At 43.8% G+C, this 568036-nt stretch overlaps 11 protein-coding genes, 3 long non-coding RNA genes and 3 other non-coding genes across 35 annotated transcripts; 7 read left to right on the top strand and 10 right to left on the bottom strand.

Moving 5' to 3' along the window:
* Window positions 1–13613: 13613 nt before the first annotated feature.
* Window positions 13614–25650, bottom strand: SKOR1 (SKI family transcriptional corepressor 1). The gene is made up of 9 exons (XM_039369647.1): window positions 25520–25650; window positions 21911–23955; window positions 20003–20102; window positions 19385–19486; window positions 17489–17560; window positions 16095–16169; window positions 15560–15634; window positions 15376–15441; window positions 13614–14342 (listed from the first exon to the last, which is right to left on the bottom strand). Exons 2-9 carry the CDS (start codon window positions 23930–23932, stop codon window positions 14245–14247), a joined length of 2610 nt encoding a protein of 869 aa, XP_039225581.1. The 5' UTR covers window positions 23933–23955; window positions 25520–25650; the 3' UTR covers window positions 13614–14244.
* A 13600-nt stretch (window positions 25651–39250) lies between these two features.
* On the bottom strand, window positions 39251–167364 carry MAP2K5 (mitogen-activated protein kinase kinase 5). 9 transcript variants are annotated; one of them, XM_039369649.1, is made up of 22 exons: window positions 167145–167364; window positions 163913–163961; window positions 159615–159682; window positions 153661–153730; window positions 149691–149731; window positions 148790–148857; window positions 142518–142566; window positions 137482–137552; window positions 125258–125297; window positions 120386–120454; window positions 120211–120292; window positions 119461–119522; window positions 116085–116133; window positions 112569–112642; window positions 111516–111566; window positions 105947–106018; window positions 92313–92342; window positions 77376–77402; window positions 77026–77058; window positions 63328–63389; window positions 60614–60659; window positions 39251–41038 (listed from the first exon to the last, which is right to left on the bottom strand). In XM_039369649.1, the coding sequence occupies exons 1-22, from the start codon at window positions 167283–167285 to the stop codon at window positions 40931–40933; spliced, it is 1362 nt and encodes a 453-aa protein (XP_039225583.1). In that variant the 5' UTR covers window positions 167286–167364; the 3' UTR covers window positions 39251–40930. The 9 variants fall into 9 exon arrangements, with proteins under 9 accessions (XP_039225583.1, XP_039225584.1, XP_039225585.1 ...); XM_039369650.1 differs by having other exon boundaries at window positions 137482–137546; window positions 167145–167285; XM_039369651.1 differs by lacking the exon at window positions 92313–92342.
* Window positions 167365–174697: 7333 nt separating this feature from the next.
* Window positions 174698–177671, bottom strand: CUNH15orf61 (chromosome unknown C15orf61 homolog). Its single transcript, XM_039369648.1, has 2 exons — window positions 177264–177671; window positions 174698–176102 (listed from the first exon to the last, which is right to left on the bottom strand). Exons 1-2 carry the CDS (start codon window positions 177616–177618, stop codon window positions 175975–175977), a joined length of 483 nt encoding a protein of 160 aa, XP_039225582.1. The 5' UTR covers window positions 177619–177671; the 3' UTR covers window positions 174698–175974.
* A 4633-nt stretch (window positions 177672–182304) lies between these two features.
* Window positions 182305–267482, bottom strand: IQCH (IQ motif containing H). Of its 9 annotated transcripts, none has more exons than XM_039369666.1 (22): window positions 267179–267482; window positions 265859–266055; window positions 263899–264015; window positions 263288–263385; window positions 256746–256865; window positions 249031–249151; window positions 247526–247654; window positions 246349–246581; window positions 244124–244675; window positions 242270–242336; window positions 236228–236311; window positions 232421–232596; window positions 223548–223820; window positions 217622–217813; window positions 205167–205287; window positions 204478–204764; window positions 190481–190648; window positions 186616–186738; window positions 186105–186166; window positions 185367–185475; window positions 183389–183492; window positions 182305–182556 (listed from the first exon to the last, which is right to left on the bottom strand). In XM_039369666.1, coding segments are annotated over exons 4-22 (2925 nt in total). In that variant the 5' UTR covers window positions 263291–263385; window positions 263899–264015; window positions 265859–266055; window positions 267179–267482; the 3' UTR covers window positions 182305–182555. The 9 variants fall into 9 exon arrangements, with proteins under 9 accessions (XP_039225600.1, XP_039225593.1, XP_039225594.1 ...); XM_039369659.1 differs by lacking the exon at window positions 265859–266055 and adding an exon at window positions 261446–261554; XM_039369660.1 differs by lacking the exon at window positions 265859–266055 and adding an exon at window positions 261446–261554 and having other exon boundaries at window positions 232421–232560.
* A 57-nt stretch (window positions 267483–267539) lies between these two features.
* Window positions 267540–284746, top strand: AAGAB (alpha and gamma adaptin binding protein). Of its 2 annotated transcripts, XM_039369669.1 has the most exons (10): window positions 267540–267652; window positions 271807–271997; window positions 274236–274332; window positions 275761–275850; window positions 279002–279085; window positions 281297–281379; window positions 281792–281882; window positions 282120–282224; window positions 282948–282997; window positions 283294–284746. In XM_039369669.1, exons 1-10 carry the CDS (start codon window positions 267586–267588, stop codon window positions 283369–283371), a joined length of 936 nt encoding a protein of 311 aa, XP_039225603.1. In that variant the 5' UTR covers window positions 267540–267585; the 3' UTR covers window positions 283372–284746. The 2 variants fall into 2 exon arrangements, with proteins under 2 accessions (XP_039225603.1, XP_039225604.1); XM_039369670.1 differs by lacking the exon at window positions 279002–279085.
* A 493-nt stretch (window positions 284747–285239) lies between these two features.
* SMAD3 (SMAD family member 3) lies at window positions 285240–337115 on the bottom strand. Its single transcript, XM_039369668.1, has 9 exons — window positions 336690–337115; window positions 305480–305673; window positions 305231–305365; window positions 303939–304013; window positions 302932–302982; window positions 299795–300007; window positions 298284–298421; window positions 293929–294073; window positions 285240–291386 (listed from the first exon to the last, which is right to left on the bottom strand). Exons 1-9 carry the CDS (start codon window positions 336893–336895, stop codon window positions 291263–291265), a joined length of 1281 nt encoding a protein of 426 aa, XP_039225602.1. The 5' UTR covers window positions 336896–337115; the 3' UTR covers window positions 285240–291262.
* A 15511-nt stretch (window positions 337116–352626) lies between these two features.
* Window positions 352627–401199, bottom strand: LOC120320148. The gene is made up of 3 exons (XR_005559914.1): window positions 400637–401199; window positions 357053–357177; window positions 352627–352839 (listed from the first exon to the last, which is right to left on the bottom strand). It is a non-coding gene; the product is annotated as an uncharacterized LOC120320148 (long non-coding RNA).
* A 2569-nt stretch (window positions 401200–403768) lies between these two features.
* Window positions 403769–453214, bottom strand: SMAD6 (SMAD family member 6). Its single transcript, XM_039369658.1, has 4 exons — window positions 451678–453214; window positions 441779–441835; window positions 437935–438012; window positions 403769–404787 (listed from the first exon to the last, which is right to left on the bottom strand). Exons 1-4 carry the CDS (start codon window positions 452405–452407, stop codon window positions 404243–404245), a joined length of 1410 nt encoding a protein of 469 aa, XP_039225592.1. The 5' UTR covers window positions 452408–453214; the 3' UTR covers window positions 403769–404242.
* Window positions 453215–476304: 23090 nt separating this feature from the next.
* ZWILCH (zwilch kinetochore protein) lies at window positions 476305–513629 on the bottom strand. Of its 2 annotated transcripts, none has more exons than XM_039369623.1 (18): window positions 513423–513629; window positions 510066–510117; window positions 509145–509240; window positions 508930–509045; window positions 507985–508181; window positions 506513–506592; window positions 506185–506355; window positions 505522–505593; window positions 505043–505136; window positions 504692–504744; window positions 504084–504180; window positions 503860–503939; window positions 501768–501924; window positions 501261–501289; window positions 500569–500705; window positions 499073–499168; window positions 497471–497589; window positions 476305–476627 (listed from the first exon to the last, which is right to left on the bottom strand). In XM_039369623.1, exons 1-18 carry the CDS (start codon window positions 513476–513478, stop codon window positions 476476–476478), a joined length of 1854 nt encoding a protein of 617 aa, XP_039225557.1. In that variant the 5' UTR covers window positions 513479–513629; the 3' UTR covers window positions 476305–476475. The 2 variants fall into 2 exon arrangements, with proteins under 2 accessions (XP_039225557.1, XP_039225558.1); XM_039369624.1 differs by lacking the exon at window positions 476305–476627 and adding an exon at window positions 494574–496869.
* Window positions 513630–513803: 174 nt separating this feature from the next.
* On the top strand, window positions 513804–519102 carry RPL4 (ribosomal protein L4). The gene is made up of 10 exons (XM_039369625.1): window positions 513804–513929; window positions 515043–515214; window positions 515844–515950; window positions 516304–516442; window positions 517097–517221; window positions 517550–517679; window positions 517933–518089; window positions 518489–518572; window positions 518736–518856; window positions 518946–519102. The coding sequence occupies exons 1-10, from the start codon at window positions 513927–513929 to the stop codon at window positions 519027–519029; spliced, it is 1122 nt and encodes a 373-aa protein (XP_039225559.1). The 5' UTR covers window positions 513804–513926; the 3' UTR covers window positions 519030–519102.
* LOC120320158 lies at window positions 514871–514971 on the top strand. Its single transcript, XR_005559917.1, has one exon. It is a non-coding gene; the product is annotated as a small nucleolar RNA SNORD16 (small nucleolar RNA).
* LOC120320157 lies at window positions 516143–516242 on the top strand. Its single transcript, XR_005559916.1, has one exon. It is a non-coding gene; the product is annotated as a small nucleolar RNA SNORD16 (small nucleolar RNA).
* On the top strand, window positions 517735–517806 carry LOC120320156. Its single transcript, XR_005559915.1, has one exon. It is a non-coding gene; the product is annotated as a small nucleolar RNA SNORD18 (small nucleolar RNA).
* Window positions 519103–520329: 1227 nt separating the features above from the next.
* SNAPC5 (small nuclear RNA activating complex polypeptide 5) lies at window positions 520330–526854 on the top strand. Its single transcript, XM_039369622.1, has 3 exons — window positions 520330–520479; window positions 524693–524782; window positions 526226–526854. Exons 1-3 carry the CDS (start codon window positions 520390–520392, stop codon window positions 526316–526318), a joined length of 273 nt encoding a protein of 90 aa, XP_039225556.1. The 5' UTR covers window positions 520330–520389; the 3' UTR covers window positions 526319–526854.
* On the bottom strand, window positions 525072–526206 carry LOC120320139. Its single transcript, XR_005559912.1, has 2 exons — window positions 526117–526206; window positions 525072–525230 (listed from the first exon to the last, which is right to left on the bottom strand). It is a non-coding gene; the product is annotated as an uncharacterized LOC120320139 (long non-coding RNA).
* Window positions 526855–527597: 743 nt separating the features above from the next.
* On the bottom strand, window positions 527598–562185 carry MAP2K1 (mitogen-activated protein kinase kinase 1). Its single transcript, XM_039369621.1, has 11 exons — window positions 561787–562185; window positions 549118–549328; window positions 547919–548065; window positions 544234–544311; window positions 542758–542809; window positions 536149–536273; window positions 535106–535313; window positions 534221–534285; window positions 533185–533246; window positions 530715–530760; window positions 527598–528794 (listed from the first exon to the last, which is right to left on the bottom strand). Exons 1-11 carry the CDS (start codon window positions 561864–561866, stop codon window positions 528681–528683), a joined length of 1188 nt encoding a protein of 395 aa, XP_039225555.1. The 5' UTR covers window positions 561867–562185; the 3' UTR covers window positions 527598–528680.
* A 3601-nt stretch (window positions 562186–565786) lies between these two features.
* Window positions 565787–567007, top strand: LOC120320128. The gene is made up of 3 exons (XR_005559909.1): window positions 565787–565968; window positions 566302–566499; window positions 566836–567007. It is a non-coding gene; the product is annotated as an uncharacterized LOC120320128 (long non-coding RNA).
* Window positions 567008–568036: the final 1029 nt, after the last annotated feature.

The following is a 568036-nucleotide window of genomic DNA, read 5'->3' as shown; positions in this document are numbered from 1 at the left end:
AGAGGTCCCTCCATTACAAGCCTGCTTTCTAGGCGTTGGAACAGTCTGAAAGAGAGAAATGGCTGGATATTTAGAGTGCTCTACCTAAAATTTCCTTTTTGTTTTTCCCAGGAGACATTTTGAGTACAATTACTAATGGCAGTACAAGAATATATTTTGACCTGTGGCACAGAGGTGAAGAGGGGCTAACCAACAATATCTCCCTCATTAATGAGAGGAAATGGCCACCATCCTGGGTTTCTGGTCAGAAGTAGCCTGGATTGGTTCAAGGGCTGCCTAGAAGCTTGTGCATCAAGCACAATCAATAAATATAACCAGTTCAGCAATAAGTAAATCTTAGATTCATGAAATGTGAGGGTTGAAAGGGATTTTGGAGATCACCTGGTCTAATCCCCTGCCCATTGCAGAAACCTGTTACTTCAACAAACTTGAGGGATGGCCATCCAGTTTCTGCTGAAATATTTTGAGCAAAGGAGAGTCCACCACCTCCTGAGGCAGTTGGTTCTATTGAAGAATTTATATTAACCTTTATTGTGGGAAAACCACATTAGCCTGTAGTAGCCAAAAAACAAAGGAGTCTAGTACCCATATTTCTTATGGGACAAAATAAACTGGATTTATTTTAAGAGATGTAGGTGTATGAATCAGAAAATCCGAACTTGTTGATTAATGCAGGACTCTGCACACTTAGTTGTATATCCTGTCAACTAAATTCATAGCAAACTTCACTGTATGATTTATCACTTCTGAGTTTAGAGCTGAAGACAGTGGTTACTTTAGAAAGCTAAATTGTTACAATGGAACATCACTGTAGGGTGCCCACTCTTTTCTACCATCTCTAAGTATAAATTTTGCTTTGTAATTGCTTTAAATATTTGCTCAATGAGATCAGAAACAACAAAAAAATAAATGAAACAAGTTTAGGCATTTAGGCAATATACTGCCAAAAACTATTAGACCTTCCAACTTGGAATATACCCAGTATCTTTTTTTAAAATTTTATTTAAATTTTCAATACATATAATACTTACCATACATTATATATAAAACTAAAAAAAGAGAAAAATACCTTTAAAATAAGACCTTAGGTGTCGCTCGTCTATCTCCCCCCGACTGGGTCCGCCCTCTCAGCCTTCCTTCCTTACTTCCAGTATCTTATAACAGTGAAGATGGAAAATAAATTTCTTAAGATCAGAGATCTTAGTTACTACTTTGTAATGTGTGTAAGAACTCTTAACTATCCTCAAATTTATCTGTTCTCTCAGAGTCTAAGTACTGAGTTGTTTGCTCTAACAGACTGCTAAACTAAAAAGCATTTTGTCCCTAGATAGGAGGATAATCTTGGAACCAATATGAACCTGAAATTTGTAGGGAACTAATAATTCTTATGCTGAGAAGCACTAGGCGACCAATTCACTGTGGGAGGGGGGGATAAATGGAGACCAACTTGTTGAGAAACAGTGACCTTTCACGCACAGCTGAAATGTAAGATTTGGAGCCTGATTTAAGATTTCCAGCGTGTTCAGGACAAACAGTCCCTCAAACAAATATAAGTAAATAATTGTCAATTAATTATACACTGTCAGTTAATTACAGCATGCTTATCAGTACTCTGCTGTTACAGAACATGATGTTATAATCTTATCCTATAAAACAAATTACTAAGAATTGATAACCAAGAAAAATATTTTTCCCCTGGCAAAGTTTTAGTCATTGGCTCTAAGAAACCATAATACATGAAATGGTGTGGCTGTATGTTAAAAAGAGGGATACATCATTTATCTGAATTCCATGTGAAAATTAGGAGGAGTCTTGTGGTACATTAAAGATTAACAGATGTATTACATCATAATTGTTTTGTGAACTAAGTTATATGAAAGATTTTATAAGCAGTAGGATCAAAGGGAAAATATATGCACTATTTCAGAGGTCATTCATGAAGCAGGATTAATAGCAATAGCACTTACATTTATAGACCGCTTTACTGTGCTTTACAGCGCTCTCTAGGAGGTTTACAGAGTCAGCCTATTGCCCCGAACAATCTGGGTCCTCATTTTACCAACCTGGGAAGGATGGAAGGCTGAGTTAGCCTTGAGCCGGTCAGGATCAAACTGCTGGCTATGGGCAGAGTTAGCCTGCAACACTGCATTCTAACCACTGTGCCACCGTGGCTCTTTATATGATCTAATGACATCATATAAACATTGTGCTCTAAATCCATAGTGTGATCAAAAGCCATTCTGATTCAGTGTCTTATAATGGTATCTTTAAAGCACTGTAGAAGTTCTTTAGTTATTGCTTTTCTTGATGTAGCATTTACATTTGTTTATTATTTTGCATAGAAACCAACTTGAAATTAAATTTATCATCTCATCCACTGATTGGAAAAAGAAGAGTTTTTTTCAGTGAGTCAGTTTACAAATTATTGATTTTATTAACAGGATTTATTTATCTCCTCAATTAGCTAGGTCCCTAGGCAATGAACAACATCCAAAATTAATAAGGCAGTATAACATCAGTATATAATAATACGGCATAATATAATTTTAGAAAGCTATGTCAGTGTAACCAAGCTGTTCAATTCCCAAAGCCTGGGAGCCTTTAGAGCCATTGTGACCTGAGATGACAAGTACTTCTAAAGCAGAGGAGCTAAGAGAGTTTGTCTTATGGGTAAAACAGCTTTAAGAATGCCCATTTTGTGACTATCCCTGTGTTATTTACTATTTACAAGTATATATATATATATATATACACATGAACAGGCAGAAAACCTGTAACTGGATCTTCATCTCTGCAGGGAAGGTGCACAATAGAGGTATCCGGCAGAAGGTCAAAAAACTAAACAATGCATATAAAAAGCAGCTTTAATTGCAAGATTGTAGCCTCCATCCTGAATTTTTATTACCCCTCCTCTCATGGATGTTCCTGTTGCAGGTGCAATTCTCATAGCTGGTGGCTTTAGAATGGAAGAGAGGAAAGCCTCCTTCAGGGCTTTGTTGTTGAAAAGCTCTAGAGGCAGAGAAGATTCAGGCCATTCTTGCTCAGCTCTTGTGTATCTTCCATCTTTGCATTCTGAAAGCTCACTTGCTGAAATACCCAGGATTATTTGATCTCTTGAGCAGGCCTTTGTTTCTTGGACATTTGCACAGCTAGTCAGTGGCCCTCTTTCTGCAGGCTGTTTTCTATGGGCTCTGTCATTCCATTGGCAGTTTGGATTACCTTCTCGCTGCGCAACTATGGGCCACTCTGGCTTTTTTCATTTCAACATTTCAGCAGTTTGCGTTTCCATTTCCATTTATTATGCTCAGCAAAGGCATCCATGAGTCAAACTCAAATGATGGATAAAGCCATGCTGGGTTTTTGGCAATGATCAAATAAAAGTTTGCCTTCTTTGGGGATTGTTTTCTTCTTTCAGTTTCTCAGATTATGCACAACCCTCATCTTTTCCAGGATCCTCTTATCCAACTTTGTCTATCTGCTTAGCCAGGTGGTGCAATCTCCTAAAATATTATAATAGCCATGTTCCAATAAAAGCTAAGCCCAAGAACTGCATGTCCTAAACTGAGCTTCAGATATTATTGCTGCTCTAGTAACTATGTGTGCCAGGTTGTGCGTGCACTTTGTGAAGTGAGTTAGCTGGAATAGTCAGCTACTCTAGCCTTTGGAAGTGCCATAACCACCTCTGGTCTCTTATATTTCAAATGCATTAGGTATCCAGGAATATCCCAGCATTTTACCCAACCTATGTTTCAAAGTAGCATCCCTTGATTTTCCAAACATCTTTTCGTACACCTTTGGGAATACGATTGATCTGGTACCAGGACAACCTTTGAGTCTTACTTTGCTGTGTGTGATCAAAGGAAGATAGGAAGCCAGGCCTAAGAAGGTTATCAAGTGTGAGAAAGAACATCAGCCTTGGTGTGCAGGACCAAGCAAGGAAAGGAGCCACTCTGAAGGAAGAGCTGTTGAGGGGTAAGAGGAAAGAGGGCAGAATATGAAATCCGAGTTGAGAGGACAACAGGGAAGGCTGAGGTCAACCGGCCCAATAGTTGGATGAGAGTCACTAATCTGGCAATAAAGCCAAACTGTAGAACATTTTATTGCCAGGTTTTTAGAATTTAAAATATTTTGTTGCTTTAGAACGTTTGTAACACTTTCTAGAAGCCAGGAAAGGATGAGAATTGCCACTCCCATTCTTTTGGGACACTCATACAATATAAAGTACATACTGTAATATTATGAATACAAAAGATAACAATCTACTACTTTTTTTTTATATTTAGGATATGTTTAAGGATGGGCAAAAAGAACAAGTTCTGAACAAAAATAAAAGTAAAAAGTCCTTTGGCCGGTAAAGAAAGTAACATGCTGTAATAACAAAGCTAAGGTGCATAATTATGTTTTATTACTTTCTATCTCCAGAGCACTGCAAAAACCTTGGCCAAAAAGCTCCTGCTGTGCTGCTAGAGAGCAAAGGCAGAATTCTGCTTCTGAGCACAAGCTTAGAGCAATCCCCAAGACTTGGATACAAAGAATGATTTCTGCTGATCATTTATGTTTTGCCAAGAAACAGTGAGTGCCGTGCAGAAAAAAAGAAGTAAAGGAATCAAGCCCAGCCCTTCCTTAGGAAGACGAGCACAGTTGCCTCAGGCAATGGACTCTGGGCAAGGACTCCAAAGCCTCTAAGCCAGCTGTCTTCCTTCAAGTGCACTGGGAAAAGCTGTTTCTATTGTCAAAGAAAGAGATTCAACTACAAATCCAGTTGCCTTTTGCCACAAAACATGAGGCCTCATTTTGTATTTCACCTTGAAAAACAAAACGTCTTCTGATCTTTGATGAGAAAAATCGAAGGGAGATTGTAAAAAATGGGGAAAAAAACATGCCAAATGATCAGATAGGAGGAGCAAAGATGAGGCAAAGTAGTCTGGAAGGCAGTTTGGATGTGAGCCACAGCCAGAACAGAACCCATTTTGAAGAGGAATTGCTAAGGCTGAAGGTCAGTGGGGCAAGTTGAAATCTCTTCTGTCCTGGAATCAGTCTGGAATCAGTCTGCCTCTCTTGGCTGGAGCACATCCAGAGGGTTCAATACCTCTGCCCCATTAATGACAACCTGCATGCCAAAAGCAGTGGACTACTTCACATTCCACTTCTGTTTCTGCCCGTGATGCAGCAGAAAATCAAAGTGCTGGGAAGGAGCTACCAAGAACCTTGGCTTAAAAGGCCCATGGCCACATATGGAAGCGTAGGGGACACTTTTGCTAAGATCATAGTTGCCAAATGGACACCATTTGAAATTGTTCCAGCCCACGTCCACCTCTCACAAGGTGTAAAGGACCAGAGATTTTGAGAAATTTTGTTGCTTGTTTAAATCTGGGGACAGTGGCGAATTATCACTATTGTACTTTTTCAGAGCATGTACAAAGTTCCCTCTTCCCCATCCACACGCACACACATCCATGGCTGTGAAGGAAACTATACTGAGTACAGCTTTTGTCTTCTAACAAATGCACCGTAGCCTCTCTCCCAGAAATTCACTCTGCTGGAATTAAATTTCAAATTACAATAACTAATTAATCAAGAGGCCCTTTATTTTTATTTTTCATTAAGGGTGAAATATTGAGGTCTTCTAAAAGAGTCCAACATATCCTTTCCTTGATTAAAAATGTTAGCCTCCACCTCCCAGGCCAGAAATTTTAAAGCAGCTGCTAATTTGGCCTCCTAAGGGAAACTTGGCAAGAATTGCTGGTCTGGAATTTTTAAGAGGGAGATTTAATTATTATGTGCTTTTTTTTTCCTCTCCCACCCTCTGGATGAGAAATATTGCCAAGCCCCAACTGTGACACTGAATGGCCTCATAAATTCACAGTGAAATGTACAGCCTTGGACTCTGGAGATGGCTGAGCTACATAGTTGAACTGCTACATCAACAGGTCAGCCTCCCCCCCTAAAGAGGACTCCTCCCTCCACCATCCGCCTTTCAGTGTGTTTGGCATTCTCCACTTGATTTGGTGTTTAGCCTAGGCTGCAAATTTCTTACACCGTGACTCTCATAAAACAAGAACTGCAGTCAGCTGCAAGGAGAAATCAAACGAACTAGGACAATTGAGAGTCCAGCCTGAAAAACAGCCAGTTGGTTCAAACACTCAGGCTTGGTAGAAAGAAGGGTCTTCCTTAGCTTCAGAGATGAAACATGAGAGTGTGTTACAAATCTCAGGAACTTCTGCCCACCTCCAGTTGCAGGGATATAAGAGCCTCCGATAAGGACCTTTAGCACATGGACATGCCCACCTGGGACTCAAGCTAAAAGTCCTGTCTTCAATGATACCATGTTTTTGTTTTATTATTTTCTAGAATCACAGAGGTGGAAGGGATCTTGGAGATCTCCTAGTCCAAACCCTTGCCCAAGGCAGGAATCTTTATACCATTCCAGACAACTGATTGTTCAATTTTTTTTTCTTGAACATCTCCAGGGATGGAGTGTCCATAACTTCAGGAGAAAAGCTGCTGTTCCATTGATTTTTTTTTTTCACTGTCATAAAGTTTCTCCGTAGTTCCATGTTGATGAACTTCCCACCCATTGCTTCTTGCCCTGCCTTCAGGTGTTTTGGAGTATAAATCAATGCTCTTTTCCCTAGGACGGCCCTGCAGGTACTGGAAGACTGCTATCATCTCTCCCTGAGCCTTCTCTTCATTAGTGGTTCATCATACGATTTAGCCTCCAGACCACATATCTTCTTTATTTATAGGATTTATGTCTCATATTGCTATCTAAAGCATGCTCAAAGCAATAAATAAAACATAAAATAAATGATAATATACTGTCATTTAAACACAGTCACAAAAGGAATTGAAAATGAACAAATAGGGATGATGAGGATTAAAGATTTGAAAGTTGCAGAGCAGTTCTTTGATCACATATCTTCCAAATTTTCCCTTCAGTTCATCTCCCAGTGTTCAATTAAAAACTTGCCCATCTTGTTACCAACCCAGGCTAAAAGAACTCACTAGCTGGGAGATGGCATGATGTTCTATAGACATACGCACCCCACACATGCACAAATGGCTAGACGTGAGCATCACATGAAGCCTGGAATGCAATCTCAAGAGAACGTCTCCTCTCCTTTCTTGTATCATCCTAACCTTGAAAAAAGGGGAAATGTCTTTTGTGTGAGACTTAGTTTTAATTTTGCCAGCTTTGATGAGGAATGGTGTGGCACTGTTTAGCTTCTTCCATTAAACACAATTTTGAGTAAACTTTCATGAATACATTTTACATCTATGATTATATAGTATTAATTGAATTGATCAATGGTCAACAGCATATCTCATGAGCAACCTTAGATTATTTTTAAGAAAGACATTCACATAGAGGCAAGAATGTGCTTGTAATTAATTATCACAATGTTGTGGCCATTTTCACAGTTTTACCCCATAGAATATGCAGACACACATTCTAGCTAGTTTTCTCCAATAGGTCAGTTGAAGCCTAGGAGCTGCATTCTTCCATAAGATAGTGTGCTTGGCTGATTTTAACTTAGATTTATTTATTTTTCTGTAACTTCATGTGTTACACATACCCAATATATTTGTTTTATTGAATTGGGTGAAAAAAAAACCCCAAATGAATTCAGTAATCTCTCCAAGAGAGATGGGTGGTTAAGAAATATGAAGTATAAATAAATTTAAAAAGTTAAAAATATAGTGTGAATAATGCCACAGAAAGATACAGTATATTATGCCTGGCCTTAAGGGCTCTAATCAACAAACATGGAGAACTGTGGCTGATCTACGTGCAGAGTGTTTGCAGAGGGGAAGGCAAAAGTTAAGAAGATGGGCGCAACCATGTCCCTCCCCAGGGCTTCAGCCACACAGTGGTAGCCAGCCGGCTTCTTTGCGTGGTCCCTTTGCCCTTGCATTTGATTCCAACACCAAACAGTGGCATACAAAACAGTAGAAATGGATCCCCTCCCTGCCTCCCCTTGAACTTAGTTCAGTTTCAGAAGCAGGCCAGTATCTGTACTTCTGGATCTCCTTTATTTAAAGTCATAATTGGAAATATCTGTCATTTTGTGTTATTATGTCTCCCGCCTTTTTTTATCTCCATCCAGCTATTTAAAGTGTGTTCAACAGCACTGCATTCCCTTCCGTCAGCCCTTGTCTCTTTCTCTCTAATTATTTCATCTTGTACTGGGTAAATCAGTTTCATAATTTCTAGTATATTAAGCACTTAATATGTTGTGTCATTTGAAACTACATCTTACAGTCAGCAAAGTACATTTTAATGAGCGTTAAGTGGTATAAAAATACTGATCCCAAATAACAGTTGGGGGCTTTTTTGTTTTTATTTTTTATTTTTTTATTTTTGGGGGGTTTGGTATGTTTAAATCTCGAACGTTACAAGCTTTGGCATCCTGCACAGAAAATCCTTCGTGCAGGTGGTTATGCTGAAATTATATTTAGATTAATGGTTCATTAAGGAGTTTTATCATACTGGCTGCCAACTCCTCTGCTGGCCCCTTTAATGCTGCCTGGTCTGCCCAGGTCAGCCTTTGGCCCTGCATGGGAAATTCTGCAGACTGGCGGGTGCAGATCAGGCTGCAACTAAACACATCAAAACAGAGCTTAGAGCACACGGAGGAGGAGCCCTCGATCAAGACAGAGCATCCTTACATCTGACTCAGGATGGCCTCCACTATTTGGCAGTGTCTTTCCAGGCAGTTAGCCAGACTTTTCCAAGGCTATCAGATCAGGACTTCAGACATTTGGATATTTGCTCTATGCTGCCTTCAAATGGTTCTGGGGATTTTTCATGGAGCCAGCCAAGGCTATAGACCCTCTTACTCTTGCATTAAGGGAGAGAGGATTGGAAGGTGAGAGTGATTTTAAAACTGGAGGAAGAAACAATAGAACAGACTAGAGCTGGAAGGGACCTTGGAGGTCTTCTAGTCCAGCCCCCTGCTCAAGCAGGAGAACCTATCCTATACCATCTCAGACAAGTGACTGTTTAGCCTCTTCTTAAAAATATCGAGTGATGGAGCACCCACAATTTCTGGGGGTAAGCTGTTCCACTGGTTAATTGTCCTGTCAGGAAGCTTCTCCTTAATTCCAGGTTGCTTCTCTCTTTGATCAGTTTCCAACCATTGTTTCTGGTCCTTCCGTCTGGTGCTCTGGTGAATAATGTGACCCCCTCTTCTAGCTTTTATCCTGGCCACTTTGGGAACTAGGAGGGTGATTGTGTCTTGTAGGCCTGTAGCTCAAATGCTTGCAGGCTCAGCCACCAACAATCTGCAGTCTTCTGAGATTTAATTCAAGAGAAGCATGCCTTGCTTGATCAATTACCATTCAGTTCTGTTGATTTTAATTTCTGAACAAATAAGAATTTGGTGGAATATGAAACTTGCTCAAACTCTCCCAAGCAAGTTTAGTGCCTGCAATACTACACTGTAGTCACTAGATGGCAGATGTGTGATGCGCAATAAAATTAATGCACCATATGATATGCAGTTTGGTTTTTCCTTTAAACGACACCATATTTTTTCCTGTTAATGTTTCATTTTACATAATTAGAACTTTGGAAGCTAATTAAAATAGATATCAGAAACCTCAATCAGCAACAATTGTATACGTATCAAAAGCCAATAGTTTGGCTCTTAATGCTTGGGAGATATGACATTTAGAATAGAATAGAGCTGGAAGGGACCTTGGAGGTCTTCTAGTCCAGCCCCTTGCTCAAGCAGGAAGACCTATACCATCTCAGACAAGTGACTGCTAGACTAGCCTCTTCTTAAAAATCTCCAGTGATAGAGCACCCATGATTTCTGGGGACAAGTTATTCCACTGGTTAATTGTCCTCACTGTCAGGAAGTTTCTCCTTAATTCCAGGTTGCTTCTCTCCTTGATCAATTTCCAACCATTGTTTCTTGTCCTTCCCTCTGGTGCTCTGGTGAATAATGTAACCCCCTCTTCTTGGTGGCAGACCCTCAAATACTAGAATACTGCTATCATGTCTTCCCTATTTCTTCTTCTCTTTAGACCCAAACCCAAGTCCTGCAGCCGTTCTTCATATGTTTTAGTCTCCAGGCCTTTGATCATCTTAATTGCTCTTCTCTGAACCTTTTCCAAAGTCTCAACATCTTTTTTGCGATATAGTGACCAAAATTGGCTGCAGTATTCCAGGTGTGGTCTTACTAGGGTTTTATAAAGCGGTATTAATACTTTGCATGATCTTGATTCTATGCCTCTGTTTATACAACCTAGGATTGTATTAGCTTTTTTGGCTGCTGCTGCACACTGCTGGCTCATGGTCAAGTGATCGTCCACTAGGACTCCAAGGTCCCTCTCACAGTGGCTGTTTTTGAGCCAGATCTCCCCCAATCTGTACTTGTACCTTTGATTATTGAATAAGAATGAATGGAACGGCCTCTCCAGTAAAACTTCCAAATGTGTTACTTCCAGGAGAGGCAAACTCTTACAAAAGGGTCACAAAAAGGGTCACAAAAGTCAGATGGCACCCCAACTATGCAATCAAAACCCTGCCCTTTTTTTAAAATTTAGACCCAGAAGCCATGGCACCTACCCAATTCGATTTAGGTTTCCTGTTCTTTTTTTAATGGGAAGTTAGCATTGCATTATTATTTCCCCAATGCTGTGACCTCAGCTATACCCCATAAGCATCCTAGAGGGAATCATGCCAGAGGCACCTCAGTGTCTGGCTGGGAAAGTTGCCTGCTTGCCCAGAAAGACACACAAGAAAGGCCCAGAAAAATAAAGTTAGGACAGTAAAGAGCATTCTGTTGCCTATCTACCTGCTTTGTGTTGGGCCTCATCAAACAGTTTAAGACTGGCAAACCCCAGGTAATTATTTCATCACTGTCAGAGTCATACACAATAATTTGGAATGCTGGACCTTCTACATCTTTATTCACTTACATTAATTCTACTGCATAATTCTGAAGGTCTGGGGTCTAGCCATCCTAGTGCCCATTTATAAAAAGTATAACTGTGAACTGTCTGCCAACTAGCAGCACACCAGCCTTCTAAGTTTAACAAGTAAGTTCTCTGCTAAAGATCTCTACAGCCAATTGGCTGATTAGATTAACTTGGAGCATGCGCTGGCAGATGAGCAAGCAGGTGTTAGAGCAGGACCTTCTACCCTTGACCATGTCTAACGCTGCAATATTGGGGCTGAGAAATACTCATTTAAAGGAGATTCTGCATTATTCATCACATTCATTGATTTTAGGCCTACATTTAATTTCATTTCCAGAACGTTGTGGGGATAAACTCATAGATTCTCCTACCGAGAGACACTTATTACGTTAATATATAACTTTTTTATGAGCATTCCTGAATAAAGGCTGACTGTAGTGCACAAGGCCATTATATTAAAGAGATTCCAAACCAAAACACAAGACGGGGTATTTGGGGCCCCCTCTTGTCTAATTGGCCCTTTAACCTCCGCTAACTCCACTTTGAGAAAAGGGATGGGAGCCAATGCCATTCTCTGGGTATGCACCTATCTGGAGTCTGAAGGGATCCTAACCCAGTATCCGGTAATTATTTCCAGTTACCAAATTGACCCAGATTCTTTGCTGATTAATTCTGACTTTGGCAATTCTAACCTAAAGATATCCCCAACCTGGCCTTTAGAGGCCTCTCTTGGCTAGGTTTTTCTCCTGGGTGTGTGTGTGTGTGTGTGTGTCAGAAAAGGACCCAAAGATACATCAAAGATATGGGGAGTCTTCAGGTTAAACAACAGTTGGGACTGGAATTTCTGTCACTTGGTGATGCAGTCATAAATCACGATGTCACATGACTGCTTTGCTTAGTGAAGGCAATTCTGGCAGTCCTGGTTGCCATCCTAACCTGAGGATCAGGCAGATTGTTGAGGAGGAGGAGGAAGAGCCAGTGGGAATCCAGGTAGAGGCTGTAGGGGGTGGAGGTTACCGCAGGCAAGTGCTCCCGAATAGGGACAGTGCATGGAGGCTGCGGGTGGGTGCTGTGGGACTGTGCTGTGGAGCACAGGAAGGCAAAGGAGCAGCGAGAGCCACCTTCGCCACTGGCTTTGCTTGTAGAAAGTCAGCGGGGAACATTAAAAATCACACCACTGTGACTTACTGCAGTGTGCTGCAATCACAATTACCTGAGCGCAAGGGGGCTGGTTACAAATCCCTTTGTTTAGCACCATTGTAACTTTGAACAGTCACTGAACAAGTAGCCGTAACTTGAGGACTACCTACCGGACGATAGCATCCCATGGTATGTGAGTTTAGGAGTGCATGCCTCAGGGGGTGCAATGATTTACACCACCTGAGGCATTGGTTCAAGGTCACCATTCAGTCCAGGTCCACTCAGAGGACCTCTGAGCTGGGGAAGGTTGTTTTCAAAGCATCAGTTCCTGAATACTGATAGGAAGATAATTCCCAAGTTGCGAGTAAGAAAGCTCTTTCTGCACGCTTTCTGATCTAAAAACCGCACAACTCAAAATAATCAAAGGGTCACCTGATCAACACGGAAGTCTGAGTCCTGTTTGACTGCACAGACATGTTCTTTGCACACTCTTCCTTTCTCTCTCTCAGAATCACACGGCCACTTCTTTCCCAAAGGGGTGAACAATTTGACTTTAAAATACAAATCTGCCTTTGGTTCCAAAATCAGGGGTCCACTTGATGAGGTCTGCTCTCCTCCCACACACCCCCCCCATGGCTGGCTTTCTTGCCCTTTCCCTTGTTGCCCCCCCCCCGAGAAAGGGGCAGGACCAGAATACAGTCCTCAAAGACTTTGGGGCATCTCGCCCTCCCACCTCTCCCTCTGTCTAGGGGAGAGTGGCTTTTCTGTGTGACATTGTTTTAAAGAAAGGACAGAGGGAACAGTTATGCTCACCGGCCGGCCCGGCCGGCTGTTTCTCCAGGTGCCACAGCTGCAGCTGCCATTCCTCTGGTGCTCTCCATCACCCCGTCATCACCTTACCCAACATCCATCCCTTGGGGGGGGGACTCCCATAGGCAACACCATCGGTGTAGCCCACCCCAAACCCCTTCCCCAACCCTCGAAAATGCACAGGTCCAGAAAGAGAAGCGCCCGTTGGAGTCCTGGACCTCGAAGGAGACCTCGGGAACGGCGCGAGTGGGCTGAACTGCCTAAAGGGCGGAGGCAGAGGCCCAGAAGGTCTCGGGGCAACACCACCACCCCGCCTTTGGGGAGCCCTCAAGCCGCAGCCTGTAAGCCGGACCCTCTGAACCGGCCCGGCAGCCTCCAGAGGAGAGCGGGGCCAGGGTAGCTCTAACTCCGGGACGCTCCCTGAGCCAGGCAAAGCCGCGCGCCCCAGGCAGGACCCCTCCCTTTGACCCGGCCTCCGGGGCGCCGCTCCTTCGGATCCAGCGTGGGGATCAGCGGCGGAGCGAAGCGGGCGAGGTCTCGAGCGGAGGTCCCGACCTGGAGAGGCGCGAGTGCCTGGCGGGCCCCCCAGGCTTGAGCTGCGGCTCCGTTCTCCGCCGCCGGGCCAGTTTCGTCCCCCGAGGGAGGGCTGGATTCGGCCTGCGGCGAAAGGCCGGTCCGGAACCACCGGGGGGGGGGTCCCGGGCGCGCCGAGGCGACTGGCTCACAGCCGGGGCTTCTTTCAAAGTCGCTTTTTATTCAAAGGAAACGAAACCGGGGAGGGTCCATGAACCACCCGACAGCAGGCTGGGATTTTCTCGGGGTGAGACCCCCCGCTCCGAGGGCTGGGCTGAGCCCGTGGGGTCCCTTCGGGAGCGGCCCGAGGCCGGCTGGGGCCCGCGGCCGCCCCGCCTTTAAAGTGCTGTGCTGCATCAACCGTTTGGGGGGGGGGACCGGGCGCCGCCAACGGAGCCCGGAAGGAATCGATTAAAACAACGCGGCCGAGGTTGGAGCGCGCGAGAGGAAGGAGGGGAACCGCAGCTACGCCGGTAGCCCCTGCACGTCGCCCCTCGGAGAGGAGCCCGGAGCGAGCCCCCCCCCGACCCCCAGCTCCGAGCCGGGGCGGGGCGACGAGGGCGCAGCGGGCGGGGGAAGCGGAAGGGGGGAGAGAGACCCGCCCGGCCCGGCCCTTCGGCAGTCTTGTTCGCCTTCAAGGTCCCGATCCGGTCCGGCGCCACTTCTATTTACACGACCGGGAAGCGGTCACTCCGAAGGCGCTCTTCCGGGGTCTCTGCTGGATTCGGAGAGGCCCCGAGCCCCGCTGGCGCCCCGCCCCGTCCAGGGGATCTCCGGGGGGGGCGGAGGTCCTCACTGGGGCAACAAGGGGGGCTTGAAGGAGCAGTTGCCCGCGCAGTGGCGGGGAGTCAGCATCTTGCAGGAAAAGTGGTGCAGCGCGTCGTGGGCCTCTGCGAGGGAAGCGAGAGAAGCGGCTCCGTCACTCTCGGCCCAGCAAAGGACCCTCCCTCGCCCCTGCCCGCTTCCCCCTCCCTTCCCCGGCAGGGTCGCTCCCCGGGCCGGGCCAGGCCTCCCTCCAACCGAGGCCGAGGGCTGGCAGTACCGCGCAAACGATTTCTCTCCCCCGGGAAGGCCGGGGCCCGCCCTGCTGAGACCTGCTCGGGGCGGCCCACCCAGGGACTGACGAGCTCTGGCCCAGACCGGCCAGATGCGGGGGGGGGGTTCCCGAGGCTATGGCCAAAAAAGCCAAGACGGTCGTTTTGGCCGTATCCTGCGGACACCCCGCAACTCCTGAGCGTAATTTTCCCCATCGTGGGATGAGTCTCCTGCGCAGGGCTGGGCCAAACCTTCTCCTAGAAGGCAATTCCAAACCAAGGGGGCAGCGGGAGGTGTCCAAAAGGCGGCAAGGCCGGTTCCCTTTTGCCCGGCTGGATTCGAAGGGGAGAAACGCAGCCAGAGGCCAGGTTAAGGAACCAGAAGCGCTGGCTTCACCTCCCGGGCCGAGGGGCAAATCCGGCGTGGGCCCCAAAGCGAATGGGATCCAGTCGGACTTCCACCCCTCCCCGCATCGGATTTGACAGCTTTTCTGCGGGGGGGGGCAGAGATTTGGTAACCGGCCTCCTCCTGGGGCGCTGAAAGGGCTCCCGAAATCTTACAGCTGTTTCTGCGCAAGAGGCGTAAGCGGGTCCGTAAAGGAGAAGAGCCGTCGGGTCCCCGCTGCTCCTGCAGTCGAGGCTCCGTTACCCAGCTAGATCCCCGGGGCTGGTGCTTAAGCGGGCGCGTTAAGGGGCCAGCAGGCGCGACGGGCTAGAGGCGGCCAGCCTGAGTCCCGCTCAGGGCCGCTTGGTTCTGCCAGAGGGCGCGGATGTCTCAGTTCTCCGTTCGGCCGCTTCGCAGGGCCGGGAACGATTCCTGCCAGCTTCCTCGTGTCCGAACTTCGACGGCGCTGCCCTTGTGCGCTCTGGCGTAGAGGCTGCCACCCACCTTTGAGCTTCTGCTGAATGGCGTAGCGGGCCTTCCGTTCCTGGTCGAGCTCGTTGCACAGGGTATCTGCGGAGGACAGGAGGAGCTCGGGCGGGGCCGGCAAGGGAGCGGCCTCTCGGGGCGCCCCCCGCCCCAGGCCCCCTCCCCCCGCCGGGCTGACTCGAAGGCCGCAGCCCTCGCTCACCGCGCACGATCTGCAGCTGCTGCACCATCTCCTCCCGGTAGGCCAGCTCCCGCTTCATCTGGTCCTGGAAGTTGTCTGCGGGCAGCGAGGGGGGGGGCTGTTGGAAGGAGGCCGCGGGCAGCCCCGCCGCCGCAGACTGGGCCGGGGGAGGCCCCCCGCGGAGCTCCGCCCGCTGCGAGTCCCGTTCCTCGGCACAGTCTAACCAAACTAACCAGGTTCGCTTAGCCCGGGGCTAAACCAAGGCTAGACTGCCCCGGCCATCAGTCATCCAGGTGGACGGGAGACCCTCCGCCTCCATGGGGGGGGGGGTCGAGCTTCCTCTTGCTCCCCGCTCTTCGTTGGCCTCGTCCAGGTAACAGGCGGAGGCCAAGGAAGCGCAGGCTTTCCCGCCTCCGGGACTTCCTTCCCTGCGCCCCCGCGCAACCTGGCAGCCGGGATCGGCGCCACCCAGCGCAGGGGTGAGGAGCCAGTCGGGAAAAGCCTAAAGCGGGGGGCGTCTTCTGGACGGACCGCGAGAGGGGGAGGCGGAAGGTACCTTTGAGGCTTTGGAATTCCCGTTCCAATTTCTTCCTGAGATCCATCTGCTCCAGGAGGAGTCTCTGCAGCTCATCTGTTGGCGGAGGGGGGCAAGGAGGAGTAATGTCAGTTGGGGGGGGGGCAGGATTAAGGAGGTCTGCTAAGGGATCCCTGAAATAGAGGTTTCTTTCCATGGGGGAGGCAGTAAATGCCTCATCTCCAATTAAAGAGGAAATATAATTTTCACTTGCCTACAGTGATGCATATTGACATCTAATTATTTGCACATACACAGGCGCAACACACCCACCCACAGGCAAGTCAGCTGACCTCAGCTGACCTCGAAAAGCCGAGCAAGGATAGAAGGATTCAGGCAAGGATGGGAGACCACCTGTAAATGCTAGAGCTGTAGACTAGATTGTAGTTAAAGAGGGGATATCCCCCCCCCAAAAAAAAGCAGTGTCAGCTCCCCTCCAAATGGTTGAAACTACCAGGCGCCGAACTGTGTTGGAGAGGGACTTTTGCTTATGATGGCCTCCGCACAGTATAGCTAGATCTTCCTAGGCTTTGTGGGGGATTCCTTTTAAACCTGAACTTGTATTCCAGGAAGAAGTAACTGAACAGGTCTGGCCTTCAGCTGCACCTGGAAGGACAATCCTAACCAGGGCTCCAAAGGCTGCCTCCTCCAGACATTCATTATTATAACATGGATAGCCCCTCCCCCATGTAGGCTCCAAAGAGAGTATTTCCATAATGCCTGAATTGCCAACTTCCCAACCGCTCTGGAGCTGGAACAGGGAGAACCATCCCAAAGTGCCTTCTGAGAACCCCTGCAAATCCTCCTTGCAGTCCAGTCCGGGCGGAAAACCCTTTGTGTCCTGCCCTGAGACTTGAAAAACACACACACAGCCCTTTCCCTACCTCCTTTTCTCAGAGCTGGCCTCCACCCTTAGATTGCCAAGCCCCAGAGCAGTGGAAATGCCAAGATAAAAGTAAACTCTCTTGACTTCAGCCTGGCTTCTGATGACTTCAGGGACGTATCCCAGCTATGGAAGTCTTCTTGTGGGGCGTTTCGTTGAGATCTTAAATTTCACAGATCTCCTGGTGGTCTTCCATCCAAAGCCTGAGCCTGCTTAGCTTTTTGAGGCCAGAAGCCAAGAGCCAACAGAAGCCCACAGAAAGCGACCAAACTGAGACGCGGAGTAGAGACCTGGATTAAGTCTGCCATTAGGCGGACAAATAAATGTCCTGCCGATTCCTCGCTCAATGCGTGTGCGGGGCATAGAAAAGCGGAACTGCGCCGAATCCTTTGGAAGCGTTTCCCTCTCCGCCCTCTGATTCGGAAGGTGCAGCCCAGGCTCCGCGTTCCCTTCATAACTGGCGCACCCGCATCCCGAATCCCGATGCCCCTACCTCTTGCCAGAGCGCCCAGGTCCTTCTCCGCCAGCTGAGTCCCAGTGACGTCGAGGAGGGTCACTTCCTCACCTAGAAGAGAGAAATCCCGAAATTCGGTGCCTCCCGGGATCCCTTTTCCGCTCCCCCCCACCCCGCTTTAGCCGGGACAGGAGCTCTCCGAGGGAGGAGGCCGCAGGGCGAGGAGGTCCCAGGGCGCTTTCGACCAGCCGGCTTCCTCGTGTCCGACGAGGGCCACGGGCCCTTTGCCTTCCAGGGTTCAGAATGGGGAATCCTTGTAGGAAGGCGGTAGTTTCACGTGAAAGCTAGCAGGGGTCCATTCACGTGTGGATAGGCTGCCATTAGCCTAGGCCTCTCCCCCCTCCAACAGCCTCAGGACTCCTGGAGAACCGAATTCTGCCTTTCATTTATTTTGCTTACTCTTCCTCGACTTTGCTTGTTTAAGCTAATAGGTTACTAAATTCGACTCTTTCGTTTTGCTGGATCTTATTAAAGGAATTTTATTCTTTCTCTTGTGCGTGCGTGCGTGTGTGTGTGTGTGTGTTAGTTTGTAGGGCTTTAAATAACTTTGCCATTTGGCTCGAGGAAGCAGGATAAACGAGGAAACTATTCTGGATTCTAGAACGATCCTCAGGAGCCGCAGATTCAGTGACACCTGTCAGAACAAATCACCCCTTATCCTATTTCAGCTCCCTGCCCGCCCCGCCCTCCCGCCAGTCTTTCGATATCTGTTGCGGGACCTCGGTTTTCCCTTCTGCCGCGAACCGACGGGAGGAGGCGCCGGCGGAGGGCAACCCGGCAAGAGCGCTCCAAGGAGACCCCTTCGGACAACTGCGCGTAGGGATGGCTCAGCGCGCATCTGGGACGTCTGTACCGTCCAGGACGCAAAGCTCCCGGGGAAGAGCGGGACTTGCTCGACCAGGGAAGGCTCTGAAGGGCCTGGCGGCAGCAAAGGCTACCAACCGAGACCACCGCCCCCCGCCGCCCCTGGCCAGAGCAGACAAACCGGCTTCCGTCGAGGAAGGCTGCTGCTACTGCTGCTGCGGAGAAAACCCGGTTTGAACCGTCGGAAGGTGGGCGGTAAATGGCGCCAAGGCCGCTGCCGCCCTCAACATGTCCCGGGTGCGGGCAGGATAAAGCAGCGAGGGGGGAGCCAGGCGGGCCGTCCCCGAGAGCCCCTTTCGGTCACCTGATTTGACTCAGCAGAGCCTCCCCTCCCCGCCTCCCCCGCCCCCGCCGAATCGAAATGGAGGGTGGAGGACGGCGCCGAAGGGCTGAGCCTCTACAGGACGAATCCCTGCAGTTCTCTCCCTCCCTCGGCCCGTCCCTCGGCCCCCGAAGCGCCAAACGCGGGGCCCTTGTTGCCGTTAAAGCCCCGGGGATCCGCGTGCGAGCAGCGCTTCGAGCCAGGGAATTTAAACGGTCAATAGGACGATTCCGATATTATGGTAGATGATACTACATCTCCCATCATTCCCCGACAGCGTGGTCAATGGAACTGGCAGTCCTTTAATACCCTCGGGAGCTCCCGCCCCCGTGCCCTTCCGCCCTCTTTTCCACGCCCGCAGTTTCGCGCCCTGGCCGGAACGCGGGTGTCGGGCTGCAGGGAAGGGTCCGCGGCCGCTTGGGGTGGGGGGGGGCTGCTTCGCCGGCTGAATTCAAAGGGCGCGGCTCGTCTGCGCTTAGCTGAACCGCTTTTTCCACTGTCAATTAGCGCCGTTTGCTGGCTGCAACCCGCGGCGCCTTTGCCACAATACCTGGCAAAGGTTGTTAGCCTGGCCCGCTAGTCCCGCCTTGGCTGCTCCCTTCGGCGTTTCTGCCCGCCCCCTCGGCGTCCATCTGGCATTCTGTAAAGGCAGCCCCCGCCCAGGGCCGCCCAGGGCCCGAACCCCTTACCTCTCTCGGCGTGGGTCGGGCTGGGCTGCGAGGCGCTTCTTTGCCTTGGCGAGCTTTTCCTGCCCTCCGGCTCCTCTGCGGCCGAGGGACCGTCTTCGGGGTCTTCGAACCAAGGAAGCGGTTTTCAGGACAGGGAGCTCGCCCGGAGCCCGCCTCGGCCACAGCATCTCGGCCGAGTCCTTAGCAAGGAGCTCGCCGCCGTTCCAGGAACCGTTATCTTCCCTGGCCCGCCTCGCCCGCCTCCCCGGGCCCGCCTCCCCGGGAGCCGCGCCAGGCCAGTCGCAAGCCTGGCCCGAACAGGTGCGAGCGGCTGGGGAATTCGGGGCGAGGTCCGGGCCCCGCAAGACTAGCAACGGGGGGGGGCGCTCCCTTCCCTCAGAATAACGGCAAAGGAAAGAAGGGCCAGAATCAAGAAAATCTCAAGGGCCGTGGCGGGGGCCCTGGGCCCGAAAGACCCTCGCTCGCGGAGGAGGCCGACTCTAGCGGGAAGCCCGTCGAGGCGAAAGGACCCTTGGAAGAGGTCTGGCGTCCGGACTTAGGGCCGGGGGCTTCCCTTAGCCACCCCGTTTTTGCTCTCCAGCCCCGCACCGAGGCATCGTTCTTGCGGCTTATTCGTACCGTTTTTCTCTGGGGCGCAGGGATAGGAAGTGAGGGGTGGGCCCAGGGAGACGCCGGCTTTGAGCGCTTGCGGACAGTGGTCTCTCCCTGAAGGGTAGGCCTGCAAAGGAAAAGGCAGAAAGAGTTTGGCTCGATGCGCGATTGACTGACCATCAGAATTTAGCTTTGCTTCTCGGGACTCCGGCGCAGGAAATCCCACCGCGGCCGAGAATCCAGGAACACAATAAAACGAATTCATACTCCACCGCTCAAAGAGAGGCCAAATTGGAGACCACTCGCTCTTCCGCTGTGCCTCGGAGCCATTTTCCGTAATTCAGTGGAAAGAAAAACCCATCGACCTCCAATTTATTGTCCTTCTAAGGAAGGGGGGATTAGCCCAGGAAATGCCCGTCCCAATTATACTGTTGGTGCTCCAGAAAAAAAGAATCTTTCCCCAGCTCAAAAGAAGTCTCCACCGAAGAGGGCTCCTTTAGCATTAAAAGTCCAGCCCCCCCCCCGGGCCGTGCCCACCACCACCGACCGCAGCAATCGTATTTCGATCCGCTCCAAGGTAAGATCCGGGTTTAGACTATCTTCCTCTCAGTTCTACAGATCTGACTCCAAACTTCCCGTGTTCAAAGGCGAACAGCGGGAAATTCCACGGACATAGAAATTTTCGAAGCTGATCGGCTTCTGGACAGAGGCTGGGATAAGCTACGCTTTGGGTCCCAACCATCCGAAGATGGCCACAAGGGAGCTAAGAGAAAGAGCCCCCGTTCAGCTAGGGGGGGACTTTCATACAGCCACATCCCCATCCTGGATGAAGGCCCCAAAGTGAGAGAGTCCAGGAGCTTTTTAACGATTTGTTTGAGCTGCAAAAACAAAACAAAACCCCAATGGATCGGGCGCTGCTCTCGCCCGCCCTCCCCTCCTGAGCTTACTAAGGTGTCTCTGCTTATTCTCCTCCTTCGGCTACTCCTCGCCTCTCGTAGGCTTTGGAACCGGTCCCCAGCAGACCCCTGCCCCCTCCCTCAGATTTGCCAGACAAATTCACCTCCATTGCTTTGCCTCGTTTTTTCAGTGCAAGGCGATTAAAAGCAGCTGCGTTTTAAACAGCGGCTGTGGGGGGAGCCGGTTGGCTGCGAGGTCTCCCCCTGGCGAGCTCACGACGGCCCTCTTTCCCTGCCCCCCACCCCAGATTCCCGAGGCCAGATTGGGCTGGAGCTGTTCGTGATGCTGAAACGCCGCTCTGCCATGGAAAGGTAGAAGAGAGTCACCAATTCGGCAGGGCCTGGGGAAAGTCGCCCCCGGCGGGGCGGTTTCTCATTCGGCTGCTGGAGAATTTGCCTCAAACCCCAGCTAGGAAACCAGTCTGGTGTGTTGGTTAAGGCACCAGGCTACAAACCAGGAGTCTGGGTGACCTTGGGCCAGTCGCTCTCTCTCAGCCCCCACGAAGGAGATAATGGCAAATAATTATCTAAAAAAATAGCTAACAAAACTGCCAGAAGTCAACACTGATACACACAGACAAACACACACACACAATCTATTCTGGATCTGCAGATGTAGTGGGCTTGAAGAGAGGGCTGCCCCGTGTGATTTCGGCCTGGTGGCTCAGCCCAGCCAAAGGAGGCGCCTCTTTCTCCCCAAAGGGAGGAGAAGGCAAACTAAGCGCCCTCGGGCGGGACAGTGAAACGTGCCTGGCCGCCGGCCCCTTCGCACTGCCTCCGCCCGAGTATTACCGCCCTCCTTTTACCGCTTTGGGGCTGTCTCCCCCCCTCCAAGCGCCCTTCGCAGGGCCTCCACGGCCCCTTTCAAAGCGCCCCGTTTCAGCGGATGCCGATCCGCCTGTAGCCCGGTAGCCCGACCCGCTCCCTCGCCTGACTCGGGCCCGCCTGTCCCGCCTTCCCCACCCGCGGCCCCACCTACCTCGTAGCCAGCCCGGCTGCTGCTTCTCTCCGAGGGACTCTCCTCCGGTTCCGCCGCCTTCTCCGCCGTTGCCAGGCCTCCGCCCGGGGCTGCTGCAAGAGACGCGTCCGCCTCGGGCAAGAGCAGCGGCGGCGGCGGCGGCGGCGCGTCTCCCCCGGGCGCCTCGTCCTCCTCCTCCTCCTCCTCCTCGTCGTCGTCGTCGTCCTCCGCAAAGCGGTTCGTCTCCACGTCCACTTCCGGCTCGCCTGCCGTCTCGTTCCCGGGCGAGAGGGAGCGGTAGCTGGAGCTGCCCTCGCTGAGGAAGTCCGGGGAGAGGTAGCCCGGGCAGCCCCGCGGGCCGGCGTAGACCTCCCTGGTCCCGTAGAGCTTGGCGATGCTCTCGGCGTCCTTCACCACCGGGCGGAAGGCCGAGAGGTAGCTGCCCTTCCTGGGGAGCGGCAGGGGCGCCAGCAGGGCCTCGTCGCCGGAGCGCTCCTCCTCCCCGAGGGCCGCCGTGGCTCTGGAGAGGGCGCTGGGGCAGCGCTCGCCCTCGCCGCCGCCGCCGCCGCCCTCCTGCGGGGTGGCGCTGCTCCGCTCGCTGCCGGACGGCTCCGAGCCCTCCAGGTCCACGTGGCCGCGCAGTCCCAGCGGTTCGGCGGCGGCGGCGGCGGCGGCGGCGGCGGCCGCCACCACCACGGCGGTGGCGGCCGCTTTGGCTTGGCTCTGAGCGGGGTAGGGCGGCACCGGGAGGCTCCCGGAGGCCGGCCAGAACATGGGGAAGGAGGGGTAGACGCCGCCCTCCTTGGCGGCAGCGCTGGGGGGCTGGGGCGGGTGCGGCGGCGGGTGCGGCGGCGGGTGCGGCGGCGGGTGCGGGTGCGGCGGCCCCCAGAACAGGCCCTGCGTCAGGGCGGCCGCCTTGCTGGGGTCGCCGCCGGCGCCGCCCAGGGGGTCCTCCTGCTTCTTGGGGCACAAGCCGAAGGCGGCGGCGGGGAAGCCGTAGGGAGGCGGGAAGAGCGGCGGGGGCAGCTTCTGCAGCATCCCGAAGCCTTTGCTGGGCACCGGGATGACCGGGTAGCTTCGTACGGCGGCCGCGGCCGGGCCGTGAGCCCCCGCGGGCAAGCCCAGCCCTCCGCGCTCCGTCCCGGCGGGCTCGTCGGCCCCGCCGCTGCAGCGCAGGCTCTTGTGCGCCGGGGCCAGGTCAGCCGGGGCGGGCGGCGGCGGGTGCAGCGCGCTCTTGGCCGCCGAGGAGCCGCCCCCGCCGCCCTGCAGGGAGAAGGTCCGCTTGCGGGTGCCGCCGTTGAACATGGCCTTGACGTCCTCCCAGGCGTGGCTGAGGTCGTCGGCGGCGCCCTTGTCGCTGAGCTTGAGGTGGCGGCGCCAGGAGTTGAAGTTGGCGGCGTCGGGCTGCGTATACTTGGCGTCGGGCGTGCGGTGCGAGTGGAAGATGAACTTGTTGGGCGAGAAGTACATGCTGCAGTAGCTGCACTTGATGCACTTGGCGCGCGAGCTGTTGTAGCGCGCGGGGATAAAGCTGCCGCGGGAGCCCCACGCGCACTCGTGCACCACGTCGAAGGCGAAGTTCTCGGGCAGCTTGGGCGGCTTGTGCTCGCCCAGGAAGGACTTGCAGAGCCGCTCGGCCTCGCGCTTGGTGATCATGCCGCAGCGGCGCGAGGAGATGGGCATGGCGCCGGCCCGGCGCAGGATCTCCAGCTGCACCGGCGTGCACTGCACGCAGGTGATGCCCAGCGCCACCCGACGGGTGTGGATCTCATTGTAGCTGTAGTTCTTGAGCAGCGTGTTGGAGATCTGCGCCAGGCAGAGGCGCTCCTGCCCGTCGATGACCAGCGAGACGATGGGGACGCCGTAGAGCGAGGTCTCCCCGACCTGGTTGGGCTTCAGAGGGCTGGGGCCGGCGTAGGGCTGCAGCTCCTGCTTGGAGTGAGGGGAGGACGAGGAAGAGGACGAAGCTGAGGACGACGAGGAGGAGGAGGAGCCAGATTCGCGCCCCGCTCCCAGCTGACTGGCGGCGGCCAGAGGCTCCATCTCTGCCGCGGGCGGCCGGACCCCTGCAAAGGAGGAGGAAGCGGGAGAGGCGCTGAGCGAGGCTCCGGCCAGCTGGACGGCCGGGCCCGGGGACGGCCGGACTGAAGCTGAGCCGACGCCGACGCCACCCTGGGCCGGGACGGGGGCCGGCCTGCCGCCCACGTTCGGCGGGAGGGTCTCTGCCGCAGCCCAGGCCGCCCCCTCCCCGGGGGTCTCCCTCGGAAGCTCTCCGGGCGGAGAAGAGCAGGCGGAGGCGGGGGAACGCCGGCGCCCGCCTGAACGGAGGCCCGCGGCCAGGTCCCTTTCGGAGGGCGCTTGAGAGCCCAACAACTCGGGGAAGCGGAGGGCTGAGCCCGCTCCCGAAAGGAGCAATCCTCGCACCGGTTGTCCTTCCCGCTTTCTTGCCCCCCCTTTAAAAGACGCATTAAAAATCCAGAGGCTATAAGCCACGAATTGCAATTACACATGACCGGGATTATCCTGGTCACTGTTGGTGTGGCGGGGGGAGGAGGGGGAGGGAGAAAGCGGAGGCTTCCGGCGGGAGGCCCGGGGAGGATTTACGCGTGCGAGAGGAGCTGTCCGTCCTCTCGTCAGCCAGAGGTGCTCTCGCGCCCTTCTCGGCGGACCCGCCGGGGCCGAAGGAGCTGCTCCCCGGCCGGAGCAGGAATCCTGCCCCAATCCCGGGTCCCTCCTGCCCGGGGGTCGCCCCGCGGCCGAGCCCAGCCGGCCCAGGCGAGAAACCGCCCCGGCAGCTCTCCAGCCACCGGGCGACGGAGGAGCCTGCCCTTGCCTGGCATTTCCGCCCTCTTTTTCCTTCTGAACTTTCTCACCTCTAAATGGGATGAAGGGCTCGGTCGAGAAGCGGGTGAGCCGCCGCGGCTAATCCGGCCCCGCCGCTCCTCTAATACCTGCCCGGGAGACGCGAAAGCTCCTCCGGCGGAAAAGAAAACCCAGAGGCCAGGATTAAAGGCGGCTCTCGGGTCATTAGAGCAAATCGGCCGAGCCTTCCCGCCTCTCTCAAGCGGGGACGCAAACTTCGCTTCCTTCCCTTCGGCAGAAGCCGAGAAGCGCCGTCCATCCCCGCCGTCCTCCTCCCGACCTCTCGCCCCGACCTCGCCGCCGAGGCGCCCGGGCCGAATAAAACGCGGGCAGCTTCTCACCAGAACCTCCACCCTGAAGGAGGGACGCGCGCGCCATGCGGGGCGGGGGCCCGGAGGCTCCTAGCCGGTCTCTACCCGGGGGAAATTCTGTGCAGTGAATTCATCCCCTCCGACGCCCCTTCGAGAAAGGGACGCCTCGCAGCCGCTGCCCGCCGCTCCGGGACCCCCTGCCCACAGCAGGGAGCGCGCGTCCAGCCCGCGGCTGGAGCAACGAAATCGCACTGAACTGATCGCGGTCCAGCTACGCGAGGCGTCCTTAGAAAGGGGCAAGGCGGCGGAAAAGCCTCCCTTAGCCCGGGGAGCCGCCGCCGCCAAGCGCAGCCTGTCTTCGCCGCGATTCCCTGATCTCCCGAAAGCTCCCAGCGCAGAGCGGGGGTCGCGGCGGGGCGAGGACCCCCCAGCTGCGCCTGCCCGGGCCCTGGCTTACCGGCGGGGGTGGCGGGGGCGTCTCACTCAGCCAGATCCACAGGCGGCCCCTGCAGAGGCGCGACGACGAAGGTTCCGGCCGCGGCGGCGGCGGCGACTTTCATGGAGCTTCTTCCTGGCGGTCTCCCGCCCGTCGCCTCCGTCCGCGGCTTTGGCGAGGCGGGCGGGCGGTTGACCGCATGGCTCGGCTTTAAAAAAAGGAAAAAAGAAGGAGGGGGCAGAAAGGCAGGGAGGCGGGGGGAGGAGGAGGAGGCGGCGGCGGCGGAGGCGGGCGAGTCCCAGTCTTCGTTGGAGCCGCTGCTCCCTCTCCTCCGCCGGCAGCGCAACTCTGCGCCAGGCGGGCGGGCAACACCCACTTAGCACCGTTGCGCGAAACGCCGCCGGGACGCCTGTCAATCATCCGGTGGGCAGTCAATCCAAAGGCAGATGGGTTTCCTTAAGAAAAGACAGATTGCTGGCGGGAGGAGGGGCAGCACGGGGTGGGGGAGGAGAAGGAGGAGGAGGAGGAGGAAGCTCGCAGCAAGGAGCTGTCGGCAGCGAGAAGGTAAGAGTTCCCGCTGGCCGCCCACCTTTCCTTTTCCTTAGCCGGGCCCCCTGAAGGACCCCCGGCCCAGCCAGTCCCAGAGAGCCCCCTGCCCGGGATCGAACGCGCGAGACTTCCTCTGCCTCCCCCCCCCCGGCACACAGGTCGGGGCCTTTCTTAAAGGGCAGGAGGCTCCGGGAAGGGAGGCTCGGGGAAGTCGGTCGGCAGAGGGGCGCCTGAGTTCCACCCCTCCAAAATCCACTTCCACAACCCCGGCACGAAAATGTTTTCCTCGGTAGTGTTGCAAAGGAAAATATGGGGAAGGGGAATGAAAGGGGGAGCCCAACAAGAGAGGGGGAGGGGAAAAATCAAGTCTGGCTCCCCGGTGGCTCCGGCGCTCTCCCCAGAAGGTGGTCTCTGCCCCGCGCGCCCCGCATTTCCTTCTGCAAGTCGCAGGCGCGGCAGAGCAACGGCGCTTCTTCTTTCCCGTTTCCTCCTCTCCTTCCTATCAACGACGGCAGCCCCATCGCCGCCGCCCCACGCCCTGAACAGCTCCGGGGGTCTGGAGCGAGGGATGGAGGGGGCGGCCCGATCCGGAGTTCAGTGGAGGACTAGGTGCTGGCGAGACACGCTTCTCCCCCCCCCACCCCCGAGGGTCGCCCAGGCCGAAGTGACGGTTGAAGGCGCAACATTTGGGTGCCGCTCTAGAAACGGTCTACTTACTCTCTGCCCCATAATAAGCAAGGGGAGGGGGAGAAGCCCTAACCTTCCCTCGAAGGGCGGAATCCGTTTCCCCTTCCCGGCCTGGCTCAGCCGTGGAGCCGGCGGGGAAATCCAGGCGGCGTCGGGCACAACGTTTGGACCAGCAAGTCGAAAGAGCCGGCCTGTCCCTCCGTCGGGGGGGGGAGCCTTCTCTTGAATCGGGACATTTCTCACCGGGGGAGGGGGAAGGAAACAATGAAGAACCATCAAATTATCCGAAAACGCCGCCTGCGGACCTGCCGAAGAACCCGCCAAACTAGGGAGACGCCGGCCGGATACCTGGCCCTGAGAGCGAAGCGGGGCTTTCTTAAAAGACACTCGCCGCCTCTGACTGCAATCCAAGGCCGGCATAGGCCGCCTTTGGGAAGACGGTCGCCCCGAAGGTTCCCCCGTTGCTTCCTTTGGCCACGATGCCCCCCAGCGAAAGCGCCCAAGCCCTCCCTTCGACCCAGGGGCCCCCAGAGGGGCCGGCGGAGGCCGAGCGCTCGGACCCCTTCGCCCCCCGGGCCCAGCTCGGGCTTGCAAGAAAACCTGCTGGGGAAGGAGGTGCCCGTGAAGCGCCGCTACACACCTGGCCCCGAAACTCAAGCTGGAAAGGAGGCATTGAAAGCACAATTAAGTAGAGACGTTGGCATTATCGCTGCTGTTGTTGTTATTCTATTTGGGATATTATTCTTATCCAACTGCATGCCTCCTCCTCCTGTCTCCGGGTGTCCCGCCCCCGCCCTCTTCTTCGCGTTGAACTCGTTGCAGGGATATTCATCCCCCCCTCAACTACAATAAATACATTGAAACGTTATAATGAAAAACTCTCCCCCGCCTCGTCCCTTCCCGGCGCTCCATTCCTCAGGCTGTTTCTAAAAGCATCTTGGCATTAAGTGCTCTTAATGGACGCGTTAATTAAACTGTAATTAATCATACTGTCCGGCCCCAAATTTGAGCAATTACACTAATCAAACAGAAGTTAATAACGGCCCAGGCTGGCGCCCTCGGGCGAGCACTTTTGCGGCGCGGGCGCTCCGGCTCGGCAGCCAACAGCGTTCGCCTTTCGCCCCGGCATCTGGGCTCCATATTCCGGCGCTTTGTTCTGAAAGGGAAAGTGGCTGCTTGGGAGTTGATTAGCAGGACGCGCAATTTGTCCTTGAGAAGCAGATATGGGGATAAGGCGTGCTTGTGGGCAGGGGGGGGATTTATAAAGCATTATTATTGTTTATGTTATTAGTATCATTTTATTTTTGGTGAAGATGGCAGCGTTCGTTAAATGCTAGGAGGAGGACGGCAGTTCGAGGGGCAACGGCGTCTGTGTATGTGTGTGTGTGTGTGTGTGATGTGTGGGGGTCTTGACAATTAAAGGAGTTTTCATTGCTTTTGTGAAAGTTGAACCGATTCTCCCAGGCGATCTTGGGCAGAGAACAGCCGCTAGCCCGGGGACCCTCGAGTGGGTGCTGCTTATGAATGCGAGGAATTTTCCCCGCCCGCCCCTTTGCCCAAATCTCCCTCGCCCCTCCAGCACCTCCGGCGCGTAAAAGGTGAGCTGGAATAATCCTGCGAGGAAGCTCGGTGTAACCTGGCCTGGCCTCCCGAACCGCGCTCTCCTTTCCAGGAGCGGATCGCTCGCCATAATTACAATGCGATTTGGTAATTATTCCTCGACTTTTAATTATTTAAAGCAGACACATTGAATCCTACCTTGTGACCAATAGATGTTGCAAGTCCGGACGGTCAGAGGACGGCCCCTCCCCATCCGTGGCCTTTAATTAGACTTCGTCCTGGTAACCGGAGCCACGGCCGGGCCTCTCCTTCCTTCGGCAGGCGCGGCGGCTCCCGCAACTCCCCACAAGCCTGGCCCGCTTCCTTCCCCGCTCCCCCCGCAAACAAATCTGTGGTTAAATATTTAATAGCCGTTATTACAGCATTAAACGTTGTGGTGGGAGGCAAGCCAGGCGAGCACCTTTAAAGGTGAATCCTTTGCACAGGATCCGAACGCAGAAGCGGGTAGCGGACGAGTGTTTTATATTTGGCTTTAATATACCTGCAATCTAAGAGAGAGTTTTCTTTTTGGTGTGAATTGGATGGAATGCATTTTTTATTTGAAAAAAAGGTGCTATTTCGTTGGTTGTTTTATTCTACGTTATTTACCGGCTTGGGTGGTCTGTGGGTTGTTGTAATCTGAATTGCTGTACTAAAGAACAACAAACAACGTGTGAAGCAGAGATTAAATGTAATTGTAAATACTTACAAAGCGCCGTATTTAATCCGACTTCTCCACCCGTCAGAGCCTCCCCGTCCTCCCCCTCTCCCCGCCTTTCGCCCCAGGCCTCTTAACCTCTGCAGAGCTGCGGATATTAGACCCGTCTGTTAGCCCAGAGTGTCAATTGCAAAAGCAACCGCAGGAGGAGGAGGAGGAGGAGGAGGAGGAGGGGAAGACGAAGGGGGAGGAAAAGTTTGTGACATGGAAGGAAGTTGACCACCAGCCGCCAGGCAACCCGAGTATTTTCGAGAAAGAGCTTAAAAGTGATTCCAGCACTTTCCAGGGAAGCCTGTTCCTCAGAGTGGATAGGCAGAAACGAAGTTTGGAGTCAGACCAGCCCAGGAAGCAGGTGAAGGCGCAGCATTTTTAAACTCAGGCCCTGGCTCTGATCCCGTGCATAGAGCAACTAAAACCTTGTACTTTAAGTAGGATCAAAGACTGATTGTTGAAGATGCTCGAAGCTTCCTCTTGATCGCTTCAGGCGCGCCCTTAAAGGAGGACAAACCTTTGGAGTCTGGTAGAGGGGGGGACGGGGGGGCTAGCCCTTTTAACAGACTTAAGAAAAATGGGAGGGTGAGAAGTGCTCCTTGTTCCCTTACTTAAAGGTGCTTTATTTAGGTGTTTAGATATGTATCCTACCACAACACAAAAGTCCGAGAAGACAACACAATGTTTTCTACAAAGAAACTGCACCTCAGGCAGAACTAAGGGGCTCAATGTGGGCTCTGGTGAACCGGCAAGAGGAGCGAGTTTCATCCGGGAAGCTGAAGGCAAGCCTGACCCCCCCCCCCCAAGGCCCTGCTGCCTTGCCCACTCTGGCCCCCAGAGTTAGGAGAGCCCCGAGATTTGACCCAGTCCGGGAGGGTCAGCGCCAGCGATTCTCGAAAGGCAGCCCGACCCGTGAAGAACGGCTGTCGCTGTCCCGGGTGCTGGAGCGCCCCAGGGCTGACGGCCGGCCTCGCTGTGTTCCCGACTGCTGAGGCGCTTGAGTGGATTCCTGAGACAAAGGTCAAAAGGCCCTTTTCTTTGCCCTAAGTTCACCTGAAAGGTCATTAAAAATAAGATGCAATACTGGACACTCCCTCTAAGGTCGCCTGGCACTTCCCCTCCCTGGGCCCTCCCAATTTCTCCGAGCTGGAAAGATAGCCAGTGCAGGTCTGTGCACGCGCGCGCGCACGCGCGCGCGCGCGCGCACACACACACACACACACACACACACACACGTTTTCAATACACTAATCTGATGTTCCACACACACTTTATGTAGGAATGCAAAAGAAATTTTGGGGGACAGTACAGTATGTGGGTTCTACAGATCCTTCACAGCCTGGCCAAATGTTCCAAAGCGGATGAAGTGGGGGATTTTGTGGTTTTGTTTCTTTCTCTTCCAAGTACTAAACTGTAGGCTGAGACAATCCTATTTACACTGCTGCTTCGAGATTTTGAGGAAGAAGCATGGGCGCTAACTAAAATGCATATGCATGTGGAGAGGATGAAGAAGGAACAAAGAAGCACATTTTGAGGGAAGAATAATTAACAATCCTTGCAGCTCCTCTACCCCCATTTCTCAGCGTCCCACTTTTGTCTGGAAAAAGCCAGCCTTCATCCAAAAGAGAAGCCGAGGATGGGGCCCCACCTGTTGACTAACAGCACAGGACCGGGGCCCCACGCAGATCAAACTGATGGTGGTGGTCCTTTCTCTGCCTCCCCCAGAGCAAACAAGAAGGTGCCTCCCCTCCCCTATCCTTTCATTACATCACTAAAGCTCCTTGCGATCCCATATCTTTTAACAGTTGAATTAACTGCAGTTTTTTGTCAGTTAATTAGGTTTAATTTACATAATTAGTACAGTATAAAGAGTATTGGGGCTAATCAGGAGGTACATCTCGCTTACTGTGTAAACACGGATTCGGAATTAAAAATCAGATGTAATTAAGGCGTGTGCGCACACGTGCGTGTGTGTTGGGTTTAATTGTAACAATTTCTAATTAAAACTCAATGCTCACCCAGTGCAAGAGGGTTGGGGTGGTTGTACGTGGTGAGAGTGGTGAGAGAGGGTTGAGGGGATGGCTGAATATTTCCATTCTATTCTTTATTTTGGTGCAGCTGTGTTTGGTGCTTGGAAGACTGACACATTAAGCCTAAAAGATTTTGAATGGCCGGAAGGGCAGATACAGGCTCCAAAATTCTTCATCTGGAAAGCATGTGGCAGGAGATGGAACATATCAACACTTGCCAGTTATATTCAAGGAATGTATCTTGTTTTATCTCTGTCCCAAGAAACTCACTGTCACAAGGTCCTCTAACAGGTAACTGCATATATTAAATGATTTATTTATTCCAAAAATTGACAGCTTTGGGGGTCTTATAAATAATTTTTATTTTAAAAATAAAGAAAAAACAACACAAATTAAAAAAAAGCCTTGGCAGATTTTTCAAAATCAGTTAGAGACATCATGAGGTCAGTGGCATCGTTTGTTTCTGCTGTTCTTCTCATCCACCAAGACAGTCCAATACTCTTAAGGCTTCTGGTCAGTCGACTTTGTCCTGGTCCTTCTGAAGGACTTTCTTCTGCCCCAGACACAATGAGCGAGTGGCCCCTTCTTTTCTCACACAAATGTTCTGTGGGGGGAGGTTTGAGTGAAGGTGCACCATCTCACCAGGTGCTTCTTTGTTCCTCCAGCTCCAGTGAACCTTCTGCTTACTGGGGCTGAGGCAGGGAAACTGGGCTGGTTTGGGATTTACTTTCCAGTTTGTTTCTTCTGGTACCTTTTAGAACCGCCCCCTCCCAGCACCCAGCTGGAAATGTTTATGGGGAGGCTGCTGCAGAAGCTTGGAGGCTTGAATCCCACAGAACAAAGGGCCATCCAAATTACTTAGCTGGGGATGGGGAGGGAACATTACCCATGAAGGAAAGGGAGCTTCTCTGGGATGCAGGAGAATGGGCAGGAGCCTTTCCCCAGAGTCGTTTTTTCCCCTCAGTTTTGGAAACTTGGAGATGGGTTGATTTGGTACTCCCAGAATTTCCCAGCCAGTTTGCTTCAGAGATTTGAAGTCCACACATCTTTAAGTTTCCAAGGTTGAGAAACATTGCCCCGAGGCTGAGGCTGCGTTTGGAGAAAACGTAGTTTGTTTAGTGGGAAGGACCCAGTATAAGTCATAGAATAACAGGATTGGAAAGGGCATTGGAGATTTTCTAGTCCAACTGCCTGATAGAACAGGAGACCCTATACCATTCAAGACCAAAAAAAAAAAAAAAAAGCTGTCCAGTCTATATTTGAAATTTTCTAGTAATGGAGCACCCACAATTTCTGGAGATAAGCTGTTCCAATTATTAATTCTTCTCAATGTCAGAAAATTTCTCCTTGCTTCCAGACTGAGTTTTTCTTTAATAATCTTCCATCTATTCCTTCTTGTCCTGCTCTCTAGTGCTTTAGAGAAGAGGTCCACCACCTATTCTATGTAAGAGCCCCTCTAGTATTGGAAGACTGCTATCATGTCACCCAAATCCTTCTATTTGTTAGCGTTAGACATACCTAGTTCCCGCAACTGTTATCATACGGTTTAGCCTCCAAACCCCTGATCATCTTTGTTGTACCATCTCCCTTATCTTATTATTATTTAAGATTTAATCTTCAATTCGATTCACAGTCTGAGAGTGGTAAAAATGTAACAGTTAAAGTAGTGGTTGTTGTTGTTGTTGTTGTTGTTGTTGTTATTATTATTATTATTATTATTATTATTATTATTATTATTATTATTATTATTATTATATTCTCTGAGTTACAGGGTATCACCCCCGCAATGCTTTCTGTCCTTTAGCTAAGATTAACAACAATAAACCAACATTTGAAGGCATTCTATACCGAATCCAGGCAGTTCCAAGACCAAATATGACAAAGATTTTATTGGGATGGATAAGAGGCTCCGTCTCTCTGGCGGTGTGAATCAAATACTCTTCACCCTGCAAGACGAGTCCAAGGAAACTAGTCCTTCGGGTGGTCTCGGAGGGGGCTGCCAAGAGGAAGCCGCTGGAATGGCGACCTCAGGCGGGAAGAGCCGCATGGAGGGGCGCAGGGGCGAGTTGCGGCTTCCGCTTGCTTCCCTCGAGGAGGCGCACTCGGCTCCGTCGGGGCCGGAGAGGCACCGGCTGGCTGACCGGGTCTTTCCCGGCTCGAAGGCCCTGCTCGCCCCCCGCCCCCCGCCCCCCGCCCCCCGCCCAGGCTCTTTCTCTCCCCGCTCCGGAGGGGCTGGCCGGCAGAGATTGGCCCATAAATCAGCGCCGTCGGAGACCCTGGAAGTTTAATAAGCGCCTCCGATTGGAAACGAATGTCCCCCATTTAACTGCAGGATCAGCACCGTATCAAAGCATGACCCCAATAAATTTCGCTTTAGCGGCCGATCAATCCCGACCTCTCGCTATCGATCCGGGCCCCGCTCCCTCCCTCCCTCCTTCCCGCCCTCCCTCCTCCTCCTCTCCCTCCGGCGGCCTCTCTAGCTTCCTCGCGGGAGAAGCTCCGGGAAGGGCGGCCGCATCGCTAAGGGAGGCGGGCTCTTGCTGGACGGGGCGAGCGGAGCTCATCGGCCGGGGGCGACGGCTGGGCAGAGCGGGCCGGGCAGGGCCGGGCTACTGGACCCCTCCTGCGCACCGCCGGAGGTCTCCGGGGCCACAGACCGGGCTCTGCAAGTGGCCGAGGCCTTTCAGCACCGCGGACAGCGAGCCGCCAGGTGCTTCCCAGGTGGCAGTTCCAAACCAGCGACGCCGGCCCCGCTTCGCCCGGCCCTCCGGGAGGTCCAGCAAGGTCCCCCCTCCCGCCAGCGGTTTCTTGAGGCTTCTCCAGAAGCAGCCCAGGAGAGGCCCCGTCCCACCTCTAGCCAAGTGCCTCCTCCTTCCTGTGCAGCTTTGGGCCTCCCCCTCCCCCCACGAAGGGAGCAGGAAAATGAGGTTGCCAAATGAAAAGTGCCCGATCGATGGACAAGGCTCTATTGATTAGGCTCAAGGAGAGCCTTCTTCAATGAAAATAAGCTAAAGGGGAGCAAGTAAAGCCATCCCGCTTTTCCACAGGCATCACACACACACACACTCCAGGCACAGATGGAACTGCCCGAACAACGAGCCCCTTGGGAAGAAGGCTGAGCCACCCTTCTCTTCCCCTGGAGCCATGGGGATCCCTTGCCGTGTCTGTTTCAAAATCTCTCTCCCCCACCCCACAGGCCCCTTTCAAAGCCCAGACATCCATTTTCCATTAAGAATCTCTTGGGCTGACCAGCCACTTATAAACCTTGAACCCCTGTCCAGGATTCCAGCGGCTGCCCTGAAAATTGAGAGGGGGAGGGGCTCAGGCGGTTCTCCAATAGGCAGGAAGGCCCAACCCATAAATCCTGTCCTAAGTCACTCTTGTAGTTTATGAGTCTACCTTTTCCTGAAGGTAAACTCCCTAGTCAGTACAAATTGTTGGCAATGCTACCACTAGAATATATAGCACACAAACAGACACACAGAGAAAAATCCACATCTCTAATCATGAAAGTCCTTCCTCCATTTCTGTTTCATTTGTCATCCTGGATGGATTGAAACTCTATATTTTTCACTCCAAATTCACTTCTTGAATTTGTTTTCAGTATCTTGTATCAAGTAACACAGGAATGTTAGAAGACTGTATTTATCTAGTATGTTAACCCTCAAAGAGAACCTTTTATTATTTTATTTTATTATTTATTATTTTATTCTGTTATTATTTATTTTATTTTATTATTTATTTTATTTTATTATTTATTTTATTTTATTTTTTATTTTAATTATTTATTTTTAATTATTTTATTTTGTTTTTATTATTTTAATTTAATTTAATTTTTTATTTTATTATTATATTTATCTAATTGGCTTCTAGATTGTGGATTCTGTAACTAAAATCACCATGGAAGTTTTTAGAAGAAGAGAACTTTGGCTCAATGAGTGATGGTCTGATAACTCTCTTTCATCCAAATATGGGCTAGTTCTTGTGGTTGGTCCCTCCCCACCCCTCCCCCAAGAGTTAAAATAATTGGAATTAGGAAGCTGAGTGAAGAATATTTCTGTCCTTTAGCACTTACCTCTCTTGTAGGACATTCTCACCCCAATTTGATATGTCCTCAGAACATATTGTACTGGCTCAGCCATTGTTGGGAAACATTTGCCTATTTATTTGTTACCCTCCTCCTGGAAAACCAGCTTCTAGGCAAGAGTAAAAGTTTTGTGGACATGGACTCCAAGGTGAACTATGGAGGTGGGCAAAAATTCAGACTGGGAAGGCCCTAAGGAGAATGTTTATTTTAAGCTGTTATATGCCTAATAGATTTAAAATCCATCTTTATTTTGTACAGGTCAAGGAGGTGTCCATAAAAATAATAATTACATTTTAATTTTTATCACTTTATGCTACACTTGGTATACTGTGTCCAGTTCTGGTTGCCATGATACCAAAAAGATGCTGAGACCATAGAAACTGCAGAGAACAGCCAGGAGGATGATAAAGGGTCTGGAGGCAAATGATGAAGGGTTGCAGGAACTGCATAATCAAGCATAATAAAGAGAAGGACTAGGGGTGACATGACAGCAGCCATCCAGTACTTGTGGGGCAGCCACAGAGAACAGGGGGCTGGCTTATTCTTCAAAGCACCAAAGGGCAGGACAAAAACCCGATGAGTGGAAGTTTGCTAAAGAGAGATTCAACCTTGAACTAAAGAGAAACTTCCCATCAGTGAGATCAACTAATCAATGGAACTGCTTGTCCCCTGGAGTTGTGGGTGCTCCATCACTGGAGGTTTTCAAGAAAAGATTGGACAACCATTTGTCTGGGATGGAATAAGGACTCCTGCCTTGGGCCCCTGGGGGTTGGACTAGAAGACCTCCAATGTCCCTTCCAGCCCTATGATTCTAGTCTTTTTATGAAGAATTGCAAGTGGATCATCAGGGAAGGTAGCACTTAGTTCAGCCTTTGTACATCAGGCTGTCTTCTGCTCCCCGGAAGAGTTGCTTAAGCCTTAAGGGACAAATCTTGGGACACTGCAAGTTTTTAGGTTTTGCTAGTTCATGAGCAAGAGGGCTTTCTGCTGCTCAGGCGGTGGGTGGGTGGGTGGGTGGGTGAGAGAACCAATATAAACATGCAGGATTGTGATCTGGGAACCAGACTGACCCAAAGATTTCCAATTAAATATTTCAGGACATCTAGTGATGAAGCACAGTCAGAGCACAGTGGATGTTGTCGTGTGTGAACTCATCCAAAAGAGAATTTGTGCCTCAGCCGGAAGAGTTTAAGATTTGCTGTTTTGGTGGTTGTTTTCAAGTCACAGTTTGATCCTTTCTGTGAATTGTTCTCTGTGTCAATAAATTCGCACACCAAGAGAGCTTTTTCAAACTGCTGTTGAGAAAACAAAGAATGACGCTTTGCCCTTGGCAAACTGGCAGTGGGGGGGGCTGTGAAAAAAAGGAGGCAAGAAACGTTTTTCCCCTCAGCACCCTGCGCTTGAAAATAACTTGTCCAAATTAAAGCATTTGGGGACTCCAGGAAATATAAAGTTACTTTTTAAACAGGCAGAATATCTTTCTCTGGAGCAGAGTTTTAACAAATGCAAAACTTCAAGAAAAGCCCCAGTGACTCCTTAGAAAACAAAAATAATTTTGAGCAACTGCACATCTGAAATGAACAGACACAAGCTTGTAGATGCCATATAAAATGGTTGACATTCAATTTTTACAACATAAATTGCAGAAATAAGTTTTTTTTTAAAAAATAAAAATACTACTAAGCAAGACATGGATATTCTAGACATTTCTCATCCTAAATATAGAACCAGGCCCTGCAATCCAACAGTTTTAACTTTAACAATTTATTTACATTTAAATTTATGTTAAATTTAGATTTAATAATTTCCTGACAGTGAGAACAATTAATCCATGCTTGCCTCCAGAAGTTGCAGGAGCTCCATCACTGGAGGCTTTTAAGAAGAGACAGGGCAGCCTTTTCTCCTGAATGGTCTAGGGTCTCCTGCTTGAGCAGGGGGGTGGACTAGAAGACCTCCAAGGTCCCTTCCAACATGTTTATTCTGTGATTCTAGGGACTGAACTGACGTTTTCCTCTCCTTCCCATCAGATCTCTGAATATCGAGAGCTGAGGGAAAGAGGGTGTTATGGGCAGCAGTCTAAGATGCTAAAGATGTCTCAAGTGAGAACTCTGCATTAATTTATTTGATGATCCGTTTATTTTCTTGGCTGTCCAAGGTACTCTCCAGAGTCTTCTCCAACACCACAGTTCAAAAGCATCAATGTTCTTCTTATCCTGCTTCTTCAAAGTCCACTTCCATAAAATGCCACAGTGAATATCATTGCCTGCACCATTTGCTTTTTTGTAGAAATAGATATATCCCAGCATCTGAATCTCCCTTCCAAGGCCTCCTGGCGTCTCTACTCAGCTCTGGAGGACTTGTTCCTTTACTATTGATGATCCTGAAAGGCAGAAGCTTTTCACCACTTCAGTATCTTAATTCTCAATTCTAAAGCTGACAGCTCATTGTCTTTATATTTAATTGTGGTCCCATTTTTTTCACTATTCTTCTTGACTTACTAGGGTTTGCTGGATCCTTATGCATTATGGAGAGAAAGAGGGAAAATATTGCATTTAATTACCAAACCAAGCAGGTATGCAAGATGAAATTTATATGATAATCAACAAATGTAACAACAGACTGTTCACATTTTATATATTACCTTGTACATCCCAATTGAGGTCATTTTTGTAACAGGTTAATTCAAGCTTGATGCAATGGGTAAATGGCTAATTATAAAGCATTATCAGATAATCAGATCCAAAACATCTTTATTAATGGGGCTGTCACTGAATGTTGACATTTTCAGAACACATTGTTCACTTAAAAACATGCTTAAAGAATCAGTGTGGATTATCAATAGTTGAGGTACGGATGATAAATGAAAAGAGGTTCAAAAACATGCAACTGTCTTCTTTGCTCCCAAAAAACTTAATGTTAGTAAATGGGGAACTTAATGAGATTTTAAAATTAAATTAATCAGAAATATTAGACCAGAGTGCTCTATGTTAGAAAAGAAGTAAAAGAAAGAAAGCTGGTTGAAGGGAAGGAAATTTGTCTCACTTTTAGAAAAAGCACCTGCAGCCACCAGTCACATCGAGTCATTCATTGTATTGTTATCTGCCAGAGAGGCTGTGACATTGCAGCAATTAAGACAAACTTTTGTCTGTAAGTTCACACCTGCAATCTCTATCCTTCACCTGGAGATTGATGATCCTTTCAAGGAAGGAAGCAGAGCCTTTTCCAGGCTGCCTTTGAAGGAATGGTTTGGAGTTGTAATTGTTCAGAAGTTGTTTCTTGCCACAAAAGGCCTCCAACCCTTTTGGACCCTCTCCAGATCTCAAGTGATGGAGCACCACAAGCAGAGCCTTCTCAGTAAGCAATGTTGCTTGCTCTCAGCCACCCCAAGACAGGGGCCTTCTGGAGGGCTTCCCCAAGAATCAATAGCAGAGGAACTGGAATGTGTTAAAAAGAATAATGGCACATGTAAAAGACTCAAGAACATACCACATTCTGCAAAGGAGGAACCTGCACATCACTGGTAAGCCTGCACTCTTTATTTCAAATGCTATTTTGAAGAGAAGAGCATATTTAGATAAGATTGGGGTTGTTGGGAAGACAGCTTACTATGAACATGTTTTATTTTTTTCTTTGTATCTATTTATATATTTGCAATAGTTCTTTCAATTTTTGATATGGTCAAATAACTAAATAAAGTTTCTATTCTAAAGCAAATTTAAAACAATAATGAAATATTAGTGATTTAACAAAAACATGAGGGACATGATTACTCAGCAGTTAAAGATGCTGAGCTTGTCAGGCTGACAGCCCAGGTTCGACACCCGAGCACCGTGCAACGGGTTGAGCTCCCGTTCCTTGCCTCAGCTCCTGCCCACTTAGCAGTTCGAAAGCATGCAAATGTGAGTAGATAAATAGGTACCATTTCGGTGGGAAGGTAACAGCATTCTGTGTGCCTTTGGCATATACTCATGCTGGCCACATGACCACAGAAACCTTTTTGGACAACAACCGGCTCTCAGCTAAGAAACAGCTGAGTGCTGCGCTCTGCAGTTGGACACGACTAGACAGTGAAAAAGACCCAAATTCTTACATTTTCAGCATAGTCTTTTAATGTCGTAATTATTTAGAAAAGGGGCAAACATTGAGTAGGGCAGTCTACGACGCAACCATCTGCAACAGATCCATGTTTAGGGTGCAGAGAAACCTTGCTTTCCATCGAAGGCTGGATTTCTTTCAGACTGCTTGCCAGAGCCGCTGGTCGTTGGTGGGCTGGATTACAGCACTATTTCCTTCTTCTTGTTTTTGGTCTGTTCTTTCTGGTAGAGACCTGAACTTTTTGCAGAGCAGCTACTGAAGGTTAGGACATCAAAGGATTGCGGAACTCCCAGCCTCATTTCTTAGAATTGGCCTCCATTTGACACATGACTCCATCTGGCGACGTTAATGGATAGACTTCATCACCGGGATCATTGAGATTCATCTAAGAGACTAAACCCTGAATTAGGTAAGAAGATGCAATCGCCACCTCCCCTTAACCTTGTGAACCAACAGAGGAACTGTATTATCCATGTCTGGTAATAAAACATTACAGCTTGCTAAGTCAGGAAGCCACTTTTATGGATTCCCAGACGAGTCGCCAACTGCCCAGCCTAAATTTAGCCTGGTGTTCTAAACAAGTAGCTATTGCAGCTTTAACTGGTGTTGGTGGCACAAGTGCACACATTTACCATATTTTCCGGCGTATAGGACGACTCGGCGTATAAGACGACCCCCGATTTCGGTGCCGATTTGCATGCCTAGAAAGTCGTCTTATACGCCAGAAACTACCATAATTTCCGGCATATAAGACGACTCGGCGTATAAGATGGCCCCTGACTTCGGAGATGATTTGCATGCTTTAGAAAGTCATCTTATACACCGGAAAATACGGTAATTGAATAAATGAATGATAAGTCACATCAGCCTCAGGCAACATTTGTGTGAGTGGGTGGGGGGGGAGAGAAAGAGGGAGGGAGGGAGGGAGGGAGAGAGAGAGCGATATCAGTTACTTAAGTATATTTTAGGCTTGCTGAATAGGAACAAAGGAATTTTCCCATCGAAGGGTCCAACTTTGCTATCAACCATGGCCAGCAGCATCTCTTCTGCAGTTCAGGCAAGAATTCCCCTAAGAATGAACTTTAGACTTATTCAATCCCAAGGAATTGTTCTACTGCTCAACGTAATAACAACATCATCAACAAATAAAAACCCAATCCAACTTTCCCCCCTTATCTTCTGCTAAAATCTCCCGATGTCCTTGGTGTCCACCTCATCCTACACAAAGAATGGGTATAGAGGAGAGTGTAAGCACACAATTGTCTCTTCCAAAAATAAATTTAGCACATACTCTTTGGCAGATATTGCTTACACCTTTTTATTCTTTCATCTTGATCCATTTTGTTTCACTGGTCCATCATCTAAGAATTCAATTTCAAATCCCAATCCAAAGCAGGCACATGACTGGGTCCACAGGATGGCCACCTCCATTCTGCTCATGTCCTTATATTTACGGTAGCTAGCAAAGGTCCCAAAGTGTATAAAATACTTGGAGGCCAATATATATACATTCGGTTTAATAAAATATATGCTCCTATTGTCTTAAGGATGCAGGAGGCAGTGAGAGAGGAGTGGCAAAGGACATCCACTGAATTGCTTGAAGAAAGGGGATCACGGCAGGCTCAGCTGTGAAATGTGTTTGCTGGGAAGCTCTTCAGAGAGCACATGTCTTCCGCTCACTGGGATCCCTGTTGCTGCAAACGCCTCTCCTCCAGGGTCCGGCACACCCACATGGAGACAACTTCAGCGTTCCCATCATTGTACTGCACAATAAAGAGGTGGCCCTAAAAGAACAAAAAGCGGCTTCAGTCAAGAGGGTCAAATAGCTGAGAAGTGAAGGAAATGCAAGATTCTTGTCACCCTACTAAAGATTTTTGCAAGAAATCCCGACTGTGAACCAGTCTACTAAAAAAAAAGGAGGGAGTTTTATCACTGAAATATGTACCTTATGTATAACTATCAATCTCTCTGGGTTTTTTAAAAGTTTAAAAATAAACTGTGTGTTTTTCTTTTGAAGGCTCAATTTGAGCACACAAATACATCCTGGGAATTGAGAAGGGCTTTTCAAGCAGCTGAAGAGAAGACAAATAGGTTTCCCACGTTCTAGAAACATTCTCCTGTATTAATTTTGATACATTTCATATTTCATCCCCAGGTCACAAAGTCATGAGAAAATATGGGCTCTGCAATTACACAGAGACAAAAGATGGAAGCCACGGAGAAGCCCCTTTCCTTTCTTGAGTCCAGGATCATCTAAGAAGGCAAAAGGAGACAACCCCCAGTGCAGTGTTTTTCAACCACGGCAACTAGGTGTGTGAGTTTCAACTCCCAGAATTCCCCAGCCATGCTGGTGGAGGAATTCTAGGAGCTGAACTCCACACATCTTCAAGTGATTGAGCATAAGAAACACCGTTCTAGGGTTCTGAATTACTGCGAAGGTTGAAAAGCAAAGAGCAGAAGCAGAGATCTGAAAGCCTCGTCTGACGCTACCAGCTTCTGTGCTTTGTGTTGGGCCACATGAGACCGGCATGTAATGCCTGATGTCCTACTCTCAGAAGGCTGTGCAACAGGACTGTTCTCTAAGGTGCCTCTCTACTCTTAGATTTGGGATGAGAGGGGAGCTGTGAAATAATTTTGAAAATGTGCAACTAGCGCCTTCTTTTAGAGGTCTAAGTGACTTGATTTACTTTTCTCCAGAACACATAACTTCCTTCAAAATGAACAACTTAATACACAGGAAATCTGAGGCCAGTTGGGCTGAAGGGCCGGTGTGAAAAAGGGCAGTCAGGCACAGAGGGGGGGATGCACAGATGGTCTGGGGACAGGGAGAGAGGAAAAGGCTAGTAAGAAGAAGCTTTGAGGTGTAATCACATTAGGAAGATGGAGATTTATTTAATCTCCTCTTTGGACCTGAGGGGAACAACGTGCCTCCTCCACTAAAGCTTAGGAAGGCCTTTCAGATTATTCTAAATTCCCCCATTTCTGTCCCAGGGTAAGTGTGTCCTCAGATGCACCATAGCCACCCCTGCTTGACTTCAAATCTTTCCTTCTTCTGATGAATAGTGTTCCCTGCCTTGTTTTTTCCCCCTGCCTCTAAATAAATTTTTCTCAACCTTTAAGATGTGTGGACGTCAAATCCCAGAGTTCCCCAGACAGCATGGCTGGCTAGGGAATTCTGGGAGTTGACATCCACACATCTTAAAGTTCCCAAGGTTGAGTAACACTGATCTAGATAGTTTTGTGCAAGAAGAAACCAAAGAACCCAACAAATATTTTACCTTCAGGAGAAGGTAAAATGCTGGCTGGAGAATTCTGGGAGTTGAAGTCCACACATCTTAAACTTGCCAGGGTTGAAAAATTCTGATCTAGATTCTTACAAAAGAAGGAATTGAGGAAAGGAAAGAATGTGTATACTTTTAGCTTTCAGCATGTTTTTTTTAATTGCCTAATATGGTATTTGTCAGGACCCAAACCAAACCCCTCTGCCCCCCCTCTCCATGTCCTTCTGCTCAAATCCCATGTTTATTTCTTCAGGACCCAGATTCCTTACACTGATCACTCTTCACCAAATGCCACAAGGTTAAATTTGCTTAACTGTTTGTAAACTCATGGAGATCCCTGGAGGAACAGAAAAGATGCCCTCCTTCACAGTCAAGGCTGAAATTACCTGTCTTGCCTTTTAAATAAGCAGTCACAAACCCAACAAGAGTCAAGGAACAAATCAAGAGGCTGAAGACAAGGGAGCAGATTCCCAGAGCTATAGTAAGATCAGCCATTAGGCAGAATCCGCGGATTTCCAGCACAAATCTCCTTTTTCCGAGAAAAATGGGCCAAGTCGTTTGTTGCCACCACTGGCAACTGAACAGTAAGCCAAAATTCCAGTCCTTGGAAGAGAGTTGAGGGCAAACATGGGAGTGTTTGCCTTCTTGGGTCTCCTATGGCTGGCAAGAGCTTTGGAAAAACATGTTAAAAAAAATAAACATTCTCCACTACAGAACCCAGAAGAATAGGGCTAGGTGGGACCTCAGAGTCTTCCAGTTCAACCCTCTGCCCAAGGCAGGAGACCAAACTCCATTCCAATCAAATGGCTGTCCAGTCTTTTCTTGAAAACCTCCAACGAAAGTGCAGCCACAACTCTGGTGGAGGCAAGCTGCTCCATTCGTTAATTGTTCTCACCGTTTGGAAATTCCTCCTTACTCTATTTCCAAGCTGGATCTCCCTCTGAGGAGCTTTCACCCATTGCCCTTCAGGTGCTTTGGACAAAAGCCTCTGTGACAGCCCCTCTATCTAGGGTGGGTCTGACCCTATGGGGGGCTGCTTTGAGGGACATTGCTGGACCTTGATATAGAACGTTTCCTTGGAATGAAGACTCCTGAAAAATTAATGAGCCATGTTATTCTGGAGAACTTTGGTGTGAAGTCAACGTTTTGGTTGCATTATGTGATTTTGGTGGAGCAATTTCAACTTCAATGTTTTATTGTCATCTTTTGTAACGATTGTGACAGGCCAAGAGTCATGAGATGTGGTGGGATAGCAACCTAACAAACAACATGTATGAAAAGCCCAGCAGCCACTGCCGAAGAATGGCTGGGAGAAAAAGATCCCCTGCAGGTGGGTTCCACTTGCCAAGCTGCCCAGCCTCAGGGCAAGGTCTCTTTGCCCCCCCCCCTCAAAAAAAGAAAGGGCAGCTTGAGCAAAAGAAAAGGGAGCAGCAGCAGAGACAGTTGCCCTTGATCACCTTTGTCTCAATGTTTCCCCCCTTGGGGGGGGATTCTGCTGGGGCAGGAAGAAGCAGAGAGGAGGCTGGAGGGCAGGGGTCTGGGCACAAGAACAAGCCAACGGCAAGGAAATAGAGCTGGCAGTTCGTGCAGGTATAATGAAGTTCCAGGCAGTTAGAAAGAGACAGACCCCATTTGTTAACCCGACATTCTCATTTCTAAAGAACGAAGAAACAAATAGAACACAACAAGCATGGAAGGAAGTAATGGAAAACAAGAGAGGGAAAAAAAGAGAATGGGGGTCCTTGTGCGCTTCACCAGCTTCAGGGGGAGGGGGAGGGAGGCCCTTTATTCCTGAATAATATTGCTCCAGATCTAAAAAGTCCACAATTCTTAAATATCCCAGTAGAGATTCCCTTCATTTTATCAAGTAATGGTGCAGAAATGTAAATGCGCAGAAGTCTAAAACACATTTTCTATAGCAGTGAACGCTCCTCCAGACAAGAGACTTTGTGGGTGAGGGATCTGGCCCCTCCGCTATTGCAACCTGAGCTGGAGCTGATGTTGCAGAGGTATCCCACAAGCTTCACTTTAAAGAAGGGAGGGGCCAACAGTTAATCCAATGCTTCCCAATTGTGGCACCTTCCAGATGTTCACCTCTCAGAATTCCTAGATCCAGCAGAGCTGTTGTTAAGAGTCAATGGCTAAGGAGGCCATCAAGGTTGGAAAGGCCAAGCTAACTGGTCAGAGGAATATCTTGGCTCCTCCTCCACTTGGCACCCGGGGGCCTTATTCTTTGGGCTCGCCTCCAACTTCAGCACCTGCCCCTGGTCAAGGCTGCTGTTCAGTCCTTCTCCTGGTCTTAGCCCTAAAATGGCTTTCAGTCCCGTGGCCCTTCCTTGTCTCTTTAATCCAGAGCTTTTTCTGGCAGTATTGGACAACATCCCTGCCTTCATGGAGAGGACGCTTCAAGGGCTGCAAGGCGGGACGTGAAGATGGAAGATACTGTCACATCAAGGCGACATTCTTACAAGGCCAGAACTTAAGGTGAGCAGCTGAAAGCCACTGTGAGACTCTCTGTGAAGGGGATGGACCTGCATAAGGCCCCAGGAGGCAAATACAGGTAGTCCTCAACTTATGACCAGAATTGACTCCCAACAATTCTGAAACTAAGCGAAAGAGTTGCTAAATGAGTTTTGCCCCATTTTACAACCTTTCTTGCCACAGCTGTTAATAGTGAATTAGTGCAGTTGTTAAGTTAGTAACAGGGTTGTTAAGTGAATCTGGCTCCCCCCCCCCATTGACTTTGCCTGTCAGAAGGTGGCAAAAGGGGATTATGTGTCCCTGGGACGCGGCGACCGTCCTAAAATAGGAACCAAGCATCTGAGTTTTGACCGTGGAGATGCGGCAACAGTCATCATTGTGAAAAATGGTTGTAAGTCACTTTTTTCAGTGTTGTTGTAACTTCTAATGGTCACTACGTGGACTATTGTAAGTCGAGGGCTGCCTGTATTAGGTATGAGACAATGAATGTTAAAAATGGAGATACATATTTACTTCTCTATAATTTTTAAGAAATACACCCCTTAACTTTCCTCACTTTTTACTAGTTCCTTGCTTAATTAACCTACTATATACCATTTTCTCCATTAAGAAATCTCTGTTGATCCAACATGATCTTAATCCTACACGGTGGCCCAAATTTATCAGGAAGCAATAAAAACAATCACTCTCCACTCGCCCGTGAAAGGCAAAGCTGTGTCAATTTCCCCAGCATTTTGCTGGGAGTTTCTCTTGGGCTCCAGGGCCGTAGAAAGGAACAGCTCAAGCATCTCCTTTAAGCTCTGGGGAAAGTCCACACTTTCGGGGCAAAAGATTCAGCCCCAGCCAGGTCAGGTCAGAGGCCTGGAGATGCTAGTGGGTGAGTGTCAGCCAGCCTAATTTTCTTTGCCAACTCTGAAAATGAGATAAACAATGACAAAATAGGCATTTTAAATGAACTTGTCACATCTCATTTTCTTGAGAAAGGCTGCCTTTTTAGAGCCACCAATTTTGTGTAAAGCGATTAACTCTTTCCAAGACCTTTAGAGAGGAGCCAGCGGTGGCCTAGGATTCAGCAATTACATCTGGCGCCTTCCCAATCCTCTTCCTTCTTGGATTTATCCTTAATCCAGATGTTAAAACTCCCTGTCAACTGTCCCATTGATAAATGCAGCAAAAGAAATGCCTGGTACAATATTTTAACAAGAGTATAACTTTACCGATAACAGTAGCAAAGCCTGTTCTAAAGTTTTCAGCGAAAACCAGCACAGGTAAAATCCCCCTTTCCCCCTGGTCCTCGCCATTGATCATTGTCCACCAATCAATTGCATTCATTTTGTTTTGGGAACGATCTGAGCCATGACACTCCCCTCCCCCCCAAGCAACGTGTAGTTTCTCGCTCTGCTTCTGAAGGAAGTGAATGAAAAACCCTTGCAGGATTTGGGTATGACTACTCAGGAGAAAATAATTACTAGGGGAGACAGGATAGCAGTATTCCATTATTTGAGGGGCTACCACAAAGAGGGAGGGTCAACCTATTCTCCAAAGCACCTGAGGGCAGGACAAGAAGCAAGGATGGAAACTCATCAAGGAGTGAAGCAACCTGGAACTAAGGAGGAATTTCTTAACAGTGAGGACAATCAACCAGTGGAACAGCTTGCCTTCAGAAGTTGTGGGTGCTCTATCACTGGAAGTTTTTAAGAAGAGATTGGACAGCCATTTGTCCAGAATGGTTGAGCAGGGGTTGGACTAGAAGACCTCCAAGGTCCCTTTCAGCTCTGTTGATTTCCTGAACTTTCTAACCCGCTGAGTCCTTAAACAATCAGAAGCGCTTCTGCTTTCCAGAAGAAGCAGAAAGATTGGCAGTCTTTAATGTCATATCAGTTTGTTGGTCAAACATTACTATTGGAAAACTTTCTTTGGTTACAGCTGGTGGAAGGAGAATGACTTTATCTAAGTGTTGCAACTGCTCATTTAATTCAAATTTATTATTTACATCAGAATTTCATATCTGCAGGTTTGGGATATTTTGTAAGAAATATGATATTTATTTTTGCGCCATCATTTTTTCAATGCTTTCTTTATAAGTGTGCCTGGGTCTGGTACACAATTAGACATTCTTGCAGAGAGATATTGGGAGTGAGCAGAACAAGAACCAAATGATCAGGATGAAAAGTGAGCTGAGGCCCACTTAAACTTTGGTCAAGATTTTTCACAAGGCCCTTCGGCTGGTTATGCAGCTTTTTGTTTCAAATGTAGACAAGCAAAATGACTTATTGCATAGCCCAGTGTGTTCAGGCATACTTTTTGTGTATGTTAACATCTTGTGTATGTTAAATGCATTAAGTAATGGAATAAAGAATCTAAAATTCAGCTTCCTCTTTAAAGATTTGGAATGTCAGGGAAGGAAAAATATTCTCAAAGCTCCTTCAAACTTCTAAATCACTACAAGCATTTTTTTGAGGTTGGTCAGAAACTTTTTAGAGTCTAGCACAGCATTCTTGATCTCACTAACTTCAATCCATCAAAGGCTCAATCTTGAGTCCCTACGTGCTTGGGGGTACCTGCTGTTGACATGGATTTTGCAATAAGGCTTTGCTCTGCTTCACAATGGTAAGCAAAAGTGAAAAGCTGAGTTTATCTCTGCACCAAAACCACAGAAGTAACTGCCTTTCCTTCAGGTACAAATCTGAGGAAATATCTGGATCAGAATAAATAAGATGGAAATTCCCAACTGTTGCAGCTGAAAGCTCAGTTGCTGAAAAGACTGTGGTGCCCTCCGATGGCACTTCAAGTACAGTTTATTAGGGTGTGATATTAAAATAATATTTTTATTGTGTGATATAATGCAATGGGACCATGGGCCTCTGCAAGAAAGATCTTATACTCAGAAGCGTAATGAACCCAGAGCCTGTCAAACATTATCCTGTACATTACCTATTGTTAATGGCACATTAGGGCTGGGGGCATCGCACGCTTGCTGCCCAGGACTTGAATCAGGACAGCACAAAGAGAAGGGGGGAAACCCACAGTGCCTCAGCCAAGAGAGAAATTAGTGTTTCTTCAGGCCACACGGTTCGATTTGTAAAACAAGAGCCTTGCAGCTGAGCACGACTCTTGAATCCTTCTGTACAAAACAGAAAACAGCAGTTCTGTGTGTATTCTTTGATGGGGAGTTCTTTATTGAATAGAATGTGATACTCACTGGCTGGATTCACACAAAAACTGGCTTGTTTTACCAAGATCTGTTGACTAAACCACTAAGTCACACTTAATCATAAGCAAAAAATTAGGGCTGGATTCACACATGAAAACAAACCAACCACATTTACTTGGGTATTTTGGCTGTAAATTATGATAATCCACAATAAGCTGTATCAATAATTATAATTAGTCACAATAATAATATTATTTGCAATAAATGTTTGTAATGTTTGTTAAATAGCAATAATAAGATAACAAACCACATTACAGCTTATTGCAAAAACAAACTGTTGGGCTCCTTGATGCCAGCCTTAGATAGGGTAAAAGCTTTGGGGGTTCAGCCCTGACATGGCATCCGGTCCTCTTCTCCTCAAAACCCAAAAGGGTTTGCCCAATTGTTGGTTTGCTTCTTTATTTTACAGTTAGCAGAGATTGCTATTGTCTGAATTTCATGTTCTGAAAGAGAATTTGGGCTCCACATCTGATGCATGAAAAGGTGATATGGACTTGTGCTTTCCAAATACTACTCAAAGGGACAGCACAGCATTCCCACATTCTTGCTAAGTCATTTTTTCTTTCTCTTCATTCCAGATTGTTTATTTATTTTATAATAAATAAAATATTTATTTCTAACATTACCATATTGTGTGTGTTGTATTATATATGTGTGTGTACGTGTGTATGTGTGTGTGTGTGTGTGTAAATATAAAGTAAATTTAGCTTTTACTTGGGTGTGTATAGAGTTGCCTTGCCAGTTACTAAATTGTGGGCTGACTGAGAGCAGAGCTGAGTCACAACAACTGGTGCACCAATCAGTTGTGCAATAGCCAGCCGCGAGGCACAGTGGGGACAATGGGGCTGGTCTTTCTCCGCTCAGCCTGGCAGGGCCGGAGTGCCCCAATCCCCTCTCCCACTGAGAGCTGAAGACCCATCAGCTATCCTCACCTGTTTGGCTTTTCTGTCCAGCTGGTCATATCAATGAAGTCTTGAGCTGCTGGATTATTTTGCCCCCAAAGACCTGCTTGTTACTAGCCAGCGACTGTTTCTCCTGTTCCTCTAATTGGGCTATAAGGAAGTAGAAAAGGGTCTGCTTCATCCAGATGTCACATTTAGAATGTGCTGAAATTTAATTCTTAAATGGATCCAGTATTGTTCTCTGGCCTATTGGAAATACTTTATTGTAATAGTAATAGTAGTAAAGTTGGAAGGGACCTTGGAGGTCATCTAGTCCAACCCCCTGCTCAGGCAGGAAACCCTACACCATTTCGGACAAATGGCTGTCCAGTCTCTTCTTAAAAACGTCCAGTGTTGGAGCATTTACTGCTTCTGGAGGCAGGCTGTTCCACAAGAAACAAGAAGCTATTATTGCATAAAGAATGAGAAGCAGAAACAAGGAACTGGAGCCAATGAATGGAGTTTTATTTGGCCATCCAAGTTGGAACACAAACTTGCAGATCTGTCCAATCCTCTGTATGAGCCCCGTGCTTTTAGCAGTAAAAACACAACACCATCAAGGAGCCAAATTAAAACTGACTTTTTTCCATTGCTATTTTCCAATGGAGAATGTGGCCTCTCGTGTGGTTCTGTGCCCTGTTCCACGCTGTAATTAAAAGGCTCATTAGCGCATGTGAGAGACAATAGGCTTGAATCATACAGTAAGCTCAGGAGTTGCCATTTTAAAATCTCTCCTCCAAAATTGTCAGAAACATTAATCATCCCTGCACTTCAAATGTTCTGATATTCACCTGGCTACACTATTAAAATAAAACTTGCTGCCCCAGGGAAATCCTACTTATTCTTAATTGTTTTGAGACTTTGATGGGCTTTTAATCTAAGATTAATTTATGCAATTTTAAATAACTCTTCTTATGATTAATAAGCTTGAAAATTAAAAGGAGTCTAAAGCAATTATAATGAGCATTTGGTCATAACCTCATTAGGAGAAGGAGAGAGGGATATAACACAGGAATCTTACAAGATTACAATTTAAGGTTACTTCCAGATAAGTCAAATACAGTTTTACAATTTGCCAAGGCAGATTAGATGGAGTCGGGTTAAGGAGAAATGGGGTCTACCTGGATCATCACAACAACGCTGTTACAGGGCCAGGACAAGACTAAGTATTTTACTCATCATCTGGGTTGCTGGCAATGGATGTAGAGATCAATACTGTTTAGAGTTGCAAAAGTGTTTGCGTGAATCAGTTCATAAACCACCACCACACTCCAATCTCTTGAAAGTCAAGTGATTCATTGGCGGAGGGAGAAGGTAATAAAATGTGCAATGCTGCAGATTGGGTAATCTGTAATATTTTGGAAGATCTACTCTAGTCCTTTCATAAACTGAAGAATCTACATTGTGGGTCAAGGCATAAAAGTACAAATCTCTTGAGCTGGAAGGAGGAAAGATTTAAGTCTTGGATACTATTATGCTTAATGCAAACCAAATTAAAGCATCTCTATATAATCCCTGTTTCAAATACATTCAATCAAAGGCAGTCCACCTGTACATTCTAGCACTCAATTAGAATCTTCTGTAATTTAGGGACAGCACAGTGGCTCGCTGGTTAAGACGTTGAGCCTGTCAGCTGGAAACCGAGCGCCACGCAACGGAGTGAGCTCCCATTACTTGCCCCGGTTCCTCCCAACCTAGCAGTTCAAAAGCACGCAAGTGCAAGTAGATAAATAAGTACCACTTAGATGGGAAGATAACAGCGCTCCATGACATCAAGCTGGCCACCCGACTGTGGAAATGTCTTTGGACAGCGCTGCTCAATGACCCTGAAACGGAGATGACCCCTGTAGTTGGCGATGACTGGCAGAATAAAATCTGCAGGACTCCTTTACCTTTTCTATAATTTAAATCTATCATTCTATGTCCTACATTCTGGAGCAAGAGCAATCATTCCTGAGCTCCTATGGAATATCGTTTCAGATACTTCAAGAGGACTCTCATATGTTTCCCTAGCCCTCTTTTCTCAAGGCTATCACACAGCTCCTTCAGTCTCTGTCCACAAATATTCTAATTCGCTGGTCATTTTTGCTGTCTTTTTTACAAACCTGTTCAATTTCTCTGAATCCTTCTTAACAAGCGTTGCCAGAAGTTGGCACCAAACTCAAGATAGGATCTGATTAAAGCAGAATACATTGGAAAAATAACATGGAAATGATACTTTGGTGGATACAATCTGAAATTGTATTTGTCCTTTTTCATAACCATTTATAATCCGCCTGCTCCAATGTGATTTTCAGTCAACTGCTATTCCAAATTCTTTTGCACACATGATATTATCCCTGACATAAAGAGATTGGGTTTTTATTTCCTTAAATAAAGAGTTTTGTATGTGTCTCAATTAAACTTCATTCTGTAATTTCCAGCCCATTTCAACCCTCACATTCAATTCAAATTCAAATCAAATTCAACTCAAGAATTCAAAGTTTTGAATTTTCTTTCTACTTGGGTATCAGTTATTGTGCTCCATATTATCTCTGCAAATCCGATAAACATTTCTTCTACCTCTTCATTTAAGTAATTAGTAAAAGCTAGCTAGAAAGGCAGAGTTCCATAACAAAACAACCTAGATAATCTGAGACTCAACTTTGCTTGAGGCAGAAGTCACAGCATTCTTTTGCAATGCAATGGGAATACAGGAAATCTTGTGAAATCTTTTCCCCATTACTGGGGAGAAGGATCTATTGGGGGAGAAAATATATATAGGTAGTCCTCGACTTATGACTACAATTCAGCCCAGAATTGCTAAGCAAGACATTTGTTGAGTTTTGCCCCATTTTACAACCTTTCTTGCCATAATTAGGTGAACCATGGCAATTACGTTAGTTACACGGTTGTTAAGTGAATCTGGTATCTGGTTTACCTATTAACTTTGTTTGTCAGAAGGTCGTAAAAGGTGATCACATGATTGCAACCGGCATAAATGAGAGTCAGTTGCCAACAGTCTTAATTTTGATCACGTGACTATGGGGGTGCTGCAAAGATTGTAAGTGTGAAAAATGGGTTAGGGATCCTCATCTTCTACTGCATGCACCCATTTCCCACAAACTCTCCTTCCTCCCTCCCTCCCTCCCTCCCTCCCAACCAACCAACCAACCAACCAACCAACCAACCAACCAACCAACCAAGATCTTCACTACTCAGCTCCTGGTCTTTTCCAGCAGATCACGGGCACCACCTCCCTTTCCTTTCTTTACTCCCAGGGAGCTAAATACATCCCCAGAACTGGGGCAGCTGAGGAGTTGGCATTCCACAGCCGAACTTCAGTTCCAAGAAAGCCGATGGGTTTCTACAAAAGAACTCTTTTCTATTGACTAGTAGCATGCAAGGTCTTCATGAGCCCCAAGTGTGACTCTGGGCTTGTAGTGGACATTAAAACTAGGAATTGAAAGCCAGTCTGTAAAGAAGGAATAATATAAAATGATGTTTAATTTAAAAATTAGAAAGTAGAGCAGGCTGCAAAGGCAGAGGTTGATTGAAACAAAATTTAAATTCCTGTCAAGCCCATTTAAACACAGGGGCCCTTCATAGCCAATTAGCTGCTCCGTATGAATGCAGAAGAAACTTAGGCCTGGTCACTGTGAGAAGAGAGCAGACCCACTGTGAGGATCTGGGAGGGGGAAAATTAACTAAAATCAGGAGCGTATGAAATATTTATCTCCCTGGTTGATGGAGATGGGGCTGGCAAAGTGTAAACAAGACAGAAATCAATTCCTTTATCACCCTCAATGCTGCCCCTCCCCAAATGGTCTGAGGCCCATGTTAGCTTGGATTTTCTTTGCTATGGCAGATTTGGTCTTAATTGTGGTTGTTTATCTCCCTGTGTCCCTGGGGCCCTCATCTCCCCATTACAAATACTTAACACTCTTTCCACATCTCAAGCTACTTCAAATCCTCAACAGGTTTGGCAGTGTGTGTGTGTGTGTGTGTGTGTGTGTGTGTGTGTGTGTGTGTTTTAAAATGCCTGAAGCTGTGCGGGTGGGAGAGAGCACGGAAGGCCTTTGTTAGTAGAACATTCTTTGTTCCCAACCAGCTGGGTCCAGCTGCCCCCAGGGATGGAGACAAGCAAGGTGCTAAAAGGCTCCTTCACCACCGGGAATTCAGAGTTTGATAAAGCAGAGCTTGGAGGGGGAAGGGGGACATCCCAACCACAGGGCAGCCTGACCAAAGAAAGTTCCTGTAATAAGGAAAGACTGTCACTCATCAGGCAGTCCAATGAAGGAGCCTTCCGCCTAGGTGTTCTTCACAGAGATCCTGCATTTTCTCAACTCTATACACAGTGATGGTGAGGAGGACAACAATTCCTACAAATCCAGCCTAGCTACCACAACTGCTGCCCAGGATGGAAAATACTTCACGGCCATGCACTGGATCCTGGAATGAGGGTTTTCCCAGCACCAGGAGGCTTGCAGTTGTGAATAGCCAATTAAGGTGATCAAAATTCCCATTCCCTAATGGGACCCTGAGACCCTTCACACATCATGTCAAGAGAAAATTTCAGTTCTTGCATCTCCCCCTCCCACGCTGAACTCCTGCCAATTCAACCTATTTTAAAGTCTATTTTTACTTGCTGAGACCAATTGTGAAGGGATTGGCACACAAACACAACTCACTTCAGTGGGGCTGGTGTAGGAAGGGTCCCTGGTGGATGGTGTCCTAGATTAACAAGCAAGCATCATCTTGTCAGCCTGCTGTAACTCTCAAATCTGTTCACACAACCATGCAAGGAGTCTAGTGTCCCACAGGGCCTGATGGTGCATTTGCACGGTTTTTGGAGAGAGGCAGGACAATTGTGGGGCGGGCACAAGGGGGCTTCAGGATAAAGGGACTTCCTGGTGGTAGTTACATTCAGTGTCAACATTTTGAAATGGCTTCTCCTGGGAGTTTTAACTCATTCCTGTCCTCTTAATTCTGACTGTGTCAAGGGAGTATTTTCCTGCTTTTATTTGCTTTTAGTTTTAATCCTGGATTTTTAAAATATTTGATCTCTTTATTAAGTAACTTGAAAATCTTCTTTTAAGGAGAATCAGGGAAAAGGTAATTCTTTTAAAGAATCAAGTAAAAAAAGCTAATTTTATCACTTGCTGCGAATCGGTTCAGCTTCCTGACAGTGTAATCAGTCAACAATAATGAACCCTGAACTAGTTCCATACCTGTGGCTGCTATTTAGTTGCATGCATTAGACCTTGTGGACAATGGAAAACATGCACAACCACACCTATATTTCTTTTTTTCCTGAATATTAATTCTAGATGACATATATTTTGAGGCACAAGCAAAACTAGGCCTGGTTGCATCAGTTGTAGATCTTCCAGCTTTAGAAGTTGCATGGAGATTGTGGAGACTGTGGGTGTGGGACAGGCTGCCATGACCTGGGGGGAGGCTAGCAGGAAAACAAAAGTAAGTGCTACAGCTCTTTGAGAAGCTGCTTCAAGGTCACCAAGCATACCAGCTGCACACCGTCCTACCCTTGAACTGATCCTCATGAAAACATCCTGCCTGAGCCCCACTGGTGGGGGCAGGCAATGGGAGGGAACTGAGGGAGGGAAAAGTTGAACTTAGGGATTTTGGCTTCTCACCCAAGAAGCTTCTTCAGTTCAGTTCAGTTCTTCCTGGAAAAACAAGAAAGTCCAGTTGCCTCTTGAAAAAGCACCTTTGGGACAACCATGACCTGCGTGACTGAGAATCTCCAGAGACAAGCCTAGTTTGGGTTAGATGGACCGCAAGACAATGCACTTTACATAAAACAATCCAAATCTCCATGACAATTTTTGATATTGGTGCAAGCATGCTATTGCATAAAGATGCAATTTAATGCAAAGAATAATTCTGTACCTGCATCCTGACATCATCCCCCGGAATGCCTCAGTGAGGCACCTAATTAATGAATGTTTATGAGTAACCTCCACCCTTCCTCCAGTTGGCCCTTTACAATGAGGTTCCAAACACACCGCCATGTGTGAATCAAAAGGAGAGCCTGTTCTGTCCTGATGGGTCCTGCAGAGGCTCTTTATCTCAACTGGCCCCAACTGCTGGGGATGCAAAGGTGTCTTCCAGGTCAAAAAGATTAAAGATAATCAGAAACAAGCGCAAAACAAATGTGTCAAAGAGTACAAAGTAGAGATTGTGTATATCTGCACGATCCAATCTGGGTCGATCACCAGGACCAGAGGTTTAGTCTTCCAATCTTTTGGACTCGTGGTGGAGCCCATCCTCAGGGAACGTCTCTCTACTACATTCTGGTAGACTGACCCAGATTGGATCCTGCATCCTGGGACACGTATATTTGCCTTCATTCACTGTGTGTATCTGTGCAGGAGGAAAAGCAGGAAAAGTCCATTTTGAGTAACTTCTGAAATGGCACTTCTGGTTAACCCAGGCAGGCTCTGAGTGCAGACAAATAGAGGTCAGATCCACACACCCCTGCCTGGCTTTCCAGAATAGCTTGGCTCTGCCTTTTGGCCTGGGCCTGCTATCTTGGGGCGGCTCATGGGGTAGAGGAGATTCTCACTTCCAGGCTGCCCATCATCTTGGTTCTTAATTTTTAACCTTTTTATTTTAATTTTATATTTTTAAGCAGTTTTTAACTCTTTTATTATATTGTAAGCTACCCAGAGTGGCTGTTTTAGTGAGATGGGCGGCACAGAAATTCAACAGACAGACAGACAGACGAGATAGATAGAGAAATGATTGCTAGAAGATTGTTAGCTAGATGATAGTCGATTGATAGGCTGAAGACATTTGATATAGATAGACAGATGATAGAAGATCGATTTAGATAGACACTCTTTATCCCTTTTCCTGAAGAGTCAGCTGGAGGCAAAGGGGGGATGAGAAGAAACCCCAGCATCCACAAAAGGTGATCCAGGGCCACTGTTTCTTTTGGGGGGCTTCAGTGAACAAAGTCGAGGTGCCTCCAGTTTCCTTGGGGTGGAGATACAGCTTTCTGCAAGGTGCCTTCTATTCTGCAGTGGAGGGCAGTCGGGAAGAGGGGTGGCTTTCAGGACACCCCCCCCCCGGACCTTTTCTGCTTTCAGCGAAGAGGACATGCTTTCTAAGGAGGACTCAGCGAGGGGCTGCCAGAGCCTCTTCAGAAACACGGTCATGCCAAAGGCCCAGTAGTCGGGCCGCCTTTCTAAACAATTCTCAAAAGCAGGCTAGCACTTCTGGGAGACAATTTCCATGTGCGGATGCTTGCTGGAACTCTCCCTGCTACTGAACAGCGAGAACAGATAATAACCATTAGTAAATCAAACTCCTTGGCAATATCCAGCTGTGCCTTGTGCATTTACATACAGATAGAATGGGTATATGTTTTTAATATGTATGCGCTAACACTTTCCCCACAGCTGAAGTGTGTCTTACAAAAGGAGGCGGCGGATGGGAATGGCATCGCCACGAGATAATAAAGTGACCTAGATAAAGTATTAGCCAGCGATTGATCTCAAACGGGGAAGGCTGTCTCTCTCTGACCTGGTTACTTACTATGCATAGATTCCATTAAATAGAGCTTAGGAACTGAAAGCTTTGGGAAAATGGTGCCACTGAGGCCAAAATCAACGGTGACCAAAGCCAAGCGCATCACCGCATGACGGAGTCCCACGTGTGTCCCTCTCGTATACGGCTGCGTCCCTCTGACCAACAGATAAACAGACACCTTTTTCCTGCCTTTTAAAATCAACCACCCTTTGTAAGCAGGCGGGGATAGGCCCTCTCTTTGACCGAGCAGTCGTTTATGAAGGATGCAAGCACGGCAGCCGGGTGAAATGGGGCCATAAGGTGTTGCAAAGGATGGATGTAAGGGAGGAAGGAGGAAGCGACGCACTCCGATTCAAAGCTTGCTTCAGCTACTGTTGTGACAACATCATCAACACACGGAAGCAACATTGGTAGGGGCACATCAGAGGGACTCTCCAGTGAAAGGGGGACAGAGCACCACTTGGAGTAGACTTTGAGGGGCCTTGCATTCATGTTGTCGAAAGTTCTCTCTGAGCGTAAACACTTTCACAAAGGATGGAAGCAAATTCTTTTCTCCTGTGGAAGGCCTTCTCAGTGGACTTTGATACAAGTGCATGTCTTGTTACAAGGCCCAGTTCTGGTGGACAGCATTTCACAGAGATGTTGCAAAAGAAGATGATAAGTAACTGTAAAAACTGGATTTTGGAGCCATGTTTCATGATTCAGCTAACAGAGAGGCGAAACGCTGCAAAACAGGGGAAGGTGAATGACCCAGGAAAAAGGACAGACAGAAAGTTTCTCCTGGCCAAAACCAAGGTTCATATTGCAAGTTACCTGGTTTGCTTGGCATTCGTAGTTTCGCAGCCTCCTATGACCAATTAACGTCGAGGACCAGGGCACCACTGTATTCACTTTGCTGCCATTGTTTATTAGATTAAATGATCTGTAGTATTCTAAAGTAACCATGCAGCCTGAAGAGTCTGTAGCATTTTTCTCATTCTATAGCTTTGGAATGAGCTAGAGAGCTGGTCTTGTCCAGGAATTTTCTCAGGTTGAAACTGTTTGTTTAATGGGGGTTCAAAGTTACGACGGCCTCAGAAAAAGTGACTTTGCACCCATCTTCACACGACTATTGCACAGCCCCGTGGTCACCAGACTGCAATTCAGGCATTTGGCCACCAGCTTACATTTATGATGGTTGCAGTGTCTTGTAGTCATGTGGTCATAATTTGGGATCTTCCCAGTGGCTTCTGACAAGCAAAGTGAATTGGGGAAGCTGGATTCACTTAATGACCACAGAAAAATTGTTGTAAAATCAGGTCTGGTCACATGACCAAATCCCTTAGTGCCTGAAATTCTGGTCCCAACTGTGATTGTAAGTCAAGAGCTACCTATAGTAGCTTAATTTTCGGTCTTTGCTCCAACTGATCTAGGCCCAACCCTTTCTCTCTTGCTGTCTCATTGGCAAAACTCAATGTATCTGTCCAAAACATAGACAATGCCTCATGTTGTCTTGCTAAAAGTTTTTCAGAAATCTACCCCTAGGATGGCATTTGAAACAGTACAGAGAAATTAGTGCAGTTCAACTGTATGGTTAAGATGAAAATATTACTTGAACACATCAGCAGACTGTAGGCTTCCTAACCTGAGGAAAACAAGAAAGTCTAGAAAAATAACTGCAGCTGTGTAAGTGGCTGTCTTTTCAGCTCCTTCCCCCTTTCCTGATTAAACAGAAAATCTGTCTGAAATCTTTCAAGACTTCGGGAAACTGCAGGAGAGAATGCCATCATCGCTAAAAAAATATCCTTCCAATATAACTGATAAAATCACTTTTGTAAAGTGTCATGGTCTCATTCTGTCTGAAATGGTAGGTTCTCCTGCTCGAGCAGGGGGCTGGACTAGAAGACCTCCAAGGTCCCTTCCAGCTCTATTCTATTCTAATGTTGGCATCCACCCATCTGCAATTCTGCAGTATAAGCAAAAATCAGAACCAAATCAGGATGAATCTGGAAAATCAATCTAGGGAACCACTCTCAGTCCAGGAATCCACCCTAGAAGGAAGGGAACTGTAGGTGTGGCCAACTCACAGGTCCATAAGCAAAGAAGACCTCAACCAGGCTTCTCTCCACGAGCAGAAGATCTTGTCAGTAATGAAAGGCCAACTTTGCTGGCTAAGCAGCTATTTTAGAAGCCCACTTTCAAAGGAGAAAAAGCAGCCTTCTTAAAAGAAGCCCAATTCTCTTTCTGAAGCTGTCATGCTTTTTTTAATTATTAAAGGGGGAAAGATGCTGCCTTATGAGTTGAACCCAGCACTTCAGGGCAGGTAGTTGGAAAGATATATAACTCAGCGTCTCTGTTCCTATCGGCACTCACCCCTTGGCCTCCGTCTTTATGGCTTTACACCCTGTAGTGGCGTTATAGCTTCTGAACACACACACACACACACACACACAGATATATACGGAGGGTTGTGAAGTGTGATCTGCAGATGTTTTATTTATAAGTGCCGGGCCTATTGCATCACAGAAAGCATGCATTTACAAAGAGCTACGGATTTTATGAAACCCTGTTCTGTTGGTTTAATAGTCAAGCCACCCAGGCATAGAATAATAACATTGTGTAAGGTAAATGCATCTCCATCTCTAGAACCTGTTCCAAGTTCTCTCAGATGTGACTAAGTGCGGGAACCTTCCAACCATCCCAAGTTAATAAAAAAAGGGGCAAATTAAGGCAGCTTCAACCAACAGTACTCAGAAATAGAATGGGTGGTGTGGAGAAAAATACCACGTTCTACATCGTTTAGGTATATCAAGAGTTGTTTAAATGCTCTTTCAACATCAACAGAAATTACTGGCTTTCAAAAATAGATTCAAGGTAAAATGTCTCACCATCATGAAGAAAGAACTGAGAAAGCAGCATTTGGGATGCTGGGATCAGTTCAGTGACATGTTCAACAACAGCTTCCATTCCCAAATACTACTGTGCCTAGCACTAGATTCCAAAGCAGTTTCACACATACACTGAGCAGTGTCTGCAGCATATGAACGTGGGTCCGGTTGTTTGAAGAAGACAAGCCTGAAGTACTATTTAGGGTGCAACAGGAGTTGCATGATTTTATGGATTGTGACCATCATTCTTTAACTTTGGTGGGAACTTGGCATCTGCCTTCCTCTGTTTTCCCCTGATATATACAAAGTACCCAACACCTCTCATCTCCCCAAAATGATGTACAACTAAGCAGGTATTGAGGTTTTTAGGATCTTGGTGCCTTTATTCTTTCGAAAATGTTTTTTCATGAGTCGCTCAGAGTCATTGGAAGTTGGGTGGTATAGAAATTCAATAACCATAAAAAATGAATAGGGAAATAAATACATCTCATTTTAAAGAAAGAAGGAAAAAGAAACATGTTCATCTCTCATGCTGTTACCAACAGAGAGAAACAAAGGAAACTTGAGGAAATGAGGGTCTTTCTTTAGAAACCTTAGCAAGGTGAAGTCTGGCTCTCCCATTTCATAATAAGAATACTATATAGAGTATTGGATATCACAAATGCTGATGTTGATTACACACATACACACACCTGGATTATTATTTTTTTAAAAAAAAAATTCCCCAAATTTAGGAAGGACTGAATAATCTCTTCGACAGAAAGCCTCTTTTGACCTAAAGGCCAGAAAGTTCCAAGAAGGTTTTGCTAATGCATGGCTGATCCTACCCCTAAATTTTACCAAAGTCAATTAACAATGCTAATGAAATGAGATAATGCATGTCTCAATAATATTTGCTCGATGCCAGTGCTGGAAGCAAAGTTTAGATTTGATATTAGTTAACTTATGGGGAAAAACAATAAACAAGTTTGTATGTGTCATAAATCAATAAACTTTTTGGGGTGTATGTCTCCAAGGATGTAGAGCTAGATCAACTCACCATTAATTCTTCGGGGGCTGGTCGTTCTTTTGGTTGCTTCCTCATACTGAAAACACGGAGAAAAAAAAGAAGTTAGGAAATGTCCCAAGAACAGTGAAGATTCTTAAATATCTCATGATGCTTGAGCAACAGTCATAAACTAAACTGTACCAACCAAGGGGGAATGTTGAAAGATTGCTTTAAAAAGTGCCCCAAATGATGTCTTTTAAAGAAAAAATATTTTATGCTTCAATGAGCTAAGAAGGAACGAGCCATTTGCTGTAACACATTTTAGATGCTCGTTTAGAACATGTCAGGGACTCAAGAAAAACTGCGGAAGCAGGCTTAGGACAAACCCTGATCATCCAGGATGACTCAACAGAAGCCCATAAAAACATTCCCTCCAAACAGTAGCCAAAAAGGAATTCTGTTCACTTCTGCCACTGAGTTTACTGTTTATTCTTTGGTCCAGCTTGTTAGAGTCCTACAAAATTTCAAGTTTTCCAGCTGCAATATTGCTGTTCCTGTTGGGTTTCCTTTTTTTGTGAAATACCCTTCAGTCTCCCTGGAAATCCCATCATTTTCTAAAACAGGCCCTTATTAGTTTGATGCAATGGTTACTTCTGCAATCCTACAACTGCCCTATTTCCTGCCATGCAGTGGATGGGAGAAAGAAGCTGGAAGGAATCTGGATTTTTTTAGTTCGTACTACTCAATTCCCACATTACAGTGCCATTTTTGAAAGGCAAATAAGGGCCAGGGTATCAGATGGGAATTATGTGGGGTCCCAAAGGTGCTTTTTCAAAAGGCAACTGGAATTGCTTTGTTTTTCCTTGAAGATGTTTCGCTTCTCATTCAAGAAGCTTCTTCAGTTTTTCAATCAGAAGATCAAGGAAAAACAAAGACAGTCCAATCGCCTTTTGAAAAAGCACTTTTGGGACAAACATGGATGACTGAGAATCTCCACAGAATTATGTGAAGCTCCCAGAGTCCTCCTGCACAACTGGCCAAGCCCCACTCTGCTGCCGTCCCCAGTCATTTCCCAATCCTGACTGCAGCAACAGCTCCCTCGTTGCTTCCCTCGCCTGCAAAACCAACCGAGGGCTGCACTCTTTGCAAGATGTTCTAAGCCACCTTGGCAACATGCTTAATCTGACATTCCAAAGTAGCTGGGTCTTATGGGAGAAGGAGGCTATTGTGTGCTATCATTTATGCCTCCACCTGACATCTGTGGAGGTATCTGTAGAGGTTAGCCCTCCTCCTGCCTCAATTAAAAAAATATAAAAACAATATGCTTTCTGATTAATCTCTGGGTAGAAGTGGAAAGGTACAGCAAGATAGATCATCCACCGTTCCAGCTTTACTACAGAAATCTAATCTACCCCAAAGTGGATCAGTCTTATAATAAACATAAGCTTTGTATTTATTATTTCAATTAACAATAGTCACACTGTTAATTCCTTCTCTCTCTCTTAAAAAAAATACCTCCCTTTGGAATATTCCAGGAGAGGCCTCTGTCATCAGCATTTATTCCAAGGCTTCTCCCACTTGGTTACCTCATTCGAAGTAAATTCTATTGACATCAGTCAAAAACTTTACTTGCAAAGGAAAGGAAAATTAGAACAAAGGAAAGTGTTTGGGGGCGGGCAATTTTGACTGCCAGCATCAGTATTTTTCAACAGGGATATTCCTATTAGTATTTATTGCAAGCGGCTGGCCCCATTCTGTGTGGTGCTGTGAGTGATTTTTTTTAAATTGGTAGCTTTGAACATTTCTCTCTCCTATCCCTTCCACAAAAGAGAATAGACTTTCAGTTCTTTTAAAGTGGTGCAACTTTATTGATATGCCCACTGTCTTTCTCCATATAATGCGAGGTTGCTACTATTACATTTTAGTAAGTGCATGCCTTGGTGTGTGGATTGTTTTGTTTTCCATTCCTCTACAAAATTAAGCTATTTTGTTTGAGAAGAAAAAGAGTAATTCTAGCTCTCATCCATATGTTTAGACTGTATAAGTTACTTGTTCTTTTAGCCTTCAAATACTTGTTTATCATCTTTCCATATAAAAGAGGCATTGAACATATCTTTGCTATGGTAAGTTAACCTTTTGGTGCTCAGAAGATTCCGACTTTAAACTACATCTGCTTCCTTTTAATGGCGCTGCTTAATCTAAGGAGCATTCCTGGCTGACCAAGGCAGTCTGTCTAGAAGAATGAAAACATGCCCTACAGTGTGGTTTAAAAGATGCAGCCCCATCAGAACACCTCCCAAAGACAGACCCACATAAAATTTCTTCCAAATGAAAAGCCCCCAAATTTATCAAGGCTGCAGTTTAGACCCTTCAAAAGTGGAGTGTATTTTTCTAAGTAAGAAGAGAAATGCTTGAATAATAGAAAGGTAAATACGATTATCATCTTCATTCAAGGGATTTCGAACACATGCCTGTGTGCCTGTGGAAACGCATGGCACCGGTTCTCCGAGAATGCAGTTGTTTATGGAAAAAATGGGTGGGGGCAAAAAAGTCCCCCTCCGAAGTACTTTTATGACCCTTTGTGTAAATAACGTTTACATAATTTAAACAGTTTGCTCAGCTTTGCTGGCCCAGCTGGCCCAGCCCCGCCAGGTCCCTGGAGCCCTGGAAGGATTCAGAGGAAGCCATAAGGTCCTGTGATATGGGGAGTTAATGGCATGTGTCATTTACATCGAGGGCACGGCACATTTGCAAACGAAGCTTACCATTGAGTGATGAAGTGTACAAATGGCTCCGAGAACTCCCCAACCGGAAGGACAGGAGATTCCTACAAGCCCGTTTTGGCCACGGGTAGGGGGAGAAGGCAGGGGAGGGAGGGAGGAAAAAGAAGGAGAAAGCGTGAGTCCAAATTGTCAATTGCGCCATCACTCTCTGATGGCAAACAAATGGAGGACGTTTTAAAAAACAAAATCAAATAAAAGGAAACCCTGCATTTAAAAGTAATGAGCGTTACGCAGTGGGGGAAACACACGTAGAAATCCGAGCAAGAGGAAGTCGAAAACGGACAATGATAGCCACAGGGCAGGCAAGAAGGTAGCGAAAGTGTAAATGAGAAATTAATGATTATTTAAGTAACACCCAAATGGTCTTGTAATTAACAAAGAGCTGGGAAATTATTCTTGTGTTGACCTTCGCTTCCTCCATCATAGTTGCTATTTATTTACACTTAGCAACCCCAAATCTTGTTAGATTTAAGCAGAAGAAGCCAGGAGTGTATAAAGAATTAAAAAAAAGAGAGAGCTGAGCTAATTAACCAACCAGCCGACAAAAAGAGAACCCATAGATATATTCCGCAAATTGGGGGTGTGTGTGTCTCCGTATTATTTCAAGGGGAAGAGCACGGTCTCTGTGAGAGGGGGATGCACACGTGGGGAGGCTTGGCGGTGCCCCCCTCCAGGCCCGGAATGAAAGAGAGGCTTGCCAGTGTTTATAGTCTAACAGCTCCGGATGTAATGAAATGGCACCGTGGAGGACTTTAACAGGCATCTCATTAGTCCTACAGTTGGAACAAGAGAGCCACGTCTAACAGGAATCAGCTGCAAATGACTTTGCCTCTCATCTATTCTCATTTGCTATTAAAAATATCTTTCGGCAGCTTTTGCCACAGTTTCCCCACCACCTTACCCAGCTCTGTCCCCGAGTGCTCTGCAAAGTATGATGCATGCACCTATTTAAATTAACAAAGGAATGACTTATTTTAATCTCGCCGTGCTTTGCCTCTTTTGGCCGCTTGCGAGAGCCATCTATCATCACATACAACCTTCTAATGCTGCAGGCAAGAAACTCAGAGCGTGTAACATTTGGCGGGAGCCAAACAATTTCTCTCGCACACAACTGTGTCAAATGCATGTGAGGGGTTCATTAGGGAGGGCTGCGAGGGAAATGGCTTGGATGCGACAGGGAGAAGGGGGGGAGGAGAGTTTAAAAAGGGGAGAGGAGAGGAGGAGGAGGAGGAGGAGGAGGAGGAGGAGGAGGAGGCTCAGAGCTCTGCCACTAACACACATGTGTGCATGTCATTCTCAATAGTGGCGGCAAGAAGCAACCACCGAGCTGCTGAAGTGATTAGTAAATATATATATAATTGCGACGGCCCAATTATCAGAAAAATGAGAGTGGTAATTACAAGATAGAAAATTAACTAGAACTCTTATTAAGGCTTTGTCTCCAATTCAAACAAACAGAAATTGCAGCAAAACACAATTAAATCAAAAGTTACTGAAGAGTACAAGGCGACAAGATTCAGAGGGTTCTTTGACATGCCTTCTGTGGGTTGCACGAGGCTGGGCAAAGAGAGAAAAGCTCAAAAAACCTCGCCTTGACTGAAGGCTCTACAAGGAAGCGGTGAGAGAGACTCGCCCTTGGAGGCTGTTTGCTTGGGGCTTCCATTACATCAGGGATGGGGGACCATGGGCCCTTTTGTGACTTGTGGACTTCAACTTCCAGAATTTCTCAGCCAGTTGAAGTAAACAAGTCAAAAAAGAGCCATAATTCCCTACCTCCGTATTACATAAAGGGAACCTTTCAGGGCTGCCTGCGGCGTTTGCCTTCCACCCAGGGTCTCCAACCTCGGCAAGTTTAAGATTTGTGGACTTCAACTCCTAGAATTCCTTGTGGGTGTTTGCCTCCCATCATAGCTGGCTAACGAATTCTGGGACTGAAGTCCACAAGTCTTAAAGTTGCCAAGGTTGGAGACCATTGCCTTCCACAATATTCTTTATAACAGACCTAATATGGTAGGCCTGCTAATATGGCGTATTTGAGGGCTTTTCAGGTGTGAGCCCTCTGTGCAATTTGGAAGTGAAGATCCGGCGACAACGACTGTCCCACATTTAGGAAACCTCTTTGCCCAGCAGGACAGGCAAGCCCCCCCCCCGCAGAGTCCTTGGTGCTCTCTCAATTGGTTGTTTGCTTACAGAAATTTCAAGACCCAACTTGGTAAAGTCATTGGCCCCTTCCTTCTCTGGACAATGATGTTACAGGTAGCCCCTGACTTATGACCATTCATTCAGCGAATGTTCAAAAAAGTGCCGAAAAAAGTGACTAATGAAAAGTTCTCATTCAGCATTCCTGCGGCCATGTGATTTGGGGGCTTGGCAACCAGCATGTATTTACGATGGCTGCAACATCCCAGGGTGATGTCATCTCCATTTGCAACCTTCCCAGCTGGCTTCTGACAAGCAAATGCAGGGTGTCAGATTCACTTAAAAACTGTGGTGAAAAAGGGTGGCAAAATTGGTCTTGGCTGACATGATAGAACTGAAAGGGACCTTGGAGGTCTTCTAGTCCAGCCCCCTGTTCAAACAGGAGAACCTATGCCATTTCAGACAAGTGAATGTCCGGTCTCCTCTTAAAAATCTCCAGTGATGGAGCGCCCATGATTTCTGGAGGCAAGCTGTTCCACTGGTTGACTGTCCTCACTGTCAGGAACTTTCTCCTTAGTTCCAGGTTGCTTCTCTCTTTGATCAATTTCCAACCGTTGTTTCTCGTCCTTCCCTCTGTTGTTCTGGTGAACAACCTGGTCCCCTCTGCCTTGTGGCAGCCCCTCAGATACTGGAATACTGCTATCATGTCTCCCCTATTTCTTCTTTTCTTTAGACTACCCAAACCCAAGTCCTGCAGCCGTTCTTCGTATGTTTTAGTCTCCAGGCCGCATTATTTAATGAAGGGAGTTCCATTCCCAATTATGGTCGTTGAGGACTATTTCTACCAAGTTGGATGATGAGATATCTGCAAGCAAACAACCAAGCTCAGAGAGCACCAAGGACCCCACAATTCAACCCTGAGCTCCAGAAATTTTCTTCTGTTAGGATCTCCTTCCCCATAAGAGGCCGGTGGACTCTTTTTTCCAACCAAGCCTCTGAACTAAACACTTGCATCGCCTCAGCTATGCAGAAGGTTGAGACAGCTTGAGAAGCTGGTCTTAGTCCATTTTTCCTACGTACATGCAGGTCTTGTTTTCCTGGACAGGTGCTACCATAGCAGCCACTATGCAAATACCACGTCCCTGGCCCCATGGTGGTAGATGTTTTGTGAGAGACTCCTCACGAGCAATCAAGAATCCAAACTAAGCCCCGGAGCTCCTTCTGCTCTGGTTGAAGAATCCTGGGCAGGGCAGAAACCCTCCTGAGAGAGACAAGTCGTCTGGCTGAAGGCCAAGCAGCAGCTTTTGGCTCCAGCAAGATCTGATCCAGAAATTTCCAACAACTTTTGATGGATGTACAAATTAGGAGTGAGGATTCAAATCAGCCCCATGGCCGGTTCTCCTAACACTATTCTCCATCCGAGGTCCACACAGGCCTCCTGAGAAGCTGACAACAGAGGCGGCCTTGGTTCTCACACAGCGCAACCCTCTGACTCTTCTGAACGCTGGCAGGACAAACGCAGAGACGCACCATCCGGGAGTGTTGTTTTGAGTGATTGCCTCTACCTTGTGAATAATGAACAGTTCAAGAAGGTCAACCCATTACAACAGAAGCTGTTTAATTATTAATTATGCACAATCTCTGAGCGAAAGGACAAGTTCAGAATGTTTAATATGTGGGAAACGCCAACCAGACCCCGGTGTGGCGTTTTGCTATTAGCACTCGTCAGTAAGGCACTCAAGCAGAACAAGCAAAGCACGGAGCAGAAAATCTGAGGGGGAGGGGAAGAGAGAGAGAGGAGGTTGAACTTTAAACTCCCTCCCTAATATTTAATTTGTGGATGTGACAGCCCTCCAGCTATGGGCTGAGCCACGTGATCGAAGTGGACGGAAGTGGCTGATTTTGGGGCCGGCAGGCTTCCACGCATGCAGGAAGCTTGGCCGAGGCCATTCCTCAGCCACCTCTGATCCTTTTCCTTAATGCTTTTGATCACACAGACATGCAGACGATTAAACAAGGCCTCCAGATTTTAATTATTTACTTGATTATGTATGATTTACTTGATCTATTCATTTGTAGAATTATTGTGTTTGGCTCTGCTCAAAATGAACATTCTAGGCAAGTTGCAATTTAAATCAGCAGAGGCCTGCATACACACTCACATGCCGGGTACCAAACGATAAAACAAGTAAATTAAAACATGAATAATAAAATAATTAACTATTAAAAGCCTGAGAAAAGAGATGTGTCTTTACCGAGTTTCTAAAGGAAGAGAGAGAGAGCGGTGATGCAAATTAACAGAGTGGGGGCCCTTCCAATTTGGGAACAAGGAAGCTGATTAGTCCCCGAGGTCCAAGACCCGAAGTTTTTATTTCCAATTCATACCCTCAACTCTCCATTTCAGGGAGGAGGTGTCTGCGTAGATTCAGGAATACAAAAGATTTTTAAAAAGTTTTAAAATAGCCAAGTGTTATTGCGTGTGCATATGTACAGGTAGTCCTTGACTGACAACCACAAATGGAGCCAGGATTTCCATGGTTAGGCAGGGCAATTGTTAAATGAGCTGCCAATTTTATGACCTTTTTTGCCCCGGTTCTTAAGCGAATCACACGGTCGCTATGGGAACCCGTCTTCCCCATTGACTCTGCTTGTCAGGAGCCAGCTGGGAAGATTGCAGATAGCAACCACACAACCCCGGGATGCTGCAACCGTCATAAACGCATGCTGGTTGCGAAGCGTCTGAATGTTGATTATGTCACTGTGGGGATGCTGTGATGGTTGTAAATGTGAGGAGTGGTCGTACCTTTGATCAGTCACCGAATGAACGGTTGCAGCCAGGGACGACCCGCATACCTGTGCGAGAAAACCGCGCAGCCACTGTGTCTTTGTGCTGAGGAGTTCCCCCTCTTCCCTTAACCAGGAAAAGGGAGGGCGAGGAGGAACAGGTGGGCAGAGGCCGAGGTGAGCTGTGCTTCCTGAGGGCTCTGCAGCCTCCCAAGAGGGCAGGTTGCCCAGGAGTGATTGGATTCCCTGCTTCAAAGCTGCCCATTGTCCTGCTCGATCTGAAGGACACCCTTTCAGGTTTTCAAAGGTGGCACCGCAGCAGGAAAGCTTTGGGGGGGGGGAGAGGTCCCAGTGATCAAAGAGCTGTTGCCTAGAATCCTTTCATCCCTTCCCTTGTATCTTTGATCAGCAAGTTCTCCGTAATTTCCACAGTCTATAACTGCTCCAGAAGAGGCAGGGTTAAAGTCATGCTAGGAATCTATATTCTGTATTACCTATTCAATACATGTTTCACACACAATGTTTTCTTCCTGCAAGGTTTATTTCGAGAAAATATTGAGAAATAAGTAAAGATGTTAATTAAACGCTAACAATAAACAATCATGGCATCTGGAAGATCTGGGATCAACCCAGCATCTTGGAGATCTACCCCAGAATAAGAACAGGGAATAGGACGGCGGCAGTTGGAAAGGGACAGAGAGCTAACAGCATTGAGGTTCCCCATCCCACCCACTCCTCAAAGTTAAAGTAATTGTTAAAAAGCTTCAAATTCTATTTCCAGTTTCTAGTAGTAAATAAATATTAAGGTTTGTAAGAGGTTAAGGCTCTATGGAAGACGAGCAGGCTGAGTCACATAGTTTTCTTGTGTGTGAGGGCGGGCAGATCCACACAATGCTGCTCAGAATCAGCTTCATATATGCATCTAGCCACAAGAAGGATCTCACTGGAAAGAAGGGAGACTGCACTACTGCTGTGCTTTTTGGCTTCTGGATCACCCTTCTCACAGTTTTAGCTCTATGGAGCCCTTTCAGTATCAATTCATCCGCTAGATCTGTTAGAAAGGCACTGAGGTCCTACTCTGGGGTAGGCTGGGAAAATCTGAAGTGGGGTCTTGCTTTCTAGTTGGTGGGTGTTTGTGTGTCTGTGTGCTGGTTAAGTTATATCTATGTCATTACTGATTCAACTAGTGGTGTGATTATGAGCCCTTGCCTAGGACATAGTTCCTTATTGCAACCTGAGCAGCAATGTCTCTTTCAAAAGGTTTGCTCACCCTTCCTCGACTTCCTGCCAACTTTTAAGAGATGCATCCTGGCATTGATGGCTGCCAACTGCTTTCGACCCTACCAAGGAGCTGCCATTGCATCACCCTTGCTACAGAAAGCTTGGCAACCTGGACCCTTCTCTCCATTCATCTTTTTAAATAAGGAAGGCCGGACCTTGAAGCCCCTCCCAGAACCTGGCTCCACCACAAGGCTTCTGTTCAAATGGCCAGCCTGTTTATTGCTCTTTCATAAAACTCTGCTGCATATAATCAAGTACGTCCATTGACACTTGCAAGATTGAGTTTTTAGGAACCTTTAAATGAGTTTGGCCTCTTGGGAAGGTTTGGTTCTCAGGTTGGTCTAAAGGTAATTATTTAGCTATTCCTACCTGTGGTTTCACCTTATTTCCATCTAGCCTTTGAGTCTTGCATTTAGGTAAGGTCACAGTTTCGGGCCCCATTAAAGAGAACAGCAGAAAACATTTGGAATAGGGTACAAGTAATGATAGATTCATTCTGACACTAGACTCTCTTCAGTGCAAATGCATTTAATATCAGAGAAAAGAAAATGTATGGTGGGGTGCACATTCCACACCCTTCTCTATTTCTGGAAGTTTTTGAAAGCGTTTCTGCCAAAGAGAAGATTGATCTTAGAAATAAGCCAGGGCTGAGAGTGCTCCAGTGTACTAGACTTGAAGCAGTTGACAATCTCTCAAAGGGCCAGCCACTTTAGAGGTTGGTAGTTAAGGGGCTACATTTCAGATCTGTCCATTTATAACCACTTGGTGAAACCCTCTTAACTGAACATCATGGCAATATGAAGGAAACGTCTTTTGTCCCCATGAGGAATTTGACCCTGAAACGGCGGAGAATAGAACAGGGAAGGTGGAGCCCGGAGTTTTAGGTGGGTCACCCAAGGGCTGCTCTCTCCTCAACAGGAGAGAAGCAAATGTAGTAGATCTGGGGGCAGATGAGCAAAACAGAGAGAGGACTAAGAGGAGTAGCCTTAGAAGAGGGAAAGTCGCCTAGAGAGATAATAGTCCTAAGCTCTTGCAGGTGCCAAAAGACTACAGGTAGTCCTTATTTAGAGTCTGCCTTGTAAAAGTGTCCATTTGCAGTTATGACAGTGACAGAAAGAACTTGGTGACCAGCTGTCTATAGTCATGGTTTTCTCAAAAGTGCTTTTACAAAAGGCAACTGGACTTCCTTGGTTTTTTCCTTGAAAACATTTCACTTCTCACTCAAGAAGCTTCTTCAGTTCATGAACAACCTGCTTGGATGATCAGTGAAAGCAAAGGAAAGCTGAAGTCAGATCATAAGAACAGTTGCCGTTTTGCTTAATTCACGTAACGACAGAATGGTAGTCCCCATTGTGGTTGTTAAACAAGGACTACCAGTACTATTTTTGTTGGGATCTTGAATAAAGCCGGCTTCCTCATAAAACAAGAACCTTCATCCTTCTGAGAGGTGCTGTGCTCTTCTGTGAAGCATTTGGTTTTTCTTCCAATTACTTTAGCACTTTGTTGAGCGTTTCTTCCAAATGCTAATGCCAGCCACAATTCCTTCAACTGGTAATTTAGAGGCCTGCTGCATCTAACAATGGCTGCAGATAACAATGATTGTTCAAAATTAACAGCCCTAGATAGACCTGTCTTCCAGGAATTCACCCAATTTCTTTTTAAAAGCCATCCAAATTATTGGTAGTCAATATATCTCAAGGCAATGAATCCTGCAGGTTAATCACGCTGTGTGAAGAACTGTTTCCTTCTGACTGGTCTGTACTGCCTATATTGTACATATACCTCTTGGTTGGGGAGATGTAGGAAACAGTGTTTTAGCTTGTAAGGTTGTCTTTAAATTAGATATTCTAGTTTGCAAAGAATAGCACAGATATGCTTGGAAGAAAATACAATTCTGAAAGAATGCAATCCAGGTGGGAAACATTATTTTGCTCCATGACACGTGGGTGGTGGGCGAATGGATGGGAGTCAGACAACAGAGGGGGGGAAAGTTATTGAGCCATCCTGAGACCCAAGAATAAACGATAATGGAGCTATCTGGTGATTATCTCTTAGAGAAACATTTGTGTTAAATGTGTGATTTAAGCATAAGTCAATTCATATAGCCGCATGGCAAAAGAATATACTGGAAATCCAAATGCATAGTACGCACGATTTAGCTGTTCATGGTGAAAGGCTCAGAATGTTAGTGAAAGATGTAAGGATAATTAGAGTTCTGAATGGGGTACAAACCACTTTTAGTGCCAAGAACGAATCTTGGGGGAAAAGTGGAAAAGGAAAGAATTGCCTCCAGAAGCAGTAAATGCTCCAACACTGGAAGTTTTTAAGAAGAGACTGGACAGCCATTTGTCCGAAATAGCGTAGGGTTTCCTGCCCGAGCAGGGGGTTGGACTAGATGACCTCCAAGGTCCCTTCCAACTTTACTACTATTACTATTACTAAATAAGAATGGAAGTCGCACGACTGCAGGAAGGGAAAGTATGAGTGCGATATGAAACATATCAGAAAAAAACAAGACTAATCTCCGAACTGAATAAATGGGAAATGGATGCGGCGAAGAAGATTACAAGTAGTCCTCAACTTACAATCACAATTGAGTCCAACATTTCTGTTATTAAGTGAGACATTTGTTAAATGACTTTTAAGACCTTTCTTGCCACAGTTGTTAAGTGAATCACTGCAGTTGATAAGTTAGTAATATGGCTGTTAAGTCAATCTGGCTTCCCCATTGATTTTGCTGGGCTGGGCTGGGCTGAAGTGTTCTTTATCTCAGTGTTTCTCAACCTTGACCCCTTGAAAATGGATGGACGCCAACTCCCAGAATTCCCCAGTCATCAAAGCTATCTGAGGAATTCTGGGAATTGAAGTCCACCCATCTTCAAGAGGTCATGGTTGAGAAATACTGCTTTATCTGACTGTTGCCTTGCCAATGGGCCTCCTTCTTAGGGACATGTACTGGCCCTATGAGAAGGAGAAAAAGGTCCTCGCATGAATCTACATACAGGTAGTCCCCACTTACAACAGTTTCTTTAGTGACCGTTCAAAGTTAACAACAGCATTGAAAAAAAGTGACTTATGACCATTTTTCACTTATGACCACTGCAGCATCTCCATGGTCACATGATCAAAATTCAGATGCCTGGCAACTGACTCATATTTATGACAATTGCAGTGTCCCGGGGTCACAGGATCCCCTTTTGTGACTTCTGACAAACAAAGTAAATGGGGAAGCTACATTCATTTAACAACTATTGCTAATGTAACAACTGCAGTGATTCACTTAACAACTGTGGCAGGAAGGGTCATAAAATGGGACAAAATTCACTTAACATCTGTCTTGGTTAGCAACAGAAATTTTGGGCTCCATTGTGGTTGTAAGTCGAGGATGACCTGTATTTCCAGCTTCCCCCACTCCCTTGGTGGCCTTTTTTCCACACTAGAGGTATTCTAAGCTATTCTTGCGAGGCGGCTGAGGCGGCTGCTCCCGCTGGTCTCCTTCTTTGGCACTTCCTCCAGCTCTGCGGTACCCTTTTCCAAATATTGTGACCGGAATGGCAATTCCCAAAAGGCCCGTTCTCGCTGCAAAGCATCTGGGCCTGCTTTCTTCTGGAGGCCTCCCCACTGAGGTCTCAGACATCGGAGAGGTCTTCGAACACTCCCCGTTCACTTTCTGAGAAAGAGACTGAGTTCTGGACCACACCCCGGGACCTCACACACGTGTGGGGAATGGCGCGTCACCCGCTCACAGGTGTGTGTGTGGGGGACCCTGCTAGACAAGGGCCGCTGCAGGTCGTGGCAATGTGGCTCCCCCTTTGCCCTTTTGAGTTTCAGGATCTTTCCAGTCCTCATTTGCTCTCACAAAGTTGGCGCACAAGGGAGCATTTGGCCCAAGATCATCAGTCTTAGAACACTAAACACTTTTAATAGCTAAGACTTGCGTTATCATGAATGTGCCGAAAACAACAGCAGCTGCAACATATCGGAAAGCAAACAGACTTTTTCTCATGAGGTCCTTATTTAGAAAGAGACACAGACACGAGCCCATTAAGTGGGGACAATTATTCTCCCCCAACAGGGCTGCATCTTAAAAAGAGCTGAGGGAGGAAAGCAGGAAGAGAAGGAGGCAGGCACTGAGGGAAGCGAAATCGGCAGGGCACCCACCGGGGCCTGAGGAGAAATGGCATTCATCGCCTGCTGAAGGCAGGGAGCCCAGAAGCCAGCGGGGCTTTCATTGCCCCATTCTGCAGCGCATGGCACGCAGGAGCAGGTGGTGCTCCTCAGAGCTCCTCGCTTGCTCGCAGCTCACGCGCCCAAGAAGAGAAGCTCATAGTCCTCATGACTGGAGGCAGGGAGCTTCGAGGGTGAGCGGGGCATATGTTAGGAAAAACACCGGAGGCTGGGAGAGCAAATGGAACAGAAGAGCGGCCACGAGAAGTCTCTGGACTTGTTTACGCAGGCAAATTTTGGGAAATAACAGCGCCTGCCTTGGGGGTTGGTGGTCTGGAGGTGGGAGATTTTAGATGGGGCTAAGCGTGGGGTTCCTCCTGCAGGAGATGAAGCATGAAGCTATCCCTTGTGATCATCTTTGGAATTATACCAATGCGGTATGGTCTAAGTTCTCTCTCTCATGCATGCACACACGAGCATACATACACACTCCCTCCCACTTGATTTCTGCAGCATCAACGGTGCACGTTCTCCATTCCAGGCCTACAACCACAGAAAGCATTGACATCTGATCTTGGGATGCTGAACTCTGTCTGGAAGGGCAGCTGCCCTTTCAGAAGTCAACAATAGTTGAAGAGTAATTTGCACTTATAAACTTGCTGAATCTGTTTTAAAGACTGAAGTCGTGAAGTTGCCCTGTCAGAAAAGAGCATTTGTTCTGTCTATGCAGATTCTCAGTCATCCAAGTCATGGTTGTCCCAAAGGTGCTTTTTCAAAAAGCAACTGGACTTTGTTTTTCCTTGAAGACATTTCCTTTCTCATCCAAGACGCTTCTTCAGTTTCTGAACTAGAGAAGCTTCTTGGATGAGAAGTGAAACGTCTTCAAGGAAAAATGAAGTCCAGTTGTCTTTTGAAAAACCACCTTTGGGACAGTATTTGTTCCGGTTGGTTGTATTGGAAATATATCATTTCTCTGCTGCACTTTCTCCACCATTCTGCTCTCTGTCTCAGCCCAGACTGTATTACATAATACAGGTCTTGGTTTATTTCATGGGAGGCCCTGTGAGCAGGATAAGCTCTGACTTAACAGGAAAAAATCTGGAATTCAAATGCAGCGGCTCATCGCAAATAGGCCATCTACCCTCCAGTCTCCTATATGGCGACTCTTCTGTGTAGAGCACTGGATTTCAGCAGCTTTGGGAGAATCTCTAGTTTGGACCCCTATTATAAAAGCAAATCAGCAGCCAACCATCTTTTTTAATGTACTAACATATTTATGACCTCCATTTCAACTGAAAATTATATTATTCTTTGGACTCACCCAATCCATTCTTTCCTGCTTAAAAAAGCTATATATGATGAGCAAGAGTCAAGGAGACAATAACTGACTGAATCCTTAAAGGCGTCTTATCTATGTCTTCAAATCATAACAAGTGAACATTTCACATTTTGCAAGAACTCAAAGATCTATTGGATTCATATCAGATACGAATGTTAACAGCAAAGCTTATCAACTGAAATTCCTTCATGGCATTCAGGAGTCTCTAAAATTGTGCAAGTGGTTTTTGTACTGAAGATGTTATCTAGTTTGGTAATGAAATGTCTGCAAGAAAACCACCAAGCTCAGAGAGCACCAAAACCCCACAGTACAATATACTGGTATGAGATTGTCATGGACATTTTGAAATTCTAAGATAGATTTGGCCAAATAATTTTCTTAAGCATACAAGGATCACTATTCATCAACTGTACAAGCTCATTCAGGATGGATGTTGAATCCATCATGTTTCAAGAATTTGGATAGTCATCTGAGATCTGGTCTGTGTCTCAAAATACAACCCAACTCCTCTGCGCAGGGTCCTCAGTTTCATTCAGGAGTAACTGCTTCAAGATATGCCCCTCCCCTCCTTTGTTCCCCAGATCCTGTCACCTTGCACTCACAACAAAGAAAAGCCTCTCACTTGAGTAATGATTTTTTCTCTGGATCCCTCATCTTGCCTCCAGTGGCTTCAACAACCTCCTCCTGCAGCTCGCTGCAATTCCCGGAGTTTCTTCCAGATTCCATTCACTGGTTTTCCCAGGTCCCTGGGCTGCATCCTCCTTCCCATTCACCCCCCCACACTCCTGCTTTTTCCTTCTCCAGCAAAGACTTGGTGAGAGCCGAAAGGAGCTCCAGCCTGTCCTGCCTGATTCCTTCACTTTCCCCACCACAGAGAGCTTGGTAGTAGCACGGGAAGGGTCCACTGAGGGAGGGAGCTCTCATGCCTGACCTTGAGGGTTCGCCGAGTTCAAGGAAAGGAGGCCCTTCTGCCATTCCCTGTATCTCGAAAGAGGCACATCCAGCCCTTTGCTACCCCGCCTCCGCTCTGAAATGCAGGGGCCGTCCTTGGTCATCCAGGGGTCTATGGCACGGCCAACTTGCCACACAACTCACCACGGGGGACAATTCAATGCTGTATTAATTCTTTCGCTCAGGTACTTTTATTCTTGGTGAACACGTTTTTGTTGAAATTATTGTAACTCTTCTATTTCTGGATTGACTATATTATCATTATTGGCCACAGTTCTGTCGAAATTAATTTAACTTTTATATTTGTTGAATTGCCTCGTGGTGAGTTGTCCCGTGGCTAGTTGGCCAGGGCGAGCTGGCTGCGGCAAGTTGACCACGGGGAGTTGGCCAGGGCGAGCTGTCCCATTTCGGTCACCCAGGGCAACTGATGGGCATTTGCCCTTGTGCTGAAGGAGACACCAGCATCTTGAAGCTCCTGTAGGAAACCTCCAGACTGGGATTAAATGATTGCAATGGATCCAGATTTTGCAAAAGAGACGTGTCAACAACCATTTTCTCCCCCAGCCAAACTCCAACAAGACACCTCCTTTCAATGTGTTCTTGTTTACAATTCAACTCTGACCCCCACTAATGGGGCTCCCTTTTTGCACACCTCAAGCAAGCCTCCTTCAGAAGCCAAATCGCAGCTTGCCTCTCTTTGCATTGCCTCCTCTCGCAAGGCGGAGAGGCGGTCAATTAACCCAGGGGTTCCGCGGTCTCCCTTTTCCAGGAGAGGGAAGAAAAAGAGAGAGATTTTCCTGAAAACAGCCTCATTTCCCCAAGAATTCAATAGGAAGACTCAGAAAATGGCACAAAGCAGAACAAGGCCGAGCGGAGCTCGACGGCTCAGAGCCGCACAAGGCAACTTGTCTCACTGTTGAGGATGTCGGGCCATTGTGCTTCATTAGGAAACAAAATATAAGCTTTCCAGTCCATTAGGGATGACTTTAGGAGTGAAAGCACATAAGACAGCGACTCACCTCATCAACAATGCACTGGAGTAACTGGAGAGGCTGTGATGGAAAGGGGTGGGGGACAGGGGAGAAAAGTATTAGGCTATATGCAATATCTTTACATGGAGTGGAAAGGAAAAATCATTAATGCAATAAAATACAGCAAGATTAATCAACAGCAGCAAACTTATAAAAACATCGTGGCTCAGGATGTCCTATTATTTCTAATGGTACCTAATCTAATACAGGCAGTTAAAGGTTTGCTTTTTCCGCAAAATGCAATTTGCTAAGTTTAAAACAAGGCATTCAAGCATGCGAAGGAAGCAGCCATCAGGAAAAAGAAAAGTGAATTTTTTTCCCAAACTCATAAAGCTTACCATTAAAGATCCCTGGTTTTTCTGAATCTGAAAAGGGGGGAAAAAAGGGGAGGCAATATGTAATTAGCATGTCATAATCAAAATGACTCACTTGGACACATTATGATCACTGAGAGAAAATTATTGTATCGCTGGTGGCAATTTGTGGGCATGTGTTAACACAATTTACATAATGAAAATACACAAATGTTAATAGCTCGCTTCTCATTTATAGGCGAAAGTCAGCAGAATGTTAATTTCACACAACACTTTTTAGTACCCTCCAGGTTGTATTAGAATAGGGAGAAAAAGCATAATCCATTTCAAAAGGCTGTTTACGATTTAGATATAAATAATGTTTTATATTGCTAGATTGTGAGCACTGCGCTTAATGTTGCAATCATTGCTAATGTTATGAAGCTCACTCTTTTTAAATTAAAAACCGATTTATTTAAAATTGAAATTAAATCATAGTCAGAAATTAGAATTTTGGATTACTGCCAGGGTCTGCTCATAATCCTTTTTTTTTTTTTTAAGAAAACTTTAATTATGTAGCTGAACTATCTGCCTGTACTTGGTGAATACTAGTTGATGCTTCATTTTTGATAGTTTACTACATGCCCTCAAACCCCATAGCTACTTTCCATATACCTACATTAGGTTTGAGAAGTGCCTGTCTTTGGGGCATTCCCATATTCCCAATGACCTTGATGGGCGCCTGCAAGACTCAAGCTGAGAGTTGAACAGAAATGGTATAAGGTCTCCTGCTTGAGCAGGGGGTTGGACTAGAAGACCTCCAAAGTCCCTTCCAACTCTATTATCCTATGTTCCATGAACGAACCAAATCAGTTCAGCAATCTGGGCTTGGTAACCTGCTCAGAAAGTCAGTTTCGTGCGTAGGAGACCCACGGATGGACCAAGAGACCTGAAGGTGTCCTTTCCTGGATGACGTCCCTGTTAGCTGCCAGTAATCCATCCAACCTTTTGTACAGATCAACACATCCCCTCAGTTTTATAGTATGCTATTTGACATCCTTTTATTTATTTACTAAAATTTATAATCTATCCCATACCAAGGGGAGTTTTACTTAAAAAAATGTTTCTCTAAAAAGTCCAAACTAAATAATAAAAATGCTGTGAAGTCACAAAGCACACTTAAAAACATTTCTGGGATACATGGAAATGCACAAACTTATTTTTCTTGCAATGGTTGACCCTTCCCATTCAATATTCCCAGCTCAGCAATGTCAGAAATGATGAATGGCTGGTATGCTGACCATCGGCTTTGTAGGTTCTTTCTTCCCAATTTGCTGGAGGCTTTCTCTCTTAAGTAAAAGTTCGCCCAGGTAACGATGCACCACGAAACCCAGACCAAATCCGTATCTGTACATAACACCCCCACCCCATAAGAGAGCGGGAAGACAGATTCAGAAAAAGAGATTTCTGTTGCACTTGTAGGTGTAGGCTTCAACCTACCACCATTCATTTAAGCAACTGAAGTTAAGACTGCGCTGAAAAAAGTGACTTGTTATGGGTTCCCATAGTCATGTGATCCTGATTTAGGCACGTGACAACTGGTATGCATTTACTTTTCCTACTAATTTTATTAAGAAATATATTAAGCAGGTTAAACTAATACGAGAACTTAGTACAGAAATACATAAAAAAGAAAAAAATGTAAGAAAAAAAAATCCCCCAAGGAAGTAGTAAGAAAAAGAATCTTCCTCCTTCATCCCCAGCAAGAATATTCAATGTTAAGAACTTATCACTGTCTCTTAAAATATAACCAAATACTTCTTCATTCCATGTCACCCCATTTCCTATAAACTCATTTCTAAATCTTCAGCTCTCCTTATTAATCAGCAGAAGTCCAGTAAAAATTAAGAGATACCTAGCAACATAAATATATAATCTCCATTTCCATTTAATCTAAATCCTGCTCATCCCTCTTTAATAATCAAAACCTAATCCCAATTAATAATTAAGCGTTGTAAAAAATTAAACACTATTAAACATTACCAGAATTAGTAACCCTTACTTACCTATCAAAAATAACAACATAAATATTGTGAGCTAAGCTATTATACCCAGTTAAACATTAAAAAAAAGCTATCCAATCAAGGTAACCATTAAGCATCACCAGAGATAGCAAATTGTTATTTATCCATAATCAAATAAACCAACTTTATACTTTTCTTATTCTTCCTCCTGGCTATCCTTAAGTCCTATAGATAAAATTCTAATTCCTGTTTCCTTCTACTATCTTTATCTCCTTTCTCAAAATTCTTGTCATCCCCTATCCATTTGTAACTTCTATGTATGTATGTATGTATGTATGTATGTATGTATGTATGTATGTATGTATTTATTTATTTATGAGACTTATATACCGCTTTAAGTGCAAGCACTCTCTAAGCGGTGTACACCAGTAAGCAATGTATATATATATATATTTACATTGCACCCAACAATCTGGGTCCTCATTTTACCTACCCCGGAAGGATGGAAGGCTGAGTCAACCTTGAGCCGGTGAGATTTGAATCGCTGACCTGCTGAACACAGTCAGCTAAAGTGGCCTGCAGTACTTCACTCTAACTGCTGCGCCACTACGTTCAATACGTTCAATTTCAAAGGGCAATCCATATTACTCCTTCAATACATTATTTATATATTTTGTCTGCCATGTATTTCCCTCCCAGGGTCACCTGATCACCCTCTGGGACTTTCCTGGCTGGATTCTGACCAGCGCAGTCAAGGGGGAAAGCCGGACTCTCTTAATGGAGCCCCCCAAAAGTCATAAAATCAGGCACAGTCATGCGAGGACTCACAACTGCATTACATAGTGAAGGAGGTTCCAGTCCCAATTGTGGTCCTACGTCAAGGACTACCTGTATGGTGATTCCCAGCAAAGAAACCAGTCTAGGTAACCTTCAGAGCAGCTGGGAATGCTGGGAGCTGCAGTCTTAACATCTCCAGGCCAAGTTAGGGAAGCCTAGACAAGTAGCCTTCAACTTAGGATCACAACTGAGCCCAATTGGCTGGAGAAAGCAGGACATTTTGGACAGTTTCAACACTAAGAAGGAGGGATCCCATCTGGGATGCTCAAATAATTGAAGAAGATGAGCTAAAACCCAGCAAAAGCATTTCATCAGGATATCTGAAGCAGTCAATATAAAATATATGGCCAAAATGTGTGTGCCAGGAGGCTGGATGAAGAGAGAGGGTCAGCAGGCATTAATGCAGGAGGCCCCAGGGCAGGGGTGTTAAATTGCTGGCCCGCAGGCTGGTTTCATCATACTGAAGACACACCCACCCCATTGCCAGCAATGCAAAGAGTCGCGATACATCGCAACACACCACATCATGTGGCGAGTTTGACACCCGTGCCCCATGGTATCTGGTGAGAGGGAGCATTCGGAGAGTAAATTGGCTTTCAACCAAAACACACAAACAATTCTATTCCTTGTCTGTTACATCTTTGCATCCCTGTAAAGTGAGACATCTATAGAAAGCAAGCTGTGGCCAAGCCAGGTTTCAGTAATAATTTACTGTACCTATTTCAACATTTTGCTTTATAGCATGGGTCCCCAAACTTGGCAACTTTAAAGACTTGTGTACTTCACAATGCTAGCTGAGGAATTCTGGGAGTTGAAGTCTGTAAGTCTAAAAGTTGCCCAAGTTCGGAGACCCCTGTGTTACAGCATCTGGAACTGGTTATTTTGGAATCCCCCAGTGCTGTCTTAATGCTGCAGAAAATGATGGGCTGGTTTCTCAATATCTTAGCAAGGAAGACTCAGAGTTGGTTGTCCATACAAGGAATGTCAATTGCTCCAAGCAGAGGCTGGGAGGGCCGACTCTTCATCTGCTAACTCTATTAAGGCATCTGATTGAAAGGACCATGTTTTCCACCCAAGCCTTTGCTGGCAAGGTGTTCAAACTCTGTTAGGTACATTGTTCAGTGCAACACAATGTTGCTTACCTTCTCCAACCTACAAACCTGCAACATTTCACCAAACAAAACAGCCAACACAATCAATGAAGCATCTGGTTTTAGGATATACTGAGAATATTGTGTGGTAAGATTTTTCAATATAAGGTTCTAGAGTGGGGGGCTTTTCCTCTTTCTGCCACCATAAGCAACTAGCCTTGGGTTAGAATTAGGGAGGGATATTCTCTAGCTCTGGCAGGCTCAATGGGGCCGTTCTTCATAGCCTGTTTCCGGGACGCTTCCTCTGCCGCTCTGCCTGCTCAGGTCTTCGGCTCAGCTTGTCTTCTCTGGGTCCCACTTGGTGGGATTAAGGCTGAGTCAAGCAGAAAGTAATTCCTGCAGCAATCACTAGTACAACGTATATGAAATACTCAGAAAACTTTTAAACTTCTCTATGAATTCTCCTCTTCCTTATCACAATCTACTACAGTGCACAATCTGCTAGTGCTTGAATTACAACCACAGTGGAGTCTGCCATTATGGTTATAGGTTGTGATGATTATAAAATGGGTCACCACACGACTGGAGCCAATTTTACAGCCGTTTTGGAGGTGGTTGTTAAACCCATTGTTTACTATGGGGCAGTTCTTGGAAGAAACCAAATGTAAACACCTGTTTCCAGCAAACATGTTGTCACGAGAGCAGGAACACCACAAATGGCTGTCAACCCAGGCCAGCTGTGGAGCACCCAAAATGCAGCCATGTGATCAGGGGGAGATGTTAGAATTTCAGAACTGGGTCGTAAGTAGCTTGCGGGTGTCCATCATAACTTCAGTCACTAAGCAACTGGTCGTAAGTCAAGGACTATCTGTACTTTTATTTTTAACTCTGGGAGAAGACTGCACCAATTCAGTGTACGAATAACATACAGAGCAAGGCTTGAAACAGTGTATTCTATAGATTCCCTGGAATGCTCAATAAAACACATTCATATTTATATCCAGAAGGAAGTGTCTGTGGAGATTCTCAGTCATCCAGGTCATGGTTGTCTTAAAGGTGCTTTTTCAAAAGGCAACTGGACTTTCTTTTTCCTGAAGAGGTTTCACTTCTCATCCATCCAAGAAGCTTCTTGGATGAGAAGTGAAACGTCTTCAAGGAAAAACAAAGTCCAGTTGCCTTTTGAAAAAGCAGCGTTGGGATATCCAGAAGATTGAGAGGGAAAACTGGTTAAAAATGCAAGAGGTTTCTGATGTTTCATGTAATAATTAGTAATAATTCATTAATGCTTTACTTTTGCAAAATATCTGCTTGACCTGGACCCAATTCTAGTTCTTTATTTCTTCCTCTGTTATTCTCCCTTGAATAACCAAAAACAAAAAGCCATTTTCTTCAGTCAAGAGACTCTAAAACAGGAGTCTTCAAACCTGGCCCTTTTACGACTTGTGGACTTCAACTCCCAGAATTCCTCAGCCAGGCATGCTGGCTGAGGAATTCTGGGAGTTGAAGTCCACAAGTAATAAAAGGGTCAAGTTTAAAGACCCCTGCTCTAAAAGAATCCTTTCTTCTGCAGCTAAGGAAACAACCCAACCATTTTAATGTCCTGCTTTCCTTAATATTTGGCACTAGCTCCTCTCCTGGAAGTTTCCTTAAATACAGTTGTAGCAACTACTCCCTACTAATAAATCTGCTGGCATGCCAGATTAGCAGATCATAACACAAAAAATGAAAATGAAGTAAAATAGCATAAAATGCAAAGCTACACTGAAAACATACTTGCAACACGTCCTAAGCTCTAAATACTAAAAATAAATCTGCCTTTCTTTGATTGTATTAACATGATAATTCACTTCTAAAAATAATCCATTTTTGGATCAAAGCAACACTTGCTCTTTTTTCATGCCAACATATAAATCTCATACTTGTGATATACTTCTGCGATGATGCAGTGGAAAATGATGCTGTCTTAACACTTGGAATCTTTATTATCTGTTTCTTTCCTCTTCAGACACCCAATTATGAAAATACATGTAAAATTCTGGGAAGCTTTCTGCTGAAACACTTTGGAAATAGAAAGATAACCATGAAAATCCCTTGTTCTGAACATGGCATTCAGAATTGTTCTACAAAGCAACCAATTTTTCCACGGTACTGGGAGCCCATGCTATCCAAACAAAGAAACTGATATTATGCATTTTCTACTATGATATTACTGAAAAGGCATAATATATAATTCTATCTGTGCCCATTCCACTGACTCACAGAAAATATATGTAAGCAAGTCTTATGTACTGTAATGCAAGAGTGTCATGATTTATTCTTAAATATGAAAATAATGTTCTATACTGAATTTTAAACTATATTTTGGTAAAGAACAGAAGATGTCAGTTCATGAAAATCTACATATTTGTAGGTGTACTGCACATATTCAGTGAGAAAACTCCTATAAAATTAACTTTAGGGTTGTTTTTTTTAAATTGAAACAGTAAATAATAGATTAATTCCATTATTTTCTGTGAAGACTAGTAAGATATAGCTTTTCTTTTCTTACAATTCACTACAGAAAACAGCATTATTTTGACATCAACGTGTGAACAATATTTAATGTCTTTTAAATGGTTCCAAACAGTTATACATTAAATGACAACAGTTTTGCTTTTATTTTGAAACTGGCTGTTTGCTGTTCTTCAATTATTCTACAAAATAAATGTTTAAATGATACTTCTATCATTTGAAAAAGGAAAATATCAGCGAAGCAGCTTTTCTAGTTAAACAAAATTATATGTCCGTTAGCTCCTCCTTTGACAAGTAGCTCTTACATCAAAATGAAAACAGGCCAAAGGGGGTCAATATTATGGATTACACACAAGAAAAAGAGCCTTGGAGCTTGCTAGTATCCAGGAGCAGGAGCAACAGCTTCAATTAAAACCAGCCAATTACTCAACCCTTTAAGATGCTGCAAATAAATGGATTGCTTTTAAATGGAAGTCATTGGATGAAGGGTTCTTTGACCCACAATTCAGTTGCACTAACAGGAATCATAATGAGGGAGGAATTGCTGAAACAAAATATTTCTTCCCCCCACAAAAGGAAAAAAAAAAGACTTTTGAATCAAGAGGTGTTTACAAAATGTTTGATATTGCAAAAGGAAAAAGGTCTACGGAGAATCTCAGTCATCTGGGTCATGGCTGTCCTAAAGGTGCTTTTTCAAAAGACAACCAGACTTTCTTTGTTTTTGCTTGAACACATTTCGCTTCTCATCCAAGAAGCTTCTTCAGTTCTGACTGAATGGTGGAGAATGGAGTGAATTATAAATACCTGCAGTCATCTGGTCATTAGTGCTCTTTCTGAGAGTCACTGAGGCCACTTGGAAATTTATCTGTGCCCCCAGGGTCACCTGAATAGTGCAAATGGGTGTGGAACCTTCTTGGAACTGCGGAAAGGACAACTCAGTCCTTTCCTTCCATTCTCATTCAAATCCTTCCATTCTCCACCATTCAGTCAAAACTGAAGAAGCTTCTTGGATGACAAGTGAAATGTCTTCAAGCAAAAACAAAGAAAGCCCAGTTGCCTTTTGAAAAAGTACCTTTGGGAAAAGGAAAAGGGACAAAAATGTAACATTTTGAGGACCACTGTAGATTACTTCTTCACCCACTGGATTCCTGTCTGCTTCCTCCCTTTCATATTGCTGGGCAGACTCTCAGCCCAATCTGGAGGGTTTAGCATATCTGGAAGGGCTTCCACACACAAGGTCTTCCTACACCTCTGCCATCTGCTGAAAATGCCACAGATTGGAGAAATTAGGCCGCATGTGAGCATGTAGTGCGGTGCTCCTGGGAGGTCAGGAATCGTATTGAAGACGCCACATCTCCAACTCCCTGGACCCATTAAAATGGGAATTTAGGGTTTCATATCCTCCCTGAAGAGCAGAGTGCAGCTTGCGTTTTCAGGTGCCAAAAAGCTTCTGGTCAGTTTTGTCAACAGTGCCCTTCCCTGGGTTACTTTGGATCCAACCCATCCAGACAGAATTAAGAGAAAACACCACCCACTAGCTGGGTCTGCCCTTGGAGACAGGCTGGGACCTTAGATTCATGCAGGAAGCAGTGGTGAAACATCTAGCTGGTTGGCTTTAAGAAAGCCATTTTGCATTGTTTACATTTTGAAAATCTTACATCGGCTGTCTTCTCATTACCGGTGCCGAGGATAGAGGGTAATCTTTAAAGGCCTGTTCAGGAGGACATCTTTCCTTCGAGAAAGCAGATCCATTCCTTCATGGAAGAAGGTGCTTTATTCAGGAGCCGAGAGACAGATGAAATACCTCATTGTGAAATGCTGACTCTGGATGGGTTGGGCTTCTCGATATCAAGTTAAAATCTTTCTTAAAATAAACTTTAAACAATTTAACATTTAACTACCCTTTAAATGCTGGTTATTTTTAACCTTCATAATATGCATATATTTGGGGTCATCTCCTTCCTGGTGTCTGTCCAGTTTTCTGCATCACACTCTCCATTTTACATAGTTGTAGTTTCTGCGGTTGGCTTTGCAAGCTAGTCATACTGTATTTAGTTTTTATTTGTACTGATCATTTGAGATAAAACGATCTACCTCAGTGAATGAATACAAATATTATGGGACAGATAATAACTTCATTATTGCAGACCTTCAGAGGGGCACAAAATATGCACATTTCACCTCTCTCTATGACTGATTTATAAATCTGTTGGGGTCACTGTGTAGAAAGTCCATTTATACACTTTTTAACTGAAGAGAAAGTCCTGGAGACTCAATTGACATCATATAGACCAGAATGACAAAGAAGCTCCTTAGAACAGGAAATCATTTCATTGTACATTTTTTATGATGAATTTCCAGGATAAAATAAGAGTTTTGCAATCATCTTTTCTACTTTGGATTGTGGATTTGTAAACAGTTAATATTAGTAAAATGGAGAAATTATAATGTAGGAAGAACAGCTGAGTAATGTCCCCATTTGGAGGGCCATGAGATCAGAGCGTAACTCAGAAGACCAAGAGGGAGAGAGCTGTTCCGCCCTTGGGATTACCCACCTTTGTGAAGGTGCAATCTGGGCTCGTTTCCCTCCCCAGCAAGAGCTGCCTGCTGAAGGCTGTATTTGTGCAAAAGATTCTCTTCTCTTCCACCTTTGAACATCATGTCCCCCACGGTGGGCTCTGGGTCAGAAGTCTTCCCACCAACTCCTCTCAATTCACAACAGTTTGGACTGCAAACTCTCTCTATAAAAGCAACCTGAACAAGGCACACGCTGCCGCCTTGTGTTCTCAAACCCTCTCGATTACTCACACTTTTGTTTCCGTCACACTGGACCCTGCCTCTGTCTGCAGCAAAGCAATATGTCATCATTTTGCTGAGCTAACCGGCCTCACAGTCTTGTCCCTCTGAGTTAGGCGCAAGGCAGCAACACTTCATCAAACCGTTGGCCACAGCCAGGCAGAAAAAGGCTGGCAGAAGAAATGGGAAACGGCCCCATCTGTAAACCCTGCAACTTTATTGGCCGTGATTAAAAAGGAGAACAGAAGTTGCCCTTTGGAAGGCAAAGTGATACAAGGCTCCTTGCGTTGGTCTCACCTTCGTGGATTTGTAATCGGGCATTTCAAGGCTGGCTTGATGATTGTGTGAAAAGGCATCTCTGCATTTGCCACTTCTTCTTTTTTTGGGGCGGAGGGGGAGAGCGTCTTCTCTCCCTCCCATCTTCTGCTTATCATGCTCCTTATTTGAAACAGATTTTTAACAGATAATCTTGCTCATTATAACAATATCTCGCTTGCATTTTATTCAAATAATTCTTAAAAACAGCTTTAAAAGCCGTTTGGAATAAACACCAAGCTTCCCATCAATCAAAAGCAAAAAAATTTCCGCTGGCGGTTGTATAAACATCAGATCAACTCACTGATGTCTTCAAGGATTTCAAACTGAACCATAAAAAACTCCATTAACTTCTGACAAAGAATGCAAATTAATCGCAACATGGGGTGAGATGAAATTAAAGGCTCTATTCTAATCAATGACAAGGCAGGATGAAATATTTACTTCTCTCTCTCTCTCTCTCCCCCCCCCCCTTCTCTATGCTTCCTGTATTCAAGTTGGACACCACAAACCAAAGCTGCATGGTAGGTGCGATTTTCTCAAACTTGGGACAAAATCTACTTGCAAACTGCAGAGATCCACCTGCCACCCATACCCTCATACCAATCTCAGGTGCACACAATTTGTTATTCACACGCTCTTGTGCCAGTGGAAGAAAGCCTGGCAGAGACAGATGCACAAGGAACCCGAAATGACAGCTCTGCCCTCCGGAAGTGCGATCACTACAGGAAAATCTAGTACAGCCTCCAGGTGAAATGTCTGGTGCTCCATATGGAGCAGAGAAAATTAACAACAAGATGGAAATCTCACAAGCAGCAGGGAGCTGGAAGTTTTTTTTATGGAAAAAAATGAAATTTAAAGATGAAGGAGAAGTAATAAATTAATGGGGTGTGAAAACATTCAAAGCTTTACAATACCAGGGGCACTATTTACTCAGATTTTTTTTTTAAGAAGGAGGAGGCCAAGCATCCTTCCTTCCAAACTTCAAATCATTTGATGTAATTTATTAACAAAGATCTGCAAGTGTATCCGAAAACAGGGGGAAGAATCTTTAGCCAGAGTCAGAAGAAATCACTTAAGCGTATTTCTCACAATCTCTGGCAGCCAAGAAGTGGCGTCTCCTCTGAATGCGGCCAGAGCGGTTTGCCCTGCCCCGAAAAGGGAGCAGTCTGAGCACCAGCAGGGGCAATTCTTAACCGTCTCTCGAAATTTCCTGACGATAAGTCGTGGCACTGCCCTGTGCCACCTTTTGATCTAATCGAGACGGCTGGTGTATCTGGAAAGGAAAGAGGCAACCTTCCTGCAGGTTTCTCCTGGACCTGATGCTGGTGAGGGTCCTTGCAAGAATCCTGCATGACTCCCTATAGCTCTGCAGAGTTCTCTCTCCATATTGGACCAGGAAAATGTCACACATAAATAAATGCACAACCAGAGATTTGGGGGACAATGTAGAAAAGTGAAACTAATTTCAAAAGGATGATTCCACGGATGGTTCACTTAACATGTAGAACATGTTTATATTTCTGTCAGGATAGAAGGATTCTTCTAAATCTGTTCTTGGGGAACAAATATTTCGAGTCCAGAATTTAGAGTGGCTAAAACTGCCATCTGTTCAGAACTTTTTTCACCTTTGTCAACAAATGTGTGACACGGATCACAATTATAGGTAAGAAAAGCACCAAACATATCAGCAATTTGCTGCATTTAGCAAACTGTGGCATTTGCTTGTGAAAAAAACAACACCTGGCGGTAGCAGTGTTTCATCTAATTATCACAATATTTAAATGTTCTCAATGCAAACTGACAATTGCAAATAAACTGCAAACGAAAAAAAGGACAATAAAATTCACCCTACATCAGAAACAGCATCCTAATATAAACGTTTTGACATCTTGTTTTCATGCCTAGGAACAAGGAACGCATGATACATAAATAAAGTATGCAGAGAATTTTTAAGGGAGGCTTCTCTGCCCGGGGCCCCGTTCTCCACCGACACCCGAGGCTCTTTCTCCCTCTCTCTGAGCCAGTCCTCCCACCGTGAAAAGCAAACAGCCTGGTAGCTGATCGGTCTGTCACCAAAACAAAGAACAGATGGAAGCAGCCCTTCCTACCCCAAAGAGATTCACTTCCAGCCTCTTACGCCAAGCAGGCACCGAGGGAGGAATCTGAGCACTGAGGCTGGCTCACAGCCGTCAGTCACTCCGGTTCTTTCTAAGAGCTCCTTTGCATTTCTGCATTAAACCAAAGGGGTTTTTACGGCTCCCCATCCCTAGGATGCAGCCCACCTTGCTGAGAAGCCTGAGATGGCTGCAGTGCAATCCCGAGCCCAGCTGTGACTTTCACTCCCAGACTGGGAAGACTGTTGCACAGCTAGTCCTTGACTTATAACTGTCTGCTTAGTGACTGTTCGAAATTATAACAAATTCTGAAAAAGTACTTATGACCTGGATTTGGAACACTGAAGGCCCCCCCACGGTCATGTGACTGCGTTTTGGGAGCATTTACGATCATTTACAGAGTCCTGTGGTCACATGACTGTGGTTTATTATTTTTTTTGTTGGAAATTGGCATTGACTTCCAGTTTCTGGGCAAAAAATGCCCACTGCAGACAATGGGGTTGCTTAATGACCACGGTGTTCACTTTATAACTGCCGTGTTCACTTAACGACCACTGCAAAAAAGTCATAAAACTGATGCTGTCACATGATGACTCAATTAACATCCAACATGACCTACGACTGTCCAACTGCAGGCAGGCTGAGGTTAACTAATTCCCATTGTTATAAGAAGCATCAGGAAGTCCTTTTCCAGGGCTATCCAGAACAGCAGGAAGCGTCCTGCATTTTCTTTTGCACATTTTTGATTTTGCCATGTTGAAAGACATTGCTCACCTGTTGAACAGGCACCCGTTACTGTTCAGCATCCTTTGAAAGATCCCACGTGCACCTTGGCTTTTCCCAGCTTTGCTGGTCACTATAGTAAGTATTCCTGCAGCAATATATTCTTCCTCTGCCCCCACCATGTACTTCTGGACCCAGTGTGCGGCATTTTTGAGTGACAGCTACACAAGGCCTCTACATCAGACAACCTCCGGTTTAAACAGAGCCACCCAATAGCAGCAAATTGAGAGCCAGCATGGATTGGTCTACTAAATCTTCAAGTCCTGAGAAGTATCAGAGAATTAGTTCTATTTAAAAAAAAACAAAAACAAAAAAACCCAAGTATTTTTAAGCACAAGGAAGAGATCAAATCACTTCCTATTATTCAATAGCCACAGTGGTGAGGCATCTGCATAAATTAGTATGGCTCATTTGCATAATAATAACAATAGATGCTTAAAGAGCACAGACCAACACCAGTTTTAAATCAGATATGCCTCCCGGCCCTGTGGCCTGCATCAGTGGGGAGGTTAGGAAAAGTGACTGCCCTTCACCAGGGAATCGGCAATTCCTCTTCCTCTCCAAAGTCCTGCAACTGCCTAAAATTGTAAATGCATTTATGTCCCCAATGAACACAATGGATGTTTTCACTGGGGTTGGGGATGGTCAAGGAATAAACATACCCCTTTCAGTAATTAAATTTTAATCTGTATATCACAGGATTTCTCACACTCTTAAGAACTAGAATTGTCCACTGAGGTTTTGTGCAGTCAAAGCCAGATGCAAAAATGTGCAGCCCACCACTCGGGAGGGGTCTAGGCCAACTCCCCATGGCCAATGTGCCGCCAAGCGACAACTCGCCAAGGGACAAGAGCTGCACTGATAGCAAAGAAATGGCGGAATAGAAGCTTAAAGAAGGGATGCAAAAGGAGGGAAAAATGAAATGTGCAAGACAAAAATTACAATACAGGCAGTCCTGGACTTACCACTGAGCCCAAAATCTCCATTGCTATGCAAGGCAGTTAAGAAGTTTTTGCCTCGTTTTATGACCTTTCTTGCCACAGTGGTTAAGTGAATCACTGCAGTTGATAAATTAGTAATCCGGTTATTATGCGAATCAGTAAGGATTCCGCTAAATCATGAAATCCAGCCTGGGGCTGCACCCTCCCCTTGTGTGGAGGAAATGCTCTGAATATTCAAGGAAATATGTGGAATGTTTCCATACTGAGTTCATGCGAATTGTTATTGGTTTTTCATTTAAATGAGATGGTGGTCAAGGAAAAAGTGATTTGGAACAATAAGGAAATTGCCCATAGGGAGGGGAAAGTAGCATTTAGGGTTAATGGAGCTGCAAGATCTGAGCTTGGCCTATTCCAGTCTTCCTCAACCTTGGTAAGTTTACGAGGTGCCGACTTCGACTCCCAGAGTTCTCCAGCCAGCGCTGCACATCGAAAAGTTGCCAAGGTTGAGGAAGACTGGCCTAGGCCATTAATGGCCTCAGATGGCAGCTTCCATCTGTCTCTCCTTGACTTATGACCGTAATGGAGCCTGCTCGTTACAGTTATATATTGTGACAGTCGTAAAGCGGGCTATCCATGTGACTTCAGTTTACGACCTCCTTTGCAGCGGTCGTTAAGTGAATCACTGCGGATGTTAAGTGAACCCATTGCTCGCTATTGGGCACTTTTGCCAAAAGCCAGAAGTAAATGCCAGCGCTCAGCAAAAACTCCGCAAATGGCAGTCACGGAACTGCGGCATGCTCCAAGCAGCCATAAAGGTGGGCCGGCTGCAGAGTGCCCAAAATGCAGTCACAGGACTGGGGGGCTGGGGGGGGCGATGGTCAGCCGAACTATGGAACCAGATCGTAAGTATCTTTTGGGGGGAGAGGTGTCATAACTTCATTCGCTAAGTGAATCGTCGTAAATCAAGGGACCAGAATTTCTGTTGCTAAGCAAAACAGTTGTTAAGTGAGCAATGCCCATTTTTTTGCCATGGTCGCTAAGCAAATCACAGTTGTTAAGCAAATCCAACTTCCTTCACTGAAGGTGGCAAATGGTGATCACATGACCCAGGGACACCGCAGACACTGTAAATACATACTCGTTGCCCAACATGCAAATTTTGATCAAGCCACTGTGGGGATGCTCCAACAATTATAAGTGTGAGGAATGGCCACTAAATGAATGGCTGTAAGTTGAGGACCACCTGTATACACAGTGTTTAGAGACACTGCTCTAAACGCACCAGATTTTGACACACATCACTTTCAGCCACCATGTTGACAGGAAGGCAGAAAAGCAAATTTGCTCGGCTTCAAACTCACTATATGCTCCAGGAAACAGTCTAAGAGATAAAAAATAAATCTTGGACCTTAAAAAGAGAACAAGATCCATGGCGGTTTTGGCAACTCTGAAGTGATTGCTTTTTGATTTAATGGGGCAGATTTATATGAACCAGGTGGAAAGACTGACACAATTGCTTGTTGCACCTTCATCCACGGAATCAGTGAGGCAGCAATGAGCGTCTTACCTGAGGATAAGGGAACCTCCCGAGAGCAAGCTGGGGAAAAAAAAAATGGTCTGGTTAGAGAGATCTGCATCAGGGGCTGAGCAAAAGGAAGGGGAGGGAGAGGGATTCATAACTTAGAATTGTTTTGAGGGCAAAAAGTGTGTATGTGTGCGTGAGAGAGAGAATCAGAATAAAAAACCTTAACAGATAAGTAAAATGGCAATATTTTGAAAGGCTATCCATAAATGAGCAGCAGATCTGTTAATGCGTCTATTTGTCTGCCTGTCTGCCCAGCCAAATTCTGCGCTCGTAAACAAAATATGGGCCTTTTTCAATTCCGTGGCCTCTCTTTGCATTTCAGTTGCTAAGAGATTCCAGCCATTTGGAGGAGAGCCGACAGTCACAATGAGCATGGAGAAACTGCCAAGGCATTTGGACAGCCTCCACCATGGAAGCCCAGTTCTGCCTTTTGCCCTTGAAAGCAGGATCCCACAGACTGGAGCACTGGGCTTCCTCCCATATCCGTTGGCTTTCAATTCAGCCCCACAGCTATGGACTCAAGTCCTCGCTTCAAGCTTCGGCATGTGCTTTTTGTTACCACAGGTGGATCTTGAGACAGAGGGGCTCAAAGGTTAACCAGCCCAAGAGGGGCACCTCCTCGCTTCCCCGGGTGGTGCAGACCCCAAGAAAATGGCGCACAGGCAGGCCTCGATTGACAACCACAATTGGGACTGGCATTTCCATTCCATTTTGCGTCCAATTTTAAGAACTTTTTTGCTCTTGTTATTAAGTGAGTCTACGCTGTTGCTTAGTGAATTAAGCAAATTTAGCTTCCTCCACTAACCTTGCCTGTCAGAAGCCAGCTCGACAGGTGGCACGTGGCGATCACAGGACCCCAGGAGGCTGCAACTGACGTGGACACAGGCCAGCTGCCGGGCATCACGGGACCATGCAGAGGCTGTGACAAAGTGTGAGGCCTTTTCATAAGTCACTTTCTTCAGTGATGTTTTGACATGGATCGCTAAATAAACGGTTGTAAGCCGAGGACTACCTGTATATATTCCTCGACTTAACAGCTCGTTTAGTGACCGTTCGAAGTTACAACGGCACTGAAAAAAGTGACTTTTTCACACATATGACCATTTCAACATCTCCATAGTCACATGATCAAAATTCGGATGCTTGGCAACTGGTTCATATTTATGATGGCTGCCATGACCTGGGATCAGGGGATCTCATTTTGCGACCTTCTGACAAGCAAAATCAATGGGGAAGCAAGATTCACTTAAGAACCACGTTACTAACTTAACAATTACAGTGATTCTCTTAACAGCTGAGGCAAGAAAGGTTGTAAATGGGGCAAAACTCATTTAATAAATGTTTTGCCTAGCAACATAAAATTTGGGCTCAATTGTGGTCGTAAGTCAAGGACCACCCTAGTGCAAAGTATGTTATGGACATAGCAGATGCCTGGACCGAGTGCTCTTCTGAAAAAAAAAAAAAAACTGCAACAGGATAGCAACATTTAGGATGACAATGGCATAATACTGAAACGAGTGCAGATGAAAATTTATGCAAATCACACAAATATTATGCAAATATATTCTGAGCGCAGAATTGGTTTTCTTGATACAGAAATTATTGCTGTGGAGAGCACACACCTTCTAAGTACGATGTATTTTAGAAGTCCAAGCCAGGCCCCCGCAGGGAACAGCGAGGACCTTTGTTTGACTGGGCTGTGCCCAGTGCTCCCCCGCCCCAGTCCAAGATTGTCAAGGTAATCTGTAATCTCCCCGAAATAGCCTGCAGATATGTCACTGTACTAAATGTGTTTCAGATTTAATGAAGCTTTAATGTCCTTTTTAATTTTGCCTGTTTCTGTATCACCAGGGGTCGAGCAAGGCAATCAACACTCAAGAGGATGGTTTGGTTTAAAACTAGGAAAAACTCATTTGCTTATGAGTTGCACTGTATTTTCTTAATTAAATTTACTGAGTAAAATGGTTTTAAGTTCAGCCAACCAATGACCTCTGTATGTAGATTTAGATTTATAAATAGGCTAACAGCTAAAGCATGGAAACCAAAAGATTGGGGAGGGGAAGCTCTTACAAAAAAACAAATTAGGGCTTTGCATTGTTTTGGCATAACACGAGCAGTGTGGATCTGCACTGATTTATAATCCTCAAAGGGAAATTGAAAACAGGAAAGCACGGAAGATAAGGCACTCAGAAAAGTCTTGATAGCACTTCATAGGTTTGAGAAGAGTCTTTTTTTCCACCTTACCTCTGGAATCCTTCTGTCTCAGCCACTTAGCATAACTGCTCCCCAATCCAGGAAAATCTTATTTTAAATCCCAATCATTTTAATTTATTGCCCTCTGCTCCAGAACTCCAGAACATTTGCCTACCACAGGCTGAGGTGATAGCAAGAGGTTGCTCTCTGACAATTTGCAAGACAATGCAGAACATAGGCAGCGGCTGGACCATAACCTCATTTGACCAAATGACAAGCATTTCCTCAGCATCACCTCTCAAAGTCTTTGGGGAAATACCAAGTAAATGATGTTGGTAAATTCTAGAAGGTGTGACCTCTGCCAGCAAGACATGACCAAGGACACCAGACGAAACCCCAGGCAATACGAAGAAGTTGGAAATCCTAGCCCCAAGTGAAAACGAGGCAAGATCTGAGACAAAGGAGCCACTGAAGGCATTTCTGTGTCTCTGGGAAGTACCAAGGTATGTAACTCTTATGTTCTAAGTTCTCAACGTGATCTCCACAGGCATCAATGTGCCTGACACCTGTCTCTTGACAACCATCTCTGATTCTTCTACATTAAAAGATGCATATAGATTTCAGGTTAAATTGGAAACCTTTCTTAGAAAATCTTTCTTATGTCCATAAGGACATAATATCTCCTGCTTAAGTAAGGGGTTGGACAAGGGGACTCCAAGGTCCTTTTCAACACTATTATTTTATGGTCTCAGTCAAGGCTAAGTGACCAGGCTCAAATTATCCTACGTCAGAAATCTTGTGCAAAGAATCTAGTTGCCCAGAGATGGTTTAATGCTAGGAAAGATGCAAGTAAAGAGGACAACCAGCAGCAAGATGGATGGATTCGGTGGTGACGAATGCATCATTGGAAGACCTGAAAGACAGTGCTGGGGACAGATCTATTTGTGAACATCTATGTAATAGCTAAGAATTAATGCCAACTGATGTCCCAGTGCGAGTGCAGTGGGGCTCGGGGAGGTGTGCAAGTGGCTGGAGAAGTACACTGGGGCTGACTACTGCTAGATATGGGAGAGTGCACAAAGACGGAAGTAGCCCCAGAGCCAGAGCCCTGCACATGGTGAGCCAGCAGAGGGAAAGCCTTAATGTAAATGTTGCATGTAGTTGGACAGGGGAGGGTGTGTGTTTGAAGCCAGGAGCAGTATGGAAAAAGACCGGTCCAGGAGGACCAACGGTCTAATGCAGGTTTCCCTGCCTGGTGCTTCCATAATCTGAAGCCATCCGAAAGGACTTTAGATGAAACGGGTTAGACAAATACTGTATGTTCCAAAGCAAAGTTGCTAGATCTTTTAAGAAAACTTGATATGGAGCTTTATAGGGAGCACTGCTTGTCCACTTCTGGTCTCTCAGGCAGGCCTCTTTAGTTCATGGTTTGGGCTGGACTAGATGGCCCAACAGTAGAATCCCAGTTTTTATTTCCCTAAAGTTGTCAGTCTGAGATCAAGTACAATTATTCACAAAATTAAGGACTATTAGGATTTGAGCCTGTGATGCACTTTGCAATGCTGTTTTTAAGGACAATGGTGCCATGAAGCCTCCCCCACCCTCTACACTCGTAGATTGCTCTGTGTGAGACTTGCAAGTTTGGTTTTTTAATTTACAGTTATTCTGAAAAGCAGAGGATGGCTTTATTTAGTCACATTCCATGTTTCTCAGCATAACTGCAAATTGAAAATAAGCACTTACAATACTGCTTGTGATCGAGCTAAAGAAGTACTTTATAGTCTGAAATGTTCTAAAATTTGTTCTTAATTACTTTGTGCACATTTTACACAATTAAATTTCCATCTCAAGATTTTGCATTTAGATTGTGCACTGCCGTTAAACTCTCAATTTAGAGGAAAAAAGCGGCACGTTTGGAGCAGCCAGACACTGGAAAGAGGTTTTTTTTCTCTCTTTAAAACCCAAACATAACAACTGGATTACCTGAAACCACGGCATAGAAATTTCATTCCCAAGATCAATTGGTAGATTTCCAAATACAATGTTAAAATCACCTTAGCAGTCCTCTGACAAAATGTTCTCCCCCTGATAAATATTAAATACTGCAAAGAGAAGCCATGTCATTTCCCCTTTTTATCTCTACCAATTCCACCATCCCCTTATGGCACAATTCTAAAAAGAATCCGTGAGGATATAACTGCAATTTACCCACGTTTAAGCGCTTTGGAGTTAAATTGGGAAGAGAGCAGCAGCACAAGCGACCTTGAAATAGGGTTTCAATTAAAGGGGAGGGATTTACTAAACCCCCTCCAAATGGGGAGGGGAAAGGGTTACAAATTAATTTAATCTTCTGCCCCAACTGCGCAGCTGCATCCCGAAGGGCCTGGCTTAAAGACAAAGCCTACCGGGCAGCCAGGGAGTGGAGACTCCATGTTGAAGGACTTGTGGAATGTACAGAGCTTCCGAAGGGCTGGCCGGGGGTCTGGAGGGTGGAGACAGGTGAACTGGCACCAAGACAGGAAGGGGAAACAGGGTCACTTACCTCCATTTAAAGAGTCCTAATCTTTAGTCATTGATTCTCAGTTCTGTAATGGTATCACCTGGGGGGGGGGGGGAAGAGATTCTGCATGGGGATGATCAGATAAGAAAGGACACAGCCTTCATCAACCCACTCAAAATTACAGGCGGTTCTAAGGCCACTAGAACATGCTCTGCTTAAATATGCGGCTATTCAACAGTTTGAAACAGGCTGTAGTTTTTTTGTAACCTCTCAAAAGAATTGAAAATGCCGTTAACAATGGTCCAATCTAGGATAAAAATCCCCTTTACAGCCCAAACATAAAAAAATATTGTCTACCTAATAATCCTGGAATAAGAATGAAATGTTAATCTCTTTCCCAATGACATCCAAATATGTCTAACAGGCTTCAGAGTTGGGAAGAAGCCCTATAATAATTAAAACCCAGACCTTACCCAGAAGATTTCAATGTCCCAAACAGAAATTTCCATCTCCACTGGCTTGTCCCTGGCTCAAAGGGGTCAAAATTCTTAAAACATACAATTCTCAAAACGTATGTGTAAAAAAGACCTCCAAGGTCCCTTCCAACTCTGCTGTTCTACAGTATACTTCCATTTTTCACTTGATGGATACTCAGCTTTAATAGAGTCCTTACTCTCAAATCATGTGTTCAACATTTTGGTGTACTAGTGATTATACTGGCACCTGTCCACTCACTCATGTCTATTAAATTCCTCAAATACCATTTTTTAAATTAAGACCATTCTTTAATTATTTAAATTATTAATTAAAATTATGGCATTTTTAATTTTAAAAAGGAAGTACAGTGAAAAGGAGGTATAATAATGGGTTTGATTTTTGTTATTGATTGGAGGTTTTTTTTGTTAAAACATTGGCATAATTGAAAAGTGTGGAAGTTTGAAGGTTTCTCAAATTGATGTCAAAAAGAATGGCTGTTCCTGGGTTCAAGAAAACGATGAAAAGTCGAACAAATGGAAAATTCTTGTTGGAAAGAGAAATCCAAACCTTATGTAAGGCAGTCCTTGACTTATGACTGTAATTGAGCCCATAATTATAGTTGAAAGTAACTGTGGTTGTTAAGTGGTTCACCACATGATCAGACCTGTTTTTGTGATTTTTTTTGTAGCAATCATTAGCAAATACCACGTGTTAGTGAATATGGTGGTGGTGAAGTGAATGTTGCGATCATTAAGCAAATTCATTTTGCTGTATCAGCAGTTTTGCCGGAAACTGGAAGTTAATGCTGGAAACTGGGGGGGGGGGAAACCAACACTGAAAATCATGGTCACATGACTGTGGGACACTGTAAACACCTGTAAAAAGGTGAGCCGGTTGCCAAGTGCTCAAAATAGGATCACATGACCTTGGATGGTTGTTTGTGTGGCCATCAAACTTCAAAATCGAGTTGTAAGTAGTTTTGGGGAGGGGGTCAGTTGTAATTCTGAATGGTTGCTAAGCAAAGGATCTTATGTCAAGGACTACTTGCCTGTACAAGATCTGGAGATCTGGAATAGAAAGAAAGCTTCTGGGAAAGGCGTTGGAATAGCCCAAGAACAGTTCAGCCATTTCTTTATTTGCTTACACAAATCAAACAAAATCTTCTTTTTACGACCCTGTAGCCCCTTGTTTCAGGGTGGAGTCAGGGCGACTGAATGGACTTGAGCGTTTACTGGTCAGATGCCCTTCCTGACACCTAATGAACATACCCTATGGGAGATTCTAGGAAGGGCTCTCCTTACTGTCTTCCGCTGTCTTCAAGCTGGGTTGCCTCTTCATGAGGTAATAAAAATCCAGAGTTCACAAGGCACAATCCAAGTCAGGACACTGTGTCAGTCCAAAGCGAGGCAAGAATCACAAAGATCAGAAAACACACAGCTAGGAAATGAACACGATGTTCCCAGCATCGCCTCCATCTGTCTGATGTGCTAAGTAGCTAGCTTCCGCTGCAGCCCATCAAGAAGGGCGAGGTTTTCTCCTCCTGAGTAATCTGGCTGACCTTCTCTGCTCCTGCCTTTTCTCTGCCCTACATGCTCTAGAATCAGGTGCAGAAGGCAGCTCCTCTTCCTCATCACTGCCACTTCACTGTAGCCCATCACACCAGCTCCCCCTCTGTGGGCACCATCTCTCATAGTAGGAGTCAGCCATGTGATGTAGCTAAAAAAAGGCAAATGCAATTTTAGGTTGTATTGTATTTCAAAATCACAGGAATGGCAGGCAGTCTCGACTTACAACAACAACTGGGACTGGAAATCCACCACTAAGTGAGGCAGTTGTTAAGTGAGTTGTTTTAGAATATTTCTCCTTGCACTTGGGACCTCACTCTAGGCAAGAGATTTGGACACTCCATGTCCTTCAGCCTCATTTGAGGGTTGCCAGAGCCCATCACAATCTTACTGCTGATCTTGCCAATCAATCACCAATTTTTGGTGGCATGATTTCTTGCTGTCCTTTCCTAATAGGTATGCCATGTCTCTGAATTAACCTTTTTTGAGTAAAACAGCATAACCAACACTTTTCCCCTCAAAAACTGGACATTCGACTTACAAGACTGGATGCTAACCCCCCCTCCCCCAAATTAGGGACCTGATGTGGAATTAATACAGGAGGTGTCAGTTCCCCCCCCCCCCCAGCCAGACATCACCAGAGAGCTTTTCTTATTTATTTTAGCTTTGAGGGAGGGTGTCTGAAAAGAAGGGGCCCTGGACAGCACACCCCTCTCCCCTGGGGAGACCAGAGAATGGGCTGATCTTCCATATCCATCTTGTTATCCCCTTTGTGCAAATCAAAATGCAGCAACACATTTGCTTGAGCATTGGGAGCTTAAGAGTTTATGGATTTGCAGCATCTCTGTGTATCTTCCTTCCTTTGCTTTGTTGAAGTAATTACTTTATTTGTCTCCCTGGAAGCCAACCTTTGTATTATTCCCTGGCAATGAAGACAAGAGAAAGATTGATAGTCTGAGGTCTCAACCTGGACCAACTTTACCTAAACTTTTCACTTTATTGCAGTTTAGTTCACAACATTCCCTTAATATGGGTGGGGTTACTTCCCAGCACACAAAGTAGATAAATCATGCTGGAATATTACTCCTGCTAAGTTCTGCTATGGCTGGAGCATATGTGCTTCCGAGCCACTGAAGCAGAGCCCCATAAAATACACTAATTACCAGAAGTTCTGGTCACTGGGTGATTGATAACACTCTGTGAGGCAACCTCTTCCTGCCCAGCTTTTCTGATGGTTCTCGCCCGCCACAGAGGCAATTACTTATTCACCCAGGCCTTGGGCACTGGACTCTCTGCTTTCTGTTCTGCCACCATGAACCACCATAAAAGCTGGACATCATCATCCATTGTCACGTAGATGACCTTCATTTGACAAAGTCAACCCAGAATAGCCAGTCTCCTCTTGTCTCTCACATGCTCACCAGCTCCATCATTTACTAATCTAAAAAACAGCCACTGCCCCCAATATAGACCATAGCACTTGAAATGGAATATCCCAATTCTACGTATTTACTCCTTAGATGTGTCTTTTTGAACTTTGCTTTAAAGGGGTTTTTTTGGTCAAATTGTATCTAACATAGTTTTCTATCCAGAGGTCTTCCTCTATGTTATACCATTTCCCTAACACTTTCCATCTGCATGAGGACCATAAGCAAAGGCTCCCACAGAAACCATATTTTTATGGCTTTTCTCTTCCACCTAAGATTCACCAAAGGCTGTGCATTTCCCCTAAGAGTCAACAGAGATAAGACCAGAGATTTAAGTAACCGGCTTTTAAAAGTAAGCTCATTCTATTTTATTCAAGAAGGTCTTGTGTGGCCTAACTCCCCCTGGTCACATGATCAGAATTCAGGTTGCAGTGTCCTAAGGGTTACGTAATCATTTTTACGACCTTCTGATAAAGTCAACAGGGAATCCAGATTCACTTAACAACTATGCTATTAGCATAACTGCAGTGATTCACTTAACAACAGTGGCAAGAAAGGTCATAAAATGGGTCAAAATTAATTTAACAAATGTCTTGCTTTGCAACAGAAATTTTGGGCTCCATTGAGGTCATTAGGTCAAGGGCTACCTGTGCTGTGCTTTTGGTCTCTTGTTATTTTGCCGGGAGGGGAGGGAACTTCCTGACACATCTCACTCCGAATTTTCTTAAGTTTCCTGCCTCATCATCCTTGAAGGGAGAGACGTCCAGTTAACCTTTCTGCCCTTGAGTGGAACACAAATGTTCCAGTAATCCATCACAGCTCCAACCAAGGTATTCCTCCGTTTTAAATGCTGGTTTCTCATCAAGATTTCTCCAGTTATGACTGCTGAACTCTTTATAGATCAAGATGGCTCCGTTAACTAGTTTCCATAAAGATGTGAGTTGGGGGGAAGCCACTTTTTGTGCTTTTATTTATCAAGATAGTTTAATTCATACCCTCTTCCTGTTTGTCTCATCATTTTTAATTGCTGTTCTTCATCACAATTGTTTCATGCTACTGTTCTGCCATATTTTAATCGTTTTTTAAAAAAATGTTAGCTATACTGTTACACAGTCTTGGAATTCTGATCTGAAGAAGAGTTTTATTAATGTTATAAATAAAAAAGAATATTGGGGCATATGTATAAAGTTGTTATCTATCCCGAATTAGGTGAAATATAATTCCCAAATAAGACTAAATGACATTATCCAGTTTGGAATAAAAATATAGTCTGTCAACAACAACCAAAAATACATGCTATTTAGATGCCACCTTTATATGGCTGTGTTAATTTTATGGAAAAATATGGACTGGTCAATGATGTAAGGCAGAGTTCCCTAACCTTCCCGGGTTTGAGGACTGGTGGGAGGGTGAAGAGTGGGGATGGTTCCCTGCGAGCAATGGGCAAGCACATGTGGGGGCAGCTCCATTTGCACAGCCCAATTCCAAATGGCTCAAGGCCTGGGAGTGGGCTGCAGCCCAGGGGTTGGGGACCCGGTTTTAGGACATTGATCCAATTGAAAAAGTGAAAGAAAGGAACTCTTTCCCTCCCCTTTTTTTTTGTTAGCTGTCACCAGCAAGTCACAATGAATTTAACTGTCTCTTGCAGGGGCATCCATGATGAATAGAAGTAAGCGGTCAAAGTCAAAAGCATGGCCACAACACCCCATTAAAGGCCCACCCTTTTTTTAAATGTCTGTCTTGATGCACATTCCAGTGGGTTTTGATGACTCGGTCCTGGCTGCCATCTTGATTTTTATCTCACCCCTCCCCCGATGCCTCTGATCTCTTATATTTGCTACAGGTAATCCCTGACTTATGTCAAGATCGGAATTTCTGTTGCTAAGCAATGCAGTTGTTAAGCGAGTCATCACAAGACCAAATCTGATTTTACTTAGATATTTATGTATTTGTTATTTATTTGTTAAATTTATTTGGCGACCATCTCGTCATGGGGCTACTCTGGGCAGCTTACAATAGTAAAATTGACAAAGTCATAAATATATTAACATGATAATAGTAAAACAATGAAACCATAACAGTGAAAGCACAACATGAATTAAAAGATGGGTGGGACAGAAGAAAGCATAGGTAGGAGGTTAATTCAGCTAATTAGTCCAGTAGCCACCTCCAGTATTTTACAACCATTTCTACAAGGGCTGTTAAGTGAATCACGTGATTAAGCAAATCATGTGGTCATAAACTGAATCACACAGTCATTAAGCAAATCTGGCTTCCCCAATTGACACTATCTGTATCAAATAGAAAGATATCCCAATTCTGTTTCAACCAGTCATTTCTTCGTATATATACAGTTAATCTGAAACTAATGAAGTTGCCGCTCCCTTTAAGATGATATGGCTGATGCCTTCAAGCAATGGATGTAAGATAACCTAAAGCAGAGGTTTTCAAACCTGGCCCTTTTATGTGACTTCAACTCCCAGAATTCCTCAGCCAACATGCTTGGCTGAGGACTTCTAGAAGTTGAAGTCCACAAGCCATAAAAGGGCCAGGTTTGAAGACCCCTGACCTAAAGTTTCAGGATTATTCTTGGGCAACCACACTCCCTCCCTCTTAGGTTTCTGGGGGCCTCGTGTATGTGCAGATCAGGTGGAACTGAGTTGAGAAGTGGGGACAAAGTCCTGGAACAGAGATGGAAAAACATCTCTAAAGCAGAGTTTCTCCATCTCGGCAACTTGAACGTGGGTGGACTTCAACTCTCAGAATTCCCCAGCCAGCTTTGAGAATGAAAGTCCAGACATCTCCTAGTTGGCAAAGTTGAGAAAGGCTGCTCTCAGGGCTCCTGAAGTCATAGAAAGGAATGCCTCCTGAGCTACAATGCATTTCACTTGAAAAGTATTTTAAAGGCTGCAACACTTTTTTTTAGTCTGTCTCTTATAATAGAGTGATTTAAAGCCACCAAATCACTGATGGTTCCTTGGATAGTTGGTTATAAAAGGATGATTTTTATTAGTCTGGGAAAAGTTGAAAATGTGGTAGAGAAAACAGTTAAAGCAATTTAAAACAAATCATACCGTAACTACTGAAATGTGCCTAAATCCATCTAATGCATTCAATTAACAACTACTTGAAATCTTTAGACTAAGAATGAGGAAATAATGCTACTTTAAATGGGATTAGTTAATACTGACCGCCTGGCTTTCAGAAACAGATGCAGAGTTAGAGTTGAGCAGTGCACGATTAAGGTTTACAGGAGTGGAATGAAAAGAGTAACTAGTCATGTCACCTGGACTTGTAATGCATCAATTCTAGGTCAATTGTCAATTATCATTTACACACAAAACACCTCACTGTTTGTTCAGGAGGGATCATCAGCTACATGTTGGAAGTTGAATTTCTCCAACTCTTAATTAAGCTGCCTTATTATTTCTGATCCACAACTCAACAAAAGTATCAGACCAGGATCTTTACCTGGGAACTCAGAAATCAGTTTCTCAAAAAGAATGAATGAGAAGAATAAATAAGTTCCAAAGCATGTACGAATATCACGACACAAGAGAACAAGACTGTGCCTGTTTTAAGCCACATTCTTTTTCCTAATAAAACATACATTGGAAAGAACCTCTTCAGCTTTGACTACCTAGGGAACCAAAAATGGAACTGTTCAGAAGAGGGATCTGGAAATTCCAGCATCAACCTCAGGTCCTCCCCGAATGCTCCCCAACCCATCCAAGCATCGGCAGGCTGCGCTAAGATGACCTTCCATGACTTGGGAGAGAGGCAGGCACCTCGCCTTCTGCAACATGTTTTCCCTCACTTTGCTCATTTAACACATGTCACTCAAACCACTCCAATAAAACAACGATCATGCTGAAGGGAAGTCTCGGGGGAGGAGATGACACACCAATTAACAAAGCACAGACAGACAAATTGTTCCATGCCTCTGACAAGGAAAAAGGAGACTTGGGCAAGGAGAGAGAATAAGTCAGACCTCCCTTGTCAACCGTAACAAGCTCCCTCCCATTTTTCCATCACAGATTATGTTTATGGAGATTCTCAGTCAACCAGGTCATGGTTGTCCCAAAGGTGCTTTTTCAAAAGGCAACTGGGCTGTCTTGATTTGGTAATGGCCAGGCAGAGGTCCAACACGGCACATGGGCTGAGGCTGGTTCTCTCGCCTCATGTGCTGTGAGAGCTTCAGGTGTGGGAATGCAGATGAGCAGTGACGTCGTATCATAACAAACCACAGTCCCGTCTAACCCTTGCTGACAAAGTCCTGTGAATTGTTGATGGGTGGTGCTGCCCATCAACAATTACTACCAGGTTGGTAGTAAATCTTCACAAGACAAACACTCTTAACGTGGACTTTCGCACAAAGCTGGATCCAGCGATTAGTCCTGATCAAGCGACGCTCAAACCCCAATCGAGGAACCTCCTCTGTCACCAGAAGCCCCCGCCATGTACACTACACCCTAAGGACACACAGCACAACACTCAGCCTTAGGACAAATTCTCTCCACTCCTATTCATTGATGAATTAGGTTTAAGTACCAGGTTATCGTTAAAAAAACATGCTTAGCATGGCCAGGAATAAAAATGCAGGCAAAATTTAAAATCCCCTTAACCCCCCCCCAAAAAAAACCCCGCATCACCCAAACCAAAATATCCATTAAGGAAGAGAAAAAAAGTCTGGTGAAAAGTCTGTCTGGACTGACGGAGATTCCCCCAGCAAGAACCAACCACAGCTGATCCTGCATGGCAACCAGCCACAACTGGCCAGCTGTTTTACTCTCATGACAATCACAACTGTCCACTGTAACTCTGCCTCTTGGCCCTGCAAGTCTTGCTTGTGCTCCAAGGGGACTTTCTTGTCCCCAGGAGCCAGGCTGGCCCATTTCCCCAGACTCGCTCTCGGATGGTTTTCTGATTCACCGAATTGGCATTCATAGAGGAAGACTGACAACCAGACTGGGCAGAAACTGGCCGCTAGAAGGGATCCGGAGAGCAACCAACCTTCGGCCGCCTCTCTTCCCCATAGGGGTGCAAGGGCCTCTCCCTGCCGTACAGCTAAAGAACTGAAGGAGACCAGGAGTTTTTGACATGTGCAGCTGAAAGCAAAGGGGGATCAGAAAAGCAATCACCACAGGAAGTGCACAGGAACATGGGCTCAGGTGCAGTCCAACCTCTGGCCGTGAGTGGATTTTTGCCCAGTACAGCTGTATCTATCATCTCAGCAGTGAAACGCAAGACGTGGCCCTCTACAAACCCTCATTCAAATAATTTCTCTCCTTAGAAGAGACCAGGGAGCAGCTAAGAATGAAGGCCTGGCTTGACGGCTCTTCTCCCAGCCAAGGGCTGATGCTAGGCTCTTTTTGGGTTTATTGGTTTCCTCTGCTGTTCAAGATTAAAGGTGTTATTTTTGAAAACAAAACAAAAACCAGATAAGACACCTACCTCCATGAAGGAAATTCCTAGACTCCAAACATCAGAATGAATGCCGTACTGTTCTCCAGAAATTCTTTCAGGCTGTTAAAAACAAACAGGGAACCTAATGAAATGCCAAGGAACGGTAACATGATAGCGTATAAATTATGCAAGAAACAAAAACTGAATGTTTCAAACATTCATGAAGTGCCTAAAGGCATTTACTGCCTCCATTTACTGTACTAATTAATACCAGCAAATTTTAATTTTGATTCCCCCTGCTGCTTCAGCAGAGTGTGGAAGCTCCACCGTAGGCCATGGTGCACGATGCACCCGAGAACAGTCCCAGGCTCAGCCCCTCCCCCGTGGCTGGGTGTCCCCGAGCAGCTGCTTGTCGAGGAGGTTCACCTGCACCCCCAAACCCAGAAACCCGGCTCAGGTAAAGCCTAAAGCTGTGAGGTTGGGGAGGAACGCTCATTTTGCCCCCTCCTCATCATGGGATGCAATATAGATTATGGTGCTGGGCAAAGACACCTCTGGAGTGACCACTGGAGCAGCAGCACCTTCTGCAGCCCTTTCACTCTCCACAACTCAAGAACGCCCAGTCCCTCCATGTAGGCAGCCCTGAACTGACAACCGTTCATTTAGCAACCGAACAAAGTTACAAGGGCACTGAAAAAAATGACTTACAACTGGTCTTTTTTAAAAATATATATATTTTATTGATTTTTTTAGAATAACAGTCTTTAGTGCTTAGTAAACAACATGTTGTCTGGATTCATATATTTACCAACAGTGAATAGTAGTTAATTTCTATACTTTCATAATCAACATATTAACTATCCCTGGTCCTCTCTTCTTCCAATAGGTTCTCCTTTTAACCAACATTAAGCAAATATAGTTTTTAATACTATCAATGCATACACATTTAAATATAAACATTTTAATAATATTTCACAATAACATCAGTATGTAATGGCTTTTCTAATCAGCTTACTTTACAATTGCATTTGCAAAAAATCATCTTATGTAAATCACTATAGGTCCTGTTTTCAGAACTCTTATTTAAGCTTAGTTTCCCCTCCGTAATCAAAACATTTCTTGTCAGTTATAGTTTTCTCAGAGTTGATTACATTTAAATATCCAAAATATTTCATATGTTTAAATCATCCCAACGTTTTTACATTTCCTATATCATAAAAAAAAAGAAAAAAGAAAAAAAATTCTATATACTAATTATAAATCACATTTCTCTTTGTTTGCCTCTATATTTTCGCTAATCGTGGCATAGAGAGTCTTTCTTTTCTAACTAAGCTGGGACGGCTGACATCTGGAGAGGCCCCCAGAAGCAGTGTGTGAATCCTCCAATCCTATGAGCAACTTCTGCTCAGATTACAGCCTACTGAACTATCTGCAATACTCCATGAGAGCAAAATACACAGAGCCTCTCAGAACATCACTTCCTGCCTTGGGTTCCTGCCTCCTCCTCCTCCTCCTCCCCCCCCCCAACTCAAGCAGGTGGTGTCATTGCCTGCCTGCACGAGGCAAGCCCGGATCCAGCTTCCCTTTAAATGCTCCAGAGCTAATGTGGACGGGCTGCCTCACACCAATTACGGGACAGTTTAATACCACTTGAGTCAGCAAGGGATGCCAAAGTCAGTCACTCTTTAACTTGGAAGCCGGGCTGTGTACCACGGTGTGAAATGCAACGATAAGACAAGGAGGCGAGAACTTCCTTCCCACTATGCTGTTAATGCACCTGTCTAGTTGAGGCACCTTGTACAACTCCTCCCAGGCTCCTACAAAGCCCAGAAACCTTTAGAGGAAAACAAATGGGCCCAAATTAGTGACAGCCCAACGTGCTCAACAAATAAGTCCTTGAAGCTGCTAATCCCAGGTCAAGAGCTTTTAGCGCCAAGTAAATGTTAAGTAAAAAACACTGAACAGAAAAGCCTTTAAGTCGTTGCCTTCGAGACGGGAGAGGGGCTTAAACGTCCCGCAAGCAGCAGCCTGCAGAGATGGCAGGGCAGGGCGCTTAATAACGGAATTCCAATCAGTTTAGGATCTGGATTTGGGTCTCCTCGGGTCCTGCTGAGATCCAGCTGGCAGTCGGTGGGATCCGTCCTGACTTCCTTGCTCTCTGTGCTGCGACGGCTGCAGGCCAAGAACCCTGGCCACCGGACGCAGCTTCGGCCCACAATCCGTCTCCCTGGCGTGCAGCCTTCTCCTCCTCTTCCTCCGTCGACTTCGGTGACCATGAAGCTCCTTGGAGAATTGAAGGGCTCATCTAGAGACATCCCAGTAAGGCTTGCATCAGCCCCAAGCTGGGAAATAACTTCATGACCGTGTTACTAATTTAACAAGTGCAGTGATTCACTTAACAACTGTGGCACGAAAGGTGGTAAAATGGAACCAAGCTCACTTAACAACAGAAATTTTGGGCTCAATTGTGATCAAAAGTCAAGGACTACCTGTACAACGATAAGCAAAGCATTGTACCGAGGACCAAGCTTCCCAGGCCGATTTCACAGCGCTGCATTTGCGCCTCCCCCAAAGCCAGCGGCTGACGCTCCGCTGAAGAGGCAGGAGGTTGGCCAAAGCCCCTTCGGCCTCCTAAGCCACCTTCTCAAGTTGCTCACATCCAGGGCGACAGCAGGTTGACTGCTCAGCATTTGAGGTGTCACTGTGTAAATGTCCGAGAGCAGCTGCTGGCACAGGGGCCTCCCCCCTCCCTCCCTCCCCTCTGGAAAAGCATGGCAGAAGGAAGGAAGCGTCTCTTCCAGGGGTGCACTCCTTGGATGTGTTCCACGAAGGGATTTCTGATCACAGGTGGAGGTTGAGGGCACACTGGAAAGGGTCAGAACAGAGAGTTGGAAGGGACCTTGGAGGTCTTCTAGTCCAACCTCCTGCTCAATGAGGAGACCCTATAACAGGGGTATCAAACTCGCAATGTCACATGACATATTGCAACTTTTTTCCCATTGCCGGAAATGTGATGGGCGCGGTTTCGGCATGACGCATCCGGCCCATGGGCCGGCAGTTGGACACCCCTGTCCTCTACCATTCCAGATAAGCAGCTGGTTGCCGAGTCCCTTCCAGGTGGTCATGAGACCGTAGGGGAGAGGGCAGCCCTGCAAGGCTGAGAAGCCCTTCCGTAGCAGCTTCTTAATCTTGCACCATGTGTGATGCATGTGGCCAGCTGCAATCTCACTGCTTTGAACAGAAACGAACAGAGTAACAAATTGGAGATCTTCTAGTCCAACCTTCTGCTCAGGCAGGAGACCCTATAGCATTCCAGACAAATGGCTGTCTAGTTTCTTCTTAAAATCCTCCAGTGTAGAAGCACCCACAATTTCTGAAGGCAAGCTGTCCCACCAGTTGATTGTTCTCATTGTTAGGAAGTTTCTCCTTAATTCCAGGTTGCTTCTCTCTTTGGTCTGTTTCCAACCATCGTTTCTTGTCCTGCCTTCAGGTGCTTTGGCAAATAAATTGACCCTTTCCTCTTTGTGGCAACCCCCCAAATACTGGAATACTGCGATCACATCATCCCCTGAGTTTGACTAGGAACCTCTAAAGGAAGAGAACTCTCAACCAGTCTTAAAGTCTGTATTTTACTCAGTCCCATGTCAGCATTCTGAACTTCTGGTTGGCATGAAGCCTCAGCCTGATGGCACCAGATGGAATGGGATACATTCCCTGGCTTCACTCTGAGCGATATACATGATTTTCTTTCAAGATTCAACCTGTCTTCCCAAAATAAAAACTTGGATGAAACAAATTATGTTCAACACAAAGTCATCCATACAGTAAGAGACCAAAGTTAGACCACAAGCACTTAAGTAGATAGCTCAAGAGAAATAATATTCGAGTTTCTTTATACATTCTACTGTCCTCACTTAAAAGTTAGCAAGGAGAGAGTGAGACAGAAATCAGAATAAGATAAGATAAATAAAGGTAGTCCTCGACTTACCACAGTTCATTTAGTGACAGTTCAAAGTTACGGCATCACTGAAAAAAGTTACTTATGATCATTTTTTACACTTACGACCGCTGCAGCATCCCCATGATCACATGATCAAAATTCAGAAAGTTGGCAATTGACTCATATTTATGACGGTTGCAGTGACCAGGAATCACGTAATCGCCTTTTATGAACTTCTGACACGTTGAGTCAATGGGTAAACCAAATTCACTTAATAACTGTGTAACTAACTTAACAGCTGCCATAATTCACTTAACAACTATGTCAAGAAAGGTCATAAAATGGGGCAAAACTCACTTAACCACTGTCTCACTTAGCAACATAAATTTTGGACTTAATTGTGGTCATAAGTCAAAGACTACCTGTATAGAATGGGAAAGGTTAAGATACATACATCATGTGGTTTTAAGTGCTTTAATGCATAAATCACAGTTATCTGTGTCTGCACAGAACACTAAGCCACGAACTATGGTGTAGCAACCATACTGCTGTCCAAATTCAAACAATATTCAAACCAAACCAAGAAGCCACATGACGTATTGAGACGTGGAGCCCATAATTTCCTTTCCCTGAAGCATCTTAAACGTTAGCCTGCGTGCCAGAGTAGGAAGAGAACGGGTCTGTTCGGCAGAAAAGGAGAATCAAGTAAGATCACCCCCACAATCGCAAAAGATATGGCCTGTCAATTAAGCGGCAAGGAAGACCTGTCCTCTTGAGGCGCCAGAGCCAGAAAGGGTCACGAGGTCAGCCACGGACCTCGGGCTCAGGTGTTCCTGACTGAAGTCCCACAAACTCTGCCCTGGGGGCTTCAAAGATTACTGTCCCAGGAAGCCCTCTTCAGTCGGCCATCCACATGGAGCAGAGGCTATAGGTGATACCTTTTCAACCTCTCAGTTTCTGAAGGCAAGCAAGAACAATCTGTCCTTGTTTTCAGGTTATTCTAGAGCACATTGTTTCTATTGCATTTTCCAGCATTACGATGCGTTACAGAGATGGAGGCAGTTTCCTTAGACTATTTGGTTAGAGGAAGATTATGTAAGTTTCATGCTATAGCTACAGTGGATAAAGACCCTTTTGGGCTACCCTGACTTCATTTTGAGGGCCTCACGTTTTTCCAGACACACACCCCATGTGCAGAAGAGCTGGGCGCTTTATTATTCCCTTTTATTTGTTTATTTTACAGGTGAGTGGGGGGAGCTGCTGCCTTTGTCATAGAAATTCTATTTATGTGCCTTATTTACAACATCCTTTTTCATCTGTCTCTCTGTCTGTCCATCTGTCCATCCCCTCCCTTTTCTCTCAATATTTACCCACGGATGGGGTCTCCTCTCGTTTTATCCTCCAAATACAGGATGGCATCAAGGTCTACCAGGATGCTCCAGGCCTGAAAGGAAGCTTCTCTTAATTTGGGGGTGGTGGTGGTGGGAGTCTGAGTCCAAGATCTTAATCACAAATTTCTATGCCATTCTGTTATTTTCATGTATGTGTTATGTATCAAACAGATCCTCCTTACTTGGCAATTGGAGAAAAACTAGAGAAACTAATCAAGAAGACAAAACTGGAGAGATCGCCACAAGTTTTTAGTTTAAACCAAAGTATCTTCATGCATTTACTTACTGCCATATATGCATTCGTCCCGACGTACGTCTTTGCTATGGAATTCACCAGCTATCAGACAAAACAACTTGTTAGGGCCATATAAAGCACAAATGAAGTAGGTAATTATTCCTCATTTAACACTAATCATCCTATGTATAAATCAGAAAAAAATATGTAAAGTGGGGAGTGGACCAATTTGCCAGCAAAAGCATTAAAATCCATCCTCCTGGGTTTCCTTCAGATGAGAGTCCTCTTTTAAAATATCCATAATATTTCAATTGACAAGAGAGAATAAAAGCACCTCTAAAATCTGAAGGAGGAAGCTTGGAGTATTTACTTTCCTACCAAGCAACTGGATCCGTCTATTGGAAATGGGGTATGTGTGAAATCTAGCACATTCAAACAGTCCTCCTCCTCCTCCTCCTCCTCCTCCTCCTCCTCCTCCTCCTCCTCCTCCTCCTCCTGTCAGCTGGGCCCAAGATGTGAATAAAGCCACCTTGATTATCAGGCTGGAATGAACACTAAATATGCTGAGGGACAACAGATTCTGACAACATATAATGCAGCCGTGACCTCCTCTTTGGTCCTCATGTTTGGCTCGGAGGAAAGGCGGCTGCAATTCAATTCAACATTGCAGCGAGCGTGAGGGTCAGTTTCACGCAAGGTTCTCAGGGGAAGCCCCAAATGGAAATTAATTAAAATTTGTGCTGCACATTGTTAAAGCCCACCACCATTGTTGCTCCCAATATTAATTTTTACTATGGGCCAGTCGGTCTCCCCAGACGCCCCTCTCGTTCTGCCCTTCCTTTGTTTGGTCCAAGCGCTTTCAGAGCCAAGCTGCATATCAATGAAGTTGCCTATTTGTAAGTAGTAATTACAATATCAGCAGTTTTTACTGTCATTAAACAATGAACAATCATATTCTGATGAAGAAAAGTCACCAGGAAATTAAAAAGGAGGAATTATACATTCCCAGCAGAGGAAGCTCATGGAGGGGAGTCCATTTGTCTCCTGGCTGGTTTTGAAAGTAGAATTAAGAGGAGAAGACAATCAAGGAACACAGGGACGTACCTGGGTGCTCACTCCAAAGTCACATAACTTGACCTGGCCTCTTGTGTTCACCAACATATTAGAGGGCTTCACATCTGTGTTGGAGGAAGCAAGGAACGCAGGATAAATCCAGAGAGCATTGATTTAATAGCAAATGCAGCTGATGGCCAGATAAAAGAAAAATGAGTCTGTGCAAAAATGTAATTTGAGAAATTATCTCAGCTTTGACCCACCACTGGCCTCAGAAAGACAACAGGAGAGAGGGAGGGGGAAGCACATTCAGTCTTGCAACCTTCTCCTGCTATAGAGTTATCATAAAAATAATATTAGCTTGTGTGGTTGCCTTGTTTGGCCTACTGTGGAGGACTGATATAAGGTCAAGAGGAGGGAGAGAGGCCAAGAGTGGCCCATTAAGAAGCCGAGGGTAAGTAGGGCTTTGCAGGCCAGAAGGACATCGACTCACCCACAATAAGAATCTCCAAAAGAAGCCCAGAAGGTGACAGTGACAACGTGTGGCTATAAGAGTTAAGAAATGTGGAGGCATATCGAAAGGCACTCTTCTAATTACCAGAGAAGAAAGCAGAACTTGTGTGAATAGATCTGGAGATGCTGCAAAGACGTCTGGTCATGGGTGGTGTCTGAATTGAAGGAAGAGTCCTTGCTTTACAAGAAGACCACCCAGTTGGAATGAGGAATCTGAGAGGCATGAACCTTTTAGAGCTTGAACTGGTCAACGTGGAAATGAAACTTACCAAGTTGGATATCTTAGAAATAAATGGACTGGAATGGGCCATTTAAAGTCAGATGACTACAAGATATACTATGCAGGGCATGAGTCCATAAAAAGGATCAAAGCAGCGATGAAAATGAAAAAGGGCATCAGAAAATATGTGTTCATCTATAATCCAATAAACATCAAGAACATATTTCCCCGAATTAGTGGTTATCAAGAAAACATCGATGTTATACCAATCTCTGCATCTACAAAATGAAGGAAGGCACTGAGCAATTCTGTGGCAAATCAGAAGAGGTGTTAGATGCAACATCAGAAAGGGAAACAATTCTACTAATGGGTAATTGGAACGCATCAACTGGAGAAATGAAGAACACTATAATTACAGGGAGAAATCAATTTAGTAAATACAATTACATGGAAAATGGGTTAATAATTTTGCAAAAAAGAAATCTTTATTGCTGCGAACACCTGCTTCAAATACTATGAAAAGAGATGCCATAGCTGGATGTTGACCAGAAGAATGACATCAGAGTGAAACATATGACAGAACAGGAAACTTAAGTGCAAGCCAGTTGCCTGAAACTTTATCAAGTGAGATTGTGGAACAGACCTTGAATTTTTGGTGTGACAAACAGTTAGTCCTTGACTTACGACCATAATTGAGCCAAATTTTCTGTTGCTAAGAGAGGCATATGTGAGTTTTGCCCAATTTTACGACTTTTGCCACAGTTGTTAAGTAAATTATTGCAATTGTGTTAGTAATACTGTAGTTAAGTGAATCTGGCTTCCCTTTGCTTGTTGGAAGGTCACAAAAGCTGATCACATGACCTTGGGACACGGCAACCGTCACAAATAGGAGTCAGTTGCCAAGTGTATGAATTTTGATCACATGACCATGGGGATGCTGCAACAGTTATAAGTGTCATAAGTCACTTTTTTCATTGCTATTGTAACTTTGAACGATCACTAAATGAACTACCTATATAACAATCAACTTGAAAAAATCAAGAGACTAAATATGTCAGTGAAGTATGATTTGAATGGGACTGATGAAAGGGACAGCTCAATCTGCCTCTTTGTTTACAAAGAGGAAGCCGAGGAGACAGAATGTTAGTGGATGAGGGGAAAATTTTCCCAACATTTAAAAGACAAGGAGACCCAAGGAGCTTTCATAATAATCCAGGGAAAGGCAGAGGATGAGAAGGTGGAAATGAAACATGTATAGTCGCTTAACTTAGCTCTCTAACATCTAGGAAGAGAAGATCAGAAAAGATGTCACAATCAAGATTTCTTAAATGTCAAACAAAAATTTACAGATATGGTGTGAATATTAGGGATGCCACATTGAGCTCCTGGAGGAAATGTGGAATATAAATCTAACAAATGAGTAAAATAAGCTTTATGAAGGAAGAACAAGGAAATAAATGTAACATTGATGCTTTTTCCTTGCCATTATCTGAACTGTCAACAAGATTCAAGCCCTCAATTACAAAAACATACCCACTGCTTTATTTAGAAAACATAATCTATTCTCCTCAAAATCATCTTTAAAAACCAGACTCTCTTCATCTTGTGTGTGCAAGGAGGGACATGCAAACTGTTTCATCCTGAACCATTTGCAACCATCCTATCCCGAGCAGTGTTTGGAACTGAAGTGTTTTGAGCTAAAAAGCAGCGGCATTTCCCTGAGGTTTTGCATTTGAAACAATTCAAAATGAATTTTTTTGCACATCTCACCAGCAGAGCCCTGAATTCCAGAGTAGGAGATGCCTGTGCAATACAATCGCCAGTGAGAAATGCAAATTACCAAGAGCTCATAATAAGTGGCAACACAAAGCTTTTTCCTTTCCCCAGTGGTGCCAAGACTGCCGCCCTGGACTCAGCTTTTTCTAGAGAGATTGGCTGAAGTGCAAGGCACAGATGATCCCTTGCACAAGCTAGATGGTTCTCTCTTTTCTTGGCAAAACGTTCTACATTGAACGTTTTTCACAAAAATCTACATGTTTTACCAGCTGATGGAAGACGTATGGATTCCCTACGAAAAAGCAAGCCTTAGCAAAAAAAGATCTGTTCACTCAGACACTAGACCAGGGGTGGGGAACCTTGGCTCTTTTATGACTTGTGGACTTCAATACCCAGAATTCCTGAACCAGCCATGCTGACTCAGGAATTCTGGGAATTGAAGTCCATGAGTCATAAAAGGGCCAAGGTTCCCTACTCCTGCACTAGACCATTTGACCAAGCATAGGAAGCAACTGGGGACTCTGATGAAAGATCACCCCCAAGAAAGAGATTTAGCAAGATAAGGAAACAAAGAAAAAAAGATCTGTACCAGAAAAGCTCCAGGAAGATGCCAGGCGACAAAAGCAAACTCACCTATTATTATTTAATGGGCTAATATTGAATATTCCAAATACATGAGAAAGTGAAACTTCATAAAAGTACCATCTTGAAACCTTACTTTGTTTCTGAATCTCAACTCAGTCTAAATGCAAGCCAACCTTCACAGCTCTTCACTGAGTCAAAGGAAGGAGGTTAAGGAGCCCCTGCGGGTTTTACGCCCCAGTCAAGGCCGACTGCAAGGGAGGGGATGGGGCTTCTCTCGCTTTCAAGGCCACTGAGCCAGCATGATGTCATGGGGCCAGTATGATGTCACGGAGCGCTGTTCAAGAGTCAAAGATTGTCTGGTCTTAAATTCCACCACAAGCCGGTTAATTTTAAGATCTCAAAAATTGCTTTCCTGAAATTAGTCTGAATCGTGACATTCAAATGAAACATAAAAGAACAAATATGCAACTCACCCCTATGTAAAATTTTTAAGCTCCATAAATAAGTAAGGCCTTTAACAACCTACAAATCAGGAAAAAAAGAAATGGGTCAATATATTTAATACATAGCATAAAATGGAGATGCATATTTTCATTTTGCGGAGCTAGGATTGAAATCTAGTGATGCAAAAATTACAAAAGAAAAGGGAGTTGGCTGGGTCAGGCCTCAACAGAGAATAAATCTGCTTTGCCCTTTGAGGATCTTCCCCATTCTTACCCCCTTGGTGTAGGTAAGTCTTTCTAGGCTCTTGGCTACACTGGAAAGTCAAAACAGTTTGGAAGAAGGGAAGAGAAAACTTCTTCCATGAAACTTTTTTTCACCATAGGATTTTCTCTTGCCTTCTTCAGACTTTTTGACTTGTCCATGAAGTTCAACATGAGTCGAGCTTTAGCCAAAGAAGTATTTCTGTTTTTTCCTCTTGGAATCTAGAAACCACCAGTTATATCTTGCAATAAACTAAGGTATGAGAATAAATCTTTATTTAATAAAAAAAATAGCCACATTTCCATCTTACAATGGAAAGCAACTAGTCTTACCTTTTCAGAGTTTGCAAATATTTCATTATTAGAGACAGAAACGTAGGATGTTATTGGGGGAATAATATAACATGCTACATAACAAAGAGGTAACTAAGTGCCTTGGTTTTTTACTGCATAATAGCAACATCAGCTCACATAGCAGATGGAAATAGTGTTTTCTTTTTATTACAAAGAATGACACAATTTGCATGGGTTTTAATGATGCATTTTTAACATTAAAGGTAAGAATGTTATCAAGGGAGAGAACAAAACCCCCACATGTAGGAGTGCACAGACTGCTTTAGAGGTTGGATGTATCTGTTGAATGAATGGCTATAAAAAATGTCCTATTAACCAAACAACGGAATGGTTTTCATTTCTGTGTTTAAGACTGTTTTTTAAATACAGGTCCAAAGATCTCCCACAGCCTCTTAGGCATCGATCAGACATCTCACTATTCATTTACACTAAACAAAAGGACATTTTCCAATCTGGAGCACACACACAAAGTATTAAGCATTCAGTTGTGAAAGAGATGCCAGCAGAGAACAGCTTTTCACTAGATACTCCAGAAGCTATTGGAGGAACTCAATAAGGTAGGTTAGATAACAATGACTTGACAGAGCCTTGACACAAGGGGTTGTTGCACCTGCCATCAATCACTCATTTTCTTGACAGTTTAAGGACACCTCTGGGGGGGGGGGGAGAGAAGAGTACGGGTAGAAAGAACCTATAATCAACATTAGCACTTCAAATACAATGCAAGATGTCTCTACATCAAGAACTGAAAGGAAAATAAATAGGTAAAATGGCAAATAAAATCCAAACCAACGTTAATTTAGGCAAGATACTGATGGGAGATGCTTGGAGCTGGCCCTTCTCTGCTGTCTTTCCTTGCTGTAGCAAATACACAAAGAAAGAAATCCAAGAGAAGGCAAATCAAGACTTTTACTTATATTTTTGTGGTAGGGTGACTGCAGTAAAGTAGAGTAGAATAGGTTTATTGGCCAAGTGCGATTAGACACACGAGTATAGGTGCAAAACCACAAAGTAATAATAATCACAATAATGATACCAATAAGAGAAAGTAGCAGGACAGATGAGAAGGATAATAGTAATACGACTCTACTACATGACTAAATACACTTAGACATAAGACAGCAGTGTGGGAATTAGATGTTCAGCAGTGTGATGGCAAGGAGGGATGCTCTAGTAGTTTTAGCAGCATCCAGAGGGGAGAGGTTGAAACAGATTATGTCCAGGATGTGTGGGGTCTGTAGATATTTTCTCAGCCCTCTTTCTGACCAGTGCAATCCCTCAATAGAAAGCAGACTGGTTGCAATTGTTTTTTTCTGCAGCCCTAACTATCTGATGGGAGTCTGTACCTGTCCTGTTTGATAGCTGTACCAAACCAGACAGTTATAGAAGTACAGATGACAGACTCTAAAGCAAGTACAAATGAAGTACTCAAAAGCAATTGACAAGATTCAGAGACCAAAATAAACCTAAAGTAAATATAGTTTTAGAATTCCCGGATTTTCATAGCATTTTCTTCCCCGGTCTATTTGCCAAAATCTCTCACCAATAGGCTGTTTACAGATGGGGGGTGGGTGGGTGGGTGGGAGGAGAGGATTAGATTGTCCCATTCAGCCTCTGTCTCAAAAATAAATAACTGGTTGGTATTTCTATCTTAGAGTCAGATAGTTCTGGCTATTTCATATGCCCATATTCTGAGTTCACATTTTAAAATTTAGATTTAGATTGTGAGAACAATCCCTTTAAAGTCAATCTGTCAAACAGCAAGCTAATTCATTGCACAGCCTTCAGCACACCAGGAATTCTTTGCCCGTAAAACATTTAGAAGACGCCACCTGAAATTCTATCTTGTCAGGGTGAACACGATCCCAAGAAGTGGAAAGTCTTTTTAGTCAAATGAAAGTTACAGGCGTAATTATTTAGTAAGTTGCAAATTATTCCAACAGGAAAATGAAACACTTTTCAGCTTGCTGAAACAAGCCACGTGAAAATCCCCAGGCTCTCCCACACCACAAGAAACCACATTGGGCTCAAAAGTAAACCCATCTGGAACTGTTCCAGAGGGAGCACATCTGATGAAAAGATGCTCTTTGCGCATGCATCTGAAGTACAGAGGATGAAGCCGAGCTGTGAATTACAATGAAAGTAGCCTAAATAGCTGTCTGCGTTAGATTAAAGGGTTTCAGTTGTCAGCTTGATGTATAATGAGTGTAGAAAACAGGAATTTAATTAAGTAGTACATTATAGAATAACTCTGATATGCTTTAAACCACTTAAATTATCAAAGCCTGCCTCCGATTTAGCCATTGTGCAGCAATCCCCCTCTCTCAATGATCAACTGGGCGTTCATCTTGCTGCCCTTTGTTCAGCTTTCAAATATTATGACATGCTGGCTCCAATTTGGTCAATTCCGCTTAAGAACACCCTGCGGTGTGTGCAAAGGCGGATGAGGCATTATGAGGGCACTCTGCTCCCTTTTCTCAGCCATGTTTACCCAGAAATACAAAGAGTATTGTGGCATCTTGAAGATGATTATGGCATATGCTTCTCTGAATTCAAATACTTTCATTATATGCTTTTATTCAAGTGAACCTTAATCCATGCTGTAATCAATCGGTTCACTTTCCAAGCATTATAAAACTCTCTAATTTTCCCCATTTTTCTTGTCCCTCCTCACCACCAATTGCTTCTACTGCACCTACACACATTGTTTTGCAGTTCTATGATTGTTATTAAGCAATTCCATATTTATTAAATGTTTCAAGAACAGATATACCCCATACATGGTACTCACAGCTACAGCTATTCTTCCCAAGACATGTTCTGGAATTTTTCTGTAGACATCTAAAGAGCCCCCTGCAGGGAGAACAAAACATGATCAGCTAAAGTTAAGCTGGTCTTCTCTAAAAATGTCACGTAGATCAGGGGTCTCCAAACTTGGTAATTTTTAGACTTGTGAACCTCAACTCCCAGAATTCTCCAGCTAGCATGACCTAGATAGACGACTGGGTGTACACTTTGCTGTCCAATCAACTGGTGAGGAATCTGTGCCTGGTTTGCTCAAGAAATTTATCCTGAAGTGAAAGTGCAAAGTAAAGCAATCTTTAAGATTGTCATTAAAAAACCCCAGCAACACTTAAACTGCCATTTCAACCCACAAGAAACAACTTAGAAGGAAAATCTGTATTGATGACTAAAGCTGTAAGACGAAGGAACAGATGTTTTGTTAGTACATATAGATTGCATGGAATTGGGAAATATCAAAGCACATATAAACCACCATTTATTTCTGCCCTATCTAAATTTTCAATAAAAGTCTGTGCAGCTCTATTCAAGAAAACAGCATCAAGAAATAACTCTTGCTTGCCTGATGCATTGAGGCTTGTGAATGTTATTCTTAAAATACTTTTTTTTTTAAAAAAAGAAAATCACTATCTGTAGGATTCATTTCATGGTTCTAAGGGATATTGTCCAACCAATTCCTATTTTCTAATTCCTTTTTTTAAACTACAGTCCTTTACCAACGTTGTGGTATATCACTTACCATCCATAAATTCAGTACAAAGGGAAATCCGGTTTTCTACAAAAAAAGCACCATAAAATCCTATGATGTAGGATGAATCACACTGTAAAAAAAAGAAAGAGCAGATTAAATTATTTTTTAAAGAAAAAAACGCATGCTAAACAGAATTGAAAAAGAAGTGCTAGAAAAGCATTACCTTATAAAGGATTTCTAATTCAGACATAATCTGTTTCTGAAGTTCTAGTGTAATATCTAAAGGAATCACCTGAAAATAAATATGATTATTTATCAGCAAGAAACATTCCTGTACCATTTCTTTTTTTAAAAAATGTATAAGCTCTAGTTTACATCAAGAAAAAAAATCTAGCATGTTTTTAGGTGGCACAAGTTTTGTCCTCACTGTTACTGACTCAATGCCGTAGCCCAGTGTTTCTCAACCTCGGCCACTGGAAGATGGGGGGACCCTGGGAGTTGACATCCACCCATCTTCAAGTGGCTGAGGTTGAGAAACACTGCAAAAATCCACCAGGAGGTGGTTCAGAGGAGATTAACCTAGATAGGTTATGCAACGTAACTTGACTTCTGGTACTTAAAATTACATCTCTTCTGAGTCAAGCTTGATTTTTGGTGACTTCATGGAGATGACCCTACTGCCACTTTCTGGGATTTTCTTTGATTTCCCAGCTTAGTATTCATGACAGGCCCCCATCCATGTATGGACCAGACCCACACCTGTTTAGCTTCCAACCCCACACAAGATGCTGCCATGTGCAAAGCCCACCCTAATTATCCTACCACAGGGGATCCTAGTGGGCAGCCACCCTAGGAGCAGCAGATTCATTGATCTGGAATGAAAACAGAAAATTCCTATCTTCTCCAGGACATTCTGTGTTCAGAATGAAATGTTCTGTCCCTCCATAACTACAGGTAGTCCTTGACCTACGACCACAATTGAGCTCAAAGTTTTTGTTGCTGTGAGACGGTTTTTAAGTGAATTTTGCCCCATTTTATGACCACCCTTCTACAGTTGTTATCACTGCAACTGTTCAGTTAGTAACAAGGTTGATAAGTGAATCTGGCTTCTCCACTGATTTTGCTGGTCAGAAGGTTGCAAAAGGGGATCACGTGACTCTGGGACATGAATATGAGTCAGTTGCCAAGCCTCTGAATTTTGACCATGTGACCCTGGGTTGCTGCAATGGTTGTAAGCGTGAAAAATGATCGTAAGTCACTTTTTTCATTGCTGTTGTAAATTTGAATGGTCACTAAATGAACTGTTGTAAGTCAAAGATTACCTTTGTTATTTAAATGTTGGTATTTTTAGGACAAATAATACCTGGAATCTCTGACAATTAGACTAGGAAATGTGAGGCTGGATCCCACCTGCTCTGAACCTTCTCCAAATGTCATCCCTGCCTGGCAAAAACAGGGTGCAGGCCTAGACTTCTCAGAGTCTGGATGGGAATTTCAGGATCAGTCGTGCTTCCCGGATTCAGCCCAGCCAGCGCTCCTCCTCCGCAGCTTGGCTTCTAACGGAAATTTATTTCAATCCCTTGCTCACATCCAGCTGATTTCTAAACCTACATTTTTAAAGTATTGATGTCTGTCTAAACAGGGAAAAAAGTGCATAACCCATTTCTATCAAGAATTTGCTTTAGGGTTATTTATAAAAGCTGTAACTGTAATAGAAACGCTGCCAAGAAAACATTTAACACATTTCTCCAAATCAATAGTCATTTGCCAACAATATTCACTTACATTTTTTTTTTCTGGATGGAAAGCTTAAAACAAAGTAAACTGCTGGAACCGTTGTATCAATTTTGGTCCTTAGAGGAGCAGGGAAAATTTAACCCTCTCTGGACTCTAAAAGAGACCATTTTAAACTTTAATGTTCCTCTTCACTTTAACAAGTTCAGCTTTCCTCAAGACGAGCTTGCCCACTGCAAAACCTTCGGCTGCATATTGATCAGAGTGGATGACACAGAAAACAAATTCAGTATCGGCCAAGATAGGAAATGAAACAAGAACGCCTGAAAGCTGCTGTAACTTACAGGTACATTGATTTTTAAGAATACGAGGGGTAGGGCCCATTTTGTATAGAATAGTGGGACAGGGCTGCTTCCCCAAATTATATATTCACATTGTATACATCACATTGTGCTACACAGACCTTGTGTACAAAGTCTCTGTATTAAAGGTACAGATTAGATTAATAGGTACAAATTATAAATACTGTGCATTACAGGTACAGATTAGGTGAATAGCAGTAACTGCAAGAGGGATCTCGGAGTCCTAGTGGACAATCACTTAAATATGAGCCAGCCGTGTGTGCTGCAGCTGCCAAAAAAGCTAATGCAATCCTAGCCTGCATTAACAGAAGGATAGAATCAAGATCATGTGAAGTGTTAATACCACTCTGTAATGTCTTGGTAAGACCACACTTAGAATATTGCATCCAGTTTTGATTAGTACATTATAAAAAAAGATGTTGAGATTCTAGAAAAAGTGCAGAAAAGAACAATAAAGATGATTAAAGGGCTGGAGGCTAAAACAGTCAGACAATTGACTGTCTAGCTTCTTGAAAATCTCCAGTGATGGAGCGCCCACGATTTCTGGGGGCAAGTTGTTCCACTGGTTAATTGTCTTCTCTGTCAGGAAGTGGCCCAGCCTGACACCATCCTCTCTGTTAAATAACAGCAAGGCCACAGAGAAGGGATTTCTCAAGGCGGATTTCAAGAAGAAAGGGTTAAACCCCACCAGAAATACCTGAGCCATTTTCTCTGCTACACCTCCAGGACAAACAAGGATGAGTTGTCAAGTTAAATACAAGCACTCAAGTGACGGAATTATAATTTACTTGGTGCTCAATTTAAATTAGTGAGAGGCTATTAAAATATACAGTATAGCGATGGCAATTCATCACGGGCTGTCATGGATGACTTCATCTATTTGCCAGAGTTGCGTGTGTGCCACTAAAGGGAATGAGAGCAAAATCACAGGTCAAATTAAGCTGCAATTCCATTTTAATTCATTTATTTAATCTGTGGCAATATAATTGTCTTCTACAGTATGTACAACTCAGAAGAAATTTGGGAGTTCGATAGGCAGTATACAAATGATTAATCAAATGGACCGTTTAAATGCTAGTTAAGAGCAGAACAAACTCCCAGGAACTGCAGCCTGACATACAGCCTCGCAGCCGGTGCTTCAGTGATATGGGAAAGTCTCTAGCAACTAGCAAGTGTTGACCACACCAGGAGGATGGAGGCCTTGGAGAAGATGGCCAGGACTTGGTCACAAACCCACATCTGGGGTTTCCTCCACCCTGATTTCTTACACTTTTAACACAATTTACATGGGATTTTTTTTATTGCCATCTATAAATGGAAACAATTTATTCCTCTGCCAAAGAACCAGACCTAAACATATGCAACAGGGAATATTTTAAAGGATTTAGAGACTGGCAATCAAATACAAGTAGTCCTTGACTTATGTCCTTTTGTTGAATGACAGCTCAGAGTTACATTGCCATTGAAAAAAGTGACTTATGACTTGTCCTCAAAGTTACAACCGTCACTCTATCCCCATGATAACAATTGCAATTTGGCAACTGGCTTGCATTCATGAGGGTTGCAGTGTCCTGCAGTCATGTGATCATAATTTCCTAGCTGGCTTCCAATAAGCAAAGCCCAATGTTTACGTTTTGATACTCACCACCCACTGGAGCACAAAAATGGGAGTGATCAGAACCCTACACCACCTGGCTGAAGGTCTCCAGTGGGTGGTGAGAATCAAAATGTAAATAAAGATCTCTCTGTGGGAATTTTCTGTAAACTTCAGTGTTAAGGCTTCTGTGTTCCTTAATGTGTACTGCGCAGTCCAGGAAGGCCAGACTATTTTCCTTAATTCCCTTGTGAACTTGATGTATCTGTGAACAGATACATCAAGTTCAAAAAGAAAGATGTTAAGGAAAATAGTTGATGTATCTGGTGAAGGCTTCCAATTCCTGTGTTTTAATCTTGACCTAAGTATCTTCCACATATCTATACTAGTGAGTGGGTGGAATTCCTGTGATGGAGTTTAGGGCTTTGATTTCTTTCTTTCCATGTAGAGTTTGGCCACAATGGGGGACACAGCGGAACTCATGGCACAGGAGGGTTTTTGTCTGTAGAAACCAGAGCAACTAACTCCTGTTTAGGATGGCTGCCATGTCCTGGGACCACGTGATCACTTTTGGCCACCTTCTGAGAAGCAAAGTCAATGGGGAAGCGAGATTCACTTAGCAACCATATTACCAACCTAACAGTAACAACTGTGGCAAGAAAGGTCATAAAATGGGACAAAATTCACTTAACAACTGTCTTGCTTAGTAACAGAAATTTTGGGATCGTGTTATGTATGCAGTAAAAATGTTTGGGGATGGTGAAAAATGAATCTTAAGAGGAAGCAATTTTAAGAAGAATTTGTTGTTCCACCAGAACATCATGACGGAGGAGAAGAATTTGGTAGGAAATTATCTGTAATTCTCCCTCAGAAAGAAACTGGACAGTCAGGCATCAGTCCTGGAGCAGACATAAAAGCCTTCGCTTCCACTTTCTTTCTTAAGGCATTTAACAGTCTTAATTTTTGAATACAATCAAGAGGAAAGAGAAGAAACCATAATTTAACAATCTAAGATGAGAAAACGTATGAAATATACTGAGATGCTGACTTCAGATAGTTAAATAATCATACCATCAAATTAAATACTGCACTGGAGAAAGGCCCCTTGAACACTTGTGGAGAATCTGTAGGGTTTTTTTTTTTTTAAAAAAATAATACTAACATAAAGCCACCATTGTCAGTTCTGCAATAGATTAGAAGTCTTTCCTGCCTGTATTCCTCTCAGGACCAAGTTGTACAACCAAGAAAAGGAAGAAGAGATTGCTTTGTACTTCCCTCACTTATAAATCGTGCCCTTCAGTCCGGATGTGTGTTCACTGCAAAAATTGGCTTCACGTAATAAAGTCCTGGAAGAAGAAGACTGGGGCAGGGGAATCTTTTAAAGCAGATTTGTGAACAGACTTACCTTTACGGCTAGTATTTTCCCACTGGGGACATGGTTTGCTCTGCATCCAAAGAAGAAGACAGTCCGTTTAAAGCAAAGAAAAATCACAGCCATATTTTCAGTTTTACACAATGCTTGTTAAAGTTTCTAGCTAATGGCATCCCTGAGCAATTGAAGTTGTATGCTCGAATGATATATGCAACAAGCCCAGTTCCAGTGATGCGGGCAGTTCCATACCCGAACAACAAACAACCACAAAAATCAATCCTTGCAATGTGTGACTTATCAAGCTGAATAAAGCCTATCAGCCATGTCACACACACGCTCAGCTAACAACTCCCCGAGTCTCCCATTTCTGTTGCCTTTTCAGAACAAAAGGCCCAGGGAAGGCTTGACAAACCTCAGCACGGGAAGCTGACCCTTCCAAGGCTAATTCCCAGCCCTCAGGGCGCGTTGTGTCCATAGGAGGGAGCCCTCTCAACACAAGGAAATGCCCACAGAGCCAGCCAGATGCTTCCATGGTCTGAGCTGAATCATGGAATCCAAGTTGGAAGCGGCCACTGAGGCACTCAAGTAGAACTCCCTGCTTTGGCAGAGATCCAAATTAAAGCATCCCAGACGGATGCTGGTCCTGCTTCTGCTTGCACACATCAAATGATCAAGAGGCCATCAGCCCTTGGACGCACCGTCAAACCATTTGTGTGGCTGGGAAGGTTTTTTTTTGCTACAGTTCAGTTGAAATTTGCTTTCCAATAACTTAAAACCCCTCATTTTGCGTCCTTCACTCTGGAACAAGAGAGTGCAGGTCTTGACCTCTCTTTGTGAAGGATCCTTTCGGGCACTGGAAAAGGGCTTCCCACACCTGTTCTTCCTGAAGGCTAAACATGCCAGCTTCCTAAGACTCAAGCTCTGGCCCTTTCATGATCCTTGTTTCTCTTCTCTGAACCTGTTCCACGTTCTCAGAATACATCTTAAAATGTGCTGCCAAAAACATGAGTCCTGGAAAAAGTAGAATAAAATTGAATGATTACTTCTGACTAATCAGCCATCAATAGGCACATAGACATTAACAACATCTATAGACTATGCAAAAGAGACAATCCACTAGCCCAAAAGAGAAAACGACCCAAGCATCTCTCCACCACTAATCAGCATGGATTAGCTCCAAGGTCAACTTCAGACCAACAATCAAGTAAGCAAGACCCCAATCAAGAAACTGCCAGAGAGCCAACAGCAAACAGCCCAACCAAAGAATCCCTAAGACCCCCCCACCCACCCACCCAGACAGGGAAGACGCCAGAACAGAAACAGGCAGCTAACAGCACTCCTTATTATGGTACCACTGATGATGTTACCTAGGTAGGATAATGAAACGTCTGCAAGAAAACAAGCAAGCTCAGAGAGCACCAAGGAGCCCTCACTGATTATTTCACACTGTGTAGAAACCACACATCTGGTGGAATACTGTATCTTGGAATTATATTTGATAGTTTTTTGCAGTTCGATTATCCTCCTGACTCCATTCAGTTTGTAGTCAGCTACCATTTGAAGTTTCTATCTGAAAGCTATGTATTCTCCATTCCAGCTATGGGGAACGTATGCATCTGATTTCTGTGCTTTCATGAATTTTAAAAAGTATCTTCCTCTAAAAAATATTGCAGAGAAAAAATTCACAAATGGAATTTTAGTATTAAAAATTAGTGGTCTGGTAAGTAAATCCTAAAAACACCGTAAGAAAAATTATTTCAGAGCAAGAATTAACTTTCCTCGAGGGATTACTGAGGCCAACAGTGATAGGCAGAGTCATTACACCAGAGTAGGTAAAATGAACTATAAACTATAGATGGACAGTGGCAAAACATTTTGACTTTTAGATCAGCAGAATGATAACCAAATAGGCTGCCAAGATAGCCTGCTTAACGTCTGTTAGCTTAATATGTCCTGCACGGGGCAGTTTGGCAACTTAATTAGCTTGTCAAGAAAACGGATCTTTTTGTCCCCCTCCTCCCTCGCTGAAGGCGAGGGTTGGTCTCTTGTTTTCAAGTGAATTAAAAAGAAAGAGTTGATGATTTAATTATGATGCACGCCAAGTCATCCGTGGAGGTTTGGGTTAAATTTCCAGCCAAGAGCAGTACCTGGTTTGGTTTACAGAACATTGACACTAGCAATTTAACATTTAATTATCATTGTGGAAGGGATCAGAAAGCAAATACTGTGCCCGTGGGGCAAAGAGCACTCCTGGATACTGCAAGCACCACAACTCTCTGGAAGAAAGTAAATGGGCTTATTCCTAACCACCACACATTCACCGTTGTCTTGACCTTCTCTAGCGCATTATTCGTAAAGTGATTAATGAAGTCTGGATGGGAACTTGGGTTACTCAGAAAGAAAACTGGACACCTTAGCAATGCTTTAATTAACAGCAAACCCTTCCAGGTCGCCTGCAACTCCTGCAGTAATTACCTGTCCCCATAAACTTGCTGGAAAACACATTCAGCCCTAACTGAAGAACCCAAAGTTGACGTTTAAATTATGCAGGTGTTCTCCTGGTTCAACCACTGGCTTCCTGCATTGGCGTCAAGATCAGAATACAGAATAACAGAATTGGAAGGGACCTTGGCGATCTTCTAGTCCAACCCCTTGCTTCAGCAGGAGACCCTATACCATTCCAGACAACACATGGCTGTCCTGTCTCTTCCTAAAACCCTCTGGTGATGGAGATCACGGATGATTCAGTTATGGAGGCCTACAGGTACAAGGGGATGGATGTGCTCAGTTGCTTCCCTTGGCAAAGGACACAGAGAAAAGAGTTTCAGAGCCTTGTTGACTGCAGCAACCAATGACATGCATTGCTGTGCATTGTGCGTTGCTGATATACAATTTTGGACAGTTTCTATGCTTGCAGTATTAATAGAGCCCCTCCTTGAGGGAGATGGGCCGCCTAGAAACTAATAATAATAATATCAACAATAACAATAATAATTATAAAAAGTTGGAAGGGATCTTGGAAATCCTCTAGTCCAGCGGTTCTCAACCTATGGGTCGCGACCCCATTTGGGGTCGATCGACCATTTTTCGGGGGTCGCCAAAGAAGGCGATCCGCCATTTTCTCCCCTCAGGGGGCGGCGCCGTCACACAAACGTTGAGAACCACTGCTCTAGTCCATTCCCCTGCTCAGGCAGGAAACCCTATACCATTTCAGACAAATGACTGTCCAATCTCTTCTAATATAATATAATATAATAAATTATATTAATATAATACATATAACAAAACACAATAAATAATATAATGTAACGTAATATATATAATGTAATATATCCTTAGTGAAACTTCTCAAGCCAACCACCTGGCTCACACAGCACCAATGACGCCACGGCCTGAGCTGCAGACATTCTCTTCTGCTGGAATATTAATATGATGGAAGTACAATTTGTGACAATTATGGGCTGGTTACACCAAGAATATAAAACCCAGGAAAGGTGCACAGATCTTCGAGTGAGTATGGGGTACAAAATAAATCACTCCCACAAAGAAAGCAGAGCTTCTTGGAAGGGCATCTTCCAGTCACTGTTCTTGTGCATCCCTTTAATCCGTTCATTCATTCATTGGCCACCCATCTCACCACAGGGTGACCCTTGGTTCTGGAATCAAGAAAAGTGGGGAGCTTTCCTGTTTCCAGAAAGCATTCTGTGAATGGGGCACCCAGCCAAAAGAGTAAAGCTCAGATAGGAATTTTGAAATTCCTTTCTTAGTATAAACCAAGCTTAAGAAAGACAATTCCCCCCATCAAGAAAACAACGGCACAGAATTCTCTTGCCAAATGCTACCGATTGGGGTTTGTTATGCTGAGCCTTTTCTGAACAAGATGCAAAGAACAACCTTAAGCAGCACGGGCACAACTGTGTCAAATATTTTATTAAAGTTGACTACTGCCTACATCTCCAGACGTCTGGTTCCCTGGAGGGACCATTGTCCGTCTGATGTCATTTGGAAAACTCAAAAGCTTCTCTGCAGGGCCTTCTGACAAGGCAGTGTGCCCAGATGATGAGAGAGCTATTGGGGGCATCGAAAGACAAACGGCGTGATCAAAGGTGCACATGAATGCACACATACATGCTTCATGTGAGCAAAACCTGCCACGTTTCCCCTTCCCTCCCCTAAACCCTAATGGGAAAGGTATAACATGATCTCTCCATAAGCACAACTGGTGAAACAGGCAAGCTGCCAAAAGCTTTTTCACTTCTATGGTTTCTGATGTAAAGTCTGCACTTAAAGACCAACATTGTTGGGGGCTTGGGAGAACCTCAGTCCCTGGAGGCTGTGTGGACTTCAGTGCTGGCTGGGAAATTCTGGGAGTTGAAGTCCACACAGCTTCAAGGAGCCGAGGCTGAGAAACACTAGCTTAGAAAAACCATCGGCCTGGAATTACAGGGAATCCTCGGCTTACTACAGTTCGTTTAGTGACTGTTCAAAGTTACAACGGCACTGAAAAAATGACTTATGGCCATTTCTCACACTTACGACCGTTGCCACATCCCCATGGTCACATGGTCAAAGTTCAGACACTTGGCAACTGACTCACATTTATGACGGTTGCCGTGTCCTGGTGTCATGTGATCGTCTTTTGCCACCTTCTGACAAGCAAATTCCGTGGGGAAGCCAGATCCATTTAACAATCGTTATTACTAATTTAACAACTGCAGTGATTCACTTAACAACTGTGGCAAGAAAGGTTGTAAAATGGGGCAAAACTCACCTAACAAATGTCTCGGTTAGCAACAAAAACTTTGGGCTCAACTGCAGTCGTAAGGTGAGCACCACCTGTACTTCTAGCACTGAGGCAAAGGTTGGGCGCTTCTTTGACCAGCTTGTTGAAAGCAAGCATGAGGTAGTGGTGGTCCAAAGTAGGAGACCCCTCCCCTCCTGATGATAGCTTATTCTTCTCAAATTAAGGGCCAGGGAGCATCAGTGGACCTCAAGCCCCAACCTTTGGAGCACAAAGAATGAACCAGGAGGAGGAAACTGGTGGCTTTGGAGGCCTCTGGCAAGCCAGGAACCCTCCAGTCCTCTCCAGCACTTGTTCTGGATGCCACACTGTTGCGGGCAGCTGTTGTCTTGGCTCCATGAAATGTTCCTCCCTGAAAGCCCCCCCTGCTCAGAAAGCCCTGACTCTGATGCGTCTGGAGCCCGGCCCTGCCAAGATCGAGCAGAGCTTTAGAGGACAAAAAGCTCTTCCGTCTCGTTCAGGAGAGGTTCAGTGTCTCTAAACATTACACACTGTGCAAAGACAGGAGGCTCACCAGCTGCAGATGACCTGCAGCAAACCATACCGAGACTCTGTTCCAGGCCTTCTCTGGGCAGATTAGATTTAGCTCTCTGCTAATGGTCAGAGTTTGAGAGTTTTAACGGCAATATTTTCATGTACCGAAACAGCCGTGTGAAAAGAAAAGAGGTTTCCAGAAAATTAGCACTTTGACAGTTGTTGCCTTCTGTAATAGGCGAGCCCATTAGCTGACTTGCTGGCTGTTAAAAAAGGACATTCAGAAGTGAGCAGCCTTGTTGGGCCTCTGCTCATCCAAAGCCACAAGCGATGCCAACCTGCCTTCTCTCCAAAATCCCACCACAGATGCTTGAATGACGACCACAAAATGGTTCATTATTAACTTGAAGGCGCCCTCTGGCCACAGGCCGTTTGCCTCCAAAATGGACTTTTCCAAGACTGCAAGACCAGCCACCCCAGACAAATGGGGTGGGGTGGGGGGAAGGGGGAGAGACGGGAGAGGAGCGGAAGAGGAAGAGAGCTTCTAGCCTGGAATCTCGACCTGTTTTTTGTGCGCTTGCCAAGGAGCTTTTAAATCACAGAGTGGTAATGTAGGATGACCGTTTCTTATCAAAGGAACAGCACGTTATCTCCACAAAGTATACAGTCCTGCTTCTTTGCCAGACTTGACAAGAAGACGTTGCAGAATGTTTCTTGAGATGCCAAGGAGAGAGGTTAGCCACCCCACAGTGGCCTTGCAATCTCAATTCAGCGTAGATCAAGGGGACTTGCAATTGACCTTGTTTAATCAACAGGGCCAATGCCTGTACAGGAGAGGAGAAAGCCTGAGGTCAAATTTCTTGAGGTTGTGTTCCTTAGCAAAATCCCTAGTTTATTTTTAAATCAAGAACTTCAACTTTTTGCTGAATCTTCAGGAGGATGAGTACAGAGCACAACAAAACAAGTTTAATTTAAGAATCAACTAGTTTCTAATTAAACTGCCATAGGCAGCTGGTTGGATAAGTTTTAATCAGTTTCAGTCACCTATTGATTGGGATACTGAAGCTTAAAAATTAAAAGTAAAAGTAAAAGATGATTTGGGAATTGCTGCATCTCAGAATAACAGTGCAGCCCTCGGTAAATAACTCTTCTTTTAACCATCAGCTAAATGAACACTTCAATACTGCAGTACAAAGTCTTCTGCAAAATTACTTTAACTAACAAGCAGAAATTTATCAGCTTCAGCCAAAATCAATGCTGAAATCAATTTGAACACTGGTTGTGTCTAAAGGGGCTCATTGGCAATTTACGGAAATTACACCATGTAAATGTCTGTGCTTTAATTGAACAGTTTCATCAACCAGGCCGTGATTGCTGTCCATTTATTTATTTACTTTCACCACAGCACTTCTTCAACAGAGGCAATGGGTTTTGTCAAGGCGAGAGGAGACACTTCATCTTCATTTTATGCACTTTTGTGCATAACGGATTTTATGAGCTGGGCCACCAATGGCTGGGGTCAGTGGAAACAAGGGAATTGTAACCCCTGGTCAGACTTGGTTAACCTGTAACAATTTTCCCTGCAAATTCTGGGGGACTCTGACCCGTTAGACAAATGGGAGAGAGCAGGGAGAAAGGACAGAGACGCTCAAGATGTGCTAGGAGAGAGAAAGAGGAAGGTGGGTGGTTTCTTGTCTGGAATACAAAAAATAAGATTTGCTAAGCCAAATTAAGAAGGATGAAACGGAAGGGCTGGCCTGATGAGCCAGTAACGGGCTTTGCTCTTGAGCAATTATTATTTATTTAGAGTATGATGAGAGCAAGGCAAAGAGAAGTAAACATGTATACACTACCCACATAGTTACATACAAAACTTTTATGTGGGGTACAGCAGTAGCCTCGTAACTGGATATACATTGAGCAGTTTCTAGCAGCAACTGGCAGCTGGACCCACAGAGAGGAGGCCAAACCAGAAGGCGCCCTGCCGCTTAAAGACACTCCATCAATTAACCCTGTCCATGGTAAATGTGTAGTGTCACTTTCATCTGATGCACAAACATACACAGAATCGCACACACTTTCTATTTGAAGACTTCAGCAAGTGTTCATGGGGATGAGCTGTTTTGGGCCACTATCCCTATTTAGCTAGGTTGAGTATTATGAATTCTGATTCTCTACTCTTGCAGAAAGCCTCAGAAAATCTTCTGGTGCTGAGACCACCAGGGGCCAGGAGGTCATGCGTGGCTGTGTCCTGCTTAGGAATGTCCCAGAGACGGTGGATGAGCTGCTGATGGACAGCAGGGCTGGACTTAGCAGGGCAATTCTGAAATCTGGGCCAAATTACCAAGGTTAAAATGCTACATGATTTTGCAGAAAAAAATATTCAGGAGAGTTCACAAAATGTGAGAAATGCTAGGTGTTATTTACCACTGACAAGTTTCAAATGATACCAATAAAGTGTCTTTGTTATAAACAATATGAGGCTGTTTTTCCTCTGTACGAATTTTAGAAAGGGGACACTGCCCTATAAATCACATCGTTAGCATATTTCAAGGAACCCCGGAAGCAATTTTGGAAAAAAAAAAAAAAAGTCTTAGAGCTGTGTAAATCACCCTTAGTTTTAAAATGTGGAAGAAAGCAAACCCAGTGCTGTGTTTGGCCTTTCCCATGAATTATTTTCCAAAAAAGCAATTTAAGTAAATACCCTGGATGCGGCAGTATACAAATACTTTCCAGTGTATACACAAGAGTCTGCACTTTCCATCATACCTGATTTTCAAAAATATCTGAAGGGTAGAAAAAAATTACAATACCTAGTTTAAATTAGGTGGAGTAATAAATCTGTATGTAGCCTAACTACACTGGTTTCACCCCTAGAAACAACTCAGCTGCAATCAAACTGCAATTTGCGATCAGCAGACCATTCCTGGCGACTGTAAGCAACGGTGGGAATTTAGCCTCTCCTGCGCAGAATTCCAGGGGGAACTTTTGGGAAATAAGTGAGGGAGGAAGAGGATGGCCGGCCGAAGGTGCTGGAGGCAGGAGGATGAAAGCCCAGGATGCGATTGCCTCCTTGTGCTGACCGCTTGCCCAGAGGCTCAGCTCCTGCCCCGGCAGGGATAAACTCTTACGTTCTTTATTGAATTCCTCAGCTTTAGGGAGAGAAAAAATGTAATTTTCAGAGGCTCATGTGCCTGACCATAAGAGAAAAGAGACCATCAAACTGACTGGTTACTAGTCTTCTCCTGCAAGAACCATACAGAAATGTAGAAAATATATAAAATTTATATTAACCATGACAAGCAAACTACCGTACATTAATTAAGTAGTACATCAATTATTAAACTATGTAATTTAAAGTGAGTCTCTTTTCTCTTATGATCAAGCACATGATCATCTCAAAATTGTATTTTGTTCTCTACCTAAACCTGAGGCGTTCAATAAAGAACGTAAGAGTTTATCTCTGCTGGGGCAGGAGCCGAGCCCCCCCAAAACAGGGGCGATTTCTTCTCTGCCTTCCATGCGGCATCCAAGCGCCCAGGGCCAAACGCCTGAAGCTCTTGGGCTCTTTAGAGGCTGCCAGGAGACTGACTTCTGGCAAGAGGGGATTGAAGGCCTTGGGAAGGAGGAAGCCTTCTCACCTGCTGGCCAGGTGCCGCCCCTCCTTGGTTCTCCCCTAGCGGCTAGCTTCAAAAGGCGCACCATCCCTCAGTTAGGAAAATGCAAAAATAAGCTAAACACAAAACTAAAAGCTATTTACCACCTTTTCTTTAAACAAAAAGAAAGACCAAAAAAAAATGGATTCAGCAAGTTCGCCTTAGAAATATTGCTATAGAAATATTGATTTTTTTACTCAACTCAATTGACTGAAAAGTTGTTTGTTTAGCAATATTGGCCCAAGCAATCCACTGGAACAATTTTGCTGCACAGAGTAATCAAGTGCATTTCTAAAGTATAATTATATTGTCATAAAAACGAAGCCAAGATAACCTTCTCTTTGAGCAATAAACCTACAGAGGCAGTAAACCCTTACACACACACACACATACACTCCATGATAGGGTGTCATCCAAGGAGCCCAGCCCCCTCCCCACACTTGCTGCACTTCCCTTAAGCTATGGTTAGCATGAAAGTGATCAATATCTCAATCTCCATAAACTATTTCAATAATAGTTAGTTCACCTGGAAACAGAAGCTGAATGTTTCTGCTCAGCGACCTGAGACTGCCTCCTTGTTTGCTGAACGTGGGTAATATTTCATTGCCATAATGGATGTGACTCAGTGCAGGGTTAGGAGGAGGCAGACAAACACACATTCTTCAGTTACAAATCAATACACGCTGCACACCTTTCAAAAAAAAAAAAAAAGCCCAGATGTGGGATGCTGGTGGTCAAAAAAATACAAAATGTGTCATCAGGAGCAGTTATAATTAATTTATTTGACAAAACAATCATCGGTTCCCTCCAGTGAAGGACCACAGCTGCGGCGGCTGCTGACCAAAACTGAGCTACCTGTGCGCAGAGCTTCCATTGGGCTTTGCCTGCAACAGAGAGGGTTTCTCCTCAGTGTGCCCTGAACGTAGCAAGAGGGCAATTGTTTCCAATTATTTGCATTACATGTGCGGTGAGGGGGACAATAAAAATGACAAGAGGAGCCCATCAATGCATCCTGGAAGCTGGAGGGTCAGCTCATGACTTCTGACCAGTTAGCCAAAGCTACCCCTAAGAGCCGGGACTTGTTTTGCTTTCTCGGCCCGAAATGTGGGTGTGCACCTACACACCCACATTAACTCACATGCCTGATCTAAGGGTTCCAAATTTGTACCACCTTGAGGTTGCCATGCCAGTGGAGGCTTACAAAAACAGGATAATTTCATGAAAAATGTGATGGCCAACATAAACCAATGAAAGTGTTTTTCTTTTCAAATTATAAAAGAAAAGAAAACGATCCAAAGCTGCTTTTTCAAAAGGCAACTGGACTTCCTTTGTTTTTCCTTGTTTCTCACCCAAGAAGTTTCTTCAGTTCAATTTTTCTTCAAGGAAAAACAAAGAAAGTCTAGTCACCTTTTGAAAAAGCACCCTTGGGACAACCATGGCCTGGATGACCGAGAATTTCAACAGACAAAAAGAAAATGACACAATCTTAAAAAGTGTCTTGTGTGCTGAAACCATCTGTCTCTGGATGAAATCTTGATCACCGTTCCCCCAAGTTCGTTTCTGAGGGAATTTTATTTCACCCAGTTATGAGGCCACTGCTGTACATATGTTCCACATCCTACTGCAGTCTTCTAAGGATCTGTGTCATGCCCCTAATTCCTCTCTGGAAAGTTTCTCCTACCTGCCAATGGACTTGCACTGTGACGGGTCAAGCCAAGGACAAGAGGGCAAATGCCTTTGGAGGGAGTAGATCTAGCAGTTTCAATCGAAAAACTGGAAATCTAGACCCTTAGTGACTAACCGGAGAAATGTCCTGTTGGAATGAGACAGCTCTCGAAAAGAACAATAGTGTGTAGTTATATGAAGTTTATCAACCGCTTTTAGCATCTAATCGGAAGAAAGGCAGCATCTTACATTCCATTGCCAAAGCTGAATCAGATAATCCATAACAACTTCATTAAGAACAAACTTCCCAGGATATTAATTTACTTGCATAAATGGCAGGATTCTCAAAAGGCTGCTGCAATTCCCATAATGGCAAAGGAAGCTCATGCAGATCCACCACAATTAGTCTTTGTCATCTAATTCCAAGGAAGCTGTCGATACAGCGGAACGTTGCCTGGCTTTGCTAATGGCCCAGACGAAGGTGAACAAGCTGAAATTAAATCTGGACAAGACAAAGGGGCTGTTTCTTGATCAATGAGAAATCAGGATCAGATACCGGGATTCTACCTCAGCTTGAAGGAGGTCCTAAGGTTTGCAGCTTGTGAATGTTCTTTGATCCTGCACAGTTCCTAGCTTCCACAGGGCAGTTGTGGCAGGCAGCATAATCGCACATTATGGTTCATATATCACCTGTGAGTCTTCATGAGTCAATTAGCCTAACTAGGGGTTTTTATGCTTTCGTAATATCATATTAGACTACTCCAATGTGCTTCATCTGGGGCTGCTCTTGAAGAAACTTAAAGGAGGATGTTTGCAAAGCTTGTGTAACGTCCACAAAACAGAAATGGCTTACGAGTTAATAAGTGTCAGTCCTATGTGGCTGAAAGGAGCCCAAGCGACCCACTGCATGAGGGCGGGGTGCCTAATAATGTAATGTTGGACTAAACCAACTATTCATCTACCTCAAAAATCTGTCTACCAATAAAAACCAAGAGAAAAGCTACAATTACGCTATCATGTTGGCATGCACTCTTAAGCACAAATTGTGGTGTATCAAAACAGCATTGTCTTTTTCTGGTATCAGATACAGAATTATTCTCCATGTTTGCACATAATCTTTGCTAATAGCCATTACAATTATTTCTGGCAAAGTAGTCCACAGATGGATTGCGTCTTACATGGCTATTATTGTATTTTCCATACAGTATTGTCATTTAGAAAGTATTTTTACCTTCTGAAAATATTGATCATTGCAATCTTTGCTGGTTGCAAGAGAGCCTGTAACCCTGTTATAAATTTTGGTCTAAATATATACAAAAATCCTAGAAAAAGGGTATTTCATCTTCATTTAAAATAAAAAGTTTTATCAGTTTGGAAACAGCAATTTTAGTCCACAATGGCAACTTTTCTTGATCCTTCACTAAGATTTATTTAAGATTCAGGTACTCTCAACCAAAAAGATGTATGAAAATCTACTTTTCTAGACATGATTTAGTTATGGAGGCAGCTCCAGCAAACATTAAAAATCATCAGCTTTTCATAGGGGGGGGGGGAAAGGCCAGCCCCCTTGTGACATAATTTTGGAGAAAGGAAAATCTCTCTCTCTGCCTTTCCTTTTCCCCAAAGTTGGAATGAGGGGGAAGGGGGAGAGGGAAACTCACTTATAAACGGTGCCTCCATTGCCGTGGCCAAGGATGTCTCGATACCGAATGTCTTGTTCATTCATCTCCACCAGGAAGAAAGAAAAACAAAAGAGATGTCAGGCTGGGGATGCAAGTGTCAAGGAGAAGCCACTCTCAGCCATAAACAACCCGCCGTCTGGGTCATTTCAAGTTCAGCTGCAAGAACGAGGAGATCAATACAACATTTGCTGTCCAATTTATAAAAGACAATACCAGGGGACAAAGTGATGGAAAGTTTAATGACAATTTGTTTGCCTGGGTCATTTCATTAAAGTTTGATAAAAGGTGTCAAAATGGAATGATAACATAGCTCAAGAGGCGCCGGGCACCGACCTGGAGGGGAGCGGAAGGCACTGGAGCTCAGAGCATGGCCAAGGCCTGAGCCAGGAGGGGGCTGGGTAGGCCCTCCACCCGGGCGCCGACCTGCAGGCAGCCGCGAAGGACTTCCTGAAACCTGCTCTAAAGCCAGAGAAGAGCCACAACAACACCCTGCTTGAGTGGCCAGGAAGGGCGGAGGGCTGACCCACATGGCACAGGACACCCCCTTTGCAGGCAAGCGCTCAATGGGCAGTTCCGGGTGCTCTTGCTGCGCAGCACCTGCCTCTCCCAGGTGCAGAGCCCGGGGACAGATCGGCCACCAGCCCAACTACAAGAACCCAAAGGTCAGAATTAGCACCTTGAATTACGTGCAGGAGGTGATCATGGGCCAATCTGGCAATCGGGTCTCAGGCAAATATAAAGGAGCAAAGCCACGTCATGAAAAACAAAGCTATGAATTTTCCTGAGTAAGAAAAGGCTACAGTAGAAATACGATGTGAGAAATAATTCACATGCCAGAACCATGATAAAAATAATCTACTGGAAAGGCTACCTTAAAATGCCTTCACTGCAATGATTATATATCCAGGGAAATATTTTTTTCAGGTCTAAAACTTGGGCAATCTGTGATTGTTAGATGCGCAATGCCACAAAAACAGCCATTTATTTGGCATACTTAGTTTGTTGCAGTGAACTTACTGTATGGAAATTAATTAATAGATAATGGACACTCATGAATCAAAATAAATGTTCATACAATGGGGGTTATTCTTTAAAAGATTTTTCTCCTTTCATGAAAACAGGCCAAGAAGTAAAGACCAACAGCTCCGCCATCATCACTAACATTTTACAAAATATTTATTTTACAAATGACCAAAAACTAAAAAAAAGTACATTAATTGGTTTAGCCATGTAGAATGCATATTAAAAAGGGGGAAATGGAATTTTGGTTTATGCCAATGCTAATGGAAAGGCAGTAAATTATGTAGTCAGTGGTGAACGTGTCTCCAAGCTGACCATGGCTGGGTTTGACGGTCACCAGAAGTAGAAAGCTCTCATATCTCAGCAAAGCACTAGAGCTCTGTATGTTTGAAATCCGAGATTGTGAACTTGGGAATAAAGCTTCTCTCTCTTTTCTTAATTGTTTAGAGCCATTTGGGGAGATTATAATTGCCTGAAAGGCAGGTTAAAGCCGCACTAAATAAATAAGAAAACTTCATAAACCCAGCGAGAAATGTCAAGGATTCCTAGCAATTTATTTATTGTGTTTGAGAATCTGAAGGCATCAATCAAATCCTAATAACTACCAATTTTGCAGCAAGCACCAGTACATTATTTTTTCTTATGCAATCTTGATCGGCTGCTGATATTAACAGAATGAACCAAAAGTGAAATAGTATCCAATTATGGATCAGCAAATAAAATAGTCTTTGTTTATATCTGCTGTCTTGGAAAGAATCAGCAGGCATCTCTTGTAAATCATTAAAAAAAATGCTCAATTAATCCTTATTTGATATATCCGGCTACAGCAGGAGCCTCACCCTGTACGGGCTCCCCCCCTGAACCAATCAAAGTCCTAATGGCTTCAGAAAGCAGCCACGGTCCATGAACAGACAATTGAAGAGATTTAGTAAATCCCACTTCATGGAGCAGGGACTAATCGGAAAACATGAGCCAGTCCAATGTTTCTTATGAACTGTTGACACTACGTCAATGCTCAATCAATTGGCGGCATTTTCTCTGAGTGACAGAAAAGAAATAAATATGTATACCGCATAACCTATGTCAATGAACCTCGGCAGAAAGCTATTTCTAGCCTGTCAATATTTGATTATCTTGAAGAATCATGTCCCCTTTCTGTTAATGATTGATATGAATTCCTTATTAAACCTAAGTGGAGGCTTTCGGGCAACTAAAGTCTTCATTAATGCTTCAAAGCAGAAGGCAGGAGGCCGCTCTCTCGTAGACAATGTTTCTCTACCTTGGCAATTTTCAGGTGGGTGGACTTCAACTCCCAGCATGGCTGGCTGGGGAATTCTGGGAGCTGAAGTCCACACATCTGAAAATAAGCACAGCAGAGAAACACTGCTCTTAGGGCACCTCACAATTTAACCCTCTCCTCCACTGGTCCGCCTATGTTAGGTAGGTTCTCACCAACATCAGTGGAGCAAGATGGGACCAGCCTGGATCAGGTCCAATTGCGTACATCCCTCATAATTCAAAGCCAAGTTCATTCCTGGCACTAGATAGATAGATAGATAGATAGATAGATAGATAGATAGATAGATAGATAGATAGGTAGGTAGGTAGGTAGGTAGGTAGGTAGGTAGGTAGGTAGGTAGGTAGGTAGGTGGATGGATGGATGATGGAGAGGATAGATAGATAGATAGATAGATAGATAGATAGATAGATAGATAGATAGGTAGGTAGGTAGGTAGGTAGGTAGGTAGGTAGGTAGGTGGATGGATGGATGATGGAGAGGATAGATAGATAGATAGATAGATAGATAGATAGATAGATAGATAGATAGATAGATAGATAGATAGATAGGATGGATGGATAAATAGACAGACAGACAGAGACAGAAAGATCGATAGATCGATCCCTGGTACCAGTCCTCTCAATGGGGACGGGGGAGGTGTGGACACCAGCCCCTCTCGGCCTTCTGCTTTCAGCCGGAGCTCTGCTCCCGGGGGCTCCTTGGACAAGACCACGGGGCTCCCTCCCAGCGCTTCTTCTGCCAGAGGGCAGCCTGCCTTCCCAATCTGGGCTCCAACCTGGGGGTTCCCAGAGATCCTTAGGGATCACCATTCACCCAAATGACTGGGAGCCTCAGAAACACACCCCGGAAAGCTTTCAGAGCGGCTACGGAGAGTACTCGATCTACAACACTTTGCTTAGTGACCGTTCGAAGTTACAAGAGCAATGAAAAAAGGGACTTATGACTGTTTCACGCTTATGACCATTATAGCATTCCTATGGTCACGTGATCAAAATTCAGATACTTGGCAACTGATTCATATTTATGACGGTGGCATTATCCTGGGTTCACGTGATCCCGTTTTGCGACCTTCTGACAAGCAAAGTCAATGGGAGAAGCCAGAGTCACTTAACAACTATGGCAAGACAGGTTGTATAATGGGTAAAACTCACTTAAGAAATGTCTCATTTAGCAACAGAAATTTTGAGCTAAATTGTGGTCATAAATCAAGGACTACCTGTACTTAATGCATTTTTTAAATTAAAAAGCCAGCTCTTTGTTCATTTTTTTAGGCCAAGCATTCAGTAACACGAAAAGAATGGGACTTGAAGCCCTGCACAATTTGAAAATTAAATCCATCTCCCATCTTCAGTAAATCTTCAGTACAATTCAGTCATAATAGGCATCCCAAACCCTCCTCCAAAAAGCATTTTCCTTCCTAGCTAAAAACCTCCTTACCTCACTTAAGGATACTGAAAACCCATCATTTTTCAAGATGAGGCTTTCAAAAAAGATCTAATAATAGTTCATTCCCTTCTCTGCCCTTGAAATATTACCTTTATTACAGACAAGCAGCTGTTGAAGATTAAATAAAATGCAGGGAACAAAAAAAAAGCAGCAGCACAAAGGGTTTAAGCCTATTCTGTGTCTATCTTTCAGGTAAGACTATGCTTAAAAAAGAAGAGCCAAAATCCATATTCTTAAGTTTTATTTAAATGCTTCTGAGTGCAAATAAGTAAGCCTGAAGTGGAGCAAGGCAGACAGGACCCTCCTGATCTATTAAGAGAGCAACCTTACAGGTGATCCGCTGAAGGACACGCCTGAAGAGCAGCTTTTGTCTTCTTGACATGCTCAACTACCACTGCTTGATTCATGAAATGCCAAGGCGGCTGGGGGAGGTCACTGTGTGAAAGCACTGAATACGCATCTGAGATAATTAAGATTTCAGCCTTCGAAACTCGGAAGGGAAGTGAACAGCAGTTAAGAAAATCAATAAGAGTCTTTTATTTGCAGTGACACAGATGTCTCCGTCAATAGCGTCTAATAGGCAGGCTTGATCGGCGTGGACAGGGGCTGCCTCCAAGGCTATCAAAGGGTTTCACCATGACAAACATTAAAACTTCTTTATGTGGCTAGTGAAGAATCCCTCAGCCTTGAGGTATTTTTATTTTGTGGGTATATTTAAAGCCACGATGCGACTTTGGGACTTCCTGTTTGAATCAAAGTGGCCAGGCCTTCCCGGCAGACGTGGGAGCAGTTTTTAGGATGTTCCTCTTCTGCAGAGCTCCAAGGGACGCTCCCCTCCAGTGACCCTTTTCCTACTCACTCCTGGGTGGCAGGGACGTCAGAGCCCATCTGCAAACAGCTAGCAAAGCAGAAACCCTGTTTTGCTATTCAAAATTGATTACGTTTTCTCCCCTAAATTGAGGCAACCGAGTGGCGGGTGTGAAAGGCACTTCAATCTATTTGGAGCTAAATCTGATTAGTGCATTTTGAAAAAGGGGAAGTAAATTGGCGTGCCAATCCAAATCAATCAGGACAGGGGCTCCTCCACCACACAAGCTCTGTGCCTGCCTTCGCCTCTACTTTATTAAAAGAACACATTACCAGTAAGTGAGCAGTAAACATCTCTCGGGTGATTTGAGCACACAAGGCATGTCTGAATTCAGGCAGGCGTCTATCGCACCTGCAGCCAGCCCCACACCAATATACCTACCTGGCCATTTGCTAATATTTTCTTCAGCTCAGCAGAGGACTTCTTCAAACTGCAGCATTGGGCAGAACAAAGGTAAAAAGAGAAAGAAATAAGAAAAAGAAAGCTGTCTTAAGTCATTGTCCATCTGCACTTTAGGGAGTGGAGCTACAACTTGTCCTTTGCTAAAGAGCATCTCATTGCTAATTGGAACATTTGCCTACGATTACAAGTGTGTAAACTACGCACTGATATAATCAGAATTAAGTATGTAAAGCACACATATTTTGTTTCATTTATAATCTCCTTAAAATTCTGATAGTGACAAATGAATTTCCTTGGGGAAGTTAATGATTTACCAAGAAAATCAAAAAGAACCTGGGAATGTTGCAGACAGTTCAAAGGTCGAGGTCCTCATGTAGAATAACAGAATTGGAAGGGACCTTGGAGGTCTTCTTGTCCAACCTCCTGCTCAAGCGGAAGACCCTATACCTTTTCAGACAAATGGCTGCCCAGTCTCTTTTTAAAAGCCTCCAGTGATGGAGCACCCATAACTTCTGGAGGCAAATTGTTCCACTGGTTAATTGTTCTCACTATTAGTAAATTTCTCCTTAGTTATAAATTGCTTCTCTCCTTGATTAATTTCCATTCATTGTTTCTTGTCTTGCCTTTTGGTGCTTAGGAGAATTGATTGATCCTTCTTCTTCTTTGTGGCAGCCCCTCCAATATTGGAACACTGCTACCATTTCACCCCTAACCCTTCTTTTCACTAAACCAGACATGGCCAATTCCTGCAACCGTTCCTCCTATGTTTCAGCTTTCAGTCCCCTAATCAACTTTGTTGTTCTTCTCTACACCTCTTTCTAGAGCAGCGGTGGCGAAACTACGGCACGCGTGCCAGAGGCAGCACTCAGAACCCTCTCTGTGGGCACACATGCCGTTGACCCAGCAGAGTTCACCGTTTGGAAGCGACAGGGCAGGAAGTGAGCAAGCAAGCACCGGTGGCCTCCCCAGGAATGCCTTTGAGATGCCAAGGGACTAGCCCTGGCCATGCTCACCCAGTCTGCTTTGACCACTGCAGGCATGCCCATCCAGTGGGCCACGCCCCCCATGTCTCCCCTGAGGGCACCACAGTGCTGATGCAGCCCTGACACTTTGCGATAAATAAGTGGGTTTTGGGTTGCAGTTTGGGCACTTGGTCTCTAAAAGGTTCGCCATCACTGGGCTAGGGTTAGTCACCATGAACTCATAGAGAAAAATGGACATCGCCAGAAAACTCGGAAGGCTTGGCTATAGTTAGGAGGGCACTGACTTTTCTAGCCTGCCCTATCTATGTTTCCTGGTAAAATACATGGGAAAATCCCATAGGAGGAAAATTCCACTTAGGGTTAGGGTTAGGTCAACATGAACTCATAGAGCAAAATGGACATCGCCAGCAAACTCAGAATGCTTGGCTATAATTAGGAGGGCACTGACTTTTCTAGCCTGCCTTATCTATTTTCCTGGTACAATAGATAGGAAAATCCCATAGGAGGAAAATTCCACTTAGGGTTTGGTTAGATCATCATGAACTCATAGAGCAAAATGGACATCGCCAACAAACTCAGAACACTTGGGTATGGTTAGGAGGGCACTGGCTTTTCTAGCCTGCCCTATCTATGTTTCCTGGTAAAATACACGGGAAAATCCCATAGGAGGAAAATTCTACTTAGGGTTAGGGTTAGGTCAACATGAACTCATAGAGCAAAATGGACATCGCCAACAAATTCAGAGTGCTTGCGTATGGTTAGGAGGGCACTGACTCTTCTAGCCTGCCCTATCTATGTTTCCTGGTAAAATACATGGGAAAATCCCATAGGAGGAAAATTCCACTTAGGGTTTGGTTAGGTCATGATGAACTCATAGAGCAAAATGGACATCGCCAACAAACTCAGAACACTTGGGTATGGTTAGGAGGGCACTGACTTTTCTAGCCTGCCCTACCTATGTTTCCTGGTAAAATACATGGGAAAATACCATAGGAGGAAAATTCCACTTAGGGATTGGTTAGGTCATCATGAACTCAATAGAGCAAAATGGACATCGCCAACAAACTCAGAACACTTGGGTATGGTTAGGAGGGCACTGACTTTTCTAGCCTGCCCTATCTATGTTTCCTGGTAAAATACATGGGAAAATCCCATAGGAGGAAAATTCCACTTAGGGTTAGGGTTAGGTCAACATGAACTCATAGAGCAAAATGGACATCGCCAACAAATTCGGACACTTGGGTATGGTTAGGAGGGCACTGACTTTTCTAGCCTGCCCTATCTATGTTTCCTGGTAAAATACATGGGAAAATCCCATAGGAGGAAAATTCCACTTAGGGTTAGGGTTAGGTCAACATGAACTCATAGAGCAAAATGGACGTCGCCAACAAATTCGGAGTGCTTGCGTATGGTTAGGAGGGCACTGACTTTTCTAGCCTGCCCTATCTATGTTTCCTGGTAAAATACATGGGAAAATCCCATAGGAGCAAAATTCCACTTAGGGTTAGGGTTAGGTCAACATGAACTCATAGAGCAAAATGGACATCGCCAACAAATTTGGAGTGCTTGCGTATGGTTAGGAGGGCACTGACTTTTCTAGCCTGCCCTATCTGTGTTTCCTGGTAAAATACATAGGAAAATCCCATAGGAGGAAAATTCCACTTAGGGATTGGTTAGGTCATCATGAACTCATAGAGCAAAATGGACATCACCAACAAACTCAGTATGGTTAAGAGGGCACTGACTTTTCTAGCCTGCCCTATCTATGTTTCCTGGTAAAATACATAGGAAAATCCCATAGGAGGAAAATTCCACTTAGGGTTAGGGTTAGGTCAACATGAACTCATAGAGCAAAATGGACGTCGCCAACAAATTCGGAGTGTTTGGGTATGGTTAGGAGGGCACTGACTTTTCTAGCCTGCCCTATCTATGTTTCCTGGTAAAATACATGGGAAAATCCCATAGGAGGAAAATTCCACTTAGGGTTAGGGTTAGGTCAACATGAACTCATAGAGCAAAATGGACATTCCCAACAAATTCGGAGTACTTGCGTATGGTTAAGAGGGCACTGACTTTTCTAGCCTGCCCTATCTATGTTTCCTGGTAAAATACATAGGAAAATCCCATAGGAGGAAAATTCCACTTAGGGTTAGGGTTAGGTCAACATGAACTCATAGAGCAAAATGGACGTCGCCAACAAATTCGGAGTGTTTGGGTATGGTTAGGAGGGCACTGACTTTTCTAGCCTGCCCTATCTATGTTTCCTGGTAAAATACATGGGAAAATCCCATAGGAGGAAAATTCCACTTAGGGTTAGGGTTAGGTCAACATGAACTCATAGAGCAAAATGGACATTCCCAACAAATTCGGAGTGCTTGCGTATGGTTAGGAGGGCACTGACTTTTCTAGCCTGCCCTATCTATGTTTCCTGGTAAAATACATGGGAAAATCCCATAGAAGGAAAATTCCACTTAGGGTTAGGGTTAGGTCACCATGAACTCATAGAGAAAAATGGACATTGCCAACAAACCCAGAACACTTGGGTATGGTTAGGAGGGCACTGACTTTTCTAGCCAGCCGTATTTATATTTCCTGGTAAAATACATGGGAAAATCCCATAGGAGGAAAATTCCACTTAGGGTTAGGGTTAGGTCACCATGAACTCATAGAGCAAAATGGACATCGCCAGCAAACTTGGAATGCTTGGCTATGGTTAGGAGGGCACTTACTTTTCTAGGCTTCCCAATCTATATTTCCTGGTAAAATACATGGGAAAATCCCATAGGAGGAAAATTCCACTTAGGGCTAGGGCAGTGGTGGCGAACCTATGGCACGCATACCAGAGGCAGCATTCAGAACCCTCTCTATGGGCACGCGTGCCATTGACCCAGCAGAGTTCACCAGAGTAGCGGGCACATGGCGTTTAGAAACGACAGGGCAGGAAGTTAGCAAGCAAGCAGCGGTGGCCTCCCAGGAATTCCCTTGAGATGGCAAGGGACTGGCCCTGGCCATGCTCACCCAGTCTGCTGTGACCAGTGCCGCTATGCCCACCCAGTGGGCGATGCCCCCCACATCCCCCCTGAGGGCACCACAGTGCTGATGCAGCCCTGGCACTTTGAGATAAATAAGTGGGTTTGGGGTTGCAGTTTGGGCACTTGGTCTCTAAAAGGTTCACCATCACTGTTCTAGAGTCAACATCTTTTTTTATCTCATGACGACCAAAACTGGATGCAATATTACCAAGGCATTATAAAACAGTACTAAAACTCCACACGATCTTCATCCTTGCCTTTGTGGCCAAAACCTGTGAATAGCTGCAGTTTGCTATTTACTGAGAGGATGAGCCTGACCTCCTAGCTTAAGACCTTATGCTTCAGCCCAGTTTAGCTGAACTGGCTTCTCCGGGAGGATCTGGGAGAAAAGCTGTCCCACAGCACAATCCAGCAGGACCATATCTTAATCAAGCGTTGTTGTGCATAAACGCAAGGGGGTACTTTTGTGTACTCCCTACTCACTTTATCCAAATATATAAAAGGAAATTTTTTGCTGTCCCCATAAAAGTTAAATACTAACAAGCATTTCTTACTGCTGCCACCAAAAACTACATCTGAAAAAAGAGCCCTTAGAAAGAACGATTACGTTCTTGACAGGCCGAAGTGTCTTGATCATCGATCCTGAGTGAAATAAAAGAAATTTCTTTGTTCTTTAATAAGCCTCCTCTCTGCTAGAATACTTTAAAGAAAAAGTACTTTGCCAAATGAAATGTACGCTGATCTTGTCATCTCTTGCAACTAGCTGTTTTGTGAACATGAAACAGAGGCAGGCTGTCAATGACTTCAAAACAGTCATTCCTTATGCAGATGGCTTTTGGAAATGAAAGCCAATTAATTGCCCCATTAGATGACAGCATCAACTCAAGCCATTGTTGGAGGGCACTTGCAGAATCGGCTCCAAGTGAGAGTAGCTGAGGAAATAAATGACCATAAAGCAAGGACGGGAAATTTGCCCTACAAACTGAGTTTAGACATCAGACGTATAATAATGAGAGGGAATGCAATCTTGCACTGAAAGTAGAATGTGAAAATTATTCTGACTCTTCATGATAAACTGTAGAGGGTTTTTTTAAATACAGAACTCCACATTGGTACTTCACTGCTCAGCAACAACACAAGAGATCCTCCTAGGTAATAGAGAAGGGGACTGTGTGCAACTGTACGGAAGCCCTTCTTGATGCCAGAGACCATTGTGGCTCTGCTTAGGGGCAAAGGTTCTCTCCTTCTTGGCAAAATACACCAGAGAGCCCCTGCCCCTCTCATTTCCAGGGTTTCTGCTCCATTTGTTCCTTTCCTTTCCCTTGGCTAAAGGCCCCGCTTTTATCTTTGCCAGGCTCAGCCCACCTCTTGTCCTTCCCTTACATTATGAGAACCATCGTGCCTCATTTTCCAGCCAGGGACTGAGCACAAAAAACACGTAATTAGCTCAGATTATTTGCATTAACAAATAATATTGCAAGAAGGAACATTCTTACGATAATTTAGGAAAGTCTACACAGCACTTATAATTTTTATCCCGTGTTACTTGCAACTCCCTAGTGTTCCCATTTTACAGACCTTAAACTGAGACAGAAAGTCGGTGACTTATTTACAATAATATTTATATATCTCCTGCCTTTATTATTTATAGCAGCAGACATATCTCTATTCCTTTCTCCTCCTATTTTCTCCACAACAACAACCCTGTGAGATGGGTTGGGCTGAGAGAGAGGAGTCACTCAGCCAGCTTTCCTGCCTAAGGTGGGACTAGAACTCAAAGCCTCCTGGCTTCTAGCCTGGCACCTTCACCACCAGACCAAACCTGCTTAGATTTCCCTGCTGAATCTATAACTGGACCAACGTTTGAGAACCTTCCATGTTGCACCTGTCCACCTGGGTGCCTGATAACTCAGGCTGCGACCCAACACAAGCGGTTTGGCTCAATCACACTTGGAGAAATTCCCCTAAAACGCAACACCGTGCGCACAATGGGTGACAGATAGATGTACACTGCAGTGCATGCAAAATGTTCTTAGGGCACGTAAAGAAATCCATACCAAAGTAGGTTGACTAACAGGCAAAATTAGTGCTGGATTCACCGAAAACCTTGCTGAAAACTACTCAACTAAATCCCTCCCAAGTACGTATTCCCACCTCCCCCCCCGTTTGTTTCTATTAATTACTATGCAAAAATCACTTCTGGGGCTGTGCCTTAATCTCGCTCCCCCACTCTTACCTATGGCTTGGAAGGGAGTCTGTGATGGCCACACTGCTGTTGTTAGCAGACCCGGCTCGCGTATTTACCTGCGGGGGAGAAAAGAATCTTTATCCGTAGTTTTTATTCAGAGGACGTGGTTCTAATTAACCTGTAATTTGCCATGAATTTCCTATTTCACTAGGAAGGTTAATTAGCTAGTTGCCAATGGTAGAAATCCAGCCTGTATGTAGGTTACCACATTGTGCTATTGAGGAATCATGTTCTTTTATTCACTCTGCATTGAAATGCTTGGTTAGGTAATGCAATCAGGAGCTGGCACACAATACGGTTTTCATTCCGTCTCTATTAAATACATCTCTTCCTTCCCTCCCCAGCCCATCACCTTTTTGCACGAATATATCAATTACCTCTCTCTAATGTCACTGAAAAGATGGAGGCATATCCTGCATGCCGTATGGAATTCCTAATTCAACACATTAACGGCAATTACACTGGCCATATAAGGGTCGATCGAAGGAAAGGTAACCCCAATCTTAAAGCTGCTCTTACGCATGTAGACATCTCAATTCATGCCACCTTTTGTCTTTGTTTAGGGGTAGTTGGGATGGTCCAAGAGGACCATTCCTGCAGATCTTCTGCAAGAGGACAGCAGGACAAGCTATTGCCCCCACATCTTCAAGGCTGACCTAAGAAACGGATTCACAAAACCCAGGAAGGAAACAGTGCCTTTCAAGATGCAAGGTAAACCAGCTGAGCTCACACCCACGGAGGATCTGTCCTCTGCTGCAGTTTGCAAAAAAAAAAAAAAAAACCTGCTTGTCAAGGCTGAGAAAATACAGTTTTATCTGACATTTCAATAAGTGGAACACAGCATTGCAAATCTATCTACGTTTACGGAAACAATTATTGAAATTCCTACCTTCAGGCCATGTATGTTCCTTTTCCCAGGAGGCTTGCAAGCTGAAACAGTAATTGACTAAATTGTAGAATACATCAGCACCATTTACAAATTTGTTCAAAATGAAATATTTTCTTTTTGTAATGAGAGCGATACAAAAATTAGCGGAGAGAAATGATCAAAAGGCATCTCCCAGGACTCTAAGCAGAGATGATAAAATGGGATCTCTGGACCTGTAGGAGCACATTTTCTTAAACAAACAAATCAGAGCTTCAAGTGATTTATATCTTAAAATGAAAGCCATAAAGAGAATCTCCTGCTCTAACTTTCAGTAACTGCACTATGTATGCAGCGCGTACGTGTGTGTGTGTTTCTTTTGCCCCCTTCTTTTTACACCATTTCATCTTCACATGTTTTTTAGTGGCACTGTACAGGGGTGGGCAGGTTAACACATCAGCTGGAGGCTGGGTGTTTTAATATAGGATGGCCATGTGCTCAGCACCCGAAAGAACAATGGCCTGCATTCTGTGTTACCACACAGTCTTCTCTGCTTTTCATGTGGGAAAAGAGAAGCTGGACATTAAAAGCAGCACGGAGGACATCAGGATCAGATACGGTACAAATTAAGATGCTCTTCCTAGCTATGTGCACAGATCTATTGTCAGGCTGTCCTCACAGGCTTCACGATGAGCTGGAGCAAAAGGAAGAATTGCATTTCCTTAACGCCCCCGGAATTTCACTGCCCCTTTCCAACCCGAAGCAGTGCTCTGGCAAATGTTAAAGCCACAAAGGCTTGGAGCTGTGTTTTACGGACAGTTCCCATTTAAAACTACAGCGCCCTACAAATAGTATGTTAAAGGGCCTGTCAGTTTTGATTGATTGTCTGGGAAAGGATGGATTTGATTTCCCCTCTTTCTCTCCCCCTTCTTCTGAAATACATGCATTTCACTCATGGTTATGACAGTAGGAAACAGAGCTATTTATTAGTCAAGAGGACACAGATGATAGTTATTAAACACAGCAGTTAGGACAGGCCCTATGCAATTTAAACTACATTAAACGTTGCTAGCATATCCTTAAATAGGAGATGCTGGGTTGCTAATATGTGGACAGAAGGAATGAAATATAGAAATATCATCCAATGGAAAAAAAATAAAAACAAGATATCCCTAGGCAGTGCAATGGCTCAGGGGTTGAGATCTGGGCTTGTGAGGGGCTCCATGTGAGGGGGTGAGCTCCCGTCCTCATCCCAGCTCCTGCCAACCTAGCAGTTCAAAAGCATGCAAATGCAAATAGATAAATAGTTAACACTTCCGTGGGAAGGTAACTGCACTCTGTGACATCATGCTGGCCACGTGACTTTTAAATGTGCAGACTTCAACTCTCAGAATTTCCCAGCCAGCCTTGCCTGTTGGCATCCACACATCTTGAAGTGGCTGAGGAACATTGATCTGTGCAACTGCTCACATATATTTAGCTTTGCCTCAATAATCCCTGCAAATGTTTATATATTTACTTACTTATCTATAAAATTTATCAGCTGCCCACCTTGCCATAAGGTAATCCTGGATGGCTTACAGAAATAAAATTCTGTTGCTAAGACAGACAGTTGTTAAGTGAGTTTTGCCCCATTTTGCGAACTTTCTTGCCACAGTTGTTAAGTGAATCTCTGCAGTTAACCTAGTTCACGTGGTTGTTGAGTGAATCTGGCTTCCCCGTTGACTTTGCTTGTCAGAAGGTGGCAAAAGGTGAATCACAACTGCAATAAATACACGTCAGTTGCCAAGTGTCTGAATTTTGATCATGTGACCAAGAGGATGCTGCAATGGTCAAGTGATTAGGCCAAACTGGCAACTTTTTGAGCAGATTGTGGGAATGCAATGGAGATAAAGTATCTTGTCTTCAGCAAAGCATTTGACAAAGTATCCCATAGCATGCCGATTAGCAAACCGATTAAATATGGCAGGACAACTGGGTAGACACGTAGCTGGCTTGAAAACCATCCTTATCCACGGTTCCCCCTGCAACTGGAGTCGGCATTGAATAGAGAACTGCAACACCCTCTATTCTTCAACTACTTTATTAATAGTTTGGATGAAGAATGGGAAGGATGTTTCTCATCTGTTTATAGGTATCACAAAACTGGGTGGGATAGTCTTAGGTTTCTATTTTTTAATGTTTTATATTTCAGTTTTTATGATGTTGCAAGCCTCCCGGTCGCTTGACAGTGAGGTGGGCTGAATATAAAGTCAGCCAATCAATCAAACATTTCTACCCTAAAAGGCAGAAATAAAGATAAATGCAAACTTTGCTTAAGAAACATAAATTGAACATCAAGATGTAGGTTGGGAATATTTGGATTAACAATCGCAAAGGTGAAAAAGATCTTGAAGGTGCAGCTGGCTGCAAGGTGAGGCAGAGTCAGCAGAGGGATAAGGATGGCAGGAAGGGAAACTGTAATCTGAGGCTGCATCAGGAGAAGGAGAGTCCCAAGGCTTGGAAAGTAACATGTCCATGGAGATCCTCAGTCACCCCAAAGGTGCTTTTTCAAAAGGCCCCTGGACTTCCTTGGTTCTTCCCTGAAGACCTTCCACTTCTCGTCCAAGAGCACAGATAAACCTTCAAACGGCCTGAATGACTCTCACAAAGAGGGCCAACGACCAGATGACTGCAAGGAGTATAAAGCCTCCCAGTCTCCACCATTCAGTTACAACTGAAGAAGCTTCTTGGATGAGAAGCGAAATGTCTTCAAGGAAAAACAAAGACAGTCCAGTTGCCTCTTGAAAAAGCAGCTTTGGGGTGGAAAGTAATAGTGTCAGATTCCGTTCAGCGGAAAACTGGTCCAGTTCCCAGAAGGGCAAAGAGAATGACCAAGGGCCTGGAAGTTCAGGGACTAAGGGAAGTGTTCAGAGGAAGAGAAGTGGGGACATGGTACATCGGTCTATAATGGCTGAAACGTATTCTTTACAGTCCAGAGGGCAAGACATGAACTAGAAGGTTCATCTTATAGGAAGGCAGATCCTAACAGACTTTTCAGAAAACCTTCCTAACAGAGAGAGCAGTATGAAGGTGCCCTCCCCCCCCCAAAAAAAGGCAAAAGGTAACTGCACTTTACTGGGGATGTTCGGATGTCTAGAGGGTCCAGAGCGTTTGACTCGGCCGTCTCAGTAATCTGTCCAAATCTGTGCTTAAAAAAAAGATTGGGGCAGTCTGAGGAAACAGGGAAGTGGGGGGAATTGTCAGCAGATCTGATGTACAAAGGAATCAGCATTAGATATACATGTGAGCAAGAAATGTTTGTATGCAAGAGGGAAATTGACTTATTTCTGTTCTAAATGCATCCTTTTTCACAAAGGAGAATTCCATCTTCAAACTGCTGCCCTCTTTCTAACCCTGATCAGCTTTGCTAGGAAACCTGTCGGTTAATTGCCCAATTCAAAATGGAGAGTAATGAAAAGTCTATAATGTTTTAATTGGAAAGCTTGCAACATGATTATTTATGTAGGGGAATAGTTTAGTTTTGAGGTATTTCAATTGATTTATTGCATGGAAATCTACTTGCATTTAATTTCAATCATCAAAAATATGCTTCTGAAAAAAAATCTAAGTGCATGGAGAAAGTTACATAACATGCACACGTAAGTGTGGGAAAAATGATATTATCTCCAGGTTTTACAACATTCCCATTTTTGCAATAGTGGATTGCAAAAACACGCCCCCCTCCCCCCGACTACAGTTTGGAGACTATTTGTGGCTTGGAGGAGGCCTGTGCATGCAGCCACACTGAACTTTTAAACTTCCATATGTTGTGCCGTGCAAACTATAATTTGTTATCCTGGTTTGCTTTGGAAAAACAACTGCAGCTAAACTCAAAGAATAGATTTCTCAACCCGAACTTAAGACCAAACTGTAGAATTATCTGTCTTTGAACCTCTAGAAAACAGAAGACCTGAAGGAACATTGGTAGGTGTTAGAAGCCATGCAAAATTACCTCTTGGGTAGATCTGCAGGGGCACGATCAGTTGTCCATTTCCCTGCTGCTCCATTACAGTTGTGTAGTACTGAAAAAAATAGATAAGAATGGCAAGCAAGTTTGTGTATTTTGTTCAATTCACCCATTCCAGAATAGTTATATTAGAGGCAACCAATCATATGCTTGAAAAAGTGGCTGTTAAACATCTATCTGCTGTTGAACGTTCTCAGATCTCCCTCACACCATATATCACAACGTTCACTTCCCTTCCTCTGTATTTATTTGCCTTCAAAAGTTACCAGTATGGTGACTTGGCCCCAAAATAGCAAACTCTGGACTCCAGGTAGTTCTCTTCCGTGGTTGCTGCAGCTGTCAAATATCTCTGCTCAGCCAGGCATTAACAGCCTGCAGTTCCTCCAATCCAAACACTACTCAGGTATCTGGCTTCCCTCTGCCCAGTCCAAGGCAGGGAGATATTTGTTCTGAGTTACACTGATTGACTTTGGTTACAGAAACAAAAGCTTTCCACTCAATAAAGAGCACCGAAATTAGATTCAGACCGTCAGTCATAGGATGATGTGCCCTTTAGATGAATCCTTCCATATCCCAGCAGAAATTTAGGAGTACAGATCCTATAATCTTTGACCTTTGGCCATGCTTAAAAAATCAATAGCAGTTCCTTCTGAAAGTCTACCGTTAGTCAGGATTCCAGAAGGAGAAATAGACTGGATATTTCCAGAAGCTGCACATCATGCATGTTCCTTTCATGTTAGCATGGGTGAAGATGTGAATCTCAAATCACTATGATGAGATATTAATTTTATACCAATACAATTATACCACAAAATAGGCCATAGTTCTAGGTCACCCATGGAGAACCTCACTGATAGTTAGCGGTGAAAGACAGATTGGAACATCCTGCTAGAAAATATTGTGGACTTCTAGTAGTTTACTGGAAGACTGTACTGCAGACCTTTTGCACGGACCCTAGAGATGAAGCCAAGCTGATTGCAAAACTTCTCAATGGAATATCTGTCTAGCCAAAACATGTGACTGTCCTTATTGTTGTTAAAGTTTAACATGGCTGGCTGGGGAATTCTGGGAGTTGAAGTCCACAAATCTTAAAGTTGCCACAGTTGGACATCCCTGATCTAAAGACAACAGAATGCAGAACTAAATGAACTTTCAGCTTGATCTTGGAAGACAATCCTTCCTTCTAAATAAGGCGAGAAGCTGTGCTTTGACCCAGCTAGTCCTCTCTATCTATCTGCAGGGCTCTGCTTGTTCTCTTGTGCTCTAGCATCAGCCTGGAGGCACAACAGGAAACTACCAAGTGTTGAAAACATGACAGCAAAGCCGTGCTCCAAAGCAGAGTCTCAGCTGCAGAAGCAGATTCTTATACGACTCTGACTCATTTTCCTGGGATTGACTCCAGAGAGGCTCTGAGTAGATTTTGCTCTTTGTTTCTTTAAAAATAATAATAATAATAAAAAAAGAATGGCCTCTCCATTACTCAAACAGAGATGACAAGTAAATGAAATATCAATCATGTCAGCTGTCAACCTTTTGGGACAGCAATAACTGTTAACAAGTAGTCTGGAAAAATGGTCCAAAAATGATTTGTCCTCTACATCTCAGCACTTGGGGTTGCCATGGAAAGTTAAGATGCCAGGGGCTATTTGGAACACTCTTCAGGTATTCTTTTTAATGGAAAATTTGCCAGTTATTGATCCAAAACATGTCCCCTTTGCTTCCAGATGGCTGCAAGCAACTTTCCAATCAGTGGCTGTCAAAAAAATTACTGCCTTTCTTTACCTATAGAAGACAACAACTGTAGACTAGCTCTGGTGTCACTTAATGGCTCTTTTTTAATTAACAAAGAGAAAGCCAGGGAAGCCATTTGGATTATATTTCTATGAATAAAACGTGCAATTAATAAACCTCAGTGTCCATCTCACCCAGTTAAGTGTTTAGTCATGGTGCTGATGGGAAAGTTTAGAAGTAACTCAAGGGAGAGAAGGTTTCAGTGAAAATAATAATCTCTGATGACAGAGGGATTCGAGAATGACAACCTATCACTCATTTTTCAATTAAAAACTGACCTTCAATTTCATCTTTATAGCAATTTGCATCAATGATAACACAGCAACATTCTAGGAATTATTTCATTCAGGTCTGAAAACTCTTAAGAAAAGATGTATTTCTTTCTATTTCAGATTACAGCTTCTGAAAATGCGTTCTGGTTTCATGCCATCTGTAACTGGTCTTACAGGAGAACCAAGAGCCAGTCTGTGGTCTGGCGGTTGAGGCACCAGGCTAGGAAGCAGGAGATCATGAGTTACATCTTCCGAAGCAGTCACTAAGAGAAAGCAGTGGCTGTTAAACAAACCCTTTGACCGCAATGAGTGCTATGGCCAGAAATCAAAAGATTTCCAGCAAAAAAATATCGTTAAGTTGTGGTCATGTGACCTCAAGACACTGCAAATGGCTGTTAACGTGAGCCAGCAGCCAAGTGCCCAAACTGCAAGTCACGTGACAAATCCATGTTTCAAGTACCTTTTGGAGGGTCTGTCATAAGTTTGAACAGTCACTAAGCAGCTGATCGTAAGTCAAGGACAACCCATAGTTCCAAAGCAAAACTAAGAAAAAACCTGATACAAATTAAAACTGAATAAATTAAATATCCTCCTTCATTAAATATTTTTCCAACAATGGTCAGTTGGATGCTTTGAAGAGCTCCTAAAGAAAAACATGAAGACCTCAGAAATGTAGAGGCGGTGCAGAGACGCCAAACTGTAAAGTGTATCTCACAAATGAAAATATTCTCTTGTAGATCCTATCCATGCACCTCTCCACACACCCACACCGAGAAAGAAACGCCATCAACCTTATCTTGCTGTTGTGGGGCATCTAAACAATTATAAAGATACCGTTTGAAATACTTCTGACATTTCATCTCATGAAAAAGAGAAGATTTTATTTCTGAGTATGCATCATTCTGGATATGTTTCTTTTTTCTAAACATTTAAACATTTCCAAATACTATAAAATGGTTATAGTAAGTGTTATACAGTAAAACTACCACACTACTTCTTAATTAAAAGAGAATAACTGCGGCAAGAAAGACCCAGGTATCACTTGTCTGAAATCAGTCCCCAAAATACAGGCAGTCCTCGACTTACAACAATTCATTTAGTGACTGTTCAAAGTTACAATAGCACTAAAAAAAGTGACTTATGACCACTTTTCACACTTCCGACCATTGCAGCACCTCCGGGATCAGGTGGTCAAAATTTGGGCACCTGGCAACAGGCTCATATTCCTGACGGTTGTAGAGTCCCCGGGGTTGTGCGATCATCTTTTGAGACCTTCTGACAAGCAAGGTTAATGGGGAAGCCAGATTCACTTAACAACCATGTTACTAAGTTAACGACTGCAGTAATTCACTTAACAACTGAGGCAAGATAGGTTTTAAAATGGGGCAAAATTTACTTAACAAATATGTCACTTAGCAACAGAAATCTGGAGCTCCATTGTGATGGTAAGCCGAGACCGCCTGCACACGTGTTTAGACTGGAATAGGAAGGCAAGGGGTGGAGAAGATCAACAATAATCCTCGATCAAAAAGGAACAGGATTTGAAAGGGCTTCTTCTCTTTGGGCTGTGCAGCCCTTTGGGAAGCACCTGAGACAACATAAGCTGGCCCTGTTTCAGACGCTCTCTGGGGCCAGTTCTTGAGGCTTCTGAGCCCTCTCCAAGTCCATTAAAGCGAACGGAGCTTTGCACGCCAGCTAGGATTAACTGAAACATCGAAGTTACATTGGGTGGCATTCCAACACATTCCTTCCATTGGTAAAATGGGCTTGTTTAAATGGGGCTGCTCAAATGAAAAAAAGCATCCATCTGAAGGGCCAATTCCCACGCCACCTTCAAAATTACTCCCTTTGTCTCAATAGTAGCATTTCCCAACCTAAGGAACTTTAAGATTTGTAGACTTCAACTCCCAGGATTCTCCAATCAGCTATGTTGGCTGGGGACTCTTGGGAACTGAAGTCCACAAATCTTAAAGTTGCCCATGTTGGAAACTCTGCTCGATAGTATCTTGCCAAAAGAAGTATACAGTCCAGGGAGTGCACAGAAAGGAAAGATCTGGGTGGAGCTGGGGTTGAACCCAGGGAACTGAGAGTTTTAGTTTGCCAAGTTTTCCTACTGTATTTATATCTGTGGAAAGTTTCCTTAGGAGATGTCCTTTACTGCAGGGGTCTCCAATTCCCAGTACCGGTTTGTGGACTGTGAGGAGCCGAGCCACACAGCTGGAGGTGAGTGGCAGGCGAGCGAGTGAAACCGAAACCCCTCCCCCCAGGTCCGTGGAAAAATTGTCTTCCATGGAACTGGTCAAATGATGCCAAACAGATTGGGGGCCACCGCTCTACTGAAACAAGGAAGCGTTGTGGCACTTAAGCTGTGTGCAAGATGTTGGGCCACAAGGTAGAGTGAAATAGGTCTCCTTGAAGGATTCGGTCAATCCATACCTCAATTCAGAAGGACCAAAAGAGGAGACTCCTATCGCTGTGCTTTATAGGGAGTCCTCACTTAATGACCAGTGGCTTGGCAAATGTTCAGAGTTACAATGGACCCCTCCCCCAAAATGTACATATGACATGGATTTGAAGTTCTGGCATCCAGCCACATTGGTCACATGATTGCACTTTAGGAGCTCAGCAACCAGTCCACATTTAAAGCTGTTCAGTCTCCCAAGATCACACAACCACAATTTATGATGGGTTTTTGCCAGAAACTGGCATTTCTTTCCAGTTTCAGGCAAAAAAGTGCCCATTGCAAACAACAGCTTTGCTTAACAACTGTGTTGATCGTTTAATGACTGCCACAAAAATGTCATAAAATCCGGTCAGTCATATGGTGACCCGCTTTATGACTGACTTGACCTGTAATTCCGGGCCCAATTAGGTTGTAAGTCAAGTCTACCTATAATTGAAAAGAAACGAGAATATCTAAATATCCTACCTATTTATAAAGCATAAAGGGCAGGCCGTTTATAAAGATATACATAAGCACTGGAGCCTTCCTATTTTTACTGTCATTATTAAAAGACAACGCACTTTAAAATCTTCTCAGCATGCCTGGCCTGCAGCAAAAAATATAACTCTTCTGAGAGAAGGGGTGAACGGGATCCAGATGAAAGCAGATTTTGTTTTTAATTTTTTTTAAAGAGCTGAAGGGTTCATTTTTAATGAGCCGTTACTTTAAGTAATGCATAAAAAAATAGAAGAAATTGATAGTCCATTTAGCCTGCACTATATCTAATGCAAAAATCTTTGGGATATGTTATTCTTAATGTTCACTACAAGATCTGTAAGTATATTATTCGCTGGTTTTCCAACAAAAAGAATACTTCCAACATTTCGTACAAAATCCCAGCCCCAACCTGTTCAAGCAAGATGATAAAAATATCAAAACAAAAATACACAACAACAACAAAAAAAACAAATTCTAATGTTTGTGTCTTAATCTGCTGCTATCACTAAGCATAAGTTCTATGGGAGGGTGTGAAGTGGGGAAGCAACAGCAAACTAGGACACTCCAGGATTCTGCCTAGTTGCCCTGGCTGCACGCTCCTGCGGCTGTCTCAGTCTGCCATGGCCAACTCACTGTGGGAAATTCAACAATTCTATTTAATTATTTTAAAAATATTTAAAACATTATTTAAATTTTTGTCATTCCTATTTCATTCTGTCCCTCCTTCAGCACCCTTTCTTCAATGATCCTACTCCACCATTTCTTGACATTAGTGTAAGCCTTGTCCCGCGGGAGGCTGTCCCGGGGTCAGACATGCTGGGGTGAGCTGGCTCTGGTGAGCTGTCCTAGACTCTCCTCACTCAACTCCGCATTTTGAGTGATGCTGGCTAGCAGTCAGTAACTTAGTTAATCCACTTTATTGAATATATACCTACATAGGACAACATAGCTTTCATTTCTTCATCGCTGCGAACAGTAATCCGATCGCCATCCTCATCTTCATCTGTATAAAATAAAAGTCTGCATATTAAAATTTACCGGGTTTAAAAGATGATCACATATTCGATAGACGTGGAGGAACTTTTAAAACGTGAACCAAAGAACAGGAACACACACTGGTTTTGTCTTAATTTCAAGTCAGGGCGACTAGTTGGGCCGATGTGAAAGAGAGAGAACAAAGCATGCAAATGGGTCTAGCGTGGCTTCAGATCCTCTCCATGGACTCAACTCTGGGGCCAGGTCACGCTACAGAAATCATCTGATGATATAATGGGAAGGGGCTTCACAACTGCTGCACAAGCTGCACTGGGTGCCAGGTTGCTTCTGGATCCAATTCAAAGCATTGGTTATCACCTTTAAAGCCCTACATGGCCTGGGGCCGGTTACCTGTGGAACTGTGTCCTGTCCCAGTGGGTCATGCAGGGAAGGTATGTTGCAGACCCCATCAATTTTGACTGGCAGGTCCAAGAAGAGAACCTCCTCTGCCACTGCCCCCCTGCCCCCGGGGAACACTGTCCTCCCGGGGCGAGGTGGGCCCCTAATCTCCTGGTCCAGTTTCCTAGCCTGAAGATCTGGCTCTGCCATCTCACTTGGGGCCCACAGAGGAGCAGGCAACCATGGGCACTCTGAAGCCCTTCCTTTGCTTAAAATAATTTTTAATTATTTTATTCTTTTTAACTGCCTGTTATAATATTTATATATAGCTCTTATATTTTTACTTGTACACTGCCCAGAATCACCCTATGAGAGAGATGGGCAGTTTCTAAATGTGATAAACAAACAAACAAAGTAAGTTCAGGCTATAGCTCCCTCTTTCCCTGGTGCAGGCCTCTTGCTGATCTCCTTAGAGTTTATGTTACTCTCTAACGTCCACCCACGCAGAGGGTGGCACAGGGACACCAGCACCAGCACCAGCATGGCAGGTAGAAGATCTCCTGGGGCAGACTAAGTGAATTACTGAGTCTCAGTCCCATCACCATCTTCATCTCCCCAGGAGGAGCACTAGGCTTCTCACTTCATAAACAAATATAATTCTTGTTATCTCCAGTAGAAGTCATTAGAATAGTAACTGCTAAGAAAATTCTAAACACAATCTGACTCTAAATGAAAAAAAGCTAATAAAAAAACAGAATAATCAAGAGAATAGGAGGAATTTAAAACAGATACCTGGAAGGAGTATTTTGTAGTAAAAGGCCACAATTTGCAAAGCTCACAAATAAATGCCATTGAGAATGCACCTCATTACAGAAGATTAGCTCTAAAAGCTACACAACTTTGGAAATTCTCAGGTGAACTGAAGTGTCTTCTCTGTTCTTACACTGCGCACATTTGGGGACAAAGCGGAAAAGACACTGCAGCTCCCTAAAAGAGAGGAGCATCATCGGTTGTCTGGTGGGAGGGAAACAGGCTCTTTCAGGCACTGTATTTCTCTGACTAAGGAGAGAGGCTGCTCACCCGACCCACCGGGAGGAACACACGGAGCCCCGTTCAAGCGATTCTGCAGAACACAAAGGTTCAAAGGGGGCTTGGCGAGCCCCTCTCCTCACCTGGAGCACAAACAACACGATCTTCCAGTCCATTAAGGAAGCAAAAGTAGAACTAAACAAAGCCTAGATTTTGCTAGTGTCACCTCCTCCTCGCAAGGCACCAAATAGAAGGCAACAGATGGCAACCAAATATTCCACAGCAATTTTTGCAAAAGACACCGTGTGCCGGGCACGCACAAAACGGTTTGGGATAAAAGGACCATAACGAGCCATATGTCGTTAGTTGTTTTATTTGTAGCAACATGGCGTACAACAAGGTCCAATGGCAATGGAGAATACAGCCCCAGGTAGAGGCAGCCACAGAAGACACACCGGAGATAGCAATAACTAAGCAAACGGGAGAGGAAGCCGCTGTGGATAGCAATTAACTGCCTCCAAGAAAGCCATCAAGTAGCTGAGAAGATACTTAAGCCGAGGAAATTTCAGGCTTTCATTAGGGAGAAGATAACCTAGAAACCAACAGCATCAATACACATTAACATATTTTTGATGCACTTAAGTGGCAGGAGAAACAATGTCACGCTGATGCAAAATGACAAGCTAATTCAAGAACCGGAAAGCACAGCAGCCGGTGTTGAGAGAGAAGCCATGAAACCCACATTTCTTGAAGGAAGGTTCTGCCAAGGGCGTCCCTGGACTGGAATCAATGCTCATGGCTGGTGGGGAGAGGTCAGCTAAGACTCAAACGGCCATGGAGAAGATTTTGAGCCCAGCCACCTTGAACTCTATAACCCCAATTTGGGGAGGGGTGCCAAAATGGTCACATTATAGACAATATTTTTGTATGATGATGTCATAAAACAGTCTATCTAAAATCACAGGTGTATAAAACAATGTTTTATATAGCGTAGTTTTATATGGCGCTGAGTGCTGGCCCAGCACCAAATGCATTGAGGGCCTTTTACATGCCATGAAGGTGCATCTGCTCCTTTGGTCGTTAGCTGCTTCGCTTGACCATGTCAGCAATGACACAGTAGAGCAGCAACTGGGCATTGTGCCAATGCCGGAGAAAAGCCTACAGTATGGCAATGTCCTACAAGCAGTACCCCACACTGCATTGCCTGCCACTTTAACACAGATAGCAAGTGCCCAAGTGGATAGACAAAGCAAAGATGGCAAGACACAATAAATGCAGACATGAACATTGCCCAGTTGGATCCAGAGGCTGCATCTGATCATGCAAGATGGCGTTCGTTGATCCAAAAAGCACACCTTGCACCTGTGGGCGCTAGAAGATGATGACGAAGATTTTGTAAGAGCAGAGGGGAGGGGAGGGGAGGAGAAGAGAGGATTACGAAATAATAGAATGGAATGGGGATGGGGAATGGACTGGACTAGACTAGATGCTGGAAGAGACCTTGGAGGTCTTCTAGTCCAGCCTCTGCTCAAGTAGGAGACCCTATACCATTTCAGACAAGTAACTGTCTAGTCTCTTCTTAAAAACCGCCAGTGATGGAGCACCCACGATTTCTGAAGGCAAGCTGCTCCGTTGGTTAATTGTCCTCGCTGTCAGGAAGTTTCTCCTTAATTCCAGGTTGCTTCTCTCTTTGATCAGTTTCCAGCCATTGTTTCTTGTCCTGCCCTCTGGTGCTTTGGAGAATAATTTGACCCCCTCTTCTTTGTGGCAGCCCCTCAAATACTGGAATACTGCTATCATGTTTCCCTTATTTCTTCTTTTCTTTATACTAGCCAAACTCAATTCCTGCAGTCTTCCTTCATATGTTTTAGTCTCCAGGCCTTTGATATTCTTAGTTGCTCTTCTCTGAATTTTCTCCAAAGTTTCAATATCTTTTTTGTAGTGTGATAACCAAAATTGGTTGCAGTATTCCAGGTGTGGTCTTAGAATAGAACAGAATTCTTTATTGGTCAAGCATGATTGGACACCCAAGGAATTTGTCTCTGGTGCATGAGCTCTCAATGTACATACAAAATGATAGCTCACGCATCATAAATCACAGTTAAAATCATTAATCACAAGATAAAAACAACAAGGGATAAATCATAAGATACCAATAGAAGAAGATAGTAGGAAACATGAGAAGATAAGAAAGATGAGAAGATGAGAAGGATAATAGCAATATTATAGCCAGCATTGTTCCCGCATAATAAAAATGGAGAGGTCTGTCCTTAACGCTCCCAGTTGCTGAACTGCAGATATCTTCAAGGGCCTGGACACCAGGAAAGCCCAGGGTTAAACCTTCCAAGCCTTGAGCTGCCCTCCAACCTTCTGCCATGAAGACAGTGATGGGTTCCCCATCTCCAGAGACGGTAACACGTCCATAACCAATTTAGTGTCGTATACACAAAAGTCCGATTCCCTCAAAGGCCAGCTAGCTGATTTCTGCTTTTAATCCTACAAATCTGAAAATTAAAATCTCAGCACACAAAGCCTCCAGGTACTTTATATTTTTCATTTAATTTGAGCAATATAATTGCAGTGCGTCCAAAGAGCATAGTAAGGTCAGGATGGTAATTAAAGCTATATGGTAGAAATATGTGCTCTCAAGATGTGATTAAATAATAAAATATTACTTAGCTAAGGTTGATCATTAAACTTGCATTTGTGTATAAATATTTAACTGTAAGATATCTGAACATAAACAAGATGTAGTTGTCACTGTTTTAAATAAATGATGCAAATATAAACTGCCCCCCACCCGCCCATCTCTCTGGCAAGCAAAACTCACATTCAAAAGCTGTTGTCGTTGCATCAGGAAGAACCTGACTGATTACGTCCTGTAACATTAAAAATGAAGGCCGTTAGTTATATTCGTAATGGAACTTTTTACAGAATAATTAATATTCAGCTTTTCCTAGCATGTTAACTCCGGCTGCTGAAAGCAGAAGTGAAGCCACACATATTTCATACTTGGAAGAGACCCATGTGTAGGATTGAAAAATGCCTCTCTTTACCACCCAGAGTTGTTACTCGGCTGATGTAGAGCAGCAGCTCTCAGTGGGGTGTTTGCAAACTCAGTTTATTTGCCTATCATGCAGTTTCCCCCTGACGTAGGCGACTGCTGGCTATGAAAACTCCAGTCTTTTTCATTAACCTCTTGTCTCTAAAGCAGGCCTGGGGAACTATGGTCCTATTATGATTTGTGGACTTCAACTCCCAGAATTCCTAAGCCAGCCATACTAGCTCAGGAATTCTGGAGGTTGAAGTCCACAAAACAGAGTCACAGCTCCCCACTTCTGATCTAAAGTAAGAGGGAAAAAAGGAAAACTCTGTGGTCTTTTCTATTCATTGGGCTCTACCTCTCCAATAGCACTTTCTGCTCCAGTATTCCTCAACCTCAGTAACTTTAAGACGGGTGGACCTCGGAATTCTGGAGGCTGAGGTCCATACATCTTAAAGTTGCTGAGGCTGAGTGCTCTACTACTCCAATGTCCATTGCTCTTCTGCATTTAGTCAAGTTTGCAGATGCCAAATGCTTTCCAGAAATGGGGCACCCTTTGAAAAACCATCCCACCAACCAAGAGTCGCTTTATCAGTGAGATGGGCAGCATACAGATTTAATACATACATCCATATATGCACACGTGCATAATCTAACAATACTCCAAAACAATATTAAAGGTCCGGCACAGGTAGTCCTTGACTTATAACCATTCATTTAGAGACTGTTCAAAGATACAAGGTCATTGAAAAACTCCTTGCACTTATGACCACTGCAGCATCCTCATGGTTACCATGATCAAAACATGTGTGTGTGTGTGTGTATGTGTGTGTGTGTGTCTATATTTGCAGCACCCTGGGTCACCCGATCGCCATCTGTGATTGTCCCAACTAGCTTCCAACAAGCAAAGTCAATGGGGGAAGCTGGATTCGCTAAACAACCATGTGATTCCCTTAACAACTGCAATGATCCGCTTAACAACCATGATCCGTTATAAAGTCAGACATGACTCACTTAACCCATTTCCTCAGCAATGGAAATTCTAGGTCCAACTGTGGTTGTAAGTTGAGGACTACCTGTGTTGTCAATCTGAAGTTAATTTCAATGAGGAAATGAGCTGGGAATGGTTTTAATGAATAACCCAATATGGCTGTAAGGATCTACTTCAAAACCTCATCCCAAGAAAGCAGAATTCTTGGAACAGATTCATCCCATTAGGAGAAGCTGACAGCAGGCACAGAAGGCAGGATCTGAGGGTTTCCCGCGAGAATCAATAGGTTAAAGGAGCAGCTAGCAAACCCCAAGTAACAACATAATATAATTTCAGAACTAATACATATATGTATATTCTTCCCTTTCTTTCATTCAGTGTTACCCTAATTGTAGAAAAAAAAACCCATCTGCCTGACCAGCGGTCAATGACTTTAAATGATCCCTTCCAAGACCTCTGCAGGGCTCTGACATCTATTACTGAGAACCCAGGCTTGGGAGTGACGTGCACAGTCAATGTTGTGCACATGTCAAGGCTGCCTTGAAAAAGTGGCAGAAGAGAAAGGAACATAAATGGGACAAAAACCTGAAAGCCGATTAAAGCAGATTGACGTTCAACCCCTGAAAGAGCCAAATCTTCTGCTCACTCCTCTGAACCCACCACTAAATGCAGCCCCGAATGCATTAGAAGTCCTGTGGTTTAATGCTAATGACCCTGAGGGAATCTGCCCATCCCACCAGACTGCACAGGGCAGGCGTTCTCCAGGTCCCCTCCCTGGAATTTGGACATCAGTGAGACCTCAGAAGGGACCCTTTTCTATGGCTGCTCTTGCCCCACAGAACAGAGACCTTTCTGGCTTTGCTGACCGGCGGGGGGGGGGGGGAGGTGAAGAGGGAAGGGTTCCACAAGAGCAGTGGGCAAGAGCATGCACATGCAGCTCCATTTGCAAATGGTGTGTGTGCGCGCCCACGCTTGCCTGCTACTTGCGCAAATGGGGATGCACATACGCGTATGCTCCCCAGCCACTTCCACGGCCCAGTTGCAAAGGGCTCAAGGCCCAATAATGGGCCACGTCCCGGGGGTTGGGGACCCGAGCTGTAGAACACTTCCCCCCAAGGAAGGCTGTTGGAGCATCCTAGGAGATGACTGAGGCTCTTGGGGGCTTAGGGGGATCTTGGTTTAATTTTTCTTTTTACACCTTCGTTTCATTATTGCTGACAGGTGCCCAGAGTTAACCCTCATCCTAACCCTTACGATAGGTGGCTATATAAATCTTTTAAATAAGTAGCTATACATAAATAAAATTCAAGGCAGAGCCAGGCATGCGCAGGATATTATTATTGTCTGTTCACAAGGATGCAAGGTCACAGCCACAGGCCTGTAGCTGCTCTATTCACACGAACCTGGGATGTTACTGACACATGTGGGAATCCAAGCCAGGTGGGGCCTTTTGCAACTGACAGGTCAACATTCTGCAGATTTCCTAAGCGCCACCCGCTGCGCCTATAAACACTGGGAAGACTGGATGGCCACTGCTCTGAAATGATATAGGATGCAGCAGGGGGTTGGACTAGATAGCCTCCAAGTCTCTTCCAACTCTATTATTCTGTGTCCTATCGGTTCACGCCGTAATCTTTCCACTCGCGACGGGAGGGTAATCTGCGGGGGGGGGGGGAAGCATTTAACAATTCAAGGTCCAGCCCGGCGCCGGAGAACGACTCAGGTCCCGTTCCAGAAGGGAGGCGCTTCCAAGCAAGGCGAGGGCTTCGGGGCAGGTTGGGGGTCCCTTCCGGCAACCGGGCCCCCACAATCCGCGCAGGATCCCGCAGAGGCAGGCAGGTCTGGCCCCCAAGGCCGGAGGGCGACGCCAACCCACCGCGGGGCTCTCCGGCCGGGCCTCCGAGGGGGGCGCAGCCAGCCAGCCAGCCACCCCCACCCCAGGCCGAAACGCTGCTCGGGGACCCGGCCGGGAGGGAGGCCCCCGCGCGGCGCAGAGCAGACCCCCCGGACGCCCCGCACGACCCTCACCAGCACGTCGCGGAAGAGCAGCTGCGGCGCGGGGTGCACGGTCCAGTCCACGGCGCCGCCGCCGTCCGGGATGCGGATGCGGATGACCAGCGCGGGCCGGGCCGGCTCCATCCCGGGGTCGCCCAGGGCCAGCAGGAGCATCCCCGGGCGACGGCCGGCGCTCTCCGCGGGACTAGGCCGCGCCAGGCCGGAAGGGCTCGGGCCGCAGGACCCGCCCCCACACGCGGCCCCGCCCCTGCTGTCGCCCCGCCCCCTCCTTTCCTGCCTCGCTGGGGCGCGCCCGCCTGGCCAGTGGAACGCCGCGCCACCAGAACCGCAGAGACCCTTCCGCCTTCTTTCTCCTCCTCTCTCTCTCTCCCCCCCCCACGAATTTGCAATCCGAGTAATCCTCGGCTTACAACATTCCATTCAGTGACCGCTGGAAATTGCAATGGCACTGGAAATAGTGATTTAGGGCCGTTTTTTACACTTGCAACTGTTGCAGGTCCCCATGGTGGTCACATGATAAATGACTTGGTAACTGACTCCTATTTGTTAGGGTTGCAGTGTCCTGGGGGTCACTTGAGCCTCTTTTGCAACCTTCTAAGAAGCCAAGTCAATGGGGAGAGCCAGATTCACTTAACAACCGTGTTACCAACTTAACTGGTGATTCACTCAATAACTGCCAAGAAAGGTTGTAAAATGAAGCCAAACTCACTTAACAATAGAAATTTTGGGCTCAGAAATTTTACTGATTTTCTAATTTTACATTCTAAAAAAAAAAATTGGGGCTCAAATGTGGTCGTAAGTTGAGGACTAGCTGCATATAACATTGGATAAGATGTGTTGGTGCAAGGTGTGTGGGTGAGACAAAAATTGTGAATACTCCGAGAAGAATAATTACAGGGGTTGCTGGTTGCCCTCGTGGCTTGTCCTCTGGGGGTGCCATGGCACAAGAACAGCGTTTCCTAAACAACCATAAACAACACAAAAGAGTTTCTTTTCAGAAATGGGTAGCATATAAATTTAATAAACAGGTAAATAATGAGCATCATCTTAATTTAATTAATAAAATAAACATTTGGCCAAGAAGGATTCGGCGCTGGGAGAAGAGAAGTACGTCCATTTGAAAGCCAACCCAGAAAGTGAACTACAGGGCCATCTGGCTGGACCAGTTTTCTTACCCAATCTGTGGGATTCTGACTCCTCAGCGTTAGCCCAAGGCCCAGCTTGGCCCCAAGGCTTAGGAAGGCCTGGCCAGGATGGCAGGGCTTAGACGGTGCCCGTGCTGCCCCTCCCGCATTCTGAATCCTTCTCAAAAGGCAGATCTTGGCATGGGGCTGGGGCTGTCAATGCAAATGCCTTGGAACTGGCAATGCCTTCTCTGTCATCCATCCACCTTTAAGAGCCCTGGTGGTGTGTGGGGGGAGATAGAATGCAATATTTCAGGCTAATTTTTGCCGACTGCCAGTGGTTCGATTCTCACTCGCTCGAGGTTGACTATCTTCTGTATCAGAGGCCTCCAACATTTTGGGCACCAGGGACCGGTTCCATGGGGAAAGATTTTCCCACAGACCAGAGGGGGGCTGGTTTCGTGTGCTGCCTGCATCCAGTGGATGGGGCTTCACTTGTTTGTGTGGCCCGGTTGCTGGTCCACGGACCGGGGGTTGGGGACTCGTGTTCTATCTCTATCTACTATCCATGCATCCATCTCATTTAGAAAGTGCCTATCTCCTTCACAGTGAACCTGGGTATGTGTGTAAAAATAAGACATAAAAATATGAAAACTAAATACTATAATGCAAACATAGATTACAACACAAATATTTAAAATTAAAAATGGGGAGGGCCTTCAAGAGATTAACCAGCCCTATGGCTGCAAGCAACTCTGTTGAGGCCAAGCAGGTCTTCAGCTCTTTCCGGAAGGCCAGGAGACAGGCTGGAGGGCTGGGGGGGGGGGTTGTGTAGTCTGATGCAGCTGAAGGCTGTGGGTGGTGCTCCAGGCCAGCCAACATCATAACCAAACTTGTGATCTTGACATACAGGTAATCCTCGCCCTGTCCAAAATTTCCACTGCTAAGCAAGACAGTTGTTAAGGGACTTTTGTCCCATTCTACGACTTTTCTTGCCACAGTTGTTAAGTGAATATGTGGTGTAGTAACATGATTGTTAGGTGAATGGCTTCCCCAATTAACTTTGCTTGTCAGAGTCGCCAAAGATGATCACATGACCACGGGGCATGGCAACTGTTATAAAAACACACCAGTTGCCAAGCGTCCGGATTCTGATCATGTGACCATGGGGATGCTACAACGGTCATGTGAAAAGCAGTCATAAGTCATTTTTTGTAACTTGTAACTGTGGTCACTAAATATAATAATAACAATAATAATGAATGATTATAAGCTGAGGACCACCTTATACCCCACATCTATCATTTTTATTGAATGCACATCTCTGAGCTGCTTGAAAATTTCAAAACTTATTTGTGACCCGGTGGTGGGGATAACAAAGTTCGCACTTTGCTGGGCTCAAAACTGTAACTCTGGGAAAAGCAGTCTTCCTGCACCCCCTCCCCTCCCCTCCCCTCCCCTCCCCATTAACCCATCTGGCACATAAGCAAGAATTACATTTGACCATTTCCCCAAGTAGACAGTAACTACATTTCTCTTTAGTCCACCTAATAAGTTTTGTTTCCAAACAATTCTTGATCCTTTAGAGGAAATGGAAGGGCAATGGCAAATATATGGTAGGAGGGAAAGTATTAAATTGGGGGACCCAGCATTCTGATTACGTGCTAATCCAGAGTCAAGAATCCGTTTTCTCATGGATTTATAGGAGGAGACCCCTGTTAATATATGGTGCAAAAAATCAGGAGTGTACTATGCCTTTTCAGAATAATGAATGTTTTTAAAAGATGGATTAAAATGTTATTAAAAGCTGCAGCTCACTTCATCAGATGCACAGAGTGGCTGAATTGATCTAGGATTTAAACTGGGATGAGGTGTGGAAAATGGAGGGGAAGGTAGGGTCCTCATGCAGATGCAGCTTCCTTCCCCTCACCCCAATTTAAATTCTACATCAGTTCGTGTATCCAATGAAGTGAGCTGCTCACATCACAAAAGCATACGCCTTTCCATCAAAATTCATTAGTGGGGAAAGATGCTAGCGGATTCCTGATTCTATGTCACCCAAGAAAGGACCTCTGCAATTTCTTCAAAATTTCAGTTTGAAGCAAATTTGGTGACTCTAGTTGGGTTGTTTTCTTAACCTCAGCATGGGTTAAGCTTGCTGGCCGGGGAATTCCGGGATTTGAAGTCCATCTATTTGAAATTGACTGAGATTGAGAAACACCGAACTGCTGCAGCTTTTCAACCTTGGTGAGCTTCTACAAAAGAATATGCCAGCCCCGCAACATGTTATTGGGACAGGTTGCAATTATTTCTTTTCCCTCAAAAATCCAACATGTCAGGCTTGAAATCTCCTTCCCAATTCCCCAAAATGTTCCCCACCTGGGTACAGATTGCGCAAGCTTAACAACATTCCGCAACTTACCTCAGCCAGCTCGAGGGGCTTTGTAATAGTTTTTGCCGACCTATAAATTTTTGAGTAACAAAATTATTGTGATTTTTCTTACTAAATTATTCATATATTACAAAGCATGTAACAAGGGTCATGAATCAAAAGGCATATAATGGAGTCATTTCTTCAAAGAAAAACTCAAATAGATTTATGTATACAAGTTAACTAAGAGACCATGATTTTAATAGTGTTCATAATTCTACCTGCTCCTTCCCCAGCTTCGTACATTCTTTTCTTTAAAGTACTACACTTTTAAAATGAATTTTAAAATTTGAAGCTTTCCTTTTGGGAGACAATTCCTTTTCATCACATTTAGCAGTTGAGTCTAATTGGTAGTATTGCAATCACTGAAATAACAATTTTTTCACGAGGTAACCCAGAGCTCATAAACTGTGCTTAAACGGATGCTAATATCTTTAAGAGAAGTCCTGGCTAAGTGTTTTGTATCTCTGAAATAAAAGCAAGAAGACATTGCCCTCGTACATCGAGCTTTTTATTTACTTGTCTATTACAGACGACCAAAACTTCTCACGAGAACCTAGAATCCAAACGTTAATGTAAACAAAACAGTGAAATGCAAGCTGCCCATTATCCAGGATAATTTTTTTTCACTTAATATAAACCTTTGGGTAACAGCTTTTCACAAGGCTCCAGCCAATTCACAATAATGACAATATAGAAATGTTCATTTAGATTATTGGTGTGAGCCAGATTATATTGAGTTATCTACAGTATCTTCAGTCTTATTGTTCATGGAAATAAAACATTACAATATTAGGTTTCCAACTATTTCAAGCATGTTTTCATCATAAATGAGAGCTTTTTGAGATTTCTTCTCAAGAAATGAAATACCAAAATAGTACTTAAAAAGGCCACTCTGAAATCAAGAAAGAAACCATTAAGATTTATTTCCTTGCTATTAAGCCTGAAATGGCCATGTGCTTCATTTTACAACTCTACATCTTGGTTTCATTCGGCTCTCAAGTTTTAAAAGCTGACAAAAAGGAAAAGATTTCAGAAATGGCAGAGATACGTACTACTTCTGTCAAAGCCATCGGCTCCCTACAGATGTTGCAATTCCTCGAAATCTCAGACCCACCATTTGACCAGGACTTGAGAGTTGCAGTCCCCACACATATGGAGGAAGCTATGTAGAGAAAGCTAATGCTTTCCACCAAAGGCTCATTCTCTGTTTTCTGCATTTCTAACTTAAAATGTCCTGGCTGAAGTTTAGTTCTGGAATTAAAAGAAATGCCCAAGAGCCCCCATCCCCCAATCGATCTTTACACAAACATCAATGCCTGAGACTATTACATATTGGCATCTGTAAGCATTAATGCAAGCCTGACATTTCGATTAACACGTATACACAAAACATCCAACAAATTTCAGCTTTTTGGACTAGTAAACAATACTCCACGGATGAGGCTTCCGTTAATAATGTTTCTTATTGTTGGAAAATCTCTAGTGGACAAATTTGTCAAACACAAAAGGTCTAAAAGTGAAATATAGTAATTAAGACTCTCGCTTTATTGATTGGAGAGCTTAAGTAATTTTTCATTACTAACGTAAGATTTAATACATAAAAGTAGTTAAAGATTCTGTCTTGGCACTAGCTATTAGCATGTAATTGAACTAGTAAAAAAGATCAGTTTAACCTATGTTGATTACCACCTTACCTTTGAAAGGCAATTAAGGATCTCAATCATGGCAACAAGATTTGATTGTGTGGCCTTTATTGGACATCGATCTTTTAGGAAAGCGCAGTTACATTTTCCATTAATTTACAGTAGCAGTTTAACTCTGGTACCTTAGACCATTGACCCAGATAAGATGTCAGGCTAAGTACTCGTTTAGTTTAAGGTGCTCCCATCACGCATTCCTCTTTAAAAGGACACCGAAACGAGTCCGGTATCTTATCAAGCAGGCTTAGGCAAAGGTTTCAGTTACTGGCGTGTGTTTCATCAGGCTGAACTCCCTTATGTTCAGCATCTCACTCTCCTTTGCTGTGTTAAGCACTGCCCTTCTACCAAAAGAGAGAGATAATTAAAGCAGGGTAGAAACATCAAAACACAAAGCACAGCAACTATTGCATTTTAGCAGATCGCATTTCCTGGAAGGTCGTGTATTCCGGGCATCTTAAATGCATTTTGAAGAGGTATTAAAAATACCTGCCAAGGCGTTTTATTGCCAATGATGCTGGAGGACCAGGAAATGGTGGGGCGAGGTTTGACCAGACCAAAATCCAGAAATAATTAGCCATGTAGCATTTGTGTGTGCGTGGGGGGGGAATTTAAAGTCAAGAGTAAGGCCATTTCCAAGAATGGAGTGGGGAAATGGAACACCACCACCCCACTTATGAGGACATGGAACCAAAAGAAACTGCTGCAGGAACAGGTTCAAGTGGTATTTACATCATTTGGATACAATACCTTATTTTATACCACCGTAGATGTCAAAACAATCTTTTACATTTTCTTCTCTCCTGGCAAGTACATGCTGTATGTGTGAAGGCGGGATAAAGCAGCTTCGCATTTGTTTCTTGCAAAATTGCGTAGAAGACACATGTGGATTATTTTAGATTGTCATATTTGAGTTCACACAGTGTATCAAGCCATGAAGTGATTTGCTTGGCCTAAATGTGTTGTAGGAATTCTAGCTCAGTGACTTGTAATCACGGGGCAGACCAGAGTAGGGAGAACACAGACAATTGGGGTAGTTAAAAAGATCACAGATGAAACAAGACTAGAATTACCCAAATATTTTTATCACAGGGCCCAAATTGTTTTTATCCTTTACAACAGGAATGCAAGAACTGTATTTTTAACACAGACTGTTAAATTAAACCTTATTTAATTCTTAAAAGGTTGACATAGGCATAAGCCATTTGTATTTGAATAGAAGTATAGGATTTGTTTTTTTGGGGGGGGGGGAGTAGACAAAGAAACTTTACACATTGTGCTAACCCTAAATTTTGGAGTAACTCGACTTACCTAAATTAGCTAATCAGCTAGTTCTTAATGCTCGACTGCTGCTGAAGGGCTTCTACCAACAGTGGCAACTATCACTATGACTTAAGGGCAAACAGGAAATCCAATCTTGGTTTTCCAAACAAGTCAGGAATTGGAAGATAAGAACCAGGTTTCTGACTATGGATTGTGGTTTCTATGCCACAACAAATGCCACAATTATGTCCTGCAGGAGAGGCTGCCCCAGAACCAATCTGCCAGGCACCACCAGCTGCTGGAACCCAGGAGGGGACCCTTTTTTGCTGTTGCCTCTGCCCTTTGGATGATCAGATTGGCCCTGACTTTGCTGGTTTTTTGCAAGGTCTTTTTGCAAGAGGTGGTTTTGTCCCTGGGCTTGGAGATTTGGATGTGCAAGAGCTGATGTAATCTCTGTGTTAATTTGTGTGGGTTTTCTACCTCAGTTGTTGATTATATTTGTGCACTTTTTGGAATACTGTTGCTTTTGATTAGTTTTGATAATCATGAATTTCAGATGGTAGTCACATAAATTGAAATAATAAATATGTGCCTACAGTCTTTTCTTCACTCAGCAAAACCGTCCCAAGAGTTTTTTGAAGATACCAACCCAAATTCATTCCCAATAGAATTAATCTATCCTATTATCTATAGTGGGACATCTCGCAACTACTGAACAATACACCTTCTGTTTAAGTAGTCATACAAACAGCCCCTCGTGATTCTGATTACACCTGAACTCTGCCCTCAGCCATCTTTCAAGTTCACCCTTCACCAGGATCAACGCTTGAAGTACCGGAGATCCACTGATTTTCATGTAATAAAAGAAAATACCATATTTACCTAATTGTTGCACCATGGGAGCCACAGACACTGTCCAGGTCTACTGAATCTCCATGGAAAGATGCACAGCACCATATGGACAGGGAATTGGGTTCCCCCCACTTATCGGAAAACAAGTAAGCAAAGTCAGCACTCTCCATTATCAGAAATCAAATAAGCTGCAGCTAGTGAACAGGCCACTCCAAGGGGAAGCTTTATTTATTGCATGGTAATTAAAAAACATTTTATCAGTCTTGTGTTGACACCAAACCTTTAAAGAAGAGTATTGACAAAATCGGGAGCAATGAATGAGCAGTATTTGACTTTAACTTATGAGCTGCACTTATTTAATTTTGCTCATTACTGGGAACATAAGTTCCAGCCAATCTAGCAAAATGCTAATAGTCACTTTTATTATTAATGAAGCTTAATGTAACACACCAGCTACTCCACTGGGCGAACTATTTATTTAACTTGTATTAGGAATATCCTTTGGTATCAAATATACTGGAGTGTTTCCTTGATTACAGATTTAGAGCTGCAGTTAAAACAAATGTACTACTTGTCTTCCAAATGAAAGCAATTTATAATTCCATTCTGATGGATTTTAAGAAATATATTTACACAAAATCTAATAAGAGCCTTTTGAAAAATAAATTATATTTTATCTTATAGCAAACATCCCAGATGAAAATAACTAGCTGAAATAATTTAAAACGAACAAATGTTGTGCATATTTTAGATCTAATTTCATAACTACATTATTTCTACAACATTTTACCAGGAAAGTTGATTGAGTATAATTGAGTATAATTTTCTATATTAGGTACATGACAAAATCATATTTTGTGTTAATTACTTCTAAATCATATTGAGTCAAAGAGTGAAGCGCACACTTAACTCTCTTCCACTGAAAGCAACAGGATTGAATTGGTACTTAATTTCGGCCAGATCACAATCATTCTACCTGGCTGTAGGTACCAGACCAATCTCCATATTCAATCCTCTGAAATTTCAGAGGCATTTTTTTTCCTTCAAAACTCTGGATTTTAATAGAACTTCAATTTATCAGAGAGGACTCAGTCTCTGTTTTGAATATCGGTTATATATTTTAAAAGATTCATTATGAAACAAGGTATTGCTTTTAAATTGTACTGAAGTATTGGATAAGATTGCAAAAAAAAAATCAGTATTTTCATTAAGAGGCGAGGGTCAGCTTTGGATGAAAGGAGTTAATTCATGTAATTTCCCAGATATTTGTTTAGTTTTGCATTTGTGCATAATTCAACATGTATTTGATGTGTATTTCCTTTTACAGAGTCAAAAAAAAGTAAATATTTCAAATAGGGACACGTCTTGAAAAAAATACATATACTGTTTGAATAAGATTGTTGACACAGCAAAAAGGTTGGGAAAATATGCTTTTCTATACTAATTTAGCACAGTGTTTTTGAAACCGTGTTTTAGTACATGGCACCTTCATCTTCTTTATTCAGGAAGTAAATTGTAACTGGGCCACAGCATGTCTGAACAGTCTCTGTGACGCTGGCAAAGCACCAAGAGCTAATTCCATATAATAACGTTGGGATTCCTAGTGCAAAAAGAAACAGATTAAGAGTCACACAATTTAGAACAGCTTTACCAATAAACAGCAGGAAAAAGAAAAGAAAATAAGCATAAAGACCCTGGCTGGCTTCATCATCAATGTTAGGCTAACCTGTGGCTTGTTTGAAGCTAGGTGCTGGGTGTGAACCCAGCCAGCCTTTGTGTAGTCCACACAAGAGCTTGGAACAAGAGCTTGGAAAGAAAAGATCTCTGTTATGAGAAGGTGGTCCAAGCGACTGCTAGGAATGGCTCTTGGCTCCATTGTTGAGCATCACCTTGCAAAGAAAGGAATACAGAGAGGCCTCGACTTACAACAGTTCATTTAGTGACTGTTCAAAGTTACAATGGTACTGAAAAATGTGATTTATGACCATTTTTCAGACTTGCAACCTTTGCAGTATTCCCCATGGTCACGTGATCAACATTCAGATGCTTGGCAACTGACTCATATTTATGACAGTTGCCGTGTCCCGGAATCACGTGATAATCTTATGTGACTGGACGAGGGGGAGCCAGAGTCACTTACCAACTGGGTTACTAACTTATCAGCTGCAGTGATTTATTTAACAACGCTGGCAAGAAAGGTTGTAAAATGGAGCAACTTAACAAACGTCTCATTTAACAACAGAAATGTTGGGCTCAACTGTGGCGGAAGTCGAGGACTGCCTGAAGCCACTTAATGCTCAACTGGCTCCGGCAAGCGGCCTGCCAGGGCCTGCGGGAAGTTCGGTTTCCGGAATAGGTTGAACGGGGGAGGCTTCTTGGGGGGAAAAGGGGCGCCGGAGGCCCCCGAGGAACGTTCCCCCCTCCTTTCACCGGCCGGTCTCCTCGGTCCGTCAGCCGCGCCGGGCCCCGGCAGGCCGGCTCACAAACCCGGCTGGAAACCTCCCACGCAGCAGAAAGCGGACTCCGAGCAGCCGCGACTAGCGGACCTCCAGACGCCCCCTCCCCTCCCCCCCCTCCCTCCCTTCCCTGGCGACCGAGCGCCGCGGCCTCGCCCAGCGCGACAAGGAAGGCGGAGGCGGAACCGGGCAACGCTCGGAAGGCGAAGGGCGGCTGGAGGGGGCCCAAAAGCGGGTCCGAAGACGCCCGGGCCCGGCGTCACCTCCGCCCCGGCCGGCCTCGCGAGAGGCGCTCTCCCGCTCACCCAGGTTGAGCAGCTTGAGGGCAGCCAGGAGGGCGTCCTGCGCGGCCAGGTCGCGGCGGGGCCCGCGGGAGCAGTGGTACTTGACGAAGGGGAAGCAGCCGGTGCGCAGCACGTGGTAGTTGGCGCCTCGCACCGCCCAGTTGAAGCTGGAGAGGCCGAACTGGTCGTTGCGCACCGCGCTGTACTTGACGCAGAAGGAAGTCCAGGGCGGCAGCCGGCGCTGCAGCAGGTGGCCGGTCAGCACCTCCGAGGCGGCCGGACGCGGCGGCGCCCCCCACGGCCACAGCAGCCCCCGTAGCAGCGCCGCGTGCAGCCGGCCTAGCGTCCGCCCCGCCCCGCCAGCCAGACGCTCCATCAGCGGCCGCGCCTGCCCTGAACCGCTCCTCCCGCCCGCGCCTGCGTACGTACGTGCGTGCGCGCCCCTGGGCGGCGGGGGGGAGGCGCGTGCTGCCGCCGCCCGCCCCCTTGCGCGCGCCCGGCCGCAACCCCGCCGGTAGGGAGGCCCGGAGCGCTCCCCGCGCGAGACCTGCGGCGGGCGCGCGCGAAGAGCGAAGCGCGAGCCGTCCCCCGCCCCGCCCGATAATTGCGCGCCGCCTTCCCAACCTCCTCCGGTCTGCGGCCCGCGAGGCGGAGGGAGCGCCCCGGGATCCCCCGGGCGCCCCTCGCAGTTTCTGGGCTCGGCTTCCCTTTTGAGAAAGGCTGGAGCGGCCCGGGGAGCCCCGTGGGTGGGCTCCGAGGCGGGGCCAAGGGCGGCGGGGGCGTCTGGCTGCCCTCTGCCAGCCCCGGACCTTGCCGGGATCGGCGGTCGTGGGATGGGCGCAGGAAGGGGACTCGGTTGAGGAGCCGTGCTGAACTTCCCCCAGAAGGACTCGCCATGAGACGATTCCAGAGTTTAATTATTTGAAATAAAAAAATTATTTTAGTTTTTGTCATTCGTATTTCACTTTATCCCTCCTTTCTTTCATGATTCTATTCCACCCTTTCTTTGATATTGGTGCGACTCTTGTCTTGTGTGGAGGTGGCGGAGGTGATTGTCGCATTAGGCGGAGGGTGGCACGAGAGACCTGCAGCTGCTCTGCTCGGCTGGGAAAGGTCCCACCTGCAGCCCCTCCCTGGAGGATTCTGGGCACCACCACAAACCCAGAAGGACACTGATAGGCTGGAGGAGCTTCAGAGGAGGAGGACAAAGATGAGGCAGGACCCTGAGGATGTTCAATAACTAGATGTTCACTCTGGAGAACATCTCTAGCCACGTCCAGACTCAGGGAAGGGGATCAAGAATGATTGGCCACAGACAAGGGTCTGTGTTGCAGCTTTGCAAACAGAAGGAAAAAGCTGCTGACAGCAAGATTTGTGAAGTCGTTTAAGAGTCCATCTTCAGAGGTTTTCCACCCCTGGAGGGTTTTCAAAAGACACTGGACACCACCTCTTCTGGAGGGGTCAATGGTTTTCCTGTATATGGCAGGTTCCTGGATTACATCAGTGCTTTTCCAACTGATAATTTTAAGTTGTGTGGATTTCAGCTCCCAGCATGCTGACTGGGGAATTATGGGAGTTGAAATCCATACATTTGTCTAGTTTGTAAAACACTGGATTACATGGGTTTGTAACTGCTGACAAACTGAACTCAATATGTGATCCTCAACAGAATTACATCCATATGGAGTAAAGTAAGCAGTGGGGTACAAGGTTCTGTCCTAGACCCAGGACTCTTCAATATCTTCATAAACGATTTAGATCAGGGAGTAGAAGGGGATCTCAGCAAATCTGCAGATGACACTAAGCTGGCAGGAATAGCCAACAGCCCAGAAGATGAGCTCAGGAGCCAAAAGGATCTTGACAGACTTGAACAAAATGACTTGATGTGGAGAGGGCAGGAAAAACCAAAGGTACAAGTACAGATTAGGTGAAACCTGGTTCAAAAACAGTAACTGTGAGAGGGACCTTGGAGATGTGGACAAGCATTTAAATATGAGCCAATAGGGCAGCAGCAGCAGCAGCAGCAGCAGCAGCAGCCCAAAAAACCAATACAACCCTAGGCTGCATTAACGGAAGTATTAGTACTGCTTTACAAAGCCTTAGCATGATCACACTTGGAATACTGCTTCCAATTTTGGTCACCAAATATAAAAAAGATATTGAGACACTGGAAAGAGTACAGAGAAGAGCAACAAGAATGATGAGGGTGCTGGAGGCTAAAACATACAAGGAACGGTTGCAGGAATTGGGTATGTCTAGTCTAGTGAAAAGAAGGACTAGGAGACATGATAGCAGTATTCCAATATTTGAGAGGCTTCTACAAAAGCGAGGGGGTCAAACTATTTTCCAAAGCACCAAAAGGCAAAAACAATGGATGGAAACTAACCAAGAAGAGAAGCAACCTAGAACTAAGGAGAAAATTCCTAATGGTGAGAACAATCAACCAGTGGAACCGCTTGCCTTCATACGTTATGGTGCTCCTTCACTGGAGCCTTTCAAAAAGAGACTGGACAGCAACTTGTCAGAAATGGTATAGGGTCTCCTGTTTGAGCAGGTGGTTGGACTAGAAGACCTCCAAGATCCCTTCCAACTCTATTCTATGTTTTATGATTCTTGTGGTCCCTTCCAACTTCATGATTCTGTGGGGGAGAACTAGGTATGTTTTTAATGCTTATCCTTTTTCTCTGACACTCTTGATTTGTGGCAAAGATAATAATAATAATAATAGTAAAGTTGGAAGGGACCTTGGAGGTCATCTAGTCCAACCCCCTGCTCGGGCAGGAAACCCTACACCATTTCGGACAAATGGCTGTCCAGTCTCTTCTTAAAAACTTCCAGTGTTGGAGCATTTACTGCTTCTGGAGGCAAGCTGTTCCACTGATTAATTGTTCTCACTGTCAGGAAGTTTCTCCTTAGTTCTAGGTTGCTTCTCTCCTTGATTAGTTTCCACCCGTTGCTTCTTGTCCTGCCTTCAGGTGCTTTGGAAAATAGCTTAATTCCCTCTTCTTTATGGCAGCCCCTGAGATATTGGAATACTGCTATCATGTCCCCCCTTGTCCTTCTCTTCGTTAAACTAGACATACCCAATTCTAGCAACCGTTCCTTATATGTTTTAGCCTCCAGTCCCCTAATCATCTTTGTTGCTCTTCTCTGTACTCTTTCTAGAGTCTCAACATCTTTTTTACATCGTGGTGACCAAAACTGGATGCAGTATTCCAAGTGTGGCCTTACCAAGGCATTGAAGAGTGGTATTAATACTTCACGTGATCTTGATTCTATCCCTCTGTTAATGCAGCCTAGCACTGTGTTGGCCTTTTTGGCAGCTGCAGCACACTGCTGGCTCATATTTAGGTGATTGTCTACTAGGACTCCGAGGTCCCTCTCACAGTTACTACTATTGAGCATGGTGCCACCTATGCTGTACTTGTGCATTTGGTTTTTCTTGCCTAAATGTAGAACCTTGCTTTTTTCACCATTGAATTTCATTTTGTTAGTTAGTGCCCAGTGTTCAAGTCTGTCCAGATCCTTCTGTACCTGAAGCCTGTCTTCTGGAGTGTTGGCTATTCCTGCCAGCTTGGTGTCATCTGCAAATTTGATGAGTTCCCCATCTATCCCTTCATCCAAATCGTTGATGAAGATGTTGAAGAGTACTGGGCCCAGAACAGAGCCCTGGGGCACCCCACTACACACTTCCCTCATGACACCCTCCAAATGTTTGGTCCCCAACTTCCCATCAAGAAAGGAGAATATTTGTAGCTGTTGAAATGAGGGGTCCTCGGTGCTCTCTGACCTTGGTTGTTTCTTACAGATGTTTCACTACCCACACAAGATAACATCACCAGTGCTAGTTTCAGTACTGGTACAGAGGCAGGCAATCCTGGCTTTCTGAACAGACCTATATAGTCAAGAGAAAGCGGTTAAGTCAGCTTATTTCATAAATGACTACAGGAAGTCCTCGACTTACAACCATTCACTTAGTGATTGTTCAAACTGACAAGAGTGCTGGAAAAGGTGACACATGACTGGCATTCACACCTACGATCGTTGCAGCATCTCCACATTCGTGTGGTTAAAGTTCAGTACTTGACAACTGGCATGTATTTATATACCAAAATCTACCTATTTCTCCCTTCTTTGATACTGCCCAGATCCATGTGGACTGGACTCCATCTTACAGGTCAGCAATTTGTTTAAGGCCGTGTTTTTCAAACTTGGCAAATTCAAGATATGTGGAATTCTACTCCCAGAATTCCCCAGTTGGCCAAAACTGAAAAATACTGATTGGAGAAGAAACAAGGCAAATTATACTAACAAAATGAGAAAGACCCCCCTTTTTTAAAAAACAACAACAACTGTAATTAAGAATAAGCAGTAACTTCAGCAGGTTTGCTGATAATGCCCAAATGTTTAGAATGGGAATCTCAAAAATAGTCTCTGTTGTATTGACACAACACTTTTAGCTTGATTACCGAATTAAGCTGTTGCCTGAGTTTGCACAATTCCTAAGATCATAAATACTAAAGCACTTGGGCTCATAAACACACAAGACCTTTAAACAAAACTATCCAAGTTTAGTATATTGTGCAGGCACTAATTTAATTAACTTAGTTAAGCATGTCTGAATTCAGCCACTGTGAGGAACAGGTATCTCCAAACTTAATGTGTTTTAAATCTTGTTCAGCTTATGCTTATAGATGCAACAGAACATAGCAATAATTACTTCCAAGAAAATATGCTTACATATTTTTGTGAACAACTCCCATGAAACTATTTGTAATGTAATGTGATATAGAATATAAAATCCTCTTGTGATAGTTCCTATAATTTTCCTTCACTTCTTATGGGTTATTGGCATTGAAAATGGATTTGGATATAACTCCTTGAACCCAACCCCTTATTGTCATCCAATCAAATGCAAGAAACTGTCTCCTTCTTTTCCATGCAACAATAGAATTTTAGGCATACTCTTTTAAGGAAAAATGAATCAAGGTTAATGTATCCATATCTTAGAAATTAGAAGAGTCTCCTCACTTCCAAGACTGGGAAATCACTTTTCCCCCAATATAAATACATTACATTTTATTGGAGGAACAAATGCTCATGTAAATCACACAGAGGACATTTAATCTCATTTTAACAGTTTTAAAAATCTGGGTCACTACTGAGACCTATTTACAGTAGCTTCATTAAATGTGGTTTCCAAAAATCCAAAATACAATTGCAGATGTACAACTGTCAATGTGGAAGACAACAAAAGATGAAGAATTTGAAGATGCATGGTGAGAATCTCAAGGCACGAAGAATATATTTTAACCTTTAGGAAGACATAAAAATGTAAATCAATATTCAAGTATTTTTTTCAAGTATTTTTTCTTCCAAAAGAATTAATAACTTTCAATAATTAGTGTTAACTATGCCCTAAAAGAGAGAAGATGTAATTTCATGTTGAGGTTTCTTTGCAAGATCCAATCTTGATCGTTCCCCAGGACCAGCGGTTTTCTCTTTCAAGCTTCCAGACTGGTGCTGGAGCCCATCCGCAGGGACCTTCTCTCTAGCAGAGTGTGTGCGTTGGGTTGTTCTCTGTGTGGTATTTATATGGTGTCTGGTGAAGCCACACCCAATCAGACACCACATAAATATGACGCATGGAACAGCCCAAAGCGCACATTCTGGTGAGACAGAAGTTCCCTGAGGATGGGCTCCAGCATGAATCCTAAAACTCAGAAGACTAAACCTCTGGTCCCAGGGAATTGACCCCGACTGGATCCTGCAACATTATCCTGGGACACGTAGATTCACCTTTATTCATGAGGTTTGTTTATGTATTAATTTATGTATTAATGTATTAATTTATATATTAATATGCCTGGAATAGAGTTCTACCACCCTATATTAAATCTTAGGCATATAACCAAGAGGCTGTTATGGAGTGACCAATTTCATCCTATTACACATTTTTTCTCTTCCAAGGGGTATACCCAACTAAGTATGATTTTTAAAGCTTTAGGCTCAAGCTATCCTAAGGAAAAATGAATGTTTTTTTGCTCCGGACAAATGGTCACCTATTCAAGCAAAGTGCATGAAATGTGATTTGGGGAAAGAAAAATGCAAAAGACGCTATGAGTAGAAAAGGAAGGTTTACTCACTACTTTTTGGATGTTTTTGCTTTCAAGGCCTCCTTTTCCTCTTCAAATTTTAACTTGTTCTGTTCTGTAACCCCTAAGATCCTCTCAATATCTTGAATGGCTCCCTAGAAAGAGATGGAAATGCTGCAAATTAGGCCCAGAGATTTCCCCATCCAGCCTCCCACTTATGTTTGGGCTTCTGGGCTGACCACAATGGGCACTCACCTAAGGCTATGTTGATGGAAGATGCTAAGCTAAAGCCAAGGAAACTGCACCACATTTCACTCTGTGGGTGCACATAGCTGGCTAGAGAATTCTGGGAATTGAAGTCCACAAGTCTTAAAGTTGCCAAGTTTGGAGACCCCTGCTCATGACTTATGGTGTTATCCAAAGCTGAAACTATCATCATCTGAAATTTACAGCCAGGACTCGTAACTAATGGCAAAGTTTGGGCAGAAATCTTGGTTCTTAGAAACCCCAAATGGTGACTTCAACATTTTCCAGAATTTTTGCAAAAATTTAATATGTTGCCTGAATGGGCAAATAGGATCTTCTGATTTTTGGACTTGTTTCCATTTGGGAAGACTGGACTTCAACTTTCAGAATCCTACAGGCTGCCCAAAGAACTAAGTATATGCAAGAATGAGATCAGGCATGCACACAGGGATGTCACCCAGGGGTGGGGTGCTGTCAACAAAGGCCATTATGGAGGTCACATCCATATATCGTCTTTACTTTTTGACATCCCTTGTGGACACCTGTGTGTAGGTGCCTTCATGGTGCCTTCCCTGGGGTTGAGATGGACCATTGCTTTCCAGTTCATCACTCAGAATTGCTGCTGCCACTGGGTGTATTTCACTGGCAGCTTTTGCACATTTGGAATAGGAACCAAGCAGTAGCACACAAAATACAATTCTTAACATTGACCGTGGGCAGTACAGGTTGGAAATACAATTGAAGGTTGTGGGAACTGGATAGGTCTAGTCTAACAAAGAGAAGGACTAGGGGTGAAATTATAGTCTTTCAATATTTGAGGGGCTGTCATGGAGAAGAGGGGGTTGATCTATTCTCCAAAGCACCTGAAAGCTGGACAAGAAGTAACTGGTGAAAGATTATTAAAGAGAGATTCAAGCTAGAATTAAGGAGAAATATCCTGACAGTGAGAACAATTAACCAATGGAACGGCTTCCCTCCAGAACTTGTGGATGCTCCATTACTGGAGGTTTTAAAGAAGAGATTGAACAGCTATTTGTCTGATATGGTACAGGGGGTTGGACTAGAAGACCTCCAAGGTCCCTTCCAACCCTATTATTCTATGTTCTATGTTAACTGGAGCTGAGCTACAACTGAGCTGGCCGTTCACAAAGCACCAGCACCCCAGAGATGCCAGAGACGGTAGTGCCCCCCAGAGGCACCCTAAGGGGTAAACACCTAAATCCAGTAGAGTCTTGCTTTGATACCCATAATATTAGGCAGAAAGTATACAAGTGCAAGCCCTGGGCTTACAACTATCACCTTTCTATAGCTTTTGGAACATAAACAGGCCTATTTATTTGCCTCCTTCTAATGGATGTGTTTTAATATTTCAAACATCTCAACCGTTTCATTTGACAAATCAATAGAAGTCTATGGGGAGAAGAGCATTTTTTTTGCCTCTCCAATTAGTAAATCCAAGAGCGGATGTATGCAAAATGAAAATCTAATTTCCTCAGGAGCTAGCCATTCACGCCAGAGAGAGTTGTGTTATGTATTTTTTTAAAAAGAAATATACCATTCGCTCTCAGCCCAAGTAAATCCATGCTCCCATATCAAAATTCTTAAATTTAACTAACAGATTCACTGGGAATCTCACAATATTGACCCCCAAGCTGTGAAATACGTACTGCTACAAGCAGAAGCGAGGATAGTTTAGCACTTGCTTGTACTGTAATACAGCATGGGATGTTTTCTGTCCTTGAACAGAAATTTAACTGGGATCGTTAGTTAATTAACACCTCACCTTAAAATTGGTCTCGGCATGCATATTAGGTGCTGATAATTCTTGATAGATGATGAAGAGATGCTGAGCAAAGGTCATGAGGACCCCCTGGAGATGTTCCCCAATTGTTCTGTTAATGATATCCAAAGAAACGTCTTTGCCAATGATTCTATTTGCAGGCTTAAAAACAATCGCCCTCTCATTTGGGCCTGTCAGATGGTGGAATTTAATGAATATTTTCAATCTCTTAAGGTGGCAATCTTCAGGGAGATACAAAAGACGAGGCTCCATTTTAACTTGTCAGTAAAAAGGATTTGTGTAATAAATATTTTTTATTAATCAAGTAATGGAGGAGGGCAAAGGCTTGAATCATTCGAAACACAAGAGTCCCATCTTTTCTAAAGCATCCCAAACATGTGAATAGGAACCGCTGGTGGTATGTAAACCCCAGGATTATTAATGGCAAAGCATCCTGTTGGAAACTTGGGTTTGCTCAGATCCACCCAAAAAACAGGAGTTCAACCATTTCAGTGAAGCTTGGGCTGTGGCTGCTCTTGAAGAACAGTTAGTAGGTAAAAATAATTATGGATATTTTTAATCTGGTTTTTCTGACACAATTCTGTGCTTTAAGGGTTTTTGAAGGAACCATTCTCTCCAGGCTTTAATCTTTCAGAATACTGGCACAGAGCAGGTAAAAGGAATTTTAAACTACAGGACTATCAAGGTCCAGCAACTCATTTCTCTCTCTTGGAAACTTACATCATTCCAAATGTGTTTCTTTTCTGGTCTTCAAACAAGATAAAAATGGTTCCTTCTTTTAGCTGTTGAGAGGGATAAGATGTTAAACTTCTTACTGTGTCTGGAAATTCTAAACATACAATTTCCCAAGATCAAATGCTAAGGCGCATTACATGGGATGATGTGATTTAAGAAGAAATGAATTTAAGAGCAAGCCAATTATTGTGTTCACTTCCAAGCTGATATAAAAAGGTGGTCAAGTATTCAGCAAGAGAAGCGTCTGGAAACAAACTATATTTGTAATTCCTTCCTCCTCTCCCCATCTCCCTCCGAGGCCTATCTGAACTCTATTAATAAAAGCACACAATCATAGATTTCATTGAAATTGATTATAGGGGCCAAAATATGGAGATTCTTTTCAGAAAAACAGTTAATGTGTGGTTCACTCATTTTATAGGTTTGCCCTCTATTTTTTCCCCATCCTATTTTCCTAGTGTTATTTCACTGAGATTAAAGCAGGCGTCCTTCTTACCCGCACATCATAGCCAATCCCGTGAGCCTTGCACATCTGGAGGAAAACATTGTAGTAAATGAAGGAAAGGCTGCCGTTCTTAATTGAGCTGCTCAGGAGAATGTGGCGGCTGACCAGGGACGTCTGGCAAAGGGGGAAAAAAGGAAAAGAGTGAATGCTGATGAATCCCTGATGGATTCCAGCTTCGAGGCAGTGCAGATTTATACCCAATCTTAAGCCCCCTGGCCTGTTTCCTCTGTCTTCTTCAAAGAAGCCACTCTCAGCCTTTGCAAGGAGTCAGTTGAATACAGATAAAGGGGGAGATTAGCGCTGTGACTTGAGACGGCTCCACCCTAAAGCAAGAGAAGGCTGGCTGCCATTCACTTGTCCCATGTTGAATTGCAGTGAGTTGTCAGGTGGTGAGTTAACTGGGGTGAGTCGGCTGCAGAGAATTGTCCTAAACTCCTGCACCAGCCCGAAACTGCTGAGAACTCCTTTGAGAATGCAGTAGTTCTCATACGTTTTTCTTGTGTCTCATAAACACACCGAAATGTTAAAATTGGTCTTAAGATTTTAGTCATACATGTGCTTCCTCACCATAAGCACTTCTACTTTTTCCTCCTCCTCTTTCCTTAAAAAATGGGCAGAGAGGGGTATTTTTCGGGCCCTAACAGTAACCCTGAGTGGGACAAGGGCAAATGTGGCCAGATTTTGTTATTTTTCTCTCCCAAGTATGGGAGGTTTTTAAAATAAATTCAAGCCTATTTTGGCCTGCAGCACAATTTTTATTCCAATCAGAAAATGGCAGGAAATTCTTGTGCCAACCTTGAGAGTTTTACTGCTGATCCAGAGGGCACCCCAAGTGCCATGAGAAAGGCACCGGGGGGCCATTGTCTGTCCACCGTTCTCCATCGACTGGCTAACACAACGTCAAGGAGGTTAATAATAGAATGTTTGCAAAACTGTGCTAAGCAAAATTGTGTCTGGTTGTTAGCAGAAATCAGTGGGGGGGGGGAGCCGAGGGGTTACAGCCATGCTAGCTGATGTCTGCCAAGTCATTTTGGTGGTAATCCAGTAAAGACCTGAATTTCAATGGGCACATGCAGGGTTCAAAATGTGCCATATGTAGAAAGGCAGTTTGGGAGGCTCCTTGGAACGAATGTGTCTCAAGCAGCTTTTGTTGATATTCCTTATTTCCCCTCATCCCAAATCTCTCATTCTCAAGTGTTATTTGAGGCATGAAACTGCTAACCAGAGGGGCGACTGCTTCTCTTCCTTGCACATCATGCTCACACGTGCACTATTACGAGACAAGCAAGCAGGCAAGGGGCTGTGGCTGGCTGCCTCTCCGAGGGCCCCCCTTCTCTCTGGGACCAGCTGGCTGAAAGAGAGGCTTCCAAAACAGGCACCCAAAGTTTTGAGAAATTTGTTCCTGGCAAAAGACGGCAGCAAATAAAATAAATGAATGCTTGATAAAATAATCCAAATCGCAGCTTAACAAGCGTAAACCCGGACATAGCAGCGATAACACCGAACTATTGTTTAAGCGGAGGCATCGGTCTGACGAGGCGCTTATTTCAGCTACAAAGCAGACAAACACATGCATAATGAACTGCTGGATGAATTATTAATGTCTTGCTTATTTAGCCTCATCTGTCTCAAAGATAATGTATCCTAAGTATAATGAGTGATTGGTTTTCTACATAATTACAGTAGCGGGTATCTAGGAAATTTGCTCTGGCAAAGGAGATTTCTAAAAATAAAAACCATCACTCGTACTCCGTCTCTGCTCCATTTTATCAAAATCAAAGCGAGCAGCCCGGTGAACACATAATAAATTCGCGGGGACAGAAGCATTATTAACATCATAATTTCACATAAAGTGTTTTTACTTAATCATTCATTATAGATCATCCACTGTAAAACAATTTGTCTCTGTTTGTTTCTTTTGGTTTTTTAAAAGATCTCATGTGCTGGTCCCCAGTTTTACCCCAAATGCTTGGCTGAATGAGGAAGAGGAAGAAGAGAAAGCAGTGATGTGCTGAGGGCTACTGGCAGGTCCAAAATGACAAAAAATCACAATAATCTGCAATTATTTTAATTTACAGAATTGCTGCTTGGTTACTTTCCATTTCTAAAACCTGGACCCGAACCAAAACTCCTCTTACCCCACGTAGTAGCTTGAGAAGGTCATCAATCTTGACATTTTGTAGCTTGGACACTTTGGAAAATGCACACAATCCAGCTATAAGGCAACTTTCCCATACAGGGGCGCCCCACACCCGTGCTAAAATGCCAGGTTTTTGAGATGTAAAAAAAACAGACCAAGATTTCCCCCCCCCCACACCTTTAATATAACATATAAGCAGTACAACTCAACTGAAAAACAAACTGAAATGTTTTAGGTGGGGGGAAATAACAATAAAAAAAACTTACAATAACATTGTTGCATGAAGATGCACATATTAAAACGTCCTGGAAATCAGGAGATCCAGGCAGTTCAAATGAGTATAAAGATTTATTGCCAGCTTAAGCTCTCTACAAGAATCTGAACTACTAACAGTCAAGGGAAATTTGTGGTAGTTAAGAATAGAAAGGAATTCCCTTGTGGGGGTAAAGGGACTCATGACCAATGACGCATTTGACCCCTCTCTGGGGCTCAGGCTGGTCATCTCTTACAGCTCACTCTTAAACTAATACTTTGTTGAAGGAACTTTTGATTTTTTGACAGCATCAAGTCTTGGGGTAGGAGCCTCTCAGCACGACACAACTTGCTTTGGGAATCTTTGCCCACTCTTCCTGGCACAAGTGCTCCAGATCTACCGGATTGCCTCTCCTGTGCACAGCCCTCTTCAGGTCATCCCACAGATTTTCAAGTGGATTCAGGTCCGGACTCTGGCCAGGCCATTCCAAAACTTTGATCTTCTTCTGGTCAAGACATTATTTTGAGGATTTGGACGTATAGTTTGTGTTGTCGTCATGTTGAAAGGTGTGTACTGACTACTATTTAACGTCAGTTTGCATGTGAATGGTTAATTCTGAACACAGCCACATTCCTAATTATAAGAGGGTGTAATAATATGCAGCCATATTATTTTAATTTTTTATTTTTATTTCCCCCCTAAAAGATTTCAGTTTGTTTTTCAATTGAATTGTACAGCTTGTATGTTATATTAAAAGTGAGAAAATATCAAAGTGATTTATTTTGGTCTGAGTTTTTTACATTTCAAAAACCTGGCATTTTAACAGGTGTGTGTAGAGTTTCTATATCCACTGTATCTGGTAACCTACAAATATGTTGACTACAAATCCCAGAATTCCAAGGAAGATGGGTTTCCATTGATCATACCATCTGGGAATTTTGAGAGCTGTACTCCAAAAATATGGAGCTTGGGGGGAGTTGGTTACAATGACATATACAGTTTTTATTACAAATAATAAAGTTAATAAAATTAATTATTACAGTTACTCATCAGTGGCAAGACTTCTACAGGACCAGCCCAAGAAAGTTTGCTACCTAAGCATAAAACCAGCAAAGACCGCCTCTTCTGCTAAGAACCAGAAGAAAGGACCCATCAAGTAATTATCTTCGGCCAGTTATGTTAAACCCAACACAAAACATCAGGCAGAGGGAAAGAACTGGTAATTTCCAAATGTAACTATAAGCAATTGATTAGTAAATTAAAATTTATTGTTCATAATGGGTGGGGAAATGATGGGGGCCACACTGCTCACATTGTCCCTAATGCAATGGGGTGATGATGCAGGAGGGGTCAGGGCAGCAGTGCATCAAACAATGGGGAACCAACACCGTTTAGGCCACAAACTGCTTATTTGTTCAGTCACTGGCCTATCTGTTTCTTCATTTGAAAGGAGCATCACTTACGGGTTGGGTCTGCTCCTTCTGCAGAGGCAGGTCAAGTGGTTTCTTTGGAGGAAGCTGCACCTGGAAGCGGCTGGAAGCACAGTTGAAGGTCCCCTCGGTTACGTAGAGCGCGACCTGGGTCATAGCCAAGTGATCACTATAGTGCAGATCCAAGTCTATTGCCCAAACCTTGGGAGAGAAATAGATCTGTCAAGTACAACTTTTCTTTTAGGCTTAGAAATAAACCTCTCGGCGTGAAAGTGAGATAGCCTTACTTTATATCTGGAGAGCACAAGAGGCACCAGCAGTGAACTTATTGTCTGAAAGGGCTCAGACATTTGTGAACCTGTCTTATGTTTTGTATCTGCCTACAATCTCAAATACAAAAATGCCTCCTCTTGGGTGAATGGAGTTGTGTTCTTTTTTAATATCTGAAATGTCAAAAAAGAACTCAATGAAAGCAACAAAACAGCAGGGTACCACCATTATAGGTAGTCCTCAACTTATGACCACAACTGAGCCCCAAATTTATGTTGCTAAGTGAGACAGATGTTAAGTGAGTTGTGCCCTTTTATGATCTTTCTTGCCACAGTTCTTAAGTGAATCCCTGCACTTGTTAAATTAGTAACATGTTTGTTATGCTTCCCCATTGACTTTACTTGTTGCAAAAGGGGATCACACGACACCAGGACACTGCAACCGTCATAAATATGAACCAGTTGCCAAGCGTCCAAATTTTGATCACATGACCGTGGGGATGCTGCCATGGTCATATGTCATTGTAACTTCAAACGGTCACAAGACTACCTGTATTGTCCCCTGCAGGTACTTTGAAAGGTGGGTATTATCAAATGCACATTGCCCATAACTAAATATGACTTGTTGAAGGGGGGGGGGTACAGGAAAGGTACATCGGTGCTTCGGAGGGCTGCAGTTTGGACGACACTAATCTTGCAGTAACGCGTAGCACTACCGAAGTTCAGCAGCTGTGAGATTCATGTCCCAGAAACACAAGCAAGATGAAGGTGAAGGTTCATTCTCCGAGTGTGTGGGCTGGTTTCGGAGAACGCGCCTTCACCCTCATCTTACACCCAAACTACAGATATTCACCGCTATTTCAAACGCAAGCAAGCGCCCATGCAAGAGCTTGCTGGACTTGCAGAAGCTATCTTCATCCATCCCCACAAGGCATCTATGGACAGTGGGGTGGGAGATAACAAGCAACTTCTAGATATCTAGATATGATCTATGACCTATTATTTCCTGTTTATATGTACAGGGTGAGCTTATGCACTGGAGACAAATTCCTTGTGTGTTCAATCACACTTGACCAATAAAGAATTCTATGATTCTATGGCTGACATCTGCAAGTTTAAGATGGTTTGGGGGTGAATATCTGAAGTTAAACTTGATAGAACGTTATCAGTGTGCTCAAAGAGGTAAGCACTAGTGTTGTAAACCAACAACAGTGCAAATGCTCAAGAAGGTTCCTATTTATGACCGCATCCATGGCCACCTTCATATTTTTTAATGTAACCATGACAAGCTGTACATCAAGTGACTGCAGCAAGTCATCTTCAGTTTCAGTTGTTCTATCTAAAACATATTTATAGTCACATATTTGAAAGCTAGCTCATCCCAGAGAGAGCTTAGGAAACAAGCCATATATCAAGTCTACAATTCAATAGGATTAGAAGCGGGCATAAAACAGACCAGAATTTTCAGGGGAAACCACTCGCTGCTCTGCAATAAATCACCACATGTGTCTCAATTGAAACAAAATGACTCCCCTGCCCTATTCTAGTAGGCTTGCTAAAACGAAGAAGAAGAGAAAGCTTGGAAAGTTAACTTTTTGTATTAAAGAAATATGAGGTTGTACACCTAAAGATGCCTGGGCTGCATCTGCAGGGAACCTGTTCATCAGCCTTGCTGACTGGGGAATTCTGGGAGTTGAAGTCCACACATCTTCTAGTTGCCGAAGTTGAGAGACACTGTTTTAAGGGAACCCATCCTTTCCAAAGATCTCTCCACAGCCTGGAAATGCAGACGTTTTGGTCAGGACAAAGATGGACCAGTTCCTAGGTTTCTAAACAAAAGTGCTCCAAAGAAATGGCAACTGAAACTACAGAGGAAATGTTCTTAAATAGTGCCTGGGATTTAGAACATGCCTGAATATTGCAGACCATGTAAGAAAATGTACAAATGCAGTGGTAGTATTGATATGGCTCCTCTATCCATGGCAATATACTCATGGTGTAAATAAGTAACTCTGTTTTCTGGGCTTACACGACACTGAATCATAAATTAAGCACCCTGCCTGTGTTTTCATGACCCCCAAGCTAACAAGTAGGTGGCCGTGGCTTGGGATGCCACTGAACAGAGACAGAGACAGAGAGACTGCCTTGCTTCAAGGCAAGGCAGTCAAAATTGCCAGCATTTGGAAATCGAGATGAAATTCAATAGGGAAACTGGAGGGGGAGAGGAGGAGGACGAGGAGGAGGAGGAGGGAGAGGAGGATTGGTCAACTCATTAAAAACAAAACAAAATCAGCTCATCAGTTCCATCTCCCCCCCAATCACTATCAGAACTGATGGAGCTTCTTGGATGAGAAGTGAAATATTTTCTTCTTCCTCGGGGGGGGGGGGGGAAGTCCAGTTTTGCCTTTCGAAGAAAAAAGCACCTTTGAGTAGTTATGGGACAGCAGCCTTTTCACTTCTGGAGAACTGAGCTTAGGCCGTGCATCTGGTCACAGGTTGATCACGCCCAGGAGCGTCTCCTGTGAATATCGGTCCTTTAGAAGCAACTCTCCCACAGAAGGACTTGGACAAGCCACTGAATGGTAAATGGCATCATTATAAGGGTATTAAGGGGTCAGACAGTCAAGGCCTCTTGCTAAACTGGAGCTAATTTCTGAATCATATTACAAAATAATGCCTCTTTTTATAACAGCAAATAAATCACATCCGAAACAGTTAATAATGAACCATCAAGTACCAGTTTTACTGTTGAATATCCTATTTGTCAACTTAAATATTTCTCGTTGCATAAGGAAAAGAAAGAGCTTTGGTCTTCTTTTGTAGGAGCCCTTGAAATATTGGAAGACTGCCATCATGTCACCCCAGTCCTTCTTTTCGTTAAACCAGACATACCAATTCCTGCAATTGTTCTTCATATGTTTTATCCTTCAGTTGCTCTTCTCTGCACTTTTTATTTTTATTCTGAAAAAGAGAACTTTCCCCTCTTCAAATTTCTGAAACCTCATGTTCATCCAATCCTATCCATTCTCTGGCAATGATCAAGTCTTCATGAAATATTAGTGCAGAGTAGATTCTTTGGAAAAAGCTCGTTTTTTCTTGAGGGAGGCGACGTTTTTTGCTTGTGGTCTTCTTCCAGTGATCAAAAGTCCAGGAGTTTAACTCTCATGTCTCAGCAGCTTCCGAGTTTTCCTGAAATGTTAGTGATTGCATTCTAGGCTCTCCTGGGATCTTGAATGAGATGTTGAAATCTTGGCCGACTTTCTATATGTTTGAAAGTTAGTGTTTGTTTGTTTTTAACATTTTCTACAATTGCATTATATTTCATGGACCTGGGTGTCCCTGGGCTTGGTGCTGCCAACTCAAGTTAGGCAGCATGAGATGTCAGCAGCTAAAGATACTTCCAAGGCTTTCAGCCTCACCTATCCAGGCTGCTGCTTGTACAACACAGAGAATTTAAATGTCAAATGCTGGTCACAGCAGCCTTACCATGACTGTTTTTAACCAAAGACCAAGTAGGACAGAGCAGCTTCTATTCTCTGGTGAGAAGGAATAATCCAGCTGTTGACACCTGGTGAAAAAACAAAGCTTCAGCCCAGCAGCTGGGACCCCGTTGTGAAAGACAGAAGCTCCTGACTCCCATGTGCAGGCATAAAAAGAAGATCTTGTAAAAGCTTTTGAGCCCCAGAGCCCCAAGCAAGGCTCTTGAACCAGAGTGTAGCCCTGTCTTATGCCCACTGGGACCTTTGTAAAATCAAACCCCTATCAATAAACAAATCCATTGTGGGCTCATAAATCCAAACTCATTTCCACTTCTTCCACACTTCTTTGGAGGGTTCAAAATTAGGGGAGCATGTGACATAAAGGGAGAAGCCCCTCTCAGCCTCTTGGTTAATGGAGATGTTTTTCGCCATGGGGGAAGGAATATCCAGTTTTGCTGTTGATACCCACAGAGTGTGAATTGATCTCAGTGTGCCTTAAGCAGAGAGCGTGTTGGCTGGAATCGTATTTCTCTCCCACCACTGAAGAGCCATAACTCTTTTCCTTAAGTCTCTGTGCTGGCATCCATCACCACCTGAATCACCTGCAGGCCCTAAGCCTACATTTGAAGTTCTTCCCCCCTCCCTTCTTCCGCCCCAATTTTCTCTCACCATCTCGCCCTCCGTCTTTCTTCCTTCCTATGCCAAAGGCCTGTCAACTCCCCACACTCACCTTAAACACTTTCTCCATGCCTGTTGTCAGCCCTCATCCATACTCTTTTTGCCCTTAACATCTTCTGAGATTCCCCCCCCCAACTTCTTAGTGGAGCTGACAACCTCTGATCATTTCCCCTCCAAGTATTAACCAGAGATAACCCTGCTCAGCATTTTAGATCAGCCTAGGTCAGGAGTAAGGGATCAAGGATGCAATTCTTGTATCACCAGTAGCCAATAAATCCTGCTGTCTCCATCCACCACTTGAGCTGTGTAGGCTGGGAAATCCCAGCCAGTGCGGTTCAGAAAGCCCCAATGGTGTGATTCTCCCATATCGCTCCACAGCAATCCGGGCGGATTCCCATTTGATGGCGATGGAATGCAAAACATGCATACAGATCTCACTATTATAGTTGGTTGCCCAGGCAGCCGGATGTTTAGACTGGATTTGGCATTCTTATCCATCTATTTGGTCCTCCCAAGGATCTGGGATGGGGAAATGTTGTTTCTGCATTATTAGTGCTTTGGTTGTAGTCAAGATCTGGGTTTGTATGTCTAAGCTGGCATCTTGTTCCTTTATGTTGCATCTTATTTTGTCACAAGCTGAGAGAATATTTTCGTGTATTGATTTCAACATGGAAAGGATTTTTTCCTGATCTTCATCCATATTCTCTTAATAGTGTATTAAGTTGAAGACCTTAGTATCAGACGTTAAAAATAATTCAAGCAGGCTAAATATGTTGCCCAGAAGTTCTCTTTACAGCTGAGTTTTTCAGAGCTGGTATCTGTCAAGGTCAAAAAAGTTTTTTCTGGAGTCTGGGCTTCAAGCCAAGTCTCTTTTAGGTAATAACAAGTTGTAATACCATACTTCGCCACAAGATGTCACCAATGCTGTTTAAAGCTTTTTAAGTCCAAAGATTTTATGACAGTTTTTCAAGTTTTATTTCTTTTTTTAAAAAATTAAAACAGACGTCTGCAGTAAGAATAGGAAAACTTTTAGTCCCCAAGTTTCAAAGGCACATATATCCAATTAGATTAAAATTGTTTATAGTTACTTTAATTCCCCTGGATAGTTAGTCACCGCTTTTCTTGGAGGGTGGGGTAGATATTCCCTTCCCTCTCTCCTCACGGGCAAAATACTTTGGGCAGCTTTTTCAGGAGAAAATACTTAAAGTCTTAAAGAGAAAATCAGATCTCACCCAGTTTCATCCATGTTGCTTTAAAGGTGCTTGATGGTGATTTTGACTTTGGCTTTCAGCAGCTTAATGATGAGCCATATTGCTATGGCCGGTCTTTCCCCCACCGGTTTGGAGGGCAGCCCTGAATCAAGCAGAAGGGCAGTCGCCCTCCTGCGATCAAGCAGAAGTCTCCTTCTTGCTCATCGCCCCTACAGGGCGACTTTCGACCCTTTCCAGGGTCCCCCAGCGGGATGAATTCGGTTGCGGAAGATGGAGCTCGCCTTCCTGTATCCGCAGAGGACACGATGGCAAACCGGAAGTCCTTATCTTTTTGAATTCAATGGTCCCACAGCACTTTAGCTTTTTCATTTTCTATTGCTTTGTCTATTTTGTGGTCCCACCAGTTCTTGCTTGCAGCAAATGGTATTTCTTAAAGATCTTCGAATGTACTGTTGTTCCTACTTTGTCATGCTTTTGCTTGTAGTCAGTTTGTGCGATCTTCTTGCATCAGCTAACTAGATGTTCCACTACTTCTTCAGCTTCTTTGCAGAGGTGGCACTTGCTGTCTGTTGCTGTCTTCTCAATTCTGGCTTTATATGCCTTTGTTCTTAAGGCTTGGTCTTGCGCATCCAGAATTAGCCCCTCTATTTCTTCAATTTTCCTGCTCTTCGCCTTTGCCAAATCTTGTTATTATCTGTTTTGGTAGTCTTTTTATGATTTGGCCATGTAATACTTTGCTTTGCCCATAACTTTTTTCTATACTTCATCTGGCCTTTTTGAAGGTCAATCTGAGCCGAGGTGGCGCAGCAGTTAGAGTGCAGTACTGCAGGCCACTTTAGCTGACTGTGTTCAGCAGGTCAGCAGTTCAAATCTCACCGGCTCAAGGTTGACTCAGCCTTCCATCCTTCCGAGGTAGGTAAAATGAGGACCCAGATTGTTGGGGGAAATATAAATATATATATATATATATAAATTGCTTACTGGTGTACACCGCTTAGAGAGTGCTTGCACTTAAAGCGGTATATAAGTCTCATAAATAAAATAAATAAATAAATAAATCTGATCTCTCTGAAATTCAGTGAACTCTCATAATGTACAAGCATCTGTCCATGTTCTTCACTGTCCTTCAGGTATTTTTCCAATGCCCTTTGTTCTTCTTGTAACCTTCCACACCGATCTATGCACCTTGGTAAACAGATTCTATCAACATCACTGCCTGGATGAAGGATATGATTCACTGTCATTATTTTTCTCATTCTCCTACCGAGATCTGCTCTTCTAGTTGCAGATCTAATGACTGGAATTGCCCAGGCGTTAATTGCCTGAATGGCATTCCTCCACTGAGTTTGGACTTTAAGATCTTCTCCACTCTCTTGATGTATTCATTTCTAACCTTCTTCTTGACTTCAGTGTCCTTGATATTGTCAGCTTGAAGGATGCCCAGATATTCGTAGTGATTGTCTTCATTCAGACTCTTCATACAAGTTCCATAGGATATTTTGATTCCTTCAGTTTTCACAATTTTTCGCTTATTGACGATGAGGCTGACACATTTGTCCAGTCCAAATTCCATTGCAATATCTTGGTTGTATCTTCACACAGTGTAAGCAGGGATTCCATGTGAATACAGCTTTAGGTTTTCAGATTATTATTACTATTACTAATTTTAATTATTCTTATTTTAATTCAGATTATTATTATTTTGCAACATCCCAACAACACAGGAGATACTGTGTAAAATATAAATGTTCAGAGTGAATAAAGCCACAGTAACAGCATCATTCTTTACAGGAGGCACACAAATGTTTCAGCTTTAAAATCTGAGAAGGACTGGGAAGCATAAATTCTTAAACAATTGCTAAATTATCACTTTTCTTTGTTCCATTTAATTTTCTGCCTCCAATATTGACTTCTATATTTTTACAGGGAGTGCACCTATTTTTTTGTGTGTGCTTTTTAAAAAAGAGGCTAGATTATACAGTAAAAATGCCAATTAGTAAAATATTAATGCAAGTCAGTTCTCAAAAGAGAGTGCTGTTTATTATGGTTACAATTCACAATGGGACTGAACATTTTAGCTGGGATTACAGTTATCTGATTTGGATGCCATCTAGTGGTGACTGGTGAAATACTTTGATTTACCAAACATTCCAGCCAAAACCCATTGCAGGTAGAGTCCTTGACTTATAACCGTTCATTTAATGACTGTTCAAAGTTACAACGGCACAGAAAAAAATGGATTGAAATCAGTCTTCACACTTACAACCGCCCTAGCATCAAATGATAAAATCCATCATGGCACCTGGCATCAATGCACTGCTGCTTGGATGTGTGCACAGACTAAAATACACTAAAACCATAAGTAAACTATAAATTACTCAGAAGTTACTAAAACATTAGAGCAGAATAATCGCATGATGTGCTTCCCAGTGTGGGAAGAGGCAAGACAGGAAGATTCCCCCATTTCCGTAATGGCAGCCCCAGGAGGAAGCCTTCTCATGCGCTCCCGAAAACAAGAAGGCCGAGGCTTGTCTCCTGCAAGCCACATGCCCAGAAGCCCCGTCTCGGAACAGAAGATTTCAGAGAAATGCTCTTTGGATTGTGTTGCATTAAAAAGCAGCCATGAAGAATCACCGTCCCTCTTGCTGCCATTTCCAGGCTGTAAAATATTCTTCTGCAGGAGATTTAGTTAAGGGCAGTTTGAAAATTCAAATAAATTACATCTGTTACTTCCCTTTTTTCAATTTTTTTAGGGTTTCATTCAAAGAATTCTAAGGATGGGGGGGGGGGGAGGAAAAGCTTTCCGTAAGACAGGCATCCATTTCTGAAGCTAAATAACTTGGCAGCCACTTTTGAAAGAGAGGAACTCAGATTTTCCAAAATAAAAGCTAAATGTGCCAGAGATTTCATCAGTCATTAAGTCTTTGGGAAACGCTGGCCTTTCTGGCATCCTTGTGCAAAAGCCTACCTTATCTATGGAGATTCTCAGTCATCCAGGTCATGGTTGTCCCAAAGGAGCTTTTTCAAAAGGCAACTGGACCTTCTTGCTTTTCCTTGAAGATATTTCACTTCTCAGAACTGAAGAAGCTTCTTGGATGAGAAGTGAAAAACAAAGGAAAGTCCAGTTGCCTTTTGAAAAAGCACCTTTGGAACAAGCCTACCTTATACGTTTCCCCCCCCCCCCATGCTCTGCAATCTTCCCCTCAAATATCAGTGTGCGGAATGTCTCCCCACAGGCCTACACAGCAACCATGAGAGAAAAGACGTGAGGTGTGTTTTGACAGCTCCTTCCTACAGTCAGGATCTTTCCTTCCTTCAGATTCCCAAGTGGGAGATGGTTACAAAGCCTAGCAAATTCCTGAATATTGGAGAGATAGGGTGGGTGAAAATTAGAAGCAATTTCTGGAATGCCCCTCCCTGCATGATGCCCACTGGTCCTGACTAGGGAAGTTGGTCAGAGCTGTATTTTCTCCTTTGGGATCTGTGAATCCCGAAGCCCCTTCTCAAGTGCCATCATAAGCGCCAGTGTCTTCCTTAGCAGATTTCCCGAGAGCCTCCACAGAAGAGGGCCGCCTGCAGGCACCATTTGCCCTGAGAGATGCTCTCCAGAACCCTTAATCGGCTTCATTATATTGGAAATGTTTTCATTCCCCCAATCTATAAAATCACCCAGGATATTTTGAGGTGTAATGGAGGATTACATGTTTTACAAAATGTATTGTCTCACCAATAACCTGCCTTACAACGTTTGTTTGTAATTCCAACTTCTGCTTTTAATAGCATTTGTGAAAAAATAAAGAGCCAACGAAACAAAGGCTCGGAAATACAGATCTTGACAAGCAGAAAGTCACTCAGATAAAGGGCTTCTATTTCCTTTCTCAAACTAATTTGTGCAGTGTCTGCTTGAGGGCTTGATTTGCTTCGTTTTGCTTTGTGATGATGAAGGGTTGCATTGGGGATTCGAAACTTTCAGATTTCTTTAATCATAGCAGTGACGAGAGAAAAGTCTTCATGTACCTACTCAGCTCTCCTTAACCAATTACATATCCCTTTCAACAGGCTAGCTGGGTCATTTCTAAAACTGTTTTCTAAACTAATTAAAAAAAAATCCTACATGATCTGTCTAGCATTTAATCAGTGAAATAACAAATTGAAGAAGGTATTAAAGTAATGTCAGGGAAAAATGGACAACTATTTTTCCTAGCTGAAGAATAGAGAAGGTATTTAGAAAACAGTCTTTAAAAAGATTTGCTCTCAAACATTCCCGCTTAACATATAGTTAGACCAGTGGTTCTCAACCTGTGGGTCGGGACCCCATTTGGGGTTGAACGACCATTTCACAGGGGTCGCCAAACAACGCAGTCCGCCGTTTTTTCCCTCCTTTTCCTTAGCTGTGCTACTCCCTTTTATTCTATTGGCTTTTGAAAGCCAATAGAATAGACTCTCTTGAATAGAGTCTAATTCTATTGGCTTTCAAAAGCCAATAGGAATTGTCCAGGCTGTCTCTGCCCTGCTCAGCCTGCCAAAAGTCCCATTCTGCAAATGGTGCTGCACCAGTTGAGTAGTCCTCGATTTACGACTGGTTGAGTAGTCCTCGACTTACGACCGGTTGGGGGTCGCAGCATTAAAAAGGTTGAGAACCACTGAGTTAGACTGTAATCCATCACTAAAAGATGCTTCATTGATACTGAAAAAAAATGAATTTGTAGCTAATCAAAAAAGAACTGTCTTCTTCAGAAGCTTCCTTGGGCATTCCACAGACCCAGAAGCTCGTGTCTGAAGAAGCAAAGGTGTTGTCTGGAGACTCCAAACCAAAACAGAGGGATAGAATCAAGATCACGTGAAGTATTAATACCACTTTACAATGCCTTGGTAAGGCCACACTTGGAATACTGCATCCAGTTTTAGTCACCACGATGTAAAAAAGATGCTGAGACTCTAGAAAGAGTAAAAAGAGCAACAAAGATGATTAGGGGACTGGAGCCTAAAACATATAAGGAACGGTTGCTGGAATTGGGTATGTCTAGTTTAACGAAGAGAAAGACGAGGGGGGACATGATAGCAGTCTTCCAATATCTCAGGGGTAGCCACAAAGAAGAGGGAGTCAAGCTATTTTCCAAGGCGCCTGAAGGCAGGACGAGAAGCAACGGACGGAAACTGATCAAGGAGAGAAGCAACTTAGAACTAAGGAGAAACTTCCTGACAGTTAGAACAATTAACCAATGGAACAACCTGCCTCCAGAAGCGGTGAATGCTCCAACACTGGAAGTTTTTAAGAAGAGACTGGCCAGCCATTTGTCTGAAATGGTGTAGGGTTCCTGCCTGAGCAGGGGGTTGGACTCAATGACCTCCAAGGTCCCTTCCAACTTTATTATTATTATTATTATAGAAATCCTATCACTATCACATTCTTTGGACATCATTTTTGTTCCTTTTGCCTGGTAGTGACAATTGAAGCTTCATATTCTGCCTTTCCACAAGTAATCAGGTAACTGGACATATAGCTTTCTTCCACAACTTCACAGAGACCTACATCATTCCTTATTTTTAACCTCAAGACATCTTGAAATGAGAAAAAGGATCTGAGCCAAAGTCACCCATGGAATTTCCATGGCTGAGCATGGATTTCAACTGGGGTCCTCTCAAGTCATAGACCAACACCTTAATCACAGTACCAAGTGGACTCTGGTTGTGGACCGTAACAATAAAGTTATTAGATAAGCTGCTCCTGATTGTTCTGATGTTTGGTTGTGGTTCCTGCGCTGAACTGTTTAGTTCCTCTTTGGCCCCATTATATTGTCAACCAGCAGTTCTCTGTATTAGGAACCTAACCACTTAAGTCTTGATTCTCACTGTCAATCAATTCTCTTATTGTGTGAGAGGAAAGTCAGTTCATAAAATCTGTAAGTTCTCTTGGAGATGAAACTAGCTTGTATTGTGTTGAAAAAACTATAGAGATAGAAACAGCCACATTGCTTGAAGCAATGTGATAACATGGCCATATTTGTACTAAACAGCACAGTAATTGGCTTACTGAATATGAGTTGAGTTGCTGTGAACAATTATTGAAAATATATTCAATATTATTTCTAATTCTAATTTTGGTCCATTTCATTCTGTTCCGTCTTCTTTCTTTCAGAACCATGGCTATAATACAAATGGTGTACAAATCAGAGCTAACTCAAGATATTACACAACTCTACAAACCTTCCTTATATAATCTGAAACATATAATCCAAGATTTCTTTTCTCAGTTGGCCATTTGTTGCAGAGAAGAGCAAGAAAGATGATTAGGGGGCTGGAGGCTAAAACATATGAAGAATGGTTGCAGGAATTGGGTATGTCAATTCTAGCAAAAAGGAGGCATGATAGCAGAGTTCCAGTATTTGAGGGGGTGCCACAAAGACAAGTGGGTCAACCTATTTTCCAAAGTACCTGAAGGCAAGACAAGAAACAGTGAATGAAAACTAATCAAGGAGAGAAGCAACCTAGAACTAAGGAGAAGTTTCCTGAGAGTGAGAACAATTAACTAGTGGAACTGCTTTGCCTTGTGGGAACTCCATCACTGGAGGATTTTAAGAAGAAACTGGACAGCCATTTGTCACAAATGGTACAGGGTCTTCTGCACAAACAGGGGTTGGAATAGAAGACCTCCAAGGTCCCTTCCAACTCTGTTATTCTGATCATTTAAAAATTCTGTGACTAGCTCCTGTGTGCTGAAGAAAGTGCAATAGCCACAGGGACCTCGAGAATCTTGCTGGAGACTTGCTGAAAGAGCAAAGGAAATTCTCCCCGCATGGCCCTGTCCTAGCAATTGACAAAACTATTTTTTATTATTCCATTGAAAGTTGAAGAGCAAAAGTGAAGCGAAAGAAAAATGACTCATGGCTGGACTTGTGTGCAGGAGTCACACATGGCTGATCAATGGTTTCCTCAAATTCTGAGGTTACTTTGAATTGCTTCATTGGTGGCATCCCAAATAATGGCAGCTCCTAAACAACTTTCATGTTTCATCTCCCCCCAAAATTGAAGGATTATCTCAGATCTATGAGCTATCAGCAAAAACCTGTCCCATTTTGTACTGCAGAAATTTCTGGGATTCTGAAAAGATTCCTATCATATGACAATCTCTGGGATTTTGAGATATTTAAGTACTCTTTCACTATAGTGGTAACAGATGTTCAATGATATATTTAATTTTTAGGTTTAGTGAAATAACATAGATCATTGGTTATTTTCAGTAAAAGATAATTCCTGGCGGATGCCTGAGTGTACAATAGTTCTGCAGAATTTATTTCAGCCTTTGAGCTACTGATCTAAAATGGGAATTGGGAAATTAGTGTGAGAGTGTTTGAACGAGTCTAATCGGATTCCTAGTTTGCCAAAAAAATAATGCTTTCAGAAGCACAATCTTTGGTGTAATCTCTCTCACACACAACAAGACAGATGGCACCATTAATTGCCTTTATATCTAATTAAGTTGGGGGGAAAAAAGTCGGCTTAAGTAATGCTAAAGTTGTGGTACAAGCTGGGAAACGTAGGAGATTGCAAGGTAGAACCATTGGGTGAAAGAGGCAGGCCAAAAGGGGCTGATGTGGCGATGAAAGGAGGGGAGAAGGCAAAGGGCAAAGACTTTGCTGGAGAGCCGTTCAGGGGAGAAAAAGACACAGAGGAGAGAAAGAGATCAAACTATTTAACTGGGCTCCTTGGCAGCAGGAAGTTATATGTTACACAACTGAACTCCAGCCAGAGTAAAATGGAAGCTTCTGCTCCCAAATCAAAACAAACCTTGCTTCGCTTTGTTCCCAAATATTTTCTGTTTTTCTAAAGATGAGTAACAATTTGGCTGGACGTGGAGGAGATTCTCTTAGGACAGATTGACTTCTATATGAGGTCATTCACAGAATTAGAGGGCTGAAAGGGACCTTGGAGGGCTTCTAGTCCAACCTGCCCAAAGCAGGAAACCTTATACCATCCTGAAAAATGGATGCCTAATCTTTTCCTGAAAACCTCCATTCCCTTGGGTTGATTTATTCTGCTGGCTTAAAACACAAATATTTTACCAGGAATCTACCCATCAATTTTTAATACTCTCCCCTTGATGTCAAGGAACAGAAAACCGATGGTTAAAATGACAAACCTAGCATTTGCAGGCACCCCCCGAGAAATGTAAACCACGCAGAATAGTCCCTGAACCTAAAGGCTAAAAGGGATGAGCATTTATTCCTGTGGATTTTCCAAAGCACATATTTCTGAGGATCTGGGGTTAATTAGGGTGCAGTACCAATGAAAGGAAACACTTGGCTGCATCCCACTCCGACCCCAGGAATTCAGAGGTCCTGCCGCGCTGGCCAGAGTGCCAAAGGAACGGAAGCTTTACCTTTATGGCTCACCTGCTGCCTCAAGGTCTGCGGGTGGATGAAAGTCACAAAGTCGATAGAAAAGTATCCAACCACTCCCCTGGATTTGCAGGCCTCTCCAATTTTAAAACACAGCAGATTAAGGAGCTCGGGTTCAACTGAAGCCTGAGGAAGGGTAGTTCCTGAAGACCGCAAGGGACTGTCCGCGTGAAACTGGTCCCCACAGGAAACCATCGTGACCTCCCCGGTAGGTTCAATCAGCATGTCCACGGTGAGGCTGGTGAGGCTGTCTGAAGGTGGGAAGGCTTCTATGACTCCACCTGGTTGGGGAAACGAGAGCAGCGTCAAGCCACTCATTCACGCCACCAATGCACCCTCTGCCGAAGGAGCAAAGGGATGATTCTCTTTAAAACTACCGTTTACAGCCACTCCACCACCCGGAAATTTAACTGTGGGGTAACTTTAGAGAAGGGAGGGAGCTGGGAGCCTCAAGATCATTTACATGAATAAACACATCCTTCTTTCCATCCTGGGGGGAGCATCCTGTCCAAAATTGGCGAAATCGAAGATGGCTGTCTGTATTTCATTCTTAAAAAGATAAAAACTGTAATGGGGAAGGAAAGAGGATGGAGGTGAAGAAATATACCAGTGAATGAGAACAAAGTGCTGGCGATATAATTATCCCTGATAGCACTTAGCAGGAATGTAGCAGTCTTATTTACCTTGACTCACAAACGTTTGGAGGAATTTCCCCCATGTAGGAAATCGTTTTCCATTGACAGCCTGGGCGTGCTGTGCTAAAAGGCCCGGCAGCTCCTGAGAGAGCTTCACCAAAGCTGGTTCCTGCAGAAACAAATTAAATAGAACCACAAGCAATTTTACTGCAGAAATGAAAACGGCTTGTGGGGTGATTAAAAACCAGGCCTCCAACAGGCAGTGTGGTTACTGTTTAACCACAGCCAGGAAGTCTTTTTTAAACGTTTCCCCTATCTTCTTTCATGTATCTGGAAACTTTGGGGTCTGTCCCCCCCCCCACAACCTCTTCCTTAAAAAAGAAGGGAATATATTTCTTTTTTAGCCCCCTATTTAACAACAGCAACACAAATGGGGGTTGAAGAGATTAAAGCCACTCATATTAACCTATTGAGAAGCTCTATTTATTCCCCTTTAAGAGATATGGATTGTCTCTTTACTCAAAGGCTTTCCCCCACCTTCTCCTGTGGGCTTACATGTAGAACCCACATTTGCGGACTCTTCCCCATTTCTGCACTCCATATAGTTTTCACGTGCACCCATTCTCTCCCCTAATGCCCCGAGATAGTTAGCGTTGGAGAGGCTACTTTTGATCTTAGCTCTTGATTTGGCTCGGATGTCCTCTCCTTGGCTCTTGTCCTACCTCACGAGCTACCTCTGAGCTACATTGTTTTGGCTGTGGGTCCCTCATCAAAACTGCCCTCAATGAAATCAAAGACCAGCTAGGTAAAACTGGGATCAGCTGGGTGCAGGACATAAAAGGATGCTGAGACAACAGGCAGGCCACGTAGGATGCTTCCCAAGGGCCTAAAACAACCACAGATTTGCACACATACAAAAGGCAACAACCCAGACCCAGGTCTTAACTTCATGGTGTCAATCAGGCCCACATTCTGGAAGCTGAGCAAGCACATCAAATTTGGCAACTTTGTACATCATGTTCCAGGTCACTCTTCTCTCACTACTTTACAATCACTTCCCTTTTTCCCTTGAGCCCTTTTCCTTCTGCTTCACGACCCTTGAAATTAGAAATGTCCCATGCTCCAAAGAGGATTAATTGCCCCTTCACACCACAATCTTGGGACTCAGTTGTTGCTCCTCCTGACTGGGTCGGACAGTGAAACATCTCCCTCGCTCCTTTCGTCCTCCTGCTGAAGTCGGGCTCTGTCCATTTTTAAATGCTTTCTGTTGGGAATCTGTGCTTTGTCCACTAAAGAGGTAAGGATATCTGCCCTTTTCTGTTTATCCAAGGTCAACTTCTGAATTTCAGACCCCAAAATGTATTTTTGGACTGTCTGGAAATAGAACAGCTCCCTCTTCAGCATGTGGCCTGGTTAACTTATTTGGGACATCTACTGCCCATAGACAGAGAATCCCTGAACACAGCTGAATCTTTCTGAATAATGTCTGGAAAGGTGCAAGAGGGAGGCTCCTGGAGATTACATGCCCTATAGCCTACCTTGAATCCAGGGGAACAAGCAGAAAACAAGGAGTCGCACAGTGTGAGGCTAAGCAATCCCAACCTGCACTTTTTGCAAAGGGAAGTTCTATCTTATGGGGTATTACTCTTTAAATGAACTAACTGATTTGCTGGGAGTTGGGCAGCATATTACTATTATGGTTCATTGCACAGCCAGCCAGATGTTCAGACTGGATTTGGCAGTTTTGTCCATCTATCGAATCCTTTCTGAGGACCTGGAATAAGCAGATGTGGATGCTTGGCATCGCCACAGGATGTAAGCTGCTCCAAGCAAAGCTGCCTTTTGCAATTGACTGATGAGGATTTTGTCAATGTCAATATTATCATTATTAGTAATAATAATCCAGGGATCCCAGTGGTTATTGACACACTGGGTGCCCTATCAAAAACTCTTGAAAGACACTTATAAAATCTGTAGATTGACAACAATTCCATAGACTAATACATTACAACATCCTAGGTTCTTGGGAAGAACTCAGTGAGAATGAAGGACAATACCAGCTAAAGGACTGGCCATTGAGATTTCACACTGTTGTGTACATAATTATTATTATTTGGTTGTTCAGAATTCCTGATTTTTCAGAAAGCCTTTGGACACGTTACACTTCTTAAGAAGGCTGAGAGGCTGTGTGTAAGGGAGGCCTGTTTGTGCTGCAAGGTCACTTGATAATAAGAGTGGCAACCATGAATGGCAAACTTTCTCTTGGCCTATGACTTTTTCCTACCTTTGGGAAAGCGAAAATGTGTGGAGCTACGCTGAGGAGGAATGTCTTAACAGGCTACAAGTCGCAGGGCCCTGCAATAGCACTGAGCGTGCTGAAGAAGACCATATAGACAAGAGACAGAAGAATGAATGACTTGTGGTTCCTTTCACATATAACTAATTTGGGAATCAGAGAGAATTAATGATTTCCCATATGGAGCGCAGGGAGGGAAGACTGCAGGGTCCACAAAAATGTGCTTTTCATTGATTAACGCTGGTAAGATGCGCTGCCTGCAAATCAATACATACCATTAAGTTGCTTTAGTCTTATTATCATCAAATTAGGAAAGGCCATTTTCTCCGATCTTCCTGGGTTAGATCTCAGGATAGTTATTCCAGGATATTTAATATCTGAGATATTTATTCCCAATCCAAAAACATCCCCCCCCCCAAATCTTTGTAACGTGTCCTTTCATACCATGACAGTTCAAAGGGTTTGTCTTCTGTTTGCAATGAATTTGCAAGAGCAGAGATGATCTGACTTCTAGGAGGTCCCTTTGTTGAGGAAGGGGCAAGGTAGTAAGAAGACCGCCGGGCTCAGGGAAGGAGGTTTGGGTCCAGCCAGGCCCCACCCAGGTTCTCTCAACCGCCTTGGAGGATCATAACAGATTATAACAGAATAACAGAGTTGGAAGGGACCTTGGAGGTCTTCTAGTCCAGGGGTCCCCAACCCCCAGTCCGTGGACTGGTACCGGGCCGCAGCGTGCCAGCAACCAGGCCGCACAAACAAGCAAAACCCCATCTGCAGGATGCAGGCAGCACACAAAACCACACCCCCTCCGGTCTGCGCAAAAATCTCTCTCCACAAAACTGGCCCCCAGTGCCCAAAAGGTTGAGGACCTCTGTTCTAGCCCAACCCTCTGCTCCAGCAGGTGATCCTACAGCCAACTGTGGCAACAAAGGTCGTAAACTGGAGCATAACAACTGTCTCACTTAGCAATGAAAATTTTGGCTCAATTGTGGTCGTAAGTCGAGGACTATCTGTAAATCTAATTATCTGTCCACAAATGGCTCATCCATCAATAGCGCCAATGTTGATATATTTCTTAAATGGGCTTCTTCCCCATCTGGTTTCTAAATGATGGCTGTGATTTAAAATTCTTTCTGAGGGCCCGGTGAAGAAACGAAACTGCCTTCCCCCAGTTCGGAACTGCTCCAGACTTCGGCCCTTTGAACAGATTAACACACAAAGCGCAGAAATTTCCTCCCGTCCAACACAGGCCGATGGCTTACACGCACTCCACAGTTTGTTTTGTTTTTCATTTTTGTTACTCTTTGGGCCCTACACAAAAGAGCAAACAAATGCAGGAAATGTTTTAGAAAGCAATCCATCACCAGCCACACTTACTTAGAATTTAGGGCTACATGCTTGAATGTGCTGCTGAAAATTTGAAAATTAACAAAAGTCCTGATTTTTCCCCTTTTTTTTCATGAGATGTCATCTTTTGGAAGGTAACATCATGTAAAACAGCTGCCATTACCGAGTCCCGCAAATGGTTTTCCTATGTAAAATGGCTTTGTAAAATATTTGCTCCATCTGCTGAAAGGAGTGAAAGACAATTTTCCTTGATACCTAATGGCCCATTTCAGCTGGATGGGAAATGATTTGCCCGCCTAGCGCCTTGCGTCGGACCAAATGGTGAGGGCCTTCCGCAGAAGTCTCTTCTTAGGCAGCATTATCTCCCCTCAGCCTGGCTTCGGCTTCTTCCCATTACTGGCCCTTCACTCAGGATCAGCGCACAGGCCGAGAGTGGCCATTGTCAGAGTGGAGAGCATAGATTGTGCTTCAGTGCACAGCTGTTGGCCCCACCAGTGACCAGGAGATGACCGTTTCTCTCGCAACTTTCCACCACTTTGTGTTCCTGTTTTCCCACATCATGTGGGCCTCGCTGAGGTAGTTCTTCTGCATTCTGAATTTGCACAAATGCACAAAGTGAAAAGGATGCGGTTTCCTGCCCCACAGCTCCAGGCTCTGTGTGTGGAGGGGACTGGGGCTGAGGAGGAATGCTCCGTTGGCAAGCACAGCTTTGCCTTGTGCTTCCTTGACATCCCGTCTCAGCTAAATAGAAAATAAACCAACAGGACTGCTAAAGCAAGCTCCCCAGTGAGCTAAAGCACCAAACATAAAATATTCTGAAATAAACATACTTTTTTAAAAAGGAAAAATGCTAAAGTGAAGAGAGAAGTGAAGTTTGCAATGTTCCAAAATATTGCTATATGCTTAAGTTCGGCAGGAGGAGGACCTGTGCTCACAGTACTATTGCTAAATCATTCTGTCATTTATTTGGGCAGAGCAGCGAGTCTGGACAATTTATTTTGTCAGTGGGCTTAAATTCAAAGCCTAACTGTGGCAAAGGTAACTGAGGATGATGATGTCCTTTGTTAATATGCAGAAGGTATTTTTCTTTAATTAACAAGCTATTTCAATTTTTTAACTTATATTTAAGCAAAATCGAAATATTCAGAATCTCCTGCCTTATTGCCCCTCCCCGAAACAGAAATCCTGCAGATTTAGGATTTATGTTTAATGTTGAATCAGACAGACAGTCACGTTGCCAAGACACATTCAAGACACCTTGTTGAAGTTGATGGGAGGTGTGCAAATCAACACTTGCATCCTTTTCTGCCCATATTTTCTATTGTATTTTATATTATAAACTAAGGAAAAAGGAAAAAGAAAAGAAAAAACAGAATTAGAAACAAATACAATTATCTTCTCAGGATTTCTGAGAATGAAATTTTTTTATTTCTTCCCCATGGCTAAAAGCAATGCTTTTTTTTTTACTTGTAGGGGAAAAAAAATCTATAAATGCCACAATACAATCAATCAATCAATCAATCAATCAGCTGCAGAAATTCACTGCAACCCTGTATTAACCAATACAAGCCTCTTTTTTTTAAAAAAAAATAATTATCATCATCTCATAGTAATATTTACACATGGCTAAATTTGCACATTTGTGTTTAGCGTCTCTCTCTGCCTCTTCAAATTCAGCAAAATAAACATTTCAATTTCATACAGGCAGGCGACAGGACTAACCAATTCCTGACTTTCTTTCTCCATCTTATCTTATCCTCCTTGTCTGTGCACTATTATTGGTGAAAACTGGCAAGGAAATCCAATTGATTGCAACTATTCTGGGTCCATATGGCCTCAAACCCTGAAGCTCTGAGGGGCCTTAGCTGCTGCTCTGCACCATTTGCAAAGTCTTCGTCCCCAGATGGGAACATTTAAACCCCCTTTTCTCCGCTTTGTACAACAGACCTTGGCACAATTTCAACTGTTTACTCCGGTAATTAAAAGCACTGATACCACAACAATTACAACTCCTACAATCTTAACACAATAATGCTATGAATTAGTGAGAGCTAATGGCTGGAAGGTATAGTGGTTCCAGACTGCGAGATCTGTGAATTTTCCCAAATAAAATAAAAGGTACCAAACAGCACGGCTCTCGGTAGACAATGATTACCTAGTAATTAGTTTACACAAAGCTTCCTATTTAATGGCAAAACGCTGTAATTAACGCGTGACAGAAAATCAAAGGGTGCTTTGTAAGCATATGAAAAATTAACACCACAGGCCCATAGCTTTATGTACTGATTAGAAGAATATTAAATCAATAGGACACGTAAGCCAACAGCTTGTATATCTGATTATCGAAGGTCTTAGGAATTTAACCAAGGGATATAATTGTGGTGCCTTGTTATTTTACTAAGGAATCAGGGAATCACCTGAAATCTAAACACCAGTAGCCACATTAAATATAATAATAGTCAACTGAGCAGCCCCAGCCCAGCGTGTTTTCTGATGTAATTGGTAAACACAACATGACATCCTATTGACAGCCATGGAGTGGAGAGACGAGCGGAGGCCTCTCCTGTTAACTAATATAATTTTAGCATCCACTATTAAGTTACACGATATTCAGAGGCAGCTATCAAAATCCTACTGCCGCAAATGCCAGGTTTGTTGGTTCAAGACCACAATCGGGTCTTGAGATGTAATCATCCTACAAAAGCTATAAGGAGAACTGCTCATTGTTTCCCAGCCGCACCTGGTGAAAGCTAAGTACAGACACTGTCTTTAGGGGATCAGGGGTAGAGGACCCCCTAATCTTCCTTCCCCAAAGCTATGGTGGATTCTATGCATGATGGGGGGGACACCCCTGCCCCAATATTTTGTGTCACCAAGGCAACTCATGATGGTTGCATCATTGTTTTTTAAGCAGAAGAGGGGAAAATGTAGACATGAAAACTCCCACAGTTAACCAGAAAAGACATTTTCTTTGTATTGTTAGCCTTCATTTTCGAAAACATGCTCATGAGGTTAGAAAAAACCAAATCCATCAAGGGCAAGTTGTCTGAAGGGAGCTGTTTTTACATGCCAATCAATATACTTTATCTAGGTAAAACATGATTATTTTATCTATTTTCCCACATATAAATAAAGTCTAGATAAATGCTGTTTTAGACAAGTGTTCCACTCTGGTACAATGAAGGAAGAATGTTTTCAAAGCTTTGGGAGAGAAGGGAAACACACAGAGTCCCATCTCACAGCTAGTTCTATTAGCACTGTAGGTGAAGAAATCCATCTCCTTAGAGCAGGGCTCTCCAAAGATGGCAACTTTAAGACTTGTGGACTTTAACTCCCAGAATTCCCCAGCCAGCTGTGAGGTTGAGGAACACTGCCTTAGAGGGTGCACAGCTGGGATGATTCATCAACAGTCATGCTCAGGAGTTCGGAGACTTTGACAAGACTCTTTGCTGGTTTGCTTCTTGCACTGGGTAAAGAGGCCCCCAAACAAACATTACGCCCTTATAGTTAAGACTGTGAAGATGAAGTTGCTTGGCCTGCAATGTTCCCCTGTGAGAAATGACTCATGAGAAATGGCTGGCCGAGGATGATAGTGTGAGGCCTATTTCCATGGCCCGGAATGTGAGAACGAAATAACAAGCACTAAGAAATCATAAACTGCCTGGCTGCCTCATAGCAAAGGTCCATCTGTTTCCTGGAGTGCCCAGCCAAATGGCTTTGGGAAGCTCATAGAGAAGAGCAGGAAAGTGACAGCTACCCTGTTGCATCTTGCAAGCATCTGCTACTGAGTTCAATTCCTACAGCCCAAAGTTCTTCCAAAGCCAGCTAATCTTTCACAAAGAACTACAACTTCTTATGAACCAGGCATTCATTTCTTAGAGTTGGAAGGGACCTTGGAGGTCTTCTAATGGTTATCCAATCCTCTGCTAAAAATTTCCAGCAATGGAGCACCACAATTCCGGGAGGCAAGCTATTCCTCTGCTTAATAGTTGTATCTACCTCTGATAAGCTTCCACATATTGCTTGTTCTCCTACCCTCAGGTGCTATGGGGAATAATTTGACATCCTCTTCCTTGTAGCAGCCCTTCAAGTATTTAAAGACTTCTATCGTATTTCTCCTCAGTCTTCTCTTCATTAAGCTAAACATACTAATTCCTTTAGCTGTTCTTCATAGGATTTAGCCTTCAGACCCTTAATTATCTTTGTTGCTCTTCTCTGCATTCTTCCTAGGGTCTCAGCATCTTTTTTTGTATTGTGGTGACCAGAACTGGACCGAGAATTCCAAGTGTGGTAATAATAAAGCAGTATTATCACTTTTGTGATCTTGATGCTATCCCTCTTGACTGAGTTGGCATTTTTGGCAGCTGCAGCACACTGCTGGCTCATACTTAAGTGATTGTCCACTAGGACACCTCGATCCCTCTCACAGGCACTACTGTTGAGCCAGGTATTGCCTATCTGGTACCTGTACATCTGTTTTTTCCTGTCTAAGTGCTGGGTCTTACTTTTCTCGCCATTGAACTGCATCTTGTTGTAAGTTGGAAACGGGATGACCTTCCTTCTCTCTTTCCAAGGTATTTTGCTCCAGTCCATCTCTCATTTTGTCCCAAGGCTGGAGAGGTTTAGAAGTTAATTCATCAACATCCTTGGACAATAGATCTTCTCTTGAAGCCAGGTATTCGTCCAGGTCAGGGTGGTCATCGTTGTGTCTCAAGGATCCAACAACTGGGCTACATTTGAAAATGGAATAGCAACATACAGTAGGAACTCTTATAAACTGCTTTATGCTTAATCGTTGCCCTGCTACATACCGATGAAGAAAGAATCTTGGGATCATGTCATAAACTGTTATGCAAATGATGCTATTTGTAAGTATTAACATAATTTAGCGCTTAGAGTCATATTCTCATTTCTAATAACTCTACTGGAATGGAGAGTCTTTTTCCATGAACTCTTAGCCTGCAGGAGAGTCTTTTATCACAAAGCTGATTTTTTTTAATAACCTGCCAGCATATGTTTGGTATCTGGCAACTTAAGTCGATGACACAATGTCTTCATTATCAAAAGAAGGTCTCCGTACTGTAATAGGACATTAAAGCATGCCCGTGCTCATAAAGTAATGCTTTGATATCTGAACGCAGAAGTATCACAAGAGCATTCAGTAACAAAGGGAGGTTTTAATCCTCCTCATTCAGAGGCAATACTGAGTGGAGACTGCAATTTATTTCTGAAAGAAAGATGGATGCAGAGTGAAAAAAGGCATGAAATGGAAAGGTGAGACAGTTAGAAATCAAGGAACTTCACACCCTTTCCTGTGCCTTTGTTTTGTGCATCACAACATCCTGACATACAGCTCAGCCACTCACACAATACAGTATATGTTTAGATTTGACAATGCAATGCAAAATGATTGTGCTAAGCTGGAGGACCGACTCTGACTGAAAGAGTGGTTCTGAGTAAGTTAAAAATCAGGAGGCCTCTGGTAGTACTTTCTCATGCTAACAAATTTTACTAAAACACAAAAAAATTCATGAATCATAGCTCACTTCATCAGAAACAACATCACAGGATTGCTTTGATGATAAAGTGAGAAGAAACCCTTATCTAGGTAGTTCCCAGTGAAAAGCGAGTTTGTTCTAGTAAATTTTTAGAAATTTAAGAGATTTTGCTTGCTTCTTAAAATCATAACATTGTAAAACTTATTATATGTGGGCTTGGTTGGCCTGTTGCTTGGTTTCAAGAGCAAAAATAGAAAAAAGGAAGCTGTCAGTGCTTAAAAAAGCTAGACATGAATGATATAATATATTGATAATCATGGTGATAACATTCTGGGCCACAGTGTTATATTGGATTGCAGATTAAAAGCCCATTCCCTTATTCAATAGAAAAAAAATAATCAATTGATTAGTTTAATTGAAAAAAGTATTAAATCTATGGATGTCATTAAAGGGCAGATGCTTTCAGGTGCTATAGCTCACTTTATCTGATGCATCCAATGAAGCAAGCTATGGCTCATCAAACAGAAATCTTTTAATAAAATCAGTTTACCTGAAAAGGTGCTAGCAGACTCCCTCATTTTTGGTTACTGTAGACTAACACAGTAGTCTGACTGCCCTGTTTAAAGACCATTCAAAGTTACCACAAAGAAGAGGGGGTCAGATTATTCTCCAAAGCACCAGAGGGCAGGACAAGAAGCAATGGATGGACACTAAACAAGGAGAGAAGGAACCTAGAACTAAGAAGAATTTTCCTGACAGTGAGGATAATTAACCAGTGGAAAAGCTTGCCTCCAGAAGTTGTGAATGCGCCAACACTGGAAGTTTTTAAGAAGAGACTGGACAGCCATTTGTCTGAAATGGTATAGGGTTTCCTGCCTGAGCAGGGGGTTGGACTAGAAGACCTCTAAGGTCCCTTCCAACTCTGTTATTCTATTCTGTTCTGTTCTGTTCTGTTCTGTTTTGCTCTGCTCTGCTCTGCTCTATTCTATTCCAGCTTTATTCCCTTCAGCACAGAATTATTATTCACTTTAAACCCTGGCAGTGGCTTTCTCTTGAAATCCTCTCATTTGGAAATTTAGTTGCAGATTTCCCCTCCCATTACTTTCCAGGACTATTATATATTCTATATTTTGAATCATTCAAGCTCAACATTCCAACAGCAGAAAAAAAAGACATTAAGAAAATGTGGGAAGCATCATCCAGTAATTTATGAGTCTGGAAGCTCAGGTTGCCAATCCCCTGCAAAAACAAATCTCACTTTGATTCTGCACCTGGATGTGTTGTTTCCATTGTCAGAACTGAGCAGTTCACAGAGATCCAGAAAGAACGGATCCAAGTAGTGTAGTTATTTTCTGTAATTACTTTTCTACCATTCATTTCGATTCCATAACAATTTTATGGGATTGTTTGTTTTTTTCCCAATTTGTGGATGTTTTTAACACTCTCATGCATTGCACTAAAAGCTGCATTAGAATGACCCCAATTTAATTATGTTCTTCTATCTGATTCTTTTGGTTCAATTTGGGCTAGTACCTGGGACATAAAAGAGGGTCTAGGGTGGGCTACTCAACCTCTGATTGGTTTCTGGAAGTTCAGAATGGCCAAAATCACTGCCTACGCAAGAGGCAATAAATAAGCAAATGAAACTATTGAGACTTTCAGAAAAGAGCAATAACAATAGAAGAAGTCTTCAGGTTGCAACCACTTGTTCAGTGACGGAAGTTAAGAAGGTGCTAAGCAAATGGTAGTTACAACCAGCTCTCAAAGTCCTTGTTGTGGAAGCACCCAGCAATCACGTGCACAAACTGCCTGTTTTAACCCTCCACACCTACCTATCTCCCTGCCATCTTTCCATTTTTGTCCAGCCTGCACTTCACCACCTGCCCATGGCCCCAGCTGCCCCCAGATGACCTTTGTTGTCTTCTTCGTCCCACTGCTAGCCCAGGATCCAAATGCTGGATAAGGGTGCAACCCAAGATATGTTTGGCAAGCATTTCAGGGTGGTGGAGCTTCATCTGCCTAAGGGAGCTTGCCAGAAACAGCCAGAGGAGAGGCAGCGGGATGGAGCCAGGGAAGGACGCAGGGTGGTGCTGGTGGTGCAGGTAAAGGACCCCCATCTTCCAGGACTGGCATGAGGAGTGATAGCCTGCAGATCGTGGACAGCACAGAAGGTTGGGATGGAGAGCAGTTGCAGCTCTTTGGGCGAAGGTGGCAGCTGTGTGGGAACTGTGGTTTGGGGAGGAGGTGGCCGAACTGGAGGATGAGGAGGGATGAGACACAGTGGGCGCTCTGCAGTTTCTCTGGAGAATCACCCTATGGGCTTCAGAGAGGGATAGAGGAGCCTGCCTCGCCCAGCACACCTGCAAGGCATCACAAAGGGCCAGGCGCTTCCAATGCGAGCTGTGGGGGGGGGGGATAGGTGTGGAGCGGGGGACCTGAAGTAGAGGCAGAGCAGAGAAGCATGAGGTCCTGACCCAACAACTGCAATGGGGACTGCTGGAACTATGGTGGATGTTGTGTTGTTTTGTTCAATGACTGCTTCGCTTAGTGATGGAAATTCTGATCTCAGTTAGGGTCATAATCTGAGGACTACCTCTAGAGGAAGAGAAGGATGCATGACACCAGGAGTTGTCTATGGAGATTCTCAATCATCCAGGTCGTTGCAACTGAACAAGCTTTTTAGATAAGAAGCGAAATATTTTCAAAGGTAAAAACCAAGAAAGTGCAGTTGCCTTTTGGAAAAAGCATCTTTGATGCGGCAGGAGTTGAGCACTGAGTTTTATGACTGGAATAAAACACTACTGACATGATGGGTAAATAAGAAGATACTTCTGTTAAGACACAGAAGTTCAGATAAGAGTTCAGGAAATAAATAGTGCATTGTTTTAATACATTGCATAAAATCCTGTTGTGTTTTCATAAAGCTCTTTTTCCTTTCTGCCCAAATATTTAAAAATACATTGACTTACAAATTTATTTTAATAAACGCTTGCAAGAACTTCAGTATACAAGCGTGAATTCTTATTCCACAAGAACTTGTATGTCACAATAGATTGTATCTATTGTGACAAATTATGGCAACTTCCAGTTTGGAAAGTTTATACATTATTAATATTGGCTAAGATGATGAACATGAGGTCAACCTGTCAACCTGATTTGTCCTTAATCAAAGCACTGTTTGAAAATAGCTACCACTGAATTCCTGGATATTACTGATTTTATTTAGCAAACTAAAATCTGCTACAATTAGAAGAGGTTCTAATGGTGACTGATCCAGAACCCTGGAAGTATCCCCTGGACTTTCCTTCTAGGGTTTGTCTTTTGATATCACCTGCTCAAAATTTATGAAATCCAAAGTGACTTACATGAGCCCACCTCTTATTCCATATCTCTGGTCCGTATCGATGACGTTCCTTCATAATCCAAGGGTAGCATTTGAGATGTTTAGTGATGTCACAAAATGCAGTCCCATTTCCCCCAAATTCATTATCCACCTTGAACACCCAACGTTGCACTTCTGGGTTGTCTACAATCAGCTGACTGAGAACTTCGATCATCTGGAGGAGAAAAATGTAAAGATTTTATTTTCCATTTTAGTCTCTCTCCTGCTGTAATTGATGTTTTAAACCTCTGTCCAGATGTTCTGCACGACACACAGATTAAACCAAGAGAGAAGGAACATAACAGCACTAAATAATATATGATCAGGAACATAATAGAATAACAGAGTTGGAAGGAACTTTGGAGGTCTTTTAGTCCAACCCCTTGCTTAAGCAGGAGATCCTAGACCTATACCATTGCAGATAAATGGTTGTCCAGTCTCTTCTTAAAAGCTTCCGGTGATGAAGCACCTACAATTTCTGAAGGCAAGCTGTTCCATTTGTTTTCACTGTCAGGAAGTTTCTCCTTAGTTCTAAAGTTGATCCTCTCCTTGATAAGTTTCCATCTGTTGCTTCTTGTCCTGCCCTCGGGTGCTCTGGAGAATAGGTTGACCCCCTCTTTTTGTGGCAGCCCCTCAAATATTGGAAGACTGCTCTCATGTCACCCCTAGTCCTTCTTTTCACTCGAATATACGTACTCAGTTCCTGCAATTGTTCTTCGTATGTTTAGCCTCCAGCCCCTTAATCATCTTTGTTGCTCTTTTCTGCACTCTTTCCAGAGACTCTTTTTTATAATAGTGACATATTATACATCTTTTTTATAATATGCATGATGTATTATAAAAAGTATTTGAAATATTGAAATAGTAAATTTCAAACAGTAATTTCAAACAGTCAAATAATATTGATTATTTGAAATGTACTTCTATTCAATCTTTTTTACTAGATAGAAAAATACTCCTTGTTAAAGAGATGGAAAGTATAACTTTTTTAATAAATATTTTATTAATTTTCTAGTTTTACAGTCATAAGTACTTAATAAACAGGTTGTCCTAGGTCCATTAGTAATTCAGTGGTACATACTGACTTCTTCAATCTAGGTCCAGTATTATACCATGCAATGCTTCTTTTCTTCTTCTGGTAGTATACATTTTCCCATATATATAATTTTTATTGTTGTTAATACATATACAATTGAATATCAACATCTTTGTTACATTTGCCTAATAATATCAATAATGCCAGTTTAAAATATATTTTCTAATGAAAATATTTCTTAATTGCATTGCACTTAATATCCATTTGTTCAATTAATATCCTGTTTTTCCTGCTTTTTTTTACTTTTAATTTTCCATCAGTGTTCAAAATGTTTCCATCACTTATAATTTCTCATAATAAGTTATTTTTGGGTAACCAAAAGCTTCCCTTATTCAAACCTTCTTAGCATTTTCATATTTTCTTTGTCATGACAAAGTATAATATTCTAGTTATAAATCCTATCTTTCTAGTTATAATAATACTTCTAACAATTATCTATTCTCAGCCATGTTCAGACATCGGATTAATAGTATAATATCCCATCTAATGGGTCAAAACCTCTATTTTCTTCAGTCTTACTCTAGCTTTCTTCCTTTGTCAACTAACTTTCCAAGTCAATGCATTTGAATCAACAAGTAATTCTTTCTCTATTTTTGTGTATATTATTTGGAATAAAAAAACAATTTGATTAAAGTATTTTTGGAAGGACGCTCAGCCTATTGATATTCATTAAACAGCCTCCCTCCTTCTCCAATTTCCCACAATTCTCTAACAGCTCTATCTTCCATTCGATCAGCTCTTCTTTCTTATTCTCAAGTGTGTTCTGAGATCTTGACAGGTAAAATATCTTTTCCATTTCCGATATTATCGCTACGTCTTCTAATTCTTCGTTTGTCTGAGTCTGTCTGTTAGTTCCTTTCTTTAGGTCCTCCATCTTTGGATCTGCTTCTTCTGATTTTCCTTCTATTTTCTGGGTTGCTAGTTCCTTCTTTGTAGTCATTTTCTGAGTTTGTAGATTTAGATTAAAGAATTGTTCTTTTATCTCCTTTGTGTTATTTTTAGTCTCATCATGAGCTAAGGCAATCGTCTCTTGTATTGATTTTAACATAGGAAGAATTTCTTTCTGAAATTCATCAACATTTTCTTGTTGGTATGTCAAGCTGGGGACTCTGGGGACAGAAGTTAGGGATGGTTTTTTACCATTTGAAGCTAAGTATGGAACATCTGTTTTGTTTTTGTATGTAGTCTTTATAGTCTAATCTATTTAGGGATTTAAAAAGTTTCAGTCAATTGTCATTTAAACTCCTAATTATCCAGCCAGCCTATCAGTCTGTCCTTAAGTCTCCCCTTGGCAAATATAAGTAAAGTTTGAATTTTTCAAATTTTTCTGTCCAATGAAAAACATATTCTTTCTTTCCAGAGAAGAGCAATTAAAAATTGTTCATCAATCAAAGGTTTATAGTCTAAAGTATTCCATCATCTCAATCAATAATGCATGTTTCTTCTATAGGGAAATAGCTCCATGACACAGGTCTAAAAGTCAGTTAATATTTATATCCATGGTCCAGGCAGGCCAGTTTCAAAATAGTTTATTGTCTCTGCTACACAGATAAGCAGCCCAAGAGGTTGGGGTTTTTTCCCCTTTTCCCAGCTGCAGTCTTCAAAAGTGAAAGTTCCTGAATAGTTTTAAAAGATTAGCTGTGGATCTATTAGATGGAATACTTAAAGATTAAATATTTGTTTGAATATGGTTAAAAAGAATAGAAACATTTTTGGACATAAATGTATTTTAGCTTAAGAGGGACATGTTTTTCAAGTAGTATACTATTTCCTTCTTCTCTTTTTTTGCTTTTGTTTTAAAATATGAGAAATGTAAAATTGTTGGGATGGCTTGTATGAGGAAAAAGACTTAAATACTTAAGTGTAATTAACTCTAAGAAAATCTTAACAGGTAAAATGTTTTCGAACATTGTGGGGAAAATAAATTTAAATAAGAATTTTAAAAACAGGATCTACGACAAGGTGATTAAGATGATTAATTAGAAAAGATGCTTCACATTGATGTGATTGCTACTTGTAGGCATACTAGAAAAGTGTTTATATTCAATTGTTATCTATTAAAATACTAAGAAATGTACTAATTTAAGGTTGATAAATGAGAATATTATTGGAAGAAAAAGAAATCAAGGAAAGCTACTATGTGGATTATGGAACTATAGAAACAGATTGTTATTGTTTATAAATATAAACCCAGACAACACGCTGTTTACCAAATATTAAGGTGATTATGTTAAAAAAAATAATAAAATATGTTAAAAAAAAAAGTTCCTAAAAACAACAAGAGTCTCATCTGAGTCTGGGCTTCCATTAGATGTCGGTGATGCCGTCTTCCAGCTTTTTACATCCAAATTTATATTACAAGCTTTTTAAGTCTTTAAAAATATATATATATATATCTCAAAAGCACTTTTAGTCCCCAAATTTCAGAGTTATATATGTGTATTGCTTCCAAATTAATCTTGTAATTTTCTCTATTTTCTCCCAAGTAATTAATTCGCCACTTTTCTTTTCCTGAGGGAATGGGGTGAGAATTCCCCTTCTCTCTCTCATCAGGGAGGATTCTTTGCTTTGGGTGGTTTTTCCCAGGAAAAAGTCTTACAGTCATAAAGAGAGGATAGGGTCTCACTCAGTTCCATCCACGTTTCTTCGGTTGTCAGCAGCTTCTGACTGGCCACACGAATGTAGCCAGTCTTTCCCCCGCTGGTTTGGAGGGCTTCTTCAGATCAAACGGAAGGGCCACTGTCCTCCCGCAATCAACGAGGGTCCCCTCCTTCTCCATCGCCTCTTCGGGGCGACTTTCGACCCTTTTTAGGGTCCTCAGCGGGGCAAAATCAAACTGACTCATATTTATGACCGTTGCCATGTCCCGGAGTCATGTGATTCCCCTTTGCACCTTTCTGACAAGGAAAGTCAATGGGGAAGCCAGATTCACTTAACAACCTCATTACTAACTTAACAACTGTAGTGATTCACTTAACAACTGTAGTGTGTGTACCTGCAAAAATGCCTACCTTCATTATAGGGATAAATGATCCCCTGAAAACTCATAGATCTGATGAAGGTATTTGACCTCATACAATACTCAGTGGCCACTGGAGCTATTGTCTTTGGCACTGAGTAAACAGCCATCTTTTAAATTCATCACAAAGCCAGGACAGGTGACATTACAGGACATTACAGGGAGCTTTTCAATACAGCCCAGGATTGGCTTTTTGAGACTTTTTTCAGACAATTACCTTGACCTCTAATATCTTTAGGTTTTCCTGGAACACAAGCAGGTAGAGGATTTGTCTAAAAACATCATTCATTTAAAACTGTAAAGGCTAATGTTATAAATAAGTATTAACATAATTGTTCATGACTGCTACTGATGGTCCAGAATGCTTCAAGCTCTGGAAACTAGTAAGAAGAATTGCACATTAAAAAGCAATGATTTGAGGCAGGAAGGACACCCATTCAGGTGTTTTTATTTTGGAAGGCTCACTTGGGATAAGTGCCAGTGATGCTCTAATGATGCTTCCCAGCAAGCATCTGTACATTCAGCCTGAATGTCTGCAGGAGAGAATCCAGTTTGGCTCCCACAGATAGGATCTGGCCCAAATGGAAGCAATATGCAGAGAACTGCATACACCAAATCTTATGTCCTGCAGACATCCATCTTTTCCATGCATAACTGCTGTAACTTTGGGAGCCAATGTTTTTTGTGTGACATCAGCAGAAGCTGGAAGCTTACCTAGAACAAAGCCGTGCTGAATGATGGCCAAGGAAAACTTATACATAGGGTCTATATATGATTCAACTGCAATGAGTCATCTGAAGTCTCACTACGTTTATATTGATAGAAAAGAACATGTATAGCTCAGGGTTGAACTGGGAGGTCCATGGTGCTCTCTGAGCCTGGTAGTTTTCTTGCAGACATTTCATTACCAAACTAGGTAACACGATCAGCACTGATGATGTTACCTAGTTTGGTAATGAAATGTCTGCAAGAAAACCACCATGCTCACCATCAAGGACCCTACATTTATATCTTGCTCCCTTGCAATTATTTAGCAATTCTGTTTAATGCTGTAGAAGACTCTTAATTTCTATGCAGTCAATAAGGTACATGAACTATTTTTAGCTTTGATTTCACCAAGAGAACCTACATTCCACAGCATTCCACTCCATCTTCTTTAATAAGATTGTCCATATCATTCCTGAAATTTGGTCAATTTAGAATTGGAAATGCCTTCCACTTCCCCCTCCAGACTTTAATTCAAAGCATATACTCTACATTAATCGAATTGTGGAATGAATAAAGGTAAATATACGTGTTCCCAGATAATGTTGCAGGATCCAATCTGGGTCACATTCATTCCCTGAGGATGGGCTCTAGCATGAGTCCAAATGTTCAGAAGACTAAACCTCTGGTCCCAGGGACAGACTCAGATTGGATCTTGCAGAATCATGCAAGTCTGAAAGTACAAATGTTCTCTTTTACAGCCACCAAATTAGGGAGGGTCCCTTCTGAACCTTTTTCTCTGCCCATTACACAGCTGAGAACGACATCTCCTCTTATCTGACTGTTCCATAGGCAGCATCTCTTCTCCCGTCTCCCAAGGTCATCACCAGATCATCACCATGTACTGTAATGCTCCCTCGTAGACCATTCAGGAACTGAGTTCCAGGGCTGGAACTGGAACAGTTATGGACCTCAGCCCTCTGACAAGGAAAGTTGTCAGAGGGCTGAGATCTAGCCAACTAAGAATGGAAGGGAAAGCATAGTCTCCGCTCAGATTTTCCGACTTGCCCAGCCAGTGGCCAATCTTACCTGCTGCCTGCTGTAGATGTCCTGCTGCCCGGGAGGCACTGGAACCCCTGCAGCGTCAAAAACTCTTTTGTTTCCGGACTTGGTGCTGTAGAGATGAGCCACTTCTGGGTCAGAGCCCAGAATGGGCATGTCTAGCACGTCGGCCACTTCCAGGTCATCTTGGTTCAGAAGACCTCCCACAATATAGGCTTCCTTGCCTTGGACCAGGTTTTTGACCCTTTTAATGGTCCTAGGGCTGTATTTCATGAAGGTAGCCAGGGACATGGGGCGGTTCTGGAGGAGGAGGACATTAGTCTGGTTAAGAAGTGCGCTTTCTCTTCCTTCCACCAAGCTAATTTATAATGTTGAGCGCAATAAATACATTATTAATAGCAGGCTGGGTTATGACCTATCCTGTAGCGTAGCAGTTTAAATTGATAAAAGCTGTTGGGGTGAGGTTCCATAATCACTCACATCTTTAGTGTGTCGGAAATGGGCTCACTGGGAATAAAACTAATTACTACACATCTGTATTTATTTGATCCATGCGGAATTCTCCTTCTGTCACTCGGAAGAGAAGCTTGCAGCCCTTGGATAACAGTGATTCATCTCAACACTTCTGGCACCGTTTGATTCTACCACATCAGGGGGAAAAAATCAATACCAAAAAAAGAAAAAAAAAAGAAGAAGAATGCACTCCAAGCTGGCCGAGTCTGTATTTCAGTGCATACAGATCAGCACTTTAAATGGCTCTTTCAGTAAATGATTTCATTTACAAAACACTTTTTACGTGCCATATTCTATTCCACAAGATAAATAGTTTAATTAGCTGCAAACCCTTTCTGCAACAGTCATTTGGTCAAAAAGGGTTGTTTAAAAAAATCAGAAACCAAAAGTTTTGACTGTGTCACAAATTGTATTTTCAGTGCAGCTTCACAACACGTAGGTCAGTGGTGGCGAACCTATGGCACGCGTACTAGAGGCGGCACTCAGAACCCTCTCTGTGGGCACGCGTGCCATTGACCCAGCAGAGTTCCCCATAGTAGCAGGCACATGGCGTTTGGAAGCGACAGGGCAGGAAGTGAGCAAGCAAGGGGCAGTGGCCTCCCAGGAATGCCCTTGAGATGCCAAGGGACTGGCCCAGGCCATGCTCACCCAGTCTGCTGTGACCACTGCAGGCATGCCTACCCAGTGGGCCACGCCCCCCATGTCCTCCCTGAGGGCACCACAGTGCTGATGCAGCCCTGGCACTTTGCGATAAATAAGTGGGTTTTGGGTTGCAGTTTGGGCACTTGGTCTCTAAAAGGTTCGCCATCACTGGGCTAGGGTTAGGTCACCATGAACTCATAGAGAAAAATGGACATCGCCAACAAATTCAGAGTGCTTGCATATGGTTAGGAGGGCACTGACTTTTCTAGCTTGCCCTATCTATGTTTCCTGGTAAAATACATGGGAAAATCCCATAGGAGGAAAATTCCACTTAGGGTTAGGGTTAGGTCAACATGAACTCATACAGCAAAATGGACGTCGCCAACAAATTCGGAGTGCTTGGATATGGTTAGGAGGGCACTGACTTTTCTAGCCTGCCCTATCTATGTTTCCTGGTAAAATACATGGGAAAATCCCATAGGAGGAAAATTCCACTTAGGGTTAGGGTTAGGTCACCATGAACTCATAGAGCAAAATGGACGTCGCCAACAAATTCGGAGTGCTTGGATATGGTTAGGAGGGCACTGACTTTTCTAGCCTGCCCTATCTATGTTTCCTGGTAAAATACATGGGAAAATCCCATAGGAGGAAAATTCCACTTAGGGTTAGGTCACCATGAACTCATAGAGCAAAATGGACATCGCCAACAAACTCGGAGTGCTGGGGTATGGTTAGGAGGGCACTGACCTTTCTAGCCTGCCCTATCTATGTTTCCTGGTACAATAGATGGGAAAATCCCATAGGAGGAAAATTCCACTTAGGGTTAGGGTTAGGTCAACATGAACTCATAGAGCAAAATGGACGTCGCCAACAAACTCAGAACACTTGGGTATGGTTAGGAGGGCACTGACTTTTCTATCCTGCCCTATCTATGTTTCCTGGTAAAATACACGGGAAAATCCCATAGGAGGAAAATTCCACTTAGGGTTAGACTTAGGTCACCATGAACTCATAGAGAAAAATGGACATCGCCAACAAATTCGGAGTGCTTGGATATGGTTAGGAGGGCACTGACTTTTCTAGCCTGCCCTATCTATGTTTCCTGGTAAAATACATGGGAAAATCCCATAGGAGGAAAATTCCACTTAGGGTTAGGGTTAGGTCACCATGAACTCATAGAGCAAAATGGACGTCGCCAACAAATTCGGAGTGCTTGGATATGGTTAGGAGGGCACTGACTTTTCTAGCCTGCCCTATCTATGTTTCCTGGTAAAATACATGGGAAAATCCCATAGGAGGAAAATTCCACTTAGGGTTAGGTCACCATGAACTCATAGAGCAAAATGGACATCGCCAACAAACTCGGAGTGCTTGGGTATGGTTAGGAGGGCACTGACCTTTCTAGCCTGCCCTATCTATGTTTCCTGGTACAATAGATGGGAAAATCCCATAGGAGGAAAATTCCACTTAGGGTTAGGGTTAGGTCAACATGAACTCATAGAGCAAAATGGACGTCGCCAACAAACTCAGAACACTTGGGTATGGTTAGGAGGGCACTAACTTTTCTAGCCTGCCTTATCTATGTTTCCTGGTAAAATACACGGGAAAATCCCATAGGAGGAAAATTCCACTTAGGGTTAGACTTAGGTCACCATGAACTCATAGAGAAAAATGGACATCGCCAACAAACTCAGAACACTTGGGTATGGTTAGGAGGACACTAACGTTTCTAGCCTGCCTTATCTATGTTTCCTGGTAAAATACATGGGAAAATCCCATAGGAGGAAAATTCCACTTAGGGTTAGGGTTAGGTCACCATGAACTCATAGAGAAAAATGGACATCGCCAACAAACTCAGAACACTTGGGTATGGTTAGGAGGGCACTAACTTTTCTAGCCTGCCTTATCTATGTTTCCTGGTAAAATACATGGGAAAATCCCATAGGAGGAAAATTCCACTTAGGGTTAGGGTTAGGTCACCATGACCTCATAGAGAAAAATGGACATCGCCAACAAACTCAGAACACTTGGGTATGGTTAGGAGGGCACTAACTTTTCTAGCCTGCCTTATCTATGTTTCCTGGTAAAATACATGGGAAAATCCCATAGGAGGAAAATTCCACTTAGGGTTAGGGTTAGGTCACCATGAACTCATAGAGCAAAATGGACGTCGCCAACAAACTCGGAGTGCTGGGGTATGGTTAGGAGGGCACTGACTTTTCTAGCCTGCCCTATCTATGTTTCCTGGTAAAATACATGGGAAAATCCCATAGGAGGAAAATTCCACTTAGGGTTAGGGTTAGGTCACCATGAACACATAGAGCAAAATGGACGTCGCCAACAAATTCGGAGTGCTTGGGTATGGTTAGGAGGGCACTAACCTTTCTAGCCTCCTCTATCTATGTTTCCTCGTAAAATACATGGGAAAATCCCATAGTTGGAAAATTCCACTTAGGGTTAGGGTTAGGTCACCATGAACTCATAGAGCAAAATGGACGTCGCCAACAAATTCGGAGTGCTTGGATATGGTTAGGAGGGCACTGACTTTTCTAGCCTGCCCTATCTATGTTTCCTGGTAAAATACATGGGAAAATCCCATAGGAGGAAAATTCCACTTAGGGTTAGGTCACCATGAACTCATAGAGCAAAATGGACATCGCCAACAAACTCGGAGTGCTGGGGTATGGTTAGGAGGGCACTGACTTTTCTATCCTGCCCTATCTATTTTTCCTAGTAAAATACATGGGAAAATCCCATAGGAGGAAAATTCCACTTAGGGTTAGGGTTAGGTCACCATGAACTCATAGAGAAAAATGGACATCGCCAACAAACTCAGAACACTTGGGTATGGTTAGGAGGGCACTGACTTTTCTAGCCTGCCCTATCTATTTTTCCTAGTAAAATACATGGGAAAATCCCATAGGAGGAAAATTCCACTTAGGGTTAGGATTAGGTCACCATGAACTCATAGAGCAAAATGGACGTCGCCAACAAATTCGGAGTGCTTGGGTATGGTTAGGAGGGCACTAACCTTTCTAGCCTGCCCTATCTATGTTTACTAATAAAATACACGGGAAAATCCCATAGGAGGAAAATTCCACTTAGGGTTAGGGTTAGGTCACCATGAACTCATAGAGAAAAATGGACGTCGCCAACAAATTTGGAGTGCTTGGGTATGGTTAGGAGGGCACTAACCTTTCTAGCCTGCCCTATCTATGTTTCCTGGTAAAATACATGGGAAAATCCCATAGGAGGAAAATTCCACTTAGGGTTAGGTCACCATGAACTCATAGATCAAAATGGACGTCGCCAATAAATTCGGAGTGCTTGGATATGGTTAGGAGGGCAACTGACCTTTCTAGCCTGCCCTATCTATGTTTCCTGGTACAATAGATGGGAAAATCCCATAGGAGGAAAATTCCACTTAGGGTTAGGGTTAGGTCAACATGAACTCATAGAGCAAAATGGACGTCGCCAACAAACTTGAAGTGCTGGGGTATGGTTAGGAGAGCACTAACCTTTCTAGCCTGCCCTATCTATTTTTCCTAGTAAAATACATGGGAAAATCCCATAGGAGGAAAATTCCACTTAGGGTTAGGATTAGGTCACCATGCACTCATAGAGCAAAATGGATGTCGCCAACAAATTCAGAGTGCTTGGGTATGGTTAGGAGGGCACTAACCTTTCTAGCCTGCCCTATCTATGTTTCCTCGTAAAATACATGGGAAAATCCCATAGGAGGAAAATTCCACTTAGGGTTAGGTCACCATGAACTCATAGAGCAAAATGGACATCACCAACAAATTCAGAGTGCTTGGGTATGGTTAGGAGGGCACTGACGTTTCTATCCTGCCCTATCTATGTTTCCTGGTACAATAGATGGGAAAATCCCATAGGAGGAAAATGCTACTTATGGCTAGGGCAATGGTGGCGAACCTATGGCACGCGTGCCATTGACCCAGTAGAGTTCCCCATAGTAGCGGGCACATGGCGTTTGGAAGCGACAGGGCAGGAAGTGAGGAAGCAAGCGGCAGTGGCCTCCCAGGAATGCCCTTGAGATGGCAAGGGACTGGCCCTGGCCATGCTCACCCAGTCTGCTGTGACCACTGCAGGAATGCCCACCCAGTGGGCCACGCCCCCCATGTCCTCCCTGAGGGCACCACAGTGGTGATGCAGCCCTGGCACTTTGCGATAAATAAGTGGGTTTTGGGTTGCAGTTTGGGCACTTGGTCTCTAAAAGGTTCCCCATCACTGATATAGATTGTGAGACAACTGGTTGTTTGCAAATATAAATTGTGCTGGAATATTCATCAGGGATCTGCGATTGCCTGAAACTCTCTCTTAATGATACTCTCAGTAGCAAGCCTATTTTGTCTTTATAATCTGTAAAATGTCCTGCTATAAAGTGTGCCTAAAATAGGGGAGGAATAAACAAATGATACGTAGAACCCGATAAAAGCATAAACCTGTGGAGGGATCTGGCAACAGCATAAACAAGTAAGACAGGCCCTGTACCTAACCAATTGGTAATATTTAGGGCATATTCTTCTGGAGACTTGTGTTGTGTTGTTGTATTGTATTGTATGGCATTGCATAGCATCGCATTGCCTGTAAAGCCACTATAAGTCAGCCCCCTTTAATTTTAGTGATAGATTAGAACAAGCTTAACATCATCATATGCTAAAATCGAAATATCTGCATGGGATCCAGAAGAGCAGAACACCCCCCTCTCCCCGATGCCTTTCCAAAGGAACTTCTGAAAGTTCCCGTAGTGGCAAAGAATCACCGAGGAAGCTCAGGAACTGCTCTGCAAATGGGAGCCACCTCGAGGAGCCCCACAGCGAGGCAGGTTGCCAGTAAATAAACAAGTAAATAATAAATAAATACAGAAACAGAGATGTCTTCTAAGAAATCTGAGCTCATTTTGTTTTCAAAGCGCAGATGTTGCATTTTATGCTGACCAAACTCTGATATTATGTTTACACACAGGTAGTCCTTGACTTATGCCCATAATTGAGCCCAAAATTTCTGTTGCTAAGCGAGACGGTCACTAAGTGAGGTTTGCCTCATTTTAGGACCTTTCTTGCCACAATTGTTAAGTGAATTATTAAGTTAAGTGAATCAGATGTTAAGTTAGTAACACCGTTGTTAAGTGAACCTGGCTTTGACTTTGCTTGTCAAAAGGTTGCAAAAGGGGATCACATGACCCCAAGACATGGCTACCGTCATAAATATGAATCAGTTGTCGAGCATCTGAATATAAACCACATGACCAAGAGGATGCTGCAACAGTCATAAGTCACTTTTTTCAGTGTTGCTGTAACTTTGAACGGTCACTAAATGAACTGTTGTAAGTCAAGGACTATCTGTACATGGCTATTAATGCCCCTTTCTCATAACATTTGCAGTTTTAACTTTAATACAAGGGTTTAGCTTTCTTTGATAAAGAATTCATCATCTGCTCATCCATGTTGCTGAAACTGTATTCTTCATGCCCCAGGCACACCTGCATCCTGTCCTATGTTTATTTTCATTTCTAATGGTCAGTAATAAACTTACGTTAGTGAAGCTGCTTACATAATACACAGCACAAATGGGCAACACAAAGCTAATAAACTGTATTCATCAATGGATCAAACCTAATTTCTTTCCTCCAAACCTATGCTCCAGATGTTCTGAGCCACAATTTCCCCCTTTTTCTGGTCAAAGAGGGGCTTGTATCACAGTTTCTGGAAGGCTGCACCAAGCCATGTATTTAACAATGTCTTTAAACATTGTAAAACAATGAATTGGCTAAACTATACAAACAAGCTTGTAACAGCACAAAATTTAAGACCTGGTAGATATGCCTGTTGTGATAGTACAACACAAACAGAGTTCTCATAGAGAACAGCATCATAATTTTATAGTTCTAAAAATGACCCAGAACTCGTCTTGCAGTTAAAAGGTTTTATATTTCATGCACAGAAATAAATAAGCAACTCTTGGGATATAGCCAAGATCACCAACTTCAACAGAGTTTATGGGACCCACATTTATTGCATTGCAGCCGGATCAAAACTCTTGGGGACCAGAGAACCCTTCCTTTAGAGAGGATGTATTATAATTTATTTATTTTTTATCTTACCTTACTTATTTTTATAAATAACTCAAGGGAATGAATGTGTCTAATACTCCTTCCTTCTAGTTTTCCCACAACAATGGATGTTGGGTTAGGCTGAGAGAGGGGGATTGACAAGCAAGGGAATCAAATCTGTCTAGAGGGTTCAAAATTACTACTAATCCAGCACCTCTCAATTAAAAACAGAAACTAATTCAAGGGCACGGAAAGAAAAGTCATAAATTGGATTTTGCTACAATAATAAAAACAACAGAGAGGGTGAAGGAGCATAAACCACAGAAAAATTCCGAACTTATGTTGTTTTTACATGTTTTATAGACTGAAAACCCATGTAAGGCCATGGAAAAGGCATGGAAAATGGAAAACAGCCATTAATTTAACCTCCACCAGTTTAAGCCTTAGAGCGCCTGGAGAGAGGAAGGGTCCAAGGGGCCTTCTTGTGGCCTGACCCTTGGTGACCCCTCTGCCAAAACACCTGGTCTTGACCTGTTGGACTGAACTGGGTGTGTTATTGGAAGAGGTGCCGCCTCTGCCCTCTATCAGCGGGGATGGAAAGATTCCCCTGGTCGCCACTGTGGTGCTGATACGCAAACTGTTAAACATATTGTGCAAGGCTGCCCATGACAACGTGCGTTCTCTGCTTCCCTAGAAGATCTGCACAAAGAGACCCCAGAGGCCGTCAGCTGGAGAGCTGAACCGGACTCGGTTTTGAGGCCAACTGCCATAGCCCCATAGAAGTTTTACCCATAATTACGTGGACTGTGTACACGTATTTACTTCTCTTTTGGCATGTTCTCATCATATGCTAAAATAAATAAATAAAGTAAGTCTTATAGAATCATAGGGCTGGAAGGGATCTTGGAGGTCTTCTAGTCCAACCTCTACACAAGCACGAGACTGGAGGTTGTCCAGCCTATTTTTGAAAACCTCCAGTGATGGAGCACCCACAACGTCTGGAGGCAAGTTGTTCCACTGATTAATTGTTCTCACCGTCAGGAAATTTCTCTTTAGCTCCAGATTGGATCTTTCTTTAATGAGCTTCTATCCACTGCTTCTTGTCCTACTATTGTGTGCAACTATTTGTACCTGAGGGTAGGACAATATATAATAGAAAATATATAGAATATTTTTATATATTCTTATATATGTATACATCCACATGCACACACACACACATACATAAACATATACACTGTGTGTATGTGTGTACTCAGTTACATTTATTTGTGTGTGTGTGTGTGTATGTGTGTGTGCATGTATGTATAAGAATATACAATGGAGAATAGGAACTATCTGCACACTTCAGCCACAGGATATGTGAGCAGTATTTTGTGCAATTTGCTTTCCGTGAAGTTGTCAACCTCTGAGGTCCATCTTTTTTAAAAGGACCAGGCGTTGGGCAGGAATCAGCAGTGAAGGCCTTAGCTGAGCTCAGCTTTCAGCCTGAAAAACTCAACTGGAGTTTTATTTCTAACACTCTTTAACTAGTCACTTAATCTGTGCAGCTCTTAACACTTGCAATAATATTTCACTGATGGGTACTAGAGCGTTGCAAGTTATAAAATTTCCAATCTAATTTTACGGCATTCCCCCCAGCTATAGTAATTAGAAGATACAAACTCACAGGAAAACTGTTGATGGCTTCAGGGGTGAGGATTTTGAACCTGTCCTGTAGGTCAGCAATGTCCTCGGGGTTCCCAGACCGAACGGCTGGCTGCAGACCCAGGAATTTATTGTAATAGCGCAGCAACTCTTCACTTAATTCTAAGGGGCAAATATAGATGACGTCCACATTTGGATCTTTAACAGGAAAAAAAAAACCACAACAAGACACATTGATAATCGTTGAGAAAAAAAGGTAACATTGCTTCAGGTTTCCCATTGGCTATCCTGAGAGAGAAAGTAGATGTTTTAACGTTTTGTTCCTTTTACCTTTTCCATTGTTGTGCCTCAGTTTCATCCTGTTTACTAAAGGCAACAACTTGTAGAACTGGCTTTCAGAATGAAGTCTACAAAATGCTAGCACAAAATCTCAGGTAACACAGCTAAATGACTGACTTTGTAGTTGACAGGAAGTGTTTGTGGTTTGGAAAATGAAATTCAACAGACTCTATCAGTATTTCTCAATATCAGCAACTTTTAAGAACCGCAACTCCCAGAATTCCTCTACTCTAGCTGGGGAATTCTGGGAGTTGAAGTCCACCCTTCTTAAAGTTGTTGAGGTTGAAAACCTTTTGGGCACCAAGGACCAGTTCTGTGGAGAGAGGTTTTTCCACAAACCAGAGGGGGCCTGGTTCTGTGTGCTGCCTGCCTTCCGTGGATGGAGTTTCACTTGTTTGTGTGGCCCGGTTTCTGGCACGCCCTGGCCCGGGGGTTGGGGACCCCTGATCTAGCGCACTCCACCTACCTCTGGCAGGGTGGGGACCAAGGAAGGCTCCCAAAATCACCAGGTTCCCATTCTAACCCAATCATCTCCTGCTGAATGGCCAACATGACACTATTTTTTAAAACAAAGACAAGCAGGGGGAATATGATTCTGATAAGTTAGAAATCTTTGTTTATAATGCATTATTGAAAAGGGTTATAAAAATAGTATTCAAAATGTATACGACAAACTGATGAAGAATCGCCAAGGCTGTTGCTAAGGGAAATCAAGCATGGGTATGATCTGGTAGTGTTTAATAGGATAATAGAATAAAAGAGTTGGAAGGGACCTTGGAGGTCTTCTAGTCCAACTCTCAGCTCAAGCAGGTGACCATATACCATTCCAGGCAAATGGCTGTCCCGTCTCTTCTTAAAAGCATCCAGTGATGGAGCACCCACAACTTCTGGAAGCAACCTGTTCCACTGATTAATTGTTCTCACTGTCAGGAAATTTCTCCTGAGTTCCAGGTTGCTTCTCTCCTTGATTAGTTTTCATCCATTGCTTCTTGTCCTGCCTTCAGGTCCTTTGGAGAATAGGTTGTCCCCTCTTCTAAAAGAAGGGAAGTGTCAGAAGTGGGGTATGAACCCACGCCTCCAGGGTTTTGACAGAATCCCTTACCAAAGACTCTTCAGCAATTGTGACAATCATGTCCCCCCTTTTTTGTATTAGGAACTTGCTAAAGTAAAGAAAAGAGAAAATATGAATGACAGCTCTCCTATTCAAAGGCAAACAATGTCCCTCCCTCCCTCCCTCCCTCCCCTCTCGCTAGAGGGTCTATTTAACTTGACCATGAACAAGTGATCCATAGTGGGAATTGGGAGTTTGCTGATGGTACCAAATTATTCTGAACACTAAAAAAAGAATACTTCCTTCTTTGCTTAGCTTAGTTCAGTGTTTCTCAACCTTGGCAGCTTGAAGAGGTATGGACTTCAGCTCCCAGAATTCCCCAGCCAGCATCTTCAAGCTGCGACGGTTTAGAAACACTGGCTTAGTTTATTGTGCTTTCCACATTTTCCCCTTCCTCTGCTTTCTTCGACATACTAAATCGTATTGCAAGCTTTCTTTGGACAGAAGTGTAAAGAGCATCCAAGGTGGCATTGCTTCATATAAAATCATCAAAATTACAATGCTGGGGACATCAGAGTTAATGCTTTGCAATTATCCTTCAGATAATATACCATTAAGTTCATTTTGCGGGACACAGCAAAAGTAATGGTCACACACAAAGTATTTTCTAGGATGCTCCCTCGAGAATCACACGTTACAGACATCATACAGACCTCATATCTGAAACTGTCCTTTCAGCAGCTGCCTACTTGCCATGTGTGATTCTAGGCTGCCTATAACTTTGTAACTCATTCAGAAGTAACGAATCATTCCTTAAATAAACACTTCAATATAAAAGAGTTGCACTGAGGACAAAACCACATCAGTGCCTTCATAATATATAAAGGCAATTAAGTTATTATTTTAGGCTCCCATAAATTTCGAGGACACATTTTTGTGCAAGTGGCATTTATGAAATAATAATGATACTGAAATATACATGAATCATGTAGAGTGTGTCATTCTGGGTACCCAGCAATATTGGCCACTGACAAATTAGTATTTTTTGCTCTTCTGTTAAAAGAGTGAAGGGGGAAAAACCCCAAAAGAGAACTTTTCCAGTTTTACGTTGATCCCCTTTACAGCAGGAGTGGGGAATGAAGGCTCCTGTATGACTTGTAGACTTCAATTCACAGAATTCTGAGAACTGAAGTCCACAAGTCATAAAAGGGCCACAGTCCCCCAGCCCTGCTTTAGAGGGACGTAGATCGGCTCCCCTTCCCCTTCCTGGGAAGCTTGCTCGATTTTGGACAATACAGCACCTTTGCCATCACAATCTCACACCTCCCTTTATGCTTCTTTCCAAGTCCCATGTGAACCTTGGAGGTCTTCTAGTCCAACTCTGCTCAAACATGAGAACCTATACCATTCTGGACAAAGGCTGACCAGGCTCTTCGTAACTAAATAGAAAAGTCTACAAAATGGGATTCTTGCCTTGCAGTGCCCTGACTTGGATTGTGCCTTGTGAACTCTGGACTTTTCTTGCCTCGTGATCCCTCTTGTATTGTGATTTAATTTTGCCTGGTGGGTTTTTGATTGGGAAACTTTCAAGTGCCTTGTGGATTCACTGTCTATTGCTCTGTGGACTAGCATTGGTCTGCTTATGGCTGGACTTAATTGGGACAGTTCTGGGTTTTTGTGAAGGGAATTGCAAAGGAATATTAATATACCCGCTAAACCACAGCTATGTGTGTGTGTGGGTTACCGGGACAGCACAGCACCCAGTGCCACATTATTTGATAATGACATCCAATGGCTTTGTGTAAATCAGGGCTTATAAAGTTGTTAAAGTTGAGAAAACTGGTATAGATATTGAAAAGCACTTAAAACTAATACACTTTTGGGCACCTTAGGCTGCCATTTTCTTTGCAAGTAATTTTTGCAAAGGAATCGACAGACATTAACTAGGTTTGTACATTATGCAAAGTCCTGGCTTGCTGAATTATGATGTGTCTATGGAGATTCCCAAGCATCCAGGTCATGGTTGTTCCAAAGGTGCTTTTTTCAAGAGGCAACTGGATTTCCTTTGTTTTTGCTTGAAGACATTTCACTTCTCATCCAAGGAGCTTCTTCAGTTCTCCACCATTCAGTCAGAACTGAAATAGCTTCTTGGATGAGAAGTGAAATGTTGTCAAGGAAAAACAAAGAAAGCCCAGTTGCCTCTTGGGGAAAAAAAAACACCTTTGGGAGAATTATGATGTGCTGGTTAGGATACAATAAGCTGGGTTCATGCAACCTGGTAAACGAAAGCCAAATGTCTCCGTCGCAGCTGAGCTAGTAGGTAAGCCTTCAAAATGGCAATGAGGCATAATCTGTTGGCTCAGGAATGTGGGTCCATTGAACTGCGCCCCTTTTCTTTGGAAGCACAACAGATGCAAAGCTGCTGGAAGGAAAATGTACCTCTGATCTCGCACAACCTTCCAAACTGTGATCCCTGATGAACAGCAAAATCTGGATCTGCCTCTCGAAGTGACTGCTTGTATCCTGAAAGAAAAAAATCCCAACTGATTAACACACATTGCATCCACAGAAGGTTCAACCTCAATGTCTTGGGATATTTCTCTTTTTTTCTTTTTCTTTTCTTTTCTTTTTTTTTTTTTTGCTGGGGAGGGGAATTCAGTATACCTTTAATATTTCAGAAAAAATAATAAAATTGAAAATGAGACATAAGGTAAGAACTACTGAAATCAACTTTCAAGCAGTACAAGGCCAAATCATGTATTTAAAAAAGAGCAGTGCAATGTACTTACACTACGTTCTGAATAACTGAAATCTGAAAAAAAAAATATACTAGACTAATTCTGAATAAGATACACAGCCACGCTTTCTGATAAAGTACGGGATTTTTTTAAACATATTACTAGAACTCTAATCTGGCTTTTAAATAATTAGGAACAAGAACTGCATCTCCCTATAATGATAATCAGAAAGAGGAGAAATACAGCATACTCCTCAGTTTCAAACACAGCATTCTCCCTTAATGAATTTTAACTATCTTGTTTACTATCATTTCTCTGAGAACAAGATCAAGTAAAAACCAGGGAACATCATAATGAACAGCAATTAATAGTGCTAGTTCTTAAAATGATAGTATGACAACACTCAAATAAATTGAGTGTTTATTAATGAGGATTGTTATAATAAATTGACATGCAACTTTATTCCACATTGTAGGGTGCATACCCATCAATATTTACTAAAATAAAAAAGAGCAAATGTCTTTGTTTTTATTTGAATTATCTTGCCCAGCTTTCTATTCACACAGTGCTCAAACAGCTCCTATATAAACATGGCAAACACAAGACAAAACCAAGGCTAAAATCAAGACAATTAAAATCACAAATACTAAAATCATCTACACTTAAAGCCTCGGTTGTCTTTTCCTGATAGAATAATTAAAACTAGAACACTTTCTGTTAAAACAAAATTAATTGAATTTTCACACACATATTCTCTCCCTGGCTCTCCCTTTCGCATTAAAGCATTTTAATTTGCAATTACTGTGACATCTGGATTACACAATACAAGCAGGGTTTTTGCTGGGCCCTTTCCGATATAATGCGCTGAGGGTTTTCACAAGCACATTGCTGGCTGGATGGCAAGTCTGTTTCTCTGGGAATGTGTGAGTATGATATAAAATAAATACTTCAAAGCGATTGCATGATTCCTATAAAATGCTTTCTATTTAACACTTTTGGATAATCCCATCTAAAAATATTTTGAAATTAAGCTAACTGCATAGAAACGTTATTAAAAGGAAAAGTAAAAAGGTCAATTGTCAGCAGGACAGTTTGTCAGAAAATCGATACCAAGTGCTGCTTAATAAGTGCAGGTTTGATGTGCTGCTGTTATCGCAGGGTTTGCTAACAAGATTAAAATAATGCTTTGTCCTCAGAATTCTATATTAAGGCCTCTGAATTCTTGCAATTGGGTTTCAAATTCCTCCCAAAACCTGGAAAAGTTGTATCCAATGTACACATTTTGGGCAAACAAATAGGAGACAATTTAGATGCGCCATTCGGTTTCTGGCTTTGGGGGAAGGTCACAGAATAAAATCTGACAACTGATAATTAATTATAGAAAAACAAATTACCTTTCTAGCTAGCACAACGGCTTGTTTTCAGCAGTTGCCAAACAAATGCTTCAAAAGGCTTACTAGGAGATTTTGAAGGCAACTGCCGTGAGCTACATCTAATTTCATCATTGGATATATGTTTTTGAAGACTGAAGTTCCATTTAGCTCTCATAGACAATGGTATCAAAAATTAATCTAAATTCAATCCATTTAAGCAGACTGGGATACCTTAAAATATGTAACCGCTAACGTCCTAGTTTCTGATATTCTGCTCCTAAACATTTCATTGAGGGGGAAAAAAATTCTCCATGTGGCAATAGAATTTATTCACATAAATGTTTTTAAGTTGTCATAAATGGTCTTGAAGAGATTATTGGGACAGAAGGGTGCAAAAGACGACTCGCCCACAGAACAAGGCAAAGAGAAAGCATAACAGGCACTTCCAGAGACGGGCAGAAGCCGAAGAGACCCAACACAGGCACAGTGGGGGGATGGACCCTAACCCTCTTGATTGTTAGTTTGTTGATCCTGCATAAAAAGTAAAATCTCCCACAAAACAGAAGACAAAATATTAGAATAGAATAGAATAATGATAGAATAGAGACTAGAATAGAATATAGAATATAGAATAGAATGATAGAATAGCTCTCAGTGTATTCAAAGAACAACAAAATAATATAAACATTGGATACCAATAGGAGAAGACAGTAGAAAAGATGAGAAGGCTAACGGTAATACAGCCATACTACATGGGTACGTAAGTCAATTTTGAGTCTCACCTGTATAATTAACTACTCTGAAAAGCACGTCTGGATGACTGTTCTTAGCAGTTTGACAAGGAATCGAATCCCTGGTCCTGGGATGCCACCACAGGAGGGCATCCTTCACTAGGGTGGGCCTTCCCCTTCTATAGATCTACCCGAGTCTGTCCAGTGCTTAATGGGGATCAAGGACCAATCTCAAGCCAACAGCCGAAGCGTCTCAGCCTGGCCAACTGCACAGAGAAAGCAGGCCGGAAACAGGCATAAAACATAGAATGTCAGGGCTGGAAGGGACCTCAGAGGACCTCCCTGAATTTATTCAAGGGTAACTTTATTTTTTGAATATCAAAAGTTTGTATTAGGCCAACAAGCATGCACACACTTCTAAGAGAAAGCTAGTTAGCTAGTTAGTTGACTTTATTCCTTGACCTTCATGAAATGCCACTAGGGTTTGTAAAGAAGCACCTCCTGAACGAAGAGGCCACTAGGCAGAGCTCTGGCATCAAACCGTCATGTCTGCAAGCGCACGTAGAGCAATGAAGGGAACCATATTGTGCGTTTTAGTTTTGGTCTCTAAACCAGCTTCACGTCTCCATCTTAAGATGATGCCAATTACTTTTCCAGAAGAGAACGAAGCAAAAATAACTGAGTGTTTTTCAACCTTGGCAAGTTTAAGAGGAATGGCCTTCAACTTCCAGAATTCCCCAGCAGCGGGGGCGGGGGGGGGTTCAACTCTGGGAACTGAACCTCAACCCTCTTAAATTGCTAAGGTGGAGAGCCACTGGTCTCCCTGGGGGAAGCACAGAGTAGAAGTGTCGCCATCTGCTAGGAAAGGCAAGCAGCTCTTGTGCCTGGAGCTCAAGCATTTGAGAACATAACCAGCTCACGTTGTGCAGGTAGTTACAACAGCTGATTTAGTGACCATTTGAAGTTACAATGGCATTGAAAAAGTCACCTATGACCATTTTTCACACTTATGGCTGCTGGAGCATCTCAAGGGTCATGTGATCAGAATTCAGATATTTGGCAACTGATTCCTATTTATGAGGGTTGCAGTGTCCCGGGGAATCACGTGATCCCCCTTTTCAACCTTCTGATAAGCAAGTGGGGAAGCCAGACTCACTTAACAACTGCAGTGATTCCCTCAACAACTGTGGCAAGAAAGGTTGTAAAATGGGGCAAAATTCACTTAACAAATGTCTTGTTTAGCAACAGAAATTTTGGGCTCAAATGTAGTCGTAAGTCGAGGTCTGCTTGTACTTTAAAATTGCCTTGCGTTACTTATACAGAAATAAAGGCTGGATAAAAATCAAATAAATAAAATGAAATAAATAATATCCAACATAGGAAACAATAATTCTGTGCTTGTTAGATGTAGATCCCAACTTTTCTCCAGGAGCACACGGCATTTTTGCCAACGACAGCCCTGTGAGGTAGGATGGTCTGAGAGGAATTTCTGTGGTTGAGGGAAGACGTGAACCTGGGTCTCGCCAAGGCCAGGCCAACATCCTAAATACAATCTGACGATTTCAGGAAGCCTAATTCTAACCTCTCCTACAGCATCTCACACCACATGTAACTTCAGCCTAAAGATGAGGCTACTGGCCTAAGAGGACAACGAGAAAGACATTCTGAAAACATGTTTAAGTACACTTTGGGGAAATTAAAAAAAAAAAAGTTTAACTAAAAGGGGGAAAAGTTCATTAACAAGCATGTATATCATTGTAGGTAAAAAAAATGTGATTTCATTATTAGTGGCATCGATCAAGGAATCTCAAATGGGGTAACAGTAGCAGCCCAAAGCCACAAATTCCGGCTATAGTTTGTTCTTCCAGGAACAGCGATTCAGGACACTTTGAACTCAGCTGCATTATTTCCATGTTTTAGTTTTAGTCTTTTATTTTCTGTATAAAATGTCTTCAAAAAAGAGCAATAATTTATTTAAAAGAGATTAATATTTTTACATATTTTGCAGTGACATTTGATAATAGAAAGGAAAAAAATAGTATCAAGACCATTAACCTATTTCACTTCCTCAAAAGCCTCCCTGCCTTTTTACTGTATCCAAGACAGGATTTCTCCAAGGATAGCTGAGGTGTTGCCTACATTTCTGTTTTTAAGAAGCTAAGGATATTCTAATGTGCTGCTTGCATTTCAATCAAAAGCAGCAGAAAGTTGTTGTTTTTTTTTAAAAAAAAAGTAAGGAAAGAGAAATTTTGTGATGTGCGTACTGTAAACTTCAGTACAGGTGGCTCAGACTGTGGGCAGCAGCAGCACTGGAGATTTGTCGGAAACAGGTGATTGATCCATCATAGCTATTTTACACAATTAATGCAATAAACCTTTTTGAATTATGACTCTCTTTGCCTTTTAGTATTTAATGAGTATGGGCCTCATAGTTAGGTATGGTATCCTATTATAGTTAGACTATGCTGCGTTTTGCTCGTGTACAACTGACAGATTTTGGATGCCTAATTGTGATTTTATCCGTTTTTTATTATTTAATTTTAGAATTTTTAACTGGATAATCTTGAATGCTTTTAACTTGCTCTGGTCTCTGACTATAATAAACCTGGACTCCGCATACTGCAAGCTTCACCTGAGACTTTAAAGGGGGGGGGTCTGGAGAAGAGCAGGGCTTTGGAGGTGAGGGCAGCTTGGCCGAGGATGCCCAGAATCGCCCCTTCCATCAGCTGCTCAGCAACTCCACAGCTGCAGTGATGGCCACAGAGGATCAAAAGGAAGGCCACTCGGATACCTTCTACAGAGACATTTTCTATTTGCCCCCAATTAAAAGAAAGCTGCCTCGTTTGTTTTAAAAAGTGGGCCATTTCCTAGAAAGATCCTTTTGAGAAACATCTTGGATCAAGAAATCCCCACTGCTGTACAGGGAAATGACTCTTAAGCCCCCCAATTCATAAATGTAATTAAATAATTACCCGAGTGCTAATTAACATGGAGCTGCAGATTATTTAAGCACACACACAAAAAATCCACCCCACTATTCAACTTCTTAATTATTCTTGTTCACCACAGCATTTCCTTTTGCTGAGGCGCCCAAGGTGCAAATAAACCTTCCCATCTGCTCGTAATTAGAACTAAATAATTTCAGAGAATGTGGCTTATCATTTTGACTGCACATTTGATTAAAAGCAGGGTGCAAGCAGCATCCTGGCTTAGGGTGCAACAGCACCCAAGCCAGCAAACCCCCACATCTCCTCCTTGTGGAAGGCTTGCAGAAACCCTGTCTGGGTGGCAGGGGGGGGGGGATTTCTAAGAGGAGGGCGGCAGAGAAGGAAGAAAAAGGGGGTGGGAGGGGGAGACAATACAACTTTTTAGTTCATTTCATACAGAGGGAAGCGAATTACTGCAAATCACCTCTCTGCTGAATAGCGGCCCCTACATAATGACTTTATTTGCTTAATCCCCAAATTAAACGTCGCCGTTTCAAGTGAAGGCCCTCCGTTATTACTCTCATCATGTCGACAACATTTTCCTGCCGAGACCAATTTGAATAAAACAAGGCCTTCCTTGAACTCAATCAAGGAGTCATAATGCGGTGTGTAATAGGGGTTGCTGATAGACCCAGAGACAAAAGCCTTCTACCTAACGATGGGATGTGGATAATCGTCCTCCTAGAGCTCCTGATGCGATTCCAGTTGGCGGCCAGATGCTAAAAAGCAAGAAAAGGCATTGATCAGTGACAGGAGGGACCTGCCGCGGATGCAACCCAGTCAAACTTCAGCTGTTCCCCCTCCTCTTTTTTTCCCACTGTACAGTTAAGCCAGGCATAAATTATATTAATTGATTTAATCACATACTTAAAACATCTTCCCCAATTAATTTAATTAGATGGCTACATGAAGCTACTGGCAGGGGAAGATTAGAGGCTGATCACTTAATTAACAGAATATGAATGAAAAAAAGAGAGGAAGCAAACATAAATGAAATGGTGAGCACTAATTAAAAGCTTGTCTGCAAATTTAAGTACTTTCTGACAAAGTAGTGACTGCCACAGAGGCGAGGGAGATTGTTTTTGTGGGCCATAAATCAAGTGCATGGTATTGCGTTGCAAAGTAAAAGAAGGGGGGAGGGACCACAAAGAAGAGGAGGCGGGAAGATGATGTCGCATTTGCTGCTGGAGGAGGCAGGGCCTCACCAAATGGTCTCTCTGGAACACGGAATCCATGCCCTGACTACACCATCTTGACTACCGCAGTGTGCTCTGTGTGGAGCTGCCCTTGAACCCTGACATTTCCACAGATGCGAAATGCAGCAGCTGGGATGCTAACAACTGAAAGAGCTGGCTTACTGGACATTGCTAGAAGTGCTGGCCTTTAAAACCCTCAGGCAGAGTTGCTCAACCTCAGCCACTTTTAAGATGTGTGGACCTCAACTTACAGCATCCTGGGAGTTTCCTTTAAAAACTTCTGTTAGACCCTTTGATCCAAGATAAAATCCCTCCAGAATGTATATAAAAGGGGGAAAAAGTGACATTGTCATAGAGGTAGACTACAAGCCACCCAACCAATCAGAAGAAATAGATGGACTCTTTGCCAACCAGATAGCAAACGTATATAGGAAGCATACCACAATAGTAATGGGAGACTTCAACTACCCAGTTATTAGCTGGGAGACAAACTCTGCAGCGAGTGGGAGATCAAACAGATTCCTAACCAACCTAGCTAACATCTAGGTCATCCAAAAGGTGGAGGACGGAACTAGAAGTAAAGCTATACTGGATCTAATTCTTACTAATAGAATTCTTTATTCTTACTGCTTGAGAGGGGGGCTGGACTAGAAGACCTCCAAGGTCCCTTCCAGCTCTATTCTAGTTACCTGACTGGGAAAAGCAGGCTATAAATGGCATGAAAAATAAAAATAATGTACAGGTAAAACTGAAGGTATGATAGTACTGTACAGGTATTGAGTAAAATTGGAAGGAGAGGACAGAGGCAGGGAAGGAGACGAGGGGTAAATGATGTCCAGGGCTTGGCATTGGCAGAAGCTGGGGAGTTGACAGGTACACCGACCGTTACTATTTCCAGAAACAACAGTCTGGCTATTAAGGTGCTCCCCCTGTCTCACCGCCCCCCCTCCTTCTGTGTTGTGTTTTTTGAACCTGAAGTCAGAAAAACTAAAAAGAAGCTATTCCTGAAAGCAACTCTTAAGAAGCGCACTGCTAAATACAATCAAAAGTGGTCTATTCCAAACCCACCAAATACTTTTTTGACGAGAAGGACCCAAGTCAAATCAGAGGGATTTTGTTTTCCCAATTTCACACTGCAAAGCAAAAGTAGCAGTTGTTTGGGGGAGGGGGGGAGGCAGACTGTAGGCAGCAAAGGCTGCACATTTAATGAAGCGTAAAATATGCTTGGACAAGAGAGTTAAATGGGGGGGAGGGACATTTGATGGCATTCATTGGGCACGGATGCCGAGATGAAGGGGCCAAGCAACTACCTTGGTCCTGAGGTGGAAGTTCTCCAGGTGTCTCTGCCGCGATTCCTTCAGGGACTTTCGGACCCGCTGCAAGTGGGCGTGGATCAGCCAGGAAATGGCAATGATGCCCGAGGCCCACTGCCGGTGCCTGAATCCAATGTAGGAAGTTCTCAGTCTGTAGCACCTCCACGTTGCCTGGATCTTGGTGGCTGCCTTTTCGGTTCCATTTTGGCCTTTGTATCTCCGGCCAGGCTGTTTTAGGAATTTCTGAACAGTGGAAATGTTCTTTAAGACCGAGAGGATTTCCTCCCGGACTGCTCTCTGGCTGAGCTCAAAATCCGGGATGAGGTCCATCACTTTCTTCCCCGTGACAATGGCCAAAGGAACGGCATAGTCCTTTGTCAGAGTCTCCACTTGCTGCAGGAAGGAGAAGATGCTTCCCCAGAGCAGACAGCAGTACTGCTTGAACTGAACCAGGTCGGAGGCTGCGTAGTCAATGACACCGTTGCAAACAGGGATTTCGAACTCAAAAGCCACCTTCTTGAATGTCTCCGGAGGCATTGTCTCCGGGGTCTAAAGAGAGAGAGAAGGCAGAGAAACTGATATGGAAAAGCCCCCCCCCCTGGGCAGTTGAGATAGGCTGTCTTCTCAGGTACAGGTAGTCCTCGACTTACAATCACAATTGAGTCCAACGTTTCTGTTGCTAAGTGAGACAATTGTTAAGTGTATTTTGCCCCATTTTACGACCTTTCTTGCCACAGTTGATCAGTGAATCGTTGCAGTTGTGGAGTTATTCACACGGTTGTTAAGTGAATCTGGCTTCCCCACTGACTTTGCTTATCAGAAGGTCACCAAAGGGGATCACGTGACCCTGGGACGCGGCAACAGGTCATAAATAAATGCCAGTTTCCAAGCGTCTGAAGTTTGATCATGTGACTATGGGGATGTTGCAATGGTTGTAAGTCTGAAAAATGATCATAAGACACTTTTTCCAGAGCCGTTTTAACTTTGAACGGTCACTAAACAAATAGTTGTAAGTTGAAAACTATCTGTAGCTCATTTTGGTGGGGCACTGAAGCAAAAATGGGTCTTCTAGTCTTACCTCCTGCCCAAGGCAAAAGACCTTATACCATCCGGTTCAAACTGCCGTCCACTCTATTCTTGAAAACCTTCAGCAATGGAGCACACCCAACTCCAGGAGGCAAGCTATGCTATACCAATTAATGTTCTCAGTATAAGAAAATTTCTCCCTACTTCTAGGCTGGCTCTCTCTTTAGAGACCAATCTTATAATGCCTTCAGGTGCTTTGGAGAATAAGTCAATCTCGTTCTCTGTGATAACAAGTGCCATGCTGGCACAGTGGTTAAAATGCTCACTGCCAGAAGTTCGATCCTGACCGGCTCAAGGTTGCCTCAGCCTTCCATCCTTCTGAGGTTGGTAAAATGAGAAGCCAGACTGTTGGGGGCAATATGCTGACTATGTAAACAGCTTAGAGAAGGCTGTAAAGTACTGTGAAGGGATATATAAGTCTAAGTGTTATTGCTATCAAAAGCAATGTGATCACACTGCAGACTGGACTGGGAGCTATGGGCATGCAATGCAAACAGCTTATTCTCTTGAGATCCCTTCCTCTCCACTCTCTCTGCTCTGGGGGGATAGATAAAAAAGCAATGATTTCTGCAGGAAATATCTCCTTTCCCTGACTGTTCTCCCCTCCAGAAAGAAGTTTGGAAAGGCAAAATGGGTGGCTTCTCTAGAGTAATCCTAGCAGCATGTGGGATTAGTCCTGTTTCAATTAGATTTAGGATGCCTAGGAAGAGGAGAAGAAGAGATTGCAACATTGCAAGAGAGAGTCCAGTTTCTCTGCTCTGCAAGGGGGAAAAAAACAGGTCAGGCATGGATAATGTGATCTGTGATTGCAATGGGGATCACGTGACTGAGGGGCACTGGGAAGGTTGTAAATGGCTGTAAAGCTATTTTTTTCAGCACTGCTGTAACTTTGAGCGGTCACTGGTCTACATCTATAAAACAACCTGATTAGAATCCGTGATTAAAACCCCAAACGATCTCTGATTAAGATGTAAATGTGGTAGGATCTAGAATTGTATAGTATGTGGTAATATCTAAAAATGATAAAAAATGCAATGATATCTAAAATGTATGTAATATCTGAAGTTACATAAAACTTGGCACGTGTGTAGCCGCAGGAAGTCGGCCTATCAAGGCTTCACATGGGACTCTCATACCTTTGCCAAAGAAACCGAAGGGCTGGCTGACCGCCTCAGTCTCATTGCCTGAAGCAGCTGCTGCTGTTTGAGTCTCTTGGAGGAAATGACGGAGATGCAGGAGGGTGGTGGAGCGATGCTCCCCTTGGTTCCTTTCTTCTCCTTTCCGCCTTCTGCTGCGTACTCAGAGACCTGGGAGGGCTTCTGGGATGGGAGAGGAGCTGCTTCTACCTTCTCAGTCTGCCGAGCCCCATCTATGGCACAGATAAGGGGCTTTGAAAAGCTTCCAGGAAAAGAAAAGGTCAGGGTGCTCAAAATCCTCAAACATATAATTCTGTCACCCCAAAAGCCACATTGAACTGAGATCGGATCTATTTTTTGCCTACATTAAACAACGAACAAACCCACAATAGTAGTCAATCAACAGATTAGAATTAGAATTAGAATAGAGCTGGAAGGGACATTGGAGGTCTTCTAGTCCAGCCCCCTGCTCAAGCAGGAGGACGCCATACCTGGGGTGTCAAATTGGCAGCCAGCAGGCCGGATGCGTCAAGCGCAGGCCACACCCACCCTGGCTCTGCAAAGGCAAAAAACATCACGATACATCATGTGACGTGATCAAGTTTGACACCTGTGCCCTATTCCATTTCAGACAAGTGACTGTCCAGTCTCTTCTTAAAACCTCCAGGGAGGAAGCACCCACAACATCTGAAGGCAAGCTGTTCCACTAGTATAAAACATGATAGCAGGGGCTCCTACAAAGACAAGGGAGTCAACTTATTCTCCAAAGCACCAGAGGGCAGGACAAGAAACAACGGATGGAAACTGACCAAGGAGAAAAGCAACCTGAAATTAAGGAGAAATTTCCTGACGGTGAGGACAATTAACCAGTGGAACAGCTTGCCTCCAGATGTTGTGGGTGCTTCATCCCAGGAATTTTTTAAGAAGAGGCTAGAGCTAGACATTCACTTGTCTGAGATGGTATAGGTCCTCCTGCTCGAGCAGGGGGCTGGACTAGAAGACCTCCAAGGTCCCTTCCAACTCAGTTGTTCTGTTAAAAGATGCACTACTGAGTTTTGTGCTTTCGAGTTTTAAATTTTTAAATTCCTGAGGATAAGAAAGGTGCCTTGGCACATTACCCAATGGTAGTAGGTGTTTGCCTTTGCACCATGGGAGGCACCTGCTTGCCTGAACCTACCTGCATCAACCTTCTTGTGCTTCGTCTGAAATTCATGGAGAGGAACAGGTTTTGGCAGAATGGGTGGCTTCTCTAGAGTAATCCTAGCAGCACGTGGGATCAGTCCTCTTTCAATTAGATTTAGGATGCCTAGGAAGAGACGAGGCATCACAGATTACTTCAAGGGCAACTTACTTGGCCAGTCTAACGTTTTTGACTTACAAACAGCTCAGAGAGCCGATGGAGCGAAGGCGGAACCGGAGAGGGTGTGTCTGAAAGAGTAGCTGACAGTTAGGACAAGCCGGCAGAAGGTGAAATGACACCGTCTTCCCGTACAGGTGGTCCTCGACTTACAACCACAATGGAGCCCAAAATTTATGTCGCTAAGGGAGAAACGTATTAAGTGAGTTTTGCCCCTTTTTACCACCTTTCTTGCCGCAGTTGTTACGTGAATCTTAAAGGGAGGAGGGTTTTGGGCTCCTGACAGAATCACTGCAGTCCTTAAGTGAGTAACACGGTTGTTAAGTGAATCTGGCTTCCCCACTGACTTTACTTGTCAGAAGGTCACAAAAGGGGATCACATGACCCCCAGGACACTGCGACCGTCATAAATATGAGTCAGTTGCCCAGCATCCGAATGTAAAACTTGCGACCCTGGGGATGCTGCAATGGTCATGAAAAACGGTCATAAGTCACTTTCTTCAGTGCCATTGTAACTCTGAATGGTCACTAAGCGAACTGCTGTAGGTTGAGGACTGCCTGTACCTGAGGGGGCCCATTCTTTTCTCCCCAGCGCCGGAGGGCAGGACAAGAAGCGTCGGATGGAGATCCAACCTGGAAATAGAGGCAGTCCTCGACTTACAACAGTTTGTTTAGTGACCAAAGTTATAACAGCCCTGAAAAAAGCGACTTACGACCATTTTTCATGCTTATGGCCGCTGCAGCATCCGTGCGGTCACGTGATCAGAATTCGGACACAAGGCTCATATTTTTGACACTTCCGGTATCCTGCAACCACCTTTTGTGACCTTCCGACAAGCAAAGTCAGTGGGGAAGGCAGAATCCGTTCACAGCCACATTACGCACTTGAAAGTTGAATAATTCACTTAACGACCGTGGCAAGAAAGGTTGTAAAATGGGGGCAAAACTCACTGAACAAAGGTTTCACTTAGCAAACAAAAATTCTGGGCTCAGTTGTGGCTATAAGTCAAGGACTACCCATAAGGAGACATTGCCTGACAGTGAGGACAATCGATTGGTGGAACAGCTTTTGCCACCGGAAGCCATGGACGCTCCATCCCTGGAGGCTTTGCAGAAGAGACCGGACAGCCGCTTAGCCAGAAGGGAACGGGGCTCCTGCTTGAGCAGGCAGTTGGAGAGAAGACCTCCAAGGTTCCTTCCAACCCTATTATTCTGTGTTCTAGGTATAGCTAGTGGCCAGCCAACTGTCTCCCTGGCCAATCTGTTGTATTTGCAAAGGCAAAGACAGCGAAGGGGCCCCGCAGAATGAAGTGACCATGACTGACCTTTCTCTGCATCCTTCTCAGAAATAGGCACGGCAGAGCGAATGTTGTTCAAACGGGAGGATGGTGGTGCTACAGAAAGGTTGTTGCCTGTCACACCTTTTGCAATCTTTTGCGTCGGTGCCTAAATAAAGAGAAAAACATTTCCTCTTTCAACTGCAAATCTGTTGATTGTATGGACCACTTATGTCCAAGAAGATTTTTTAGACAATAAAATATAATTTGGAAGGTTTCATGGCTTAGGAATGTGCAATATACTATGGGGTTCTACCAGCAATTCAGGTAATTTAAATATATTTAAATCTGTAGAAAAATCTGAATAATCAAGGTCACATTCTTGTAATCCAAACTCTTTTTTTTTAAGATCTCATGATGGTTTGGTAAAAGTCAGTTGTGCATATAAATGCTCATCACACTATTAAACGTAGTTGCAAAAATTTGCTGCTTATTCACTACTTCATGAAGAATACCTCATTAATTGCCTAGAGTACCAAGATTGCAGCAGGATAAATAACTTTTTGTACTTCTGTTTCATTAGTTGCAAAATCTCTTCTTCAGTTCTCAATTTACAGCACTGTTTCAGAAGAATAAAAATTAAATAGATGTTGGTCTTGATTCTAGGAGGCAACATAATAACAATATTTGAGGGGCTGCAACAAAGAAGGGGGGGGGGGCAACCTATTTTCCAAAGCACCAAAAAGCAAGACAAGTAACAATGGATGGAAACTAATCAAGGAGAGAAGCAACCTGGAATTCAAGAGAAATTTCCTAACAGTGAGGACAATTAACCAGTGGAGCAGTTTGCCTTCAGAAGTTGTGGGTGCTCCATCACTCGAGGTTTTCAAGAAGAGACTGGACAGCCACTTGTCTGAAACGGTGTAAGGTCTCCTGCTTGAGCAAGGGGGTTGGACTAGAAGATCTTCCGGCTCCCTTCCAGGTCTGTTATTCTGTTAAATTAGAAGTTGAATCGTTCTGCCTTTGCTTTATTATTTGTTGGCAGTTTGGCCTCTTCACTCAGCAGCTGGTATAAATAATTTTTTTTTTTTACATTTGTTTTGGACTTACCAAAAAAGGTCCTTTTTGTTAGAAACCTTTGCTAAGCTTACTATAGTAACACATGCCTAATATATAACCCGAGAGACCAGTATTCCTCAAGAGGAAGCTAAAATAAATACAAGGCTATGCCTACTTTTTGGTTCCAACAATAAATGTACAGTTAACTGACAATCCAAAGGCATATCTCCCAAGTCCATCCTAACATGATGTCGGCCATCACGGGAATGGTTCTACTGTAGATTTCTTCCCAAAAGGTCTGGCTGCAAGGAATCATCCATTTTGGAGCTGGCAGATCACATGGAGGGCCTCAGATGCCTCTACCAAAAAGGAAGAGCTGGACAAAATCAGGCATCCTGCTCACAGGATAAACACTGCTGTAACGCTGAAGCAAATGACTCATTTTCAGGCAATGAATTGGACATGTCTAATATCGTGAAAACATTTTGGTGAAGAGAAACATTACATCAGAACACAATTTTCAAAGGTTAGAACAGAGATCTTAATTTGGGCTGCCGGCAAACATTTACTCTGCATAATATGCCTGAAATGTGCTGCAGAAGTATTTTCTCTTTATCTCAAGCAATTCTCTGTATAATTAACTTGAGGCATGAGACAAAAGAATTCTATTAGTTTTTTTGAAGTGCATTTCTCTTGTGGATAAAAATGTCCCAATCAATATGGTTATTTTTCTATGGTTCAATTTAAAACAAACAGTTTTTTTTTAAAAAAGGGTTTTTTGCATTTCATTGTTTTCCTTTTGTTAGGAACAGAACAGAACTGAGGCAAAACAACTTTAGGAAGTGAAGGAGGCAACCAGCAGATTGCAGAACAGCAAATGGACACCGGATGTGCACACACCAGAGACCGTTTCATTGTTCACATTCGACGTTCACAGCTGAGCAACTCACCAACAAGTTTTCTCTAGAATCAGATTGATTCTGAGGACGGAACAGAAGCAGAACATTTGGCTCCAGATGCAAGGCTGTTTCAGTTACTACTCTTTAGCGACACTGATAAATTAGCTGGATGATAGCTTCATATTACTAGTGGCCCGTGGAAATGATTCTGCAAAATTATGGACACATGGAAAATATATCACCCCTGCCAGAAAGCCAGCCAACAAAAACAAAAACCCTTCCCATCTGTGATGAAACCCTTCAACTATTTTATGTTTTTTTAGGGGGAAAAAAAGACACTTAATTTTGTCACTTCATGTGAAAAGATTTTTAATTGTGGGCATGGAAGCTATTCAATACAAAAGGAATGCAAAATATGAATATACAGAAGCATTTAATATAAACTTAACCACTTAAGAAACTATTTCTACTTCTCTCCATTTGCTGACTTAAGCATCTGGTACCTTCCCAAGATACTTAGCACTCCACATAAATTATCAATTTCCTCCAAATCACCACAGAGCAGGCTAATATTAGTAGGAGAGCCATATTAGTCTACGACAGCCAAAAATCAAGAGTTCAATACAGATAGCTCTCATTCAGCAACTCTTGTTTAGTGACCAACAACAGTGATGAAAAAGTAACTTTGCAATCAAGCCTCACATTTATGACCTTTGCAGGTCTGTAAACAAAGGAAATCTGAAGTCAAATCATAAACCCGGTGGGATTTTCACTTAGTGACTGCCTCACTTAAAGACCAAGTTTCTACCTGAAGACTACCTGTAGGTCTTTTTCAGATAACAAATGTTATTAATAGGGATATGCATTGTATATAATAAGACACAAAGTTTTTTCCCCGTGCCATCACTCTTCTGAACACTTAATTCCCACAGCGCTGTCTAGTCTCATCTTTTCATATCATCTCATCTTTCCTATCTTCTATTATTTTCTTATGATTTATGAATTATTATTTGTAACTTATGATTAATGATTGTAACTAACTTATAGGAGACAAATTTCTTGTGTGTCTGATCACACTTGGCCAATAAAGAATCCCCTTTCCTTCCCTTCGCTGTTTTTGCATACTGCTCATGACATCCGATGTATGGAGAGGCTAAACTATTACACTTTTCAGTTGGAAGGAGGTGGAGAAGGGAGAAAAAGCCAGGGACCGACTTTGCCTCTGCATTTGCACCCCCAGTCCTGCCAGAGGCCTCCCCAGATGAGGGGTCCTTCCACAACCCTTTCTCTAAGGTGAACCCTGCCGTGATCTGCCAGCAACGCCCCTTTGGATTCCATGCAGGACAAACATGGCAGACTGTATGCAAAAGAGTTAATGGACACAAATCTAGCACAAAGGCTCAAAACTAGGACAAAGTGGTATCCGAGGATTTTAATTTCCCAAGAGGTCCATTAAAGATTTCAAAGTAGCTCTTTTGGAACAAAGAAATTTTACAGGCACAATTGAGCGGAGAGATGGTGAACTTACATACCTCAAATGGTTTCAGGCCAGCTCAACAAACACAACAGGCATTCAGCACATTACAATTGCCAATTGAAAAGACACTTGCAATTTGTCTCTCAGGTAGCCGGCATCTGTATCTCCCCCCACCCCCAACCCAGCCTCCCTCCCAATTTCAATCCAACACCAGTCTAGCTACTCTGTGCATCGGATGAAGCAAGCATGGCTGACAAAAGCGTATGACTTTCCATTAAATTTGTCAGCCTGAAAAGTTGCTACCAGCCTCCCTCTGATTAGTGAGGAGAGGTTGGAAAGTTGGCTCAAGGCAGCCTAGACTTTTGAGCAAGAAACTTTGCAGTTCCTTCTGTTAACCGTTCAACCGTCCAAAGCCCCAGTTCTCCCATTTTAGAATCAAAGCCCATTTAGACTCTCAGGGAAGCCTTTCTAATCGAAAGCCTCTTCTAGGTTGTCCTTCCAGCCGACCTGCCTCAAATTACCGCACCAGGTGGGTGGCCAAGATGAGATGTGTGGCCGGCCGGCATGCCTTTCAAAGGCAGAAGGGAGGGAGCCGGGAAATAGCTGGCACAAACTGCTGCGCATCTTACTGGTGGGCAAGAGGCCAGCCGGTGCCGAGCAGGATCGGACAGCTGGGCTGATTGGAATTCCGGGTGGGCCTGCCTCCTTGTCCAGCGACAGCTGTAAGCCAGCAGCCCATAGCATCTCAATCAGGCGTGGCGTTCCTTCCAAGAATGCTGATATGGAGAGGAGCAGCCTCGGCTCCCCTCCACCTTGCGGAGTGACAGTCAATCTTGGATTCCAGATGACAAGGACTGGATGCAAAATGTAAAACAAATGGTGACCTTTCCAAAGATTAATTTGTTTACCAACAGAATGCTCTCGGTTTGTCATCCGGGATAGAGGTGACCTTCACGTTCCCATTTCTAGGTGGAGAGGAAACTGCGTGCAGTCATCTGCTCACTTAACCCGATCTCACCAATTATTACTTCTCTTATATTTGGGGAAAAGGACAGTTTATTAATTTGTCGTTGTCTTCTGTTACGTTTGTTATAAATGCAGCAAATGTGCTGCAAATTACCGCGGTAGAACATCAATTTGTTTAAGTCTGATTCCACTCCGGATGCCAACATTGGGGGTTTTAGTCCCTTTTTGTAATTGAAACCATAGACAGAAGCTTCTCCCCCCCTCCCCTTCCCAAGATCTTACACCTTCTTGTCCGTTCCGCAGTACATCTGAAAAGAAAACCATGGTTCTTACTACTAGAGAACTGTTTCCAGAATAAATGGCTGCCCCTTTCCTTTGCAGAGGCAATTCAGAGACAAGCGGGGCAGAGTCCAGGCACGGAGGGATGCCCACAGCTTCACAGAGGACGAAAGCAAAAGGAAGAACGAGGGGAGGAACTTAGCAAAAGGGGCAGCAGGACTCGTAAAAACTCGGGGATGGCAAAGGCATTAAATTCCTTCTCATGAATAAATGAAAAGGAGCCAAGTTTATCTTGCATTATTTATTTATTTATTGGAAGGTGGAGACCCAAGCATCGGTATAAGTCTACTGCTACACAACAATTCTGAGAACGTGAAAATGATGGAGAGCTCCTTTGAGGTCACTGCAATTATGAAGACTTATTTTTGTGGAGGTTTCAATGGGCATTTTTGCCCTTTGACAGAGGTGAGCAACTGGGAAATTGCCGGAGGAGAAAGCGGTAAGAGGCCTGCAGCTAATCGGCCACTCTTAAGACGCACACAATTAAAATAATTCGCAGGCTATTTTAATTAACACAGCTAATCTGCATATTTAAGCAAATGTAATTAACAGAATTTTGTGTATTCACAAACACCAATCTATACATCTAATTATGTGCAATTAACTTAGTTTGCATTCAAGTTTAATTAATGTTAATTTGTATATTTACATTGCCTGTAATTAACATAATTTCATATTTTCACAAACGCTGCTAAGTTATATATTGCCGTTATATATTGATATATGTTATATCAATGTCACTGATATAATCTGCAGAAAATTCTTTAAGCTATACAATCAAGTAACAGTAATATTCTTGACTAGCCTTTTTCAAAAGAGAATCAAATGGCTGACACATTCAGGTTGCTTCAATACAGCTGGAAGTTCTCTTTCGTCCTATTATTTATTGCAAAAATGTTCAACAGGTGCTGTGATGTTGCTTACGGAAGACCAGATCTGAGCTAGCAACCTGGAATGAAGTCATGGCCAGAGTACTGCCCAATCTTAGATCACCCCACCAAGCAGGCAGGGACCTTCGCCTCTTGAGGTTCACGTTCACAGCTGAGGATCATCACTTCTGCACAAGGGCCTGCTGGGGCCCAGGTGGGCCTGCGTACGTGTGCCATAGGGGCTCTTGCATGGAAAAGGCATCTCTAGCCACAGCGAGTATATTCATTACGAATGAAGGCGAATCTACGTGTCCTGGGATAATGCAGCAGGATCCAGTCTGGGTCGGTCACCTGGACCAGAGTGGTTTAGTCTTCCGAGCTTCCGGACTCATGCTGGAGCCCATCTTCGGGCAACTGCCCTCTGGCAGTGTGCGCGCTTTGGGCTGTTCTGTGTGCAGTATTTATATGGTGTCTGTTTTTAGATGTTGATTGGGGTGTTGATGGCTGGCAATTAAGTTGTTGGCTGTCATTTCCCTGCGCTGCCCAACCCTCTGTTCCTCAGTACTTGATAAGCTGGTGGTAAATCGGCACTCCTGTTGACCGATGAGGGGCCCGTTTCCCAGGTTCCCCTCACACCCCTGGCTGTTTTTGTGCCTGCTCGTTCAACCATCTTAGTAGCTGCAAAACTGAATGTGTGTCCTTGTTCGTTGCAGTGTGAAGCTACCAATGAGTTCAGGTCTCCTTGTCTGACCGCTCACTTGGCAGCACATCAGCATCCCAATAAACATCTAAAAAACCCACACACAACAGGCACCATATAAATACCACACACAGAACAGTCCAAAGCACACACACTGCTAGAGAAAAGTTCCCCGAGGATGGGCTTCAGCACGAGTCCAAAAACTCGGAAGACAAAGCTGTGGTCCCGGTGACTGACCCAGATTGGTTCCTGCAGTATATTCATTCCCAGTCCAGATCGCTAGAACTGGCTCCCTGGGTGTTGTCCTCAGAAAAAGTTTGAAAACTGCAGCTATTGCAAAGCAAAACAGTCAGGTGGCTCTCTTTAGAGCTGGGGTGTCCAGCCTTGGCAACTTTAAGACTTGTGGACTTCAACACCCAGAATCCTCCAGCCAGCCATGTTATATTCCAGGAGTGATGATCCTTAACTGTGAATTCATGCTGGCTGGGGACTTCTGGGAGCTGAAGTCCATAGGTCTCAACATTGCCAAGACTGGACATCCCTGCTTTAAAGTATGTTCCCACAATCTTATGATAACCTCCTCCTAATCATTTCAAGGAATTACAGTTGATTTATCAAATCTCTAAACATCGTAAGACCAAGAGATCTGAGAGAGCATTTCTTCTTGTTTGAATCTGCCAGGTGGCTGAATTCATTGTCAAGGGATTCTTTTGCATGAGCCAACACATTTATTTTGTGATAACCACGTTTTGGTTGTGAAATTCCTTTTTCTAGGAATGTCCTGAGGGCAGGGAGGACCTTCTTATCCCACTTGGCACGGCACTTTTAAACTGAAAGCTCTAACTCTGATCTAAAACTTTCTGCTTTTGTTCTCTGACAATGTGTTATATTTTTGCATGAATCACTTCGGAAGGCCTTGTTAGGACAGTGATACAAAATGCTTCAAAAAGTGAAATGAAATGACATAAACTATTTAAACAAAAATTATTTAAACTATAAATTAAAATGTAAAGAGTATTTATGTAAAATAAAATCCAAATATTGGTCAGAATAAAAAAAAACCTAGTGGGGAATCTCACTGAAACATTCACTGAGGGTTTATATATAGAAGGTAATAATGTTAATCACACAAGCAACTGAGGACTTGCTTTGGGGAGGGGGTTATTTCAGATATCAGAACTTTTGATTCGTCACCTCAAACACACAGTTGTCTAACATAATGCATTAGTACATTCCACAGCCAGGCACCAGGAGGATATGAACTAAAGAGATCAAGCGATGTAGATGCATGCGGGAACTATTCAACAATGTTTTTCCTGGCACAAAATATTTTGATGATGAATTTCCTAAAACAGCTGGACGTTTTGCCCAAGAGAGTGGCTGAGGCTCAACTGTTCTGAAGAAAATCAGAGGCAAGAAACAAAGCAATGGAGATACTTTATTTGATTACTTACGTATGCGGTTTCCCTCCGATTAACCAATGGCAAACTGACACCATAGTTCTGATTTACAATGCTTCGGTGGTATACGTGCCTTGGGTCACACAGAATCCTCATCATCATTGAAAGCTTGTGCTGTAAAGAAACACAACACAGCCTGTCTACAACAACAACAATGCTGGAAGTTTTGTCTAGAACTATTTACCTTGGTACTCAACTGCTTTGAAACTCATCAAATTCGGCACTCAACGCATTTTGACTCGAAAAGTTTGTCCCGTAGTCATTGTTTGTTTGGCACTCAATGCACAAGTGAGAACATGTTGATGTCAGCTGCTTTATGGCTCACTATATTATTTCTTATGGAAAAAAATTATTTGGTACTCATTGTGCCTCCTGGGACCATTAACGGGTTGAATACTGAGGCACCACTGTATTTATTAAATGTGTACACCGACCACCTTGCTATCCACGTTATCCCTGCCAGTTTTGTTAGCCTCTGCGCATGATGCCTTCCCTGGTCAACTGGAGGAGCGCATTTTATGCAGAGCATGGGCAGCAATGCAAGAGGGAAATCATGTCATAGTGGAGAAAAAACAAACTCTTTGCTATCTGCTAAGAAAAGCCCATTTCCCTATCAACGGAGAGGGCAGCTTGCCTGATTCCCCTAACTGAACGCCTCTCTGCCCTGGAGCCTTTCCTGCACCGCTGTCCTCCTCCTCCTCGTTGCCCAGGGGACTGACCCGACGGTTCTCCTCGGAGGTCTCTGGATGGCTAGACTGGATGCTTCAAGTCCCTCAAGCTCCTCATGCTGGCAGGAGAGAAGCCCACTTCTTCGATTGAGAGGCCAAGAAGCTCTGCAGCTCTGCAGCTCTGCCTGAAGGTGGCCGTCTGGGACTGCAGTGATGGGCATCCTTGTTCAAGGACCCAAAGAAGCACAGGCTGAGGCTGCAGATCTCAGCTGAAGCTACTCCAAAACCAAGCGGATACCCAAGGCAACTACGTGCAGCCCTTCACTTACAACAGTTCATTTAGTGACCGTTCAAAATTACAACGGCACTGAAAAAAGTGATTTATGGCATTTTTTCACACTTACAGCCCTTGCGGCCTCCCCGGTCACATGATCAAAACTCAGATGCTTGGCAACTGGTTCGTAGTTATGCCGGTCGCAGGTGTCCCGGGGTCACGTGATCTTCCTTTGGCGACCTTCTGACCAGCAAAGTCAATGGGGAAGCCAGATTCACTTAACCGGGTTAGTAACTTAACAATTGCAATGATTCACTTAACAACTGTGGCACGAAAGTTTGTAATTTGAGGCAAAACTCATTTCATAAATGTCTCACTTAGCAATATAGATTTTGAGCTCAATTGTGGTCGTAGGTCGAGGACTACCTGTATATGTGCAGATCGGACGGGTTGGTGTGCGTTGCAAATTGCACGCAATAAGGTCGCCTTCTGCATCTTTGTGGGTGGGTGAGAATGTCCCTGTTAAAAAATAAAACACTAAGGCTGACACGGTCAATGCTGCAGCTGCCAGAGATCCCCCTTCTACAGGGGAGAATGTAGCCCCCCAGTCCCATCCCCCCAAAAAAACACTACCTTGTGGACCACAAATCAACTGTGGCCATCACTCTGAGACAGCTCACAAAGCACAATGCCCCACTCCAGCCAACTTAGGCCAGCGCCCATCCCATCATTTTACCTTCACCCCATCCGATCTTATCCATCATTTGTCATTCAAATTTAACATGGCTGTTATTTGTAGTTACTTCTCGCTGGAATTTGAAAATCACAAATAACTGCCTGTTTTTCCCCTCCGATTCTGGTCAGCGCTTCCTAGAGATGGCAACTGCTCCGGGTTCAAGTGACATGTTCAAGTCTAGAAAGGCGAAGGCCGTGGTCTGGGAGCCGGGCAGGAGGGGAAGCAGCCGGAAAGCTCCTCCGAGAGGCCAGACCACCCGGCTCCCTTCCTCAGGTGCAACTGGGGGTTGCAACCGCCCCAAACGCTTGACACCCTCGGGGAGCCTCCATACTCCCGCCATATATGCAGGGGGCCCTAAAAATTCCATGACAAGACAGTTGTTTTTTGCCCCATTTTACGACCTTTCTTGCCACAGTTGTTAAGTGAATCATTTGGCCATGAGGCAAGCGTGGCTTCCCCCACTGACTTTGCTTGTCAGAAGCCACTGGGAAGTTCGCAAAAAGTGGTCACAAATGCAGGCCAGTTGCCCAGCATCGTAATTTTGATCACGTGACCCTGGGGGCGCTGCAAAGGTTGTTAAGTGTGAAAAACGGTCCTAAGTCACCTTTTCAGTGACGTTGTAACTTCGAGCAGTCACTAAATGAACGCTGTAAGTAGAGGACTGCCCATGTCCCATCTACACGGCGTGTCCCCCATTCCCCCTCTCCAAGCCCTTCTCCCACGTCCTGCGAGCTCACAAAAAAGGGGCGGCTGCGAATAGAGGCCTCCCAGTGCCAAGAGTGTTATACAATATTGGGAATGGCAACATGGTCATTAAATGAAGCAGTCGCTAAATGAAAAATCATAATTTTATGATTTTATTTCAGCTTTCCTTTGCTTTACAGACTTGTGAAGGTTGTAAATGTTTGGGTTGGCTGAAAAGTTACTTTTTCATTACCACTGCAGCTGAATGAGGCAGTCATTCTGTTACAATGGGGCAGTCACTAAACGAGGACTACATGAATCGCTTATAAATGTTGAACAATAATTATATGTTGCCTTACATTTATTGTACATTAACTGTATTTTATTATCACATCTCGCACACTGCTTAGAATGGAACAGTTTATAAATTCCAGGAAGAAACAAAGCAAAGCGCCAGAAGGCAGGACAAGAAGCCACGATGAAAACTAAACAAAGAGAGAAGCGAGGAGAAGCTTCCTGACAGTGGAAACATTTAACTAGTGGAACCGCTTCCCTCCAGAAGTTGTGGGTGCTCCATCACTGGAGGCTTTTAAGAAGAGACGGGACAGCCACTGGTCTGAAATGGTGCAGGGTCTCCTGCTTGAGCCAGGGGCTGGACTAGAAGATCTCCAGGGTCCCTTCCAGCCCTGTGTTTCTGTATTCTGTATAAAGCATTCTAACTCTCTGGAATCCCAGCAGATTCTCTTGTGCCAGCAGTCACAGCTAAAATGAGAACTCCCCTTGCTAAAAGGTCAACAAAACTATTCTTCAACAGTGAATGGTGGCTTGTGGTGAGGGAGAAAAGGAGAAATCAGCAGAAATGAGGTGCAGTTTTCCACCCTTTATCCCACCTTTCACTTAATTCTGAACTCTCCAGCGTATGTCGCAGGTTCAGCAAAATTCTGCTTTTATCAGCAACTAAAAATGGTCCTGCCAAACCCGCTGGAGGCCTCCTAAAAATTCTGGGCTTTAACATTCTTTTTAATAACTCACTCAAAGTGAATGACCCGAAACGGGTCCCTCCAATTTATTCTTTGCTTACTGAGGTCACAGACGTAAAGAACGTCACTTGGGAAGTAATTGAAAAATCAGATTTTGTTCCTTTTTGGCCTGCCCAAATGTTTTTCCTGCCAGTGAGTTCTGTAATCACAACAACAAGGATATCTCTGAATGTGTTCCATGGGATAGAACTATGCCTCCTTAGTGTCAAAGAAAACACTCTAGTTATTGACAGCTATACCACGAAACTCAACATTTCTAGTCATGCAAGGGCATAAGTGCAAGTTTGCCTTAGTGGCGAATATCTGTAGCTCAGGTGGAGGATGAGGATGGAGGTTCGTTCTCCGAGCTGGTGGGCTGGTTTCCGAACATTTCATTCCCAGGCTGGTTGACCTCTTCAGCGGAATTTAGGGGAGGTCAGTGTCGGTGTCCTTCTGTTCTGTCTGGTCAGTAGGCCTTGTGATGGGGAGGTCACGTCAGGGGAGGATCATTGGGAGGGTCACAAGACCCATCGCAAGACCTTCCCCTGACGTGACCTCCTCATCACAAGGCCTACTGACCACACAAGCCCCTGTAAGCAGAAGGACACCGACACAGACCTCCCTTAAATTGCGCTGAAGAGGTCACCTAACCTGGGAACGAAATGTTCGGAAACCAGCCCACCAGCTCGGAGAACGAACCTCCATCCTCACAAGTGCAAATAATTTAAGCCTACAGGACAAATGGATTAGCTCTGTTTCCCTCCTGTGTCTGTGCTGATCCAGGCCAAGACTTTGTGTTCTTGGTGTAATGGAGTGGTTAAGGCAGGGTTTTTCAGCCTTGGCATCTTGAAAGCATATGGACTTCAACTTCCAGATTTACCCAGCCAGACTCGAATCCTGGCTACTGAAGGCCACATATCTTCAAACTGCCAAGGCAGAGAAACACTGGGTTAAACTGTTGCACTGGGACCAGAGAGATTCCAATTTAAGTCCCCGTTCGTGTCAAAGCTCACTAGGGATTGTGGGCCAGTCGCTCTCCCTCAATCTCTCTGTGCTGTAGGGAGAAAATCAGGGGAGGCTTGTGAAGAAGCTACCTTGGTTTACCAAGAAGTCAGACCATCATCACAAACATGACGGCTCCCTATCTGGTCTTTAGGGGAGGAAGAGCCCCGCCCCGCCCTCCGCTTTCTAGCCTGCAGGAGGATCCCATCCAAAGTGGGCCTGTCCCCGGAGGCTCCCTGAGCGAGATCCCTTGGGAGGGAAACCAGACCGCAGAATCCCTGGCCAGATGAAAGCCACAAGCCGCTTCGAACCTTTGAGCCCGAGGAGGAGGCTGGAGGCAGGGCTGCCCTGGCAGGAGGGGCCGTCGTGGGCACCTTGGGAAAAGCGATTTCTTTCGGAGAAGGCTCCAAGGGGATTCCCCTACATTGGGAAGAGAATGAAATCAGAAAGCGGGCAAAAGAGCACGGCTTCATTTTCATACCCTGCCCCAAAGAAGACATTCAGTGCAGGCAATCCGCGACTTACAACTGTTTGTTTAGTGACCGTTCAAAGTTGCAACGGCAGTGAAAAAAGTGACTTATGACCCTTTTTTACACTTACGACCGTTGCAGCGTCCCCACGCTCACCTGATCAAAATTCAGACGTAAAGTCAATGGGGAAGCCAGATTCACTTAACAACTGTGTTGCTAATTTAATAACTGAGATAATTTACTTAACAACTGGGGCAAGTAAGGTCATAAAATGAAGCTAAACTCACTTAAGAAATGTTTCACTTAGCAACATAAATTATGGGCTCAATTGCAGTCTTGAGTCGAGGACTGCCTATAATTAGGATAAAATGCAAGTCCTGCAGAAAGGGATTAACGCTACAGGTGGTCTTTGACTTACAATGGTCGCTTAGGGACCATTCAAAGTTGTGACGGACCCCCCAAAGGTCCTTGCAACCCAGTTCTCATGCCCCCCGTCACATGACCACATTTTAGATGCTCAGCAACTGGCCTGCACGGACTATTTGCATGGTCTCAAGGTCATGTGACCCCGATTTACATTTTTGCCAAAAAACAGTATTTACTTCCAGTTTTTGGCAAAAACACTTAATGGCAAACAATGGGCTTACTTAATGACTGCAGCGTTTGCTTAATGGCCATAGATTCAGTTAATTAACATAGTGATTTGCTTAACAATCACTTCAAAGAACGGTCGTAAACTCAGGTTTGTCTGAGATGACCAGCTTTTTGACCATTATGACTTACAACCACAATGAGCAGGCTCTGTTATAGATATAAGTCGAGGACTATATACATACTGATATTTATTGGAGTTTACAGATACTCTTAGCTGTAATGCACTGTACTTTGGTTTTGACTGACCACATGCAAACATGGTCAGTGATTATAAATCATGCTTTCTTCAACAACAGGAAGCCACAATTTGAAAGCACAATTTCTTGTGGACATTCTTTTAGTCTATAGCTTGGCAGGATATGTGAACGTACATCAATGTGGTTTCTTGATTTGTACCTAATTTGCTTCAACCAAGCCTGTGGCCACTGCAAGAGCAGCTAAAATAAATACAAAATTGGCCAACTAAACCATGACTATTTCTTTTATCTGGAAAAATGATATGGCCTTGTTCAACAGCCACAGATAAGCAGCTGCAATTATTTGAGGAGTCCAAACAAGGAAGGGTTTTGCCCAACACAAGCCTGGTTACTCCTGTACATCTGGCCACAGCTCCCCCAAAACCATGCAAGTTAGTTACAGCACCATCCACACCATGTTTTAAGGCTGCCATATTGTATGCAAGATGCTGGGGTCTCTCCAGGAGGGAAAGAGAGAATATTCTATGGTTTGTTCTCAATCTGGAAACAGTCTCAGCCAGAAAGTTCTAATGAGCAACCCAGTAAGACCAAAACAAGCTGTGGACTGCCATTTCCAAACCACAGAACTTCAGAAAGAAGCAGTCAAGCATCAAGCAAAGGTATCCAGAGTCATGTGAATATAGTCACTTCCTGGTCCAATCCTTGCTAAGAAGCAGAAGACTTTTCTTACATTGATATTTGGAGATAGTTTATGAAAACTATCTTTGAATGCTAAAAGCAGCCAAATTCTGCCACTCAAAGATATTTATCCAATAAAACTGAATGTTCTTACCATTTGGAAATCTGTCTTGAAGACAGTTCTGCATCATCCGCTGGGAAAATAGTTAGCACTGATCTGTTCACTGCATTTAAATACTTCTCTGCATGCTTCTGTTCAGGAGTAGAGAGAATTATGTATGTATATATCTGTATATAATTGCATCCATCTCTCTCTCTTTCTCTTTCTATCTCTCTCTCCCTCCCTCTCTCTCTCTAAGTAGTCCTTGATTTACACAATTGAGCCCAAAATTTCTGCTGATAAATGAGACATTTGTTAAGTGAATTTTGCCCCAGTTTACGACCTTTCTTGACAAATGTTTTAAGTGAACTACTGCAGTTTTTAAGTTAGTTGCATGGTTAAGTGACCCTGACTTCCCCATTCACTTTGCTTATTAGGTTCCAAAAGGTGATCACATGACACCAGGACACTGCAACCATCATAAATATGAGACAGTTGTCACATATTTGAATTTGAATGGGGATGCCACAATGGTCGTGTGAAAATGGTTATAATTCACTTGTTTCAGTGCTCTTGTAACTTCAAATGGTCACTAAATGAACTGTTGTAACTCAAGGACTACCTGTGGATTTTATTTCCCACTAAAGAAGAGGCAACCCACTCACCCTCAATCTGTTCTCTGCCCTTTCAACAACCAGTTCCAGGCTCTCAGCCTCTGCTGCTTCCCAGTCGTGGCTGAAATCTCGCAGTTGTTCCTTCAACTGTTGAAGATCTTCTTGAACCTACAAAACAAAGCATGCACTGAATACACAAGAATATAAATGCACTTCTGAAGTTAAGATTGAAAATCTCAGACTACTTAAATCTCAGAGTCTGCTGGAATATTACAAGTGGAGAAACCAGACCAAAGCTGGCATCTCAAATCTGATGTTATCCAAAGCACCAGAAGGCAAGACAAGAAACAAGAAAAGAAACTAACCAAGGAGAGAATTAAGGAGAAACTTCCTGACAGTGAGGACGATCAACCAGTAGAACAGTTTTTGCCTCCAGACGTTGTGGTTGCTTCATCACTGGAGGTTTTTAAGGAGAGACAGGACAGCCACTTGTCTGGAATGGGATAGGGTGTCTCGTTTGAGCAGAGGGTTGGACTAGAAGACCTTCAAGGTCCCTTCCAGCTCTATTCTGATTGAAATTACAGGGTTGGGGGTGGGATAGCTCAAATACAAAGTATACTCTAACAAGGCTACTTGGGAAAAAACCAGGCTGGGTTCAATGATGTCCACAAACCAAAGTAACAATACACAGGCAATGAAATCACCACAGAAATATTATGATCTTGCATCAGGATGTCGGCGAGAAGTGTGTGTGATTGCATCGTAACACTTGTCAATATTTACCTGCTGGCCCTCTCCGCAGATGCACCTGACTAGGTTAACCTATTCAGCCATAAAGCACTGCTGACAAAACATCAAGGCTAAACCAACATCAAACAGCCACATTCTGTCTCAGTGCATAATGTAAACAAGGCTACCCTGTTAAGCCATGTGATTTGACTTCTTTGCTTAGCATGATGTGCGATTTCTTAACTGTGTTTGATGGATTAGTATGCTATACAAACATAGTCTGGCTCAAACACCAATTGTATTGATTTAGGCTTCAGTTCCAATAATAGGTTTAAAACTCAATGAGACTTGCATATGAAGGATCTACTGTGCAGCTGAATTCCAATATGCACTCGAACTGGGAGTAAGTGCCAATAAAGTTAATAATCTTGCTTCTGAACATTTTTAACTATTAAAATATCTTAAGATTTCTAATCTGTCACAAAGCCTTGTACGTTCTTAGGCGCAACCAACCAAACTTCATTTGCAAAAAGTTTCTTCTGATTCCTCCTCCCTCAGCTTTATTTTATCACAGACAAAAAAACACTGTTTTTTCTTTCAGCCATGTAAATACATTTTAGCTTAAGCAATTACACAAATAGATTTCTTCCTCTGAATTGTCTTTTACAACTTCAACCATAGAAAAATTTGGGATGCAGTAAAAATCCAGTAAAATGATTTATTGCTTGCTCAGCATTCCTGACTTAACTATTCCACTGCCTGTTATGCAGAGCTGCTTTGAAGGAAGCTAACAAAATTGGTACCTGGATTCACAGGTAACCATCGAGCTACAACAGCAATGGAGAATGTAACCTGATTTTATGACCTTTTTGTGGCAGTTGTTAAGTAAATCCCTGGACCATTAAGTAAATCTGTGATCATTAAGTGAATACCCTCTTAAGTGAGCCAATAGCTTTCTATGGGCGTGGTTTTGTAGAAAACTGGAGGTACAATGCATTCAGAAAGTATTCAGACTCTTTCGCTTTTGTCAATTTTGTTATGCTGCAGGCTGATTCTACAATTGTTGAAATTCATTTTTTTCTCATTAATGTACTTAATACCCCATAATGACAAAGTGAAAACAGAATTTTAGAAATGACTATAAATTTATTAAAAAGAAAAAAACTGAAATATCACATTAGTATAAATGTTCAGACCCTTCACTAGGTACTTTGTTGAAGCATCTTTGGCAGCAATTACAGCCTCGAGTCTTCGGGGGTATGACACCACAAGCTTTGCGCACCTGGACTGGGGGACTTTCTGCCCTTCTTCGTTGCAAATCCTCTTCAGCTCAGTCAAGTTGGATGGTGACTGTTGATGGACAGCCATTTTCAGGTCCCTCTGGAGATGTTCAATAGGGTTCAGGTCAGGGCTCTGGCTGGGCCTCCTTAGGATATGCAGTTGTCCCTAAGCCACTCCTGGGTTGTCTTGGCTGTGCACCTGGGATCATTGTCATGTTGGAAAGTGAACCTTGGGCCCAGTCTGAGGGTCTGAGCACTGTGGAACATGTTTTCATTCATCTTTTTTGTTCAGATTCTCTTTGTCATCTGGTCAAGTAGATGTGATCCCTCAAATATTGATCCATCTCTAATTTTGGTAGCTTTGGTGAATTTTTTTGGTTTTTTTTAGCTATCCCACTACATCTTTTGTCATCTGTAAATTTGATAAGCATTCCCTCCACCCTTCATCTACTAATAAAAATGTTGAAGAATAGAGGACAAGACAGGACAATCTTTACTTTACTTAACAAATTCTAGATCAGGTGGTCAACATGAGCCAAATCCACCCTTCCACCTGTTTCTGTATGGCCCCTGAGCTAAGAATGGACAGGTGGGTAGATAAGTGGAGCTAGCTAGGCCTGAACCTCAGCTGAGCCCCCAAGGCGAAAGGTGGGGCTGAGCATTCTGGGCATTGGTGGCCTCCTTGCTGGCAAGCTGGTACTGTCCAACAGTCACCAGGCTCCTTGGCCTGCAGACCTGTCAGATGTACCTACAGAAGCGCAAGACCGCTGGAGCCTCTCACCTCACCTGGCTCCTGAGGAGTGGGGGGGGGGCTGTCAAGGAAAAGGAATTTCATCAAAAAAAAAAAGTGTGGAAATTTGTTTTCCCTCTAGTTATATACGAATCTACATAATATCCTTGTGTGAACCTCTTGGCCCACAAAGCTTAAACTATTTACTATCTGGCCTTTCACACAAAAAGTTTGTTACTCCTTGCTCTAGTTTACAAACTCTGTTATTCTATTTCTAATTTCATCCAGAGAGACTCCCGTCTTAGCCAGCCCGGCTTTAGCTCAGGGCAGCCTCTGGTCAGAGATCCCGGGTCAAAGAACCATAAATACATTCTTATTTTTTTAAAAAAAAACCTTGCGTACTGCAAAGCGGGCCGAGAGACTTTGCCAACCCGGCCGCGGTCAATTTACCAGGCACGCTACGACGCAAACCCATGGCAGGCTGCAGGGCTGTGGAGCCCCGCCCATCGTGGTTTATGCAACAGACCACGGTTAGCCAAGCCGTGCCTTAGCCTAGCCGCCCCCCGGGCAGAGGCGACCTCCTTCGACCCACCTGCACCAGAACGCCGCCCAGTTCGACACCCGGCCCAGCCACCCCCGCCATGGCGAAGCCGCCCCCTGCAGAGCGCGGCAAGTCGCCGGGAGCCACGCCACCTCGCCTCCTAGCAACGGGACGCGCGGCCCGGGCGTGGACCACGAGCCCGTCGGAGGGGGGAGAGCGGCCGTAGCAATGTGAACTGGACCCAGCTCCGCTTTCTGTTCGCGAAAGAAAAGAGGCGCGGAGGTGTCTCTGTTTCATTTCTCAGGACTTCGGAGATTACGGGTTCCGTCAGCTGCAGTCGTTCACTGAGTTTATTCGCTTCCCCCCCCGCGCCGTTGTTAAAATGGTAAGGGCCGGAAAGGGCGGGGCCTGCGCCGGAAAGGGAAGCGCCGGGCCTTTCACGATCGCTGGCGTGCGCGATGGCCGTCCCGTGCGCCTTGGTCGCCAGCTGCGCCGCGGGCTTCCCCGGGGAGGAGCTGGCGAAACGTGAGTCGGCTCGAGCCCCGGCCTTGCTTTACCCTCCCCGGAGGCCCTTTCCCGGCGCTGCTTCTACCCTGCCCTGTCCGTGGCGAGAGATGTTCCCCTCTGAGCCCCGAGAAGCAAAGAGTCCCTGAGCATGTACAGAGTGCGCCCGATGGCAGCTGCTCTCCCAGCCGGCAGTGAAATCCCTAATGTAGCCCTCTCAGGCCTGGACTTAATCTGGATGAGCGCGGGAGGGCGGCAAAAGAGAGCCTGCCTGCCTGGTGAGGGTGCTCGCCTAGCAGCCAGGCGAGTGAATTCTGGGCCTCTTGCCCAGGCCACCGCACAGGGTGGTTCTTTGTTGCGGGATGTGTTCCCCACCTTGAGTTGACAATGTGTTTGTGTCTGCGCACATGTAGTTGCTGTGGATGGATGGGTGGCATATAAATTTAAGTGTGTGTGTGTGTGTGTGTGGAAGGGAAGAAAAGTGGTAGAGGAGGAACCTTCTTTTTGAGACCAGGAAGGAGTGCTGAGCAATACCGTGGCTTTTGTGGGAAATGCATGCTGGACTGGCTTCAGCTTCCTGCAGATCTTCCTCAAAACGCTGTTAGCCGCCTTTTGTTCTAAGGAAGCTAGATGGGCTTAGAACATTTTCAATGTCTCACTTAGTTTGTTTAATTTTGCCTTTGGATCCTCTAGGAGGGGTCAGTGCAAGTTTCCTGTTTCCTTCCTTGTTTTTTAAAAATAAGGATAAAAATAAAATTTCCTATTTTAATTGATTACAAATAAATATGCTGAACAAATGTCTGTGGGAGAACAACAGTCCACTAATTTTAGATATTCAATAGCTTTTGCTATGGAAATTTCTTTTAATGTTTGGTTGAAATGTACTGTACTGTATTCATTTTCAGTTTTCACCGCCTAATCCTGTCTTTTGAAGTGTCAGTTGGCCTATGTTGCCATCTTAAGCGTAGCAGCCTCTTAGATATTTGAAGATAATTATCATGGTCACCCTTTAATTGCCTTTTCTACAAGCTAATCATATCCCTGTCTTTCAGCCATTTCATATGGGATTTTATTTTCAAACACATCCTGTTGTTACTATTGCTTGACACAATCCAGTTTGGCAGCATCAGATAAGTGTCCCATCTAGTCTTCTACCACTTTTGTGATCTAGAAATTATTGTTGAATTCAAACTGAGATGCTGTTTGTCTTTTTAGTAAAAGTAATAGACAGCTGGCTCAAGGATTAATCTGTTGCATGGTTGTGTCTTCATTTTTTTTACCTTAAATGCACGATGTTCAACTTTTTAATAGCTCTCACAGTGAGGAAATTCTTCTATTTCCAGTTTCAGCCTCCCACTGTAACATATTCCCCCGTAGGCTCTTATCTTTGGGGGCTATGAGGAACAAATCCTTCTTTCCTGTGACAGTCCTTTAAATATTGTCTCCCCATAGCCTTTTTACTTTAGTTTGAACATTGTTTTGTTGTTTTTAACTGTCATGTCCAACTCTTGGTGACTTTATAGGCAAGTGTTCTCCATGCACAGCTTCTTTCAGTTGTTGGGTGCTCAACGTTGTTGGGTGCTCATGGAGATTTGATGTTATCAAGCCAACATGTTCTTTGCTTGCCCTGTCTTCTTGTTCCACCAACCATTCCTAGCACCGCTGGCTTCTCGTGAATTTGCATGCATGACATGGCCCTAGAAAATCAGACGTAATCTTGTGATTTTAGCTGCTAGTGATGTTTCTGGTTTTATATGATTTAACACCTCTCTGTCAGTTATTCTGGCTGTCCATGGTATACGCAGTAATTTACCCCAGCGCCACAGTTCAAAGGGGTCAATTCTTCTGGGATCAGTCATTCTTAATGTCCCAATCTCATGCCCATGCATCGTAATAAGGAAGACTATTGCTCTAGCAGTTGAATATATTCAGGTCCTTTAATTGTTCTTCATAAGACTGAACTTCTAGGTCCTTTGCCACTCGGTCCAGTTCCTCAGCATCCCTCTTGCACTCTGCTGACCGGAATTAGACACCGTGTTTGGGTGTGGTCCGATCAGTGCAGGGTAGAGGAGAACGGGCACTTTCCACAGTTTTGACACTAACGCTGTTGATGCAACCCAAAACTGCATTGGCTCTTTTGACAGCCGGAGCCGGTTGCTTAGTGCTTGGGTGGAAGGATGTGTGCTTCATTCCACAAGGTGGCTCTCCAGGCACGCTGTGTTCGCAGACCAATGCAGTGGAACCATGAAACGGGGATCATCTTAAAAAATATTTTTAAAAACGTTGAAAAATACTTGTGAAGTGAATTAGCAATGCTGGAAGCTTAGGTCAGAAGGATTTGGCAGCAATAATTTTAAAACTTTAGTAGTCCAATAGTTAGAAGTATGCTAGAAGAAACTTTTTTAATCTTATGAATTTGAAGTCAAGACCAAGATTAAGCTGGGAGAGCCAGAATTTGGCTTCTGTGTGGAGTCTTCCTTCTGCTGTCCGGCTTTAGCCCAGGACTACGAGCTCTCGCTGTGTTTTTTCAAAAAATTGCGATGCGTGGGATTGTGTTTGTGTACTGAACAATCTTGACAGTGGATAACCAACATGGAATTTGCAATCCCGTTTGTATTTTTTAGGAAGTATGAGGAAGGAGGTATAGGCAGGTGGATATATATGTACTGTACAGGTCGTCCTTGACTTACAGCCATTTGTTTAGTGACTGTTCAAAGTTGCAACAGCCCTGGAAAAAGGAGTTTATGACCATTTTTCACACTTATGATTCTGTTATGGATGGAAGCTTATCAGACCCAGCCTAGAACTAAGGAGAAACTTTCTGACAGGGCGAACATTTCATCAGTGGACAGCTTGTCTTCAGAAGCTGTGGGCGCTCCATCGCTGGAGGCTTTCAAAAGAGATGGACAACTATGCATCCAGAATGGTATAGGATCTCCTGCTCAAGCAGAAGGTTAGACTAGAAGACCTCCAAGATCCCTTCCAACTCTATTATTCTGTTATTCTTTCAATGGCTAAGTGACCGATCATAAGTTGATGACCCCCGGTATAGTAAATGTTAATGAAGTCATGTACGCTGTTGCTAATGAAGGAGATGTCAATCTGATCATTTTGAAAAGTCAAGAATACACGATTGATGGAGAATTTGATCCCTTGTGCCCTTTTGTTGGTGAAGGAGATGGAGCAGGATTGCACAGCTCAGCGGTAACTCTGGCAGTGACCTACTGGAGACTCATCCTCTAACCCAGTTTGGCTCTGAGGAAAAGTGTTGGGCTGAAGCAGCTGTTACTTTTTTCATTTGACACGTCTGTGTGTTCCAGTGGTGTTCCTCTGCCTCTGATCGTGTGAGGTTGTATGCAAATATGGGGCCAGCTGTTGCGTTGCAGGGAGGGCTGGTCTGGGGCATGGCACAGGATCAAGTCCAAGAGCTGGCATGCACTCTATGAAAACAAGCCGTAGAAAGCTAGCTTGGGACGCCTGCCAAAAGGTTGTGGTTGCCAAAGCATCCGTTGATACTTTTTTTTCTCTCTCTCTCTCTCTCTCCCAAAACTTTTTGTATGTGATACCACAGGCCCACCCTGAGGTTGGAAATATCAAAAATTAAAGTGAGCAGTAGTTCTCCCATGACACGGTTGTTTCCCAACGCACTATTTTTGTCATGGCGGGTTTGGGGAAGAACTTTTGGGAGGTTGGAATGTCAGCTTGAAAGACTATCCAAAAATGGGTATATTCTCTGCAGCTAGATATAGAAAGGTGTCATTATAGTGTGTGAGGCCTAGGTGATATTTGTATGAAAATGTGCACAGCTTCTGTGGGGAATTTCCTAAGGCCAGCCGTCTGAACAAAACGGTTCCAAGATTCTAGACAACCAACGGGTGTTTTTTACACCCTGGTGTGGGTGGCAATGGGAAGCCTATTTATACTTAGCCGGCTGGGTCAACCCTTCTCGTGGGCAACTGGTAAAAATAGATGAAAGTTAATTCTGGGAACAGCATATATGCAAAGGGGAGGGTGGAGGTGGTGATCTGCCACAATTCTGCCCAGCCCACAAAGTGTTTCACCGATCAACCGGAAAGCAGGAGAGGGGATATTTTTTCAGACGTGAGCCCCCTTTCCCCTTCCTCCCCAGGTCTTTTCCTTGTCTGGTTATTTAGGTCTCTTTGTTTGTCTTGCAGTTATCACCGGAGGAGAAGAGCTTCCAGAGCATATTGCCGCAGAGGGCGGAGCCCGGTTGTACCCCTGGACGATAGACAATAAGTATTACTCAGCTGCCATCCATCTCTGCGTGGTGGCAAATGTGTTTCAGGTGTCGGCGGAAATTGCTGAGTCCATTCAGGCTTTCCTGGTTTACTTCGACAGCACCACAGTGAGTGTTGCCCTGCAGTTTGGGATGTAGAGTAGCATAGCGTAGCGTAGCAGAATTGGAAGGGATAATAATAATAATAATAGTAGTAGTAGTAGTAGTAAAGTTGGAAGGGACCTTGGAGGTCATCTAGTCCAATCCCCTGCTCAGGCAGGAAACCCTACACCATTTCGAACAAATGGCTGTCCAGTTTCTTCTTAAAAACTTCCAGTGTTGGAGCATTTACTGCTTCTGGAGGCAGGCTGTTCCACTGATTCATTGTTCTCACTGTCAGGAAGTTTCTCCTTAGTTCTAGGTTGCTTCTCTCCTTGATTAGTTTCCACCCGTTGCTTCTTGTCCTGCCTTCAGGTGCTTTGGAAAATAGCTTGATTCCCTCTTCTTTGTGGCAGCCCCTGAGATATTGGATCTTGGAGGTCATCTAATCCAACCCCCTTGGTGGACATTCTGGTTCAGAAACTGGTGGTGGTCTGCCATCGATGACCTGTAATGTTTGTTGAACTAATGAATGTACGGTATTACAATTATAAAGCACTGTCTGCTTTCAAATCAATTCCTTCCCAGTGTTTGGAGAGTGATTTTAGAGAGTTTATGGGTGGGATATTCTGGAAGTTGAAGTCCAGACATCTAAAAGTTGCTAAGATTGAGAAATTCTGGTTTATATGAAAAGATACGCATTGCCATACATTATTCTTTTATACTTTCTGAGAATTTATCGAGGAATTTGTTGGATGTCTGTTTATTTATTTATAAATTTTATTGGCCGCCCATCTTTGCACAGGGTAACCCAGGGTAACAATCATGTTATTGATTGTAGAACTCCCACTAGTCTGCATAACTTGGCTCTCCCTCCATGGTATCAAGGGGGGGTTGGTGGTTCAGGACCTCCTGGATCGGGAGCCTGGAGGCCCAGGTTCAAGACCCCTCCCCACCACAGACACTCCTGGGGCCACTTTGAGTCAGACCCTCAGCCCAGACTGTCCCATAACCTTGTTGCGGAGGGGAAAAAAAAAAACGGGGAACACAGATTGTGTATGTTGTCTTGGCTTCCTGAATGAAGGATGGGCTATTTTCTATCAAATATGTAAAATTGTGAAATCTACTTGCTTAGATTAAAGTTGCATTCCATTGTTATTGTTGCGGCTTTGATACTGCTCTTTTTATAAAAGCATCTAAATGTAAACAATGCCTAAAAATTATGTATGTGTGATGGATATACCATTTGATTTGACTTCTGTGGAATCAAGAAATCACAGGGCTGGGAGGGACTTTGGGAGTCTTCTGGTCTGCCTCAGGCAGGAAACCTCCTTGCATCCCAGACAAATGGCTGCCAATCTTTTCTTGAAGGCCTCCAGCAATGGAGCACCCATAATGTAGATATAGCAATGTACGCAGAAGTAGCAAGTGGGTTGGCTGAACAATATGTTTGAAATGCATATGTTAAATCTAAACCTAATTTTAGAAGTAGATAGATGTGGCTCCTAGGAAGAAATGTAAAAGATTTGGACACCAGCAACCCTCTGCCTATCACAGATATTCCTGAGCCCCTAGGCTTTCATTCTATAGAGAGAAGGACCACCTGCAGCCCTAAATGGGAATTCTCTGTCTAGACCTGTCCCTTTCTCTCTTCTTTTGTGTTCCTTAGCAGGGCAGGAGGCTCTTTCTCAGTTATTTGCAACTCCTTGAGAGTCCCTGGGTAGTGGCCATTAAAGGAAAAGAGGAAAGCAATTGAGCCAGGATCTCAGAACAAGCCACCTTGGGTTCCAACTCTCTTTTCTTCTATGGAGAAAGCTAGTGTAGCAGCTTGACTTGGAATCAAGGACAGATCTCATTTCCTGGGGTGGTTGTGCTTTTACATGCTCTTCAAAGTTTCACAGTAATCTCCGCTCGTGAAAAGTTATGAAAACTTTAGATAGGTAAAATCATCTTGTAGTAGGCTTGCAACTCTGTGCAGTGTGTTTAGACTGCTGGAGAACAACCCTGCACCGTGCCTCTACGCCTTGGTTGGTTAAGCGGGCCCAAGAATCCTAATAGTTGTTGCTTGCCCATAGATGTCAAATTTGTAGATTTTACATTAAGGTTGGATTTTTGATCCAAATTTTAAGGTGGCTGATCTCCCTTCAAACTTTTCTGCTTCTGAGCATTTTCTTTTTACAAGGATTGTTACAGAATCGGATATGTTTTTGCTTGTAATACTCCAGAAAGCCCGCAGCAAAGAAGCCAGCTATTCGTACCCTTTTACAGGTATCGGGGCTGGATGCTGCCTCTCAGTGGCTTCCTCTTATAGAAGACTGGCTACCAGAAGTGATGATCTTGGTCTGTGACAGAGTCTCTGAAAATGGTAAGGTGACGAGACCAAAATCTGGTTAGGGTGTGAATCTTGGCTGAAGCAACAGAAAGAGCAGCTTGGATTGGAAAGGCCACACAGTGGTGCCTCAGTACTCATTGTTAATTGGTTCCAGGAGGGGTGATGAGTACCAAAAACAATGAGTACCAAACAAATTTTTGCCATAAGGAATAATGTAATGAGTCACAAGGCAGCTGACACCGACAAGTTCTAGCTTGTGTGTTGAGTGTCAAACAAATGATGAGTATCAGGGCAAAATGTTCATGTCAAAATGCATTGAGTAGCAAATTTGATAAGTAACAAGGTGCCACTGTATTTGCAAAATCTGAAGCTGAGAGCTGTGCTAATCTCCCCAGGTTGCTTTCTGGGCTACAATTCCTCAGTGCTGGTCTTAAGACAGGCCAGCTAAGCAACTGCCAACCCCACAGGGCTGCCTCAACATCCCAAGGCGGTAGAACTCCCCAATTAAAATATTACATTTAAAGAACTACCATGTTTACCTGCAAGAAAATTGACCAAATAGAAAATAATTATGAAGTGTATTCAGTAAACATTTGATAAGTATAAGCAAACATTCTCTGGAAAGCCCATTTCTCAGCCTGACAAGCAACTTTGGCCGACTCTGATTGGAAGCCATCTGAATGATGGAATGGGAGTAGTCCTGGCTTAGTGACCTGATTTGGGATTGGGATTTCCATCGCTGAGTGAAACGTCATTCGGCGAGACATCGCAGACCCCACCGCACAACGGAGGCAGTCTCGATAGTCCCAATTGCAGTTGTTAGGATGGGGCCATTGTGAGGCGAGGACCTTTGTCTTCTCTTATCCTGCTCTGCTCGTCTCCACTTGAACTCCCCCAGCCATTAGTCTTCCCCATCCCTGCCCTTTTCACTGCCCCGCATTTCTCTGCAAGCCCGTTGCCCCCAACCCCCTTCCACCTCCCCTCTGCCCTTCGCCATCTTCCTGCTGCTGAGGAGGAGGAGCTGGGCCCAGCCCGGCCCCTGGTCAGCCTTCTGCCTAAGGCTGTGTGGTGAGTTTGGGGGGAAAGCCTGCGTGTGCCCACCAGCTGCCTCGTGCAGGGCCAGGCCAGGAGTGCTTGGTCAGCTGTTGGAGGAGGAAGGCAGCCAAGATCAGCGGGGGGAGCAGGGCAGAGCGCAGAGCACAGGATGGCCCGAAGGGCAGAGATGGAGAAATAGGCTTTCATGTTCATTTCCAGTTTACTTTAACATTTCCAGTGCAGCAGATCATTCCAATGTACTGGTTGCGTACTTTTCCTGTCCGGCGACAGCTTTCCCCTGCTGAACAGGTTGCCCACATGCAGCGTTCCCCAGAACGTGCCAAGAGGTTTCAGCGGTGCCTCCCCTCCAGTGAGCTTTCCCACCCCAGTGCCCAGGGTGATACGAGTTGCCTTTTCTCCTTGCAGGTGTCACCCGGCAGAAGGCCCAAGAGTGGTGCATCCAGCACAGCTTTGAGTTGGTAGAGCTCAGCCCAGAGGAGCTTCCGGATGAGGAAGGTGAGATTCGGCTTTTGCCTTCCGCAAAAGGGATTTTCAAACCGTTCAGTTTCCTTGTGCTCATCGGCAAGTTTTTTCCTTGCCAGAAAAAGGCCCGTATTTCTGCCGGAAGCATCGCTTCTCTCCCCACCCAATCAGTGGGGCTGCTGCATCACAGTAGTCAGAGACTGTGGTTTTGGGATGTGTGCAAGGGTGTCTACAGGGTGTGGTAAAAAAAAAAAAATCAAGCTGGTAGCCACAACAATGTGGTTGCAGTTCTTATTTTTTGTGGGCATTGTGCATAACAAAGAGGCGGATCATCTCTCCTACCGTTGTGGCTGCCAGCTCAGCTTTTAAAAACAACCCTGGACTTACGGGTCAGTACATAACAAATCCAGTCTTTTTCAGTGTCTACTTTTTCAGACCTTTTTTTAAAAAAAATGCACATCTATTGCATTCACCGCATTGTCTCAGGAGCTGAGCTTTTTGGCGTGCTTCTTTTTGACTTTCAAAATGTTGAGATAATTTTTGCAGAGAGAGCGACTAATGGATCACATGCCAGATATTGGAAGGTTGCTGTTCCCCACCAGTCCCCTTAGAGCAGTGTTTCTCAACCTTGACCATTTTAAGGCATGTGGACTTCAACTCCCAGAATTCCACAGCCAGCAATGCTGGCTGTGGAATTCTGGCAGTTGAAGTCCACATGCCTTAAAATGGTCAAGGTTGAGAAACACTGCCTTAGAGAGAGGTGTGGGGTGCTTAAGTTGCCCCACAGAACTGGTCCTTTAAGAGGCTGCCTTCTGGCTCCTTTGTGTCATCCACACCACGTCCGTAAACATTGAGGTCACAGCACTTTCTCTCCTATAAGCTCCTGGATACTGGCAACCTTGCACCCTCCCTCTCTCTCTCTCTCTCTCCCTCCCTCCCTCCCTCCCTCCCTCCCTCCCTCCCTCCCTCCCTCCATGCATGCATACATACATACATACATACATACAATTTATTGGCCACCCACCCTACTACAGGGTAACTCTGGATGGCTTACAATATTTATAATGGTCTTTTTTTTACAGGAAAAAATGCTTGACAGCCGAATTTTAATATTTAATATTTGAAAGTTTGGTACATTTGCTTTTATGATGTTTAAGTAGCCCAGATTTACATGATAGTGAGATGAGCAGTATATAAATTAAATAAATAAATTTGGGATAGCCATCTTTGCCCTGGTGAGTCTGAGCTTGGGCCTTTGTATCAAGGGCTATAAACAAGGAGATTTTGTTTGTTTATGACATTGATGTAGTGGTGAAATAGTGTAGTATTTCTTGAGCTATTTCCTGATAGATATTTAAGTGATTAGGCAAGAAATCTCTGACTAACCTTAGTGGTAAACAACATCTTATTTCTTCCCTCTCAGATTAAACAGATAAAGACGGCTTGTCAAAAACTCAGTTCCAGTCCAGAAATACATCCTTAGGCTCAGAAGCATCCTGTTATTTTATTTTTATATCTTTTGCCCCGAAACTGGATGGTATATTTTAGGATTCTAAAAAAAGAGTAATCTGTCCTGCCTAGTCACTATCAGAATTTCAGTTTTAAAATATGCCAATGCTTCATTTGAAACTTTAGTGTGTGGTGGGCATTCAAGATGATATAACAATTTTTATTCTTTTGGTTGCATTGTCATTTTGATAGTTTCTTTCGAGTCACTGCCTGGGGAGATCACAGCTTTCTAAAGTCGCTGAGTCCTCCGCTAAAGCAGAAAATGCTGGAGGGATTTTTAAATTAGTCCTCAACGTACGACCACAGTTGAGCCCAAAATTTCTGTTGCTAAGCGAGACAGTTAAGTGAAATTTGCTCCATTTTACAACCTTTCTTGCCAGGGTCATTAAGTGAATCACTGCAATTGTTAAGATAGTAACCCGGTTGTTAAGTGAATCTGGCTTCCCCGTTGACTTTGCTTGTCAGAGGGTCGCAAAAGGGGATCACGTGACCCCATCCGGGATGCTGCGACCGTCATAAATACCTGCCAGTTGCCGACCATCTGAGTTTTGATCGCGTGGGGACCGTGCGGATGGTGCAAATATTGTAAGTGTGAAACATGGTCATAAGTCATAACTGTCTAAACTAAACAAACTGTTGCAAGTCGAAGACTGCCTTTATTTCGTCATTGAGTGGGGATAGCTGTGAAGAATTTGGCAGTCTTCCTCCTTAGGGCCATTTTACATGTTGAGTGTAGGATTTATCTTTCCCAAATAGTCGGCCTGAGCTGCCCGAGGTCCGCTTGCGCCTCAGCGGAGCTTGCAAAGGTTTGGGGGGATTTTTTGCTGAGTATAGAATTCCGAATTTGGTTTGCAGAATATCGGAAAGATTTTCCCAGAATCTGCAAAAGGGTTTTCATAATACAGGCAGTTCTCAACTTACAACTTTTCATTTAGTGATCGTTCAAAGCTACAACTGCATTGAAAAAAGTGACTTAGGACCAGTTTTCACACTTACAACCATGGCAGCAGCCCCACGGGTCACGTGGTCAAAATTCAGCCGCTTGGGGAATTCCGCTTTTGACATCACAGCTATGCAGACGCAGGAAGACAGGTCTCCGTCTTTCACGTTTGTTTTCTACCCCTGCTGGGGTATCCTCGAAAGTTAACCCATAGAGCTGGCAAGCAAGGAGGGGACTCTTGATTGCGGGGGGGGGGGTTAGGGTTTCACTTATATGTGAAAATAGAAAATTAATAAAACATTTATTTAAAAAAATTCAGCCGCTTGGCAGCTGGTTCGTTTTTATGAAGGTCAGAGTGTCCTGGGGTCACGTGATTAACTTTTGTGACCTCCTGACAAGCAAAGTCAATGGGGAAGGCAAACGGTGTTACTAACTTAACAACTGTGGCAAGAAAGGTCATAAAATGGGGCAAAGCTGACTTAACAACTGTTCCGCTTAGCAACAGAAATGTGGGGCTCATTTGTGGTTGTAAGTGGAGAGCTGCCCGTGGCGCTTCTCATTCACACCACCAGCATCTTGTGGGGCCTCCCTCCCTGCTTGTGTTTCATTCAAACTGAGAACTGAGAACGGCTTCGTTCTCTCGAGCAGCGTCCAGGCTTATCCTCTTCCTCAGTTTCTGACAAAGCCGTTTTAACGAGTCGTGTTCCAACTCTGCTCTCCTCATCCCCACTTTAGATGATTTTCCAGAATCTACAGGAGTGAAACGAATCATCCAGGCCTTGAATGCCAATGTCTGGTCAAACGTGGTGATGAAAAACGGTATGGGCTTTTAAGGTCAGCTTTTAAAAATTAATGCAAATAATTTTCTGGCACGGGTGTGGAGAAATTCCTCCCAGACGTCCGGTACACTGGGAGGCAATTCTGTGGGAATTTCTTCCCCGGCAAGGGTCCCTGTTACCTGAGGAATGTCTGCGATGGCAGAGGCAGCCATCACTTGCTCTGAACTGTCCACGCAGGGCACCTCGCGGTAGAACAACAGGAAAGCAAATTCTGGGTAGACGGCGCGTCATCCCTATAAGAAGAATTCGACAGTGGAATCAGTTGTTCAGAAAGATGGCAGAAGTAATGTGGATGCCTTAATTTATGGATTCTTGCAGCAGATTGGACTCCTTGAATCGTTCTTCGGTCCTTCCAGTTCTTCATGGCACAGGCAGTCCTTGACTTACAGCCATTTGTTTAATGACCATTCAGAATTACAGTGGCACTGAAAAAAGTGGCTTATGATCAGTTTTCACACTTATGACCGTATCGGCATCCCCACTTGGTCATGTGGCCACATTTTGGGTGCTTAGCCACTGGCGTGTATTTAGGACGGTTGCGGCATTCTGTGATTCTTGCTTGCCAGTTCCTTAGGGCGCTTCCGATACGCGAAGTCAGTGGGGGGCAGCCAGATTCCCTTTAATGACTGCATGATTCACCTAACAATGTCAGTGATTCATTTACAGTCGTGGCAAAAAAAGTTGTAAAATGGGGCCTGATTTAACAACTGTCTTGCTTAGCAGTGGAAATTTTGGGCTCAATTTTGGTTATAAGTCGAGGAGAACCCGTGTCCCTTAGAAACTGGTCTTCGAATGTGGTTTTGGTTTTGAGACTTTTGGGAGAGCTGCAGAGTGGAGCTCGCTGCTGCTTTGTAGGGTGTCTTGCAGCCAAATGGAGCCCTGTGTGGAAGCAGGAGTTAAAAAGGTCAAGGTGGCCGTCGCGATAGGGTCCTCAAGGCTCCGCCTGGCTTTTGCGGGGGAGGCCCAGGTGACACCCAGGAGGGGCCCTTTCCTCCCTTGGCCAGTAGTGGTGACGGAGGGTTTGTAGGCAGCCTGTCGGGCAGAGGAAACGCGGCTTTAGGCTTCCCTCTCTCTGATGTTACTTCGCGAGGCCCTTTGCGTGTGCGAGAGATGATTAGTGCACTCGGATTTAATTCCGGGTGGGCAGCCTGTTTTCCCTGCCCTGCGCAAAGCCAGTGTGAGACGGTGCGAGTGCCCCCCCCAGGATGGGAGTGTCAGCCTGGCCGCAGCGCCTTCGGCATACCTGGCAGCCGAGACCTTCGCTCCCGGCTGCCCCCTCCGGGGTTTCCTTCTCGGTGCGAGTCATTGGCCAACCTGGCTGGCCGCTCGGCTTTGCTCTTGCGGGTGGGAGGGGAAGCTGCTGCTGCTCTCCTGCTAGAAACGGTCCTGGTTTCACCCCCTGCAAAAGCTTCATGCCACAATCTGGGAGGGAGACACTTTTGGGGGATGGACTTGCTTTTGAGGTTCGGGGTCAAATCCATGTTTATTGAGAAGTACCCTTTTGATCGCTGATGGCAGAAGCAGCTGCCCAAGGCTGTGGAGGGGAGGAGGGATCCCTCTGTGAAAAACATCCCAAGAGGTTGGTGCTCCTGCAGAGGCAAGGAGGAGCCCAGGTTCTGTGAAGAAAGGCCAGAGGGGAAGCCTGGTGGAGTCCTGCAATTGCTGCTGCTAGACCAGGAGCCCCCAACCCCCCGGCCACGGGCCACTATTGGGCCGTGGCCCATTTAGAACTGGGCCAAGCAAGCAGCGGGCAAACTTGCATGCAGGTGCATCTGCATTTGCACAGGTGGCAGGCGCTCGTGGCTGAAGCTCCATCTGAACGAGGGGTAGTTGCCTGCGTGCAAAGCACCATTTGGAACCAGCCCCTCCCCCCAACTCCCACTGGTTTGCCAAGCCAGAAAGGTTGGGAGCCACTGCGCTAGACCCCCTTCCTCTGGCTTTAGCCTATTCCAGGATGGTGACCGGCCTTCAGGGACCAGCACATTCAGGCAGGGGCCATGTGGGAGTCCCTGAGCCACGTCCTGGAGTGTTGCAGCCACAGCCTCCAGGTAGCTTGGCCTCTGGCTTCTGGCTGGGAGTTTCTGAAGCTGTAGCCGAATGCCCTCCAGGCCAGGGCAGGGCCGGGCGATGCCTGGCCAGCCATTGAAGGGCCTGGCCTTCTGCTAACTGACCATCCTTTTTTCCTTTTCAGAGGCAAGCCACAGCTTTGGCCTTTTCCCAGCCTTAGCAGGGGCAGATTGCAGGATCGGGTCAGAAGAGAACAAAGCTCCAGAAGTAAACAGTCATTTTTAAACATTCCTGGGTGGGACGTCTGTCTCCTTACAGCTTCATCCTTGGCTGTTTTGCCTTTCTTCTTAGAGGCAGCTCTGCATCGCTTATACCCCTGTTTTAGCTCCGGGGTACTCCATTTTAATTCACTGGGCATGGCCCTTCATCTTTTCTTCAAACATTTAATGTTGTTTTTTACGATTAAAACATCGTGTTCCAGGGATCCCCATATTATTTGTGCTTGGTATTGCAATTGGAATTTACCTAGATTTAGACAAAATGTCCTTTTGAACTGGTTTGGCACTCGTTGGCCTCATGGAATTTGCATCTTTGAGGCTGGCTCAGCACAGCCCGTACTTGGTGCCCATTTCCACTGGAGGGGGTTTCGTCTGACGCAACTTCTTTCCCTGCCCGCCAGGCCAGCTGTTTGCCAGCAGAGAGGGCCCAAGTTGTGGTGGATTCAGAAGCTCTGGCTCCTGCGGATGGAGCCCAGGGTGACCCCATTGCTGGTAAGAGCCTCTTTGCTAAGTGCAGCACTGGTGGTAGGGGAGGGCAAGTAAGGTAAAGGGGAGAATGCAGGTCTATTCCCTCCATCGGTTGTTTGCAAGAAGCTCTTTCAGCCCATCCTGTCTCCCCTCTCAGGGGAACTCTCACAAACTTCAGTGGCTCTCTTCACACCCCAACCCACCTCCCGCTCAATCAATTAATCTGGCCGAGAGCTGCCTCTGTTTTGGGCTTCTTTGCAGACCCAGCGCTGGACACGGACATTCAAGAGCTTGCTAGCCTCACCGCAGGAGAAGGAGATGTTGAGAACTTTGAGCGACTCTTCTCCAAGCTGAAGGAAATGAAAGGTAACCTTCAGCTTATTTCCCCAAACTCAGAAAATAACTTGGTTTTCTTGCCAACGCGCCAGGGCAGGGCTGACTTTCAGAGTGCAACAGCCAGGTAGCTCTCCTCAGCCTGACCCCTCCACAAAGGAATGTAGGGAGGGGGTGGGAGGGCCAGACGAATGCTGGGAAATGCAGCTTCCTAGCAGCAACCTCTAGGAAGCAGGAGGAATGCAGCAGACCAGCCCTGTGCTCTGGAGGCCTGCTGCGCTGTGCTGGCCGGCCTCTGGTTGCCTTTGCCTTTACAGGAGCAAGAAAGGAAAGCAGGAAGTTAGGAATCCATCCTTGCCTTCTGGCAACTGATGTTAAGATAAAAATATTTGGGCACGTAATGCAAACCAATTTCTGTCTCCCCAATTTACCTGCTGAAGTCAGAAAGAGCCTGTCTGGGTTTCTTCACTGGCATTGACCTGCCTTGAGCCTTGGGGGTTAAAGAAGGAACAAGGAGTGACCTAGAATGTGTGACCAGAGGTGGGGACAGGAGTAGCTGAAGTTGCACCAATCGGTTCCTGCCGGTCCACCGGCTGCTTCCGGCTTCTTTCAGGGCAGGCAGTTTCTGAGCAACAGACGGTCACGATCTGTCTGTCCTTTTCATACCTTTGCTTGTAGCCTTTTCTTTTTCATCCCCACCGAGTAACGACATCTTTCTTTGCTAAAGGTGACTTTTCTTTCCCTTTTACTCTCCAGAAAAGGCTGCCACTCTGCCTCGCGAACAAAGAAAGCTGCATGCCGAAAAGGTAAGATTTTGGAGTGGACATACCTTTTCTGAGTCCAAACCCAGGCAGATGCTGCTTACTAGTACCCTAGTATCTCACTGAGAGATACCTCTCTCCCCAACCAAAGTCAGAATTATTCATGCTCAAGTTTTTGTTTGTTTCTCTAAGTTGCAGCTCACAGGAAGAAGTGAAGTGTGTACTGATGTCCTCCTGGATTAAACTGAGAGATCTACCTGGAGGGAGCTTGTAGGGTGTTTTGTCTCCCACAGGTATGGGGTAAGCCTCTGGGAGTTTCAGCTTGTTTGCTTGACTCCTAGGTTACCAAAGCCTTCTGGATGGCCATCGGGGGAGACCAGGATGAGGTCGAAGGCTCGTCTTCCGACGAGGGCAACTAAGGATGGGGGTTTGCAGACTGGAATGGGACTCTGGTTTGGAACGTGCGACAGTGGTTGGCTGCCACCACGAGACTTAGTTCATTCCTGTTCTTCAGCATTGAAAAGTAGCCGCCTCCGTTGTCTCCATGTCTGGATTTACCAAGGGGATTGTGGACCTTCAAGTGAACAGAGCCTGTTCTCAATTAAAGGAGAACTGCGCCGTGTCTTTGCGGCTGCTGCTTTGAGATAGACCAAGCATGGTTCCATTTGCCTTCTAACTTGTCTTCATATCAAAATACAGACTGAAATCTGGAGGGGAATGTTTGTAGAAAGTTATCTGTTAGTTTAGGAATCTTGATGTCCCTAGACCCTTAAAAGGGGAGAGATGCTGAAAAATGCAGCTTCTCTTGGCTCAACTTCATTTGGAATCGGATCCTGAGTGTTTTATCAAATGCTGGCTGGACAAGAGGAGATAGAGCTTGCATGCTGTCTATCCTGCCTGGAAGTTGAATATGAATTAGCACAAGGAGAAACATCTGAATGTCTCCTGTCAGTGGGAACTGAGAGAGGCTGTGTGCAATTCCCACCATGCTGGAAGGAGGCTATTGTTTCAGTCTTTGGAAACAACAAAAGGAGAGTCTTCCTTTGGGGAGGGGAGCATCTCTCTTTGGAAACCTGCAGCCAGGAAGGTTAGAATTCTACTAGGGGTCCCCAACCCCCGGGCCACCCAAGCAGTGGGCGAGCACACATGCACAGCTCCACTTGGGTGACGGGTGTTCACACACAAAGCTCCTTATTTGTGATTGGCAGGCATGCACGCCACTTGCACGAAGAGCTGCATATGCTCACGTGCACGTCTTGACACTTGCAGGGACCCATCCCCTTACCCCCACCCCGCCAGAAAGGTTGGGAATTGCTACCTTATGCAGAAGCAGCAAAGCTGGACCTGTAGCAGGTGACAGGCCCTGCAGGCTGTTTCCTGCAAAAGGCATGTAAATCTTGGGGCTCCCTATTAGTGTCAGCAGAACTCTGCAATCTGCTCCTGCTCTCGGGCCTGAAGCAGCCTCCCAGGCAGATAAAACACTTCAGAGTCTAGTTTACTGTGGCTGGAAACTTCACCATTGCAGCCTGCTGGGATCCCAGTGTTCTGTGCAGTTCTTCACACTTTCTGCTGGGAGATGTGGCCCACTCACCCAGCCCCATCCTGGTGCTCACAGGCTGCTTTGGGCTATGGCTCCCAGCCTCTGCAGCCATTAATCACGGGTCGGATGTGAGCTGCTGCTGCTGCTAAGGCCTGGAGAGGGCCCTGTGGAGAAAGCGACTGAGTGGTGGTCCAGCCACGGATGGACCCTTTATTGGTGTTGTGTTCGGATGAATAAAGTCTGCTGGAAACAGACTGCTGTTCGGTTGTTTTGCATTCTGCCCTTCCAAGAAGATCCGGTGATGCAGCAACCTGGCCTCTGCAGGCAGCAACAAGAGCTTTGAGGGGCTGCTGAGTTTGGGACAGGCGGGCTTTTGAGGGGAAGGGACTGGCCATGAACGATGGACACAGGTCCACTTGACAGTCAGGGGACCCAGCTAGGGGGAAAAGGGAGCAGCTTCTTACTTTGCCTAACTTGTCAACATTCACATTCCCCACCCACCCCCAGCTACATGCCCCGGAATTCCCATCTGGCAAGGCCCCCATATCTGCAAAAGAACCTTTGGGGAAGAAAAAACTTGTAGTTCCATAGGGACCAGCATGGCCTGTCCCGGTTGAAGCTGCTGCTATTCCCTAGCTGGATTCGCATGACTTCTAAAACAGGAGAAGGATTCTTAAAAGTTTATTAGGAAGGAGGCAAAAAAATATCCCAGAACTTGAAATTTCATGTAAAAAATAACAGGACATGGATGTTATAAAGCTTTTAATAGAGATAAGCTAAAGGCCAAAGACCAACAAGCAATATACAGCCGTAAGTACAATACATCCGGTGAAGAACATAGCGTAAGAGCTAGAGAGAAGCCCACTATTTCTCAGGAAACCAAGAGCTGAACTACTTCCTTCCAAGGTGGGAAGGAGACCTTGGCATACATTGATGGTGCCAACTGCCTCATTGCATCAAGGGCTACTAATGGAAAGGGAGGAGAGCAGAAAGAGGAAGGACCACTTGCTTAGTATCCCTTTTGCTGCTAGAAGCCCGTCCCGACCTCAGGCGTTTGAAGCACAAGGGCTCTTCTGCGTGTGTAGAGCAGCTTTCCTCGACTGCTCTCCTGTGTTGGGGAATTGCCATTTCCCACTGCCCGACCTCTGTGGCCCACAGCCCCAACCCAGCCAATGACGGATCCTGCTTGCTCTCAGTCAGATGGGGGAGGCCCTCGGAGGGGAATGCTGGTCCTGCAGCCACCATGGTCCTCTCTATGAGGTTGGCACCACAACTGCATGGCCCATTCAGCTTGGAAAGGGTCACAGGCATGAAGGACCCTAAGAGTGTTGGTTATCCAAGGCAACAGTGAAGCAGGTGAACAGGTGCAAGCCAATCCAAAAGAAATTAAGTGCTTTGCTCCTGAGAAAAATGGATGGACTGACCTCTGTCTCATATGTTATTTTATTGTCTGAATCTACATCGGACTATATACCTCTGTCAAATCTTTCCCCAACTCTTGAAGTTGAGAAGCATCTGAGGGAATCTGGCTACTACATTAGTTGCATAAATAAATATATACCTAAAACATTTTAATCACACCTTCCTGCTGGTGGGGCTAATCATTTCTTACCCTACCCTAGAACATTTTAAACTCTGGTTCTGCCGGCCTCTTGGGGATTTAAAAGCACGGAGCTCAATTTTAGAAGCCCCGACATTCCTGCCCATCCAGAACACAGCCAGCCTCCTGCCCGGTCCGCTCCCAACCAGCCTGATCATCCAGTAGTTGATCTCAGCACAGCTTTCAACAGTTCTTCAACTCTGCAGAATCATCCTTGAATTTTTACTCTTTGTGTCCTTTTGCTGGAAAGCTTCCAGCAGCCTCTTTTCTCTTAAAACCACCAACCAGCCCATTTTCAGTCCTTTTGTGACATGAGGATGCTGTTCCCGAGGGTCTTTAGAAAGCTCAATATGAAAACAATGCACACTGCGATTTGGCTCATTATCATACAAGGAAAAAAAAAGTTTTATTAAAGTCAGTAAAATCCCGAGTGCATCCTGGCCGTCTGGACATGCCAGCCAGCAGCTGCGTAAGGTAAAAGAGTCCAGGTCAGCTCCTGATCAATCCACTGAGGAGATGAAGGAGGAGATTCCAGTCATAGGGTCAATGCTGCATCTAAGGTCCTGCACAGATTAAAAGTTCAGAAGCCGCATGGTTTGGCAGGCAGATGCATGTGCTCACTGCATCACCCAACAGCATGGGGCAAGAGCTTCAGACTGAACGAGCCCAGCCCCAAAACAAGCTGTATGTGGCAGGGAGCCACAAAGGCATTACTAGCAGATCAGCACCTGTGAATCCCAAGAGAGTTCGTTTCACCTGCTGCAAAGAGGAATTGGAGTGGTCGTCATTCAAGGCTTCAAATGCGGCACATGGGATGGCACACCACTGCCAAGGCCCAAGCAAAGAATCGTGTTTAGGAGAAGAGCAGCCGGGAGGGGCGTTTCAACGTTACTTTCAACCATCAACAAAAGCCCGAAGCATCTTCTCCGGAGCAACAAATGGGCTCCAGGCTCCCCCAAACTTTGTTGAGCTTGAATCGATGTAAACCTGAAAGGGCAGGGGACAGGGAGACGTACGTGGTTATCTTAACAATCCTATACTTTGCACAATATTGCCCGAGGCATTTCTTGTGCTCTTCTCGTGGACATCTGGTCAGTAGAGCAAAACTTTTCTATCCAGTAATGCTTCCAGGTTCCTTTTAAGAATATACTTGCACCGCTTGCGAAGTAACCAAGTCTTTCTTTAAAGTCCAGCTCTAGATATTCCAATGAGGAGTCTTCAAGATTTTGGCACTTGTGTGAGTTTCACGTTGTATGGCTTTGTTTTGCAAATTTCCATTTCAGGTAGCAAGAAGCAGGTCAGACAAAAGTCTGCCCTGCAGTTTTTTAGTTGGCTTTTATCTGCAGAACAAGATTGGGTTCACCTATGTCTATGCTATGTAATGCTTAATCAGAGTTTGTTGACTGAACTATGATTAGTAAGTTTGCAGAATATATCAACTTAAGTCGAAGCATATGGCTTGGTGTAACCAATGCAGCCCGACACTAGTAGGTCCCACTCAAGACCTGAAAGAGGTCAGATCCACACCTGAGCAATAGCTTACCTGACTTGACACCTGTTTCCCCAACTAATAAGCCCAGGAAGCTAGAACTGGATGCCTCTCTGCACTGTTTCAGATTTCTTCCAGGCAACCTTTAACAAGGCACAAAGAACATTTCTAGCAGATCTATGAGTGCAGCTCGTGGAAAATTAAATGCACTTAAGTATATAGTATTTTATGGCAGTTTCTGGGCATTTAAAAATCTAATTTGAAACATCAATATAATACCCAACATCAAATTGGGAGTATTTTTTTCTGTTTATACTTGAATAGAGCCTGGGTGAGTTCACATATACAGCAAAACTATGTTTTGTTGAATAAGCCCCAATGGGTGGGTTTGGATATCCTAAACCAGTGCTTCCCAAACTTTATCTTCTTTACCCAAAACATCTTTATCAGAAAGTCCTTATTTAAATGTCCCTGTTAGGTTCATGTGTTGTTTTCCAAAGAAAACCACTTTTACCCAATTTGGGGTAATTTACCCAAGTTTGGGAAGCATCAAATAAGGTACGCTATAATTTAGCATAATCAACAAACACAATCTTAGGGTGGGATTTTTAATTTCACAAGATTATCTGGCTTGCATAAGATCTTCTACAAGCATTCCCACTTTTATCTATAGGGCAAAGAGTTCAGTTGAAATTTTAAAAAGTTAGACTGCTTCTGAGAATTTTGCTGAACTATATTGCATGGGCATTTTGGTGGTCTGATGTCCCAGGCCGAATGAAGCAAGGTTTGCAATCTATAGAAAATGTTCCCTCGTCACTGAACGTAGAAGCCCAGAGACATTTTCTAGAGAAACGTCTCCTGTTTGTGAAAATGCTGATCGTGCCTCAGTTTTTCCCCGTGCACGTGCTAGCAATGGAAAGATTTATGGGCAGGGAAATGATTTATCCAGTAGACTCATCACGGAGCACTGAATACAAAAAGGAACTCTCAAGAAATAAAATCTGACTTGCGCAAAGTGACTAATACGCTGAATAAGAAAATATATATCTATGTATTTTAAACTATCTTTTAAAATTTTCTTCACTGTTCATTTGCAGATTCACATGGGCTATCCATAATTTGTCCATCCAGCAATGAATAAGTTATCAAAAACAGAATATGTCTATGTCAGTGTTTCTCAACCTTGACAATTTTAAGGCATGTGGACTTCAACTCCCAGAATTCCACAGCCAGCAATGCTGGCTGTGGAATTCTGGGAGTTGAAGTCCACATACCTTAAAATTGTCAAGGTTGAGAAACACTGGCCTACGTGATTGATCCGGGAGAGCCGCACCATCCAATTATAATTGGGTTGGATGACCAGATCCTTCAACGTAAAAAGGCCTCTCAAACTAGTATAAAATGTAGTGTTTCAAGGAGACAATCTGAAAAGTGAATTCCCTGCCCCCCAAAATTAAGTTTTCACCATAAGGGACCTAGCTGCCTTAAAATTATCCAACAGGCTAGAATGCTCAGAACTCCCAGAGACAATATGAGCTCATGCCCAGCATATCTGGAGGAAACAAGGTCAGTGAAAACAGCAAGAGTTTTTCCCAGTAAGCTGGAACATACCTGTGGCTACTTGATTAAAGCTGTACAGAACCCAGAGCAAAATATTTCATCCTGGGTGCCTAAAAAATCTACACTGATCACATTTTTAAAAAAGCCTCCAAAAATGTCTTTGGATTGATTGTTCTACCAGCCACCCCTGCTATATCTTTTTTTTTTTTTTTTTACAAAAAGCATGCACACCACACACATACTGCAAGTTTTCTGTCCTTGAATTATTTAAAAGTATTTCTGAAATTCAAATATTCCATACTGTATATTGTCGTATGGTTAGGGTTAAAGTTACTCTGAATCTTTATAGACAACTCTGGCATTCCTCTGATACTGAAAGGTGAACTTAACCCTAAAAAAACCCCAATGGGCTTTCAGATGCTACTCCTATATTACTCAGATTGAGAACAAGCCATTTTAAGGTCTTCCTTTTCCAAGGAACCTCCATCATTTTACGTGATGAGGCAGCCGTTTCTCTTTCTGAAGGCCGACAAGATTAATACTCAACGTTAATCTGAAATTTAAATGGTATTTCTTATCAGCATTCCCAAACATTTGCCACTAGACCAAGTTGGACAAACACACAATTCATTCAATACAGTTAAATTATTCTTTACCATGAGGTTTTTTCAAATTGTGTTCTTCAGTATTATTTTAGCTTTTTAGGTTTTAGTTAAAATCTGCTTAATTCGGAGGAAAAATAATGGAGTCTCAGCTTTTGGGGACTGGTTGCTGAGGTTTTTTGTTTTTTTTAAAGACTTGAGACTCTAGAAACAGGTCCAAATTTCTGCATAATTCCAGATGGATTGGCTGGTATGAATAACATTTACTTCTGAATCTGATCACAAAGACACCGCAGGCAGATTTCACCCTCACAATCAAGAAGCATATTAACCAGATTTACTGGCCACTATAGAACCCTTGCACACATACACACACCCACACACAACTGCTTTGAAGAATAGTAAGCATGGCTCCAAATATGTTTACAGATGTTTGCTTAGTTACAAGAATCAAAATAGTAATGTCAATTAAATCATCTTGGAGCTGTGCTGTGGTCAGGCTGTTCCGATTTTATGGACGGAAAAGATCCGATTTGGCAGATGAGTCAAATGACCAAGGAGATTCTATTGATAAGGAAGGCATGTTCAGTTTCTCCTGGCTGATTTTGCTCCAGAACAGCTCTGGGTGTCTCTGTCTTCTTCCCTTCCAACTGATGCTTTGACAGGCAGCTTTGGAAGTTTCTCCTTCAGAGGTTCTTGAGAAGACAGGATCATGAGCCCAGCAGGACAGCACGGAGGAAGTGGCAAGATCCAACGAAGTCCCAAGGAGAAGCAATCTTAAAATATGGCCTGAAGGACGAGGGATGAGCTGGGGACACTTGCCTTTAACACTGGAGGTCTTAGCTCTGAGATCATCGCAGGGTCAGTTCGAGCAACCGTTTCCATGTACGAGATGAGGCAGCTCCTTCTTTGGGGCCAGACATCTTCAATTAATGGCAGCTTATCAATCCGGGCTGCAGATGAGGAGGAAAATCTCCTCCTCTCCACGTTAGCAAAGGGTTGGCAGAGAAAAACATCCAGTTGCCCAGGTGGAGGCTCAAAAAGAAACGTTAGAAGATGTCTTGGTACTGTGGAAATTCTTCCATGAAGAGGTAGGAAGGAGGAAGGGCTAGGAGGAGACAGAACCATTTCCTTGCTCTCTAGCCTCCCAAGAATTGCTGCCAGGTGCCACCCTGTGTTATAAAGCCCATCAGCCACAGCCTGCCTGTCCTAAATTAGAAATCCAAGCTGCCAATGGAGCCAAGGGTCTCCTCCAGTAGCCCATGTGGGACCCGCCTGGGCATCACAAAGCTGGGAGTGGATCCTCCGAACACATGAACACTTACGATGAAGTCTTTGCTCCTGTCCAGGAGGCCAAAACAAAACCTTTCACTGAACAGAAGAGAAGGCCGGGCCTTGGAAGGACACAGCCGCTACCCTAAATGCTCATTTCCATTCTGTATTTTGTACACTGTCAGGCAGGAGGCTGACCTCTTTTGTCCCTACGCAAGACTTGACCCGATTCCACCTTCCGCATCCTTTAAGACACGCTAGAGCAGCGGATGCTTGGGGAGCCCATCTGCGTCAAGACCTTGTCCAGCCACTGCAAGGGGCCGTTCAGGTGGAGCTCGATCCAGCAGGGAGTGCTTGTGACCGTCTGGCGTCTGGAACGGAAACACAGAGAGGACGACTGTATCTCCATGAGAACATGAAGGGGAGGAGGGGACCAGGACAGAAACCCAGGATCGGTTCTCTTTCTCCTGATCAGCAGAAGCAGATCGATTTCAGCCGGTTGAGGCCGGACAGGTCAAGAAGCAGGCCCAGCAGGGTGCTCCTTATTGTGGTGAAAGCTCATCCTAGTTTCCCTTGATCCCAGCTTATGCTGAGCACAATCAAGATGGGATTTTTGAGTCCATCTCTGATGCTTTCCTCTTTGGAAATGCTTCTGACCTCTGGATTCTCAGGATTTGGAGTGTTTCTGCTAGGACCCCCTCAACACCTGGCTCATTTCTTCCCTGATCTCAAAATTAGCTCTGCTGGCCTTCCCAGCTCCTGGAAAGGAGAAGGGAGGTCTGTACCAGATTCCAAGCACCTCTGCCGCCGGCTCCAAGGACTGCACATCTCTACAGGGTTGGCAGGGACCTTGGCGATCATCTGATCCAGTCTTCTGCCCACTGGAGAAGTCCCTGCTTGCTCCCTGGGGCAACTGAGCCAAAGCAGGCTATCACAGAGCCCCTGCCACTTGCTCTGCTTCTGTTGATCAGGGAGAACAGGGCATCCTGCTAAGTGGAAGAGGGAAGGAGTCACGTGTGGGAAAAGATCAGACGGGGGGACCCTTCTCTCCCCATCTCCCACTGCATTAAACTTGGAAATGCTGTGTGGGAATTAAAAGATGCGAGATTTACGATAGATAAAAGCCAGGTCTTCTTGACACCCCGTACATTGGCTGTTCTCGGATGCTGTGATGGAAGCCGTGCAAATGGTTTTAAGGGGCATTTGCACCAAGTCCAGGCCACTGCCTTGATGACCACTGACAACCCTCAGGAATCGCCCGCAGCATTCCTTGAATACCAGCAACAATGGAGGAGGAAGCCCATCGCCTTCCTGTTCTGCTTCCTGAAAAATCAGGCTGGTGTTAGGCGACTCGGACACCAGTGCCAGAGGGTGCCCAGCCTGGCCCAGCCAGCCCTGTGCTTTGCAACTGCCTGGGAGGAGCCCCTGGTGAGAGGGAGGGAGGCTGGCCGGCCATGCTTAGCCAGGTATGTCCCCTCCGCTGGGCAAGAGGACCCAAGCATCCTGCTGCGAGACTCTGTGAGACCTGGAGCCCGAAGCCGCTCAGAAGGGAAATGGGGCACTCCCAAACACTGAGCCTGCCCTGGTCCAAGAGAGGAGAGAGAGCGGGAGCGACCCCTTCTGCTGACCCCACCCAGCATCCTTCAGAGGAGAGCAAAAGCTACTCTAATCTGAAAGCAGAGGCCGCTCTGCCCCAGACTGACCCCTTCAAAGACACATGTAGCAGAAAGGGGAGGGTGGGGGGAGAAGCAGTTCTGGCTGGGCTGGAGACCAAGGGATACAAGGCCCTACTGACCCCTACTTAACAGGCAGCCAGGAGCCAGTTGCAATGCACAAGCGCAGAACATACTCCCGCCAGCTGTCTCTTCTCAAGGACCGAGGCTGGCCAGCCCCACCCAAGGCAGTGGCGGCAAAGGCAGCAGCAACAGCAGCATGCACATCTGGAGCTCATTAGACACCTTGGCCATCGGCCAAGGCCCAAAGCAGCCTGAGCAGGGAGCAAGCCAACTGCAAAACAAGATGGACTCCAGACATCTGGAGGAGCTGGGAGAGGTAACGTGAGAGGTCTGGGCGCCCACTCCTTCCCCAGCCCCCATGGAAAGCAGCCCTGCTGGAAAGCCACAGCTGCTGCCCATTCCCAGGAGCTCATGAAAGCAGGACCAGGATTGCCCCCCCCCCGCAGAGGCGCTTTCTTTCTGAGTCTTTGCAGACAGCCCAGTCTTGGTTCTGTGCCTCCCCCCCCCCCCCCGGTAGAAGCCAAGCCATTCCTCCATCCCCCACTTTCCCACCCGGGGTCTCCTCCCAACCCTGCAGAATTCCCTCCTGCCCTTCCGGTCCCTAAACGGCCATCGCAGAGAGAAAAAACGGCCAGCGCTCCGAGCGGCAGCTGCGACTGTCCCACATCTGGGGACTGCAGGCCCCTCCTCTGCCTCTTCGCTCAGGAGCTGGGGGCTCAGGAAGCCTCCCCCTCCCCCACATACAGGTAGTCCTCAACTTACGACCACAAACTTTATGTTGCTAAGTGAAATATTTGTTAAGTGAGTTTTGCTTCGTTTTACGACCCTTCCTGCCACACTTGTTAAGTGAATCACTGCATTTGTTAAGTTAATCACTTAACGTGGTTAAGTGAATCTGGCTTCCCCATTGACTTCGCTGGTCAGAAGGTTGCAAAAGCGGATCGCATGACCCGGGGGACACGGAACCGTCGTAAATGTGAGTGAATGGCCGAGCCTCTGAATTTTGATCCGGTGACTCTGGGAGGCTGCAAAAATGGCCCAAAGTCACTTTTTTCAGTGCTGCTGTAACTTTGAACAGTCACCTAATGAACCGTCGTAACTCGAGGACTGCCTGTACCTCCGGGCCTCCCACAGCTGCTTCCCCCTTTCCCTCTCCTTTCCAGGGTGAAATGCTGACCTGTACTCGGCCCCCCAGCCCTTGACGAAGCTCATCCGGATGGTGCACATGCGCGTCAGCTGGTAGACGGCCTCGAAGCCCTGGTTGACCGACTGAGCCAGGAGGGCAGCAAATTCCTGGTTGTTAAATATCTTCAAGTTACACCCTGTGGAGGACAGAGAACGGACACAACAAGAGGACCAACATTAGCAGGTTTTCCCCAATGGCATCACCTTGTGTGCCCTTGTGTCCTTCAGCAGCTCACCACAGACAAGACACAACACTCCCGGAGGCCTTCAAGGTTGGTGAAACAGACACACAAAACTCTAGGACTGACAAAAAGGAAGAGGAAGGTCTCTTATTTTCTCCGGCTAAAAAGCAGGCAACCTTCTTTCAGCAGTCATTTTCCTATTAAATGACCAATCAAGAGCTTCATGTTTACAATGTGAGATTTGTGCAGCTCCAAGATACACGTTAGTATTTTTGCTCTAGTAGCAGGAAAGGATACTGTACACATAAATACCAGAGAGCTATGATGTCATAATATATTAATTTGGTAAGTTGCTGGGTTAATAAAACTGTTAAGAGGCCACCTTGAACATCAAACAGAAATATTAATCATTATGAATTTTAGCTATTCACCAAGGTCAGAGATTATCAGAAGAACACATAAACTTTTAAATCTTTTATTTTGTAAAAATAAATCAAATCTGTTTTGTGCTTATGTAAATATAAATGGAAAGCAAAAATCCATCACATCTGGTGAGTTTCATCTTAGAAATTGCTGGAATAAAGATTATTTTTAAAAAAATGAAGTAGGAGGTTGATGAGGTAGGATTTACTTTTATGGAATCCATGCTGGCTGATTTTTGACAAAGGTTAGGGCATTCCTCACTGTGCCTAGTTCTTTTCTCTTAATTTGATTGCTCTCTGTAACCAATTTCCATGGACGAGCTATTAATCTGACCAACCTATAATTTTGTGATCTCACTACATTCTTTTTAAAAATTGATGTTGCATTTTCTGATGCATCTGTGTAGTTTTTGCTGCAGCAATGTAAAAGGTTCACCAAGATCAACATTGCAGACCATTGTATGTTGTAAATTGAGGTCTCCCTGTATAAGTAATCCCGTAAATTAAAATAGATCTTTCTTTGGGGATCATCCTCCCCTTTGGGGACCCCTTCTTCCTGGACTGGGCTAAAATTAATAAGGAGTGGTAAAAAATCCCCCACTGAGCCCCAACAGCGAAGCAGTCAGTAGAAAATGTCTTCTTCCAATCTAGCTTCTTCCTTTGGCCCCCAACCATGGCCTCCATTCAATCTCCCTTCCATACCAGTTTTTTGCACATAAGGCCAGCTGCCTGCTAAAAAATAATCAGGGCTCAAAACCGAGATAGCTCAAAACCGAGAGAGTGCAGGGAGGCCAGAAAATGGAAGCCTTTCCCCCATCTGTCAAGGCCAGTCTTCAAGGCCAGTGTAATTCTGGCCTTACAGACTACAGAATAACAGAGTTGGAAGGACCTTGGAAGACTTCCACCCCCTGCTCAAGCAGGAGACACTATACCACTCTTGACAGATGGTTGTCCAATCTCTTCTTAAAAGCCCCCAGTGTTGGAGCACACCCACAACTTCTGAAGGCAATCTCTTCCATTGGTTGATTGCTCTCACCGTTATGAAATTTCTCCTTCCTTCTCTCCTTGGTTAGTTTCCATCTGTTGCTTCTTGTCCCGCCTTCAGGTGCTTTGGAGAATAGCTTGACTCCCTCTTCTTTGGGGCAGCCCCTCAGATATAGGAAGACTGCTGTCATATCACCCCTGGTCCTTCTCTTCATTAAATTAGACATACCCAATTCCAGCAGCCGTTCTTTATATGTTTTAGCCTCCAATCCTCTGATCACCTTTGTTGCTCTTCTCTGCACTTTTTCTAGAGTCTCAACGTCTTTTTTACATCGTGGTGACCAAAACTGGATGTAAGATTCTTAGTGTGGCCCCACCAAGGCGTTGTAAAGTAGTATTAACCCTTCACGTGATCTTGATTCTATTCCTCTGTTAAAGCAGCCTAGGCCTGTGTTGGCTTTTTGGGCCTTGATTTGAAGATCAGCAGGTCTTGCCTGCCACTTTCCAGAGTTGATTCTGAAAAGTAAGAGGCAGGACCTGCTGATCTGCAATCAAGGCCAGAGTTACACTGGCATGGAAGAGCAAGAAACACAATATTCCTGGGTTAACACACACACACACATTCACAGACACACAGGCAGCTCTTTCTGAAATTAAACACCACAAAAAAATCTTTCTGATCACAGTTCATGACATCCGGAGCACAAGACTTTCCCCAAATCAGCATTTCTTTCCTAGCTTTTTAAATCCCAACAGACAACAAGCTTTCAAGCACATTTTCAGTCATAAGACTAAGTGTGTTAAAATATTCAAGGCAAGCTGTTTCTTTTTTCTAAATTGAGAACTCATCAAGCTTTTCACAAATAAAATAAATAAAAACTAAAAACTAGTGAAAAGTAGAGTACAACACAACTTTGAGAAAGAAAAAAGGTTTCTACTGAACTAAAACTATTCTATATATTACTGTTGGGATCTGTAAAATGGTTGAATACAGGTAGACCTTGAGTTACAATGCCAGGGGACCACTGTGCTTGGCAACAGCAATCCAGGCACTCCCAGTTGTCATGTGGGTCATTAAATGGAAGCAGAGAGAAATCCCTTCTTAATTTAAAATAGTCGCCGAATGAATGGTCATAACTTGAGGACTACCTGCTTTGCTTTCCTACTTTAATGCTCATCATCTAAAGTGTTTACGTCATCTGGAATAAAAATGGCTACTTATCTAATTCATCAGAACAGACAACTTCTGACTTTGGGGATTTAATCAAGAAATCTCAATTACTTAGTGGCTGAAACTATCTTCTTAAAGTGGAAAGAGAGGGCTGGTTCAAACTGGGCTTCCTTCGTGGAAGTCATTCAGATTTGGATATGTGTCATGAAGCCAATAGTAGCATTTGGCCTTTTTAGAGTTCTCTGCATGAGTCCAGCTAGCCAAATATTCTAAGGAACATTTTGAGCTATGTCAGAGTACAGAGATTTATTGCAAGGAAAAAGAGAAGCAGTGTGTTATGTAGATATGAGTGTGTGTGTATATGTGTTGACTGCAGTGCCAATACATCTGAAGGATACCAATTGGATAAGGTCTAGTCCAGGGTGGACAACTATGGCAAATTTATGAGCTGAAGACTTCAATTCCCAGAATTCCTATCTTCTCTGAATTGAAGTCCACAAGTTTAAAGAAGAGCAACTAAGATGATCAGGGTCCTGGAGACTAAAACATACGAAGAACGGCTACGGGATTTGGGTCTGCTAGTCTAAGGAAAAGAAGAAATAGGAGAGACATAATAGCAGTGTTCCAGTATCTGAGAGGCTGCCACAAGGCAGAGGGGGCCAGGTTGTTCACCAAAGCACCAGAAGGAAGGACGAGAAACAACGGTTGGAAACTGACCAAAGAGAGAAGTAACCTGGAACTAAGGAGAAATTTCCTGACAGTGAGGACAATCAACCAGTGGAACAGCTTGCCTCCAGAAATCTTGGGCGCTCCATCACTGGAGGTTTTTAAGAAAAGACTAGAGACAACCACCTGAGATGGTGTAGGTTCTCCTGCTTGAGCAGGGGGCTGGACTCAAAGACCTCCAAGGTCCCTTCCAGCTCTATTCTATTCTATTCTATTCTATTCTATTCTATTCTATTCTATTCTATTCTATTCTATTCTATTCTATTCTATTCTATTCTATTCTATTCTATTCTATTCTATTCTATTCTATTCTATTCTATCCCTATGCCTATGTCTATGCCTATGCCTAAGTTGTAAAGTTACCAGAGGTGCCCAACTCTGACCTAATCTTAGGTCTGCCCCTTATTCAGAGTTTCTTGGGACATAATTCTCCTTGCAACTCCAATGCATGCAAAAAACCTTCTAATTCTCCATCACACCTACCAACAGAGCTATCAACTAGTTTAGACTGATCCAAAAAGATGAAAGCAAATTGTTTTGCAAAATTGGATAAGGTCTTCCAGAAAATCCAAGTTCTTGAAAAGCTGAATCTTGAATCTTGCATTCAACATGCCAGTACGGACTTTTAAGAACAACAGCACTGCCTCAAATCTCAGTATTTGTGTTTCACTCTTCCTAGAAGAGGCAGCAAATTTGGGGGAGGGAGTGGGAGAGAGAGAGGGGGAGAATCTCCCATGGAAATCCTGCTGTGGTTCTCAACTGCAGAGATTCACTGCCACAGAGTCCTCTGGGCCAACTCACTGGACAGAGGTGGCAGAGAAAGACATAAAACACAAAGGGAAACAGAGTCAAAATAAATTACCTGGTGGTATCTTGCACACGGTAGCTGGGTGCCAGCCATAGCGCTGGTTGCAGTTGGGGGACTGGACAAATATGGCACTGTCACTAAGGCACTCGGCAAAAACTTCCCCTCCAATGTAATACAGCCTCACTCCTCTCCCTAGAAGATGGGTTCAGCATCAGGACAGCAAAGAAGACAAAATTCAATCTCTCTTTGAAAGCCCAGGACTCCTTTCGGTCTCCCCTCCCTCCCTCCCTCCCTGGCAGCAAGAGGCGGGAAAAATCTTTGCCTCCTTCTTCCAAAAAGCAACTTATGTGGTGCTCTGTAACATATTTTGATGGCTAAAGGTCTGTGGAGATTCTCAGTCGTCCAGGTCATGGTTGTCCCAAAGGTGTTTTTCCAAAAGGCAGCTGGACTTTCCTGGTTTTTCGTTGAAAACATCCAGAACTGAAGAAATTTCTTGGACGAGAGGTGAAACATTTTGAAGGAAAAACCAAGAAAATCCAGTGTCTTTTGGAAAGCACCTTTGGAATATCTTGATGGGCCTGCAGTGAGAAGGCTGGGCTTAATTACCTGTCCTGGGTTGCCAAGTAAGTTTCACAGGAGGAGAAATTGAAATCTGGACAGAATTTGACCTATTATGTATCCCATGGATGAGCAGTTTGATGCTTCTCAGGAATTTGGGGCTTCAGATCTCACCAATGTGGCTAAAGGCTGATGGGAAATGTAGTCTTGAAACATTTGGAATGTGCCTTCCCTCTGCTGTAGCCACTACCACACGTCTTAGGCCATAAATTGCTTTCTAATAAGTCAGCCCTCTTTTCTATAGTCTCCAGGAAGAGGCACTGATGGAAATTCCATTATTTAAAAAGTCCAAAACTGAGGAAATCGCTACAGCTGGAACAAAGTTTGTTTGGGGTTTTTTGGATTCTCCAAAACATGGCAACTAGCTCTATTTAATTCCCTCTGTTAATTGACTCCAAGAAATCGCTGCCTGCTGAGGAAAAAAAGCTATGATTTGTTAACATAACTCAAAAAGACACAACTTTTTCAAAATTGGATAGATCTGATAGATGAGTTTGTAAAGTTGTTGCTCTCATCCTGTGGAAGAGAGTCCGGCTTTCCATTTTGGTTGGTGAGAGAGCCAGCTGTAATAAACAGAGTTAAAGAGTGTGCCTGTGTGAAGATCACAGAAAAGTTGATGCCTTCCAAACATTAAGTTTATTATATAAACAAGAAAGATAATAAAACCAGACGGCCTTGTGTAATTAAATATGCAGCATCAGTGAGTCAGGGGTGGGGAACTATGGCCCTTTATGACCTTGGACTTCAACTCCCAGAATTCCTGAGCCAGCATGGCTCATGAAGTCCGCAGGTCCTAAAACAGCCATAGTTCCCCACCCCTGACTTCAGGCAAGCAAAGAAGCTGTGTGTGTCCTAAAGGCTAAACTCTCCTGGCCAAGTTCAGTGTTTACGCAGGGCCTGAGTCCCTTTCCAGCCCCCTCTGCCAAAGACACGGCAACGGAGACTACCAATGTGCCGCCGGGTGAGCTCCACTGCTGCGTTGCGGTTGACATTGGAAAGCAGGCCGAGGCAGAAGCGCTCTGAATTTGAGGGGTCCGTGAAACCATCCACGGTCATTGAGGGCTGAGAAGCGTGGAATGTCTCTCCCACTCGCTGGTTGAGCTCATAATAGGAAATGGAACACCAGAAGGCTGGTTCACAATAGGTGACTGGCTGGAGATCTGCAAGAAAAAGGTGGAGAGGATAAAGTTGCTTCTTCTCACATGTACAGTTTTGCCAGCCGCTTAGAAATGCATACAGGTAGTCCTCGGTTTATAAGTAAAATGTGTATAGGTAGTCAGAATAACAGAATAGCAGAGTCGGAAGGATCCTTGGAGGTCTTCTAGTCCGATCCCTTGCTCAGGCAGAAAGCCTGACAAATGGCTGTCCAGTCTCTTCCAGTGATGGAGCGTGGTCAACTTCTGAAGGTAAAGCCGTTCCACTGGTTTATTGTTCTCACCGTTAGGAAATTTCTTCTTAGTTCCAGGTTGCTTCTCTCCTTGATTAGTTTTCATCCATTGTTTCTTGTCCTGCCTTCAGGTGCTTTGGAGAATAGGTTGACCTCCTTCTTCTTTGTGGCAGCCTCTCAAATACTGGAAGACTGCTGTCATCCCTGGTCCTTCTTTTCACTAGGCTAGACATGCCCAGTTCCTGCAAAAGTTCTTCATATGTTTTAGCTTCCAGTCCCCTAATCATCTCTGTTGCTCTTCTTTGCACTCTTTCTAGAGCCTCAGAGATTGAACAACCATTTGTCTGAAATGGTATAGGGTTTCCTGCTTGAGCAAGGGGCTGGACTAGAAGACCTCCAAGGTTCCTTCTGACTCTTTTCTGTTATTCTGTTAACTAACATAAAGGTATTGTAGCAAAACAGGTAGTAAAATCAGCTGTGACTCACTTAACTGCCTTGCTTAGCAAAGGAAATTCTGGTGCCAACTGTGGTTTTAAGCTGAGGATTGCCTGTATTCCTAATTCTTCTAAGAGTCTTGTAAGATCCAGGAGGAGGAAGAGTTGCAGTATAAGCAATGATTTTGCCTATGATATGCTATATCAGTTCAAAAGGCATCCCTCAATCAAGCTAGACATTCAATACATGCTCTCCACGTGACCAAATCATGTTGAATAAATCATCGTTTTGGGTTTACATTATGCTTTCAAATATAAAATGTAGCACTCGGTTTGCAAATTGTAACAGCCAGAAACACACAAATTGTGAGGTCAAAACCAAGTCACCTTCTGGCTTCTTATTAGCTGTGTGCAGAATTTACTGGTCTCAGAAAAGGATGTTCTGAGAAACTCACACATGCTGTGCACGGTAGCATAGGAAAGGGGTCTCTCTCTCTCTCTCTCTCTCTCTCTGTGTGTGTGTGTGTGTGTGTCAGAAAATCAAAAAGATAACCACAGTAGCACAAACAACTATCCCTTCAGTATGTGCACTATCACATGCAGAAGTAGAGACGCTTTAGCCACATTACAATGGCCACCGTCTTGATGTATCTGACCTCTATCCAAAGAAGTTGCTGGTCATTCAATGTCATTCCAAGACATGGAAGGTTACAGCCAGCCAATGATGCAGTTTGGACCCGCTGCAACACTGCAGTGTGACCATGCATGCCAAGCTTGTCCGATAGTAATTTTTACCAAAGACTTTGGAGATAATTGCTACTAATTAGAATAGACATATAAAAAGGTGGTGGATCAGCCCGTAAGTCTAGCTTTTGCTCCTATCCTGGCCAATAGCAATAGCACTTGGACTTATATACTGCTTCATAGTGCTTTACAGCTCTCTCTGAGCAGTTTACAGAGTCAGCATATTACCCCCCCCCACCAAAAAAAAAAAAACCAATCTGGGTCTTCATTTGATTGGGCTCAGAAGGATGGAAGGCTGATCAAACACCTGGCAGTCAGCAGAATTAGCCTGCAATACTGCATTCTAACCCCTGCGCCACCAGGGCTCACAACTTTGGGAAGATGAGACCAAGGACCTTCCAGCAAAATCCATGAGTTTTCTGTGCCCGAAGCAAGAGGCAAATGGCTGCTGATTCTACGGAAAGACATTTGATGACCAGCCATGGATCAGCTTTGTTCTCCATTGGTTGGCATCATTCTTTTTGAAAGCCATCAAAGGTGTCAGCTGCCACCATAATTAATAATAATAATAATAAAGTTGGAAGGGACCTTGGAGGTCATCTAGTCCAACCCCCTGCTCAGGCAGGAAACCCTATACCATTTTGGACAAATGGCTGTCCAGTTTCTTCTTAAAAACTTCCAGCATTGGGGCATTCACTGCTCCTGGAGGCAGGTTGTTCCACTGGTTAATTGTTCTAACTGTCAGAAAGTTTCTCCTTAGTTCCAGGTTGCTTCTCTCGTTGATGAGTTTCCATCTGTTGCTTCTTGTCCTGCCTTCAGGCGCTTTGGAGAATAGCTTGACAACCTCTTCTTTCTGGCAGCCCCTGAGATATTGGTAACAAATTCCTTAGTTTAACTCTGCATTGCGTGAAGAATGTCAATGCATCTGTTCTGAATCCACCACTCCTAAAATTTCACTGAGTGACCCAACATAGGGTTGAAACATTGAAAATGACAACAACTTCCAGATTTGTCAATAAATGCAACCAAATGGTGGAGGAGGCACTTGGACTGCAGTCCGAGAGAGGTCGAGTGGGCAGCACCTCCAAGCCAAGCCCAGTTGAGCGAAACATTACGTGTGTCGGTGAACCTCTTGATGTTGACAAGAACGAGCTAAACACCACAAGACATTTGTTAAAATCATATTCATGGAAGATTCAAGAGCTGGCTAGTGGCCGCACATCTGTTTTCTCAATCAGGAACCAAAGTAGTTTTGGAGAGAACAGGAAATGCTCTCAGAGAGTATTACTTCCTTAGGATATGTGCGTACACTCATCTTGCCCCAGAGAGAAACAGGTAGCAGAACTTCAAGACAAAATACAACCTAACAAATCTATTAACTGGAAGGGGAATGCTAAATTTTGAGTATTTTCTTCACAATAGTTCCTAATTAAAGCCATCCTCTTCTGCCCCACCCTCTTTCTCTCGGCCTTCACCTCCTAGGAAAAAAATCAAAGGCTCCACATCGTGGGACGCTTACCCAGATTGCTGTGTGCAGGAGACATTGGATTTGGAGATAAATTTGGAGAACCTGAAGGGGCAAAAGGAAATTTAGTTAGTAATTGGGAGACAAAATGTAATTTGGATCACACAATGCACTAATCCAAAGTTTGCATAATTGTGATCTGTTGAATAAACCACAGGAATTGTCATCACATGCTAAGCCAAAGCGTTTTGGAGCGATGTACAAATTGGCTTTGTTTGAAGTGCAGGTCTTAACTAACTTCAAGGAAATTCTATGCTTCAGTTCTAGAATTCAAAAAAGTGATCTGAAATGCTGTTGCTTCCTTTGGTGTGTCCAGATTGCTCTAGACTGCAGCACCTCCTCTAATTTAGCCTTGCGATAGGAAGGAAACAACTTTAATAAGGTTCATGTTGCCATTTGCCAAACAAATTCAACAAATATCTGCCTCACTCTATTTATGGCCTTCTCCACTTTTTATCTGGAGAACTGCAGATGGCAAAGATGGAACTAAACTGGGAGACAAGCAGAATTGGGTTTTATACTCTCATTCAGTCATTTCTGATTATAAAAGTTATTTTAGGTAGATTTGTCATGTTTCAGTGGCTTATATCAACAGCACCATGCCATTCTCCCCAGCGGTCAGCTGTGACTCTCTCAGGCTAATATTCTTCTTGAGAAAGGGCCATCCAAGAGTTGTCTGCTGCCTAAGTGAGGAAGCTGGTAAGCCCTGTTCCATATGCGTCTCCTCCCCACTTGGCTGGCATTGAACTGGGGACTATTGCTTTCCTTGTCAGCAGCAGCAGCAGCAGCAGGAAAAATGATTCCTGGGCAGAGAAGGAGAGACTGATCCAGACCGAGGGGGGGGAAGGTGGTGGGCGGAGGCAAGATCACAGAGACCAGGAAGAGGGAAGAGAAAGGGATCCTCTCAGGATGGGATGAGTTTTCAAGATCTGGCAAGAGAGGAGTTGCAAGAGCAGAGAGTAATTCCTTTAATCCACAAAATCATTCCAGTTGTGATTTACCTGCATCTAAACTGTGATTCATTTGATGGTCACTGGTTTCTCCATCCTCGCTCAGATATCCGGGAGGGGGTGTCTCTGAAGAGGGGGGGGGGAAGAAAATTAAAATAGAGTGTCATGGTTCCGATAGATGAAACCATTTAAAAGAACTTCAAGGCAAACATTTCTTCCTTAAAGAAACATTTTATTTAGGAAACAAAATATCGGCACATACATAGGTGAACCCAAGACTAAAAATCCCCTCCCCCTGGTTACAAAGTTTCAATTGCAATTCCCACCCCAAATTGCTGTCATAAATCACATTCACCAATTGTTGCAAAACCTGGGCTCTCTTCCCCACTCTCCAGTCGCCAAAATGTTATCAGCACTGACTTTGGTTCTCACACATATGAATTGTTTTGGCTAACTGAGTACTACACATCCACCCCCCCTCCATCTAAAATCTCTAAACTGAAATGTGGCAACGAAGACAAAATGAAAATGGCTTCAGTTCGGTTTGTCACAGCGCTGACCCAGAGCTTTATAAAAATGCACCATTCTCAACAGCAGTGAACTGTTTGACAGACTTCCAGTCTGTTTTTCTATCCAGTTGAGGTCCCAAGATAGGCCAATCAAAATCCAAATGCCAAGCTAAAAGCATGACTCAAAACTAATAAAAACGTTAACAAATTATTAAAAGCCTGGCAAGGGAGATGCCTCTTGGCTGCTTTTCTAAGAGGAGAAAAGAGAAAAAGTCAGGAGAGCTCCGGGAGGGATCTGCAGCCTGGGACCAAGCAGGAGAAGGCCTCCTCCTCCTCCTCCGAGGGGAGACTCGTCCTTGCCTGCAAAATATAACAGCTAGGGAGACCCAAAAGATGAACACAAAAGAGTAAACAACTCTGATCAAGGTTTGGTCTTTGCAAAACCTTAAAAAAAGGGAAGGAGGAGGGCTTTATAACCCAATTCTTTCTCACAGCCTGGTTGTGAAATAAACAGTCAAGGCTTCTCGCCCACCAGGGAGTAGCGGAGGCAGAGCCGAGGGTCAGGGCTGGAAAGAAATTGAATTGGGAAGTCCATCCAAAGGGAGGAAGATCTCTCAATATTTTTCAAAAGGACCCTCCTCTCACACCCTTAATTAGCAGGGTAGCATAGCAAGGGGGGGAAGAGAGAGAGAGAGAGAGAGATGGATGCAATTTTTCTTCTCTGCCTGCTGCCTGTGATAAGACCTGAATCCCTCGGTGCCAAAGTGGAGGTAGGTTCCTGGGACTGGAAAGGAAGCCGCTTCCCATCCTCTCTTCTTCCTAGGGATGTCATACCTGGAATGTAGTTGCTCTGAGGTTCGATGCCAGCTGGGAAATTTGTATTCTCAGGAATGGAATGGCTGTAATCGTCGAGTGGAGGGAATTCGGCTGGAATTTCCGTATGACGTGGGACCAAAACTGGAGGTAATACTGAGGACAAAAGCAGCCAGTCACAAATGCAGCCAACTTTAAGGCTTCCAGGTTTCTGATAATGAAACCCCTACGTACTCATCTCTTCCCTAGGAGCTCCTGGGTTGGCCCTACCTGGTGTTTCCACTCTTTGGTAGTGATATGGATTCACACAGACTTCATCCTTCTTCATGTTGAATGCGTATTCACACATTTCCATGGCGCGCAACTCATGGTGGCTATGAAGGTCTGGCCACCGCCATAGCCGGCAATAGATGACGTGTGGGAGACCCTTTCGATGGGAGACCTGCAGCCGGCCATCCAGCGACCTGAATTTGGAGAGAAAAAACACTGATGGAGACAAGGCTTGGCTGGAAGGTCTTCGTTTGCCATTAAAAATTGTGGTAAACCATAAAAACGACTACTTGCAAGAAACAGTAGGGTCTTAGGATCGATACCAAGCCTATAACAAAGTTACCTGAGGTTTATTGGAGGGTGGGGTTTCCACTCCACCCCCAAAGCTACAGGGCCTTTTTATACTTTTTAATTTGTAAATTTATCAAGCAAAATGAAAACAATTCAACCGGAAAATGCAAACAGACCAAAACGACATATAATAGTGATAAAAGTAAAATAAAGTTTAACAAAAAAATTCATACAGTATTAATATACAACTACCTTAGATCTTTAATAAGTTATTAAATCTGGGCTTTTTATAATATAAAGACAATTTTAAAAAATCAGCAAAGAATATGTCTCGAATCCCCTTGTTGACACTGCAGTTTTGATTTCTTTATACCTGCACAGGATGACTCTCTAAGCTGACCTAAAAAAGGCAAAATTCTTCATAAATTACCAAAACATGTATTTTTGGACTTTTATTCACCATCATGTTTACACTGTTAACAGCTGTGTTTTTTCCCACCGGATTTGTGTTAACAAATCTCCCTAACTTCATGCACTTGTACTCATTCATATATTTGTGACACAACTCCAATGCAGCGTGTTGTACACAAAAGTCGGAGAAGTTGCTAGCCTGGAAACTTCTGTGGAGGACAAGATGCCCAAACAGGGCTGAACAGGAAGGACCTTCTTGGTTGGCATCAGAATTGCCAGTGCCAAGTGCCAGCATGGCCTGAAAACGCCCACCACGGACCAGAAGCCAATACCAACAACAGCCCCTCCCCCTACTTCCCCATTTCCTTACTGCCACATACGGAATTTCTCTGGCTCACCGACTCTGCATTTGGGTGGAAGGGATGCCAACTGGCATCGCTTCCCTTGCCGCTGGTTGACTGGCAACTCCTGTTTCCCTGCTCAGGAAAGGATACAGGAGACCATGGTGGTCCAGTGTTAGCAATGCTGCTTCCTGTGGCAAAAGGGGATGTTCCTCCCAGAAACTAAAAGCAAACCACACAAATACCCCAACATCTCCTCTTCTTGTGTTGTGTCTAGGGAAGGAGAGATCTGGAAAAACAAGGCCTCCCTGCCATGCAAGATGGAGCTCGTGTGGTTATAGCGGACTGTTCTTCAAGAAGCATGGGCTGAATGGTAGGTAGGTGCAGTAGGTAGTTGGGTGGGGGGGGAGGAAGAGAGAGGGAGGGAGAGAGAGAGAGAGAGAGAGAGAGAGAGAGAGAGAGAGAGAGAGAGAGAGAGAGAGAGATGGATGACGGACAGACAGAGGGAGAGGGTTCCTTGGGGGCAAACTGGGAAGTAACAAGGGTCCACCGGTTTCTAGAGACAGAAGTCCAAGCCAACCAGACAGTGTCCCTAATATAAGCCTTGGCCTCGGACTATTTTATGAAATAGCTTCCTTAGCAACTGGATGCCATCTTCTTGATCAAAGATATATCTTGCTTCTGCAGGGGGTTGGACTAGAAGATCTCCAAAGTCCCTTCTGATTCTGTTATTCTGTTACTCATGTACTGCAACACCAAACAGGGGCCGAGGTCCTACAATGAAAGAATGGATGCCAAAAGTGATGGGGTTGGCAGAGATGGCAAAACCATTTTAATTAAAAGAGAAGAACCATCTAGTTTTGTTTCCATTTGGAAACCACTTCTGAACTTTTTGTTTGAAACTGAAAAAAATGAAACTTTGATTTTAGGTTCTGACGATTAGTATGACTATGTTGTTATAGAAATGGCTTGAAATAGTACAAATGCGAATCAAAAAGTTGAGGTTGTGATTCTTTCTTTGTATTTTACTTCACCGAAAAAAGGTGGGTGTTTCTTTCTCTTCTTTCTCTCTTTTTTTGTTTTCTTCTCTTTGCATCCTTCCTTCTTCTTTCTCTCAGCTTTCCAACTTGTGTCTTTTTTATTTTTATCTTATAATAAACTTTAATAAAACACCAAACAGAAGCATGAGTGAGCAGTTTCACTAGTATTTCAAGGCAGCCTTGAAATTAGGGCAAGGCCCACAACTTTTCCCCCAATTTTTCTCCCTGGAGACTTTCTACTTGCCTCTTTTGTTTTCAAAAATATGGAAAAGCAGTAAGAGAGGAGGAAAGCAAGACTAAACTCCCCAGTAAGACAGCAAAATACAGTCTTCTCCATTTCCTCCTTTTAAGCACTTTATTAGAGCACTAAGCCAGTTCCGTTTGCATTTTCCAGCCTCCAGTTTTCACTAATAAGGGAGTGTGGGATGAATAATTTCCTGTCCAGTGACCACATGCCTCATCTTACACTTTCTGCAGATGCACCTGATGACCCACAAAACTCCCTCCCCATCAGCCAAGTAGCAATGGAGTTTCCAGAAGGAAAAGATGGAGAATTTTTGCCTCTGGAAATCAAACATTTTGAGGAGGGAGCAAAAATAAAGGTGAAAAGGACACCGGAAAAGAGAAATGGGTGAGTTTTATAGCTCCAGCTTCCTTAATTATGACTCAGCACCCAGCAAGCGATAAAAAGCCCAGCTCCAAAGAGAGAGAACATCTTAACAAGGCCCTTCCATGCAAGAGACACTCTCTTGCACAATGCAGAGAAACAGAGGACTTGCACTCTCCTCCAAGAACACCATTTTTTTCCAGGACAGTAGTAAAATTTCTAAAAACATTATTTTCAGCACTGAAAATTGGTGGTAACAGATAGGCTGACTCTGTAAACCGCTTAGAGAGGGCTGTAAAGCACTATGAAGTGGTACATAAGCCTAAGGCTGTTGCTCTTGTCCGGGTGACCGACCTAGATTGGATCCTGCAAAGGAAGAGAGATCCAGAAACTGTTTGTGCCTCTTTTTTAAATTGCATTTTCATTAACAAGCCTGATCCTCCCATATCATACTCTAGCTTGACTATTGGGACAAACAGAGCAGAATCGTAGATCATGTGTGTAACCAGGAACAGGCTGGAAGATCTTGGGAGAGCATGTTTCCACTTGTGACTCACTCTACCTCCTATACACACAGAGGCATCTTTTATGGAGATCAAGATCTTCCCCAAAATAATTGGGAACTGATGTTTCCACTCAGTCGAATGCAGACCATTTGGCCAAATGCAGTAGCAGAATAACAAAGTTGGAAGGGACCTTTGAGATCTTCTAGTCCAACACCCTGCTCAAGCAGGAAACCCTATACCATTTCAGACAGATGGCTGTCCAATCTCTTCTTAAAAACTTCCAGTTTGGGGTCACCCACAACTTCTGAAAGTAGGCCATTCCATTGGTTAATTGTTCTCACTGTCAGGAAATTACTTCTTAGTTCTGGGATGCTTCTCTCCTTGTTTAGTTTCCATCCATTGTTTCTTTTTCTACCTTCAGGTCCTCTGGAGAATAGGTTGATCCCCCCTCTTCTTTGTGGCAGCCCCTCAGATAGTGGAATCTTGCTATGATGTCACCCCTGATCCTCCTTTTCACTAGACTAGTCACACCCAATTCCTGCAACCGTTCTTCATATGTTTTAGCCTTCAATTCATGCACAACTAGTGCATCTAGACCTAAACAGGATGCCATAGTTTCTTTGCGATTAAAAGCGGTAAAAAGCAAGCTGAGTCCTACACAAATTTAAGAGGACATATAAAAAGTTAGAAGTGAAATCTACGGACACCAAGTTCATTTGGCCTTTATACCCAAGGCACAAGAGAATGTGAAACATTTTAAACATCTAACATTCTTGCTATTTATTCACTCATTAAAACAATGCTCCATCCTGTGATTCACCATTTACACAAATTAAGTTCCAGCATGATGGGAAGAAGTGAATGTCACTCTATGGCCAAATTGTTTTAAACTTTCGTTCTTATCAAAGAACACCCAAAATACTTCAGACGTGCTCCATCTGGTCCAGAGAATCTCCTGCTGGCTATTAGCACCCTCTCTTCTTTCAAGGTCAAAATTTCAGCAACAATACAACCATATATTTACCCCACACATAAATGGAATACAATGGAGGAAAGGAAAAATGAAGCCATAACTTGGAGTTAATAGAATTTCTTTTTTCATACAAGTAGCCCTCAACTTAGAACCATTTGTTTAAACGCTATTTGAAGTTATGGTGCTGGGAAGAAAAAGTATTTTACAACAGGTCTTCGCTCTTATGACCCCTGCAGTGTCCTGAGGGGGTTCCAATTAGCAAAGTCAGTGGGGGAATCCAGATAACAGAACAACAGAGTTGGAATGGGCACTGGAGGTCTTTTAGTGCAACCCCCTGCTCAAGCAGGAGATCCTACACCATCCTGGACAAATGCCCGTCCAGTCTTTTCTTAAAAGTCTCCAGTGATGGAGCGCCCACGATTTCTGGTGGCAAAGCTGTTCCACTGGTTGATTGTTCTCACTGTCAGAAAATTTCTCCTTAGTTCTAAGGCTGCATCTCTCCTCCATCAGTTTCCCTCCGTTGCTTCCTTGTCCTGCCCTCTGGTGCTTTGGAGAGCAGGTGGACCCCCTCTTGTCTGTGGCAGCTCCTCAGATATTGGAACAGTGCTTTCATGTCACTCCTAGTTCTACTTTTCACTGGACTAGACATACCCAATTCCTGCAATTGTTCCTTGTATATTTTAGCCTTCAGCCCTTAATCATCTTTGTTGCTCTTTCTAGAATTCTCAACATCTTTTTTATATTTTTTATATTATACTGACTAAAACTGAATGCAGTATCTTAAGTCCTGTATATTAAGATTAATTTATTAAACTTAATATATTTATAATATAAAATGACTTAGATGAGGGAGTTGAAGGGGAACTCATCAAATTTGCAGATGATACTAAACAGGCAGGATTATCCAACACCCCAGAAGACAAACTCAGGATCCAAAAAGATATTAACAAACTTGAACAATGCGCCCTATCCAACAAAATGAGTTTCAGTGTGGAGAAAAGCAAAGGGTTACATTTAGGCAGGAAAATCAAAGGTACAAGTACAGATTAGGCAAGATCTGGCTCAAAAACAGCAACTGTGAGAGGGACCTTGGAGTCCTAGTGGACGATCACTTGACCATGAGCCAGCAGTAGCCGAAAAAGCTAATACAATCCTGTGTTGTATAAACACAGGCATAGAAGGTATTAGAAGATCACACAAGGTATTAGTACTGCTTTATAAAACCCTAGTAAGACCACACCTGCAATATTGCAGCCGATTTTGATCACTATATCACAAAAAAGATGTTGAGAGTTTGGAAAAAAATCAGAGAAGAGCAACTAAGGTGATCAAAGGCCTGGAGACTAAAACATACGAAAAACAGCTGCAGGACTTGGGTCTGACTAGTCTAAAGAAAAGAAGAAATAGGGGAGACATGATAGCAGTGTTCCAGTATTTGAGGGGCTGCCACAAAGAAGAGGGAGTCACGTTATTTCTAAAGCACCAGAAAACAGGAGAAACAATGGTTGGAAACTGATCAAAGAGAGAAGCAACCTGGAATTAAGCAGAAACTTCCTGACAGCGAGGACAATTAACTAGTGGAACAACTTTCCTCCAGAAGTTGTGGGTGCTCCATCACTGGAGATTTTTAAGAAGAGACTGGACAGTCACTTGTCTGAAATGGTATAGGATCCCCTGCTTGAGCAGGAGGCTGGACTAGAAGACCTCCAAGGTCCCTTCCAGCTCTATTCTATTCTTATTATTCTTACATATGTATTTGTGTGTTTTTGTGTGCATGTGTGTATGTTAATATTAATATATTAAATATATTAAGATTTGCTTAATGACTGTGTGATTAGCTGAACAACATAGCAAAAAAGATTGTAAAATCCAGCAGGACTGACTTAATGACTGCATCATTTAGCAATGGAAGTTCTGATCCCAACTGTTTACAAGCCGAGGACTACACATACCTATGTAGAAAAAAAACTATCAGTATTTATTCGATTATAATATACTTCCTTAGTGCATTGTATAATAAAAATCATTTTTTCCAACCACTGTTCTTAGGTAAGCATGATGAAAAGGCAACTATAGTTTCTAAATCAAGAAGATGGTGCTTAAAAAAAGCAAGAACCAAACAGGTCTGTGTAGTTAAATCTTTTTCCCCACCATTGATGTTCTTGGTTACATAGAAAACCCACTTCTCATTTCCTCTGAAACCACCAACTATTCCCTCTGCTCCATTTCACTGAATCTACTTGCATCTCACAATGAGTTTCGAGAAGATGCAAGTGACCGCCAACTTCTTGAGTTGACACTCCTAGTATGTAAAAATAATTCGAATTAAGCACCAGAAGGCAAGAGAAGAAGCAATGGATGGAAACTAATCAAGTAGAGATCCAGCCTAGAACTAAGGAGAAAAATCAGCCAGTGAACGGCTTTTGCCTCCAGAAGTTGTGGGTGCTCCATCACTGGAGTCTTTTAAGAAGAGACTGGACAGCCACTTGTCTCACATGGTATAGGGTTCCCTGCTTGAGCGGGGGGGGGGGTTTGGGGGTTGGACTAGAAGACCTATAAGATCCCTTCCAACGCTGATATCCTGTTTTTTTTTCTAGTAACTGTCCTGTAACAAAAATGGCTTTGCTTTCCATCTGCTCCATAAAATCACAGGTTGGAAGGAGGCAATTGTATGTTGGAGATCTTCTCGTCTGCCCACAACAAGAATCCTCAGGCTATTCTAGATCGGTGGCTTCCCAATCTTGGTTGGTTTGAAAGCCTCCACTGACAGAGCCACCGTGTCTCCTCCAGGAGGCTGGCTAATCCAGTGCATAAGAGATCCGATGCTCAGAACATTTCTCGTTTCTAGGCTGGATCTCTCTCTGCAAAGCTTTCACTTGTGGGTCCTTGTCTCACTCTTGGGCACTATCCCTTCAAGCATTTGCCATTATGTCTTCCCTTTGCCTTTTTTTTAAAAAACTAAACATTCCAGTAGGACAGACAGGGAGGAAGCTAACCACCAGATTGCAAACACAAGTGACCAGTCAGAGGAGGAGACCCAAACTCATTGGTAGCTTCACACTGCAATGAACAAGGACACATTCAATTTTGAAGCTACTAAGATTGTTGGACAAGCAGGCACAAAAACAGCCAGGGATGTGATGGGAGCCTGGGAAACCTTGAGGTTGCTCAGAACAGAGTTTTAAAAAACCTGACTGACTGGATGCATGTGTGGGAGTTCTCCTCTCATCTTTCTGCCTCCAAGACAGCAGAAAAGAAAGCAAAGGTTAGCCTGGAATACCCTTTTAAACATTTGTCAGCAGCAGGCATCCGTACTTGATAGCAAGTTTTTAGTTGTCCTCTAGGAAGAAGAAGGTGTGAGTTCGATTCCCATTGCCCAGAAGACTAGAACGGAGAGTCTTGCACTTAGGCAGGAAAAACAAAACACATAGGGATAGAATAGGTAATACCAGGCTCAAGAGCAGCAACTGTGAGAGGGATCTTGGAGCCCGAGGACACCACCACTCATGTATGAGCCAGCCATGCGCAGCAGCAGCCAAAGAGGCTAATGCAGTCCTAGGCTGTGTCAAGATCACGGGACATGACAGTACCACTCTATACAGACCGTCCTCGACTTACAACAGTTTATTTAGTGACCGTTCAAAGTTACAATGGCACTGAAGAGTGACTGATGAGCATTTTTCACACTTATGGCCACTGCAGCATCCCCAGGATCATGTGATCAAAATTCAGAAACTTGGCAACTGGTTCATATTTATGACAGTCGCAGGTGTCCTGGAGTCATGTGATTGTTTTTTGTAACCTTCTGACAAGCAAAATCAATGGGGAAGCCAGATTCACTTAACAACCATGTTGCTAAGTTAGCAAGTGTTAAGCAGTTCACTTAATAACTGTGGCAAGAAATTTTGTAAAATGGGGCAAAATTCACTTAACAAGTGTCTTGTTAGCAACAGAAATTTTGGGCTCAATTGGGATCATAAGTCAAGGACTACCTGTACTGTACTAGTGAGGCCACACCTGGAATACAACGTCCCTTTCTAATACTGTGCAGTATTCCATGGAACCGTGGTACAAAAAGGAAATGCTAAAAGCCTAGAAAGAGTACCGAAAGGAGCAGCAAAGATAATAAAGGGCCTGAATCCTACGATGAACAATTGAGGGAGCGAGGTAGGCCTAACCTACCTAATCTGCTGGAATTGTGGATGCTCCATCACTGGAGGTTTTCAAAAATAGACTGGATGACCATTTGATTGGGATGGTGTAAAGACATCAAAGGGAACTTCCTGACTGTACAAGTTGCCAGCAAATTGCTGCCCCTTTGCTGGAAGTTTTCAAACAGACACTGGGTGGCCTTTTGTCCTAAACGCTTGAGTAGATCTTGCACTGAGCAACGGTTGGACTCAGTGACCTTCAAGATTCCTTTCAACTTTATGATTCTATGGTTCACAAATGGAGCAGCTAAAGTCACATTAAGTGAAACAAACTAGATAATCAGAATTCATGGGTGGATCGTGACCCTTGGTGGGGAATGGCGTTTCCTGTATCTCTGTCTCTTACATGGTGTGTCCTATTAAATTGTGGATTCCCTCTCCCCAACTCTCTGCCAGCCAGAGCCCAGGAATGCTAACCAGTACAACCAGAGGTGACGGCATCCTAGCCCATTTGGAGGACACCAGCTTAATAAAATTTCTTATGCCATTACTCATTAGCAGTAGATGTTCTTGCTAGTCGAGGACTCGAGAGAGGTTGCCCAATACTCAGAGGGGGAGAGAAGGACATTGTTGGCCTTGACTCCTTCTTTGTGTCTCCCTCCCCTTCCTCCAACTAAAAAAGACAGCCTAGGCCAAGGGTAGGCAACTATGGCTCCTTTACGACCTGTGGACTTCAGCTCCCAGCTATGCTGGCTCAGGAATCCTGGGAGCTGAAGTCCACCGGTCGTAAAAGAGCATAGTTGCCTACCCTTGGCCTAGAAAGATCCATTGTGGAATTAGATGACTTATCAGTTGGGCTTTTCCACTTTCACTCTCCATATATGGTACAAACCGAAGCGCAACATGCGGCAGAAGATTTTAGAAACCTGCCAAATTAGAGCTCACTCACACTTCTTTCCAACATCGTGTGTTTACTAATTTCCTACTGCAGACTCTCCTGTGGCTCTCTAGTTTGAAATGACTCAATCAGCATCCTGCACTGAACTGGAATCCAAAGGGTATTTCTACCCCCACCCCGTTAAGGCAAAGGGAAAAGTTCGAGACCACCCCCTTAGCTTTGCCACTGAGTAAGAACTGGGAAGAATTATCTGTGTTTTGGATAGAGAAGAGGATTGGTTTGAAAGAGAGGTAAAATAATCTATCCATGTAAGAACTGAACACTCCTCCCTCAACAGAGGAGGAGGAATAAGACACCACCTATCTCCAGTTTACAATGCAGCCCTTGTAGCAGTTCCAAGAAGATTCCACAACCTATTGCATCCTGATTCAGGTGACCCCAAGGGCACAGATATACCCCCCCCAAGTGGCCTCAAGAGCTCTCAGGGAGAGTGCTAATGACCAGATGACTGCAAAACAATCCTTCCATACCTCCCACCATCCTATCAGAATGTCTCCTTCCATCCCCCCACCACCATCAGACCTGATGAAGCTTCTTGGATGAGAATTTCAATTTCAGTTCAGAATAGAGCTTGAAGGGACCTTGGAGGTCTTCTAGTCCAACCCCCTGCTCAAGCAGGAGACCATTCCAGACAAGTGGCTGTCCAGTCTCTTCTTAAAAGCCTCCAGTGACGAAGCATCCACAACTTCTGACGGCAAGCTATTCCACTGGTTAATTGTCCTCACTGTTAGGACGTTTCTCCTTAATTCCAGGTTGCTTCTCTCAATTAGTTTCCATCCACTGTTAATTGTCCTGCCTTCTGGTGCTTTGAAAAATAGGCTGAACCCCTCCTCTTTGTTGCAGCTCCTCAAATATTGGAACACTGCTAGCATGTTGCCCCTAGTCCTTCTTTTGTCTACACGGGCCATTACCCAATTCCTGTAACCATTCTTCATATGTTTTATTTTCTGTCTTTAATCATCTTAGTTGCACTTCTCTGCACTTTTTCCAAAGTCTCAACATCTTTTTTGTAATGTGGTGACCAAAACTGGATGCAGTATTCCAGGTGTGAAGCAAAACGTTTTCTCATTCAGGAAGAAGGGAAAAAGCAACTCAATTGTCTTTGGAAGCACCTTTGAGACAATGGGCTTCATGATTTCAATAACCATGTGCGCTGGTGGCTGCTCCACAATTCCATCAGACAGGGCTGGGACGATGCAATCGCTCAGTAGCACCAACATGCAGGAATGTCTGCTTGAAATTTTTGGCCAGAATTTCAATTATGATCTAATCCGGGACTTCCATTCCAGACTCTGTAGTATTAACTGTCCAGTGTCCATTTATAAACTATTCTTATCTTAAATTTATTAAGTTCACATTCAGCCATAGAGCTTATCTTCATTTATTGCTAACAAGCCAATGTTTAGACATATAAACTATCAATCCACATCTGGAAAGTCCCGACATCACTTTTTCTGCTGGCATGGACAGAACACAGATGACTGTCTGCAGGGTGTTCCCCATCACCAGACAATCTAAACTCCTCCCCCCCCCCTCACAATCTTCCCCAACTATCTGCTAGAACAGGGGTTGGGAACTGTAGCCCCTTTATGACATGTGGACTTCAACTCCCAGAATTCCTGAGCCACCCATGCTAGAAGCTCAGAAGCCCCTCTCAGTCCCTAGTCCAAACAGAAACTGTGTGCAAAATTACTTCATCAATGTGGATTTGGTTCATTCACACAGTTTACAAAATCCAGCTATTGCTCAAATGAGATTTGATGTTTTAAAAAATGTGCACAGTATGTGCAGTTAGCTATCGGATAGAGAGAAGAGCTCTGGAGCTCTCAAGTGTATAGAAATTTTATATTTAGCACCCTTTCTACCAAGTAAGCAAAAGAACAATTTCGAATCTAATGATTGGCAATGGAATCTTAAATTAGAAAGAGGAAGCATGACTTAATATGAAACAAAACATGAAAGGCACACAGATGTGCCCGCATGATTTTGGCCTAGACTAGTTAGGTCAAGCTTTCCAATGTGGGGCCTTCTAGACTTGTGGATGTCCTTGAATAAAATGTTGGTCAAGCAGGCTGTGATTGACAGTGTCTAATCCGGAGGGTTGCGATGGAAGGAAACTGAGTTTATGCTACAGTGAACATTTCCAAGAGATCTTTGTGGTGAGGGGTCCTTGATGCTCTCTGAACTTGCTTGTTTTCTTGCAGGCGTTTCATTACCCAAACTAGGTAACATCTTCATCAGATCTTTGTGAAAATTGAGGTACCACCGTAGTCTATGCCAATCTGGCATCTCCAAAAGTAGATTGGGGATTACAATAGACTAAACACCTTTGGAAGGGAGCAGGGGAGGAAGAAGTGAAAGGCTACATCAGATCACTTTGCTTGTGACAATTCCAGGTTTATTCTTCCCTTGCTTCAGTTAAATGTTTATTTTTATGAAGAGGAATACACAAACAAATTCACTTAATGGAAAGATAATAACTGATTTAAACCAGGAGTGTCAAACTGCCGGCCTGCGGGCCAGACATGTCACGTGGAAGCCGCGCCCACTCCATTGCCGGCAATGGCAAAACTGGCCCGATACGTTGCACGACATTTGACATGCCTGGTTTAAACCTAAAGATGTGATTATCAAGAAGACATTATTTGAGTTTTTCCTTGCATTAAATCTGTTTTAATTTTATAGGACTTCTTGAATTAGAATAAACTTTTAATAGCATGGCAGATTTATTGCACTTCCCAATTTCATTTTATGTTAATATTCTAGTATTAGAATAGAACAGAATAACAATTTTATTGTCACTAATCAGCATACATTAAAATGAAATTTCATTGCATACAGCAACTTAAGTATTTGGTTGATCCAAAAAACTGGACTCTCTACCAGCAGGGGGGTGGGGTTAGGGGGAGAAGAATGCTGAACATTGATATTCATGCAATGCTTAAATCTTAATATTGATTTTCAGATTTATAATTGAATAATGTATTCAATTATTCACAATCAAGTGGCAAAGTATAGTTTTTATAATATTTCCAAATCCCTTGTTTATTCATTTGTATCCTAACCTCTTATTCCTTTTTTTTATTATTTCCTGTTTTTATATTTTCTCTAAGGGTCTGTTGTGACTTCAAACAGTTGCTAAGTGACCAGTCATAACTTGAGGGCTGCCTGATTTTAAACTTTGCCCTCATTTAGAAATGGCTCGATCCTTGGTCCTAGCGTGGGGTGTTATCCCTCACTGATTTCATGTAGCCCCTCGTGCTAATATTAAAAATAATCGGCAAGAGATTGGTCAAGATCCCCAGTTAAAATCGCCCTAACCCTTGCCAGCTGAAAAAGTTGTACTGGTAGTCTTTGACTTACAACGAATTCATTTAGTGACCATTCAAAGTTATAATGGCACTGAAAAAGTGACTTATGACCGTTTTTCATATTTATGACCGTTGCAGCATCCCCATGGTCACGATCAAATTTCAGATGCTTGGCAACTGGCTTGTATTTATGACGGTTGCAGTGTCCCCTGGGGGGGGGTCACGTGATCACTCTTTGCGACCTTCTGACAAGCGAAGTCAGTGGGAAGCCAGATTCACTTAACAACCAGGTTACTAACTTGACAACTGCAGTGATTCATTTAACAACTGTGGTAAGGCTGTAAGATGGGGCAAAACTCACTTAACAACTGTCTCAGCCGTACAAATTTTGCGCTCAATTGTGGTTTTAAGTTGAGGACTTCCTGTACATTTTTCTCTCCAGCATTTCTCCAGGCTCTCCAGGGAAATGAAAAAATTGGGGGGGGGGGTTTTCCTCTCTTGCTCCATCCAAGAAAGCAAGCAGAGCAGGTCGAAGAGCTGCGGGGGGGGGGGTCCTGCCCTCCAACCAGCCCAGCTGCCTTTCCTGGCTTTATTCAACAGACGACAACAACCCCAGAAGACTTTGTGGCCTCCCTTTATGACAAGCACAAACCGCCTTGCCCACCACACTGTGATTACAAAACGGGGGGAGGGGAGAAGCTTCACAAGCCCCGGAAGGAAACCAACGAATAAACAGAGCAGAAACAGACCCGCTGGGATTTTGAGAGGGAACTCTCGCTATCCCACCACAGGGCTGCCTCCCGGATGGGGAGGGGGACCCTCAAATATTTTCCAATACATACATACTGTGTATGTGTGTGTAAAAAACATCATTCATTTATAGGTAGTCCTTGACTTACCTTTCTTCTTTGACCGTTCGAAATTATGACGGCACTGAAAAAAGTGACTTATGACAATTTTCACACTTATACCCTTGCAGCATCCCATGGTCATGTGATCAAAATTTGGTTGCTTGGCAACCGGCTCATATTTATGACAGTTGCTGTGTCCCAGGGTCACGTGATCATCTTTTATGACCTTCTGACAAGTAAAGTCAATGGAAAAGCTGGATTCACTTAACAAACATGCTAATAGCTTAACAACTGCACTGATTCACTTAACAACCGTGTCAAGAAAAGTCATAAAATGGAGCAAAATTCACTTAACAACTGTCTTGAATAGCAACAGAAATTCTGGTCGTACGTCGAAGACTACCTGTAGCTGTTTTCTCTTTGTAAGCAAAATTCAGAGAAATGCGTTTTGGGGGCACAAATCGTACTGCGCAATGCCACTCAAACTGAGCATGACACTTTCTCGGGCCTTGCTCATCACGAGACACAAGGGACTCTTCTCATCCTCTCAAAACAAGGAAATCCATGTTAAGCAAACCACACAAAGTACGTTAGCTCTTAAGTCAACAATTAAATCGGGCACTCCAAATATATGCTATTAATTGCTTGTAGGGTGGGCCTCCTTTAGATTAGGCTAAAATGGAGTTGTGTAGTCTGAGACTTAAAGGGTTGAAGGACTCAGCTATTGTCTTAGGAATCTGTGGCCATATGCTAGACTAAACATGGTTTGTTTGTTTGATCCCAGCTGTTTTTGGGGACGTAGCAACTGTGCTTCATTCATTTGGTTGAGAGTCGAGCGTATTATTTAAATTCTGCCATGAAGGGCCCAAAATGTGTTGAATCATATCTACCTGTTTAAACAAGATGGCCTCTGCCCAGCCACGTTCACTGTCAATAGGGAAGTTTCAGAAGAAAAGGACTGGAGGCCCATTTGGGCACCCGCCACGATCGTGCGGAGCACTGAGAGAGACGTGGCATTGGCGTTAGGCAAGGAGGCAGGAAGCTGCTGGTGGGTGAGGCCTCTCCCTTTCTTTTTAAGGGCAAACATAGAGTTGAGGAAACTTCCACATCTTCCTGGTCTGTTTGTATCCAATTTTCCTTGGCCACAAAGCCGCCTCTGCTCTATCTCCTCACGTGGCTGGAACAGAAGAAACCTCCCTCCAAAATCCAATCTCAGCAGTGGCACAAATCCAAACACTCCTCAGGAAATACTAAATATAAATACTGTAAATCTGATCTATCTCCAATCACTCTACTTTAAACTGGTGTTTTTCAACCACCATTTTGGTCTCTGGTTGCCTGGAGAATTCTGGAAGCTGAAAGTCCACACATTTTAAACTGCGCAACTGAAAAAGCACAGCTTAAAAACTAGGTTTTTGATTATGCAAATAATAATAATAGAGTTGGAAGGGACCTTGGAGGTCTTCTAGTCCAGGGGTCCCCAACCTGTGGGCTACAGCCCACTACCGGGCTGTGTGAAGGGATGGCCAGTGCACACGCACACATACGTGCATTCACCCCCCCACACACTCACGCTAGCGCCGCCCTGAATATCCTGCCAGTACTAGCACCACCCCACCCCGCACGTCCCACCAGCACTAGTGCTGCCCTGAGCATCCCGCCGGTGCTAGCACTGCCCCACTCCAAGCGTCCCACCGGCGCTAGCGCTGCCCCGAGCATCCAGCCAGTGCTAGCGCCACCCTGCCCCAGAGTGTCCCACCTGGACTAGTGCCGCCCATAGCATCCTGCCAGCATTAGCACCACCCCATTTGCAGTACTCGTGCCTGTGCAGCCCTGTTTGCATGTGTGCATGCGCTAGCATGTGGCCCATTTGTGCACATGCACGCACATAGCAGTGCCTGCCTGCCTTTCTGGGCCGCCAAATCAAAAATGTTGGAGACCTCTGTTCTATAACCCCCTGCTCAGGCAGGAAACCCTACACCATTTCAGCAAATGGTTTTCCAGTCTCTTCTTAAAAACTTCCTGTGTTGGAGCATTCACTACTTCTGGAGGCAGGTTGTTCCACTGGTTAATTGTTCTATCGGTTAGAAAATTTCTCCTTAGATTCACTTAACAACCATGTGACTAACTTAACTGAAGTGATTCATTTAATGACTGTGGCAAGAAAGGTTGCAACACTCACTTAACAAATGTTTCGCTTAGCAGCAGAAACGTTGGGCTCAATGTTGGTCGTACGTTGAGGACTACCTGTACTCTCTTTTCCACTCCAGATTTGCTATCTAGTAAAATGCTGATTAAAAGACCTGGAAATCTCTTAGCCCTGACCAACAAACCTGACCACCTCACTGATGACCCTCCAATTCTACAATTTCCGACCTGGGCAAGTCTGCTGTAAGGTCACACGCCCATGTCTACTCATGCGCTCCCAGGGATAATAACCTGGCCACCTTCTCCTCCAAATTGCCTTTTGTTTGCGCAGGGGGAGGGTGTTGCTCCAGGACAACTGATGCAGTCAGACAACGAGTCTCTTGCCTACATTTTTAAATGGTTTTTCTTGGCGAATCACCCCGCAAAGTGTGACTGTCAAGTAATTACCATCTGGGATGCCCTGTGTTGCCTAAGCTCAAGTAGCGAGGACCTCTGTGAGCTGCTCCATATGATTACGGAGCACAGCGAGCTTGTCTAGGCAGGTGGATCTCTGCTCTGAAGACAGAATATCCTTCAGCCCCACATTTAGCTAGGAAAAGATCACGCGAGGCAACCTTCTGCTCTCTAAGGTCTCTCATCCGGAGGGTAACAGTTTTGCTATTCTCAATCAGACGTGGCTGCCAAATCTCACCACAAGCCAAGGCCGCCATCAGAAGGCAATGCAGGAGACGAGACTCAGCAGCCCCCAATCTTCTGAACTTGAATTGAAGGGAAATTAAATACGGGCCCAGCAAGAAACCTTCATCCTTTCAAGAGGTGGATTGCTGGTGTCAGGCCTGTCCCTGCTGGGGCATTCAGTAAAGAAAGATCCTCAACTCCATTTGTAGTGAAAGGTATACTTTTACTGAAGCCAAGCTATTCCAGCGTAGCAAATCCAGATCTGAGGATTTCCCATGTAAACCCAGTAATCTTCCCTTCTCTCAGACCCTCCCCCATTGGTCCTCTTGGTGGTTGAAATTGCGTGTTTTCGTAACAGTTCCACAATTTGGCACTTCTTCGGTGGGCGTTTGCATTCTGTTCACAGGTTTGTATCCTTGGATCATTCAACCGTTGCCTCTGGGTCCTGTCATGCCCTTTCCCAAATATCCTCCCATCCCCATTCCCCACATTTTATGGCAGGTTGCTATCAAAGTGAAGCAGGTGTGATGGCAGATCTGACTGCTGGCCTGGAATGCCAATTATAAAGAGAAGGGAGGGTTTAAAAATGCTGTTTTTTAATTATGTGACTTACTACTTGAGTTAATAGTTTAAAGCAGTGTTTCTCAACCTTGGCAACTTTAAGATATGTGGATTTCAACTCATAGAATTCTGGGAATTCTATGCTGTCTGGAAGCTGAAGTCCACACATCGTAAAGTTGCCAAAGTTGAGAAACACTGCTAAAGCAACGAGAGTTTCTTCATCAACATTCAGGACCAAATGCATGACATCCCTTCTTTCCAATTACATTTCATCCAAAACTGGCTGTGACAAGAAAGTGTCCGATGCACAGTTCCGGCAGGATCTGGATCCAGGCTGCTTAAAACACAGCTCAGCATTTGAAAGCAAAGCGAGCCTGAGCTAATTTCTTTCTTAGTTTTACCCTGGCCAGCAAAGTTGATTTATTCACCTTTCTTCTCCAAATCTTCCCAAAGGACCAGGATAGTTTACAAAAAGCAGGTCAGCAATCCAGAAATAAAATTACAAGAGGCTGACCTCAGAAATATCACCACACAACCTTTCCATGATTGAATTCCAGACAAGAGGCCATTGGGGGAGTTTTATACTATCATGCAACAAACCACGTTCTGCCAACATTGTGATCATTTCCACTGGAAGGGGCCTGTTTCCACCCAAGGGTTCAGATCAGGGCTGAGGGGGTGACTCAAAAAGTCTCTGAACATTCAGCAAACAGCAGCGACTGACTCAGTCCCTGTCAAGCGTTTCCCACATTATTGGTGAGAAGTCCTGAGGTATTAGAAAGTGATTCACTTCATAAACAACGCTGGAGAAACTCTTCAAACTGCAAAGGCAAGATTTACACCCAAGTATGGGAGACGGAACAATGACAAGCCCTGCAATCCAGAAATTTCTTCCGCCTGGAGCCACACCTCACTGCTGCTTGAGGCTCAGGGCTTGGGAGTGGGAAGGTGACTCACCAGGTGCTCACGTCCTCTGGCAAACAACCTTGTTGACAACAAGCTCGGAAGGGTTGCTGGCACGAAAGCTGAGAAGTGGCACACGAACGTCAGAACGGCATGAGGGGAGAGAGGACCCCCATCTGAATCTCTCTGCTCCCGCCAATCCAAGGGGAGCCCAGCCTCAGATAAAAGCCAACCACTGTGGCACTCTTGCACCCGCCTCCCCTTTTGCTCCAGGAGCCATTAATCACCCACCCTCCCCCACCCCCATTTTCAATTAGATGTTCCTTCAGAAAAAATTGTATGCAAACTCCGTAAAGGGCCAGCCACACCTACGGCCTGCAGAGCTATAATTATCCCCCCTTGGACCAAACCTCCCCTGGGAACAGTAGTTAGAGGGTCTCAGGTTTCAAAGGGCTCTAAGAACATCCAGGGGGACTGAAGGAGGCGGGAAACAGGACTGCCATTCAATACTTCACATTGGAGCTTATGGAAAGCTAGTCCTGAGCGGAGCTGAGTAGCGGGAGCTCAGGGTTAGACAAGCAAAATAAAACCTATCACCATTATTATACAGGTAGTCCTCGGCTTACGACCATAATTGAGGCTAAAATTTCTGTTGGTAAGAGAGACATTTGTTAAGTAAGTTTTCCCCCATTGTATGACCTTACTTGCTGCATTTGTTAAGTGAATCATCGCAGTTGTTCAGTTAGTAACACAGTTGTTAAGTGAATCTAGCTTCCCCCTTGACTCTGCTTGGCAGAAGGTCACAAAAAGGGATTGTGTGACCCCCTGGGGAGTTGCAAATTGCCACAAATATGAGTCAGTTGCCAAGTGTCTGAATTTTGATCACGTGACCAGGGGGAGTCTGCAATGATCATAAGTGTGGAAAATGGTCATAAGTCACTTTCTTCAGTACCATTGTAACTTTGAATGGTCATTAAATGAACTGCTGTAAGTTGAGGACTACCTATATATTAAAATTGTAATATAAATACAGAAACCATGCATATTTAATTGACTAAATATAATAATAGTAATAGTAATAACAATAATAATAGAGTTGGAAGGGACCTTGGAGGTCATGTAGTCCAACCCCCTGCTCAGGCAGGAAACCCTATACCAGGCATGTCAAACTGCCGGCCCATGGGCCAGATGCATCACGCCGAAACTGCACCCACCCCATTGCCGGCAATGGGGGAAAAGTTGCAATATGTCATGCGACGTCACATGACGTCATGAGTTTGACATGCCTGCCCTATGCCATTTCAGACAAATGGCTGTCCAGCCTCGTCTTAAAAACTCCCAGTGTTGGAGCATTCACCGCTTCTGGAGGCAGGTGGTTCCACTGTCAGAAATTTTTTCCTTAGTTCCAGGTTGCTTCTCTCCTTGATCAATTTCCATCCGTTGCTTCTTGTTCTGCCTTCAGGTGCTTTGGAGAACAAGTTGACCCCCCTCTTCTTTGTGGCAGCCCCTGAGATATTGGAAGGCTGCTGTCATGTCACCCCCTGGTCCTTCTCTTCACTAGACTAGACATCCCCAATTCCAGCCGCCCTTCCTGATATGTCTGCATTCATTCAGTTAAAACACAGGTAATCCTTGACTCGTGACAATTGTTTTTGGAATCTCCATAGTTAAGCAATGGGTCATTAAATGAGTCCTGCCCCGTTTTACAATCTTTTTTTGCTGTGGTTGTTCAGTGAATTCCGCTTCCCCTATTGACTTTCTTTCAGAAGCCCCTCTGGGAAGGTGGCAAATGGCCATCACATGACCCTGGGACACTGCAACTGTCCTAAATACATAATTGCTTTCTTTACGCCCAAGTTTTTTTTTTTCACGGGATGGTGGGGATACTATAAAGGTCAGGTGCAAGGATCAATGGGAAGTCCCTGTCTTCCGCACTGTCGGAAGTCTGAATGGCCATTCAAAGAAAGGTTGTGAGTCAAGGACTGTCTGCGTGATACGTAGCACTTATTATTTAGCATATGATGAGAACATGCCAGAAGAGAAGTAAATACGTATACACAGTCCACGTAATTATGGGTAAAACTTCTATGGGGCTATGGCAGTTGGCCTCAAAACCGAGTCTGGTTCAGCTCTCCAGCTGACGGCCTCTGGGGTCTCTTTGTGCAGATCTTCTAGGGAAGCAGAGAACGCACGTTGTCATGGGCAGCCTTGCACAATATGTTTAACAGTTTGCGTATCAGCACCACAGTGGCGACCAGAGGAATCTTTCCATCCCCGCTGATAGAGGGCAGAGGCGGCACCTCTTCCAATAACACACCCAGTTCAATCCAACAGGTCAAGACCAGGTGTTTTGGCAGAGGGGTCACCAAGGGTCAGGCCACAAGAAGGCCCCTTGGACCCTTCTTCTCTCCAGGCGCTCTAAGGCTTAAACTGGTGGAGGTTACATCAATACAGGCAGTCCTCGACTTACAACAGTTCATTTAATGACCGTTCGAAATTACAACAGCACTGAAAAAAGTGACTCATGACCGTTTTTCACACTTACAACCGTTGCAACATCCCCATTGGTCACGTGATCAAAATTCAGATGCTTGGCAACTGACTCATCTTTATGATGGTTGCAGGGTCCTGGGGTCATGTGATTGTTTTTTGCGACTTTCTGACTGGGAAAGTCAACAGGGAAGGCAGATTCACTTTACTACCATGTTACTAACTTAACAACTGCAGTGATTCACTTAACGTGGCAAGAAAGGTCATAAAATGGGGCTGAAACTCACTTAACAGATGTCTTGCTTAGCAATAGAAATGTTGGGCTCAACTGTGGTCGAGGACTGCCTGTAGCTGTTTTCCAAACTGGCCTCTGGGGTTTCAATCTTGTGACGGGCTGAGCACTGTCCTGGTGACTAGGGAGGGCCTTGGCATTCAGCATCCTTGACCACAGCCGAATGAGAGCTTGTTGTCTTAGCATGTGGGGCAGTATGGTATTGCTAAATACTGGTAACCAGGACACAGGAATGGGATGCAGCACGCCGGAGATGATACATAGCATCAATGCATGGATTGTGAGGATGGAACAAAACTCTGGGGATCTGTGCAGTTCTACCACTTCCATGCTTTCTTGTCCAATAATTCAGTTTCTGGGCCCTATCTTACAAAAAATGAAATTGAATGTAAAGTATGGTTTACACTAAGGCAAGAAAAAACAAGTATACAAGTACAGATTAAGCTCAATAGCAGAAACTGTGAGAGGGATCTTGGAGTCCTAGTGGACAATCACTTAAACATGAGCCAGCCGTGTGCAGCGGGATCGAATCAAGATCACATGAAGTGTTAATACCACTTTATAGAGCCTTAGTAAGACCACACTTAGAATACTGCATCCAGTTTTGATCACCATATTATAAAAAAAAGATGTTAAGACTCTGGAAAGAATGCAGAGAAGAGCAACAAAGATGATCAGGGGACTGGAGGCTAAAAACATAGGAAGGACTTTTGCAGGAATTGACTACGTATAGCCTAGTGAAAAGAAGGACTAGGCTTTTAAGAAAAGACTGGACAGCCAGTGGACAGCCACTGGAATAGAATCTCCTGCTTAAGCAGGAGGTTGGACTAGAAGACCTCCGAGGTCCCTTCCAGCTCTGTTATTCTGTTCAGTTCGGTTCTCTTTGTGTGTTGCTTTCCCCAGCCTGGTGCCTTCAAACTGCAACTGCCTGGAATTCGGGGAGCTTCAATCTGAATCTGGAAACACATCGGACAGCGAGGGAGGTAGGAAAACGTTTACAAACCACAACAGCTGACCGTCATCTCCAGATTAGCCCCAATGTGGATTCCCAGACAGAGGAATGATCCAAAGCAAAAATTAAAACTATCCATATGCAGGGTGTTTATATGATTTAGTGCTCCTAACTTTAGCACGCTATTATTGCCTGAAAGAGATTTTCCTGAATCTATTTTGTTTCTGACTTTCCAGCAAACTGTCAAAAGCAGGTTGCTTCAAACCCCAGTAGAAGCAGCAGAAAATTATTCATTCAGATTATAAAGGCCACTTCCAAAAATCTAACTTGACGGGCAAACTGGAAAACGTGCAACTCAGAATAGCAAAGCACACGTAGAAAGCAGAGAAAGAACATATACTTAAAAAAAAAAAGTTAGTGGACAAAAAAACTTTCTGGAAAGGAGATATATTTTGTCCAGCAAATACATCAATAGTGAGGGGGAAGGAATTGATTTTCATCTTTCTTGGCTTCACATCGTGTTCACATGTGGCACAGCTGTATTCCTCTGGGGAAAAATGTATTGCACAAGCCTTTGCTTACTAGTCAAGCAAAGCTGTTATTATTATCATCGCTGTAACCCCATTTTCCCCAATGGCACATACTGCATAAAGAATATCACAACAAAATAATCTAATAGTGAAGCCCAAACCTCTGGTCCCAGTGACAGACCCAAATTGGATCCTGCACTAGTGAAGCGTTTGGCTGTAAATTACAAATCAGCCAGGTCAGCCTGGCTAAAAACTGAGAGATTGTGAGTTCTAATTTCATCTTAGGTACAAAAGCGGAGACAGAGAGTTCTAGTCCTGCTTTAGGCACGAAGCTGGCTAGGTGATTTTGGGGCAGTTCCCAACCCACCTCACAGGATTGTTGTTGTGGGAAAAAGAGGAGGTGGAAGGAGTATTAGCTATTTTTGCCATTTTTGCCTTACAAAGTAATAAAGGCGGGATAAAAATCTAATAAATAAATAAATTAGCACCCTTATGCTGAATGCCAAAGGGACTTCTTCCCCCTAGAAGACATCTACCAAGACAGGTCTCCATTAGAAACCACAGTGACATCATCACGCAAATGATATAAGCCATGACAGCACAACTCATATGATGTCATTCAGCTCTGTGACTGCTCTGCGTGCAGTTCTGTGCCTGGAATGTAGTCGCGTGGTTCCTCAGCTTTGGCATCTAGAGTTCAACTGGCAGAATTCCCAGCGATGGCCATGCTTGCTGGGGAATTCTGAGAGTTTGTCCAGCCAGGCAGGGGAAGGCAGCCATTCACACAGAGGAGATGCGAGCATTGCTACTTTCCCTAGCAAGCTCAACATTGATCTGTGGTCAGTATGACCGGCAGGCAGCTGGCCTCCTCAGACAGCGCCTGCTGATGTGGTAATCTGGGCAGGGCTCCTTGCCACACATAAAGGGCAATCCAAACCCAAGTGGGAGCCAGAGAATTGCCTGGCTCAGGGACAATTTCAACACCAGCAGAGTGCCTTGGCTTTGCAAAACAAGGTGACCCACCATTTCTGCTAGGGGCCTTGCATGAACATCATGCACCTACACACAACTCAACACAGTGGAGTTCCCCAGGGGGAAGAGAAGGAAGCCAAGACTGGCCACTCTACAGTGGCGTAGAAGTTGGCTGTCTCTTTCATGCATGCTGGTCACCTGATTATGGAAATAGCCTTAAGCGGGCACAATAGATAAAATTTTGGTCTAGTCATTAAGGCACCAAGCTAGAAAACAGGAGACCGTGAGTTCTTGTCCCACTGTAGCCATGAAAGCCAGATGGGTGACCTGGAGCTAGTCACTCTCTCTCAGCCCAACTCACCTCACAGGGTTGTCATAGTGGAGAAAATAGGAAGAAGGGAATGTGTTGGATATGTTCACCACTTTGAGTTATTTGTAAAAATAATAGAGGCAGGATACAAATAAATAAATGAATAATAAAAAACATCGGAGAGACTTTATTCACGATTAAATGGGTCCCACTCCGCCTTGGTTCAACTGTCTTGAAAACAATAATTATAAAGCAATCTGTGTTCTAAAATTCTATGCTGACTAGGGAATTCTGGGAGTTGAAGTTCACACATCTTCAACTACCAAAGTTGAGAAACATTGGTCTACCGGTCTACATCAAAGGACACAGGATGAATAGAATATTGAGCCAGGAGGGAGACCAGTTAAAGTTCCCACAAAAAAGTCTGTGGAATGGCAAGGTTGGCCAAAATAGCACCTACCTAGCCATAAAAAGGATGTTTTTAACTAGAATTCAAAGCCAGCCGACTTACCATCACCTAAAGATGGCTAAAAGTTGCTCCTAGAAACGGAATCCCTCAAAATAAAGACATTTCGATCTCTGGGTCAAACTCAAAATGAGCAATCCAATTCCTATCCTAAATTCTTTCGATACATACCCCACTAGAATCTATTATTTAAAATGGCCTACTTAGACCATCATATCTCAGTTTATAAATCCAAGTTACAAAAAATGAAATAATCAAGACACTAATCAACCATAAGATCTCACTTTGATTCACAGCATGATGAATTAAACACTCAACAAACTAGGATTTAAATCATTCAATTTAAAAGATCTCCTAACTCAAAATCTAAAGCAAATTATCTTACCATGGAAAAACAACACGCATTGTCCTATAGGCAAACAATCTGTGAGTAACTTAATAATTTCCAAGCATACCTAGTTTGGGCCAGGCTGAACATCGCCATAAACCAGAATTCAATAATCTGGTGTCATGGCTTGGAAGTCATGGTAAACAAGCCATCACTTGAAGCTTGGTGAAAGATTTAACTGGACCTTTGGCATGAGACGCCAATGGGAGCTATCCTATGGTCCAGTAAACATCAGATTGATCAAGGTAAGCCCAAATTCAAGGTACAGGGAGTTGGTGGATCCCTTAACTGGATCTCTTGCAGTTGCATCTTTGCAGGGGACACCACTTTATAGACGGGAATCCAGGATAGAGATCACTGTTGTTTCTGATCATATTAATCTGTGGTTTCTGATAGTCAATTTATCTGTTGGTTAAAAGTTTATCCTGGAAACAAAGACTTGAAAATAGAATAACAGAGTTGGAAAGGACCTTGGAGGTCATTTAGTCCACCTCCCTGCACAAGCAGGAGAATCTATACCATTCCAGACAAACCTCCAGTGATGGAGCACCCATAACATCTGAAGGCAAGGCATTTCACTAGTTGATTGTTCTCACTGTTAGGAAATTTTTCCTTAATTCTAGGTTGTTTCTCTCCTTCATTAGTTTCCATCCCTCAAAAGAATCCCTCAAAATACAGACAATTCGATCTGAGTCAAACTCAATACGGGAATCTAGCACAATATTAATCTGCTGTTTCTGATAATCAACTTATCTGTTGGATGGCCTGCTAAATCCATCAACAGCCCTTGTACAGACTTTATGGAAAAACATAAAATGCAGAGGTCCTGCTGATTTTAGCAAAGTTGTACCAGATGTTGATTTAACACCCACATTCTAGAATTTGAACAGAAGAGCTAGTCAAAATTTTCCACAGTTGTATAAAAGAAGACCCCAGTTTTCCCAACTGACACAAACCAAACTTAGCCTCTGGCTTCTTGACTGTTCTATGCATCCTCTGCATAACAAAACCCTTTGTGCTATTTTCTTGCTACCCCCTTTCTAGGGTTATCTTAAACAAAGCATTTATTATAATTGGGATGTGTCTACACAGAACCTTTCCCTGGAAAAGAAATGGTTACTATGCCATGATTTCAAGGCTTATCTCTGCCGTGAATTGACATAATGGAGCTCTGGGAATGTGGGGGTGGATGTGGTAAACCTCAAAGTTGCATATGCAAAGCACTTCCGTAGCATTTCAGCACAAAGGGGGGGGGGGAAATCCACAAGCTTCTTCTCTCTAGAACAGTGGTTCTCAACCTTTCTAATGCCGTGACCCCATAATACAGTTCCCCATGTTGTGGTGACCCCCAAGTGGGTGTGGCCACCAATAAGAGGGAGTAGGACAGCTAGGGAAAAGGGAAAAAAATGGCAAACAGCGTGGTTTGGCGACCCCCGTGAAATGGTCATTCGACCCCAAATGGGGTCCCGACCCACAGGTTGAGAACCACTGCTCTAGAAGGCTTGAAGGCCACAGTAGCAAATGGGTAAGCACGCTTTGTTCAAGCCTCAGCAAAGGACTATTAAGGATATTATCATACGATATTAATTTCAGAAGAAGTGCTAGCTTCTCCTCCAGAATCACCTTCCCAATCTAATAAGCTTAAAGAAGATCCATAGATTACCCATAAGTGCCTGGACAAACCCTCTGCTACTGAGGGACAGAAGAAGACCATCCACGAGGAGGGTAGACTAGACAATAGGAGCACATCATGGCAAGAAGGGGATTTGTTCAACCTCAGTGACTGCACAGCTCTCACTGAGCTCAGGAGACTTTTGCAAGCCCACGTTCCACACTGCAAAGAGCATCAACTGGTGATGAATTATTCTAAAACCAAGATTAATGTGCTTGCCAGAAGGTCTAAAAACTATTCCTGTACTGAGCTTTGCATTGTGAAAGTCTCATCCTTTAAACGTGTAGGGGAGGCATTTCATGCCTAAGGCAGTTGAAGGGCATAAAGCTGCCAAGCTGCCTTAAGTGTGCCAAAAAGCTCAAGGCCACTTTGTGGTTCTATGGATGGGTGAAAACAGCAAGTTGCTTCCCAGCAGTGCTCAAGTTATCTCAGGTAAGTCTCTGCTCCGGCTCACTTACCAAGCAAAGCTTGGACCATTTTCTGCTTGACCTCCTGGAAGTGGTTGTCAAAATACCCAAGTCGGTGGGCTCCAAAACACCAAAGAGCCAACAGAACCACATAAGTCCCTAGGTAACGCACTACACACAAGCACTCAAAGACTAGCATTCAGTGCACGCTATTCCATTCTTTTCCACTTTTACTACACCTCCTCCTATTGCTCCCCCCCAAGATGAAGTTGGCCCACAGGGGACCTCTGGACAGCAGCTTCTGTGGTTCCTTGCCATCTGCTGCTTTTGTAGCCAATGCACACAAACTATTATAACTGGAATACTTCCCTCTCTTAATCCAACAACACTTCAAAGCGAGTGAGGATGAAATGTTTATTTGGACAATTCAAATTTCCGGAAAAAATGCTTAGAGCCCTTTGCTATTGTAGAACTTTGTGCAAAAGTTGTTGGTGTAAACGGCACACGCTGCATTAGAGTGGAAAGAGCCACGCCAGCTAAGCCTCATGCATTTCTGCACCTAAAACTTCCCAAAGTTCTCCAGTCACCCTGGACACCCAGCAGATCTGTGACTTTTAGCTTCCAACCTACTTAGCAACAGTTATATTGAATGAGGATTCCAGAAATCCACACATCCAGAGGGTACTCAAATCATGGATGGACGCACTGAATTGTACAGCCACTGACCACTCTAGCTTTATAATATTCACAGGCCAGGACAATATTCTTCTCAATAATTGCTAGGAAATTCAAATGTGTCTAGTGAAAAGGATACTAGGGGTGACCTGATAGCCACCGGTATGTTCCAATATTTGAGGGGCTACCACAAAGAAAAGGGGGGCAACCTGTTTTCCAAAGCACCAAAAAGCAAGACAAGAAACAATGGATGGAAATTAACTAAGGAGAGAAGCAACCTAGAACTAAGGAGAAAATTCCTAAAGGAGAGAGCAATCAACCAATGGAATAGCTTGAAGTTGTGGGTGCTCCATCATTGGAGGCTTTCTAAAAGAAACTGGACAGCCATTTGTCTGAAATAGCAAAGAGTCTCCTGCTTGAGCAGGAGGTTGGAGTAGAAGACCTCCAAGGACCCTTCCAACACAATTATTCTGTGTTCTAAACAACCTCTGCAGATCAGACTGAAGCCCCAGATTAGATTATCAGCCATCTGTTTCCATAGCAACCAGTTTTGATGCCTTCAAAAAGCCTCCAAACATTTGAATGGTAGTCATTAAGCGAGTCACCATGTGAGCATGCCTGATTGTGTGAACTTTTTTGGGGGTGGTCATTAAGTTGAATGCAGGAGTCAATAGGCAAATGTCACAGTTGTAAGGCAAATCCATTTTATCCAATGGACATTTTTGACCAGAAATTGGAAGCAAATGCCAGAAATCAAAGTCAAAAATCCCAGTCCCGTGACTGTGGGACACTGTAAATTGCTCTAACTTTGAGCCAGGGCCCCCGAATGTGATCACATGACCGGGTTGGGTGCAGCCGCCGGAACGCTGAACGCTGAACTCGGGTCCTCAGTTCCTTTCAGGGGGTTCCTTGCAAACTCAAGGATCAGACTATCTCTACTCTGCCAGCAGTCTTGATGGAAACATTTCAGAAATCTAACATTTTAATAACAGGAGAGATGATTTTGCTCAGCTGCTCTCTCCTTACTATACAAATTGAGCAAATGCACTCCAAAACCATTGTTCAGGCAATGCCTTCTTCCTAGGGCCAACTCAATGTTCAGAAAAGGCATTCAGGTGTTTGAACATCCCTGACCTTCTCATCAGACCCGGTGTTAAAAAGCTAAGTTGTGGGGGGAGGCGAGGGGGAGGTGAGTGGCAGGAAGATTGAAGAAAGGTTTGACTAGATGCTGAAGCCTGAAGCCTGCAGTACTATTCCCATGGCACATCCTCATCTTCTTTCACTTGCTGTAATTCTTAAAAATTCACTGCAAGTTCTACTTTTAACACAGACATTTCATCAGAGGCCTGATTATTCCACTGTGATTACCTAACTGCACAAGTCAACAGACGGACTCTGCAGAGTGGGTTACGCTAGTGTAACAAGAGGGCCCTTGACTGCCTTCCAGAATTAATTTTTTTAAGTATCTGTATTCATAAAGAATTCCACTCTAATCTATCACTCTTTTATGTAAGTACAGAAGTAACACAATTTTCCGGCACAGCGATGAAATTACAGGACGTGGAAGATGCCAGGAGCAAAATGCCAGGCAACGCGCAGCTCGTGGTTCAACCTGTTGCAAGAAATTCAGCCAAGACCTTAGCTTCTTCTCCGAACCCAGCCCTCCCTTTTATGCCATAAAACGGGTTATTTGTCTGGGCAGAGCTGAAAGGGCAGCAAAGGCTCGGAACACAAGAATGGTGGGAACGAAAGCAACAGCAGGCACTTTCCCACCAGGGTGAGCCTTTAGCATAACCACATCCTCTGCATGAGGAAAGAGGCTTTGGAAGCCCACAAAAAAAAAGTCTGTACCTGCAAGGTAGAATGGAAAATTTTCCTGTCCTTGGAAAGGCTTTCATACAAACCAGGATCTCCCCTTGTCAATTCACACAGCAACCCTTCTGGAACAGATGCTTTGGCACAAGCAATCCACAGGGACTTGCCACCTGTGGAGGGCATTTTCACCACTGAGCAAAAAGTCAGCATCAATTTTACACAACGTTCCAGGAAGGTCTGGAAGGCTGTGAAAAGTATCAGCCGGGGAGCTCTGGGCAGGCAGTTCAAGAGAAGGACCTCTTGAAAAAGAAGAGAGCTTTCTTGAGAAGAGTTTGCACAAGACCCAGAGAGCTGCCTGATGTGAGGGTTGGGAAGAAGGACCTGGAGGCCACAAGTTCAGTTCCTTCTCAACCTTCAAACTCACTGAGAGTGAGGTGGGGCAGGTCACTTCCCTGCCTTGTTGAGAGAGAATAAATCAGAAGGAGGCAGAGCTGGGAACGTTGCCTTGAGCTCCAGAAGGAGAGGAGGAGAGAGCTTTAATATGAATATGAAGAAATTGGGGTTTTCTCATCCAAGCTGTGGCTCAGAGGCATGCCAGCTCTCCCCCAGTCCCTTCTGGAGAATTCAAACCCAGATGAGCTTCTGTAGAAAAGCTCCCCCTCCCGAAACAAATAAACTGGCACTACCAAAGAACAATGAGTGGAGGGGAGCGGGAGATGGATTACTCCTCAGCCATAAATGCCCCAGATTTTGAGTCAGGTCTCTCTGCAAAAGGCAGTTTCTGCCCAGCGAGACTCTCAGCCCTGAGAAGCCTGCAACCCTGCCCTGACGCCTTTCAAACAAGAAACATTTTCGGCACTGCCCCGACCTCCTGGCCTCCCATCTCCCTGGCTGGCCCGAACAACAGATGCCTCTTTGTGTGAGCCAGCCGTCCCTCCTCAATCACTCTGACAGCCAAGATTCACATTTACAGAGCGCTGGGAAAGCAACAGGCAGGGAGGAAAACAAACAAGCCTTCTGGGCCGAATGCTGAGAACTTTCCCCTGCCGCTAAAGAGAGGAGGCCACCCAGTCGAAAGAGAAAAAGCAGAGGAGCCAGGAGCCCAGGCCCCCTCCACGAGCAAACATTGACGATGGAGCACCAAACAGAAACGCCAGACTCAAAACTGTTTCTGGAAGAACCACTCAATGAGCGATCACACTCAGCTATAAGAACCCAGAATGAAGGGCCAAAATAAGTGATGAGGAAACCGCTTGGCCAGCCAAGCCATCCCCACCCTGTCCAGCTTAGGCCAACTGCATTCTCTGTTCCCACCCCAGGGGAGTTCCGAGTGGACCCTCTCCTGTGGGTGGCTGTTCTGGGAGGCCTTTGCACAGCCCGCAGCAGGAGAGGAGAGGAGAGGAAAAAGACCCCTGTGATTCTTCCCAGGCAAGAAAGGAAGATGTGCGGGAACTCCCTGAGCAGGGACCTTCTAGCAATGGAGGCCAAGGAGAGTCAGCCGAGGGCCCTTCCAGGGGTCAGGCACAGCACAAGTCCGCCGGCACCTCTGCCCCACTTCCACCGATCTCCCAGACAGCTCAGCCAGACCCCTGGGGCGCTTTGCAGACAGGGCCGGAAGCCAGCAAAGGCTGCTCATCAGGCGGACCCCCAGCCGATGATCCCCAGGAACCGAGCCCCCTACAAGCACGGGACGCTCCCACCCCAGTTCCTGGCAAGGTGTTTGCCCTTCTTTCATCAAACTGGGATCTGCCTGCTCTTGCCTGCGAGAGCCAGACAGGTCGTGGTCACTTCTGAACCAGCTGCTTCAGCATCAATCAGGGTTAAAACTTTCGGGGAGGAGTCCAGCTGGCTCCCCGGAAGGGCCCTGGTGCTAAGTAGGTGTTGAACCGAAAGAAGAGCTGGGGAGCAGTTTGCAGGATGATGCCTTCTTGCCTTGTTGCCAGCCGTTAGCGTCATTTGCTGGCCTCTTTATTTCATACAGGCCAATAATTGCCATTGCTGCACTGTTTTGCTTCGGCATAAACACCATCGGAAGCTGTGCAGGTTTTGAATAAATGTAAACCAAACCAAAGGAAATCGGGAATAAGTGAATTACGATGACGAGAGAACATTTTCACATTTACGGTGGTGGGGTTTTTTGTTTTTTTTTTTACATTCTGTTTTCTTCGTCCCTATTTCTACTGCCGGCCAGCACGCCCGGGACCTTGAAAACCAGGCAGAGAAAGAAATCGCGGGGGGGGGGCGGCCGGGAGCCTCTCCATCCTCCGCGAAACTTTCGCAGCCTCCTTCTCTCCCCCCCCCCGCCTTCTTCCCAGCGCTGCCGGCGTCCGTGCCTGAACCAGCCCGGGGGCGGCGGGGATGCTCGCGGCGCCCGCAGGCGCTCTCCGCCGGAGACCCCGGCCGGGGCCCGCCCGCGAGCAGCGTCCCCGCCGGGCACGCGGGGGCGGCCCGCGCCCAGAACAAAGGCGGCGCCCCGGCCGGAGGGTCTCCCGGGGGCAGGGGCGGCCCTACCTGGGGATGGTGACGCACTTGGTGGCGGCGCTCTGCGTGGTGACGGCCTTCTCCAGCTCGTCCAGCTGCCCGCTCTTCTTCAGCTTCTTCACCAGGCTCTTCACCGCCTTCTCGCTCCACTTCTCCTCCTGCCCGGTTTGCTCGCCCTTCTTCCAGCCCAGCAGCCGCTTCACGATGGGCGGCGTGAAGGGCAGGATGGACGACATGGCCGGCGCCGGGAGGCCGGGACTGGAGACCGCCGCCGCCTTCCCCCGGCGGCGCCGAGCCCTCGCCCACCGGACGGCTCGGCTCTCTCCCCGGCTCGGGCGGGCGGGCGGGCGGCGCGGGACCAGGCGCGGCCGGGCTCGGCCCGGGACAAAGCGGAGGACGCCGCCGCCGCCGCCGCCAACTTTTCGCCGACTTCGCCCAACGCGGCTCTCGCGGCGGCTCCTCCTCCCCCCCCCGGCCAGGCGCGCGCCCGGCCTCCTGCGCAAAGGCGCGCGCCCCCCCCCCGCCCGTCTGAGTCGCATGCAAATCGGGGGCCGCCCCCTCCGGCCCCTGGGAGCCCCGCCCCCTCGGCCGGCGCGGGAGGAGGGGAGGCGCCCGGCCCCCCCTCGCCCGCCGCGCTGTCCGCTGCCAGTCTGAAGAGCGGAGGGTCTCGGAGCTCGTGCCGAGCGCCCTTGGGATCCCGCCCTCGCCGCTTTCCGATGATCGGGCTCGACACCGGGCTTCAAAATAGCGACTGCGAGAGGGACCTTAGAGTCTCCGTGGACGGCCCCCTCAGTGTGAGCCGGCCGCGCGCGGCGGTAGCAGAAAAAGCCAACACAATCCTGTCTTATATAAAGAGAGGCACAGAATCAAAAACAAGTGTTAGTACCGCTTTATAAAGCTTAGTAAGGCCACATCTGGAATCCGGCATCCAGTTTTGGTCACCACATTACAAAAAAGATGTGGACACTTTGGAAAAAGGGCAAAGAGGAACCAAAATGATTAAGGAGACAAAAATATGAAGGACGGTTGCAGGAACTGGGCATGGCCAGTCTAGAGAAAAGAAGGACCAGGGGGTGACCAGATAGTGGCCTCCAGAATTTGAGGGGCTGCCCCAAAGTTTGTTTGCCATCACCGCAGCTGAGTTTGATCAGTGCATCTGACCAGCTTGCAATTTACTCTATTGCAATGTTTTTCAACACTGGGCTGGCTGTGGAGTTCTGGGAGTTGGAAGTCCACCCATCTTAAAGTTCCAAAGTTAGAGAAACACTGGCCTGTTCAATAAGCTGAGCCTCATTCATTCATTCATATATGAATATAAATATAAGTAAACCAAAGCACAATTTTCTATTTTCTCTAAAATATTTTGTAGTTGGTTTCTGTAGTTTGTGGAAATGAGAGGAAAGAGCACCGTTCTTAGTGGTTTGCCCACGCACTCAATTATACAGCAAATGATACTTGTAGCAGTGAAGATCATATAAGCTTTCCAGAGAAATATTTAAAAAGCTGTTAGAGAAGAAGGAGCGGGTAAAGTGTTCCTTGTGCATATCAGATAATTAAAGAGGAATTGCAAAGTTTTATAAAAAGAATAAATGTAGCCAACTGTTCCTTGAACCATTCATGACCTCAATTTATCTCTAGAGTAATAACTCAGAAATAATGTTTTAAACTATTACTGTTCCTTTCTGAAGCCTAATGTTTACATGCCCATCGCTTGAAATGTGCCCTATTTGCCCGTGAGAATGACTTACTAGGGCCAAAGATGGACTCTTCAGGTTACCGAAGATGTCATCTGGTTTGTTTGGGTTTTGTTTAAATGTGAGAGCTCAGTCACGGTGATTTTAAAGTATGATTTATTGCAGGGATTGGAAATGTTTTCAGGCATTGGAAACTTTTGCACAATTCTGCACAACAATGCAGGGCCAACATTTAAACATAAACAAAGCTAAACTCTTAGAGCAGATCTTGCAAGATATTAACATTCTCATCCCAAATCTCAGAAACGTGGCAATTTTGCAAGACTGGCCACATTTTTGGTTTAAAATTAATTTAAGTGTTCTGTGAATTGCCAGTGATGGAACTTGGTGCACATGGTTGAGCCATTGTTTATGCCTTCTTGTACAAACCCATGTATAATTTATTCAGTAAACCATAATTAACAAACATGTGAATCCATTTATATTTAACCCAAAGTTTTTACACATTCAAACCTCTGGTTAATAAATACAGGGTGATCCAAGAGACCGTGATTTATTTGTAAGTGTTCCTCACGCCCAGCAGAATGGCTTTTCACCTTGGAAGGCAAGAATGGAGATCTTCTTCTCTAATCCAAGAGGTGACTAGGAAGAGAAGGGAGCCCCCTCCTCATTCCCCTAAGTTATGGACTCTTGCACAACCAGCAAGGCAGACATAATGCAACTGTCTGTCTTTCAGAATTCGTCTTCCCACTGAAGTGGTACCTATAAGATGTATAGGGTTTTCTGCTTAAACAGAGGGTTGGACTAGGAGACCTTCAAGGTCCCTTCCAACTCTGGGGCAAATTCTTCCAGCTTCTGCTGGAGTGAAAGCTTCACTCTCCTAAAGACTTTCAGAGACTAATGCCCGCTGATCTGCCTCCAGGGCACAACAGAGCTGTCTTTGGTTGCTGTTGTAACAATTTGGACCCTTCTAGAACAGGTGCCTCCAACCTCCAAGCCGCAATCTACTACCGGACTATGACCCATTCGGAACAGGGCCGCACAAACAGTGGGCGAGCTCATGGGCACCCACAGCTCCACTTGTGTGAGTGGCAGGTGCTCACATGCAAAGCTCCATTTGTGTAAGCGGTGCGTGTGGGTGCCCGTTGCTGGCACAAATGGAATCATGCACACTTGTGCCCGTATCTGCCACTCACCCGGAACCAGCCCCTCTTCCCTGCACCCGTCCTCCAAGCCAGGAAGGTTGGGGGCCGCTGTTCCAGAAGACATGCAAGATCCTCCTGACTTTTAAAAGAAGGCCAGCTCTTCCAAGGGCTGGGATGGAGAAAAAGCCATCCAGCCCTTCCTTAAGGCAGCATGTTCCACCCCGGAGAGGCCTCTGCTTCCATGGCAGCCTTTGGGATTTCGGCTTCTGGTGGCCCCTTTGCCCAGCGTAGCATTTGGGGACAAGAGGGCAGAAAGGCACAATGGTGCTGGTTACCAAGCAGGCAGGCTTTTCACGCAGGCAGGAACGGAGTGATGCAGCTGGGACTGAACGATGCTTAAACCTCTGCTCTAGCCAGATGTGATTACCATAATTATGCCTGACAACTTCATCAATGTGACATTTGAACCTCTGTTTAAAATTGGCCATACAGGGGGCGTCTCTCGGCTCTCAACTTTCTGTTAAAAATTGCAGTGGGCGAACAGCTGAACCTTCCATTATTTTGCACTTAGCAAAGTGGAACATTGTCTACTGAACAAGATGTGACAACATGATTGTTCAGTTGTGTGTATCTTGGTCTGAAAATCCGGCATCTCTGATATTTTCCACTTTAGTTCTTTCTTTCACTTTTCACAAAAAGTGAAAAACAAGCCATAAACCTTGATACACTCCATGGTACAAAAACATAGAATCAGAGGGCTGGAGGGGATCCTGCTCAAGCCAGGACACCGTCTACCCTCCCAGGCAAATGGTTGTCCAATCTTTTCTTGAAAACAGCTCTGGGAGGAAATCTGTTCCATTGATTAATTGCTCTCATCGTCAGCTGCTGGCACAGGCTGAGTCGATATATAATAAGTGGGTGCAATGGCTCAGCAATTAAAGATGGGGAGTTTGTCAGGTGGATAGCTTACAGCCTGGGTTTAAGACCTGAGCGCCATGCCATGGGATGAGCTTCTGTTATTTGCTCCAGTTCCTGCCAACCTAGCAGTTTGAAAGCATGCAAATGTGATTAGATAAACAGGTACCCCTTTGGTGGAAAGGTAACAGTTTTCCATGTGCCTTTGGCATATAGTCATGATGGCCACTTGACCATGGAAACATCTTCAGACAACGATGGCTTCCTCGGCTAAGAAACGGAGATGAGGCCTGACCTCTGGAGTTGGAAGCAACTGGACAGGGGAAACTTTTTCCTTACCTTTCTAAGTAACAAACCCTCATCACGAGAGAATAGTAGAAAGCTATGCACACCTGGTACTTATTACTGAAGCTCTCTCTGCCTGAGAAGGAGCATCAGTCAAGAATGGGGGGAGCACCAGTGGTTTGACAGTGAGAGGCAAAATCTTAGGAAGGGGCTGCCTTAATAGATCAGGCAGTTAAAGTAATGGTGGGAGATTTGTACCTTCAGAGTTGCAAAATTGATGTCAATCCTTCTGGGTAAACCAGACAGGAAATACAGCTAAATGAACTAATTCTACTTCATTGTAGGACTACATTAACAGAATCTTGCAAGTCTGAAGGTATAAACTTCTCACCACTGCTTTTAACCTGTGTGTGTGTGTGGGGGTCACCCTTCTGAAATTTAAGCCAGTGGAACCTCCCCCCTCTCTTGTCCAATCTTTTCCTAGGCAGCATCTCTTCCCCTCATCCCTCAAGGTCATCCTCACATACCAGAAATATGCTATACAGATTTCAAATTGTACAGAGCCATGATGGCTGGTTCTCAATGTCCATGTGTTCAGTTAGGCTGCACAGGAAAAGTAATGCTACCACTGGTGCGCCAACTCTTAGGATCAGAATTATGGCCTTGCCTGAACTCCAGGACCTCAGCTCAGGGCTGGTGTTGGAATCCTCCAAAGCCTGTGACTTTGGATGAATTCAACACTATCCCCAGAATTGATGCCCGATGGCTTGTGAGTTCGTGACTTCCGTGGTGAATGTGGGTTTGTCATGGGTCATTGCATCTCCATCATGCACCCTTGAACAGCTCACACGAGAAAAATCTGTTTTGTTCCTCAAAAGTCCAGTTGAATGGAATCCCCTTTATTTATTTAATTATCCTTCCTGATTTGCCATTTAATATATTAGGTTGATTTTACTGATTTAGCTTTATTTTTGGATCAATTTATTTTTGTTCTGTGCTACCTAGAGTCATGTTACTTCAGTTGGACTGCCTTATATAAATGCATGAAATAAATACATACATAAACAATGAATAAATAAATAACATTTAATTTGGGGAACAATAAGTATGCTTTGCAGTGATCGAATTGCCCTCTTGTCAAAATGGTGATCGTTGCTTCCTTGGACCTCCGCAGCGGAGAAGCACCTATTAGTATGATCTGCCCAGATCCTGAATGGATCTGGAGGGTTTCTAGAAGTGCTTGGGGGTTTTCTCCTCTGCCTCACCCTTGGACCGCTCCTATGAAGAAACAAAGGAGGACAGGCAGGGGAATCTCTTGCATGGATTGTAAAGGGCCACCAAAATCACACCCATTTCTTTAAATAAGGACTCCTGCCTTGGGTGGTGTGTGTGTGTGTGTGTGTGTGTGTGTGTGTTTGTGTACAACAAGACCTCTAAGGTCCCTCCCAGCCCTAGAATTCTATGATTCCCTATGATTCTAAGACAATTTTGATTTGCAGTCATTGACCAGCACAAAGCAGGTTAAATAGCAGGCCTAAAGGGGAGAATAAAAAGATTAAAATAAATGAGAGACGGTATGTGTAAAACAATCATTTTAATTAAAAGAAAATTTAAAGATAAAAATATTAAAATGAGAAAGCATATGATGGGCAGTGGAGGTGTTAAGTATGAAAGAGAAAATTTAATGAAAGAAAGTTTGAAACTTAAAATGAGTGTTTGGGAATAATAGAAGAAGTAAGTAAATCCTAAACTTTCTGGGTTAAGCATCATGGTCGTATCAAGCAAACCATAATTTAGTTACTGTGTGTCTGATTTTATAGGTAGCTACACAGAACCTGGCTAAGTTGCATGTTGCTTATGTTTGATGTCAAGTATAATAACAGGAATTATGCTTCTGGTTGGGTGGTAAGTTGACTGATTGACTGATAGATTGATTATGTGCTTTCAGGCCAGTGTCAGTTCTTAACAATCACATAAAAAGATTTGGATCAGGTTGATCTGTCCAAAATCCAATCCTTCAGGTCTCCCAAAAGTGATGGATGCCCAGAATACCCCCCCCCCCACGAATTAGCTTGAGCTAAAGCAGAATGACCACGTCAAAGTTAGTCAGGGAATATCAACGGTGGAGGACATACCAGAGACCAACTCTTTCCTATTCTGGCCAAGTCTTTAAACACCACAATATTTGTTTGCTGCAGAACTGTCCACTCAGCACATGACCTATGTGTGGGTCACCAAACAAGAATGCATTCTATAAAATCATATGGTGAAATGATACAAAAAATGTAAACCAAACAGAGACACAGAACTGCATGAATTCAGCACTCAGATTGGTTTCTGGAAGGACTCAAAGACACCACATTACACCTGTGCCAAAGTACTGTGCTGGCTGCCAAATTGTTTCCAGACAAAAGACAACGTACTGATTATTATTTGGCTCAGGCCCAGCCTATTTAAAATAATGGCTCTTTTGAGGTGATCCCACACCCCTCATCCACATCTGAGAAGGCTGCGCTGGCTTGCCAGAGGCCTCTCTCAGAGGGACCCCTGTCTTCTCTGTGGGGTTTGATGGTGGACTTCATTCTGTGATGAAGAAATTTGACCTCTTCCTGGCTTGTAAAGAGCCCTAAATCATTTTTTAAGTGAGTTTTTGTTGTACATTTTAATCATTCTTAATTGTTGTTTTTAAATTGTTTTTAATATCCCTGGATTTAATTTTGATTGTATCTCTTATGGAAAATGGCTGAGAGATCTTGATTGTCAACAAAATTATGTGTAATAAATAGTATCCCTGGAGGGTAAAAAGCTTTAAAGCCTCCTGGATTCACTTGGCAACCTGGCTTGGGATGTTTGTAGACCCATTTCTGGCAAGCAGGAGAAAAGATGGCATTTTTTTCTGCAGCTGAAGCAGCCAGGGACAAAACTGCCTCCCTAAGAAAGGAGAGGGCAGTTCGTTCAGACACTGCAGGGTTGTTGCCTTTGAGCATTACTGCTGGGTCCTGGCCCTGTGAGGGGAACTGAATTCAAGCCCCCAAACCAGAAGGCGACAATTCACCTTGGCCAGCTTGCCATGGCCAGCTTACCACAGGCCAACATGCCGCGAGGCAGTTCAATAATTTAATTTAAGTGTTTGAAATAATTAAAAAAATATTTTATTTTTTGTCATTCAGATTTCATTCTATCCACCTCCTTTTGCATCCTTTCTTTAATGATTCTATTCCACCATTTCTTCAATAATCTACTGTGAGATAGAAATAATCTTGTCAGGCTGGATCAAATTTCAGACTTTTCCCATGTCTTTATTTTTATAATTGGGAAAAAAATCTGGGTCTACAGTCCCGAAAGAAAAGCAGCGTTTCCTCCATCTGTAGCCCAGGAACAAAAATAGCCCAGGTTTCAAGAGGGTTGAGGAAACCTGCCATTTTAGCCAGGCTGGTGTGTGGGCTCTCAGCCTGGCACTTTGCTGGCTAGACTGTGGGCAGCTGTGCCATCCTGAGCCATTGCCCAAATCAGCAAACCAAGCTGAAAAATTATAGCCGTGTCCCTGCGCTGCCTTTTAACCACTGTCCTTTAAAGTATTCATCCTTGCCTGCACTGCTAACCACGGTTTCCCTGGATATATGAGGGCATGAAAGGGATATTATGATGGCCGTCGGGAGAAACGGGCTCCATTGACCAGCCTTGGTCAATTTCAGCCAGTCTGCCCAGATGCAAAAGGGAGCTCCTTTTCACCTGCAGACGCAGCTCTGTTGACCAATCTGGGGGGGGGGACTTCAAGGCTGGCAGAGTCTGACAGGGCTGAATTGAGTTTCACACTGTAGAGGAAGAAGCAGCCAGGACAAACTTTGGTGTTTGGTTGCACTGCCTGTTTGGTTGCACTGCCTGTTGTGTTCAGGAGTTTTTTAAAACTCCTGAACACAACAACCTGCCATGAATCTGGAGGGAGCCTCTTTCAGGGTGAAGATGCTGGACCTCCCAGCCAGAAAAGGGTCGTCCCCTTGTCCTGCTTTTTGCATTCCCTTTTTCCCCCACTCCACCCCCTTTTAAAATCCTCTTCTGCAACCATGTGATGAAATGGACCTGTGGAGCACAAGCGTGTGCTATAATAATACGATAATTAGCCTGGGGGTGGCCCAGATTAATAGAGCTTCAACCAGGGGCTCCCGGGAGGGTGGCTGAAATGTGGGTGTGGCAGTGCAGCTGAAGCTCCTCTTATTTTACGTGCATTCACAGGGAGGCATAAGGAGGGAGGTCAAAAGCGGGTGGGGGCTTTGATGGCATGATTGTGACATTTTTTACACCCTCCCCCTTATCCCTCTGGGTCAAGCCATCCGGTTAGCATTTCAGGTCAGTCCTAGAAAGGACAAATGCCAGCTGACTCAGAAGGTCAGTGCACAAATGGCCAGGTCTATGACAACTGGCCATAGGACAACTCATTGCCAGACAAAAGTTACGTTAATAACAAAGAAATGGTGGAATAGAATCATTAAAGAAATGATGCAAAGGGAGGGACAGAATGAAATGTGAATGGCAAAAATTAAAATAATTGTATTTATTTTAAATAATTAAATAGCATTGTTAAATTTTTCCACAGTGAGTTGGCCGTGGCGAGTTGTCCCATTCCCCAAATGGCTTTGCAGTAGTCCTTGACTTACAATTATAATGGAATCTGCCCACTACAGTCATAAATTGTGATGGTCATGCAGTGGGTCACCATGAAACTTTTTTTGTCATTAAACAAATCACTATGCTCGTTAAGTGAACCCACTGTCATTAAGAAAACATTGTTGTTGTTAGTTGCGAAGTCGTGTCCGACCCATCGTGACCCCATGGATAACGTTCCTCCAGGCCTTCCTGTCTTCTACCGTCTTCTGGAGTCCATTTAAGCTCACGCCTGCTGCTTCAGTGACTCCATCCAGCCCCCTCATTCTCTGTCGTCCCCTTCTTCTCTTGCCCTCCATCTTTCCCAGCATCAGGCTCTTCTCCAGTGAGTCCTTCCTTCTCATTAGGTGGCCAAAGTCCTTGAGTTTCAACTTCAGGATCTGGCCTTCTAAAGAGCAGTCAGGGTTGATCTCCTCTAGGACTGACTGGTTTGAACGCCTTGCAGTCCAGGGGACTCGCAGGAGTCTTCAGTTCTTAAATAAACTCTGGTTTTTGGCAAAAATGCAAATTGTGGCCACACAATTGCAGGACATTGCAAATGGCCATCAATTCAGGTGGATTGCTGAGTGTCCAAAATGTGGTCATGTGACTGCTGGAGACGGTGCCAGTCATTGTAACTCTGAAACTGGGTTGTATGTTGGGGGGTTGGGGGAGTCCTATTTTAACTTTGAACGGTCACAAAGCAACCAGCTGTAAATTGAGGACTACTGCAACATGTCAAAACAGGCACCTACAAAGAAATCTTGAATTTAAAGGAAAGACAATAAAATATAGCTGATGTAGGCCATGAAAAAAAATCATCTTGCTTAAAAGCTCGATGGTGTATAAAAGCAGCAATATTGATTGATCAATTATCAATCAGATTTTTTTGCTCAACATCACAAAATATAATGAAGCTTCTTGGATCCACTGTATGAAGCCTAATAACATTCTTTTTGTCTTTGAAAGTAATACAAGTAGTCCTCCACTTAAACAGTTCACTTAGTGACCGTTTGAAGTTACAACAGCACTGAAAAAAGTGACTTATGACCATTTTTCACACTTATGACCGTTGCAGCATCCCTGTGATTATGTGATTTACATTTGGATGCTTGACAACTGACTCACATTTATGACAGTTGCAGTGTCCCCGTTTGCGACCTTCTGACAAGCAAAGTCAATGAGGAAACCAGATTCTGTTAACAAGAGTGTTACTAATTTAACAACTGCAGTGATTCACTTAAAATGTGGCAAGAAAAGTTGTAAAATGGGGCAAAGTTCAGTTAATAAATTTTTCATTTAGCAACATAAATTTTGGGCTCCATTATGGTTGTAAGTTGAGGACTTCCTGTATCGTCTTCTGAATCAAAGGAAGACCGAATCGAGGGAGATGTTTGTCCCGTGGATGTGAGGAAGTTTTCCCCTTCCCCTCTCCTGCAGCTGGGTATTCATCCTCCTCCAGTGTAGCCTGACTGAGTCACAGGGGTCTCCTTGCAAGCCTACCTGCCGGATGGGCCTCCTGAACAGATGGCTCAGCAACCTTATTAATAACAGAAATCTGAGCTCTTCCATTAGTCACTCAGGAAAGCAGCAGCCGGGAGGAAAAACACCTTGACTGGATATACGGAGCAGATGTGAATCATTTCTAATCAGGACACCGAGATCCCTTCGGCTTCTATGCCCAGGAAGGGGAGGATCCCCTGCAGCCCCTTTTCCCCCTGGCAAAGGTCATCGGGCTGAAGGGAGACGAGCTTCCCTGATTGCACCAGTCCAGCCCGCCGATGGGAGGGTCTCGGTTTAGGTTGCCCCATAAACACCCTCTGGGTTTATGTATGTTATTGAATTATTGATTAACCCAGTCACCACGTTGCTTTTTAAATGTTTAATTGTAAAATTAGAAAAACTAATAAAATATTATAAAAAAGAGAAGCGATTGGACAGTCATTTGTCCAGAATGGAATAGGGGACTGTGGGTGCTCCATCACCATAGATTTTCAAAAACAGACTGGACAACCATTTGTCTGGGATGCAATAAGGTCTCCTGTCTTGAGCAGGAAGCTGGACTAGATAGAAGACCTCTGAGTCCCTTCCAGCTCTGTGATTCTATGAAATTTGCATTCTGCCCATCTCTCTACCAATTTAGCAAAAGGAATGACTGGGGGGGGGGGAGCAGTAGGGCTACCAAAAATGGACTACAAGGACCAAATGACCACAATACAGCCACACAAGAAACAGCGAAGACCCAACCCTTTTGTTACTGTGATAATTTTTTGCAATTTTTGCAACTTAAATGTGATAGCCCGGATGTAGGTCTCCCTTGTTCCTCCTCCAGAGATGGAATTGAGAGCAGTCGACTCCTCTCCATTAACCAGAATTCCTTTGCTGCTTGGTTTAACCTGGGATGACGAAGTTCCTGAGTTGAGGAGGCCAGTGTGCCATTGTGCAAGGGTGTTTGCTCAGGCCAAGGTAGAGTAAACAAGTCCTCCCTGAGGGCCTCCTCTTCTCCTCCTCAGCCCCTCGTCTCACCTGGTGGTCTTCCTCCATCTGACAGGTGATATGACTTTCTTCGGTCTCATTGTTGCCTCCTGCAGTCTTGGCAGAGAGATCAATGAAGCCAGTGGTGGGGATTGTTATCTTCTGGATAAACAAAGCATCCAAGGAAGACAGGGGCACTGAGGAAGGAAGGGCCTGTTGTCTTCAGGAAGCTGGGTGTGAACATCAAACATGCCTTCTCCGGGACAGGTTGAGTCAGAGGCCTGCTTGGGGCAGGTCTCTCTGTCATAACCTTATCCATCTGATTAGAAGGGAAAACATCTTTCTCGTTTTTCTGAACAATAACTTTGTTCTCATCTGAACCACTGCAATATACTCTACATGGGGCTGCCCATGGAGAACATCTGGAAGGTTTTCTTAGTCCAGAATGTAGTTCCCTAGTTAGCAGCTGGTGTTAATCCCCTAGAGCAGTGTTTCCCAACCTCAGCAGTTCTAAGTTGTGTGGACTTCAACTCCCAGAATTCCCAACTGGCATGAAGGCCAGTAGGTATTTTTCAGTAGCGACACCCACTCTGTGGAATAAAATCTGCTCCACAATTAGAATAGAATAGAGCTGGAAGGGACCTTGGAGGTCTTCTAGTCCAGCCCCCCACTCAAGCAGGAGAACCTATGCTATCTCAGACAAGTGACTGTCCAGTCTCTTCTGGGGTGTTGGCTATTCCTGCCAGTTTGGTGTCATCTGCAAATTTGATGAGTTCCCCTTCTATTCCCTCATCTAAGTCATTGATGCTATGATATTGAAGAGTCCTGGGCCCAAGATGGAACCTTGTGGTATCCCACTGCTTACTTCTCTCCATTAGGTCCGCCCAGCCTGGTTTAGCCCTCCAGAAGCTTTTGAAAATTGAACTATTCTGGAAAGCCTTTCAGAAACAGGACGTCAGATTAGTTTATGGTTTTATGTTTATAGTTTTGTCTTATTTGAAATGTACTAGGGTTGTTTTATTACTACCTAGTTTGTATAAACTAAGTCACATGATTAGAGTGTGAAGAAAAGAGCAGAAGAAGGTGAAGATCTGTCATTTTGCATATTTTCAATTTGTTCATTTTATTTGCCTCCATTTCTGCTTGGTCTGTCAGTCCTTCTTTTGCATACAAACTGACAGAACATAGTTTCTCTACTCTGCATCTATTTATCTATCAAATTTCTATAGCTGCCCATCATACAAAAAGTGACTCTGGGAGGCACATAACAATTTTCTAGAAATGTCAATGTATACTATGAAATAAATAAATAATGACAACATTCCTATTAGAAATTTTTCATTTGGTCAATTATTACTTTTCTGGAATCAAAGGAAACTATTATTGCCTTTTGCTTAAAAAAAGAAGGAACTGAGATGGATCTCTGAGGCCGTGTTCTCTGGCCTACAAGCTTTCCGCCAAGGGTTTCATCCCACCTCATTTAAATATGGGATTCTTCGTGAGACGAGCTTTGCTCCTGGTAAAGGTTTCCCCCATCCAGTCATCTCCAGGGCGCAGAGGTCATCTCCGTTTCTCGGCTGAGGGACCCGGCGTTGTCCCAAGACGCTTCTGTGGTCATGTGGTCAGCATGTTTATATACCGAGGCTCACGGAACGCTGTTTCCTTCCCACCAAAGTGGCACCTCGACTTACGATAGTTCATTTAGTGACCGTTCAAAGTTACAATGGCACTGAAAAAAGTGACTTCAGACCATTTTTCACACTTGTGACCATTGCAGCCTCCCCATGATCACATGATCAAAATTCAGAGGCTCATATTTATGACAGTCGCAGTGTCCTAGAGTCACGTGATCACATTTTGTGACCTTCTGACAAGCAAAGTCAATGGGAAAGCTGGATTCACTTAACAACCGGTTTACTAAGTTAACAACTGCAGTGATTCACTTAACAACTGCAGCAAAAATGTAAAATGGGACAAAACTCACTTAATAAATGTCTCACTTACCAATCGAAATTTTGAGCTCAGTGGTGGTCTTAAGTCAAGGACTACCTGTATTTATCTACTTGCATTTACATTTTTGAACTGCTCGGTGGGCTTGCCCCAGCTCCTGCCCAGCTGGTGATTATAAAGACACATTAATGTTATTGCCACAGTTTTTTTCAGAATTTCTTAAATTTTTCCTATTTCCTATCAAGAAAATGTTTAGCCCTGGAATTTCTTTCTGGTCTCCTATTCAAACAAGATCTAAATTTTCCTCTTTTCAGTCAAGGATGCGCTCTACATGGGGCTACCCTTGAAGAGCGTTCGGAGGCTGCAGTTGGTTCAGAATGCAGCCACGAGAGCGATTGTGGGTGCACCAAGGTACACCCACGTGTCACCTATCCTCCGCGAGCTGCACTGGCTTCCTGTGGGTCTCCGGACGCAATTCAAGGTGTTGGTTGTCACCTTTAAAGCCCTTCATGGCTTAGGACCAGGTTGCTTACAGGACCGCATACTGCCGCATAGTTCCCAGAGACCGGTGAGGTCCCACAGATTGGGCCTCCTTCAGGTCCCGTCGGCCAGTGTCGGCTGGCGGGCCCTCGGGGAAGGGCCTTTTCTGTGGTGGCTCCGATGTGGTGGAATCAACTTCCCCCCGAGATTCGAACTACTCCCACCTTGCCGGCCTTCAAGAAAGCCATTAAAACTCTCCTGTTCTGGCAGGCCTGGGGTTGATGTCCCCGGGGGGGGGAGGGGGGGGCGGGATACGATTGGGACATGCTGTGTGAATGTACTCATTTTTATTGTTATATTTATTGTTTTAATTTTGTACGCCGCCCTGAGTCCCTAGGGATTGGGCGGCATATAAATTTTATTAATAAATAAATAAATATTAATAAAAGGATAACAAGATGCGGCCCCTGTTGTTGAATGAAGATACTATCTTCAATATCATTGCCTTCAGACTTGGATATCACTTTGTGAAAAATACAGATTGTCATGGTTCCGATAGATGAAACCATTTAAAATAATATAATATAATACCATTATCTGTACTTAAATAAACCATAGCCAAGTCTGAAGGTAATACTTTATTTCAATGCATTAAAAATATCCTTGATCTTCCCTAAAGACTTGTCAGACATAAAAAAGCAGAATAACAGAGTTGGAAAGGATCTTGGAGGTCATCTAGTCCAACCCCTTGCTCAAGCAGCAAACCTTATACCATTTCAGACAAATGGCTGTCCAGTCTCTTCTTAAATGCTTCCAATGTTGGAGCACCCACAACTTCTGGAGGCAGGTTGTTCCACTGATTAATTGTTCTCACTGTCAGGAAATTTCTCCTGAGTTCCAGGTTGCTTCTCTCCTTGATTGGTTTTCCCCCATTTCTTCTTGTCCTGCCTTCAGGTGGTTTGCAGAACAGGTTGATCCCTCTTCCTTACAGCAGCCCCTCAAATATTGGAAGGCTGCTATCATGTTTTCCCTAGTCCTTCTTTACCTTAAACTAGACATACCCAATTCCTGCAACTGTTCTTCGTGTGTTTTAGCCTCCGGTCCCCTAATCATCTTTATTGCTCTTTTCTGCACTCTTTCCAGAGTCTCAATATCTTTTTTTATACCTTGGAGACCAAAATGGATGCAGTATTCCAAGTGTGGCCTTACCAAGGCATTATAAAGTGGTATTAACATTTCACGTGTTAATAGGAGCCTTGGCTTTCCCTGTGGAATCATCTGACATGGTTCATGGAATTGGGCTAGTGAAAAAAAAAAACCCCAAAAACAAGAAACGGTGTAGAATCTTTTGAGGGCTGATTTGTCTTTCTGCAAACTCCATTCCGCTCTTGCGCTTTTCGATGTTGGAGCGCCCTCTCGTGGGGAGTAGTTTGCCCTGCGAGGCTGCCTTTGGAACATTGTCACCACTGAGATACATCACATCTGCCATCGCCATCTCTACTTTCCCGGCATCCCCACAGTGAGTGCCCTGATTGAGAGAGGCGGGGAAGAGAAATGAATGGGAAATAAGCCAGGCATTCCAGGTGGATTGAACTTAGATCTCTTGTGGGCATGCAGGGACTTGTGACTTATGACCTATTTGACCCCTCCATTGGGCTCAGCCTGGCCACCTACAGTTCCCAAGAGAATCTGGGTTCTCCCCTATATGATGAGATTCTTGTAAACAGGCATGCAGTAATAAAGAAGTGACTTTGATCAGCTCACCGTGTTGTTCTGGTTCCTTGTGCCTGACAAAAAAGAAGGAATCGGCCCACAGCTGCCTAGTGGGCAGAGCAAGAAGCTCAGGAGGGTATAAGCCAGCAGGTCTGAATTGTACTTGCAAGATTCTGTCAATGCAGCTTTACAATAAAATAGAATTCACTCATCTGGTGGTGATCTTATCTGGTGCACCTGGGAAAGCTGATAATGACTTTACCTGCCTCTCTTCTATTCTATTCCCCCACACACACACACTCTTTCATTCCAAGCTGTTATTATTGTCGTGGGGGTGGATTTTCCAGTTACTCTTGACTCTTGCTATGCAGTCTGTGCAGTTTTCTTGGAGACGAACTTCAGAAGTGATTTGCTGACATGTCCTTCCAGGATGTTTTGGGGCATCCCAGTGGAAGGCTGGGGAGATCAGGGTTACCAATACCCCAATAGGCAAAAGAGGACACAAACCATTGGAAAGAAGAACCGAACGAATGGGAAAGAAGGACACACTACTTATTTAATCTTCATGGCATCCTTGACAAAAATTAAGTGAAAAACTGCAAAAATAAAAGCTACATAGGCCTACATATATAGTTTATTTTTTATTTGTTAAATTTATATGCTGCCCATCCGTTATCCAATTACTTTTTCTAACATCAGGAAGACTAGTTTTTCAATTGTAATTTTTTCCCAACGTATCTTTATTTGCAAGAACAGATGCTAGCGGTAGTGTAGAATCAATAACACCCTTTTCAAATTTCACATCCCGAAACATATGACGAGTCCTTCAATCCACAGACCAACACGATCACAAATTTGAAGGGGCCAGATTGAAGCCAATGGCTGGAATCAGGAAAATAAGTAAATCACGTAAATTAAGTTTGTAGAGTCTGTTGACAAACGAGTCAAAGACAATTTGTCCCAGTACACAAATTTTCAATGACGACTCTTGTGAAAGCAATCCAAAAACAGTAACAACAACAGGAAGACACTTAAAAAGCCAGACGTACTTGATTTGAAGGCTATGCCTGCCAAACGGAGAACATGAGGATAAAAAGGAAACATCAAAACATAAAACCACAGGACTGGAAGGGACCTTGGAGGTCTTCTAGTCCAAACCCTGCCCAAGGCAGGAGACCTTATATCATTCCAGACAAGTGAATGCCCAATATTTTCTTGAAGATCTCTAGCAATGGAGAATCCAGACTCTGAGAGGGAAGCTGGTCCATTGACTAATTTCTTTCACTGTCAGTGTCCTCCTTCTGCTGGACACCTCGTAATCTTAGGAGAGAGGGACCTTACCCCAAAATGGAACACTCTTTACAAACTAAGTCTGAATGCCTGCAGCCTTTTCTTGTAAGGGAGTGACATCCTTACAAGCCTTCTGGTCATTCCGCAATCCTCTTGCGCACTTTTTCTAGCCCAGAACCTCTATTCCGAGCTATCTAGGATCCAGGGCTGTACATCTTGAAAAGCAGTCTCATCCTGTATTTGCAAAATACATTGCTTTTTTGCTCCTGCCCATTAGAAGCCAATTCCATTGAGTTGTACCTTCAGAGCTGGCTGAAAAAAACCTCCCTGGCCTTTGATGGAGTTGCTAGAGATAAATATATTGATAAGTTAAGCAAAATTAAAAATGTTAAGAATTAACTAAGGGCAAGTTAGATTGAACGGATAATAAGATAACCTCCAGATGTTCATCATAGACAGATTTCCAGACAGTTAAATTGCTTAATGCATTTCCTTTGGCTAGCCTATCAATCTCGCAGCCTGTCTGAGAGGCTTCGCTAATAGTCTTCCTCCATCCACATGATTATCGTGGAAATGCCTCAGTGGTACCAGCGGTGGTTCTCCCACCAGGTAGGGCCTGTGATTCATCGATGGCACTCAAGTGTGGAAAATTGATTGCTAGCTATTGCCAGCAGGCTACGATTAACTCACCAGAGTTGTCTTTGCAACACAAATTAATAGTGGGGAGAATAAAAGCAGAGTGAATAATTTTATTAATTAATCACTTCCTGTAAATAAATGAATTTGCGATTTAAAGGGACAAAATCATAAAAGCAAAATGGAGAGCCTGTGGTCCTTAGGGCAGGGCAGAAGAACTGATCTAAATAGGAATTTGTGGCTGTAAATCAGTGCTGATTTATCCAATGGTGCTTTTTTTCAAGAGGCAACTGGACTTTGTTTTTCCTTGAAGATGTTTCGCTTCTCATCCTAGAAGCTTCTTCAGTTCTCCACCATTCAGTCAGAACTGAAGAAGCTTCCTAAATGAAAAACAAAATGCCTTCAAGGAAAGACAAAGTCTTTCCACAACTTCTGGAGGGAAGCTGTTCCACTGGTTAATTGTTCTCACTGTTAGGAAATTTCTCCTTAGATTTAGATTAGTTATCTCCTTGATTAGTTTCCACCTGTTGCTTCTTGTCCTGCCTTCAGGTACTTTGGAGAATAGATTGGCCCCCTCTTCTCTGTGGCAGCCCCTCAAATATTGGAAGACTGCTATCCTGTCACCCCTGGTCCTTCTTTTCACTTTCATGGAGAACATTGAGAGCCATCTGTCTCCTCCCCTCATTTCTAGCATTTTGCAGGTATAGCAAGATATAAATCAAAGGGAGATCTGAATGGATAGTTGCAAAATAAAAATGCAAATCATCCAGGATGAAGATTGTGGGCTCTTAAACTCATTCCCAATCCTAGCAAATTGGGGAGATGGTTTGGCTGCTTATTTTTATGCGCTTGGTGAATTTTCTTTCTTTTTTTGTCATAAGTTTATTAAAGATTATTATACAAGAAGAACTTACACAATTATAGAATAAAGAAATACATACAAGTTTTTTTAATTAAAAAGTGCAAAAAAAGAAAAAGGAAAGAAAAGAAAAATAGAAAAAGAACCCCTCTCATCCCCAGTATGTATAGTACACATTAACCACTTATCACTACAGTATCTCTTAAAAATATAACCAAACATTTCATCATTCCATACATCACCCAGTTTTCTATAAGTCTGTCTCTAAAACCTCACCTCTCCCTATTAAACTGCAAAAGTCCAGGAAGGGTTGTCAGAAATAACTATATATAAATATCATACAAATAAAAAGAGTGCAGAGAAGGGTAACAAAGAGAATTACAGGTCTGGAAGCTAAAACCTGTGAGGAGCAGTTCAAGGAAGGAGTTATGCTCCTTCTCTCTTCTAGTCTAAGAAGGAGGAGGAGGAGGAGGAGGAGGAGGAGACATGACAGCCGTCTTCTTCCACTTCTGCCACAGAGAAGAGGGGGTCGACTTCTCCTCCAAAGCGCCTGAGGGCAGGACAAAAACTAACAGATGGAAGCTTGTCAAACAGAGATCCAAGTTAGAATTAAGGAGAAGTGAAAACAACTAATCAATGGAACAGTTTGTCTCCTGGAGTTGTGGGTCAATAACACTGGACGTTTTCAGGAATAGACCGGACTACCATACATCTGGGATGATATAAAGTCTCCTGCTTGGACAGAGGGTTGGACTAAAAGGCCTCCAAGGTTCCTTCCAGCCCTAAGATAGTAAGTTTCTATACCCAATCCTGGTGGATTTCCCATGCTCAGAGAAAGTTCTTTCAAAGACTTCAAAGCAGCCACACACACCTGATGCCACCTACCAGTACCCAATCAGAGTACGGGAGGGCAGTGCCCTGATTTTGCTGATGGTGTAAAATATCAATTGCACCAGGCCATTTTAAGGGTCCTGGGGAGCCTAAATGCCAGTTAACATTGGTAGGCTTACTGGTGTCTGTGTTTCTTAACCTGAACCTCCATTTTCTGAGTTTTGAGCCTTCAGGCAACTTCCACATGATCGTTAAGAGAAGAAAATTAAATTTGCATTTTAAACTGACAGCAGCTGTTCTTCTGCTAATGCTTCAGCATGCCTTGGGGGACAGATGATCAAGAGTAAAAAGAGACACAGTCCTCCTATTCCTCCTTTATTTGGGCAAGATTTTCCCGAACGGCACCCTTGTTCCATTAGTACATCTTTCCCACATGCACTTGACCCTTCCTTACAGGAGCCAAGTCCTATAGGAGTTGGAGCGAGAACAATTCCTCCAAACCCTTTCCTTTGTTGAGACCCAAAGCCACTTGAGGCGTCTATGAACTTTCCTTTTTCCTTTTGCCCAAATTGGCAGCCTATGAAACAAATCTCATGTTTGACTTTGGTTGATCTTAAAAAGCTAAGCAGGATTAGGACATGGAAAAGAGACCAACAGCATATCCTACCTCTTAAGCGAGATTGAGATGTTGAAAATTGCAAGCCTTTTCCATTGCCAAGAAGACACCATGGACCTCTCCATAGTCATGAGTGAGAGTGACTTGAAGAACACTTTATTTTTTGACATTTTAAGCTGTTTCACTGGGTGGTGTGGCTGGGTGGTGTGGCTGGCAGCTTTTAAAATTTTAAATTCATTTCAAATTGTGTACCCAGAGCTTGTTCAGAAGATTCCCTTAAAATTATTAGTGGCCACTTCACAAAGCAACAACTCTACCGATTTTGGTTAACAAATCACCAAGGGAGTCTGCAGGGTCTTAAAAATTTAAGGTAACAGTCTTAACCATGCAATCAAAGCCCCACCCACTTTTCTGTGTGATCTAACATGTTTGTGGCCACCATCATCAAGCATATTTTGACCATCCTCTTTGAAGGGCAGGGGTTTTGCTTACCTAGTTCTGGCTGACATATTACGTTTTTAACCCCCTAAAGACATCTCCACCTGTGGGTTGGTTCAGTGTGACATATAAATCTCAGAAAGAGAATGAATTGATTTAACCATGATTAAATGAACATTGGTAGCCTTACTTTGATATTATTTTAGTTCAGTGTTTTGCAACCTTAGTCATTTGAAGATGTGTGCAACAGTTCCCAGAATTCCTCAACTAGTCATGGTGCCTGGGGAATTCTGGGAGTTGAAGATCACACATTTTCAAGTTTTCAAGGTCAAGAATCCTGCTTTAGCTTATCCTTTTAGGTGGCACATTTTTGTTTTAAAATTTACACATCTTCACGTTGAGAGGAACAGTGAGAAGTTACAGACCTCTGAGCATGTTAAACTTTGGCCTGGGCATTTGAGATCATCTTAGGAGTGTCCACCATGCAGAAGGGATCCCCATGTCAACATCCTACAGAAAGTCATATCTGGATAAGGTTTTGATCCACCTTCTGCAATCAGAATAGAAAGGAGTTTAGTTGTGAACGTAAATACAGAACATTAAAGATGCGTCTTCTGGTCATCAATAAATAACCCAGTGCAGAAAAAACACACAAGATTTGTCACCAAATGGGAGAATGTAACAAACAATGAAAGTTTCCAAAATTAATTTTCTTCATTTTAGTTTATTAAAATTGCTTTCATCCATCTCCCATGTTAAATATTTTATTTTTTCATATTAATGGCTGCAATTTCTATTCTGCCTTCCTTCTGTCATTAACACTGTACAAACTTAATATCATTAGTATTTTTTTCCTTTAATTATGTGACTGGAAGAAGAAAAACATCAAAGTTTCCGTGAAATTGGAATAGTATATCTAAATTGCCTCATGTTTATTTTAACATTAACAGTAAATGAAGCTAATGGGCTTCTATATTATTAAAAGCAGCCATTTGTGTCCTGCCTGCTTTAAAAGATGTTAAATAATTAGTTATTTAATAGAGAGGTGCAAAACAAATCAAAGAAGCAGAAAAACTTTGGAGCGGGAGGATTCGGGCCTCAAACTGGAAACTCTTTTTGAGCGGAAGCAGAGAAGGAGGGTGAAGCTTTGCATCCTGCTGAGATACTGATAGCTCTAATTTAATAACAAGCCTGAAGGGGCAGGTTCTGTCATCTTGGAGATGTAAAGGAGTTTCACGTCTTGAAAGGATATTTGGACATAATTTAATGAGTTTTGATGGGATTCCTTGGCTACCTGAGAAGTTCACTCAGCATCAGCCCTGGAAGAGCGATGGAGGAAAGAAAACATGGCTCGCTTTCTTAACCATTATGCTTTTGGGCCCTCAGTTGGGGGAGAGTTGGAAAGAACAGAACGGTGTTATCTCCACGCTCTAGTGCAGTGTTTGTCAACTTCGGCACCTTTAAGTTGAGTGGATTTCAGTTCCCGGAATACCCCAGCCAGCATGCTGCCTGGGCAATTCTGGGAGTTGAAGTCCACCCAAGTTTTCAGGTTGTTAAGATTGAAGAACATTGGTCTAATCTGAGTGAGTCTTCTGTCTGACAGAGCCTACTCTTTAACCCTTTTTTGTGGTGAGTAGCTTGTCTTTCTGAATCTTCCACTGCTTGGGGGACTGGTAGGTTGTAGAGAAAAAGGTAGCATTCCCAGACATTGCAGGAAGAGAAGCGTGTTAGTCTACGGATAGGAATATAATCCATTTAGATTAGACCAGTGTTCTTCAACCTTGGCAGCTTAAAGATGCATAGACTTCAACTCCCAGAAGTCCCCGGGCAGCATGCTAGCTGGGGAATTCTGGAGGGTTGAAGTCCACTCAGCTTAAAGGTGCCGAAGCTGACAAACACTGATCTAGATCAGTTTTCTCCCATTGGAGATCTCCATGAGGCCTACATCTCCTCAAATACACAGTAACTGTGGACTACTTTGCAGTGGTTGAATATTTTGAGCACTGTAGCTGCAGCCAATGGTGCACAACACCTGTGGTTTCAGAACCTGAGAGATAAAGTTAGACCTTTTGCTGCACTAGAAGCAGGAGGCAAAAGCAGAGGGTCAAAAACATCAAGCCTAGACCCCATTGGCACGTGCACTTCCTGCATGTCTTGTGATAAATAAGCTGTTATCATTTCTATTCCTCTGAGATGCCTCCTTTCCTGTGGATGCCTCTCTGGGGGGGGGGATTAAAGCTCTGCCGGGTTTTGATGCACATCACATGTCTTGTAGCTGCCACCTTGACTTTTTTTGGCCCACCCTGACTAATTGCTGACTCTGTGATCAACTGTGCAAGATGATTTTGTCGTCTGAATCATTTCAAGCCTGCTTTACTAATGTCCAGCCTGTTTCACAGGTGGAATCCCATGGATTAATTTTCCGTAGAGGCTTTGTCCTCCAGTAGCATTGCTCAAGGGAAACCAAAAACGACCATACATCTGAAACAATATATGATCACCAAAGAGATAAGTGCAAATAGAATGACTGGGGCAAAAGAAAGCAAAAGTAGTATCAATACTGATAGGTATTTTGGGTGCAATCTACAAACATCTGGATCACTATTTAAACACCCTCGGCATTGACAAAATCACCACTAGTCAGTTGCAAAAGGCAGCTTTATATATCTGTGACAATGCTTTTAACACCATCAAACAAAAAATCTGCCTATTCCAGGGCCTTGGAAAGGACCCAGTAGGTGTACAAAAATGTCACATCCAGTCTAAACAGCTGGTTGACTATGCAATGAACCATAATAATAAGGTAATAATGCAATCCCCAAACATCTGAAGCATCACTTGAAGACCATCGACATTGACAAAATCACCATTGGTCAATTGCAAAAGGCAGCTTTATTTAAAACAACTTACATCCTGTGATGATACCTTTAACTTGGGCAGGGGGTTGGACTAGAAGACCTCCAAGCTCCCTTCCAGCCCTATAATTCTATGAACATCTGCCTATTCCAGATCCTGGGGAAAGACTCGATAGATGGACAAAAATGCCAAATCCAGTCTAAACATTTGGCTGACTATGTGAGCAACATAAGAATACAGGTAGTCCTCAACTTCCGACCACAATCAAGCCCAACATTTCTGTTGCTAAGTGAGACAGTTGTTAAGTGAGTTTTGCCTCATTTTATGACCTTTCTTGCCACTGTTGTTAAGTGAATCACTGCAATTCTTAATTTAGTAACGTGGTTGTTAAGTGACTGGCTTACCCGTTGACTCTGCTTGTCAGAAGATCATAAAAGGGGATCACCTGACCCCCAGGATGCTGCGACCGTCATAAATATGAGTCAGTTGCCAAGTGTCTGAATTTTGATCACATGACTATGGGGATGCTGCAATGGTCATAAGCATGAAAAATGGTCATAAGTCACTTTTTCCAGTGCCGTTGTAACTTCAAAAGGTCACTAAATGAACTGTTGTAAACCGAGGACCGCCTGTAATAAGGCCAAGAGCACTGGCCAGCTGTAACCAAAGGAGCATAATTGTTGGACCCCCTCTAATGCATGAAAGAACAATTTCTGCTGGAGAACTGTTATTTTAAAAAAGAGCTAGGATTCGCTGAATGGCTGTCAGCAATGTAATGAGGAAATTCTGAAAGCATCCAGAATTGCCAAATACCTTGTCAGAATCCAGCACTTGGCGTATTCATCACCCACTCCTTAAGACATTAAAGCTGATTTAAAACAAGGAGCATTTTCTCTCCTCTCTCTTTAAAGGCAGACATTATTGTTACGTAGGCTTTTGTTTTAATTAAAATAGGTACTGAAATCCTCAATGAAGCTTTGGTGGATTGTTAAAAGGGTACCAATCCATTTGCAAAACAGCCAAAAATATATCCTGGTAATTGTCATTTTCCAACATTGAGAAGGCATAATTTGGTTCAATCAAATCAAAAAAGCAGCTTTAATTTACAGAGCAATAAAATTCACTAACCTCACTTTCGATCAAAGAACTAAAAAAAAAAAAAAAAACCAGTCCAGAGCACAGTGAAATGTTTATTTTGTACAATGGCCCATAACTGCATTTATGTGATTTAAAAGCTTTTTTTTTTTTTTGAACCATAGAGTAATATTACATGCATATAGAATTGAGCGCTTGTTATGGCTCATTTGTCCCCACAGAGACCAAAAATCATTTGCTCCTCAATTCCTTCCTAAAAGACTTATTTTATATATAATTCTCATAGTTTGCTTTAAATGGGATCTTTAGGTTAAGGTTTTTCCCTCCCTGTGGCTACGGTTTGTCAAAGCAGCTGGTAAGGGGTACTTAATGCATCTCAACATCTTTTTTTCCATTTGGGGCACAAATTAAAAAAGAACACAGTGGTGTAGCTGTCATGAAAATCCCACCTGCCTCCAAAAGATAACAGATCCACAAGAGGCAGCTTTTACCCTTTATTTCTTGCCCAGCCTTCAGCTAGAGAATAAATATTTATATTATTACCATATTATTATATTAATTACATTATTATATTATATTGATATAACATATTAATAAATATCCAATATTTTAGGGGCTGCTACAAAGAAGAAGGGGTCAACTTATTTTCCAAAGCACCAGAAGGCAGGACAAGAAACAATGGATGGACACTAATCAAGGAGAGAAGCAACCTGGAATTAAGGAGAAACTTCCTAACAATGAGGACAATTAACCAGTGGAACAGCTTTTGCCTCCAGAAATCATGGGTGCTTCATCATTGGAAGTTTTTAAGAAGAGACTGGACAGCCACTTGTCTGAAATTGTAGAGGGTCTTCTACTTGTGCAGGGGGTTGGAATAGAAGACCTCCAAGGTCCCTTCCAACTCTGTTATTCTTTTAAGTAAAAATAAGCCCAGATCTGCATGACTCAGCCTTCAGACAACTTTACCTGGCTGGCTGAGAATCGTCACTGACATTCAACCAGAAAGTTTTCAGATTCTCTGTGCAGCATAGTCAAAAAATAGATAAATTTATTGTTGCCCATTCAAAATGAGAGAAAAGAACACTGCGGTATAGGAAATCTTCAACTTATGACTGGTTGTGTAGTGACCCTTCAAAGTTACGATGGACTCCCCCAATGGGGACTTGCGACCCAGTTTTGTAGTTCCAATGATGCCCCCTCCTACTGTCACATGACTGCCTTTTGGGTGTTCAGCATTTACCGTTCTTTCAGTGCCCAGCATTTACTTCCAGTTTCCAGCTGAAACCAAACCATAGTGAACAATGGGCTTGCTTAATTATCACAGCATTCATTTAATGTCTACTGTGTTCACTTAATGACCACTGTGAAAAAGGTAGTGAAATTGGGTCTGGCCACATCATGATGGTAAAAACCATCATGACTTACGACTGTAATTGCCAGGCTCAGTTACAGAGGTAACCCAAGGACTAGCTGCAGTCTAGTTTACATTGCTCCATGATTGACACCAAAGGCATCTTCTGGAGAACTTTTTTTCCTCCTCTTAAATGTTTCCTTCAAATGTTTAAATTTGGAAGACCCCCATAAATAGCAAGGTGTGAAAAGGTCAGCAGCCCTTTAGTCAGTAGTGGGATTCAGCCAATTCACACCAGTTTGGCAGAACCGGTAGCTAATTTTTGTTGCCCAGGCCCAGAATGGACTTCTGGAAGCAGCATTCACACAGAGAACTGGTTGTTTGAATCCCACCACTGCCTCTAGTCCTTCTGAGCGTGCTGATGAAGCTGGGAGTGCAGGTAAAGTTTGAGAACTTTTCCAGATTTCTGAAGAACTTAGAAATGGCATAGATTAGAAGTTCTGCAGAGCTCTTGTTCTCCTTGTAGTGACCAATGATGGAAGAATTAAGAATTAAACAAAGACCAGGGTGTCATTTCAACCAAAGGCAACTCTCATCACTCATTGGTCATTGTTACACCACTGTAAATGTCCATTTGCTCTCCTCGGTTGGTCCTCCATTTTGACATAGTGGAAAGTGGAAAAGGTGATCCAAGACCAGGATTACTTTTCTGGCTTCTTGATGAGAAGAGAGAAGATGAAAATGCTGCAGGCAGATGAAGCAATGAGTAATTCCTCCCCCAACTATCAGCTACTAGATTGGCAAAGGATGCTGGGTCTTTCTATCATGAACTTTTGGAGAAGGCAGGGGTCTAGTCAGCTTTGCTTGCATGCAACAACTACCTGAAACAGCTGACCTGAGAGGGCTTGAATTTCTGTAATAAAAGATGGCATTGCAGAGCATCCAACTCTGGGTTGCTAAACTCCAGGGGACCATGGGATGGCTGCAAGCTTTAGGGCCATCACTTCTGGATGGGGTTTTTGCAACCTAGAGGTGGCAATCTAAAGACAGGAGCCATCAGGACTGCAGTTCTGAGCCTCTTCCTGGGGCAGGAAAGAGCTCAGTCTGCCTTCAGCCCCTCCTGGCTCTTACTGAAGAAAGATCCAACATTTAGTTTCCCACCACTAAACACCTCCCAGGCCATGAGCCCTTTTAAAAACCAGTAGATAGGCTGTTTGTGCATAGGTGTTGCTTCTGGGTGTGCAAATGTCTCCTGCAGCCTTACCCATCTGACCATCTCTCACCAGAAGTCTCAGGACTGCAATTTCCAGAATGTACAGCTGAATCTGGGAATTCTGGGAGTTGTAGCTGAATCTGGGAATTCTGGGAGTTGTAGAATTTGCAGTCCAATTCTAGACTGGTAAATACTGACTGAATTAATCCAAAGGTGTGTTTAAAAAGACCCTAAGATGCTGTGTGTTGAAGATCATGTCACAGAAGAATCAGCAGTCTATTCTGACTCTATTCCATAGAAGAGAAGAGAATGTGAATATGAACAGAATATATAGGATATGACTCTATATATGACTCTATAGAATGAGCAACATGATGGTTAATCCTAGGTAGCTGCAGATGTTTCTCTCCTAGGGTACAAAGAAAACAAATATCTGCTGCAAACTCTGCGTAGGCGTCAGGAAAGACATCCAGTCAGTAAATGCTCAGCTCTATCCAGTCACACTGACTCTATCCCTAAATTAAGGGATGATAAAGGGGAGTTTTATATAACTCTATAGAATATGACTCTATTCTATTCCACCAAGTTGGCACTAAAAGGAAGAGACCAAGTGGGATTTCTTCTTGCAATGCATGACTTTTGCAAGGATCCCTATTTTGCATGCTTGTACCATGTTGCATTCCTGAGAGGACGCCCAGAAGAGATGCCCACACAACATTAGACAGAACTATTTGTTGAATTGGAGTTGGCCTTTCTGAACCTTCTTGGCTAAGAGTGGCAGGCTAAGCCTCAACACAAATGCAAAAGAGATTTCTGGGCTCCTGTCCCTTGAGGAACTCCATTAAAGTGGGAGTCAAAGGATGTTGCTCAGCCGCCTGGAGCCAACAGAGGCCTCTGGCGTCAGTCATCTTGTCCTTTGGCTGCGTCAGCCAGCTGGCCTCCTGGCTCCCCTTCCCAGCCTCTGCAGGAACGGGGCTGCCTCTTTCTGACCCCCCTTCCATCCTCCCTATCCTCCCCATCCTGTCCCAATTGTGTTTGAATCTGCTTTTTTCCTTGTTGCTTTGAAGATGGCTTTATAGAGAGCAGGACGCCTCAATAGCAGCAGATGGCAGATAAGTAGGAATGGTAAATAGTTTTAATTACTGGATAATGTAAGTGAGACAATAAAGGGGAAGAGAGGGGGAGCGAGCTGCTGCCACGGCGAGGGCTGCAAGTGTGGTGGGACCCAATTTGTCTGGAAGGCAGCATGTGTTGCTCCCGTCTTTGGAGGGCTTTAAAAGAGAGTGCCGGAAAAAAATATTAATTGCCTGGTTCATCTGCCCATCCGTCTTCTCCACCAGTCGCAGGCTTCCTTTAATTTCAGGGGAACGGTTCGGAAATGGGAATCATGCAAATGAGTATCTTAGCTATTCATTTGTTTTACTGCAAGCGTTTTGTAAGCAAATGGCCTAAAGCCTGCAATGAATTAAAAGACTCGGCACTGGAGACCGATTTTTAATACAAAGTCCTGACACGAAGACGACCCCGACCGGCAGCACCGAAAATGTTGGCATAGCAACTTTGGGCATTTTCATGCAAATTGGCTCCCATATAGATGATAGCAGTGCAATGATTTCCTTCAACTAATCATCATAAAATTAGTTTCACTATATTTAAATGCCTCCACTTAATGCATTATATCCATATGCATGAAATTGCCTGAGCTAATGCAGTACATAAAATGCCAAAGACACAATGAATAGCCAAATTGCAAGCAGTTATGTTGCCTCCCATTAAAAAAACCCTTTTCGTCTATTTTGGGGGGGCAGGGAGAGAGAGAGAGAGATTGGGAAGTGTTGTGATTGAATGCGTGGTTCCCCCAAAGGCATCTATCACCAATTGCTAACAATGCACACAAACATTCAGCCTTCGTTTAAGTAACGTTAAGGTTGTACAAAATCCAGAACACTGATGAGTAATGCTGTCTGGCTCCCAGGAGCAGATCAGAAGCCAGCCGGTGCCAACATGGAAGGTGGCAGATGATCAGAATGCAAAGAATCAGACAGCCATTGTTTAATGCTGCTGCTGCTGATGACGACAACAACAGTTTGGAAAACCAATCCTGGCCTAATGAAAACTTTAACCTCTAGCCAGCAAATCTGATGGTGTTATGGACTTTCTAGAGACTCTGCAGGGACTGTTTCATTGCAAGAGGATGTGTGTGCAGAGAAAAGAGGAAAGGAAAGGGGAAGGGAAAGAAAGGGAATGGAAGAGGGAAAGGGAGAACTAGACATAATGATAGGTTTCCCCCCCCCCCATGCTATTATTCTGCTCAATGCCTCATTCCCAGGGCGCTGTCTTATGCCTAAGGATATCTAACCATGTAGCTGGACTGTATTCTCCTTTTAACTTTCATTTTACCTACTCCTATTGGTATATTATAACTATCACTTTGTTGGTTGTATCTTATGATTTAAATTGGAGACAAATTCCTTGTGTGTCTAATCACACTTGGCTAATAAAGAATATTTTATTCTGTTCTGTTTTGTTCTGTTCTACTCTATTCTATTCCTCACACTGCTTGTTAAGAATGAGAGAAGTTCACATTCACAACTGTGCAATAAAGCACACTTGGAAATATTTCCATGGAGGAAGCAGCCCAGCACACTTCCCCTAATGTGCCATGTTGGAAATGTGATCTTTAAAACAGATGCGGCCAGGGAAACACAAAATGTGCTTTAGTAGAAAGTGAAATGTAATAATAATTACATTAAAAAGATTAAAGACCATCGTGTGATGGTCTGGAGATATATGATAAGTTTCCTCTTCTATTGTTTTAAAATAAATCTTCAGTCGCCAGAAGCCTTGCTCTTGCCAAAGCTTTACAGGGACATGTGTGACATGTTGCACACTTTTCTCCTGGAAGCTGAACATCAATCTACATTTGAGGCATGCCTCTTTTCCAAACTAAAACCAAAAAGAGCATTTGCCGACAGAAAAGTTAATGATAAGACTGTGGAAGGATACAGGTGATCCTCAATTTATGACCACAAGTGGGACAATTTCCATTCCTAAACAAGGCCATTGTGAAAGGAGCCACACCCCATGTTACAGCCTTTTTTGCCGTGGTTGCTAAGCATATCACTGCATTCGTTGCGAATCATGCAGTTGTTAAGCAAATCTGGCTTCCTCCATTGACTTTGCTTGTTGGAAAGTGACAGGGAAGGTTGCAAATGGTGATCGGATGAACCTGGGATGCTGCACTCATTGACAACTTGTTGCCAAGTGCCTGGATTTTGATCACTTGACCGTGGGGATGCTGCGATGGTCATAAGTATGAGGACTGATCATAATCACCTATTTCAGTGCTGTTGTAATTTTGAACAGTCACTAAACAAATGATTGTAAGTTGAGGACTACCTGTACTTGCTCCTACCTTGAGGGTGGTGTCTCTTTGGATAAAGACTGGGCGTTTGAATCCAGTGACTCAAGATATTTGATTTAATAGCTGGAACAGTAAAATTGGCCAGAACACACAGCTGTAGTTGAGTGATTGGAGAGTGCGGTCTCCTGCCGGAAGCAATCTACGCTCTGATTGGTTGCTAGGTGAGAAGGGGGACTTCATTTGGACACCTGCTGCGCAATTCCCTGACAGACTCCCACCAAGAGACCATCCCTGGACTTTCGATGGCTGGACCTCTGCCCAGGATAAAGGCAGAGCTGTCAGCTGTGAGAGAAGCAGCAGGCAGAGAGTGAAGTCATTCCTTGGGTGGAATGGGACAACTCACCACAGCCAATGTGCCACGGCCATCTCCCCGTGGCCAACTCACTATAGCCAATCCACTGCAACCTTCTTGCCACTGTCAATTCACCACAGGACAACTTGCCAGGGACAATATTCTTCAACATAGTGGCAGATAACATTTATCACATTGAGATATGCTCAGTGGAATTGTCCCACATGACAAGTTGTCCCGCAGTGAGATGGCCACAGCAAGATGATCACGCCGGGTTGGCTGTGGCGAAACGGCTGAAGCAAGTTGGCCGCAGTGAATTGTCCCATAACCTTCCGCATGGCTAGTATAGATTGGGAATGTCTGCTCAAAGCAGTGCATGTTCAATCCAGCTCAGCTTGTTACAATTTCCCCATTGCTTCTGATTTTCCATGATGGCTGGATGCCAACTCTGCCATTGTCGCATAACTCATCTCTCAAGTGCTAATTACAAAACTACTTAATTAAGGAAAACTCGATTTTCCCCACATTGACTATTTTCTATGGCTCTTGCTGGAGTCATTTGCTGCAAGGAAGAATTTTCAAGTCACTGCAAAGTTGCACAGGTGTGATTGCAGAGAAGCTGATTCAGCTCCAGGAATTAACCAGCAGGAGCTGTTAAGAAGGTACCACAATTGCAAACAGATCTTTTAGTGGACTGTAGAGAGACCTCCTTGATTCCTGAAGTCACAGTGCAAATGCACTTATCTCAGCACAATGAGGGGCATCTGTAAAGGGAGGCAAAAAAGTCAAAATGGCAGCTGCCACACATGCTTTGTGTTCAGAGCCCTGCTCCTCTTTTGCACATTAAAAGGAAGTAGGGCAGTGTTTCTCAACCGTGGCAACTTTAAGATGCATGGACTTCAATTCCCAGAATTCTCCAGCCAGCAAAGCTTATGATCATATGGTTGTGACTGCCATCTTGACCTTTTTGACATACACAGCCCTGTGCACTCCTGGACTCCATTCACACAAGAATGGCCTGATCATCAGAAGTAAACGTAAGGCTTGTTCTTTTAAAAGTCATTCTGCTCTGCTCTTCTGCTCTTTCCTTCCAAGCAAGGAAATCACTCTTCATTTTAGACCAAGGGAAAATGCCAGGATAATCTTAAGGACTTGGAATAAAGCACATAAATAACTAAATTGGTAATGCTAGGCAGGAGATCATGAGTCCCGTGCGTTGAGCTGCTTCCAGGCTACCTGTCTGTACCCCTTACTGTGAGCATTAACTTCATAACTGAAGTATGGCGAAGGTTGGTTCCACCATATTAAAAAAGGGAACAATTTACGGCCATCTGTAATTGTTCACTGAATATTTCATGGCCTTATATTGTACCCCTATTTTCAAGCTGTTTGCTTCAGCTCTTTGGATGCATAATGTTCTTCCAAAACAAGATGGCTTTTGGTAAGATTCAAACTGTTTCTCAGCCTAGAATAGAATAGAACTGGAAGGGGCCTTGGAGGTCTTCTAGTCCAGCCTCCTGCTCAAGTAGGAGAACCTATACCTTTTCAGAGAAGTGACTGTCTAGTCTCTTCTTAAAAACCTCCAGTGATGGAGCATCCACGATTTCTGAAGGCAAGTTGTTCCACTGGTTAATTGTCATCACTGCTAGGAAGTTTTTCCTTAATTCCAGGTTGCTTCTCTCTTTGGTCAGTTTCCAGTCATTGTTTCTTATCCTGCCCTCTGGTGCTCTGGAGAATAATTTGACCCCCTCTTCTTTGTGGCAGCCCCTCAAATACTGGAATATTGCTATGATGTCACTCCTATTTCTTCTTTTCTTTAGATTAGCCAAACCCAAGTCCTGCAGCTGTTATTCACATTTTTAGTCTCCAGGCCTTTGATCATCTTAGTTGCTCTTCTCTGAACTTTTTCCAATGTCTCAACATCATTTTTGTAGTATGGTGAATTGGCTACAGTATTCCAGGTATGGTCTCACTAGGGTTTTATAAAGCACTACTAATACTTTAATACTGCCTAAGCACAAACTCAAGGTTATTCATTCTGGGTCACATATTTGTGTGCATGTGGGTATGTGCATATTTTATTTTATTTATTTATTTTGTTATATTTATACAGTATATATTGGAGTGGTTATCCTTTGAGAGCTGTATGTAATGAAATCTCATTTTAATATATGCTGATTTGTATACATTAATAAAGTTAGAATAATTATTATTCTATTCTGTTCTATTATGACCATCAGAGCATCCGCATGATCATGTGATCAAAATTTGTGCACCTAGCAACCAGCATGTATTTACAATGGTTGTAGCATCCTGGGATCATATGATTACCCTTAGTTACCTTCCCAACTGTCTTCCGACAACAAAATAAACAGGGGAAGGTGGATTCACCTAACAACTACATGATTCACTTAAGAAATGCAGTGATTTGCTTAAAAACCATAGCAAAAAAAGGTTATAAAATCAGGCATGACTTACTGAACAACTGCCTTGCTTATCAAGGGAAATTCTGTCCCAATTATGGTCATGAATCCAGGACTACCTGTAGCTACAGCTGGATCTTAACAGTATGTTTTGAATGGTGATATTCACTGTTGCTAGTTCCAAATCCAGATAATTTTCAGTTATGGATGTGACCAAGAATTCTAGGAGTTGAGATCTAACACTTTTAGAAGGTTCCAGGTTGTGGAAGTCTTCACTATCATTTAAAAATTGTCATGTATGGGAAAAGAATCCAAGTTAGCATTTTTAGAAACATTCTCTCTGGATTCCTGCCCAGAGTTCTGATTGGAAGTGTGTTTGCCAAAGGTTAACCTTCATGGCGGCGGAAGCATGCCTTTCTTTCGGCGTGTCAATGAGTCTTCGCCTTTTGTGCGTTTCTTTGCCCACAGCAATCCAGTGTCACAGGAGAAATAATTGGGACATTTATAATGTCGCTCTCTAGCCATTGCCAACAATTTTTCACTCTGTTAATTCACTTCATCTTACTATTTGCAGGGAAAGTGCCTCCAAGATATTGGCAATCATAATTTTTACGACTAGTTATTGTAACTCTGGAGTCAAATTTATCTCCATGTCACCCAAGAGAATAACGTGGCATCAAATTAGCAAAGAGAACAAGAGTGAGGGAGACGGAGGCTGATGTACTTCCATGCTCAAGAAGCATCCCGTGGAGATCGGATAAAATTCAAGATCCAGGCTTTTTAAAAAAAACATCCAGTCTAGTTTAAGCTTCCTCTTTCTGTCTGAGTTGAAGTTTGCCGGCATAAACCTTTGATGATATCTATTTTGGCATAATAATGGCAAAACGATGCTATACAAGCAGTCCTCGACTTACAACAATTCATTTAGTGACCATTTAAGTTACAACAGCACTGCCACTTTTCACACTTACAAATCTTGAGGCATCCCCACGATCACGTGGTCAAAATTCAGAATACTTGGCAACTGACTCATCATTATGATGGTCGCAGGTATCCCAGAGTCATGTGTTCCTATTTTGTGACCTTCTGACAAGCAAAATCAATGGGGAAGTTGGATTCACTTAACAACCGTGTTACAAACTTAAAAGTAGAGTGATTGTAATGATTTTGTTTATAAACTTATGATGTTAAAGTTTGAAGAGAGTTAAGGGTTTTTATGATTTTGTTCATTGTATAATTAGTAAACTTAAATAGATTATGTTTAATATGTTTGCATAATCCTGTATTTTGCTCTGGGAAGTCGGGGGGGAGGGGGGTGGGGGGTGGATGGGTTGAGTTTAAGTAGTTCAGATAAAGTAGAAATAGTCTTATTGTATATAATATTAATGTTTTAATTTTGAGAGAGGAACTGCTCGGGCATTTCCCCTGGACCGCATCAAGAGGGAGAAGAAGAAGGTGAGAAGTAAGTAGGAAGGTGGAGGTGAAGGAGGAGAGGGGGTGAGTGAAGAAAAAGAGGGAAAGAAGTAAGTTGGTTTGAGATGGGATGTGGTTTGGGGGGAAATGGGCGGGCAAGACCGAATGTGATGTGTATCAATTTGTTTTATTTTTTATCTGAAGTATTTGTAAGATTGTTATGTATGGTAAAGTTGAAAATAAAAATTTTTACAAAAAAAAAAAAAAAGTGGAGTGATTCACTTAACAACTATGGCAAGAAAGGTTCCAGGTTGCTTCTCTCTTTGGTTAGTTTCCATTCATTGTTTCTTTTCTTGACTTGGGGTACTTTGGAGAATAGGCGGACCTCCTCTTCTTTGGGGCAGCTCCTCAGATATTGGAACTTTAGTATCATGTCTCCCCCAGTCCTTCTCTTCGCATCTAGGCATACCCAATTCCTATAGCCTTCTTTGTATGTTTTAGCCTCCAGCCCCCCTTACTCATCTTTGTTGCTCTTCTCATACAATGGTCTTCTTCATATGATGGTGCTCAAATGAATGACTAAGAAGTCCAATTCTAACCTGGTAGGAGCTGGTGGCTGAATATGCTAGCTGGAGTCCTGCAATTGTGACTGACCCTGGGGAACAACATCATCAATCTTCTTCTTGCCGCCAAGGATCGACGAATCAGGGAAAGATTGCTACCATCCCAAAGGGTGGAAAAAGTAATAATAGAGTTCTGGACAAGCTCTTGGCTCCATGGTGATCATGGATTCATGGGTTCAAGTGCCTTCTCTGTCTAGCCTATAACCCTTGGGGGGTCAAAACATCAAGATGCTGGCTATGATGATATGATCAAAGCTCTATCTTGTGAGTACCTTTCCTGATGGTCTTCCGCTCAAGTCTAGCTAGATCTGATCCTTCCACATGAGGCATGGCCGTGCAGCGGTTAGAATTCAGTATTGCAGGCTAACTCTGCCCACTGCCAGAAGTTCGATCTGATGGCTCAAGGTTGACTCAGCCTTCCATCCTTCCGAGGTCAGTAAAATGAGGACCCAGTAGTTGGGGGAGCAAGATGCTGACTCTGTAAACTGCTTAGAGAGAACTGAAAACCCTTATACCATATAAGTCTAAGTGCTATTGCTATTGCTATTCTCATTTTTCTGAGATCAGCCAAATGTGTACTTTAAGGAAGGTTTGGCAAAGAGTGTCATTATTCCCCCAAATGTCAAGACTTAACTTCACCAAAACATAACAAGTAAGGTTGCATTTCTCTTTCTTCCTCTGGGTGCTATTTAAAGGAAAAGAAATCTCTGCAAATTTTTTCCAATTTTTGTTTCTCTTCCTGCAAACCAAAATGGAAGTCATTTGTCTACATTTCTTACTAAAAAAGGGGGGTGGGTGATAAAAGGTAATGCCATGGGTAGCAGAATGTAAACACACACACGTTTCCTCAATAAACATGTTAATTTCTCTTGATCATATTCATGTATACCATATCCATCACACAGACCCTATTTGGCAAAGGCAGCCGCGCCTCATCACTCAGGGGAGACAGGCCCTGCCAGTTCTCTGCAGGAAACAAATAGTGCAACTTAACTCACTTGATGATGCCCCCAGGAGCAAAAGAGGAGCCTCATAAGTGAGTCTGAAAATGTGATAAAAGGATAATCTTGCATAAATGAGACCGCATCGTCATTACCTGCACAAACATAAGTTAAAAAAAACAGCAGCAGCAGCAGCAGCAATATTGCAAGGCTGGTTTGTATTCAGTCCAAATTAAAGCAAAGGGAAAGGCACAGGACTGCCTTTTGGCCCATGGCAGAGCTACGAGATTGGCTAAAGGATCCTTGTCCTCACCCTGCTAATGTTACCCCAAACATTTTAGATGTGTGCACCAAACATAACAATTGAGCCCTCCTTGACCAGCTGGACTTCAAAGTCCATTATTCTTAAGCAAGAGGGCCGTTGCTGGCAGGGACTTATAAGACCAAGGAGATTAGGAATAGTGTCTGATGGAGAAAGGCTGCCTTAACTGAATCTAGAATTTTTACACAGCATGCATAAAAAGGAGATAAACTTTGATCATGCAATTGCAGCTGCCATATTGACTTTTTTGACCTCTCTGTAGGTTCTCCATCCCAGTCCAGTGTTACTTGAACATATGCCTGGCTGCCAGAAAAAAAAAGCAGCAGTAAGGAGTATCTGGTGGTGAACATTTGGCTTCAGGTCTTCTCAAGGATGGATCATGTTACCATTTACCTTCTAGGACAGTGAGTCTCAGCCTCAGCCACTTTAAGGCATCTGGACCTCAACCGCAGAATTCTCCAGCCAGCACAGTGAGGTCCACGCTATTTTACGAAGTGGTGTTATGTGATGGGTCATGTTTCTGTTTTCTAGAACTTCCAGAAGATGTTCTGAAATGCCAAATTTACCCCACAATGTTGCCTCCTCCTGGTTGAAAATTTTTTGGGAGACCAGCCAAAGTGAATGAAATTCAATATTTTTTATTGGCCAAGTGTGATTGAACACACAAAGAATTTGTCTTAGGTGCATAAGTTCTCAGTGTACATACAAACAACAAAGTGATAAATCATAAATCTTAAGATACAAACAATAAAGTGCTAAATCATAAGATACCAAATAGCAGACAATAATAGGAAAGATCAGAAGGATAATAGTAATAAAGCCTGACTACATGGGTAAATATCCTTAGGCATAAGACAGTGCTGTGGGAATTAGGAATTAGAGAAGGACCAGGGGAGACATGCTAGCAGTGTTCCAATATCTGAGCGGCTGTCCCAGAGAGGAGGGGGTCAACCTATTTTCCAGAGGATGGAAACTAATCAAGGAGAGATTCAACCTAGAGATAAGGAGAAATTTCCTGAGAACAATCAACCAGTGGAACAGAAGCTGCCTTCAGATGTGGGAGTTTCATCACCAGAGGCTTTCAAGAAGAGACCGGACTGCCATCTGTCAGAAATGGGGCAGGGTCTCCTGCTCGGGCAGAGGGTTGGACTAGATGACCTACAAGGTCCCTTCCAACTCTGTTATTCTGATTTTGACCTCAATCGCAAGTTAATGGCAAGGTGTGAAATGAGCCAATGTATGGCAGTAAGAGAACTATTGGCTAATTGAAATAGGGAATTACATTTTGGATAGGGCTCGTTCCAGGCCTGGGCCTGAGGCCAGTATATGTAGTCCTCAATTTACAGCATTTCATTTAGTGACCATTTGAAGATACAATGGCACTGAAAAATGTGACTTAGGCCATTTTTCACACGACCCTCGCAGCATCCCCTTGGTCACGTGATCAAAATTCAGAAGCTTGGCCACTGACTCATATTTCGGACGGTTGCCGTGTCCTGGGGTCACGTGATCCTTTTTGCAACCTTCTGACAAGCAAAGTCAATAGAGGAGCTGGATTCACTTAACAACGGTGGCAAGAAAGGTTGTAAAGTTTGTAAAATGGGGCAAAAGTCACTTTAAAACTCGCTATCACACTTAGCAAAGACATTTTGGGCTCAGTTGTGATCATCAATGGAGCGCCTCCCTTAGGAAAGTGAAATGAGAAGCACAGGCCCGCCAGAGAAAGCGGCTTCCCTGCTGGGGTCTCCTGGCAGCGACCAGGCTGGTCAGAGGGGACGAGGCCTTTCCTGCCACCTGCCAGGGGACTTGGTGCTTCCAGATGTGTTTGACTCTGAAACAACTAGGGAGTATTAAATTCCCGGGGGAAGAGGCTGTAACAAATAAATCTGTAAGGATTTTGTAACTTGCTAACAAGTTCAAAGCTCCCGAGACTCCTTTTATTTCTAGCGCTTCTGGTTAAACGACCTTTATTATTCTACTGTGCTACATAAATAGGTAATAAAGATACAAATGCAGTTACTGGACACTACTGTGGATTTCACTGTGGATGTTCAGGCGGCGTGTTTTAAATAATACACAACTTCAGCAACTTTAGCAATTATTTCTTAATTCCTTACCAATGCTTTTATGCCACAAATCTAAAGATTACAGTCTGTTTTTGGAACGTTAGTGAACCTGCAGTATAAAATATCGAATCTGGCAGAGTCAGGGCATCACAGCAATCCTTGTATTGGCAAAGAAAGTATCCCACATACACAACACACACATATTCACACATACCCAGACGGATTTTGAAAAGTCTGGGAAATTTGAGAGGTAATTTTAGTGATGAATTGTTTAGGCTATAGGGAGTCCTCCATGTATGGCCACAATTGAACCAACAACTTATATTGCTGAGTGAGAAATTTGTTAAGTGAGTTTTGTCCCATTTTTACTTGTCATATCTGTTAAGTGAATCACTGCGATTCTTAAATTAATAACATGGTTGTTAAGTGAATCTGGCTTCCCCATTGACTTTGCTTGTCAGAAGGTCACAAAAGGGGATCACGTGACCACGGGACGCTCCAACGCTGAGCCAGTTGTCAAGCACCCGAATGTAAATCACATGACCCTGGGGATGCTGCAACGCGGTGAGAATCAGTCATAGGTCACTTTTTCCAGCAGTGTTATAATTTCGAATGGTTACTAAATGAACTGTTGTAAGTCAAGAACTGCCTGTACCTCACCCTCCCTATAACCTACAAGCAATAACCTTGTTTCACATCAAGTATCTGATTTTGCAAGCGTTGCAGGGAAACACATGAAACGAGTCTCTCCTTCCCTCTGCCGTAATTGGCCTCCACCATTTCCTTTGCAGGAAGACTCAACAGTGGGCTGTCTGGGGCAGCCTTTCTGCTCTGGCATCCGGTGTGCCCAGGCCATTTCTTTGTGCTGCCAGCAAGTTGCCCTCCTTTGAGCTCTAGCCTGTAACGGAGGCAATTGTCAGCCATGACTTGAGTATGGTTCCCTGTGCATTCTGACACCAGGTTTCCCTTTGATATCATCTGACACACAGCACTGGATCTTTTGTTGGTTGGTTTCAGCTTCTCCCGATCTTTCTGGTGCCATCAGCCAGCCACAAAACACAGAGGAGAACAAAGATGCTGAAGAAAGGACCTCACGACACAACACTGGCTTCTCTTTTTGTGCCACGTATGCCCTGTGCCAATTGGCTCCATTGCTAGCTCTGATCACTTTTTTCAAAACAAATCAGGATCCTAGATGGGATTTGTTGGCTTATTAACACATTTTCTTCTCTTTAACCTCCCCCCCTCCCTGCTGTGGCCCACTTCCCCAAGCCACTTATCTCTTTCTGTGTTGCAGACCTCATTATATTATTTTCCACCAAGGGAATATTTATCATCATTTTATCCCATCTGTCAAATCAAGGCTCCTGGAGGAAATCAGGTTATTCAGTGGCTTGACAGGCACTTCGCCCTCAGCTTCTGCCTTTGATAGGCGCTTCCCGAGGACTCTGGTGGGGCCCCATTAGCTCCCAGAGGGAAACCGAAGCATTTGCTCTTCAGCTATTGAAGACAAATGGAAAACCTCTATTAATTACCATGCAAATCGCAGCAAGGAGAGATTACCTCCTTCTCTCACTCTCTAAGGAAGTGTTCCTAAACCTTATCAACTTCAAGGTGTCTGGACCAGCTAGGGAATTCTGGGAGTTGAAGTCCAGACATCTTAAAGTTGATAAGGTTGAAACACTGCTCTGAGGCCTACCTGACCCAGACTAAATCCCTCTTCTTTCCCCATAAGTTGCATAGAATCCCATCTTGTGTAGGATTCTAGGAGCTTCTCTGCTCCAACCAGCGTATGACAATGGTCCTGCTGCATCAAACAAAGGACAAAATGAGATCTTTTGCAAGCTTGGGGATGATGGCGGAAGCCCAGTGGACCAGAGAGCCGTGTTGTTTAGCAGTGTCTGCTCACCCTGGATCTGGCAGCATCTGACTTTGCTGCCCTGGCTGAATCAACAGAGAGGGAAGGCAGCCAGGTCACACATGCGTCCACTTCTGATAAAAGCTTGTTTTCTTATTTTGCCATGTCTTCATGATGTTGCCTTCATCTGCTCCTAGCCCATAACTCAAACTGCCTTAAATTCTCCCAACTGAACAGGTGTGAAAGACTTTCCTGTATACAATCTCATGGGATTTGTGGACCATTCTTTGGACAGTTCAGTCAGATGTTCCCAAGAGGATAAGAGCCATCCAGTACCTCCCAGCTATTGCAGACTGAGCATGCCCGCTCTGTTTCCCAGGCTGGTCTTTCAGACTTTTCTACTTTGACTAGTGAGAAGACCCAACTCAGAAGCTTAGAGACCTAGGTTGGCCCAAAGAGCAACTGACGGTACAGTTGGCTTCTTGAGATGGACAGTAAAAATTCAAAGTTTAAAATCACCCAGGAAATGAAGACATAATGGAGATGATTTTTTAAAAAAGACCATCAAAAATAATATAGGCAGTCCTCAACTTATGATGAAAATTGAGCCCAAAATTTCTGTTGCTAAGCAAGACAGTTGTTAAGTGAATTTTGTTCCATTTTATGACCTTTCTTGCTTTCTTTACTTGTTGTTAAGTAAATCACTGCAGTTCTTCAGTTAGTAACACGGTTGTTAAGTGAATCTGGCTTCTCCATTGACTTTGCTTGTCAGGGAGGCTGCAAAAGGGATCACATGACCCCGGGACTCTGCAACCGTCATAAATATAAGTCAGTTGCCAAGCGTCTGAATTTTAATCATGTGACCATGAGGATGCTGCAACGGTCGTGTGAAAAACGGTCATAAGTCACTTTTTTCAGTGCCGTTGTAACTTTGAGCAGTCACTAAACGAACTGTTCAAGTTAAGAACTACCTGTATAAAAACAATTAACAGAAAAAACCAATGTCAAACATGTATTAAAAAGGAATTTAAAATCTTAGTGAAATGATCTATGTCCCCTGCCCCAAAATATTGACGAGATAGGGCTGCATAAAAGAGTTGAGTTTTGGATTAGGTGGGGAGTGTGTGAAAAGATGCCGGGAAGTGATTTTTCATCTGCCTCCGGGGAGAGTCCAGCTCCGCGCCCACCACAGCTGGATGGGAGCCTCTGAAAACCCAGACTTGGCTGTTGAAGATCTTCTAAAGTTGCCATTGAATTATAAATTTCAATGGGCCAGAAGAGGAAAATGATTAGGGAAACAATTATAATCTACCCGCAATTGCTTGAATTTTGATTACATTTAAATCAAATTACTTTAAATCAAATTTAGTTCCAGCTCCTCTTTTTTCTGCCTCCACTACTTCTTGAGTGCAGAAGCCAATTTGGCTCTCAGCTGGGAAAATTGTCCTGTCTCCTGATGCCAACATGGGCTCTTCACCTTAAGCCAGTGGGAGAAACAAGCTCCAAATGCTTCTGGGGCCAGGAATACATCTCAGTATGTTGTCCTTCAGGGAAAGTTCTCAACATCCAGATCTGCAGGAAACTTCTCAACTCTGGCTCCTTCAGCTGCTGAAAATGGGGGTTCTTTGGAAGGAGAAAGCCTGCCCTTATCTGCAGCTGTTGATATTTTTATTCTTCTTATGGTCTTTGCTTATAGCTTGGATATGTTGTATCAAAATGATACCACCCACAAAGAAGCACAGCTTGGCTATGTACACCCTCTATTAAAGGAGTGGAGGGTTATGGTTTCAACTTGGAAAGGATGGATTCTGCCTTCAAAATTTCTGAGAAGGGATATGGTTTCAGGAATTCAAACCCCTTCTTTAGATGTTCAGATGGGCTGTAATTTAAACAGTCGGTAGATGACTCTGGGTCCAGCAGAAGGTGTAATTTAGTCCATCTGCTCCATGGACATCAAACATACCAAAGTGTTTATAGCTCTTATAATAAAACCAGTTCTTCTCATCCTGAATACATCTTGGTGAGTCTCTGGAGCTAAAATACCCGGGTTCTGCTGCATGGAGAACGTCAGACCAGCTGGTAATGCAGCCACTTCCTTGGGCTTACCGTATGTCTCTCTTTCTGGAGATGACTTACTTTTCAGCTTTTAAATCAGTCCAGTCTTTATAAAAATGCAATACGTTTGGGATTCCTCCAGACAGAAACAGCCGATCTCCCAAAGAGGGCAGAAGCTTTGGGGGCTGATTAAATCTGGAAGAATAGAATAGAGCTGGAAGGGATCTTGGAGGTCTTCTAGTCGAGCCCCCTGCTCAAGCAGGAGAACCTATACCATCTCAGACAGGTGAATTTCCAGTCTCTTCTTAAAAACCTCCAGTGATGGAGCACGATTTCTGGAGGCAAGCTGTTCCACTGGTTAATTGTCCTCACTGTCAGGAAATTTCTCCTTAATTCCAACTTTCTTCTCTCTTTGATCAGTTTCCAACCATTGTTTCTTGTCCTGCCCTCTGGTGCTTTAGAGAATAATTTGACCCCCTCTTCTTGGTAGCAGCCACTCAAATACTGGAATACTGCTATCATGTCACCCCTATTTCTTCTTTTGTTTAGACTAGCCAAATCCAAGTCCTGCAGCCATTCTTCATATGTTTTAATCTCCAAGCCTTGGATCATCTTAGTTGCTCTTCTCTGAACTTTTTCCAAGATCTCAACATCTTTTTTGTAGTATGGTGACCAAAATTGGCTACAATATCCCAGGTATGGTCTCACTAGTGTTTTATAAAGCAGGTCCTGATTCTATGCCTCTGTTTATGCAACCCAGGATTGTATTAGCTTTTTTGGAGGCTGCAGCACATTGCTGCCTCATAGTCAAGTGATTGTCCACTAGGACTCCGAGATCCCTCTCACAGTTACTCTTTTTGAGCCAGATCTCACCTAATCTGTATTTATATCTTTGATTTTTCCTGCCTAAATGTAAAATTTTGCTTTTCTCCATATTAAAACTCATTTTGTTGGATAGGGCCCATTGTTCAAGTTTGTCAAGATCTTTTTGAATCCTGAACTTGTCTTCTGGGGTGTTGGCTATAGACTGTGTAAAAATTCTTAGAAGGTTAAGAGCTCTTTTGGGTGATTGGATGTCAAAATGCAGCCAAAGTGCAGAAAGTGTTTGGCAAAGACCCAGAGCAGGCCTTAGACCTTCAACTTTACGTCTGATTCGAGTAGGAAAAGCCTTAGAAATGGATGTGAGGAAAAAAAATACCCTGAGAAGTCATTGACTCAACCAGATAAACTTGATATTCTCTTACAAGAGTTAAGAGAAATGAAGGAGGAGGATTTGAAACAAATAAAAGATAAAATGGATAGTATGGATTGAAAAATAGCAGATCTTTACAATACTCCATACATTACCATTCAGAGATCATAGGAACAAAATGCAGGTTACGCCTGTCATTGTTTATCTTCTAAACTTTTTACTTACACATATGCACGCAAATGGACTACACAACTGCATAGTAGGTTTCTTGCTTGCTTATGGACTTGTTATATTTTTATTTTGTATTATATAGCTTCATGGTACAAACTCAGTATGGAGATTTGATTCTAAGGCAATTCAATCCAAATAGAACCACAGTTTTTGATGATTGGCAAGTCATTGGAAACTGGCTTCAAAATTAGTGTGAACTGTTGGATGACTATTCACATGTACAGACTTTTTTTTCAGAATCAGTCTGGTCATTCAAACAGAATTGATTTGATTAGTGTAATTCAAAGAGCCAAAAAAAAAAAAATCAGATTCATTTGCTGAATCAAATTGAAAACTGAATCAAATCCGAATGCAAATCCTAAAAGATATGGCTTTAATAATTGATTTATGCAAGTGCATAAAATGAAGTAATGTAATAACTTTAATGTAAATATGTTTTTCTACAACCCCAGGAGGTTTTAAGATGATGACGAGGCTAAAACATATAACGAATGGTTGCTGGAATTGGGCATGTCTAGTTTAACGAAGAAAAGGATGAGGGGGGGCATGATAGCAGTGTTCCAATATCTCAGGGGCTGCCACAAAGAAGAGGGAGTCAAGCTATTCTCCAAAGCGCCTGAAGGCAGGACAAGAAGCAACAGATGGAAACTAATCAAGGAGAGAAGCAACCTAGAACCAAGGAGAACCTTCCTGACAGTGAGAACAATTAACCAGTGGAACAACCTGCCTCCAGAAGCAGTGAATGCTCCAACACTGGAAGTTTTTAAGAAGAGACTGGACAGCCATTTGTCTGAAATGGTATAGGGTTTCCCGCCTGAGCAGTGGGTTGGACTAGATGACCTCCAAGGTCCCTTCCAACTTTATTATTATTATTATTATTATTATTATTATTATTATTATTATTATTGATGATGATCATCACACAGTCAGCCAGATGTTCAGACTGGATTTGGCATTTTGTTTACCTATCGAGTCCTTACCAAGGACCTGGGATAGGCAGATGTGGATGTTTGATGGTATTATAGATATCGTCGCAGGATGGAAGCAGTTCCTAGTAAGGCCGCCTTTTGCAATTGACTGATGGTGAATTTGTCAATGCCAATGGTGTTCAAGTGGTGCTCCAGTTGTTTTGGGATTGCACCCAAGGCGCCTATTACTATTGGTTACTATCCTTGCTTGCCTTTGCCACAGTCTTTCTATTTCTATTTGTAGGTCTTTGTATTTTGTTATCTTCTCCAGTTCTTTCTCATCTATTCTGCTGCCTCCAGGCATTGCCACGTCCACTATCCAGACTTTTTTATTATTATTACTATTATTATCATCATCATCATCATCATCACAATGATATGATAAAGATGTTTCTGCAAGAAAACAGCCAAGCTCAGAGAGCACCAAGGACCCCACAGTTTTAAGAGCGAAGCATCTAGGAAAATGAAAAGACCCTCTGCTAGTGCTAAATAATTCTAGAATTTAGGTAGAAAGGGAACAGCATTTAAAAGTGATATTACCACTGAACATAGAATATAAATCATAGAACTAGAGGTCGTCTACTCCAATCCTCCCTGCTCAAGGCAGCAGACCCTATATACCATTCCAGGCAAGTGGCTGTCCAATCTCTTCTTAAAAGTTTCCAGTGATGGAGCGCCCACGATTTCTGGTGGCAAAACCGGTCCACAGGTTTATTGTTCTCATTGTCAGGAAATTTCTCCTTAGTTCTAGGCTGGATCTCTCTTTGATAAACTTCCATCTCATTCCTTCTTGTCCTGCCCTCTGATAGAGGACTACATGCAACTGCTGCTCATTCAGTGTGGGCCCTTGAAAGATGACAATAAGGTAATCCTTAAAATAACCAGCCGGTATTTCTTCAGTTTTGGAAAATGGATCTTTGAAATGGATTTGAATTATCAGGGTCATCCAGGCTGCCTGCCTGCATCCCTACCTCACCCCATCATAAAAACATTAAAAGGGGGGGGAGGGAGAGCGCACTGGGGAATTCTGGGAGCTTAAAGTTGCTAAATGTTAGAAACATTGCCTTAAGCCATCCTGGACTAATGGCTGTTGAAAATCTCCAGGGTTCAGACACCCCAACCCACAGCTTAATAACTCACACTATACAAGTGAAAAGGGCGAAGTTTTAATTGTATAGTTGTAGCTGTCATCTTGACTTTTTTTGACACCCATTTCCCTCCCTCTCTCTCTTCCAGGCACTCTTGTTAGGAATGATGAACTGGAAGGATAATCTTGGAGCAGGACACCCAAGTGTGTGTTACCAGTTTCAAACTTTTATTGGTTTATCAAAATATAAAATACAAAGAGAAATTAATAAAAAGTAATAGAAAAGTAGAAGGAGGGAGAGGGAAAGGAAAAAAAAGATATAATTAGGAAAAAGAGGAAAAAGGAAAGAAAAAGGCACCAATTTCCGACTCTCTTTAGCATAGTGGAAGGTAACAACATTACAACCGCAACTTTTACTTTTACACAGCAGTATGTACAAGCTATTTCTATAACAATAAGCCTACCTAATTCAGCAAAAACAAAAACAAAGTTTCATTTCTTTTTTCACTGCAAGCACAACATCCAGAAGCAATTTCAAAATAGAAATTGGGTGTTACCCATCAGACATTGGACCTGGCAGTGCATATGGATCACAAAACAGCATGTAACCATTCCAGTTGGGGTCCCTTCAGATGTGTTGGGAATGGCTGGTAGACTGTGACAAGGAGGAGGAGGAAGAGGAGGAGGAGGCTATGAAAGGGAAGGAGAAGATACCTTTCAAGTGTCTCATGGCAAAAAGAGGTGTACTTTAGCTATGAAGAAAAGAAAATCCAATAATAGGGAGAGGGGGAAGTTCAACAGCAATGCGCTTATAGCTTTTCTTTCTTGATAGAACAACTGAACAGGAGAAATTAATTGCCAGAAGGAACAGCCAAAATATACCACTACTGATGAGTTTCTTTGCTCCACCTTCGTGAAACCACTAGATGGCAATTTTGCTATTGCAAAATTCTTTGCCAGTTGGAAGAGAGTCCCTCTCAAAGGCTGCCCCAACTGAGCTCCAAGCTGCTGCAGAATTGAGATTGAGAACAAGACTGTTGGTCAAATCCTGATGCAGAGACAGCTGGGCAGGCTCAGTTATATGTGTTTAAGAGAACAGGCTCTCCAGCTCTTCACTTACTATTCAGTATTTCTCAAGCTCATTACAGAGAGATCCAACTTAGAACTGAGCAGAAATTTCTTGACAATAAGAACAATGAATGGAAAAGGCAGCTTCCTGGAGTTGTGGTGCTCCATCACTAGAATAACAGAATAACAGAGTTGGAAGGGACCTTAGAGGTCAAATAGTCCAACCCAGTGCTCAAGCAGGAAAGTATATACTATTTCAGACAAATGGCTGCCAAATCTCTTCTTAAAAACCTCCAGTAATGGAGCACCCAGAGCTTCTGGAGGCAAGCTGTTCCACAGATTAATTGTCCTCACTGTCAGGAAATTTTTCCTTAGTTCTAAGTTGGATCTCTCCTTGATAAGTTTCCATCTCATTCCTTCTTGTCCTGCCCCTAGGTGCTTTGGAGAATAGGTTGTGCCCCTCTTCTCTGTAACAGCCCTTAAAATATTGGAAGACTACTCTCATGTCACCCATAGTCCTTCTCTTCATTAGACACTAGAGAAATCCATGTCCTACAACTGTTCATCATATTTTTGGCATCCAGTCCCCTAATCATCTTTGTTGCTCTTTATAGACTGGACAACCAGGATGGTATAAGGTCTCCTGCCTTGAGCATGGGGTTGGACTAGAAGCCCTCCAAGGTCCCTCCCAGCCCCGATAATTCTAGATTCTTCTCTCTCATGGTCTCTCTTTTTTCTCTTTCTCTCTCTCATTTCTCATGGTCCCCATCTTATATACAATTTCAGAACCAACTTCTGGAAGATCCTGATCTTGACCATTTCATAATCTCTTTATCAGTTTCCTAGAGAATATTTGATTTGATATTTTAGTTCTCTAAGTAGCCACATCCCGCCAGCAAAACTGATTGTACTGTGGCTTTGAAATCTAGCATGCAATATAATCAGCTACAGAAGAGATTAGTGCCCCAAACAGCCCCAAAAAAGCAATGAGGGGAGAAATGGATTTTTGAGGGGAAACCTTATCAAGAAGACAGGTTGAGTATGCACATTTGTCAGTGAGAGAGTAGGTGGAATACAACACCCATAAAGATCTACCCCTTGTCAGACACAACTGTAGACCAAGAAACTCTGGATCACGTACCTACTAAAAGTAACTGCAGAAAGTAGTTTGGAAGTAAGTTGAGTTTAGAGAACTATCTCACCCCGAAGATCTTGGATGACCTCATATAAGAATGCCATACTTTGAAAAACTGATAATCTTTGATACATACATACTTACATACATACACACACACACCCGTGTGTGTGTGTTTTTTCTGAGGTTTTCGCGGGTATTTGTATGTAGGTCTTTGGTTATTCGGGTTTTCTCCCGCGTAAAATTGGAAGTATCTTGGCGACGTTTCGACGAAGTCCCATTCGTCATCTTCAGGCTGGTGTTTTCAGCTTCTAGCAGCACGAAGTTGGAAACACCAGCCTGAAGATGACGAATGGGACTTCGTGGAAACGTCGCCAAGACGCTTCCAATTTTACACGGGAGAAAACCCGAATAACCAACGACCTACATATATATATTTTACGACCTACATATATATATTTTACGTGGGAGAAAACCCGAACAACCAAAGACCCACATACAAACACCCGCGAAAACCTCAGAAAACAAATATATATAATATTATAGGTCTATATATATAGGTCTGTAACCGAATAACCAAAGACCTACATACAAACACCCGCGAAAACCTCAGAAAACATATATATATATATACACACACACACACACACATACACACACACACACACACACACACACACACACATTAATTTAGAGGTATGGTGGAAGCTGTAGGTATCTGCTGTAGGTGGTTGAGCATTTATGAGTAACCTGAGGTTGAGGCCCGATTAAACATTTATATAATAATAATAATAATAACAAATAATAATAATAATAATAACAATAATAACAATAACTAATAATAATAGTAATGTTGGAAGGGACCTTGGAGGTCATCTAGTCCAACCCCCTGCTCAGGCAGGAAACCCTATACCATTTCAGACAAATGGCTGTCCAGTCTCTTCTTAAAAACTTCCAGTGTTGGAGCATTCACCGCTTCTGGAGGCAGGTTGTTCCACTGGTTAATTGTTCTCACTGTCAGGAAGTTTCTCCTTAGTTCTAGGTTGCTTCTCTCCTTGATTAGTTTCCACCCGTTGCTTCTTGTCCTGCCTTCAGGCGCTTTGGAAAATAGCTTGATTCCCTCTTCTTTGTGGCAGCCCCTGAGATATTGGAATACTGCTATCATGTCCCCCCTCGTCTTTCTCTTCGTTAAACTGGACATACCCAATTCCAGTAACCGTTCCTTATATGTTTTAGCCTCCAGTTCCCTAATCATCTTTGTTGCTCTTCTCTGTACTCTGATTATGTTCCCTCTGATTCCCTCTGATTATGTTCTCTTTCTTTGATACATATTTCTCCCTCTTTCCAAAGCTTTTGTTTCACCAGTTAGAGAAATCTTTTTTAAAAAAAAGTTTTATTAATTTTTAATAATTACAATTTTTAGAGCTTAGTAAACAACATGTTATCTGGGTTCACATATTTAACATTAACTTCTTCAATATAAGTCTATTCAGTACTGCACAATCCAGTATTTTTTCCCTGATCCTTCTTTCTTCCCCATATTTTTTCCATTTTCCCTTCATTACACAATTACACTTCTTAGTACTATTGATGTATAGAGTTAGATATAAAAATCTTCATCATATTTTACCAATATTATACAAATAACAATAATATCAATTCATTAATCAATATCCTGTTTTTCATGCTCTTGTTAAGGTTTAATTTCCCATCAGTATTTAAAGTATCTTTGTCAGTTATGATTTTCTCAATATTAATTACATTTATATAGCTAAAAATTTTATTCATACCAATCCTCTTCTTATTTTCATATTTCCCATATCAAAAGAAAAGAAAAAAATGCTATTTTAATTCTAAATCATATCTATCATTATAAATAATTATATCTAAGGGTCATCTGTTCTTTTAACCATATTCAAACAAGTACTTAAACATATGCTCCCTCTAATAGGTCAGATCTTCTATTTTTTAAATCTAACTCTTGCTTTCTTTCTTTGCCAAGTAGCTTTCCAAGCCAAGGCAATTAAATCGTTCAGAAATTTTCTTTCTGTTTTTATGGAAGTTGCTTGGTATGAGAAAGACAATTTAGATAGGGTATTTTTGAGGGGGAATTCCGCCCATTATGTTCTTTAAGCAACTCCCAACTTTCTTCTCCCTCAATTTCTCCCCTCATCTTTTGTCTCCCAAATTGTAAGTTCGCTTGACAGCTCTATGTTCCATTCCCCAAAATCTTCTTCCTTGTCATCAGGTGCATCTTGCACGCTTAAAGGGTAAAGGGTCTTTTGCAATTTCATTGTTATGGATAAGTCTTGTAGTATTTTATTTGTGTATGGTAATTTATATTTCCCTTCTTTCATCTCTTCTAGATCCATTTCCTCTGCTTCATCTTCCGATTTGTTCAAGCTTTGTAATTATTGTCGGGGAACTTTCTAGTTGTAGATTTAATTTGGAGATTTGCTTCAAAATAAATTATTTTTAGTCTCATTGTGGTTTCTTTTTATGTCCTTTTTGTATGCAACAATTGTTTGGTGAATTAGTTGTAGTGCAGGCTAGGAATCACCAAGCAGGCAGGAAGCTAGTTGTAATGCTAGGTGTAGATCCACCCATTAGATGTCATTCAAAATCCATTTTTCCACTCTTAAAACAAAGGATTGATTTCACCTCAATGTTTTTTTTTTCAAACAGAAAATCCCAACAATTATCTCAGTTCTCAAATTTCAAAACTGTGGCTTTATGTTACTTCCACTTCAATATTGTGTATTTCTGTCCCCCATAGAAATTAAAACGCCACTTCCGTTCACATTCAGAGGTTTTTAGCTTCTTGGGAGCCTTTCCCAGGAAATTCAGTTGTAAAAAAAGTAAAGAAAGGATCAATATTCTCACCCAGTTCCAAACATGCTGTTTAAGATGTGTTAATTGGTGCTTTTCTTCTTTGGGTCAGCAGCTAATGGCTGGCCATAGGAATGTAGCCAGTCTTTCCCCTGCAGGTTTGGAGGGCTTTTCTCAGATCAAACGGAAAGATTGCTGTCTGTCTGTGATCTACGAGACACCCCTCCTTCTTCATTGTCTCTTTGGGGTGACTTTAGGCCCTTTTTAGGGCCCCTAGCAGAGCAAAATCAGGTGTGGAAGGCAGATCCCTGCCTTCCTACATCCGTCTCGCTGTTACACAAAACCAGAAGTCTGCCAGTCAGAGAAATCTTACTTGGAGCCCAACCAGTGGGTCCTTTGGTCTAGCTGGAACAATGCAGCCAAATTAGGAAAAGTTCTACTGATTAGGTTTTAGTCAACACCTGGGAAGAACATGGCATGTGGTTTTGAGGGAACCAGCTCACCACAGGACAACTCAATGGATAACTCAATGGAATAAATGTCCATCACTGTTTCTTTGACATTAGTTCCATTGACAAAAATGGAAATAGTGTTGAAGAAACAGTGACGGATAACATTTATTGCGTTGAGTTATCTGGCATGGAATTGTCCACGGTGAGTTGTCCTGCAGCAAGTTGACTGCAGCCAATTGTCCCTTGGCAAGTTGTCCATGGCAATGTGGCCATAGTGAATTGGCTATGGCGAGATGGCCATAGTAAGTTGGCCCTGGCAATTTGTCCTAGATCCCCTGGAGAATGCTTGGGAAGCTCAGATGATATTATTTGGCTCTGCACTTTTAATGAGAAGGGGGCTTCCCCTTCTCTGTCTAAGTGAGGAGAGCCCCCACCTCACTGCTTCAGAAGCCCTTCCTATTCACACAGGCAGTTAGTCTCAGTTTCAAGGGTCCCATTCCCAAAAATCCTCCTAACTCCAGAGGGGAGGTTCAGCAATGTTGCTGACAGCCTATAATAGATGTGACATTGCTCATATTGAATGAGGTAAGATGTCCCTAGGTCTCCTTATGGCACTCAAAGGTAAACCAATTCATAAACCCAATTCAGAGAACTTTGAAAATAGGACCGCATTAAAAAAAAGAGGTGCCCACATCCTCACAGGGTGAAATGGAAGAAAAAAAGTGACCTCAGCACCATTTAAATAAGCCTGACCTCATCAGGAAGTGAGTGAGGCAGGACTTAGCTGACCTTGGCTGATTTCCAAGTGGAGCCTGGTTCGGTCCTAGATAGGAGACCAGGACTGAAACCCAGGCTTGAAGGCTGTACTGGAAAGTGCAGAAAACATGTTGGAGATAGCCAAAGCTAACCACTTCCATACTTTTGACAAGAAACAACATGGACATGTTTGTGAAGTCCCCACAAGTTAAGCTTGTGTTGAAGGAGAATTTATGCATGAGGTTTCTTTCAGCAAACTGCTCATCCCACCCAGGAATAATCCTGCTTGACTCCTTCACTGGATTGACAACGTATTTTTCCTTCTTGGCAAAGGAATGGTTCATGGCCGAGGTCAGTCTGAAGTTGCTTTCTTTGCCAAGCTGCCTAAGATGAGTTCCTGATTGCCATAGTCAATTTCTTCAAGCAGATGGCCTACAAAGGCTTCAGATCAAGGCAGTAGCAGGAAAGGAGTCTTACTACTTAGTGCAAGGTAAGAAAGCAGGAGGGAAACATGACGATTTCTGGGCCCTTCTGCAGACTGAAGTCAATGCTGAGCCGATCCACTATGTGCTTCAAAAAAGGCAGACTTTATGTTTTCAAGTCCAAAGCTGCTCAGTGTCTCTTGCCTGCTTGCACTTTTCTTAATGCCAGCCCTTTTGTGTCCTTCTGATGAATGAGACAGTTTCCAGAAGATGTTCTAAGAATTCCAGTACTGTGATCAGTTTTAGTATTCCTGGACTGCAGGAAGACACAGTACTGTGGGCAATGCCTCTTGTGAAGTATGACAAAGGAAGTGTACAAATCCAGGGAAACCAAATATCTGCCTAATTCAGGGCTGGGCAACCTGGGTTCCCTCTTGGGTGTCCCCTGGAGCCTTTTCTAAATGATGGAAGAGGGCATAACTGTCTCTGAAGATTCTCTGTCATCCAGGTCATGGTTGTCCCAGAGGTGCTTTTCCAAAAGGCAACTGGACTTTCTTGGTTTTTTCATTGAAACCATTTTGCTTCTTATGCAAGAAACAGACCGAGGAAACTTCTTGGATGAGAAGTGAAATGTTCTCAAGGAAAAAAACAAGAAAGTCCAGTTGCCTTTTGGAAAAGCATCTTTGGACAATGGAAGGGGATACAGCATGGCAGTCAGTCTTGAACTGTTTTTGGTTGCAACCTTCTAATGACAAAGAAGGATCTTATTTCTGTATCCAGCCAGTCTGCAAACAAGCCATCCCAGGTACCCCATCTTTCCTTCCATGGAAGCATCTTCCCAGGTGAACCAGCCAGATATTTTAGATAGCCTTGCCAGGAGCCAGAGCTGATCACAGCATCGGGAGAGAGGAATGAGAAGTGCAGGAAACTAGACTCATTCACACCTGTCAGGGAATTACCAATGACTTCCTTATTAGTCTCCCACCATCTGTTTGAAGTCCAGAGCTGGCCACCATCCGACTGATTTCCACAAGGTTTTCTCTACCCAAACATGCCTCTGTTGTTCATTGTCTGCTCTGTGCCTATTGTGGACACACCCAAGGTTGTGCTAATTATACAAGCAGGGCTCTGAGACCCTGGACTCCAATCGCCTTCTGACAGAGGAAACTATTTTTATTTCTCCTTCTAATGCAGGAATCTTCTAGTGCTTGAAGGGCAGTCAAAAAGAAGAAGGGCTCAGCCTATTTTCCAAAGCACCTGAGGGCAGGACAAGAAATAATAGCTGGAAGTTCACTGAAGAGAGATCCAGGCTAGTAAGCAGGAGAAATTTCCTGACAGTTAGAACAATTAATTGTTAGACTAGAGGATTGCACAGCCATTTGTCCAGAATGGTATAAGTTCTGCTGTCTTGGCAGGGGGTTGGACTAGAAGACCTCCAAGGTCTCTTCCAACTTGTTATTCTATGCTCTATGTTCTAAATTAAAATCTCCAGCAGCTGTTGGGCTAATGTTTGAACACTTCCAGTGAAAGTTGTCCAGTATACTTCTAGAAGACTGGTCACACTGTGGAACGTTCAGCCAAAGACTTCATTCCTGTCACTTAAAATTGTGCCAAAAGCAGAGGAAGTCGCCTTGAAGGAAGAAAGGAGGGGTGTGATCAAAGTCTTGAGCCAGTGCCAAGCCCCGCCTTAGTTCACCCAAAGGTAAAGGGAAGAAGCGATGTCAGACTTGCAAGATTCTGTTATTACTCCTTATACAATGAAAGTAGCCTGACCAAATCTAGTTTAAAAAAAAGATGTTGAGACGCTAGAAAGAGTGCAGAGAAGAGGAACAAAGATGATTAGGGGACTGGAGGATAAAACATATAAAGAACGGTTGCAGGAACTGGATATGTCTAGTGTAGTGAAAAGAAGGACTAGGGCTGATAGCAGTGTTCCAATATCTAAGGATACTGGAGGTGATCAACTTATTCTCCAAAGCACCTGAAGGCAGGACAAGAAGCAATGGATGGAAACTAATTAAGGAGAGAACAACCTGGAACTAAGGAGAAATTTCCTAACAGTTTGAACAATTAATTAGTGGAAGGGCTTGCCTCCAGAAGTTGTGGGTGCTCCATCACTGGAGACAGCCACCTGTCTGAAATGGTATAGGATTTCCTGCTTAAGGCAGGGAGTTGGACTAGAAGACCTCCAAGGTCCCTTCCAACTCTGTTATTCTAGTCTACTTCATTGGGCTAACAAATTATTTCTCAAAATTTTGTATTCCAGATTTTAGAAAACAATTCATGTGCATCTTCTCTATGACAGCCCTTTAAGAGTTGTCATACCTTTATCTTTTATTTCCCAAGACAAAACATACCCATTTCCTTTATTCTTTCCAAATATCAGAACCGGCACACTTCCATTGCTGCATGAGAAATCTGCCTAGAAGGAGACCAAGGGATGATCATCAGCAATGGTCAGGAGCTCAGTTCTTGAGCAGAAGCTGCCCTATATTGTTAGTAAATGCAGAACCCAGGAGACAAACTAGTAGCTGTTGACTCCTTCCTTATTTCCTTATTTATTTATTAACATTCCTATCCCAGTTTTTAATATTTAAAAAGAACACCCAAAGAATGGACGATAATTAAAAACCACATTTGCCACAAGTTAAAAATGTTATTCCATAAAAAGCATGAAGGCATGTTATAATTATTAAGGAATTTAAAAATTCTAAATCATGGGGCACTGATCCCAACCCACTAGAAGCTGCCCATCCTCTTCCACAGCACAATTCCTAGCCTAGTCAATGGCATTAATCTGTAATAAAAATGGCAAAGTGCTTCGAAAAGACGGGAGAAAAGATTTACAAATAAGCAGAGGCTGAAAGAGAAACAGAAGGCAACCAGATTCTGGGAAGTGAGGTCACTGAATGAGTGAAGAGGGAGAGATAACAGAAGTCTGCTGTAAGAGCTCAACAGGAATGACAGTCCAGAGAAATTTGGTCCCTTCGGGAAATCCCTGGCTTGTCTTGCTGATAACTTTTTTCTTTGGATGGTAGAGGAAGAGGATCAACTGACTGAGACTGGATAGGAATCAACAGAAGGTTTTAGGGAGGAGGTGGATGTGGCAGAAACATTGAGGAAAATGTCCTTGTAAAGCTGGGTTCCTGGTTTTAAGGGAAATAAAAGCTGAGATTATTCAAGTACAAATGGGAGGAGGAGGAGGAGGCAATAAATTCAGAGCAACAAGAAGACTCCAGGGCAAGAAAACTAATGTGAAAATGTGGTCAAGATAAAGTTCATCAGGAGAGGAAAGATTAAACAAAGAAAGATTAGAAGCACAATTTCAATTTCAATGAGAAAAAGAAAACAAGCTAAAAAAGCCAGCATGGGCACATAAAAGTTAGGGAAGACCTGAATTTTAAGAAGATCCAGGAAATGCAAAGAGGACCAGGTCCCAAGTGGCTATTCAGACAATGCCTGGAACTGTAGACATGGTATCAAAAAAATGAAAGCTCAGAATGATAGTAGCAAAGGGTTGCACAGACACTTGATGAAGACAGTCTTCATCACACCGGAAGAGCTTCTTTAGATAATTAAATGTCAAATAAAAAGTAAAGAATCAGCACATAACCATAAACAGGCAATACAGAAAAGGCAGAGCTCTATATTTCTGTTTTGGTTTAAGCTTCTCCTGAAAAAGTAGACCTGTGACCAGCAATCAGGATAAATGAATGGGTATTCAACTCCAGGGAGAGAGAATTGCACCCTGAGCAATGAATGAATCAGCTGCTGGTTTCACCAAACCAGTAAACATTAAGAAACCCCACAGAACTGGTGATTTTTAACTGATTGTGGGAATGCTGTAGATATAATATATCTTGCTTTGACCAAAGGAAAAGCATCCAATAACATATCAATCAGCAAGCCACTTACAGAGTAATATGAAGTGCATGTGCATGTACAGTTAGTCCTTGTTTAGTGACTCTTCAGAGTTACAACAGCACTGAAAAAAGTGACTTATGACCATTTTTCACACATACGACCGTTGCAGCAACCCTGTGGTCATGTGATTAAAAGTGGGAAGCTTGGTAACTGGTTCATATTTATGACAGTTACAGTGTCCCAAAGACATGTGATCAGCTTTTGCAAACTTCTGACAAGCAAAGTCAATGGGGAAGCCGGATTCACTTAACAATCGTGTTGCTAACGTAACAACTGTGGCAAGAAAGGTCATAAAATGGGACAAAACTTACTTAACAACTGTCTTGGCTAGTAATGGAAATTTTGGGCTCAAATATGTTTGTAAGTTAAGATCTACCTGTACAGGAAGGCAGATTTCAACTACATGCCTAGGAAGATACTCTTAGAACAAAAGAGGGACTGTTGCCCACAGTTGTGATGAACTGTCCTCCCTGGATGTCTTCAAGCAGAGCCTAGCCCTAGACAATGACCTATCTGGGGCATTTTCATTTGGATTCCAGCACTGAATGAGGTGAATGAATGAATGAATGAATGAATGATCACTGAATGGCCTCCAGTGCAATTTTACCTTTGAACTCCATGTTTCCAAACTGAATTTCTGTGATCATGGTCTTTTATGCCACCCGCCCCTACCCAGAAAGCTACTTTTGAATCTCATTTCCAGTATCCAATGGGATCAGTATTAAGATAGTCCTAAACTTATAATGCAGTTACAACAATCTCCCCAGAACTTCTTATGACCCAGATTCAAAGTTCTGATGACCGGCCATCTGCCCACAGTCATGTGATCTCATTTTGGACATTTCCAGCATCCCACGGTCAAGTAGAACGTTGTGATATCTGAATTCTAGATATTCAAGTGAAACTTTGAAATTTAAAATACTGGCACCCAATGCCAAGCTGAGCTTAGCTGATCTTAAGAACAGGGATGCAAGACTCTTGTTAGTATCTGTATGGAAGGCCATCAAAAATCCCAGGTCTGTAAGCTAGATGGTGAATTAAAAACATCCCATAAGAAGACAGTGGCATCCTGGAGACTCAAAGGAAATCCATGTATCTTTCTTGGTGATAACTTGTAAGTATCACCAAGAAAGATACATAAATTTCCTTTGAGTCTCCAGGATTTAGCTTTATCTCTTGAAAACATGGTTCATGGAAACAACACTAGCTAACTTGGCAGCATGCACACCTTTGAACTACCCAGGATTCTTGACCAAGCAGAAGACCAACTAGAGATAAACTCCAAAGCTAACTGTTGCTTCTTATCTGAACTGTAAAAATAGCTGAAGTCATTTCTCACAAGACAGATGTAAAACAACAGTAATCATGGGATTTATCAACTCAGAAGAGCTGCAGTGGGAGGGCAGCAGCTCTTCTCCCTTTTGGAAGTACTCTTGAGAGAGACCTCAGATGAACTACAGGAAGGAATCTGGTGGTGGGGTGGAAAAAGGGAATCAAGTCCTCTTTGTTTTGTAGAGGATCCGTCAACCATAATTGCTTTCATCACAGCTTTCTTTGCTGCTATGACTTTTCAACCAGTCTGTTTCTTTAACAGAAGCTGTTGGAGATACAAAATAAGGAGGAACATTTCAAAGGTGTGACTCAAAAGCAGAAGCTGGAAAATATGTCCTGGATTGTTGGAGACCGCTTGAAAGGCAGAGAAATTCAATCCTTGGGGACAACCAAAGGACTTCGGTCAGAGATGAATGAAATATTTATGTAGTTTGTTTACCAACTGTGAATTTCCATGTTTTTGAGCAGATTATGACCTCAAGCTCAGTCATTCTAAATTTCCACTAAATTTTGCACAGCCCTTGGCCAATAAAAACAACAAAACAAAACAAAAAAGCATACAAAAAGTATATACTTACAAAAATCAAAAAACATTCATTATGTAAAGGAGTGCAAAAACCACATACTTTTAGAAAATTTGTATGTATTTGCTAAAGTAGTGCATTTAAAAATCTAGAGGTAACAAAACGGAGAGATTTGCCATCCCTTCCTGGGTTTATAGAGCTGTTCTTCCTTCCTTCTCACCCAACAATATCCTGTTGCTGAATTTCACCCTCTTTAAAGAAAACAAACTTAGCTCTCTACCTCTGGAAGACATTTCAAGTCCTTCCTCTGTTGCAAGAGTTCAGGTAGTCCTCGACTTATGACCACAACTGAGACCAAAATTTATGTTGCTAAGTGAGACATCTGTTAAGTGAGTTTTTCCCCATTTTACCGCCTTTCTTGCCCCGGTTGTTAAGAGACTCTCTGTAGTTGTTAAGTTAGTAACACGGTCGTTAAGGGAATCTGTCTTCCCACTGACTTTGCTTGTCAGAAAGTAGCAAAAGGAGATCACGTGATCCTAGGACACTGCAAACCGTCATAAATATGAACCCATTGCCAAACATCTGAATTTTGATCACGTGACCCTGGGGATGCTGCAATGGTCGTAAGTGTGAAAACGGTCATAAGTCACTTTTTTCAGTCCTGTTGTTGAACAGTCACTAAATGAACTGTTGTAAGCTGAGGCCTGCCTGTATTAAGAGAAACCTATTCTGAAAAAAATCAAAGAGATTGAGCTTTCTGGTTGGCTGAGAGGGACAAGATGGGATTGCTAAGAAGCCCAGGCTGGCCTTCCTGGCATGGACACGGGGCAGGGTCTGCTGGAGACCGAGCTGCACTCGATCTCTCCTTCTACCAAGTTCAACCCAATTTTGCCTAATTTCCCCAGGTGTGAGAAGTCCTGCCTTGGTCCCCGGGCTCCTTTGCCGTTCTCAGGGCTGCAGGGACAGAATGTGGAGGGGGGAAGCATAGCTGGCAAAGGCCGAGAGGACCAAGAGGCTTCTGAAAAGATGCTGTGACTGGCTCCGGAGTCCTTCTCAGAATGCTTTGAATTCTGCTGGGAACATCTGACCCGATGGGAGCTGTCTGTCGCCCGTTCCCACCCACTTCCTGCTGAACAAACCCAGGATTTGAGTTTCAGCAACTAAAGAGGGGCCGTCGTTGCTCCTCACTGCCTCCATCCCAGCCTCCTCGCAAGATGCAAATATCTAGAGAATGTTTCTCTTCAGCGTCTGGGGTCATGTGCGCCCTGTGGGGAATCGCTTTAGACAGAAGCCGCTGCCAACCGCCAAAAGATGGTGCCAGACACTTTATCAACAGCTGTCGCCAGTTTTATCGGGGTGCATAATGACAGCAAGCAGGAAAAAGGAAAGAAGAAGAGGAGAAAGGAATGGCCTAATCTGTTAATTGGAGCCCTGGTGGTGGAGAGGGCCGGGTCTCTGGTTGCAGAGATAGCCTCTTTTGTGAAAAGACTTCTTGCGCCTGGGAACAAGAGTCTCTCCAGGCGCCAATCCAGCCAGGCTGCTTTCAGAGTCATGGGTCTGTTTCTCCCAGGACTGCCCAGACCCTGCCCACACTCCAGGCATGTCCAGCTTGGCGACAGGTGGTCTGCAGCCCGACACAGACCCCAAAGGGCAGCGCGTTCCTCACCCACCAGGCTGCCTTGCCACCCACCACAATGCCACTTGCCATCTGACCACTCTGATGCCACCCAGCTTTGAAACGTCGCCTGAGACTGGAGGTGCCTCCCAGGAAAGGTCAAGCTCGCTTGGAAATGTTTGGGAACAATCGGCCACATGTTGTTCTTGCGGAATCAGTTGGTGGGAAGTTGGCCAAAGTTGGTTCTCTAAGGGCAAAACAAGAACCAGAAGCTAGACGTTCCACAGAGAGAGATGCAAACTTGAATTAAAGAGGAATTTCCTCATTGTCAGAAGCAATGGAACAGCCTTTCTCTGGAAGCTGTAGGTGCTCCATGGCTGCAGGGTTTCAAGCTAGGTTGGACAGCCAATTCTCCAGGATGGTCTGGGCAGGGAAGTGGAGTAGACCACCCCCAAGTCCCTTCCAAATCTGGGACTCTTTGATTCAATCAGAAAACCCCAATTACCAAAAAAATTTCAGATGGAAAAGGTTGTTCCCCAATGACCTTTCAATCCTTTAGATGTATTCAGAGGTGGTCATTGGATGTGGTCAAAAAGTTAAGATGGTGGTCACAACTGGAATAGCATGGCATGGCATGGCATGGCATAGCATAGAATATCATAGAATAGCAGAGTTGGAAGGGACCTTGGAGGCCTTCTAATCCAACCCCCTGCTCAAGTGGGAGATCCTATATTGTTTCAGATTTTCTGAACTTCATCATGTGTCATGGCCACTTTCATGACTTTAAAAATCATACTTGATAGACACGCCTGGCTCCCTCTTGCATCACAGCTTTCCTTTGATCCCCAAACAAATCCTGTGGCCATTAGCTGTAGCTATTCTATTTTCCTAGGGCTCCCTGGCTCTTGTGCAAGAGATGGAGCCAGATGTTGGATCTTACTTTGCAGTGAAACTACTTGCTGCTACATAGATAATTTTGAATTATTCAGCGTTGCCAAGCAAAAGGCCTTGCTAGTCCCAAGGAAGGGAGAGGGCCTGTGGAGACTTGGGTGCCTGGGGGACCCACCTTACTTCCCCAGGCAGCCCCAGGTTGGAGTCCTGAATCCTGAGCTGGGAAAGGGTTTCCCTGAATCTGTTCACAGATGGAGGCTGGCTGCAGGTCTGCTTTCTGTGGCAGCCTCCAACTTGGCAAAGCACCCTAGATTTCCTTTTGGGACACTCGCAGTCTTGACTTTGGCTTTCTCTCTTCCTATTCCCCAGTCCAACTGACCTACCACCCACCCTTCTCCATCCAACTGTCCTTCCTTTCTTCCTTCCTGGTTTTGGCTCAGAAATGATTTCCTGCCCCCTGACCTCTGACCGGAATGTCCCAGCATGGACTGGTCTATCTTAATGCCAGTTTTTGCTCCTCACTGGTGTTCTGTTCCAGCACTCGGCTTCCCAAACTGCTGTTGGGGAGCCCCCCTCTGGCTACGCTCCTGGATCCGCTTTCGGGCAGGACCAGCTGCCTCTGCCCTGTGGTCTGCCTTTCGCCCAGCCTGTGCGAGGAAGGAGAAGAGGGCAAATGCGCATAGGTGCATTTTTCTGGGTGCGAGTTTTTTCAAGTCCTGATTTGGGCAGGAAAAAGCAGGCTGATTGTTGACTAGCTGAGTCCTGATGTGGCGCAGCGGTTAGAACGCAGCAGTGCAGGCCGGCTCTGCCCACGGCCAGCAGTTCGATCCTGACCTGATTGTTGCAGGGGGGGGGGAATAGGCTGACTCTGTAAACCACTCGGAGCACTATGAAGTGGTATATAAGTCTAAATGCTCAGTGCTCTCAAAAAGGGTTTTTTAAAATCCTATGTTGCCAACAGAGAACATAGGTAGCCCTCGACTTACAGCCGTGCATTTGGCAATTGTCCAAAATAGCAATGGCACTGAAAAAGGCGATTTATGACTGGTCCTCATACTTACGACTATCACAGCATCCCCAAGGTCACATGATCAAAATTGGAGTGCAACCGGCACGTATTTACAATGGTTGCAGTGTCCTTTGGTCATGCGATCATCATTTGAAACCTTCCCAGCTGACTTCTGACAAGCAAAGTCAATGGGGAAATTCAGATTCACTTAACAGTTGTGTGATTCATTTAACAACCATGGCAAAAAGGTTGTAAAATTGGGCATGATTCACTTAGCAACCACCTTGCTTAGCAACAGAAATTCTGATCCCAATTGTGATCATTAGTCGGGGACTATGTGTATAGCTCACCTTTTCTCCTCCTATCACAAAGGGATGTTTTGAGTAAACTCAAAAGAAGCCAAAAGTCAGATTTGATTCCTGGTGACTGTAGGTGGTTTACATGACTAGCTACGATAGAGAAGGATGGGTTTTTTAAAAAACTTCCCAGTCTAGATTCCATCCCTTAGTGGTCTCCCATTCAAGGGCTAACCAATTCAGCAATGCTTCCATCGCTTGAGACCAGCCCAGATTAGCTCCTCTCTGCCACTTAGCCAGGTTTAAATTAATTAAAACTTGGGGAACACAGACTTCATTGCAAAGTCTTGTCCTTTTACTTCTTCCAAAGTCATTTATTTATTTATTTATTTATTCATTCTACTTGCATACTGCCAAATCAACACAGGCCCAAAATAATCTGCAAAAATGACTATAGCCATTAAAATCAGCCATTAAAAATGTCTAAAGTAAAACAAATGTAGAAATTATAACACAAAGTTTGCATGTGATGGAAGCCAGGAGGAAGGGAAATGTTTCTGCCTCCTGTTAAATAATGTATTTAATTTCATAAAACCAATTAAATAATAGCAGGCATGCTCTCTTCGTTGAAATCCTTTTCATTACGACGATGGATTTGTTTCATCTTGGTTTACTGAGCAAAATGTATGGGCAAAATCAAATCCTGGGTAGGAAAGGCACAGCACCTGTCCCTGGCAGCCCTCTGGCATTCCAAGTCTCACCACCCAAAACGGCCGGATCTTTGGTTGGCAACTCATGCCCTTGTCACCATGCATCTAGGCTACTGCAATATATTTTTTCCTGGGTCTGCCTTTGAAGAACATATTAGACGTCTTCATGCATGCCAGCGACGAAAGCTGGCATTATTCATGTAACACTGGTGCTGTGGACTTTGCACTGGCTGTCCTTGTATTTCAGGATGCAATTACAAGTGTGGGTTTTAACTTGTAGAAACTGAAGTATCTTCAGAATTCCCTCCTTCGAGCAGAATGCTCTGCCTTCTGCTCCCCAACCACAGACCCCACTATCACTCATGTTGACCATTTTCTGAATGCTGAATATGGAAAGTTCTGGAAAACCTTCAGAGAAAGAAAGAAGCTGGTACTCTTGGCTTGCATTCTTATTCTGTTTTCCATATTCAGAAGTGTCCATGGGACATGGTCAAAAAAAGTAAAAAAGGGGACCACAATGGTAAAATGGAAACCCTGCAGACACTCCTGCTTACTCTGTTACATTTAGCTGTGTGTAATTTAACTCTGTTTAACAGAATACTGTAAAAGGCAGGCAGGAAAAGGGAGAGAGGGGGGGAGGGAGGGGAGGGACAAAGGTAAATGAAAGAAAGGAAAGGTAAATGAAGGTAGGGGAAGGGAAGACAGAAAAAGAAGAAGGAAGGAGGGAAGAAAGAGAGAGAGAGAGAGAGAGAAAGAAAGAAAGAAAAAGAAAAGATAGAAAGAAAACAAAGATAGACAGAAAGAAAGAAAAAAAGAAAGAAAAAGAAAGAAAGAAAGAAAGAAAGAAAGAAAGAAAGAAAGAAAGAAAGAAAGAAAGAAAGAAAGAAACTATAATGGGGTGAATGCATTTCTTGAGGGTATGTTTTGGCTTCCAATATGGAACCCATTAGTGGCGAAATCAGCTTCTTCCATATGCACCAGGGTTCCAATTGTGCTTTTCACTGGCGTTTCACACACAGAAGAAAGCTTTGTTGGATTTCGCTCCCCTGTGCTAGTATCTCTTACCCACAGGAAATTAAATAAAGTCGCCTTTTCAAATGGCTGTCAAAACAAGCAAGACTGCCGCTGCACTTTCCATGGTTTCACTTCTTAAATCCTTATTTTTGATTTCTGGGCTAACTTTGATCTAATTTAATCCAGAGTCAGAGCTCTCCAGGCAGATGGACCTAATGTGGAGTGTAAACCTGAATGATGAACTTGAGTTGATGGATCTTGTGGGTGGTTTTATTCCATAGTATCTCTGCTTTTATGTAAGGTCAGGGAAACACTTATAGAACAGAAAAGTTGCCCGTGAAATGGGAGATGCATAGAACATACAATAGCAAAAGACCAGCATCAGACTTCCAGGGGCTAAATTCTGTAAGTTCACAAAAAGTTTGATAAAGAGGGCACTTCTCTGGGGAATCCTCAGCTTTCTACCAAACTGCCCGAATTTAAGATTTGCCACAATAAAAGACAACCTCATAGAACACACTGACTCTTCTGATGGGTTCCTGTGACACTCGAAGCCCAAAGACAGAAACAAAGAAAGAAAACACAATATGACCATCTGCTGAAACAAGGACTGGATTCCTACCACATCCTGAATCGCAAACCATCCAATCTCCAAGTAACGTGTGACTGATCCAGTGGAGACTCCTGGGCATCTCCAGGCATCCCTTCAGGTTTTAAGATGAAGGCTTGGTTTGGAAAGGAAGAGGCTGGATTTCGCAGGAACAGGCTGCAAAGATGGTCCTTCATTTGTTTCCCAAATCAAGTAAACATCAACTCATTGTTTAGGGAAGATGTGACTTTTCAGAGCAAAAGTAACATTTTGCTAGGGGGAAAGATAATTGTTCCTCAACACTTTGTATAAAAGCTGCATTTGAGAGGGATTAGAGAAAAAAAAGAAAAGGAGGATGGAGACAAACGGGTTCCCCCCCTTCCACCATTTGATAAATCCTGAAAGACTCAGAAAGACTCAAACATTCTGATCTAGGACTTCATTGTTTGCCACACCAAAGCGGAGTTTTACAAGAGTATCAAATAACCCACAAATGCCACAAAGGACAGGATGTGCGTGTTTGCTAAAGAACAACCCGAAAGGTTTCAGATGTCACATATTAACCAACTACAGCGGCTCAGCTCTTTGCAGTGAGCAAGCACAGAGGATTCCCAGCCCACCTCTTTGAAATGCAATTTTGAACAGTGCATGTTACATACTAATCAGTCAACTGTAAAACTTTTTTCTTGCTTGCTACAGTCCAATGGCTGTATTTTGGCTGTAATAAACTTACCCCTCCATAACCACTCCCTCACCATCTTCACTTTTTAATGTCATATTTTATAAATGCATCTTATCTAATGGAAGAGATTTTTTTTTAAAAAAAGAAACCAGTTCTGAATAACAGAATTGGAAGGGACTTTAAGTCTTAAAGTCTGGAAACCCCTGATCTGGAGTAATCATTGGAAAGAAGAACCCAAAGACACTGTCTACTCTTCTGGGTCTCCTTGTGACCTTCAAAATGCTTTTTGGGAAGCTATTTGTGATTCAGGAAGCAGTATTCAAGATTAAGTCCACTTTTCCCCCATGACTTGTCCAGCTCCTCGTCATCTAGACTGGTGACCATCATTAGCCCAATGGCAATGTTTCCCATTTCCAAGTCCATCGTTTTGAAAGAAAGGGCACATTCAGAGCGCACTCGCTGAAATGGAAGCCAAGGAAATGCATTCACACATAGGATCTCACAATGACTGTAATTAGTCCCATAATGCCAGTTTAGCAGAATACAGTGGTACTCATCATTAACTGGTTCTTGAGTACTAAAAATGACGAGTACCAAACAAACCATGTGACTAACACGAGACCCTTTGTTTCGGTTAGAAAGAGTAGTGAGGGAGCCAACACTGACAAATTCTAGCTTATACTATAATTGATATGACATGACAGCAGTGTTCCAATATCTCAGGGGCTGCCACAAAAAAGAGGAGTCAAGCTATTCTCCAAACCACCCAAAGGCAGGACAAGAAGCAGCAGATGGAAACTCATCAAAGAGAGAAGCAACCTGGAACTAAGGAGAAATTTCCTGGCAGAACAATTAACCAGTGGAAAAGCTTGCCTCCAGAAGTTGTGAATGCTTCAACACTGGAAATTTTAAAGAAGAGACTGCACAACCATTTGTCTGAAATGGTATAGGGTTTCCTGCCTAAACAGAGTTGGACTAGAAGATCTCCAAGGTCCCTTCCAGCTCTGTTGTTCTATTCTGTTCTGTTCTGTTATTCTATTCTATTCTATTCTGTTCTATTCTATTCTATTCTATGCATTGAGTACCAAACAAATGATGAATGCCAGGACAACATTTTCATCTCGAGCACCAAATTCAGTGACTTTCAAAGCAGTAGAGTACTGATATACCCACTGTATTTACAGTACCTCTCCTGTAAGTTGCTAAGGCTTTGCCCATTTTTACTCTGAATTTTTCCTTTTAATTATGAAGTTTAAAAGAATTGAATCAGGTGGGAAACTGGCAGGCACCAAGACAGCCATCTGTGGACTTTCTGGGCCTCCTGAGCATTAGGGACTTCTACCAACTTAAACCAACCTTGCTCAACCTAGTGCTCTCAAAATGTGTTGGATTACCCTTCCCATATAATGGAGGGATCTTAGAGGCCATCTAATGAGCCTCCCTCACCTGTGGCTTTCCAGTTGTAGTGGGACCACAATTTCCAGAATCTCCATGTTAATTGGGAATGGGGGCTCAACACATTTGAATCCTACACTCTGCTTTCAAACTATTATTAAAGAAACAATTGCTGGAGTTGTTGTTTTGACTGTTAAACAACTTCCACAATTAGGAAGCTTCTCCTGATGTTTTCCAACATCTGCTTCCTCACAAATACCATCCTGAACTTCAAGTCTGCTCCATCTTCCATCTGGGCATTTGATGACTACTATCTTCTTCATTCTCATCCTCAATTAAAGTATTCTTTGTGGCTTTGTCCCCGAGCTCCTAACATGCTCTAAAAAAAGATGGCACATAAAACCAAGATGGAACTTCCAAGGTATAAAACATTTCACAAAACATTTAACTCCCACAATCTGAGCCACACAAGGTTTTGTCTTATGCCATTTTAAGCACGCTGGTTGCACTGTGGATGTCTAGATTTTTTCACCCTGTATCATTGCCTCCGTGGACATCGCAAGTTCCCAGAAGGCAGATTCTGATGCCAGTTGGGAAAGAGGGAGGAAAAATCCTAACAAGAACCATAGTTGCCAGAACAATTAGTCAAAGAGATGGGACGACTTCTTGCTGATGGACATGTTTAAACAGAGGTTGGATGTGCATTTTTTTTGGTTTAAATCTGACATATGATTCTAAGCTTGAATAGGGCATTTTGCTCAGAATATCTGTGTACTCCATTTTGAGAAATGCAAGGCCTTCTAAAGCAGGGGTCTCCATACTTGAGGACTTTAACTCCCAGAATTCCTCAGCCAGTCAGGACTAATGATAGTTTTAAAGCAGAATTCTGAGAGTTGAAGTCTACAAGTCTTAAAAATTGCCAATTTTGGAGACCCGTGTTCTAAAGGAAACACAGATAGAGGAGATTCCCCCTTACTTCATTCCAAGCCAACCCCAGAACTATATTTTCTTGAAGTTGTAAATAGTTCCTCTTCCAATTTTCTTTCTTTATTCAAAAAGTAATAAAAAATAGACAATGGGGACATTTATAAATGCAAATAGTTTATTATCAATGAGCAACTGGTACTAGCTTTTGGCCTGGATATTACTATTAAAAAAACTATACAGCCAAAATCCTGGCAATACTCCAATATTTGCTGTATATTTTTTCCATCCTTTTTTTAAAAAAAAAACTGTAGTACTGAAAGACTTTTAGCCAAAGTGCATTTTCCATTTTTTTGTCCATATACACATTGCACCGTACATAAATAATGACACTGTAAAAATGACTCCATAGTTACAAGTATTATATATATTTTCATATATATATATATATATATATATATATATATATATATATATATATACACACACACACACACACATACGTATACATATGTATGTGTATACACACACACACACACACACACACACACACATATATATATATATATATATCTTTATATTAAATCTAGGTAGATGATATTTGGGGTCCTCGGGCTTTGTTCCTCAGCATCCAACAGCTATCTGTTGTTTGTGTTGAGCAAAATTTCTAGCCAGCAGGGACAGGAGGTGATAAACTGCCTGGAGTAGCAGGGCCCCCAGCCTTTCGCAAAGCTGATCCGGACACTATTCGGGTCATAGGGCCCATCTGGATACTCTAAGTCAGTGACATGCTTCAAGAGACAGGACTTCTCATAGTCAAAGGCCTTGATTGAATATCCAGGCATCACTTTGTGCACGATTAAGGTTCGACAGTTGGGGATGTCCAGGGTTGGGGAATTGACAAAGATTGGGTGTTCACTTCGGTTGTAAGCCCACACGCCATCTGCTTCTTTGCTGAGCAAAATCCCATATCCAATTTTGTTCCGAGTCTTCTGGACTGTTTCGTTTCTGTTCTGCAGGCTGAGCTGTCCGAGACAGAAGCCATTTCCTTGAGGTAGGTCATAAAAGATACTGACAGACTGTTCGTACACTGTGTAGAGGCGGCCCACGCGGGTCCGATGCTCCCAGTAGGCGACGCTGCACCAGTGACTGTGCTTCATGGCATCAGGCGACATGCTGGCCTCTGGAAAGAGAAGAAGGACAGGTCTGGTCAGCCCAAAGGAAAAGAAGCTTTGAACCAACATGGTTGCTCAAGGCCTAGCTGTCAGAACGGCCCCCTCACTGCCAGTCTGCCATGAACCCTGGGGAAAGTTGGAGGGGAGGGAAAATGAAGGAAGACTTCAAGGTCGTTTCCCTGGGAGAAAAATACCAACAGGTAGAGCACCTGTTTCCAAAACATCTCTTGGGCAATGAGAGACAGAAAATGGGAAGGGACAAAGAGATTAAAGTTAACTGGCAAAAATCTGGTACCAACTCTCAGTTCTGCTCTTACACTACTATAATCCAGTTGACTTCTAGTAAACTATACCTTTCTCAACAAACGAAGTTAAGGATCATTTTTACCTAGAAGCCCAAGCTGAGGCAGATCTGACATTAGCCAAGTAATAATAATAATAATAATAATAATAATAATAATAATAATAATAGTAGTAGTAGTAAAGTTGGAAGGGACCTTGGAGGTCATCTAGTCCAACCCCCTGCTCAGGCAGGAAACCCTACACCATTTCGGACAAATGGCTGTCTCTTCTTAAAAACTTCCAGTGTTGGAGCATTTACTGCTTCTGGAGGCAAGCTGTTCCACTGATTAATTGTTCTCACTGTCAGGAAGTTTCTCCTTAGTTCTAGGTTGCTTCTCTCCTTGATTAGTTTCCACCCGTTGCTTCTTGTCCTGCCTTCAGCACAAGAAGCAATGGGTGGCCCCTTCCACAGCTGTCCATGAACATATCAGCATACAAAAGCATTATTCAGCTTTATTCAGGATTTACCTAGTTGCACGATGGACCTTGCTGACCACCAGTCGAGTATGGAGGCTTGGAGGGAAGGCCAGAGACCCCCTGGATCTCCCCCAACCCTGCCCGGCCCCTACAGGCATCCCTCCCCACAAGCAACATCAAGGTGACCACGCCCACCTTGGCCACACCCACCCAGTCTGCCATGACCACCGCAGCCACGCCCACCCAGTGGGCCACGCCCACCTGGCACCCGTTGATAAATAAGTGGGTTTTGGGTTGCAGTTTGGGCACTCGGTCTCTAAAAGGTTCGCCATCACTGAGCTAGGAAATCATGCCACAAAATCATGCCTCCCTGTTTTCTGCAGCCTGGAGGCCTTGCAAAGGAGACAGGAGCAGCTGGCCAGGCCCAAGCTGGGCCAGTGGAAATTTTGTGCAACGCCCAGGCCTGAGCACCCTTTTCTTCTCACTGCTCTGAACTTCTTGGCCAGGAACTCACTCTGTGCCACAGACTACCTTCAGAAGTGAAGTTGGGGGGGGGGGAGGGACAAAATATTCTACAGGAAGTCCTTGACTTACAACAGTTCATTTAGTGACCATTCAAAGTTACTACAGTACTGAAAAAGTCTGACCATTTTTCATACAACCATTGCAGTGTCCTGGGGCCATGTGAGCCCCTTTTGCGAGTCAATGTAAAGCCAAGTAAAGCCAATGGGGAAGCCAGATTCACTTAACAAGTGTTACTAACAACTTCAGTGATTCACTTAACAGTGGCAAGAAAGGCCGTAAAATGGGGCAAAATTCACTTAACAACCATCTCACTTAGCAACAAAAATTTTGGGTTCAATGATGGTCATAAGTTGAGCATTACTTGTATTTTGTAATACTATGTTCTATAATTGAAATGAAATAACAATGAAAAAAATTGAAACCAACTCTACAACGAACCTGGCTGCAGCCATTTTCTTTGATCTAAGTTGCCATAAGATTGGGAGGGGGATGGAGGATTTCTACTAGTCTAAACTTTTTACTGTCCTGTAGGAACCAAGGCCATTTCTGTCAATTAGACAGGGGCTGGAGCATTTAGTTAGAAAGCCTGCTAAAGGAACGTAGCAAATTGCATGGCACTGGAGTAGGAAGTTTAACTTTGTAATATTAGAATAGAATAGAGCTGGAAGGGACCTTGGAGGTCTTCTAGTCCAGCCCCCTGCTCAAGCAGGAGAGCCTATACCATCTCAGACAGGTGAATGTCCAGTCTCTTCTTAAAAGTCTCCAGTGATGGAGCATCCACGATTTCTGGTGGCAAGCTGTTCCACTGGTTGATTGTCCTCACTGTCAGGAAGTTTCTCCTTAATTCCAGGTTACTTCTCTCCTTGATCAGTTTCCAACCATTGTTTCTCATCCTTCCCCCTCTGGTGCTTTGGTGAACAACCTGGTCCCCTCTGCCTTGTGGTAGCCCCTCAGATACTGGAAAACTGCTATCATGTCTCCCCTATTTCTTCTTTTCTTTAGACTACCCAAACCCAAGTCCCGTAGCCGTTCTCCGTATGCATATTGTTGCTCTCTGAAGGAAACTTCAGACTGGGTTTCACTTTTGACCATGCCAATACTATATAACCAATAAACATGTTCTCCAAGGAAATCTCAAGCCTTGGAGTTCTGATTTGTTTGGTCTTGTCTGTCAGAACCTTGACAAGGTGGGTGAATACAACATTACTCAGACTAATTATAAACAATGGCATAGCAGCCATTGTCATCCGTTGGAATCTGTACAAAAAATATTGTTGGTTTTCCAAAATTAGGACAAACAAAAATTGAGAAAGTTGTTGAAAATGAGGTTATGGAATTTTTGCAAACAAAATGATTAGGATCTAGGACATCACATAACAAATAATGCCCTAATTGGAAGGAAAAGAGCATTTTTTGCAGATATGGCAGATTTGAAGATTTAAAAAAAAGATTGAAATGGATAGATTATGGAAAAGTCACCCCTGTAGTGATTGATACATTAGGTGGAATAACAGATTACACAAATTTTTGCAAAGAGTAAAGGTTTTTACAAACCAATAAGACCTTTCTGGCTGTAATGTCTCACAATGATATTTGGATAATTTCTAGGTTCCTGGCTGGAATCTGAATTTCCAAAGAGATTCCCTTCATCCTGTGTTAACTTTTTGATGAATAAAAAACAAGGTCAAACAGAGCGTGTCTCCTCTTGGCTGTTTAATTCTTGCTTAAACCAGAATCTAAGATATGTTGACCTTTTCATTTCACCTTTATCTGGAACCCTTCAAATCTGAACAGCCCAGAGACAGAACCCTACTTTCTTCTGTGCCTTTTTTTTTTAGGGAGGGCACATGAAAATACTTCCTAGCAGCCCCAAAGTTGTTTAAGAGATGCGATCTTTAAATAACTAAGCAAATGGAGCATTAGAAGGTTGTCCCTTTGCTCCTATCTGCAGTCTGCATGCCCTAATTCCCCATCTCTGGCTGGACTCCCCCCCCCAGGTCTAGTGGAACATCAGCCAAGCATTCTTGGTTTGTGGGAAAACCCTGAACCTGGCTCAGAGCTTCCCAACAACATATCTCAAGACTTCGCCCTTCTGACCTTATACCTTGATGCCATCAAGTCCAATTAACTTTGAAGTCAAGCTGATACCACCATTTTGCTTGAGAGAGCAGCCTGACTCACTGGATTTCAAAAACAGAGGCCTACTTTCTCTCTCCCATTCCCCCCCCCCCCTTTCATTCTCAAATTTCACTGGCAGGAAAACCAGACTTGCCAGGGCACAAACTCTAAACTGCTGTTGTTTTGCTAAAGATTAACTTGAGTTGCAACTCTAGTTTTCAAAGGAGAAAAGAGAAAAAAGGAGGAGGGAAGAAATAACGCCCTCTTCTCCCCCAGGCAAAACTTTGGACCAAAAATTTTGTTTGGACCAAAAACAAAAACAAAAAAACCCCAAAGTGAGTTTAGGCTACTTTAACCATTCAAAAGCATGCTTGTGAGAATGCTTAAGATTAACAGCCACAGGGAAAAAGTGCCTGTGTGAATTGTTCTTCTGCAATTCGTCTCCTTGTATTATCAAATTGGCTGATGAGTTGATAAACCATGTTCTCCTGAACCTTGAGGTTTGAACCTCAGGTCTACTAAAGTACTTGTGTCCAAACATATCGTGCCACCTGCCACACAGTTCCTTAAAAACTAAGTTGGGAGGAGCATGAGGGCTTGGCCTGAAAACAGCAGCCCTAAATTAATCATCATCAAACCAAGGAATAAGATATGAGGAGTTTTTGAACTGAGAAGGTTTAGGGAAACATGGGCAGGTTCAGAGGAGCCACTCAGTAAAGCCAGGGCAAAAGATGAACTTACTTGGAAGGCCCTGAGAAGGGACAGGAACCTATATCCTTAAATGAGATTGCTGCCCCTTTGACAAGGTTGAGGCTCTTGCAAGTAACTCTTCCAGCTCATCTTCCAGATTTATATTCGATTCTGGCAGTCACCCATCTACTGATACCAGATCGAATGATCTTAGAGGTATTTCCTGGATGTTGTGATTCTGAGCATTTGGACATTTGGGTGGCAATATATATATTTGCATTTAAAAACAAAAAACTATCAGAATGCTGCTGGCACATTAATCTTATATAGATGTTTGTGGGATCTAAATGTAATAAAGTATTCATTCTTGATGATAGGAAACAAAAAAACATTTTGAGGTTTCCCAAACTCCCGAGACTTGGCATTCGGCCTTGATTCTGAAGGAAAGGTTCAAAAACTCAAAAGAGTTACTGAAATGCCAGATTTTATGGTGGAAGAAACAGTTCCTGCTGAAAGCCAGTCAAGAAAAACAGCATTAATTGGAGGAAAGGTGGAAAAGAAAGACTGGACATCGTGCAATTCAAGACTCATTCTCCAGAGTTATGGAAAAACTCTGTGCTTGGACTCAGCTGGATTCAAAAGAACAACAAAATGGTTCCTGATGCATCCAAATTCCACTGCCATTTTCCTCTGAAAAACAGAAATGGTTCCAAAAACATTTGACAGTGGTCAACAAAATTTAGAACATAGAAAATCAGAGTTGGAAGGGACCTTGGAGGTCTTCTAGTCCAACCCCTTGCTCAAGCAGGAGACCCTATTCCATTTCAGACAAGTGGCTGTCCAGTCTCTTTTTAAAAGCCTCCAGTGATGGAGTGTCCACAACTTCTGAAGGCAAAAGCCATTCCACTGGTTGATTGTTCTCACTGACAGGCAATTTCTCCTTGATTCTAGCTTGCTTCTCTCCTTGATTAGTTTCCCTCCATTGCTTCTTGTCCTGCCTCTGGTGCTTTGGTTGGCAGCCCCTCAAATACTGCAACACTGCTATCATGTCACCCAGTTTTGTTCCTAATTCTTCTACATTTCTGTGGAGCTTCCAAAGTTTGTTAGATTAACTGGAACCCCTTGACAGACTTTTTGCATGAAACAGAAAAGAATACAGGAAGTCCTTGACTTACAACAGTTCATTTATTGACCATGAGGGTTGCAGTGTCCCAGGATCATATGATCACCTTTTGTGGAAATGCACCTTATTACGTTTTGAAAAGCTCACATTTTAGAGGAAAGCCTGGGCAGGCCTGAAAATGCTGCCCTTCGGCATTCTGTCCACAATCCTTGAGGATGCCGTGTTGTGATCATTTCTCCTTCAGGGTCAAACAAGTTTTACTTCCTTAAAAGAAGCAGGTATTAAGACCTCTACTGAAAAAGGTTTCTTTGGGAGATCTTTTAATTATGGGTCAGCCTCAAATATTCCATTCTTGGGGAAAAGAAGCAAGAAAACAATGGCCTCCCAGCTCCAGATTCACCTGGATGAAGCTAACTTTCCCAATCCATTTCAATCATGGTATTGTCTAAAACACAGCACTGGAGTCCCTCCGGATTTTACATTGCCAATGTTTCAAACCCTTCAAGCCAGCACTGTCTGAAGACATTTCCGCGGTCATGTGGCCAGCATGACATCGCAGTGCGCTGTTACCTTCCCACTGAAGTGGTACCTATTTATCTACTTGCATTTGCATGCTTTCGAACTGCTAGGTTGGCAGGATCTGGGGATGGGAACTCAACCCATCATGTGATCCTCAGGTCTCCAACCTGGGCTTCTGGCTTCTCTAGCCAACAAGCCCAGCGTCTTAACTGCTGAGCCACTACGCTGCCTTCCACTTTTTAAACTAGGAGTTAGGTGAAGGGAATGTAGCCTCCTAAAACTTGCAAGAGCACTTGGCCACTTTCAGTATTACTGGCTTTGATACTCTTTGGGACTATGATGGATTTGGGCCTTGAAAGGTCTGTTTTACCCAAAGGTGGGTGTGGGGGACAATAGGCTGTTGACTCTGTCTCCTACACTATTTAACATCTACATCAGGGTTGTTCAATCTTGGCAACTTTGGACTTCAGCTCCCAGAACTGAACTGAAGAAGCTTCTTGGATAAGAAGTGAAGTGTTTAAAAAAAAACACTAAGAAAGTCCAATTGCTTTTTGGAAAAACACATTTGGGACAACCATGACTTGGATGATTGAGAATCTCCATAGACATTCTTAAAGAGGCACATCTAATCCCCACTTTGCTACATCTTAAGAAGCTAGAAATTGCCAAGTTTTTAATGGTTAATTTATTGATTGATATTTCATTCTAGTTTTGATTTAATTGTACCAATTTTATGATGCTCTGTTTTCTCCATTTTTTAATAGCTATAAGCCCTCTTGAATGTTGGAATAAAGAACTGGGATATATATAATCCATCCATCCATCTGGAGCCTACACTGATCTCAGGGCTCAAGTATCCCTTTTGCACTTGATCAACGATTTACAGAATATTGTTGGATTTCTTTACTACAGCAAATAGCCAATTTTGCGTGGTTTTCCTTATTCCATCCACACTTTTGGCAGTTAATGTTCCACTGGCTTGGCCAGGATTAAGCATTCAGAGGTGGGGAAAATGAGAGAATATTACAAGCAAAAGGCTTCAGCTGAATCCTGATAAGACCAAATGGCTATGGGTACATGGATCCAAGATTTTAACATCTTTAGTTCTGGATGGGGTTGCACTGCCCCAGACAAACTGGATGCACAACTTGGGGGGTTCTCCTAACTCCTGTTTGAAGGGTAGGTAGTCATTGTGGCTAGGAGAGCCTTTGTGCAACTTTGTGACATGTACCAGTTGTGCCCTTTCCTGGATTCTGAGTCCCTGCCCTTAGTCATTCATGTCTGATACTGTCCCATCCCAATGGAACTGCTGTGCCCCACTCGCTCTGGCAAAAAGGCATGCTGCAGATCCCATCAGACAAAATTGTTTTAATGTTTAAGTGTTTTTGTATTTTGGCTTGTACAATGTTATGAATTGCCCAGGATCACTTGATAATGAAACAGGCAGCATATAAATGTAATAAATAAATAACGGAATAATAGAATTGGAAGGGACCTTGGAGGTCTTCTAGTCCAACCCCCTGCTCAAGCAGGAGACCCTATACCATTCGAGACAAGTGACTATCCAGTCTCTTCTTAAAAGCCCCCAGTGATGGAGCACCCACAACTTTTGAAGGCAAGCCATTCCACTGGTTAATTACGTGAAATACAAGAAATAAAAACCCCAACCAAATTTTTCATTACCCTGCCACAACCAATAATAACACAGCCTCCCCCTTTCTGGTATCTTCCAGAGATTCTGGAGGATGGTCTGCACTACTCTCAGGCAGCTTGTGTGTTAGAACAGAACAGAACAGAACATTAGAACAGAGTAACAGAGTTAGAAGGGACTCCAAGATTGCGAGTCGAGACCCTGAGTTGGAAGTGTTGGCGATGCTGTTTGGGCACAACAGCAGCTGTAGCCCAGCACATCTGGCCACCGCTGCATTATGGGAGGTTTTGTCAGCCTGCTTCAGATTCACTCAGCCTCAACTTACTTCTGTCCCATCTCCTAAGGACGAACAAGGTTGGTGCTGCCCTCTTATCCAAAGTCATGCCAGCAGCACCATAACTGGAGGTTTTCTCTATAAATGTCCAGGTTTGAGAGCAATTAAAGGCTTTGCTGTATGCTTTACCACTTCCCCATTTTCTAAAGCACATAAGATATATAGGCATGGGGCTATGCATGTGCCAATGGTCTCAGTTTTAAAGAGTTGATCCCCCCCCCCCCCCAAAAAAAAGAGAGGTGAAAACTTGCTTGGCTTTGTGATAAAAGGCAAAAAATCCCAATGTTCATCTGCTTTCCTGGAAATGTTTCTAGAAGTCCATTTTATCCATTCATGTTTTAGGGCCCTTTAGAGTAGAGTGAATCCTGTTTGTTTTACCCAGATTCTCTCCTTCTGAAAAGCACATATATTCAGCTAGGTGTTTCTATCGAAGTGAAAGTCAACAGCCTGATTGGAGCGCAACTACACAGTGTGGTGAAATAGAAGGAATTGAATAAATCAGGGTTAAACAAAGAACTAGGTCTGTGACTATGGAGCGTGTTTGAGCAAATGTGGGAATTCATGCCTGGCAAGATCTCCAGAAGAAGATGGGTTAGCAAGTAGAGCTTTGGAGTGATCAGGCTTATGACTTCTGTGCCTTGCAGGGTTGTTTTTGAGTTTGTGTGTGTGTCCGATCCTCAGGAAAACTCCACAAGTAATTCCACAGATCCTTTTTGCACAAAGAATATTTCTCCATTCGACGACCTCAAGTGCTGGTTTAGGAATGCAGCAAAGATCTACAATGATCGCTGGACCGTATTTCTGTCTTTCACCAACCAAAAATCAGCAGCCAGGAGAGAAAAGGGACAGAAGCATTTGGAGGTTTCATTTCTGATTAAGAAGAGGGGAACTTCTGCTGCCAAATAGGGGCTTGCTTTCAGGTGTCATCTTGCCAATACTTTATCAATAAATCCATTTATCCTGCTCCTTTCTTCCTTGCTCTTTCTACAGACAGCTCATGAATATTCAATGACTTCCAAAAGAGCTTCATGGTGACCAATCACAATCTTAGGAAAGAGGCTTGCTAACGTGATTACCCTTTTATCTTCATCCATTGCATTGGAATCCAGCAGCTATGAGACCGTGTCTTTTGGAACAAAAGTGGCCCAGTACTGAACAAGTTAAAATTCCCTTGCAGAAACTGCTACCCAGAAGGGAGGGAAATAACCATCCCAGCTCCAGTGCATCCTGGCCCAGAAAGACCCTGAATCACTTTTGTTGAGCTGGAATGCTTAAAAGGCTTTCAATGCAGCTGGAATGCATCAGGTAAAATAGAGCTAGCCCAACCCCTGGAGTGCCCATTGCATTAAAAACCTCCAATGGAGCGTGAGTGGATTATCTGGTGACGGAAACCAACATGCTCTCCCCTTCAAACTCTTCCCTCCTGCACTATTTCACTACCGCAAGGTGAGACTGGCGGGTCCCAGAGTAAATGATCCATGACACACCAATCCATGACACGCCACCCCAGCTGGGGGCAAGGCTGGAGTTGCATTTTCACAGCCTCAATCTGCTTGTTTGTACAGGCCAGCTCTTCAGACGCATACCTTCAGAGTTAAGTCATTCCAGGCAGCCATAAGCTCACTTTTCTTCCCCGCCCCTTCTTTCAAGACCCTTCCTCACATTTTTAAAAGGTTGCCTGGAATGGAGAGGAAAAACACAGGCGCATCTTTGCAGCTCTTCAGCGGTGCCTGTGGTTAGCAGGAGGGCAACTCTAAAGCAGGGATTTGGAGGTCAATGGGGCTTGAGAAGGTCCTTTCTTGGTGAAACAGCCACGGAGCTTCCAAGAAGCCACAGGGAGCATTTCTTTGGGCAGCAGGCACATTCCAACCTATATGATGATGATGGATGTGGGACTACGGATGTGGTATTAGGGCTGCTGGCTCTAAACGTCTCAAAAATGAGCATCAAGTTAAGGAGAATCAAACAGCCTCACTGTGCAATCTTGGCCTCCTTCACCATTTGCCATGAAAGCTTCCTGAGCAATCACCCCCAACTGAAAGACTTCCAGGAATGTTGGGATGGCATTTCTGCAGTTCCCAGGATGTCCTGCCAGCATGCCTGCGGAGGGGGAATTCTGGGAAGAGAAATTCTAACACATCTGGAAGGCACCAGTTTATGGAAGGTCATCTACACAGCTCCAGGATGACTAATGGCAGCACACATTATATCGCAGCCTCAAATCGCTGGTCTAGCTTGTGTCATGCAGAAAACTTTCTGATTCTGTGACCGCTAACTCAGCACAACCAAGCAAAGGTTTTCATAAAGTCCCAAGAGACCCACCATAATAAATCAACTCATTTCAAAACAACCTTTCAGGCCAACTTTATCTCCTTGCTCCTCGAAGACCCAGGGCAAGCTGCCAGCAGTGTTGCTGTTGCTGTTATTAATTGGTTCTGTGGATGCAAATATATATCTAGCTTAGCTGTCTGTCCAGAACTTACTATTGTGGTTTGTGGCACATTCAGCCAGATGTTTGCATTTTTATCAACCTATCGAGTCTTCCCAAGGACCTGGGAAGTTTGATGGTGTGAAAGGTATCAGTGCAGGATGTCACATGTTCCAAAGATGTTCCTTTTGCAATTGACCGATGGGGATTTTGTCATTGCTGATGATGTTCAAATGATACTCCAGATGTTTTTGGATTGCACCCAAAGCATCTATTATTATTGGTACTATCTTTGTTTTTATTATTATTATTAATAATAGAACTTATATGACAATCTTTTATCTCCATCAATTTTCATCAGAGATGCAGGTGTCACCTGCTGGTATTCAGGGCTCAAGTTGGACTTTCCCAACTTGGCTATTCTCCAGACAAGTGGATTGAGAATAGCCACATTGGGAAAGGTTGGTATGTATAAGGGGAGCTTCTCATAAACTTCACTGAGATGAGCAAATGAGACAACTATCATATTTTATTATTCTTCCTTACTAGAATGGAAGTTGGAGTTTCTAGTAACTGGGAACCAGTTACTAGCATATCTCCTATGCGACACACAGTTGATAACCTCAGTCTTCCTCAACTTGACACCATTCAAATGAGACAGGCTACATCTTCATAATCTCCAGCAACCCTGCTAGACAGCAACAGATTGAAGGAGATTGACCAAGATAACATGGAGGATTAGAATGTGGCCAAGACAAATCTCGTCTAGATCATGAATGGCAGAGCAAATATTCTGGTCAGCATAGAAGGCCAAACTACAGAGGTCAAGTGCCTAAATTCTTGACTGGAACTTCTTTCCAAAGTTTCCATCCCAGAATTGTGATAAGCAGACAGTTTGATAAAGATCTGGGCAATGCTTGATCTCTGTAATCCCAGGTCCCAAGAGAACACCACATGAAATAGGCAAGGAGCAGCTCCAAATAAAGTAAGCCTGGGGCACTGAAACCAGGGTCAGAGAATAACAAAGAAAGAAAAGATACCCGATCTGTTTTGTTGTAGGAATCCTGTGAAGGATCCCAGCAAAGGCACATGCTGGAAGCTCTGTTTACTACAGTTTATTTTTGTAAGGTTTCTGACTGTGTTTTGGAGAGGGAAGATGCCTCCAAGGGTCCCCTCCTCGCCTCCCGCTGAAGGAGACAAGAGAACTGCTGGCTGCTAAGATTGTGTGCAACAAACAGGGATAGGATCCCCCCCACTTTCTTTCTTCCTTCCCTGAAGGGCTCTGCTCGTTTTTGATGAAAAATAAGAAAAATAAGATCCAAACTTGGGTTAAATCAACATCTGCCAAAGATATCCCCACTGAACAAAATAGCAGGATTTCATTAAGTCAATTGCAACTTAGCAAAAATTCTGAAAAGAAAAAGGGGAAGCCGTAGTTAGGCCTGTAATTTAAGCCTTGTTTTAGGAGCAGCGGCCTGAATGCAACAGACTGCAATTCCATGACTTTTATTTATTTTTTTATTTTAAAAAAAACATGCCCTGGCTCCTGCTACCCCATTCAGAGAACCACAAGGTTTGCAGGTAATTACAACATTCAAAGACTTTTCCTGCTGGGGAGAAAAAGAGGGGGAAGAGGGGGAAAAATCTTTTCAGAAGCCTCCACAATAATTTCATGTGCAAAGCAACTAGGTTTTAGGAGAAAAACAGGCAGAGCCTGAAGGTGGAGTCAAGAGAGGACTCAACCTAGAATCCTTACATATCCACAAACACTCCAAGTCCAGCCCCTACTGAATCAGAATCAGAATAGAGTTGGAAGGGGCCTTGGAGGTTTTCTAGTCCAACCTCCTGTTCAAGCAGGATATCCTATACATTCATCCTGTGATGAATTCCGTTAACTCCTGTTGACCTTTAGTTGACTAGATTCTTGTCTGTAGGCTTGAAGAATAAATCACTAATCCTGATTCTTCCGGTCTGACACAGACTTGGAAGTGCCAATGTAGGCAAAAGAAGGGGGGGGGGAACTGCCAGAACAGATGCTCGAGGCAGGTAGTATAGTCCACTTGGCCAGGCAGGCTCCTAAGTCCTGCTCCAATTACTTCCTTCCAATCCCAGGTCAAGCAAAATCCACTTGCTTCAAGCCTCAAGCTCAACTAGATAAGGCTTTCCATCTCCTGGGTTGTACCCAGAAGACAAAAGGTTCTGAATGCAGGGAAGGAAATGCAGCAGCCAACATGGGGCCTGGCTTCCTACAACTTCCCTGGCATTTAAGTTTCTAGGGCAGCGTTTCTCAACCTTAGGGACTTTAAGATGTGTGGACTTCAATTCCCAGAATACTCCAACCATGCATTGTTTCTTGTAGAGAAATCCATGCAGTTTGAAGAAACATCACAAGAATTCTCTGGGTGCTTTCATGTGTGCAGAACAAACTGGCACCACAAAGGAGGAAGAAAAGATACAACACCAGCCTTTCTGACACTCAGCCAAGAGCTTCATTCACCTATTCAGTGGTCAGCAGCCCCTTGTCCAGCCAATGCATTTGATTAAAAAGCATGAACTTGCAGCTCAGGAAAGTCACACTTCCTTTCAATTAAATTAATTAGTTGGAAAAGGGCTATCAAAACCTCTCTGAAGTTTGGCTACCATAAATGGACACACCTCTCCTTTTACAATGCCTGAGAATCTCACCCATCTCTCCACACCCCACCAGCCCCCCAAGAAGTGGATGAATCAGAATGACAAAGTATTCCAGATCCCCTAAAAACAGGGGAAGGGGAGCTTCTGTCAGATGCTATATAAGAATATAATCCATTCAGATTAGATCAGTGTTCTTCAACCTTAGCAACTTGAAAATGTGGGTGGACTTCAACTCCCAGAATTTCTTATCCAGCATTCCCATTAATCATGCTAAGCTGCCAGTTTGGTATCATTGTGTCAACTCCTTTGATGGCTTCTAGTTTTGGGGGAGAAAGACAGCTATACTAGATAAGGGGGTGATGGGGGGGGAGGCCTGTGGTATACTAAACTAGGATTTTCTGCATTCCCCCCCCCTTGTTTTTTGTTTTTGTTTTTTGGGGGGAAGGAAAGGACATGATGATACCAAACTGGAGTCCCCAGTGCCAGAAAGCAGGGTTGGAGAAGACTTCAGAGGACCCACATAAAAGGGGCTGAAAGAGGAGAATGGAGGCCTGGGCCTTGAGACTGCTGACCTCTGTGCCAAGTCACAGGCAAACTCTTCCAAACCACAAGCCTCAAAATGGAGGCCTATTCATGCATGGAGGACTTTTCTGTTTTTTAAAATATTAAATTATATTGATCTTAACAAGTTTTACAAATACACACACACATATACTATTACCACTTTATAAAGCCCTAGTAAGATCATACATAGAATACTGCAGCCAATTTTGGTCATCATACCACAAAAAAGATGTTGAGAGTTTGGAAAAAATTCAAAGAAGAGCAACCAAGATGATCCAAGGCCTGGAGACTAAAACATATGAAGAATGGCTATGGGATTTGGGTCTGGCTAGTCTGAGGAAAAGAATAAATAGCGGGGACACAATAGCAGTGTTCCAGTATCTGAGGGGCTGCCACAGGGCAAAGGGGGCCAGGTTGTTCACCAAAGCACCAGATGGAAGGACGAGAAACAATGGTTGGAAACTGACCAAAGAGAGTAGCAACCTGGAATTAAGGAGAAACTTCCTGACAGTGAGGACAATCAACCAGTGGAACAGCTTGCCTCCAGAAATCGTGGGCGCTCCATCAGTGGAGATTTTTAAGAAGAGACTGGACATCCACCTAACTCAGATGGTATAGGTTCTCCTGCTCAAGCAGGGGGCTGGACTAGAAGACCTTGAAGATCCTTTCCAGCTCTATTCTATTCTATATATACAAAACTGGAAAAAAATACCAACAAACTTCACCAAAAAAGAAAAAAAAAACTAAAACAAAGCAAGGAGGGAAACTATGTATACTTATTAGATATTCATCAGATATCCAACACTACTTAAACGTTTCTAAATCTACATTTAAAAAAATTATTATTGCTAAAAAATGCCAAAGAAGATGAAGTGTTGTGTCACTTTAGGAAAAGTAAACAAAATTGTTCAAAAACAAAAAGTTACAGATAAATCTCTGTTAGAAACAACATCCTAAAAGATGCCAATGAAGCAAGATTCCACTCTTTGAGCAGCTTCATCCATCCCTAGACTTAAGCTTCAACTCAATCCCTTGTTCCGCTCTTGCCTTCCCTTCCTTCCCCTCCGGCTCAGCCCCGCCAGGCAACCAAGGATCAGTGATCTTAGCAAATCTATGAAGACTTAATAATTTGCTAAGTCATCTCTATACAAGTAGTCCCTAACAGTTCATTTAATGACCATTGAAAGTTACAACAGCACTGAAAAAAGTGACATGATCATTTTTCACACTTATGACTGTTGCAGCATCCCCACGGTCACAAGATCAAAATTCAGATGCTTGCCAACTGACCTCGTATTTATGACAGCTGCATTGCCCCAGTGTCACCTTTTGTGATCTTCTGACAAACAAAATCAATGCGGAAGCCGGATTCACTTAACAACTGTGGCAAGAAAGTTCATAAAATGGGGCAAAATTCACTTAAGAAATGTCTCAGCAACTGAACATTTGGGCTCAATTGTGGTCCTAAATCCTGTATTTATAAATATGTCAGGTGCAAAAAAACCAGGAGGCAGGATAGAGTTCAAAAGCACTACAAGTTTATTCCATACAAACTATACAAACAATCTGATCTATGAATGGTCAAGATTGATGATGTGCTTGACCCCACTCTGATCACCTAAAAGAAGGTTGGAATTGTGTCTCATTCCTTGAGAATTATTCAGGAGAGTTTGGTAAAATAAATCCATGTTCTTACAGGATATGATCCCATTGACAGGGAGCGGGTGGGTAAGCCCATCCCATAAAGAGAAACAAGTTTTTGCCCTCTAATCCGAGCATGCAAAATGAAGTGCATGAACAGAGCACGAAGTAGCTTCTGTGATCTTTCAGATATTCTTCTTATTCCACTGATAATGTACCAGCTAGGGAAAAAAAGCTAAGAAAGCTAAAGAACTAATTCCCTTTGTGGAATAAATATTTAAACGTAGCACTTTATTGATTCAGAGTTTACCAGCTTGAAAATTACCTAATAAAAAACACTGAGCACAGAGAATTATTCTAATTTTATTTTTTTTTACAAAACCTCACACCATTGATAATACTATGTTCTGTCACTAGATGTCACTATTTACACCCTGTAGCAGGGTTTCTCAACCTTGGCAACATGAAGAGATTAATTACCAGAATGACAAGAGTTGGAAGGAACCTTAGAGGTCTTCTAGTCCAACCTCCTGCTCAAGCAGGAGACCCTATACCATTTCAGACAGTCTTTTCTTAAAAACCTCCAATGATGGAGAACCCACAACCTCTGACAGCAAGCCATTCCACTGGTTAATTGCTTTATTAGGAAATTTCTGCTTAATTCCAGGTTGCTTCTCTCCTTGATTAGTTTCCATCTGTTGCTTCTTGTCCTGCCTTCAGCTGCTTTGGAAAATAAGTTGATCCCCTCCTCTTTGTGGCAGACCCTCAAATACTGGAAGACGGCTATTACGTCACCCCTGGTTCTTCTTTTCTCTAAACTGGCCAAACCCAAATTTGGACTTCAGCTCTCAAACTGGCTGGGAAATTCTGAGAGTTGAAGCCCACACCTCTCCAAGTTGCCAAGGTTGAGAAGAACTGATGCTAAAATGGACTGCTAATTGGGGCAGCAAAGCTATGGGGCCCAGAGAATTTATATGTGTTGTCCCCATTTGCAGTGTATCAAAGCATGCCCTCTTTTAAAGACAGTAAAACTGGTCCATGATTTGCACCCATCCCAAGAGAGCTTCCCTATTTGGGAAGAGCAACACCTCTATACTTCTGGCATCCACTCTCAAAAAACATCACTGCCTGAGAAATGGTTTTCCTTCCACAGGAACTCCAGGATAGAAACAGTAGGAGCCCCTAGCATATAATATGCCATAAAAATACAATGAAATAACAGTGGTATGAAATCAATTAGATTTAAGAAAGAATTTTAGTTCTAGAAGGTCTAGAAGTACCAATGTGGTTTCTAGCAGTTGGAGATATGTCCGCAAGAAGGCAAATTGGGCCCTTGAATTCCTCTATCATCAAAAATGTGGCCCTAATCTCACTGTAAATATAGCAGAAACACAACCCCGACCCCCAAAATGCAAAGGCATATGGGATGAGAGAGAAAACAGGAGAGGAGAAGCTAGAAGAAGAGCAGGTTTTTTCCTCTACGGAGCCCTCAAATATATCTTGTTCTTCACCGTTTGACAGGAACCAAGGTTGCCTCCTCCACCTGCCCTAGCGCTCTCTCTCTCTCTCTCCCTCCCTCCCTCCCTCCCTCTTTCCACCTTTACCCTTGGCTTCTCTCTTGCAACCAAGAAGCCACTACCTAGAACAGGTGCTATTTCATTTGTCTGGAATGGGATAGGGTTTCCTGCTAATGAAGGGAGTTGGACTAGAAGACCTTCAAGGTCCCTTCCAACTCTGTTATTCTGTTATTTAGAGGCACAAGGTGACCAGGCATGGAACCGCCACATCTCCATGGTTTTCCAGACAGGAACCATATTTTATGCTCAGGGCAGCATCTTTTCGCTTTTCTCCAGATGAAATTATAAGGAAAGGAAGATACATCCAGCCTGTCATTCCATCTTGCTTCACATTTTTATGGCTCGAATAAAGGATGCTTCATTTAGTCAGAGGTGTTGACCAAACACAACATTTCTGCAATTTTGCCTGCTTTTTGGTTTGTGTGGGGTCATTTTTCCAGAGCCACAGGTAAGTTTGTTAACCTGCTGAGGCATAAAAGTGTATTTATGATTATCACATTAGCTTTAGCAATCTGGAGACTGCTTCCGGTCCCTTGGCTTTTCACACAGAAAGTGAGCTTTGAAGATGTTCCCTGTATGAGCACAGAAGGTTACTGGAAATGGCCTGCACAGGAAGGGTTACAGGTAGTCCTCAATTTACAACAGTTCACTTGGTGACAGTTCAAAGTTACAACAGCACTGAAAAAAGTGATTTATGATCATTTTTCACACTTATGATCGCTGCAGGTTCTCCCTGGTTCTGTAACTGACATTTGGATACTTGACAACTGACTCCTATTTATGACGGTGGCTGTGTCCCAGGTTCACATGATCCCCTTTTGCAACCTCATGACAAGCAAAGTTAATGAGGAAACCAGATTCACTTAACAACCATGCTACTACTTTAACTACTGCAGATTCATTTAACAAATGTGACAAGAAAAGTCATAAAATGGGGCAAAACTTGCTAAACAAATTTCTCATTTATCAACATAAATTTTGGGCTCAACCGTGATCGTAAGTGGAGGACCAGCTGCAGGGCTCACCCCCTTTGGCCCAAGGAACAGAAAAGGTACCCAAATAATATATTTAGCCCACGGGGTCCAAAATTAGCATTTCGGAAGAACTGTCCAGGTTATTCTCAAAATTGTTCAGTCTTTCTAGGTAGGAGACAAGTCAAAGTTTTAAGACTTAAATCTACTGTACATATATTAGGAAGTTCTTTAAATATTTACTATACGAACACTTAAGGAAATCTTATTATGTCTCTAAAACACAACTGCTGATAGTTCCGTACTCAGCCAGACTAATTTCAGGGTCTTTTCACAACAATATTTTCCTTACCAGTGCAAAAAATAGTAGCAGAAAAATTGCTAAATAATTTTCTTATCTTGGCTCAATACATTACAATCTAGGTTGTAAATAAAAAAACTCTTAATCCTGTCTCTCTCCTTGCAAGGCAGACACAAACAAAACTCCCGAATTCTCTAGCATGGGGAGAAAAATGGACATCGCCAACAAATTCAGAGTACTTGAGTATGGTTGGGAGGGCACTGACCTTTCTACCCTGCCCTATCTATGTTTCCTGGTAAAATACATGGGAAAATCCCACAGGAGGAAAATTCCACTTAGGGTTAGGTCAACATGAACTCATAGAGAAAAATGGACATCGCCAACAAATTCAGAGTGCTTGGGTATGGTTAGGAGGGCACTGACTTTTCTAGCCTGCCCTATGTATGCTTCCTGGTACAATAGATGGGAAAATCCCATAGGAGGAAAATTCCACTTAGGGTTAGGGTTAGGTCAACATGAGCTCACAGAGAAAAACGGATATCGCCAACAAATTCAGAGTGCTTGAGTATGGTTAGGAGGGCACTAACAGTAGGGCACTGACTTCTCTAGCCTGCTCTATCTATGTTTCCTGGTAAAATACATGGGAAAATCCCATAGGAGGAAAATTCTACTTAGGGTTAGGATTAGGTCAACATGAACTCATAGAGCAAAATGGACATCACCAACAAATTCAGAGTGCTTGGGTATGGTTAGGAGGGCACTGACTTTTCTAGCCTGCCCTATTTATGTTTCCTGGTACAATAGATGAGAAAATCCCATAGGAGGAAAATTCCACTTAGGGTTAGGGTTAGGTCAACATGAGCTCATAGAAAAAAATGGACATCGCCAACAAATTGGGAGTGCTTGGGTATGGTTAGGAGGGCACTGACTTTTCTAGCCTGCCCTATGTATGTTTCCTGGTAAATTACATAGAAAAATCCCATAGGAGGAAAATTCCACTTAGGGTTAGGGTTAGGTCACCATAGAGAAAAATGGACATTGCCAACAAACTCAGAACACTTGGGTAGGATTAGGAGGGCACTTACTTTTCTAGGCTGCCCTATCTATGTTTCCTGGTAAATTACATAGGAAAATCCCATCGGAGGAAAATCCGACTTAGGCGTTAGGGTTAGGTAGCCATGAACTCATAGAGAAAAATGGACATCGCCAACAAACTCAGAACACTTGGGTATGGTTAGGAGGGCACTAACCTTTGTAGCCAGCCGTATCTATGTTTCCTGGTAAATTACATGGGAAAATCCCATCGGAGGAAAATCCGACTTAGGCGTTAGGGTTAGGTAGCCATGAACTCATAGAGAAAAATGGACATCGCCAACAAACTCAGAACACTTGGGTATGGTTAGGAGGGCACTAACTTTTGTAACCAGCCATGTCTATGTTTCCTGGTAAATTACATGGGAAAATCCCATAGGAGGAAAATTCCACTTAGGGTTAGGGTTAGGTAGCCATGAACTCATAGAGAAAAATGGACATCGCCAACAAACTCGGAATGCTTGGCTATAGTTAGGAGGGCACTTACTTTTCTAACCAGCTGTATCTATGTTTCCTGGTACAATAGATGTGAAAATCCTATAGGAGGAAAATTCCACATAGGGTTAGGTCAACATGAACTCATAGAGCAAAATGGACATCGCCAACAAACTCAGAACACATGGGTATGGATAGTAGGGCACTGAATTTTCTAACCTGCCCTATCTATGTTTCCTGGTAAAATACATGGGGAAATCCCATAGGAGGAAAATTCCAGTTAGGGTTAGGTCAACATCAACGCATAGAGAAAAATGGACATGGTCAACAAATTCAGAGTGCTTGAGTATGGTTAGGAGGGCACTAACAGTAGGGCACTGACTTTTCTAGCCTGCTCTATCTATGTTTCCTGGTAAAATACATGGGAAAATCCCATAGGAGGAAAATTCTAGGACACAGGTCGGCAACCTGCGGCTCCGGAGCCCCATGTGGCTCTTTGAGCCTTCCCCTGTGGCTCCCCGCCTCCTCTGCCTTTGCAGAGAGAGACAGAGACAGAGAGAGGCAATTGCGCTTCCCTGCTTTTCTCTCTCTCTCTCTCTCTCTCTCTCTCTCTCTCTCTCTCTCTCTCTCTTTGTGTGTGTGTGTGTTTTTGTGTGTGTGTGTATGTGTATGTGTAAAAGAGCGTGCACTCACAGTGTTCTCCGAGGAGCTGAAAAGCTTACTGGGCGGAGCTCCTCCCTTTGCTGCATCTCTGCAGGAAGCAGGAAGCAGGAAGGGCAGGAGAGAGCTAGCTAGCCCAGCTAGGCTGACTCAGGATTTCTGGGAGTTGAAGTCCATGAGTCATAAAAGAGACGAGGTTGCTTACCCCTGAGCTTGTTGGACAACAGCTTGAAGCTTGCCAGGTGAGTAGCAGATAGGAGGGGGGGGAGAAAGAGAGGGAGAGAAAGAGAGAGGGGGGAGGGAGAAAGAGAGAGGAAAGAGAGAGAGAAAGAAAGAGTGGGGGAAGAGGAGTGGCAGACCAAGGGCAGATAGAGAGGGAGGGAGAGAGAGAGACAGAGACAGAGAGAGAGGGACCCTTTTGACATCTAAAATGAAGATAACACTGCATATATCCTTTTTTTACCTGTGTGTGTATGTAATTTTATTCTCTTAAAGCATTCTCCTGGTGATCATTGTTTTAACAGTATGGATATTCCCAAGAGTCATATTTTTACTTTTATTTTTAATGTCATATTTTTACTTTTATTTTTAATATACACATATACACATACATACATACACACGCACACAAACACACACACACCTATAATAAAGGTAAAAAAGGATATATGCAGTGTTATCTTCATTTTAGATATCAAAAGGGTTTTGTGGCTCCCGGTGTTTTGTTTTTGGTGGGAAACGGGTCCAAATGGCTCTTTGAGTGTTTTGGGTTGCCTACCCCTGGGTTAGGATTACGTCAACATGAACTCATAGAGCAAAATGGACATCACCAACAAATTCAGAGTGCTTGGGTATGGTTAGGAGGGCACTGACTTTTCTAGCCTGCCCTATCTATGTTTCCTGGTAAATTACATGGGAAAATCCCATAGGAGGAAAATTCCACTTAGGGTTAGGGTTAGGTCAATATGAGCTCACAGAGAAAAGTGGACATCGCCAACAAATTCAGAGTGCTTGGGTATGGTTAGGAGGGCATTGACTTTTCTAGCCTGCCCTATATATATTTCCTGGTACAGTAGATGGGAAAATCCCATAGGAGGAAAATTCCACTTAGGGTTAGGGTTAGGTCACCATGAACTCATAGATAAAAATGGACATCGCCAACAAATTCAGAGTGATTTTGTATGGTTAAGAGGGCGCTGACTTTTCTAGGCTGCCCTATCTATGTTTCCTGGTAAATTACATAGGAAAATCCCATAGGAGAAAATTCCACTTAGGGTTAGGGTTAGGTCACCATGAACTCATAGAGAAAAATGGACATCGCCAACAAACTCAGAACACTTGGGTATGGTTAGGAGGGCACTAACTTTTGTACCCAGCTGTATCTATGTTTCCTGGTAAATTACATGGGAAAATCCCATCGGAGGAAAATTCCACTTAGGGTTAGGGTTAGGTAGCCATGAACTCATAGAGAAAAATGGACATCGCCAACAAACTCGGAATGCTTGGCTATAGTTAGGAGGGCACTTACTTTTCTAACCAGCTGTATCTATGTTTCCTGGTACAATAGATGTGAAAATCCTATAGGAGGAAAATTCCACATAGGGTTAGGTCAACATGAACTCATAGAGCAAAATGGACATCGCCAACAAACTCAGAACACATGGGTATGGATAGTAGGGCACTGAATTTTCTAACCTGCCCTATCTATGTTTCCTGGTAAAATACATGGGGAAATCCCATAGGAGGAAAATTCCACATAGGGTTAGGTCAACATGAACTCATAGAGCAAAATGGACATCGCCAACAAACTCAGAACACATGGGTATGGATAGTAGGGCACTGAATTTTCTAACCTGCCCTATCTATGTTTCCTGGTAAAATACATGGGGAAATCCCATAGGAGGAAAATTCCAGTTAGGGTTAGGTCAACATCAACGCATAGAGAAAAATGGACATGGTCAACAAATTCAGAGTGCTTGAGTATGGTTAGGAGGGCACTAACAGTAGGGCACTGACTTTTCTAGCCTGCTCTATCTATGTTTCCTGGTAAAATACATGGGAAAATCCCATAGGAGGAAAATTCTAGGACACAGGTCGGCAACCTGCGGCTCCGGAGCCCCATGTGGCTCTTTGAGCCTTCCCCTGTGGCTCCCCGCCTCCTCTGCCTTTGCAGAGAGAGACAGAGACAGAGAGAGGCAATTGCGCTTCCCTGCTTTTCTCTCTCTCTCTCTCTCTCTCTCTCTCTCTCTCTCTCTCTCTCTCTCTCTCTCTCTCTCTCTCTTTGTGTGTGTGTGTGTTTTTGTGTGTGTGTGTATGTGTATGTGTAAAAGAGCGTGCACTCACAGTGTTCTCCGAGGAGCTGAAAAGCTTACTGGGCGGAGCTCCTCCCTTTGCTGCATCTCTGCAGGAAGCAGGAAGCAGGAAGGGCAGGAGAGAGCTAGCTAGCCCAGCTAGGCTGACTCAGGATTTCTGGGAGTTGAAGTCCATGAGTCATAAAAGAGACGAGGTTGCTTACCCCTGAGCTTGTTGGACAACAGCTTGAAGCTTGCCAGGTGAGTAGCAGATAGGAGGGGGGGGAGAAAGAGAGGGAGAGAAAGAGAGAGGGGGGAGGGAGAAAGAGAGAGGAAAGAGAGAGAGAAAGAAAGAGTGGGGGAAGAGGAGTGGCAGACCAAGGGCAGATAGAGAGGGAGGGAGAGAGAGAGACAGAGACAGAGAGAGAGGGACCCTTTTGACATCTAAAATGAAGATAACACTGCATATATCCTTTTTTTACCTGTGTGTGTATGTAATTTTATTCTCTTAAAGCATTCTCCTGGTGATCATTGTTTTAACAGTATGGATATTCCCAACAGTCATATTTTTACTTTTATTTTTAATGTCATATTTTTACTTTTATTTTTAATATACACATATACACATACATACATACACACGCACACAAACACACACACACCTATAATAAAGGTAAAAAAGGATATATGCAGTGTTATCTTCATTTTAGATATCAAAAGGGTTTTGTGGCTCCCGGTGTTTTGTTTTTGGTGGGAAACGGGTCCAAATGGCTCTTTGAGTGTTTTGGGTTGCCTACCCCTGGGTTAGGATTACGTCAACATGAACTCATAGAGCAAAATGGACATCACCAACAAATTCAGAGTGCTTGGGTATGGTTAGGAGGGCACTGACTTTTCTAGCCTGCCCTATCTATGTTTCCTGGTAAATTACATGGGAAAATCCCATAGGAGGAAAATTCCACTTAGGGTTAGGGTTAGGTCAATATGAGCTCACAGAGAAAAGTGGACATCGCCAACAAATTCAGAGTGCTTGGGTATGGTTAGGAGGGCATTGACTTTTCTAGCCTGCCCTATATATATTTCCTGGTACAGTAGATGGGAAAATCCCATAGGAGGAAAATTCCACTTAGGGTTAGGGTTAGGTCACCATGAACTCATAGAGAAAAATGGACATTGCCAACAAATTCAGAGCGCTTGGGTATGGTTAGGAGGGCACTAACTTTTCTAGGCTGCCCTATCTATGTTTCCTGGTAAATTACATAGGAAAATCCCATAGGAGAAAAATTCCACTTAGGGTTAGGGTTAGGTCACCATGAACTCATAGAGAAAAATGGACATCGCCAACAAACTCAGAACACTTGGGTATGGTTAGGAGGGCACTAACTTTTGTACCCAGCTGTATCTATGTTTCCTGGTAAATTACATGGGAAAATCCCATCGGAGGAAAATTCCACTTAGGATTAGGGTTAGGTCAACATGAACTCATAGAGAAAAATGGTCATTGCCAACAAACTTGGAATGCTTGGCTATAGTTAGGAGGGCACTTACTTTTCTAACCAGCTGTATCTATGTTTCCTGGTACAATAGATGTGAAAATCCTATAGGAGGAAAATTCCACATAGGGTTAGGGTTAGGTCAACATCAACGCATAGAGAAAAATGGACATCACCAACAAATTCAGAGTGCTTGAGTATGGTTAGGAGGGCACTAACAGTAGGGCACTGACTTTTCTAGCCTGCTCTATCTATGCTTCCTGATAAAATACATGGGAAAATCCCATAGGAGGAAAATTCTACTTAGGGTTAGGATTAGGTCAAATGAACTCATAGAGAAAAATGGACATCACCAACAAATTCAGAGTGCTTGGGTATGGTTAGGACGGCACTTACTTTTCTAGGCTGTCCTATCTATGTTTCCTGGTAAATTACATGGGAAAATCCCATAGGAGGAAAATTCCACTTAGGGTTAGGGTTAGGTAGCCATGAAGTCATAGAGCAAAATGGACATCGCCAACAAACTCAGAACACATGGGTATGGTTAGTAGGGCACTGAATTTTCTAGTCTGCCCTATCTATGTTTCCTGGTAAATTACATGGGAAAATCCCATAGGAGGAAAATTCCACTTAGGGTTAGGTCACCATGAACTCATAGAGCAAAATGGACATCGCCAACAAATTGGGAGTGCTTGGGTATGGTTAGGAGGACACTGACTTTTCTAACCAGCCGTATCTATCTTTCCTGGTAAAATACATGGGAAAATCCCATAGGACGAAAATTCCACTTAGGGTTAGGTCAACATCAACGCATAGAGAAAAATGGACATCGCCAACAAATTCAGAGTGCTTGAGTATGGTTAGGAGGGCACTAACAGTAGGGCACTGACTTTTCTAGCCTGCTCTATCTATGTTTCCTGATAAAATACATGGGAAAATACCATAGGAGGAAAATTCTACTTAGGGTTAGGATTAGGTCACCATGCACTCATAGAGAAAAATGGACATCGCCAACAAACTCAGAACACTTGGGTAGGATTAGGAGGGCACTTACTTTTCTAGGCTGCCCTATCTATGTTTCCTGGTAAATTACATGGGAAAATCCCATAGGAGGAAAATTCCACTTAGGGTTAGGGTTAGGTCACCATGAACTCATAGAGAAAAATGGACATCACCAACAAATTGGGAGTGCTTGGGTATGGTAAGGAGGGCACTTACTTTTCTAGGCTGCCCTAATCTATGTTTCCTGGTAAATTACATGGGAAAATCCCATAGGAGGAAAAATCCACTTAGGGTTAGGGTTAGGTCACCATGAACTCATAGAGAAAAATGGACATCGCCAACAAACTTGGAATGCTTGGCTATAGTTAGTAGGGCACTTACTTTTCTAACCAGCCGTATCTATGCTTCCTGGTACAATAGATGTGAAAATCCCACAGGAGGAAAATTCCACATAGGGTTAGGTCAACATGAACTCATAGAGCAAAATGGACATCGCCAACAAATTGGGAGTGCTTGGGTATGGTTAGGAGGGCACTGACTTTTCTAACCAGGGATATCTATGTTTCCTGGTGCAATAGATGTGAAAATCCCATAGGCGGAAATTCCACTTAGGGTTAGGGTTAGGTCAACATGAACTCATAGAGCAAAATGGACATCGCCTACAAGTTGAGAGTGCTTGGGTATGGTTAGTAGGGCACTGACCTTTCTAGCCTGCCCCATCTATGTTTCCTGGTAAAATACATGGGAAAATCCCATAGGAGGAAAATTCCACTTAGGGTTAGGGTTAGGTCACCATGAACTCATAGAGAAAAATGGACATCGCCAACAAACTCAGAACACTTGGGTAGGATTAGGAGGGCACTTACTTTTCTAGGCTGCCCTATCTATGTTTCCTGGTAAATTACATGGGAAAATCCCATAGGAGGAAAATTCCACTTAGGGTTAGGGTTAGGTCACCATGAACTCATAGAGAAAAATGGACATCACCAACAAATTTGGAATGCTTGGCTATAGTTAGTAGGGCACTTACTTTTCTAACCAGCCGTATCTATGCTTCCTGGTACAACAGATGGGAAAATGCCATAAGAGGAAAATTCCACTTAGGGCTAGGGCAATGGTGGCGAACCTATGGCACGCGTGCCAGAGGCGGCACTCAGAGCCCTCTCTATGGGCACATGTGCCGTTGACCCAGCAGAGTTCACCAGAGCAGTGGGCACATGGCGTTTGGAAGCGACAGGGCAGGAAGTGAGCAAGCAAGCGCCGGTGGCCTCCCAGGAATGCCCTTGAGATGCCAAGGGACTGGCCCTGGCCATGCCCACCCAGTCTGCTGTGACCACTGCAGGCATGCCCACCCAGTGGGCCACGCCCCCCATGTCCCCCCTGAGGGCACCACAGTGCTGATGCAGCCCTGGCACTTTGCGATAAATAAGTGGGTTTGGGGTTGCAGTTTGGGCACTTGGTCTCTAAAAGTTTCACCATCACTGACCTATATCATTGTCTTATCCTGGAGAACCAAGGAAGGTTTTGCAAAAACTGAAATGCGTGTTGTGTGCATGTAGGAGAACCAGTGAGCGTGAAGACTATGAAAACCAGGATTGAGGGCAGAGTGAAAACATTCAAAGGTTTATATTTATAGAAATCATCTTATAAGCTTATTAAAAACATGTTATATGTTGATGTTATTATTATATGCATAAATACTAAAATGTTTATATTCTACTTGGTTTGTACTGAAAATATTAAGAATTATATTTGTTTAATGTAGACAAAAGGAGAATATTATAGGAATAAGAGAGGATCAGGAAATATACTGTATTACCAAAATATTAATTGTAGAAATTAATTATCATTGTTTTAAATATATGAACCCAGACAACACATTGTTCGCGAAGCACTAAAGATTGTTATTGTAAAAAATTAATAAAATATATTTTTTTTTAAAAAAGAAAATGTTGAAAGGTTTATTCAGAGTCCTTGAGCTTTTGATGTTCTTCCCCCCCCCCCCCGCAAACAGGCTGGCTCTCACCACCTCAGTCTCACAGCAAATGCCAAAGAGAGGGATGCTGGCATCCCGGGCATTAATTTGAGTAATACATTTCCGCCTTAAAAATGCTGCTTTTTGCCTTTCAAATATTTTGGCTTCTTTGGTTTGCAAAAACCCGGAAAGGGGAATGGGTGGAGAGTGCAGAACGGGGTTGGAACAGCTCAAAGCATTGGCCAGGAATCTACTCTGAAGTCCCTCAGCTGTTCAAAGGCTTTGAGAGCTTAACCAGAAGCCGTAGGTGCCATTTCCCAGGGCTGAATCCTCACAAACAGCCTCTGTTCAGGTCAGAAGGTTTTGGGAATCATCAAGCGTTTTTTTCAGAGTCTCTCTTGCCTGCTTCACTTGGAAAGTTTAAACTTTCTCATCTTTCTCCTCTTCTACTTTTTTTAAAAAAGGATCCATCCAATACACAATTCCCTATTTCTTCTTTTTAGACCAGGATGTCCAAGCTTGGCAACTTTAAGACTTGTGGACTTCAACTCCCAGAATTCCCCAGTCAGAATGGCTGGCTGGGGAATTTTGGGAGTTGTAGTCCACAGGTCTTAAAGCTGACAAGACTAGACACTCCCGAGGTAGACTGAATGGTTGTAGACGCCATGGTTGTAAGTGAAAAACAGACATCAGTCACTTTTTTTAGTGCCGTAACATTAAACCATCACCAAATGAATGGCTGTAAGTCAAGGACAACCTTTACTCAGTTCTGCATTTCCTAATTTGGCACCCCAAAAACACATTCAAAGGCATAATCACCATGCACACTGTTTTTCCATTTCAAAATGCATCTTGCCTGGTGAAGAATTCTGTCCAAACACACCCGATGTAGCTTACCGATTTTGTTTCTGCTTCCAAAATGAAAGTGAAGAGGTAATGTAATGTAATGTAATGTAAGGATAGGGAAAATTCACAAATTACAGATCCTTTCAAGAACATTGCTAAAAGCTTCAATTAAAAAAGTAACTAATTTATGGCACCAACAATCCTGCCCATCAAACTGTATTGTTTTCAGCAGAAATAGAAAAAAAAAATCTGAGAAGGTTAGATGACACCAGAGAGGGAAAATAGAAGGGGCTTTTCTTTCTTTAAATACTACCTTTCATCTGAAAAGGGGAACCCCAATTTGATCTCCATTTTATTTTTGTACAGTATTCCTCGATTTATGATGGTAATGGAGACTGCCCATTATTGTGGTAAGTCGGTAGTGAAGCAGGTCATCATGGCACCAACCCAATTTTATGACCTTGTTTTGATGCAGTTGTAAAGTGACTGCTGCAGTCATTAAGCGAACCCATTGCTTGCTAGGGGGTGTTTTGCCAAAAACCCTGGGACATAAAAGCTAGTTTTCAGCAAAAACATTGTAAATCATGGTCATGTGCCTGATGCAAACGGCCATAAATTCAAGCCAGTTGCCAAGGGCCCAAAATACAGTCTTGTGGGTGGGTGCATTGCAACTAGGTTTTAAGTACTTTTGAGAGGATCCGTTCAAAATGGTCCCTAAGTGATCGGCTGTAAGTCAAGGACTACCTGTAATAGCAAACTTGCAAGATAGGCTGAACTGAAAAACCAGGATTGGCTGTAAACAGAGAGAACGAGGATCTTGATCTGCTGGACTCAGTCCAATACCTGCCAAAGCCTCCCAGTTAGACCTGGACAAACTTCATGGCTTCTCAATCACATGGGAATCCGAGGGTATCTTTTGCACTGACCATGTACACTTGGGGCAAACGAAGCAATCCATAAACATTTTGCGAAGGACAAAGTGAGGTTCACAAAAGGGAATATTCAACTTTCTCTCAAATTTGCTTTCTTCAAGTCTTCTCTTCGGTGGGGGATTATTTGGGGTGGGTGGGAGGAAAGGAGGATTCCTGGGTCCAATATGCATTAAGTCCAACCCAAAAGATGGGCCACACATGAAAGGCAGGCCAGGGAAGGTAGGTGAAATTTCTTCTGCTATCTTCTCCCCATACTGTAGAAGAAAGTGGGCCAAGGGCAGGAGACTACAAGGCCACCGACTGAATCTTCTGCCCTGTGTCTCCTTGACTAACATTCTTATTGGTTTGCTGGGGATTACATTAAATGTTTAAAGCAGTTCTCCCATGACGGTGGCCATGTCCTGGGATCACAGGATTCCCTTTTGTGACCTTCTGACAAGCAAAATCAAGGGGGAAGCCAGATTCACTTAACAACCGTGTTTCTAACTTAAGTGCTTTTTCAAATGCCCAAAGGACCTTTTCCTCTTATTGCAGAGCATGACGGGACATTGGGAACAAACATTAGGCACATTCTACCTGAAAGTACCAGTAATGAATTGTGCGGTTGTGGAAAAAGAAAGGGTTAAGGTTAGAGCAGGGTCTTCTGCTCAAATAGGGCAGAGTTTCTCAATCTTGGCAACTTTTAAGAGGTATGGCCTTCAACTCCCAGAATTCTCCAGCCCGCAGTTGGGGTGGTGGGCAAGTACAACAACAGTTAGATAGCAGTATTCCAATATTTGAGGGGCTGCCACAAAGAAGAGGGGGTAAAATTATTTTTCAAAGCATCTGAAGGCAGGACAAGAAGTAAGAATTAAGGAGAAACTTCCCAACAGTGAGGACAAACAACCAGTGGAACAGCTTGCCTCCAGAAGTTGTGGATGCTCCATCATTGAAGATTTTTAAGAAGAGACTAGACATTTATCTGAAATGGTATAGGTTCTCCTGCTTGAGCAGGGGGCTGGACTAGAAGGTCCCTTCCAGCTCTATTCTATTCTAACCTGGCAACATGTTTGCCCTCCCACCCATCCAGAAAGGAAAGGCAAAGTCCCACCCTTCAACGTCTCTATTGAGGACCCAAGCTCTTCATCAGACTCATCCAATGGACCCTGCTTGGGATCAATGTCAAGAGCCTTTGGGCAATGTTGCCTCCCCTAAAGGGCAGTCGCCCAAGGAACTGAGGGTACAGTTCCACCAATTCACTGCCAGCATCTGGCCGTTCTGCTTGCCAATCTGGGCAACTTCAACCAAAGCACATCTGCTGCCTCCCAGACCGAGGAAAGCTGATCTTGGAAACCACTCTCGGATCACAACTGTTGCTTTAGTCTAGCAACTTAAGAGTTAAACCACAGCAAGCCTCTTATCCTATAGATGTAACTCTGCCCACTGGGGAAAGATAAATAACAGACATTAGACTCTTATGAAAAGCTGAGCCACTTGAAATTCCACAGTAGGAGATGGGCAGATCCAATTACACTAACATTTTGGTTACAAAGTGATTGTTATTTTGTTCTAGCAGAAAAGTTTAAGCCCACTTTTTCCTTCTTCTGATGGTTATGCAAAAGTGAGATGCCACATGAATCTACCACCTTTCACCCTGGAAGTAAAGAGCATCTGAACATTCATCCACAGCTCATTTAAAGAGAGAGAATCAGCGCTGGGTCACACAAAATGTTTTGGATCTCACCCTCCAAAAGTTGATAGTAAAAGTGCCTTATGCTCCCCCCCTTCTAGGTCAGTGGTCAGAATCTTGACTTGAGCTTCAGAGCTGAGTCAGGAGCCAAGACAGGCTGAGTTATACCACGCAAGCACATGTCCCTTCCTGAGGCCCAAAAAATATCTCACATTCCTACACGCTGGAATCAAATTTCTGGAAGCTTCCTCAACCTTTCCTCTCAGAGTTGGCACACAATCCATCTTGAGAGAGAGAGAAAAAGCATTGAGCATCACTCAGGCTTTACTGTTTCCTGAGCACAAGGCTGTGGGAATGGTAGAATCCGGACCAGCGCCCTTTTTGGATCTTAAATTTCCAAATGTTTAGAGTAAGCAACACATTTGCAGGAGTTCATTAGCTCCAGCAGCTTTCAGGAGCAATTGCAATGAGCAGGAAACGTTCCAGGGTGGATAAATTAAAGTTCACCCACAGAGAAGGATCTGTACTGAAATACAACATAATGGAATATCATGTTCCTATGCTGAGGCTGCGAAAAACAAAAGGTATACAGGTAGTCCTTGACTTATAACAGTTTGTATAATGACCGTTCATAGTTATAACAGCACTGAAAAAAGTGACTTCCGACCATTTTTCACACAACTGTTGCAGCATCCCCCTGGTCACGTGATCAAAATTCAGACACTGGCAACTGACTCATACTTATGATAGTCACCATGTCCAGGGGTGACGCGATCCCCTTTTACGACCTTCTGACAAGCAAAGTCAATGGGGAAGCCAGATTCACTTAACAACCGTGTTACTAACTTAACAACTGCAGTGATTCACTTAACAACTGTGGCAACAAAGGTGGTAAAATGGGGCAAAGATCATTTAACAACTGCCTTTTCTGCTTAACAATGGAAATTTTGGACTCAGTTGTGGTTATAAGTCCACCTGAAGTGCAGTTCTAACCTCAGCATCTGCCAAGCTGTGCGCCTGTCTGTGACTAAGGGGCCAAACTGCCCTCAGGGACAGCCAGTGACCCCTCAGCAGATGGCCTGGATGGATCCACCAGGGCCACTTTCTCACCCCCTTCCCCTCTGCTCTGCCCCCCCCCCATCAACACTGCCAGCCTCCCTGAGAGCCAAACTTCAGGGGGGCTTGTTTAGCCTTTACGTTACCTTTCCTCCTCCTCCGTGCAAGACTCCAAATACAAATCACCAAGAACCACATTATTTATGAGGCAACAAACGAAGGACCCTCAAGCATCTTAGTGAACTCTAAATATAAACCAAACACAAACCTGCAAAGCACATTTTCAAAAAAGGACTTAAAATCAGTAATGTGATTTTCCCCCCCTACTTCCCTACACTGGCAATTTCACAAACAATAACAAGAGAAGGGTGAGAGTGAAGCTATCGAAGTTCCTGAGCAAACAGAGTCCTGAAAAACAGGAAGACCATTACTGGACTCCTTGCTAAAAACAGGGCAGGGACATTTTTTGAAACAGGAGAGGCGACATGCATGTCTGTGCGTATAGAAGTCACATGCACACACATGTGCATTTGTATGTGTTTCAAAGCAGTAATATACTATATTCAGTAGGAAAATCTACTAGCAATTTAAGTAATATACAGGAGGGTTGGGGTTTATTCTTTCCTACAAAAAAATAAACAAATTATTAATATTTCAGAAATACTTCTCAAGAATCAAGCTTCAGGTTACAAACAGAACCAGCTGAAGCTTATTTTCAAATATGAGCATATTTTTGGAGAAACAATTATTCAGATAAATGGAAATATTTACACAAAACACATTTGCAATCTATTTCAGGAACACCCATTGGCTATGAAAGATACAGATCACTTACTAGTTTTCAGTACCACCATCAAATATGTTTCTTTTCTTTCCTTGTTAATTCTTAACGAGTTTGACAAATGCAGATTTCTGGAGCTAAGAGAGTTTGTTAGAATGTATTTCATGCTTTCCCTGTCCTGACAGAATGCGTTATTTTGCACATGTTAAACAGTACCAGTGCTGAAGGCATATAAACATGGGGACCTCTTATTGGGATCAGCAAGTGATCCACAGTGCCAAGTCCATGTTAAGAGATCCTGCAAGAGAGGAAGTACAAGTAGTCCTCGACGTACGATCACAATTGAGCCCAAAATTTATATTGCTAAGAGAGACAATTGTTACGTGAATTTTGCCTTATTTTACGACTTTTCTTGCAACAGTGAATCACTGCAGTTGGTAAATTACTAACATGGTTGTTAAGTGAATCTGGCTTCCCCATTGGCTTTGCTTGTCAGAAGGTCACAAAAGGGGATCACGTGACCCTGGAACGCTAGCAACCATCATAAATATGAACCAGCTGCTAAGCATCTGGATTTTGATCACGTGATTGTGAGGATACTAGAATGGTCTTAACTGTGAAAAAGAGTCATAAGTCACTTTTTTCAGTGCTGTCATAATTTTGAATGGTCACCAAGTGAACTATTGTAAGTCAAGGACTACTTATATATTAACTAGCTTTTTCTTGTGAAGGCATCTTGATTCTTGTTATTTAACATTGGGACCACCTCTGTTGCTGTTTTAGTACACAAGGTCCCAAAGGTGCTTTTTCAAAAGGCGACTGGACTTTCTTGGTTTTGGCTCCAAGACGTTTCGTTTCTCATTCAAGAAGCTTCTTTGGTTCTTCAGAACCGATGAAGCTTCTTAGATGAGAAGCGAAACATCTTAAAGGAAAAACAAAGACAGTCTAGTTGCCTTTTGAAAAAATGCCTTTAGGACAACCATGACCTGGGTGACTGAGAATCTCCATAGATGTTTAGTACACAAGGTATTTTTCTTCCGAAAGAAAAAAAACGACATTGTATTCCACACATTTAAAGATCTACCTACCAGAAAAGTCTCTGGTGATGACATTAGGCGAATTTGTAGCCTCCGTCTCAGTGTAGGACAATGTGGAATTTGAAAGGTCTAGGAAGCAGAGGAAAAAAGGGACATGTTATTTCCAAGATGGTCAATCATTTTACCATCCCAAGAAGCATTCCCACAAGGGCTGCCCAATGGTTCTGATTCAATTCCCCAAAGCTGCCTTCACACCTACAGTGTGAAGGAAAGGAAGGAGCACTCATACGACTTGCCTACTTTCCCATAAAGCAGCCACATAGTTTCCAGGGATCCCAGAAAACAGCTGGAAGCAGAGATTTTGCCATCTGAGGAAGGACATGGCTGCTTTAAAAAGGTGCAGACAGATTCTATACTTTAGTTCAAAAACATCTTTTTGGAGTCAAATCCAAAACACTGCACAGCTCTGGTTTGTACTGCAAAAGTTTTAGTTTGAACCATAGGCATCATGGTTTATAAGAGCAAAAGTGGAAGGACAACATGCCTTTTTTCAGCAAACAATAGTTAAAACAGCTGTGGTTTAATGCACTTTGTGAACCTAGAAGCAACTGCTGCCTTTTCTGCTCCTGCCTTCTTGCCTGGCTGACTTTTAAGTAGCTCTCTTGACGAAAATATAGGAAATCAAGCCCTAATCCTGATTATGAAATACTCCTCTTTCTTTTTAGAGGAAGGAGCAAGAAAGATTGGGGGGGGGGGAATGACCAATAATATACTAGGAACTAACCCTTATCTTTGCAGATGCCTTTTTAAGAAAGCCTTTTTCAGCCCTTCCCAAAGGAAGAATTACTTCTTTCCTAGCAAGAACAAAACAGTAACTCTGGCTAGCTCTTAAGACATCAATAAGAGGGGGGGGAATGAACAGGTAGTCCTTGACTTATGATCATAACTGAAGGCAAAATTTCCACTGCCAAACATGACAGTTAAGTGAATTTTGCCCTATCTTATGACCTTTTTTGCCACAGTTGTTAAATGAATCACTGCAGCTGTTAACTTAGTAACATGGCTCAATGAATAAGACTTTCCTGTTGATTTTGCTTCTTAGAAGATCCCAAAAGGGGATCACATGATCACAGGACAACTGCAACCATCATAAATACGAGTCAGTTGCCAAGAATCCAAATTCTGATCACTTGACCATGGAGATGCTGCAACGGTCGTAAATGTGAAAAACGGTCATAAGTCACTTTTTTCAATGCCATTGTAACTTTGAACAGTCATTAAATGAACTGTTATAAGTAGAGGACTACCTATAATACAGCTATTTCTAAGGAATTGCCCTGAGAAGATAGGTTCTTAAAACTTATGGCCATAGAAAGCTGCCTTCTACAAGGTGAAACCATCAGCCTCCCGGGTGTGACTGCAGTTGACCAGGGTTTTTCACCTCACCTAACCAGGGACACCAGCAGCTGATGCGAAAGAAGTGGTTCTTTTCTTCCAATGCACAAACAACACTGGCAAGATTTCAGCCTCCAAAATAACCCAGGTTGAGGGGATTGAACAAGTAAGAACTTGGAGCTCCATGGCTAAGGTTACACTAAGCCTCCAAACAACTCATTGTTACTATACTTAATTATCACTATTAAAATTCTTGAAGCTGTTTATTCTTGTTTCCTTCCTTCCTTCCTTCCTTCCTCCCCTGTAGAGACCAAGAAAACTTTGTTTTAACAAGTTGAAAGTCTTTTGTTAGTCTCTCCCCTTCACTTGTATCACTTTATTTAAAAAATGCTCTAAAAGCCGGCTCCAAAATCAATTTGTTATTTGTTGGTTTTCCCTTTTCTTTTCAATCCTGCTGGTTCAAAAAGCAAAGTTCCAATACATGAATTCAGAATTCCCCGTCTACCAAGAACACCCTTACTATCCAGGATGGAGACGATACAGGAAATCCTCGACTTACGGCCACAATTGAGCCCAAAATTTCTGATGCTAACCAACACAGTTGTTAAGTGAGTTTTGCCCCACTTTATGACTTTTCCGGCCACAGTTGTTACGTGAATTACTGCAGTGGTTAAGTTATTAACACAGTTGTTAAGTGAATCGGGCTTCCCCATTGACTTTGTCAGGAAGTCGTAAAAGGGGATCACGTGACCCCCAGGACACTCTGACCGTCATAAATATGAATCAGTTACCAGGTGTCTGATTTTGATCACGTGACCAAGGGGATTACTGCAACAGTTGGAAATGTGCAAAATAGCTTTAAATCACTTTTTCCAGTGTCGTTGTAACTTTGAATGGCCACTAAATGAACTGTTGTAGGTTGAGGACTGCCTGTAGTTGATTTCTTTTTTTTTTTTTTGCAAATAAAAAAGTATCCACAAAATTGTACGATGAAATGCCATGCAGTCAGGAAGACTGATAATCCACTTTGTTATACCACTTTGTTATACCCTGGGACCTTTGGAGGACTGCCGGGCCACCACATTGTCCACTAGACCTTATCTAGATTATTTCTGGATGACGGTCAGTACAACAAGGAGCCCAGCAAACTGATTGTAACCCATCCTTCCTTCCCTCCTTCTTTTTCTCCCTTCCCTTCATTTACCTTTCCTTTCTTGCATTTACCCTCGTCCTGCCTCTCCCCTCTTCCTCCCCCTTCTCCCTCATGCACATACAGACAAGGGAGGCCTCTCCAGATGTCCTCTCTGGACTTCTGTGATTTTCAGACACTCCAGGGGTTCTCAAAGAGCAGGGCCCTCTCACACAAATTCAAGAGGGTCGAGAGGCCTGGCATCTCACCCGTGACACATGTGTCATAGGTTCACCATCATCATTCTAGATCAGGGGTCCCCAACCCCCATCCATTGCTAAGCAAGAGAGTTGTTAAGTTAATTTTGCTCCATTTTACAACCTTTTTGCCATAGCTGTTAAATGAATCACTGCAGTTGTTAAGTTAGTAACACGGTTGTTAAGTGAATCTGGCTTCCCCATTGACTTTGCTTGTCAGAAGGTCATAAAAGAGGATCATATGACCCCAGGACACGGCAACCATCATAAATACACACCAGTTGCCAATCATCCATATTCTGATCAAGGGAATGTTGCAACAGTCCAAGTATGAAAAATGGTTATTAAGTCACTTTTTTCAGTGCTGTTGCAATTTTGAAAGATCACTAAAAGAATAGTTGTATGTCAAGGACTACCTGTATTGCCTGAGTCTATTCTAATGCTGAAACTAGATCTGCAATAGACTGAGGAGGCCTCCTTGTCTCTCGAAACCATTTTTGCTATGTTAGCTTGGATAATTCAATCGGGTGCCAGGACCTGCTCTCTGGAGCAGACCTTGACCAGAGTCTTCTTACTGACTTTGCAATGTGTAACACTGAGTTTGATCCTGGATAGTTCTATATCCTCTGCACAATCCACAACAACATTGTACAAGTCTTCTATGTACTTCCATGTACTTCACTGTACAAGCCCTCCAAGATGAGGCAATCAACCTATTCTCCAAAGCACGTGAAGGCAGGACAAGAAACAATGGATGGAAACTAACCAAGGAGAGAAGCAACCTAAAACTAAGGAGAAATTTCCTAATGGTGAGAGCAATCAACCAGTGGAATAGCTTGCCTTCAGAAGAGAAGAAACCCCTATTCAAGCAGGGGTTTCAACTAGAAGACCTCTAAAGTTCCTTCCAACTCTATTATTCTATGTTCTATGTCTACGTTTTGCATCATCTTGCATTATATAAAGAGAAAAGCCAAAGGCATCTATCTTCCTTTTGGAAAAGAGTCAAAGGTTGCCAACAAAATACAGGTCTCCAGTTGTGAACGTAACACCTGGACCACTCTTACTAATGCTTTGCAAACTGCAGGAAGAAAGTCTGGGTGGAGAACATACTTACTCAATGGCTTTTGCTCGTCCTTTGGAGACAGCCGGGAATAAGGAGGGGGTGGTGATTCTGAAAAAGAAAAAGGAGGCAAATGAACCATCATCCAAATTTTCAGAAAGTGGGTTTCTATCTCAATGAAATCACTTCTAGTTGAACAAAGGATAGGATATTGATCAGAAGCTCACATATATGAAAAGATACTACAGTTGACAGAAAGCAGAATAACAGAATCTACTTCCTTTGCCAAGCTGCAGGCCTTAGATGCATGCGAATCTTAGGGGCAGAAGACTTCTATCATGGTCCATAAATAACCCTCCTTCAAAGTTCCTTTGCTTGGTTGACCCAGCTCTTTAGACTTGACTAAATTGGGATAGGATAAATCTATGAGTCAGCCTTTTCTAGGAACCCTAAGATTGTCTTAGCATAGTGTTTCTCAACCTTGGTGAACTGCCAAGACTGAGAAATACTGTCTTAGCATGTTGCATCAACCAAACCATAATGCTCAATCATAAGATGGCATGGCATAAATATGCACTTTGTCCCTTGTACAATACATCCATTACATAGGTTTAGCATCTTGTACATGCCACCAGATATGCCTTAAAGAGACTACTGCTTGCAATTTTCAAGCTCATTTACACCCTACAACAATCCCATCAAACGCAACATGGTTTTGGTTGGCTGAATACAGGTCTGGTCCTCCCAAGGAATATGATCCAGCCTGTGCAGGTAGTCCTCGACTTATGACCACAATTGAACCTAAAATTTCTGTTAAGTGAGACATTTGTTAAGAGAGTTTTGTCCTATTTTATTACATTTCTTGCCACAGTTGTTAAGTGAATCACTGCAGTTGTAAGTTAGTAATCTGGTTGTTAAGTGAATCTGGCTTCCCCACTGACTTTGTCATAAAATCGTAAAAGGTGATCATGTGACCTAGGGACACTGCAAAGGTTATAAATATGAACTAGTTGCCAAGCACTTGAATTTTGATTACAAGACTATGGGGATGCTGCAAAAGTTGTAACTGTGAAAAATGGTCACATCACTTTTTTCAGTGCTTTTGTAAACTTTGAACAATCACTAAATGAGCTGTTGTAAATCAAGGACTACCTGTAGTTAATTTTCTCCATGTTGGTTGAAGAAGTAGTCCCCAAATTTAGAAATTTCTTCCCACGTGCCTGGAAAATTACTGGCTTTTACTGAGGTCAAAGTATCTTCCTTATACTTCCAGCAATATAAGAACACAGATCCTGTCAACAATGATACTGTTTTCAACTAGTTATTCCAGGGGTGTTAAACTGCTGGCTGGTGCCCACCCCATTGCTGGTAATGCAAAAAACATATGGAATCATTGTTTAGGAGAATGTGTGAATCCATTAAGTGCCTTTTTTTTTTGCTTTCAAAAGCATCAAAGGGACCTGTAATTGTGGTCCATGGTTCCCAAAAACTTGAGCTAATTCAAAGGACTACAACAAAAGAGCTGGCTTTGCACAACACACAGCCTAAAATGCACTGGGTTAAAGGATCAGCATGTTGTGCAAATCCAACCAGAAGGTTTGATTGATGGTTCAGGTGTTTTAAAAATTTGTGCAACTGAGCTAATTCAGCAAAGCATCTATTATTGCATTGGGTAAACACAGCCCAGAGTTCAGCAAGGAACTAAAACAGTCAAAACTGGCTACCAAACAAAATTGGTTTAACTCTGAAGCAGAAACATTCCAAATGACAGTTACTTTTTTGGCAAACCAACACTTCCTCTGGATATGTCCAACCATGCTCAAGACAGCCAAAACTTTCCTCTTAAGTTTCTGTGCTTCTATTACAAGAAACACGGTATTTGGTAATACGGTAATAGTCAAGGGAAAGAAAATGATATTGCAATATATGTATGTATGTATGTATGTATGTATGAATGAAGGAAAGCTCGTCTCCTAATCGACTTACAGCTCTAAGAAAAATGAAAATTGCTAACAGCAATGTTAGGGTCCTTGGAGTCCCCCACACACACTTTAAATGACATTTTTTTAAAAAATTAGAAGCGAGAAAGCAGCTCCCTGCCCTTTCACAAACATACTTATGAGATCCAAGCTATCACACCTTGCATCCAAGAAACATTCTCATGGATTCTTACTCAGTTCCACATCTAACTGCATTATATTACTGGAGCAAGAGAAAAAATCATAAAAACCAAGACATTCAGGCTCAGGTAGCTGGTTCTTCTTCTCCCGTACAGGTTTGGCAAGTTTGAAAAACATGTTTGCAAAAGGAGGTTAAAAAAAAAACTTGCCATAAAGATCTGCTTTTAAAAATAAGAGGCGCTAGAAGGACGTTAAAAAAAAACTTGCCATAAAGATCTGCTTTTAAAAATAAGAGGCGCTGCTGCTTTAAGACAGGCCGTCAGATACAAGGGCCAGTCAAGCTGGCGCCAGCCAAATGCAAACTGCATATTATCACCACTTCTTCACCTAAATAGTGGGTTGGGGGGGGGGTGGAGGAGAAACTCCTTCAAGAAAGAAAGGGGGAAGCTTTCTAAGCACAATTTGAAAATGATCTCAATTGAAAGGGGATAATAACGCCAGGCCAAAAGAGAGGGATTTGCCTACGTGTGTTTTCTCTGCAATTGCCTGAAGAACCAGTGATTTTCACTACCTCCAAAAACCTTTTCTCTCCTTTAGTTATAAATCAAGAGATTTCCAACCTTGCAACTTTTAAGATCTGTGGGCTTCAACTCCCAGAATTCCCCTAGCCTGGAATTCTGGAAATTGAAGTCCATGGGTCTTAGCTGCCAAGGCTGGACACCCTTGTTATAATAAAAAACAAGAGTACAGGTAGTCTTCAACTTACAATTACAATTGAGCCCAAAATTTCTGTGGTTAAGCGAAACAGTTGTTACAAGTGAGTTTTACCCATTTTATATCCTTTCTTGCCACAGTTGTTAAGTGAATCACTGCAGTTCAGTCCGTAATCTGACTTTCCCATTGACTTTCCTTGTCAGAAGGTCGCAAAAGGGGATCACCACATGATCCCGGGACACTGCAACCATCATAAAGAGGAGTCAGCTGACAAGTTAATTTTGATCACGTGACCATGGGGATGCTGCAACAGTTGTGTGAAAAATGGTCATAAGTCCTTTTTTTCCAATGCCATTGCAACTTTGAACAGTCACTAAACAAACCATTGTAAGTCAAGGACTACCTGTAATTTTCTGGATACAACTGCCACTTCTGAAAGAAAGCAACGCAGGAAAGGCCAGCATTTTACAAAGGGGCTTTCTGGGAGTCAATTCTCCAAAGTTTGAAAAAGTTTGGAAAGACAGAGGAAGAAGCAAGGGGGGGGGGCAGTCTTCATAAAGCCTTAGTGCAGCGGTTCTCAACCTATGGGTCGGGACCCCATTTGGGGTCGATCAACCATTTCACGGGGGTCGCCAAGCAAGACTGTCCGCCATTTTTCCCCCTTTTCCGGCGGGTGCCTTACCTCCCTTGGGCTGGGCCAGTTGGTGGCCCAGCCGGTGGTCAGCCTGCTCCATCTCTGCCGCTTGCCAGCTATGTCTCGGCCGGTGCAGGGGGTGGCACCACGCATGTGTGGCGCTCCCGGGCAGGGAAAGTCTTTGACTTACGACTGGTTGGGTAGTCCTCGACTTACGACTGGTTTAGTCCTCGACTTACGACCAGTTGGGGGTCGCGGCATTAAAAAGGTTGAGAACCACTGCCTTAATGAGTCCACACCTAGAGTAATGCATCCAGCTTTTGGTCACCACATTACAAAAATGATGTTGAGACCTTGGAAAAAATGCAAAAAAAACAACTAAGATGATTAAAGGGCTGGAGACAAAAACATATGAAGGATTGCAGGAATTGGGTATGGCTACTCTAGAGAAAAGAAGGACTAGGGGAGATATGATAGCAGTACTCCAGTATTTGAGGGGCTGTCACAAAGAGGAAGGGGTCAACTTATTTTCCAAAACACCAGAAGGCCAGACAAGTAACAATGGGATGGAAACTGATCAAGGGGAGAAGCAACCTGGAATTAAGGAGAAACTTCCTAACAGTGAGGACAATTAACCAGTGGAACAGCTGGTTGTGATGCTCCAACACTGGAGGTTTTTAAGAGGAGACTGGGCAGCCATCTGTCTGAAATAGTATAGAGCAGTGATGACGAATCTTTTAGAGACCGAGTGCCCAAACTGCAACCCAAAACCTACTTATCCATCGTCGGGTGCCGGGTGGGTGTGGCCCATTGGGTGGCTGTGCCCATTGGGTGGGTGTGGCCCATTGGCTGGGCATGGCTGCAGTGGTAACAGCAGACTGGGTGGGACTAAAAAGTTCAATCAATCAATTCCAACTTTGCAAGATCTTTTTTTTTGTGAGAAGTTGAAATTGACTGATTGATTGAACCTTTGTTTTTTTGTACCCAGCGGCGGAGGCCTAAAGCGAAAAGGTTTTATAAAGCCCAGATGAAGGCCTAGGACTGGGACGATGGCGCACGTGCCCACAGAGAGGGCTCTGAGTGCCATAGGTTCGCCACCGCTGGTCTAGGTTCTCCTGCTTGAGCAGGGGGCTGGACTAGAAGACCTCCAAGGTCTCTTCCAGCTCTATTCTGATTCTCTCTTCAATGCCTCCTCTTGAAAAACTGCCAGTCCAGGTTAAGAGCTCCTTGCTGCCAAAGCAAAGTATGAAATTGGGCAACCGTCTGCCTCCCCTTCCCCTCCCTCGGATTTAGTCCTGCTCCAGTGAACAGCAGCTATTCTGCTTGAGCCACAGTGCAGGGGATGCTGGTTTGCCTGCTGGAGAGGGGGGCAAAGCTGTTCCCAGGTGGCCCAAAACAGGAAAAGGGGAAAGCACCTTTTGCAAAAGTTGCATTCTGCTTTCCCCCACACAACCCTCCCCCATTTTACTTGCCCCTTCTTCAAGGCACTGCAGAAACTTTCAACTAAGCAAGGAAAACAAGAATTTTTTTGTTCAGCCCCAAGAAAAGAATTTAATTGCACATAAGTAGGAGCTGCAATGCTGTTGGCTTCCGATGTCTTTATTATGGGTCTCCTCTTACCAGCTAGCCTGGAATCTAACAGATCCCATTCTGGCAAAAGTTTCCCCTCACCCTCTCTCAGGGAAATCCGTTGCTTTCTTCCTTTTAATACCAGCCCGATAGAAAAATTAACCCTTTGCAGGCTGGAATCCAGCCATGGCTGCAGTTTCTGATTCTTTTCTATCAGGAATTTGGAAAAGACCATCCTTCAAGTAAAATGCAAATAAAGATAAGCTTTGCTTGGATTTTTGGATTTTGCATAAATCATACTTTGCATTTCAATGGATAGGCTTAAAATTCATTTAATGCATGCACCCTGCAACAGAGATGATGACTGGAGGATAAAACATATGATGAACAGTTCCAGGAACTGGGTGTGTCTAGTCACAAAGAGAAGGATTATGGGTGACATGATAGCTGTCTTCCAATGTTTGAGGGGCTGCCACAGGGAGGAAGGGGTCAAGCTATTCTCCAAAGCACCAGAAGGCAGGACAAGAAGCAATGGATGGAAACTCATCAAGGAGAGAAGCAACCTGGAAATAAGGAGAAACTTCCTAACATTGAGAACAATTAACCAGTGGAACGACTTCCCACGAAGTTGTGAGTGCTTCAACACTGGAAGCTTTTAAGAAGAGACTGGACAGCCACTTGTCTGAAATGGTATAGAGCCTCCTGCTTGAGCAGGGGGTTGGACTAGAAGACCTCCGAGGTCCCTTCCAACCCGATTATTCTGTTAAAGAGTTGGCCAGCAAAGTTCATCAGAGAGTTTCCTTTATCACACTTCAGCCACCAGGTTTCACCAGTTTTAAAGCCTGTGGATTGTGCAAAAGGAGAGAGGTGGGGGTGGCCACCCAAAGTGCACCAAGTCAGAGACACAGGAGCCGGTGAGGAGGGATCCTAGCAATTGTTGTTCGGCAACATCTGCAAGGCCCCAAGTTGTTGTTCCTCATGTAAAGTATTGTCTGCAGCCAGACTGGGACTGAATGGAATTCCCCCCTCAGCTATTAAGACCTTTTAGCATAAACTGTGTGTGCTGGGCCTTGTACAAAATAATGCCATGTCAAAATTTTTGACAAAAGCAGAATTTTGATGAATTCAGAAGCAAAATCCAGAACAAAAAGATGAGGGGGAGAGAAATGTTATTTCCCTATTTGGGGAGAGCTAGAACAGAACTACATATTCCTTATTCCTAATCATTTTGGGGAGGGGGGGGGGTTAGGCAGTTTGCAGGCTCCAAATATTTATCTAAACATGTTGACAGTGTTGCTTTAATAGCCCGAAACAGCAAATGAGAAAGCAAATCAGATTCTGTCCTACTTCAGATAAAAAATCTGCAGGATGAAATCTCCATCCAAATCACTCCCTGAGCTGACACAGGGGACAGAAATAAATTCCATTCGCTGTAGAACTTTTCAGATGGTAGGTACCAATAATGCCACCTTCCTTCCTTCCTTCCTTCCTTCCTTCCTCCCTCCCTCCCTCCCTCCCTCCCTCGCTATTCCATCTTCCTCTCTCTCTTCTTCTCCCTCCCTCTTTGCTTTAGATACTGGCAACATTCAGGTACCCCTTCAAGCCATGAGACCAGCAGCCACAATTTCCATACCAAAGAATCTCTAAAACACAACAGGCCTTGTTTGGGAATTACTCAAAGGCTGATCAAGAGTTAACTGTTGTGTGTAAAAGTAGCTGCAGTAATGCCCAAAGGTTAGCTAGACATTGGATTCTTAAAGAGCTCTGAAAGAATCAAGACTGATCCAGTTTCAAGAAAACCATAAAACGAAGAGGAGATCAAATATAAATATAAATAAATATAAATCCATGTCATATGGGGAATGAATAGTTTGAGATCAGAGATTTCTAACTTTCATGGGGGAGACTTAAGATGCACTCCAGAAACTCATCAAGGCTAGATAAAATTATTTTTGGCAATTATGTCTCATTACATTGAGCAATTTTCTTATGTCACATTAAAAATTGCAGTTGGATGGCAACTTCAGGAGATATGCAGACTGCACAGACTTCTTAGGAGTTAGGGCCTTTGTGTTCTTCAGGTTGTCGGTCCCAGATGTGGGGGATGATATCTTTAACATGACACAAACTGGTGCCTGATTCCATCTTAAAGTATTCAGGCAAACATTACCCAGTCTTAGTAGTAAAGCACAGCCAAAGAGTCAAGCTAGCAATGGTCCAATTATTGGAGGAAGATCATTTCTGTACTAGTGACTTCAGAACATCTTCTGGAGCAGTGTTTCTCAACTTTGGTCAGCTGGGTAATTCTGGGAGTTGAAGTCCACCCATCTTAAAGTGGCCAAGGGTGAAAAACGCTGCTCTGAAGTCATCCAAACTTCACTGTGGACAGGCTTTGTATCACCAACAGAGGCTGGGTGATGCTATGAAGATGCTGTCAGTTGCTGGGATGATAATGGCCTAGGACAGTGTTTCTCAACCTTGGCAACTTGAAGATGGCTGGACTTCAACTCCCAGAATTCCCTAGCCAGCTATGGACACGGAAACCCAGGTAGATGACTTGGGGCCAATCTTATTATTTTCCTTTAATCTGTCTCACAAAGACTGTGGTTGGGGGAAATAAAATTAGTGAAGACCCATGTGCCTCCTTGTGAGTGCTCAGGAAAAGGCAAGACATAAATTCAGTGAATGAATAAAACCAAACAGCTGCCACAAGTAGCATCATGACTAAGGACTCAGTTTGGATTATGCATGTTCGTTCTTGATTTCTTAAGAATTGGGTGACTCTCAGGCTGTTGAAAGCCCTGAGAGAGAGCACTGCAGGTTTGGGAGTTGGGGTTTTAAAATTCTCTAGATATGGAATTTTCCAAACATCCAAATCATGGCTTCATTTTAGGATCAAGCCATGACATGGCTTCCTAATCCATTCCTTTTCAAGGCTAAGTCCAAAGGGTGAACTGGGTCTTGGTTTATTTACAGATTTGATTTATATAGTTGCCCATCTCACTTAAAAGAATCCAATACAAATGTCAAAAAAGAATATATAAACGTATAATTATTCAACAAACCCCGCTTAAAAGAAACCATGGTACAAGTAGCCCTTAACTTACGACAATTGAGCCCAAAATTTCTGTTGCTAAGTGAAATAGTTAAGTGAATTTTGTCCCATTTTATGACCTTTCTTGCTACAGTTGTTAAGTGAATCACTGCTGTTGTTAAGTTAGTAACACGGTTGTTAAGTGAATCTGGTTTCCCCATTGACTTTGCTTGTCAGAAGGTTGCAAAAGAGAATCACGTGACCCCAGGACACTGCAAGCATCTGAATTTTGATCCCATACTGCAAAGGTCATAAGTGTGAAAACCAGTCCTAAGTCACTTTTCTCAGTGACATAACTTTGGTCATTAAACAAATTGTTGGAAGTTGAGGGCTACCTGTATAATGCAACCTATAGTACCCATAGATGAGAGTAAACAAACTTTGTGAGGCTGAATGCTTCCAGCATGGTTGGTGTTTACAAAGGAGAGGTTCTCTGCCTGGAGGGAAGGATGGAAGTGTCTACCAGCAATGTAATTCAGCCATTCAAGGAGCTACCAGATGTTCCAGTTCTCAAATGAAAACTCTCCATGTATGAAAAAATCTTGGTTCAGTGCAAACTGAGCTACGGACTCAGACGAGAGGCAAACGTTTTCCGAAGGCACGTGGCAAACAGCATTTGCCTCTGAAGAGCCTCTTTTAAGGGAATCTGAGATGATGGAAAAATAGAAGGTCAGCCCTTGCTCAGGGCATCTCGGAGTCTTCACAGGAGATTTCCAAAACTACCATTCTTGAATGCCACTTGCCAGAAACCACAAATTCTAATTTACACCGGGTGGGCAAAGTAAATTTAACCTAACATTTCCAGCTGAAGAAAGTACAGTAGAGGAAGTTGCCAACTGCCACAAGAAAGGTCCTGAAGCTCAGGTCTTTTTAGAAGAATCCTCAGAAGAGCATTCTGCAAATGCTTTTAGGTGATTAAGACACACAAGGTCCTCAAGAGGCACTTCATGAAGTTTCAGAACACAATTAAATCCTTTCCCGGTCAGGTGCCATCTCCTTATCAAGGGCTTGGGCTGAGTTCCAGAAAGAAGAGATGGCATCTTGTCTCCTCCAGAGATGGAAATCAGATTGTGGCAAAATCCACCCCCTCCCCCCATGCACTTGGGGGCCGCTCAAGGCAGAGCTGCAGAATCCTTCCCCTGTCCAGACCTGTTGGGGTCAGCATTCCCAGGGTTGGTGGGTGGGGCTAGAGAGGGGTCTCTCCTCCTTGTTCAGAGTGCAAGAGGAGGTGAGGGAAACATTTGCCTCTAGACCACCCCCTCCCCTCCCTAGGGGGAGCTCCCCCCCTCTCTTTTGGAGCTAGCCCAGAGCCAAAAGGAGATTGATTTTAAATGGTACAAGTAATTTGGGGGGGGGGGGAATCGTGGCCCAATAGAATCCAGACTGGCCCATCAGCACCTCCATCTCCAGAGGCTCCCCTGCCAGGACCTGCATTTCCTCGAGTGACTTTTATGGGAGTCGCAAGTTTTTCAGTGCCAGCCTGGAAAGGCTCTGACACCCATTCGAGCAGAGTCGCTGGCTCAAGCCGAATCGGCCGGCTTTCTTCAGCCTGCACCACACAACACCCTTCTGTCGGGAAAGCCGGTCGCTGCTCCCAACAAGATTTGTTTAGTCTGGACAGGCTGCATCACAACTTCACACTAAGCAATCCTGACCCACAACCCTAGCCCAAGGGCCCGGCACTATCATTCTCATCAGCGAGGGCAGCCAGGCCAAGGGGACAGCGCGACCAGTCCAGGGACCCCGCTGCGTTGGGGAAGGCAGTCCTCGACCCGCCAGGGGCGCTCCCTCCCCGCCGGCCCCGCGCAGGAAGGCGCCTTACCTGGCCCGCACAGCCGGCTGAAGTGGTAGGGGTTGCAGCAGACGGTGGGCCCGTCGGAGAGGCCGAAGCTCCGGCACTCGCACAGCGGCTTCAGCTCGGCGGGGCACTGGAGGTCAGGCCAGCGGAAGAGTTTGCCCAGGAGCAACTGCGGCGGGGCCGCCAGACCGCCGAGCCGCACCTCCATCTCGGCCCGGGGGACCAGGACGCAGCCGCTGGGCATCCCTCCGCGGGACTCTACGGCCTCCAGCAGGCTGTCCAGGGAGCGCTCCTTGAGGCGCTTCAAGAGCGCGTAGGCGACGGCCTTCAGCTCCTGCTCCAGCAGCGACAGCCCGGAGCGCCCTTCGCTGCAGGAGGCGCCGTCCACGCCCCGCTCCTTGAAGAGGCAGCAGCCCACCGTCTGGCCGGCGCTCTCCTGCGCCCACCAGCCGGCCTCCTTCGGGCCTCCGCCCTCAGCCTCCTGCGCCGCCGCCGCCTCTCCCGCCTCCTCCAGAAGGTCGCCGTCTCCGCGCACCATGGACCGCTCCGGAGCGCCCGGCTCCTCGATGGCGCCTCCGCAGGTCACCGGGCGCCTCCCCTCGCGCCCTCCAGGCTCATCGGTCTTCCCGAGGCTGCTGCCGCCGCCCGCATGTCCTCCTCCCAGTCCGCCGCCGCCGCCGCCGCCGCCTCCGTCGGGGAGGACCCGGCTTCTCCAAAGTCGCCGCACAAGCCCTGCCCGTTTGGACCTGAACATGCGCTTCGCCCGGGCTGCCCTTCGCTGACTCCGGGTCAGACCCTCCCGGATGGGCGCCGCATGAAGGAGCGCTAGCGAGGGCGGCTGCGGCTGCCGCTACCGCCGCGGCGTCGGCGGCCTCGGCGCCCGGAGCAAGGGCTCGCACAGCCGGCCCAGCCAATCGCCCAAGGTCGGCAGCCGCGCTGCCGCATCAGGAAGCGCGGCAACGGCATAGAGCGCAGCCCCGCAGGCCGACGGCGCGGGAGGGGCAGCCAAAGCGCCCGCCGGTCGGAGCCGCCGCCACCGCCCGCCCCCTCGGCTCTCTCCGCACGGAGGCGCCGCGGCCGAGACGCTCCTTCCCGGAGGCGCCGCGGTCGGGAGGGCCGGCAACTTCCAAGCGGCGTCGGCGCTCCCGTTCGTCTCCCTCGACGGCGGGCTCTTCCTCGGCCGGACCGCTTACGAAGTTGCCCGGACCTGACCAGGGAGCGGCAGGCCGCCTCTCGGGCTCGGTCGCGGGCCGGCACAGCCCGGCATAGCCCGGCCGGACGCAGCGATCCCCGTCCCGGGGCGAGCCGGCGAGCCGGGCGGAGCGGCGCCGCAGAGGTTCCCGTCAGCGCGCGGAGTCGAGCCCGGCGGGGCGGCGGCGCTTTCCGCGGGTGCCGGGCTGGGCGGCGGGGCTTCCCCGGACGAATGAGCGGGAGAGGCTGGCGAGCGCGGCGCCGAGCCTGCCCGTCCTCCCTCGCCTTGCTGGCTTTTTTGTTCTCCTGCGCGGAGCGCTCGGGGCCCCCTCGGCGAGCGCGGAGTCATTGGCTCCCTCCCATCATGTGCCAGTCTAGACACTTTGGCGGCGCGGGCGGGTTGCGCAAACAGGCGCTCGAGTTTCTTCCCTCTTAAAGGAAAACGCCTCCAGCCGCCGCCGCCGCCGCCCCGCCCCTCCGCTTTGGTCCTCCGGCCCCGGGGACGGAGGCCAGTGGAACCAGAATGATAGACTCGGAAGGGACCTCGGAGGAGACCCTATTCCATTCCGGACAAATGGCTGTCCACTCTCTCCTTGGAAAACTTCCAGCGATGGAGCACCCAAAATTTCTGAAGGCGACCCACTCCACTGATTGTTCTTACTGTCAGAAAATTTCTTCCTAGTTCTAAATTGGATCTCTCCTTGATTAGGTTCCACCCGTTGCTTCTTGTGCTGCTTTCTGGTGCTCTTCAGGGCTTCCTCGGAGCACCGGCATGGTCCTGAGTTCTGGGGGGGACTGGAGGGGCAACCGGGGAGGTCGAGGCAGGAACCCTAGGATCCCCTTTCGTTCGGCTCCTTGTCTCTGGCCTTTCTCCCCCCCCCCCAGGTCCCGGGGATTCAGTTAGGGGTCCCCTCCTTTGATGCTCACAACAATCCTGCAAGGAAGATCAGGCTGGAAGAAAATGACACTTAGCTTTTTTAGCTATCAGCTGCGCTGATCAGAAAAGAGTACAACGTGGTTGTTACTGGGGTGGGGGACCACCAGGAAATCCTGGGGCTGCAGCCTAGACAATGGAGTTGAAAAATTTTTCTAGAAGGGGGCAAGTAGCGTATGGGTGATGACATTATGGGGGACCTCGTTCAGGATGGGATAAAACTTTATTTCTACTTTTGAAGCAGGAGCAAGGGCATACCCCATGGCCCCAAATTAAACCCACTGTATTCATGTATAATATTCATTTGGGGAAATTTTAATGTTGGTTAGTTTCTGGCTTAGCACATAGCATGAATCCAGCTCATTTAATCAGTTTGCTTTATTGTGCAACCTTTTAGGATTCATTGAGCAACAATTTAAACCTGCAAACAACAGAAATTGGAGTTTTTCTTTTGTTTGGACAGAGGTACAAGGGGGGAGGGAAAAGAAATGATATTGGAGTAAGGGGAGACTTGGGAGAAAAATTGCTGTTCATCTCTGGAACGTTGCATGATACATAACAGAATCTGCAACCTATATCCTGTTCATAAATATAATTAACTGTTTTTCATCATTCCACCTTTGTTTGGGTTTCATTGTGCATACAAGAAATGTATGCACAATGTATTACAATGTATTAATGTAATACAAATGTATTACAATGTCATAAGCCAGTCTTTTTCAAACTTGACAACTTTATGATGTGTAGACTTCAGCTCCCAGAATTTCCTGGCCCACTTCTTTAAAGTTGCCATATTTTTTAAACAAAAATTGTCACAGGTGTTCCCCTCCCCAAGTTTAATCTCACAGCAGTCCTGCCAGGTAGGAAAAGCTGAAAGGTAAAAACAACAAAGGAGACTCCATTTGCTCTAGAGTTTAGGGTTAGGCCTGTTTAAGACTCTGCCAGTTTTCCCCAACCAGATGCCTCCCTAACATGCTGTAACTTCTTCCAGTGAGAAGCATGAGCAAGGAACGTTCAAGTTTTAATCTAGAGCAGTGGTTCTCAACCTTTTTAATGTCGCGACCCCCAACCGGTCGTAAGTTGAGGACTACCCAACCGGTCGTAAGTCAAAGACTTTCCCTGCCCAGGAGCGGCGCGCATGCGTGGTGCTGCCCCCTGCGCCGGCTGAGGCGTAGCTGGCAAGCGGCAGAGACGGCGCAGGCCGACCACCGGCTGGGCCACCAGCTGGCCCAGCCCAAGGGAGGTAAGGCACCCGCCGGGCCCCACGCGCGCCAGCAACCCTCCCTGCGCCCGCCAGCCTCCCACCTCCCATCCCTGGCCCTCTTTTACTTACATTTTTAGTAGTTGCTCAGCAGGGAGGGGTGGAAACTTCCAGACAGCTCGCCTTCACTGCAGACAACTTGTAGCACCGTTTGCAGAATGGGACTTTTGGCGGGCTCAGCAGGGCAGAGACAGCCTGGACAATTCCTGTTGGCTTTTGAAAGCCAATAGAATTAGACTCTATTCAAGAGAGTCTATTCTATTGGCTTTCAAAAGCCAATAGAATAAAAGGGAGTAGCACAGCGAAGGAAAAGGGGAAAAAAATGGCGGACTGCATTGTTTGGTGACCCCCGTGAAATGGTCGTTCGACCCCAAATGGGGTCCTGACCCACAGGTTGAGAACCGCTGATCTAGAGGGACTTGTGTTTTTTTTCCTTGAGAAAAAGAAGACATTTTGCAGATTCAGTTGTTAAGTGAATCTGCCTTCCCCGTTGACTTGCTTGTCAGAAGGTCGCAAAAGGGAATCACATGGCCCAGGACACTGCAACCGTTGTATGTATGAGCCAGTTCCCAAGTGTCCAAATTTTGATCACATGACCATGGGAGTGCTGCAATGATTGTGTGAAAAACACTCAGAAATCACTTTTTTCAGTGCCATTGTAACTTAAAACAGTCACTAAATGAACAGTTGTACATTGAGGATTACCTGTACAGTTGCTTGGTTTTAAAGGAGGGAGATATCTAATCTCAGGCTCCCGAGACTGAAGGAGTCTTTTGTTCTGCAAAAGATCCCACAATCTCTTGGAAATTCTGATCCTCCCGTCCTGATTGTTCACCACCCCCTCCCCCCAAAGCAGGCACAGCCTATAATCTGCAGACACTCCTTCCTCTGTTCCAGCTCAGAAAGCCAGCCTCGCTGTTTTTTTATAGCCTCTATAACACCTCATTACAAACTGTGCACGGTCAACAAAGGTGGTGACACCAGGCCTGACTTAATAAGGAAGCAACAGCTCAGAAGCTTCTGACCTTGGAAAGCAGGGCTGAAAGGGCCCTCCAGCTTCCCGCAGGCTGGAATATAGGGAGACAGATTTTAAAATAACCTAACATGCAAATTTGGGATCTTGCGTGGTTTGGGAGTTGTTCTCTTTGTGGAATAGTGTGTTTAAGTGTCTCTCTGTGTGCATCAGTATGTTTAAAAGTCTCATTGTATTTGGATGTAAACTCAGGTCCAACCTTACTTGGTTCCCAAATTACAGAGAAGTATCAAGTCACTTTACTGGGACTAAATTATCTTGAACCCTAAAAAAATACAGTGCTGTAATACAAACATCTAATCCTGACAAATACTTATTTGTTAACCAGGTCTACTTTGCAAGCAACCACAATTAATTAGGTTCACACAGTAGGGTAAACAAAAACCAAATGTTTAATGCAATGTGCAAAACTGACTATAAATACCATAAGATGTGCACCTTGTACTAAGATGTACTTTGTTTAACCATGAAATGCTGTGTCAGTTGTATCAGACACAATTCATACATGCACTAATTGTGCAAAGTTAAAACCAAACAGACCACACTAGAACTTAATGGGGTGGTAAATAATAGAATCCTAGGGCTGAAAGGGATCTTGGAGGTCTTCTAGTCCAGCCCCCTGCCCACTGCACATATACCTTGCCAGCCCAATGACTGTCCAATCTTTTCCTCCAAGAACAAAATGTTTGATTTTTTTCCCCCCAGATTCTCCCCCAGTATTTATTATATGTAAGTGTAGAGTAAACCAGGAGATTCAAAGAGGTTTTGGCAAGGAAGTTTAATAGGAACTTTCACTGTTCAGAAAACACATAGTCCTTGACTAAAAACAATTCATTTAATGACCTTCAAAGTTACAACAATACTGAAAAGACTGACTTAAATCCGGTCCTTGCACTAATGACCATCACATCATTCCCATAGTCCTGTGATCAAACTTAGGATGCTTGGTAACTGGCATGTATTTATGATGGTTGCACTGTCCTGGGTCATGTGATCACCATTGGCAACCTTCCCAGCCAGCTTCCAACAAGCAAAGTCAACAGAGGAAGCTGGATTTACTTAACAACTTCAGTAATTTGCTTAAAACCAAGGCAAAAAGGTCATAAAATTGGGGATGATAACTCACTTAACAACCATCTTGCCTAGCAACGGAATTCTGGTCCCAGTTGTGCTCATAAGTCGAGGACTACCTGTAAGTGGCTTTCTTGCAGTTAATGCCAGCAAAACTCAGATTTTAATTGGTGGCTTTTGGAGAGGTGCTGTGAAATGTGAGGGCAGTGTTTCTCAACCTCTCAACTTTGAGATGTGTGGATTGGGAATTGGGATGCCGGCTGGGGAATTCTGGGAATCATAGTCTTCATATCTTCAGTTTCTTTTTTAAAAATTTTTTTTTATTTTTGAACCAACAAAACATAACACACACACACATACACACACAGAGTATATACTCCTCCCCCTTTTTTTAATAGCGATTACGTAACGGTAATCTTCTATTATTTACATTTCCCCCCCTTATTCTTCTTTAGAATATTTGTCCTTATTGCCCCGTTGTTTCTTATTTACATTTTTCTTCCTTCATACTCTACTTCTTACTAAGAATAATTCATATTATTATTATTATACATTATTATACACATATTTTCACTTTTTTCCATATTTATTCTCCTTTTCTTTTATCTCTTTTGTTAATTTGTCCATCTCAGCACAATCCAGGATTTTTCTTATCACTTCTTCCTCTGATGGTATATTCTCATTTTTCCAGCACTGTGCATATACTATTCTTGGTGCCGTTATTATATGTAAAATTAAGTACCTTGTTTCTTTACTATATTTTCTGTTTAAAATACCCAGCAAAAAGATCTCTGGTTTCTAGTCTATGGGTTGGTCTATTATTTCTTCGATCCATCTTCTTATTGTAGTCCAGTATTTTTTCGCAACTGGGCATGTCCACCATAAATAATAATATGTTCCATGTACTTTTTTACATTTCCAGCATGTTGGCAAATTGTTCTGAAACATCTTGGCAAGCTTTGCTGGTGGAAGATTCACATCTTCAGTTTCACTAAGGTTGAGAAACACTGCCAGAGGGACCTTGATCTATTCATTCTTGAAATGTTCCCTCCTTGGTCAGACTTAACTGGTCTGCTCAAGTGTAATTCTTAAACAGGAGGCCTGAGGTGAGCAGGCTGGCTTGGGAAATCAAAAGAATAAAGAAATGCCAGTCTCAAATAGCTTCTGTGTGGTTGCATTAAAACCTCCGGGGGTGGGGGGTAGGAAGAGAAGCCAACTGAACATAAAGGAGAATGTTTGTTTGAAAAAGGGAAACATTTCCCTAGTTCAGTGTTTTTCAGCCTTGGCAATTTTAAAACTTTGTGGACTTCAACTCCCAGAATTCCCCAGCTGGCATGGTTGGCTGGGGAATTCTGGGAGCTGAAGTCCACATATCTTCAAATGGCCAAAGTTGAGAAAACTGTGACCTAGCTTATTGAACTATTGTTCTTTTTGCAAACTTGAAAGTGTGGGATTGGGCAGACCCCTAACACTTGATCCCCTATTTCACCCCTTGCAGAATTCAAACGTGAAACGTTTTAACGGTATTTTGTAGGGCCTCAGGGAAACCGCCTTGAGTTTTCTTAGGAAAAGCAAGGTATAAATTCTTCAAATGAAAAAAATTATCCGGCGCGCCAAGAGTTAAACCGCCTTTTCCCCCCCCCCCAGTCCGAGGCTGGGCCACGCCCCCGGGTTTATTAACTTGTTCAGGGTAGCAAAAGTTCAGGCTCCGGAAGCTCCGATTGGCCTTTGGAAGGAGGCCGCCCCGCCTCTTTGGTGTGTTGATTGGCTTGGGCGTTCCATAGTCCCTCCCCTTCTCCCAGAAAAGGCAGATTGCTTCTGAATGAAAGGCCTTAGCGCCCCGCCCAGCGATCGCGCAATCTCCCGCCGGGCTCTTGAATGGAGGCGCCGCCACGACCAGCGGGACAAGCTCGCGGGTAGCTTCGCTGGGCTTCAGCCCTGCCTGCGCTGCTGAGCCGCCGGCGAGCGCTTTCCGAGCACCGGGCAAGGCTTGAGGAGGAAGGGTTGGGTTCGCCAGCCCGCCTTCGACATTCTCCAAAGTGACACCCGCAGAGGCTGGTCGTGGATGCCCTTTCCTCGAGAGAGCCGTGGCATCTGTGAGTGGTGGCTCCCGAAAGGAGGGAGGAGGTGTTTGGAGACATGACTGGGTGTCTCTGAGCATGTATAAACGCGCTTAGAGAGCAGATCTCTAACGGATCAATTTTTTTTTAAAAAAAACCCTAAAACATTTGAAGAAGGGTTGCGGGATTTGGGTATGGCTAGTTTAGTGAAAAGAAGGACCACAGGGTTCCAATATCTGAGGGGCTGCCACGAAGCAGAGGGAGTCAAGCTATTCTCCAAAGCACCCGGAGGCAGGACAAGACGCAACGGATGGAAATTCTCTCGAGGAGAGAAGCAATTGGAACTGAGAAATGTTCTAAAAGTGAGAACAATTAACCAGTGGAACCGCTTCCCTCCAGAAGTTGCAGGTGCTCCATCACTGGAGGCTTTTAAGAAGAGATTGGACAGCCACCTGTCTGGAATGCTAGAGGGTTTCCTGCTTAAGTAGAGGGTTGGATTAGACCTCCGAGGTCCCTTCCAACTCTCTTATTCTGTTAAAAGCAAAAGACGCTGATTGGTTTTGCTATCAACTCAGTGACCACAAAGATATACCTGTCCCAGGTGGATTCATCCCCACCTGTTTCCCAGCTATGCCCCCATCACAGCTGCAACTGAGTTCATCCATCCATCTCTCTCTTTTCCCTTCCACCTTTCCTTACTCTTCTTGAGCCTCTCTGGATATTTGCTGCCCACTAGGCTGGGTAGTGCAGTCTTGGGCAAACTCCCCAAAGACTCTGAGGATCATAACTTTCTCCTGCCTCCTTTGACCTAGAATAGTGTTTCTCAACCTCAGCCACTTTAAAACTTGTGGACTTCAGCTCCCAGAATTCCCCAGCCAGCAGGCTGGGCATCAAACGTCAGTAGCACCCCCTTTGGGGACCTAAGGCAGTGATGGCGAACCTTTTAGAGATCCAGTGCCCAAATTGCAACCCAAATCCCATTTATTTATCACTGGCTGCCAGGTGGGCGTGGCCACGGTGGTCGTGGCAGACTGGGTGGGTGGGGCCAGGGAGGCGCCATCTCTGGAGCACGGCACGTGTGCCCACAGAGAGGGCTCTGAGTGTCGCCTCTGGCACGCATGCCATAGGTTCGCCACCACTGCCCTAAGGAATTGAGAACCTGTGCAGATTTTCCAGAGCAAGGGTTATATGGCAGGTTGCAGGCACTCTTCAAGAGTAGCCTGATCAAACACTGCTGCAGTAGTCAAGATGCTTCTATCTGAAAAGACCCAAGAACAGCTTAATTCCCTAGTTGCTGGGAATCTGGTGGCATGTAAATTTTAATAAATTATTAAATCAGAATCAGAATAGAGCTGGAAGGGGCCTTGGAGGTCTTCTAGTCCAGCCCTCTGCTAAAGCAGGAAACCCTCTGCCAGGTGGCTGTCCAGTCTCTTCTTAAAAGCACCCACAGCATCTGAAGGCAAGCTATTCCACTGGTTGATTTTTCTCACTGTTAGGAAGTTTCTCAATTTCAGGTTGCTTCTCTCCTTGATTAGTTTCCATCCATTGTTTCTTGTCCTGCCTTCTGGTGCTTTGGAGAATAGCTTGACTCCCTCTTTTTATGGCAGCCCCTTGAATACTGGAATACTGCTATTATGTCACCCCTACTCCTTCTTTTCTCTAGACTAGCCATACCCAATTATGATAGTTGATTGCACAGTCAAGCAAATGTTTAGACTGGCTTTGGCACTTTTGTCCACCTATCGGGTCCTTCCCAAAAACCTGGAATAGACAGATGTTGTTTGATGGGGTTCTTGTCACAGGCTGTAAGCTGTTCCAAGTAAAATTACCTTTTGCAATCGACTGATGGCAATTTTGTCAATGGTGCTGATATTCAAATGACACTTCTGATATTTTGGAATTGTTTATTATTACTGGCATTAACCTTTTTTTCTTTTGCCAAAGTTCTTCTACATCTTTTTGTAGGTCTTTATTTTGTGATTTTTCTCCAATTCTTTCTCTTTTCTTTTGCTGCCTCCAGGTGCTACCATGTCCCCTATCCAGACTTCTTTTTATCTTACCAAATTTGTATTATAGTTATGACTAGTAGAGCCATTAAGCCCCATGTAAAATTATATGAGAGTTAGCAGAAGGAGAGCGCTTACCACACAAATCAAAGTAAATCCACAAAGGTAAAATTAATTAAATTAAAGAGCCCATATGACCAAATTTGTCATGCTTGGACTAACTGTTGCTGCGTTTTCACTGCAGCCATGCAGAATTTGGCCATTGTATTGATGATAGCATGATCAATGCCCGAAAGAAGATCAATCTAAAATTCTTCAATCCTTGAGAGATTCTGCTAGGTAACGCAAGGGCACCCCGGCCTCAGACCGCCTGACTGGTTTCTTTGTTGATTAAATATTTTTAGTTGGGGAGCTGAAAAAGTAACTAATGCAGCTGCAGTGGAGTGATCCAAGTCCCGACCTTTTTTAAAAATCCCATGTTGCACGCCTATGATGCATATAAAAAAGGGCGGTCAGTCATGGATCACAGCTTCTGACAAGCAAAGTCAAGATTCGCTTAACAACCATGGCATAAAAAGCCATAAAAATGGGTGCAACTCACTTAACAAGCACCTTGCTTTGCTTAGCAGAGGAGATTCTGGTTCCAACTGTACTCATAGGTTTTTTGGTCCAAGTGTGTTGCGCAAACACAGCAAATGTAGTGAAATGATTAAGCAGCTTCTTTGGTAAACGGATTCTAGCTCAAATCTGAGATGCAAAGAATAAAGATGTCACTAAATCAGGTTTATCTCGTGGTGACTTCATGGATCTAATCAGGCAGTGGTGGCCCCAAGCTCATCTTGGCTAATTTTGGAAAACTAGGCAGAGTTGGAGTCAGACCTGGTGAAAATTGGGACAGGAGACCAGTAGGAAATCATAGGGTTCCCCCCCCCCCTTTTGTTCAGTCATGTCTGATTCACAGACTATCTGGACAAATCCCTGCAGTTTTCTTGGCAAGGTTTTCAATTTGCCATTGCTTTCTTCCTAGAGCTGAGAGAGAATGACTGGCCCAAATTCACCCAGCTGGCTATGTGACTAAGGCAGGTCAAGAACTCACAGTCTCCTGGTTTCTAGCCCAATGTCTTAACCTCTACACCAAACTGCCTCTCAGTTTGCAGTTAGACTAGGACATTTAAAATAAAATTCCAGAAGAAGACAATAACAAACCATGTTATCGAACAGGTTTTCTCCAATGAGTGGATGATATTTCATTTTATAGTACACAGAGCAGATTCTGCTTTGGGCTAATTTCTATCACATGCGGAACGGTGTTCTTCCCTCCTCTGGCAGCTTGCCTAGTTGCTGACTGGTTGTATGGATATCTTTGTTGCCAGCTTGGGGGGGATCTTGATTTTGAATTTTAACTGGAGGAATTTGCTTGGGGATGGATGTGTGACTAATTTATGTTATTGCTATATTTTTTTATTTAACTCAAGGCAGAGAACTTATCCAACATACATTACTCCTATTATTTTCCCTACAACAATCCTGTGAGGTGGGACTTGAACTTACCATCTCCCGGCTTCTAGCCTATTGCCTTAACCACTAGACTAGACCAAACTGGCTGTCTTATGTGTTGGATTCAATGCCTGGTGCTTATACGGCAACAATACAGAAGTGTATCTACCAAGGTCATCTAGGGGCTGCCACCTAGTGTCTATTCTATGCTTTTCTTTATTCTCAGTAAAGTATTGCAGAAACTAGATATGTCTAGTCTAACGAGAAAGAGTAGGAGTCTTTCAATATTTGAGGGAAAGTCACGGAGAAGAGGGGGTTTAACCTCTTCTCCAGAGCACCAGAGGGCAGGAGAAGAAATAACAGATGGAAGATTATCAAAGAGAGATCCAAGCTAGAACTAAAAAGAAAGTGAGGTCAATCAACCGGTGGAACAGAAGTTGCCTCTGGGAGTTGTGGGTGCCCCATCACTGGAGGCTTTCAAGAAGAGACAGGACAGCCATTTGCCTGGAATGGTATAGGATCACCTGCTTGAGCAGAGGGTTGGACTAGAAGACCTCCAGGGTCCCTTCCAACTCTGTTATTCTGTAATCTAATATTTTAGCACCCAAATCAAACAGCGCATTGCTCTGAAGACAATCTGTCTTTTATAGTATTCTGAGCCTCTGCATGCTACAAGTAGGATAGGAAACACTCCCTTCCAAATACAACTGTGTGGCCCACTTCCCAGCTCTCAAACTCACCAGGGCCCCATTGTCTATAGATTTAACCTCTTGCAGGAGCGACAAAGCACAATGGTCTTTTGTCATGGCACTCCTGTCCTTCGTAACAGTGTCATTCATAAGATTTTCAATTTAAAAGAATTAGCATCGTGCCTACTTCACTCTTTTTCCATCTCTGAAAAGAGAAGAGGGCAAAAGATTGTAAAGGATGTTCTTTTACCTGTCTCCAGGTGAAATAACTCTGTGGGAGGACCAGGGACATCCATCAGCATAATTTTTCAGGGATTGAATGCATTCGTCCCACGGAGATGTGCAAGAATCATAGAACAGAGAGAGAGATGATGCCAAGCTGGCAGGAATAGCCAACACTTCAGAAGATAGGCTTAAGAAACAGAAGGATCTTCACAGACTTGAACACTGGGTGCTATCTAACAAAATGAAATTCAGTGGTGAAAAAAGTAAGGTTCTACGTTTAGGCAAGAAAAAATAAATGCACAGGTATAGTATAGGTGGTACCTTGCTCAATAGTAGTAACTGTGAGAGGGATCTCAGAGTCCTAGTGGACAATCACATAAATATGAACCAGCCATGTGCTGCAACATGGTGCTAGGCTTCATTAACAGAGGAATAGAATCAAGATCACGTGAAGTGTTAATATCACTTTAAAATGCCTTGGTAAGCCACACTTGGAATACTGCATCCAGTTTTGGTCACCACGATGTAAAAAAGATGTTGAGACTCTAGAAAGAGTACGGAAACGAGCAACAAAGGTAATTAGGGGATTGGAGGCTAAAACATATAAGGGACAGTTGCTGGAATTGGGTAAGTCCAGTTTAATGAAGAGAAGGACAAGGGGTGACATGATAGCAGTGTTTCAATATCTCAGGGGTTGCCACAAAGCGGGGGGGGTCAAGCTATTCTCCAAAGCACCCAAAGGCAGGACAAGAAGCATCAAATGGAAACTAACCAAAGAGAAGCAATCTAGAACTAAGGAAAATTTCCTGATAGTTGGAACAATTAACTAGTGAAACAACCTGCCTCCAGAAGCGGTGAATGCTCCAACACTGAAAGTTTTTAAGAAGAGACTGGACAGCCATTTGTCTGAAATGGTATAGGGTTTCCTGTCTGAGCAGGGGGTTGGACTAGATGACCTCCAATGTCCCTTTATTATGATGATGATTAATTATAGGTAGTCCTTGACTTACAACCACAACTGAGCCCAAAATTTCTGTTGCTAAGTGAAACATTTGTTAAGTGAATTTTGCCCTATTTTAAGACCTTTCTTGCCACAATTGTTAAGTGAATCATTGCAGTTGTTAAATTAGTAACCCTGTTGTTAAGTGAATCTGGTTCCCCATTGACTTTGCTTGTCAGAAGGTCGCAAAAGGGGATTACATGACTCCAGGACACTGCAACCAACATAAATGTGATCTAGTTGGCAAGCATCTGAATTTTCATCACATGACCATGGGGATGCTGCAACGGTCATAAGTGTGAAAAATGGGCATAAGTTTCTTTTTTCAGTGCCTTTATAACTTTGAACAATCACTAAATGAACTGTTGTAAGTCAAGGACTACCTGTATAGAACCATAGAGTTGGAAGGGAGCTAAGAGGTCATCAGGCTTAACCCCCTGGTTAAGAAAAGATTTGCTTACCCCATCCCTGCTAGATGACTATCCAGCCACTCCATGCAATAACAATCTAATTCACTACTTGACAGCTCTTTGTATCACTAAATTCTTCATATTTAATCCAGTGTTTGTCAACCTTGGCCACTTGAAGATGTGTGGACTTCAACTCACAGAATTCCCCAGCCAGCCTTGTTAGCTAGGGAATTCTGGGAAAGTCTGTACATTTCCAGTGACCAGCGTTGAGAAACACTGGTCTTAATCTGTATCTCCATCCTTGAAAATTAGTTCCATTAATTCTGGTAGAGCACTGAACCAGGATAATGCTCTCTCAACAAAGTAAGCTTTGATAGGTTGCAAGGGTGATCTTTGTGGTCCCTGTGTTGCCTTAATTAGCATGACAATCTTCTCAAGTTAGACCATCTGGAGCAATATGTGAGCAAGAAAGTACAGATCGGAGGAGGCAAATGATGAGGGTGTCTATTGAGGGAAGATCACAACTGACTGGTCAAGAACCTGTTACTGAAAAACATTCTGGTGACCCTCTTGAGCTCCATTCAGATGCAAAAATGCAGCCTGATTCATTTAAAGCCCTCACTGTAGCTCTTAAGAGATTCAAGGCACTTCATGCACCCATTATTTATTAATTAAATGTATTTGCCCTGGGGGGGGGGCGGCACAACAATGTGGTCAAAGCCCTGCCCTTCTTTTTGCTTGTGTCTCATAATTCTGACTGGCTTTTTTGACTCCTGCTGGCCACAACATTTACCATTCTCCACCTTCCTCCTCTGCTTTTTTTACGCAGTTTCCTCAACTGATGGTCTCTCCCTCCTCCCCATCTCAGCGTCTGCCTTCCTTGGGCTGCTTGGAGACAGGCCGGGTTAGGCCCTCTGGCCCCAAGTTGCCGTTTCTGATCTCTCTCTCTCTCTCTCTCTCCCCCCCCCCCCCCGTCATTTCCAAAAGTTTCAGCCCACAATGGAAGAGAATTGAGACTGGGGAGACCCACAGGAAGCCAAGCTGAGATGGAAGAAGCAGATAGTCCTTCACAAAGGAGCTGAGAAACATTTTAGCCAGGCAGGGCTGGCTCTGCTTCCTTACCAAACACTCCCTATTTTAAGTTTCTTTAGGAACCAAAAATGGTCATTCAAAGCCCAAAGTGGTTTCCACCAGCTCCATTCAAGGCAGGCACCTGAGATCAAGGAAAGGAAACTCAGTCCCTGCTTTTAAAAAAGAAAGAAAGAAAAAGAAAAGAAAAGTTGAATTCTTTTAGCAGAGTCTGGTTGCAGAAACCAGAGCAATTTTGTCTCTTTAATGCAAGTGTTATTCAGAGGTAGCAGCCGTGGCACTTGGAGACACATAATGTCCCAAAAGGCTCAGAGTTTTCCCTTGCCTTCTTCCCTGTCTACAGCAGAGTTTTTCAACCTTGGCAATTTTCAGACATGTAGACTTCAACTCCCAGAATTCCTCCACCAGCACATATGACCTTCAACTCCCAGAATTCCCTAGCCAGTGTGCTGAGAGTTGAATACCATATGCCTTAAAGTTGCTAAACTTGAAAACAGTGGTCTACAGTGAGAATGCAAACTGACTCTTGATCCTGCTTAAACCAAATGAGCTGGCCAATTCTGAAAGAAGGCATCCTGTCAATCTCTAATTCAAAATTTAGATAAGCAGCTTGGTGCTGGGGGGTTCAAAGACAGCCTGTTATGAGAGTCTCTCTGGCTGCTGTACTTTGGTTTAAAAAAGATTATAAATACATTAGAAGCTGGCCCGCTGCAAACAAAGAGTTGGCTTCTAGCATCATCTTTATTCCCAAGAGTGCCTCTGGGCTTTGCATAATTCCTATAGTCACTTGGAAAAAATGGAATTTGAACAGTGGCTGCAAATCAGGGTGTTGTCAGTCTACTCAGGACAGAGAAGAGAGTGGCAGAGGGACCCCAGGGAGCCAGAGGGAAGGCAGGAAGTCAACACTATAGTTGGCATTGTAAATTTGTGTGATGGGACATGCTGGGTTTCCCAATGGCAAGACCTTCCCTGCATCTGGCCTTTTGGGAGTGCTTGACTTCGCATCTGGCAGGGGGATGGACTAGATCAGGGGTCTCCAACCCCCAATCCATCGGCCGGTACCGGTCTACAGCATGCCAGCAAGCAGGCCGCACAAATAAGCAAAGCTCCATCCTCCGGATGCAGGCAGTATTCAAAACCACACCCTCTCTGGTCCGTGGAAAAATCTCCATGGCACAGGTCCCTGGTGTCCAAAAGATTGGGGACCTCTGGACTAGATGACTCTAAGGTCCCTTCCAACCTTTATGTTCTGATTCTAAAGCTCCGCATAGGCTCCCTGGCCAAAAGAGGTTTCCTACCTGGGTGTAGAGGAGGAGAGAATGGAAACTTTGCAGTGAGTGATTCAAACTAAGGAGGAATTTATTTTCTGACTGAGAGACCTTGTCAGAATCCAATTATATTTCATCTTTAATTATCAAACATAGAAACTCCCAATTCTGCCTTCTCTGGATTCTGCCATAAGAGGGAGAAAAGGGGGAGAGCAAAGGGGCTTTATGGCCCTCACTTCCTTCAGCACACTTCAAAGGACTGAATGTGTGTTTATTGTGGCCTCTAAGCTTTAACATATCAAAGAAGAGTAATTGCCTTTCATGTAGTTATCTGAAGTCTCCATCCAGACGGAAGAAGAAAGGGGATGGAATTGTGATACTTGAAACTATCACTGGAAGGGGGGTTGATTGGGTGGGACTACTGGGGAACCCCTTAAAACCTTGAATGGGAGAGCTTGAACCCCAAGTCCTGTCTAGCATGCCTGCAACCATTTTCTCTTAATAAAGGATTCCTGTTGGAAGAGCTATTCCAAGAGTTCTGTCTTCTTAAGATGCAAAGTGGGGTGGGTCCTTACAGACCTATAAATCAGTGGACCAGCCGGCCTCATGAAGTTGTGGATGCCTCATTGCTGGATGATTTCAAGAAAAGAAGAGACTGCCATTTGACCAGCATGGAATGAGGATTCCTGCAATGGGGAGGGTGTTTCTTGAGTAGATTTCTGTGCATAGGCGTGAGTAGTAATACATAAGCTTAAGTGGAACTTCATGTGTGGTCCTGGCCTTTCACATCTGACAGGCAGAGTTAGAATTCACAACCTTCCATCTTTTTAGCCCGCTGCCTTCTCCACCATAGTAAACTCGATCTCTGTCTATGAATAAAACTCTGGGCCAACTCCCAAAGGTGCTTTTCCAAAAGGCCACTGGATTTTCTTGGTTTTTTTCCTTTGAAAACCTTTCGCTTCTCATCCAACAAGCCATCATTTAGGAATCCACTGAAGTTAGAACTGAAGAAGCTTCTTGGATGAGAAGCAAAACCTTTTCAAAGGAAAAAAAAACAAGAAAGTCCAGTGGCCTTTTGGAAAAAGCACCTTTGGGACAAGGCGAGACCTGGGGGATGGAGACTCTCCACTGACAAACTCTAGCCTTCGACTCTTTGCTGTAGGGCAGGGCGAGGGCAGCTATTATTCCTGCTCTGCCACAGTTCAGCAGAAATCCCTAGCCTGCTTCTGGCTGCAAGGGTTAGGCTCCTAGGGCGGCCCTCGTATGCCCGAGCTGCCTCCTCGGTCTCAAACTGTCTAGAGACGTTCCAATCGCACAGAGCCAGGAATCTCCCCCGACAGGATTCCCTGCTCTCCGATACCGCCAGTCAAAACCTTGGCGCGGCTTTATGGGGGGGGGGGAAATCCTCCCTCACCTGTCTTTTGTGGTGGATGGAAGGATCGTGGCGGGAGGACCAGGTAGGAAACGGGCAACACCTGAGAGGCGGAAGTGCGCGGCTTGGCCCCGTGCGAAAAACTCGCGTGGCACTTTCGCCCGAAAGGAAACCCTTCCTGGGGCTCGGAGCGCGGCTTTTCATCCCCGGATCTTTGCTCGGGGGACCGTCCGAAGGCGCTGGAGAGAGCCACTTTGGGGGAAGGGAAGGCGGGGGCTCAATGCCTCGAAGGCAGCGCGATCTCCCCCGGAGACCCGTATCCGCTCCCTGGCTCCGGCGGGGTGGGCGCCTGCGAGAAGCCCCAGCCAAGAACCAGGCAGCCCGGGCTCCGTGGGATGCAGGGGAACTGGCAGCCTTATCTGGGCCGGCCAGTTTGATGGAGCGCCTGGCGTCTGACTGGGGGCGGGGGGGGCGCAAAGACGGCTCCCAGTTAACCTCACTAAAAACGGCCGCCTGGAATGCGGAGCTCTCCCCCTCCCTCGCCTGGTAACGGGCGGGGGTCTCCCCTGGACCACCCTTTTCCCAGAATGGATGCCTGACCCCCCTGCATTTTCACAGGGTGGGGGGCAATGCACCCCCGCCAGGCCTGAGCTTCCCCAGCCCAGTTTCTCTCCTGGACCTCTATTTCCTCCTCACCCCCACCCGACTCGCCGCCCCCGGCCCAGACATCCAGGAGACCGGCTGGCGATAACAGCCTTCCCCGCGCCCTCGCCTCCGGCTCTGCTCTGCCGCCAGCCTCAGGCGGGGATCGGCAATCTCGCCTCCCGGTTTGCTCGAGCAGCGTTACTCTCCCCCCCCCCCCTCGCCAGCCTGAGGAGAGCAGAGGGGAAGGTTTGCAGCTTAGCCGGTTTTCCTTTGTAAAGAAGAACGTTTCTTTGGGCAGCTTTGCAAAATTAGAATCATAGGGCCAGAAGAGACCTTTGAGGTCTTCTAGTCCAATTCCCTAGCCAAGGCAGGAGACCTTATACCAACCTGGGCAAATGGCTGTTCAATCTTTTATTGAAGACCTCCAATGATGGACCATCCACAACTTCAGGAGGCAAGCTGTTTTACCCTCAAGTCCTTTGGAAAATAGGTCAACCCCCTCTTCTCTTTGACGCCTCCTCAAATATTGGAAGATTACTTTCATATCTCCCCTAATCCTTCTCTTCATTAGAATAAATACCCCCAGTTTCTACAACTGTTCATGGTATGTTTTAGCCTCCAGTCCCCTGGTCATCTTTGTTGGTCTTCTTGCACTCTTTTGGAGGTCTCAGCATCTTTTGTCCCTTTTTCAGCTGATGCTTAAAATGGGTCTTACATTTCCCTCTGCGGTGCCCAGAAGAGGCTTCCGCAAGGCGTTTCCCCCCTTGTGGCAGCCTCCAATCTCTGCTGTGCCTTTATCTAGGCCGCCATTTTGTCCCCAGCCTTGAAGGACAATTTTACCAACAGAAGAGAATATTTATGGCTCAGGATTGAAGTGGAGTCCTTGATGCTCTCTGAGCTTGGCTGTTTTCTTGCAGACAATTCATTACCAAACTAGGTAACCTCATCAGTACCAGAAGGGAGTGGGGTTTGCAGAGAGGAGGACTGCTCTCTGAGCTTTCTTGTGAATATTTCATTACCCAACTAGGCAAGATTAGTAATAGAAGGGATTGGGGCCAGAGAGCAAACCCCACTCCCTTCTAGCAAAATGAAATGTGACAACTAAGCTCAGAGAGCACTAGGGACCCTACAGTGTGTACAATCCAGCATCTATAACCATGTTCTCAACCTTGCCAACTTTATGACGTGGGGACTCCTTCAGTTAGCCAAGGTTGAGAAACGCTGGTCCACGAGATGACCTCCCAAGGGCTGAGTGTGGTGCGTGTCTCCAGAGGCAGGACCTTTGCAGCTGCCTTCCAGGACAGCCCAGCCAGCCTAAAAAAAGGGAGGATTAGCTCTCCCGGGGGCAGGATAGATGTCATCAGGCGCTCCTACTGTAATCGTGGCTAAACAAGGTTAGCTGCTTTCTTTTCAGCCAGAAGCCGCAACATAAATTATGCTTTCCTTCTGGGGATAAGGAGCAGAAGATGATGGGATATTTCATTGGAGATTCCAGGACAAAAACGTTCAGCATTTGGGGAATTCTTGAGTTATTTCTTTCAACAGCCAAATAGTGCATTGAAGTACAGGTAGCCCTCGACTTACAACAGTTCATTTAGTGACCAAAGTTACAAAAAAGAGACTTATAACCATTTTTCACACTTACGACCATTGTAGCATCCCCAAGGTCACATCATGCAAAATAAGACACTTGGGAACTGGTTCATACTTATGACGATTGCAGTGTCCTGGGGAAATGTGATTTGCTTAACAACCCATGTTACTAACTTAACAACCACAGTGATTCACTTAACAATTGTGACAAGAAAGGTCGTAAAAATGGGAAAAAAGCTCAACAACTGTCTCGCTAAGTCGAGGACTACTGGAAGTCTTTCACAGATGTCTTTCCATTTTGAAAACAGTGTATGATTTGACCAACCTTGGAATATTCCATTGATTTCTCTGTGAACGCAGGCCGGGCCCACTTCATTACACATTTTGGCAATTCTGGGGTTGTCAAAAACGATCCCATGATTTCTTTGCCACAAAGAAGCCCGGCATCTTCCAGGCCTCTCCCTTCCCTGCTGTTCCTGCTCACCCTCTCTCTCCCCCTCCCTCCCTCCCTCCCTCCCTCCCCTTTTGCCCATCATAGCTGCCAAAAGACTGGACCCAGCATGCCATTAAAAATGCAGACTTCTGAATTCCAAAGTTTTCCCTCAAAGAATAATTTATGATTGTGCGGTGGAAAGTACATTTTCCCACACCAATGGAGACAAAAAGAATATCTTTACTAAAATATATCAGCAGCAGAGAGAGACTTGGGCCTGCTGGCATTTTTCATGGGGAAGGAATCTTGGCTGTGGTAGTGCAACAACTTGAAAATGACAAGGGCTATTTTTTTGTGAAAATCCGATGAACTCACAGGCAATGGGGAGAATTAAGCATCCAACTAAGAGCAGGGCAGAGCTCATTCAGACGCTTATCAAAGTATCCTTCCAGTGGGCCTTGTCTAAGACACACTTTCTCAAAGGACCCTTCTGCCCTGGACTCAAATCCCTCTTATCTGACCACTCTCTTGGTTGTGCTCCTTCCTTAGGATGATTCCTTCTGCCCGTCACGACAGGCTAGAGCAGGGCTGCTCTGCCCAACCCTCCTTCCACTCTTGCTCTTCAGCTACCTGTTCAATGAAGTACAGATAGTCCTCCACTTACAACAGTTCATTTAGTGACCATTCAAAGTTACAATGGCACTGAAAAAAGTGACTTATATCCATTTTTCACACAACCATTACAGCATCCCCAGGGTCGTGTGATCAAAATTCTGGAATTATATTTTTTAGGATAGCTGAAAGATACAGGTATTCAAGACACTGGTGAGCATCATGCTAATTATAAATCATTTTAAATTAAGTTAAACCAAACATTCTGGCTGTGCCTTTGTCTTGACCTGTCCCTGCGTGAGATGGCCCAAACCCCATCCAGAGGACCACCATGGACCCAAAGAATTTCAGCTTTTTTGCTCTGGTCCCTTCTGGAATATTCTCCTGCTGAAGGTGAGGTCCACCCACCTGCCTCTTGACCTCCCAGAAGAGCCAAAAATCTGGCTTTGCCACCTGGCCTGAAACCCTGAGAGGATTTATTAAATGAATGAATGAATGAAATTTTTACACCACCCATCTCTACAAGGTGACTCTTTAGCTTTCCAGTTTAACTCTTCCAATTTTTATTGGCACGCTGACTGAGGAATTCTGGGAGTTGAAGTCCACAAGTCATAAAAGGGCCAAGTTTGAAGACCCCTGCCCTATACCATTCCAGACAAATAGCTGTCCAGTCTCTTTTAAAAAGCTCCAGTAATGGAGTACCCAACAACTTCTGGATGCAAAATGTTCCAGATTGTTTTCGCTGCCTGGAAATTTCTCCTTAGTTCTAGGTTGCTTCTCTCCTTGATTAATTTTCATGCATTGCTTCATGCCTATGGAGATTCTCAGTCATCCAGGTCACGGTTATCCCAAAGGTGCTTTTTCAAGAGGCCCCTGGACTTTCTTGTTTTTTCTTTGAAGATGTTTCGGTTCTCATCCAAGAAGTTTCTTCAGCTCTGACTGGATGGAGGGGAATGGAAGGATTTATATACTCCTTGCAGACAGCTGGCCATTTGCGTTCTTTTAGAGCTTCCTTGAGGCCACTTGGAGGCTTTTCTGTGTCGTCAGGGTTAACTGAGTAGTGCAAATGAGTGTGGCGCCTTCTTGGAACTGCTGAAAGGACTGTGTTGTAGACTGGAGAGATGATGTCGGATTCCTCCCCCTCTGTTCAGAGAGGGCTGTTCACTTTGGACCTAGATGGCCTCTTTGACCCCTCTCAAATCAGCAGTCCTCTCTGCCCAAAATGTAGAGTTTGCTGTCTTCAAAAGAGTGGCCTTTGTTAACTTTGTCTTCTGCCCGTAGACTAGTCGTCCAATTTTGCTTTGCCTCTCCTCCTGGTACCTCCCTTCCCCAGTCTCGACGAGGCGAAAGCTGTTTGGCTATGTTTTCTTGTGTTGACTCCATCCTCTCCCCTCACAGGACCTGACTGGCCTCAAGGGTGGGAGTGGATTCTCCATCGTCATGCTGAGAAAAGGCGTTCAGGCAAGACCAACGCCCCTTCTCCAGCATGACAAGTGGAGAATCCACCAATGGGACATACCAAAGCCTCACTGGCCTTGTGGGTGGGATGCCGTCTGGGCCTGTGTCCCACTCTCTGATACTATGCACTGGAGTACCCTCCTGCCAAAGGAGGCCTCCGCAGATGCGAATCTGTCTAATTTGTAATGTCTCCTAAGTTGTGCCATGCGTTTATGAAGTCAGTGTTTAGTTTCCCCATTGTACAGACCTGCACTGTACTGCATATACCAGGTTGCTCACTTTATGTCTGGGTGTTTTATCCTTGGGGTGGACAAGCTTCTGCCTTAGTGTATTCTTAGCTTTAAAGCCAACACAACGTACATGCACACCTTAAACCAGGGATCTTCAAACTTGGCCCTTTTACGATTTGTAGCACGCTGGCTGAGGAATTCTGGAAGTTGAAGTCCACAAGTCATAAAAGGGCCAGGTTTGAAGACCCCTACTTTAAACATACCCAATTCCCGCAACCGTCTCCAGGCCCTTAATCTTTTTTTTTTTCTTTTCTGGAGGGGGGCAGGTTAATAATGCTGCTAAAGTCCTGTGCAGAGCATCATCCCATTCTGTAAGGCAAATTTTTTTTTTTTCCAAAATGACCTTGCAAAACAGTCTTCAAGAGCAGGATTTGCAAAGGGTCCAGGAAGGGCAGGAAGGACAGGCTGAACCATCCTAAGGGTCACAATGGAAAGGAAGGACACACACACACACACACACACACACACACACACACACAGTCCAAATCCATCTGGGGAATGAGGAGTAAATTTGGAAACAACAGGGAAGAAAAGAGAGGGGGGAAAACAAACAAGAAAGAGGAAAAATCAGAAGTCAGAATCTGAAACAGGAAAAATCCAGCGTCAGGATGGGACCGGCGATAAAGGCAACTGCTGAATACACAAACAAGCGGAGCTCTGATGGAGGCCAGCGGGCAAAGGACCCCTTGGCTGAGGTCCCCACCACCACAGACCACAGGACAGATCTGAGATATGGCAAAGGGAGAAGGGAGGCCAGGCCAGGTGGGAAAAGAGGGCTGGATGGGTTGAAGGAAATACCCACATTGATTGAGGGGTTGCAGATGGAAACATCGGAGAGCACTTTGCTATGGCCAGAGAAGGGGGGGGGGTGTCACAGAAGGATGCCTGATTGGGAGTTGTGGAGGAAGGGAAGGGAGGACAGGAGGGAGGGAGGGGGGTCCATGGGGGTCAAAAAAGTGAAGATGGTAACCCAAGCAAAGCCCCACCCCTGTGAAGTTGGATGAGATGTTTCTCCTTCCGTTAGGAGAAATGGCTTTAATTTGGGGGGGAGAGGTGGCTTGCAACGATTCCCAGGGATTATATATGGTGATTTTTGATGCCTCTGGATTGGTGATTGTTCTTTTTATTTTGTTTTAATCTGAGTAACGAAGGAGGAATTTTATATCCTCCTAGTTGGTCATGATTGGAGTGGCAGATAAATCCTCATAAAATTGAGAAACACACAGTCAGTTACAGCACAGGTGTCAAACTCGTGATGTCACGTGACGTGTTGTGACATATCGTGACTTTGTTCCCATTGCCAGAAGTGGGGTGTGCGTGGTTTTGGCATGATGCATCCGGCCCTTGGGCCGGAAGTTTAACACCCCTGAGTTACAGAGAGCCAGGGTTAGCTATGTTTGAGTTTATTAAACTTAATAAAATAAATTAAATAAATCTGACATTCCCAATCTGCTGGTGCATGGTAACTACACTTCCCATGATTCCCAGCCTAAACAGTTTCCTTTTATGCCTTTATTTACCCTCAAATGAACCAAGGGTCCTGTGATGCCTTTAAGGCTAACACAGTTATTGTAACAAACACCTTTGTGAGGAGTTATTCTCAAGTGGTTGGGTGTACATACAAACACAGACAGACAGACACGCACACACACACATATAATAGGAGACGAAAATAAGCAGTTAATTCAATTGGAAATGAAACAACTACAGGTAGTCTTCAACTTACAACAGTCCGTTTAGTGACCGTGCAGAGTAATAATAGCACTGAAAAATGTGACTTATGACCATTTTCACACATACTACCATTGCAGCATCCCCACGGTCACGTGATCAAAATTTAGGCGCTTGGCAACTGGTTCATATTCATGACAGTCGCAGTGTCACATGATCCCCTTTTGTGACCTTCTGACCAGCAAAGTCAATGAGGAAGCCAGATTCACTTAATGACTGTTGTACTAATTTAACTGCTGTAGTGTTTTGCTTGACAACTGGCAAGAAAGGTCATAAAAGGTCATGAGGCAAAACTCACTTAGCAAATGTCTCAATAGCAGAAAATTTGGGGTCAATTGTGGTCGTAAGTCAAGGACTACCTGTATTTGACAAATTCATTTACAATAAAGCGGGTAGAAAGCATTTTTGTGTTGTAAAATGTGCACAGGGACAGGTCAAAAACTAAACTTCAATAGAATCATATAACATAGAATCATAGGGCTGGAAGGGACCGTGGAGGTCTTCTAGTCCAAACCCCCCCCCCCGCCCAATCTCTTCTTAAAAACTTCCAGTGTTGGAGCATTCACAGCTTCTGAAGGCAAGCTGTTACATTGGTTAATTGTTCTCACCATCAGGAATTTTTTCTTAGTTCTAGGTTGCTTCTCTCCTTGATTAGTTTCCAACCATTGTTTCTTGCCCTGCTTTCTGGTGCTTTGGAGAATAGCTTGACTCCCTCTTCTCTGTGGCACCCCTCAAATACTGGAAGTCTGCTATCATGTATCCCCCTAGTCCTTCTTTTGATTAGACTAGAGACATACCCAATTCCTGCAACTGTTCTTTGTGTTATGTCCGCCACATCCCTAATCATCTTTGTTGCTCTTTTTTGTACTCTTTCCAAAGTCTCAATATCTATTTATAAAGTGGTGGTCATTACCATTTTGCTTATTACTGCCTGTTACTGCATTCAGTTGTCTTTTAAATTTTGCCTCTACCAGGAGAAGCCTGGAATAAGTGTGTGCAATCATCCTTCACGGACCCATTCCACTGAAGCCTCTGCAAACATCCTGTGGTTGAAACCAAGTTCCACCAATAGTGAGATGCAAAGTCATTATCGTAATTCAGACCATCTGAAAAAAAAAGAAGCAAACTCTCACTTAAAAAAAAAACAAACAAAAAAAACCCCTGTAAGTCAGCAATTTCTAGCTGAACATTTCCTTTGAAGGTTTTGCTTGTTTGTTTAAGACCGACCACTCTAAGATTGGCTGCTGGCTGTTCAGGGGGGCTGGAAAGTTGGTGTCTAGCAACAAAAGTAAAAATAACAGTCATAATCTAAAGAGGATGAAGAGGTGATGGAGAACAAAGCCAAGCAGAATTTACTTGCTTGAGAGTCCCCTTAAATGGTATCAAAACCGTGGGGGGGGGGGGGGAAAGGAAGGAGGAAGGAAATCCAGCTTCAATAAAGTCATACTTAAGAACTTCTTAATCCTGTCTCCATCCTGGCTGGGGGCCAGTTGGAGCCACCTCCAGAGGTCCTGGTAGAAAATGTTGGGGCCAGAGTTATATGCAAACAAGGCCATTTGAGAGGAATAAAGTTTGCATAGTCAGATTCTGGGCCCATCCCCGGTTGGTTTTCCTTCCTTCCTGTTGCTCTTCCTTCATCCATGCATGGACCAGTTTGGGCAGGAGACAACAACAATCCAGATAGAAGCCACAAACTGTAATCAAAGCTTGCCATTCCCAGTGCCCCGTTCTTCCTGGGGTCCCTGGTAGACACATCCTTAGTGGGGACGATGGTCTGAAATTGGAGGAGGGCAACTTCTGAGGCGCCCAGAGAAGGTTCCATAGGGCAAAGCTTCCTGGAAACAGACCTCACCGAAATCACTGAACTGTTCACACATTCTGAGCGAGACCAAACAGAATTAGACACACCTCATCAAACAGCTGTCTTGCTTAGCAATGGAAATTCTGTTCCCAGCCATCAGGGATGGCCTTCATCCCCAGAGCAAAGGGTTGGGTTGCTCTGCAGCGGAAGGGAAGCGTTTACAACCACACTCACACTCTGGGTGACTTTCAATCAATGGTAATGCTATCCAGTTCTTGCACAGAGGATCTGTGGCTGTGTGTGTGTGTGTCAAAAAATTCAAAATGGCGGCTGCCACTGCCTGATCAAAGCCCCACCCCTTTTTAAACCTGCATTACAAACTATGTCAAAAGGAGTGGGGCTTTGATCGCACAGCCATGGCTGCCATCTTGACTTTTTTGACCTGCAGGCCCTCCAACCTCTTTATTCCCAGCTTTACAACCCAGCCTGAAAAACAATTTGGCAAGTTTTGCTACCAGGTGGAATTTAATGTCACCAGCTCTGACATAGGACTAATGTTCACCTGTAAATTGCTTTTAAAGCATCAACAAGGTGGTTAAATGGAGACGGAAGACTCTATTTTCTGGCTAAAATGGAAAAAAGAGGATGGAAAGCTTCCTTGTTTCATGGACTGTACATCACTGTCATAATCCATGCTGTAAACAAAAGTAAATTTTTGAGATATTGAATAGGTTTTGCCAAGCCAACAAAAAGTGTCCAACTTCACCAAGTCATCTAAAAATATCCTGTTTCTAATTTACACCAAATCAACAAACCTCCTCATTTGCTCATCCTCTCCCCAAACCACATCAGATAAAGCATTTATTCCATCCCTCAGTGGAAAGGAGCCAGCCCTGACCTGGGGGAACCCTGGGAAAAGGGGAGCCTGTCATTGGCAGTGAAGTAATGGCCGGGGGGGGGAGGGGGGGAAAAGAGCTCTATCTGCCTGTAGGCTTGTAAAGTAAGTTGTTGTGTTGGTGATCCTCAACTTATAACAAATTCATTTAGTGACCATTCAAAGTTCCAATGGCACTGCAAAAATTGACTTACGACCGTTTTTCACACTTATGACCGTTGTAGCAACCCTGTGGTGACATGGTCAAAATTCAGACACTGGCCCCCAACTCATATTTATGACGGTTGCACCATCCCAGGGTCATGTGATTTCCCCTTTTGCGGCCTTCTGACAAGCAAAGCCAGATTCGCTTAACAACCGTGTTACTAATTTAACAACTGCAGTGATTCACTTAACGACTGTGGCAAGAATGGTCGTAAAATAGGGCAAAACTCATATAACAAATTTCTCACTTAGCAACAGAAATTTTGGGCTCACTTTTGGTCATGAATGGTTACTAAATGGAGGGTTATAACTACCTGCACAGAGCTGCAGGGGATAGCTAATATCGAAGATGGAGAGTCAAGAGATTTTTTTGCCTTCCATAGCCAGCGAGAAGCCTTTTAAATCTGACCCACTATGCAATCCTGAATGCAGGTAGTCCTCAATTTATGACCATTCACTTAGTGAATATGTGAAGTTACGATGACACTGGAAAAAGTGACATACGACAGGTTCTCCTACTTACAACCATTGGAGTGTTCCCATGGTCACGTGGCTGAAACATAAGTATTTGGCAACCGACATTTATTTATGACAGTTGCAACATCCCAGGATTGCTTGATCACCATTTGTGACCTTGAGGTTGCAAGTGAGCTGATTCCCAACAACCAAAATTAATACAGAACTGTATGGTTAGCTTAGTACCCATGCCAAAGAAAGGGTCATAAAATTGGGTGCAGCGCATGATGATTTGTTTAACGACCACACCACTTAACAATGAGTTGTCTTGTGGTGAAATGGACAGGAAGGAAGGAAGGAAGGAAAGAAGGAAGGAAGGAAGGAAAAGAAAGAAAGAAAGAAAGAAAGAAAGAAAGGAACTAACTAACTTCTGGTCCCTACTGTGAGAGTAAATCAAACCCTACCTGTACCATTCCAAACTGAAAATTGTACTCAGGGTATGCGCAAAAGGACTGCAACGTTGTCCCAAATTTTCTGCCTCCAACCTTTTTAAGATTCACACTTGGCTTTTCCCCCAATCCTGTAGCAACTAAAAGAGAGCCAGGTTGGCAATCCATCCTCCAGATGCGCCACGTTTAACATGCTTTGGGAATTCTGCAGGTTTCACGTCAAGTGTGCCGAGAAGGCCTGGTGTCAGCAAAGGATGTTCTGCATGGCTGCTTCTCAACTTTAGGATGTGTGGGCATCAGTTCCCAGAATTCCCCAGCCAGCCAGGTTGTATTCAACTTTCTCTACTGCGCTAAAAAAAGTTGGGAGCCAATGCTTTTCTTTTTTCTTTTCACTTTTACTCTATACTTTTTCCTCTTTCATTTTTCCTCCCCTACTTTCCCATTACAGGTAGTCCTCAGCTTATGACCACAATTGAGCCTAAAATTTCCATTGCTAAACGAGACATTTGTTAAGTGAGCTTTGCCCCATTTTGTGACCTTCATTGCCACAGTGAATCACTGCAGTTGTTAAGTTAGTAACACAATTCTTCAGTTAATCTGACTTTCCCATTGATTTTGCATGTCAAAAAGTCGCAAAAGGGGATCACATGACCTGGGCACACTGCAACCGTCATAAATGTGAGTCAGTGTCTGAGTTTTGATCACATGACTATGGGGCTGCTACAAAGGTTGTGTGAAAAATGGTCATAAGTCACTTTTTCCAGTACTGTTGCAACTTTGAACAGTCACTAAATGAACTGTTGTAAGTCAAGGACTATCTGTATTTTCATTTTTGTGTTTTATATTTAAATAAACTAATAACATTTGAAACAAGAATTATGTTGAAATTCTCTTCTTTGAAATACATTTCAAAAGAAATAGCCTTTCCTTGAATGAGAACCACCAGGGAAAAATTACAGAAAAAAGGCTGTCTGGCACCAAGATCTGAACGGTCACCTCGGATGCCAGCCTTTTTTTAAAAACACCAACATTATAAAAAAAGAAAAAGTTCGCATCTCTATGGCCATGAAGTTGCCTTGTTCTCAGCCTGAAGGAAAGCATTTTTTTAATTAGACCATCAAGCATTTGGTTTCAATCCAGCCCCAATGAACAAGATGGTTTATTTCCTCACATGAATTTGTCTCTTGGCCTATTCCTAGGAAGTTGTTAAGGGCTATTATTACAGATTTTTATATTAATTATGAAAAAAAATTGAGGAACATTGTCTTCACTTGCACCAGAAAATGGATCCATCCACATGCGATTAATTAAACCTTCTCAGCACAAGTCAATTAGCATGCGAAACACAGCTAAGACAATGCTCCTTTTTGCTTTAAATTATCAGCTTCGGAAATGTGCATGCTTTGCACTTAAGTTAAATTCCAAGCTTGAAGCAGACCTTGATTGAAATAACTCCCAGAACTGTCTATCACCCAACAATAAATAAATAAATAAATAAATAAATAACAACAACAATATATAAATAAAAATAATAAATTAAATACATTAAAAAGAAAACAGAAACAAACAAAATATTCAAAGGCAGACTTGATGGAGCCCTGGGTCTTTTTCTGTTTTGCCGAGTTGGTGAGTGAAGGGAATAAAGCTGTTTGGCCACCCAAATCCTCAGCCCTGGCTGTGGAATTCTGGGAATTGGGGTCTGCAGATTGGGGGGCTGTGGGCATCCAGATCAGCAAGACCTGGAGTGAACACTGTTTCATAACCCAATAAGAAAAAGTTCAGAGAACAGCAACTAAGATGATCCAAGACCTGGAGACTAAAACATATGAAGAACGGCTGCAGGACTTGGGTTTGGCTAGTTTAAAGAAAAAAAGAAATAGGGGTGACATGATAGCAGTATTCCAGTATTTGAGAGGCTGCCACAAAAAAGAGGGTGTTCAAATTATTCTCCAAAGCACCAGAGGGCAGGACAAGAAACAATGATTCGAAACTGGCCAAAGAGAGAAGCAAACTGGAATTAAAGAGAAACTTCCTAACAGTGAGGACAATTAACCAGTGGAACAGCTTGCCTCCAGAAATCGCAGGCGCTCCATCACTGGAGATTTTTAAGAAGAGACTAGTCACTTGTCTGAAATGGTATATAGGTTCTCCTGCTTGAGCAGAGGGCTGGACTAGAAGACCTCCAAGGTCCCTTCCAACTCTGTTCTGTTCTGTTCTATTGCCAAGCCAGATTACTTTGTATAAGCAGTGGCACCTACTGAAAAACATCTGTCTGGGACAGAGATTATCTGCCACTTCCTCACCGCCATTTCCACAGATTACATTTTAACTTACAACAGTTAATTTAGTGACCATTCAAAGTTACCACGGCACTGAAAAAAGTGACTTATGACCATTTTTTCACACTTACAGCAATTAATGCTTAATACATGCAGAAGCATCTGAGGGTGAACGCTAGCAGTAAACATTTCGAAGACCTTTGATTGGAAGAGACCACTTTTTTTCAAAAAGCTTTTCCAAAATGAAATAAAGGAATGGGAGGTGTCAAGGCAAACATTTACTTTGAGTTCATTTAACTTATATAGCTGTTCACTTGGTGACCATCTGAAGTCACAACAGCACTGAAAAAAGTGACTTATGACCAGTCCTCACACTTATGAACACTGCAGCATCACTATGGCCATGTGACCAAAATTTAGTATTTGGCAACTGGCATATATTTATTTTTAAAACTCTTACTATAATTACATTACATGCATTTCTTAAACATATACATTTGTGCTTGAATTTTGCATAATGTATATGATTTTTGCAAATAATATTCCTTGGTAAAATGCACCTGGATACATTACTTTTATGAATAACAGGATTTTTATTCAGCTTCTAACCCAGTGTTTATCAATCTTAGCAACTGAGAGTGTGAACTCCCTAATTTCCCCAGGCAGTCAGGTTGAAATCCATACCTCCCTCAATTTCTGAGATTGAAAACCCCAGCTTTAACTCAATGAAAATGCTTTATTGTGGATTCTGAGTGATAAATTTTGGGTTTGAAAAGGAGAAGTGAGGATTGGAGAGGATCCCAATTCAGTTCCAATGATATAAATTCCTCCCCATTTTCAGATCAAGGATTGCATTATCAGACAACATTAAGAATGAACGTTCTGCCCCAAAGGTAAAGAACTTAGCAAGATGGTTATTATGACCATTTTTGTTTATCCCTTGCAACTGATACAGCTTATCTGAAACAATAACCCTCCAACACATACAAAAATGCTCTAAATTCCACAGGTTTGCATATGAACATTCAGCATTTAAACTGGGGTTGATCTATCTACCAATTAGAGAGTGCAACATGGCTGCCTGTAGCAGAAGGGGGTCAAAAAAGTCAAGATGGTTGTCAGAACTGTCACCTCACAGTGGCAGCCACGACACCCCAAATTTCGGATATCCTTCCTGAGAAATGCCCTCAGACTGCAATCCCAATCAAAAACTAACTGGGAACATGGAACATTCTATTCTTACAAATTAATTTTCAAAAAAGGACTTTGCTGCAAGACTACATTGGGTAGTCCTCAACTTATGACATTTGAAGTTATGACGGCACTGAATAAAGTGACTTATGACTGATCCTCGCACTTACAACTGTCGCAGCACCTTAATGGTCATGTGAACGAAATTTGGACATAAGGGCGTGCATTTCCAGGGTCACGTGATCCCCATTTGCCACCTTCCCAGAGGCTTCCGACAAACAAGGTCAATGGAGAGAACCGGATTCACTTAACAACTGCATGATTTGCTTTGTGACCATGGTGATTCAATTAACAAATGTGTTAATTGAATCACTTTTTTTTTGCACAAAAAAAGGTTGCACAACGGAACACGGCTCACTTAATGACCACATTGCTTACAGCGAAAGTTCCAGTTCCAAATGTGGTTATAAGTAGAGAACTATCTGTAAAGCTAAAGGTCTTTTTCCCAAAAGGCCGCTGGACTTTCTTGGTTGTTTTCTTGAAAACGTTTTGCTTCTCATCCAAGAAGCTTCTTCAGTTCTGAAGTTCATGAACTGAAGAAGCAAAATGTTTTCACAGAAAAAAACCAAGAAAGCCCAGTGGCCTTTTGGAAAAAGCACCTTTGGGACATCCGTGAGACCCAGAGAAGTTTACCTGTAAAACCCTTTACTATAGTCCTCGACTTAAAACAGTTCACTTAGTAACCATTCAAAGTCACAATGGCACTAAAAAAAAGTGACTTATGACCATTTTTCACACTTTTGACCATTGAAGCATCCCCAGGATCACATGATTTACATTTGGATGCTTGGCATTTATGACGGTTGCAGTGTCCTGGGGGTCATATGATCTCCTTTTGTGACTTTCTGACAAGCAAAGTCAATGGGGAAGCCAGATTCACTTAATAACCATGTTACTCACTTAAGAACTGCAGTGGTCACTTAATGACTGTGGCAAGAAAGGTCGTAAAATGGGGCAAAAATCACTTAACAACTATCTCACTTGGGTCAATTGTGGTTGTAAATTGAGAACTAATCTGTATTAAGGCTAACCAGCATCCTGGCCCTTCTCATATAATATGCATCCAGTGTTGTAGCCATAGAGAACCTTCTGCATGACCTTTGGAGGTCCTCCTCCTCCTCCTCCTCTGTGTGCAAGCTTCCCCTGCCAGCCAGCCATGCGTGTGCATGATGCTGCCCTCTCCCACCTCCCGCTTTGACTTCAGCCCCCTCCCCTAAGGTCAATGTCCTGTCTCCAGCCTCAGGCTGTGCAAACAACCCGGCCAGAACGATAAGATATGGAGAGGGTTTTTCCTGTCCATCTCCAAAAACCAGGAGTTCAGGAACCCTCCTGGGACCGGAGAGTGGACCCCTTCCATCTGCCTTAGCCAGAAACCCTCCAGAGCACGTGTGAAAGCCCCCTTCCCTTCTTCTGCCCACTTAGGGAAGGAGCTGCAGCCTTATCTGCATTGGGCCCCCACTGGCTTCCCTGTAAGAAAAGGAAAAGGCGCCTCGTGGAGCATCTTCCCTTCCGTGCTTTTGCACCCCTCCTTCTCGGCCTCTCCCCCCAGGATCTCTGGAGCCACCTCCTTCTGCACCGAATTAATCTGAGGCTTTGGACAAGGGCCAAGCCTGCCCCCCCCCCCAATCTATGCAGTGCCAGAGCAAATAAGATTAGCAAGGGATGGGATTTGTTTGGTTCGGTTCCCCTTTGCAATTACCAAGCTCTTCCTCTGAGAAAAAGCATCTTCAGGCCAGGCTTGGAATTGCGGGGGGGGGGGGGGGTGTCCCACCATAGGGAACCAGAGAGAAAATGAAAAAAGCAGACGGGCAGTGCAAGAGCCATGCTGGAATCAGGATTTGCAGCAGCCTCTTAGATGTCTTTGGAGAATCTGGAAGGTGGCAGAATCAGGCCTTAGGGAAGCCCACAGATCTGTTGGTCCCCTTCCTTCCTTCCTTCCTTCCTTCCTTCCTTCCTTCCTTCCTTCCTTCCTTCCTTCCTTCCCTTTTCTCCCTCCCTCCCTCTCTTCAGCCTGCCCTATCCTCTCTATACAGGCTGGAGAATTCTGGGAGTTGAAGTCCACGCATCTTAAAGTTGTTGAAGTTGAAAAGCACTGGCTAGATCAAGTTGCATTGCATCTTTAAAGGAATAAACATCTCTGAAATCTCAGGTGGTGCAGCTGAGCCAGGAACTTTTCTCCTTTTCTCTGGAGCTGAGACATAAAAAGCGAGCAAGAAGATTAGGGATTTCCCTGGGCTCATACTTCAGAGCAAGCCATGGTTTGCTTCAACAATGATTCATTGAACCATTATTGCTTGGATTAATGCATAATACTGAAACATAAACTTTGATTTGCAAAACACCTAACAACAGGAAGTCTAAACCAAACCAGTTGGGGAAAGAGAAATCTGCAAGAATAGACCAAGATACAGTATATATATAATATATAAATTAGGAAGGAAGGAGGGAGGGAGAAAGGGATGATTTAAGCTGCTAATCTCTGCTACCTGAAAAATCCATACATGGTGCCCAATGCTTGTGTCATTTCTGTCTGTCCTCCTTAACAGCGCTGCCCGATCAAGCCAATATGGCCTTCCGTCTGCTGCCCCCCCCCCCCCCAACTTCAGGCTGTCCCAAAGCAGCCGCTGACCCTGTGGCTCCTTTCAGTCATCCCAGACCAGACCTGTCATTTAATTCATCTTAATTCAACACAGCTAATGTGATTCCCACCCTTTTGCTCCCTGCGACATAAAAATGACACCAGCGGCCACTCTCCCTGTTAGAGAGCCTGCAGGAATTTCATAGGTCATGTGCATCTGGAAGAAAGCCAAGGGAGGCACCTCCAGGGCTGATGATCACCCAATCCTCCAGGCCTTCTGTCTTTAGAGATTTTCAGTCATCCAGGTCAGAGCTGTCCCAAAGGTACTTTTCCAAAAGGCAACTGGACTTTTCCTTGAAGACGTTTCACTTCTCATCCAAGAAGCTTCTTCAGTTGTGACTGAACGGTGGAGAATGGAAGGATTTAAATCAGAACGGAAGAAGCTTCTTCTTGGAATGAGAAGTGAAACGTCTTCAAATAAAAAAACAAGTCCAGGTGCCTTTTGAAAAAGTGCTTCTGGGACCACATGCCTTTGGGTTCTTGGTTCTTGCAAGAGGCCTCTGCAGCCCCCTTTCTCAGATCCGCCTGCCCCCGAGACTGGGGTGTGTGGTGGGAATGCAGCCCTGCTTCTTGGTGACCTTCTCTGCACGGCACCACTTTGCTGGGGCCCTCCCGTCCCTTTCCCATGCCAGTGAGAGATTTGCTTGGTGCCAGCGAGTTCTTTGTCCCCAGTGCAATTGAAACCACTTCTCCCAGATAAACACGAATTTGTTTAACTCCGTCTGTTGATAAGTCCCAGTAAGACCTGATAATGTGGCTGATCGGATGTTGTACAGACGAAGGAATCAGACACACTGGCTGCAGCTTTTTCCCTTTCAAAGCAGAATTGTTTAGAAAAGAGGCAGCTGAGGCAAAGCATCAAATGCAGCCCGGAATGCGCTCACCCAGTCTCAGAAAAGGGTTCAGGCACACACAAACAGAAACACACACACACTCGGGCAGCCCCAGGGACATGGGCCAGTGGCAATACTGTAATCCTCAATTTACTAGTTTTTTTAGTTATCGTACAAAATTACAACAGAACTTATGACCGTTTTTCACATGACCATTGCAGCATCCTTACGATCACATGATTTACATTTGGATGCTTGACAACTGGCTCATATTTATGATGGTCGGAGGGTGTCAGGGTCATGTGATTTTGCAACTTTTTGACAAGCAAAATCAATGGGGAAGCCAGATTCACTTAAGAACCACATTACTAACTTAACAACTGCAGTAATTCACTTAACAACTGTGGCAAGAAAGATCATAAAATGGAGCAAAACTCACTTAACAACTGTCTCGCTTAGCAACAGAAATTTTGGGCTCAGTTCAGTGTTGTATCAACATTGCCACTGTGATGCTTTTTAATCTCTACCTTTGTGGTTTGCAAATTATGATCCCAAAAGAGCTTGTGATGGAAACCCACCCCATCCTGGTCCATTCAACAAAGCAGACTGAATCAAACCAGGGTTTAAAGCTTGGGGCACACCCACCTGTGTGAAGGGACACATTTGGGGGAAATGTCCAGTCTAAATGCAAGGCCGCCCTTGAGGCTGGCAAGGGCCTCTGCTTGTGCCCTGCAGTAGGCAGAGCTGGCAGGACTCAACCATCCTGCGGAGAGTCGCGATGGGCATGCAAGTTGCAATTTGTTGATAAGTTCACCTTGGTAATGAATCAGGCAAATAGGAATTCACCGCATGGAGACAAGAGTCTAGAGCTGTTAAGTCCGAAGGGAAATGGAGATAGAGCTGCCTCTGCCTTGGCTGGGGCTCTCTTTCAGTGTTTATTGTTTTCCCTTTTCAAAAAACGCCATTTCTGCTTATTCTAGCTGTTTATTTTTATCCAGTTTTATTTTGCAAAACTGGGCAGGGGACTGTTTTTAAATAAACATGACTTTTTTTTTAGCTATTAAGAATGGAATTGTTCTGGGTTTTGTTTTATGTTTTGATGAGCTCTCTCTCTTTCTCTCTCTCTCTCTCTCTCTCTTAAAAAAACCCAAATAAAACTAAAATATGCAACATACAAGGAGGAATTGTCATACAGCCATTCTGCAAAAATAAAAGAACATGAGAGCATTTCCCCCCTCTGCTGGAAAGAATTGTCAGCGTTAAGTTTCCTTTCTACCATTAATCCAATTATTTAGAGATTTGGGGTGCTGCCCTTTACACAAGAAATGTTGGGGGTGGGAGAATGCAAACGGGGTCTCATTGTGTGGGAGAGGTGGTTGTGGCATGGGACTGTCTGCAGGTACTCCTGGGAGCAGGCTGGATATCCTACCTGGTTTTGTCTTTGTAAAGATTCAATCCTTTTAAATTTTTAATAAAATGAAATAGGAAGCTGATCATTTTAAAACGGATTGATTATGTACTACCAAGTCAGTGTTGACTCTTAAAGACTTCCAGGACCATCTCTTCTCACCTTGGCTGTTCAAATCTTCCAACAATGACCCCATCGCTTCTCTGAGTCCATCTTTCCCCCTTTCTCCCCATCATCCTTTTCTCTTTCCTTCCATTCTTCCCAGTACTATGGTCTCCTCAAGGGAGCTAGGTCTTTGCATTGGTTGATTGACTGATTGGTTTTAAACAACCTCAGTTTTAAATACCCACAGAGACAGACTTTCTCCAGGATAATTTGCCTTCAATTCTGCCAATGATATACCCATTGCTGATATTTGTTCAACAAACTTCCTAAGGCTATTTAGGTAAGAGAATAGAAGGGGAACGCATCACATTTGCAGGCAACCCTACACTGACAGGAATAGCCAATACACCAGAAGAGAGGCTCAAGATCCAGGTGGATTTCAACAGACTGTGAAAAGGGATCTAGGTGTCCGTCCCCTCCGACTCTGTTATTCTGTTATATAACTCAGTCTGTCCACCTTGCTGGTGATCATTCTCTTCTTCTCTTCCCCTTTTCCTACTTGCCTCAGATGGATAGCAGGGATAGTTTTTATGCCTTGGGTGACCCTACTGGGATTACTGTATATACACTTGTGAATACACCAGGCATTCTTTGTTTATCCCTTCCAGGAACATTCCCACACCTATGATAAAGCAACAGAGGGGGACATGTGGAGGCATGCAACATTATTTTTCACAGTTAGAAAGCTTCTAGCACCAACTTTATTTCCCAAATTCATCTGGAACCCAAATAAGCCCCGCTATAAGCTGCTCTGACTTGAAGCCATCGATAATGCTGCAAATTTGGCATAAAGAAGAATGAGGATGGGTGAGGGAGTCCTCAAAAGATATGCAAGCTTTGGAGTTCACCAGAATTCTTCATCAGGCAAGAAGTGGTGATAAGGAAGCAGCAAAGTCCAAAAACTAGGCCAGATGTAAATGATTTCTTTTTAAGTTCAAGAATGACGTCTGGGACAGAATGAAATGTCAATGTTGGCATCACACGATGCCTACTTTCCAAGGAGACAGGAAATGGTGTCTCCTTTCCATCTCTGAAAACAGGAAGTCCATAATCCCTGCACTGAGAGGGATTATGATAGCCATCAAATATCTCACAGAAAGACGCCAAGAACTGTTTTCTCCTGATTCCAGTGTTCAGGATACAAAACTATGGATCTAAATGACAGGAAGACAGATTCCAATGCAATGTTAGAAAAAACTTCTTAGGATGACAATCAGTTGCCCAAATGAAGTCCTTCATTAGAGAGCTCTCTGTGCAGGATAATTTATTTTCTATTTCAGAATGGAGCTGGAAGGGACCTTGGAGGTTTTCTAGTCCAACCCCTTGCTTAAGCAGGAGGCCCTATACCATTCCAGACAGCTGGCTGTCCAGTCTCTTCTTCTTAACAGCCTCCAGTATTGGGGCACCCACAACTTCTGGAGGGAAGTCATTCCACTGGTTAATTGTTCTCAATGTTAGGAAGTTTCTCCTTATTTCCAGGTTGCTTCTCTCCTTGATGAGTTTCCATTAGTTGTTTCTTGTCCTGCCTTTAGGTGCTTTGGAAAAATTTAATCTGGATTCCTACATTGAGCAAGTCTTAGTAGGCTCAATAATGTAACTAACTCTTGGATTTTATGAAGGATTCTGTGGCTTATACCATGAATTTGGGATAATTCCTGAATATTAAACAGATCATTGCAAAATGAATACAGGTAATTCTCATTTAGCAACCACAATTGAGTTCAGCAACTTGATCATGAGGTGAAGTGGTCAATAAGTGAAATCATGCCTGTGCTTATTGTCTGATTTCAGCTTGACTTTACAGACCTGCAAAGCTCATAAATGCCAGAATTGTTTATAAAGTTGTTTTTTTATCATTGTTGTAACTGCAAACAGTCACTGTCCAAGGTAGTTACTAAACAAAAACTACTGGTTATGTCTCAAAATAAATGACACCAAATAATATTTCTCTCCTACTCAGCAAAGTGCATCCTATCCACTTTATTTATATTTTATTTAATTATTGCATTCTTATACCACCTTATTTTATAAGTAACTCACCAAAGACAGTAGCCTTCCACAATGTATATTATTAAAAAGGACTCCGGGTGACATGATAGGACTGTTCCAACAAAGAAGTGGGGGTCAACTTATTTTCCAAAGCACCAGAGGGCAGGACAAGAAACAATGGATGGAAACTAACCAAGAAGAAAAGCAGCCTAGAATTAAGGAGAAATTTCCTGGTGGTGAGAACAATTAACCAGTGGAACAGCTTATCTTCAGAAACTGTGGGTGCTCCATCACTGGAGGCTTTCAAGAACAGACTGGACAATCATCTGTCTGAAATGGTATAGGGTCTCCTGCCTGAGCAGGGTGTTGGATTAGAAGACCTCCATGGTACCTTCCAACCAACAGCCTGTTTTATTATTTCCTATTTGGGGGCGGCGTTGGCGTTATTTTATTTGGTTGTATTTTAACTGTGGGCAAGCAACTTAGAGATGTCTGTGTAATATCAACACCTGTATGATTCTATCAGGTGCAAAAAAGAATTAAGACCAAAAGCTCAACATCGAAATCCAATCCTTAAGGAGAAAAAAATACAGGGTTGTGAATTTGCGTCCAATTTTGCTGTCGCTGCACCGGATGCTCATGTTTTAAAGTCTACTTTGTTGGAGAAAATAGAGGAGGAAGGGGCTGGCTGAGTGCTGAATCGTTGCCTGGGGCGTTGTGTCGATGTCAGTGATACCAACTAAGCCTCAAAGTATCTGTTGATTACCAAGTGTGATTAACCAATTAATAGCTTGATTACAGACTAAATATACAGCTCTGGTTAATTGGTGCTGGTAGCCTACTGGTATCTTGCCTTAAGCCCTCTCCCAGGCTCCAAGTTAATAAATTATTGTTCACTTCTAAGGACTTCTATTTTTAAAACCAGCCACTTTTACACATTTACTTGCTGTTTACAAATGTGAACTGAAGCCTCAGAAGCTCCAAAAGGATAAAGAGAAGGATGCCAAATGGAGCTGTCAATTAATTTCTCTTGATGGTGCTACTCTCCTTTTCTTTTTTTAAAAGAAGAGTAATTGAAGGCAAACCTAACTACAGAAATTTAAAATATCAGCTTTGGGATTTTCAACCACTCTGGATTACAGCCATCTTTAAGCTGCCTATCGCTGACACAACAAATCACGAAGATTGTTTTCAGGGGAGGCAACAGCTCCACAATTAATGAGCCTTAATTATGCTCATTCTTGATTATGCAGGATCTAACATTTCTTACCGCACGGGTTAACCTGCTTAACCAAGGAAGACCACCTAGGCCACATTAAGTGCTATGTGAATGCTCACCAACTACAGGCAGCTTGTGTACATTCCATTTTCAGGACTAGAATCCTTGCCTCCATCAAATAGACTGTCATCCATCCAAAATGCATGGAATAATATCTAAATGACCATAAAACAGTTATTTTTGACTGCAGAGACTCAACAGGACGCACCCTGATAAATGTTCTGGTGCTGCCATCTTGTGGCCCCAGTCAAGCATTCCACTTTCAAAACTACAAGACCTCCAAGGGACTTCCAACTCTTGTTATTCTATCCTACAACCAGAGCTGTTTCCAACAACATCTTCAGGGGGACTCAAAAAAGCCAAGATGGCAGTTGTGATCAAATGTGCATAAAAAGAGCAGGGTTTTGGGCCCACCTCCACCACCACCACTCCCATTTCCAGAAATCTGCACACAGGAAAATCAAAGCACTATAGTCTGTGTCAGGAGTGGGCAACTATGGCCTCTATAAAACCTGTGGACTTCAACTCCCAAAATTCCTGAGCCAGCCAGAGTTGAAATCTACAGGTCATAAAAAGACCATAGTTGGCCACTCTGCTATATGTAGAACTTTACACTGAATAGTTGGTTTGGCATCAGGATAAGGCAGTAGCCCATTTGGGAGGATAGAATGGATGTCAGCTGATTCATTCACACACCATTGCAAATTTATTTTATGTTGCATCATGTGCTTGGCTGCTTTGTAGAGGACAAAATATCATATATGTCATCTGAAACAAGAGTTGTTCTGATTCAAGAGTTTCTATGATGCTAACCTACCAGCAATATTAAACTAACACAGTGGTTAAAAGTTTTGCTTGGCTAGTAAACAGGATACTGGTTCAAATCTCATTAGAAAAGTTTTCCTTCCTTTCCCCCCCCCCGCCTCCCTTCCTTTCTTTCTTTCTTTCTTCCCTCCCCCCTCCCTCCCTCTGTCTTCTTTCCTTCCTCTCTCCCTCCCTCCCTTCTCTTTTCCTAGTTATTTGAGGGCTTTTTTCAAGGAGAAAATGCAAAATTCCAGCATTTATTTCTCCAGTCACTTGAATGAAAATAACTATTTTTACAAGTTTCTGATGAATGTCAAAACAGCAACCTCTTCTCTTTGCATTTTAATTTATTACCTATATAAAAATAAATTAGTATATATCAACCAGTGGTGGGATTCAGCCAGTTCGCACCAGTTCAGCAGACCCGGTAGCTAATTTTTTGTTGTCCAGGCCCAGAATGGACTTCCAGAAGTGGCATCCACACAGAGAACCAGTTTCATCTATCTGAATCCCACCACTGATATCAACTTTCTATGGATTTATTTTTATGTTTATTTACGTGTGAGCATTTGCACATATACTATAGGCATATATAAACTTCCTCTTACAGGGAGAAGTAATTGGTTTTCCCAGAGTAGAAAAGTGGATGGCACAGCAGCAACAAGAGGATGCTGAAGATTTGGTCAGGATTGAGTATGCTGCAAATTGTTGCCGAAGTCTACACAGGATTCTCTTAAATATACTTTATATTCAAGCCTGCTTGAGCATAAGAGAAAGAGCATAAATTTTAAATGTGTATATCAGGGGTGTCCAACCTTGGTAACTTTAAGACCTTTGGACTTCAACTCCCAGAATTCCCCAGTCAGCACGATATATGTATATATACATACATAGGCTCCCGATGCTTTTTGCATTAATGGCAAGGTAAGCATAAAATGTAAAATAAAGAAAAAAAAACCTGTGGAGGTTCCAAAATAAGATATATTACTTTTGCAAGCAAAAGCTTGAAATTGCTTGATATTTTTGGTCAAGGGGTACTTCCCAAAAGCGGATTGTTCCCAATTCCAAGATTTGGCTGGATCACCATCACAGTAAAAGGAATCTCTATAGAAATCACATCCCAATAGGATTCAGAAATGCTCAGGTTTTCCTTGAATTACCTTAATTTCATTAATAAAAGAAGAGAGGCCATTTTTGCTGCATCTCTCATCTGCTTTTTGTTATCAGAGCAGTGAGGAGCTTCTGAGCTTTTGACAGCTTTCCTTCGATGGGGAAGGAAGCATCCATCAAGGGCAGTTATGGTTGTCCCCAGGAGCTGTTTTTCAATAGGCATAAACGTAGCATCTGTTAACAGGAGCTAGCAAGCAGGACCTCTGCTCTTTATTTATCAAAAACTGATGGACTAACTAAAATAAAATCATATAATGGGGTCAGTAGGGGGGTTTCTGTAGTCAGAAACCTTCGGCTCATACCACTCCAATAACAGTCACCATAAATTTCAGGAAAGCAAGATGCAGAGGTTGCAAAATTAGGAGGGACAGCTACTACTTTAGAAGACCGAAGTAAAATTTGAAACAATCTGGGCAGGTTAGACAAAAAGAGACCAAAGATAATGTTTACAGAAGCAAATGCAAATCTTTCATTCAGGCAACTGAAATCAAACACAAGAGTATAAGAACAGGAATTCCAAGCTCTGGCAGATCTTTAACTGTAATCAATTATAAGCTGACTATTTGGAAGCAGCATGATAACGGCAAACAATTTTAGCCTGTTAATAATAAAATTACTGCCTGCAAAAGAGTAGTAGGATTCAAAAATTTTGCATTGATGGATTCCAGCTCAGTCCTACCCAGTTCTGTGTAACATGCTTTAAGGATCCAGATAATAAATTGATTCATATACGACAGCAGTCCCCAACCTTTCTGGCAGCAGGAATCGGTTTTGTGGAAGAAAATTTTTCACAGGTGTGTGTGTGTGTGTGTGTGTGTGTGTGTGTGTGTGTGATTTTGCATGCAACCTATATCCCATGCATGCACAAATGAAGCTTCACTTGCTCGCCTGCTTGTGCGGCTTGGTTGCTAACAGGCCACTGATAGGTATCAGTCCGCAGCCCGGAGGTCGATATACCAAGTTGCTTGGGGAAGGAGACACAAAACTGTATAAGGAGACTAAATCCATTTAGCCTTGAGAAGACTGACAAGGAAAGAGATACGACAGCATTTTTCTGAGTGTTGAGAGAAACTTAACAGTTAAGAGCAGTTGGATGGTGCAAGCATCCAAGGCAGGTATCAGAGATGGATTCAAGTGCAGGCTACACAATCTGCAAAAGTCAACAGTTTACTCAGTGCCAGGGCTTCAATGATAGTTCCAATTCCATGAAAAATTAGCCTCCAAAAACTTGGTTTAATGAAGGTTCCATTAGTGATGCTCCTAGTGGCAGAACAAAAGTGGTCTCTCATTTTGAGACATTGCTTATTATTAAGTGACCTACAGCCCAGCACCACTTTCAGAGAATTTCCCATACCTAGACATGTTAGTGGAAACTGCTGAGCAAAGTCCTGTGAGGACACACTTAATTATACACAACATGGAACGCCAGAGAAGAGAGAAGCTATATATGTTTATTTAGCAAATATATACGCCACCCAATCCTTGGTGGCTCATAAAATACATTTCAATGAGGCAGTACTAAAATTCCCAACAATTCCAAAGCTATTAAAAACCAACTTCACCATTATGGCTGTGCACAAAAATGTAGTTTCCTACCAAATTCAAAGGCACGGGGTCTAAGGAATGCCACCAAAATCATATTCCTGCAGCTCGATAGAATCAGAACATGGAACATTTTCTTGGCCCCAGGATTTGGCTCAAACAAAAATCTGGAAGGTTTCTTGGTCAAAGATGGTGGGCTTTCCATCATTCAGCTCTTCTCTGGCCTGTAGACCAGTCTGCTCATTAATCTTCCCCTCCTCTCCTTAGTGACCATCACTGCTTGTGTCCTTGACTTTCTTGCCCCTCTCCCTCCCACCCTAAAACCTTCAGCCTAGCACACACATTTTGGTCCAAAGTTCAAGTTGCAACTTGCATATATAGTTTGCCTATGTGACATTTTGCTGAAAATTTTGATCTACCTGCTCTTCTTTCCTTGACCTGTTCTCCATACTATTGCCTCAATTGACGTTCTCCTTTCTTCTCAACCTAGAGGCATGTCCACTTTGGGTCCAGACTGCCTGTTCTGTGCACAGAACCTTTTGCATAACCTCACCATCAGGAATGGGGAATTCAAAAAAGTCAAGGCTTCTAAATGTAGTGTTGCAGAAAATGGTTAAGAATATCTTAGAGTGCAGAAAGAATAAATCGTTTCCTATTAGATGAAATAAAATCAGACTGCTTCTTCAAAGCACTAATAATCAATAAGACCCATTGAAACAATTGAAGACACCACTCCCAAAATACCCTCCTTTACAGGGGTGGCCACCTTTCCTTCACCAGGCATCTCATGGCTAGCCAACTCAAATCAGCTTTTCAATCAATATTGGATCCATTAATTCAATTCCAAGAGTTTATACCTGTGCTTCTCAATCTTGGCAATTCAATGTGCACAAAAGTATGGCTGGCTGGGGAATTCTGGGATCTGTAGTCTACACATCTTAGAATTGCTAAGGTTGAAAACCCCTGGTTTACATAGACCTTATATTTATTTTATGCTAATATGCTGGTCTACATGGAATTCAACAACTAGACAAAGGAGGGACGAGTGGAAGAGCACTCCCCAATGATAGAATTAGAGAAAGAAATCTATAAGTTCTTTTTCTGAACTAGGACTTTGTATGACCATCAACCTTTCTTTGGCGGATCTCTATCTTGTCTTATGCAGCCCAAAATTATTCTCGAGGTCAGCAAAGACGTATATAAATGACCTTTCTGAAATATTAAAAAGTAATAACTAAAAAGAAGCCAACAGCAGAGCTGAAAGCTTCATCCTAACCCAATTCTTCAGCCTACAACAAAGTTAGTTAGTTTGAGGGCATTGGAACTGTTGGTATCGTGTCTTTCAAATTCCCTTTCTCAAGAGAAGGGATAAAGAGGTCTGCATTCCAATTTAGGCTTCTGAAATTTCTATGTTGCGAAGTTCCACAAATTTGTAGAACTCCATCAGTCTGAATTTTGAACTGAATAATTGGCAGGAATAACTGAGTAATTTGGCTGGAGGCTCACCTTTTTCTGGGCCATTTATTAAGAAGGCCTTTCAAAGGTACTGGATTAGAAGCTAGTAATCAGGGGTCTCCAAATTTGGCAATTTGTGGGCTTCAACTCCCAGAATTCCCCAGCCAGCATGGAGAAGTCTTAAAGTTTCCAAGTTTGCAGACTGAGATTTTTGGAAATTAGGTATGCCTGATTAATTCATTTTTACAGCCAGCTCATGATCATCTTTTAATCTATTCCTACTTCCTTACAGATGCTCCCTGGCTTCCCCCATTCTGATATACTACGGATAAAAACAGTTCTGATGGCTTCCCTCCAGAGAAGGACAACCTCTTGCATCCCATGCCAGCGTGGACAAAGCATTCATTGGTCAGAAATAATACGCAGCATAGCCAGTACAAGCTCCTGGATGGCACAGGACTGGGACGTTTGCTGCAGCTACTACATCATATTAACAGAAGACGTGATCCTCCAGCTCAAGATTCTGCTCTCCACTAAAATGCACTTTTGCCTTCAACCTGTCCTCGGCTAGAGAAGTTCAACGCATGCAGCAAGCACAATGAAACTCTTTCTGGGTGAATAAAAGAATCACAATTTGCCTATGTTTAGATGAACTCCACCTGAGAGCACCCAGAAAGAATGACAAAATGCTTCTCTTTGTTGCCACAGATCTCGGTGTCATCCAGTGAATCTGTAGAACAAAAAGCAATGGTAACAAAAATGGGGGGGGGGACTCAGAAAATATTTTAATTGCCTTGGATTGGACGCTTATTTATGAGGGCTCCTTCATGCTTACAGGGGGGAACTTTATTGACATAATTTCTACTGGGAAACACACCCATAAGACTCAGATTTGGACAGTCTCCCAGCTATGAACCCAATTACAATTATGCAAAACAAGGAAGTCAGAATCTACTTACTCAGGAAACTAACTTCCCCAAACATGAAAAGAAGATAGGACAGAAGGTCAACTATGGGTTCTAGTTATTTTAACCAAAAGGAAATCAAAACAAGGGCATTCTTCTCACAGACAGAAAATGCAATTTTATCTAGATCTGTGGATACCCCGTTAAAATAGAACACTCAAAACAAATAGATAAGATCCATAAATAAGAAGCCAGAGAATAAACACAATGCCACAAAAGATTATATCCTACATGCCATCAAATGATCTGCCAATAAATTTCAGAAGGAAATTTCAAAACAAGGTTTTGATTACAACAGCAACTGTGTAAGAAATAAAATGTAAACGCTAATGCAATTCTAGATTTCAGACAGCAAAAGTTCCTCACCTCCATTGGTTGGGTGCATATGCTCAGCTGGAGGGGTGCTGCTCAGCTGCCACATTGTTTTCACCCTTTTTGGTCCTTGACCGCTGCTGATTTCCACTCTCCATATTTGAGGATGAACACTGTAAAAAAAAAAGAATTGATATTAAAGAGGTGCATGTATTTGGAAATCCTAAGGGTCTCCTGCAGGTAGTCAGATCTCAAGACTGTCTCTGAATATTGTAGCTACAAAGGAAAGCTGAGACTTGAGCCCTAACCAGAGAGAGCGATGCCTTACAGCAATTCTCTGGAATTATAGTTTGGAACTCAAAGACCCTCTCAGTTAGCATGACTTCACTTGCCTGAAAAGACTAACTAGGAATTGTATGAGAATTCATTTTGATATTGTTCTGTTTTGACAGTGAAGGCTAGGAATGAGCAGCATTGTTCTTCAGTGGTTCTCTTCCTTCCCCAAACGCTGCTTCCAGTCAGCTGAGACAGTGAGGTGAGGTCAAGCTGAGACGGTGAGGTCAAGCCGTTGGCCACCCCATTAAGCAGGGCTCAGTCTTTTCCCCATTACTATTTAACACCCAGATGAAATGACTGGGACAGATAATTTGTTAGTGAGGCATCACCAATATACTAATAATATCTCCAAAGTAGACTGACAGAAGACAAGTAGAAATTCTCACTTGCTACCTGGAGACTGTTAGGTTTGAACAGGGAGAAAGACTGGATCCTACCAAGACAAAGTAGCTTGGATCTGGATGCCAGCTTAAATCCAGAAATAGCTGCCAGGCACAAAGAATCCGAACAACTCTGTGAATAGGCCAAAACTGTTTTGTTATTGCTGATTGTCTGTTTATCAGAACCTTGCCAAACTGACTGCATACCCCTGAGAATCTGGAGATAAAGGCTTTCATAGTCTGGCCTCTGTTGTTTCCTCCCCTGGAGCAATTCCATGCTGGAATGTCTTTTTACTCCCTCCCTCTCCCTTAGCAGGTGGTTTCCCCACAATAGTTTATCTGACTCTGAAGAGGGGAGTGCTTTGACAAACGGAATTGGTCACCCCTTGGGGAATCCTGGGATTCAACTTGAATCCTATTTGAACAGCACATGGAAGTTGTAGCCATGAGGGCATGTGAATAACTCAATCTAGTACAGCAACGGCGACCCTTCCTTGACTTTACTCACAATCTTGTCACAGATGGATTACTATAGTATGTTCTAGTGGGACTGTCCTGGAAGACCAACTGGAAACTTCAGCTAGTGCAACAGCCCACGTAATCATGAGCACTTTGTGGTTTGCACATCCACCCATTATAATGGGAGCAGCACTGGCAGCCTGTTAACTTCTGAATGCAATTCAGGTTGCTGGTTGTCACCTGGAGAGCCCTACATGACATTGCAAATGATATAGATGACCTCCAAGGTCCCTTCCAACATTATTATTATTGTATTATTATTATTATTATTATTGTTGTTGTTGTTGTTGTTGTTATCTTTCCTCAAAGCCAAAGTTTTAACTACTGCCCACGTTTGTCTGATGAGCAAGCTTCTATGCCACTGATTATGCTTCTGTGACAATTGATGGATGGCCTTTAACTTGCTGAGGACTTAACTTACTTTTGGTAAAATTCCTTTACCAAACTTGTCCTGACTGGTAGCTGAAATGCCTGCTTTTCATTCAGAGGGTTTTCTTTATAGTAATTGATACAAGACCTACAAAAACAAAAATATTTCCATACCATCAATTCTCAGAAAACAATATTAGAGAACTTATATAGTTACAATGCAAATCAAAACCAATGGCATCTTCAGATTTCTGTTCAATATATACAATCATATTTACATTTAACATAAAGATATTTATATTTCATATTATAAATAGCAATTTATATAGATACTATGGCGAACATGCAAAAGTAGCACAGAAGGGAACACCGTGGAGGCTCGTGATTCTAACAGCCACCAGGAAGGAGAACAAGCTTGGACTGAACTGAATAAAAAGCAAAATACACTAATTATAACCAAGCCAAGAACTTAACCCGCAATGTATCCTTTATGAGCCAAGGAATAAGCAGATCAAAACAAGTGGGCAAAGCTAGGCCAAAAACTAAAATTGATTTCATTTTTCATATTTATATTAAATCAAATGCAATACATACGATCACTTTCCAGTCATATCAAAGGCATTTCTATTCTATATCATATTAAATTTTCACTTTGGTGAGAAATAGGGATACACAAGTCTCAAAATATTTGTTCTGACGATTCAGAAATCTTTTAAGTTTGAAAGGCACATTTTCAGGGATTATTCTGAGCTTTAAACCCTTGCAGAAAATGGATCTCACATTCAGATTTTTTATTTCAAAGTATATTCCCCACTTGATACTTCTTGGAGATGGTCTTTAAGTAGCACATATCAGGAAGAACTCTCTTTTCAAAAATAAATTGTGTTGTGATTTTAGGGACATAATGGGAAGAATAAAGTTGTCAACGCTGTGACAATGGATGTCGCCGCTCTGACAACTGATGGAACTTGCAGCCATTTTTACTTCGCTTTTAATTTGCTTTCTTGCCTTGAAGTTCTTTAATGGATTTCATCTATCGGAACCATGACAAAAGTTTCTTCCCTTGCCTCTTGATTTAATACAAAGATAGAAATTGAAAATGAAGAATGAAATGCCACTCCTAAAGGATCAAAATAATTCAGTAACTATCAATTTATGGATGTTCCCCATACTGTTGTAATATTCCTTTAGCCCAGTGGTTCTCAACCTGTGGGTCGGGACCCCATTTGGGGTCGAATGACCATTTCACGGGGGTCACCAAACCATGCTGTCCGCCATTTTTTCCCTTTTCCTAGCTGTCCTACTCCCTCTTATTGGTGGCCACACCCACTTGGGGGTCACCACAACATGGGGAACTGTATTATGGGGTCACGGCATTAGAAAGGTTGAGAATCACTGCTTTAGCCTTTCTTTTCCCAATGCAGAAAGAAGCGTAGAAGCTGCACTTTTTGCACAACTATGTAAAGCAAAACCACCCCAAACGTCACATTTATTTGAGGAACCCTCTTATTCCTGCTCCTTAAGAGAAAGTTGCTGGCAAGCAATTACTGTGTCAGAAAGATGAGGTTCTCATGTTCTAGTTTAATAAGATCCAAGCAGTTGTCCACAATTTCCAATACGTGATGTAGTTTCTGAATACGATGAACCTGTTCCTGAAGATCTACTGAAGTGGACATGAAGTAATCCTTTGAAAGAGATAACACAGAACAAGCATCAGGAGCTATTGACAGCATCCCTAATCCAGAACCAAACACTGACTTTCCTTAAGCATTGAGTAAATAATGTTATGTCAGCTGCAAAAATCCAGAAAGTATCTCCCCAATGCCCTCCACATCAGACATCTGTCGCTATTCAACTCTCAAGTACAGGTAGTCCATGATTTGTTTAGCGACCGTTCAAGGTTACAATGGAAAAAAGTGACTTATGATTGTTTTTTGCATCATCTCCACAGTCATGTGACCTTGGCAACCAGCAGGTGTTTTTGACACCTGCAGTGTTCCAGAGTCATGTGACTGTTAGTTGCACCCTTCCTAACTAGCTTCCAACAAGCAGTCAATAGGGGAACCTGGATTGGCTTAAAATCATGTGATTCACTTAATGTCTGTGGCAAAAGAGGTCATAAAATCGGATGTGACTCATTTAACAACCACTTTGTTTAGCAATGGAAATTCTGATCCCAGTTGTGGTTGTAACTCGAGGACTATTTATATATTATTTGGGAAGTGGGGAGTATGACTTACCAAGTGAGCGCGCATGGCAAGTTCTTTGCCTGAAACACAAAACATAATTTGTATCACAATTTCATACAAAATAAATATTAAAAGCTGCAAGGAAAGCCTTGATTTATTTATTACAAAATTAGAAAACCAGAAGCTAGAGAGAATGACATTTGCCTCCGTGTTTGCATTATCAGGACCATCTGGAAAAATGAAAGAAAAACTGGACCTAGGAGAAAACTAAAGAGTTTTACCTTCCATAGTTCAGAGGTTGGCAGGTTGAAAGTGGCTGTGAGGAGGGATTCGGCAATTTCAGATCATCGAATTTGTTCAGAAAAAGTCTCTATTTGTTAGTTTGTAAATTAAACCAATAGTTTGATGTCTGATACATAATTTGCTCACCATTTGCCCATCAAAACAGATATTAGCAACTTGTATTAGCTGACAAGATTGCTAATGTTTTTTACATAGAAAAAGATAAATCATTTGGACACAACTACCCAAAATCAGGATGGATGGCCCACAACATACCCACAAAATAGCTGATATAGTCTCTCTTCATTTTATCCAAGCCTATTTCTAGAAGCATTTGCATGGGAGAATCTCCATCAAGAGAAACTGTTTCCATCTTTCCATGGTAAGATTGCTTGATCAATTTGCTCAGTAAGCTGTTACTTTCTTGATGAATCTAAAGAGACAGCATATATTTTACTTAGATACTCCTGTTCTATAAATACAGTATATAGCCTGGAATGTCTCAAAATAACCATTTTAAATAAATCTAATTCCAAAGACTACATAAATTACATATTTTAAATTGTAAAGCTTCCTGCTCCCACCATTCAACCAAAATATAGCTGCCAATAATCATCCCCAGGAATAGCAAAGTTTCATGTTAAACTCACTTTGGAAGAGAATCAGAAAGTGAGACCAGAATATTTGAGAGACTCCCTAAGTGCATGGGCTACAGATTAAATCAGGATAAAAAAATCTGAAATATAAAGACTGAATCGTGGGAGGATGGGGGATTTGAAGATGGAAAGAGGGAAGGAGTGAATTAGTTTGCCCAAGCCTCAAACAGCAAATCCCTTGAAAGAGGGAAGATTATTGTGTGGGGAAATGCAAGTCATCAGATTACAAAACGGGGCTTTAATCACATGGTTGTGGCTGTTATCTTGATTTTTTGAGCTCCTTCCTAGTAGACATCTCTGCTGTAAAGATCAGCAGGAAAAAAGACAAAACGTCTTAGTATCATAAACTAACATTATCTGTAACAATTAAGTACATATATATGGCCAGGTAAGACTATCTGACTGAACTGATACCTCCTGCCAAGCCATAACCGTGGTTTGGGAAATAAATCTGGAATTTCTTAACAGGAATAGACCTAAGCCAAAATTAAAAAAACCACGTGATACTGTTGTGCCATACCAGGCTGCTACTCTGGCAATCAAAGTCTAAGGGATCTGAAGTCTATTAAGTGTTCAATGTAATATTAATGAGAAGACTTGAGGATGGAATTACTCTATGACGTAATCCAGGTCAGAGAGTACCTAATTTATACCACATTCATTTTTTAAATGGGAAATGTCTTCTCTCCCCAGCTCAATGTGGCTCCCTTCTTGTTCTTCTTCTTGTGCCATATCCGTTATCAGACGTTGGCAATCATGTGGGCAATTCTATTTTTATCAGCAGCTGCACGAAAAAGTGCTGCTGAGTTTTGTCCAAACCAGTCCCTTAGATTTTGAAGCCATGATGTTCTTCTTCTGCCTGGACCTCGTTTGCCTTCAAATCTTTTCCTGGAGGATTAAATGGAGTATGCCGTATTTTTCTGGGTGTCGCATCACATGTCCAAAATATTCTAACTTTTGTTTTTTAATTGTTTTGATGATTTCCCTTGGCTTTCTCAGGCGACTTATCACCTCCTCATGTCTGATCTTGTCAACCCAGCTTATACGTAACAGCCACCTGTAAATCCACATTTCAAATGCTCCCTAGTCCTCCCCATTTCTGAAATGGCTAAAGCTGCCCTCAGATCTTTCTGAAGACAACACAGCTTTAGCCACATGTAGGAAATATTTGCCAGAGTGGCTGGGTCTGAAAATGAGAAAGCAAATGCAAGGTGCTGGGCACAAAAGGTGAAGGGTTGGTGTGGTGACCTGGGAGAGAAGGCGGATGGTCATATGAAGCTAAGGCTTTCCGGGCACGGTAGCAGCCGCAGAGCTGGGGGTACAAAGTAGGGTGCAGGGTAGCCAAAAGGGCAGAGATGGGGGCAGATAGGCAGGTTGGGGGAGCTGAAGGGCCTCTGTGGTCATAAGTGCAAGTGGGCTGCCAAGTGCTTAAATACTGATCATGAGAAATGGAGGTGCTGCAATTGCTGTAATCTTGGGCACAGACCATAAGTCCAATTTTTAGTGCTGTCATAATTTCAAAGTCATTTATGAACCAATGGTCCTAAATCAAGGATTACCCGTAACCACATCCAGCTTAGATTTTGACTTGGTTCTGCCTAGTTCTTTGTCCTAATCTTGCCTCTGTTTGGGAGTGCATCCCTTTGCACATGGACACTCTGAAGTACAGGGTGGCTCTACCCTGGCATTCCAGGTTCATTACTCCTACTTACCCATGTCTGCAATGCTCCATGCTGGAGGGCTCTTATTACCAATGAAAAACACTTCACCAGTTCCTCATGCGTAGCCACGTCTTGAGAGGAAAAGTCAAGTATTAAATAAAACAGTAAGCTAAATTAATGTAGATCAGGTGAATTAATAAAATTCCTTCACTGGTTCCCTTAAAGACTGAGCATCTCAAAATGTTTTGAGATACAGAATCTAGAAACATACATACTTCTCCATATATTACACCACAGCAGCTCAAGGAAATCAAGATCTCCACGCTGACTAAAAAGTGTTTTCATGGAACCAATGACTGCAGCAGTGTTATCCTGGAGATTCAGCAAAAGGAAAAGTATTTCAAAATGAAACTGGATTTACTACCATTTTAGTTATTTAAATATCACAGTTCAAAGAAACTTATAACCACATTATTTACATTAATAAGAAAACTAGAAATAGAATTTTAAATGGTTCAAAATAACAAAATGCATTTAAAATAAGCTATTAAAGTGGCAGGAAATATACACACTTTTGCCATCCACCTGCCAACAAAGAGTGATTGACACTCTTAATATAACGTCTGCCAGCATTCCATTTAAGTTTAGAGGCGTTGAGTAACTGAATGGTCACTGCACAAGGCAGTCGCTAAATGACTACTTGTATTAAGCTTGGAAATAGGTTTCCCAAAAGGATGTCTGCTGGTTTTGCCATTCTAGTTGGGGGAAAACTCACTGAAAGCTTCAGTAATGAAACAGTTTGCAGTTTGCATCCAAGGTAAACTATTATGTCAAACTAGAATTCTATGGGAATATTTTTCCCATTCGCTATTTTACCAAATACCTCAGTATCATCGTCATTTTGTGACTTCAGTCCATCTACTTCATCTTTTAAATCTAAAAGAAAAAAAGAAAGCTAGGTACTATGGCCATCAGCTTTAATGCAATAGAACATACTTTGCTCTCATGCAACAATGGCTGGAAGGAACATTTCCTGAACACATCAGTTCGTGATGACATGGCGCACTTGCCTCCATGCTGCGTACTGGCTCACATGTGGGGTTTTCCATATGGGATTAATGTGCTGTGTGAATCCAGCCACTCTAATTTACTCAGCAAACTAAGTGTGCAATGCAAACTCAGCCAAACTCAGTTAAGACTTCAAAGGAATTATTTCCAAAATACTTAGCATTACCTTTCAAAAGTTTCTGTACTAATTCAACAGCAGATTTTCTTCCTGGGGCTTTTGGCCATTTTATTAGCCCATTCTTCAAGATTTCAGCCAAACTCTAACACCATCAAGAAAAAACAAGCAAGTCTAAAGTCATGGCTTGATACAGCAGAGTACAACACACAATGTCATACATGGCTATTTAATACAGGCTGCTGCTTCAGAAGTAGACTGATCCAGTTAAGGGGATTTGCTCTTGACTAGAATATATTACAGATACTTACGTGCACAGATGTACACACACACACACACATAATAAAAATGCTATGAAATTACCAAGACATTTAAGTTTTACACATTAAAAGCGTTCGTTTAAAGCATATTTAATGGTTCTACCTTGATTCCACTTCAAAGAGGGCAGTTGAGTAAAACCTTGCAATCATCCTTGCTATTACTCAGCTAAGCATTATTTTCTGACTGGAAAATAATGTTGCAATACTCACCAAAAGAAACTGCAATTCTCTGTTTGGCTCATATACAGAACTCAAGGGGCTCCCAGAGGCTATCTGAACTGTCTGAAATTTTCAAAAATAAAATGATTCATATATATGGGGTGTAGACCTAGAAAAAACGAATCATTTACTTTTATATATACAAGAGCCATGATGGCACAGTGGTTAGAATGCAATACTGCAGGCTACTTCTGCTGACTGCCAGCAGTTCGATTTTCACCAGCTCAAGGTTGACTCAGCCTTCCTTCCGAGGTCAGTAAAATGGACCCAGATTGTTGGGGGCAATATGCTGACTCTGTAAACTGCCTAGAGAGGGCTGTAAAGGAGTATATAAATCCAAGTGGGCGCTCCATCACTGGAGGTTTTTAAGAAGAGACTGGACATCCACCTGTCTGAGATGATATAGGTTCTCCTGCTCGAGCAGGGGGCTGGACTAAAAGACCTCCAAGGTCCCTTCCAGCTCTATTCTATTCTAAAGCGCTATTGCTATATTCATTATTTCTTGAACTGCCTGTTTTGAGTTTAGAATGTTTTACACTAAAATGTTTTGCACACTTCCTCCTTTATACTGTTCACAATTAAATGGTTGCTAAATTAGCAGCAACATTTCAGCATCTGTTGCTATCACAGTATTGAAACTGTTGATTTCCTTACCAGCAGAGCAGCAGATGAGAGGGGAGGTGTTTGCAGCTTCATTTTCACACCCTCCCAAGCAAAATCTGCATATATATTTCTCTCCAATGGAATAAGGGAATCCTCCTGAGTCAAGGAGTCCAGTGAAGTGGATTCAAGAAATCCGTAACGGGCAAAGCCTGTTACTGTCAGCTAAGACACAAAATCCAGCATATATTAAACTCAAAGTTATTATACTATGTAATAAAACATTATATATTAAACTTAGAAAATTTTCAGTTGAGGTTTGTTTTATTTAAAAAAAAATTAGTATATATTTGGTTGTGAATAAAAATCAAGATAAACATACATCTGAAGCATGATGTCTCATTCTATGACTTTCTTTCAATTCTTCCAAGCCAATAGAATAATTATTATTTGACAGGGGTCCTAGGGGAAAAATGAATTAAATGAGGGCTATATAATTATCAAAAATTGATAAAAAGCTTTCATTTCTAAAATCTTCTAATATTAATTCTATTATTCCTATTAGCAGCTAAAATGTAGATGAAGAATACTGGGGGGGGGGGAGAGAATGAGAAGGACATTGGAGAAACGTGAACGGAGAGATATTGGAGGAACGTTTGTGTGTGAATGGGGAGGATATTGGAAGAATGTTTGTGTGTGAATGGGAAGGATATTGGACAAATGTGTGTGAATGTGGAAGAATGTGTGAGACTGAGGAGGATATCGGTGGAGTGTGTGTGTGTGTGTGTGTGTGTGTGTGTGTGTGTGAATGGGGAGGGTATTGGAGGAATGTTTTTATGTGTGTGTAAATGGGGAGGGTATTGGAGGATTATTTGTGCGTCCTTGTGCAGGACCCGGGACCTTGCTCTCCAGAGATCTGTCAAGACAGAATTTGGACTCAGCTTCCTGCAAATGTCCTCCACCTCCTGCTTTGCCTGGAGGGGGCATTGGACAGGGAAACACCAACGATGTCTGGGATTGGGAAAAGAACATCTCTTTAGCGTGCTACACATACACACAGAGAGAGAGAGAGAGAGAGAGAGAAAAAAAAACATTCCAAGCTTGGAAACTTGTATCCACATCTGAGCTAGTAAATTGCCAATCATGCCTGGACTTGTGGAGAAGGCCCTCTCCTTCCTCTGTGGATAAAAGTCCCCAAACCTGGAATGTGGCGTGTGTGTGTGTGTATGTGCATACGCGCGCATGTGCTTGGCTGCTAGTAGTCTGGGGAGGTGAGGAGTTTGTGGGGCACCAAGTTGTCTCCACATCGAGTTAGCCGGTGCGACTTGTTCCATTCTGACCCAGCTGTCTTGAGTCAGCTGTGAGTGGCATCGAGCAGGCCATGCCCACCTGCTAGGCGACTGGTGGTACTCAAATATTACCATATCTTAAAAGTGGTACAATCTCTGAAAAGGTTGAAAAGCCCTGCTCTAAATAACCAATCCTGGTACATACTGTTTTAGCCCACAACTTCAAAAATGACACTTCGTCTGAATCAATTCGCTAAAACAGATTTCATTTTAGAATTGTATACCCTAGATTCTGATTTTTTAAAGAAACATTAGTGGATTTTTCCATTTCTTCTACTCACTGCCGATGGAACTTCCTACCACAGGCCACTGCAATTCCAAAGTGCTTTTTCAAAAGGCAACTGGACTTTGTTTTTCCTTGAAGATGTTTCACTCTTCATCCCAGAAGCTTCTTCAGTCTCCTTTCTTCTTGTCTTCAAGGGAAAACAAAGCCCAGTCGCCTTTTGAAAAAGCACCTTTTGGACAACCATGACCTGGATGACTAAGAATCTCCACAGACACTTACCATTGCAAGTAACAGTGTGAAGCCTGATTCCCGAAAGGTTATTTCCATTCCTCAAAGATTCTGCTCCAAGCCAAATAGTCTGTTTTGGGTCAGAAGGTTCACATCGTATCCAGAGAGGAGGAAGTTGTGCTGCATGGTTTATTTGTAAATGTTTCATGTTTGGATTTTGAGACATTGTGTAGAAAGAAATCAACTGCCTATCAATGGCGAAAAGACATTATATCAGAAATGGAAGATTACTAATTACAAAGTATTCGCTGCATTTTTTTTAACCTTCACTTTTTTGTATTCCAAAACAGCTTACAGAAAGGTAGTGCTAATTCCCTTAGTACGTGAATGCTTATTATACACACACAAATAAAAGGAATCTTATCATTATCCCTCTTTGAGGAATTATAAGTACAAAATTCTACTCACTTGAATATTAAAAGTTGATACCATTTTATTGAAACTAATATACATTGAATTATAGCTGATCTGATAAGCAGTAAAATTAGCTTTTGCTTTAGGAAGAATATATATTCTAAAGTAGATATGTCAAACACAAGGCCCGCAGGCTGGATCCGGCCCGATATGTGGTTCCGTCCAGCCCGGGGACCTGCTCTGGAAACAGGTCCACTGCACTTCGGCCCAGCCCAGGCCAACCGGGCACTGATGTACAACCTGGTTGCATCCATCAAAGCCAGAATACGCTTAGCCTTAGATCTACGGGGCAGCTTTGCTCTGCTCTTTGGGCGCGCGCGCAAGCGGAGTCCAGCATCCCTGCTGTCTGTCTTGCCCTGCAGGCTGTCTCCACCCAGGACGCCAGCACTGGTTGTCTCCCACCCCAGCCACGCCCCCCCCCCCGGTAGGCAACCACAATGCTGATGTGGCCCTCAATGAAATTGAGTTTGACGCCCCTGTTCTAAAGGATAAAGATTAAAATAATCACACAAGCATTAATACCTTGCTCTTGAAAGGGCCAGAGGAGATGCTGATAAATTCTCTTTTGGGAAAGCCTCAGAAACTGAAGGCTCACCATTCTGCCATTCTTCCAGTCTGCTGGTTTCTTCATACAATCTCTGCAAAAACAAACAAACAAACAAACAAAAACAGCTGTGCTAGAACATTTGCTAAGTTCCAGAATGGTGGAACATATCCAAATAGTAGTAGTAACTTACCATTTTCTCTACAATAAAAAACCCTCCATTTTGGTCCCAAAGCTTTTCTAAGGGATTTGTATGGCCTTCATTGATCAAATGGACTTGCAGGTCAGTCTGGTAAAAGAAACAAGTTGCTTCTATAGTATTTTTCTCAATCTAAATTTAAAAATAATTTGACTTACAGAACCATACATTTATGCACTGAAAGTATGGAAGGCATATGTATAGCAATTTGCATTCATGCACATTCTTTCCTTTGCAGCATAATCTTACTTCAAAGTAGCAGACATCAGAATTTCAGACCTGATTTTCCAGTAACTTTCTATGGTCTGGGATCCCCTTAAGTGATGACACAGGATAAAGACAGTGTGAAGAATGAAGATACTTTTCCACAAAATTATATTAAGAGTTTTAATGTTGATACATGCATAACTTTGCAATCATGCTTTATAGCAGACTCCAGGACTTATGAATAGTCCTTCTCTAACAAAATAAAATGTATTTAAAGAAAACAACCATAAAGCTATATAAAAATAATACAAACCAAACAATAACGAGAAAATAAATCTATATTTCCTTTCATAGAATTTATTCAAATTGTATCAACAGTCCAAATTTGCATTTGAATTATACAACATATCTATCAAAAATGACTTGTCATTTTTATTATTTATTATACTTATATCCTATCTTTCCCTATGGAGTACATATATAACACTATCTCTCCAAATTTATCCTTACAACAAGAAGGAACATTTCTCAGACTTAAAAAATAAAAATAAATTAAACTTTATTCAGCATTATCTATTTTTCCCCTCCTAGAATCTATATCTAATGTTAAACTTTTTTAAAGTTTAGCATTTCTAAATTTTACTATGTTTAACTGCACACTCCATTTCGTGTAAACTAATACTATGTTGAAACAGTTAATAAACATACCTCAAAAGTAGAAGGACCGGTTCTATTATTCTGCTTTCCTTCCTTATATACTCTGAAATATAAATAGCGATTTACTTATTTTTTCTGAATGCTGGAAACAGATCTGAAGAGCAAAATGAAATTAATCCTGGTAGAATTGTCAGAATGTAAACATTGCTAAAGTGCTGTTTGCCATTAGATGTGCCTATATTTTAAAGTCAATCTACCACAGTGGTTCTCAACCTGTGGGTCGGGACCCCATTTGGGTCGAATGACCATTTCACGGGGGTCGCCAAACAAGGCTGTCCGCCATTTTTTTCCCCTTTTCTTTGGCCACGCTCCTGGCACCCGGTGATGTATAAGTGGCTGGGGGTCACCACAACATGAGGAACTGTATTATGGGGTCGCGGCATTAGAAAGATTGAGAACCACTGATCTACCATGAAGCAGTGTAGAACAAAATAAAAAAATGTCATCCACCTCCTTCCTTCTTATTATAAGTACAGAGGAAACACAAGACAACCCTACACCAGTGCCCCCCCCCGCAAGCTTTTGGGTTCCAGGGACCAGTTCCATGGAGAGGTTTTTCCATGGACTGGAAGGGTTGGTTAATGCTGCCTGCACCCCACGGATGGGGCTTTGCTTGTTTGCACGGCCCAGTTTCTGGCATGCTATGGCCTGGTGCAGGTCCATGGACAATTCCTGCCCTACACCATTCTCTTAACTAAATTCCAAAGTATTTGATAACTATAAGCAAAATGGCAACTACATGCACACAGAAAAAGAAAAGAAAGAGCTACCCATAACAGACTCTGAATAGTCCTCATTTAGCAACCATGCTGGGACCAGCAACAAATGAAACCACAACTGTGCTTATGATTTTACTTCAGGTTTCCTTTGCTTTACAGATTTGTTAATGTGAGGATTGGTTGAAAAGTTACTTTTTCATCACAGTTGTAACTGTGGTCACTAAACAAGACAGTCACCATATGAGGACTATCAATAAGCTATACAGGCTCCAGCCAATGTTCCCAATGCATCTTGTAAACTACTATAAGTTCTAATATCGGTCTACAGATAGACAGATATTAGATTTGCCTAATTCTTCCCGTAACACACAACTTTCCACATGTCTGAGGCTTTTGAAATGCATATTGGATGAGACCAGGTGAAGCTGATCCTTTACTGGGCTTCTTAAGGCTGAAAATAGAAGTCTGAACCATAACTTTATTTAGAAAGTCCTGGCAGCATACATACATACATACATATTTCCTTTCTTTCCCTTCTTTCCCTTTCTTTCTTTTTTTTTAATTGAAAATTTTTATTTTTTAACATACAAACATTTATAAAAATACAATAAAATTTTAAAGTAAGAAAAAAAATTCATAAGCAACCATTGTCTATATTACCATCCCTCCCACCCCCAACCCCCCCTCCCTTCACTTCCCAGAGCAGAATACAGGGTTAATAATAACAAAATTTATAATAATAAAAAAAAGGAAAAAGAAAAAAGAAAAGAGAAAAAAATTATCATAATTAACCTTTAACTCCATAACCTATAAAACAATTCTCTATAATATTTAATATTCATTCATAAAATAAATGAAACTTTTTAATTCCATACTTTTTCTGAATATAATCTATCCACCTTCCCCATACAATAATATATCTTTCTTGTGTATGATCCTTTAAATAAGCAGAAATTTTTGCCATTTCTGCAAAACTAGATACTTTAAATATCCATTCTTCTAAAGTAGGCAAGGAATCTTTCTTCCAATATAAACCTACTAATAACCTTGCTGCAGTTAATAAATTCAACATCAAAGTAGTTTCTTTTTCATTTAAGTCAACAAAAATACCAAGTAAAAATAGTTGAGGAGTAAACTTTATCTTTCTTCTAAAAATCTTTTGAATGTTCCACCAAATCATAATCCAAAAAGCCTTTACTTTTTTACAATTCCACCAAATATGAAAGTATGTCGCATCATTATTGCCACATCTCCAACATTTGGGCTGTATATTGGAATACATACAAGATAATTTTTTAGGATCTAAATGCCATCTATAAAACATTTTATAAAAATTTTCTCTCAGATTTTGAGTTTGTGTAAATTTAACATTTCTTGTCCAAATTGTCTCCCATAAATCCAATGAGATCGGTTCCTGTATATTCTGAGCCCATTTAATCACACAATCTTTAACCAATTCTGTTTCCGAGTCTAACTCTAATAAAACATTGTATATTCTTTTTATATGAGCCGGACTTTGATTTTTAATCTGAATAACCAATTGTCTATCTTCTAATGTTATTCCCTCTTTCTTATCTACAGTCCATCTGTCCACTATTTGTAAATATTGAAACCATGACTGTAGAATATTTTCCTGCCTTAATACATCTACATCAAATGCCAATTTGAACCAGAGCAAATTAACAATTCTTTATACGAGAGTTTATCAAAATTTGTCCCCTTAGAAGTTCCCTCAATTGCATGTCTGGGAATCCCCCAGATAGGTATTTTATAATTTAATCTATAATAATACTTTTTCCAAACACGAAGTAAGGCATTCCTCAAAATATGTGATTTAAAAGTCCAATCGACTTTCTTATTAAAAATTAAGTATGCATGCCAACCATATATTAAATCCCAACCTTCCAAAAAAAGAATATCCATATTTGTTAAGTTAAGCCAATCACTTAACCAAGTTAAGGCGGCTGCATCATAATATAATTTCAAATTAGGTGCCTTAAGTCCCCCTCTTTCTCGAGCATCCTGTAATATCTTAAACTTAACCTTTGGTTTCTTCCCGGCCCATATAAAATTATTGATACCCTTTTGCCATTCCTCCAAATTTGCCTCTTTTTTAAGAATAGGTATCATTCTTTCTTTCTTTCTTTCTTTCTTTCTTTCTTTCTTTCTTTCTTATGCCCATCTCCCCTTTAACGTCCCTGGCAGCTCATTCTGTCCAAAGAATAGAGTGTTTGAGTTTTGGCGGGGGGGGGGGAGGGCATTGAGTCAGGGCTAACTCCTGGTGACTGTCTAGATTAGTCCCTAGTTTTCTTAGGAAGTTTTGGAAATGGCTTCCTTCTGCTTTCTTCCTAGGGTTGAGAGAGAGTAACTGGCCCAAGATCACCAGCTAGCTTTGCCCATTACTTTTTCTGAGGTCTTTATAAAACTTCCCAATCTAGCCTACTGCCCTAGGATTTCTTGGGAGTGTCCCATCCAAGTATTAGCCAAGACTAACCCCACTTTTTTTATAAAACAAAGATCAACTCATTTTTCATTCATTTAAACTTTTGGCCTGTGTGTGTATTTTCTTTAATTGGTTACACCTTTTTTTAACAGTTCCAAGATTAGAGGAGGATGACGGCCCACTTACTGCAGGAGGAAGCTGTGGAAGCGGAGAATCTCCTCCTGCTGCTGCCGGGAAGCCATCCGAGCTTCGCCGCCTCAAAGACGGTCAGCCATTCAGGAGCCGCACGCATGCGCAGTCGCTTGTAGCTCGAACTTGCCCGCCAGAATTACTTTCCATCACCAATGGATCTACCCCGAGGAATCCCTCCGCCGAAGAGAGACGCCTGTCGGAACCTTCCTCTCTTCCAAGAAGAAAATCCCGACATCTCCTGAGGCAACTTTAAACGGAGAATGCGGCTGGAAAAGATTTTATTTCTTCACCTTCGCCGGACGAGGCCATCAGAACGGAAAGGGAAGAAGACGTGGGCGAGCTGCCGGCTGAGGGGAGCTTACCCGGCTCAAGGGGCGGGACCGTGCGCGCAAGCGTCAAAAGTCTAGAGCTGCGAGGTACCCTTCCTTTTCTGGTCAGGGCTGAGGCTGGGACGGGCGCTGCGCGAGGGGCTCCTCAGCGGTCTTGAAGGCGCCCATCATGGTGAGGAGAGAAGCGGTCCGGGTGGCGGAAGCCGCGGGAGGCGGCGCGGACGGGGGGAACGCCTCAGCTGACAAGCGGGGGCCGAAGGGGCGCCTACTGGGGAACGCGGGGAGAGAGGGCCAGACAGGAGACCGTCCGGGCAGGCGCCATCTTGGAGTAATGGAGGAGTCGCTGCCGCGTGGAGGCCCGGCTCTCATCTCGCAGGAATCCTCTTCGCCCGCTTTTAGATCGGAGGGGAAAGACGGTTGGTCTCCCATGGAGAGTAGTTAGCGGCTGCTGTATTAACAATAATAGAACTGGAGTCTATGGGTTTCATGAAGGAAGCCAGCAAATCGGAGTGATAACTCTTTTCAGCTGCTCAAGGAGCATTTTCTTAGTGTTAGATGACTCCCCCTCCATCAAATTGTTAAACTCAACGAAATCTCCCTTTGTTAAGTTATATCTCAAATCTAGCCTTCGTTTCAGTTCTTCGTAGTTGCAAGATGAGTGGGTTTGTGGTACCTTATGTGACTGCATAAGTATTGCTATGATCTAAACTATTACTGAGGTTTAATAATGGAGTGCACAGACCCCATTAAAATCTGAATAGTAATAAATAGGAACATTATTCCAGGAAATGATTGTAAATGGCTGAAATTCAAGTAGGGGCATGAATTTGTGAAGCATATCAGCTGCGTGGCTTGCCCAAGAATTGGGGAAGAATGTTTACTTGTGACAGAAATGAGGTTCAATACAGCAGTTCTTCCATTATTATCTTCATTTTTCAACTGTTCAATGTTGGATGACACCCCCCCCCAATCCAAGTGCTGAGCTAAATCAAATTTTCATGCTGAGAGGCAGTATAATTCATATTTAACATTAAAGCCAAAATGCACTCATTTCACTATGTTGTGGTATTCTGAATACAGGCATGCAGAATCCAATGCATTGAACACATGTATTGCTATGATGTTGTAATTTGCGTCCTATCTGGTATTCAGAGACAGTTGCCCGCTGTCCATAAACTGTTGCCATTGAACTGAGGACTCTTCAAAACTGAGCGATAGTTCTATATTATTGAGCATCAGCAGAATAAGTTGAATTGCATGTCTAATGCTCCTTTTCACTCTCCAGGCTTGTACTCGACCATTAGTATCGGTGTACTCCGAAAAGGGAGAGGTATCGGGTAAAAATGTCACCATGCCTGCTGTTTTCAAGGCACCAATCCGCCCAGATATTGTGAATTTTGTTCACACTAATTTGAGGAAGAACAGTAGGCAGCCGTATGCTGTCAGTGAACTTGCAGGTAAGTTGCAGAAGAGTTGTGTTTTGTAAAGTTTGAAAGGCGGACATTCAGTGCTTTTCAATATTAAAATTGATGATACTTACACATCCCAAGCAATGATGATAATACTCGATTTGAAATATGCAGTAATCCACTAAGAAACATAATACTTTCTTCAGATGTTACATTAAAAAAAAATCAAACATCTGGTGGTGTTGATTTAGTTTGGGATTTAAGATCATACAAAGACACTGTTTGAAAATGAGATTCTACAACAGAAAGCATTTTAGTATTCACAGAATGATGAAATTTTACTCCTGGACTGAATTTTCCATATTTCAATACCACTGCAATCATACGTCTTTAGATTATAAACAAAATTGCAAACAATTAAAAATCAGTTATAACCACTTTCAGAAAATCAATAAGCTTTAGAATAGCTCATTATATATTCATTACAAAACAAGAAAATGTTTGCTTCCAGAAGCCTGTTGAAAAAAGTTTGCCTTTACTAGATGTTCTGATGTTGGTGCTTAAATCTTCAGGAAAATTACCTAAAATCTATAATCAGTATGGTTGAATATGTGTATGTGTACACACACACACACACACACACACACACACACATATATTTCTTTTCTTTTCCTCAGGGCACCAGACCAGTGCTGAATCCTGGGGTACTGGAAGGGCAGTTGCTCGTATTCCAAGGGTTCGTGGGGGTGGAACTCATCGATCTGGTCAGGGTGCTTTTGGCAATGTATCCTTTATTAGACAAATTACTTGATATGCGTAGCAACTATGTAATGTAGATGGCTTTTGAACTTCAGTATTATGATTTAAAATATTTGTGTTTTGTTTGATGGGCAATTCACTTAAAGCCGTTGTAGCATAGAAAACCTAACACCAATTGCTTGCCTTGTTTTGGTTACAGGAAGAGAGGCCCTTTACTTGCAATGATGTTGTAATTTGCGCCTTACTCTGTATTCAGTGACAGTTGCCTACTGTCATCATGCTGGTACAGATGATTGATGATCCTTTAACTCTGAGCAAGGTGGAAAGGGGACTTCCTGCAATAAAGAGACAGTTCCATCCTTAACGCCTGATACATAGATGTGTCGTGGTGGTCGCATGTTTGCCCCAACCAAAACTTGGCGACGCTGGCACCGCAGAGTGAACATCACTCAGAAACGCTATGCCATCTGCTCTGCTCTGGCAGCTTCTGCCCTTCCAGCTCTAGTCATGTCTAAAGGCAAGTGTCTTCCTGCAATGGCATTAGTATAAACAGTAACTATAACTGAACTGAGCCTATAAAATAATATCTAGGAAAGGATATCAAATATTTCACTTATTGCATTTGTATAAATATTCTAACCAGAACAAATTCACAACAGATAAAACCATAAAATGTAAAATAATAGTGCAACACAGTAATGATATGCTGCAATTATAAAATCAAAAGGTAATTTAAAAGTAAACACAACAAGCACAGATATAAACTCCAGTATAATAACACTACAAAAATGCTTCAGGAGCCAAATAAACCTTTGGGGAGAAGTTATTCGACAAGGCTGTGAGCACCATAAAAATAGAGCTTACTTTCATGCCTTTATTCCTTTCAACTAGAATAGAGGTGGGAGTGATATAAAGCATGCTCAGCCAGGATGAGCGCATTAAACAGTGAAGTCATTACTTCAACAGTGAGGTCATCATCCTGGAGACAACTAGATTGCTCCATTAAGTCTTTAGATGTACCCAGAAACAATGGAATGCATTCCGTGCAAGTGTGCCCACCACCATCCAGGCCCTCTGTTTTGTGTCACAGTTTCTGAGAAATCTCTGGAGCAGGTTTTGGGCTTTGCTTGCCAACTCTAAACTTTCAATGACACTTGCTATCTTATGTCAGGTCACCGCATTGAAGAGATTCCAGAACTTCCTCTGGTAGTTGAAGACAAAGTTGAAGGCTACAAAAAAACCAAGGAAGCTGTTCTCCTACTTAAGAAGCTGAAAGCTTGGAATGATATCAAAAAGGTGGGTTGGTCATCAATTACAAAGCAGAAGCGTTGCTGAGTGATGGACAGAATGATTGTTTTATTTGTTTTGAATATCTCTGTTGGCCAGTTTATGACTAGAATTCACTAGCTTCAGAGAGCTGTGTGTGTGTGTAATTAACTTGAAGAGAGAAAAAAACTGAGCATACATAATCATCGTTGCCTTTGCATATGATGAATTTTTCACTGGTCCGTGTTTCAGATAAACGTTGACGATGGTGAAATTCTGAATTCCTGGGTACCAAATCTATGTGTCCTATAATAGTGAAGTAGTGAATTTGGATTTTTACATACCTGTTTCTGTCTAGGTCTATGCCTCTCAGCGCATGCGGGCAGGCAAAGGTAAAATGAGGAACCGCCGTCGCATCCAGCGCAAAGGACCTTGCATCATCTATAACGAAGACAACGGCATCATAAAAGCATTCAGGAATATCCCAGGTACTCCTTCAGTTGCCTTCCAGGATTCACAACAGGTTGTAGGCTGGAGGAAAGCCCTGAATGATGATATTCCACTTCATTGGTCCGTGTTTCTGAAAACACATGATTTGGTGGAAGTTCTGACTTAAGAATTAGATGGTGAATTTCCTTTGAGATGCATTTACTTTCTAAATTTCATGAATTGAATTTAAGAAAATGACTTTTTCCTTGTGAGTATGTTTTACATGAAAGGGAAAATTCTCTCTGCTAATAGGAATTACTCTTCTCAATGTGAACAAGCTGAACCTCTTGAGACTTGCTCCTGGTGGCCACGTTGGACGTTTCTGCATTTGGACTGAAAGTGCCTTCCGCAAGTTGGATGACTTATATGGCACTTGGCGCAAGCCTGCCACCCTGAAAAGTAGCTACAAGTAAGTCTGCTTTAGCCTCATTTCTAGCTTTGCAAACTGGAGCATTGAAAGTCCTAACAGATCGCTCAAGGGGCTTTTGAATGGGGATGACTCCAGTCAATGTTCACTTTTGCTGTTCCTTTCACAGTGCTGAAATCAGCATCTTGAAAGGAACTGAACAGTATCCTGTTCCTTAATTGGGAGGACTTTTTTTGCATCTGGGGATCAGAAATGACATTTTAGCTTGTAGATCTATATACCAGCGCATAAACAGATTCTTGCCAGAAGAGCTATATAGCAATAGCACTTAGACTTATATATATACACCACACTGCTTTACAGCGCTCTGAATAGTTTACAAAGTCTTGAAGAGAACAATGCATTAATCATATCTTTATTGTAATCTGTCTTTCAATGCAGTCTGCCAATGCACAAGATGACCAATACTGATCTTGGAAGGATCCTAAAAAGCCAGGAGATCCAGAAAGCCCTACGTCCACCCAAGTATGTATCAAGCATACGCTTTCATTGTCCTCTAGTGGGTAAAAGTATGAATGTATTCCCATGAACATGGACTTGTACTTTTCTGCATGCTACTTCTCCCCAGCATTAGTCTTCATGCACACTGAGTTGTGTTCATAGTTCTGTGTCTCCATTTGTTTTGCAGGAAGAAGATTCATCGTAGAGTCCTTAAGAAGAATCCACTGAAGAATTTGAGAATCATGATTAAATTGAACCCATATGCCAAAACTATGAGACGTAACACTATTCTGCGCCATGCTAAAAATGTGAGTGGCTTGACATTTCTGAAATGTTATTTCACAGCATCTTTTGTAAAGGAATAGAAATGACTAAACTATTTTCTGTTCTGTGATAGCACAAACTCAGAGAGGAGAAGGCGGTGAAAGGGAAAGCAAAGATCCAAGTGGCAGGTGCTGCAAAGAGTGAAAGTACAGCATAAAAAGAGATTCTGCACTTTTATGATACAATGCTCAAAAGGTCTCAATTTACCCCTAATAAAAAATATATCCAAAGTGGTCTCAATCATTTCATTCTTTATTTGCAAAGAGTGGCATCTATAACTCAGTGCAAGATAATTAGAAATAGAGCAGCGTGACTAAGCTAAAGGATGTTCTTTGCCCGAACGTACTACCCAATTGACCGACAGCATAAAAATATAGCAGATGTTGCAGAAATGGCAGAAGGAGCAAACGGGATTTTGTCAAAGCTGGAATCTTTCCATCACAGCCACAGAACAGGAATGAAACGTCAAGATCTCAGGGGAAAAATGTGGGAAGGACCTTTTGCTTCTTGGCTTTTTATCTCTATGCAAAGAGAAAATCTCTTCATCAGAAATAGAAATTGATAGCAAAAGCAGATATGCTATTTGTGTATATATTAAATGTGCTATTAACAATGTACTTTTGGGAAATGCTTCCTCTTGCTCAGGGGCCTTCCAGCTATAACAACGCTGATGTAAATAAATATGAAAGAATAACAAATCAAGCTCAGAGAGTGTCAAGGACTCCTCATTTTCATCCCTGAACTCCAAATATTTTGCTTGGTAATTTGAAGGTCTATAATGAAGGAATTTTTCTTTGTATCAGATTTAATACAATCCTTGCATGTATGTTCCTTATATCAAAAATTTGCTAAACGGAATACAGGAAGATCAGGCCTTTAAATCTCAATATAGCAGATATTGCAGTGCTTAATTGTGGGGTAACTTCTAAGGACTGGCTTGTATCCTTAGCCAAAGTAAAATTATCTGGTGTAAATCTTTGCACTCCTGAGCTCTACTGGGCCAGAGTTCTAGGTTGTAATCCTAAATTAGACCAGGGAACACAGAAATAATGCGAGGGATGGCGCTACACAAATATTGGCAGTATAGGCAAGGATTTTATATTACGTTTTTAAGCTACCTATCTACATGAATACTCTGGTGCTAACAAGCCTTTGAAGAAAACCACCCAGCGTTTCTTCCACGCCTTCTCAAGTAAAAGGACAATGGGGTGAAGAATAGTGAGCAGGAAGGAAGGGGGCTTTGCTCCCTTCCACTGCTGGCCCCTCGCCTATGCAGTTGCCTGTTCGCTCCTGCCATTGTTGCTGGCTTTTGGTCCCTTCCCATTATGGGGGAGCATTGAGATCTGAAGACCGCTGGGGGCCTCCCTTGAGACCAAGCACGCTTCCTTTCTCTTCCGCCCTGGAGCAAGATGGCGGCCCCTCGCTTCGCTTGCCTCTTCTCACTCCGGCCGGCAAGAGGGCCGTCGCCCGTTACGTCATCACTGCGCGCGCGCCCCCGAAGCGGGGAGGGGAGCAGGATGCTGAGCCGCTTGCAGGAGCTCCGCAAGGAGGAAGAGACGTTGCTGCGGGTCAAGGAGGCGCTGCACGACCAGCTCACCCGCCTCAAGGTGCGGAGCGGGCGGTGCCAGCCGCACGTGTGTCGCATCTCCCCGGGGCGGCATGTAGCGCTGTCATTCCAAAGGCACAGCCTCTGGGAGAGGGGAGGAAGGGGATCTGCCTTCTCCTAGCGGTCAGGGAGCCCCCAAAGCCCCCATCATCATCTCTAGGCCTGTAAGACCCAAGACACGGGATAATGGGTATGATAGTTCAACAGATTTGGAAGACGAAGCGCAGAGGCCAGTGGGGCTTTTGCATCCATAAAAAGGGGGATTACAGGCAGGATTGCAATTCAGCTTCCCCCAAAGATTCTTCTGTATGGCTTGCCTTCCTCCCCCCCCCCATCGTTGTTGTCTGGGGATTATGGGTATTGTAATCCAAAGCTATAGGGAATGGATTCAGGAGTAACAAAGCCCCTGTTCCTTGTACCAATACTTTGTGTGGACCAGTGTTTCTCAAGTTATAGTCCCATGGGGATCCTTGAAATCAAAATTATTTGCTAGCCTACGTTGAAAAATAATGCAATATGAAACGCTCTTGACAAGCGGCAGTGAATGCATCAATTTAAAATTTTAATGTGGTAAATATTGATAAGTATAACATGCAAACAAAAGCTCTTTTGTGGTTCTCCATAATTTTTAAAAATGGGGAGGGGTCCTGGGAGACAAATGCTTAAGACAGGTTGTTCTGTCCAAGCTGCCTCCTCAACTTCTCACCTGCGTTCGTGTTTACAGGATGGATCCTTGTTCAGTGCGTGTTTGGCTTTGTGTTGTGTTATTGTTATGCTATCATTTCAATTGAGGAAGTGGCTATCCATCTCAAATATACGATTCTGGGCAGCAGGGAATTGTTATTTTTAACCCATTTAAGGTTGAAGAGGAATTCATTCTGGAGGAATGAAAACCAAAAATGCATCAAACCATAATAAAGATTTAAAATGCTTTGAAAAAGAGGAAAGGCTTGGTCTAGTTTGTAGGGAGACATGATCGGGGCTCCAGGCAGATTGTCCCAAGGAAGACCATTTCAAAAAAGGGAGCCATAACCACAGAAGCTCATCCCTTCTGCCTACCCATCTCCCTTCAATTTGTTCAGGTGCTTAGAGAACTTCTGAGGATGGCCAGAGTGCTTGGGTTGGCTTTCCCTGAAAGGCAACCTTAAGATATTCTGCCTCTTTCAATTCTTATCTCCAGGTAAAAGGAAAAAAATCTATAAAAACAAATAATACATAAAGCACTTGTACTGCCTGGAGTAAAATAATCTAATAATGACCCAAACACCGAAAAACAGGTTCCCTCTCTAATACAGCCATACATCAACCGCAGACCTGGAATCAAAGCCAGGTTTTAAGGCTAAGTCTTACAAGAGGAGGTCCTGACCTTACCTCTGGGGTGATGCTCTTCCAGAGGCTGGGAGCTGCACCAGAGAAGATTCTCCTGGATGCTACTGCCTGTTTGGATAAATCTAGCACTGGGTGGATGAAGATGCAGGCTGAAATCCAAAGTCTTAAACAACAGAAGCAAATCTGACCTTGGAAGCCCAACTTCAGATACCCGTTTGCCCTCGTAGCCCTCCTTGTCAGGAGCAATACAGGTAGTCCTCAACTTACAATTATTCATTTAGTGACTATTTGAAGTTACAATGACACTGAGAAAAGTGACTTATTATTGCAGCATCCCCCTGGTCATATGATCAAAATTCAAGTTGTTTGGCAACTGGCCTGCATTTATGATGATTGCAGTGTCCTGGGATCATTTGATCACTTTTGATCACAAAGTCAAAGGGGAAGCCAGATTCACTTAACAACCATGTTACAAACTTAACAACTGAAGGCAGGACAAGAAGCAACAGATGGAAACTAATCAAGGAGAGAAGCAACCTAGAACTAAGGAGAAATTTTCTGACAGTTAGAACAATTAACCAGTGGAACAACCTGCCTCCAGAAGTGGTGAAAGCTCCAACACTGGAAGTTTTTAAGAAGAGACTGGACAGCCATTTGTCCGAAATGGTATAGGGTTTCCTGCCTGAGCAGGGGGTTGGACTAGATGACCTCCAAGGTCCCTTCCAACTTTATTATTATTATACTACTGCATCAATTCACTTAACTGTGACAAGAAAGGTCATAAAATGGGGTAAAACTCAACATCAGTCTCGTTTGACTACAAAAATTGTGGGTTCCGTTGTGGTCACAAGTCAAGGACTATTGATACACCTCTCTGCGTCAGGTGCCTGGGACCAAGCCGTGGAAAATGTTTTCAATCCTTTGGGGAAGTTTTCTGAGGAAGACTCCTCTGTTGGATGACCTCTGTTGGAAAGAGGATACGGTCGGCTTCATAAAGGATCTCTTGTAAGACTTAGCCTTAAAGGACCTCAGATTTTCTATCTAGTCCTGTGTTTCTCAACCTTATAAACTTTTTAGATGCAGGACTTTTGTCAGATGCATGGTGTGGCTAAACTGATACAGAAAATGGGAGGAGGCAAATTATATTAATCTGAAAAGGTACATCTGAATTTTGGTTACCATAGATTAATATAGCTCTCCTCATATAGTAGCTTGAGATTTACATTTGCTCTCTCCCTGCGGTACTCAGAGCCATAAAAGGGCTTAACCAGCCATCTTCCCAGCCTTGTGTTTGCCATGTTTATTTGAATACCACATGAGCTTGAGAATGCTTGGCCAGCTGTTGGCAAAGTGCTAAGACCATGGTATGAATGAGAAAGCAAGACCCAGCTGTATGCACAAAGGCTGGTATTATAAATAGACATCCAGGAATGTGTTTTCCGGAGGGGATTAGCATTTAAGTCTGGTGTTCAGCTCCACTTCCTCTTGTGCAGATCTGCTTACAATTGTTTGGATACCTAGAAACAGAGCTTAAAAGGGTTCCCAATCCTCATCTTTGCACTGGGGGCAGTGCATGTTTCTCATTCATTCTGTGGGGTCACCCTGAGGCTTGATATTCCATCAAAACAGGGTAGTTCTACCACAGAATATCAGGTGGTTTTTTTGTAATTTCTAAAAACGCATCCCATAACTACAGTCTAAATTGCAGGCTTCACTTGACCAGATTTGACTTTAAATTGATCACATTCAACTCATTTCCCAGGGTTGTTGCTGGGATAAAATTAGAGGGAGGCCCTTCAATTCTAAGAACTGGTGAGATATAAAAGACAAATGTATTTGCTTGGTTTCTCCTTCTGAAACCAGAAGTCTAGACAGCTTTATTAAAGAAATACAGGTAGTATAACCATTTGTTTAGCAGTCATTTGACAATGGCACTAAAAAAAGTGAATTACAACCAGTCCTTGCATTTATAACCATTGCGACATCCTCACGGTCCTGCGACCAAAATTCGGGGCTTGGCAACTGGCTGTTACGGTTCCGACAGATGAAACTCTTCAGAAGAACTTCGAGGCATTGTTTTCCTTAAAGAATCTTTTATTCGGGAAACAAAGTATCAGCACTACATAGTTGAACCCAAAAACTAAATTCCCCTCCCCTCGATACAAAGTAACAAAGTACAATTCTTACCCCCAATAAACAGTCATAAAGCACATTCCCCAATTAGCTTGAAGCGCAGGCTTTCTCCACAGCTCTCCAGCCTGCCAAAACGTTATCAGCTCTGGACCCAGTTTGTCCTTGGGTTCCCACGGCAGAGTTGTTATTATTTTGACTAACTAACTCTCATCTCAATCCCCCCCCCAGCACCAACTAATTCTAAAAGCATAAGGAAAATAGCTGCATTTTCATCTGTTGTCAAAGCAAGAACGTGCAATGTTAGCAGCGTTGACACTGGCATGTATTTATTGATGGTTGCAGTGTCCCAGGGTCATGTGATTGCCATTTGTGACCTTCCCAGCTGGCTTCTGACAAGCATGGTCAATGGGGGAAGCTGGATTCATTTCACAACTGTGTGATTCACTAACAACTGCAGCAATTTCCTAAATAACTGTAGCAAAAAGGTTGTCAAAGCGGGTGCTTAAGAACCACCTTGCTCAGCAGTGGAAATTCTGGTCTCGGTTATCATCATAAATTGAGGACTGCCTGTATTGCAAGAGAGGAATTGCCATTTTCCCTCCTTGGAGATCATTTGCGCTTAGCACTAGGCTCCACAGCCCTTTGCTTGCCAAATTACATTTTCACACAAGATTTTGCTAAAGAAAAATGGATGATTCCAAGGACGTTGCTTAACACTTCTTTTAAGACCGACCATTACTTTCTATTTCCAGGTGGAAGAGTTGGCTCTTCGGTCCATGATCAATACCCGGGAAGGGACTGTGTTCACTCCCTCAGCTGCTGGGATAGAGGAGCACGCAAACGTAAGGCTCTTTCCCTCCATTGAAGCAGCTCTCCTGTTTAGAGTCCTCAAAGGCCGGGTCCTCTTCACAAGGAGAGAGAAAAATCTCCTTTGCAGCTCTGGGCTAATGATCCAAAACCACCCTGGTTGTAACTGATACCTCATTTGCCAGAATGCAGACTGAGGGAGATTCTCTCCACTGTTTCTGTCCAAGCAGGGGAACAACATGTCCAAGCAGAGTCAGGTTTCTGCAACTCCCTGTTTTAAAAATACTCACGGAAGATGTCCCAAAGATGCTTTTTTCTAAAGGCAGCAGTACTTTCTTGTTTTTCCTTGGGGACATTTCATCTCTCATCCAACTGGGCTTTCTTTCTGGCAGTCGTTGAGGCCACTTGGAGGTTTATCTGTGCCCCCAGGGTCACCTGAATAGTGCAAATGGACACCCTCTTGGAACTGCTGACAGGACGGTGCTGTAAACAAGAGAACAAGAGACGGTGGAGACGGGTGTATCTCTCCCCCTCTGTTGAGGGCTATTCAGTCTTAATGTAGACAGCCTCTTTGATCCCTCTTTCAAACTTTGAAAGAGGGCTAATGACCAGATGACTGCAAGAAATATGAATCCTTCCATTCTCCACCATTTAGTTAGAACTAAAGAAGCTTCTTGGATAAGAAGCCAAACTTCCTCAAGGAAAAACAAAGAAAGTCCAGTTGCTTTAGAAAAAAAACATATTTGGGACAAACAACCATGACATGGATGACATAAACACTCATGGAAGATATGCTGGACAGAGGCATGACAGCAATGATTTACAAACACTCTGTCATTGTTGAATGGGGAGGAAAATGCATCAATGGCATAGGCAAGAGAAAGAGGGCTTTAGAAATGTTTTCCTGGCAGATTCTTACATGTTTTAGCACAGGAATTTTTAAATCGGGGTGCATGTGATTTATTGGGATTCAGGATGACAATATTAGAATATTTCACCCTTTTTACATTTTGTTTGGGGATGAGCATGTTTTATAATATAGGTAATATCTTGGTATGCTAATACATGAATGGATTTATAACATATATATGGGAGGGTGGACGGTTTTATGATGGTTTTGCTGAAAACCAGCAGTTTCTTTCCCTTTTGGGTAAAACTGTGCCTTAACGAACACTGGATTCATTTGAAGATCATAGCACTCATTTTACGACCACATTTAATGATAGCTATAACAAAAGGTCATAAAATCAGGTCACCTGACCAACCTATTTTACAACCATGGCGACATACAACTATAATGGATAGGCTCCATTACGGTCATAGGTCAAGGGCTACCCCTATACACCCACAAAGCTCAACATTTGCTCACCTGCTGCAAACAGCATTTGGGATGTTTCCGTACACCCCCCCCCCCAAGGAGGAGATCTCCTGACATATTTCTCAGCAGGAAGTGACCAGTTTCTTCTTTCTTTGAATAGATGGACAATGAAATGGCCATTAACCAGACTAAACTGCAGCTACAAGTGCATGCTGATGACGAGGAAGAGGAGGAGGAAGAGTCGGATTCCTAATGGCAAATGTTGCTCTCAGGCCAGTGTTCTGTGACAGACTCCCAAGCCTCCCTAGCTTTGATGAAACTTTGTGTGGTTCTACAGAGACTAAACTACAATCAGAAGTGCCGCTGAGCATCTCACAAACTTCCAAAAGTGGTAATATATTATGGGGTGGGTTGGAAAAAGATAGTATTAAAGCCTAACTATGTAGCACAAGTCATTTTATAAAGCAGACACATGTTTCAAAACAAGTAGCAATTCAGAAAATGCAGCTTTTGAAGCAATAATCTGTCCATGAAACATCTTCTGCCTGGTTATAAAAAGCTGGAAAGTTGCCCTTATTCTGTGCCAGTTGGTTTTCCTGAACCTCCTATGGATAAATCGCACGAAAGTAGTGAAAAATGTGGGGTTTTTTTTCTGTATGGCTGTACATGACTCCTTTATTCTTGTTGGTTTGGGCCTATTTTATGAAACTTGTATGGAATAAAAATATGTTTTGTTTACAATAGGTAATATTAAAAATACTTTGAGTGGCATTCAGTCCTTCCAACAGATGCCAAAATGACTCTGCTTGCTTTGCATTGTTGGGGCTAAATTTCTATCTTCAGGAATTGCAAATCACTCCAAAGTAGATTTTTTTGGGGGGCAGGAAGCATACATATTATCCCGACAAGTTTGACTCTGTAAGCAGGCACTGCCATGAATTAGCAGCTCTTCAGGAAGTTGCATCCCATATATTAGTACTGATTTTCAGGGAGAAGCAAACCAGCTGCAGCACAAATGGAATGGAATGGGGCAAGTTGCTGACTTAAAGGGAGGCACACAAGAGCAAGTGTGGGCAACTACGGCAACTTTACAACCTGTGGACTTCAACCCCAGAATTCCTGAGCCAGAGTTGAAGTCCATAGGTTGTAAATTTGCCATAGTTGCCCACACTTGCTCTTGTATCTAATTGGGGACTGGATTGCAGGGGGTAGCGGGGTGGGGGTGGGGGTGGGAGGAGCTGTGCTTTATGGTCATCATCTACCAAGGCATTATAGTATCTTTGTATGCCATGCAGTACAGTTCACAATTGTCTTCCATCTGGAGAAGAAAAATCTCTGGAAGATGAGTTACAGAGAGTTTGCCGATGGGCAATGGAGTGTTTGCCGTTCCTTTTTCCAAGATCACACCTGGGATAGCAGAGGCAGAGCTAAGTCCAGAAATTACCTCCTCCCGTATACCCCAGAATACCACAAAGGCCACTTTAAAGCCAACCAAGCTAACAACTGTGTTGAAAAACCTACAAGTCTCCAAAGTGATTTTGTGACATTTATTAATGTAAGATGCAGTTGCTCGACATCTGAAAGAGTAAAATGATTAAAAGAAGTTTTCAACACAAAGGATGCACAAATTTCATGATATCTAACCTCAGCCGGCCTAGAAGGGAAATAATCCCTTTAAAAGAAGAAAAGATGGAGGAGATGGATGCCACTAAGCCAGGGTTGCTCAACCTTGCCCACTTGAACATGGGTGGACTTCAACTGCCAGAATTCCCCAGCCAACATGACTGGCTGGGGAATTCTGGGAGTTGAAGTCCACCCATATTCAAGTGGACAAGGTTGAGCAACACTGCACCAAGCAATCCCAAAATATCCAACAAGGCAAATAAATAAAAGCATCAACAAGGTGAGTCCATATTGACCCAGAAGGTGGGAGGAAAAAAAATACCCTCTACTCAGGCTGAAGCCCACCAATGGTTTCCCACCATTTCAGGACCCAGGGGTTCTTCATGACTTCCACGTCAACTTAGTGGCATCAAATCCATGTTGGGGACCGTCTCATTCAAGGCACCCGCTAATTGCTCTGGCCAGGACTGGCTAAGCAAAGCCGAAAAAGGACCACTGAGCTACACAAGGCTCATGGGACAACTCTGTAAAGCCTGGGACAGCAATAGGTCCGGCAAGGCTTTCCCCAAAAAGGAAGGGCATCCACCATTCACGTCAATTTTGCAGGTTGGCGACTCAAAGCGTCACATTTGGTCATTAAGAATCAAACACAACAGCTGTTTTCACAAAACCGCGAAAGGGACTCCACCTAGAAAAGAATTTGGTACAACAAGCTGAGAAGGCGCAGCACGGAAACAGGGTGGTGGTGGGGGAACAGCAAAATACTTTTGAGTAGACTGGGGGGGGGAAAGGGAGGGGGGGCAACCAGAACAGCATGGCTTTAAACAGTGGGAGGTGGCTGGGAACACCAATGTGCCACATGCCATGCTCCCCAACCCTGATGCGCGTCGATGGGTCTGGAGTGAGCGGTTCCAAGTCAGCCTCCCCTGTGGAATGGAAATTGCATAGCAGCAGCAGCTGGCGGAGTCTTTGTACCATGACGAGTGAGCGGCTCAGAGTCCGCCAACATGGGTTGGGGTGCTGGGCTGGTTAAGGCCAATGGTGGAGCACAGCCAGCCTGCAAAGTCCACCTCTTCTGTTTCCGATCTTTTAATGAAAATGTGGACCTGGCAGAGACAAAAGACAATAGCAATAGCACTTAGATTTATATACCGCTTCACAGTGCTTTACGGCCTTCTCTAAGCGATTTACAGAGCCAGCATATTCCCCCCCCCCCAACAATCTGGGTCCTCATTTTACCAACCTCAGAAGGATGGAAGGCTGAGTCATGCTTAGCAACTGGCGCATATTTATGACGGTTGTAGTGTCCTATGCTCATATTTATGATGGTTGCCATATTCCGGATGATCCCCTTTTGCAACCTTTCCACAAGCCAAGTCAATGGGGAAACCAGATTCACTTAACAACTCGGTTACTAATTTAACAACTGTAGTGATTCACTTGACAACTGTGGCAAGAAAGGTCGTAAAAGAGGCAAATCTCACTTAACAACTGTTGTTTAGCAACAGAAAATTTGGGCTCAATTGTGGTCAAAGTCAAGGACTATCTCTAATCATGGTCAAGGAAGTATTGGGGCTATCGGCTTTGCCAAGGAGATAAAGCAAGGATTCAAGAAATGCTACTTTATTGTTCAAGGATCTAATAACAGAAATTTGACTCCTCTTATATTGTACAAAACAGGGAGTGGATGTTTTTCTCCTTCCTTCTCTCCTTCCCATCTGTGAGTTGTCTTATTTTCCCTAAATGGTTGCTGCTTAATTTAGCTAGATTATATTCTTCTTCAGCAGTGTTTCTCAACCTTAGAAATTCTTTAGATGAGTGGACTTCAACTCCTATGCTGTCTGGGGAATTCTGGGAGTTGAAGTCCTCAAATCTTAGATTTGCCAGGGTTGAGAAACACTGCACTTAGCCAACAGTGAAAAGTCATCACCATTCACAAGTAGGCGCCCCAGGGCCCTTGCCTATCACAGTCACCCCAAGACAGCAATTTGGAACTTCTTCCAAGGATGAGTTCTACACAATTTGTTTAACCTGGTTAGCAGTTAAGCCATTATCAGCAGTTTCACAATTAACTCGGACCTAGATAAATGGACAGCATTTATAGAACATGCTAAGTCTACCCCAATTAAATCAGGATTAAAAGCAACCCAATTTGGAAGTCATGCATGTTGACTTTCTAAGATCTAAGTCTTTAATGAACCCATTTTAGCATGTTGATGAAACCAGTAGATTCTAGGGGTAGTGTCAGAACCCTATCTTTCTATGGGCATGGGTTCTCTTATCCTTTTTGGATTTTCTTTGCTTTATTTTCTGTTCTATCCTCTTTGGTGTTTCTCCAACGGGGTGAGAATGGAATGTGCCTCTGGCCATCTTCCTTATCTCCATTTGAACCATCTGGATGGACAGTTGGGGTGGGGTTACTCTGGACACTTTTGATTACTTGATTCATGCGGGAAACCCTCAGATCCTGTCTTTTATTCCTACTGTCAACCTCTCCCAATAAAAGTTCCTTTTGAAATGATGCCATTTCAAGAGTTCTATTTTCTTGGGAGGACTTTCTTGGGAGGCGGGTCCTTACAGGTAGGAATCTTGCAATATGCATCTTTTAAAAAACCAGGAAGAAAATCTTCTTCTTCCTCTTTATATATTTGTGATCTTAAATAATATGGTAAACTATAATTAATATGTAGTATATTATTATTTTAAAGTGATTATAATTAATTAATATTAAGCATTATTAAGTAGTGAAATGAATGAGATTTATTGACTAATTTGTTATTTATGTGATTATATGGAAAGTTGTTTAATAATAATTAAGATTTAATATGTAAACCCGGACTGGTAGACTTGCTGAAACGATGTTATTTTGTGGGATTAATCCCACTTTTGTGTTATCCCTTTTCCCTGGTCTAACCTTTTTGTATGTTTCCCGTTGTCTTACCCTTTTTGACCCTATCCCCTTATTACCTTTATAAAACTCAATAAAAATATTTATTAAAAAAAAAAACCAGGAAGAATTCACTCACCATAAGCTGTTTTAGATCTGCTCTCTCAGCCGGATTCTTGATCAAGCTGTCAAAAAGAAAAGTTATACATTGCAGCTGATGTATGAGAGCCCAACACAGAAACACACGAATCTTAAATTGGAGGTCTGTAGTTTTGGATTCATGCAAAGGCTGAATGACAAGCCTAAATACAAAGCTTAAATGCATGGTTCATCTTTCATTATGGTCACAGATCAGAATAAAAATTAAAACGTTAAAATAAAACAAAAAACAAAAGATTCCTGATTTTACACACACACACACACACATACACACAATCCTGCAGTGGACAGACAATGGCTAGAATGATTATATATATACATACATACATATTTGATCCCTGCTGATTTTGTACGTTTGCCCACTGACAAAGAAATGATCAGCCTATAATTTTAATGGTAGGTTTATTTTAACACTGAGAGATAGAATAACAAAAAAATCCAGAAAAATGCATTTCAAAAAAGTTATAAATTGATTTGCATTTTAATGAGTGAAATAAGTATTTGACCTTCGCAAAACATGACTTAATACTTGGGGGCAAAACCCTTGTTGGCAATCACAGAGGTCAGACGTTTCTTATAGTTGGCCACCAGGTTCGCACGCATCTCAGGAGAGATTTTGTCCCACTCCTCTTTGGAGACCCTCTCCAAGTCATTAAGGTTTCGAGACTGACATTTGGCAGCTCAAACCTTCAGCTCCCTCCACAGATTTTCTATTGGTTTAAGGCCTGGAGACTGGCTAGGCCACTCCAGGATCTTAATGTGCTTCTTCTTCAGCCTCTCCTTTGTTGCCTTGGCCATGTGTTTTGGGTCATTGCCATGCTGGAATACTCATCCAAAACCCATTTTCAATGCCCTGGCTGAGGGAAGGAGGTCCTCACCCAAGATTTCATTGTACATGGCCCCGTTCATCATCCTTTTGATGCAATGAAGTTGTCCTGTCTCCTTAGCAGAACCCCACCCCCCAAAGCACAATGTTTCTACATCCATGTTTGACAGGGGGGGAGGGGTTCTTGAGGTCATAGGCAGCATTCCTCCTCCAAACACAGCAAGTTGATGCCAAAGAGCTCGATTTTGGTCTCATCTGACCATAACACTTTCATCCAATGCTCCTCTGAATCATTCAGATGTTCACTGGCAAATTTTAGACAGGTCTGTTCTGTACATGTGCTTTCTTGAACAGGAGGACATTGTGGGCACTGCAGGATTTCAGTGTGTTTATCAATTATTATTTTTTTGGGGTGTCTATGGTCCCAGCTGCATTGAGATCATTGACAAGATCTTCCCGTGTAGTTCTGGGCTGATTCCTCATCGTTCTCATGATCATTGCAACTCCACGAGGTGAAATCTTGCACAGAGCCCCAGACCAAGGGAGATTGACAGTTATTTTGTGTTTCTTCCTTTGCAAATAATTGCACCAACTGTTGTCACCTTCTCACCAAGTTGCTTGACGATAGTCTTGTAGCCCATTCCAGCCTTGTGTAGGTCTACAATCCTGTCCCTGACATCCTTGGACATGGTGGAGAGTTTGGGATCTGATTGATTGATTACTTCTGTGGACAGATGTCTTTTATACAGATAATAAGCTCAGATTAGGAGCACCCCATTTAAGAGGGTGCTCCTAATCTCAGCTCGTTACCTGTATAAAAGACATCTGGGAGCCAGAAATCTTGCTGAATGACAGGGAATCAACTATTTATCTCACTCATTAAAATGCAAATCAATCTATAACTTTTTTGAAATGTGTTTTTCTGGATTTTTTTATTTTTAAAAAATAAACCTACCATTCAAATTATAGACTAATCATTTCTTTGTCAGTGGGCAAACGTACAAAATCAGCAGGGGATCAAATATTTTTTTCCCTCACTGTATGTACGTGTGTGTGTGTGTGTCTGTGTGTACACAGACACACACACACACATACACATAGGATATTATATCCTATGCAATATAACAGGACATGAGCTGTGGTTGCAATGGACCCCTGCTCACGGGTACAAACTCAGTTCAAGGCATGGTCAATAATTCCCACATTTTATTTGAATGAAATAGCATCAGTTTTAGATTCTGCCCTGGCTTTATCCATGTTGCTGGAGTAGGCATCCCAGCTCATTGCTCAAAAACTATGTGTGGCCATCGGACAAAAAATAATAAACTGAAAATCATACTATCATGTTAAATTGTGAGCAAGTGTAGTCCAAAAGGGCAGAAATGAGTCTCATTTTATTAGTTACCAAAGTGTCTGTTCTTTTTTTAAAAGGAAGCAAAACAAAAGCCTACATTCAACCCTAACAACAACAAAAAAGAAAAGTGTACAAAAAAAGAAGAAAAAGTGGTCAATTAAATTTAACTTTTAACATGCCTTTTCAAAGAGACAACCTCCCCCCTGCATTTTCGCTGACCCCACTACTACCACCCACCCGCAAAGGAAATAGATGGGAGGCCAAACTCACCATTTGTTCACAAAGTCTTGGAATTCTGGCGTGAAGACTCTGCTTGGCAGCTTTGGAGGGGGCTGAAAGCAACCCAGGGATCAAAGATGAAGGCATTTATTCATTGCATTTTTATCCCATCTTTATTACTCTATAAGTAATTCAAGGCAGCCAATGTACCTAACGTTCTTTCTTTCTCCAATTTTCCCCACAACAACAACCCTGTGAGGTAGGTTGGACTGAGTAAGAGGGACTGGCCCAAAGTCACCCAGACAACTTTCATGCCTAAAGTGGGACTAGAATTTACAATCTCCTAATTTCTAGGCCAGCACCTTAACCACTAGGTCAAACTGTCTGTCTTGTCTATCTATATTCTACACCTGCAATTGCAGGATTCACAATTATGTCCATCTTTCATGATTGTTGATATGCTGCTGCATTTTCAAAGACTCTGAGCAGTTTCCCAAATGTCACAGCGTTAAAATTAGCAGTAAAGTGAGAATTAAATTAAGTCAACTTGTAGCATTTCCTTGAGGAAAGAGTCAAGAGATTTGCAAGTGCAACCAACACCAAGAGGGAAACAGTTAAATCTGCCTCTATTTAGCACAGAGCGGTCAACAAATTATCTTGGTTTAAAACTCCTTTTACATCCCAGCATCAGCTGCAATTACCTGCTCAGAAACGGGCTTTGCCGATCAGGCGCTTGTCAGAAGAGTAAGACTTTCCGCCAGACTGGGAAAGGCTGCTTCACTCTCAGATACACCCCTAAAATGCCTTTTTTGCATCTCTGGCCTTGCTAAGATCTTGGGTGAGACTGGCTATCACATATGAGATTTCACCTATCTACCAAGCATTTTGGGAGAGCATCCCAGTCATTCCTGAAGCTCCTCAGGGTGAGTGGGGGGTGCTGAGTGCTGTAGAACAGAAGGAGCCCTGGAAGTCATCTATCTAGGGCAGGAATCCATCATAACCGCGTGATTCAGAGATGCTTCTTATGAAAGCAAAAACTTTTCTGCTTGCAGAAGACAAAAATGCAGAAGACAACTATTCCACTCACCTCATTGACAATATAGTCAAGGAGCTCAAAGATGGCCATAGGTGGTCGGCTGTCGGAACCATAGGCTGAAAAATGACAACAGTCAGCAAAATTAATTTTACTCTTTGGTGTTTAGCTTATTTTTCATTCTTTTCTGATGAGACTTATTTGTCTCCAAAATTCGTTTAGTGGCATGTCTTGAAATTTCTTTAAGAAATGCTGATGAAGATAGTGTAGATTTTGTCAACAAATGTTTGCTAAAAACAAAATATTTTTCAAACTCAACAACTTTAAGATATGTGGACTTCAATCCCCAGAATTCCCCAGCCAGTATACATAAACCAAGTTTGGTGTAGTAATTAAGGTGCTGGCCTAGAAACCAGGAGACTCTGCCCGTCTCTCTTAGCCCAACCCACCTCACATGATGATTGTTGTGGGCAAAATAAGAGGGGGAAGGTAAACATATCCATGTTTACCACTTTGAACTATTTATAAAAATAATAAAGTGAGTGAGTGAGTGAGTGAGTGAGTGATGACTGGAGAATTCTGGGAACTGAAATCTGCATGTCTTCAACCAGTCAAATTTAAAAATCCCTGGCCTACACTGTCAGCAAATCTTGGCACTGTAACCAAGCAGGGACTGCCTGGATGAAAGCAAAGTCTTTGTAGGAACAGGTGTGGGCAGCAGGAAGAAGTGGCCCCTTCTTCTAAAAATGTTTCTGTGGATCTGCAAGCCAAGCTCCTACAGCCCCAGCCAATGCTCTGGCCTGGCCTGGCCTGCGCTGCCCGTGCCCACCCATCCCAACACAACTGCCATAACACATTCACACCCAATTGGGTTCCCTTCTCAAAGAAGTGATCCATTTTCAGCCCCCAAGGTGGCACTGCCAGTTCGTGCCCTCTTACTGCTCATGGGCCGGCCTGCTGTTCTCTGCCGGGGAGATGTCTCTGAGACAGGATAATCGGCCCCAACGGGACAGCCAAACATCAGCTCCAGCTCCTTGGCATCAGGTGGAGGGATGGGGTACCTGCCGATGGCCATCTCGACCAGGGAGAGCCCCATGCTCCAGATGTCTGACTGCACTGAGTAGTGAGTCCCTTGCAGTCTCTCTGGCTGGAGGAACACAAAAACAGAACAAATCACACAGGTGAAGAAACACACAGGGTGCAGCAGTGAAAGCCTGTCCAGTCACAGCCTGGAAAGGGTGATGGAGGAGGAAAAATTGACCATGGGAAACTGGATTCCACTTCTTCAAACTTTTATGTTTTTTGGCCAGGATGTGGACTTGAGAGTTTGAAAACTTACCTAACTCAACAGTGGGGCTGGGGATTCTATAAATACCAAGCAAAATGGCCCACATAACATTTTAGTTTTGATTAGTTCCTTTGTGGCACAAAAAATCTGGGGACATTTGGTTGTAACACCTGCAGCCTTTAAGAAACTGCTCAGATGGATCCTTGTGAGTCAAGGCTAGTTAGTGAGACTAGGAGTCTCACTAACTAAATTGGTAACACATAACAGCCTACCCAATTGGTAACACATAACAGCTTCTGTTGGATACAGTGCCAATCACATTGGTGTCAACTCTGGGCAACCACGGAGGTAGATCTTCTCCAAACTGATCTGTCCCCATCTTCGTTCTTCAGGCCATCATCACTGGATAATAGGTTCCCTGTGACAGCTCCACAAGTAATGGAAGATGGCTATCATATCCCCCTTAAGTCTTCTCTTTGTTAGCTAAAGGCCACTCTTGGCTACCTCTCTAATCCTCTGCCTCAAAGGGGCAGCCCTAGGCAGAAATGACAGGGCACCTTTCTGTTGTACACTCCTGTGCAAACCACTTGTGCACTTCCCAGGCAAGAAAAGCACCACCAGAGATTGACTGCTACATTGATCAGCTTTTATCACGCCTGAATTGGACAACAGCTACTTTATGGCCTTCACTTACCGACATGTAAGATCGTGTCCCGACAAAGGAATTGGCCATGGAGTCAATCAGTTGTCCGCTGACCCCAAAATCGCAGAGTTTGATTTCTCCTCTTGAGTTTACCAAGATATTGGAGGGCTTCACATCTGGAGGGAGAGGGGCAGAAAATGGAGAATACTTTCAACTATTTTACTTCTGGGGCAGTTATTCCTTTGGGCAATGTGTGACAGATGTAAAATCCACTCAAGTGTTGTTTATTATAGTCGCAGATCAATATTCAAATCATGAAATAAAAATAATGATTTAATAAAAAAACAAAATCAATATACAGGTAACAGAATCGGTAAGTGAATTTGGCTTCTCCATTGACTTTGCTTGACAGAAGATCATAAAAGGGGATCACATAACCCCGGGATACTGCAACCATCATAAATACGAGTCAATTGCCAAGCGGCGGAATTTTGATCACGTGACCATAGAGATGCTGCAACGGTCATAAGTGTGAAAAATGGTGATAAATCACTTTTTCAGTGCCATTGTAACTTCAAACAGCCACTAAACGAACAGTTGTAAGTCAAGGGCTATTGGTATAGAAAGGGATAAATAAGATTCAAATGTTAGTATCACACAGAATTGACCACTGCTGAGTCAGCAGAGAACAGGACGTCTTTCTCTGCTGCTCACTGTGATTGATAGCCGGCTACCAAAGTGAATTTTGCCGTGAGAAGCCTTGCCCTACAGACCTCTGAGAGCGAGCGGAGGAGAGGCATGGAAGAAATTTAGTGGCACAGGAACAGCCATTGAAAGCCATTAATGTGTTAACATTAAGGGATATGAAGAAAAGTGAGCCATAAAATAACTGGAAACACATTTGGGGTTTTTGAAAGCCAGTAAGTTCCTTTCATCTTCCATCTCGGTTGGCGTGACATTCTAGGGGTGTTTATTGGATTAAATAGATGATCCCACCTCTATTACATAGGCCCCAACATGGAATAACAGAGTTGGAAGGGATCTCAGAGGTCTTCTAGTCCAGCCTCTTGCCTAAGCAGGAGACCCTACAAGTGGCTGTCCAGTCTCTTCTTCCAGTGATGGAGCATCCACAAATTCTGAAGGCAAACGCTGTTCCAGTGGCTGATTGTTCCCACTGTCGGGAAGTTTCTCCTTAGTTCTAGGTCGGATCTCTTTTTGATAATCTTCCACCCATTACTTTTCTTAGCTATTTTCTTTGTTAATTATAATGTATTTATCATCGTACTGTTTTAAAACTTATTTAATACCATTTTATCAGACTGTAAGCTGCCCATGACAGTCAGGTGGCGAATAATAAATAAATAAATATCTTGAAAAACTTGCTTGGCTTGAAGAAAGGCCTTTGATGAGAATCTATAAGGAAGCCTCAGGGCTGGACCTGTGTTTCCACTACAAACCAAAAAGAACTCCAGCCTACTATAACTTTGCAAAGAAATTTAAAGGGTGTCCTAAGACTGGTTTTAGAAATGGCTGATAAGACTCACTGAGGCCAGGGCAGAAAATCATTCAGTTTCATTTCTCTTACATTTCAATTTAATTAAGATGAAGCAGTCATGGTGAAGCGGGCACAGCTGCGCCTGCATTTTCTGTGTCGCATGAGGAAAGCACATTTTCCTTCCCCTGTCCTGACCACTTTCTACAGGGGGACAATCGAGAGCATCCTGTCATACAGCATCACAGTCTGGTTTGGAAGCATCCCTGCTTCAGATAGGAAGGCGGTGCAGAGAGTGGTGAGAATGGCCAAAAAAATCACTGGCAGTTTTCTCCCTCCCATCCAGGACAGAGCACGGAAGCGTTGCTTGAGCAGGGTCCTTAAGATTATCTGGGACACTACACATCCTCTTCATGACCTATTTTCCTTGTTACCTTCTGGGAGGAGGCTTTGTGGTATCCGTAGCAGAACATCCAGATTCAGCCACAGTTTCATTCCATACAGCATTAACCTTATGAACTCTCAAGCTTCCTCCTCCTTCCGTTATACATTCAAGATGGACAGTATTTAATATTTATTTGCTACATATATGTAGGGATGTGGGTCTATACATATGTTGTTCATAGTATGTTTAGGTGTGTGTCATGTATGTTTCACTTTGAAAGCGGGCAACTAAATTTCATTTTTGATGTGTGCCGTTGTGCCCACAGTAAAAAAAATGACAATAAAGGTTATCTTATCTTATCTTATCTTATCATGCAACAGCCCTCTAAGCCAGTGTAGTTCAACCTTGGCAACTTGAAGGTGGCTGGAGAATTCTGGGAATTGACGTCCACAAGTTTTAAAGTTGCCAAGATTGGACCCCCCCACTCTAGCATATGGAATGTGGGCCCTGCGGGAAAAAGGAAACACATTCTGAGAATGTGGGAGTAGCACCAGACAAGCCCAAACTTTTGTTTGGTGCACAAATGTGAGAGGCAGTACAGACAGTCCTCAACTTACAGTCATTTGTGTAGACCGTTCAAAGTTACAACGGCACTGAAAAAAGTGACTTATGGCTGTTTTTCACATCCTCATAATCACGTGATCAAAATTCAGACGCTTGGCCACTGACCCGTATTTATGATAGTTGTAGTGTCCCAGGGTTATGTGACCCCCTTTTGCAACCTTCTGATGAGCAAAGTCAAGGGGGAACCCAGATTCACTTAACAACCCTGTTACAACCTTAACAACTGCAGTGATTCACTTAACATGGCAAGAAAGATCATAAAATGGAGCAAATGTCACTTAACAACTGTCTCGTTTAGCAATATCAATTTTGGACTCAATTGTGGTCATAAGTCAAGGATTTGCTGTATGCTAAAACCCAATTGTTGTTGGTATCCAGAAAGCAACCCCCAGCACTGTCTTGCAGGAATGTTTCAAGAGTCTCTACAAGCCAATCTTTTGGAACAAGCCAGGTTACACCTTTCGCTACATCTCCTGCTCATCTGAATGAGTATCTTCCACCAGAAGTAAATCAAGAGCAAGTATCTTCTTTCTGCAGCATCTCGGCTCTTTGGAGAACCACAGGATTATCTGACGGATTAGGACATGTTGGGATGCACCTCTTCCCTGCGTGCAGGAAGGCTGCTGGTAACCTGGCAACTGCTTCACCACTGAGACAGAAGCCTTGCAAGCAATTTCTTTCCCCCTCCTCCTTCCTCCTCTGGGCGTAGGACACCACTCAGCAGAGCAGAGCAAGCACTTATCCAGTCATTAGCCATGCATTAAGGCTCCTGAAGAAAGCAGGCACATCTGCAATTCCTCCCACCCAGGCAGAGAAAAAGGAAATCAGGCCTCAAGCAGTTTGGAAAAAGAGCTGTTTCTACTTCAGGACGCAAAGTGCCTTAAAAAAACCACAAGAATAGAGGACATTTCAATGAAACAAAACACACGAAAGCATAGGAATACATGTTACTCAACTTATGACTGTTTGTTTAGTGCCTGTTCAAAATTATGACCCCCCCCCAACAGTTACTTACAACCCAATTTCAAAGTTATGACAGCCATACCCCCTGTGAAGTCATGTGATCACAGTTTGGGCACTTGGCAAATGGCTCATTTTTAATGGCTGTTTGAAGCATCTTACAGTCACAGTTGCTGGTTTTTGGCATTTACTTTCGGTTTCCAGCAAAAAAAGCCCATTGGGCCTAATGGATTCCCTTAATGGCCATGCCAACACCATTGTGGGTTTGAACCAGAACTAGTGCAGAGCAGAAACATTCACATCCAGGGCAGGCAAAGGCAAAGTCTCTTTCAAGCTGAACGAAGCTCCTGTCAAACCATACTTGGCGAGCTCTGCCTTTTCTTCCACTTCCCAGGTTAGCCTCCTGCCGTGGGATCTCCAGGTGGGCCGGAGAGTCCAATTCTGCTTCGCTTTCTCACCCTTCACAAGCACCCCTAGCAGAGCATTGTGAAGGTGGGTGTTGTGCACTATTTTCGACCACACCTTCCCAAGGAGGCTCTTTACCAGGAGCTCTTTGCCAGGCCTATCAGAGCCCAGAGGGCTTTTGAAGAGGGTTGCTGGACAGCCATTCCAGTCGCATCTGGAGGACACATTTAGCTGTTGTAATTTCAGGAGATGCCACAAAGAAGAGGGGGTCAACCAGAAGATGGATGTTTCACCAAGTCAACCAGGTAATGGGGAATTCTAGTCCTTCCTTACCTGGAAAGCCAGCTGGGTAACTTTGGGCCAGCCCTTCTCTCTCAGCCTCCCTCACCTCACCTCACCCTGTTGTAATCTGGAGGAGGAAGGCGTGTTGGGTATGTTCATTGCTTTGAGTTATTTTTTAAAAATAGTAAAGACAGGATCCATCCATCCCTAGACTGTGGTGTTACCCCTTCTTACTTACCCCTAAAGAAAAGGCCATCCAGGGCAATGGAACAGCAGATGGTTGCGTTTCATTTAGGCCTAGCATCTTTTGGGACCCTCACTTGGGAATATAGAATACCTCCTCCCTCCCCCCTTTCACAAAATAAACACAATGGTGAAGAAAATGAAGTGGCCGCTGAAGACCAGATGTGCGGCAGCCATTTAAAAGTGCGTGGAAAGAGCTTTGACATTTTCATACTCTGGACACAAAGTGACATCCAGCTCTGGCAAGCTGCTTCTCACAGCTTCGTAAGTCTCATTTTTCGTGGCTGTTTCCATCTTGTATTTCTCTGAACTCACATATTGATTTCTACCACCTGAGCATCCAATAATGACCAGCAGGAACAAGCTGCTGGATGTGAGAATATCAACTTGTTCAAATGGCATTATTTCCCCCTGGGGAGCCGTGACCTATTCGTGTTGGGGCACAGATCCCCCACCGCTGCTCTGTAGGAAGCGTTGGAGGGGAGCCAACATAAGTGGCCAACTTCACACCTGACACACATCCTAGATAGAAAGTGGTCTGAAAATCTGTGCCCAAGATGAAGCTTTCAATCTTCTCAAAATACAGGTAGTTCTTGACTTACTTGTTAGTAATTTTGGGCCTCGGCTGGTAGCGACTTGGTGATGGGCCATTAACATGGCCGATTTTTTCCCCGTCAGTTCAAAGAGTTACCCGGGATCAAACGGGAGGGCTGCCGCCCTTCTGCGGTTGCCCAGGAGTCCTCTTCACACTTGTCGCCCCTCCAGGGCAATTTCCGACCCTTTTCAGGGTCCCCCAGTGGGAGAAAACCAGATGGTGGAGGGAGTGATCGTCCACACGTCCGCCAGAACCGCGATCGCAAACCGGAAGCCCGTTTGGCGGGATTTTCTATGACCACTTCCGGTGTACTGTTGATTCATGATAATGCTCATCTGCACACAGCTAGACGCACCCAAGAACTTTTGAAGCAGTTCCATTTTGTTTTTGATTACTTCCCCAATAGCCCAGATTTGGTGCCAAGCGACTACTACTAAGGAATTTCAAACCTTGTAAGTCATTATGACAAGTGCCTCAGTCTGAATGGCGATTATGTCGAAAAGTAATCTAGTTTTTTTAATGTGTATAATAAAAGTTCTGTATCTGCGAATGTCTGTCATTGATAACCAAATGGAGGTTTATTTCCAAATTGCCCTCATACTTACAACCCATTCTCAGAGTTATGACTGCTGCACAGCTCCCAAAGTCACGTGATTGTCTTTTGGGCACATGACAAGTGGCTCACATTTACAACTAGCTGCAGTGTCCTAAGGTGATCTGACCACGATTTGCGATGTTTATTGCCATTTTTCCAGCAAAAAAAGCCCATTAGGTATGCTGGATTCATTTAATAACCAAATGCTTCACTCAATGACCATGCAATTTCCTTAACAACCCCAGTGACTTGCTTTGCAACAATTGTATAGACAATCATACTACTGAGTCTCCAAGTATAGAAGAGTCTTTTCCCTAGCCCGTTCCAATGTCTTGCCCTCAGCACTATTCGATGGGCGATTCAAGAGGCTCCCGTTTAGTGAGCAACTATGCCCCTGTGATAGGGCTGAAGTTGAAACTGTGGAGCATATCTTATTAAACTGCCCTATGTATAATACAGCCAGAATTAAATTATTGCCTCTCCTTGGAATTGATCCCTCCGGTTCTAATGTTAGTAATTTGGTTTTATATTGTCCAGGGGGTGGCTCCTCCTATGTTACTTCTCAGGTTTCTAAATTTCTTTTAAGAGCTGTAACTATTAGAGGAGAACGTTGTAATTCCCTTTAGTCAAGGCTTCTGGCGTTAATTGTTTGTGATTATATTTTTCTTGTGTTTTCTTTTGTTGCATTTGCATTTTGGTCTGTGACCGCAAAATAAAAATTATTAATTATATACTACTGAGTCTGGTCACATGAAAACTCAAATTATGCCAATAACTTACAACTGAAATTCTGGATTCATTGGGGTCATAAGTCAAGGACTACTTTATTTCCCCAGGTTTCAAGCCAGGGAAATGCAGCAGCCTTGATGGACCAATCCCCAGGTGGTTTGCCAAGGGAGCATATCCGGGGTCAAGCCCTTTGGGGTAGAGTTTCAGTTTATAGTCACAGCTGCAATCTTCATTTTGTTGACATTTCTATCCCCCACCTATGCCCCTGCTTGCAATTTTAGCAAAACATGTCTAGTGAAGAAAAACTGGCTGCACTGAGGACCAGCTCAAAGGAAACATAAATCACCTACCTCTGTGCATGATCTTATGCTTTTCTCGCAAATACGTTAGTCCCTTTATGACCTGTGGATCAAAACAATGCACTCATTGCAAACAACAATACAACTGGATAACCTTCAAAGGAACTTAACAATATCTCTTCTTAACAGAAGGGAGTGGGAAACACCCCAACCTAACAGGTATCATGCTCCAGTTTACTGTTCCTCAGAATTTTTTTTGTGCTTCAAAAATAATTTTAGATATGGGTCTCTTTAAAGCAGCCACCTTTTTCCTGCAGACGACGCAGTTGCCCTCCACAAACCTGGAAGCGGCTTATTGCAACTGAATCTAAAGAACTGCACAGCTATGGATTCTAATGTTGGCTTATGGACTCTGGAATCCCAGGACAAACGATCAAAATTAACTTTTTCTTGGTAGAATTTTCCAGTTTGACACAGGCATCTGTTATCATTTTCTCTAAGCCCACCATTTTTATGAAAAAAAGAAAAATTGTTTGCAGCTCAAGCAATTTCCACGAGGCAGGTCAATGTTTCTCAATCTTGTCAACTTTAAGATGCACGGATTTCCACTCCCAGAATTGTGGGAGTTGAAGTTCACACATTTTAAAGCCGACAAGGTTGAGGAACATTGAGGCAGGTTGTCTACATTAAACATTTAGGAAAATTGGGAAGCTATTTTTTTTGTTTCAGCTGATGATGACAGATGGAAAGCAGAGAAAAAGGCACACAGACAGAGAATCTTTTCCACTTATTTTTTCTGTTTTTTTCTCTCTATGTGACCCCAGTCCATATTGTGTGCCAGGGAATGGAGAGCTGTTGTTAAACACCATCGGGTTCAGCTTCTGGCAACAGCACCCACAAATGTTCACCCATCCAGATCGGTCTTTTGTCATAATTCAGAGCTCTTCCAAAGACATGTGAGTCCCTTCTTTCCCAAGGGGGGGGGGTATCCCTGATTTTGCTCTTGTATAGCAGCCTTATTTGAGACCTTCATTTCTAAAGGAAAAGAAAGAAGAAGAAAGAAAGAGGAAGGAAGGAAGGAAGGGTGGAGGAGGGAATAAGAGAGAAAGAGGAAAGAAGAAGAGAGGAGGAAGAAAAAGAAGGAAGAAAGAAGAAGAGATAACGAAGAAGAAGGTAGGAGGAAGGAAGAAGAAGATGGAAGCAGGAAGGAAGAAGGGAGAAGAAATAGGGAGGAAGAGGGGAAGGAGAAAGAATAAGAAGAGAGGTGGAGAAGGAAAGAAGGAAGAAGGGAGGGAGGAGAAAGAGGAAGGGAGAAGACAGGAGGTGGAAGGAAGAGGGAAGAAGAAAGGAAGAGGGCAGGGAGGAGGGGGAGGGGGAGGAGGAAGGAAAGAAGGAAAAAGAGATGGAGGAGGAATCCCACTTCTCTTTGCCTTAAAGTTGTTCTCAGCACTCTCTCCCTTTATCTTTACCCAGCGACACCAACCATGTTGGGATCTGACTTTTTGCACGCCCAGACGACATACTTACAGCAATGCTGACTTTGCCAAGAATCTGTTCCGGAATTCTGCCAGCCTTCTTCAACACTTGATCCAAGGATCCACCATCCTATTAAGAAATGTTCAAACACACAGAGCCTTTAATCGATTTTATCCTCAAAGAGTTGAGGATATGACAAAAGTAACCAGGAAAATGCAAACTTGACATCTGGCTGATAAAACTCAACTAAAAAAAAAGATAAATATTAGCATGAAATAATGCCACGTGGCTGGAAAAATAAAGCTGAACTAAGTTTCTACAACCCAACTTTTCCCAAACTGTCAAACCTACAAAACTACTTTAGTTACAGCCATCTTTCTTCGTTTTTCGGCTTGCTACAGCTAAGGGGGGAGGGAAGACGCATTCTTTTCCTTCAGTCATAACAATAACTTTCTTGTGGGAACCAAGTTCATATTGCTCAAGTGTTTGGCGGGCTAGAACTACCGTTAGAGAGCCTGTCAAAGGTGTTAATTGAAGAATGTGATTTATGACATTATTTAGTAGGTGGGAAGTTTAACTTTTACTTTGTAACCTTTTTGGGGGGGGACTTCCAATCTTGGTTTCACCTATGTTCATGTTGATATTTTATGTAACCATTAAAATTGCTCTTTGAGGAAAGCAATCGCCTCATCTATCTGGACCATGACAGTCCTCTCCTTTGGTAATGTCAAGACTCTAGTCTTCAAGTTCTTCAACTAAAACTCAGGATACAAAGACATTCCCACACTGTGTAGATAATTTGAAGAGCAAGCCAAAAGTTGCTAATAGGCTCTAATCTTATCCCACTGATATCAGGTTTCTCCAAAAGAAGCAATACAGTGCAATAAGAAATCTGGCTTCAAATCCCCAGATCAACTGTAACGTTCAGCAAAATTTACTTGGGTTTCTCTGGCCGTCTCATAATGCGTTCGTCAACTGTGGCGATCCTGGCTGAGAATTATACATCCCAACATCCAGAAGCACACCTAGTGAGGGACCACTGGAATTGTCTAACTCATCTCACAAGATATGTCTGATGTTTCTTCTCCAAGTGTGAGCATTTCTGAATATTTAATTTCCCATAGTTGACACAGATGAGAGATTGGTGTTGAGGTGAATTCTACTGGCAATTTCTGAGGGCAAGACAAGCAGTATGACAGAATACTGGTGTCAATGCTGTGACACTGAATGTCGATGTTCTGACAAGTGAAAGACAACAGCTATTTCCCCCTTTACTTTTAACATACCTTTTTCTGCTGTTTAGAGTTAGATGTAGAAAGGGAGGATGGGGCGAATACTTGAGAGTTAGTCATAACAGTGCCATCATACAAGCTGAGCAACTGGAAAGAGTTAAGAGAACAGCAACAAAGGCGGTGAAGAACTTAGAGACTAGATCACATGAGGGAACTGGGTATGTGTGGCCAGAATAAGGCTAAGAGGAGATATGCTATCACTCTTCCAATGCGAGGGCTCCTTGGTGCTCTCTGAGCTTGGCGGTTTTCCTGCAGACATTTCATTACTAGGTAACCTAGTAACCCTGCTAGCAGGGTTTGCAGAGTTCAGGAAGTGATGGAGAAGGAGGAAGAGGGAGGAGGAGGACTGTGGGGTCCTTGGTGCTCTCTAAGTTTGGCTGTTTCTGGCAGACATTTCATTGCCCAACTTGGTAACATCATCAGTGCTAGTCCACTCTTCCAATACTTAAAAGGTTTTCAAGGGAACAGTTGTAGATGTGTTATCTTTCTCCTCTCATCACACAAACTATGCCCCATCTGGACCATCACTCCCTCTCTTCATCTCTTGATGGTTCTTTCCCAAAAGTCTCAATTTTCTGTGAGTTCAAAGCTAAATTTCCACCCCATAAGGAATATTAGCAGCCCAATGGGGGAGATCAATTAAAACTGTGTTTGGGCATGAAACTACCTCCACAGCAAACCTGGCTCCAAAAAACAAAACAAAAAACAAACAAAAAACCCCCAAAAGCTTTTTTTTTTTTTTTTTGCAGAGCCCCAAAGCAATTTCTTCCCCAACATGGAATTGTTCAGTCTCTCTTCAAGAGTGAAGCGAGGAAGGGCACAACTAACCTCCAAGCACAGAAACAGAGCATGGGGGCTCCATCTGGCCGCACCAAGGCTGACAGATGTCCAAAATAAAGTGAGATTTTTGTTTCTATGAGCAGGAAGCAAACATTTTTAAAAAATAAACAGGAAGGTGGGAGTAGATGGGAACAAGAAATATTGCCTACAATAAAATAGGGCCAGACTCAGTCAGCTCCCCAATTCTTTAGTTCAGTGTTTTTCAACCTTAGCAACTTTAAAATATGTGGACGTCAACTCTCAGAATTCCCCAGACAGCATCCAATACAACTGATGAAGCTTCCAGGATAGGAACAGAAACATCTTCTTTTCCTCAAAAAGTCAGTCCAGTTGCCTTTTTGGAAATAAAAACCACTTTTGATGTAATAACAGTAATAATAATTTATTAAATTTGTATGCTGCCTGGTTCCTAGCAATTTTGGATGATTTACAAACTGCTGGCCCGTGGGCCAGACACGTCATCCAGAAGCCACTCCCACCCCATTGCTGGCAATGGCAAAACCGTCCCGATACGTTGCGTGATATCACATGACGTCGTGAGTTTGACATGTCTGCTTTAAATCTTATGGCAACCTCAGTCCAGAGGGAAGATGCTGCTACAGAGAGGGTGCATTTTGGGGTCCGGATAGATGGCCTTGTTTGAGCCCTGACTCAGTGCAGGACATCAGAGGCAAGCAAGCCCAGCCAACACCTGCTTATTTTTGTTAATATGCCATTGTGAGCAAAAGCAGAATTTCTGGCTGGCAAGGCCCCCAACAGATGGTCTCCAGTGACTTGAAAAGAGCAACTGAGCCAGCAAAGCCTAAAACTGCATTTGGAATCATGTGTTAATCAAACAAAATGAACTTTAATCCTAATTCTCAAGGTCAGAAACCTTTTTTTAGATTTTAGATTTTCTTTTTAAGTTTAGTCTTGACCTGCCTTTTGTTGGCTTTCCCAACACATTGAGATGAACCCTCTAAAAATTAGAGCTGTACAATTTCCTTGGGCAATTAGGCTAGGATGATTCTGTCTGGAGGATATTATAACTTTGAGTCTCTGATCACAATTATGATATTATTTTTGGGTTTAATTGATATCCGTAGTTGTTTTTTTTTGTTTGGGCAATGTATAATCATGCAATGAACAAAAATGCTGCAGAGTTGCATTGCTGAAGCTGGCAGACATATTAAGGTTTTAAAAGGAAGGAAGGAAGGAAGGAAGGAAGGAAGGAAGGAAGGAAGGAAGGAAGGAAGGAAGGAAGGAAGGAAGGAAGGAAGGAAGCAAAATAGAAGGAGGAAGGGAGGGAGGGAGAAAAAAGGAAAGTATGGATGAATGGAGGGAAGGCAAATAGAAAAATAGATGGATGGATGGATGGAGGAAGGGAGGGAGGAAAATAGGATGGATGAATGGAGGGACGAAAATAGAAGGATGGATGGATGGATGGAGGACAGAAGGAGGGAAGGAAAATAGAAGGATGGAGGGAAGGAAGGAAGGAAGGAAGGAAGGAAAATGGAAGGAGGGAGGGAAAATAGGAACTTCTGACTCTCTAACCTCCCCTAGCCCTTAATGGCTCCAGCACCACCGGGCCCCACACAGCCCCCCAAGCAGAAAGGATAGATTACCATGTGCTCCATGCAGATGCTGATCTCGCCGTCACTGTAAAAAGCTCCATAAAACCCCACGATGTAAGGGGAGTTGCATTCGTGCAGGACCTGGAGCTCCCGAATGATCTGGTTGCGAATTGCCGGCTTGATCTCGAGATGAATCAACTGCCAAAGAATCAGTCACTGTGTGGGTTGCTCCTTGGTTCTTCCCACCACTTCCACGCCCAGCCCACCATGCTGCCCATAGAGAGCCCAAGGGAGCCGGAGCAGAGGACAAACCCTCTAACCGGAACACCCTTCCGATCTTTACTCAGCTGTACCCACAAAGCCTGGATGTGCCTGTGCCAGCCTTCATTTACCGAGGAAGAAAGCCTTTCATCCTTCCTGGTCTGCCTAAGTGAGGCAGACAAAATTCTAAGGCTGAATACTGGCATTCCTTGACTTACGATCGTAATTGGGACTGGAATTTCAGTCACTAAAAAAATGCAATCATTATGCAAGTCATCATCTGACCAGACCCAATTTTATGACATGGTCATCAAGCCAGTCATGTGGCTGTTAAATGAATCGCATGGTCATTAAGCAAATCCATCTTTTCAAGTTGAGTCTGTCAGAAATCATCTGGGAAGCTTCCCAAATCACATTCATACGACCAAAGACACTGCAACTCTCGTAACTGTAGATCTGGGCTGCGAGTACTTGAATTTGCAATCAGGTGACCGTGGGGTGGTACCACAGTCATTAATTCCAAGGACAGGTTGTAAGTCACTTTGAGCCAGCGTTAAATAAAGAGTTGTAAGTCAAGGACTACCTGTATCCCATTTGAATCTCTAGCTATCTGAGCTCATGGAAGAATAGGAAAAAGTAAGATTTTGATACAGCAGCAATAAGCTAGCAGGTGACACAATTGCTAATTATGCCATTAAGAGTTTCTTATGCTTGGGACATGAGCTTTATGAAAGTGACCGGATACATGACTTTCCACGGCTGAGGGCAGACTCCAGCCCAGCAGTTTTGATGCCTGTGCGGCTTCACCTTTTGATTAAACATTTTAAAAAGAAAATAGGTGAGCAGAGAAGCTGGCTGGTATCTGGAGGTATGTTGGTGCTCAGAACATCACATTGTCCACGTCCGATAAATGGCTTCTGCAAATGGCAGCTGATTGAATAAACCATGGCTTAGTGAGACATGTGAACTTAACCAATAACAAAACTCACCTTCCTGGCCATAATGAGTCCAGAAGGCTTGTGTGAGACTTTGAAGACCACACCACCGTTGCCCGCGCCCAGTTCGCTGATCTTTTCGAAGTCGTCATCCTTCAGTTCCCCCACTTTTTGCTTCTGGGTTAAAAAGGCCTCCAGCCGTTTCCGCTGCTGCTCATCCAGTTCCAACTCCTCCAATTTTTTCTGCAGGGCTTCCAAATTGGTCCTGTGGGCCCAAGTGAGAGAAGGGAGAAACTCCTATTAATGATAAAGGAGCCAAGACCCCAGGCAAGCTCTTCTCCCTCAAGATACAGGAAACTAGCACATAAGAAAAAAAAAGAAGAGTTTTGATGTGCATTAGGACAAAGCTGCCTTGTTGTTTCTGCTGTCACCCACTACCCTTACTAATTTTTATGGTGTTTGTGTCTTGCCTTTTGTCTGAAGGCTCCCCTGTAAGAGAAGGAATGGAAGAACCTGGGGGTGAAGTCAAAAGAGGAATCAGCCTAGAATCCCAACATAGCCACAAGTGAGCTAAGTCCAAATACTCTTGAATTCTATGGACCTTTATCCAACTCCAAGCAGGTGCTACCCATGAGTTGAGAAGATTCTTGTGCATAGACTGTTGAGCAATAAATCAGTTTAACTGGAGCTTCACAGTTAGGTAGACCTGATCTTTTTCTCTTGAAATCACTCTACAAAGCGATCTCTCCTAGATCTTTCCTAGTTTTATGTCCAACCGCCCTGTGAGTAAATTGGGCAAGACAGCAGTGCCCCTATGCACTCCAGGGAGCTTTACAGCCTACTAAAGAAGAGGTGGAAGGTGCACATTCTTCAGATGCCATAACACATCTCCTGAGATTTTGTTGGGAAGGGAAGAACCAATTCGACTTTCTATTAAATGGATATTTAATGACCGACAATCATTTTGTGAAAGTGCGCCACTTCTGTTCTCAATGTTCCAGATATGTCCCTATCCACATACGTGTATCTTTCCTGTGTCTGTTCTTCCCTGCTGCACAGATGGAACACTTTAATGGGACACCCATCCAGCAGAAATAATATCAACCACATAAGCATAGTTAATTAACTTTCAAAGTGAAGACAACATTTTCCATCCTCTGGCATTTATTGATTCAACACAGCTGTCTTGTTCCCAGTGAGCAATCATTTCCCCTATAGAAAATGTTCTCAGATTCCATTTGCAGCAGACAGATAGTACTTTCCATCCTGTGGAAATGTTTTAGGCACTCAACGGAACCAATTTGCAAGCTGTTACACAACCACTGACACTTTGCATGGATGCTCCCCACTTCTTCATCATTTCTCTTCTCTCAACAACAAAAATACAATAAACAGGTATAAAAGAAGAGGACATGAGTTGCTGCCCCTCTTGTTCTAAAGATCCATCCTCTCTTAGACCACTTTTTTTCAAAGTAGGAGGACTTCTTTTCCCAGAGTTCCATGCAGAGGAACATCTTAAAGTTGCTAAGGCTAACGAACACTGTCTTAGGCTTCTTTCAGGTTGATGCAAATGGTTTCTGAATGTGAACTGACTCTGTTTTTAAGCTGAGAGATATAAAAGCCATTCTGTTCTTTAAAAACTTCCCTTGCAGCAGATCTTGCCAGCGATGAAAGCAGTTGCTAATCTATTTTGTATAATGAATTCAGGAAAACCAACTACCACTTTTAAACCTTGCTAATCAAAAGATAGAAAAATGAGTTGACATCCATCTTAGTCTAACACCTTCCACCTTGAATTTTGCAGAGATGTTATAAGATTAGGCTTGGCCAATTCTCAATATTAAGCAAGGCTCCTGGAGATGGCAAATTGCTTATGAAAAATCCAGCAGGAAAATGGTTTGCAACTCAAAGTTGCGCATCATCAGCAACAGATTTGTGAGCAGATAATTTTTAAAACAGCAAGCAATCAATTTTCACGCTCACAAGATATGGGTTTTGGTTAGAACACAGCTATGGAACACGGCAATTGTCACAAAATTTAAATTCTCCTTTGGAAAAAAAGTAAAAAAGTAGAGGCACTGTGTAGTATCTCAAGCGTCAGCTGAAAATAAAAGCTGTTAAAAATAAAAACAAAAACAAAACAGTTTTGACTATCCCTTGTCTTTAGGTTGACAATCCCAAACCAAAATGTGAATAAGCTATCATTAGAAGCAACAGAGATCTTGCATTAGTATGCCACAGTAAATTTTCAACTGTCACTGCAACTGGATTATGTACTTCCTGCTCTGGGGAAGATTCTTTTCCTTAATAGAGGAGTGGAATGCAGCTCGTGTTTCAAAAGGACATCTGCTGGCAATTTGCCCCCTTTCCAGCCAACTGCTTGTGTTGAACACCCCAAAACCTGGAAATTTATCCAGTGAAAGAAACCCAATTAATGGAAGGCCAGGTTTACTCATATGCTGGACTTCACAATCTGAGATACACAAAATTACATATATTGGCAAAGTCTACACATACATCAAGCTTAGAACATAGTCCAACCCCCTGTTCAAGGCAGGAGATCTTATACCATTCCAATCAAATGGTTGTCCAGTCTGTTTTTGGAAACCTCCAATGATGGAGCACCCACAACCCCAGTAGGTAAGCTGTTTCACCGATTTAATTTCTCCTTACTTCTAGGTTGCTTCTCTCTTTGATAAACTTCCACCCATCGCTTCTTGTCCTGCCCTCAGGGGCTTTGGAGAATAGATCGATTCCCTCTTCCCTGTGACAGCCCTTCAAGAACTGGAAAGTGGTTATCATATCCCTCTTAATCTTTCTCTTTGATAGGCTAGACCAGTGGTGGTGAATCTATGGCACGGGTGCCAGAGGCTGCACTCAGAGCCCTCTCTGTGGGCACGCGCACCGTCGCCCCAGTCCTAGGCCTTCAGCTGGGTTTTATAAAACCTTTTCGCTTTAGGCCTCCGCCGCCGTGTGCAAAAAAAAAAAGAAAAAGGTTCAATCAATTTCAATTTCTTGCGGGAAAAAAAATCTTGTAAAATTGGAATTGATTGATTGAACTTTTTAGTCCTACCCAGTCTGCCGTTACCACTGCAGCCACCCCCACCCAATGGGCCACGCCCACCCAGCACCCGATGATGCATAAGTGGTTTTGGGTTGCAGTTTGGGCACTCGGTCTCTAAAAGGTTCGCCATCACTGGGCTAGACATACCTAGTTCTCTCAACCATTTGTCATACAATTTAGCCACCAGATCCCTTATCACAGTGATGGCAAACCTTTTAGAGACCGAGTGCCCAAACTGCAACCCAAAACCCACTTATGCATTGAGTGCCGGGTAGGTGTGGCCCATTGGCTGGGTGTGGCCAATTGGTTGGGCGTGGCCCATTGGGTGGGCATGGCTGCAGTGGTAACGGCAGACTGGGTGGGACTAAAAAGTTCAATCAATCAATTCCAACTTTGCAAGATCTTTTTTTTCCCACGAGGTTGAAATTGACTGATTGATTGAACCTTTTTTTTTTGCACACGGCGGCAGAGGCCTAAAGCGAAAAGGTTTTTTAAACCCAGCTGAAGGCCTAGGACTGGGGCGATGGCGAGCGTGCCCACAGAGAGGGCTCTGAGTGCCGCCTCTGGCACCCTAGGTTCACCACGACTGCCTTATCATCTTAGTTGCTCTTCTCTGAACTGTCTAGGATCTCAGCATCTTTTTTGTATTCTGGTGTCCAGAACTGGATGCAGTATTCCAAATGTGGCCTCACTACTATTACTTCCTGTGATCTTGAAGCTATCCCCTGTTGATGCAACACAGGATTGCATTAGCTTTTTTGGCAGCTGCAGCACATTGCTTAAAATCAGGTTGCCGCTTTGATCAGAAATAAGGTAAAACACACAGCTTAATAGGAGCCAGACATCAGGAGGAATAACAGAGTAACAGAGTCGGAAGGGACCTTGGAGGTCTTCTAGTGCAGAGGTCCCCAACCTTTGGGGCACCAGGGACAAGTTCCATGGAGAGAGGTCTTTTCGCGGACCGGAGGATATGTGGTTTTGTTTGTTGCCTGCATCTCATGGATGGGGCTTTGATTGTTTGTGTGGATCAGTTGCTGGCATGCTGCGGCCCGGTACTAGTCCACAGACCAGGGGTTGGGGACCCTTGTTCTAGTGCAACTCCCTGCTCAAGCAGGAGACCCTATACCATTCCGGACAAGTGACTGTCCAGTCTCTTCTTGAAAGCCTCCAGTAATGGAGCGCCCACGACTTCTGAAGGCAAACCGTTCCACTGGTTAATTGTTCTCACTGTTAAGATATTTCTTCTTATTTCTAGGTTCTCTGATAGCATTTTAGTAACTAACAATGGAAATTAATAAGCTTTCATGAGCTTCTGTCTTTGTTTTGAGTCTGAAAAAGTGCTCCAGACTCCTGATTTTTGGCCACCTAAACTAACTTGCTTCTTCTTCAACAATCAAGAAGTGCAAGAAGAGAATTGCAGAGTAATTAAACAGACTGCTGTTTTGGCTCTCATTCTTGCCAAATAGATAATTCTTTAATTCAACAATTGGACAGACTCAGAAACAGGGAGACAGCAGGAAAAGCAAAGCCTCTTGCCTCCGTTCAACTCAGTCTGCAGTTGTCATCTGCATTGGCATTTCTGAATCACGAGCACCATCAATTTCTTCTCTTAAAAGGACCAAGTAGCAGATAACGGCAAAGTTGGTTCTCTGCCCAAGGAGACAATTCAACAGGCTGGGTTAGATGGAGGAATAGGCTGTGTCAGAGCATGCACAGTCTTATTGCGCTGAAGTAACCCAGGAGTAAATACAGTAAATAGTGCTTTGCATTAAATGGTGGTTTATATTACACTATCTACAAGATACACTAGAAACAAGATACATGCACGTGGAACTCCAATACACAGCAATTACAGCGGCCAAATGCACAAGAGAGAGAGACTCCAGCAAGGTCTTCCCTTTTATACTCAAGCTCTTAAAGAGATACAGACTTCTGCTGAGTCATCCCTAATATTGCATCATTCATCTCACATTATACAAGCTGGTTAATTTCCAAATCATTACTTTGACAGGCTGAACTTACATCCTGTCTTAAGCCATAATATAATTTGGCCCTGATGGAAGGGGTGATGATGGTGCTACTGCACTTCTAGTTGGAAACTATGGCTTTGAGGCTTAACGTGTTATGGAAATCCAGCCCATTGTGATTAAGTCAATGAACTCTGATTTAGCACAGTATGCAAACCCAATTATAATCTCTCTTGTTAAGGATATTTTCTGTTTCCTTAAACTGTTCCCCAGCCAGATGTGTTAGAACAGGGATCTCCAAACTTGGCAGCTTTAAGACTTGTGGTCTTCTACTCCCAGAATTCTGGGAGTTGAGGAATTCTAGGAGTTGAAGTCCACAAGTCTTAAAATTGCCAAATTTGGAGACCCCTGGTTTAGAATATCCATAACTATCTCTTCTAGATGGCTAAGCATTCTGGGAGTCAGAATCCTCAAACATCTGAAGAATGCCTGGCTGGGAACAGCTGTTTCAAGCTCCAATATTATGCTTGGAAAACAATCATGTTTTGTTTTGTTTTCTGCTTCAGCAGTCATGGATAAAAAAAGATGTTGACCTTGAAAATGTATTAGTCTGTCTCCAGAATCACTCCCTCCCTAAAATTCTCCTCCACCTTCCTAATAATTGCTCATGCAAATTGAACTGTTAACTGCCTACCTTCTCAAAAGTGCATAGGAACTCAGCAGAATAATTTAGAATTTTGCACTTCATCTCCCAGATACAACTTTTTCTACAGAAAATGGTCTGCAATCAGACTTGAGACCCATCGCTTGCGCCAATGTAAATTTGTTCAAAGAGTGATGAAAGGTAGTGGACAGAGGGAAGAGTCACACTTCAACTGCTTACTGGACTTATACGCAGGTAGTCCTCACATTATGACCACAATTGAGCCCAAAATTTCCATTGCTAAGTGAGACAGATATTAAGTGAATTTTGCCCCATTTTACGACCTTTCTTGCCATAGCTGTTAAGTAAATCACTGCATTCAATAAGTTAGTAACCCGGTTGTTAAGTGAATCAGGCTTCCCCATTGACTTTGCTTGTCAGGTCACAACAGGTGATTCCATGACCCTGGGACGCTGCAACCGCCATAAATACATCCCAGTTGCCAAGCCTCCAAATTTTGATCATGTGACCATGGGGATGCTGCAAGGATCCTAAGTGTGAAAAACAGTCATAAGTCACTTTTTTCAGTGGCACTGTAACTTCAAACAGTCACTAAAAGAAAGATTGTAAGACAAGAACCACCTGCATATAATCCCATGTTTGATTATATGTGTTACTCCTCACAACTATTTGGTTAATATTTAAAATAAGACAATAGGGTGTGTAAATTTCCCTATCTTAAAAGATTCCAAATTTGGTACAGCTGTTTCATATATTCAAAATTTGGGAAAAAATACTCCATGTCTTAAAGTCTGACCTGCTCTTGGCCATTTTGTCTCAATATTATCATATGGAACAACAAGAACTTGACAGAAGCCCTTGTTTTATTTGTTCCACGGCCATGGTATAGCAAGACCTATTTTGTCCTTAACATGATCGATTTGTAAGGAGAAATTATTCTTCGCTGCTGGTCCACCCATGGTTGCAATTTGGTGGGGACTTTCGAAAGCCATGGGTGGCAACCATTCCTGGTAGAAGAACTGGAAGAATTCATTAAGTTTTACTTCCTGGACAGAGCTACCACCAATTTGCTTAGCCCTTATGTGCTCCTGAGAGAACATTCCAGTAGTAGTGAATTCATGAGTGGAGGTTGCCTCCCTGTCCTAGCTGGGAAGGAAAGCTAGCCAGCAATGTTCCATAGGAATTCATGGTGGTGAAGGCCTCAATCAGAGAGCAGACGTTGGTCAAGAATGGCTTTTTCCTCTCCAAGCAGCCCGACTCTATGTAGACCACAAGCAATTGGATCATTTCACCCACCGGATGCCCACTTTGTGCAATGGGAGACGAGGAGGTGAAGGAGACTCAACTGGGATTAAAGAAACCTTGCTCATGTTCCTAATGAAGCTCATCAAGATGTCAAAGTCTTCTTTATCTCAAGACTTTATCAAACTGACTTTCACAGTGATAAAAGTTTCCCGCACTCTTCCCCAACCGCCTTCCAGATGTGCCAATCTGCAATACTCATCACATCAGCCCAGGGAAGGCTGCCCTTGCTTATGGAGAAGACCTTCCTGAAATAACTGGAGAATGCAGAAGAAATTAACGCTGGGTGGGAGGAATCCCCCAAAGGAAACTGGATTTGGGCCAGGGAACGTTTTGCATGCAAGGCAACCCGCCACAGTACAAACCACAGAGGAGCAGATGCTATGTTGGAGACCAGCGGAAGAGGTCAGCTGCTGCTTTCATGCTTACTTACGAAGCTACCAGAAGCATCTGGCCAAGAAGCTAAAAGAATGCCAGATGAGAAGCATCTTTGGCCCAAAGTGAAGGGCTCATTTTCCTCTTCCATAAAAAAAAGAAACACATGCAAAACTGCTCCCTTCCCTGTCTTACCGTGTATCCTCCAAAATAAGGCCCAGTTTTATATATATTAAACGATTTTTAGTTTGATATTATCGTGATGTTCGCATTTATTTGTTTTTTACTATATATATATATATATATATATGTATATATATATATATATATATATATATATTATCAAAATGTGTTTCATGTGTTTCTTTTTTTTATGGAAGAGGAAAATGAGCCCTTCACTTTGGGCTAAAGATGCTTCTCATCAGGCATTCTTTTAGCTTCTTGGCCAGATGCTTCTGGTAGCTTCGTAAGTATATATATACATATATTGCTCCAAAAGATCCATTACAGCTTATTTTCAGGGAAACACGATATCAGGGTGATCAGCCCAGCTGACGTTGCGGCTGCAGGCAAGCTGAGAGAGAGTGGGATGGAGTGGGCTGGCGGCTGTGTAGCATGTTGGGATCGCCTGCCTCCCCCGTGCCTCTGCATCCGCCTGCTGCCACGAGGACAAACCTCCCGCGGCCACTTGCCCAGTCTGTCCCGTCTCTCGGCTTGCCCGCAGCAACAACTCACCTGCATTGCACGGGCTATGCAGCCCCCAAAAGTGCCGGCCAAGGGGCCGACAGGCTGCTGATGCTGCACACCATCAGCCCCTGCACGCTCACTGCTTCCTGTGCTGGCCATGCCCACCCCACTCCCCAGGGCTGATGGTGATCTTAATTGGGGCTTATTTTGGGGGCAGGGCTTATATTAGTAGCAAGCTAAAAAAATCAGGCTAGGGCTTATTTTCTGGTTGGGTCTTATTTTCGGGAAAACATGGTATAAGACAAACAATCGTAATAATATCAGAGGTGCTCATCAACTTATGACCCTTTGTTTAATGGTATTTTGAATGTATGATGGGTCCAGACAAAGTGACTTATGAGCCACCCTCGAAGTTACACTTGCACCACCCCCACGGTTGCGTGATTGTGATTCAGGCACTTGCAAATTGGCTCACAGTTACAAAAGTGCAGCATCCTGTGATCACATGATCGCAATTTGCAGCTTTCCCAGCCGGCTTCCAACAAGTCAGTGGGGAAATCTGCAGGAAAGATTACAAATAGTGTCATGTGATGTCTCACTCAATGACCCTGGGAAGAAAGTCATAAAATCGGGTGTGGTCACGTGATGCCTCACTTAACAATCGCACAGCTTCACAATGAGTTTTCTAGTCCGAGTTGTGGCTGTACGTTAAGGGCTACCTATAATAATTACTAGAATAAAAGCAAGAAATAAATGGCTAATATATTGCACCCAAGGCTGTCCAGCTGTTTGCTGCTGGGGGAAGTGGTGGCTGGAGGAATGGAGAAACCCATTTCCTGTGCTTCCAGAACACCTCTGTTCCTTTGGCTTGAACAAGCTGCGAGAGGTTGGGGGACAAGCCCTTTGGAGATGCTAGACTGGAGTCCCACACCCAGGACGGGGCAGCATTGGATTAGATCTCTTGACTCCAAGAAAGGAGAGAATCGCCTGGAAAGGCCTTTTCCAATCCTATGACTTCGTGCCCAGACATAATGGAATGCAGTCTGGATTCCCAGGAGGGATTGGTTGCATTCCCAGAGGAGCAAGAGACAATTCTGTTCAGATAGCTTGCGTGAGAGAAAGAGGGTGCAGAGGACTCCTCCCTGACAGATCCCAGAGAATATGCTTAACGGGGCTGGTATGGAGGTTCTCAGTCATTCAGGGCATGGTTGTCCCAAAGGGGCTTTGTTTCTTTCAAAAGGCAGCCGGACTTTCTTGCTTGGCTTGAAGATGTTTTGTTTGGAACAGTGGGAGCATTCATTCTGTCCCATCTGTCACCTATGAAAGCAGCCACCACTGATCCAAAGCACATTTGTCAAATGACACATGAAACACCCACATCCCTCTTCAACTCTTAGCAATTTCTTAAAAATAACATTTTAACTTGCATGTTTTATTCTGCAATAGGTTAGATTATAATTGACACAGTATTACAAAATTCAGTACCCCTGGATAATCTGAAAAGTTGCACATTCAAAGAAAGTTTGCTTGTAGGGGGACTCACACCAGACTTGCATCTCTGAAATGCACAAAATTACAATTTCTGTCATCTACTTAACCAGCATAGCTGGATAATATTTGGTTTGGAAAAAGCAGTAAACATTCAAATGTCTTCAGCCTTTTAGTGGAATAGAATCTAGTACAGTGTTTTTCAAACTTGGCAACTTGAAAACATGTAGACTTCAACTCCCAGAATTCCCTAGCCGGGCATGGAGCTGAAATCCACACATCTTTAAGTTGTCAAGAGCAAGAAATATGTCCCTAGATTCTTTTGCTCACCTCATCTCCATTTTACTGTGCATAAAGGCAAAGCTTGAATTAATGATCATTCCCTTGGTCTCTTCTTTGGGACCAACAAGGGTGCTTTTAGACAAAATCTCAGAATGTAATTCAAATTTATTTTCTAGGAATACCTATGGATAATGGTGGCACTTTGCTCTGCAAGCTGTCTATTTATATTTCCCCATTTCCACTCTTAACAAATGGTGACAAATTATAGAGGTCAAAAAGCAATCTCTTTTTAAAAAATTCATGCCATGTGCAGTTTTCAGTTAAAGTTCTTCTCTGCTCTCTCATTCTTGAAGACTTTTTTTGGGGGGGGAGCAGATTGGGCAAATAAGCTGGATGAATCACTTGCATTTCCTTTTCAAACTGCAACAGGGATCCAATTCTAACCCAAAAGAAAGGAAGGATGACTCTCCCATTATTCCTTTTTTTTTTGAGAGAGAGAGATTGAGATTTGATAGTTTATCTATTCCTCTCCCTCCTGGAGGGAGGGAGGGAGGGAGGGAGGGAGGGAAGGGAAGGGAAGGGAAGGGAGGAAGGAAGGAAGGAAGGAAGGAAGGAAGGAAGGAAGGAAGGAAGGAAGGAAGGAAGGAAGGAAGGAAGATACTAGGAATGTAAACTGGTCATTTCTGCAATGGAGAAAGTCAGCACTTGACTTTTTCAAAAATTGCCATTGGTATTGGTGGTGATAAATAATCTGGAGATTAAAGTGAAGATAGTGTTCATTCTGAAGTGTGGTCTGATTAGGGCACCAGGTTGCGGAATTCCATTTGGAAGGGATCCGTCTTCCAGTTCAAACTCCAGCTGGATGCCATCTCAGGAAGGCAGGAGCCAGAACTGCAGACAATCACAACTTTCTCTAGCTTGACACTACCATCACAGCCTCCGCAATAGTCAGAGTGCCAAAACAATTAAATTGAACACCCTCAACTGCATGGCAGGTGGGAATATTTCCTCGCTCCAGGAAGATCTGCGTCATTTGCTCTGGACTGCTTTTCTGGATCCCTCTCCAATTTGGCTGCTCCAGTTCATTCAATATGATTAACACTCAGAGCCCAGAAGGGGACACAATAATCCAGGGGCAACCATCGATTAGCAAAGAATCACTGCTTCTCAAATGTGCTTGCTGTGCTCACCCTGAAGCAGCATAAAATGGCATTTGCTTCTTTCATAGTTAAGTCACCCTCTGGGCTCAGGTTTGCTTTGCAGAGTGTAAGCTTCCATTTCTAAAATAAATAAACCTTTTAAAATCAGATGGGATGCAAAACCTGTCAGCAACTTGGTGCCATATTTGGACCACACATCAAACTAGAATGAACACTATCTTCACTTTAAACTCCAGATTATTTATCACCACCAATATCAATGGCAGTTCTTGAAAAAGTCAAGTGGTGACTTCTTCTATTGCAGACGTGACCCTTTTGCTCCTACTTTGCCATTCCTTAAGCTGATATATATGGAGAGAGGGGGGCAGGGGGGGAGGGAGGGAGAGAGCTCAAGAACCAATATTCAGATCTCAGTGGCATTTCCAAAAGACAGTTCTGTTGCTTCCTCAACTTTCCTGCAAATAATAGTAATAATAATTTATTAAACTTGCAGGCTGCCCAACTCTCATGAACTCTGAGTACAAAGCAAACAAAAAAAATACAGTGAAATAAATAATAAAAAATACTGAAAAAAAATTAGCCTCCACAAAAGCTCAATAAAGGAGAAATAAAACCTGATGCTTATGGGTTTTTTAAAAAGGAAAAGTTTATTACTACCAAATTTTTTGCCCAGAATCTACATTCTCTCCCACCCTATGCCCCAGCAGCTCCACTAAAACAATCTGTCATAACCAGCTGCCCTGCAAATTCTAAAGAATTTTGGCCACAGAGTCTACAAATACTGGCAATTAGCAGTCAACATATACATAAGGAAAAACATAAAAGCACCAGGTTGATCGTTTGGATCCCTCATTCCTAGGCACAAAGTGGAACCACCTCTCTGAATCAGAAATCAAGTATTAGATCCTAAATAAAGACCAGCATTACTGTGAAGTCTGCTTGGCCTTGTTTTCTTATCCTGTCTGATACCTGCGCTGAAATCCTATTAAGTTCCACCTAAATCTATTTCATTCCAAGAATACATCCTGTTTTGACCTAAGCGCTGCATACACAAAATAACGAAAGCCAGGATCAAACAAGGATCCAGCTTCCTCCAGACAAGGGAAGATTCAAGCCAAAGACCAGGGGAGAGCAGGGGGGGTCCAGAATGAACAACAACAAAAAAAAGGGTGGGGAGAGGTTTCCCAAGAATCCTGCTTTGGAAGGGGCAGACCCTCACTCCCAGGCAGCCACCCAAAGCCCTGCACAAGCAGGAAGGACCCGAGCCGCCCGCGCGAAGCTCCAACTTGGCTGGCTGAAGCGCACTCAATCCAGGGCGGCCACCAGCCTCGCTCGTCTGCGCTCCCCCCGCCCCAGCTCAGCCCCGCACCGGCCAGAGTCGCGCCGGGGAGTGACGCGGCAGCCCCGGGGTGCGCAGCCGGCGGGCGGGTAGGCACCGGGCGATGGCAGGCGACTCTTTCCACATGGGAGAAGCTCAGCCGGGCGATGCCTCCGCGTGTGGCCGGCAAGGATCGCCTGCACCGAGACGAGGAAGCGCAAGGAAGGTTCCGCTCGCGGCCCTCCAGCAACAAGCAGCCCCGAGAACTGCACGCGCCGTTGGCCGGAGAACCTCCGCTTCCTTCTTTCCTCTCTTCCCTCCTCCTCTCCTTCGTTCACTCCTTCCTATCTTTACTTCTTCCTCCTTTCTCCTTCCTTCCTTCCCTTCCTCCCTGCCCAGAGAGGCGCCCCACTCACTCGGCCGCGCTGGTGCCGTTGATGGTCGAGCCGTCGGGCGCGGGGCTCAGCTGGATGGGCCCCGGCTTCTTCTTGGGCATGGCGGCGGCGGGCGGCTGGAGGCGGGCAGGGCTAGGCTTCCTCCGCCGGTCGAGCCCGGACCGGGCGGCGGGCGCGGGGCTGGCTGCGCTGGCTGTCGGTGCGCCAAGGCGAGCCCGGCGGGGCGGCTGCGCTCGGGGAGCGCTTTAAAGCGCGGGAGGCGGGCGAAGGGAAGGGGCGCTCCCCCACCCTCGGGCCGGGCCGCGCGCAGGGCGCATGTGCTTCTGGCTCGGCGGGCAGCGCCAAGACGCGGCGGCGGCGATACTTCCGGCCCTCCTGTACGAAATGCAGGCGAGCAGCGCCGCCGCCGAGGAGGAGGGAACGGGGGTCGGGCGTTGTTCCCGCTGCGCCGCCCCTTTCCGACCGGTTTCCTGGGCGGTGGGAGGGCGAGCGGAGCCCCCGCCGGGCCTAACAGCCCAGGGACGCCGCTCCCCAACCTGGCGCCCTCCAGACCCAGATTGGGCTGGCGAGCGCACGCAGCTGCGGGCGTTGTCCATCCTCCCTCTGCCCCCCCTTCCAACTAGGGGCCCGCACTACTCCGAGGCTTTGGGCTCTTGCTGGACTGACGCTCTTACGCTGGGTGGGGGGGCTTCCCAGATTGGAATTTGCCGGATTGTTTGGTGAGGGGCACCACCGTTAGTCTTTGTAAGCCCCACATCGGATAGGGGGCATATCCAGTACAGGTAGTCCTCAATTTACAACAGTTCTTTTAGTGACCATTCAAAATTACAACTGCACTGAAAAAAATGAGTCAAGAATATTTTTCACACTTACAACTTTGTGGCAACTCCAGAGTAACATGATCAAAATTGGCAACTGGCTTGTATTTATGACGGTTGCAGGTGACCCCCTTTTGTGGCCTGACAAAGTCAATGGAGAAACCAGATTCCCTGTGTGACTAACTTAATTACTACAGTGATTCACTTAACAACTGTGGCAGAAAATATCCTAAAATGGGGCAAAGCTCACTTAACAAATGTCTCACTTAGCATCAAAAATTTTGGGCTCAATTGTGGTCAAGGGCCATCTGTATATGGGAATGGGGACATGTTAGGGCCTTTCATTCAGGAGCTCCCCTTTCCTTGGCCATCTCTCACTTCTTAAATCCCCCATCTCTCTAAGGCCAGCACTGAGAGCCACCTACACCTGCCAAAGCCAGGCATAAACTTGCTGTGGAGCCCCCTCCCCACCTGCCCCTTCCCTACCTGCTGCTTCTACTTCCTTTTCAGCAGCAAAAGATTTCGTTTCTTTAATTGTCTCCATTTTTCTTTTAGATGCTGCACATAAATGGACTCACCTGTTACCTGCTACACATTGTTTTGCAACATTTTATACATACAGAGAGTCCTCGACATATGACCACAACTGGGAGCAGGATTTCCAATGCTATGCAAAACAGTCATTAAGTGAGTTTTGCCTGATTTTATCTTTTTTTTGCCATGACTCTTAAGTGAATCATTGCAGTTGTTAAGTGCAAATCCGGTTTCACTCATTGAATCAGATTGTCGGAAGCCAGCTGGCAAGGTCACAAATGGGGATCACATGAGCCTGGGATGCTGCAACTGTTGTAAATCCATGACTGCCAGGTGCCCAAATTTTGATCACATGACCAATGGTCTTCAGTGCCAATGCTATAATAGTAATAGGGCCTTTAAAAGTATAGTACAGTGGCTAGATGTCCTTTAATATAAAGGACAGTATTTCAGAAAACTGGCCTTTAGATCAGGGGTGTCAAACTGCTGGCCTCCAGGCCAGATGAGTCATGGTGAAACCCCGCACACCCCATTGCCGGCAATGGAAAAAAAGTCATGATACGTTGCGACACGTCACGCAATGTTGCAAGTTTGATACCCCTGTTTAGATTCAAAAACTCATTTTTGACCTTTATTTTGGCCTTTAACCTTAAAATGGTACCTCTCGGTGCCCACTCTTTCACATTACTGTGAAAAACATGGAAGACAATTTTTTTAAAAAAATACAAGTAGTTCTCAATTTACCATCTGTTTAGTGACCATGTGAACTTACAGTGGCATGAAAAATGTGACTTACGACAGTTTTCTGCACTTACAACTGTTGCAACATGCCTGAGGTCAAAATTTGGACCCTCGGCAACTCACTCATATTTATGACAGTTGCTGTGTCCTGGAGTGACGTGATCACCTTTTGCAACCTTCTGACAAGAAATGTCAATGGGGAAGCCAGATTCACTTAATAACCATGTTACTAACTTAACCACTGCTGTGATTTGCTTAACAACAGTGGCAAAGTTCACTCAACTGTCTTGCTTAGCAATGGAAATTTTGGGTTCAATTCGGGTTGTAAATTGAGGACTATCCCAGTCTGCTGCACTGAGCCTCGAATTCAACTCGTAAAGAGAATTAAAATTTAATTGGGCAAGTAATAGAGTCTCCATTCCCACCCTACATTCACGGGTCGTTTAGTTTAAGCATCAATAAGGAGAGGTTACCTATGAATGAAAATTAAAGATCTAGCTGATGTTGCGTCCCCGCTATGACAAAAGACGGAAATAATTCTATCTCCCATTGGAGTTAGAGTAGAGCATTTGTTATCTCACAGCTGGCAAGAGTGAATGGAAAGAACAAGCTTGTCTTAGTGGCCTCTTTTCCAGATCTTTATTTAAATTTATCTGCTGCCCAGATTCTCTGGGTAGTGAGATGGGCAGCATACATATCTAATAAATAAATAATTGAAAAATGTGGGTCAATCACATCTTCTCTGGGATGGGGCGTACATTGCAGGTCTTGCTGCAGCAAGTCCTGTCCTCTCACCTGGACCTTATTCTTCTTTCTTAATAAAGCCTTATTAATATCCTAGGCTTTCTCAACTAGGTTTAAGGCTTTTGAAGCAGATTTCTTAAAATAACCTTAAAATGCCATTAAAAAGGATTATTTCTTTCAGCGACAGCAATATCCAATTTGACCACAGGAGGGCAGGGTTTCCCTTCCCATAGCATTAACGTTGAGGCCTTTTGCCCAGGATCGGGACACCGACAAGCTATTCTGTTGGTAGCCGCTTTGCTTGGGTTGGTTGTAGCCTATGGATATTTAAAAACAGTGAGGAAAGTGCACAGGAGGCCCGCTTAGGCTCCCATCGCCTGTTTCCTGGGAGAGGGGAAGTTATTTATTGAGACTAAAGCGGTCAAGCCCTCTGGGAAGAATTGAGTCCTACGGTTAAAGAAGGAATAGCAGCCACAAAAGGAAATAAACCCTTTTAACATGATTTTAAGATTATTATTATTTATTTATCTATTGAAGCTATTGGATGCTATTAAGGGTCAAAAAACAGTGCCATCCCGTGGTTGAAGCAGGTATAGCAGCCCATTACAAAACTTTTCAATGGCATTTTAAGGCTATTCTTTATTATTAAAACCTTATTAATATTAATAGGGCATCATAGTCCTCCTTAACTAGGTTGAAGGCTTTTGAAGCAGATTTCTTCTTCCGCGCCTGTGCGTTGCAGCAAACGGGCCTCCCCTGGCCCTGTTAATAAGGTGTTAACACCGTTAAAAAAGACAGAGAATATCGTAATTTTAAAATGGCATTAAAAGCGTTTATTTCTTTTGGGGGCCGCAATACCCGTTTTTGACCACAGGAGGGAAGAGTTTTCCGTCCCGTAGCATTAATGTTGAGGCCTTTTGCCCAGCATCGGGACACCGAGAAGCTAAGCTGCAAAGCGCAGAGCGTCGCCACACTATGCTCCTCCGAAAGGGTCGGGCCGCTTCCTTCGGCCTTCGGCGCATGTCCGCCGGCTGGTTCTTCACGGGTAATCTGCGAGAGGCCCACTCGGCCCGGTGGACTTCCTGTCCGTCGGTATCGGCCGTCACCCAGGTGCTGCGGTTAAAAGGACCTTTCCATCATGAGCGACTTCCGGCCCTTCGTTCTTAATCTTTCCCCCTACTTCTTTTCGGGTAGACCTCCTCAGCATGGTCGATTTCTCGTCCGCTCAAATTCGCCGTCCTCCAGGGTCTTTGCAATGTGACCTTCCCAATATGGGCGACTTCCGGTCAGTTTTTCTTAATCATCCTTCCACTTCCTTTTTTTCGGGGATCTTCTGGGCAGGGCGGACTCCAGTCCGATCAACGAGGTAAGCCTTTAAAACCCCATTCAAAAGGCTTATTTCCATTGGCGGCCGCAATACCCGTCCCATAGCATTTACCACCAAGGCCACCGTAGGCCTTTTCCACGGCCTCAATGCCGCTATCTCTAAGGGAGGGAAAACAGTGCCCTCCCGTGGCCACGCCGGGTATAGCAGCCACCAAAAGAAATAAACCTTTGAAAATGGCAAAAGGGCCTCCCGTCGCCCTATTAATATTAATAAGAGGTTACTAATAAAGATGGGGGAAAAATAAATAGCCTTAAAATCCCATTTAAAAGCTTTATTTTTTTCGGCGACCGCAATATCCGCGTTTGACCACAGGAGGGCACAGTTTTCCGTTCCGTAGCATGACATCCGACGACGACATTCCCAGTACGGCCGAGTTCCTGTCCATCCGCCGAGGCCGTACTCAACTTTCTGTCCGTTGGCAGCACGGTTCCCTGCTTTTTCCCGTGCTCTTTTCTGCACTACGTTGACGGAGCCGCAGGAAGGAAAAAAGGAAGCCTGCTACTGCCTCAGGTGAGCCGAGCCATCCCCGCATTTCCTGATTCCAGAAAGATACCGGCTTTCTCTGTTACCTAGTTAGCGGGGGATCCCCACCTTCCCCCTCCTCCCCGGCCACTCGTTTGGTCCTCTCCCCTAAGATGTCCGCCTGGCCTTTCGCCGCCGGTGTCTGTAAAAATGCGACCGAGAACCGGTGGCGGCGGCGGCGCCGGAGGTTGTGAGACCTGGTCTCTTTGCGCTCTTTCCCTTTCAGCTATAGGGGCTAAATTGGGAACGTAGAGACGAAGTTAGCTTGTTTTAACAGCACACTTCGGGATCGTTTACGCGAGCTCAGCCGCGGCTTCTTTTTAGCTCCTTTTTAGAGGCGGGGCCGGCGGGGCACGTTCCAGGCTTTTGCCGTTCGGGTCGGGAAGGGGGTTCCGACCCGTCTCGGGGGTCTCCTCGAAGGCTGCCAAGCAAGGCAGCCGTTGAATGGTGTTTTCCCAGCGCCCGAGTCCCGGATGTAGAAGAACCAGTCGTATCGCGCTTCCCTGTGTTACATCTTAAAGAGGTTGCTCCTCCAAAAAGTGCACCCCGCTCGCCCCCTTTAAGCAAATCCAGGTGTTTTTATTCAAGAATAGTTTTGTTTGTCCTGCCCTGCTATTTCTTTAAGGAGATCGTACGTATGTAGGTTTGTATTTAGGTTTGATGTTTCTAAACTATATTTCTTAGAGATCCCTATGTATTAATCTAGGCGCAATATCAAATCTCTATTTGAACTTGTGTGCATTTTTATTAAGAAACGATCAATATAAAAATAAATGCAGTTTATTTTGAAAATGTGTATAACCTATCGTTCCCTTCTAGGTTTATCATTTAAAGGATGGATAAAAGGGATGAGACGTGAGAAGTTGCAACTAATGAATGGCTTTTATTATTTTGTTCGCCGTCCATCTAACTTTGTAGACCTTCCTCCAAAACAAGTCAGGGTTAGGACGGATAGGAGATTCCTTCCTTTCCTCTCCAGGTTGCCGTAAACAGCCCACCCACCGCCCAGCGGTAAGAGAAAGGAAAAGCAGGTCTCTCTGGGGGCAGCAGGAGACCCGGGTCTTTGCAGAGTCCGGCTTGCAATTTTGCTAACTTCCCCCAGACACGGCTGCATCGACTGATGTAGGGCCAGGAGGAAGGGGGCGGACGCCTGCCGGAACCATCAGCCTTTTTGGAAAAGGCAGTGGAGAAAGGAGGTCACGCTCCCTTGATTTCCAGCCTAGAGCCTCCGCCGGATGGGTGACCCCCCACCCCTTGCTGTGGCTGTTAAGAAGGAACTGGGGGAAAACAGGTAAGTTGTCCTTGAGGATTCCCCCCCCCCTTTTTTGCCACTTTCAGTGAGGTTAAGGCTTTTCCTTTTAAAGAGACAGGGATGGAAATGGAGTAAGGTTGGGAGCCCAGTAAAAACCCCAAGAGGAAGCGGGAAACAGGGTGGGAGGTTGCGATTGCCACCGCTCCTCTCAATATTGCAGTTTTGGTGGGAAATAGCGGGAGGGACCTCTCCAAGGGCCTTCCCACTAGCAGA

This window comes from Crotalus tigris, unplaced genomic scaffold (assembly GCF_016545835.1).
Source record: "Crotalus tigris isolate CLP2741 ecotype Arizona unplaced genomic scaffold, ASM1654583v1 scf7180000021179.819088, whole genome shotgun sequence".
Classification (NCBI taxonomy): Eukaryota; Metazoa; Chordata; class Lepidosauria; order Squamata; family Viperidae; genus Crotalus; species Crotalus tigris.
This window is presented reverse-complemented; position numbering and strand designations above follow the sequence as displayed.

Bases quoted from the DNA above. Each gene is read 5' to 3' on its own strand.
- SKOR1 (XM_039369647.1), bottom strand. From the start codon at position 23,932: ATGGAGCCTCTGGCCGCCGCCAGTCAGCTGGGAGCGGGGCGCGAATCT. The intron at 15,442-15,559 runs GTGAGCGAGGGC...TGTCCTCCGCAG, and splicing joins GCAGCTGCAGATCGTGCGCG to ATACCCTGTGCAACGAGCTC. The intron at 14,343-15,375 runs GTGGGTGGCAGC...CTTCCCTCGCAG, and splicing joins CATTCAGCAGAAGCTCAAAG to AGGCCCACGACGCGCTGCAC.
- MAP2K5 (XM_039369649.1), bottom strand. From the start codon at position 167,285: ATGCTCCTGCTGGCCCTGGGCGACCCCGGGATGGAGCCGGCCCGGCCC. The intron at 92,343-105,946 runs GTAGGTGTCTTA...TTTTTTCCCCAG, and splicing joins TAGGAATTTCCTTCATGGAG to CTTGCTCTCGGGAGGTTCCC. The intron at 63,390-77,025 runs GTGAGTCGCTGT...ACGGGCTTGTAG, and splicing joins TCCAGTGCATTGTTGATGAG to GAATCTCCTGTCCTTCCGGT.
- CUNH15orf61 (XM_039369648.1), bottom strand. From the start codon at position 177,618: ATGGAGCGTCTGGCTGGCGGGGCGGGGCGGACGCTAGGCCGGCTGCAC. The intron at 176,103-177,263 runs GTGAGCGGGAGA...TTTTTGCACTAG, and splicing joins CCTCAAGCTGCTCAACCTGG to GAATCCCAACGTTATTATAT.
- IQCH (XM_039369659.1), bottom strand. From the start codon at position 267,424: ATGAAACAGAGACACCTCCGCGCCTCTTTTCTTTCGCGAACAGAAAGC. The intron at 223,821-232,420 runs GTGAGTTTGTAT...CTCCTCCTCCAG, and splicing joins AAGCCATCAACAGTTTTCCT to AACCGCCCCATGTCCCTGGC. The intron at 204,765-205,166 runs GTAAATAAGACT...TTCCCCAACCAG, and splicing joins CCAAACGTTTGTGAGTCAAG to GTGGAGTCATAGAAGCCTTC.
- AAGAB (XM_039369669.1), top strand. From the start codon at position 267,586: ATGGCCGTCCCGTGCGCCTTGGTCGCCAGCTGCGCCGCGGGCTTCCCC. The intron at 274,333-275,760 runs GTAAGGTGACGA...TTCTCCTTGCAG, and splicing joins TGACAGAGTCTCTGAAAATG to GTGTCACCCGGCAGAAGGCC. The intron at 281,883-282,119 runs GTAAGAGCCTCT...GCTTCTTTGCAG, and splicing joins CCAGGGTGACCCCATTGCTG to ACCCAGCGCTGGACACGGAC.
- SMAD3 (XM_039369668.1), bottom strand. From the start codon at position 336,895: ATGTCGTCCATCCTGCCCTTCACGCCGCCCATCGTGAAGCGGCTGCTG. The intron at 305,674-336,689 runs GTAGGGCCGCCC...CTCCAAATTCAG, and splicing joins AAGTGCGTCACCATCCCCAG to GTCGCTGGATGGCCGGCTGC. The intron at 304,014-305,230 runs GTATGACATCCC...CCCCCTCTTCAG, and splicing joins TCAGAGCAACTACATTCCAG to AGACACCCCCTCCCGGATAT.
- SMAD6 (XM_039369658.1), bottom strand. From the start codon at position 452,407: ATGTTCAGGTCCAAACGGGCAGGGCTTGTGCGGCGACTTTGGAGAAGC. The intron at 441,836-451,677 runs GTAAGGCGCCTT...TTTCTTTTTCAG, and splicing joins CAGCCGGCTGTGCGGGCCAG to AATCACCACCCCCTCCTTAT. The intron at 438,013-441,778 runs GTAAGTATGTTC...TCTGCTTCCTAG, and splicing joins GGACGAGCAAAAGCCATTGA to ACCTTTCAAATTCCACATTG.
- ZWILCH (XM_039369623.1), bottom strand. From the start codon at position 513,478: ATGGCTTCCCGGCAGCAGCAGGAGGAGATTCTCCGCTTCCACAGCTTC. The intron at 509,046-509,144 runs GTAAGTTACTAC...TTGTTTTTGCAG, and splicing joins TTTTTATTGTAGAGAAAATG to AGATTGTATGAAGAAACCAG. The intron at 506,356-506,512 runs GTATGTTTATCT...TTTGTGTCTTAG, and splicing joins TGAGACATCATGCTTCAGAT to CTGACAGTAACAGGCTTTGC.
- RPL4 (XM_039369625.1), top strand. The intron at 515,951-516,303 runs GTATCCTTTATT...CCTGATACATAG, and splicing joins GTCAGGGTGCTTTTGGCAAT to ATGTGTCGTGGTGGTCGCAT. The intron at 517,222-517,549 runs GTGGGTTGGTCA...GTTTCTGTCTAG, and splicing joins CTTGGAATGATATCAAAAAG to GTCTATGCCTCTCAGCGCAT.
- SNAPC5 (XM_039369622.1), top strand. From the start codon at position 520,390: ATGCTGAGCCGCTTGCAGGAGCTCCGCAAGGAGGAAGAGACGTTGCTG. The intron at 520,480-524,692 runs GTGCGGAGCGGG...TTCTATTTCCAG, and splicing joins ACCAGCTCACCCGCCTCAAG to GTGGAAGAGTTGGCTCTTCG. The intron at 524,783-526,225 runs GTAAGGCTCTTT...TTCTTTGAATAG, and splicing joins GGATAGAGGAGCACGCAAAC to ATGGACAATGAAATGGCCAT.
- MAP2K1 (XM_039369621.1), bottom strand. From the start codon at position 561,866: ATGCCCAAGAAGAAGCCGGGGCCCATCCAGCTGAGCCCCGCGCCCGAC. The intron at 534,286-535,105 runs GTAAGAGGGCAC...GTCATTTTTCAG, and splicing joins AGCAGGCCGGCCCATGAGCA to CCTATGGTTCCGACAGCCGA. The intron at 528,795-530,714 runs GTGAGTGAATTC...TGTCTCTGCCAG, and splicing joins CAGATCTAAAACAGCTTATG to GTCCACATTTTCATTAAAAG.